A 536,322-nucleotide genomic window follows, 5' to 3' on the forward strand; every position below is an offset into this window, starting at 1 on the left:
AAAGAGAGAGAAGGGGAAGGTGCTATCCACTTTCAAACAACCAGATCTCATGAGAACTCACTCACTATCATGAGAACAGCAAGGGGGAAAATCCATCCCAATGACCCAATCACCTCCCACCATACCCCTCCTCCAACATTGGGAATTACAATTTGTCATGAGATTTGGGTGGGAACACAAATCCAAACCATATCAGTCTGCCCTTAGCCCCTCCCAAATCTCATGTCCTTCTCACACTGCAAAATACAATCAACTCTTCTCAACAGTTCTCCAAAGTCTTAACTGATTTCAACATTAACTAAAAAGTCCAAAGTCTCATCTGAGACAAGTCTAGTGCCTTCTATGAGCCTGAAAAATCAAAAACAGTAAGTTAGTAACTTCCAAGTTAGAAAAACAGTAAGTTAGTAACTTCCAAGATACAATGATGGTACAGGCAATAGGGAAATATTCCCTTTCCAAAAGGGAGAGATCGGCCAACACGAAGGGGCTACAGGTGCCATGCAAGTCTGAAACCCAGCAGGGCAGTCTTTAAATATTAAAGCTCCAGAATAATCTCCTTTGACTCCATGTCTCAAATCCAGACAACAATGATGCAAGGGGTGGACTCCCAAGGCCTTGGGCAGCTTCGCCCCTGTGGTTCTGCAAGGTATTGCCCCCGTGGCTGCCTTCTCAAGTTTGTATTGAGTGCCTGCAGCTTTTCCAGGTGCACAGTACAAGCTGTTGGTGGATCTACCATTCTGAGGTCTGGAGGACAGTGGCCCTCTTCTCACAGCTCCACTAGGCAGTGCCCCAGTGAGGACTCTGTGTGAAGGCTCCAACCCCACATTTTCCCTCCACCCTGCTCTATAGAGGTTCTCCATGAGAGCTGTGCTGCCACAGCAGACTGCTGCCTGAACATCCAGGCATTTCCATATGTTATCTGAAATCTAGGCATTGGCTCCCAAGCCTTAACCCTTGTCCCCTGTGCACCTGCATGCTTAACACCATGTGGAAGCCAGCAAGGCTTATGGCTTGCATATTTTGAAACAGTGGCCTGAGATGTACCTGGGGCTGTTTTAGCCACAGTGGGAGCTGTAACAGCTGGGACACAAGAAGCAGTGTCCCAAGGGCAGTGGGGCCCCAAGCCTGGCCCTTAAGACCGTTCTTCTTTCCTAGGACTCCAGCCTGTAATGGGAGGGACTGCCCTGAAGTTCTCTCAAGTACCTTTATGGCATTTCCCTCATTGTCTTGGCTATTAACATTTGGTTTCTCTTTACTTATGCAAATTTCTGCAGCTGGCTTGAACTCCTCCCCAGAAAATTGGTTTTTCTTTTGCACCACATGGTCAGGCTGCAAATTTTTATGCTCCGCTTCCCTTTTTAAGTTCCAGTTTCGGACCATCTCTTTGCTTAGGCATGTGGGCATATATTGTTAGAAGCAGCCAGGTCACATCTTAAATGTTTTGCTGCTTAGAAATTTCTTGCACCAAATTCCCTAAATCATCACTCTCAAGTTCAAACTTCCCAATAAGTTCCTCATGTCCATCTGAGACCTCATCAGCCTGGCCATCTCTGCCCCACTGTCAGCAATTTGGTCAAAACCATTCAAGTCTCTAGGATGTTCCAAACTTTCTCTCATCTTTCTGTTTTCTTCTGAGCCAACCAAACTGTTCCAATCTCTGCCCATTACCCTGTTCCAAAGCTGCTTCCACATTTTCAGGTATCTTTATAGCAATGCACCACTCCTAGGTACTAATTTTCTGTAGTAGTCTGTTCTCACACTGCTTTAAATAAATATCTGAGACTGGGTAATTTATAAAGAAACAAGGTTTAACTGGCTCACTGTTCCACATGTTGTACAGAAAGCATGGCTGGGGAGGCCTCAGGAAACTTTCAATCATGGCTGAAGGGGAAGCAGGTTCATCTTACATGGCCAAAGCAGGAGGAAGACAGAGAAGAAGGGGGCTAGAAGGAAGTCAGATGACAACAAAGAACCATAAAAAAAATTACTGGGCCAGGTGCAGTGGCTCACACCTGTAATCCCAGCAATTTGGGAGGCCAAGGCGGGTGGATTACGAGGTCAGGAGATCGAGACCATCCTGGCTAACACGGTGAAACCCCGTCTCTACTGAAAATACAAAAAAATTAGCCACTGTGGTGGCACGCACCTGTAGTCCCAGCTACTCAGGAGGCTGAGGCAGGAGAATTGTGTGAACCTGGGAGGTGGAGCTTGCAATGAGCCGAGATTGCGCCACTGCACTCCAGCCTGGATGACAGAGCAAGACTCCGTCTCAAAAAAGAAAAAGAAAATTACCAACTGAGAATTCTATATTTGACCAAACTATCCTTCAAAAAAAAAGAAAGAAAGAAAGAAAGAAAGAAAGAAAGAAAGAAAAGAGAAAGAAAGGAAGGAAGGGAAAGAAAGAAAGGAAAAATTAAGTATTCACAAATAAAGTAAGATTGTTTTTCTAGCAGATCTGCCCTACCAGAAATACTGAAGATATTGTCTCACGCTGAAATAAAAGAATACTAGCTAGTCACTCAAGTCTACACAGAGAGCACACTCATAAACTACAGAGGTAGAATAAAATTATTTGGTTTTGTTCTCCTATTATGTTTAAAAGAAAACAGCTTAAAGCAATAATTATAAAACTGGGTTGGTGGGATTATAATGTTTAAATATATGTATGTATAACATGAATATATATAATGTGCATGGCAATAATAGCAGAAAAAATGAAGGAGGAAACCAGGTATACTGGAGCAAAACCTTTGTATGTTATTGAAACTAAATTGATATTAATTCAAACTACATTGTTTTAGGCTAATGTTATAATTGTGACCCTAGAACAAACAAAGTTTGAAAATTCACACTTCTTGATTTCAAAACTTACTACAAAGACACAGAAATCACCACAGTGTGCTACCAGTATAGGAAAAACATATAGATTAATGGGATAAAATTGAGTTCAGAAATAAACCATTTTAGTCAATTCATTTTTTACAAAGATGTGGAGACAATCAGGAAAAGAATCATCTTTTTAACAAATTGTACTGAGACAAGTGAATATCCAGATGCAAAAAATAAGATAAAATTAGACCTCTACCTCACACTATATACTAAAACTAATTCAGAATGAACCAAAGACCTAAATGTAAGGCAAAAACTACAAAACTCTTAGAAAAGTTCTAAATCTAATCTCTGTGAAGTTGGGCCAGGGAATGCAGGCAATGTCTTTTTCTTTTTTTTTAGTTATGATACCAAAAACACAAGCAATAAAAGAAAAAGAATGGCAAATTTAAATTTCACTTAAATTTAAAACTTTTGTGCTTCAAGAGACACTGTCAAGAAAATGTAAAGGCAGCCCATAGAAAAGGAGGAATATTTGCAAATTATGTATCTGATAAGAGACTAGCATCTAGAACATATTAAAAAATCACAACTCAGTAATAAAAATCCAAACAGTCTAATCATAAAAAGTCACATATTGTATAAATCTATTTACATAAAATGTCCAGAAGGCAGACAGAAGATTAGTGGTTGCCAGGTACTTGGGGGAGAGGGAGGGTGAATGTCTGCTAACAGGTACAGGGTTTCTTTGGAGCTTGTTCTAAATGAAAATGTTCTAAAATTAGATAGTAATGATGGTTGTATACCTCTGTAAATATATTTAAAATGATTGAATTATATACTTTAAGATAAATTTTATGGTATGTGAATTATATTTTAATAACTCTATTATAAAAAGTGCTACAATAAACATCCTTCATGTCTCTCAGTGCATCAGTTGTATACATGTTTATACACTCTATGGACCTAGAACTGGAAATTCTGGGTTGTAGATTTTCAGTTTTGCTAGAACTTGACAAGTTTCTCTACAAACTAGTTATATCCATTTATAATCCCACCAGTCGTGTGAGAAAGTTCAACTTTCTTTTATCTTTGCCAATATTTGAAATTATCTTTTTTTAATTTTTACTTGTATTTTAGTACTTTTTAACTTATTAGCTGGGAAATAATATTTTAATGGTTTGTATTTTCATAACTTCAAGTGAGATTAAAAATCTTTTAAAATATTTATTGGCCATTCAGTTTTCCTTTTCTGTGAATTTTCTATTCTTATCCTTTGCCCAGCTTCTACTGGACTGTTGGTCTGAAGAACTATCTTTCAGTGCTTGTAACATAGAAACCAGAAACTTACCCACCCCTCAATAATGACAGGTGAGCATTAGTAGCCACTTGGGCATGCCAGGACATTCTACCACATTCATTCCAGAATGGAATCTTTGAAACATATGGTTGCCATGACGAGTGTCAACATTTCAAAGAATTTGCTTGGTTGATAACTACCTAGAGTATTTTACCTTTGGCTAAGAGGTAATATACTAGAGTTTCTCTTCACTACTTTGTCTCACCGTGATTACAGAGAAGTTACAAATATGTAAGTGAATTCCTATTAATATTTCTGTCATTCAAAAGCTTGTCTTTTTTTCTAATCCTGACTACTTTTCTTAATTTTTGTTCTGTTAAGAAAAAGAACCATGAATACATTAGAAAATTACGTTATGGCCCAGGTATGGTGGCTCACACCTGTAATCCCAGCACTTTGGGAGGCTGTGGGCGGATCATGAGGTCAGGAGGTCGAGACCACCCTAGGCAACTTGGTGAAACCCCATCTCTACTAAAAATACAAAAATTAGCTGGGTGTGGTGGCGGGTGCCTGTAATCCCAGCTACTCAGGAGGCTGAGGCAGGAGAATCACTTGAACTCGGGAGGTGGAGGTTGCAGTGAGCCGAGATCATGCTACTGCACTCCAGCCTGGCAACAGAGTGAGACAAAAAAAAAAAAAAAAAAAAAAAAAAGAAAAGAAAAAGAAAATTACATTACTATGGGCCCTCATCCAGAAATCTTGCCAAAGTTGGCAATTGGAAGAATTTGTCTTTATTCATTAATCTCCTAACTTCATGCCTTACTAGTAAGGATTATCTTATTAGTAAGGATGAGAGAAACCACAACTATATAGATAAATATATTTATTATAAGGTATTGGTTTACACAATAATAGAAGCTAGGAAGTCCTGGATTCTGCTTTCTGCAAGACAGAGACCCAGGAGATCCAATGGTGCAGTTTGAAGGCCTGAGAGCAAGAGAGTTGATGATAAAAATTCCAGCCTGGTTCTGAGGATCTGAGAACCAGAGCACCGAGGGCAGCAGATTTGTGTCCCAAGTCAAGTAGTCAGGCAAAGAGAAAACTAAGCATTCTTCTGCCTTCTTGTTTTATTCAGGCCCTCAATGGATTGGAAGATGTTGACCCACATTAGGGAGTGTCATCTCCTATCATCAGAACACCAATTTAAATGCTAATCTCTTCTGGAAATACCCTCACAGACATACCCCAAAATAATGTTTACCAGATATCTGGGCATCCTATGGCTCACTCAGTTTGACACGTAATATTAACTAACCATAATGAGTTCCCACGTTGAAAATTTGGCACCCATATACATATCCTTAAGCCATAGTTAATCTCCAAATAAAGTCAATAAGAAGCTCATAATTCCATTTAACATGTTGAAATGTAGTGGGATTGATAAGGAATCAGAGAGACCGATGGGGTTGAGAAGGATATTTATTATTTAGGTGCACCGGCCCAGTTGGATTAACCTCCAAAGGACTGAGCCCTGAACAAAGAGTTATCTTTTAATCATTTCGTGGGGTGGGGGAGATCTGTGTAGGGGGAAGCATATTACAGAAGTGAGAAACAAAGACAGTTATTCAATTAATTGAAACATGCATTACATCATTTCTTACTTTTCAAGGAAAAACATGTTTTATGACTTGAGTTTATCTGTCTAGTGACCTTGCAGCTGCACAGCTAGAGAAACAGGGTCTTCACAATGCCTGGGAAAGGAGGAGAGATAAGGCTCACTAGCCACAGAAAAACAGGCAGTTAATTTTAAAGGACTCCAGCTCTTTCTCTTTCTCTGGGGAATTGGGTTTTCTTACATACAACTGAGTTTCTGCTTACACATTCTTTAATTTCTTTTAATTCCTGTTCCAACATATGTCCTGCATACAACTGAAAATGCACTAAACCCTTCTCAGAGGAGGAGATAAAGTCCTTCAGTGATGTTTACTCTCTTCCTTGATGTCCTGTAACTTAAACACTATGATGTAACATTAACAATACTTAAATACTAGAATATGAAGTCATTGCATTTTGTATTATGTGATAAGAGAATAAGAAAAGAAAAAATATTTGGTATCTAATATATACACAAAGAAATGTATTCAGAACAAAATTAAAAGGAAATACTCATAATTATTACAGTCTTCATTTCTGCACTGATCACAGCATCATAATCAGTATTTTTTTTTTTTTTTTTTTTTTTTGAGACGGAGTCTCGCTCTGTCGCCCAGGCTGGAGTGCAGTGGCGGGATCTCGGCTCACTGCAAGCTCCGCCTCCCGGGTTCACGCCATTCTCCTGCCTCAGCCTCCCAAGTAGCTGGGACTACAGGCGCCCGCCACTACGCCCGGCTAATTTTTTTTGTATTTTTAGTAGAGACGGGGTTTCACCGTTTTAGCCGGGATGGTCTCGATCTCCTGACCTCGTGATCCGCCCGCCTCGGCCTCCCAAAGTGCTGGGATTACAGGCGTGAGCCACCGCGCCCGGCCCATAATCAGTATTTTTAACTCCCTTTTTCTACTACACATTCTGTAGTTTCTTTGCCTTCAGTAAGCACCTCAGCTGCTTGTGGTTCTTTACCTGCTAAAGTGATCCATAAAGGTCTGGGTCACTAGTAGTCCTACCTGCACTGGGTGGTTGTAGTTTTCCATTGATCTTAATCACAGGACACAGTAATACTAAGAGACACACTAAGGGATCTTTTGTATTGCAGACATACTCTTCCTTGCCTCCATTATGGAATAGTAGCCCAAGTTCTCTTTGGTAGTGTGGATCAGTCAGTCCAACCAGCACCATAACTCCCTTCTTAGCCTGTTGACTCAGAAGCACAAGGAGACCAAGGTGGCCAGGTGGCAGTCTTAACTTCCAGTTCAGTGGAATTATTGTCGTGTCCCCTGATGGAAGAATTCTTCCCTCCAGAACTGAGATCTCTAAGCCAGCAGAGCATAATGCCACAAGAACAGGAAGCTAGTGGGACACTAAGGATAATAGTGAGTGGTGCAACTCTATTTTCACCCCTTGATCCCTAGACCCAGGAATCCTGGTTATAGGAGAAATAGCACTATAAATTGAACATATTCAGAGCATATTCAGTTTTCCGGAGAACCTTGCCCCAGCCCTTCCAGGTATTGACATCTAGCTGATGACGTAACTGAGTCTTCAAAAGGTCATTCCACCGTTCCATCAAACAAGTGGCTTTAGGATGGTGGGGAACATGGTAAGACTAGTGAATTCCATGAGCATAAGCCAATTGCCCCACTTCTTTGGCTGTGAAGTGAGTTCCTTGATCAGAAGCAATGCTGTGTGGAATAACATGATGGTGGATAAGGCATTCTATAAGTCCACAAATGGCAGTTTTGGCAGAAGCATTGCATACCTGGACGGCAAATCCATATCCAGGGTAAGTGTCTATTTCAGTAAGGACAAAATGCTTCCTCTTCTATGATGGACGCAGTCCAATGTAGTCAAGCTGCCACCAGGTAGCTGGCTGATCACTCTGGGCCACATCAAGGACTCAGTGTTTTTCTCTGCTACTGGCATATTGGCCACTCGGTAGTGGCCACAGCTAGGTTGTCCTTGACAAATAAAAGTCCATGTTGCTGGACCCATACATAATTTACATCCCTGACACTATGGCTACTTTGCTCATGAGCCTATTGGGTGATGACACTAGTGGCTGAAGAAATAGCCTAATTGGTACCTACAGAATGGGTCATCCTATCTGCTTGATTATTAAATAATCCTCAGCAGAGATTGCCCTTTGGTGAATATTTACAGGGAACACAAATATCTTCAAACTTTTTGCTAATTCTGAGATGTCTATCCACTTATCTCTTCCTCAAATTTCTTCATCAATTTTCCAATCATGTTCCTTCCAAGTTTCTGACCATCTAGAAAAATCACTGGGCACAGCCCATGAATCAGTATATAATCACACATCTGGCTATTTCTCCTTCCAATCAAAGTAAAAAATCAGATTCAGTGCTCGAAGTTCTGCCTACAGGGAGGATTGCACTGCTTGGGGTTTTGCCCACTGGGAGTATTTCTCTTGGCCATTGTCCTTCAGAGATGTCCCAAAAGGGGGCTATAGGGATACAGTCATCCACTTTCAAGTTGTGCCTGTATATCATGTAGAACCAACTGTAAACCAGGCTGTTTTCTTCCTCTGTCAATTGATCATAGGGAACTCCCCATGAAGCCATAGTTGCAGGCTAATAAAGAGAAGGCAGTGTAGTAGGAGGAAGGATCACTGGCTTTTGGCCATTTCTTTATGTAATTTACTTGTGCCTTCAAGACCTGCTCAGGCCTGATCACACATATATATCACTTCCATTTGATGATGGAGTACTGCCGTGCACACCCAACTTTATGGCTTGGTGGGTTGGATAACACCCAGTTCATGATAAGCAGCTCAGATCACATGGTAACTTGGTGCCACGTGGTCAAGCATTCAGTCTCTACTAAGGCCTAGTAGCATGTCAAGGGCTGTTTCTCAAAAGAAGACTAACTATCTGCAGAGGAGAGTAAGGCTTTGCTCCAAAATCCTGGGGGCTTGCACTTCAATTCACTGCCAAAGGCTGAAAAGAGCATCATTATCTGCCACTGATGCATCAAGCACCACTGGATCTGCTGCATCCTATTGTCCAAGTACCAGAGCAGACTGTACAACAGCCTGGACCTGTTTCAGTCTTCTTCTACTATGGGCTCCATTCAAATTAGCAGCTTTTTAGGTCACTTGGTGAATGTGCTGGAGTAACACACCCAAATGAGAAATATGTTGCCTAAAATCTGTAGGGGCCCATTGGGCATTCTGCTTCTTTTTTGGCTTTAGGAGGTACCAGATGCAACAAGTTACCTTTAACCTTAGAAGGGATATCTCAACATGCTCCACACTACTGGACCCCTAGAAATTTCACTGAGATAGAAGGCCTCTGAATTTTTGTCAGATTTATTTCCCACCCTCTGGCACACAGGTGTCCTGCCAATAAGTTTAGATATTGCTACTTCTTGTTCAGAAGATCCAATAAGCATAATGTCGCCAATATAATGAACCAGTGTAATGTTTGTGGATGGGGAAGTGATTAAGACTCCTGAAAACTAAATTATGACATACAGCTGGAGAGTTGACATGCCCCTGTGGTAGAACAGTGAAGGTGTATTGCTGGCCTTTCCAGCTGAACACAAACTGCTTCATGTACACCTTACGGAAAGGGATAGAGAAAAAAAGTATTTGCCAGAATAATAGCTGCATACCAGGTACCAGAGAATATGTCAATTTGCTCAAGCAATGAAATCACACCTGGAACAGCAACTGCATTTAGAGTTACCACCTGGTTAAGCTTATGGTAATCCACTGTCATTCTCCAAGATCTATCTTCTTCACAGTCCAAATAGATAATTTAAATGGGGATGTGGTACAAATGACAACCCCTGATTCATTTAAGTCCTTGATGATGGCACTAACCTCTGCAATCCCTCCAGGAATGCAGTATTGCTTCCAGCTTACTATGTTCCTAGGTAGAGGCAGTTCTTGTGGCTTCCACTTGGCTTTTCTCGCCATAATATCCCCCATTCCACAGTTCCGGCAACCAGTATGCGGATTCCACTAGCTACTCAGCTTGTCTATTCCAATTACGCATTCCAGAACTGAGGAAATAACATCAGTTATAACAAATAACTCTGTAATAACCCAGGATGGATTGGGGACACACCGGACCCACTGTTAGAAGGACCTGAGCTACACTCCATTGATCTCCTGACCTCCCTAGTTCCCTATTCTGACTGGATGGCCAGAATGACATTTTGGGTCTCCTGGAATTATTGTCAGTTCAGAACCATTTTCTAGTACTCCCCAGAAGGTCTGATTATTTCCTTTCCCCAAGGCACACTTACCCTGGAAAAGGCCATAGGTCCCTTTGTGGCAGACTGGAAGAAAGATTCACAGTATAAATTTTGGTAGTATACTAAGGTCCTTCTTCAAAAGGGCCCAGCCTCCCTTTCACTCAAGGAATTCTGGGTTTATAAGCCAGCTTAAGCCTGGGAAATGACTGAGGGATCATGACTCAATTTTTTATTTAGGTTATATTTTTGTTCACTTGACCTAGAACTTTTATGCTTATACAAATCAAATAAGAATTTAATAGGCCTCCTATCTGTTTAACTTCTAGGAACACCATGATCAACTAGCCAATACCATAGGTTCAAAAGAGTCAGACTATTTTGACTGCTGCTTTGACTTTTTGTTGCTCATTAAGGCAACTGCACTCATCTTTCCATTGGCTGTTGAGCTTGCCCCTTTGCCCCTGCCACCCTGAAATCCAATTATCCTCATCACATTTACATTTCCCTATTCAGTGGCTGCAGTTTCCACCATAGTAGGGTCTGATTTACAGAAAAGAGCAAGCACAGAGCTCCTCAAGGATGGTGGGACTTCCCTCACAAATTGCTTGCTGTAGTGGCAAAAGGTGTGTCTTCTGGACACTCCCGGCGTGAGGGACTAGGTCTTAAATGACAAATTCACTCTAACATTCCAATCTCCCTAAGCTTTTGAATCCCTTTTCTACATTAAGCTATACAGGTCTGGCATTCCTAACTTTCTCCTCATTGGCCACTTTTTGGTCCATGTTTTAGCCAATCAACCAAACAAGTAGTTAGAGCCATTTCCAACTCCCTGAGCTGCACCATTAAATGCAGAATCTCTGCTTAGTGAGCCCATATCAATAAATTTGGCCTAATTCAACTTTTTGTTTCTTCCACTGTTATCCTACAGCTTTAATATCCATTTCTACACAGGTTCCCTGGATTTCTGCTTGTAGAAATAAGAAAACTCAAGTCATTCTTTTGGAGTGTAGCACATTTCCTCATGGGTCACACTTTCTACCTTGACTTTAGGGGCCTTCTGCAATTTGAGTCTAGTTACGGGTCTAGAAGCAAAGAAGAGTGGTGGGGTTGAGTCCCTAAGAAGACTCAGCATTATCTTGCTTGGCAACTGCCTCAGGGGAGGCAATTACAGTTTCCTCCGGCAATGTAGAGTAGACACACACACACACACACACACACACACACACACACACACACCCTCAGAGAATACCGATAATTTTATCAAGAGTAAAATTTTAGATTTGTCCTAAAATTTCTTTATGTATGTCTTCAATCCTGTGAAAATTTTTAAGAAACTTTTGCTAAAGCAAAGTCTTTGATAGGGTAGGCCAGTAACATACATTTACTAAAATATGGGATATTCAAAAACAGCAAGGAAAGCACTCCAGTTATGGAGTAACAGCTGAATTGTATGGAAATATGACATGCCTGGAATAGGACTTTTGTTCACATGTTTGGACCCAGAGATACCTCCCTGGATAGATGACTGATACTTTTCCTGGGTGATAAGGATGTGAGGAAAGCAAGGTGAGTAGCTTAGACAGAAAAAGGGGAATGGAATGCATGCACTAAGGAAACTTTCTTTGGTTCTGGTTTTGAACCAAACATAAGCTGGTGAAGCTGAACTAAACAAGAAATCACACAAACAAGCTGCTATTGCTTGCAGGTGGGCCAGGGTAAAGGAGGCCAATTCTGCAGTAGCTCTAATGCTGCCAGGAGGGTAAAATAGTTGGGGAAAAGTAAAGCCAAAAGAGCAAATTTACATATACTATGCTGGATCAAGAGGAAAATTCCTCCAGGTGAAAGTCCTGAAAATATTTGATTCGGAAGTAGCCCATCTTATTCTAATAAGCAATAATTTTAAAAGAATCAATACAGGATCTAAACAAATTTTTTACAAGAAAAAAGTAGAAAATTAAAAAAATCAATGACAAAAACTGGAAAAATATCAAACGGCAGATGAAAAACTTTTTTAATTTAATGGAGTGATTTTATCTATAAAATGTGATTTCAAAGTAGATATATAAGAATTTAGGAAAGAAATAGTGCAGCTCAGGAAAAAAATGGAGTGTTAAAAATACTCCAAAAGCAATGTTGGAAACAGTGCAAAGAAAATGAATATTGCTAAAAATGTGCTAAAGAGAATAAAGGACCAAACTGAGGTAAGCTAGAAAGACTTTAGAAATGAGATAAAATATAAGCATAACTGATATCACTAAAGAAGAGAACCAAAATAACAGAAAAGAAGAAAATATATAAATAAATTTTAACAAAATGTGCCATGAACATATAGATTCAAAAGCAGACTATGTCCCTAGAAAAATTAAGTCAATCAATGATGAGCTCTTTACTTGTAAAGTTACTTAATTTCAAAAATAAACAAGGAATCCTTTGGAAATCCAGAGAGGGAGAAAAAGGTTCATTTGATCTATATAGGAGAAAAAAAAAAGGAGCTAACCTTAGCCTTTTCCACAACAATGCTAGATGACAATGGAACAATGTCTGTAAAATCCTTATGAAAACATTATAGCTCAGGAGTATTATATGCAGTCAAACTTTAACTCAGTGTAACAGTTTTAATGTGAAAAAAAATCAAGGAATGTGATTCTCATGAGATTCTCTTAAATAAAGTCAAAGAAAATGAACTTTAGCTCAACAAGAAATGAATGGGGAAAGTCTGGCAGTATGCATAGAATCTGTTTACATGAAGGGCTAAGACATAAAGGAAGTAGGATTATTGTTACAGAACTGAATGTAAATATTATACATCTTGAAAGTATAAAAATAATATCGCTAATAACAATTATAATAAAAATAAAAGATAAGGGGAAAGTTAATAAATACATTGATTTCATTTTTAAAGCCTAGGGGTTATTAAACAAGCAATATAAACACAAATGCATAAAGGTTTCACTAATAAATCAACTAAAATTGTATGAGGAGTGACAGAGAAGAGAAAATAGAAATGAACTAATTTCATCTTTGCTCATAGTTGGGAATCAACAGGTTCTGTCTAAAGTTTTGAGGAATAAATATAAGAAGTTATTGTAATCCTAAACATCATCACAACAGGAATATAAACCTTTCGTATTAAAGAAACACACAAAACACCACATCACACACATACAAAGTAAGGAGAAAAACATCAAATAATAAAATATTTAAAGGTAACAACAACAACAACAACAAAAGCACATACAAAATATAGTGATAAAATCTGTTATGTAATAAACAACAATGGATTGAACTTATGTACAAAGAGAAAGAAATATGGTTAAATCACTAGTAAAGTCCAGCAATATGTTACATACTCGAGGTACTTATAAAACAAAGTATCTCAAAAAGGTTGCAAATAAAAAGACGGAAAAAAGGAATACCAAAAAAGTGTAAACAACCACTAAGTAGTGTTGGGATCATAATTCAGACAAACTTGAATTTCAGGCTTTAAAATAAGCTTTGAGGCAGTAAAGGTGATTTTTTAAATGCATCACATTATGAAAAAGTTCATAATCCACTATGATGATACAATAATTATGAAAATCTATGTGGTAAGTAGAATTTTAAGACGGCCCCCAATATTCCTGTCCCCTAGTATCCACGTCTTATATCAATCCCTCCACTTGAAGCTGAAATATTTAGGAAGGAAGGGTACGGGATGAAGATCTGAATATGATGTATGATGGGAAATCATTCTCATGATTATGTTATATAACGTGAAAGAAGGAACTGTACAGCTATAATTAAGGTTACTAATCAGTTATCTTTGAGTTAAAAGGAAGAGTATTTGAGTGGCCTGCCCTAATCACATGAGTCTTTTAAGTCTGGGTCTGGAGGTTGGAGACAGAAGTCAGAGATTGGTAGTGTGAGATGGCCTCTGGAACAGGTCATATGGCAAGAAACCGCAGACGGCTTCTAGATGCTGAGTATTGTCCTCAGCCGCAGCCAGCAAAGTAATAGGTTCTTCAATCTGACAGCCTCAAACAATTGAATTTTGCCAACAATCTAATTGACCTGGAAAGAGAACTCTGAGCCTCAAATGAGATAGCACTCCAAGTTGACATCTTGAGTCCAGCTGTGTGAGACCCTGAGCAGACTACAGCTAAACTGAGACTGAACCTTCTGACCTACAGACACTGAAATAACAACATATTTTTAAGCCTTTAAATTTGTGATAAATTGATGCACAGCTATAGAAAATTAACACAATCCACATACTGTATATCATAGTACCATCCATATTGATAGAGCAAAACAAAACTGTAGGAAAGTTTCTGGTTTATGTACTAATACGTGATATTTTTTGCAGCATTACTAGTAGAAGACTTTAATACACCTCTGTCAGCATGTTGACAAGGAATCCAAAAACAAGTAAGGCTTTAGGACACAATAGAGATGGGAGAAGGTATTTTTGTGTATATGTGTGTGTATGAGTGACAGATGACAGAGAGAAACCTATACATCATTCTGTAACCATGATAACAAAGAATGTACCTTTTTTCCCTAATGCCCGTAGAACGTTCACAAAAGTAACCATATATTAGGCTAGAAATTTCTGTATAAATTCCAGAAAGTAGAAATAGAAGACATATTCTCTGATTACAATGCAAAAAATTAGAAACTAGTGATGAATTCATGAAACAAGTGAAAAACAACCTACCACTTGTCCAGTAAACTTTCTATTTTAAACAATTCTTGAGTCAAAGAGGAAATTAATAGGAAATTACAAAGTATTGATAATACTACATATCAAACCCTATAGTATACAGCCAAAGGGATCACAGAGAAAAATTTATAGCCTTTAGTACTTAGAAAACTAAACCAGAACAAAATAAGAATAATGAAATCAAGTATTGAAAGCAAGAAGTTATCAAAATAAAACAAAACAAATCTAAGGAATGCAGAAATAAAATGACCCACATAAAGATGAAGTTGAATATTTGAATTCAGGAAAAGAAAAATAGTAGGACTAATAAATAAATTCAAAATCTTGTATTTTTTTCATGATGAGACAGGCAGGCATTCACTCTGTAATATTTTTTCCTCAAACCTATATTCCCAGTCTAATTATATGAAAAAAAATCAGATAAATCCAAATAGAGGTACATTTTACAAAATACCTAACCAGTGCTCTTCAAAACTGTCAAGGTCATAAACAAGGAAAGACTGCTAAACTGTTAGAGATCAGAGCAAACTGAGGAGACACGCTGACTAAATGCAACGTGGAATCCTGGACTGGATCCCAGAACCAGAAAAGGATATTAGTGGAAAAATAGGTGAAATCCAAATAAAGTCTGAATTTTAGTTAATGTAATTGTAATAATGTTAATTTCTTAGTTTTGAAAAATGTGCCATGGTTATGTAAGATGTTAGTTAACATTGGAGGGAACTGGTTGAAGGATACATGATAATTTACTGTCTTTGCAACTTTCCTATAGGTCTGAAATAAAAAGTTATTTTTTTAAAAAAAGAATCAAAGAAGATCTAGAAAATCTAAATATACCGATTAAAATAGAAGACATAAAATAATTATCAAAGGGCTACCTCCTCCAAGCAAGCAAAGGAAAACATAACAGTTTCTAAAAATTTCATAAGGCAATTTTATCAATCATTTCAGTAACTGATAACTCCATTTCTAATTAAATTATTTTGATAACATTAAAAAATTTAAAAGCCCCTTATACTGTTTCCTATGAAGTTATAATTCAAACAAAATTATATTTTCCTTTCCAGTTTTAATATATGCATTTATTTCTATTTTTAAATAATATTTGATGGTCCTTCCAGAAATGGTAAATGATGGTGGTAGTAATGATAATCTTTGTTTTATTCTTTACCTTAATAAGAACACTTCTATTTATTTTCTAATCACACTTGGTACTGACTTTTTTATCTATCACATTAAGACATGAACTACATAGCCATTTTATTTAAAAATGTTATCAAGTTCATATTTAAAATCTTATAAATTTGGAACTCAAAAATTATTGTGTAGAATTTCTTCTTTAGCAATTAATGTTGAGAATTGTATTATAGATTCTCTTTTATTGAACCATCCTCTATGTAATAAATACTACTTGGGTATAGGCTTTTATTCTTTTAATGTGCTGCCATAGCCTGCCTACTAATCTTTTTGTTAAGTGTTGTCCAGTAATACTCACAGTAAATTTGTCTATAGTTTTAGTGTGTGTGTGCATGTCCTTGTTGGGCTTTGACATCAAGGTCATAGTAGCTTCAGGTTTGGAAATAAGGCCCCACTAAGATGATAGGAGTCTATGTTCATTCCTTTTTAACGAATCTCCTTCTTTCTGGCTAGAGAGTAGTCTCCAGATTCTGCAAGACAGTGTGAAATGGCACCACATGGTAAGTGATATTCTATAAGGATATCAACGTAACTGAATTCTCTTGGAAAAAATAACTTTTTACTGTTTCCATTACAAGGATGTTACAAGTAATGTTTAAAATACATGTGTTGGGGGAGAAAGGGGAAAAAAAGGCAATTTGGTTAAAAATTGTTTTTACCTGTATGTCCCTGCAGCGTCATTTCTTCTTCATTCTCTCATGCTCCTGAAAATGACCTTCAGCACTAATTTAAAAGGATGAAACTTTTTACCCATCCTACTATTTATCCCACCCATCCTCCATCAACTGACTGGTCTCTAGGATAGTCTCCTCACTCATATTTTCCCTTCCATCATCACTGTGGAAACCCTTCCCATCAAAGTGAAGCCCTTCTACCTAGTCTCTGATTGAATGATATTATTTCCTTATTTGAGAGCCATTCTAGTTTGTGTCTTTCCTTTTCCATTTATCTTATTTTCTAGGCCTTTTGCAGATTTCTTGTCTTTGATCTCTTGAGAGCAGAGATTGTGATTATTCATCTTTGTGTTCTCTGCAGTGTGTAGCACAGTATTGTCTTAGTGGATATTCATCCAGTCATTTTTCAAAATTGTTTTAAAATTCTGAACCTCTAATAGACCCTACCATCATTTTAATCCACATCCAAATTAACACAGAAGAAACAGGGGAGGGCTACCATAAGAAAATATGTAATCTTCTACCTTTACAAAAGAAATGCTTCAGCGTGGATATTAAAACTTTTATAGATTTTGTTCATAATCCATAGGTCGAAGTCGCTGATAATTAAAGCAAAACATTGATATCATTTGGTGGACAAATTGATTTTTCCAGCCAGGACATGAGGAGAGTTGTTAATAAAACCATATTCTATTAAACAGGGTCATTTAATCCTTTCCCATTTGTATAGTCCATAGAGTCAGAAAGATGCAGTTTAGAATTACACTCACTCAATCACTCATTCATTTATTCAACAAATATTTATTGAGAATCTACTATGCATTAAATATTATGCTATCTTTTTGAGAAACAAAGTAGAATAAAACTCAAATACTAGCCCCAAATTGCTTATAGTCCAATGGGAGAGATTTTAAAAAATTCAGTAGTTAGAAACTGTTATAAGCTATGAAGAAGTTACAATATTCAGGAAATGATAGAAGTATATTTGGAGGGACATTCAAATATGACTTTGGGCCAGAGAAGATTTGAGCTGGACTTTGAAAGATGAGTAGAATGCCTAGATGAAAGTGAAGTACATTCCAAGAAGAGGAAACAGCACCTGTAAAGGCGTGGAGAAAGAAAAAGCAACATACGTTTGTAGAATTATAGATTTTAGCTATGGTTCCCCAGGAAGCAGATTCTAAAATAACACTGGATGTGCTCTTTGGATCAATACTTGGGGATTAGTAGTAGAGGCAAAGTGAAGGAAGCAGGATTAGGTACAAGGAGGTGTTGAACTGCAATGCACTTGCAAGATAGGTCTCAGCTACTTCTGCAGGGCACTCTGGAACTGGAATGACCTTTCAAAGTTGACCCTCTTTGAGGCAAGGAGGTTTGGCCTTTATTTCCCCATGTCAACTAGTCATTAGATGTAGGTTGCTCCCAGAGAGGGGATGTGATCTTAGGTAGGAAGGCTCTTTGGCTAAGGGAAGTCTCAAGAATACTTATCTAAAAGCTCTCAGCTGCCAACACTTCCACAAGTTGTGGAAAGAGTATTTCAGTACTGAAATGGAGAGGGGTGGTCTAAACAACACCCTGCAGCATCCATCTAAGACAAAAGGTGTATCTAGAATGAAGACTAGTCAAGAGGAAATAACAGGAGTTGTGGATGGAGAGGTAAGCACAGACTTAGTCATAAAAGTTCCTTTACGCTTTGCTAAAAAGTTCAAAACCTTGGTGACTTACTTAATCAGGAGAGTGGTGTTGCTCCAACAAAATTATAGATGATGAAATACAAAGATACTCCTTATAAGTAATAACAGACATCTGAGTTGAAGTGTACAATTGAGGGCGGATGGCTGTTGGGAACTCCTGCACCTGGGTCAAGTGGGCTGGTGTTTCAAAATTTAAAAACCAAAAACCAAAACACAGCACAGTGGGGATCTTCCAGAACATGTAGCTGGACCTTGAAAGTGACACTCTCCTAGTAAATTGAGTTCTTCATCAGCAGGGCTGTTGGGGGCACCACCTGCTTGCCAGAACAAATCACCAACAGGAAGGGGACAATAAATTATTTCATGGATGGACCAAAAAGGAAACATATTTCCCCCAATTCCTCAGCCACCTACAACCCCAGAGATACAAAGACAAGGAAGATGAGAAAGGGAACAGAGTACAGAGACATGTGAGAGAGGGAAATCCCTTCCCTATTCCAATGATAGTAAAAATAGCTAAAACTTATATAGTACCCATAACATGTTAGGCATGCTGTAAGTGCTTTAAATGAATAACTCATTTAATTCTCACAACAGCCCTGTGGGGTAAGTACTACCTTGAAAATGGGGAAACAGAGGCAGAAAGTGACCTGCTTATAGTCACATAGCTAGCAAGTGGCAGAACGAGGTTATAAATTCATAGATCCTGGCTGCACAGTTGCTGGTCTAAGCACCAAGCTATACTGTGTTTACCCTAAAACCAAAATCCTTGCCTGCTCTGGGTATCAAGGAAGACTTTTGAACAAACAATGAAGTTGAAGATTTTAAATAAACAGGATTTAGTACTAACAATAATTATGAGACTGTATTAATAACCAAAAAAAGATGGAGAATTCATGAAATCAGACTTAGAATAGTCCATAAAGGAGACAGCCATCTATCAGGGAAAGACAGGGCAAGGGAGTTGGCAGAGAAGAGGGACAGAGCACAGTGGCAGCAGTTACAGGAAAACATAGAACCAATTCCTGTATATATACCTTAGAGGCTAAAACTGCTCACAAAAGAGTATCATTAACATTCTTATATCTGCATATTCTATTGCTAGGAGAATGCACAGGAAAGCAGTAACAACTGTAGATTCTGGGGATGGAAATTAGGGGATGGGAGCTAGAGAAGGGGAAGACTTGGAAACGTTCACTGTTTACGCTTTTGTACTGTACTGCACATGCATGTGTATTACCTTTTTATATGTTCAAACAAATAAATAAGGTATACTACTTTAAAAGTCCATTCAAAAACATGCTTCTATGAATAATCTAAGTTTTATTGCTGGATCAAACTATATCTATATTTTGATATAGTCTATAATTATATTTACAATCCATCTTTTGCTCTTGTAAAGGGGCTGTTTACTATGCATGTTTGTAAATGTCCCTCACCCTTAAATCCTCCATTTTGTCTTAATTTTTATTCTTTATTTTCTTTTAGCCTTTATTTTTATATCATCGAATTGGTTTTCTTTGTCTCTAAGCCACTGAAAATCCCTCTTTTTTTCCCTAGTGTGGGAGAGGGGTCCTAATGAATAAATTGAAAGATGTCTTCCTATGTGGATTTGAAGGAATTTTAAAATAGAGATTTGCCATCAGTTAGAGATGACCACACTAAATTTTGATCTAGTTAGATGTATACACTGTTAGAGAAGTAGAGTAGTCCAAACACAATTATTGCCAATAGTGTGATAAGGAGTTTTGTCAAAAATATAAAGTGCACAGAAAATTTAGAAAGTGCAAAGAGTTATGGCATTCCAATTACAGAAACAAATTAATTAACTCCATCAATTTGTCTCTACAGGAATAATAGGAGTTAGTGAACCAGCTCCTAAGCATGCATAGTAAAACTGTGGTTCTAAGAAAGCAAAAACTGGACTACCATTCCAGGCCTTAATTTGTTTTTCAGCAACAGAATCTACATTTCTCTTAGCTGTGGAAAAGGTCAACTTCAGAAACCCAATTATATTCAAAAGAATGACACAGACTTAGATTGGAAATAGGAGTTGCAAGAAGAGAGAAGGAGATAATCAAATGGCTCATTGGAAACAAAACATAAACTTGCTTGATGTAGAAACAGTTATTGCTAGCATTGAGACATGTCTGGGCCACTCAAGATAAGGCAGGACTAGCAGGATGGAAGAGCCTGCAGGGAAAGACACCTCCTAGCTGAAGATTATCAAGGTGCGTGAATGTGATTCAAAGACAGTGGGCTAGTATGAGAGGTTGATCAGTGCTTCTCACTATATTAATAGCACAGTCCCAGCTGCTAAGTCCTATAAAGACAGGGCTGTTGTAAAAGAGCAAAACAATGACCATCTGAAAATGATGAGAGTGAATTCAGTCACCTGTGGCTTTAGCTATAAAGTGAGAGCACCTTTTGTGCAGAAGCTGGCTCTTTTGCTAATGGGTTACAGCAGCCATGGGACGGTAATCAACAAGTGGGTGAAGGATATGAACAGACACTTCTCAAAAGAAGACATTTATGCAGCCAAAAGACACATGAAAAAATGCTCATCATCACTGGCCATCAGAGAAATGCAAATCAAAACCATAATGAGATACCATCTCACACCAGTTAGAATGGCACTCATTAAAAAGTCAGGAAACAACAGGTGCTGGAGAGGATGTGGAGAAATAGGAACACTTTTACACTGTTGGTGGGACTGTAAACTAGTTCAACCATTGTGGAAGTCAGTGTGGCGATTCCTCAGGGATCTAGAACTAGAAATACCATTTGACCCAGCCATCCCATTACTGGATGTATACCCAAAGGATTATAAGTCATGCTGCTATAAAGACACATGCACACATATGTTTATTGTGGCACTATTCACAATAGCAAAGACTTGGAACCAAACCAAATGTCCATCAATGATAGACTGGATTAAGAAAATGTGGCACATACACACCATGGAATACTATGCAGCCATAAAAAATGATGAGTTCATGTCCTTTGTGGGGACATGGATGAAGCTGGAAACCATCATTCTCAGCAAACTATCGCAAGGACAAAAAACCAAACACTGCATGTTCTCACTCATAGGTGGGAATTGAACAATGAGAACACTTGGACACAGGAAGCGGAACATCACACACTGGGGCCTGTTGTGGAGTTGGGGGAGGGGGGAGGGATAGTATTAGGAGATATACCTAATGTAAATGACAAGTTAATGGGTGCAGCACACCAACATGGCACATGTATACATATGTAACAAACCTGCACGTTGTGCACATGTACCCCAGAACTTAAAGTATAATAAAAAATATATATATATATATTAAAAAAAGAAGCATTAGCAACAGTATCAATGCCTTTGACAGATGGCAGAGGCAGCAGCAGCAGCAAGCAGCAGCTTTTGACTTCAACAGAGGTAGGCAATGCCAACACATCAAATTATAGCAGTGAAGGAGGTATCAGACAAATCTTTACTACAGATAGCTCAGATGTATAACACAAAATCTTTTGTAATCTATCCAATTATTTTTGGTTTTCAAAAATGTATTAGCTACTTTTAATTATTCACACTATCAGAGGAACTTTGAAATATACTTGTCAAATTCCTTCCAGAATTTCTCTTGGCATTTTGATTTGAAACACTGAATTTATAGATTAAGTTATGAATACTTCCTTAAACTATTGTCTTATCATTAGAAACATGTTTTCTTTCTACTTATTTGAATATTTAGTAAAGTTTTTTCTTCATGCAGACTTCATACAGTATCTTTAGAAGTATTTTATAAATAGTATTGTTATTGAGTGTAAAATGTATGATTTGCAAATATATTCTCTCAGTATATGGTTTGTCTTATTTTTCTTAACGGTATCTTTTGAAGAGCAAGAGGTTTTAGTTTTGATCAAGTCCAATTTACCATTTTTTTCTCTTTTGTGGGCCATGGTTTCCGTGTTGCATCTAAAAACAAAAAAAAACTTTTCCTAACCAAAAATGGCTGTTTTCTTCTAAAGGTTTTATAATTTTAGCCTTACATTTATATTTATGATCCATTTTGTGTAGGTGCAAGGTAAAGTATAAATTCATCTAGTTGTATTAAACATCTTTTGTCCCATTCTTATGTTTGTAACATAAAGTCTTGTAGCATTGGCCCACACAGTTTCTAACTTTCAGAGCTTAAGGAGATGTTCTTCATGAAGTGAATATATGATCAATTTCAAATGCTTTTATAGTTTTACAAAAATGGTATGCTCTTATTTTTAAAAGCCATGCAATGTAGATTAGGGAAAGAAAAGAAAAGAAAAGAAAAGAAAAGAAAGAGAAAGAAAGGATGGAGAGAGGGAGGGGAGGGAGGAGAGGGAGAGAGAGAGAGAGATGAAAGAAAGAAAAAGAAAGGAAGGAAGGAAGAAAGAGAAAGAAAGAGAGAGAGAGAGAGAGAAAGAAAGAAAGAAAAAAAGAGAGAGAAAGAAAGAAACACCGTGAAAAGAGTCATCACCAATTATTATTTCAGCCATTTCTCTAGGTCACAAGTCATTTTCTCTTAAAAAAAAATTGAATGCATAACTTACATTGTTTTGTGATATCCGTTATGACTGATGAAAACATGATGGTGGTCTGATTCTCTAGTCTTTGTCACCTGGATTCTTTCTGTAGAAGTCTTTATCTTTATTTTTGGTAAACTGGAATTTTATAAAAATGTCTCTAGGTATTTTTTAATTCAAATATACTGGGCACTCACACATTTCCAATCCAACTGCTCCAGCCATTTATCTCTGAGAAATTATACTACACTATTGATTGGATAATTTTTCTCTTCATGTTTTCTCCATTATTTCTTTATGAGACTCCTATTAGCTACATATTGAATTGTAAATTCTTAAGAAATTTTACTATTTGACAGCTTTGAATTTTGGCACTCTTCAATATCTGATTTTATATTTTCTGTATCAATTCATCTATCAGAGGACACTTAGGTTGATTCCATATCTTGACTATTGTGAATATGCTGCAATGAACATGGGAGTAAAGATGTCTCTTTGATATCCTGCTTTTATTTTCTTTGGATAAATACCCATAAATAGGATTGCTGAATCATATGTAGTTCCATTTTTAATTTTTTAGAAATCTCCATACTGTTTTCCCATGTGGTTGTTTTCATGCCAATTTACGTTCATGCCAAGGGTTTACATGCATCCAAGGGTTTCCTTTTTTCCATACTCTCACCAACTCTTATTATCTTTCATCTTTTTGATAATACTTATCCTAACAGGTGTGAGGTAATGTCTCACTGTGATTTTAATTTGCATTTCCTTGACAATTAATATTATTATATTAATAATATTGAGCATTTTTCACGTTCCTATTCACCGTTTATATGCCTTTTTTCCCATAAGTTATTGGGGTACAGGTGGTATTTGGTTACATGAGTAAATTCTTTAGTGGTAATTTGTGAGACTTTGGTGCACCCATCATCTGAGCAGTATACACTGCAACATATTTATAGCCTTTATCCCTATCCCCCTCCCACTCTTTCCTCCAAGTCCCCGAAGTCCATTGTATCATTCTTATGCCTTTGCATCCTCATAGCTTAGCTCCCACATATCACAGAGAACATACGGTGTTTGGTTTTCCATTCCTGACTTACTTTACTTAGAATAGTAGTCTCCAGTCTCAACCAGGTCACTGCAAATGCTGTTAATTCATTTCTTTTTATGGCTGAGTAGTATTCCATTTTATGTATATATATATACATACCACAGTTTCTTTATCCACTTGTTGATGGGCATTTGGGTTGGTTCCACGATTTTGCAATTGTGAATCATGCTGCTATAAACGTGCTTGTGCCAGTTTCTTTTTCAAATAATGACTTCTTTTCATGTGGGTAGATACCCAGTAGTGTGGATTGCTGGATCAAATGGTAGTTCTACTTTTAGTTCTTTAAGGAATCTCCACACTGTTTTCCATAGCAGCTGTACTACTTTACATTTCCACCAGCAGTGTAGAAATGTTCCCTGATCACCACATCCATGCCAACATCTAATGTTTTTTGATTTTTTGATTACCGTCATTCTTGCAGGAGTAAGGTGGTATTGCATTATAGTTTTGATTTGCATTTCCCTAATCATTAGTGATGTTAAACATTTTTTCATATGTTTGTTGGCCATTTGTATATCTTCTTTTGAGAATTGTCTACTCATGTCTTGGCCCACTTTTTGATAAGATTGTTTTTTTCTTACTGATTTGTTTGAATTTGTTGTAGATTCTGCATATTAGTTCTTTGTCAGATGTATAGATTGTGAAGATTTTCTCCCACTCTGTGGGTTGTCTGTTTACTCTGCTGACTGTTCCTTTTGCCGTACAAAAGCTCTTTAGTTTAATTAAGTCCCAGCTATTTATCTTTGTTTTTATTGCATTTGCTTTTGGGTTCTTGGTCATGAAATTTTTGCCTAAGCCAACGTCTAGAAGGGTTTTTCCAATGTTATCTTCTAGAATTTTTATAGTTTCAGGTCTTAGATTTAAGTCCTTAATCCATCTTGTGTTGATTTTTGTATAAGGTAAGAGATGAGGATCCAGTTTCATTCTCCTGCATGTGGCTAGCCAATTATCCCAGCACCATTTGTTGAAAAGGGTGTCCTTTCCCCACTTTATGTTTTTGTTTGCTTTGTCAAAGATCAGTTGGCTGTAAGCATTTGGGTTTATTTCTGGATTCTCTATTCTGTTCCATTGGTCTATGTGCCTATTTTTATACCAGTACCATGCTGTTTTGGTGACTATGGCCTTATAGTACAGCTTGAAATCAGATAATGTGATGCCTCCAGATTTGTTCTTTTTGCTTAGCCTTGCTTTGGCTATGTGGGCTCTTTTTTGGTTCCATATGAATTTTAGAATTTTTTTTTCTAATTCTATGAAGAATGTTGGTGGTATTTTTATGGGGATTGCGTTGAATTTGTAGATTGCTTTTGGCAGTATGGTCATTTCACAATGTTGATTCTACCCATCCATGAGCATGGGATATGTTTCCTTTTGTTTGTGTCATCTATGATTTATTTCAGCAGTGTTTTGCAGTTTTTCTTGCAGAGGTCTTTTGACTACTTGGTTAGGTATATTCCTAAGTTGTTGTTGGTTTGTTTTTCTCTTTCCTTTTTTTTTTTTGTTTTTTTTTTTTTTTGCAGCCATTGTAAAAGGGGTTGAGTTCTCGATTTGATTCTCCCCTTGGTCGCTGTTGGTATATAGAAGAGCTACTGATTTGTGTACATTAATCTTGTATCTGGAAACTTTGCTGAATTCTTTTATCAGCTCTAGGAGCTTTCTGGAGGAGTCTTTAGGGTCTTCAAGGTAAACGATCACATCGTCAGCAAACAGTGACCGTTTGACTTCTTTACAGATTTGGATGCCCTTTATTTCTTTCTCCTGCCTGATTTCTCTGGCTAGGACTTCCAGTACTATGTTGAAGAGGAGTGGTGAGAGTGGGCATCCTTGTCTTGTTCCAGTTCTCAGAGGGACTGCTTTTTGTATGTATTTTTTGGAAAAAGTTTTATTCAGGTCTTTTGCCCATTTGTAATTGGATTATCTGCTTTTTTTTTTTTTTGCCATTGAATCATGAGTTTCTTATACATTTTGGATATTAACCCCTTATCTGATTTATGTTTTACAAATATTTTATCCCATTCCATAGGTTGTCTTTCTAATTTTATTAATTGTTCTCTTTGCTGTGCAGAAGCTTGTTAGTTTGATGTAGTCCCACTTGTTTAATTTTGCTTTTGTTGCCTGTGCTTTTTACGTCATATCCAAAAAATCTTCACCGAAACTAATGTAAATAAGCTCTTTCCCTATGTTTTCTTCTAGGTGTTTTACAGTTTCACTTCTTTACATTTGTCTTTAACCCATTTCAAATCAACTTTTGTATATGGTAAAAGATAAGGGTCCCATTTCATTTATTTGCTTATGGACATTCAGTTTTCCCAACATCATTTATTGAAGAGACTGTCCTTTGCCCATTGTGAATTCTTGTCTCCCTTATCAAAGATTACTTGACCATATATTAATAGATTTATTTCTGGGCTTTTTATTTCATTCAATTTGTCTATGAGTCTGTTTTTATAGCAGTCCCTACAATTTTAATTACTTTTGTATTATAGCTTGAAATCATAACTGTAAGACCTCCATGTTCTTTCTTAAGATTGTTTTGGCTATTGGAGGTCTAGTTCTCCAGTTTCTTGGAAAAAAAGAATGATACATTCTTAGTGGAATCCCTTTAATTACCACTTTTAAAGGCTAAATTCTCATTCCATAGTGTAAGTTTAGTCATTCTTTAATAAGGCCTGACTTAAGTTGCCCTGCTGGCATTTTTTTGTTTTTTTTTTTTTTGTTTGTTTGTTTTTTTTGAGACAGAGTCTCTCTCTGTCACCCAGGCTGGAGTGCAGTGGGGCCATCTCGGCTCACTGCAAGCTCTGCCTCCCGGGTTCACGCCATTCTCCTGCCTCGGTCTCCCGAGTAGCTGGGACTACAGGCGCCCGCTACCACGCCCGGCTAATTTTTTTCTATTTTTAGTAGAGACGGGGTTTCACCGTATTAGCCAGGATGGTCTCGATCTCCTGACCTCGTGGTCCCCCCGCCTCGGCCTCCCAAAGTGCTGGGATTACAGGCGTGAGCCACCACGCCCGGCGCTGCTGGCATTTTTATAGGTAGACTCCACACTGTGTAGATGGGACTTAATAGTTATAGTGGTGTACAGAAGTGCATCTGGTAAAGAGCACACCTTACAAAGTGCTGTCTGGAAATGCAAATTGTATAAGCATAGTGGTTGACTGTAAAAGACCTCCACTTAGGCAAACATACTATTGTAGATTTAAATTACAGTTTGGTCTCAACACTTCTATGAACTCTTGAGCATGTTTTCCAGTCTGATTTGGTTCCTTTAGTCTCTGTAAAAGGAAGAAGTGCACATGCTATTATGAGTCTCACTGCTCTGTAATCATTAATTCTTCTTTTTTTTTTTTTTTTTAACATGGTACTTAGGCACATAAAGTTAACAGCCTATTGGATGCATACTCAGGCCTGTTAAGTAATGAATCCATGATCCTGGCTGTGAACTCCAGGTATGATAAGCTATCATGCTCTTTTATTTCACTAATTGGATGCATTTAAAATGTTATATCTTTAAAAACATGCAATTGTGAAAGATAAGAAATTACTCCAAACTTCACCATCATAATTTGGTGACTACTATTTCTTTCTTATACTCTTTCCCAGTCTTTTTGTATTGCGTAGACAAGCAGATAATCTTTCTAGCTGCTGAGGCAAGCTTCATTTGCCATCAGTTTGAAGATGCATCTCAATGTAAGAAATACTAAGATGTGAAAAACATATTATCATTGATTACAGAAAATGGGTCAGTAATATATCTCAACTGTTTAAAGCTTAGCATGGCTTTGTGGACTTGGCTGGGAATGTAACCACTCTTTGCATTATTATGTTTATGGAGAAATATATTCTGATTTCTACATAACTGTTTATAGATAATATTTGCAAAGAAATTAATTCCTTTATTTTTACAACATTATTATCATTTTTAAGAGAATATTTAAGACTCATCTGTCATACAAAGCCAAAAGCTGAACCTCATTTTTGCTTATCACTAAGAAATGGCTGGGCCAGGCACGGTGGCTCACACCTCTAATCCCAGCACTTTGGGAGGCTGAGGCGGGCGGATCATGAGGTCAGGAGATCGAGACCATCCTAGCTAACATGGTGAAACCCCGTCTCTACTGAAAATACAAAAAATTAGCCAGGCGTGGTGGCGGGCGCCTGTAGTCCCAGCTACTCAGGAGGCTGAGGCAGGAGAATGGTGTGAACCCGGGAGGTGGAGCTTGCAGTGAGCCGAGATGGCACCACTGCACTCCAGCCTGGGTGACAGAGCGAGACTCTGTCTCAAAATAAATAAATAAATAAATAAAGCCCACTAAATTTCTATTATATTTGTTTTCTCATCATTAATAATTGCTCCTTTTTCTTGTCAGCTTTGTGGATCCCTTACTGCAGTTTGAATCTCAGTTGAAGATAATAGAGTCATCCTTTGGAATGCTAGTTGTCATGCCAAGTCTTGACAAAGTAAAAGAAATGGGGAGCAGTTATGAGTACATTGAGGACATGGAGGTAAAATTTTTCTTCCTTTAATCATTATAGGATGTTATTACACATCACAGCAATCCTGCAGAATGTGACTCAGCAGGTGATAATCTTTAGGGTCCTCCTCTTCACTCTTTTTAGTTATAACAGTCAGGGCACTAATCTATACCACTGGACTCCTTGTGAGTTCTACAACCCATGGGATTTTAATGGATTCTATAGGATTTGTAGGAGCAAATAGGCGAAGATATTTTTGGTTAATTGGTTTAGCAAGAATAGGGAGTTTGCTGGCAAGTGCTTCAAAGAATGGAATAGGAACATGGAAAGATGGAAGTAGAAAGAATCCTATAGTAAAATTAGCAAACATCTGCGGTCTCCATTTCTTCAGCATTGCTATACAGTGAACTTGCTCTATAAGCTAGAGAAGAAATTCATGGCATATGATATAAAGTGAGGTCTCAGCATAGCCACCTCTCTCCTTTCTTCAGTTTGTGGAGAGAATGTACAACACTCAGATGCAAAACTATCAGGCTAATTGTTTCTTTTTATAAGAGCTTCTATACACATCTCAGAGAATTTCAGCCTCGTCTGCAATTGATGCAAGGTGACTTTAATGTAGAAACTTTCTCAGCTATGTTCCTGTATCCCTAACACAGATTTGTAGGCTGCTATTTTTTTACAAATGTGCCATTATTTTCCAACTGGACTTCTTCCAAATATTCCTGAGTGGCTACCTGAGGATACCCAGAGATACTTTTACTTTTTACTGGTGAAGACCACTCTGGTAGTTGGGAGAAGAAAAATAACTTCTGAGTTAAATAAAAGTCTTCTTCCAATACTAGAAAGAAAGAAAAAAATGTGTTGTTATATAGCATTTCATCATCCAAATGCCCCATGTTTATTAATGTTACATATATTTTATATATCAGCTACTCACACATGGAAATTTCCAATACCCACATAGCATACAATTTCTAGTACCTACATAGTGTGTGGAACAATAAATCTTACTGTTTCCATCTATTTACATATAAAATGTATTCAATATTTGGTTTCGTTTTGTTTTGTTTGAGACAGGGTCTTGCTCCTTCACCCAAACTAGAGTTCAGTGGCACTATCTTGGCTCACTGCAGTCTCCACCTTCTGGACTCAAGCAATCCTTCCATCTCAGCCTCTCAAGTAGCTAGGACTACAGACATGCACCACCATACCTGGCTAATTTTTGTTTTGTTTTGTTTTATAGAGATGAGTTCTCACTATGTTGTCCAAGCTGGTCTCAAACTCCTGAACTCTAGCAATCCTCCCACCTTGGCCTCCCAAATTGCTGGGATTATAGGTGTGTGGCACTGTGCCTGGCCTGAATTATATTTAAATATGATGTTTGGATAACTTGTAGGTGTCAGCTAAAATAAGAACCAAGTCACGTCATGCTTGAGTCTTCTCCAACCTATTTCAAATCACAAAGGCATAAAAGTCTATTTTTTTTACATAGATAGTAGTAAGTAGCAGCACTTAAAATAGCAATTACTGTCTACTTCCATCACAACTATTCAGGTGGATATTCACAAATTATTCCTTTCAATGAACTTAAAGCAACAGTTAGAATAAAATATATTCATGTTATTACATTCTAAAAGACAGTGGAAAATTGAAAAGTATACGTACAAGAGTATCCCAAAACAAACACTAAAAAGATAATCTATAAACAGCTAAGGCAAGAGAAAATTTAAAATTTTAGAGGTGAGAATTTTTCTAAATGTTCACCATTAGAATAGGAAATAAAACTTTTTATAAATACAGGGACAAAACTATTAGCCAGGGCTATGTTCTTTTTGAAAATGAACTCAAAATCACACATCCAGTGAAAATAAATCCAACATATTGAATTCTCAAGCAAAATCACATTTAAGCACAAAGAATATTGAGGAAATGCAGCATTCATAAACATGGAAAATCAAGTTTTTATAAAATTAAATTTATAGCTTTTCCTCCTATAAACATGGTAGATGCTTATTACAGAAAATTTAAATATTATAGAAAGTCACTAAAAATATTCATTCTACTTCTCAAAGAGAATTACATTTTTATGTTTTCATTTGTCTTTTTCTTTGTATATTTTTTAATATCTGAGATAATGCTAAAATTCTTTAAATATGTGTGGCATTTTACAATTTGATGTTAAGTATTTTCTGTGTCACTGATTTATGTTCAAGGAATTGAAACCCAGTTAAAAGTAACTTTTAAGCAAGAAAAAAACTGTAGACATTAGGTAAAATTTTATCTAAGTCTGGCTGACTGTGCAATGTTTTTGTGTTTCAGAATTTATACCACAATATTTTAAATATATATGAGAACATTCTTACGAGCTTGGTGTCTAAAGACCTCTACAAACTACAGATCTTAAAGGTAAAGAGGAAATAAGTAGTTTAATTTTCTTGTCATAAGTCTAGTATGCTCACTATGCTTCACTTTCTTCTCATTTGCTATATTTGCATCTCCTTCAAGTATTTGATGACTGAAAGTTTTTCTTTACCACAGAAGAGTGAAATGTAGTCACTTCCCTTTATTTGAATTACAGGGGCACACTTTTAGGAATTTAATTTGGGAAGGACAGCATCAACAGGTACTTGAGAAACCAGGTCTCATGTGGTGATATATGGGTGAACACAGTTTGAAGTAGCAGAGAATAGTATTAGAGAGCAGTGTTAGCCTAAACTACCCTCAAGTTCACATAGCAATGAAACCATGCTGTGTATGTCTGTGTTCATGCTTCTTCCTCATCAACTCAGGTGCTAAAGAAAATGCTGAGCATTCTATCTTCATGGGTACTACTGTACCTAAAGAAGGCCTAACAACAATTCAAAACCCTATTTTTCACAACTGAGACCTCACTTCATTTTTTAATGTCCCAACCAGAGACAGAAGACTGCACTGCATGTCTTGTGGTCTTCAACTTTGCATTCCTAACATGTTGGCATCAGAGGCCAACTGTCCAGAAGTACTGGAAAAATAGATGGATTTATCCTACCAGGAGCATCTATGAGCTGTATAAATCATAAATACATACAAGTAAAGAAGCAGTATTGGTATTTATGAATACAAAAAGGAATTTGAATGAAAATAAAAATGTATTAAGCTAATTTGTGCCTAATTTGAGCTGTTTTTTTTAATTCATTTAAAAAATGTTATCCACTAGCTAGCCATATGCAGAAGATTGATATTGGACCCCTTCCTTACACCATATACAAAAATTAACTGAAGATGGATTAAAGACTTAAATGTAAACCCCAAAACTATAAAAATCCTAGAAGACAACTTATGCAATACCATTCTGGACATAGGAACAGGCAAAAATTTCGTGAAAAAGACACCAAAAGCAGTTGCAAATGGGACCAAAAGCAAAAATTGACAAATGGGATCTAATTAAACTGAAGAGCTTCTGCCCAGCGAAAGAAACTATCAACAGAGTAAACAGACAACCTACAGATTGGGAGAAAATTTTTGCAAACTATCCATCTGACAAAGGTCTAATATCCAGCATCTATAAGGAACTTAAGTTTACAAGAAAAAAAAAAACTCCATTACAAAGTGGGCAAAGGACATGAACAGACACTTTTCAAAAGAAGACATACATGTGGCCAACAAGAATATGAAAAAAAGCTCAACCTCATTGATGATTAAAGAAATGCAAATCAAAACCACAATGAGATACCAACTACCACCAGTCAGAATGACTATTCTTAAAAAGTCAAAAAACAACAGATGCTGGCAGGGTTGTGGAGAAAAATAAATGTTTATACACTGTTGGTGGGAGTGTAAATTAGTACAACCATTGTACAAAACAGCATGGTGATTCCTCGAAGACCTAAAAACAGAAATACCATTTGACCCAGCAATTCGATTACTGGATATAATATATCCAGAGGAATATAAATTGTTCTGTCATAAAGACAAATGCACACATATACTTGTTGCAGCACTATTCATAATAGCAAAGACATGGAATCAACCTAAATAACCACCTGTGGTAGACTGGATAAAGAAACTGTAGTACACATACACCATGGGATACTATGCAGCCATACAAAAGAATAAGATTATGTACTTTGCAGGAATTTGGATGGAGCTGGAAGCCATTAGCCTTAACAAACTAACACAGAAACAGAAAACCAAATACTGCATGTTCTCACTTATTAGTGAGAGCTAAGTGATGAGAAAACATGAACACATATTGGGGAACAAGAGATACTGGGGCCTGACAAAGGGTGGAGGTTGGGAAGAGAGAGAGAATAAGGAAAAATAATTAATGGGTACTAGGCTTAATATCACAAGTTTATCTATATAAAAACCTGCACATGTACCTCTGAACTTAAAATAAAAGTTAAAAAAAGTTGTTATCCTCACAACCCTTCACCGTGATTATGAATCCTCCCCTTCCCTGCCCATGCATGCTCTTTTATTCACTCCATGACACTATCAATAGCTTCCATTTATTGAGTTAAGCATTGACTCCATGTCAGGCACTAAATTGAATATGTGGGTTATCTCATACAATCCTTAACATAATTCCATGAGGAGGTTACTATTAATTCTTCCATTTCACAGATTTAAAAAAAATGAAAACGGAGAAAGGAGCAATAATATATATAATGCTAATGTGTGGAGGAGCCCCTCTAGCTTGGAAGCCTGTTACTTAACCACTTTGTTCTTATACCTACCATGCCTAAAAGCTTCCCTGCTTCTCAAAAAGGGCTGAAACCTCACTCCTGAAAAGGACAAGGCAGAGAGGCTGACCCCTCTGAGATTTAGAAACTCTTTCACCTTAGGAAATAGACTTCAAACATTTTTCACAATGGGAGCAAGAAAAGGTGAAGAGGTTTGGCCAACCATTGACATAAATATAGTAGACCCTGACAGATTGCCTTAAAGAAGGCTATTAATGGCGATTGGCATATGAGGCATATGCAGTATTCTTCCCTTTTCAAGGTTGTAAATGTGTCCTTGCCTCTGAGGATTAAGAACAGCTAGAAGGTGCAGCTAAGACAGATTTGAAAAAAAATTTGCAAGAACTTTCTAACCAACCTGCCTCCGGTAATGTACTCTCTAACCATAAGCCAGAATATTTGAGTGGTGAATTGGCAGAGGAATTCTGGAATAAGATGATATTGCAGGATCAGACAAGATTTTAAATCTCTTTAAAGCTGAAAGGCAGATTGTCATTTAAAAATAAAAGGGAGAATACATACTTTGAAAGAAAAAGAGGAGGCAAAGCAGCTGGTAATCATGTCATAGCTTCGTACTGAACTATTCATGGTGCCTAACAAAGTGACTATTATAGTGGATATTAGTAAATACTTTTTGAATATAATAAAATAAAATAAAACCCAGATACAGTTTCCATAGTAGATGAAGTAGTATACTAGATGCTTATTGTCTGTGTTTTTGAGATAAATGTAGGTTAAGTGTGAAATAACCAGGAGAATGTAGGAAGGCCTGATTTGGTGAAGTTGAAGAATAGAGGAAAGGTTCTTGGAAAATGGAAATTTCATGGTTCTAGGATGACTTTTATGTTTCCAACAGGAAATGCTCGTGTGGATGAGTAAAGATAGCTCATATCTGCAAGAGAGAATAATGGTGATCATCAACAAGGTGTTAAGATTTACAGTCACAAAAGTCAGAAAATACGTAAGTCACAGAATATAACAATGCCACCTGATTCTGAAGACTGCATTTCCATAGTGCTGCTTTCCATGTCTTGGGTCCTAACAGTACTTGACAGGTCCTTGGTATTATTGTACTGGTAGGTTGGTTGGGATATCAGAAAAGGAGTCAATATCCCACATGACTTTTTGTCAATCAGAACAGAGTTTCTCAAACAATTGGTTAAGACGCATCATGCTTTATGCAAAGAGCATGAGGGTGTTAAAACCAGATTCTTGCTGACTCTGAAATTTCCTCTGTAGACCACAATTTGTAATCTTTAAAATCCTTCCAACCTTACCTTTCTTCTTATGTATTACTTCCTAAAATAATTTGAAAGCTGTTATTTATTTTAAATTTATACAAGTAATCCTCAAGTTCTTTCATTGTGAAACATGCTAGAGGTAGAGCATAAATCTCCCTTTACTATCCTCTCCACACCAACCCTGTCCTTAGCCATGTCAGCATGATGTGTGTCCTAACAAACCACTTTCAATGTGCACACCCACATATAAAACACACACTGAAATACATAGCTTTATTATTTATTGTTTCTTTACTAAAGTTATATTCACATATGGTTCTACAATTTGCTTTTTTTCACTGAAACAATACATCCTATAGACATTTTCATGTCAACATATGTAGATTCATTTTATTATTTTAAATACAGTATATAGCCCATAGTTTTGACATATTATGATCCATTTAGCTATTTTTCAGTTGATGGACATTAAAGTATCATTTAATTTTTTTCTGCTTCAAACAATACAAAACAGGCATCTTTGTGCAAGTACATGAGTGTGTACCTGGAAAGGCTTAGAAAGATAATGGTCAGATAAAGAAGTATGATAGGTTAAAGTTTAGTAACACAAAATTGTCCACCAATTTGCATTCATGTAAATATTAAGGTGCCCATTTCCCCACACCTTCACAAATACTGGGATACAATCAGACTTTTTAATTTTTGCATTTCGGATGGAGAACAAATAGGTATGTCATAATCACCAGTATTTACTGAGTTTGTCTATACTTTGAATGACATCATGGCCTGCCTTCTCAAAAACCTTATACTACCTATGAACATTTCCCTTTTGTGGATACTGTATATTCAGCCTCTGTTTCCCAACTCATCCTTCACAGCGATTTGTAAACATACTCTGCTAATTACTTATCTGATTGCTGGAGTCACTTCAGGAGGAGATAAAAGTAAAGAGGGTGAGAAACATGCATTCATGATGTTATCTTTATCCATTTTCTACTGCTTGTACAAGCAGTCCCCAGATTTATTGAGATGAAGAATCTAGATCAGCTTTGTAATACCTCTGAATTTTTACTATTTTGTTTAAACTCAGCTTTGGAACATAATACAATTTACTTAGATGGGGGACACAGTCCAGAGTGTTCTTTGTATCATGCTAATTCCCTATTTCAGTGTCCCAAAAAAGAGAGTGAGCGGCTTATTTCAATCTTCTGATTCTCTGACCTGGGAAGGCAGCCTTTCTCTAACTTCTAAAATAGCTCGAGTTATACATTTGGTGTCCAGAAGGTTCACCATTGAAAATTTTGCAAGTGAGGCTTGAAATTAAGTGTATCTCACCACTCAAAACTGTTTTCTGCACAGCTCCTAAAATGTGTTATATATTCAGCAAGTATTTGATGACAATTGTTTGACTAGAGCCTAGTCACATGTTTCTCTCTGCATTTGATATATTCTAGTGAGTTCCACTCAAGTAGCAGATAGGCATTTTGGAGTTTCATCTTCTATCACTTCTTTCCATTACTGTAGTAGAGTTCATTCTCCTTTGCATACATCCCATCCTTCAACTGCAAAGGAATAAATATGTAAATTCACATGTGTAGCAGAAGGTTCTCATAAATTGTTAGTTGAGAGTTCCTAGCTATAACTCAGATTTGTTCGAGAAACCCAACGGAATAACCTATTACTCGGTTCTGCAATGTTCACTAAGTGCCACCAGGTGGAAGTACTTCAGTATTTTCCAGAACATTGAAACTAGAGCTAGAATCAACCAGCTCATCACAATCAGGGAAGCATAAAACTTCAGTAAGTTCGCTTTCTCTTTAAAATATTGTCTTGTAAAGATGATTAAGCCTGTGAAATTAATTGGGGAGGCAAATATACAAAACAAAAAAATCAAAACACACTGTTGACAAATTAAAATCTGAGATTCCCACAGCCCTAGTCTGTGTATCTCTGTATCTGACACATTGTATATCATCAACGAATATTTGTTCTACCCTTCTCTAAGTGCATCCACCTCATTTGTTATCTGGTACTGTTCCTACACTGGATAGACTTTTTTCTCCATAATAACCCTAGCCTAGGTCCTCCAGAGTGTCAGAGATTCTTGTCCTATTGAACAATTCTATCATTTTTATCTTGTCATAAACATTTTTAAAGTGATGATTTGTCTCACATGACTCATGTGCCCATCAGGGTAGAGAAACTCCTGCACTCAAAGCACATGTTCCTTCAATTAAATGGTTCAACTTTCAACAGGCAAAGAAATGTAAGTTAAGCATGTCAACTTATAGCATTAAGATTTTTTTCCTAGCTTTGTTCCTTTGGCACATCAGCATTTAAAAATGGATGGTGGGTTTCCAGCTAAATCTAACAAATTGCCCATGTGTATATATCTCCTTCTCCTCCAGAGTCCCCACAAAATGATGGTAATAAAATATTTTAAAAGTATAAATACACAGCAACAAAAAGAATTAATGAAGTGTTTTCAATGGGCTAGTGATGCCAACAAATTTCTGGAAGACAGATTAGGTAGAAGATAAAACCTGGCAGGGGAATTGAATGGTGGGAACCCATGAGCATTAGGGTAGGAGTTAGCTGAAAGAAAAGTAGTGTGCCCTGTAGAACCCTAGAGAGTGAGTTATGAAAGGCCAAATAATGATAAGGGCTGGGAGTCAAAGGCAGGCTGGAAACACATGCATTAATTCAAAGGATTAATTGAAAACATGTACAGAAGAACCTACATTGTCCCGCATTCCTCTTGACACACATTGGCAGACAGAAGTTGAGAATTTTTCTTTTGCAAAAACCATTGTTAAGCTCCCTGAGAAAAGAGTCTTGCATTCTGTCTAGCTATACTACAGCATGACCCCAGCCTCCCTCCCAGTTGCTCTAAAACAAAGTACAACAGGTGGCAAGCCTTGCTCACACACAAAACCCCATCAAGAGGCATTACATCCTTAAATTTTAAGCAGCAACCACACTTTGTGAAATTTGGGGAAACTCTCCAAATAAAAGAGACCAACAAGGGTAAATAAAGAAAAAATTACTATTAAAGATAGAGAGACAGCTGGGCTTTGTGGCTCATGCCTATAATCCCAGTGCTTTGAGAGCCTGAGGTGGGAGGACCTCTTGAGCCCAGGAGTTCTAGGCTGCAGTGAGCTATGATCACACCACTGCAGTCCAGCCTGGGTGACAGAGTGAGACCCCATCTCCAAAAAAAGTAAAAATAAAAATAATTTTAAAAATAAAATAAAGAGATAATGCAGGGTACAGATGCGAAAGACATAGGTACATACTAAAAGGAAATATAACTAAAGTGAGCATGGCCTATACATTGAATAATTTTATCTAGTCATGGTGAGACCATATTATTGATTTTCAACTTTTAGAATTAATCTATAAACCCAGCACAGGAAAACTTAAATAAGTTACTGAATACAATGTAAATGCTATGAGCTCAAAAGTGCAAAAATTAAAGTGCAGAGAATAGTTTAGTGGTTCTCCAACAAGTTACACATAGAATTGCTATTTGACACAGAAATCTTAGGTATATACCTAAAAGAATTTAACAGTTTCTCAAACAAAAACTTGTACAAAGTGTTCATTGCAGCAAAATTCACAGTAGCTGAAAAGTGCAATCTAAATGTCCATCAACAGATAAATGAACAAATAAAATCTAACACACACATATGGCATATTATCCACTCAAAAAAAGGAATCAAGTTGTATACATGCTACAACATGCATAAACCTTGAAAACATTATACTAAGTGAAAGAAGCCAGGCACAAAAGGCTACATTTTGTATGATTCTACTTATGTTCCTATTCTGTTATGTTTTATCCTGTTACATTCCTATTCTGTTATTCTGTTCTATGAAACAAGAAATAAAAGTATTAATATATTAGTAAAACACAAAAGTAGAAGAATTAAAAATAATATACTATGATGAGTAATGTTCTCTATTGAGAGAATTGTGGCGAAGTGGAAGAATGGAATTGAGATAGACAATGTCTCAAACTGATGTTAGAAGCAAAGGTGCATTGTTTATAGAAACAGGGGAGACTTCCAGAAGAAGCAGCTGAAAACCATAGAAGTGGTTGCTTCTGGAACCTAGCACTTAACACTATCATTACTGTTAAGATAAGGGACTGGAGAGGCCAGATCTACAAAGAAAGGGCACAGTTAAAAGGGCCAGAAAACTAAGCAGGAATACTTAGGTTTAGGAGTGAATACCGAGAAGCTACTTTTCTCCAGTTTTTAAATATCTGCTTCTTTTTAGTACTTGGGTAGATTTTCTATAAAGGCAGGATATATCATACCGAAAGCTCTCAAAGTCTCATCTTAGAGGAGGGGTAACTGTGGTTGTCACGCTTCTGAAGGGGCTTGGCAGGATATACATCAGTGTGCTCCACGATCCACGCTGCCTTACTCCTCTCTCAGCCTACCTTGGGTCATGTCCCACTTCCTAAACATGCCTTTTTAGTTGGTGACAGTAAGTGGATATGCAGTCTAGGCACGACCACACATACTCTGCTAGAGACATACACCTAGATAGATCCTAACTGGCAAACAGAACAGAAGGAAACCACTAGGAGCTTCATTTACAAAAACATCTACTAAGAACTACACATCTAACAAGCTCCTGAGCAGGGATAATCAGAGAGGACATTTGAGGCAAAACCTGTAATATAAGATGACTGTAAGGCCAATCCCCTGTAAGTGGTGCTCAGCTTCAGTGAGGTAAGCTGTGAGAAGTACTACTCTTCTCTCATACCCAGTAGAGAGAGAAAACTTGATCCTTTTTCTCATGCCCATACACAATGATGGTTTTAAGATCTTGCCATCGAGTGGGAAAAAAAAAAAACTTGGAATGCAAACCCAAAGAAAAGGACATTCAGGCAAAGAGAGCATTTCCCCCTAGGGCCTAGAGCAGAGGCTGTCTGCTCCCAGATTCTCCAAAGCCACAGAGCTCCTATAAGGGGAAGGACCAGGCCACTCTTTGTACGGGTGGAAAAGAATGCAAGGAGAATATCCATGGAAAAAAAGAGATTTATAATCTCTCTTCTCCTACTGAGATCATCACTCCCCACATCACAATTCAATTATGGCCTTCGCCCATGACCTAGATGACCCAGGTCACTTCATATTTCTTCCTTAGGAATTTCTGTGTGTGTGTGTGTGTGTGTGTGTGTGTGAGAGAGAGAGAGAGAGAGAGAGAGAGAGAGAGAGAGACAGAGTGGGCAGGGAGTGGTGAGTTAAGCCACATAAAGGGCAGGGAAAATGGGGCATGAAAAAGGTCAACAGAAGCAGAAGCAGGCCTTGGGATCCCCCTAGAGTTTACCATCAACAATTGCTCCAATCATCAAAGCCTCTACCTAGGAAAAGTACTCACTTGTCTTGGAGGCAAGAACTATCTGCAAGTCATGCTGCTAGTTTGCCAAATCTACATTTAATCAGAGCCCTTCTTTGTCTAAAAAAAGACATGCAAAATTGGTAAAGGCCCTCATACTTTCATAAAAGCAAATGCCTTTTCTACCTTTCCTCTTTTCTCTCTCTACTCCCTTCTCTGTTTGGATATTATCTAGCCAGAGAGGTCCATTAAGGTGAAAATCTAAATATTTGATCAGTCTAAGGGTTGAAGAAGTTGTAGAAAGAAATACAGAAATATTTTGGTAGTAGCTTTGACATCAAAAGCAAATGATCTGCATTTTAAAAAAATGAATTCCCTTGAGAGGAGTCAGAATAACTTCCAGAGGAAAAGTGGCATGCCTCCTCAGTGACTTGTAGAAACATCTAGTGTTTCGTATGTGAAGAAGGAAGTACTAAAGGTTTTGGAAATACACAGCCCACCTTACTTTTCTATGTCCTGGGAATTTGCTACCTGCAAGTGACTACCCACTTCATGGCATAGAAACTAACATTAGTTGAGTCACCATTATGTCCAAGTACTTTCCTAGGAATTTTTCTTCTTGTCATCAGTGTTACCCCTTACTCTCCACAATAACTGTTACAAAGTGGAATTTATTGTCTTCATTTCACAGATGAGGAAATTGAGAGTCAGTAACGGGGCCAGGATTTGATTACAGATATTGTAAACTCTGAAGCTTATCTTAGAATCCTAGTCTGATTTATAACAGGATCAGATGCATGCAGACATTTTCATATTGGCTATGCATAGCAAATGCATGTTCTCCTTTGTTTCTCCATTAGATAAGTGTTGATGCTCCATGTTTGGGTCTCCTGGCAGCAGAGCTGTCTCTTTTGTGTTCCCATGAAGATCCCTCGATTGTAAAACAAGCATCATTGGGAATGTGTCACCTCCTCTACATTGCACGGTGTCAGAACGGTAAGAACAGTTCACCATCTTTTCTCAGGATTACTAAGAATATGTCCCTCGTTATTCAACTTATAGGTCCTGGGAAGGCTCTACGTCTGTTAATTTCTAAATCCTGCCCCAAGAGTCATGGCTATACTTTCTAAAATGTGTCTTTTAATCTTTTTAGCATTGTCAAGAAATTTTGGTAATAGTGTGGTTGGTTCTTCAAGATTTATAAAGTACTGTGCTTAGATTACTTGAGGGTTAATGGTAGGGAGAGGAATGCTGGGTGGATCCAGGGAGGACAGAGAAGGAGAGAGTTTACCAATGGGACTTTAAAAATGCGGTATTTTTTTCTGTCTAATTGAGTATCTGATAGACTACTCAGAAGATTCTTGCTTCAATGGTGGAGAAAAATAAGACTAGGATTAAAATAAATGTTGCTGTGGCTTGTCTAACAAAGCATAAAAGCAAGACCTGAAAGTATTAAGCTATTTCCAAGTAATTTAATTGCATTTTAGAACAAAGCTTAAGAATATTTGTATATTTGTAAGGGGTGGAGCCTCTGTCTATGGAGGCTATGCCTCTGTTTCTGTCCAGGATGTAATAACAGAGAACACATTTACTCTATTTACACTCCTATAGTAAGCAACCTTAAAAATATACATAGTTTTTGGCAAGGCACAGTGGCTCACGCCTATAATCCCAGCACTTTGGGAGGCTGAGGTGGGCGGATCACAAGGTCAGGAGATCGAGACCATCCTGGCTAACACAGTGAAACCCCCTCTCTACTAAAAAATACAAAAAAATAAGCCGGGTGTGGTGGCAGGCACCTGTAATCCCAGCTACTCAGGAGGCTGAGGTAGGAGAATGGCGTGAACCCAGGAGGCAGAGCTTACAGTGAGCCGAGATCATGCCACTGCACTCCAGCGTGGGTGACAGAGCAAGACTCCGCCTCAAAAAAAAAAAAAAAAATACACACACACACACACACACACACACACACAGAGTTTTCAATTCATTGCACATTAAATAATAAAGGACAATGACTCTTGAAAGATGAGGAGGTGAGAACGAATGAGGTGGGGTTTGTAATTGCCTGAGCTTACCACCTAGAGTACATTTCTAAGAGCCAACACAAAAAGAGATAAGCCAGTGGTCTCATCAAGTTAAAAAGACAGAAATGGGAGTCCAGAGAGGTCAATAGCTAGGGTTGAAAGGCCAGGGTACCAGAACGGAGTACATGAGTGCATGCACACGCATACACACACACACACACGCACGCACAAACCCACAAACTCGAGATCTGCAGAGATCTAAAGAGAGCCCCCTTTAAGTATTTAGCTGAGTACTAATGAGAACATGCATGCAAGTAAACTGCCTGAGTTTGAAGGGTAGGAAACAACAAAAATGATTAGAGAAAAAGATTCAGTGCTCAACAAAGGCTAGTGATAATGCCTGTGCCTGTAAGCCAGAATTTAAAACCTTATAATTCACAAGTACCGAGGTACAGTACTCAGACGGGTTTTGTCTCATTAGGAGAAAAAAAATCATCCTAAACTGTTTTAGTGCTACTTAAAAAGGCCTTAAAACAAGATCTAAAAGTATCACTATCTCCAAATATTTTAATTACCTACCAAAACAAAGCTGAAGAATACCCCTAGAAATAAAAAAAAAAGTTCCTGCACTCAACAAGTTAAAATTAACAATGTCTGAAATCCAATTTAAAAAAAATTATTAGGTTGGGCACGGTGGCTCATGCCTGTAATCCCAGCACTTTTGGAGGCCGAGGCGGGCAGATCACCTGAGGTCAAGAGTTCGTGATTAGCCTGGCTAAAATGGTGAATCCCCGTCTCTACTAAAAATACAAAATTAGCTGAGCATGGTGGTGCGTGCCTGTAATCGCAGCTACTCAGGAGGCTGAGACAGGAGAATTGCTTGAACCTGGGAGGCAGAGGTTGCAGTGAGCTGGTATCGTGCCACTGTACTCCAGCCTGGGCGATAGAGAAATGGCACAGATGATAGAATGAGTAGAGTGTGACATTAAAAGAATTATTATAACTACATTCCACTTATTAAAGGAATTAGAAGATAAAAACATCTTAAGTAGAGACAGAAAAACTCCTAAAAGACTTATATTGAACCTCTGGAGGTAAAAATTACAATATCTGAGAAGAAAAATTCTCTGGCATGGATTAACAAAAACTTTGCAGAAGAAAAGATTAATGAGCTTGCAGACATAGTAATAGTAATTATCAAAATTTAAACAGAGAAATAAATGACAGACAAATAGAGCATCAGTGAGCTATCAGGCATGTCTAATATGAGTCTCTGAAGAGCCTAATACATATTTTATTTGAGTCTCTGAAAGTGAGAAAGTGAGGACAGAAAAACAAATTAAAGAATAATGACTGAAAAATTTTCAAATGTAATAAAAGCTATAAACTCACACACTGAAAAGCTCAGCAGAGAACAAGAAATGTGAAGAAAAGAACATCAAGGCACATCATAATTAAATTGCTTACAACAAGTGATAAAGAAAAAAATCTTAAAAGGAGCCAAAGAGGAAAAAGGACATTACATATAGAGAAACAAAGATAAGGGTGACAGCAGATTTCTCACCAGAAATGACACAAGTTATAGGCAATGAAGGAACATCATAAAATACAGAAAAGAAAAAAAAAGTCAATCTAGAATCCTTAAACCAGTAGAAATATCTTTCAAAATAAAAAGTAAAATAAAGACATTTTAGATATACAAGAGTTGGTAGAATTAATTACCATAAGATCTTTAACTGCAAGAAATGTTAAAGAAAATTCTTTTAGAAAAGGAAATTATACCAGACGAAAATCTAGATCTACAAAAAGGAATGAAGAGCACTGGAAAACTTCAGCAATATAGATAAATATTCATTTATCTTTCTTATTTAAATCTCTTTAAATGATAATCAACTCTTTAAAGATAATAACAAAAGTAAAATATATAAAAACAACACAAAAACTTAAAGGGAAAAATGTATAAATGTGTTTTAAAATTCTTCTCCTATGCACAAAGTTATAAAATAACACTTGAAAGTAAACTAATAAGTTAAGGATGTATCATCTAAACCCTAAAGCCACCATTAAGATAATATAGCAAAAAGTTATATATATTAAGCCAAAATGGAGCTAAAATGGAATCATAGAAAATAATTTAAAATGAGGCAAAAAAGAATAGAAAAAAAGCAGATAACACAAAATAGGAAACAAATAATCAAGACAAATTTTTAACCCAATCATAATAAATGTAAATATTCTAAATACCCCAAGTAAAAAGGCAGATTGTCAGACTGAATAAAAAGCAAGCCTCAACTATATGCTGCCTACAAGAAACTCACTTTAAATATAAAACATACATGAATTAAATGTTAAAAGTTAGACAATGATATAACATGTTAACAATAATAAAAAGAAAATTGGAGTGGCTATATTCTATTATTATAAAAAGATATATTTTAGAGATAAGAATGCCTCCAGGGAAAAGAAAGTCATTTCATAATGATAAAGGGATCGATTAATTAAGGAGACATAACAATTCTTTTTTGAATAGATTTAGGGGGTACAAATGCTGATTTGTTGCATGGATATATTCAGTAGTAAGCATCACCTAAATAGTGTACATGTTACCCATTAGGTCCTTTCTCATCCCTCACTCCCCTTTCACCTTCCCACTTTTATGAGTCTCTAATGTCTATTAATCTGCTCTGTATGCCCATGTGTACACATTATGTAGTGAGAACCTGTGGTATTTGACTTTCTGTTTTGAGTTATTTCACTTAAGAAAATGACCTTTTTTGCCTCAATGATCTAATACTGCCAGTGGGATGTTGAAGACTCCCACTATTATTGTGTGGGATGCTGAAATCTCTCACTATTATTGTGTGGGAGTCTAAGTTTCTTTGAAGAACTCTAAGAACTTGCTGTATGAATCTGGGTGCTCCTGTGTTGGGTGCATATTTATTTAGGATGGTTAAGTCTTCCCATTGAATTGAATCCTTCATCATTTATGTAAATGCCCTTTTTTGTCTTTTTTGATCTTTGTCGGCTTAAAGTCTATTTTGCCTGAGATTAGGTTTGCAACCCCAGCCTTTTTCTGTTTTCCATTTGCTTGGTAGGTTTTTCTCCATTTCTTTATTTTGAGCCTGTAAGTGTCATTACATGTGAGATGGGTCTCTTGAAGACAGCATACCATTGGGTCTTTGTTTTTTATTAAGCTTGCCACTCTGTGCCTTTTAATTGGAGCATTTAGCCCATTTACCTTCAAGGTTTGTGTTATTTATGGATTTGATCCTGTCATGATGTTAGCTGATTAATTACGCAGACTTGTTCGTGTGATTGCTTTACAGTATTACTGGTCTGTGTACTTCAGTGTATTTTTGCTGTGACTGGTACTGGTCTTTCCTTTCCATATTTAGTGCCCTTTTCAGGAGCTCTTATCAGGCAGATCAGTGGTAATGAATTTCTTCAGCATTTGCTTGTCTAAAAAGGGTCTTATTTCTCCTTCACTTAGGAAGCTTAGTTGAGCCAGATATGAAATTCTTGGTTGGAATTTATTTTTTTTTAAGAATGTTGAAGCCAGGCATGGTGGCTCATACCTGTAATCCCAGGACTTTGGGAAGCTGAGGTGGGTAGATCAATTGAGGCCAGGAGTTTGAAACCAGCCTGGCCAACATGGTGAAACCTCGTCTCTAATAAAAATACAAAAATTAGCTGGGCATGGTGGTGTGTGCCTGTAATCCCAGCTACTCAGGAGGCTGAGGCATATAAAAAAATGATAACATATTTTCTTTTTTTATTTTGACCTTGGAGAATCTGATGATTATGTGTCTTGGGGATGTAGAATTGTGCAGAGGTTGTCTGTATTTCCTGAATTTGACTGTTGACCTGTCTAGCAAGGTTGGGGAAGTTTTCATGGATGATATCCTGAAATGTTTCCAAGTTGTTGGCTTTCTCTCCATCTATTGCAGGGATGCCAATAACACATAGAATTGGCCTCTTTATATAATCTTGTATTTCTTGGAGGTTTTGTTCTTTCCTTTACATTCTGGTTTCTTTTTTTTCTTTTTTTTCTGACTGCCTTAATTCAGAGAGCCAGTCTTCAAGTTTCAAGATTTTTTTCCTCAGCTTCATCTATTCTGCTGTTAATACTTGCATTTGCATTTTGAAATTCTTGTAGTGTGTTTTTCAGCTCTATCAGGCCAGTTAGGTTTTTTTATACTGGCTATTTCATCAGTCAGCTCCTGTATCATTTTATTGTGAGTCTTAGTTTCCTTGGACTGGGTTTTGCTATTCTCCTGAATCTCAATGATCTTCATTCCTAGCCATATTCTGAATTATATTTCTGTCATTTCAGTCAATCCAACCTGGTTAAGAACCCTTGTTGGAGAACTATTTCAGCCATCTGGAGGACACAAGACACTCTAGCTATTTGAGTTACTCATTCTTTCTCAGTTCGGCATGAGGGTATCCCTTTAACTGCAGTGGAGATTGAGTATAGTCAGTAGACTTCCTTTCTGGATGTCTTCACAGGACTGAGCCTTGTACAGGGTCTGTATTTGTATCTGACTTCTCATCTTTGGTTTCATGGTAGGGTATGTTAGTGAGATATTTTGTTGTTGAAGCTTTAGGGTGTGATCTGGTCTGGTCAATGGCACTTAGGCACAGTGATCAGTTGGTAGACTCTTGCTCAGTTGTGGCTCCCCTATATTTCCTTACAGTAGCAGCTGTGCTTCTTCTCAGTGCCCCGAAAGCATGGGCTCCTTTCCCACTTAAGTGTTGGCTATAGATCATGGCTTGGCACTTCCAGGATGCCTACCACAACTCTGGGTTGATTTCAAGGTTTATGTTTCCTCCCCAACTCGGAGGCAGCAGAGAAAGGGACCTCAGCAGTGAGTGTGGCCAAGGATCTTTTACTTGTCTTCTGGAGGCTCCACACCAGAGAGATGCAGGTCAGCAATTGCTCAGTGCAATCAACCCAGGATTGAAGGTCTGTGCTGTGGGCCCAAGCTAGGAGTTCCCTGCCTGGTGATGAGCAGGGAACATGAGTAGAACCCACAGGAGACAGACTGGCCCCCTTTCTCTGGGTTGACTGTAACTTGCTGGAGTTGCAGATTAGGTATTTACAGTCTTTGCTCCTTCTTTAGTCTGAGGGTAGCAGGGATAGTACCATTGCAGAGGCAGTGGCAGAGGAGTTTTCATTTGCCCCCTTGAGCTCTACTTCCAAGAAACATGGAGCTGCTGTTACTGAGATTGTTCAGCCAGTAGGGTGGGACAGCTAAATTGCTGGTATGAGCTTGGGGTTATGCTTGTTGGAGAGCAGGGGTTCAAAGGCTCTCCAGGTGGAAAGATTGGTCTCCTCTCCCTACAGTGACTGTGGTGTGCTATAAGCTCAGGTGTAGCCCTCAGGCTCATTTCTTCCCCAAATTGAGGGCAGCAGGGATAGAACTCTGCTGTGGCAGTAGCAGAGGGGCTGTCAAACACCTCTGGGAGCCTCTCCCCAGGGAGACTCCAGCCACTTACCAGTGGATATGCTCAGCCATGGTTGTGGGTGACCATTCTGCAGTTGTAAGCCAGGGGCCCTGGCTGGTGAGGAGTGGGGGTTGGGTATTTCCAGGGAATAAGGGCTAGACTCCTTTTCCTTTTGTGGCTGGAGTGTGTTGGAGGTGCCAGCATAGTGACTAGGCCCTTTGTTCCTTCCCCTAGCCCAAGGGCTGCTAAGGGAGTACTACTGCAATTGCAGTCGCGGAGGTATTGTGGGTTGACTCTGGGATTTTCTACTCAGAGAAATTCTGGGCTGCCTCTGATTGAAGGGGACAGGTGGGAGCAGGGTGGTTGTGCTGGAGTCCAAGGTCAAGAGGCCCTGTCTGGTGAGGAGAAGGACTGAGACCTGTGTGGAAAATAGCCCAGCCACTTTTTCATGTCAGGAATGCTCTGTGCTGGGAATCCAGACCAGCCTTTGGTCCCCACAGACTCTCAAGAACCTGGAGACAGTAAGGGTTATAAGACAGCAAAGAGGGCAACTCGCCCTCCCAGGGAGGTCTGTCCCAGGGAGTTGCAGAGATGCTACTGGCTCAATAGCCCTGGTGAGGGATTGCTGGAGATCCAAGCCAGGAGAACCTGTTCAGTGAAAGCTTAAATGATTGTTAGCATTTTGTAGCAATAAAATGTCTTTAATTAAGATATGTATATTTTTATACATAATGCTATTGCATACTTAATAGAATACAGCATAGTGTAAACATACATTTTATAGGTGCTGGGAAACCAACAAAATTAACGTGGGTTACTTTATTGTGATAATCACTTTATTGCAGTGATCTGAAACCAAACCTGTAGTATCTTTTGAGGTTATGTCTGCACTTAATGGTGAAATACTGAATGATTTCCCTGAAACATCAGAAACAAGGCAAGGATGTGCACTGTCATTAGTTCTATTCTATTCAACATTGTGCAGAATAGAACTGAGAGTCCAGAAATAAATCCATATATATAGTCAGTTGATTTTTTATGAAGTTTCAAAGGCAATTTAAAGGAGTGAGCAAAAACTTTTCAATAAATTGCGTTTGGAAAAAATGGATATTTATAGGCAGAAAAACAACTTTGATCTATACTTCATATATATTCAAATATTAATCCAAAGTGAGTAACAGAACTATATGTAAAATCTAAAACTATAGAACTCAAAGAAATTTTGGGGGCCTTGGATTAGGCAAAGATTTCTTAGATACAATAGTCAAAGTATAAATGAAAATAAATGATAAATTAGGTATTTCTGCTCTTTGAAAGATACTGTTAATAGTTAAGCCACAGACTGGGAGAAAATATTTGCAAACTACATATCTGATAAAAGACCCATATTCAAAGTTCATAAAGGACATCAAAACTCTGTAAGAGGAAGAGAGGAAGTCATCTCTGTTTGCAGATTACATCATTTTATATTTAGAAAACCCCATCATCTCAGTCCACAAACTTCTTGAACTGATAAGCAACTTTAGCAAAATCTCAATACAAAATCAATGTGCAGAAATCACAAGCATTCCTTTACACCAACAATAGGCAAGCAAAGAGCCAAATCATGAATGGACTCCCATTTACAATCGCTACAAAGAGAATAAAATACCTAGGAATACAGCTAACAAAGGATGTGAAGGACCTCTTCAAGGAGAACTGCAAACCACTGCTCAAGGAAATAAGAGAGGACACAAAAAAATAGAAAAACATTCTATCCTCATGGATAGAAAGAATCAATATTATGAAAATGGCCATACTGCCTAAAGTAATTTATAGATTCAATGCTATTCCTATCAAACTACCATTGACATTCTTCACACGATTAGAAAAAAACTATTTTAAATGTCATATGGAATCAAAAAAGACCCCGTAGAGCCAAGACAGTCCTAAGCAAAAAGAACAAAGTTGAAGGCATCATGCTACCTGACTTCAAACTATACTACAAGGCTACAGTAACCAAAACAATATGGTACTTGTACCAAACATATAGACCAATGGAACATTGGTGCTGGTACCAGACATATAGACCAATGCAACATAACAGAGACATCGGAAATAACACCACACATCTACAACTATCTGATCTTTGACAAACCTGACAAAAACAAACAATGGGGAAAGAATTCTCTGTTTAATAAATGGTGCTGGAAAAACTGTCTAGCCATATGCAGAAAACTGAAACTGGACCCCTTCCTTACATCTTACACAAAAATTATCTCAAAATGGATTAAGACTTAAATGTAAAACCTAAAACCATAAAAACCCTAGAAGAAAACCTAGGCAATACCATTCAGGACATAAGCATGGGCAAAGACTTCATGAATAAAACACCAAAAGGAATTGCAAGAAAAGCCCAAATTGACAAATGAGATCTAATTCAACTAAAGAGCTTCTGCACGGCAAAAGAAACTATTATCAGAGTGAATAAGCAACCTACAGAATGGGAGAAAATGTTTGCAATCTATCCATGTGACAAAGGTCTAATATGCAGAATTTACAGGGAACTTAAAAAAATTTACAAGAAAAAAACAAACAACCCCATCAAAAAGTGGGCAAAGGATACAAACAGACAGTTCTCAAAAGAAGACATTTACATGGCCAACAAACATGAAAAAACCTCAACATCACTGATCATCAGATAAATGCAGATTAAAACCACAATGAGATAACATCTCATGCCAGTCAGAATGGTGATTATTCAAAAATCAGGAAACAATAGATGGAGGATGTGGAGCAATAGGAATACTTTTACACTGTTGGTGGGAATGTAAGTTAATTCAACCATTGTAGAAAACAGTATGGTGATTCCTCAAGGTTCTAGAGCCAGAATACCATTTAACCAGCAATCCCATTGCTGGGTATATACCCAAAGGAATATAGATCATTCTACTATAAAGACATATGCATACATATGTTTATTGCAGCACTATTTACAATGACAAAGACATGGAACCAACCCAAATGCCTATCCATGATAGACTGGATAAAGAAAATGTGGTACATATATACACTGGAATACTATGCAGGCACAAAAAGGAATGAGATCATGGCCTTTGCAGGGACATGGATGAAGCTGGAAGCCATTATCCTCAGCAAACTAACACAGGAACAGAAAACCAAACCACGTGTTCTCACTCTTAAGTGGGAGTTGAGCATTGAGAACACATGGACACAGAGAGGGGAACAACACACACCAGGGCTTGTTGGAGGTGGGGGGTGCGGGGAGGGAACTTAAAGGACGGGTCAATAGGTGCAGCAAACCACCACAGCACATGTGTACCTATGGAACAAACCTGCACGTTCTGCACATGTATCCCCTTCCGCTTTTTTTTTAGAAGAAATAAAAAAAAAAAACTCTCTATGAAAAAAGACAACCAAATAAAAAATAAAAATGGATTTAAATAGCCAAAGAAGCACAGATAGCAAAGGAGCAAATCAAATAATGTTCTATATATACTTATTAAAGAAATGTAAATTAAACCTATAATGAGATACCACTACACACTCATTAGAATGTCTAAAATTAAAAAGACTGATTCTGCTATGTGTTGTTAAGGATGTCACTGGAGCTCACATACATTGCGGGTGAAACTGTAAAATGGTATAACAACTTTGGAAAGTAATTTGGCACTATCCTAAAAAGTTAAACATATAGCTATCATATGATTCAGTCATAACACAATTTTATATTTACCTGAGAGAAATGAAAGCAATTGTTCGTACAAACACTTACTGGTACATGAATGTTCATAACACCATTATTTGTAATAGCCTCAAACCGGAAACAACCTAAATGTCCATTAACAAGCAAATAGATAAAGAGATTTGGGTATGTACATATAATAGAATACTATTATTCCAGTAAAAAAGAACAAACTATTAATATGTACGAAAACATGGATGAATCTCAGTAGTTTTGCTGAGTGAAAGAAGCCAATCCCCCCAAAAAAGAGTATATATGGTATGATCCACTTATATAAAATTAGAAAGTACCAACTTGACAGAGAGCAGATGACAAGAAGTGGATAAGTGGTTGCCTTGGAGTCAGAGGATGGATACAGGGATTAGGTGTGAGGGGTTACAAAAGGGCATGAGGAAACTTTTGGAGACAATAGATATGTTCATTTTTTTTCCTGTGGTAATGTTTTACTGAGTGTATAGATACACAAAAACTTGCCAAGTTGTTCACCTTAGATATGTTATATGGGCTGGGCATGGTGGCTCACACCTGTAACCCCAGCAATTTGGGAGGCCTGGGCGGGCAGATTACTTGAGCCCAGGAGTTGGAGACCAGCCTGGGCAACATAGTGCGACCCTATCTCTACGAAATATGTATATTTTTAATTAGCTGGGCACTGTGGCATGTACCTGCAATCCCAGCTACTGGGGAGGCTGAGGTGAGAAGATCAGTTGAGCCCAGGAAGTCAAGGCTGCAGTGAACCCTGTTTGTACCACTGGACTTCAGTTTGGGTGTCAGAGCAAGATCCGGGCTCAAAAAAGACAAAAAACAAAAACAAAATCAGTAAATAAATGTCAATTATATCTCTATAGAGCTATTTAAAAACAAACAAAATCATTTAAAGCTCACCTTCTCCAGAACTGAAGTTATCTGCACCTGAAGCTTTTGCTGAGCACTTCTGGATTCCCTGGTCTACCACTCCTCAGCTCATTTCAGTTGCCTCCAAGTCTACTTTCCCTGCCAATAGACCCTCCAGCTTAGCATTAGCTTTTCCAGCACACTGAACCATGCATTTGATGGTCTATATATATTTGTTATCTTGTCAGGCTATTATTAAAAGTATTTGTCCATTCATATGTCACATGGACTCTCTTAAACACTTTATGAATTCTGTGTGAGTGCCATAAAATTTTATGAGACTAAACTATGAGCAGAGAGTTAAATATTCGGAAAACTTCAGATCTCCAGAACTGGGCAGGAAAAGAAAATTGGAAATAGTAATGTCATAGAACAAACAAGTGATCAAATAACAACCTGAAACTCTTTTTCTTAACAAAGCAGATATTGGAACAAATAAGCCTACAAACGGTAAAAGTCATAGCCTCCAGTTTCCTTCTTCTGATGTAGAATTTCTACCCAAGGAGTTTCAACAAGACGAAAGTAAAATAGCTCAGGTAACTTAGCCCCCACTTTTTCCGAGGGCTTTTGTTTATGTGTATGATTACTCTTAGTAACAATTTATTTCAACAAAGTTTATGTCGTTAGTATTTTTTCGTTTTTTTTTAAACTCAGTGTGATAAAATGTAAATGATTATAGACCATTTAGTTTTCTGATTTTCATCTCTATTAATAGTAGTTATGCCTATTATTCCCAAATATAGTAATTTGTATTACTTTACTTAATCCTTATAGAAAGCAAATGAGGTATTTCCTAGTTACACTTCTTTTTGTTTGGCCAACAAATAGTTCACTAAAAATGGAGAACTTCTGCTTATTTAGAAAAATTAACAGTCGTCAGTTAACAGACTTTCCAATACTATCATAATTTAATCTGCAAACATCATAATGACACTGTGATTTTGATTTTGTTTAAAAGCGCTATTAAATGAAAAATAAAAATTTAAAAAGCCTACATGATAAACCTCAGTACCAAGTAAGTAGTTTTTACACTGTCTCGACCCTTGGGAGAACTGTGAGGCTCTATAGCCATATATTCTCCCTCACCTTCTTCAGACTACATAGGTTTAGCCATAGGCTCCAGAAGTTGCACAGCATTGGGGCCCAGGTTGGGATTTCCAGCACCTTCCAGCCACACACGTTGAGCTAGTAGTTCAGCAAAACTTCTGAGGAAACCCGTTAGGCTAGCTCATCTCTTGGGGTGGGAGGATCTAGGGGTTCCTCTTAAAACTACATGTATAAAGCAGTGTCTTCTTCCATGGCTGAGATGGGTTGAATTGTGGGAGGCTGAGGATATGCAGAAGCAATACATCTAACATGGTATGGTCAAAAATACTGCATAGCTGTCTTAAATATGTAGAAGCCCAATGGTACATCTTTCCAAAATCAAAAGTTATTCTTTCCCACCTCCTCTCAAAAATTTCAAGCCTGGATGACTATGTTCATTTACATGAAGAAACCAGGCATCTGTTTAAGTTTACTAGCAAATCTTCCCTCATCCTTCCATCCTCCACTCCAGTATCCTGGAATTGAAATCCTGAGTACCATGACTGGGCTAGTGAACCTAGGACCAGCAGTCTGTTGGGGCCTCTCCTAAGCTGTTCATGAGACTTATCATCACAGCCTCTAGGTTGGTGTCCTTGCTTATCTGAGTTTAATGTCCATCAGGTGTAAAAATCCTTGGGCTTGCGGGAGGTACCCTGGGTCCTTGTGTTCATGACCTGTTATTCATTTCCCAATTGTGAGACCAAAGCAAGCCCAGCACTACATGCGGGAACAGTAGCTGGAAAACCTGGAGTTGGGACTTCCAGTAGTAGATGGAACAGGTAAATTGAGAGAATACAAGATTGTAGAAACAAGACCAAGAGGCCTATAGCCAAAGACAAAGTTCAAAGCATGCAAATAGGGGCAGAAGCAGCAAGGTTGCTAACCATGGAAGCTGGAAGCAAAGCACCATTAAATGGGAGGGCTGGATTGAAAAACAAAACCGAAAACAATTCCCAAACTATGGCACTCTCATTTTATATAGTGGTTGGTTGTAAGAGAGGACACTGTTTTGCAAAGGATCCACAGAGAGCCACAAAAGTGTCATTAACTAAAAATATATGTTTATATATGTTCATACCAAATAAACTAATAGTGTCACTCATGGGAATTTATAGAAAGAAATAACTCAAAATGGCACCATTATTTGTGAGAAGAGCTTCTTCACAGATTTTTTAAAGTATATGCCAAACATAGAGGAATAAATGAAAATCTGTGGACTATTAAGTTAATAGTATATTATGCAAACATTCAAGCAAGCGGCATCAAGAACATGTAACAACACGGCGTAGCAGTAAGAAGCAGGAGGAGATAAAAATGACCTCTGAAGAACCCAGCTGATCCTGTGTGATTGGTGTATTTCTGGAGAGTTACGTGTAGATAATATTTTACAAAGCAAACCTACCATTTTATATAATCTACTGTCACATCTTCACCTGTACATGACAGAAACTTCTAACACTGGCTCTAAGTTTCACTGGGAATTGCTTCTTCTACAACTTTTTAGATAGATACTAAATTTCTTGTTGAGTAAGCAAATATTCAAGAAGAGAATATTCTGCCCTCCAATATTTTTTAAAAATCCAGTGTCATATAATTAAATCTGGCTCTCTTAAAGTAGGGCAAACTATTTATGATATTCAGCCCCCCTCTCCAAGCCTTGGTTACCCCCCTCTAATTTTCTTCCATAGCTTTCCAAGATTCCCTTCCATCACCCCTCTGCCCAGTGGGAGAGGAGCTAGTGATCATCAATTCTCACTCAGACCTTAGTTCTGCCTTATGACCAAAAAGCAATACTCCATCCCTTTAAGGAGAGTGAAGAAAAACCTTTATTGGTGAGATTGGGTATCCTCTGTACTTGGGAGAATGACTTTTTTTTTTTCCATATAAAGGCAAAAGGAGAAAATTTGGCTCGTTTATCTTTCTTTGAGGAATCTATAATCAATGTGAGTTTGTTCAAATTTTACAATCCATGGATAGTCCTCTAACTTTAAAAAGGGATTATTTGAATTGTAGTTCTTGCACCTTGATCATGGACATAAAGGCCTTTTATTTCTTTCTGCTTCCTGATCCCTTTCTGTAAAAGAGGAAAGTCCATGCCTTTGATTCCCTTGACTTCCTCACTCTGTCCCCTCCTGCATCTTCTGCTTTCTTCATAGTTGTTTCTGATTGGAGCAAACTCATTTCCAAAACTGAATAAATTCATGATAATATTTGAACAGCTGAATTGCTTTAAAATCAGAAGAAAAAAATTAAACATAATTTCACTTGGATTATAGTCATTTTTGTACCAACATTGTTGTAAAGTATAATTTTTAATATTTTTCATGGAAGAGAGAGACTCCAACAAGATGTATATGGCCCACGGAAGACTTGTGGCCCTGCTTGGCTCTTGAGCATCCCCCACCATGTCTGAGTTTAGCTGTCTTATGTTGGTGTGAGTAAGGCCTGAGGTCATGATTATCCTTTGTGGTTGCAGAGAGTAGGGCAAACCTTACTGCCTCCCTTGCTGACTGACTTTGTGCAGAGTCTCCTGATGAAACTCTCTTCACCTGATGATAAAATCGCATCTGATGCAGCATCCATACTGATATTTACTCTGGAATTTCATGCCGAGAAGGTCACCATGGTAAGATACTTGACAATAAGCAGGAGAGCACAGGGTTTACTCTCTAATGTGCATTTTTGCCTGTGTTGTATGTCCACTTCTTTTTATATGTATTTCTTGTCATTGTTCATTATATGACTTCAATATAATGAGGCTTTTGGTTTTTTAAATTTTACTTAGAGACAGGGTCTTGCTCTGTGGCTCACGCTGGAGTGCAGTGGTGAAACCTTGGCTCACTGCAGCCTCAAACTCCTGGGCTTAAGCAATCCTCCCACCTCAGCCTCCTAAGCAGCTGGGACTACAGGCATGTACCACCACACCCGGCTAATTTTTTAAACGAATTTTTGTAGAGATGGAGGTCTTAACTATGTTGCCCAGGCTGGTCTCAAACTCCTGGGCTCAAGCAACCCTCCCACCTTGGCCTCCCAAAGCATGAGGGTTACAGGCATGAGCCACCATGCCTGGCCTGAGAATTTTTTGTGTGAAATATTTCAAGCATACGAACAATTTTAGAGAGTAAGTAATGAATGCTTATCCACCAATCATATTAAATCATAATATTTTGCCATATTTGCTTTAGAATTTTTAAAGAAATACATTAACAGCAATAAAATAGTATAGCTGTAATTGAAATCCCCTGTGTATCCCTTAAGGAATGATTTCAAAGACTCTCAGCTTGCGTAGAGCTGGCTACATAATTTGTGGGGCTCAGTGCACAACGAAATCTGGGACTGCTTCCTTACAACATAGGAAATAATGTCATTAAATGTGTAAGCACATGCAGTGTTCGCCTTTCCTCCACAGTCTCTCTCTCTCAATTCTTCATGCTGGTTTTATTTGCTATTTAACGTCTTTCTAAGCAAAAAGAACAATTAACATTTTTTAGTCGTGAGCACAAATTTTACTATCCATACATATATTGTGCAATGCCAGTTACAAACATAAGCATAGGTGCATTTAGCTCATGTGCAGAATCACCAAAATAATGCTATTTGTGTTTCACAGCTCACACATGCATACGTATTACATTCTTTCCAAAAGGGTGGAAACACTATGTAAAACTAGCTCGACTTTTAAAATTTCAATTTTTATCATTCATATATCCTACCAACATTCTCTACCTTCAGCTTATTGATGAGTAAGGAAAGCCTGAAAGGAAAATAATTTATGGCCTACCCTTTCTGTTTCCTTCTATGTCATTTTCAGACTAAGTGGGAATTTTTAAAGTAGGTTACAGTTTCAATAAGATGCTTATCTTGTTTTTCCACTGAGCTTCACATCATCGGTCCCCTGGCATTTTGTGAACACCACATGTGAATGGGACCACAGGAACAATGGCAGACTCACATACTGTATGTCCTCTGCTCCACTGTCCCATGGGACTTGATTTACAAAATACAAAGATGAAATTGTTTAAAAGTTCAAGGTGATAGTGGCAGAGCTTTAAACAAAGTAAGGGTACCTTCTCAGCATGGAGCCCTGTGCAAACACATAGGTCACAGGCCCATGAAACCAGTCCTGATGGTGACATGAGGAATGAACCTCCAGTTCCCTCTCCTGACACAGGAGTGCAAGGTGACTGAAAATAATCTGAGAAGTCTTACTCAAATTCATAGAGCAGGAAAGGGGAGGAGATGCTTTATATAGAACTCTCAATGCTGCTGCAGATGGGAGCATTCTGTAGGGCAAACACAACCACAGGGAAAGGTGAAGGGCAAGAGTCATCTTACAAAATAGAGTTCTCTTCTAGTGAAGTGGGAAAGAGCACTCAAAGGAAGGTGAGATGAAGGCTTACCAAGTCCCTGAGAGAAAGAGAGACCAAACAGAAAACTAGATTTGTAAAACTAGCTTCTGCTACAGTGAAATCTCTAACCACAGAAACAAAATGAACAAAATGGGCTCCTCAATTTATGACCCAACCCCAGCTCCCACAAGCAACTGGACTACTGAAAACAGTGGATTCTTGTCTTAGATGGGGTTAGGTTCTAAAATGAGTTATAAGGCTAAAAACATCCCTAAAAATCCCCCAAATTGCATATACAGTATATGGGCTTATAATCTCTAAATAATCCTAACACATCAAATATTTCATCAAAATTGAAACAGACCATCATTTTTATAACTGGACCTAAATTAGCATAAATTTCTATAATTAAGCACCCAGTGACATAGGTGGCTTGCTTTAGAGGTATTTGCATTTAAAATAGGAAGAGGACAACTAGAAGAAGCTCTAAATCCTATACTTAAAAGGTCTGTGGAAAAGAGTAGTTTGATATCTCTCATTTCTTGCTCACCTTGGAACCTACGTGGTTGGAAAAGTACCCTGCACTTTTTAACATTTATAATTTTTTCTTTTGTTTGCCATAGAAAGTTGTACAGATAAATGAACTGTATATGATGTAACTGCAGGGTAATGTAAATTTGCATCAACTAATTTTTCAGCTTATAATCTCTGTTAGTCTAAAATTTATGATCCAGGATCACAAGAAAAATTTAAGAAGAAAAAAATGCAATGGATTATTTTCAAAATAAGAAGTGAGATGATCTGAGTGGATTAAATTTGATATTGAATACACAGCCACTGATTTGAAACAAATTTCAGATCCAGTTAGAACTCTCCTTGTTCAAGAATGAGTAAAAAGGGGGAAAAATGACACTAACATGGGACCTACGAGTAGAGTTTGCAACATTGTGGGTTAGTGTTTACCATTCTGGGTCATTCCTCCAATACATGGTTCATCCCTTCAATATGTGGATTCAAATCGTCTTTAACTTGCAAAAGTTTTCTTTGAAGTATACACTGTAGCTCCATTGTTATTCTGTTCCATTATTTTGATTTTCTTTAAGTACTTGAATTATATGTATGTTTCCTATACCGAGCTTATATTTCTTATGTAATGAATTCAACCCTCCCAAAATAAACTTTTAAAGAAATGGGCATTTTCCCGCTATTCATAAATGCACAGATTTAGTCTTCATCCAGATGAATATTTTGCATTGTGTAGTCACACATGTAAATATGCTTTCTACTAGTGCTTATCTGTATGTTAGTTGCTGCTTTGGTAATTCTGAGAAAAAGTGAATTCTTATGTCCAAGAAATGCCTTGGTTTAGAGGTGACCATGGAACAGGAGATTCTTGTTTACCTGTGGAATTTCTCTTCCAGGTGTCTAAGATCGTGGATGCTATTTACAGGCAACTGTGTGATAACAATTGTATGAAGGATGTTATGTTGCAGGTTATCACTTTGTTGACATGCACTTCACCCAAGAAGGTCATCTTTCAACTTATGGACTACCCAGTTCCAGCAGACGAGTAAGGCCCCCCAACCCTCTGTCCCTTCCACAAGGGCTTGTTCACAGGCTGCACTGTCAGATGGACCTGGGTTCAACTCTCAATCTACCATAGTCAGGCCTGGTTTCTTTTTTCTGAAAGAGAAAATCTATTTTTGCACCATGTGGGATACTTGTAAGACTCAGATAAGATCATATGTGTTATGCATATCTTTGTATAATACCTAAAACACAATAGGCCCACAAGATATGACCAATGTCACTATTATTTATCTGAGGCTTTAAATTGTGTTCTGTTGCACATCCCAGAGGAACAAACCTCTCCTCAATGTGATAATGGATTTTTATTCCCGTTTGTGAATTTACTCATTTTTGTTGAGGAAATAAATTTGTACATGTAGTGTTTTTCTTGTTTATGAAGGACAGACATAAGATATTTCTACATACCAATAACAGCATTAAAATTGGGAGTCCTGTGTCCTTTAACTATTAGACTGAAATTTATGATCCAGGATCACAAGAAAAGTTTAAGAAGAAAAAAATACAAACGCGAGTCTATGGGACAATATGAACCTAACAGGCACATTAGAAGAGCTTAGAAAAATCACACCACTCCATTTCTACAATTGGCATAAACATTGGAAATCAAGGTACTACTTCTCTACTATGAACAGTGTAAAAGGCAGAGAGTTTTATTTTGAAGAGGACTTGGGCTTTGGAAACAAATGAATCTGTTTCCATCAACTTTGACCCTTACATTTTATGTGACATTATGCAAGTTTGATAAAACTCCCCGATGCTAAATTTCCTCATCTAGAAAATGAGGAAAGTTCTATCTATAGATATGTTATGTGGGTTGCTTAGTTAGTTAATGTCTGTGAAAGGGCATTGAAATAAACAAAACTCTAAACAAATCACATAACTTTATTTTTCAGACTGAAAGATGGTATTTATTTAGGAAGCTTTAACTCACAAAGTATTTTACTATTCATAAAATTCCTAGAAAGATCTTTGTAAGATGATTTACTCATCCAGGAACTAAGCACCCACTTTGTGTAAAGTATTACTGGCCCTCAAGCATTTTGCTGAGGAGAGGGAATATACCCACATGTATACAAGCTAAAAATTGCCAATAAATCTGGTACAAGCAATATGTGCTGAGGAAGTACAGAAAGCAGGCATAATTTGTTAGGTGAACTTAATCAAAGCTGCTACCAGCAGGTCTAATTCTATGTGAGGATTGAGGTAGAAAAGGCCAGGATTTGGAGTGAAACTAAACCAAAGAAACACATGGAACATTTGCTCAGCCAAGAGGTATGAACAAGTGGTAAGACAAGGAGACACGGCATATGAGAGTTGATGTCCATGTGATTCTAAGTGGGACCTGTAGGCAGGAGCAGGTGGGTAGTGGGTGCTACAGAGCTGGGTATTTCCATATTCCAAGGGATCAGGCACCTATATGATGAACCTAAACACAGAAGGCTGAGCAATAAGTGTCAGAACCCAGTATGAATTGGCAAGGTATCAGAAATACATCGGTGTAGAGATGTATAGCAGTTTCTAAGATAAGCAATAGTAAGACTAATCTTGAAGAGTGTCGAGTATATAGGAAAAGGAGCTAGGGGACTGGAGGTTGAGAGGCCAGGATTTTAATAGCATCTGTGTCACTCATTGTGTGACATTTGACAAAATGGCTCACTCTTCTGAGCTCAGTTTTGTTTTTATTTTTATTATTTAATTAGTTCATTTTTATTTAGGATTTTTTAATTTTTATATTAATCTACATATTAATTTATATTCCCATGCCAGTTTTTAAATATTCTATTATTCCTGAACAAACAAAGTCACAAGGCCAGAGGAACAGAGGAAGTATAGATTGCAGAAAGCTGATCAGTTCTTGACAGTGAGCTAGACAGACATTTAAATTGCAGTAGAAATGAACTTGCAGACCAGACTCTGGTATTTTCCATAAGGTTTTATTTAAATTCTTTCTCTGTTTTCTAGGATAAGAGGTTTGTGGGATCATTTGGAAATAGGAATCTCAGTTTGCTTTGGACATGTCTGCAGTGTCTTTGCTATATAAAAATGTAAAACCAAGACTATTTTCCTGATTCTTGTTATTCTATCAAGTAGGACATGACAAACATGATTCTCATTGTGTGGGGTGGGGCTGTGTTTGCAGCACTCTGATACAGATGTGGAAGGCGGCATGTTCTCAGGCGAGCGTGGCCCCTCACGTGCTGAAGACAATCTTATTGATACTGAAAGGAAAGCCTGGGGAAATGGAGGACACCGTAACGGAAGGGAAACGTTTCTCTCTTGATATTACCAACTTGATGCCTTTGGCGGTAAATAACACGATGAGTGTTTCTTCTTCTCAGTACTGTTTTCCTGATTGTGAAAATCCCTATCTGCCCACAGACTCAATCATACTTTCTTAACACAGTCCTCTTCTCATGCATCCATTCATGCAACACATATTTATTGAGTGTCTATTATTTGCTATGCCCTATTATGGAGCTTACATTTTGGTAAGAAACACAGACAATGAACAAATAAATGTGTTGTAAGTCAGATGGTATAAAGCTTAAAAGAGATATATAGTGGTGTGGAGGAAAGAAAGTGACTGGCAAGGTTTAGGTAAGTTGGTCAGGGCAGGCCTCTCTGCTGAGCTGGCATCTAATCAGAGACCTGAATCAGGTGAGGATTTGATCCTTACATATATCTGAGTTAGAGAGTTCTAGACTGAGAGAAGGGAAAAGTCTCGTATTGATGGACACTTACCTTGTATGTCAGCGAATACAAGGAAGCCAAAGAATCTGAGTGAATTGGGCAAGGGAGATGAAAGTATAGGAGATGATATGAGAGAAGTAACCACTGGCTAGATCATGTAGGCGTTTGTAGTCATGGAAAGACCTAATCTCATTTGTGTCCATCATTTTATTCTCCTGAAAACCAAAATCACCACTCCTGGGAGTAAATTAAGGTCTTGCAGAGACAGAGTAGTATAAAGTTGGCATTGCTTCACAAATGTGAAATGTTGGAATATGTATTTCTACGATGCCAATTACAATCCCTAAAGGCAAAATCCTGAACACCATAATCCTGAATATCGAAATTCCAAAATATCAAAATCCCAAAAGTCTAAAATTTCTATCATCTAATTGAATCCCCAAACTGTAATGACAGGTTTGGAATTAGGTGCAATCAAGGCTTCTAAAAGTGAATTTCAAGTTGTCACTAATAAAGTTTGTTTTTTCCATTCAGTCCAAAGCATTTCTAGGAAAATTCAGATGAGGGGATTAGCTAGGCAATATGGCAATGATGCAAACTTTAGTGGTAAAATATGTCATTTGTTTGCATTGACATTCCTTCCAGCTGATGAAATTCCAGGAGCTTTTGATAAATTAAAGCCACATATGCCTTGAATAAGCCAGAAAAGTTACTGACTGGTTTGAAATTAATTGTGTGTACAGTAGGAGAAGACACTTATGCAATGGTGTTGCTGTTCAACCATCAGTATTGTTTCCTCCAAATCTGTGGTCTTTCTATGAGTGCATGTGAAATAGATTTCTGCATGCCAAAACATCATAAAAGCATGGCACAGAAGACGGGAAAATTTAACAGGGAGTGCTCGAGTTAGTGTATGTCAAACCATAAAAGAATTTCAAAAAGAGTAGCATCACATATAAAATAAATGTGAACATATTCTCCAGGGAGAGCCATGCCGTAAAAGAGAAAAGAAAAAATAACAGCCATTCATCATAATAAAGGACTTCAAAATATAATCAATGATCATAAAAGTTGACCAGCTCTTATGAACCACCTCTATGCAATTGCCCATAATTTATTCCTATTGTTTTTATATGTTGAATTTTCTTTTTAGTGTGTTTATTTTCTTTTTAATGTATTTTTCTCTCTATTTTAAGTTGTCAGCATTATTTTCTCCAATTTGCTATATACTACATATTTCATTTCCTAGACTGCAGATAAAAATGTAAAGACTTTTAGAGGGTTCTAATTATTTTTATGCATTTTGCAAATTTGTCTCCATGAAGATGCATTGTCACTGTATTGACTTTGTGTGTAAGCATTGCGCTTATACATAAAAATGCTGAAACTTCCTCAATAAATGAAGTGATGCATTTTTGTATATTTGCCTTTTTCAAGAAAGATAAAATGTATTGAGATCTCGGCTCTTTGGGTGACTGCATATGTGGTGGTGATCCATTGGTCTGTCTTGTCAAAAGACTTAGGTTGTCCACCAAGGGATTTCAGATGACCACAATTATATAAGCTATTTCTTTGTGAATATGGTTTGTCTGCCCATAACTGTTACCCACGTGACTGCTGTTAGTATACCTAAGTGTTTTATGTTTGGAAAAGTACATATGTTATTATTGCCTAATTTATTGTATAAAAAGACCTATGAAGTTTTCTGTCATGTGTTCATGTTTCTCACATGTCATTTTAATTTTTTAAAAAATTTTCTATTTTTGTGGGTACAGAGTAGGTGTATATATTTATGGGGCACATGAGATGTTTCAATACCAGCATATAATATAAAATACGCACATCATAGAGAATGGGGTACCCATCCCGTCAAGCATTTATTCTTTGAATTATAAACAATCCAATTACACTCTTTATTTAAAAATATATTATTATTGACAGTAGTCACCCTGTTGTGCTATCAAATAATCTTATTTATTCTTTCTAACTATTGTTTTATGCCCATTAACCATCCCCACCTCCCCCATCCCACTACCCTTTCCCAGCCTCTGGTAACCAATAAATCTCATTTTTAAGAATGTAAACACGTCTTTAAAATTTTTAAATTATTTTTCCCGAGTTACATTTTTGGGAGTTTGATCTCCCAGGATTTCAATATTCAGGATTATGGCAGTTGGGAATGTGTCTTTTAAGATTATAGCCCAGACCCATATTTCTGATGTGGTGACCTCCCGCCCATATTGCAGTAGTCAATAGGCCAAATGATCTGTTGGTGACCTGACCTGCCTTCCCCTTAAATATCTCACTTCCTTGTATTGTTTGAGCACAGGTAGGACCTAGGTTATTAGTATGACTGCTCTTCATGGCCACATAGGAAGGGGACCTTGGAAGGGAAGCCTACCTTGGAAACCAACCTGCATCCCACTGGTTTGTCATCCAGGGTGTTTGTATAGTGCCTTAAGAGTTCCTTACCGTAGTAGGCTTGACACAGTTCCTAGCTCACAACTGATGTAACGGCTGTTATTAAATGAATGGATACCCATATGTGCTTTAGGTTTTCTTCAAGGAGGCTGAAGGAGGGGTTGCAGAGTCACTCTCTTGCTCCCCTCAGTAAGGTTGACCGGGTTTAGAGAAAAATGTTTACATTTCTACCTCCTATTTCCTTCCCTTATAGGCATGCCAGGCCCTGTGCACCTTTCTGCCTCTTGGTTCCTACAGGAAAGCGGTGGCCCAGTATTTCCCCCAGCTCTTGACGACTCTTATGTTCCAAGTCTTCTACAACAGTGAGCTGAAACCGATACTCAAGGACAGGGCTTTGTGAGTTAAAACTGGTTATTTCAGATTAAATAAGAGATAAGCGTCCAGCTGTCAATACTTCTACCCTCTTGGGTTCATATGGGATTCTTTACAGTCCCATGTGCGGTGTGTTCATTTATTACAGTTTTCTCTCCTCTGAATGGTAGAATGCCTTCAGAAAAGTAACCAGCCCAAGTACCTAAAAATTAGTTCACCTTCCCTGAGCATGTGTAGTATATAAAGAGCCGTGACCACAGAACTCTGTTGATTCCTACCACACTGCCTATCAGATCAGTAAGAGACTACCACAGAAAAGAGAGCAGAGCATTAAATCCAAAGTCAGATACATTTTTGCTCTGCCATTTACTTACTTTCTGCTAGTAACCTCTCAGGGTTATTATACATATAAGATTAAAAATGATGTGCTCAAGTGTACTTTGTGAACTGGAAAGTTAATTTGTGGTTGGAGATGTGATATATGGGTTTATGACTACGTGCAGTTGTCTGTCCACATAGAAGTTTGGCAATTCCATTTTGCCCAAGGGTGTACAGTTGATTTTGCTACCCTGCAGGGAAATCTCAACCCACCTGTCTACTATTTGCCCTATTCTCTAAGATGACATACATCAAAGCATCCCAACTAGATAAGAATATATCCTATTCATTTAATAGAAGAAAATGGACATCTTTAGCAAGTCATTGCGTCATTGAACATCTCTTTCAAATTATCTATTGCAAATAAGCTAGTAATAATAAACAAATAAGGTGTTCTGCGATTGATGCTAGATTTTGTGTGCCACAATTTTAATTTAACCCCTATCCCATGTACTGTTAATCAGGGAAGATGAAGGACATTTAGCAATCTTTTTCCATTGAGACATCCCCTTTCTCAAAACCTATATTCTGCCCAAGATGGGATTAAAAGGCAGGTAATGTGTATTTAGTTTTTTGAATATCACCGGCATGTGATGACTTTGCTCTCTTTTGGGGCTTTAGGTATGCCCAGGATGCCCTGAGAGTTCTGCTGAATTGTTCTGGACTGCAACAGGTGGATATTACTCTAATGAAGGAGAATTTCTGGGACCAGTTATCTGAAGATCTGTGTTACTATCATGGAGTCTGCTTTATTGCTAAGTAAGAACAGGGGTCTCTGTGTAGGATTCTTGGTCTCTATCCTACCTTCTCCAACTTCCTTCAATAAGCCATGCGGGAACAAGATAGGCATCTATTCCAATTTCCAAATCTCTCTTAATGATCTGAGTTGCTATTTGATTTCTACTTCTTCAATTATTTTGAAGCGTTTTTATTTGTGATTTTTTTTCCTTTTTCTTGCCCTCTTACCTGATAACATAGATGCCCAATTATCCTCCCTCCACAGAACAGGTTTCTTTTCTTACAGATACAGAAAACTAGAAGTGAGTTTGGTTTTTTCCCTCTGATTTTAGCTGATTCCTGCACAGCAGGCATCAGTTTTAGACATGTTTCCACTTGAAACAGGTCCAGTAAAAACCTATACTCAACAAGCCAAATAAATTTGGAAAAGAATAGAAGAGAACTTTTATTTTTCTTGTACTGGAAAGGGGGTTTTCTAGTTAACCCTTTAGTGAACAGCAAGTTTCTGATTGTAGGGATCAGATTTTCTGATCAAGAATCAAAATACGGGCTGTTGACAACATGACAGACTAAGACTACTTCAAGTTGTGACTGATCCAGAAACTACACTCTTTGTGGTCTATGGGGCCTTGATGCTTTTATAACAGCATCTCATTTGCAAATGGATTTCAGGAACACATGCTGTGTTAAAGTGTAGTACATCTGCACCCTGCAAGTTGTCACAAGTTGAATGTCACTCTAAGGGTATCTAAGAAGTAACTTTGGATATTCTTACTCAAAGTGGGGTCCACAGACAAGCAGCAACAGCATCACCTGAGAGTTAAAAATTCAGAATCTCATGGCCCACCTCAGACCTACTGAATCAGAATCTGCATTTTAGCAATATCCCAAGGGTGATCTGTTTGCACGTTGCAGTTTGAGAAGCACTGGTTTGGAAGACCAACTGGGAATCTTAAAATGGAAACTTCCTCATGTTATCCTTTGCAATTCTGCCCTTACTGATCTGATCCAGGCCACCATGTCAGTACAAGTGTGAGGCTGTCCACCACCCAAGTGTGTTCTGGAGAATGGCATAGTGAATCAGAGCTCATCACCTCCTTTCCTGGCTAATCCAGGGCGGTCCCAAACTCTCATCGGCGTTACATCATTCAAAGGAAGAGCTTGGTCCAAAACCACAAAGATGACCTGTATGCAGCCATCTTGGACTAAGCACTAGATTTTTATTTCCTCTCCCTTTAGTCAAGAATTGATGGGGAGCTTGCACTAAAATAGGACATTCTGTTCTGTGGCAAAGGATGGGAGAGACAGGAAAGAGAAGTGACATTAAGGAAAGAGATGTTGACAGGGATCCAGTTATATGTAATTCTCCAGAGTATGTGTAGAATTCATAGTGGGACAATTTATTTAGGGAATATTAAAGAATATCTTTCATCTGGGAGGTGCAAGATATTAGAATAATGATTCTCTCTTTGCCACTATTAGCATGGTGTTTTCTCCTTTGCTAATTCAGTGCCTTATTCTCTTTTACAGAACTCTCAGTGAATATAACTTTCCACAGTTTCCGGAGACCCTGAGTTATCTCTATAAGCTCTCAGTAGAAGGTCCTAGAAGGTCAGAAGACACTGTCATCGTATTAATATTCCTCACTGAAGTGAGTTTTGTAGACTGTGAACAGCTGTGTTCTCATTTCCTTTTCTTACCCAAATTTAAATCAAAATTCCAGTTTCTCGTATCTCTCCCTCTGAATGTTGGTTCTTACCAAGACTTAAGATCATGAAAGATATCTGAAGTCGGATGGGGAGAGGTGTGGAGTTAGATCTGGGTTATGGAAGAGTTGTCCCTTCAGCTTTCCCCAGCAGTTGGTTTTTCTCTGTTTCTAGGGGTGTGAATTTGTACAAAAACTAATTATTTTTTAGGACCAGTTTATATATTTCTGCATGATTGTTAAAGTATATTGAGGGATAATTGGGTTTAATAAAGATGGTAGTTAACATCTGGGATCTAGGCAGTACTTCTGACCATCTAGAGGGAGAAAGGAACTGGCTGAGTAACTGGGTAAAATGAAGATGTGGAACCATATTACTTTGTATATCAATATTGTGCCATGTATTGTAATACTATAATGGAATCAAGCAAATTGACAAACTTTTGTTTACAAAAAATAAAGGCTTTATAACCTGAAATTATCAAATCTAATTTTTTCATTAAAATAATAATATAATAGGCACATATTACCTAAGGTGAAGTGCCCAATACTTTCAAACTTTGAGGTGATTTCAAACACCATAGGAAAACGGTTAATAAATTATGAAAAGCATACTGTTATACTATACCATCTACTTCTAAAACTTTCAAAAGTATACATAAATTAATTTAACTGAACATTGTGGTAGTCATCAATGATTTCAAATATGCTCAGTCTATTTTGACCTCTCATTAATTTTACTGCGTGACTCATTATTTTTATTGAATTGACTATTCTTTGCCCGGTGTCTATTCTCGGCTTCTTTATCAATCTTTAGTTGACTATTTACAGGTGGGTTTCTTTTTTTTCCCCATAAGTTATTGGGGTACAGGTGGTATTTGGTTACATGAGTAAATTCTTTAGTGGTGATTTGTGAGATTTTGATGCACCCATCACCTGAGCAGCATACACTGCACAATATTTGTAGTCTGTTATCCCTCAGCTCTCTCCCACTCTTTCCCCCAAGTCCCCAAAGTCCATTGTATCATTCTTATGCCTTTGCATCCTCATAGCTTAGCTCTCACATATCACAGAGAACATACCATGTTTGGTTTTCCATTCCTGAGTTACTTCACTTAGAATAATAGTCTCCAATCTCATCCAGGTCACTGCAAATGCTGTTAATTCATTCCTTTTTCTAGCTGAGTAGTATTCCATCTATATATATATATATACACACACACCACCGTTTCTTTATCCACTCATTGATTGATGGGCATTTGGGTTGGTTCCATGATTTTCAAATTGGGAATTGTGCTGCTATAAATATGTGTGTGAAAGTTTCTTTTTCGAATAATGTCTTATTTTCCTCTGGGTAGATATCCAGTAGTGAGATTGCTGGATCAAATAAATGGTAGTTCTACTTTTAGTTCTTTAAGGGATCTCCACACAGTTTTCCATAGTGGCTGTACTACTTCACATTCCCACCAGCAGTGTAGAAATGTTCCCTGATCACTGCATTCACAACAACATCTACTGTTTTTTGATTTTCTTGATTACTGTCATTCTTGCAGGAGTAAGGTGGTATTGCATTGTGGTTTTGATTTGCATTTTCCTGATTATTAATGATGTTGAGCATTTTTTCATATGTTTGTTGGCCATCTGTATATCTTCTTTTGGGAATTGTCTATTCATGTCCTTAGCCCACTTTTTGATGGGATTACTTGTTTTTTTCTTACTGATTTGTTTGAGTTCATTGTAGACCCTGGATATTAGTCTTTTGTCAGATGTATAGGCTGTGAAGATTTTCTCCCACTCTGTGGGTTGTCTGTTTACTCTGCTGACTATTCCTTTTGTCATGCAAAAGATCTTTAGTTTAATTAGGTCTCAGCTATTTATTTTTGTTTTTGTTGCATTTGCTTTTGGGTTCTTGGTCATGAAATCCTTGTCTAAGCCAATGTCTAGAAGTTTTTTTTCCAATGTTATCTTTTAGAATTTTTATAGTTTCCAGTTCTCAGAGGGAATGCTTTCCACTTTTCCCTATTCAGTATTATGTTGGCTGTGGGTTTTTCATAGATGGCTTTTATTACATTAAGCTATGTCCCTTGTATGCCGATTTTGCTGAGGGTTTTAATCATAAAGGGATGCTGGACTTTGTCGAATGCTTTTTCTGCATCTATTGAGATGATCATGTGATTTTTGTTTTTAGCTATGTTTCTGTGGTTTATCACATTTATTGACTTGCATATATTGAACCATCCCTGCATACCTGGTATGAAACCCACTTGATCATGGTGGATTATCTTTCTGATTTGTTGTTGAATTCATTTAGCTAGTATTTTGTTAAGGATTTTAGCATCTATGCTCATCAAGGATATTGGTCTGTAGTTTTCTTTTTTGGTTGTATCTTTACCTGGTTTTGGTATTAGGGTGATGCTGACTTCATAGAATGAATTAGGGAGGGTTCCTTCTTTCTCAATCTTGTGGAATAGTGTCAAAAGGATTGGTACCAATTCTTTTTTGAATGTCTGGTAGAATTCTGCTGTGAATCCATCTGGTCCTGGACTTTTTTTTGTTGGTAATTTTTTAATTACCGTTTCAATCTCTCTGCTTGTTATTGGTCTGTTCAGGATATCTAATTCTTCCTGATTTAAGCTAGGGGAGTTGCATTTTTCCAGGAATTCATCCATCTTTTCTACATTTTCTAGTTTATGTGCATAAAGGTGTTCATAGTAGCCTTGAAGGATCTTTTGTATCTCAATGGTGTCAGTTGTAATATCTCCTGTTTCATTTCTTAGTGAGATTATTTGGATTTTCTGTCTTCTTTTCTTTGTTAATCTTTCTAATCGTCTATCAATTTTATTCATCTTTACAAAGAACCAGTTTTTTGTTTCATTTACCTTTTGTACTTTTTTCTTTGTTTGTTTCAATTACATTCAGTTCTGCTGTGATCTTGGTTATTTTCTTTCTTCGGCTTGGTTTGAGTTTAGCTTGTTCTTGTTTCTCTAGTTCCTTGAGGTGTGACCTTAGGTTGTCGATTTGTGCTCTTTCAGACTTTTTGACATAGGCATTTAGGGCTATGAACTTTTCTCTTAGCACCGTCTTAGCTGTATCCCAGAGGTTTTGATACATTGTGTCATTATTGTAATTCAGTGCAAAAACTTTTTTAAATTTCCATCTTGATTTCGTTTTTGACCCAATGCTCATTCAGGAGCAGGATTTAATTTCAATGTATTTGTGTGGTTTTGAAGGTTTCTTTTGGAGTTATTTCCAGTTTTATTTCACTGTGGTCTGAGAGAGTGCTTGATATAATTTCAGTTTTCTTAAATTTATTGAGGCTCATTTTTTGGCCTATCATATATTCTATCTTGGAAAAAGTTCCGCTGTTGAACAGAATGTGTATTCTGTGGTTGTTGGATGAAATACTCTGTATATATCAGTTAAGTCCATTTGTTCCAATGTATAGTTTAAATCCATTGTTTCTTTGTTGACTTTCTGTCTTGATGACTTGTTTAGTGCTGCCAGTGGAGTATGAAGTCCCCCACTATTATTGTGTTGCTGTCTATCTCATATTTTAGGTCTATTAGTAATTGTTTTATAAATTTGGGAGCTCTAGTATTAGGTGCAAATATGTTTAGGATTGTGATATTTTCCTGTTGGACAAGGCCTTTTACCATCATATAATGTCCATCTTTGTCTCTTTTAACCACTGTTGCTTTAAAGTTTATTTTGTCTGATATAAGAATAGCTACTCCTGCTCACTTGCAGTGTTCATTTGCATGAAATCCCTTTTTCCATGCCTTTACTTTAAGTTTATGTGAGTCCTTATGTGTTAGGTCAGTCTCTTGAAGGCAGCAGATAGTTGGTTGGTGAGTTCTTATCCATTCTGCAGTTCTGTGTCTTTTAAGTGGAGTGTTTAGACCATTTACATTCAATGTTAGTATTGAAATGTGAGGTACTGTTGCATTCATCATGCTCTTTTTTGCCTGTGTATTTTGTTTTTTGTTTTTGCTTTTTAACTTGTATTTTTGTTTTATAGGTCCTGTGTGATTTATGCTTTAAAGAGGTTCTGTTTTCATGTGTTTCCAGGATTTGTTTCAAGGTTTAGAGCTCCTTTTAGCAGTTCTTGTAGTGGTAGCTTGGTAATGGCAAATTCTCTCAGCATTTGTTTGTCTGAAAACAACTGTATCTTTCCTTCATATATGATGCTTAGTTTCACTGATTACAAAATTCTTGGCAGATAATTTTATTTGAAGAGGCTGAAGATAGGGCTGCAATCCCTTCTAGATTGTAGGGTTTATGCCGAGAAGTCTTCTGTTAATCTGATATGTTTTTCTTGTTAGGATAACTGGTGCTTCTGTCTAACAGCTCTTAAGATTCTTTCCTTCATCTTAACTTTGGGTAACCCGATGACAATGTGCTTAGGTGAAGATCTTTTTGCAATGAATTTCCCAGCTCTTCTTTGAGCTTCTTCTATCTGCATGTCGAGATCTCTAGCAAGGCTGGGGAAGTTTTCCTCGATTATTCCCCTGAATGTATTTTCTGAGCTTTTAGAATTGTCTTCTTCCTCAGGAATACCAATTATTCTTAGGTTTAGTTGTTTAACATAATCCCAGACTTCTTGGTGGCTTTGTTCATATTTTCTTACTCTTTTTGTCTTTGTTGGATTGGGTTAATTTGAAGACCTTGTCTTTGAGCTCTGAATGTCTTTCTTCTACTTGTTCATTCTATTGCTGAGACTTTCCAGAGCATTTTGCATTTGTCTCCAAAATTTCCTGAACTTTTTATTGTTTTTTCTTTAAGCTATCTATTTCCTTGAATATTTTTCTCTTCACTTCTTGTATCATTTTTTGGATTTCCTTGCATTGGGCTTTGCCTTTCTCTTGTCCCTCCCTGATTAGCTTAATAACTAAACTCCTGAATTCTTTTTCAGGAAAATCAGGGATTTCTTCTTGGTTTGGAATCATTGCTGGTGAACTAGTACGATTTTTGAGGGATGTCAATGAACCTTGTTTTGTCATATTACCAGGTTTGGTTTTCTGGTTCCTTCTCATTTGGGTAGGCTCTGTCAGAGGGAAGGTCTAGGGATGAAGGCTGTTGTTCAAATTTTTTTGTCCCACAGGGTGTTCCCTTGATGTAGTACTCTTCCTCTTTTCCTGTGGATGTGGCTTCCTGTGATTCAAACTGCAGTGATTGTTGTCTCTTTTCTGGGTCTAGCCACCCTGTGAGTCTACCAGCCTCTGGGCTGGTACTGGGGGTTGTCTGCACAGAGTCCTGTGATGTGAACCATTTTTGGGTCTCTCAGAAGTGGATAACAGTGCCTATTCCAGTGGAGGTGGTGGAGGGTGCAATGGACTCTGTGAGGAGCCTTAGCTTTGGTGTTTTAATGCTCTATTTTTGTGCTGGTTGGCCTCCTGGCAGGAGATGGTGCTTTCCAGAAATCATCAGCTGTAGTAGTGTGGAGAGGGACTGGTGGTGGGTAGGACCCTAGAACTCCCAAGATTATATGCCATTTGTCTTCTGCTATCAGGGTGGGTAGGGAAGGATCATCAGGTGGGGATGGGGCTAGGTGTGACTGAGCTCAGACTCCCCTTGGGTGGGTCTTGCCATGGCTGCTGTAGGGGATGGGGGTGAGAGTCCCAAGTCACTGGAGTTGTGTACCTAGGAGGATTATGGCTGCCTCTGCTGAGTCATGCAGGTGGTCAGGGAAGTTGGGGAAAGTGGCAGTCACGAGCTTCACCCAGCTTCCACACAAACCAAAGGGGCAGTCTCACTCCCACCATGCCCCCTGCAACAGCCCTGAGTCTGTTTCCAAGCAGAGGGCAAGGCAGGCTTGAAAACTTGCCCAAGGCTTTTCTCCTCCCAGCTGCAAAAGAAAAAGGCTTTAGTTCTTCCCCTGCCTGTGAAGTCTAAGTCTGCAAGCCACATTCATGCCCTCCCCCGAGTTCTGGCCAGGAGGCTTCTTGCCCCATTCAAATTGTTATAAAGTTCAGCTCAAGAATTCCTTCTCCCTGCATAGTTTTACTCCCTGCCCCTCTGGCCACCCTCCTGATGGATCCCTGTGGTGCCAAGCAGGAATGGGCTGCTTGGGGACCCAGTGAACTCCCAGGGCCTTTCTGCTGCTTCCCCTACCCCTGTATTTCACTTGGCTCAGCTCTCTGATTTGACTGAGCTCCAGGTAAAGTCATAAACTTCTCTGGCAAACAGACCTTCAGCTTCTCCAGTCAGGTTGTGTGTTTAGGAAAGGAGGGTCTCCCTTTCTCACTTCCGCGGTTGGGGCACTCACAGTATTTGGGGGTATCTTCCGGGTCCTGCAGGAGCTTCCACTTCCTTCAGAGGGTCTGTGGGTCCTCTCAGGATTGCTGGTTTGTCCTTGCAATCAATCTGGAGCTAAAATTCACAATGCAGCCTCTGCATGCTGTTCTGTCTGGAGCTGCAATCTAGTCCTGCTTCCCATCTGCCATGATCCCTCCTTGTCACCAGGTGGGTTTATTTCTGAGCACTCTGTTCTGTTCCATGGGTCAATATGTCTGTTTTCAGGCCAGGACCATACTGTTTTGACTACTATAGCTTTGTAATATATTTTGAAATCAGGAAGTGTAATATCCCAACTTTATTGTTTTTCAAGATTATTTTGACTATTTGGGGTGTTTATTGGTCTCACACAAACCTTATTTTTTTTTTTCTATTTCTGTAAAACAAGCCATTGGAATTTTGATGAAGATTACATTGAATGTGTAAATCACTTCGGGTGGTATAGACATTTTTATTTTTTTGAGACAGGTCTTGCTGTGTTTCCCAGGCTGGAGTGCAGTCACATGATCTTGACTTACTGCAACCTGTGTCCTCCATGCTCAAGCAATTCTTCCACCTTAGCCTCCAGAGTAGCTGGGACTATAGGTGCATGCCACCATGCTTGGGTAATTTTTGTATTTTTAGTAGAGATGGGTTTTGGGTTTCACAATGTTACCCAGGTTGATCTCAAACTCCTGAGCTCAAGTGATCCACCCAACTTGGCTTCCTAAAGTGCTGGGATTACAGGCATGAGCCATCACGCCTGGCCAGTATAGATATTTTAACAATTTTAATTCTTTCAATATATGAACACTGGATATCTTTCCATGTATGTGTGTCTTCAATTTCCTTCATCAGCATTTTATAGTTTTCAGTGTACAGGTCTGTAACGTTGTTGGTTAAATATATTCCTAAATATTTTAATTTTTATAGCTATTGTAAATAGAATTGTTTTCTTAATCTTTTTCATATAGTTTATTGTTAGTGCATAGAAATGCAACTGACTTTTGTATGTTTATTTTGTATTCTGCAGCTTTACTGAATTTATTACGCCCAACAGGCATTTTATGGAGTCATTATGGTTTTTTTTACATACAAGATCATGGCATCTGCAAAGACAGAACATTTTACTTCTTCCTTTCTGATTTGAATGACTTGTGTTTCTTGTATGAATGTCTGTCCAGGACTTAAAGTACTAGGACTTGCAGCACTTTACACTTTTTCTCCTTACCTGCTCCCATTTTATTCTATTGATGTCACCCTTTACATATTTTTATATTGTGTGTTCATTAACAAATTATTGAAGCTATATTTTAATACATTTGTCTTTTAACTTTTATATGAGAGTTAAATGTGATTTACACACCATCCCATATTAAAATATTCTAATTTTGACTATAGATTTATCTTTCAAAGTGAGTTTTACACATTCACATATTTTAATGTTGTTACTCAGTGTCCTTTTATTTCAAGTTGAAGAACTCCCTTTAGCATTTCTTGTAAGTTAGGTCTCATGGTTGTAAACTCCCTCAGCTTTTGTTTGTTTGGGGATGTCTTTATCTCTACTTAATTCTCAAGGACAGCTTTGTCAGGTATAGTATTCTTGGTTGTCAGGTTTTTTTTCTTTCAGCACTTTGAATATATCCCACTCCTTCAGTTGTGAGGTTTCTGTTGAGATATCTGCTGATAGCCTTATGCTAGTTTCTTTGTATGTGAGAAGTCTCTTTGTCTTTTCTGCTTTCAAGCTTATCTCTTTTTTTTACTTTTAATAATTAGATTATAATGTGTCTCAGATAATTCTTCTTTGAGTTGATCTTAGAGTCTTGAGCTTTATGAATCTAGATGTTCTCTCTCTATCTTTCTCTCTGCTCCTTCCTCCCTCCCCCACACCTCTTTCTGCCCTCTCTCTCCTCCCCCAACTTCTGGAACTCCTATAGGAGAGAGAACATTTAAAGAAATTCTGGCTCAAAACTGTCTGAATCTTGTGAGGGTTATAGACATCTAGATTCATATATTTAATAGTGTCCCTTACATCCCTGTCTTTACTCTCTTTCATTCTTTTATATCTTTTTCTTTTTTTTTTTTTTGGCTAATTTCAAATGACTTGTCTTCAAGTTTGCTAATTCTTTCTTGTGTGTGATCAAGTCTGCTCTCAAAAGTCTCAATTGAATTATTCAGCCTGTTATTATAGTCTTCAGCTCCAGGGTTTCTGTTTTGTTATTTTTTTTTTAATTAAGTGTCTCTTTCTGGTTCATGCATTGCCTTTCTAATTTTATTTAGTTGTCCATCAGTGTTTTCTTGTATCTCATTGAGCTTCTTTAAGATGATTATTTTGACCTCTTTGTCAGGCAGTTTGTAGATCTCCATTTTTTGTGGTCAACTACTGGAGCTTTATAAGTCTTCTTTGGTAATGTCATATGTGCCTCATTCTTCATTATCTGTATAGTTTTGCATTGGTTTCTGTGTATTTGAAAATGCAAACACCTCTTCCCACTTTTACAGACTGGCTTTGGCAGGTAAACACCTTTTCCTTTTCACACCTGGGCTAATGCCTCCAGAATTGTAGGTTAGGTGGAGTTGGAGCTAGGGCACCTGGGTGCTTCTGGGACTTGTGGTTGGCTGGTCTGTTACCACAGACTCAAGAAGGTGTGTCTCTTCTCTGGTTCCTGGGTGAACTGGCCTAGCTCCAGGACCTTGGTCAGTAGTGTTGTCTCTGGAATGAGGGTCCACTACAGAATCCAGAAACAACAGACCTATTACCAAGTACACAGATGGGTGTAGCTCCTTTTGGGTCTGTGAGATGGCTCCTACTGTGTAAGTAGGTGGGTCCCAGGGCAGGACTGGCTCCAGACAATGACTAGCAAGGATAGAACCCAGTCACAAGGCTGCTTCAGTGTCTACAGCCAAGACCATGGTCTGCAGGATAGGCATGTTCCTAAGCTGGTCACTAGACAGGAAGAACTGCTCCCAAACTGAAGCTAAAAGGGGCTGGAGTCAAGGTACAGGACCTTTCCGGGATCTGCTGTGGGACCAAAGTTAGCAGTCCAGCCTGCAAAATCACATATAGGCTTCTTTTGGCAGCTTCCTTGGCAGGCAGGAAGGCTCTCAGGCCACTGCTGAGAAGAGATAGAGGTGAGTTACAGGGCTGTTTCAGGGCACAAAGACATAACCAAAGTCAGCAGGCCTGTTACCCTGGTTTCCTTGGTGGATGATTTTGGTGGCAGAACCAACACCAAATGTAGCTGTAGCCAAGTCTGCAGAGAGACCGGGTCATTTCTGGGTTTAGAACCAGGACCACAGTCAGCAAGCCTACCATCCAAGCATTGATCTGCACTCTCAAAATAGCTCTCCTTAATTTTAGAATCCACCATGTTTTTGCAACCTTCTACATAAATCCCAAAAAGTCCCCAGCAAGGTACTTTTGTTTGGGGATGACTGCAAAATTATTGCTTCTCTGGGGGATAATCATGGTGAATAGTATTCCATTCTTGTTTTATTATGGATTTTCATAGAAATGCTTCTATTTCACTATTAAGACAGTTAACTTTTATTGGAGATACACTGTTATTAGCCATTGTTCTATTCATAGTTGTATTTGAAATGTTGAATTTTATTGACTGTATTTTGACAGTGAACAACATAATTTTTTATGTAACTTATTAATAATATATAATGGTCACAGATAGCCTAACATTAAAACTATCATTGTAATATTCTACAAACTAGATATGATTGGAACTTGACTTATTAGAATTTTATTAAGAATTTTTATATCTTGTTCAGAGGTGATTTTGTTCTGCAGTTATTTATTATGTGTTGCCTCTCATATTTTTGTATGAGATTTACATTCAATTGTAACAATCAATTCAGTAATTTTAAATACTTTTCTGTACAATGGAATTACTTATGATTCTTGGAAATCATCTATTTCTTAAAATTTTGGAAGAAGGCTGTAGTTAAAATCATCTGCTGTGATCCACACAGATTTTAATACTATGTTGCCATAAAAATGAATGAGAAGCCACACACCTGTAGTCACAGCTACTCAGGATGCTGAGACAGAAGGATCACTTGAGGCCAGGAGTTTGAGGCTGTCGTGAGCTGTGATTGTGCTTGTGAATAATCAGTGCATTCCAGCTTGGGCAACATAGCAAGACCGTATCTCTTTTAAAAAAAGAATGAGAAAGATCTCTTTGTACTGATGCAGAGTAACTTCCAGGAGATGTTGTTAAGTGAAAATAAAACAAGCTGCAGAGCAGCACAGATGCTACCTTTTGCATAAGAGAGAAAAAGACATGTATTATGTACTATAGAAGTATATAAAATGTAGACTTATTCTTTGGGAAACATATACATATGCACACACTAAATACATGTTTTATGTATTATATATAATTCTATATAGTTTTATTATATATTATAAAATATAAGGATTTTAAAATATAAGGATTTTTAAATATATACTTATCTTTTGGAGAGAAAACAAAAAGATAAACTAGATATTAAAGAAACTGGTTACTTTAAAGGACATGGGAGTAATAGGGTAGAATGGATAGGGATGGAAATGAGACTCTCAAAGTACCCCTCTTGTGTAGTTTCGACGCATAAAGTTATTGTTGAAAGAATAAAATTAAATCAAGAAGAAGAAAAAAGCCAAATTTAAACTGATGCAAATGAATTTATTTGTATAGCAAATTAATAACCACACAGATAATATAATTACTCCATGCAGCTTATGAACATAGTGCTTTGACTTAGATATATTCTAAGAATGAAAATGTCTATAAAGAAATATTCACTTTTACTCAGAAGGTTTATTGGTATTGTATATTGATATTATCATTTTAAGACTAAGGTATGTATTATTTATCAGAAAGCAAATAAGTAAATATATTAATCCTATTAGATGCCAGGGTTTTCCAAGTAAAAGGAAGGCAATAAAAACATGAAGCTGCAAAAAGTTAATATAAACTCTTATGTTAGCTTTGAATTAAAAATATCAACATTGTAAGTATAAACTCACGATTTAAAGAATAACTATTTCCAAGTTCTGAGTAAAAGCCAAGAAGACATGATATTCTGACAGCTAGGAGTACTTTAGCATCCATTTCTAATGGTTTCTAAGTGCTATTACTTACCAAAAGGAACCATGTCTCCTTGATAAAATGGCTGGTTTCAGGGGCCAAGAAAAATAGATGAGTCAGGGACATCTAATTTTTCCACAACCCAAAGAAGGGCTAAAGGCCCATGGGGCCATGTCAAAAGGACACAAGAAGTAGTGGCTTCTACTAGCCAACTTTGAGTATCAAAATGAATAGTAACTAAATAATTGTAACATTATTTTTTTTCCTTTTTTAATTATTATACTTTAAGCTCTGGGGTACATGTGCAGAATGTGCAGTTTTGTTACATAGGTATACACATGACATGGTGGTTTGCTACACCCATCAACCCATCACCTACATTAGGTATTTCTCCTAATGTTATCCTTCCCCTAGCCCCCAACTCCCTGAAAGGCCCCAGTGTGTGATGTTCCCCTCCTTATGTCCATGTGTTCTCATTGTTCAACTCCCACTTATGAGAACATGTGGTGTTTGTTTTTCTGTTCTTGTGATAGTTTGCTGAAAATGATGGTTTCCAGCTTCATCCATGTCCCTGCAAAGGACATGAACTCATCCCTTTTTATGGTATTCCATGGTGTATATGTGCCACATTTTCTTTATCCAGTCTATTGTTGATGGACATTTGGGTTGGTTCCAAGCCTTTGCTATTGTGAATAGTGCTAGAATAAACATACATGTGCATGTGTCTTTAGAGTAGAATGACTTATAATCCTTTGGGTATATACCTAGTAATGGGATTGCTGGGTCAAATGGTAATTCTAGTTTCAGATCCTTGGGGAATCACCACAGTCTTCCACAATGGTTGAACTAATTTATACTCCCACCAACAGTGTAAAAGGGTTCCTATTTCTCTACATCCTCTCCAGAATCTGTTGTTTCCTGACTTTTTAATGATCGCCATTCTAACTGGTGTGAGATGTTATCTCACTGTGGTTTTGATTTGCATTTCTCTAATGACCAGTGATGATGAGCATTTTTTCATATGTCTGTTGGCTGCATAAATGTCTTCTTTTGAGAAGTTTCTGTTCATATTCTTTGCCCACTTTTTCATGGGGTTGTTTTTTTGTTTTGGTTTTTTTTGTAAATTTGTTCAAGTTCTTTGTAGATTCTGGATGTTAGCCCTTTGTCAGATGGGTAGATTGCAAAAAATTTCTCCCATTCTGTAGGTTGCCTGTTCACTCTGATGATAGTTTATTTTGCTGTGCAGAAGCTCTTTAGTTTAATTAGATCCCATTTGTCAATTGTGGCTTTTGTTACCATTGCTTTTGGTGTTTTAGACATGAAGTTTTGCCCATGCCTACATCCTGAATGGTGTTGCCTAGGTTCTCTTCTAGGACTTTTAGTAACATTGAATTTTTTTTACTTCATGAGTCCTTAGTGGTTCTCAAAATGAGAGAATGAGAAGAGAGACAGAGACAGGAATAGAGACAGACAGCGAGACAGATGCCATCCACTAAATGTAGAAAGAATGCTAGAAGTGGCAAATCACAATTTCTGCAAGCCCTAATGTGATAACTAAATCCAGAAAAATCATCAATAGATGTTAAAACAATTAAGTGAAAAGTTGTTAGAGAATGGAATATTCACATAGCACCAAATTACCACCCTACAGATTACTTACTGGAATCCCAAAGGGAAAATATGACTTTACATTTTTATGTGTGGTTATCACTCAAAAAGAATTACCTTTGATCCTGTTTGGAAATAATGCATTATTACCAGTCTCCCATTATTTTTCATCTATTTCAATGATCTAGTTTTCCTTGACTTACATTTGGAGATTTATATTTTTCCAGAAAATAATTTATTTCACTCAGAATTTCAAATGACTGCCATAATCACTGGGTCTCTACTAGATGGGCTATTAAAATCACCAAGAAATATTTTTTAAGTACATAAGCCAGGGTCTGCCATTGGAAAACCTACTAGGATGACGCCCAGACATGTGTAATGTATAAAAGCTGCCCGCAGAAGATCCTGCACTCATCCTTGCCTAAGAACTACTAACACAGATATTCTTTTTAAATTTTTGATCTAATCCACACTTTTTTTCTCACTGCTCATTTTACTTGTTCTTTTTTGTATTATATCAAAAATCTGTTTATCTTAATAGGATTTTTTTCCTGTGCAAAAGGCAATAGGCTTATTAATTCTATTGTTTTTTTTGTTTCCTAATACAATGATTTCTGCCTTTATTATTTTCTTACACCAACTTTCTTTAGCACTGTTTTATATTTTGTGATATTGTTTCTCTTAATTTCAGGATATAAATAATTTATGTTAACATTTCTTTTTAAGTAAAATATTTAAAGTCAAATTATGCATTTACTTCCAACTATAGTGTAAATATCTATGTTATATATAATTTTTATTGTTTTTTATTTTGTTGTCATCCTATTGAGTGTTTGAGTTCCTCTGTGGTTTAAGATTTTGATCCACAAATTAGGGGAAATTTCTCTTAAATTTGCAAGTACTTTACAGACTTTCTTGTTTTTTTATTTAAACTTTCTTTTTGGTTTCTTCTTTTATTATATCACAAATTTTTGAAGTGCTTTTTAATTGTTTTGCTTTAGAGAAGTTATTAATACCTTCTGACATGGTATCTAATTTTTGTGAAGCTTCTCTGAAAGCTTGAAAAGATGTGATCTGTCCTCCTCTCTCATTCAGTCTCTCTCACTCTCGCTCTCTTGCTCTGTCACTCCCTATCTTTCTGTGTACCTGATCTAAGGATATTTTAAATTCTTCCAAGGAAAACATGATTTTATAAAACTGTCATTTTTTTTTTTTTTTTTTTTTGAGATGGAGTCTTGCTCCGTCACCCAGGCTAGAGTGCAGTGGCTCGATCTCGGCTCACCGCAAGCTCCGCCTCCCGGGTTCACTCCATTCTCCTGCCTCAGCCTCCCAAGTAGCTGGGACTACAGGTGCCTGCCACCACGCCTGGCTAATTTTTTGTATTTTTTAGTAGAGACGGGGTTTCACCATGTTATCCAGGATGGTCTCGATCTTCTGACATCATGATCCGCCCGCCTTGGCCTCCCAAAGCGCTGGGATTACAGGCATGAGCCACCGCACCCGGCCAAAACTATCATTGTGTTTTTGAGAGATTTTAATCAGCATATTTGACTGTCAGTTATTAAATGTATGAAGGCTCATGATACTCATGTCTTCACTCTGGGTATTAGCTCTTAAAAACTAAACTTCCTCAAACTGGCCTGCAGGTTCTGTCCCACCTTCCATACTTGCCCTCAAGCCTCCCTGCTGTCCAGTCTTCTGTTCCCTCTCCCCTCCTCTCTCTCATCTTTCAGGTGCTCAAACACACCCTGCTTCATATTCCTCAGGGCCTTTGCACATGGTTCACCATCCTTGAAGGTCTCCTCTCTAAACACTTCTTCTAGCTAATGCCAACTCACAAACCTAAATCTAAATATCACTCTTCATTCTAAATTGAATCTACATTACACAATGTAAATTCAATAGTCCCATAGATCAGGGGTCCCCAGCTCCCTGGGCCACATACTGGTACCAGTCTATAGCCTGTTTGGAACAGGGCTGCACAGCGGGAAGTGAGCAGCATGCGAGCATTACCACCTGAGCTCTGCCTCCTGTCAGATCAGTGGCGGCATTAGATTTTCATAGTAGCACAAACCTTATTGTGAACTGTGCATGCAAGGGATCTAGGTTGTAGGCTCTTTATGAGAATCTAAACTAATGCCTGATGATCTGAGGTAGAAGAGTTTTACACCCTCCCTCCCCAGCCATTCTTGGAAAAAAAATGTCTTCCAAAAACTGGTCCCTGGTGCCAAAAAGTTTGGGGACTGCTGCTGTAGATGCAGATGTGTTGTGACATCTGGTAGCTTTCTTTCCTAGTACTGACTAAAATTAGAAACTCTGTCTCATTAGAATAGTACATAGTATAGTATCAGTCTCTCTAGCTTGCCTGGAAGCTCCACAGGGTTGTGGGTTGCTACCGTTTCGCTCACCATTGTATCTCTATTTACTAGTGCAGTGCCTGGCCTGTAGTGGGTATCACCTCTTAGCATATGTAGACATACACTGTGAAGAAACTCACAACCTGACTACAATCAGTATGATGGGGAAATTTAAATTGGGTCACTCAGTTTCCAACAATGGAGGAAAATGTAAAATACATACACACACACACACACACACACACACACACACACACACACAGACAGACAAAAACGAAACAAAGCATCTATTTTTCTATCCTGATTGTTGTCTCTCCCCACTGCTGTGAGCACTGAAATATATGTATTTGATGTTTTAGTGAGATTTGCATTCTAGTTTTACCTAGAATATCTTGATTTTTATGACAGAAATCGTGCAGTGGCCTCTACTTTGCTTATAAACTTATTAACTATTTTCTTTCAGCTTCTGAATAACTTCTTCAAGGACCCTTTACCAGAAGAATTTTTGGTCCTCTTCATAAACTGGATCAATGATTCCAATCCTGTAGTTAGCAGACTGATCCTTCATAGAATTGTCCACATGTCACCAATTATCAATAAGGTATGTGTATGTGATTTGTGTCTGCAAGCATCATCTAAATCATAATCTGAGATTTTGATGTCACTTAACATCTTCACTGACAAAGCGGTGATATTTTTCAGTCTCTATATAACTAAAACATATCAAAGCCTGCTGTTTTATTAACAAGGAAACTGAGTTGAATAGAAAGGATGTGTTAAGTCCACTTAGTGGCTTTATCGCCTTACTTTTTTTTTTTTTTTACAGAAAATCATTCATTGCACTCAGAATGTATTTATCCTCATTGCCCTAGACTTGTCTTACAGTCTAAACCATATATACATAATTTCCCCTCCAACATACACTCATGTGTACACACTAATTCCTATCTCAGAGCACTTGCTCAAGCTTTTTCTTCTACTCATAATGTTCCTACTTTACCTATACATATTTACATTTTTCTCCTTTTTCAATGATCAGCCCAAGTCAAACTGCACTGAAAATTCTTATCTCTCGCAGCCTCATCCCTCTCAGAGCCATATCAGTTATGAGCACTCATATTTTATACCAGTGTCAAAGCATAGTTCTTGAACCAGCAGTATCAGCATCACCTGGAGACTTGCTAGAAATGCAAATTGTGAGGCCCCACCCCCGTCCTATGGAATCAGAAATTCTGGGGTGGGCCCACCAATCTGTGTTTTAAAGGTCCTCCAGGTGACTGTTATTCAAGTTAAAGCTGAGAACAACAATCTTACACTGTTTCCCATTGACTCACATGAATACTTCTTACCTTCCAGGTCGACTGAATTTAAGCACGTTCCATTTTCTGTAATTCTACACTCCAAAGTATCTTGCAAAATGCTGACAGTGCAAATGTTCTATAAATCATTACTTTTATAATACATCCAATAATAAATCGTTGTTTATCTAATGAGCATAGTCTCTGAGAACTGAAGCCTATCAGTGGACACCCGTTGTGCATTTAGAATGACATAAGCCATGGTCTGTTTACTTTAAATAAATAATACAAGTTGATGGATTTACCAGTGGTGTACATTATCTTAGTAAGCAGCAAATTATTTATTGCTTTACCCAGAGCTCTTCCCAATGTTATCAAAAACTGAAAGGAAAATTCTGTCAAGACTTCCTAGGAGAGTGAAAGAAAAGTAGTGGAAAGTGATCTGGGTTGAGATTTCATATACTGTTGGTAAAGACACAAATGGCCTCTGGCATTGACATAGTCCTTAGCTCTATTTTTTTCTCCTTAAAGCTATTATTTTGGCAAAATAATATTCATTCATTTCCTTTAGTCTTTTTCTCCTTGCCTTTCTTTCTCTCTGGTGTCTCCTTTTCGTGTTTTTCCTTGCCTTCTATTCTGTTTGGTTCTGATCTGCATTGACTCCCATGACCTGCCTGAGTGTCTCAGTAGCTCTCATGTCCAAATGGGTCACTATCATCTAATTTAGAGGTCATTCTGCTAGTAGTGTGTTAGTAAATGTTTGACAGCCAGGTGTCTGAAAATAAGGCCAATTCCCTGGTGTAAAGATCCTTATGATGGCTAATTTCAAGCTTTCAAAGGGACATCACTAACCATGGAACTGGGAAAAGATGCACAATAGCCCATCATTATTTAATATTCCCGCCAATCAGACACAATGCCCATGAATAACCTCAAGAGCATAGATAATGGTAAAATGTAGCGAAAGAATTAGGGAGTGATAATTTTTTAGTATTATCAGTTTCTACTTAATGTTAAATTTATATAATTTAATTTTCAATAATTAATTTTCTTAGCAAAAAGTCAACATTTTTGAAAATTTGACAAGAGATTTTCGTGAGTCGGCTTCCGCACACCATGATGTGCCGCCCAGACTCAAGGTATCCATATAAATGTCAGCTCAAGTCTCCTGCTAGTTCCTAAATCCCACCATTTTTTCCTTTTATATGTAGACAGAAAATGTCAGCAGTATATTAATAGCCATCCTGGATGCCTTCCTTTCCAAAGACGATAATGTTGTACTTCAGGCCTTGCTCACCCTTAGAAGGCTTTTAAACGAACTGGACAAAGTGACCTACTCTTTGGGTACCAGAATTGGTTCCAGCTACTGTACTCTGATGGATCATGTGAGTTACACAGTTAGATATGTGAGATCATTAGGTTTTGTGGTTCACCTGAAACTCAAGTTGAGGCAGTGATGTTAGGTCACAGAATAAGCCAATAGGAGAAGAAGCCACCATTTCTTTTACAGAGATAAAAATATTAGGTAAGTACTGGTCTTTTTTTTTTTTAAGTACACTGTGAGAACCTGGGGAAGAAAAGAAGACTAATCAAGGAATAGCCTCTATCCTTGGATGAAACTGTAGCTTTGTGGCTATATACTGATTAACCCTATATCTGGACTGCCTGGGTTCAAATCCCTCTTCCACCTCTTATTGGCTATGAAACACTGAGTGAGTGATTTCTTCAGTCTTTTGGTGTATCACTTTTTCCCCATCTATAAAACAGCAATAGTGACATAAACAATATTAGGTTTATTATAAGAATTAGATTTGATATTTGCCATGCCCCAAATAAATGTTTGTTATTATCATATAAAACTTGAATTTAAAAGTATTTTATCAGAAAGTTGTTCTTTCTGAAAATTCTCATTTTACATGGTAAATATGTTTCAGAAAAGTTTAATGAAAACTTTGGTATGCCATGGGGAATCTATGTATTTTTAAAGAACTCCACAATAAATTGTTAGTAAACCAGAGAATTATTTCACAATAAATTATCTTGCCAAAACTTCTAAGTTTTTAATCACTTACAGTTCAATGAAGAAAAGCACAGTATTATTAAATTATGAAAAAAAGTAGTGGCAAAAATGAATTTTATAAACACATAAACACATTAGAATAGTAATAATAATAGTAGTGGCTTAAAGGGGCGGGGGCCAAGATGGTCAACTAGAAGCAGCAGCATCCGGAAGCTGCCATCACAAAGATGCAAATCCCAAACAGCATGCAAATCCTGCACTGGCAACTGAGGTATCCAGGTTCTGTCATCAGAACTGACTAGGCAGCGGGCATGACCCATGGAGAGGAAGGCAGAGCAGTGTGGTGTGGAGGCCTACCTGACAGCCACACGGGCCAGGGGAGCCCCCACCCCCAGCCAAGGGAGGCAGTGAGTGAGCATGCTACCCAGCCTGGGAAAACGTGTTTTTTCCACGAAAATCCCACTTGTGAGCCCATGCCATAAGGACCTAGGGTCCCAAACACGGAGCTGCACAGATTCTCAACAGCCACTAAGCTAGAATCTGTTTAAGACTGCTGAACTCCTGGGGGAGGGGTGACTGGCACAACAGCTGTGGCTGCCTGCTGTCTAAGCCCTTTAAACTCCTTGGGGGAGGGGTGGCAGCTGGCACTCAGACTGATAGCCACCTAACACACTAAGCCCCCATGGTGGGGGTAGGGCAGCAGCCATCTCTATAGCTCTAGGCTATGCTTTTTCCCTGCTGGAGCCAGTGAGACTGGATGGCTTGATCCCAAGAGGTATCCCCCATAGCCTAACACATCAGCTGTGGCAGACTGTTGACGAGTGCCTCTTCAGGCTTGACCTGGACCCATCCCTCCTCGCTGGGGTCTTCCTGCAGGAAGTCTGACTACTCCAGCCAGGGGCTCAGGGACAGAACTCTGATCTCCTTAGGCCTGAACCCCTCGTGGGAGGGGTGGCCACAGTCTCTGCACACCAGCAGACATAGTCTTTCCTCCTACTAGTTTGGAGGAAGCAAGGCAGACCAGACAAGTGGGCTTTCCCCCCAGCAAAGCACACCCCCTCCACCAAGGGACAGCCAAAGTGCTTTGTTAAGTGGGTCCTGCTCCCCATAAAACCCAGCCAATTGAGACCCTCCAAAAGGGGTCATCAGAAACCCTATACAGGAGTGAGCCCACAGGCATCAGGTTGGTGCCCCTCGAGATCCCAGAGGAAGGAGCAGGCACCCATCTTTGCTGTTCTCCAGATTCCTCGAGTGACATCTCCAGACATGGGAGCAAATCAGATGAATAGGGCCTAAAGTGAGCCCCCAGAAAACTGCAGCAACCCTACAGAAGAGGGACCTGACCATTGCAAGAGAAACAAAGAAACAGAAAGCAACAACAGCACCAACAAAAAAAAAAAAGTCCCCACAAAAACCCTATTCAAATGTCAGCAGCCTCAAAGATCAATACTAGACAAACTCATGAAGATGAGAAAAAAATTAACAAAACAACGCTGAAGGCCCAAAAGGCCAGAGTGCCTCTTCTCCTTCAAATGGTCACAGCACCTCCTCCAGCAAGGACATAGAACTGGACGGAGGATGAGATGGACGAATTGACAGAAGTAGGCTTCAGAAGGTGGGTAATAACAAACTCCTCTGAGCTAAAGGAGCACGTTCTAACCCAATGCAAAGAAGCTAAGAACCTAGATAAAAGGTTAGAGGAGCTGCTAACTAGAATAACCAGTTTACAGAGGAAAATAAATGACCTGATGGAGCTGAAAAACAGCACAAGAACTTTATGAAGCATACACAAGTATCAATAGCTGAATCGATGAAGCAGAAGAAACGATATCAGAGTTTGAAGACTATCTTGCTGAAATCAGGCATGCAGACAATATTAGAGAAAAAAAGAATAAAAAGGAATGAGCAAAACCTCTGAGAAATAGGGGACAGATCAACAAGACAGCAAATTAACAGGATATTGAGGACTTAAACTCAGCTATGGATCAAGTGGACCCAATAGACATATACAAAACTCTCCAACCCAAATCAACAGAATGTACATTCTTCTCAGTGCCACATGGCACTGATTCTAAAATAGACCACATAATTGGAGGTAAAACACTCATCAGCAAATTCAAAAGAACTGAAATCATAATACAGTCTCTAAAAACACAGTGCAATCACATTAGAGCTCAGGATTAAGAAACTCACTCAAAAGCACATAATTACATGGAAATTGAACAACCTGCTCCTGAATGACTCCTGGGTAAATAATGAAATTAAGGCAGAAATCAAGAAGTCTTTTGAAACCAGTAAGAACAAAGAGACTATGTACCAGAATCTGTGGGACACAGCTACAGCGGTGTTGAGAGGGAAATTTATGGCACTAAATGCCCATGTCATAAGGCTAGAAACATCGGCCAGGAGAAGTGGCTGATGCCTGTAATCCCAGCACTTTGGAAGGCTGAGGTGGGTGGATCACGAGATCAAGAGTTCAAGACCAGCATGGCCAAGATGGTGAAACCCCATCTCTACTAAAAATACAAAAATTAGCCTGCTGTGGTGGCACATGCCTGTAATCCCAGCTACTCGGAAGGCTGAGGCAGAGAATTGCTTAAACCCAGGAGGCGGAGGTTGCAGTCAGCCGAGATCACACCACTGCACTCCAGTCTGGGCGACAGAACGAGACTCCATCAAAAAAAAAAAAATGCTAGAAATATCTCAAATCAGCACCCTAACATCACAATTAAAAGAGCTAAAGAAGCAGGAGCAAACAAATTCAAAAGCTAGCAGAAAACAAGAAATAACCCAAATCAGAGCAGAACTGAAGGAAGTAAAGACACAAAAAACTCTTCAAAAAATCAACAAATCCAAGAGCTGGTTTGCTGAAAAAATTAACAAAATAGATAGACCACTAGCTAGACTAATATAGAAAAAAAGAATGAATTAAATAGACACAATAAAAAATGATAAGGGGGAAATCACCACTGACCCCCCAGCACTGCAAACTACCATCAGAGAACACTATTAACATCTATACACAAATAAACGGTAAAATCAAGAAGAAATGGGTAAATTCCTGGACGCATACACCCTCCCAAGACAAAGCCAGGAAGAAGTTGGATCCCTGAATAGACGAATAACAAGTTCTGAAATTGTGGCAGTAATTAATAGCCTACTGATAAAAAAAAGCTCAGGACCAGGATTTCACAGCCAAATTCTACTAGACATACAAAGAGGAGCTGGCATCATTCCTTCTGAAACTATTCCAAACAATTGAAAAGGAGGGACTTCTCCCTAATTCATTTTATGAGTCCAGCATCATTCTGATTCCAAAACCTGGCAGAGACACAACAGAAAAGAAAACTTCAGGGCAATATCCCTGATGAATATTGATGCGAAAATCCTCAACAAAATACTGGCAAAACAAATCCAGCAGCACATTCAAAAACTTATCCACCATGATCAGGTCAGCTTCATCCCCGGGACGCAAGCCTGGTTCAACATATACAAATCAACAAATGTAATCCATCACATAAACAGAACCAATGACAAAAACCACATGATTATCTCAATAGATGCCGAAAAGGCCTTCGATAAAATTCAACATTCCTTCATGTTAAAAACTCTCAATAAACCTGGTATTGTTGGAACATATTTCAAAATAATAAGAGCTATTTATGACAAACACACAGCCAATATCATATTGAATGAGCAAAAGCTGGAAGCATTCCCTTTGAAAACCAGCACAAGACAAGGATGCCCTCTCTCACCACTCCTATGCATCATAGTATTGGAAGTTCTGTTCAGGGCAATCAGGCAAGGGAAAAAAGTAAATGGTACTCACGTAGGAAGAGAGGAAGTCAAATTGTCTCTGTTTGTGGACATGATTCTATATTTAGAAAACCCCATCACCTCAGCCCCAAAACTCCTTAAGCTGATAAGCAACTTCACAAAGTCTCGGGATACAAAATCAATGTGCAAAAATCACAAACATTTCCATGCACCAACAATAGACAAGCAGAGAGCCAAATCATGAATGAACACTCATTCGCAATTGCTACAAAGAGAATAAAATACCTAGGAATACAGCTAACAAGGGATGTCAAGGACCTCTTTAAGGAGAACTACAAACCACTGCTCAAGGAAATCAGAGAGGACACAAACAAATGGAAAAACATTCAATCCTCATGGATAAAAAGAATCAATATCATTAAAATGGCCATACTGCCCAAGTAATTTATAGATTCAGTGCTATTCTCATCAAACTACCATTGACATTATTCACAGAATTAGAAAAAACTACTTTAAATTCCATATGGAAGCAAAAAAGAGCCCATATAGCCAAGACAATCCTAAGCACAAAGAACAAAGCTGAAGACATCATGGTACCTGACTTCAAACTATACTACAAGGCTACAGTATCCAAAACAACATGATACTGGCACCAAAACAGGTATATAGACCAACGAAACAGAACAGAGATCTCAGAAATAACACCACACTTCTACAATCATCTGATCTTCAACAATCCTGCCAAAAGCAAGCAATAGGGAAAAGATTCCCTATTTAATAAATGGTCTGGGAAAACTGGCTAGCCACATGCAGAAAACCGAAACTGGACCCCTCCTTACACATTAAACAAAACTTAACATGGCTTAAAGACTTAAATGTAAGACCCCAAACCATACAAACCCTCGAAGAAAACCTAGGCAATAGCGTTCAGGACATAGGCGTGGGCAAAGACTTCATTACAAAAACACCAAAAGCAATTGCAACAAAAGCAAAATTGACAAATAGGATCTAATCAAATTAAACAGCTTCTGCACAGCAAAAGAAACTATTATCAGGGTGAATAGGCAACCTACAGAATGGGAAAAAATTTTTGCAATCTACCCATCTGACAAAGATCTAATATCCAGAATCTACAAGAAACTTAAATTTACAAGAAAAAAAAAAAATGACCCCATCAAAAAGTGGGCAAAGCATATGAACAGACACTTCTCAAAAGAAAACATTTACATGGCCAACAAACATATGAAAAAAAGTTCAACATCACTGATTAGAGAAATGCAAATCAAAACCACAATGAGATACCATCTCACACCAGTCAGAATGGTGATTATTAAAAAGTCAAAAAATAATAGATGCTGGCAAGGCTGTGGAGAAATAGGAATGCTTTTACACTGTTGGTGGGAATGTAAATTAATTCAACTATTGTGGAATAAAGTATGGTGATTCGTCAAGGATCTAGAACCAGAAATACCATCTGACCCAGCAATCCCATTACTGAGTATATACCCGAAGGATTATAAATCATTCTGCTTTAAAGACACATGCACATGTATGTTTATTGCAGCACTACTTACAGTAGCAAAGTCATGGAACCAACCCAAATGCCCATCAATGTTAGACTGGATAAAGAAAATGTGGTATATATACACCGTGGACTACTATGCAGCCATAAAAAGGAATGAAGATTATGTGCTTTGCAGGGACATGGATGAAGCTGGAAGCCATCATTCTCAGCAAACTAACACAGGAACAGAAAATGAAATACCACATGTTCTCACTCATAAGTGGGAGTTGAACAATGAAAACACATGGACACAAGGAGGGGAACAACACACACCAGGGCCACTTGGGGGGTGGGTGGCAAGGGGAGGGAGAACATTAGGAGAAATAGCTAATGCATATGGGGCTTAAAACCTAGATGATGGGGTGATAGGTGCAGCAAACCAGCATGGCACACATAGACCTTTGTAACAAACCTAAACTTTCTGCACTTGTATCCCAGAACTTAAAGTTAAAAAAAAAGAAAAAAGTGGCTTAATTTATTGAACACTTAATATATACCAGGGGCTTTTCTAAAGGATTTACTTGAGCTATTTTACATAAATCTCTAAGCAACTGTATTACTATTATCCAATTTTCATGTAAAGAAACTAAGGCAAAGAGAAGGCAATGTTTGGCCAAGGTCATGTATGTGATAAAGTAGTCAGAGCGCTCATATAAAAAAAATCAATATGAGATTATAAACATTTCCTTAAAACCAGAAGGTGATATTATATTTTTAAAATTTGGGCCAAGTGCAGTGGCTCACGCCTGTAATCCCAACACTTTCCAAGACTGACATGGGAGGATTGCTTGAGCCCAAGAATTTCAGACCAGCAGGAGGGTTGTTGGAGCCCAAGAGTTAAAAGCTGCAGTGAGCTATGATCCTGCCCCTGCACTCTAGCCTGGGCAACAGAGTGAGACCCTGTCTCTAATAAAATATAAATAAATAAAAATTTAAAAATTAACCTCTTCTGACTTGCAATTTTTCCTTTATAGAATCATTTTTATCCAATTACCTTCCTATTTGGCATAAGTAGCCTTTGAAAACCTGGTTGTATGCCAGTATGCAGAGAGCTTGCATTGTTATTTAGTGGCAACTCAGCAAAGTCTTCCAGCCTTTGAACACAGCATGGTTACATTATTATAAGTATCCTTACAAAAATTATCTTCAAGTTATACATACTATTTCAGTTTATACTTTTAGGATGTTATTAAATACTAATCATCTTCCTAAATTTAAGAAACTCATTTTTCACAGTTTTTTTAATGCAATCTGAATTATGGTAAGTAAATTGTTTTACTAGTTTATATATTTTGTTCAGCTTTATTAAGGCATAATTAATCAATTAAAATTATATATATTTACAGAATACAATACGTTTTGATATAGGTATACATTGTCAAATGATTAAATCAAACAAAATTAACATAGCCATTACCTCACATATCTTTTTTGTGTGTGTGGTGAGAACGTTTGAGATCTAATCTCTGCAGTTTTTAAGTATACATTACATTAACTATACTCTAATGTAACTAGACTTACATTAGATCTCTAGAATTTATTCATCCAGTCTAAAAGAAACTTTGTATCCTTTAACCAACATCTCCCCCAGTGCCTCCCACCACCCTTCAGCTGCTGGCAACCTAGGCCCACTCTCCTCTTCTATGAGTTCAACCTTTTAATATTCCACATATAAGTGAGATCATGCAATATTTGTCTTTCTGTCCCTGACTGATTTCAAATAGCATGATGTCCTCCAAGTTCATCCATGTCATACATGACAGGATTTTATTCTTTTTTAAGGCTGAAAAGTATTTCAATTATTCCATTGATGGACACTTAGGTTAATTCCATATCTTGGCTATTGTGAATAATAGGTAGGCAAATATTATTTTAAAATTAAAAGATGCCCTAACTACTTGAACCCAAGGTGAATTTTTTCTAAAAATAAATAAAATTTCACATAGTGTATGTATATATACACATATACATATATAGTATATTTATATGGGGTGTGTGTGTGTGTGTGTGTGTGTGTGTAGATTACTGATTGAAGAAAAAAGCCCTAATATTATCCTCAAATAAGGCCTTTGTCTTTTACAGATTAATGGAGGCATTCGAAGTATGGCAATTCGACACTTTGGTCAATTAGTTAGGGATATGAGACAGTACACATGGATGGTGAATGATGTGGTTCTAGAAGGCTTGGTGCCCCTAATCCTATTTTTGGAGGATGATGATAAAAGAGTAGCTGAAGTAAGTCATTTGATCTTCTTTTTCATAAATTTACCAAGGATTGTAATGTTTTATCTAACAACAGATGAATAGATCTTCACCGGCCTTTTTCTGTCTCACAGGCATGTAAATATACATTAAAAATCTGTACCTCACAATTAAAGTGGTCAACATCACGTTTGCTCAAAGATGAAAATTACAGTTTTGAGATGGTGGTGCTCAATATCTGTAACAATCTTGTAAGTGGCCCTTCCATTTTTACTACTATAAGAGTTGTAGACAAAACTTACAGGATATCCAAAGTGATAAAAACTGTAATGGGGATAAGAGTGGATCTTGGAGGAAAAAAATGGAAGAAAATATTTTAAATAAGTGATTATAGCTGGAGCTTGAGCCGAGAGGAATTAGAATTTTCCACTTCCTATTTCTCAACACTGATCATCCATCTTATCTTCTTCCTCCAGCCCACCCATTTTGAGCTATGGGTGGGTATTAAGGTAGGAAGAACATCCCAGATCACAAAAAAGAAAACTAGAATTACTTTGCCACTGCCTCTTGAGCTAGTCCTCTGAAACCCAGCATGAACAGCAATGATAGCCAAGTGGGGATGGATGAATGCTAATCAAAGAATGGAAAAAGAGAGTTGAGTTTGGGAACAAGAGTATAGTTCACACAAAAGCATCCCCAATTTCTAATTTGGTCCTGATTTGGTATGTTGAAGCCTTTCTGGAGGGAGCAAATGTTCTATTTCAGCAATCGAGTGAGGTGCTTTTTTCCCTTTTTATTCTCAGATTATTTCTCATAGGAACTACATTACAGATTTGACATCTGATACCTTACGATTCCTGTGGAGCCCCAGAACATATCTTAAGAGGGCATCGGTTATTTTGATAGGTAAATATAATTCAGTTCTCAATTCCTAACTTGTCTTAAATGGTATAGAATGGAGAAGAAACTAAAAGTCTTTCTTACATTTTTTTTAATGTCTCTGTTTATGAGGGACAGCACCTGTGATGGTGATGAATACAGGTTGATACGTGTGATGAGAATAGAGTTCTATTTTATAATACACAGAGAATATAGCTGTATGGTTGATTATTATGCAAAATGTGTTCAGCAAAATGGATTTCAAAACTTAAGACAGTGACATACCATTGTTCATTTTTCCCCTTCACCACTTAAAAATTACTACCCAAAGAATAAGAATAATTTAAAAATATATAAAAACATCATCTTCGACCAAACTTGGACATCTGTAACCACAAACTACAATAGATGAGGAAGAACTACCAAACCCACTAAAGTTTTAAAAAAGTGGAAACAGGCAGGGGCAACCCAGGAAGACTCTAAGACTAGACAAGTTTTTTATATCAGACAAACCTGACCACACAGTTTTTCTGTACTAGCTCTCACTGTGAAAATAAAAATTAATTATTCTTTATTTTGGAATTCCCAGCTTAGTAGTGAGTCTCCAACTTGGCAGTCGGATCTTCCCTTGACCCCAGTTAGCATCATGGAGTAACAGGAACAGCAAAGAATGAGGAAATACATGGTCACATCATACATATAGAGAGGAGGCTCTCGGTCAGGGTAGATGACAAAATGAATTATGATCAGCACTAAAGCCCACGATCTGTGTTAATCAGAGAGGAGGGGCAGAACACACACAGACACAGGCACGTGCGCGCACACACACACACACCCTCACAAAGAAAAATCCTGTGTTATCATAACTTTCTGTCATTTTCTTTTCTTTTTTTTTTTTTAAGACAGAATCTTGCTCTGTCACCTAGGCTGGAGTGCAGTGGCACAATCTTGGCTCACTGCAACCTCCACCTCCCAGGTTCAAGCGACTCTCCTGCTTCAGCCTCTAGAGTAGCTGGGATTATAGGCATGAGCCACCACGCCTGGCTATTCTTGTATTTTTAGTAGAGATGGAGTTTCACTATGTTTGCCAGGCTGGTCTTGAACTCTGACCTAAAGTGATCTGCCTGCCTCAGCCTCCCAAAGTGCTAAAATTACAGGCATGAGCCACCATGCTCAGCCAATAGTAACTTTATTTCAGACCAGAAATAATCCCTGCTATCCTGAATTCTACCTTGGAAGTTCCCACAAATAAACCTCTGTATATAACTATTGCAAGATTGGTAAATAAGTAATTTTAAAAAAGAAACAGCATTATCTTTCTACAGAGGTACTTCAAGGGAAAAAAGAGACAAAAGAATGAAGAAAAACAAACCTTAGAAAATATGTCGATAGAGCAGATGAAAGTTATGATAAATATTTCCATGAATCCAAAACATTTTAAAATGAAGATCTAAAGTATAGACACAAGCATACAGGGAATCTGGGATGGGATAATGGGAGCATATGAAAAATAAGCTTTCGAAGTACAAGGGGGAAAAAGTAAGAAAAAACGTATATCACCAAAAATGAAAATTAAATTACAACCAGCAAAAGAGAAAATATTTGTTGAGAACTCAGTAAGGGACAAGGAGTACAGGGTTGAGAAATGTTAGCAAAATCAAACAAAAACCATCAATGAAAAATTCTTTTTATTCCTTCTTCCAAAAAAAAATGGAATACATGTGCAGAACATGCAGGTTTGTTACATAGCTATACATGTGCCATGGTGGTTCGCTGCCCCTATTGACTGGCCCTCTAAGTTCCCTCGCCTCAACCCCCACCTCCCAACAGGCTCTGGTGTATGTTGTTCCCCTCCCTTTGTCCATGTGTTCTTGTTGTTCAACTCCCACTTATGAGTGAGAACATGTGGTATTTCATTTTCTGTTCCTGTATTAGTTTGCTGAGAATGATGGCTTCCAGCTTCATCCATGTCCCTGCAAAGAACATGATCTCATTCTTCTTTATGGCTGCATAATATTCCATGGTGTATATATATCACATTTTCTTTATCCAGTCTATCATTGATGGGCATGTGGGTTGGTTCCATGTCTTTGCCATTTTAAATGGTGCTGCAATAAACATACATGTGCACTTGTCTTTATAGTAAAATGATTTGTATTCCTTTGGTTATATACATAGTAAAGGGATTGCTGGGTTAAATGGTATTTCTGGTCCTAGATCCTTGAGGAATTGTCATACTGTATTCCACAATGGTTGAAATAATTTACATTCCCACCAACAGTGTAAAAGTGTTCCTATTTCTCCACAGCCTTGCCACCATCTATTGTTTCTTGACTTTTTAATAATTGCCATTCTGACTGGTGTGAGATGGTATCTCATTATAGTTTGATTTGCATTTCTCTAATGATCAGTGATGTTGAGCTTTTTTTCATATGCTTGTTGGCATGTAAATGTCTTCTTTTCAGAAGTGTCTATTCATATCCTTTGCCCACTTTTTGAGGGGGTTGTTTTTTGTTGTTAAGTTACTTGTAGATTCTGGATATTAGACCTTTGTCAGATGGGTAGATTGCAAAATTTTTCTCCCATTCTGTAGGTTGCCTGTTCAGTCTTTGTCTTTTGCTGTGCAGAAGCTGTTTAATTTAATTAGACCCTATTTGTCAATTTTGGCTTTTGTTGCAATTGCTTTTGGTGTTTTTGTCATGAAATCTTTGCCCATGCCTATGTCCTGAATGGTATTGCCTAGGTTTTCTTCTAGGGTTTTGAGGGTTTGGGGTTTTACATTAAGTCTTTAAGCCTTGTTAATTTTTGTATAAGGTGTAAGGAAAGCGTCTAGTTTCAGTTTCCTGCATATGGCTAGCCAGTTTTCGCAGCACCATTTACTGAATAGGAGATCCTTTCCCCATTGCTTGTTTTTAGCAGGTTTGTCGAAAATCAGATGATTGTAGATGTGTGGTGTTATTTCTGAGGTCTCTGTTCTGTTCCATTTGTCTATGTATCTGCTTTGGTACCAGTACCATGTTGTTTTGATTACTGTAGCCTTGTGGTATAGTTTGAAGCCAGGCACCACAATGCCTCCAGCTTTGTTCTTTCTGCTTAGGATTCTCTTGGCTATATGGGGTCTTCTTTCATTACATGTGAAATCCAAAATAGTTTTTCCTAATTCTGTGAAGAATGTCAATGGTAGTTTGATGGGAATAGTACTGAATCTATAAATTAACTTGGGCAGTATGGCCATTTTCACAATATTGATTCTTCCTATCCATGAGGATGGAATGTCTTTCCATTTGTTTGTGTCCTCTCTGATTTCTTTGAGCAGTGGTTTGTAGTTCTCCTTAAAGAGGTCCTTCACATTTCTTGTTAGCTGTATTCCTAGATTTTATTTTCTTCGTAGCGATTATGAATGGGAGTTCACTCATGATTTGGCTCTCTGTGTGTCTATCATTGGTGTAAATGAATGCTCGTAATTTTTGCACATTGATTTTGTATCCTGAGACTTTGCTGAAATTTAAGGAGTTTTTGGGCTGAGGTGATGGAGTTTTCTAAATATAGAATCATGCAGTCTGCAGAGACAATTTGACTTCCTCCCTTCCTGTTTGAATACTCTTTATTTTTTTCTCTTGCCTGATTGCCCTGGCCAGAACTTTCAATACTATGTTGAATATGAGTAGTGTGAGAAGCCATTCTTGTTTTGTACCAGTTTTCAAAGGGAATGTTTCCAGCTTTTGCCCATTCAACATGACATTGATATGATATTGGCTGTGGGTTTGTCTTAAATAGCTTTATTATTGTGAGATATCTTCCTTCAATATCTAGTTTATTAAGAGGGTTTTGTTTTTTTTTTCGGAGTCTGCTCGTTGCCCAGGCTGGAGTGCAGTGGCACAATCTCGGCTCACTGCAACCTCCGCCTCCCAGGTTCCAGCGATTCTCCTGCCTCAGCCTCCTGAGTAGCTAGGGTTACAGCATGTGCCACCATGCCCAGCTAATTTTTGTATTTTTAGTAGAGACGAGGTTTCACCATGTTGTTCAGGCTGGTCTCAAACTCCTGACCTCATGATCCACCTGCCTCAGCCTCCTAAAGTGCTGGGATTGTTAAGAGTTTTTAACTTGAAGGGATGTTGAATTTTATCAAACGCCTTTTCTGCATCTATGGAGATAATCTTGTGGTTTTTGTCTTTGGTTCTGTTTAATGTGATGGATTATGTTTATTGATTTGCATATGTTGAATCAGCCTTGCATCGCAGGGATGACGCTGAACCGATCGTGGTGGGTAAGTTTTTTTGATTTGCTCCTAGATTCGATTTGTCAGTATTTTATTGAGGATTTTTGCATCGATGTTCATCAGAAATATTGGCTTGGAGTTTTCCTTTTTTATTGTGTCTCTTTCTGGTTTTGGTATCAGAATGATGCTGGCTTCATAAAATGAGTTAGGGAGGAGTCCCTCCTTTTCAATTGTTTGGAATACTTTCAGAAGGAATGGTACCAATTCCTCTTTGTGTTTCTGGTAGAATTCAACTGTGAGTCCATCTGTTCCTGGGCTTTTTTTGGTTGGTAGGCTATTAATTACTGCCTCAATTTCAGAACTTGTTATTGGTCTATTGAGGGATTCAACTTCTTTCTTGTTTAGACTTGGGAGTGTGTATGTGTCCAGGAATTTACCCATTTCTTCTAGATTTTCTAGTTTATTTGCATAGAGGTGTTTATAGTATTCTTTGATGGTAGTTTTTATTTCTGTGGGGTCAGCAGTGATATTTCCTTATCAGTTTTTATTGTATCTATTTAATTCTTCTTTTTTTTCTACATTAGTTTAGCTAGTAGTCTATTTTGTTAGTCTTTTTGAAAAACCAGCTCCTGGATTTATTGTTTTTTTGGAGGGCTTTTCGTGTCTCTATCTAGTTCAGTTCTTTTCTGGTCTTAGTTACTTATTGTCTTATGCTAGCTTTTGGATTAGTTTGTTCTTGATGCTCTAGCTCTTTTAACTGTGATACTAGAGCGTCAATTTGAGATCTTCCAAGCTTTCTGATGTGGGCATTTAGTGCTATAAATTTCCCTCTTAACACTGCTTAGGTGTGTCCCAGAGATTCCGGTACATTGTCCCATGTTCTCATTAGTTTCAAAGAACTTCTTGATTTCTGCCCTAATTTCATTGTTTACCCAGGAGTCATTCAGGAGGAGGTTGTTCAATTTCCATGAAATTGTGTGTTTTTGAGTGAGTTTCTTAATCCTGAGTTCTAATTTGATTGCACTGTGTTCTGAAAGACTGTTTGTTATGATTTCAGTTCTTTTGCATTTGCTGAGGAATGTTTTATTTCCAATTATGTGGTCTAGTTTAGAATCAGTGCCATGTGGCACTGAGAAGAATGTATATTCTGTTGATTTGGGTTGGAGAGTTCTGCATATGTCTATTGGGCCCATTTGATCCAGAGCCGAGTTCAAGTCCTGAATATCTTTATTAATTTTCTGTCTAGTTCTGTCTAATACTGACAGTGAGGTGTTAAAATATCCCACTATTATTGTGTGGAAGTCTAAGTCTCTTTGTATTTCTTACAAACTTGTTTTATGAATCTGGGTGTGCCTGTATTGAGTGCACGTATATTTAGAATAGTTAGCTCTTCTTGTTGAATTGTTCCCTTTTCCGTAATGTAATGTCCTTTTTCTTCTTTTTTGATCTTTCTTGGTTTTAAAGTCTGTTTTGTCAGAGACTAGCATTGCAACCCCTGCGGTTTTTTTGCTTTCTGTTTGCTTGGTAAATTTTCCTCCATCCCTTTATTTTGAGCCTATGTGTGTCTTTGCACATTAGATGGCTCTCCTGAATACAGCACACCAATGGATCTTGACTCTATCCAATTTGCCAGTCTGTGTCTTTTAACTGGGGCATTTAGACCATTTACATTTAAGGTTAATATTTTTATGTGTGAATTTGATCCTGTCATCATGAGCTAGCTGGTTATTTTGCACACTAGTTGATGCAGTTTCTTCATAGTGTCATTGGTCATTACATTTTGGTGTGTTTTCCAGTGGCTGGTACTGGGTGCTTTTTTTCCATGTTTAGCACTTCTCTCAGGAGCTCTTGCAATGCAGGCCTGGTAATAATGAAATCCCTCAACATTTGTCTTGAAATGATTTTATTTCTCCTTTGCTTATGAAGCTTAATTTGGCTGGATATGAAATTCTGGGTTGAAAATTCTTTTCTTTAACAATGTTGAATTTGTCCCCCAATCTCTTCTGGCTTGTAGGGTTTCTGTTGAGAGACGTACTTTTAGTCTTATGGGCTTCTCTTTGTAGGTGACCTGGCCATTCTCTCTGGCTGCCCTTAACAATTTTTCCTTCATTTCAAGCTTGGATAATTGGATGATTATGTGTCTCAGGGTTGATCTTCTCATGGAGTATCTTAGTGGTGTTCTCTGTATTTCCTGAATTTGCATGTTGGCCTGTCTTGCTAGGTTGGGAAAGTCCTCCCGGATAATATCCTGAAGTGTGTTTTCCAGCTTGTTTCCATTCTCCTCGTCTCCTTCTGGTACTCTAAGCAATCATAGATTTGATCTTTTTATGAAGCTCCATATTTTTTGGAGGCTTTCTTCATTCCTTTTCATTCTTTTATCTCTAGTCTTGTCTGCATGCCTTATTTCAGTAAGGTGGTCTTCAAACTCTGATATCCTTTCTTCTACTTGGTCAGTTCGGCTATTGATAGCTGTATATGTTTTACGAACTTCTCGTGCTGGGGTTTTCAGCTCCATCAGATCATTTATGTTTCTCTCTAAACTGGTTATTCAGTTAGCAGCTCCTATAACCTTTTATCAAAGTTCTTAGCTTCTTTGCATTGGGTTAGAACATGCTCCTTTAGTGCAGCATAGTTTTTTATTACCCATCTTCTGAAGGCTACTACTGTCGATTCATCCATCTGATCCTCTGTCCAGTTCTGTGTCCTTGATGGAAAGACATTGCAATTATTTGGAGAAGAGGCACTCTGGCCTTTTGGGTTTTCAGCATCTTTTCATTGATTCTTTCTCATCTTCGTGAGTTTGTCTAGAGTCGGTCTTTGAGGCTCTGACCCTTGGATGGGGTTTTTGTGGGGGCTTTTTTGTTGTTGTTTTTGTTGTTTCTTTCTGCTTGTTTTTCTTGCAATGGTAAAGTCCCTCTTTTGTAGGGCTGCTGCAGTTTGCTGGGGGTTCACTGCAGGCCCTACTCATCTGATTCACTCCCGTGCCTGGAGATGTCACTCAAGGAGGCTGGAGAACAGCAAAGATGGGTGCCTGCTCCTTCCTCTGGGATCTCTGAGCTCAAGGGGCACCAATCTGATGCTAGTAGGATCGCTCTTGTATAGGGTTTCTGACAAACCCTGTTGGAGGGTCTCACACAGTTGGGTACCACGGAGAACAATACCCATTTAACAAAGCACTTTGTCCCTTCGCAGAGGGGGTGTGCCACACCAGGCGGGAAACCCACTTGTCTGGGCTGCCTGGATTCCTCAGAACTACCAGGAAGAAAGGCTAAATCTGCTGGTCTGCAGAGACTGTGGCCTCCCTCTCCTTAGGGGCTCAGGTCCTGTGGGATCCAGGTTCTGTCCCTGAGCCCCTGGCTGGAGTTATTGGAGTTCCTGCAGGGAAGCCCCACCCAGTGAGGAAGGATGGGTAAGAGTCAGGCCTGTAGAGGCACTCTGCCACAGACTGCCACAGCCAGTGTGTTGGGCTGCGGAGGGACAAGTCTTGGGACCAAGCCATCCAGCCTCCCTGGCTCCAGCAGGGGAAAAGCACAGCCTGGGGCTTTAGAAATGGGTGCCACCCTTCCCCTGCCCAGGGAGCTTAGAGTGTTAGGCAGTTGTGAGTCCCAGTGCTGGCTGCTGCCCCTCCCCCAAGGAGCTCAAATGGCTTAGGGTGCAGGCAGCGGCAGCTGGCGCTGGTCGCCCTTCACCCCAGGAGTTCAGTAATCTTAAGCCGATTCCAGATGAGAGGCTGTTAAGAGTCTGCACATTCTGAGGTGGGACACTAGGCCCCAGTGGCGTGGGTTCGTGAATGGGATCTTCCAATCCGTGGGTTGCACAGTTTCATCAAAAAAGCACAGTTTCCTGGATGGGTAGCATGCTCACTCACTGCCTGCCTTGGCTTTGGGGGAGGGGCTTCCCTGCCCCGTGTGGCTCTCAGGCCGGTCGCCACGCCACACTGTTCTTCCTTCTCTCTGTGGGTCACGCCAGCCTCCTAGTCAGTTCTGATGAGAAAACCTGAGTACCTTGGCTGCCAGTGAAGGATTCACATGCTTATTATGTTTTTGTTTGTTTGTTTGTTTTGTTTTGTTTTTTTCCTGATGGGAGCCTCTGAACGCTGCTGTTTCTATTCGGCCATCTATTCGGCTCCCCCACAAAATTCTTAAAATTAGGGAACAATAGTAGATATAGATGATAGAAAAAAGAAATGCAAATATGAGCAAGTGATATCCCTGAAGAAGAGAAATGAAAAACTACAACAGAGCAAAAGTCTTCAAATATATAATTTAAGAAATAAAGATGACTTGATTAAATATACTGAGATAAGGAATCATTTTTTCAAGAAATATTTTATACAGAATGCAACATTAAGGCATTTTGTAATAAAGTTATGGAACTGCACGATTCCATAAGAATTCTTCAACAATTCTTTATGCATTCAGACAAAAAAAATTACCTACAAATTTTAAAAATAGAGAAACTGTCATTAAACTTCTTTACTTCAATATTCCATATTTTATAGTTGAATACTAAAAAAACTTTTATAGTATTCAACTATAAAATATAGAATATTGCTTACAAATTCCTAAGTGAAGAGAAAATTGTGACTGAAGAATTTTATATCCAGCACAATTTTATCCAGCTATACAGATAACAGAACATTATTTTCAAAAAGACAAGAACTCAGGATGAAATCATCATCATGAATTCTTCTTGAAGACATTATTAGAGGATGGAATTCATCTAACTAATGGATGAATGGATGAACTATTGCAAAAAGACATCCAGTATCTATTTAACTGTAGGACTCTCATCTGCCAATCAAGTCTCTACTACTTTTTATTTTTCTCTATGCCTTGGAAGGCTGACCTCTGCATTCTGTATCTCCCAAGCTCCCTTGCCAGCTTGCTTCCTGATGGGTACAACACTTAATGTCCATTAATGCATTTAATGAGCAGAGGTATGCTTAATATTCAGAAATAATTATGACAGTGCTATTCACAAATGCTTGTCCCATCTAGAATCCTTACTGAGCATCTGTTTAAAAATACTGATCAACAGGCTCAGTCCAAGTGTCATAAATATACTATCAGATAATTTCATAGATCTTGATAAGTTGATTCTAAATGTTTGTGGAATAGCAAAAGGCCAAGATACTCCTGAAGGAAAAAAAATTGGGGCTACTAGTTTCACCAGATACCAAGATTTATTATAAAGCTACAGAATTTTAGATAGTCTGTTACTCATTCAAGGAAAGACAAACAGACCTGTGGAACAGAATAGAAAGCCTATAAACAGATCCACACATATACCTAATATATATCAGAACTGGCAGTGTATATCAGACCGGCAAATGATGGGCTGCCTAACGAAAGGTGCAACGACAATTGGAAGTGCACAAACAAAAGGACTCCTGACACCCTACACAAAAATTAATTCTAGAAGAATCAAACAATGTAAACATAAAACACAAATATTTAAAAACTTTTAGAAGAAAATGTAAGATAATATCTTCATAACTGAAGATAAACAAAATATTTCTAAAGACAAAAAATTTAAAAATCAAGCAACAAGCTGAGAGAAATATTTGCACATGTGCAACTAAAATGTATTAATTTTGATATATTAATTATAATAACTTAGAAAAAGACAAAAAATCCAATAGATCAAAAAATAAAACGTACAAAAAATAATAATAAATATAAAGAGGAAGTTCAAAAAAGAGAAAACATAGAGACAAATAATCATGTAAAACATGTTCAACAATATTAATAATCAGAAACATGCAAATTAGAACAATAACAACCCATTTCACACCAATAAAGTAGCAACGTTTTTTAAAATATAAAAAAATAAAAACTGATGTTAAAATTGAAAGCTTCTCTTCACCAAATTATGTTAAAAGGCAACCACCAAATGGAAGAAGATATTTACAACACATATATCTGGCAAAGAATCACATTAGAATATATAAAGAATTCATGTAAATTTATAAGAAAAAAACCACCTAATAGAAAAATGAGTAATAAATGACACTTTTCAGAAAAGGACAGACAAATTACCAATAAACATATAAAAAGATATTTGACTCCATTGTTCATTTGGAAAATGCAAATTGAAACCATAAGATACCATTATACATCCAACATAAAGTGTAGAATAAAGACTAACAATCTCAACTGTTGTCAAGGATATGGAGCAAACAGAACTCTGTTATATGCTGTTGGCGGAGAAAATTCTTAAACCACTTTGGAAAGCTGTTTAGCTATATCTGATAAAGCCGAACACATAGATATCCTATGACTCAGGAATTCTATAAAATCTCACAGAAATACATACATGTGTTCACAAAAGATATGTACTAGAATATTCAAAGCAGCATTACTAGTTATAACCCAATCCTCCAAATCAACAGTTAGATGAATATATTGATGTAGATTCACACAATGAAATACTACATACCAATGGAAAAAAATCAACTTCATTCACAATGTAGAGGAAGCTTACAACGTTGAAATAAAAGCCAGTCACAAAAAGTACATATTGTACAATTCCATTGATATAAAACACAAAAACAGCTAGAACTAAAGAGTTATTAAACTCAGGGTAGCGTTTACACTTGGGGAGAAAATAAAAGGGAGCCTCGGAGAGAGTTTCTGGATTACTGGTAATGTCTTGTGTCTTGACCTTAGATGTGGTCACTGTGTGAACATTCCATGTGCTGTACTTTTATATGTGTACTTTTTCATACATGCGTTATACCTAGATGTTTAAAATTAAAGTTTTATGTATATATACATACCAAGAGTTGAAAAGTGTGTGAAATAATGGGAATTTTTGTTGCTTGTAGTGGGAACAGAAATTGATATAAACACTCAGAAAATAATTTGACATCATCTTATAAGCTAAAGTTGAGCATAATGTTCCTATAAATCTGTAATACCATTTTTAACTATGTACCTTAGACTCTCTCACACAGGTGCATCTGGAGACATGTAGAAGTTTATTGCCCTATTATTAGTAATATCAGATAAATTAGAAATAATCCAAATGTCTGTCACAAGTAGAATGGATAAATAATTTATGTATTGTCACAAATGCAACAGCAAATAGCAAGGAATTTTATTACAAAAAATAAAAATAAATAAATAAATAAACGCTATCTTTACACTCACCAGAATAGATGAATACAAAAATAAAAAAAAAAAACTTTGAGTAAAATGAATAAAAGCAAAAAACGAAACCCAAAGAATACATACTATTTATATATGGATGAAAGCAGACACTACTAAAACATTATTTGGGAATTCACATTAATTTTCTGGAAAACAGTAAGAAAAATCAAGGAAATGGTCAACATAAAATTCAACATACTAGTTTATCTAGAAGGAGGGGGAGGAAAAAATAGCGTTTATGAAAGGACACACAAGAGGCTTCAAGAGCACAAGTATTTTTTATTTTTTAAGTCCATAGGTAGGATATTATATCTATTCTTTTATATACTTTTAATTTAAAAATACATGTTTTAAATTATGCTAATCTCAAAGCAACTAACTCATTAAAAAATACAGTGAAAGAAAATATCCCATTTATAGTAGGTAAAAAATAAAGAAGGAAATAAAAAATGAGGAAGAAAAGGAGGAAGGGAGGAATGACGGAGGGAGAGAGGAAAAAGAGAGGGAGGGAGAAAAAGAAAGAAGGAAGGAAGGAAGACTTTTGGAAGAAAGTAAGAAGGGAGATGGGAGATAGGGAGAGGAAGAAAAGAAGGAAGGATAGACAGAAGAAAGGAAGGGAGGTCTAAAAATAAACTTTAAAATACATGCAATATTTCTATGAAGAAAATTGCAAACATTACTGAAGGACACAAAGACTGAAAATAGAAAGGTATAAACCCTATTTTAGGAAAAAAAAGAATAAAAATTTTAAAAGTGTCAATTTTTTTTTCTAAATGAATCTATGCATGGAATGAAATGCCAATTAAAATATCCTTAGGATTTTCTTCAACATTGCTTGCTGATTCTAAAATTAAAGTAGAAAAGTTAGCATGCAAGAATAATGGAAACTCTAACTGAAAAGAATAATGACAGAGGACTAGCCCTATCATACATCAATATAGCTTTAGTAATTAAAATCACATGGAATGAATAGACAGATAAATAGGACATAATACCATCCAGAAATAACCCCCTAAACATGCAATATTTTAGAAAGTGAATCATTGACCTTAACTAACAGTGATGAAAATATGGAATGTTTGTTAAATGACATTGGGACACCTGCTGAGCCATCTGGAATTTTTAGAATAATTTTACTCCCATTTCATTTCTTACACGAAACAAAATCCAGATGGTCACAAGTTCAAATGTTAAAAAAGGAAACTATAATAATAAATAAAATCAAATTAAATAATTTGGAAAAATTGGCTGAGTTGGGGAAGATCTTGCTAAGTAAGAGTCAAAAGAAGCCATAAAGAAAAGATTGATAACTATGTAAAAATGAAACGGTATTGCAAAGCAAAACTACTATAAACAAAGTAAAAAGCCAAATTTGGATGAAATATTTACATTTATCATGAATTCTCACTGTCTAAAGAATCTTTACTAACCCATGAGAAAAAGTAACAATAGAAAAATGGACGAAGTACACACCAAAAAAAAATCATTTGGCTCTTAAGCATTAAAATTTTCACAAATTTTTCCAAAAGTGATGCAAACAATGTTTCTATCCATTGAGTTGACAAAGATGCAAAGTTTTGTACTACCCAGTTTTGGCCAGGTTGCAGGAAGTGAGCAATCACTTACATTACTGGTGAGACCATAAATCATTACTTTCTCTAAGAAGAACAATTTGGCAAAATCTATCAAAATGTGAAATGCATATTCTTTTGACTCAGTAATCTCCTCTCAAGAGAATATATCCTCAGATACAGTCACACATGGGAGAAATGATGTGTGTACATAGATATTTATTGCATCATTGTACACTGCCATCTCACCTTAGCATGTGGCTTTTATCCTTGTGTTTTCTGATTACCTTCAGCATTTTAAAAGTGTTACAGCAAGAAACAAACAAAAAAAGTAAAAGACAAAAGATGTGCTTTCCAACTGGGTCAGCCCAATTTTACAAGGCTTTCAAAGTCCCCAACCTGTGACTTATCTTACAGTCATAATGACCAGAACTGTCATAGTGACACCATTAGTTCAAGAGATGCTTGGAAATATAGTTATTTAAATGGTCAAGAAGGGGATCATGGTGTTAACAGCTAGTAGTATGTCACAATTGTCAATATTTAAAAAGTGAGAGATCTCATAGAAGTTTCTGGGATTCCAGTTATTCATGAAGAAAAAAAAAAGGAAGATGAAGCTATACTGAACCTGCATTTCTGCATGGTAGCAACCCGGATGTAGCTGACCATCAGCTTCACTTGTGGATGAAGCCTGTACTTCCTGTTCACCACACTCCCCACCACCACCAAATGCATTCTTCCACACAGTTGAGATCACATGCTTACCTACCTAGGCCTTGGCATTTTGGTTAATTTGACATAATTTCCAAAGCATCAAATTCTGTTTGAAAGTTCATTTGTGACTTTCAAAAAAACAGTTTCCGTAGAGCCATTTAATTTGTAGGTCTTTTTGCATAATGTTTCCACCTATTTTGTTCATTTGGTGGTAACATTGTATTTATGAAATAAGTATCTGCAGTTGTAAGAACAATCCAAATATAACTGTGGTTTAAACAACATAATAATTTATTTCTCTCTCATGCAATAGTCCAAGCATACGTAAACTAGGGCCAGCTCTTTTGCTGCTCTAGCATTCTCATCACATAGTTTCCCATATCAGCTCCAAAATGTTTGCTCCAGCTCCTGCAACCACTTCTACATTCCAGTTGGTTGGAAAGAAACAAAAATATCAAGAGGTCACACACACTTCTTTGAAGAGCAAATATAACTTCTGCTAAATTATCATTAGCCCATATCATAGACATATCCTCCCGCTTAGCTGTGAAGAAGGCTTAAAAATCTAGTTGTTAGCTGGGTGGCCAGCTAACTCTCAGTAATTTAGTAAAACCACTAAAGAAAAAAAAGAAATTTGACATTAGGGGGAATTAATACTTGTTAGCATGAGAAATTTTCATTCATTTATCTACCTAATCTTAAAAGGAAATACATTGGAATACAAAATCAAACAGAAAGAAAAGCACACTAATAAAGGACGTCCCACAAAACAAGTTTTTTTAAAAGCATTATTCTTAAATTGCTAAGCCCATGCTCCACCTGCCAATAAGAGTATCTTGAGCTTTACTGCCAGTTGATTGTATTATGAAAATGATCATGTGATTTTTGTGGTCACTATTTTTACTAAAGCAAAGAAAAAATATAAAATATTGGTTTGATAAGCAAAGAAAATCCTCCTTTGAGACAACATAGATGGTCCCTCCTGAAAAAAGGGGAAAACAAGAGACAACATAGATGAACCTAGAGGACGTTAAAATAAGTGAAATAAACCAAAGACAGAAACATACTGCATAATCTCACTTATATGTGAAATCTTTTTTAAAAAGTCAAATAGATAGAAATGTAAAGTATAATGGTGGTTACCAGGAGCAAGGGCACAAGAAATGGGAAGATGTAAATCAAAGGGTATATACATCAAAGGGTGCAAAGTTGCAGTTATGTAAGATAAATCTAGAGAGCTAATGTATAGCATGAAAACTGTACTTAATAATATTGTATTACATACTTACATACCATACATTTGCTAAGAGAGTACATCTTAGGTGTTTTTAGCTAAAAGAACACTTAAAATACAACACATTTGTGTGTGTTACACACAAAAAGGGTAACTATGTGAGATGATAGATACGTTAACTTGCTTGAGTGTTGTATTCATTTCGCTAGGTATATGTATATCAAAATGTTATGTTATATACCTTAAATATACACAACAGAAAAACAAATTTTATTTTCTGATTACTCAAGTAAAAAATAGATAATCTTGCATTTAAACCTCAGAATGGACACCCTCTAGCCATGTGACCTTTACCAAGTTACTTAATCTCTATGAACTTTAGTGTTACTATCTGTAAAATGAGGATAATAAGAATAGCTTCACAAAATGGGTGTGAGTAGTAATTGAAACAAAGCACTCAGGAGAGTGTCTAGCATATGGCAGTTGTTCAATCCTTTGTAGCATTATTTTCCATCTGGTTGTTAAAATCATTTTATTGTTTAGCTTTTTTAATTATCACATAGAATGGCATGTATCAATTGAATATTTTGGCTGACTGAAGAATAACTATTTGAAGATTCTGAAAATTACATGTTTATCCACTGAAATGAAGGGCTCTGTTATAATATATATCTCTGTCAGTTATAAAGCTGATATAAATTTTTTATTTAATAGATTTAGGGATACAAGTACAGTTGTGTTACATGGATATATTGCATAATGGTGGAAGGCTGGGCATTCAGTGTACCTATTACCCAAACAATGTACATTGTACTCAATAGGTATTATTTTATCCCTCATTCTCTTTCCACCCTCCCACGTTTTGGAGTCACCAGCATCTATTATTCCACTCTGTATGTCCATGTGTACCCATTGTTTAGCTCCCATTTATAAGTGAGAAAATGTGGTTTTTGATTTTATATTTCTGAGTAATTTCACTGAGGCTAATGGCCTCCAGTTGCATCCATGTTGCTGCAATATACATTATTCAATTCTTTTTTATGGCTGAGTAGTATTCCATGATGTGTGTGTGTGTGTGTGTGTGTGTGTGTGTGTGTGTGTGTATGTATTGGTCAAGATACATACACACACACACACACACACACACACACATATATATGTCACATTTTCTTTATCCAGTCATCCCTGATGGTAACTTATGTTGATTGCATGACTTTGCTATTGTAAATAGTGCTGTGACAAACATAAGAATGCAAGTGTCTTTTTGATACAATTATTTGTTTTTCTTCGATTAGATACCTAGTAGTAAGATTGGTGGATTGAATGGTAGTTCTATTTTTAATTATTTGAGAAATCAACATAATGTTTTCCATAGAAGATGTACTAAATTACATTCCCACCAACAATGTATATGCATTCATTTTTCTCTGTAACTTCATCAACATTTGTTCTTTTGGACTTTTTAGTAATAGCCATTCTGACTAGTGCAAGATGGTATCTCATTGTAGTTTTAATTTGTATTTCACTGATGATTAGTGACATTCAACATTTTTTCATTTTTTAATATTTTTATTTTTGTGGGTACATAGTAGGTGTATATATTTATGGGTACATGGGATATTTTGATATAAGCATGCAATGTGAAATAAGCATGTCATGGAAAATGGGGTATTCATCCCATCAAACATTTATCCTTTGAATTACAAACAATCCAATCACACTATTTTAAAATGTGCAATTGTTATTATTGGCTACAGTCATTCTATTGTGCTATCAAATAGTAAGTCTTACTCATTCTTTGTAACTATTATTCTGTACACATTAACCATCCCCACAACCCCCTCAAATCCCCATTACCCTTTCTAGCTTCTGGTAACCATCCTTCTACTCTCTATGTCTGTGAGTTCCATTATTTTGATTTTTAGATTCCACAAATAAGTGAGAACATGCAAAGATTGTCTTTCTGTTCCTAGCTTATTTCACTTAAAATAATGATCCTCAGACTCACTCATGTTGTTGCAAATGACTGGATCTCACTCTATTTATGGCTGAATGGTATTCCATTGTGTATGTGTATGTACCACATTTTCTTTATGCATTAATCTGTTGATGAACATTTAGGTTGCTTCCAAGTTTTAGCTATTGTAAACAGTGCTGCAACAAAGAAATGCAGATATATCTTTGATAGACTGATTTCCTTTCTTTTGGGTATATACCCAGCAGTGGAATTGCTGGATTATATGGTAGTTCAATTTTTAGTTTTTTGAGGAACCTCCAAACTCTTCTCCATAGCAGCTGTACTAATTTATGTTCTCACCAACAGTGTAGAGGGTCCCCATTTAACCACATCCTCACCAGCATTTGTTATTGCCTGTCTTTTTGATATAAGCCATCTTATCCGGGGTGACAGGATGTCATTGTAGTTTTGATTTGCATTTCTCTGATGATCAGTGATGTTGAACATCTTTTCATATACCTGTTTGCCATTTGTATGTCTTCTTTTTAGAAATGTCTATTCAAATCTTTTGCTCATCTTTTGATCTGATTATTAGATGTTTTTCCTATAGAGTTGTTTGAACTCCTTATATATTCTGGTTATTAACCTCTTGTCAGATAAGTAGTTTGCAAACATTTTCTCCCATTGTGTGGGTTGTCTCTTCACTTTGTTGATTGCTTCCTTTGCTGTCCAGATCTTTTTAACTTGAGGTGATTTCATTTGTCCATTTTTGCTTTGGTTGTTTGTGCTTGTGAGGTATTGGTCAAGAAATCTTTGCCCAGACCAATGTCCTGGAGGTTTTCCCCAATGTTTTCTTGTAATAGGTGTATATTTTGAGGTCCTAGATTTAAGCCTTTAATCCATTTTGGCTTGATTCTTGTATATGACAAGAGATGGGGGTCTAGATTCATTCTCCTGCACATGGATATCCAGTTTTTCCAGCACCATTTATTGAAGAGACTGCTTTTATGTTCTTGTCATCTTTGTCAAAAATGAGTTTACTGTGGGTGTGTGGATTTCTTTCTGGGTTCTCTATTCTGTTCCATTGGTCTGTGTGTCTGTTTTTATGCCGGTACCATGTTGTTTTGGTTATTATAGCTCTGTAGTATAATTTGAAATCAGGTAATGTGATTCCTCCAGTTTTGTTTTTTTGGTTTAGGATAGCTTTGGCTATTCTGGGTCTTTTGTGGTTTCATATACATTTTAGAATAGTATTTTCTATTTATATAAAGAATGTCATTGGTATTTATTTTGATAGGGATTGTATTTAATCTGTAGATTGCTTTGTGTAGTATGGACATTTTAACAAAATTGATTCTTCCAATCCATGAACTTGGAATTTTTTTTCATTTCTTGGTGTCTTCTTCAATTTCTTTCATCAGTGTTTTATAATATTCATTATAAAAATCTTTCACTTATTTGGTTAAATTAATTACTAGGTCTTTAATTTTATGTGTGGCTATTAGAAATGGGATTCAAATTTTTTTCACATTGTTCACTTGGCATATAGAAATGCTACTGATTTTCGTATGTTGATTTTTGTATTTTACAACTTTACTGGATTATCAGTTCTAATAGTTTTCTTGTGAAGTCTTGAGGTTTTTCCAAATATAAGATCATATTATCTGCAAACAAGGATAATTTGACTTCTTCTGTTCCAATTTAGATATCCTTTATATCTTTCTCTTATCTGATTGCTCTAGCTAGGACTTCTAGTACTACATTGAATAACAGCGATGACAGTGGACATTCTTGTCATGTTCCAGATTTTAGAGAAAAGGCTTTCAGTTTTTCCCCATTCAGTATGATACGAACTGTGGGTCTGTCATATATGGTTTTTATTATGTTGATGTATATTCCATCTATGCAGTTTTTTAAGGGTTTTTATCATGAAGGGATATTAAATTATCAAATGCTTCTTCAGCATCAATTGAAATGATCATATGGTTTTATCTTTCATTCTGTTGATACAATGTATTACAGTGATTGATTTACCAATGTTGAGCCATCTTTGCATCCCAGGGATAAATCCTACTAAATCATGATGGATGATCTTTCTAATGCATTGTTGATTCCATTTGCTAGTATTTTGTTGAGGATTTTTGCATTAATATTCATCAGAGATACTGGCCCATAGTTTTCTTCTTCTGATGTGTATTTGTCTGGTTTTGATATCAGGGTAACACTAGCCTCACAGAATGATATTGGAAGTATACCCTCCTCCTCTAATTTTCAGAACATTTTGATTAAGATTTGTATTCATTCTTCTTTAAATGTTTGGTAGAATTCAACAGTAAAGCCATCAGGTTCTGGGCTTTTCTTCACTGGGAGACTTTGTATTATAGCTTTGATCTCATTACTTGTTATTGGTCTTTTCAGATTTTGTATTTCTTCCTGGTTCAATCTTGGTAGGTTGCATGTATCTAGGAATTTGTCCATTTCTTCTATATTTTCCAATTTATTGGCCTATAGTTGCTCATACTAGCCACTAATGATCCTTTGAAATTCTTCAGTAGCAGTTTTAATGTCTCCTTTTTCATTTTTTATTTTATTTGGATCCTCTCCCTTTTTTTCTTAGTCTGGCTAAAGGTATGTCACTTTTGTTTAACTTTTAAAAAAAGCCAACTTTTTGTTTCACTTATCATTTGTATTGTTGTTTTCAGTTCAATTCCATTTATTTCTGCTCTGATCTTTTTTTTTTTTTTTTTTTTTTTTTTTTTTTTTTTTTTTTTTTTTTTGAGATGGAGTCTCGCTCTTTCACACAGGCTGGACTGCAGTGGTGCTATCTGGGCTCACTGCAAGCTCCACCTCCTGGATTCACGCCATTCTCCCGCCTCAGCCTCCGAGTAGCTGGGACTACAGGCGCCCGCCACCACGCCCGGTTAATTTTTTCTATTTTTAGTAGAGACGGGGTTTCATTGTGTTAGCCAGGATGGTCTCGATCTCCTGACCTCGTGATCCGCCCGCCTCGGCCTCCCAAAGTGCTGGGATTACAGGCATGCGCCACCGTGCTCGGCCTGCCCTGATCTTTATTATTTCTTTTCTTTTACTAATTTTGGGTTTGGTTTGCTCTTGCTTCTCTAGTTCTTTAAGATACATCATTAGAATGCTCATTTGGTTTTTCCTCTTTTTTGATATAGGCACTTCACAGCTACAGACTTCTCTCTTAGTACCGCTTTTGCTGTATCCCATAGGTTTTGGTATGTTGTGTTTCCATTATTTTGTTTCAAGAAATTTTTTAATTTCTTCCTAATTTATTGATTGACCCACTGGTCATTTGGAAGTATATTGTTAAATTTCCACTTATTTGTATAGTTTCCAAAATTCCTCTTGTTATTAATTTTTAGTTTTATTCCATTGTGGTCAAAGAAGATACTTGATATTGTTTCCCTTTATTTTGAATGTTTTAAGACTGTTCAGTGACCTAACATACAGTCTATCTGTAAAAAATAATCCATGGGCTGAGGAAAAGAATGTGTATTCTGCAGCTCTTGAATGAAATGTTCCTTAAATATATATTAGATCCATTTCATGTATAGTGCAGATTAAGTCTGATGTTTCTTTGTTGATTTTCTGTCTAGAAGATCTTTGCAATGCTAAAAGTGGGGTGTTGAAGTCTCCAGTTATTATTATATTGAAGCCCATCTCTCTCTTTCACTCTAATAGTATTTCCTCTATATATCTGAGTGCTCCTATGTTGGGTGCATATATATTTTAAATTGTTATATCTTCTTGCTGAATTGACCCTTTTATCATTATATAGTGACCTTCTTTGTCCTTCCTTATAGTTTTTGTCTTGAAATCTATCTTTTCTGATATAAGTATAGTGACTCTTCTGATTTTTTCGTTTCCATGGGCATGAAATATCTTTTTCCACCAGTTTATTTTCACTCTATGTGTGTCTTTATAGGTGAAATGTGTTTTCTGTAGACTGAACAGATCAATTAACCTTACTTTTTCATCCATTCAGCAAGTCTATGTCTTTTGATTGGGGAATTTAATCCATTTACATTCAATGTTATTATTTATTAGAACTTACTCCTGTCATTTTATTATTTGTATTCTAGTTGTTTTATGGTTTCTTTCTTCTTTCTTTCCTTCCTGTCTTCCTCTAGTCAAGGTGATTTTCTCTGGCAGTATAATTTAGTTTGTTTTTATATTTTGTGTATCTATTGTACATTTTTTGGTTTGTGGCTACCACGGGACTTGCAAATACAGTCTTATAAACCATTATGTTAACCTGTTAACAACACTATTTGCATAAACAAACAAGATGCCTTAATTTCATCCCTCTGCTTTTTAACTTTTTGTTGCTTCTATTTATATCTTATTGTACTATGTCTTGAAAAGTTGTAGTTATTATTATTGATTGGTTCATCATTTAGTCTTTCTGCTTAGGATAAGAATAGTTTATATACCACAGTCACAGTGTTATAATATTCTGTGTTTTTTCTGTGTACTTACTATTACCAGTGAGTTTTGTGCCTTCAGGTGACTATTTTATTGCTCATTAATATCCTTTTCTTTCTGATTGAGTTACTCCCTTTAGCATTTCTTGTAAGACAGGTCTGGTATTGATGAAATCCCTCAGCTTTTGTTTATCTGGAAAAGCCTTTATTTCTCCTTCATGTTTGAAGGATATTTTCATCAGATATACTATTCTAGTGTAACATAGTTTTCCTTCAGCACTTTGAATATGTCATGTCACTCTCTCATGGCCTGTAAGGGTTCCACTAAAAGTCTGCTGCCAGATGTATTGGAGTTCCATTGTATATTATGTGTTTCTTTTCTCTAGCTGCTTTTAGGATCCTTTCTTTCTTTATCCTTGACCTTTGGGAGTTTGATTGTTAAATGCCTTAGGTAGTCTTCTTTGGGTTAAATCTACTTGGTATTCCACAACCTTTTTGTACTTGGATATAGATATCTTTCCGTAGATTTGGGAAGATTTCTGTTATTAGCCCTCTGAATAAACTTTCAACCCCTGTCTCTTTCTCTGCATCCTCTTTAAGGCCAGTGACTCTTAGATTTGCCCTCTTGAGGCTATTCTAGATCTTGTAGGCATGCTTCATTTTTTTTTATTCTTTTTGTCAGCTCTATTTTCAAATAGGCTGCCTTCAATCTCACTAATTCTTTTGCTTGATGAATTCTGCTATTAAAGTACTCTGATGCATTCTACAGTATGCTTATTGCATTTTTCAGCTCCAGAATTTCTGCTTGATTCTTTTTCATCATTTTAATCTCTTTGTTAAATTTATCTGACAGAATTCTGAATCCCTTCTTGGTGTTATATTGAATTTCTTTGAGTTTACTCAACACAGCTATTTCAAATTCTCTGTGTGAAAGGTCACATGTCTCTATTTCTCCATGATTGGTCCATGGTGCCTTATTTAGGTCATTCAGTGAGGTCATGTTTTCCTGAATGGTGTTGATGATAGCAGATGTTCTTCACTGTCTGGGCATTGAAGACTTAGGTATTTATTGTAGTCTTCACTGTCTGGGCTTATTTATAGCTGTCCTTCTTGGGAAGGCTTTGCAGAGATTTGAAAGGACTTAGGTGTTGTAACCTAAGTTGTATCTACTTTGTATCCCCAAGCCAAGTAACACTGTGGTTCTTGCAGACTCATAGAGATACTGCCTTGATCGTCTTGGACAAGATCTGTGAAAATTCTCTGGATTACCAAGAAGGGACTCTTGTTTCTTCCCTTACTTTTTGCCAAACAAACATATTCTCTCTGTCTCTCTGTTGTGAACCACCTAAAGCAGGGGATAGAGTTACATGAGCATCCCTGTGGCCACCACCACTCTGACTGCACTGGGTCGACCTGAAGCCAGTACAGCACTGAGTCTCACCCAAGGCCTACTGTGACCACTCTCTGGCCTATGTTCTCTCACGGCCTGTGGAGCTCTACAATTGGCATGTGGCAAAGCCAGCCAGGCCTGTGTTCCTCCCTTCAGAACAGTGAGGTCCCCCAGGACATGAGTGGAGGGGTTGTCCAGGAGCCAGGGACTAGGGTCAAAAACCTTGGAAGTCTACTTGGTGTTCCATTGTATTGCAGCTTAGCTGACCCTCAAACTGTGAGATGCAATCCTTCCCACTCTCCTCTCCCCTCTCCAAAGGCAGAGGAGCCTCACCTTGTAGCCACGACCATCCCACGTCATGAGGAGTACTGCCAGACTACCACTGATGTTCCCTTAAGGCCCAAGAACTCTGAAGTCATCTTGTGGTGAATGCTGCCTGGCCCACGATTCACCCTTCAGGACAGTGGCTTCCCCTTGGCCCAAGGCAGGTCTAAAAATATCCATCCAAAAGTCAAGTCCTGGAATCCAGGATCCCAAGAGCCCACTTGATGCTCTGCCCCCTGTAACTGTGCTGGGATCTAAGGTGCAAGAGAAAGTCCCCTTTACTTTTTCCTCTGCTTTCCTCAAGCAGAAGGAGTTTTGTCCCATAGCCACCACAGCTGGTAATGTACTGAGTCTCAACTGAAGCCAGCAAGTCTCAGAGGTTCACCCAAGGCCCACAATGTAGTACCTGGGTATTGCTGCTGGTTATTCAAGGACCAAGGGCTCTTCAGTTATCAGGTAATGAATGCTGCCAGGACAGACCTTTTCCTTCAAGGCAGTGGGTTCCCTTTTGGCCCAGGGTATGTTTAGAAATGTCGTCTGGGAACTAGGACCTGGAACAGGGCCTCATGATTCTGACTGGTGACCTATCCTACTGTGGCTGAGCTGGTATCCAACATGCAAGACAAAGCCCTCCCCACTTTTCCCTCTCCTCTCCTCAAGGGAAAGGAAAGTGTCTTTTTTGGAGCCATGAGCTGTGTAGTCTGGGGTTAGGGGAGGACTGATGCCAGCACTGCCTTGGATGATCATTACCCAACCTGCTGCCAAGTAAAAAACCACCTACACAGAAGAAACACCTTCATAAGAACCCAAAGTCAGGTGAGCATGCATAGTACCTGGTTTTAACTTCATATCTCTGAAAGAGGTACTGCAGACATAGAAAAAACAGTCCTGAATCACTGACTCCACTACCCCCACCCCCAGCCCCAGTGGCAGCAGTATGGTGCTAAGAGGGTCTCTGGGTGCCGAGTGAGGGAGAACACAGCAGTTGTGAGGGAGAACACAGCAGTTGTGAAGCACTAAACTCAGTGCTGTCCTGTTAGAGCGGGGAGTAAAACCAGATAAAACTCAGCCAATGCCAACCCACAGAGGGAACATTTAAACCAACCCTAGTCAGAGAGGAGTCATTGATCTGGGTAATGATCAGTGGAGCTTTCTATTCCATCACCTTGCTCCACCCCCCATTTCTTCATTTTCCTTGGCCGCTTACATGTCTTCTTTTGAAAAAATGTCTGTTCATCTGTTCATGTTCTTTACCCACTTTTTAATGAGTTTTTTCTTTTTTCTTTTTTTTTTTTATTTGAGACATGGTCTCCTCTGTAGCCCAGGCTGGAGGGCAGTGTGAACACAGCTCACACAGCCTCGACCTCCCAGGTTCAAGTGGTCTTCTCACCTCAGCCCCCTAAGTAGCTAGGACTATAGGCCTGTACCACCATGCTAGACTGATTTTTGTATTGTTTTGTAAAAATGTGGCTTTGCCATGTTGCCTAGGCTGGTCTCAAACTCTTGGGCTCAAGCAATCTGCCTGCCTTGGCCTCCCAATGTGCTAGGATTACAGGCATGAACCACCATGCCTGGACTATTTTCTTTCTTATTGAGTTGTTTGAATTTTTTTGTAGATTCTGAATATTAATTCTTTGTCAAATGCATACTATGCAAATACTTTCTCTCATCCTATGGATTGTCTGTTTACTCAGCTGATTATTTCTTTCACTGTGCAGAAACTTTAGTTTAATTAAGTTCCATTTGTCTGCTTTTGTTTTTGTTGTGTTTTCTTTTGAAGACTTACTAAATTTCTTTACCCAAGCCAATGTCCAGAAGAGTTTTCCCTAATTTTTCTTTTATAATTTTATGGTTTTGGGTCTTATTTAAATCTTTAACATCTCTTGAGTTAATTTTTGTATATGGTAAGAAACAGGGATTTTTAAAATTTGTGTCATCTAAAATTTCTTTCATCAGTGTTTTATAGTTCTTCTTATAGAGATCTTTCACCTCCTTGGTTAAATGTATTTCTAAGTATTTTATTTTTTTGTAGCTATTGTAGATGGGATTTAGTTCTTGATTTGGTTCTTGGCTTTATCCTTGTTGGTGTATGAAAATGCTACTGATTTCAGTATGTTGATTTGGTATCCTGAAACTTTACTGAAGTCATTAGGAGTCTTCTGGAGGAGTCTTTAGGGTTTTCTGCATGTAACATCATATCATCAGTGAAGAGGGATGATTTGACATAATCTTTTCCAGTTTGATGCCCTTTATTTATTTCTCTTGTCTGATTGCTCTAGTTAGGTCTTCCAGTACTGCATTGAATAGAAGTGGTGAGAGTGGACATCCTTGTCTTGTTCCAGTTCTTAGGTGGAGTGGTTTCATCTTTTCCCCATTCAGTAAAATATTGGTTGTGGGTTTGTCACATATGGCTTTTATTATTTTGAGGTATGTTCCTTATGTGCCTAGTTAAGGGTTTTTCTCATGAAGGGAAGCTGGATTTTATCAAATGCTTTTTCTACATTTATTGCGATGATTATTGTTTTTGGTTTTGTTTATGTGGTGAATCACATTTATTGATTTTTTTTATGTTGAATCATCCTACATCCTTGGAATGAAACCCACTTGATTGTGGTATATTATCTTTTTCATGTTCTGTTGGATTTGATTTGCTAGTATTTTGTTGAAAATGTTTTCTTCAACAAAAGATGCCAGTGAGGCTATGGAGAAATAGAAATGCTTTTACACTGTTGGTGGGAATGTGAATTAGTTCAAACATTGTGTAAGACATTGTGATATTTCCTCAAAGACCTAAAACCAGAAATACCGTTTGACCCAACAATCTCATTACTGGGTATATACCCAAACGAGCATAAATCATTCTATTACAAAGATACATGCACAGGTATGATCATTGCAGCACTATACACAATAGCAAAGACATAGAATAAGCCTAAACATCCATCAATACTAGATTAGATAAAGAAAATGTGGTACATATATGCCATGGAATACTATGCATCCATAAAAAGGAATGAGATCATGTCCTTTGCACAGACATGGATGAAGCTGGAAGCCATTATCCTCAGCAAACAAATGCAGAAACAGAAAACAAAACATCACATATTCTCACTTATAAGTGGGAGCTGAACAATGAGAACACATGGAAAAAGGGAAGGGAACAACACAAACTGGGGCCTGGCAGAGAGGCAGGGAGGAGGGAGAACAAGAGGATAAATAGCTAATGCATGTGAGGCTTAACACTTAGGTGATGGGTTGATAGGTGCAGCAAACCACCATAGCACACATTTACCTAATGTAACAAACCTGCACATCCTGCACATGTATCCCAGAACTTAAAATCAAATTAAATTTAAATTTAATTTTAAAAAAATTTCTATTTTCATCAGGGATAGTGGTCTGTCATTTTCTTTCTGTTTTGTACCCTTGCCATTCTTTGATATTGCAGTGATGGCTTCATAGAATGAGTTAGGGAGGGTTCCCTCCTCCATTTGTTTTGTGCCTTTGCCATGCTTTGATAGCAGGGTAATGATGGCTTCATAGGAATTGGAGCAATTTTAATAGAATTGGTATCAGTTATTGCTTGTATGTCTAGTAGAATTCAACTGTGGATCAGTCTGGTCTTGGACCTTTTTTTTTTTATTAATTACTGATTCAATTTTACTACTTATTGATCTGTTCAGGACTTCTATTTATTCTTGGTTCAGTCTTGGGAGATTGTATGTTTCCAATAATTTACACATTTCTTCTAGATTTCATAGTTTGTGTGCATAGAGATGCTTATAGTAGTCTCTGATGATCTTTTGTATTCCTGCGGAATCAGTTGTTTGTCATTGTTATCATTTCTGATTGTGCTTATTTGAATCTCTTATTTGAGTCTCAGAGTTGGGGACCAAGCTGGGTGAAGCCAGGCCAGGCAGGCCCATCCGTGGCCCCCCAGTGGTAGTCATAAGTACCAGCTTTTATGGGAATCCAGGGGGTAAAGCACCCAGTGATGTGCCTGTGTGTGGAGTAGAGAAACCTCCACTACCCTAAGTTCTCTCCATGGGAAGGGAGAGGCAGCCTAAGCTCCTAATCTAGAATAGTGGGTACTCCAAATGCCGGGAGATATGTCCAGGTATAGAGCGAAGAGACTATCAAGTTGGCTGCACCAAGTTCTCTACTCAGAAAGGGAAGGGTGGTTTAGGTTCCTAATCCAGGCAAGCGAGTGCATAAAAATGCCTAGAAATGTGCCCCAGAAAGGAGCAGAGAAATCACTACTGCCCACGGAATGGCAGGGGCAGCTCAGGCTCCTAATCCAGGGGAGTGGGTAAGCCAAATGCCTGGAAATGTGCCCTGGGCATGGAGCAAAGAAAGTGCCACAGCACCAAGATCTCTGCACAGAAAGCAAGGGGTGGTGCAGGCTCCTAATGCAGGTGAGTAGGTGCATCAAATGCCTGAAAATACGCCTTAGTAGGGAGTGGAGGGAGCACTGCCACACAAAATTCTTTGCATAGGAAGGGAAGGATGGCCCATGCTTCTAATTCAGGTGAGCAGGAATGGGATTCTCTCTCCCACTCCTTGGAACTAGTGGGGCTCATTCTCCTGACTGACCAAGGGAACAGGTTGAGGCACCTAGCAATGACCTATACAGAGCTGTCATCCCAGGTCTCAAAGGCATCCTTGGCTGTAAAACTCGCTGCGGCTTCAACAATTCTCCTTCTGCTCTAGTTCTGCAGCAAGAAAGATCCCAATTTCAGTGCCTATCTCTGGAATGCACTCCACATTCCCTGCTTGCTGTGGGAACCCTTCACCCACTTCAAAGCAAGTGCTCTGAGGCCCAAGACAAATGCTCATGGTAGCCATCACTGCCAGATCACCAAACAATGATTGACTTTGGGTGAGCCCAGTTTGAAAATGTTGTCCTCCTCTTGGTCCCAAATACTCCCAGGCTTTCAAAAGGGATCTGTGATGGATTCATCCTAGGAGAAAGAGTAAACAGGAAATAGACCAGCCCTCACAATGAACAAAGCCTTGAACATCTAAATCTCTGGTTGGATGAAGAAGATATACCTTTAGCTTAACTGCCTGGTGGAAGCAAAAATAAATCCCCTCTGAGAAAAGATAAATTACCCAGAGACTCAAATTTTCTACACACAATTTCATACACAGTAGCTGACAGTTAATCAAAAACAACCAGATGTATAGACTTTTTTAATTACAAGAGAAAACAAATAGTAGATATAGAATGAATAATATATCATTGTTGCAGTTATTAGATATACCTTTAAAATAAATATGATTAATGTATTCAAAAGATTAAATAATGAAATGGAATGCAGAACTCAATGGATGAAATCAGCAGCATATTAGAAAAAGCTTAAAAGAAAATTGGATATGTCAGAATAAAATATTCAACCTAAAGATTAAAGTTTGAAGAAATAAAAATGAAAAATACAAAAAGAGTGTAAGATAATATCAGACATGGCTAAATGGTCTAACATATAGATTTCAAAAAGAGAGAGGAGAAAGAATGAGGCAGAAGAACTCCTGTAAGAGATGATGGCCAAGAATTTTCCAAAACTAAAATAAGGCAAAACAAAAAATAAAATGGCTAAGTTTGGATAAAAGGAAATGAAACATTCAAAATTAGCAAATAAATAATTGCATATTTTAAACATTCCAAAAATTCAGAAAAAAGTTCTCAAATTAATCTGTTTAGCAAGTTTTCTAGATACAACATCAGTATACAAAGATCAATTGGATTTCTATACATAAACAATAAATAATTAGAAGCTTAATTTTTAGACCAATGAAGCAGAATAGAGAACCCAGAAATAAAGTAAAATACAGCCAACTGATGTTCGACAAAGCAAACAAAAATATAAAGTGGGGATATGACACCCTATTCAACAAATTGTGCTGGGATAATTGGCAAGCCACATGTAGAAGAATGAAAAGTGGATTCTCATCTCTCACCTTATACAAAAATTAACTCAAGATGGATCAGAGACTTAACTCTAAGACCTGAAACCATAAAAATTCCAGAAAAATAGCATCAGAAAAACCTTTCTAGGCATTGGCTTAGGCAAAGACTTCATGACCAAGAACCCAAAAGCAAATGCAACAAAATTAAGATAAACAGATGGGACTTAACTAAAAAGCTTCTGCACAGCAAAAGAAATAATCAGCAGAGTAAAGCAACAACCACAGAGTGGGAGAAAATCTTCACAAACTATGCATCCAACATAATCTACAAGGAACTCAAATCAGCAAGAAAGAAACAATCCTATCAAAAAGTGGGCTAAGGACATGAATAGATAATTCTCAAAAGAAAATATACAAATGGCCAACAAACCTATGAAAATATGCTCCACACCACTAATTATCAGGAAAATGCAAATCAGAACCACAATATGATACCACCTTACTCCTGCAAGAATGGCCATAATTTAAAAATCAAAAAATCATAGATGTTGGTGTGGATGTGGTGAAAAGGGAACACTTTTACACTGCTGGTGGGAATCTAAACTAGTACAGCCATTATGGAAAATGGTGTGGAGAGTCCTTAAACAACTAAAAGTAGATCTACCATTTGATCCAGCAATCCCACTATTGGGTAACTACCCAGAGGAAAAGAAGTCATTATAAAAAAAAAAAAAAAGACACTTGCACACGCATGTTTATGGCAGTACAATTTGCAATTGCAAAAATATAAAACTGGCCTAAATGTCCGTCAATCAACAAATGGATAAAGAAAATGGGGTGTATATATACTGTGAAATATTACTCAGCCATTAAAAAGGAATGAAATAATGGCATTTGCAGCAACCTGGATAACTGGAGATCCTTTTTCTAAGTGAAGTAACTCAAGAATGGAAAACCAAACTTCCTGTGTTCTCACTTATAAGTGGGAGCTAGGCTATGAGGATGCAAAGGCATAAGAATGATACAATGGGCCAGGTGCAGTGGCTCATGCCTTTAATCCCAGCACTTTGGGAGGCCGTGGTGGGCAGATCACAAGGTCAGGAGTTCAAGACCAGCCTGGCCAACATGGTGAAACCCCGTCTCTACTAAAAATACTAAAAAATTAGCCAGGCATGGTGGTGCATGCCTGTAATTCCAGCTACTTGGGAGGCTGAGGCAGTAGAATCGCTAGAATCTGGGAGGTGGAGGTTGCAGGAGCCAAGATCGCTCCACTGCACTCCAGTTTGGGCAACAGTGTGAGACTTCATAAAAAAAAAAAAAAAAAAAAAAAGATACAGTGGACTTTGGGGACTCAGGGGAAAAGGTGGGAAGGGATGAGGGATAAAAGACAACATATTGAGGGGCCAAGATGTCCAACTAGAAACGGTGGCAGTCGGAGGCTTCCATTGAAAAGAACCATAATAAGTGCATTAATCTTTCACTGGCAACCAAGGTAACCAGGTTCTCTCATCAGAACTGACCAGGCAGCTGGTGTGATCCATGGAGAGAAAGGAAGAGCAAGCAGTGTGGTGTGGTGGCCCATCTGGGAGCCAGACGAGCAGAGGAGCCCCTACCCCCAGGCCAAGGGAGGTGATGAGTGAGCATCCTACCCAGCAGGGGGAACGGTGATTTTTCCACAGAACTATGAAACCCACAGATTGAAAGATCCCACTCATGAACCCACACCACCGGGGCCTAGGGCCTTAACCCCAGAGCCATGCAGATTCTTAATAGCCTCTCAGCTGGACTCTGCTTAAGCCTGCCGAGCCCCTGGGGAGAAGGGGTGACCAGCACCACAGCTGCAGCTGCCTGATGTCTAAGCCATTTGAGCTTCTTGGGAAAGGGGCAGCAGCCAGCACTGGGACTCACAACTGCCTAACATGTTAAGCTCCTTGGGCAGGGGAAGTGTGGCATCCATCTCTATAGCTCCAGGCTGTGCTTTTCCCCTGCTGGAACCAGTAGGGCTGGACACCTTGGTCCCAAAAGGTGTCCCCAACAGCCCAACATACCAGCTGTGGAAGACTGCAGCCAGAGGACCTCTTCAGGACTGACCCTGACTCATCCTTCCTCACTGGGTGGGGCTTCCTGCAGGAAATCCAACAACTCTAACCAGAGGCTCAGGGACAGAACCCAGATCTCCCTGGGCCTGAGCCTCTAGTGGGAGGAATGGCTGCAGTCTCTGTGAATCAGCAGACATAGCCTTTCCTCCTGATAGTTCCAGGAGCCCAGATGAGTGGGTTTCCCCCTAGCAAAGCACACCCCTGCACCAAGGGTCAGTCAAAGTGCTTCATTAAATGGGTCCTGTTCCCCATGCCACCCAACTGGGTGACAACAGGGGTTGTCAGAAACCCTACACAGGAGCGATCCAACTGGCATCAGGTCAGTGCCCCTGCCAGAAGATGGAGCAGGCACCCATCTTTGCTGTTCTCCAGCCTCCTTGAGTGACATCTCCAGACGCAGGAGTAAACCAGATGAATAGGGCATGAAGTGGACCCCCAGCAAATGGCAGCAGCCCTACAGAAAAGGGACCTGACCATTGAAAGAAAAACAAACAAAAAGCAACAACAACAGCACCAACAACAAAAAAGTCCTCACAAAAACTTCATCCAAGAGTCAGCAGCCTCAAACTCACAAAACTAGGCAAACTCACAAAGATGAGAAAGAATCAATGACAAAATGCTGAAAACCCAAAAATCCAGAGTGCCTCTTCTCCAAATGTTTGCAATGTCTCTCCAGCAAGGGCACAGCACTGGACGGAGGATGAGATGGATGAATTGACAGAAGTAGGCTTCAGAAGACGGGTAATAAAAAACTACACTGATTAAAGGATTATGTTCTAACCCAATGCAAAGAAGCTAAAAACCTTGATAAAAGGTTAGAGGAGCTGCTAACTAGAATAACCAGTTTAGAGAGGAACAGAAATGACCTAATGGAGCTGAAAAACACAGCACAAGAACTTCATGAGGCATACACAAATATCAATAACTGAATCAACCAAGTGGAAGAAAGAATATCAGAGTTTGAAGACCACTTTATTGAAATAAGGCATCCAGGCAAGATTAGAGAAAAAAGAATGAAAAGGAACAAACAAAGCCTCCAGGAAACTGGGGACTTTGTGAAAAGATGGAACCAGTGATAGACTGGAATACCTGAAGGAGATGGGACGAAAGGAAACAAGCTGGAAAAAGCACTTCATGATATTATCCAGGGGAACTTCCCCAACCTAGCAATACAGGCCAACATGCAAATCCAGGAAAAGAGAGAGAACACCATTAAGATACTCCACAAGAAGACAAACCCCAAGATACATAATCATCAGATTCTCCAAGGTCAAAATAAGGGAAAAAATGTTAAGGGCAGCCAGAGAGAAAGGCCAGGTCACCTACAAAGGGAAGCCAATCAGACGAAGAGTGGACCACTCAGCAGAAACTCTGCAAACCAGAACAGATTGGGGGCCAAATTCAACATTCTTAAAGAAAAGAATTTCCAACCCAGAATTTCATATCCAGCCAAAATAAGCTTCATAAGTGAAGAAGAAATAAAATCATTTCCACACAAGCAAATGCTGAGGGATTTCATTACCACCAGGCCTGCCCGAAAGAAGCACTAAATATGGGGGGAAAAAAACACCAAAATATATTCTTTCAGGCAAGAGAAACAAATAAAGCATATTCAAATAGGAAGAGAGGAAGTCAAAGTGTCTCTGTTTGCAGATGACACGGTTTTATATTTAGAAAGCAACATCACCTCAGCCCAAAAACTCCTTAAGCTGATAAGCAACTTTAGCAAAGTGTCAGGATACAAAATCAATGTGCAAATATTACAAGCATTTCTTTACACCAACAATAGACAAGCAGAGAGCCAAATTATGAATAAATCCCCATTCACAATCACTACAAAGAGAATAAAATACCTTGGAATACAGCTAACAAGGGATGTAAAGGACCTCTTCAAGGAGAATTACAAACCACGGGTCAAGGAAATAAGAGAGGATGCAAAAAAAAAAAAAAAGGAAAAACATTCCATCCTCATGGATAAGAAGAATCAATATCGTGAAAATGGCCATACTGCCCAAAGTAATTTATAGATTCAATGTTATTCCCATCATACTACTATTGACATTCTTCATAAAATTAGAAAAAAAAACTAGTTTCATTTCATATATGATCAAAAAAGATCCCATATGGCCAAGACAATCCTAAGCAGGAAGAACAAAGCTGGAGGCATCATGTTACCTGACTTTATACTACAAGGCTACAGTAACCACAACAACATGGTACTGGTACAAAAACAGACATATAGACCAATGGAACAGAAAAGAGACCTCAGAAATAACACTACACATCTACAACCATCTGACCTTCGACAAACCTGACGAAAACAAGCAATGGGGAAAGGATTTCCTATTTAATAAATGGTGCTGGGAAAACTGGCTAGCCATATGCAGAAAACTGAAACTGGACCCTTTCCTTACACCTTATACAAAAATTAACTCAACATGGCTTAAAGACTTAAATGTAAACCCCAAACCACAAAAACCCTAGAAGAAAACCTAGGCAATACCATTCAGGGCATATGCATGGGCAAAGACTTCATGACAAAAATGCCAAAAGCAATCACAACAAAAGCCAAAATTGACAAATGGGATCTAATTAAAGAGCTTCTGCACAGCAAAAGAAACTATCATTAGGGTGAACAGGCAACCTACAGAATGGGAGAAAATTTTTGCAGTCTACCCATCTGAGAAAGGTCTAATATCCAGAATCGACAAGAAACTTAAATAAATTTACAAGAAAAAAACAAGTATCAATAGCTGAATCAACCAAGTGGAAGAAAGAATATCAGAGTCTGAAGTGGGCAAAGTAACAAAAGTGGGCAAAGGATATGAACAGACACTTCTCAAAAGAAGACTTTTACATGGCCAACAAACTTATGAAAAAAAGTGCAACATCACTGATTAGAGAAATGCAAATCAAAACCACAATGAGATACCATCTCACACCAGTAAGAATGGTGATTATTAAAAACTCAAGAAACAATAGATGCTGGCGAGGCTGTGGAGAAATAGGAATGCTTTTACACTGTTGGTGGGAATGTAGATTAGTTCAACCATTGTGGAAGACAGTATGGTGATTCCTCAAAGATCTAGAACCAGAAATACCACTTGACCCAGCAATCCCATTACTGGGTATATACCCAAAGGAATACAAATCATTCTCATATAAAGACACATGCACACCTATGTCTATTGCAGCATTGTAAAGTCATGGAACCAACAAAAATGCTCATCAATGATAGACTGGATAAAGAAAATGTGGCACATATATACCATGGAATACTATCCAGCCATAAAAAGAAATGAGATCATGTCCTTTGCAGGGACATGGACGAAGATGGAAGCCATCATCCTCAGCAAACTAACATGGGAACAGAAAACCAAACACCACATGTTCTCACTCATAAGTGGGAGTTGAACAATGAGAACACATGGACACAGGGAGGGGAACAACACACACCAGGGCCTGTCTGGGAGTGGGAGGTGAGGGGAAGAAACTTAGAGGATGGGTCAATAGGTGCAAAAATTTTACTTAAAATAAATGAAAGGTTATATATGCACTCACATATTTTAAAAAATGATGGAAAGAGAAAGAAAATAAATTTCTCTCTACGATTAAAAAAAAAAGACTACCTATTGGGTACAGTGTACACTGCTCAGGTGACAGGTGCGCCAAAATCTCAGAAATCACCACTAAAGGACTTAACCATGTAACCAAATACCACCTCTTCCCCCAAAGCCTATTGAAATAAAAAATAAAAGTTTAAAAAATACCAATACAATAGCACCAAAAATCATCAAATACCTTAAAATAAAACTAAGAAATGTTGCACAAAATGAATACACATAAAACAGGGAAACATACAGAAAATTTTAAAAGAGTTCCATACAGGGATATATTATGCTCATTGATTGAAAGATTAAATATTATGATGATGTCAGTTCTCCCCAAATTGATCTGTATAGATTCAATGTATTCCCAAACAATATCTCACTGGGTATTTTGGGTGTGTGTATGAAATGTGACAAGCTGATTATAAACTTTATATTAAAACTTAAGTGTTCAAGAATAGCCAAGATAATTTAAAGAGGAACTAGAGTTGAAGGACTTATACCATGGGATATCAAGATGCATTACACATTAAGGTCATGTCGTAGTGACACAATGATAGACAGAATAGAATCAAGACATTGACCACACACAATTTACGTCTAGGTGACACTGCCGAACAGTAAGGTAAGAACGATTTTTCTCTTAACGGTGCAGTATCAACTATACAGGTATATAAAAATATCTTGACCCCAACTTCATGCTGTATAACTCCAGATGGATGGTATATATAAGCATAAAAGGTAAAATAGTAAAGCTTCCAGAAGTAAATATAGGAGAATATCTTTATGGCTTAAGACAAGCAAACATTTCCTGAACAGGACCTCAAAATTAACTGACCATAAATGTAAAGATGATGAGTTCAACTACATTGAAATTAGGGGTTTGTGTTAATTAAAAAACAAATGCAAATGGAAAAATTTAGCCATGAGATAAGAGAAGATATTGTAAGATATGCACCATTTTAAACAGATTAGTACTTAGAACTTTAAAACGTCTACAAGTAACTAAGAAAAAGATAACTCAATATATACACCGGCAAGAGACTTATCTGAATAAGCATTTCACAAAAGAAGACATCCAAATGGCCAGTAAATACACACATGATCTTATTAATTAACAACAAAAAATGAAAATTAAAATTACAATGTGATATTATCACCAAACCCATGAGGATGACTGAAAGGAAACATTTTAACAGTATCAATTGTTCGGAGGACATAGAGCAATGAAAATGTTAGCGTACTGTTTGTGGGAGTGAAAATTGGTACAGCCACTTTGGATAACTGTTTAGCAGTAACCGCTGAAGTGGAACATAAGCATACCCGGTAAATCCACTAGTTATATACCAAACAGCAGTTATACAAATACCTGCCAAAATTCATGTACAAGAATTCCCATAACTTCATCATTCATAATAGCTCCAAACTGGAAACAACACAAACGCCCATCAACAGCAGAATGGATTTAAAAAATGATGCATTCGTAAGATGTACTTGTATATAGCAGGTTCAGCAAACTCTTTCTGTTAAAGGCCCAATAGTAAATATTTTAGACTTTGAGTACCATATAGTCTCTGTTGCAACTCTGCTGTGGTATGATGAAAACAACCATAGATATGTAAACAAATGAGCCAATGTGAATGGCTGTATCTCAAGAAAACTTTATTTGCTAGCCTCTGCCATGTAGCAATGGAAATGAACAAACTATTGCTACATGAAAGAACATGGTTGAATCTTAAAAGGTAATATGAAGCAAAGGAAAGCAGACACAAAAGAATATATTCTGAAAGGTGGAGGAGGAGACTGGGAGAGCCTTGAAGGAAGCTTCTAGGATGCTGCTAAAACTCTATTTAATAACCTAAATGGTAGCCCTGGTGTGTTCCTTTTGTGGTCATTCACTGAGCTGTCCAATATGATTCATGCACATTTATACTCTCATATATCTTTCAATAAACAATTTTATGAGACAATAATTAAAAGTACTAAAAGATGACTCAAGGATAATATAGAGATGCTTTGCTTTGAAAAAAGCAAAGAAGGTAGCCAGATAACATCAGAAAATGTATTTTCATAATGCATGTTGCAGTAACTTTAATTTTTATTATGTGCATAGGATATTTGGCAAAATCAGGTGGTCATTTACTGCTTAGAGATGAAATCGAAGTCATGCTTGATGGTGAGTATTGAGGTTATAACAAAATCTTTATGCATAAATCTAAATACATTTACTATTTTTAATTCTAGTCACATATGAGTTCTGTTAGAGTGCCAGGCCAGACAGGAAGAGGGTGGTGGTAGTAGTAGTTGGATAATTACGGAAGAATCAATGAAAGGACTGGGTTAAGAGGTTTGTTTTTTCTCTTTCTATTCTATTTCCCCTTACTCTCTTTCCCTGTTTCAGTCTCTCCATGTATTCCACTAATTGTCTGAGAACTATCATCCTAGAGCCCTTGGGAACTTCAGAAAGTTGAAAACTCATTTACTCATTCATCTAACAAATATTTTTTAGCATCTCTTATGTTTACGTGACAGCACTATTTACTGCTAGGGACAGAGTTGCAAATAAAGCAGTCTCTTCCCTCAGAGAATTCACATTTTAGTGGATAGCAATGTACAATACATTTGCAGAGGAGGGAATTAAAGAAGGGTAATATTAGTCTATCAAAATGTTTGGGTCTTAGGAATCTCCCTTAGCCTCTGTCTATCGTCCCATCAGGGTAAGAATTACAAATAGTGAGTTATAAAAACAAGTTGGCTGCCTTCCTTCCTTTTTCTTTCTTAATAGACTATTTTTTAGAGCAGTTTCAGGTTCACAGCAATATTGAGCTGCAGGTACAGGGACTTCCCAAGTACCTTCTCTCCTCACCTATGCATAGCCTCCCCCATTATCGACATCCCCCACCAGAGTAGTACATTTATTATAATTCATGGACCTACATTTATACATCATTACCTTCCTTCCTTATTCACTCATCCATTCATTCATTCACTCACTCATTCATTCATTCAACACATATTTGACTACCTGCTAAATGTCAAACACTAGAATTTTCCATCTTTCTTTCTTACAGTCATTTTCTTCTTTCATTCCCCCCATCCTGCTCTTCTCATCTCTGTTTTCTAAATCTCCCCCTTTGTTTCTATTTCTTTTATCGAGAAATAAAATAGTAATTTCTCACAGTCCACTATCTGGATATAATGATATTAACATTTTGGTATATGTATTATCCCGGATTTTTTTTTTTTTTTTTTTGAGACGGAGTCTCCCTCTGTCACCCAGCTGGAGTGCAGTGGTGTGATCTCAGCTCACTGCAACCTCTGCCTCCTGGGTTCCAGTGATTCTCCTGCCTCAGCCTTCTGAGTAAGTGGGACGACAGGCACATGCCACCATGCCCGGCTAATTTTTTGTATTTTTAGTAGAGATGAGGTTTCACCGTGTTAGCCAGGATGGTCTCGATCTCCTGACCCCGAGATCCACCTGCCTCGGTCTCCCGAAGTGCTGGGATTATAGGCATGAGCCACCGTGCCTGGCCTATCCAGGATATTTCTAAAGAATGAAAGCTATTATATATTTTTTTAAACTATCATAACTGCTTTTTAACTTTTTCACTTACCTTTATAATATAAACATCTTTCTAAGCCAAGAAATATGGGCCTACATTATGTTAATATGTATGTAGCATTTCATTTTATGTTCCTAATTTTTAAGCAGTTCCCTGTTAATGAACATTGAGACTGATTTTAACTTTTTCATTATTATGACCAATATGAACCTCTTCCTAAATATATGAATACATGTTTATGTTATCTAGCAGAATGCTCAGCACATAAAAGGTCCTTGGTAATTTTTAGTGAATATTCCCATTTTTCTTTTAATGGGGTCTATGTGGGGTTTTAGTAGGGATAGATGATAAAACTTCCTGAATGCTATCAGCCAAAGTTACAAAATGCAGAGGGAATGCAGAGGAGAGATGGAGAGAAGGGGGCACTCTGTGAAAGGTGGCAGGGCTGTTTAGTATTAAAGCTTCATGGCCTCTAAGAAAGAGATAACTTGAACTAAAGTCTCTTCTGATATTACAGTTATTGAACGACTGCTCCGAGATGAAGACCCTATGATCAAACAGTTGGCTGAAATAACCTATGATATTTTTAAGAAAAAAGCCCATAAACTGACCTCTGCACCTCTTAAACAAAACTTCCAAAAATTGCTTAAATTATTCTACATCAAAAAATTGAAGCCTCTTTACAATTATAACTCACCCAATGGCCAGATAGACAGTCCTACAGACAGTAAAGATGTCAAGAATGATAAGGCCTTATAGAAGAGAATGATGATGACATTCATCATTCATAAACAATGGGAAGTCCAACAATGTCTTGGAGCTGACCTTAGAAGAAGAATGATTTTTCTTTCCCTCCTGACAACTTGAGTCTGTTTGTAGATGCTTTTCTGAAAAATTCTGGAAGCTTTTACTGTTACTTCTTAATTCTCTATTCAAATATAGAAATCTGAGAGAACTAGTGCCTCTGTATGTCTGACAGTGATCAGAAGCCCTATTTCATCAAAACCACTAAGACAATTGAAAATAACATAAGCAAAGTGTTTGATGAGAAGCTCTGGGAACTTGATTCAGTCCGGAAGCTCTACTGAGCACCTTCTAAGTGCCAGATACTGTGTTAGGCAGTGGGGACATTTGGATGATATAGACAAGGTTCCTGATCTCAGGATGGGCACAGTCTAGTGACACATAGTGTGGTCATTTCTATCATGCTGGGAGAAAGACTGCCTAGGGCAGTGTTAACAAAAAAGATATGGAACTTGAAGAAGGGAAAGGGGAGAAGGAAATGTGTTCTGGGTACAGGTATTGAGCAATAAGAGTGTAGGGGAAAGTGGAGGAGTTTGTGGGTACAACTATGAGGAAGAAAGAAGAATGAAAAGAGCTGATACCCAAGGGAAGATTACTTTATGCTAATGGATTTGAGCTTTTTAAAAGAAAGATTGGATAGTCCATCACAGTCAGTACTCGCATTGCCATCAGAATTATAAAACCTCATCAATGATCTTTCTCGACTTAAGGCTCAGGCTTATCCTTCACTCCTCCCACCTTACCTTCTCTGGATCCCCATATCCCCACCTGAGCATAAGCCATTCTAGCCACAGTAAATTACTTGTAATTAGATGAAAGCACTTTTTCTCTGTTAATTCAGATGTAGTGGCATCTGAATTTGTAATGTGGCAACTTGCAGTTCAAGTATGTTTTCCTTTCTTTGCTGGGTCACTTCTCTAGTATTGTATGGCAGCCACTCCAGCTTCCCCTACATTCTCCTTCAGCTTCTCTGACTTCTGGGCCAGGTGAGTTTAGTTTTATTGACAAGGGATTCAGCTTCTCCTGCAAAATACCCACATCATCAACATCAATATTGGAAGCAGTAAGAGATGGACACAATTCTGAGCTTGTGGGTTCTACCTTGTCCTTGGCTCTTCCCATTTCACATACACCTTCCCTCCCAACAGCCTGCCCTGCATATTTCAAGTTCCAGGATCGGATGTGAAGATGACAGATTTCAGAGACTAGACTACTTATACTGCTCCCACAATTTCATATGGTCAAATCCCCAGTTCTGCTTGTGTAGTTGAGTCCTGATGGATATATCTGGGATCCATTTTCTTTCCCTCTTTGATCAAGTTGGGTGGGTGTTGCTCCTATATTTTGCCTTAACACCCTGTGATTATACCTTTCATCGCTTTTATCACACTGTAGTAAAATTATCTATTTCCTTCTCCTTCTGCCTCATAAAATGGAAGTTTCATGAAAGCAACTGTCATATCTTACACTTGGTTGTGTGCTCTTGGGCTCAATGCCTGGTACCTATATATGCTCAGTGAATACTTGCCAAATGAATGAAATGTTGACAAGACATATTACCTTCACACTTCAATAAAAGTTTTTACATATTTATGAAATGTGGAGTAATAAAAAAGACTAGAAATAAAGAATACATAATTTTAATTTATCCCTTAACCCATATTATTTTATATATCCAGGTGTCCCAGATCTCACCTTTCAAAATTAGGGCAAATTTTCATTCTCACCTAATGAACTAGCAGAATACCTAAAGAGGTAGGATGAATAATGACCTCCCCAAAAATATCCAATTCCTAATCCCTGGAATCTGCAGATATTTTGCTTTACGCAGCAAAAGGAACTTAACAGGTGTGATTAAAAATCTTGAGATGGGGAGATAACTTTGGATTATCTAGGTGGGCCCAATGTAATCATAGCGTCTTTATAAGAGGAATATGGGAGGTCAGTGAGAAAGGGGATTCTTGAAGATGCTACACTTCTTTTTGAAGATGGAGGTAGGGTCCATGAGCCAAAAAAATGCAAAGAATACAGGTCTAGGAGCTGAAAAAGGCAAGGAAATGGACTTCCATAGAATTTCCAGTGAGCAAGGGTCCTACAAACATCTTGACTTTGGCCCAGTGAAACCCACTTGGGACACCTGACATCCAGAATTGTATGATAATAAACTCATGTTGTTTTAAGGCCCTGTTTGTGGTAATTTGCTAGAGCAGCAAAAGGAAATTAATATACCTGTATTTCTGCAAAACAAAGAAAACCAAATCAGCCAATACCCATCAATCAACCAGACAGCAACTGGTATAATGGGCCTTATACAAATGTTGATATTTCTTTAAAAGGTCTGATAATCATATTAGACATGATCTTCATCATCTCCTGGTTCTCTCTCCTCTTTCTCCTTTCCATATTTTCTCTTCACCCCACATTTTCCTGATTTCTTCAGGATCTCTGAGTTGTTTTCACTTTACTTGGTAAAACACTCAACTCTCCAGAGGCTTCAACTCCTACTTAGATACCCAGGTCTTCCATATGCTCTGATGACATAAGAGTATCCCTTCAATAGATTTCATCTTCTTTAGGAAATAGTTGTGGTTATGAGCGCCTTTCTTCTTGGCACATCACTGTTATTCCCATTTTTGAAAAGTATAATAATCCTTGAAAGCTTCTCCATTGTTTGCTGGAGTAAGAGAGAAATAGTCAACATGGCCTTTGAGGCCATGCAGGATCTGGCCCTGCATCACTTGCCAGCCTCATGGAACACTCTCCTGCTCACTCTTTGTGCTCCAGAAACACTGGCTTCCTCAACTCCCCATTCTCCCCATGAATTAGGATCTTCACTCATGTTCTTCCTGTGCCAGAAGCACTCTTCCTTTCCCCTCACACAGTCAGTTCCTACCCATCCTTCAAAACCCAATTCAGAACTTATTTCCACAGGAAGCGTCTTTGACCCCATATACCTTTGGAGCACTTACCACAATAACTAGGATAATTAATGATAGAATAAATTAATGGAAAGGTAATTTATCTGCAGTTAGTTGCCTCTACTCTGGCCCTGTTGCTAAAATGCCAGCTCCACAAGATCATGAATTGTGTTTGCTTGATTCACCCCTGTATCCACACAGGCCATAGTAGTATTTAATACATATTCGTCACATGGATAAATGGATAAGTAAACAGACATAGGAGCAGACTTTCTGATACTAGGTGGCTAGATATGTGTAATGGAAGAGACAGCCTAAGCTTTATTGGGCATACTCTTGTGGCCCATGGTATAGGAAAGTGGGACACATTTGTTGCAGACTTACTATATGATAAGCACTCTTTGTGTGTCTATTTCATTTCATCCTCACAATAATCCTGAAAAAAAGGTATTTTTGTTCCTATTGCATAGTTGAAACAATTTCATACACTCTGTTGGCTTTGATATTCATGCAAGGGGAGAAGATTTGAGAGATCCCGGTGAGTTCACTATTCCAGGAGGATAACTGACCTCCATTTTATACCACAAAATTATGGTGGCACCCTGTCAGAGAAGGAGGTATCCTCCCTCTTAGAGGCCTTCTCTAACTCACATGTTTCCACAGCACACTCGGCCTAGTGGCTACTGTACCCCAGACACTACAAAGTGCTTTGCTTGTAATATCCGACCTATTCTTCCCAACAATCTTAGCAGCTGGGTATTATTACTGCTCCCATTTTACTGAAAAGCAATCTGAATATCAGAGAGATTGGGTAAATCATCACATAACTTAAGGAGAGGAGTGCAGAATATTTGAACTCAAGGACTCCAGAACAGGATATTTAATCACTATATCACTGAAATTGCCCTTCTATGGATTTGTTTTTCCCACTGGGTATAAACTCGGTTTGCACATTGGAATCATTTAGACCGATTTAAAAATACATATCAATAAACAGGCTTTAATCCAGACCATTTATATCAGAATATTTGGGCTTGATACCTGGCCATCAGTGTTTTTTAAGAGTCCTGGTAGATCTAGAGAGAAGTCAGTATTGTGTGTCAGTGTGTTAGTCAGTCCTTAAGATCGGGTTTAGACATTTCTATATCATCAGCATCTAGCACTGTGTTTGTCATGTGGGGAAAAACGTCATAAATTTATAATTCATTGGGTGTAGGAACCAATCATTTATTTGTTCACAAACAAACATTAGTTTAGTTAGGGTAAAGAGACATTGTACTAGGAAATAAGAATATAAAGCATTTCCAGATGCATGATTCTAATAAGATACTCTGTAATAGGTGAGGCAGAGGAGGGAGAGAGGCTGTTCCCCATTCAAAGAAGATATCTAAATTCTAAAGAGGATTGCTGTTTAGACTGACACATTCGAAATTCCAAGCATCGAACAAAGTAAAAACTAAAAGTTTAATAGACTTGCATCAATTTGTTTAGTTTCCAGTTTATTTTGTTTTTTTTTTGCAACATCAAAATAACCACTGATGCCAAGTTGATAAATACTGAAGCATGTCCATGGTCCTGAGGTGGCACCTTGCAATAATGACTTGAGTAGAATAGGAAGGCACATGGATAGAGAATGGATATTCTGGCAGGGCAGTGTCCTGATAGCCCAATACAACATTTTCATAATACATGAGAAACATTGGCTTGATGCAGAGGCCAGTACTATGACGGTTCCCTCTTGAGAAAATATTTAAAAAACCTAGACTTGAATTGTGGAGACATGGGTTTGAGTTCTAGCTTCTCTGCTTACTAGCTGGAAGCCTTAGGTAATTAATTTTGTTTATTTTTCTATGATATGGAGTTAATATTCCCCCAGAGCATGCACAGGATTATTGTGAAGTTTTAATGGGATAATTATATAGAATTATATAGTTTTAAGTAATCCTTTTTGTAAGAGAATGAAGAACATAGCTCTTCCACACCACCATAATGTTTGAGGAAGATAACAGTCTCATCCAATTACTGCTCTCAGCTTCAATTCTGTGACCTCTGGGTAGCATGCTATTCCTTAGTCAGATGTGTCTTGTCATGATCTAGCGCACTATACAATGGCAAAACTCTTCCATTGGACTGACAAGCTGGTATTCTGATCCATTTTTTTTATGGTGCTGAAAATGATGATTCTATAGTAGGTTGAATTACTGTAATAATTTTAACAATAAAATTTGTGATAGATATTGGCTAAGTCCTTAGCAATTCTTTATTCTTTACTGATACATTAGAAGAGGAGATTTACCAGACTGCCTTGCAGTTAGGTTGGCCAACTGACTCATTCTGGGCAGTCAAATGTGAGTGAGAGTGATAAGTGTCACTTCTATGTCTAGGTGGATAAGTACTAGATGCTCTCACTCCTCCCCTTCTGTATCAGAGGCCATTTGTTAAAGATGATGGCATCACACAATGAAAGGATTTGGTATCCTTGAGAACAGCTTCTCAGGCAAAATGTCCAATCCACATCAGACTATTGTATAAGGACTGGAGGTAATGTTGCACCCATTTTGAGAGAATACTATGTGCCACAGTACATAGCTCATAGCTTTATAGAGTTAAGAAAACCAACCGCTTCTATACATCAAGCAGAAGGCATTCCAAGTAGAAGATTAGGACATAAAACCAGTGCTACTGTAATACAAAAACATAAATTACCGGCCGGGCGCAGTGGCTCACACCTGTAATCCCAGCACTTTGGGAGGCTGAGGCGGGCAGATCACAAGGTCAGGAGATCAAGACCAACCTAGCTAACACAGTGAAACCACGTCTCTACTAAAAATACAAAAAATTAGCCAGGCGTGGTGGCAGGCGCCTGTAGTCCCAGCTACTCGGGAGGCTGAGGCAGGAGAATGGCGTGAACCCAGGAGGCAGAGCTTGCAGTGAGCCGAGATCACGCCACTGCACTCCAGACTGGGCGACAGAGCAAGACTCCATCTCAAAAAAAAAAAAAATACATTACTTTGATTCTGATCATTATTATACAACATATCTATATATCAAATCATAATGATATACATCTTGAATATATGCAGTCTTTATCAATTAAATATTTTAAAGTTAAAAATGCTTTCAAATGCTCTTCCATGTATACCTTTATCATCATATCTTATGGTAAAGGGATGGATTATTTAGCATCCAATATTTAATATAAACACATTAGAATAAAGTTCAGTCTTTTAAGGAGAAAAAGCAGGAAGCTGCTATGACAGATGGGATTAAGAGTACTGTCATTTTTTCAAATTTCTTTACAACATGAGCCTTCTAAAAAGCTAGCGCAAAAACTAGTATGTCGGTAAATAGGGATTTTCAGGTATGGAATGTGTCTTTACAAGATCCCTGGCTGTTGTTTCTTATGTGTAGATATGACTGGAAGCAAACAGATAGCAAGCATTCTAAATTTTGATTCCATACATTGGTCAAAGAAACGCCATACCTGACCTACAACAGTTGGCAATTGCTAAAATAATCTCAGAGAACCCAAATTCACACCAAAAGAAGTAAAATTTAACAGCTGAACAAACTCCTAGAAGTACCTCCTTCATACTCCCCAACTTGAAAAGGAAAGATTCAGGTCCACAGAGGACAATGGACAAGGGTGGTTCTTCCAGAAAACAGAACCAGGGGTTGCCAGGTTGCCCAACTAAATATTCACTCTGCTGCTGGGGCCCAGAGTTACCATCCCTGCCTGGCAGGATTTGACGATATCTATGAACCGGTGATCACCGTCTTCCCGTCTTCCTCTTTTCTGAATGGTAGTTTTTCCTGCATTTATCCTGTTTCTTCTCCGCCATTATATATAGAATGCGTTAAAGGTAGATAGCATTTTTTCTTCCTGCCTAGATGTAGTAGCACCATCAGAAAGAGAAGGAACCATCTTCTGACTACCCTGAGGAGGATAAAGACAAAGGAGCTTGAGCCCCATTGGCACATTAAAGCCATGCATTAGCCCTGCATTCCTAACACCAGAATTTCTTGTTATGTGAGAAAAATTACACTCCTTTTTTAAGCTGTTGGTTTTCATTTCTGTTACTTTCAGCCTAACGTAATTAGGCTGAAAACACCATACCATCTCTAACTGGTATGCTGTTGGTTTTCTGTACTCATAGCCAAATCCTTTACTATTAAAATACTATATTTCATCGGCTCAACATTAAGACGCACCCTCATTTTATGTAACAAAAAGAGAAGAAAACATTCTGCCAATTAAAACTATAATATAGCATTGATTATAAGATGTCGCTATTTCAGAGATGTTAAGATATGATTTGATTAAATAAATTAAGTAGAGTTACAATTTGAGCCCTTTGCTCAAAAATAAAATAAACATATATATTGGCATAGACAGAAAACTTTGGAAATATACACAAAAGCCATTAATAGTGATTGCCTTTGGGGAGTAAAAATGAAGGATATAGGATATAATACTTATTTTGACTTTTTGCTTTTTATTACATTATAAGCAACTTTTATGAGTAATCCAAGCCAGAAGTAAGCACTATGAAACGGGCATTCAATTTTGTCCACCACTGTAATCCTAAATTCAAGAACGATGCCTGTCATCTGGCACTCAAATATATGCTGATTCAATGAATGCTTTTAAACAAGTCACTGTCATTGAAAAGGAAATAAGAAGTCATCTGATTTCTCATCACTAATCGACGAGCTCTGTTGTAATAAGAGCTATGTCATATTTGTCACTGAATCTTCAGCACTTTGCACAAAACCCTGGAACTATATAAACATTTTCAAAATTTAAAAAGCATGTTATGACCGGGTGCTGTGTCTCACGCCTGTAATCCCAGCACTTTGGGAGGCCGAGACAGGTGGATCACAAGGTCAGGAGATCGAGACCATCCTGGCTAACATGGTGAAACCCCATCTCTACTAAAAATACAAAAAATTAGCCGGGTGTAGTGGCAGGCGCCTGTAGTCCCAGCTACTTGGGAGGCTGAGGCAGGAGAATGGCGTCAACCCGGGAGGCGGAGCTTGCAGTGAGCCCAGATCAGGCCACTGCACTCCAGCCTGGGAGACTGAGCGAGATTCCGTCTCAAAAAATAAATAAATAAATAAAAATAATAAAAGCATGTTATGCACAGGAATTTATATTACATATGTTGAGTGTGAAGTAGTGATTTGGAGTAGTCTCTTGACTTAATAAAAGTAGGCTATCAGGAAAAATTGGTTTGATGGCTATCTGCTGGAGGTTGCCAGCAGAAGAAAGGAGAGTGTAGTCAGGAAAGCCAGCTACACTGCCACTATGATATTGAAAGCAAGGTTGCATGAGGGCTTCTATCAAGACTGTGACAACAGGAATGACAGGTGGGACTTTGCATTTCCTTGGCATGTTGAACATTTCAAAATACAATATTATATCTATTACAAAAATCAACATCCCACTCTGTCCTCCAACACCCATAAGGACAGAGTAAGTTGCAAAAATTGAATCCTCAAATAATTAAATTACCGATATTCTCATTGGAGAGTTGTGATAAAATTAGCAATTTTGTCGTATGCTCTGTTTTCAGTAGACTCTTCTGATTCCTCCTCAATGTGTAAACAAAAAATAGAATTCCAAGTCCCCCAGTTGTCTTAATGGACCCCCTCTTGGCCAAGGGAACCCCGAAGAAACCTTAAAGACTTGTTCAAGCCATGATGGAAAGTGGAAGGTCAGACATGCCTCATTGTTCACTCCTCTCTTTGGAGTTTAGATGCAACTAACTAGCAAACTCAAGACTGACAAAACAGACTCCATAGCAATAAAACAATTCCAACCTGACTCTGATATACATGACAGATAACAGGCTCTGAAGGAAAATAAGTATTCTACTCCAAAATATATTTATTTGACAAATTCTGAAATGGCCCTGAAAATCTGTCTCTTGTGGGGAAGATTTGCATTCTGTAGAGAGTCTCTTTCCCTTACTGTTTTTTTTTTTTTTTTTTTTGAGAGTCTGACACCTTTTACGTTCTGATAAGAGACATTCGCCATCTATTCCCTCTGAAGCTTGCTACTTGGAGGCTTCATCTCTATGACAAGAACCTTGGTTACCACAAACCCTTTATCTAAACTCAAGCATTTCTTTATGCTGAGTTCAAGTCTTCATGTGGAGCTTAACTCTTCCACCCAATTGCCAATCAGAACAGCTCTGAATCCACCTATGACCTGGAAGCCCACCTCTCCCACCCATTCAAGATGTCCCACCTTTCCAGGCCAAACCAGTGTATACCTTACATGTATTGATTTATGTCTTTGCCTTTAATTCCTGTCTCCCTAAAATGTATACACCATGTTCTCAGGACCTCCTGAGGCTGTATCATTGGCCATGGTCCTTAACCTTGGCAAAATAAAATTCTAAATTGATTGAGTCCTGTCTCAGATACTTTTTGGTTTACAAATGGGACCTTCTCTGTACCTCTTCCTCTACCACCTTACAGTGACATCGAAATCAATCTAGTCAAACTGTGAATCTACACTTTGGAAAAAGAATGGTAAGAAATATTCCTTTTAGGCCAGGCACTGTGGCTCACACCTGTAATCCCAGCCCTCTGGGAGGCTGAGGCAGGTGGATCGCTTGAGCCCAGTTCAAGACCAACCTGGGAAACATGGTGAAACTCCTTCTCTACAAAAAATACAAAAATTAGCCAAGCATGGTGGCATGTGCCTGTGGTCCCATCTACTCAGGAAGCTGAGGTGGGAGGATCACCTAAGCCCGTGGTGGTTGAGACTGCAGTGAGCCATGATTTCACCACTGCACTCCAGCCTGGGCAACAGAGTAAAACGTTGTGGGAAAGAAAGAAAGAAAAAGAAAAGAAAAGAAAAAGAAAAAAGAAAGGGAGGAAAGGAAAGAAAAAAAAGGAAGGAAGGAAGGTGAGAAGGGAGGGAGGGAGGGAGGGACTCTTTTAGGAAGTTCTTAGTCAAAGAATGTAGAAACCACAGTTCTATAATATTAATATATTGGTTTGAATTGAATTGCTACTTAGAAATATATTTATGAGGCCAAGAGTTACTAAGTTATTCCACAATGTCAGATAATTTAGTTCCTGGTATTTTGGGGTCCCATTTACAGCTTGATTTCTGTTACTGTCTTTTTTCCCTTCCTTTTATTCTCTTCTTTTACCACTTATGTATATGAAAAATGTCTCAAGGTAAAATTTTCCTTCAGGACGTCAGTTATAGAGGAAGGCCTCCCATCAGGGAGTTATAATTGTAGTCAAGAGTAGTTTTCTAAAAAGAGAGGAAAAAAGCCTTTTTAATAGAGGGTAATGGGTGACTGGAAGAATAATTCTAAGCAATAGAAGTTGTCTGGGCTGGCAGTGGCTTTAAATAAGCAAGACGTTCATTGCTGTAAACAAGCTAGGGAAGGGGTTTCACAGTGTGCTTCAACAAGATACAGAGGATATAAATCAATAGGGCCTGACAGCCACACAAATTAATGACATAAATCATGAGTATTTTAGTTCATTTCTTGATAATAAAATGTCCATCACTTTACAGATATATTTACTAAAACAATTCATAGAGTAACCTTGACCATGAAATATTCTCTAATTACTCCAGAAAAGTTTCCAGTAAACGGAACCCATGCATTCAGAGGAACTTACAGGTATTTCAAACATGGATTAACTCTTTACCAAATGAAGAAATATTTTTAAAATATTTTTCTGTCAAAGCATTAACGTTGACTTCTAAAAATTCTTTGCAATGTTTTAATTTGTTTAGCCACAATTAGAAAGTACCAGACACCTGCCCAGCTCTGCAGTTCCCAAGTTTCCCTACTCCCTTCCCCAGATATGGTAGGTTTCTATGTCTAATTTGTACATAGTAGTTAACTTTTATTGAGCTCTTCCAAAGAGCTAAGCATTCTATCTGTATCCTATAATTTAACTGCCCACAGCATTTAATTGCCACATCAAAATATAGGGAAGGAAAAGTCACAGGAAGATAATGTTTTGTAGGGCAAATAAATCAGATGTTTCAGAGAACGTTTTTTCTCTTAATAGGCTTATACGGGCCTATATTTATGCACCTCAGGCTTCAGAGATTTTATTTTACGGCTTGAAATTAAAAGACACTTTCACATTTATTATTTCACATGATAGTTTTTGTTCTAAAAGATATGTACAGAGTACCTTGTAAACTGACCTCGCAATTGCCACCAAAACTGTTAAATTTGTTTTTTATAACACTATAAAATTGGTTTTAAATTATTTGTCTTTATATTGCATGCTTTACTGTCTTTGCATCTAGTGACTTTCCCATCCTTACCATTTCAGCCTCCACTCCCGTAGCCACACCCTGGACCATGTAGAATTACTCCACTACTGATAGCTTAAATTCAAGCAATCCTACTTAAATGACAGAAATTTATTTTCTCATAATTCTGAAGGTTAAACATCTAAGATCAATTTGCTGGCAGATCTGGTTTCTTTTTTTTTTTTTTTCTTTTGAGACAGAGTTGCTCACTCTGTCACCCAGGCTGGAGTGCATTGGCACCGTATCAGCTCACTGCAACCTCTGTCTCCTGGGTTCAAGCAATTCTCCTGCCTCAGCCTCCCAAGTAGCTGGGACTACAGGTGCCCTCCACCGTGCCCGGGGTTTCACCATGTTGGCCAGACTGGTCTCAAACTCCTGACCTCAGGTTATCCGCCCGCCTCAGCCTCCCAAAGTGCTGGGATTTCAGGTGTGAGCCACCGCGCCTGGCCCCAGATCTGGTTTCTTCTGAGGCCTCTCTCCTTAGCTTATAGATAGCCAACTTCTCTGTGTCCTCTCACGATCTTTCCTCTGTGTCTGTGTGTTAATCTCTTCTTATTAGGACACTGTAAGACCAAATTAGAACCCACCCTAATGAACTCATTTAATCTTAGTTCCCCCTTTAAAGACCCTATCTCCAAATACAGTCATCTTTTGCAGTACTACGGGTTAAGACTTCAACGTAGGAGTTTGGTGGGGAGCACAGTTCAGCTCATGACACCTTCATTCCTACCACATCTCATCTTTCACTTTACTGCGAAGATTCAGACCTTTAAACCCTGTTGTCAAATCTTCATTGCCTTCTTGCATGGCTTAGGACTCTTGTCTTTCACTTCAGCTGCCACCCTCAGAAAAAAAGCTGCTACCCCACCATCCCCCTTCCTTTGAACCTATCTAGGAAAACTCTAACCTTAGATGAATTCACCTACTTTACTTCCTTCTCTGCTCCTAGATTACACTGCTCCCTGAGAAACATTACACATGCATGCAGAATGCTGCTATTGCCCATGAAGAAGTCCTGGTCTATTAGAAATCTGTGTTCCTCAACCCCAATCAGACCTTGATACCCCAGGCAAGCCTTATAGGTAGTTCCTGCCTTTATTTAACACTCCTGAAATCTACTACTTGACGACTTGCCCACTCATTCTCAGCAGATGACTTTGCTCCCTACATTATAGACAAAAATAGAAGCCATCATCTAGGAAATTCCTCAACTCCACCATGCCTCTTTCTTTGAACCCAGCCCACCCATATTTGCCTCTACTCCCTTTCTTACTACCTATTCTATCAGACTGCAGATCTATTTGATTCCAAAATTCATGTGTTCTATTTATATTGGGGATGGGTACTGCAGAGGCAGCAGGAAATGAGGAGAAAGAAGAAGCTAGCAAAGTAATTCTTTCTGGTACATAGTCAAGCATAAAAATTACATAAAATATTGTGTTATTTTAACTCAAAGTCTGATTGATATGGTTTTGCTGTGTCCCCACCCAAATCTCATCTTGAATTCCCACATGTTGTGGGAGGGACCCAGTGGGAGGTAATTGAATCATGAGGGCAGGACTTTCCCATGCTGTCCTCATTATAGTGAATAAATCTCATGAGATCTGATGGTTCTATAAGGGGGAGTTTCCCTGCACAAGCTCTCTTTTTGCCTAGTGTCATGATTAGGCTTCCTCAGCCACGTATAAGTCCATTAAATGTCTTTCTTTTGTAAATTGCCCAGTTTCAGGTATGTCTTTATCAGCAACATGAAAACAGACTAATACACTTGTATTTATTAATTTTGCTTTATAAAATTTTAGTATAAAATTATATGCCATCAAGCTTTATTAAAATATGTAGGTTTCTTCTTTCCTAAGAGGCTATCGGAAGTTCTTATAAAAGTTACAAGTGAAATTAAAAAACTAAAGCTTATCTTAAGGAGTTGAGCAATGTGGGATGGCAGGGGGTCGGGGGAGGGGCATGAGTTATGCATCATATGCACTTGAAACAGATGTCTACTGGGTGGCTGCCCCAGAAGAATCATTTTTAGTTCCAAGGTCCAAGCCTGTTAGACTACGTATCAATTGTGCAAAGCTTGGATGAAGATTCAAGGCCTTCCTGGCACATTCTTCAAGGCCCTTTCTTTTTCACCTCTTTATCTAGTTCCTAACTTTTCTTAAACATATAAAAATATTTCAATATATTCAATAGTTCCTTGTACTCAATTTTTCTCAGTAGTGATCACATGTGAATCACATTTTATCTGCAGTATAGACAGCAGCTTAAGGATGTAGACATGAAATAATTTAACTGAACCATTTCATTAGAAATTTTTTTAACTCAGAAGTTCAGCTGCAAACGTGGAGGAGTTTTTAGATTACATATGTGGGGTTTTATCAATATCTTATATGTATTTTTAATGCAAAAATCTTCACAACCAAAAAGAGACATTGGTTTTTAAACAGTAATCATACGTTACTGCAGATCTATGTATCACTAACCTATGAAAAATCTGGCACGCTTTCTGAGGTCAATGTCAATACCAAAAAAGAGCCCGCATCGCCAAGTCAATCCTAAGCCAAAAGAACAAAGCTGGAGGCATCATGCTACCTGACTTCAAACTATACTACAAGGCTACAGTAACCAAAACAGCATGGTACTGGTACCAAAACAGACATATAGATCAATGGAACAGAACAGAGCCCCCAGAAATAACGCCACATATCTACAACTATCTGATCTTTGACAAACCTGAGAAAAACAAGCAATGGGGAAAGGATTCCCTATTTAATAAATGGTGCTGGGAAAACTGGCTAGCCATATGTAGAAAGCTGAAACTGGATCCCTTCCTTACACCTTTTACAAAAATTAATTCAAGATGGATTAAAGACTTAAACATTAGACCTAAAACCATACAAACCCTAGAAGAAAACCTAGGCATTACCATTCAGGACATAGGCACAGGCAAGGATTTCATGTCCAAAACACCAAAAGCAATGGCAACCAAAGCCAAAATTGACAAATGGGATCTAATTAAACTAAAGAGCTTCTGCACAGCAAAAGAAACTACCATCAGAGTGAACAGGCAACCCATAAAATGGGAGAAAATTTTCGCAACCTACTCATCTGACAAAGGGCTAATATCTAGAATCTACAATGAACTCAAACAAATTTACAAGAAAAAAACAAACAACCCCATCAAAAAGTGGGTGAAGGACATGAGCAGACAGTTCTCAAAAGAAGACATTTATGCAGCCAAAAAACACATGAAAAAATGCTCACCATCACTGGCCATCAGAGAAATGCAAATCAAAACCACAATGAGATATCATCTCATACCAGTTAGAATGGCAGTCATTAAAAAGTCAGGAAACAACAGGTGCTGGAGAGGATGTGGAGAAATAGGAACACTTTTACACTGTTGGTGGGACTGTAAACTAGTTCAACCATTGTGGAAGTCAGTGTGGCGATTCCTCAGGGATCTAGAACTAGAAATACCATTTGACCCAGCCATCCCATTACTGGGTATATACCCAAAGGACTATAAATCATGCTGCTATAAAGACACATGCACACGTATGTTTATTGCAGCACTATTCGCAATAGCAAAGACTTGGAACCAACCCAAATGTCCAACAATGATAGACTGGATTAAGAAAATGTGGCACATATACACCATGGAATACTATGCAGCCATAAAAAATGATGAGTTCATGTCCTTTGTAGGGACATGGATGAAATTGAAAATCATCATTCTCAGTAAACTATCGCAAGAACAAAAAACCAAACACCGCATATTCTCACTCATAGGTGGGAATTGAACAATGAGAACACATGGACACAGGAAGGGGAACATCACACTCTGGGGACTGTTGTGGGGTGGGGGGAGGGGGGAGGGATAGCATTGGGAGATATACCTAATGCTAGATGACGAGTTAGTGGGTGCAGCGCACCAGCATGGCATATGTATACATATGTAACTAACCTGCACATTGTGCACATGTACCCTAAAACTTAAAGTATAATAATAAAAAAAAATCCCTTAGATGTTCACATTTTTTATTGATTCTTTTTCATCCTGAAAGTTCTTTCTATTCATTTCTCTTCAACTTGTACATATTCAGTGTTTATTTTCAAGGCTACAGCCCTGTCAAAGAGTATTAAAAACCCAGAAAAAATATCTCAAATGGCTCTTCCACACCTGTCACAGAGCAATCCCAGGACCCCACATGCAGATTCCTCAGGCTAATACCACCACACTGTCCCTAGTGCCTTTCCATTTTAAATACCTTACGTGTGATATCTTATTTTATTCTTACAACAATAGCCTGAGGCACATTGAAATTGATGAGGAACCTGAAGTCTAGGGATTCCAAGTGACTTGTTCATGATTAGCAAAATAGTTAGTGGGGAGAGTTAAGTCTTTCAACTCTAACTTCTAGTATTCAGTCAACTATATTAATATGTCTCTAATTTGAAATTTATTATAACTATTCTTTTTCATTGGGGTGATATCTTTAACTGGCACATTGTTAAATAATAAAGAGTAGCACAGTTCTAGACTCTAAACTCCCAATGGAATATCTGGATCAGGTCTACCATTTATTCTTATAAGTTAGAAAGTCAACAATTATGGTTGGAGAGAAGTTTTATTTCGATATCCCAGAAATGAGTTAGGACCAGAGATGTGAGAACCAGAGAAGGCCAGAAAATGGAAATACTAACCAAGCATTATGTATACTTATCTGATTTTTTTTTTTAACTTTTCAGCTATCTGTAGTGGTAGTCTGACTAAAACAAAAAGACATTTCAAAAATTAAAATTCTTAGACATAAGTCTACTTATTCTTTACAATCCAGTTTCATAAACGAATTCTTATCAGAGTCATGGTCTCCCTCTATTTCTGAAATAAGGTATTTGATTCAGCTCCCTTATATACTTTTATGGCACTCAATTGCTGGGGGATATTGAGAGGTATCTGCCAGTCTACACACCCTAGGTCTAATCTCTGTAGCTCACTTATAGCTTCAAATATGTATCACTTAAAAATATTTTCATTATATAAATTCTTTTCAAATACACATTCAAAATATATATATATATATTCAAAGCATTATATAAACAAAGTTTGAGTAATGAAGATGGGATGTCACAGAAGCCAAAACCCAACTGTGGGGAGAGACTAAACATCCCTGGCATTAGTGCTACTCTGTATCTCATATATTAACTCTGCTCACCACAAACTCCCATCTCTTCTCTTCATCAATCTTTTAGTATTTCTACCCTAAATCAATTGAAATTTTTATTGAGCACTTTTTTTGTGATTGGCACTAGGAATGCTCCATGCTTGGCATTAGGAATAGTACCATGAATGTAAGATGTATTCGCTTTCTTCAAAGAGTTTAAAAGGCAATTGAAAAAACAAGACATGCATAGAAAATTAAGTAATAACACAAGAGATCATAATAATGCAATGCAAAACAACAAGCAAGGTAGTATATAAAAAGTGGCCATAAGTTAGGGAGAGAGAGAAAAAAAACTGGCATTTCTGAGAACCTATTTTATGACAAGTTCTGTACAAAGTGGCTTTATAGATTATTGCATTTCTAGATGGAAACAAGCTTCGTTAATCAGCATTATATAAATGATGTTGTTTCCCTGAGTTTTATCTATTTGAGATTTCTGGATCCTGAGTGTAATAGAAAGGATTCATTTAATGTAGGAATTTACTACTATAACACAATCCTATTAATATCTTCATTTTATGAAACAGAAAATTGAAGCTCAGAAAGATTAAATAATTTACCTAAGGTCAAACATCCAGTAGGTGGCAGAAGCAACTTTTAAATTCTAAACTCCATGCAAGTCACACAGGTTTTTAAGAGTATCTCAAACACACACTCTGGAATAAAAACCAGATGGCCTTCACTATAGCTAAGTTAATCATAAATATAAGTAGCATTGCTGTAAAAAACATGAAGCAGGATGCTGATATAAATGTCCAGTTACTCCTTGTTGAGGAATTGACCAGTGTAGTCTGAACTCCTAGCCCATGTGATCAAGGGTACCAAATCTAGTATAATTTGGTCTAGTTTGCACACTGGGCTCTCTTCATTTGTAAACTCAGCAATTCTCATGGTGAGGGAAGTTGTTTGCTTTCTTTGAGTGGTGGTAGATGGGGAGAGTGTTTCAGGGGAAGTGACTCCTTTCTAGGCTTCACCCTTCATTTTTGACCCAGTAGGCTCAGGATGAGGCCTGGTAATCTGTTTCATTTTGATTTGTAATCCATTCACGTCAGCTTGCCGTTCGCTATTTAAGAACCATTGCTCTCAAGCATGTTTCAGGGCAATACAGATTTGGTTTAGCTTCAGTTTAAGTGACGAACAAAGTCCACTTTAAGTAATTCATCTTTTATTTTCTAGAGCTGCTGTGCTTACCTCTGCTAAAAGCTGCGAGACATACTGCTTTAACCTACAAAAGCTTCTCCGAAACAGAAGTGTATATTTTTGTGCCAATATTTTTCTTACCAGCTGTGCTTTCTTCCAGGGAGATCGTGCTTTGCCACTAAATGAGCCTGTGTGCAAAAATACTCTCTGCCAAGTAGAACCTTGCTGTTTCATATTCATCAGCTAATTTATTCCTGTGACCACCTTTTGCAGTATGCCTATTTTACAGATTTTTTTAAAAAGCAAATTTAAGAAAGGAAATAACTTTCTCAAGTTTATGCAGCTGATACACACTGGAGGTTGAGTTTCAAATTAGGTCTGCCTGATGCTAAATTATTTTCCTTTGACTTTTCTCTGTCTTCATTTTCTCTCCTGCCTTATCCGTTGCCCACGTGTTAAGTCCCATCGTGTTACCCACAAGCATACCTTAGTCTTATTCCTGGCTCTTAGTATTGAGGAAGTTGTCAACTTTGGCATTAGGTAGGTTTTAAACTGGATGTTCTGTTCATGTATGAATTTTATGAATAATTCATTGGTTTGGTGCCCACTAAAAGGACCAACAAGATTATTTTCTGGTAATTGCAAGTTTCATTGTGAAGGTTACACATAAATTTTTTCTACTCCTTATTCATTCATCCAATAGTTTAATGCCTGTGTTTTATTGTCAAGGTCGATTTATTTGCCAGGAATATGAGGTCTCTGCTTGAAAAGAAAATAGTTTTGTTATCTTTTTTTTTCCAGATCTGGTCATAATCCCTAGCAAAGATATACTGGTTAATGTTACCAATAGGGTAAAGGTCAATGAAAAGCAGTAAAACAGTATTTGTCAATGTTTTATGAATTTAAGTGGACTTAACTGTAGAGAAACTATTAAAAATCATAGTCTTCTCCTCTGTACTAGGCTTCCTATTCTAAAATAGGGCTCATTTTTAAAACTTCTGACCATTCAGTAAATAATTTTGTGATCAACTATGTATGCATAGGGCATCGTGCTGAGGAAAATCCAAGTTAGACTACAAGACATGACTCCTACACTCTGTAAGAACTATCATCCATTTTCAGAAAGAAAAATTTATGTAATGATAATGATAACCAAGGAATTATAACTAGCGGATAAAGTGAAAGTTCAGATGTCAAAGTAAACAGAGACTTCTTTGAGTTGATGTAATTCCTGAGAAAAAAATCATTTTACTATATAATAGAGATTATATAACAACTTTAATTTTCATCACAAGAGAAAATACTAAGTTATGTGCTTGAACAAGTTTTTTGCTGCTGTTCTCTGGCGAAAAGATCAAAGAACATTTGAATCTCTTCCAGCACCTCAGAGGTCAAGCCAACAAAACTAGCTTACAAATATACTAGGTCTCCTATAAACAAATATATGCTGCTTTTCTCCAACATGGCCGAGCCCAGGAGAGGTGGTGTGCAAGTATCCATGACGGCTGTCTGGCACTAGAGTGGAGAGGGTAGCGAAGAACAAAGCACTTGCAGGGTGAGAATCTGAATCCGGCCTGAGCTGAAGAGGAGAGGCTTGTTGTTGCCAGTGTTGGTTTAGGTAATGGTGTGAGTAGAAACCAACTGCTACTGGTTTTAGAGAAATGTGGACTGGTGGATGCTCTCTTAATGCCACCTTACAAGCCCTACTCATTTGAAAGATACAAAACTACAGAAGAATCTAAGAGAGCCTATGTTACTCTCAATGGGAAAGAAATAGTGGATGATTTAGGACAAAAGATGATTCTGTATTTGAATTTTGTGGAAAAAGCACAATGGAAGGAGTTGGGGCCTCAAGCCTTACCACTAGTCCTCATAGTAGTAGAAGAAATAATTTCTACTGAGGATGAGAAAATTCTTTTGGAAAGTGTTGATCAAACAAAAGATACAGACCATCAAAATTTTCAAAAATGCTTAAAACACAGAAGAGTAAAGCATTTTGGTTATGAGTTCCACTGTGAGAAAAACAATGTAGATAAAGATAAGCATTTGCCTAGGGGTCTTCTTGATGTTTGTGATAGCTTTTTGGAGAAATGGTTGAGGGAGGGTTACATTAAACATAAACCTGAACAATTGACCATAAATCAATATGAACCTGGGCATGACTGTCATGGATTTTAAGTACCCAGATGGTATCACAGTGCCAGTTATTTTGCCTTGTTTGAGTTGGCTGGTGATGACAGGAGAATCTAGATACCTTTGGGCCCATGGGTTACCCTTTGGCTTGTGATAGCCAGAGGAAAGAGACTCCTCCCTCCTTTCCAGAGAGTGATAAAGAAGCCTGACAACTAGAGCAAGAGTACATCCATCAAGTTTATTAATAGATTGCTGGGCACTTCAGCAGCATGAGATATACAGCTTGGCCACACATCATTGAGTTTTTGAAGGCTTTGCCAAGTGGCTTAATAGTGGCTGATACTGGATGTGGTAATGGAAAGCACCTTGGCATCAATAAGGAGTTAGATGTGATTGGTTGTGATCAGAGTCAAAACCTTGTGGACATTTGTAGAGTGAGACAATTCCAGGCTTTTGTTTGTGATGCATTGGCAGTACCAGTCCACAGTGGGTTTGGTATGCCTGACTCTCCATTGCTGTTATTCCCCATTTTGCAACAGCAGAACATAGAATGACAGCTCTTCAAGAACATGTTGGACTCCTGAAACCTGGTGGGAAGGCACTCATTTATGTCTGGGCAATGCAACAAGAATATATTATAATAAACAGAAGTCCAAGTAGCTTACAGGAAACAGAACTAGCCAAGGAAAGAGAGAGGAGATAAGCAGTGACACCTCAGTGCAGGGGATGGTTGTGAAGCAAATGCCTGATGTGGGCAGTCAAGACTCAGCATCTTCTGTCTCCTCCATTAATGACTCTTAGGAGGGAGGATATAATTCAAGGCAAGTTACTAATTCCAAGCTTCCTATTCATATTAACAGGACTTCTTTTTGTTCTCGGGATGTACTGGTCCCCTGGTACCTTAGGGGAAACCCTGATAAAGACAAACCTGTTGAGCAATTTGGTCCCATATGATCCTATGACCCAAGTTCCATGTTTCATCATTACTTATGTGTTCTTTGAGGGAGAATAGGAAGTTGCCTGCAGGACTGTGAGTGATTTCAGCATTCTGCAAAGCTACTACGATCAAGGAAATGTGTGTGTGATTCTTCAAAAGGTCTGATTATTTACCTGAACATATCATGTATAAAAAAGAAATGCTCATTTTGTTTCAAAAAAAGGAGAATAATTATCATTTTAATTAAAGAGAAAACTAAGAAACTACCAAAAGAGGGCTCTTGAGAAAAATTTGGAAGTAGAGATTCATTAGGAGACATTCAGTCAGCTACTGTTGGCTGACCTCATAGATGTAGTCTCCTACAACTTCCCTACAAGAGATGGCTTCTAAAAGCAATTAAAGTAATTTGTGCAGTGCTTGTAATTCTTGGGTAAGAGCCCACCATTTTGAAGATAACCTTTTGTTATAAAGTGTTACTGAATGTACTAAATCATGTAGGATCTTAGTGAAGTAATTCTACCACATTTTAATAAAGGAAATATTTCTGGTTAATAAAAAAACAAATATATGCTAATCTTCAAATTAACTTGACTAATCTATTTATAAAAGCTATACTATTCATCACTATAACATTTTTTATTGTAATATGTAACATTTTCATAAACTTTAATGCAGACATGAATATCATGCTAACATCAGTCAATAGGGTGCCTGTTTTGCAGCTTCTCTTGCCTTCCTGTGTGTTCCTCGGTGGCCTATCAGTCTCAGGTGCAGTATGTGGACTCTAAGAATGAAATGATCAGATTCTCTGGCATGAAACTCAAACTACTGTCCTTATTTCTCATTTTTTAATTGTAGTGTCTAAGTGGCTTCTGTGTTACTTATGGTCCAATAAATGATGTGTAACCTCCTCTTGATGGTATTCTGGAGTCGGGAGAGGTAGTGAAATGGAAGAATAACTCAGGTGTATCACCTGTTAAACCCAGGAGGTGGAGGTTGCAGTGAGCAGAGATAGTACCACTGCATTCCAGCCTGGGCAACAAGAGCGAAACTCCATCTCATAAATAAATAAATAAATAACTTGCTGAGGGGGTCCTAAATTTTAAATATATACCACTGTTGTCAGACACTTAGGAGTGGAACTGGAAAACTGGCAACGAAGGAGATCACTGGAATAAGTTACAGAGAACATCTGTCACTAATACTTAGAACATTATCTGGAATATAATAGACACTCATTTACTAGATTAAAAAATGAAAAGTGTATATGAATGCAGCTTAATGTGCCAATGAAAGGCATCATGTGCATTCTCCTTAGTTATAAGTTCCAACCAGCTGCCCTTCATTTTACATATTTTCTATTTTGGCTATTTAATATGCCACGCAACTCAGCATGCTGGACAGTGCACGTGTGTCTGACTTGTAACTAGTCAGCTACAACTACAAGTTGAATTAGTTAATTAACCTCTTTCACATTTTTAGGTCTAAAAACAAAATAGGTGTGTTGATCTATAAGTGGGTCTTGATGGCAGAAATACTTCCCCATAGTGGCATCTGGAAATATATAGGGGTAGTCTTTTCTTTTTCTATGCCTAGTAGTTTTCACTGGCATTTATTGACTTAGATACTAGGTAAGCTAAATACCCTGCAATCTTAAGGATGATCTCACACAATGAAAAATTGCCCTGCCCAGGCTGACTTGCCATAGTGCTCAAGCCTGTAATATTAGCACTTTGGGAGGCTACAGCTGGAGGATCACTGAGCCCAGGAGTTTGAGACCACCCTGGGCAACATAGCAAGGCCCCCATCTCTACTCTACAAAAAAAGAAAAGAAAATTTGCCAGGCATGGTGGCACTCACCTGCAGTGCCAGCTACTTGGGAGGCAGAAGCAGGAGGATCTCTTGAGCCCAGGAGTTCAAGGGTGCAGTCAGCCATGATCGCACCACGGCACTCCAGCCTGGGTGACAGAACAAGACTCCAACTCAAAAAATAAAGAAAGAAAAGAGGCCGGGCGCGGTGGCTCACGCCTGTAATCCCAGCACTTTGGGAGGCCGAGGCGGGCGGATCAAGAGGTCAGGAGATCGAGACCATCCCGGCTAAAACGGTGAAACCCCGTCTCTACTAAAAATACAAAAAAATTAGCCGGGCGTAGTGGCGGGCGCCTGTAGTCCCAGCTACTTGGGAGGCTGAGGCAGGAGAATGGCGTGAACCCGGGAGGCGGAGCTTGCAGTGAGCCAAGATCCCGCCACTGCACTCCAGCCTGGGCGACAGAGTGAGACTCCGTCTCAAAAAAAAAAAAAAAAAAAGAAAGAAAAGAAAAATTGCCTAGCCCAAAATGTTATAGTGAGATCGTTCATAAATTTAATCCTTAAAGTTCTTTCAAGTTCTAAAATTACATGATTCTAAGTGGAAAGTACATTTTGAAAATTATTGTTTTACAATGCAGACATGAGTATCAGGCTAACATCAGCCAATAGGGTTTCTGTTTTCTTCCTCTTTTGCGTTCTTGCGTGTTCCTGGCTGGCCCATTACTTTCAGGTGCAATATGTGGGCTCTATGAATGAAATGGTCAGATTCTCTGGTGTGAAACTCAAACTACTGTCCCCATTCCTCATGCATCCAAAACTAGCCTGGAAAGTCTTTTTGGCCATTATACACCAACCCAGTTCCAGGTGATAGAATATGAGAAATGGAATGGAGCCTAAAAGGCTATCTTGTCCCCTCACCTCTACTGCCCCAAAATTACCAAAGCAACCAACACAAGGGTTCTTTCTCTAATGAGCGATGAAAGTGATCTTTCTTATTCCATAAGGCTCCTGCTCTGGAAGGCTCTGGTAATGGCGACCATTTTCCTGGTAACTTAGGGTTATTTGTAACTCCAGCAGCTGCCACAGAAGGCTCAGATGGGAACTCAAAGTTGTAAGATAAGCTCTTCATTTATTTTCCTTAATCAGGGCTGTCTTGGTTTTCCTGCCCCTGGGGCAATAGTGGCAATGTGAGGAACAGAGACCTTGCCCCTTTGTAAAGGAACAAGTGGAGTAACCACTCTGGACCTATCATTGGACCTGACTTTAACTCAGTGTTTCTCAACAGTGCAACCAAATGTCAAAAATCACAGACAAACATTGTTTGCACTTGCTTGTTAGTTCCAGGATTAAATAGACAGTCTTTTATTACCTAAGTTCTAAAATGTTTTGGTTTTATTTTTTCCCTATCATAATTTTTTAAATTTAGTTTTCCTATTTTATTTATTCTAAGCTCTTTCATCTACTCACATATGATGACCCCCAAAGGTAAAGCATACTAACCGCTTCTTATATATACATTCATATTTTTCTCCCTGATCAAAATCCATTACAGATCATATGAGTATGTCTATGTGTGTCTGTGTTCACATTTATACAGATTTTTAAAAATCAGCATTCATTTTTGAAATAAGGATCATATTATAAGCACTTTTTTGCATGTTGCTTTTTTCCTTTCTAGTACTTTAATGGGGTATTTCTCCAAGCTATCTGTTAGCTCTAATTTACAGAATAATTTATTCACTTCTCTAACAAAAAGCATTCATTCTATCTCATTTTTGATACTTTGAACAACACTGAAATAAACTTTTTTATACAATTTGTTAAAGCATGCTTATATTTGTATTTTTATAAGATATATTCCCAAAAGTAAAATCACCTGATCAAACAGCATATATCTTTTTTCTAAAGAAAAACTGAAGACACTTTATTTTTATCATTATTGAAGTTAACAATTGACAAGCCCATTAGAGAAAACATTTTACATAATTTTACATCACTGACTTAGAGCCCACACATACATGACAAAGATAGCTAAAAACATATGAAAAAATATATCTTTGGAAATAAACACAGCATTCCTCTGGCTATGAAACTAAAAAAGTTTGAGACACTTTTTAAACTTGTAGCAGAAGATGCAACAGACTGTCAGCTTCATTTAGCACTGCCTGCACTAATTGTTGTTCACTCGATTCTTTACGAGATATTAGCTTCAGAATATGGACCCTAAAGAATCCACATCTTTGGAATGTTCCATCATAGCTTTGATGATCAAGTCTGAGTCTCCAAAAGCCACTCTCATTTTATAGAAATCTTTCAACTGTTATGCATCATCAGACATGACAACAGGTGTCACAAGAGATATATGCCTTGCCTCCAGCAAATCAATTAGAAGAAAACAAAAATTTCTTTAAAATACAAAGAAAATATAGAGCAAGAGAACAGAATATAAGTCTTCCACTCATATCCTCCAACAGCAACAATAATCTAGCAACCATCCAGGGATGAAAGTTTCTTCTTAGCAGTTTTGTGATTTGGAGGGGACAACAGAGTAGAGAATGCCCACTGCCCCAACCAGAGCCTGGGCATTTGAGATTCTGAAGATTTAAAAAGGGGCTCTGCAGAAAGCTGTGGCAAGCAAAGGATAGGCTAGAGAGAGACAGGACTAATAAATGTGTCGACTTCAGATACATTCTTGTGAAGGACAGCAAAGAATAGGTGGCCTTTTCACCTCCTAGAGAGATAAAACATCGGAGGCCAAGGTAGAATTGGGTGTGTCCTGCCAATCTTTAAATGAATAAGGCTATAGGAGTAGTATTGCTTCCTGAAGTAGTCACAATCTTTTCTTTGCATTATTTTAATTCTATTTATGTAGCATTAAAAACTGAAAAGAAGTTCTATGTAAAATGAGAGCAGAGAAAATCATGTTGTCTGAATTGCAGCCCTAGAAAATTTCATGAACCTATGACTTGTTTTTAATTTTTATCTACAAGTCACATTTGCTCATTTTTAACTACATGCCACATTTTATATGTACCTATGTATACATGTATTTATGTGTACATACCCTTTAATCCTCTAATCCTTGTTAAAAAAAAAATAGCCAGACAGGAATTAATAGTGTAGTTATCCCTATTTTATTAATGAGTAAATCAACGATTGGAAAGGTTAAGTGATTTGCCCAAGGCCACAGAGCTATAGAAGTGATTTGGAATCTCTCATACTCACACTTCAGAGATGAAGATTACTGTCTTCAAAAGGCATGAAGGGTAATTCCTCAAAATTAGACATATACCAGTTTACACTAAGTATCACTTGCTTAATGAAGGAGTTAACTAGACAAAATGAGTGAGATGTTATAATTCTAAGTGACATCAAAATATAGTTGATAGGAAAACTTTTTTTGAAATTCTACTATATTTCATGACTGGGAGTTAGGTGCAGTTTATTTTGTCTAACTGCCAACATAATTTTACCTGGTACTAATTTTACCTGGTTCCTGGTACTAATAGATCAATTTGTGGAATTTTGATCTTTTCTGTGACCACACACTGTACTCAGAAACAAGTAAATATAAGCTTGAGAAATACAGGCCTTTGACCCCAAAATTCCAAGACAGGACATGAAAAGAGAGAGCAGAGAAAAGTCATCCTCCTTATTGGGCTATCTCAATTAAGTAGCTAAGTTTCTACAGTATTTGGAGGACTACTATGAGCTACCCACAAAAGAACTAGGAATAAGGAAAACAAGGTAAACTTTCAAATAACACATAATAAAATGGAGTACAGAACTGCAAAGTCACCTGGGAGAAACTACTTGACTCCCAGGCCAAGGGTCCAAGAGTATAACCAGCAGCTTGTGTTTACCATAATCAAAGGAAAAGTAGAAACTGGGTGGCCATGGGAGACTGGCCTACAGTCCCATCCATCACAGAGGGTTGGCGTGTGCTCACCCATTCAAGGACCAATAAATGAGTATCTCTTTAAGAGCAGCTCCTCCCATTTTTCAACAATCTTCCTAATATGTAGGCTCACTAGAACATTTTCTCTTTCAAACTGCCCAGACGGTTGGACAGGACGTAGACACACAGAAGAAAAGAAGACAAAGAACGGGTAGGAAAATTAAAAAGGTAGGAGGCTGAGGCGGGTGGATCACCTGAGGTCAGGAGCTTGAGACCAGCCTGACCAACATGGTGAAACCAAATCTCTACCAAAGATACAAAAATTAGCCAGGCGTAGTGGTGCATGCCTGTAATCCCAGCTACTTGGGAGGCTGAGGCAGGAGAATCACTTGAATCTGGGAGGCAGAGGTTGCAGTGAGCCGAGATCACACCATTGTACTCCAACCTGGATAAAAGCGAAACTCCGTCTCAAAAAAAAAAAGAAAAGAAAAAGAATAAAAGGTGATATAGTAAAGGGTTGAGGGTGGGATGGGTAAATGAAGAAGGAGCATGCTGTAGTTTTATACCAAATATGGCTAGAATGAGAATGATATAATTCAGGCAGTTTGTTTGTTTCTGGGAATCACGGATCATGATGTTTAATCATCCAAGTCTATTTCCCTGCATAGCTATGTGATTTTGTCTAAAAAGAAAAAAAAAAGTAGTGAAAGAAGTAGTGGTAGAGCCTAAAGACAGTGTCAGGAACAGAAAAAAGTTAGGAAACGTAATTTTCTTAGAGGGGAATGGACGCTGAAGGTAGTGGGAAAAAATTGTTTTTAGGTAAGAACATGACTTCTTTCCCCAACACCCCCCGGAGAGAAGGTCTCACTCTGTCACCTAGGCTACAGTGCAGTGCTGTAACCATAGCTCACTGCAGCCTCAAACTCCTGGGCTCAAGCGATACCCCAGCTCAACAGGACTATATAATCCCAGAGTAGCTGGGACTATAGGTATGCACCATTTACTTGTCTTTTTAATTGAGAAGGTGAAGTACATTATTGATGGGGAGAAGGGGTGACTACCTGGCACACTGAAATACAGACATCTTCAGACCTTGTTCCTCATTATCCGTATCTAAGTAAAAAGAAGATACAGATTGCGTGTGTGTGTGTGTGTGTGTATGACTGTGTGTGTGTATACATATACATATGTGTTTCTTCATTCCCATATACAGGCATATGTATGTGGGTGGGTGGGTGGATGTGTCTACAGGTGTTTTAGTTGCGAATCTTTATTTCTTCTGCTTACTCTTTTTGGTAGACAGTAAATGACAAAGTCCAAAAGCAAAAAAGATAAATATGTATGCTGGGTCATCAGTCTCTTAATTTTGGAGAGCTGATGACTAAAAACAAAGTGCTTATTTTTTTTTCAGAAGAAAACTTTCTCTTTAGAAATTAGAGAGAAATGAAAATGTAGTTAGATCACTAAAAGGAATTTGTTTTCTAGAGACAAGGTCTTACTCTGTCACCCAGGCTGGAGTGCAGTGGTACAATCACGGCTCACTGCAGCCTGGAACTCCTGAACTCAAGTGATCCTACCGCCTCAGCCTCCTGAGTAGCTGGGAGTACAGGCATGTGCCACCACACCCAGCTGATTTTGTTTGTTTTTTGTTTTGTTTTGTGGAGACAGGGTCTCACTCTGTTGTCCAGGCTGCTTTCAAACTCCTGGGCTCAAGTGATCCTCCCACCTCAGCCTCCCAAAGTGCTGGGATTACAGGCGTGAGCTACCATACTCAGCCAGTGTTTATTAAAAAGTAAAGTTTTTATTAAGCCAAAGAGCGAAATCAAAATAAATAGATAAATAAGTAAATACATTTTCAGCAATGTTGTTACTGGAAATGTTCTCTGGGCCTTTGCACAGGTTACCATGGGGAAGAAAGTGGCCATCATTGGAGCTGGTGTGAGTGGCTTGGCCTCCATCAGGAGCTGTCTGGAAGAGGGGCTGGAGCCCACCTGCTTTGAGAAGAGCAATGACATTGGGGGCCTGTGGAAATTTTCAGTGAGTAGCATGTTGTTGTAATAGACAGGAAAATAGGTTGGGAAGTGTATAAGAGCACACTGTGTGCACACAGGTTTCCAAACCTGCTACCATGGCAGTTATCATATCTGTTAGAATTGGAATCCACTAAGTACAGTGTCAAGAGCAGGTTGGAAAGTAACCTCCTTGCAAGTCAGAAGTAAATTAGACAATGGGCTTTGAAATTCTCCATTACAGTTCTCCCTTGATAGATCATTAATAAGAGCCACTTGGACATAAAATTAGTGGTAAATATTAGTTAGGTTTATGTAGTTATAATTATTTACTCATTTAAAACACAATAACTTTTCACATCTTTTTTTTTTTTTACAGATTTAGGGGGTACAAGTGCAGTTTTATTACATGGATATAATGTATAGCAGTTAAGTCTGGGCTTTTGTGTAGCCATGACCCAAATAATGTACATTGCACCCATTAAGTAATTTCTCATACCTCAACCGCCTCCCACTCTCCTACCCTTCCAAGTCTCCAATGTCTATTATTCCCACATTCTATGTCAATGTGTATACATTATGTAGCTCCCAATCGTAAGTGAGAGAATATGTGGTATTTCACTTTCTGTTTCTGAGTTATTTCACTTAAGATAATGGCCTCCAGTCCCATCCATGTTGCTGCAGAAGACATAATTTCATTCTGTATTCTCGCTGGGTAGTATTCCATGGTGTGTGCATATATACATACATATATATGTATATGCGTCTGTGTGTATATATACATATATGTATGTATATACCACATTTTCTTTATCCAATCATCCTTATTGGACAACAAGGTTGATTCCATTTCTTTGCTATTGTGAATGGTGCTGCGATAAACATATGGGTGCAGGAATTTTTTTTATATAATGACTTCTTTTCCTTTGGATAGATATCTACTAGGGGCATTGTTGGGTCAAATGGTAGTTCTATTTTTAATTCTTTGTGAAATCTCCATACTGTTTTCTATAGTTTATATTCCAACCAACAGTGTTTCCTTTTCTCCACATACTCACTAATATCTTTTTTTTTTTTTTTTTTTTTTTTTGAGTGGGAGTCTCACTCTGTCTCCCAGGCTGGAGGGCAGTGGCGCCATCTCAGTTCACTGCAGCCTCCACCTCCTGGGTTCAAACGATTCTCCTACCTCAGCCTCCCGAGTAGCTGGGGTTACAGGTGCCCACACCCAGCTAATTTTTGTATTTTTAGTAGAGACAGAGTTTCGCCATGTTGACAAAGCTGGTCTCAAACTCCTCAGCTCAGGTGATCTGCCGGCCTCGGACTCCCAAAGTGCTGGGATTACCAGCATGAGCCACTGCGCCTGGCCTTTTTGACTTTTTAATAATAGCCATTCTGACTGGTGTAAGATAGTATTTTATTGCGGTTTTAATTTGCATTTTCTCTGGTAATTCGTGATGTTAAGCATTTTCCCATATGTTTATTGGCCATTGGTATGTCTTTTTTTGAAAAATGCTTATTTATCTCCTTTTTCCCCTTTGTAATGGTGTTATCTGTGCTTCTTTAAAATTGAGTTGCTTGAGTTCCTTATAAATTCTGATATTTGTCTTTTGTTGAATGCATAGCTTGCAAATATTGTCTCCCATTCTGAAGGTAGTCTGTTCACTCTGTTAATTATTTCTCTTTATGCGAAAAAGATTTTTAGATTGTCTATTTTTATTACATTTGCTTTTGAGGCCTTAGTCATAAATTCTTAGTCATAGCCTAGGTAAAAGAGTTTTACCTATTTTTTTCTAGAATTTTTATAGTTTCAGATCTTACATTTAAGTCTTTAATCTCTCTTGAGTTCATTTTTGTATATGGTGAGAGATAGGGGTCCACTTTCATTCTGCGTATGGCTATCTAATTTTCCAAGCACAATGTACTGAATAGGGTGTCCTTTCCCCAGCATATGCTATTGTCAACTTTGCTGAAGATCAGTTGGCTATAGGGATGAGGCTTTATTTCTGACTTCTCTATTCTGTTCCACTGATCTATGTGTCTATGTTTATACCAGTACCATGCTATTTTAATTACTATAGCCTTGTAGTATAATTTGAAGTCAGGTAATATGATGCCTCCAGTTTTGTTCTTTTTGCTTAGAATTGCTGAGGTTATTTGGGCTTTTTTGGTTCCATATGAATTTTTAGAATTGTTCTAATTCTGTAAAAAATGGCATTGATATTTTGTTAGAAATTGCATTAAGTCTTTTGGGCATATGGTTATTTTAATGATATTGGCCCTTCCAATCCATGAGCATGAGATGTTTTACCATTTGTGTCAGCTACAATTTCTTTTATTCATGTTTTGTGGTTTTCCCCAAAGAGATCTTGCACCTCTGGTTAAATGGGTTCCTAGATAATTTTTCCATTGTTGTTGGCTTTTCCCATTCATTTGGTGAGGCTACCAAAGTGATTGGGACCATGGATTTTAAAGTTTCAGGTGCTGACTTTGGTCTTGTGAAACTACAAAACTGAGAATTGCTTTGAAGTTCTTCAATGCCCCTTTGTCCCGTGCATATGTAATAAGGGTTCTATTAGCAGACATGCATGTATGCACTCATTAAATCACTTCATGTGTTGCCAAACAGCAGCAGGAATGGGGCTTCCCTATGTTCTCCACTCAATCAGTACAGTCTTCCAGCCTTATTGCCTGAGTCTTATTTTTCTTCTTCTGATAAACCCATTAATATATATGCAAATTTAGGAAGATTAATGACCCTTTTAAGCCACTATTTCCTCCTCAAATGCAAAATCAGTATTATATTATTTACCTCAATGAAAAGGTTGTATTTAATGAAACAGTGTCTGTAACAGCTGTTTAAATATTATAAAGACATGAGATATCATTCTTATTAATATAGATATTTTGCAGACTGCAAAAAACTCTTGAAACCACCCAGCATCTTTTCTTAAAAATATGGTATGTTTCTTTTATATATATCTATAATAATATAAATATATATTTAATATATATTTATATATTAAATATATAAAAAATATAAATATATATTTATATAACTATATAGATTAAATATATAAACATATAATTATATATATAATATAAATATATATAAAATATAATTATATTATATATAATTATAATATGTATAAATATATATTTATATAATTATATATAATATATATTTATGTATTATAATTATATATTTATAATTATATAGATATATTTTATATATTTTTATATATTAATATACATATTATATATTAATATATAATATATATTATATATAAATATATAATATATATTATATATTAATATATAATATATATTAATATTTTTATATAATTAATTATTATATATTAATAATATAGTAATTATTATATATTGATATGAATATATAATATATATAATTATATATAATATATTAATATATATTTATATCAATATAATATTTATATATAAATACATAAAATATATTATTTCATACATATTATATAATTTTATATATATAAATATTATATATATTATATATCTATTATATATCATATATAATATTTATATATAATATATAAAATATATAAATATATATAAATATATAAAAATATATATATTATAATTATATATATGTTATATATAATTACATATATATTATATATGTTATATATAATATATATTACATATTTTATATATTAAATATATATTAAATACATAATATATTTTATATATTAAATACATAATATACTTTATATATTAAATACATAATATACTTTATATATTAAATACATACTATACTTTATATATTAAATACATACTATACTTTATATATTAAATACATAATATACTTTATATATTAAATACATAATATACTTTATATATTAAATACATAATATATTTTATATTTAAAATATATATTTTATATTTAAAATATAATTAATATAATTATATAAAAATTAATATAATTATATTAAAAATATATATAATTAATATAATTATATTAAAAATATATAATTAATATAATTATATTAAAAATATATATATTTGTAATTATACTTTAAGTTCTAGGGTACATGTGCACAATGTGCAGGTTTGTTACATATGTATACATGTGCCATGTTGGTGTGCGGCACCCATTAACTTGTCATTTAGCATTAGGTATATCTCCTAATGCTATCCCTCCCCACTCCCCCCGCCCCACAACAGGCCCCAGTGTGTGATATTCCCCTTCCTGTGTCCAAGTGTTCTCATTGTTCAATTCCCATCTATGAGTGAGAACATGTGGTGTTTGGTTTTTTGTCCTTGTGATAGTTTGCTGAGAATGATGGTTTCCAGCTTCATCCATGTCCCTACAAAGGACATGAACTCATCATTTTTTATGGCTGCATAGTATTCCATGGTGTATATGTGCCACATTTTCTTAATCCAGTCTATCATTGTTGGACATTTGGGTTGGTTCCAAGTCTTTGCTATTGAGAATAGTGCTGCAATAAACATACGTGTGCATGTGTCTTTATAGCAGCATGATTTATAGTCCTTTGGGTATATACCCAGTAATGGGATGGCTGGGTCAAATGGTATTTCTAGTTCTAGATCCCTGAGGAATCGCCACACTGACTTCCACAATGGTTGAACTAGTTTACAGTCCCACCAACAGTGTAAAAGTGTTCCTATTTCTCCACATCCTCTCCAGCACCTGTTGTTTCCTGACTTTTTAATGACTGCCATTCTAACTGGTGTGAGATGATATCTCATTTTGGTTTTGATTTGCATTTCTCTGATGGTCAGTGATGGTGAGCATTTTTTCATGTGTTTTTTGGCTGCATAAATGTCTTCTTTTGAGAACTGTCTGCTCATGTCCTTCACCCACTTTTTGATGGGGTTGTTTGTTTTTTTCTTGTAAATTTGTTTGAGTTCATTGTAGATTCTAGATATTAGCCCTTTGTCAGATGAGTAGGTTGCGAAAATTTTCTCCCATTTTATGGGTTGCCTGTTCACTCTGATGGTAGTTTCTTTTGCTGTGCAGAAGCTCTTTAGTTTAATTAGATCCCATTTGTCAATTTTGGCTTTTGTTGCCATTGCTTTTGGTATTTTAGACATGAAGTCCTTGCCCGTGCCTATGTCCTGAATGGTAATGCCTAGGTTTTCTTCTAGGTTTTTTATGGTTTTAGGTCTAACATTTAAGTCTTTAATCCATTTGAATTAATTTTTGTATAAGGTGTAAGTAAGGGATCCAGTTTCAGCTTTCTACATATGGCTAGCCAGTTTTCCCAGCACCATTTGTTAAATAGGGCATCCTTTCCCCATTTCTTGTTTTTGTCAGGTTTGTCAAAGATCAGATAGTTGTAGATGTGTGGTATTATTTCTGAGGGCTCTGTTCTGTTCCACTGGTTTATATCTCTGTTTTGGTACCAGTACCATGCTGTTTTGGTTACTGTAGCCTTGTAGTATAGTTTGAAGTCAGGTAGTGTGATGCCTCCAGCTTTATTCTTTTGGCTTAGGATTGACTTGGCAATGCGGGCTCTTTTTTGGTTCCATATGAACTTTAAAGTAGTTTTTTCAATTATGTGAAGAAAGTCATTGGTAGCTTGATGGGGATGGCATTGAATCTATAAATTACCTTGGGCAGTATGGCCATTTTCACAATATTGATTCTTCCTATCCATGAGCATGGAATGTTCTTCCATTTGTTTGTGTCCTCTTTCATTTTGTTGAGCAGTGGTTTGTAGTTCTCCTTGAAGAGGTCTTTCACATCCCTTGTAAGTTGGATTCCTAGGTATTTTATTCTCTTTGAAGCAATTGTGAATGGGAGTTCACTCATGATTTGGCTCTTTGTTTGTCTGTTATTGGGGTATAAGAATGCTTGTGATTTTTGCACACTGATTTTCTATCCTGAGATTTTGCTGAAGTAGCTTATCAGCTTAAGGAGATTTTGGGCTGAGACGATGGGGTTTTCTAGATATACAATCATGTCATCTGCAAACAAGGACAATTTGACTTCCTCTTTTCCTAATTGAACATGCTTTATTTCTTTCTCCTGCCTGATTTCCCTGGCCAGAACTTCCAACACTATGTTGAATAGGAGTGGTGTGAGAGGGCATCCCTGTCTTGTGCCAGTTTTCAGAGGGAATGCCTCCAGTTTTTGCCCATTCAGTATGATATTGGCTGTGGGTTTGTCATAAACAGCTCTTATTATTTTGAGATATATCTTCTCTAGTTCTTTTAATTGTGATGTTAGGGTGTCAATTTTAGATCTTTCCTGCTTTCTCTTGTGGGCATTTAGTGCTATCAATTTCCCTCTACACACTGCTTTAAATGTGTCCCAGAGATTCTGGTATGCTGTGTCTTTGTTCTCGTTGGTTTCAAAGAACATCTTTATTTCCGCCTTCATTTCATTATGTACCCAGTAGTCATTCAGGAGAAGGTTGTTCAGTTTCCACGTAGTTGAGCGGTTTTGAATGAGTTTCTTAATCCTGAGTTCTAGTTTGATTGCACTGTGGTCTGAGAGACAGTTTGTTATAATTTCTGTTCTTTTACATTTGCTGAGGAGTGCTTTACTTCCAACTATGTGGTCAATTTTGGATTAGGTGTGGTGTGAAACCCCCCAACATCTTATACAATGTTGTGGAGCCTACTGTATGTTATTAAAATGTGTTGACAGGGCTTCAGATTAACACACTGGTGATTCTTAGGGCTTTTTGGTTGTTGTTATTTTTGTTTCTTTGTGGCCAAACTTAGGGCTATTTTATCAAGCACTTTCTATATGACACATGACTTTTTCTATTTAATTAAATATTTATAGTAATCCTATAAGCTAGGTATATTTTTTTTCCTTTTACAAATGAATTTGAAGCTTTAAAAGAAAAGAAAAAAAATCATACAGCTGATAATGGTGGAGAAAAGATCCCAATTCAAGCTTGCCTTTCTCTCTAGTCTATTCTTAACTCCTTTGTAAATTGCTGGTTGCCATTTCACCAAGTGGCCTATCGAGCTGACCATGTCTTTCTTTTTTTTTTTTTTTTTTTTCTTTTTTCTTCTTCTTTTTTTTTAGACAGAGTTTCTCTCTTGTTGCCCAGGCTGGAGTGCAATGGCACAATCTGAGCTCACTACAACCTCCACCTCCTGGGATCAAGGGATTCTCCTGCCTCAGCCTCCCGAATAGTTGGGATTACAGGTGTGTGCCATCACGCCCCGCTAATTTTTGTATTTTTAGTAGAGATGGGGTTTCGCCATGTTGGCCAGGCTGGTCTCGAACTCCTGACATCAGGTGATACACCCGCCTCGGCCTCCCAAAGTGCTGGAATTATAGGCATGAGCCACCACTCCTGGCCAGCCATATCTTATACACAGTGATCTTAACCAAAGCCTCATACTCAAATTTAGTTTGCAAGACGTTGCTGAAGATAGAACGCACTGCTGATATGGCTATTGAGAGGAACACAGCCAAAGACAGCTAATTTGTCTTTTCTTGCTGCTCGAGGAAGACTTTAAAATTTGAACCTGGCAGCATAGGTTGATAAAACTGAACTGCAACATGTGCTACCCTTCAAGAAAAAGAAAGGATAGCCCAGAGGGTAGAGCCTCAGGCCCTGAGGGCAGAGGCCTGAGCCAAAGCCTTCAAGCCTGAAGGAATTTGTCCTACTGGATTTCAAAATTGCTTGGGATTAGTGATTCTTTTCTTTCCTCCTTTTTCCTCCCCGGTTAAATGGGAATGTCGATAACGGTTACCCATGCTTGTCCCACCATTGTATTTTGGAAGAAGATAACTTGTTTTCTAGTTTCACAGGTTCACAGATAGAAATTTTGCCTCATCCTGGTCCATATCCAGAGTCTCATTTATACCTGATTTAGATAATTTATATGATGATGAGATTTTGGACTTTTGAATTGAAAATATATAAATGAGAGTTGAGACTTGATTTCATGCTGCTATGGGTTGAGACTTTGAGGATGTTGGGATTGGGTTAATGTATTTTGCAGATGGGATGGATGTGAATCCTTGGGAACCAGAGGATGGCCTGTAATAGGCTGAACAATTTAACAATGCCCCTCCTCAAAGATATCACATCCAAATTCCTGGAACCTGTAAATGTTATCTTACTTACAAGAGAAAAGGGTATTTGCAAATATAATTAAGTTAAAAATCTTAAGATGGAGAGATTTTTCTGCATTATGTGGGTGAGCCCCAAACGCTATAATGAATGCATCGTTAAAAGAGAGAGGCAGAGGGAGATTTAACACAAAGAGAAGAGAGAAGGTGATGTGATGACCTCAACAGAAAGAGAGAAATTTGAAGATGCTATGCTCTATCTTTGATGATGGCCAGAGGAGCCATGAGTGAAGGCGTACAAGAGGGGTCTTGCCACTGAAAAAAATAAGAAATGCCAGCATCCACCAGAAGCCAGAAGCGGCAAGGAATGGATTCTCTCCTGGAGCCTCTGAAAATGAACATGGTACTGTCACACTTCGTTTTCAGCCTACTGATAGTGATTCCCGACTGCTGACTTCTAGAACTGTGAATCAATTGCTATTATTTTAAGCCATTAACTTTGTGGTAATTTATTACAGCAGCCACAAGAAACTAATACCTTTGGTTTTTCAGCGTTTCCTATTTTACTACTGTGAGGGGGCTTATAGATTGCAAATGATGGAGCAAACAGCAGTGTTTCTCAGATCACTAGAAGTCTGCAGCAATAGGCTTAGTATTCACATTATAAGATTGTTATAAAATTGTTCTAATTTTGTATTTGCCTTCCCTTTGGTTTCTAACATCATCATTTTACATTATCTTAACTTTTTTTAAATTTCAGAGAGATCCAAACATTGGTTAAAACTTAGCTAACACTAAGGGTGCATATAGTTGAAACTGTTGGAGCTGTTTACTACAGCACTTTCTATGCCCTTCTAGTTCTGACTTCTAACCCTGATCTAGAGCCACGATGATGTATTTCCCTCACCTTCTTTGGTCACAGAAGGAGGACATTTCACCCAGATCTGCGGCCTAATCACAGGCCACATTTCTGAATAGGCCACGGATCTGGGCAAAATGTCCTCTTTTCTCAGGAGCTCCCCAAACAATAAATCAGTAAATCATATGAATTTTTGCATGAAGTTTTATGAATAGTGGCTTTCTTCTGGGAATACCTCCCTTTTTTAACTTCCTCTGATTTTTTTCTGGACTATGTATCAATTTTTTTCTTTAATGTTTCTTCTCTCTTTATGCTGATTATCATCTCTTTAAACTTACCCAACTCACAGAAAGCTACAAATTTTTGCACTTCCCCATCCCACATGCCTATAGCAGAGTCAACAAACCATGTGAGCAGCAGAAAACTCATGTCCTATTTAAAGAACACGCTGCTTTCTGAAATGAACATGGCAACTAATCTGCCAATTAATTATTTGTCAATAATGAAACTGCAGCCACATTGGCTTTTGACGTGATTGTAATATTCCAATATTATACTAAAATTTCATGTTCTGGGAGCCCTGACAACTTTCAGTTAGATGAGCTCTAATTAGAAGTTTCTAGTGCTCAGTACTTTCCACTATGAACTAGCAACTACACATAGAGATCTACAATCTGATCTTTCATCATGAAACTTGAGATATAAGTACCTTGATGCTTCAACAGAGCTAAACCAAGGCTCCACCTCTTCCTAATCATGCTCCAACCAGTATTTTTTTTTAACTTAATGCCTTTTATTCATTCAACAGCTTGCTTTGCAGAGCTCACAGCTGTAACAGATGTGTCCTATGGTAAGCTCTTCCACAGTAACTGTAGCCTGTTGGTCATGAGCTTCCATTTGTTGAACTCTACATTGTGACTGACAAACTTGGCTGCACCTTAAAATTACCTGAAGAGCTTTTAAAACTTGCTGTCAATTAAATCAAATTCTCTGAGAGTGGGACCTAATGCTCAGTGTGTTTTTTAAAGCTCCCAGTTTATTTCAGTGTGTGGCTAAAGAACCACAACACAATATCCTAAACTTCTCATTACTGATCATTCTTTCTTCAATGTTCTTTTTCTTTATTCATCATCACTTAACATTTCCTCTAAGGCTTTATTAGCATAGTTCTATAATTCCTTAGAGTTAAAGAAAATTCAGATATTTTTACATCATTGAAAGCTAAAACTTTGTTACTTACATAAGTGCTTAAAAGGCATGCAATGCCCATAAATTCTGTGTTAGATTCAAAATAGTTAACCTTATTTTATACATTATAGAAATTCTAAGGTTAATTTTTTAAAAATTAGGTCTTAAAATGCTTACATTTACAAATCTGATCAATAGTTGCAACCTCTTGTTACTGTTTGCTTTTATAAATTGACCATTAGATGCTTGTGCTCATGAGTTGACACATTGAAATTATGCAAGGTTGAATTTTGAAAAATCTCTGTCACCATATTTAATGGTTCAAGGGAATGAAAGGATTCTAGTTACATAGGCCTAAAGGACATAATGAAATTTAAAATTTGTTTCCCTTAGAAAAGATTAAGATATATTTTCTTAAAAGATATTAAGAAAGGTATTCTTCCATATCCTAAGTTCCCTTAGTAAGTTTCCATGATTAGCATCAATTGTTGAAGTGAAGTTAATTTATGTGTGTCTTACCGAATTTACTGTGGATAAAGGATGACTCAAATAAGTATACACTTGGCCATCTGTTTTTGCAAGTTCTGCATCCACAGATTCAACCCACCATTGATTTAAAAAATCCAAAAATAAAAATAAAAAATCAAAATCAAAATCAAAAAACAATACACTACAACTATTCATTAAGCATTTACATTGCATTAGGTATTATAAGTAACCTAGAGATGATTTAAAGTATCTGTATATAGGTTATACGAAAATACTATATCATTTTATGTAAGAGACTTGAGCATTCGTAGATTTTGGTAACCACGGAGGTCCTGGAACCTTCCATAGATACCAAGGGATGACTGTAATTACTTGGAACCAGCCCTGACCATGATCAGTATACTCATTTACCAATTCGCTTCCATTTGATACTATACATTCACAGGACCATGCAGAGGAGGGCAGGGCTAGCATTTACAAATCAGTCTTTTCCAACTCTTCCAAAGAGATGATGTGTTTCCCAGACTTCCCATTTCCCGATGACTTCCCCAACTTTATGCACAACAGCAAGATCCAGGAATATATCATTGCATTTGCCAAAGAAAAGAACCTCCTGAAGTACATACAATTTAAGGTAAGATGTTATCAACAATTTAGCTCTTGTCATAATGCTGAAGAAGTCTATGTCTACTACTGGATTCTCATTTGTTCCTTTCAGTTTCCCTTTCTAATTTGTCAACATTTTTAACAGTGTGGCCTCTCTAACTCTAGGTTTAGAGAATTACCTTCTTCTCAAGGATACATAGAAAATTCACAAAATTTGACCACCTACAGTTCTTAGACTAAATCACTACTAATTTAGAAATCAATACCAAAGAAATAAATATAAAATACCTGTGAATTTGGAAATTAAAAACTCTTTTTATCTAAATAACATATAGGTCAAAGAAGAAATTTCAATGGGAATTTAAAAATATCTATAACTGAATGTTAATTTAGTCTATGTATCAATACTTGTGGGAAACATAGGAAGCTATATTTTCATGAAAATTATAAATGTAAATGTTTATATTAGAAAATGAAAAAGTTTAAAAATAAGGTAAGAAAGTTTAAAAAAATTAGTAAAAGAAAGACAGAATAAACTCAAAGAACATAGAATGAAGGGGATATAAAATAAATTTATAAAATGTAAAAAAGCATATGTACAAATTGAAAGTTAATTATTTGAAAGGACTAATAAAATAAACAACAGGAGCCAAGTGCAATGGCCCATCTTATAGTCCCAACACTTTGGGAGGACAAGGCAGGCAGATTGCTTGAGTCCAGGAGTTGGAAACTAGCCTGGGTGACATGGAGAAACCATGTCTCTACAAAAAATACAAAAATTAGCTGGATGTGGTGGCACATGCCTGTGGTCCCAGCTACTAGGGAGGTTGAGGTGGGAGGATTGCTTGAGCTCGGGAGGTAGAGGTTGCAGTGAGCTGAGATCACGCCACTGCACTCCAGCCTGGGCGACAGAGTGAGACCCTATCTCAAAAAATAAATAAATAAACAATAGATAAAAAGCTGGCAGTGTAAGGAAAAAATAATCAAAGGCACAAATAAATAATATTGCGAAGGAAAGGATAGACAAAATGGATACAGATGAATTAAAAAATATAACAAGAATACTATAAAAGTGTTTGCCAAGTAATATTTTAAGTTGGTTAAATTTTCTCAATTTTTTAAAAAAATCTTATCAAAACTCACTCAATAATAAGTAGAAAGCCTGAATTGTCATTTGATGATTTATAGTTCTTTTGACCTAGAAATTAAAAATCTTCCCATAAAGAAAATAAACAGTTCCATGGGTGAGTACTTCCAAACTTGCAGTGAACAAGTTATTTCAATATTTTAGAAACTTTCAGAGACTTGAAAATGAGATATGATTTCCAAAGTTATTTTATGACATTATTACCTTTACATCAAAAGCAGACAAGATAATATGAAATAGGAAAATTACAGGCCAATCTCCTTCATGAAAATCAATGTAAAAATCCTTCAAAAATGAATCCAACAGAGTATTAAAAGAGATTAACTGGGTCAAATGGTATTTCTAGTCCTAGATCCCTGAGGAATCGCCACACTGACTTCCACAATGGTTGAACTAGTTTACGGTCCCACCAACAGTGTAAAAGTGTTCCTATTTCTCCACATCCTCTCCAGCACCTGTTGTTTCCTGACTTTTTAATGATCGCCATTCTAACTGGTGTGAGATGGTATCTCATGTGCCCTAAAACTTAAAGTATAATAAAAAAAAAAGAGATTAACTGTCTTGATTGAGTTTGGCCTAAGTATGCAAGAGTATTTTAATACTAAGAAATATAAATATATATTTTACTACAAAAACCTGTTATAGGCAGAAAACCACGTTTATTTAACAAATTCAGAATTTAAAATTCAGTTACATTAACTGAAGTTTAACACCTATTTATGCATGAAAGATAAAAAAAGAAAATCAAAAGAAAACTCTCGCCAAACTTAGAGCAGAATTGTCTTGAACCAGCAAAACATACGCAAACATTATCTTAATCTTTATCTTAATTTATCTTAAATCTGCACTGTTCAATATAGTAGCCACTAGTCACAAAACTGAGATGTGCTATAAGTATAAAATATACAAAAACTTTCCAACTCTTATTATAAAAAAGGAAAGTAAAATACCTTATTAATAAATTTTAATTACATTTTGAAATGTTAACATATCAGACAGATTGAGTTAAATTATACATTTTTTTCAGTTTTTAATGTGACTATTAGAATTTTTTTTTTTTGTTTTGACACGGAGTTTCCCTCTTGCTGCCCAGGCTGGAGTGCAATGGTGTGATCTCGGCTCACCATAACCTCCACCTCCTAGGTTCAAGTGATTCTCCTGCCTCAGCCTCCCAAGTAGCTAGGATTACAGGCATGCACCACCATGCCCAACTAATTTTGTATTTTTAGTAGAGATGGGGTTTCTCCATGTTGGTCAGGCTGGTCTCAAACTCCCAACGTCAGGTGATCTACCTGCCTCACCCTCCCAAAGCACTGGGATTACAGGCGTAAGCCACCATGCCTGGTCTTAGAAATTTTGTAATTGCATATGTTGCTCATACTATATTGGTACTGGTCAGTGCTGTGCTAAATGATGAAAAGTTAGAAGCATTCACTTTAAAGTTTCAGAACAAGATAAGAATTCCTAATTACTATTATCAATAGCACTTACTTCTTTTCAATAGTCTTAAGAAATTTAAGAAACAGTGCAGTAAGTAAAGAAAAATAAAGAGAATGACAACTCAAAAGAAAGTAAAACACAGTTATTGAAGATAATGTGATTCTCTATGTAGTAAATCCAAAAGAATATATAAATTACTAGAATTCATAGCAATATAAAAAGAGTTAGGCAAGGTGGTGGTATATAAGATCAATATATAAAAATGAATTGCATTTCTGTAAACCAGCAGCAAACAGAAACCTATCCAAAAAAAAGTTGCCATATATAATAGCATAACTAATTAACTAAATTATCCCACAGTTATTCTAAACAAATTATGTATTAGGTCTTATGAGTCCATAAGTGCTCATTTTATTATATTTCATAACTAACAAAAATGTAACATATATGTGTTTGTGTATTTTCTTATATGTATGAAATAGTACATAATAAAGTTCTTAAGAACAATTAATACCAAATAGAGATTCTTTTTCCAATATAATCAGAAGAATTGAAAGATTTTTTTAAAACAGGGAGCACACCAACAGGCAGCCATTTAGCTGTGAACAAATATTTATCGATAATCTAGTCAAAGCTACTCAGTGTATAGTCCAAGTGACATCAGCGTCACCTAGGAGTGTGTTAGAAATTTGAATTTAATAGTTTTAACTTTAATTTAACAAATCTAATAATTTTCTGGATCACGTTTTCATATATTCTGGTTCAGTACATCTATCTTTGAGTTATCTTTAATATACTGAACCAGAACATACAGGAATGTGATCCAGAACATCATTGGCCATCAGATTTTCTAGTATATGTGATGTGCACCTCTTATAAATTATAATTGAATTCACTGCCATATCTCCAAGGGGTGTCACTCTTGTACTCCAGAAGATACTGGTTATGCACAAGAAATCATGCAGGGACAAATAGACAGATACCATTTAGTGTTTTGATTTATTCTGAGGGAATTTTAAATTTGTAATATGTATCTTAATCATTAAATATTTTTCTTAACCCACTTTTCTTTTTTCATACTGTATCTGCCAAAACCATTTGCTAGCATAGAAAAGAGGGATTTCTTTCTGTATTTCTCTTAGACATTTGTATCCAGTGTAAATAAACATCCTGATTTTGCAACTACTGGCCAGTGGGATGTTACCACTGAAAGGGATGGTAAAAAAGAATCGGCTGTCTTTGATGCTGTAATGGTTTGTTCCGGACATCATGTGTATCCCAACCTACCAAAAGAGTCCTTTCCAGGTAAGGCCAAAATTTAAGCTGCTAGCCACATAACTGACAAAAATGAATATCTTGATAATGTCTTCTTTTTTCTAAAAGTATAAGCAGGTTAAATTAAAATATACTTCTGTTATATCTAATATGCTTGGTGTGTTAAAATAGCACATTATTGTGACTGCATCTATTCACAAGGTCGCTTCTGTTAAAGTCTTTGTTTAAATATATGACTCAAACTGCCATGTATTTCTCACTTTTCACTCAGGACTAAACCACTTTAAAGGCAAATGCTTCCACAGCAGGGACTATAAAGAACCAGGTGTATTCAATGGAAAGCGTGTCCTGGTGGTTGGCCTGGGGAATTCGGGCTGTGATATTGCCACAGAACTCAGCCGCACAGCAGAACAGGTACTACTCCCCGGGTACTCGGGTGACTCTCGTTACTGACAGAAGAGTTATTATCGTTTGAAAGGTGTGATATGAAATGTGGGGGAGGAGGGAAGGGTATCTGATGTAAAGACTAAGTGGTATTTCACATAGCTGAGCTTCCCCAAGTAACAGGTGAGGTTTTAAATCACTTCATAGACAAAGGCAGAACATCAGCAAGGAGTAACTGTCATTCAACAATCTCCTTCTTCAAGACATTTGATGCCTAATATCTCGGATCAATTTCTCTAAAACTAGCACAGATTTAGGGTGAAGGTTATGACTCTTAGACTCGGGCAAGTCCTTCAATCTCTCTGAGGCAGGTTTCTCAATGGTAAAACAGATAAAAATAGAACCTACTTCTGGGCTTGTTATAAAGTTAAAGCTTTTGAACAAGACTTAAGCAATACAGAGTGGCTCATTTATTCATTCATTTATGATGCAGGCACACATTTATTCAATGACTACTTATTGAGGGCCTACTATGTGCCAGGCACTGGGTTGGGTGCTGAAGACAGTGGTGAACATAACAGGCATGATCCCTGCTCTGGAACAAGAGCTGCCACTGGAAAAAAAGGATAAACAAGTGATTCAGGCACTAAATGCTATGATTCCAAAACTGGATGCTTCACAAAGGAGGTAGAATAGAACCAGTCCTTGAACAATAAATATAAATCATGAGACTGAAGAGGCGACAGAAGCTGTTCTTAGAATTGGAAATGCCACAAGCAGAGGCAAGAAGACAAGAAAATGAGCATTGTATATTTTACTATTGTAGGTTATAGTTTCATCTTGCTGGAATGGAGGTTCTTAATGCTAACAATTTGTATGATGCATTATGGTACTCAAATACCTTCCTGTAAATGGGCTCCTTTGCTTGTGGGAAGAAAGTAGTTTTATAACAGAAAGGATAAATGAGGACCAGAAATGTCAATTGTCTTCTTGAAAGTCATTGAGAAAATTAATGTTTGAGCCACTGAAGGGTTACAGAACTGAAAGCCAAAGCTTCCGAATCCAAGGAACAGTAGTCATAGGATTGCGTTACAGGAAAGAAAGATTGGGATCAGATTATATCACATATTTTAAGGACTTGAATGACAGGATAAAATAGATTTCTGTGTAAATAAAGGTAAATCATTATTTCAGCTTCTTGGGTTTAGGAAATTTATGATGAACTCATAGTTTTCACAGATTTCTATTTGTATATGTGATTATTTGCATATGTGATAAATTAAAGGGAAGATCAATTTCAGAGGCTATTTAATTAATTGATCCTTTAGTCTCTTCTTTTTTTTTTTTTTTTTTTTTTTTTGGAGACAGAGTCTCACTCTGTTGCCCAGGCTGGAGTGCAGTGGCACAATCTCGGCTCACTGCAACCTCCGTCTCCCAGGTTCAAGCAATTCTCCCATCTCAGCCTCCTGAGTAGCTGGGATTACAGGCACCCACCACCACACCCCATACCCAGCTACTTTTTGTATTTTTAGTAGAGACAGGGTTTCACCATATTGGCCAGGCTGGTCTTGAACTCCTGACCTCAGATGATCTGCCCACCTAGGCCTCCCAAAATTCTGGGATTATAGGCGTGAGCCACCATGCCCGGACTCCTTTAGTCTCTTCTTGTCTAGTTCCTCTTATAACAAATGCCTTGAAGTGATATGGCATATAAAAATTGGTTTTAAAAAAGACAAAGAAAGCCTGAAAACTACACTATTATGGATTAGCATAACAGAAGGGGAAGGAAAGGAAACTGACATTTACTGAGCACATACTATCTGCCAGGTAACGTTAGCCATGTGACATAGTTTATCACATCGAATTAACGCTTACACAAATTTGATGAGGCAAATTCGATTCTCTCCATTTTAGGAATGAGGGAACAAGATTAGAGAAGTTAAAGGAATTTTTTCAAATCACATCATTAATAAGTAGGAGAGCCAGCGTTTGAGCGTATGGTTTTCTGATTCCAAATTTCTCACCTTCTTTCCAGATAGTAGCAGGCATTTTGCTTTAAAATGCCTATTTTGAGATCATAATTGCTTATTTGTAGACAGCAATAGTTAGATAAGTGCTAGGGAAAACGTGACTAGAATTCAGTTATTAGTCACCTGTAGCAGAGATTGATTAAAATATGAAAATTTGCCTGCAGCACTGTGACAGGGTGGCTGACCCTAAGATGTAGATGTAAAGTTCAGACGTTTATTTGGGAACACTCTCAGGATCAATACTTCCACAGGAAGGGAAGGAAGCTTCCATTTACTTTGAAGCTGGGATGGTCCTTTGGCATTGCCCCAATTTGAGGTGAGGGACTGGGCCTTTATACGCCCGCATTGACCAGTCACTAGATGGAGGAAACTCAGAAAGAGTAGAAGATGTTGGGTGAGGCCCCTCTCTTCAGCCAAAGCAATGGTCAAAAAGGACTGACAGCTGAGAGATGTCTTCTGACACCACTTTCTGCAGCTGGGGTAATAGATCCATTCCTCAAGAGGGATCTGGGGTGCTCACCAGAATATCCACTACAAATGGTCACTAATTTCATGGTTGAATTGGTGTTTTTTAAGGTCATGATCAGTTCCAGAAGTGGCTCCTGGGTGATGAGCCGGGTCTGGGACAATGGTTATCCTTGGGACATGCTGCTCGTCACTCGATTTGGAACCTTCCTCAAGAACAATTTACCGACAGCCATCTCTGACTGGTTGTACGTGAAGCAGATGAATGCAAGATTCAAGCATGAAAACTATGGCTTGATGCCTTTAAATGGGTAATGCAGAGCTAAACGTGATATGCCTGCTGGCTTTTAGTTCAGTGTCAACAACCCTTAATGTCCTGTAAGCCCAAAACAAATCAAAGTATTAGCAATCACAACTCATATATCAGAAGATAAAGAACTGCACAAATTAAGAGTGATTTCCTATTTTGCAATCCTCCTTACTATATTTACACAGCTGGAAAATTATATAATGCCTCAGGAATTAGTCCCGGGAGTAATGATAATCAAAGTTAACCTCTTTTAAGCATTTTATACATGTCAGAGATTTAGCAAGACTCTGCTAAGGCTCTGGCATATATTATTTCATTTTATCCTTACAATTATGAAGAGAGCTCTACTAGTATCTCCATTTTAGAGATGAGATAACTGCGTTTCAGTGTAGTTAATAACTTTACTAAGGTCCCACAGCCAGGAAGTAGAAGCAGCGTTCAAAACAAACCCAGATCTGCTGATTCTAGAGCCTCTCAGTCTTGGCCACTTGCTCTACTACCTGTCACTTAATGGCAAAGTTAAGCACATCAGGAGAACGTTTCATGTCCTACCTTTCCCTCTTCGTTTCATCACCCACCCCTTAATGGACCCCCTCTCACTAAACACATACTTACCAATGCTTGCATCTTCAGTCTCCTTCCCATCTTCTCCTATAACGTCCTCCAAGCCAGTAACATAACAAGAAATGACTTTGACAAGAGGTGAAAAACCCAAGTTACGAGCTGTTTTCATCAAAGTGAATTCATTAATTTGACAAACATTTATTACACGTTTATTATATGCCACATCCTGTGTTTAGCCCTGTGGATATAGTAGTGGACAAAACATGCAAAAATCCCTGTCCTCATGGAACCTACATTCTAAGTGGTGGGAAACAGACAAACAATAGCATAAGATCATATGGCGATGTGTGCTTTGGGGAAGAAAACAAAGCAGATAAAGGTAATGGCAAGTGCTGTCAGGACAATTTCCAATAGAGTCCTCAGAGTATGTCTCAGGGAGGAGACTTTTAAGAAAACCTCTGAAGGAGTTGAGGGAATGAGCCATGAGGGTCTCAGGGGAAGGGTATTCCAGACTGAGGACACAGCCAGGGCATTTACGGGCAGGGCTGGCATGATCAACAAACAACAATGGGGCTTCTCTTCCTTGAGAAAAGAGAATGAGGGGAGAATGCCAGGAGATAAAACCAGAGACATAAAAATTGTTGGATGGCGTGGGCCTTGTAGATCATTGTAAGGACTCTGGCTTTTACTCTGAAAGCAATGGGAAACTACAGCAGGCATCTGAGCAAATGAATTACAAGACCTAAATTAGCATTGCAGAGATTGATCGGCTGCTGTGGTCATCATTCAATGTAAGGGTAGGGCAAGGAAGGAAGTGAAAGGACCAGTTAAAAAGCTACTCTCAAAAACCTGAATCAGAGGGGATGTTGGTCTGGACCAAAATTGTTAGCAGTGAGTGGTCAGAATTGGGCAGATTTCTGGATAGCTTGAAGGTCGACCCAAATAGGATTTTCTGTGGACTGGATAGAGGATGAGAGAGCAAGGAGGGAGTAAGAATGTCTTCAAGATATTTGAAAAAGGATGACATTGACGTTTACTAAAATGTGAAAAACTGCAGGAGGAACAGAAGTTCAGTTTTAGACATATTAAAGTTGGAATGCCTATTAGACATTCTGGTAGAAGAATGTTGAGCCAGCAGTGGGAAACACAAGACAGGAGGGAGGCTCAAACCAGAAGTTAAAACTCTGGAGTCATGAGAAAATTTTTCCTGAAGAAATGGAACTAGATGACATCTCTTGAAGAATGCATGTAAATGGAGGAGACTAAAGGTCTGGGGACTGAGTCCTGAGGTATGCCATTGTCAGAAGTCAGGAAGAGGAGAAGACATCTGTGGGAGACAGAAAAAGAATAGCCAGCAAAGTAGGAAAGGAACTGAGAGAGAGTGATGACCTGGAAACAAAATGAATACAGTGTTTCAAGAAAGAGGAAACCATCAATTATGTTAAATGCTAAGTTGAGTAAAAGGGAAAGTGAGGGTGGACCACTGGATCTGGGAGCCTGATTCTGATGGCCTTGACAAGAGCAGTTTCAGCGTGGTGATGGAGTTTGTTCTCCAGTGGAATCTGCCTGTAGCACTCTCTCACAGCTCCCACAGCCATACAAGAACAACACTCTTTCCTTCAACTGTATTCACATTCATCCCTGGGTTCAGATTTCTCTGCTCCCACTACAGATATTATTGAATAAAAAGTAGTCCAAAGCTCTCTCTTTCCAGACTTGCAGTTGCCAAAGCCTCAAACTGGCACCCTCCCTCTGGCCTTATTTAAATTCCTGGGTGCTCCCTCCTTCACCTGATTGGTGCCTCTGTCTGCATGGGGCTCATACTTCATCCCTCAAGAGCCCAGCTGCAGCTCTCACACCTTTGACTTTCCTCCTCCTATTTGGTCTTCTCCACAGTATGATGACCATCTTGGAGTATACTGAATTAAGAATAACAGTTAACATTTTCGAGCTCCATGCATATGCTAGAGACTGTGCAAAACTCTTTATATCATTTAGGGAACTTCTGAGGTAGTACAAACATTACTGACATTCCAGATGAGAAATATGAGACACCAAGAATTTAAAAAACATAATCTCATCAAGGTTCCCACTGAATAAGTAGCAACTTTAAAAATGTAAACACCGAGGTACCCTCACTTCAGAGTTTTTCCTGAAACAGGCTTTAACAGGGAACTGGGCATAAGCCTTTATTCCGGGATTTGGAAAGAGCTCCATGGAAGAGAAGGATCACAGAAAATAGAGATGGGGCCAGCAAATAACAACTTCTCTTACTTCCCAATGTTGCCTCCCATCAATTTTGTTCTTCAGCCATATTGGAGATACTCTATGCCTCAGAAAAAAAAAATCTTGGGTCATTTTTTCCTTCCTTATCAATTTATATATGGACCAATAAAACAAGAGGGAAATATTACACTTCCAATAATTGTCTCTGTTTTCCATACAGAGTCCTGAGGAAAGAGCCTGTATTTAACGATGAGCTCCCAGCAAGCATTCTGTGTGGCATTGTGTCCGTAAAGCCTAACGTGAAGGAATTCACAGAGACCTCGGCCATTTTTGAGGATGGGACCATATTTGAGGGCATTGACTGTGTAATCTTTGCAACAGGGTATAGTTTTGCCTACCCCTTCCTTGATGAGTCTATCATCAAAAGCAGAAACAATGAGATCATTTTATTTAAAGGAGTATTTCCTCCTCTACTTGAGAAGTCAACCATAGCAGTGATTGGCTTTGTCCAGTCCCTTGGGGCTGCCATTCCCACAGTTGACCTCCAGTCCCGCTGGGCAGCACAAGTAATAAAGGGTAAGTCAATAAAGAGGCTCATGGATTGCGAAGATGAATGCCAGTGACAATAACTTTGGATCTTTGTGAAAACAATAATCCTAGTTACAAGGTCCCCTTCAGTTTTGAAAATTTATAATTCTATATTCTTTAGTGCTATATTTTGTTAGCAATTTAAAGTATACCAGTTTGGATTATTGTATGAAATACTACAAGATATTATTAGAGGAGGCATTTTGTGACTACAACTTCTTACAGCTGATAATTACCCAAGATCATTTATTAGACTTGAGACCACCAAAGCTCACATCCACTTAAGACTAAGTGAATGACAACTTTATAAAATTATGATTGCAAAACTCAGTAGAATTACATTGCTTGAAAAGTTCATAAGAAAATATGTTTACGAGCCAACATCCAGCCAACTTCAAATATCCACAGTCATGGAAAATATGATTGCTGGAAGGCAATGGCTTTTCTACTATTATTTTCTTCCCTGACAAAAAAAGGACAAACAGTGGATCAACAGAGGCAGAAAGTGCTAAGAACAAACAGTGGATCAATAGAGGCAGAAAGTGCTCAGTGTAGTAGATGATCAGTCTGTAATACATAAGAATACTGAGTTCTTATATTTTACAAAGGAAACAACAAACTTGATTGGGGTCAGGCAAGAAAGGCAGGCAGCATCCCCCAGCAGCAGGCTGGAATACAGTTGTGGGGAGATGCAGATCACACGACCAGGTAGCCAGGAAGGTAATGGCATGAAATTTCACTCAGGATTCCACTTAGGGTTCAGACCCAGAGAGGCTGGCATTAAAGGAAGGGTGCTACCCTTACTCTCTATGAGGACAAGAGTTGTAACTTGGGCTCTGAAGAAAGGAAACAAGGCAATTTATGGGGAAAATTGATGTACACGGCACAGGCTCTCTTAAGGGAAATGAGACACAAGGCAAACAACCTAGATTTGGAAAACCAGAGTACCAAGACAAGAGGGGCTAGTTACAAGCAACCCAATGGCAGTAGTCGGCAGGCTAAAAAACAGTCTCTTTCTTTTCAATCTCTTCCTCTGAAAAGCATGACAAGTTCCAAGGCCTGGAACCATACCATATCTACAAAAGCTGTTCAAGTGACCCTCCCTATAAGAAGTGTAGAAATGGGAAATTAAGCAAGCCATTGTAGGTCTTGAGTAATCATATCTGGGCTAAGAGTTTTATTCTCTTTCAAGTTGATACCAAGATTACCAAAGAAATCATCCTAAATTTGAAGTATTTCTGGACACAAAAGGCTGTTTTGGTCTGGGTTTTAGAGAACTCTGCAAACTTATGTAAACCTGGATCCTGGGGCAGCCCCAAGTCAGATCTAGTCTCCTGGGTCTCCCTTATGTCCTTGGTGACTTGTGGACAGTCCATATCCTCAGTCATATTCAAGAACTACTGGCTTCCCATAGAAAAACTTAGCCCTTCACCAAATTCGATATCTTATCTTCTGGAAATTCCATTTTCTGGCAAAGCAGGATTAATTTCTATGAAGATTTTTCTTCATAAATCTTGGAAAAGTGATGCCAATTCACCTCTGTTTGGCTATAATTTAAAAGACAACATTCTTAAAATATGACTGAGATTAAAATATATCTATGAAACTGTTTTGAAACATCTTGTAACCAGTTTAAGAGCAAAGCTATTTAGGTAATGTTTTTTAATTATTATGACAAATATGAGTTCTGAGAAGACTAGAACTGAATTTGGTGTCTGTCTGAAAATGAACACCAATTAATGTAATTCATAACTCATTATTAAAAAGGGAAAATTACAGGCTGGTCCTATGCCAGACTCATTAATTACCATCGTGTCTTTCCTTCTTTATCAGGAACTTGTACTTTGCCTTCTATGGAAGACATGATGAATGATATTAATGAGAAAATGGAGAAAAAGCGCAAATGGTAAGAGTACCTATTGTAATAGGAGTGTAGGATTTCCATAGAAAAGTGAGAATTTATGAATGCTTGGAACTGTTTTAATCTTAAATTATCCTGAATGACATCATTGGAATGACAACTACAAGCTATATTCATCCATTCAACAAATATTAATTGAAGACCTACGTTGCTTCTGACATTGTATTAAGTTCTTTTTAGTACAAGGCACAGAGTAAATAATAGGATTGAGAATCTACATTACATAGACAGTTTTAGCCCTCCATGCCTCCTGTAATATATATCATAGAAAGGAGACCCAGAAAGGATTTGAAATCAGAGGAGTTTGGGAACACATGGATGTGGACTTCCATTCTCTAGCCCATAAATTCTCTAAGATGTAGAGGATATTTCAAAGGTATACCTCTAATGAAAATGACTCAGAAAAGTGAGAATGAATCTGGAGAACTGGGCTCCATTTCTAGTTGTCACTAATTAGCTCAGTGGCCATGAACTATTATAGAAGGGTCATTTGAGCAAGAGGCAATCTATCCATTTGTAAATAAGGATAAAAAATGTCTTTCTCAGCTGCATTGCAGTGTTGGGGTATTTCCAAATGAAACCATATGAAAGTTCTTTAAAAAAACCACAAAGTAGGATAAACAAATGACATTCTCCTTATACAAGAAATTGATGTTGTATGTCAGGGTAGTGTGGGAAATTTTTTTAGAAAGAGAGAGAGATTGATGTTAATTCTCACTGATATAAAGTTGCGAGCCATTTTCTCTGTTCTGTTTCTACACAGAGTTTGGGTATCCACAGTGGTGTTTTCTCTCCCATCTCCAGGTTTGGCAAAAGCGAGACCATACAGACAGATTACATTGTTTATATGGATGAACTCTCCTCCTTCATTGGGGCAAAGCCCAACATCCCATGGCTGTTTCTCACAGATCCCAAATTGGCCATGGAAGTTTATTTTGGCCCTTGTAGTCCCTACCAGTTTAGGCTGGTGGGCCCAGGGCAGTGGCCAGGAGCCAGAAATGCCATACTGACCCAGTGGGACCGGTCGTTGAAACCCATGCAGACACGAGTGGTCGGGAGACTTCAGAAGCCTTGCTTCTTTTTCCATTGGCTGAAGCTCTTTGCAATTCCTATTCTGTTAATCGCTGTTTTCCTTGTGTTGACCTAATCATCATTTTCTCTAGGATTTCTGAAAGTTACTGACAATACCCAGACAGGGGCTTTGCTATTTAAAAATTAAAATTTTCACACCACCTGCTTTTCTATTCAGCATCTTTTGCAGTACTCTGTAGACATTAGTCAGTAATACAGTGTTATTTCTAGGCTCTGAAATAGCCACTTTAAGAATCATGTCATGATCTTAAGAGAGCACTAATCATTTCTGTTTGAGTTCCACTAACACTTCAAAATCAGAACTATGTTCTTTATATCTAACTTAAATCATTTCCTGAAACATTTTGACATGATTCCTTTTTCCTTTTAAACAATGTATGAAAGATGTATTTTAAATCTAAATAAAGAGCAAATTAAGCAGAATAATTATAATATGATACTCTCAGGCTACTTCTATAAGCTATTTGCAGGGTCAAGGGGGGAGCTTGGCTATTACATTATTTTTCATTTGTTTGTTTTGTGCAACATAATCCAGGTAAGACCTCCTCTTCTCTGCCCAAGAAACATAGCATAAAGACCTGGTCTATATTGAAAGTTAACACAAAGTAATTTGTTTTATTTATATTCTCAATAAGGAAACAAACTTTTCAACTTCTAGCAGCAAAAGAATAATAGCAATAGCAATGAGTGTAGTACCAAATAATACACCTTTTAGCTTAATCTTTTAAAAATTAAATATTTAGCCAAAACTGTGACCAAAATCTAATGCTTATAGATTAAAGATTTATAGTCTTATATAGTCTACCCCAATAAACTTACGAGGTACCAGAATAAATCTAAAACTGTATTTTATAGTGTATTACATTTTATAGTTAAAATTTTCATAATTATGATTTTTAAATTTTGACATTATAGAGCAGATAAAATCACCTGCCAGAATCATCAGTCATCAGAGGGCTCCACCAGTTAGTTATTATACTACGTATTTCTTACTAAACCTTCCCTTCCAACTTAGATCAATGGAACAAATATATATGTGTGTGTATATATATTCCTCTTAAAGGTCCACCAGTCCCATTCCTGTGATAATCCACTAATTCATTAATCCATAAATGATGCTTCAATTTATTTAAGCAGAGTCCTCATAACCCAATCACCTCTTAAAGGCCTCACCTTTCAATACTGCTGCATTGAGGATTAGTTTTCAACATGAGATCTGGAGAGAAAAACATTCAAACCATTGCATCATACAAAAAAAAGGCTATTAAAAATTGGATTATAGCAACTTAATCTTCTATTTATTTTTTGTACTGGCATTTATAACATGAAGCAAAAAATTTTTATGGGCTGTGTTTAATTTTTAGTTACTTGATTCTATTTAGGGCACAGGTTTTCAAGAAAAGTTTTGCTTCATTTGGGAATACTTGGGAATATTTCACATCTGGTAAGAAGACCTTAAAAGCAGAATGTTACTTTGCTACCACAAACAATTAGGAAAAGGAAAATATTTAAAATTGTATACAACATTTATGATAAATCTGAGCTTCAAAGATAAAAATATAAAGAAAGTAACAATAGAAAAGAAGAAAGCGTTAGGTAAAAATGTGATCTTCTTTCTTTCTTCCATTTCTATATCCCCCATATGTGTGTATGTGAGTGTATATATATATAGATATAGATATATAGATATATAGATATATATCATATTGAAAGGAAAGCAATATGAAAGCACTCCCATGGTTATTGCAGTACTATTCACAATGGCCAAACCTAAGTGTTTGTCAACAGACAAATGGATACACCACATTTTCTTTATCCATGTACAAAGAAATGATAAATGGTTGAGGTGATGGATATGCTAGTTACCCTGATTTGATCACTATTCATGATATACATGCATCAAAATATCACACTGTGCCCCATAAATTGTATAATTATGTGTCCATTCAAAATAATAAAGGCAATAAAAAGATATTATAGGTCAGTGGTTCTCAACACAACATAACTTGGTGCAATGCCCTCTTTTAATAGCTAGAATTTTGTAACACTTTACAGTCCTGAAGTAAAATTAATACACAAATGTGTTAAATGTGTGCGTGTGTGTGTGACTATAACCCCACTTGTAATGTACAGAATATTTTCAAGTTGTGCAACTGTAAGTACACATCCAAGAAGGCTTTGTGTCAAATCATTTTGCAGGACTTCACAGAGCTTCTAATAACTAGAACTCCTCAATCATGCAACAAAAAAACTCACCCTGAAAATTCCAAAAATACCCTAAGTCAAGTGAAGTAGCCCTAATGAGATTCACTATAAAATGAACGAAAAATCTAAGTCTCAGAGATTATGATCCAAGAACACTAATCTAAAAAGGGTAGAGTTTGAACCCAAAGCCATATCTCATGATATGTAATCTACTAAATTTGTTTAGAATGTCGCAACTGCCTCCTAATTTAGAGTGGTTTTTCAGGGTGACATTTAAACTTCTGTGTCTGCCCAAGGTCTGTTGACTTTTAGAGACACAGAAATCATGCAGCACATAGTTCCATTCAATACAAAGTAATGGACAATCTAACTTACTGACATTGATATATGATGCTAGCCCCATATAACAGCCCTTTTGGTTGAAATCCAGAAGGGATTGAGAATAGATGACAGGGTTCAAATTTATTTATTTAAGTCATCTGCATAAGAATTTATAAAATTTCCAGATTTGCACATACCATTGCCTCCTTGATATCTTTTCTTGCATGTGCATAGGCATCCCACACATAAACTACTACATTTACCTCTCAGTTTTTCCCACCACCAACATTCCCATATAGATTCCAAACATGTTCTTTCCTCAATCTTACTCGTCCTGGTAATGAGACCTCTAAATACCCCATTTCTCAAGCCACAAAACTAGGCATAATCCTCAATTCCTTTAGCTGCCTCCTGTATTCATTAGCCAGGGATGCCATAAGAAAGTACCACAGACTGGGTGGCTTAAACAATAAAAATTTATTTTCTCATAATTCCTGAGTCTAGAAATCCAAGATCAGGGTGTCAACAATGTTGGTTTCTTCTGAAGCCTCTCTCGTTGGTTTGTAGATAACTTCTTCTGTGTCTTCACACAGTCTTCTTCTGTACATGCCTGTGACCGAATCTCCTCTTCTCATGAAGAAACCTATTATATTGGATTAGGGACAACCCTATGACCTCATTTTAACTTAATAGCCTTTTTAAGAATGCTGTCTTCAAATATAGTAACATTCTGAAGTACTAGGGGTTAGAACTTCAATATATAAATTTGAGAGTGACACAAGTCCATCCATAACACCTCACCATTCCCCTACCTACAGCATCAGCAAATGTTCTCACTTCTGTCTACCTCCACAGCCTCCACTCAGGTCAAAGCCACCATTAACTCTTACCCATTATTCTAAGAGCCTCCTTCTTGATTCCATTCTTGCATCTTAACATTCCATTTTGTATGCAGCAGCAAGAGTAAACTTTTTCAAACGCAAATAGGATCTTGTCACCCTTCTTGCTGTGTCATGTGAGGACATGCTTCCAATTCCTTGCATGCTGCTGGCTAATCTTAAGACATAGGAGGGAAGCACCCATAATCCAGAAACTCAGCTCTCTATTGACAGTTCTCTTGGGTTAAGATAATAGTATTTAACAAAAGAAGTTCTGTCCACCCTCTTATAATTCTGAGATGGTACCTACACTGCTCAAGCCTTTTCCTACAGACATTTATACCTGCTGTATTTAAAACTTCTTTTCATAGGCTTGGTTACCAGATTTAAGTATGAAGAAAGCCCTGAAAATAGAAAGCTTTCTAAGTTGGAAACATAATTGCCCATCTCTGATTGCCAAAAGGATTAAGTTGTAATATTAGTCTCCACATGGAAATGTATAGCCTCTTGTTTGTTGTGTAACTGTGTAGTTATCCAACAAGTAGAAATTTCAATTCTTTCTGTTAAGTTCATGCCACAGGTTTGTAGAAAGGCACTTCCTGATGTTGGGAAAAACTATGGAGGCAATGAGATTTCTGTGAAGTTACCGGCTTTCCCTTTCTGCTTTTGTGCCCCTTAGAATATTTTCATGTCACTCAAATAGCCACTGCCTTCACATTTCTTCTGCTTTCACACTAATCTCATTGAAGGATCTGTAGTTTGCTCCCACTAATAATGTTTTCCCATTAAGAAAACAGCTGAAAATGTCACCTTTCTTGAAGGGAGTACATTTCAACATCTCATATAAGTGATTACTACTTTAATTATTGATGTATGAGAATCTGGTACCTCAACTGTAGGCCAGTGTGAAAAGGAACAAAGTCCAAAATCATGCATATCACAGGCTTATGCAACTTACCTGACCACGATAGAAAGGTGGAAAGTGGTCAAAATTCCGGTGTCCAACTTGATTCAATTTATAGCTGGCATCCAAGAGGACAAGATAGTGAGTTCCTTGGTTTCTCGGTCATAGCTACAATGAGGACAAGATGAGTTCCTCAATTGTAACAAGAGTCAAAATCTTACAAATGGTTCCAGAAGACCAATGTCATTCTAGATAGCCCATACATTGGTGGAATAAGACTCCAGCCAGAAGTAAATGACATGAAGAAAAGATTTAGCTCCTAGTTACAGGTAAGGGATACTCCTAAGAACCAGACAGACTACCAGAGTCCCAATCAAGTGGCCTGGAGATCAGAATAAGGCTCCAATAAGTCAAGTCATAGAGCATGGGTATATTCTCTAAGAAAGGTCCTCCAAGGAGCATATGACAACATACGACTAAACATGCAAGGAATTGATCAGGAGAATACCTGTGAAAGATAATAGGAAAGGAGCTGGAAAAGACAGGGAGAGCTGTCAGACAGGGATGCAAGTATGACCCCAAGCGAAGAAGTGAGGGGAGGAGAGTTGGGTGAAAACATTCCAGACTGCCAAGCAGTCTAGGAATGGTTTGGCAAAGCTGCAGGGGAATGCCTGAACAAAGTTGGGCATCAGAAGAGCCCTGTGTCTATAAGGCAGAGGCCTGCCTAGGTATCTCTGCCATACTCAGTCATTGGCTGGGAATAGCCTGAACAAGTACAGCCTCAGTTCAAAGACAGCATTCAATGAGCAGCTTGGGTCCATTGGTCAATTATGCTCCCTGTAGTTTGGGTCCATTGGTCAATTATGCTCCCTGTAGTTGGAGATCTGCAACTTCTCATGACCACCAGAAGGAGCCAGCCCAGTAGGATTTACCAAAGGATTGGTGAGGGAACAGGTGCAGAGTTTATACCAGATACCAATATTACCAAAGGAAAACTAATTCCAGGCCCTGCAGCTGACAATTGTTCACCTTTCGCCTTAGTTTGGATTGGCTTAGTGATCAGGAACAGCAAACTCAGCAGACTGAAATTTCTCTGTGTTTAGGTGAAAATGTGCTTCTGTGTGAAGGCACAACTGGCAATTATTAAATCTCCTCTCCCAAGCTTGAGTAAATTAAAGAGGGGCTCTGAGCTATGAATTTCAGCTCAGAGCCTTCAAAGATAAATGTTAAACTTTTGAAAATTTTCCAGCAAGATAATGGCAAATGGTTATCTAAATTTCACTGTGTAATTTGCATCCTGTCAGATAACACAACTCCTGTCAGTGTTTTATGTTGTTCCCCCAGCCTGTTTTCAAGCAGTTTTCTTCCTGTGGAACATAAAACAGACAAATAATAGTGGGGGTCACATGATCTGCTTATTTTTAGACTGCTGCTCTACTGCAAATAGCTTTCCAGTGCCACTGTGTCTCAGCCCATATGTCCTGCTATAAAGGAATATCTGAGGCTGGATAATTTATAAAGAAAAAAGGTTTCTTTGGCTCATGGTTCTGCAGGCTGTACAAAAGCATTGCACTAGTATCTGCTTCTGATGAGGGCCTCAGGCTGCTTCCACTCATGATGGAAGGGAAAGGGGAACTGATGTGTGCAGAAATTACATGGTAAGGCAGGAAGCAGTAGAGAGAGGAGGAGGCATCAGACTCTTTTTAACAACCAATTCTCACAGAACTAAGAGTGAGAACTCACTCCTGTGAGGATGACACCAAGCAGTTCATGAGAGGTCCACCCTCAAGATCCAAATACCTCCCACCAGGACCCACCTCCAACATTGGGATCAAATGTCAACCTGAGACTTGATAGGGCCAAGCAAAGTATATCCAAATCACAGCACAGTTTTTCAGCTCCAGAATAATTATCATGTTTTCCAGGGCAAAAGTTTCCATAAAAATGATAATAGTAAAGGGCAAACAGAATTCATGCTTTCTACCAACAGTTTTTGTACTAGTTATGTACTAGGGTATATTCTAGGACCTGGAGATTTAACAGGAAATTATATTAAAATAATCCCACTTTTAAGAAAGTCACATTCTATCAGGGGAAAACAGTCTATTTAAAAATACACGGGCCAAACACAGTGGCTCACGCCTATAATCCCAGCACTTTGGGAGGCCGAGGCAGGTGGATGACGAGGTCAAGAGATCAAGACCATCCTGGCCAACATGGTGAAACCTTGCCTCTACTAAAAATACAAAAAATAGCCAGATGTGGTGGCGGGCACCTGTAGTCCCAGCTATTCAGTTGGCTGAGGCAGGAGAATTGCTTGAACACGGGAGGCAGAGGTTGCAGTGAGCTGAGATCGTGCCACTGCACTCCAGCCTGGTGACAGAGCAAGACTCCGTCTCAAAAAAAAATTAAAATTAAAATTAATAGAGAACATATCATGACATAGAATAATAGAAAACAAATGGCCTTAAAAGTTGTCTAGTCCAGTCCTCTAGTTGCAAACCAAAGCAACCCAGGAAACATGTGAGGCCAGTGGTTACCAACTCCCTTTGAGTCCCAGGTGTACTTTTTCTTAAGCTACTGAAACTATATTGCTTACAGTGTATCAGCCCCAAACCTGATGGATTTCTAGTCAATTTATCAATATTCTGAAGTTCTATATTTCCCTAATCTCTAGTGCAGAAATCCAGCTGCAATTCCTTCTATTTTATCCCAGTAAGATCTCATTCTAAATCAGCAGAATGCTCCTTTTTGGCATCTTCAATGCTTGTTCCCACCCCACTGTGCCTTCGACCAATTCATTTCATCATTTCTTCTCTCTCTCTCTCATTTTTATGCTACCCATACCCAGACTCAATATTTCAGCCTCATTCTCTCTTCCCCTGGCTTGAATCCCCACTTGCAATCTAAGGATAGGTTCTATAAAGTCTACTTTCTCTATCTCTTTTGCCTCTTTCCATCTTATAATTCCCACTCTGGCAAATTAGATCTGGCTATCATTATTTTTTTTAATTTTGATATAGTATTATTTGTCTATTTTGCTTTTGCTGCCTGGTTTGTTTTTTAATTTTTTGTTCATGTTTTGTTTCGGTTTTTTTAGAGGCAGGTTTTTGTTATGTTGTCCAGGCTGGCCTGGAACTCCTGGGCTCAAGCAGTCCTCCCATCTGAGCCTCCCGAGTACATGGAACATACCACCCCACTCCCAGCTATCATAATTTCTTAGTCTGTTGGAATAGGCCTCTAACTGGCCAGCTAGACTTTAGTTTCCCTGTCATAGTTTATCCTGTATACTACTGCCAGAATCATCTTCCTGAAGTGAGCCTCTAAAACACATTACACGTGCATACAATTCTTTACTGGTTCTTCTTTCTCCCCATTTAAATCTCATACAAGGGGCCTCCCAATATGACTAAAGCTACTTTTCCAGTCTTATTTGTAACTATGTTCCAGACAAACTATACTATTTAGAGTTTTCTCCCTGAATAAACCCACCTTCATGTATATATTTATGGTTATACATGAAATATATATATAACCATAGAAAAATGCCTGAAATCCAGGCGTTTTTTAAACCCGTCTTAAATCTAAATTCTTTCCTTTGGGGTCAGACTTTGTACCTGTTCCCAGAAGCATGCTGAGATCTAACTCTAGTCATGAATCTAATGGCAGCAAAGGCTGGATTGGGGTACTTCTTGAGAATAGCCATCCTTTTGCAAAGCAATTGCCACCAGTGAGGTTATTACAGGATTTTTAAACATCCTCAGACTTGGGATGGTGGGCTGCTTCCACTAGAAAGAGAAGCTCAAAGTGATTCGAAGGTTTGAGATTCTCAGCTTCATTAAAAGACTTGCTGAGGCTGGGTATTCAGCATAAGTTGTCATTCTGAAACCTGCAAAATTAAAATTTGTTCTGATTTTCAGACAAGTTGAACCTTTGTTGCAAGAAATAATATTATTTTAAATCCACCACAGGAGCACTCTGGCTGTCTGGCATGACTTGAGCCGAGAGTTGAAAAACCTGTGCCTGTCATCTTCTTTCTTAAGTGCTTCAGTGCACTCAGAAGTTACCATCCCTACCCTTGATCTTGTGGTCATTATTGCCATCATGCAGGTAAATGTAGCAGCCACTTGTCGTCTGCCCCACCCCCACCCTGCCCCACCAAGGGACTTGCTTCAGTAGGTACTTCCTCACAATCAAATAGAGGTGATAATGTGGTTAATTGTGATGCCATTGCTTGCATGGATTACTGTATCACGATTCTCAATTTTTAAGGAGGTCAGCACTGCATTCAAGTCCAAGGACATGACCAAACCAATCCCAATATCTTATTTTTAAGTGTCCATTTTCTTGGACCATTCCTGGCACCAACTTCTGTATCAGTTAGGGTGCTTTCAGGAAAGAGAAACCTTAACAATAGTTTCAACATAGAGAATATTGATATAGTTTTGCTGTGTCCCCACCCAAATCTCATCTTGAATTCCCACGTGTTGTGGGCAGGACCCAGCGGGAGGTAATTGAATCATGGAAGCAGGTCTTTCCTGTGCTGTTCTCGTGATAGTGAATAAGTCTCATGAGATCTGATGGTTTTAAAGAGGGGAGCTTCCCTGCACAAGCTCTCTTCTCTTGTCTGCTGCCATGAGAGATGTGCCTTTCACCTTCTGCCATGATTTTGAGGCCTTCCCAGACACGTGGAACTATAAGTCCAATAAATTTCTTTCTTTTGTAAATTGCCCAGTCTCTGGTATGTCTTTATCAGCAGTGTGAAAATGGACTAATACAAATATAATATTTAAAAGCATTAGCAAGGTATCAGAGAGTCTTAAAGGCGAAAAGAGAACTCAGAGTATCACACAGATAGTTTCTATAGAAGGAGTTGCCTCTCCTATGCCTGAAGAGAAAACAGAAACAGGTTGGAATTATTAAAACTTAGAGGCTTAGGAGGAACTTGCAGAGCTGGAATCTCATCTCTGAAGAGGGTGCCAGCTGGCTGGTGTTGCTCTCCCTGAAGTCACATGAAGAAACTTGTTCTAGGAGTTTGGGAACAACTATAAATCGGAAGTAGCTACAGCACCAGCATGGCTGCAGAGGTGAAGACCTTTTTCTGCAACAATACTAACAGGAACAGGAAGCAACCAGGAAGGAACGAAGGGGAATGAAGTTTGCAAAGTCCCAGCCCCAGCAACATAAAGCACAGCGTAAAAGAACATGTCTGAAGTTGAGAGAAAGTAACTTAATCAGGAAGCCTTCTTTAAACCCATCTCAAATGGGTTTAAATCCTCCTCGTTTGAGGCTTTCTTAATTTACTCTCTATATATGTGTTTTTCTCTCTCCTTAGAATCTCTACAGCAACTTAGATGCTTTTTGGTGTCACTTGTATTTTGCCCTGTACTACAGGTATCCCTATAGCTGTCTTAATCTCTCCCCTCTTCATTGTCATTCTTCTCCAGACACAAAAACATACATATTAGAAAAAAATCAATGAATGCTGGAACAGTGTTTCATTTATTTCCATATTGCCTCTGACTTCTCTATAGCTAGTTGTTGAACTTGTTCACTGCTGAATCCCCAGTGCTTAGAACTGGACCTAGAGTATAATACATCATGTATGTATGTGTGTGTGTATGTGTGTGTGAAAATAAATGATTAGTTAGTGAATAAATTTAACTGAATTGAATGTCAGTCCAGGAAGTCAGACTTGAATGACAATAGGGGATTCTGCATATGGGAATGCTTTGATTAAACAGTAATGCCATTTGAGGAAACAAAATAAAATATCTTCTTTTTACGGTGATTAACCTAATCTCAAACTTGGAAAACTTCTCAGCATCTAATTCATTGTCTTCCTTCACTCCTCCCCTTGACCATGTCAAAAGAAAGATTTAAGTGGATCCAAACCTGAAGCTGTTCCCATAACACAACAAATGTAGAGAATGTGTTTTGCAACCAGTAGTAATGACCAAAAAATGTATTTACATAGACTTGCTTGAAAAGATAAACATAGCATATTATATTCAGAACAAAGGAAGAATGGCTCTTAGCATGCCTGTGGTAAGAAATAAAGTCTGTTCCAAATCCCAAGGTACCAGAGAGCCTAAAATTCCCTGGCAGATGAATTTAATCACTTTTCCGTGTTGTTAATAAGAAAACACTACAGAATGTCAGCTGGTGGAATCGGAATTTTCAGTGCTCATTCTCTCACAGTAATATCAATTTTAATAACCATCCACAACAAAAATACCTGCACAAGACCTAAGGAATCCAGGTGAGAGATTACAGCACCTGAATGGGGCACAGAAATAAGAAAAAACACATAGAAGAGGATAGGAGGGACAGTTTCACACTACCTGTATCACCTCTCCCCCAAGCCTAGGCAACACAGTATGGAGACAGATGCCCTCCATTTAAGTAAGGAGAAGAAAATGAGTAGGCAACTTTGCTCTGGACCCTATTACCAGGCCTGCACTACTAAACCCCAGTGCCAGGTGAGTCCTCACAGTCCCAGGCTCCAGGCTTAACCAGGTGTCAGGCCATATCTAATGGTCCCAGGCTGCAGGATAACTCCTGCGAACCCAGTTTTCCAGGCCTGCCTGAGATTTAAGGGCAGCAGCCCTCATGGCCCCAGACACCAGACTGACCACTGAGAACCCAGGTTTTAGGCCCACCCCGGTACCAGGCCAGCCCCTGTGGACTTGGGCCTAAGAACTGCCCCAATGCCAGGATAGCTCCCGTAGACATAAGCTTCAAGCGCACCCCCATGGACAGTCACTAAGCCCACCCCAGTGGACCACAAACCCTGCTGGCCCCTGTGGATGCAAGCACCAGGACTGTCCACATGGCTGCAGCTTCAGGCCAAGCCCAATGGACCCAGGCTCCAAGTCTTTCCCATGGACCTATGCATCAAGTTGACCTTTGTGAACCTAGGCATCAGACCTGTTCATCTGCTAACTTAGGCACCAAGCCAGCTCACCTGAGGACTTCAGTAGCAAACCTGTCATGGACCTTGCATGTCAGACTGCCAAGAATCTCTGCCCAGTCTGACTGTAAAGGGATCTCCCTGCCAAAACCTGTCTCTAACAACTAGAAGAGGTCCTTACTTTTTAAAATCTGCAGACAGCAGTTCAAGACCACAAGATTACAAATAATCTGGGAAATGTGACACCACCAAAGGAACAGAATAAAGCACCAGTAAACCAACACTAAAGAAATGAAGATCTACAAACTTCCTGAAAAAGAATTTAAAATAATTGTCTTCAAGAAGTCCAGTGAGCTAAAATAGAACACAGATAGGCAATTAAATGAAATCAGGGGAAAAATAAACAAAATGATAAGTTTAACAAAGAGATAGAAACCATTCAAAAAACACACAAAAAAATTCTGGAGCTGCAAAACACAATTACAGAACTGAAAGATTCAACAGAGAACTTCAACAGCAGACTTGATCAAGCAGAAAAAAAAAAATCAGCAAACTTTAAGACAGATCAGTTGAAATTACCCAGTGAGAGAAACAGAAAAAAGAATGACAGATAGTAAAGAAAGTCTACAAGACAAATGGGAAACCATCAAGTCAACCAATATACGCATTATGGGAGCCCCACAAAGAACCAAGAAATAGAGGTAGAAAGCTTATATAAAGAAATAATGATAGCAGACTTTCCAAATCTAGAAAGGGAGCTAAACATCCAAATCCATAAATCCCAAAGAATTCAGTTAGATTAAACATAAAGAGATCTTCACTGTGACACATAATCAAATTCATAAAAGTCAAAAGACAGAATTTTAAAGGCACCAAGAAAAAAGTGATTCATCACATACAAGAGAACACTCATAAAACAATCAGTAGATTTCTCAGTAGAAACTTTGTAGGCAAAAATGGAATGATATACTCAACATGCTGAAAGAAAAATAAAATGCCAATCAAGAATACTATATGTGATGTGTTAGTCTGTTCTTGCATTCCTATAAAGGAATACCTGATGCTGGGTGATTTATAAAGAAAAGAGGTTTTATTTTTCACTCACAGTTCTTCAGGTTGTATAGGAAGCATAGTGCCAGCATCTGTCTTTGGTAAGGACCTTGGGAAACTTGCAATTACGGCAGAAACTGAAGGAAAGCAAGCATGTTACACGGCCAGAGGGCGAGCAAGAGAGAAAGAGAGGAGGTGCCACTCAGATCTTGAGTGAACTATCAGAGCAAGAACTTACTCATCACCAAGGGAATGGCAATAAGCCATTCATGAGCAATATGGCCCCATGATCCAAACATCTCCCACCAGGCCCCACTTCCAATATTGGGGATTACATTTCAACATAAGATTTGGAGGGCACAAACACCCAAACTACATCATTCCACCCCTAGCCCCCAAATCTCATGTCCTTCTCACATTGCAAAATATAATTATCCCTTCCAATAGTCCCCAAAGTCTTAACTCATTCTAGTATTAACTTAAAAGTCCCAAGTTCCGAGTCTCAAGTCCAATGTCTTATCTGGAAATGAATCCCTTTCACCTATGAGCCCACATTTGTCTCAAGTGCACATAAACTATTCTCCAGGATAGATAATATGTTAGGCCACAAAACAAGTCTTCACAAATTTAAGAATACTGAAATCATATCAAGTATCTTTACTGACCACATGGTATTAAATCAGAAATCGATGACAGAAAGAACTTTGGAAAATTTACAAATACATGTAAATTAAATAATATTCTCCTGAACAATGACTAGGACAAAGAAGAAATCAAAAAGAACATTTTAAAATATCTTGAGAGAAAAAAAAATACCAAAACTGAGGGACGCAGCAAAATCAGTTCTAAGAGCAAAGCTTACAGAGATAAATGCCTACATTTTAAAATAAATGAAAGAAGAGACATTATACAGATGCCTCAGAAACAAAAAAGATCATAGGGGACTATTATGAACAATTATATACCAACAAATTGAATAACCTAGAGGAAATATATGAATTCCTAGAAACAGAAAACAAACCAAAACTGAGTCAAGAAGAAATAAAAAGCCTGAACATATAAACAAAAAAATTTAAGTAGTAATTTAAAATCTTCCAATAAAGAAAAGCCCAGGACCAGGCTGGACATGGTGGCTCATGCCTGTAATCCCAGCACTTTGGGAGTCTGAGGTAGGTGGATTGCTTGAGCCCAGGAGTTTGAGACCAGCCGGAAACATGGTAAAACCCCGTCTCTACAAAAAATACAAAATTAGCCAGGTGAGGTGCTGTGCACTGGTAGTCCCAGCTACTCAGGAGGCTGAGGTGGGAGGAATAGCTTGAGCCAGGGATATGGAGGTTGTGGTGAGCAGAGATAGCCTCATTGCACTGCAGCCTAGGAAACAGAGATAGACCCAGTCTCAAAAATAAAAAATAAATAAACAAAATAAAGAAAAAAAGCCCAGGAAAAGATGACTTCATAGCTAAATTCTAGAAAACATTCAAATAAATAATATCAATCCCTCTTAAACTCTTCCAAAAAATTGAACCAGAGGAAATCAAACTCATTTTATGAGGCCAGTGTTATCTTCAAAACAAAACCAGACAAGGATACTGTAAGAAAAGAAAATTCTAGGCCAATATCCCTAATGAACATAGATGCAAAAATCCTCAACAAAATGCTAGCAAACTGAGTTTACAACACATTAAAATGATTATACATTATGACCAAGTGGGATTTATCCTTGGGATAGAAGGAAGGTTTAACATATGCAAATCAGTAAATGTAATACATCAAATTAACAAAAAGAAAGACAAAAAAGAAGATAATCTCAATTGATGCAGAGAAAGTGTTTGACAATTCAGCATCCTTTCAAGATGAAAATTCTCAACATTTACATATACAACAAATGTACCTCAATATAATAAGACCATATATGATAAGCTTACAGCTAACTTCATGCAAAATAGTAAAAAGCTGAAAGCTTTTCTTTTAAGATCAGAAAAAAAACAAGAAAGCTAACTCTCACCCCTTCTATTCAATGTAGAACTGAAAGTCCTAGCCAGACAATCAAGCAAGAGAAAAAAAAATCAAATCAGAAATGAAAATGGTAAATTGCCTTTATTTACAGTTGACATCATATTTTATATAGAAAGCCCTAAAGACTTCACCAAAAACTTTTATAACTAATAAACACATTCAGTAAAGTTGCAGGATACAAAATCAACACTAAAAAATGGATTGCATTTCCATACACCAACAACAAACTATCCAAAAAAGAAATTAAGAAAGAAATTCCATTTACAATAGCATCAAAAAGAAAAAATACTTAGGAATACAATTAGCCAATAAGGTGAAACATCTGGACATTTAAAACTATAGTCTTTAAGGCAATTGAGGAAGACACAAAAGAATGCAAAGATATTTTGTGTTCATTAATTAATATTGTTAAAATGTCCATATAATCCAAAGCAATTTACATATTTAATGCAATCCCTTTCAAAATATAAATAGCATTTTTCACACAAATATGAAAAAACATTCCTAAAATTTATATGGAACCAAAAATATCCCAGATAGCCAAAGCAATCTTGAGCAAAAAGAACAAAGCTGGAATCATCAGACTACCTGATTTCAAAATATATTACAAAGCTATAGTATTCAAAACAGTAATGTACTGGCACCAAAACAGACACAGACCAATGAAACAGTATAGAGAGCCACGTAATTACCCACACATATACAACCAACTAATCTTTGACAAAAGTGCCAAGGACACACAATGAGAAAAGGATAGTTTCTTCAATAAATGGTGTTGGAAAAAATTGGATATCCACATGCAAAAGAATGAAATTGGACCCTTAGCTCACACAATATGCAAAAATTAACTCAAAATATATTAAAGACTTAAACTGTAAGTATAACATGTATATAAATCATGAAACTGTAAAACTACTGAAAATAAAAACATAGAGACAAAGCTTTTTGAGATTTGTCTGGGCAATGATTTTTTCAGATATAACCCCAAAACCATAGGCAACAAAAGCAAAAAGAGACAAATGTGACTGCTTCAAAATAAAAGGCTTCTATACAGGAAAGGAAACAACATAGTGAAGAGACAACCTATAGAATGACAGAAAAGATTTGCAAACCATGCATGTGATACGGGGTTAATATCAAAATATATAAGAAACGTAAACATGTCAACAGCAAGAAAACAAATAACCGGATTTTAAAATGGGTAAAGGACCTGAATAAACATCTAAAAAAGAAATGGCCATATGAAAAAATGCCCAACATCACTAATCATCAGGAAAATGCTAATCAAAACAACAAGATATCACCTCACACCTATTAGGATGGCTATTATCAAAAAGATGAAAGATAACAAGTGTTGGTGAGGATGTGGAGTAAAGGGAATCCTTGAATGCTGTTGATGGGAATGTAAATTAGAATAGCCATTATGGGAAACAGTATGAAGGTTCCTCAAAAAAGTAGAATAGAACTACCATATGATTCTGCAATCCTACCTCTGGGTATATATCCACAGGACATGAAATCAGTAAGTCAAAGACATGTCTGCACTCCCATGTTCACTGCAAAATTATTCACAATGACCAAAATATAGAATCAACCTAAGCATTTATCAACAAATGGATAAAGAAAATGTGGCACTTAACTACAGTGGAATATTATTCAGGCTTAAAAATGGAAAACATCTTGTTGCAACAATATGGATGAACCTGACAGACATTTTGCTATGTGAAATTAACCTAGGCCCAGAAAGACAAATACTGATCATTCTCACTTACGTGCAGAATCTACAAAAGATAAACTCACAGAAGCAAAGAGTAGTAGGGTGATTTCCAGGGGCTTGAGGGTGGGGGAAATTGAGTAATCTTGGTCAAATGGTACAAAGTTTCAGTCATGCAGGATGAATATGTTCTGGAGATGTAATGTACAATATGGTGACTATGGTTAAAATACTGTATTGTATGCTTCAAATTTGCTAAAAGAGTAGATCTTAAATGTTCTCACTCAAAAATAATGGTAACTATGTGAGGTGATAAGTATGTTAAATAGCTTATCATTTCACAATGGGGAGATATATATATATACCATGTTTTGTGCCTTAAATATACGCAGTTTTTATTTGTCATACACCTTACCTCATGGTTTGCATTCTGCACTCTGCCCAACTTTCCGTGTGCACTCTCTTGGGTATGTGCTCTTGCTCCCATGGTCCCTGTAGCTGACAACACTTTCCACCCATTTCAAACCACACATTTTTCTTCATTCTTCAAAGTCCTTTCTCAAACACTGATGAAAATGCAAATCTTCCTCCAGTCCCCTCCCACAGAGTAAATTTCTCACCCTTCTAGGTTTAAATAGCCCCTTTTAAGACTCTGTTACTATGTGAATCATGGTCAAAACTGTAGCATAGTTAACAATGTATGTGTCTTCCTCTCATCTATCTGGCCTAATGCTGTGACTGATACCTATTAAATATTTGGTACATAATAATTCCTTTTCTTTTCCTTTTCTTTTCTTTCTCTTAAGGGGAGGCAGCACATCTTCACAGTCCTGCCACATCTTAGTTGTATAATTGTGCCAGGTTAACCTGCTAAGCCCCAGTCTTTCTTCAGAAAAATGGCCACAGTAATACTTGCCTTATAAGGTACTTTTGAAAACAAATAACATAATGTGTCTAAAGTGCTTAGTTTAGTGCCTGGCACCCAGTGAATGCACATTCTAAAGTGATTATTTTTAGTGGTATTTTCCCCCATCATTTCCTGACTGTGAGGCAGTCTGAAGCATTTTACATACCATGTCCCAGAGTCTGCACTAGAACTTAGCTTCCTAGGAGACGGTACTCTGTCCTTTTTTGTTGCCACTGTATCTGTAACATTGCAAACAATGCCTGGCATGCAGTAAATGCTCGATTAATACTTGTTGAATAACCCTCTGAAGGTTCCATACTCTCTAAAGTAAGAGTATCTTCTTCATACTCTCTAAAGTATGTCTTCTCACTATTCCCATTTATAGGGTATTGGAAAAAACATAGCATCAAGTCATCAATTTTTGCTGGCTTAGCAAATTTGAACAGTTCAGTTTTTCATTAGTATATTGAGAATAATAATACCTGCCTCACAAGGTTAATGGAAGAAAATAAATGAAAAGCACTTTGAAATACGTGTCAGCATTCTGAAGATGTTCATTAATCTCAGTCTATTCTTAATCCTGTTCTTGGAGTGGCTAGTGTGAACCATTAGGGGCTGCAAGCCTCAGTGGTATGACCTATAGAGCCCTGAGCTTTAAGAGAAAAGCATGGAACTTTAAGTACAAGGAGACATGGAAAGGCCACAGAGAGGTAGATTCCCAGCTGAGGGGGAGGTAGAGAAGCTCTGGAAATGATCACCTTTATCCCTGGCCTTAACATATCTCTTCCTCCTGGGTCCTCCATAGTACTCAGGGTCAGCCTGAAGATGGTTCACCAGTAGAGAACTGCTGGCGCTGAAGAAGAAGAAGACACTGTGGACAATGTTCTCCCCTTGTTTCATGATCTTGCTCACTTTGGCCTATCAAATAACTCCAGGGACTTCATCTTTTAGTTGATTAAGTACCTGGGATACCACCTTCTTATAGCTCTAAAGACACTGCCAAGCTATGAGAATGCAGGGGGAGGCAGGAGATCCACAAGGTCTGATTTTCCTGATCATTTTTGAGTAACAGGACTTTCTGTGATCTCATTAAATCACAAATGCAGTCTCAATCCGGAAAATAGATCCCATCATATGTGATAATCAAAACCTTGGACTTTACTTTCAGCTGTAATCTTTTCAGTATTACCTTCAGCTGAACCTGCAGCTAGGAGAAGCCTGAGGTCCTGGAAGGCAAGCATGAGGCTTTTCTCCTATATCGCCTTATGCTTCCACTCCTCCTCCCCATGATGCTGATGGAAAAGTTTCCAACCCTTTCAGAAAATTATATTTTCTGTCTTTGAAAAGCTGACATTTTACAAATCTCTTAATTTCTTAATACACTGAGGTGTATGCAGGAAATTAAGAGATTTGTAAAATGTTGAAGGGATATTAGTAATTACTTAATCCAATTTGCTTATCTTACAGGGGAAGGATCTAAATTCCTGCAAGAATTATCCCAAAATATACAGCCAAAGAGATGAATCACTGAGTTTTTAACTATAATATTAGATAACAGTATGAATATTTTTAAAATTTATAAGAAGACAGAACTGGCTTTCATTTAATATCATACGTATTACAAGAATTGGAAAGCTAAAAAACCACATTTCTAAGACTCTCTTGCAGTTAGGGATTGGATGCAATTAGTTTTGCCAGTGAGACAGACATCTAGGCTCAGAAGGCAAAGGGAAGCAAAAGCTAAATTTTCGTGACAATGCTGATGGGCAAATGTATTCCAACAGGTGTGCTTATATCAGCTGAACTCCATGTTCCACCTTTTAGCCCCCCAATTTGTATGTTGCAGGCATCTGTGGTGATTGAAGCAGTTTCCTGCCCTCTGGATAGTAGCTCTAGTGGTGTGACCTCTCCAGTCCTGCAGCAACCTCCTAGTTCCTGCTCTTTCAGCTCTTTGACCTTTTGCAAGCACCTAATTCCCTGTAGTATATACCTTTCTTCATGATATATAGTGTTTTTTATCTCCTGCACTAAATCATGAGCATATGCATATAAATCATAATATGAAATCTTAAAAACAGAAGTACTTTTGCTGAGGCATTAAGCATATAATCAGTCAGCAGGTCCCCAAACATCTAATTCCTGAATATCTCATATATCCTGTCTCCATTATCCATTCCTCTAATGCTACTCTAATTTAAGTCCTCAGTCTCTCTGGCCTAGATTGTTGAAATAACATCCTGGGTTTTTGGTCTCCTTGATTCTAGTCACCATCCTCTCTAGCCTCCAGGTGAATCTGATCTTGTCTGATGTTGTCACTTCCTTGTTCAAAATTCTCGAATGGACAACCGTAATCCAGAAGGTAGTATCCAAACCTGTGATTGTGGCACTTCAGTATCCTTCATAACCTATGTCCTGCATGTTTAACCCATATTTTGCTATTCCCATCACTTATGGTCCAGCAAAACTGAACTAATTGTAGTTCCCCCATCACGTGTTCTTACTTTTCTATGCATTTTCACATATTTTTCTCTCTGCCTTTTTTCTATTTCTTGTCCCTTATCTGTCTGGAAAACATCTATTCTTCCTTCAAGACTCAGCTGTCTTCTCACACTCCTTGAAGCCTCTCTTTCCTCCTCCAAGTGGACCTAGATTTTTCTTCCTACATGCTAGCACTACACTGAACCATACTTCCACTGTGACATTTATCATCTCCCTCAACACTAGACTTCATGGTTCCAGATGGAAAGCACTGTGTCTTCTCACCTTTGAATCCCCCAAAAGACTATTATAATGCATGACATATAGTAGGCTGTCAGTACAGTGAAAGGAATGGCCAGAGGAAGGAAAGGAGGGAAACAGAAGCAGAAAGGACAGGTATAGAAGCCGGAGGGAGCCAGAGACAAGGTTCAGAGACCACAATTCTGTCTTTTGAGTTCACTAGTTTTACAAGCTCATCTATAAGCGTTAGTTCAGCAACTCAGATCAGGCCCTAAGTTTCCAGAAATTTGAGCTACTTTTCACTGTTGGCACAACAAAACGTTTCATTATAGTCCAGGTGCATAGCCTTTGTTTATATATTCTATATTTCCAAAGCAAACATAAATGAAAGAATCATTGTTCCCCTAATCTCCCAGGAGTTTCACCTTACAGCTCCAGTGGCCATGGCAGTCACTGTTTTATATTTTTTGTAACAAGAACCAAAGACTTCATTCTTGCCTTTTTCCTACCCCTTTCTTTTTACTTCACCCATGCCTCCCCTGTTCTTCTCTTATCCTTACCACACTCAGTCCTTCTCTTTCAGATTTTACTATGGCTCTATACCATTAAAAATACAAGAAAAAAAAGGAATTTTACTTTAAGAATAACTCCTCCCCCTTCCCCAGTTTTCACATCAAAAGACATTGTTAAATGCCATTCTCTTCCACATTTCGAGAACTGCTGATTCTCTGGGGAGAGAAAGGTGATTGCTTAAGAGGTGAAGTCCCTTAGAGCATTCAAAATGAGGAGTGATTCTGTACAGAGGATATCATGCAGCAGGCTGGATGTCTAGTTCCAATTCCTTTATTTGTTACCTCTGAGACCTTGAAGAAGTAGTTTCTAGTCTCAGCATACCAAAGCGTCATCTGCAATTGAGAGCATTGGATTGATGATCTTCAAGGTCCTTCCTGCTCTAGCATTCACTGAATCTGCTATTTTTGACATATTGAATAATCAGAAGCAGCCAGTTTTAGAATCTTATTATAGCAAAAGTGGTAAAAATAATGAGCATATACTATCAATGTGCATCTATGTCTTCTTATGTTTGAGTGAGGATCCTGATACATAAACCTTGGCTGATAATTTCTACTGAAAAAAATCGTAAGTATTAAAGACACTCTTCTGAAGATGTTCTCTCCAGACTCTGCTACAGGCAATCATGAGCAAGAGGGTTGGCATCATCGGAGCTGGAGTCAGTGGCTTGGCTGCCATATGGTGCTGTCTGGAGGAGGGGCTGGAGCCCACTTGCTTTGAAAGGAGCGATGATGTTGGAGGCCTGTGGAAATTCTCAGTGAGTGGCACATCATTAGAACACCAGTGGAAGGAGATGGATTCCAATGCAAATCAAATCTGATCAGTTCTAATTCAGATTTAGAAGGCAGATCACAAAAGCTCCAAATCTGGAAAGTAAAATCTTACCTCTCCAATCATACTAATGCCCAAAAAAACTATTTCATACCAGCAAAATTTGTCCTGAAAAGGACATTTTCAGCTCATTAAACATCATCACCTGCATGGTGAAATCCAGATCTCCAAGCTGTAAAGGGCACTAATGTTGGTAATTAGTCAAAAATATACCATGGGCTTCCCAGGTAAGTGAAACAATTCTATTCTTTATTGCTCTTAAATGCCAGGAACACGACTAGAAAAGAGACAAACAAACCTGGACTGAGATCCTGAGGTCAGAAGTCCTGAGTTCTAATTTCAACTTGTAGGTTTTCTAGGCAGATAAGATTTCAGTCCAGTTGCTTTTGTTTCCCTGGACCTCAAATGCTCATTTGTCAAATGCAGAGGATATGATTCTATAATTAACTTATGTCTATTGGGCAGATAGAAATTATTATAGATGATGATTGTGTGTGCGGCTGTTGAATAGCCTATCAGCTCCAAATCCAGAGGGAAAAATTATGGTCTTTGCCATTTGGGCTCATTGTAGAAATAATATAATTAGGAAATAGTCCTTGTAAACACATTTTTTTTTTTAATTTCAAAGCCAAGTTTGGAGAAACTTCTAGTTCTTCTGTCCTGGATTTCCCAGCCATTGTAATCAGTTGTCGATGATACATATTTGGCTTGAAAACATATTCACATCATTCATATTGTAACTACTTCCTGTCCTGGTCTCAGTTACTGCTCTGCCTGCGCCAATAGCCTCCTCCAATAGAGTATATCAGTGCTAACTTAGAACACATTTTTATTCTTCTCCAAGCTTTTTTTAAAAAAATTTGTGGTTTTGTAACCCTGAAAGCACTCCATGAGATATAAGGTCATTAATTTTTATTTCCCAGTAGGGGGTAATCAAGAGTTAATATTTTTCAAGAATTTAATTTTCCCTATTTACATTTGCTCAGGGAAATGTGGACAGCTTAGAGTAAATCATAAAATGGCTTTCTACCATCTCCCTAGTAACAATTAAATGATGCTTGAGCATCTATTCTGGTAGTTTGTGCTAAGTACTGGGATGACAAATATGGAATATAATCACTCCTTGTAAATGGTTCCATTTCATTTGATTAAGCAAGCCATAATATAATTCCGTAATCCTTTGATAGCAAATGGGCAAAAACTCATTTGATAGCCGAACCTCTTCTGAAATCGTAAGGTTAAATACCGTGAATTGGATCAACATGAAGCTAAGTCTCACCTTCTGTTGCACGGCAGAAATTTTATTGCATTTGACAGATTGCTGCCCCAGATCTCACTAGGAGTATTATGGAGCAAAATCCAAAAATGTACACATTCCAAAATATATCTGGCCCTAAGACTTTTAAAATAAGAGATTATATAACTACAACAACAAGATAGACCTTGTCACCATCAATTCAATGGACGAGTGCCTCGAGCGTTTAGAAGAGGGTGGACTACGGAAATCTTAGTAGGTCAAAGAAAACCTCCCACAGGGATGACACTTAGCCTTGAAGGATAACCCCAGACAAGCAAAATAGAGGACCACCTGTGACACAACTCCTAGAGAGTGCATTTCCCAATAAAGTCTGCGAATGGCACTCCATAGGCCTATGCAGTCATTGGCAGTGTGCCAGCACCAGGTTAAGAGAGACCAACAATCCATGAAAGGCACAGAAAAGGCAATGAACATGGTGTGTGCAGAGAGGGATCCATGAGTTATCCAATATAGCCAGATCAGAAAGTTTACTTAAGGAAGCAATAATATGATACAAAGATCAGTAAGATTCAAAGTTGGATTCTGAGTTATCCACAAGAGGAAATTCTTCTTTTCCATAAGGTCATGTCTATAAGCAAAATTCTACTCAAAGTCCTGGTGAGGATATGGACCCATACAAATACTCAAAACTTTAGCCTCCTCCACATACCCCAGCCCTTCCTTCTTTTCTTAGAAAAGTTGCTTGGCACAATATATAATCAGAGAGGGATTTTTTTTATGTGTTACATAAGACTTTATCTTGTAAGCCTTTTTTAGAAGGTGTTCTAGCAGACAGAAACGTGGTAATTCTGAACTTTTCACTATTTGCTTTTTCTGAGAAATGAAAACCAAATGGGATTTAAATACTAGCAGGCTGAATGTGTGTTTTAAGTTTCATCCACTCCTAAATAGGGCCTCGTGTCCTCAAAAGATTTCATTACTGCTGTAATAAGAAGTTGCTCAACAGCCAGGTGCGGTGGCTCATGCCTATAATCCCAGCACTTTGGGAGGCCAAAGCGGGTGGATCACGAGAGGTCAGGAGTTCAAGATCAGCCTGGCCAACACAGAAAAACCCCATCTCTACTAAAAACACAAAAATTAGCCAGGTGTGGTGGTGGGTGCCTGTAATCCCAGCTACTCAGGAGGCTGAGGCAGGAGAATCTCTTGAACCCAGGAGGCAGAGGTTGCAGTGACCTCAGATTATGCCACTGCACTCCAGCCTGGGCAATAGAGAAAGACTCCATTAAAAAAAAAAAAAATGCTTACCAATAGGTTAGTAGCATTTTGATTGCAAAAGCTGAAGCCAGGACTATTTGAACTTTTTCCCACTCATTTATTCCTTTGTTCATTCAATGAATACATACTGTGTACTTTATGTGTAGGGTACTATATTAAGCATAAGCTGCAGATAAGAGGCCAGCCAGCACTTTAAAAGCCGTGAGAAAACAAGTATCAGAATAACTATAAGTGACTATATAATTAGGGCAATAAGGATAATGGGACCTTAGTAAAACTAAAGATGATTTGGCAGTAGCTGAGAGGGAAGGTAAAGAAAGCCATGACAAAGTTGAAGGCAACTTTTGAGCATATTTCAAGGGCATATTTAGACAAGGAGATATGGGACTCATAAGCAGAGCTGGAATAGGAAAGAAGATCAAGGTAAACTGCTTAGATGCATGTACAACATTCTGAAATTAACCTCTGACTTTGCCCTCAAGTTACTTATGTTCTCGTGGGAAAGATGAGAGATGAACACGGTTATCATCCAAGACAGATGGTGCCCACAGCTGCTTAGATCTCTGGTTCCAGGGTAAAGCTCCCTCAGCTAGAGGCAGAGTCAAAGTTGAATTTCCTCCTTACTGGCTCAAACCACACCTCATATTGAAATAATAAAAATGCATGCTCCCTGGAGCAACTGACTTGTTATCTAATACATTTGCTTTTTTGTGTTTGTTTGGAGAACAGTCTTTTCGGAAAAATTCCAAGGAGCTGTAGTGTACATACTCTTCTCTCCTGGTGTTATAATTGGCTGAGGTCAAGGGGCAAAAAAGCAGAGATTCATTCAAGATGGAAATATTCCAAGGCCTTAGCATCTGTTTCCCAGAACAGAGTCTTACATTCTTTAACCAGGCTCCATCCCACAGTTCAGCCCTGCCTCCTTTCAACAGGCAGCTGAAAAAACCTCCTTCCCACCTCTCCTTCTTCTCACAACCATCAGTAGAAGGCGCTAGCTGTGGGTGAAAGGGAAGCACTCAGCCTGCCAAACTGCTGGACATGAGCCTTCACCCTTTTTCTGACCTCCACAAAAATTTTAAAAAGTTTAAATTCCTGTGCTTCCACGCTTATGAGAAATACAGCAACCATGAATAGAGGAAGATTATGTTTTCAACTTGAGAAAAAATACTGAGGCTTTGGGCAGCCCCCCACTTCCCCACGGGGACACAATCCTCTCAACCCTTTCCAGCACTTTTTGTTTCCCTCTTCCAGAGGTCATCTGGTGTGAGAGGGAGAGACACATCTTGAATCCAGCAGCAACGTGACATTCCATCTCTTTCCCCCCATTGCACAAGAGTCCTTCCGGACCTCGGGAAGCAGAAGCTGCCAGCTCTGAAATGTATTTTCAAGGCAGCACATTGTGTGCACTTTTACCCTACCCTCACAACTGAGAGGAAATGTTTATTTTCAATTTAGCTTTTGACTGCTTCTAAAAAATAAGCCACTTTTCAATTACACAGAGGCTTTAAAATGAAGTGCCAAGATTTAACACATGTTCTAAGGGCTCTGGTTTCCTGTGTTTCTTTGGTGAGGAGTGAAGTCCAGCAACTGGTGAGCCAAAGAATAGGATTCATTTACAACAGAGCAGTGGTTCTCAAAGTGTGGTTCCTAAACCAGCCACATCAGCATCACCAGGAACTTGATAGAAATGCAAACCACCCCAGACTCCACCCCAGACAGATTGAATCCGAAATTCTAAGAATAGGGCCCAAGAATCTACGGTCTAGGGAGCTTCCAGGCGATTCTCATTACGCCAAAGCTGGGAAACCACTGCAATATTGGGTTGTTGCCAGTGAAGAGTTTGCTAAACTCCAAAAGCAAATAAATAGGCTAGAAGTCAGAGCCTCTTCTAGACAGTTTTGTTTTTTGTTTTTTTTTTAACCTGAGTATAAGATCAGAACCAGTGGTGGCACAGGAGAAAGCAAAAACCACTAAGTGGCTATAAAGACAGAGCTAACACTGAGGGTAATTACAGTAAGAGGATTCACATGGAAAGAGCTCCAGTTCTGTGCCAGGTGCTACGCGAAGGGCTTTCCATTCCTTATCTTACTGAGAGCTTTTAATTTTTGTTTACGCTTTTAAACATGAAAAGGGTTTTAGTCAACCAAGAATTGAACCACTGTGTTCACTGAAGGGAACACAATTCTTGGCTTTCTCTTTAAGCTTTCTTATTCTCCCTAGGACCACACAGAAGAAGGCAGAGCCAGCATTTACCAGTCTGTATTCACAAACTCTTCCAAAGAAATGATGTGCTTTCCAGACTTCCCTTATCCGGATGATTACCCAAACTATATACACCACAGCAAGCTCCAGGAATATATAAAGACATATGCTCAAAAGAAGGATCTTTTAAGATACATACAGTTTGAGGTAGGGGTCTCATAACTTGTACTGTTGAAATTAAGATATGTGTGGGTTAGAGAAAAAGGAGGCAGCAAACTATTATAAAAATTAGAGCCAAATGTTTGGGCACCTCAGTAATCAAATGTTGGCTCTGATTATAAAGCATTCATGCATTGATTTTTTCTCTCCTAGACTTACTAGTTCACTAGTCTCTGAGAGCTTTCAGACTACCTTAGAAAATGGAGGCAGCTAGCCCATCATTGTCCACTTTCCACCCTCATGCTCTGATGTTTTGGAAATAATCCAAAATGCTTTAGTATATATTAGGAATTTTGTCAGTTCAATGCCAATGAGTTGTGGTTCAAAAAACCAGAGCATTTGGTAGGGTTTCTCCCATTACATTATGAAAAGGTTAACAACTTAAATGGGAAATATAGTCATTGCCCCCATCTTTACCCACTCAGTTCATTAGTTTTTTTATTAAAAAGGTGAGATTTCAGCATTGTTTCTGCGAGAATAATGTTTTACATTTATTTGGGACTCTTTATTGAGCATTTCTGTCTGTATGTTTGGAACTCTTAACCTCAATTAACTGCTGCTAAATGCAGAACACTTGCATATAGTGGGAAAAACAATCAGCAAAATTATGAACCATGGTGATATTTACATCATTATTTTACCTGGAGTAGCCCCAAATGTATAGTTAAAATAAAATTTTCCAATAGTCATTTTATTCCATTCATTCATTACATTCATTTGCTTCCATTATGGTGTTAATATCAACAAACATTAATGAAGTTCCTATTGTGTGCTTGCATTGTGCTATGTGTTATATGTAAAAGAAAAAGAGGTCTAAGACTTAGCTCTCAAGAAGTTATTTCAAAATAAATATGTAAAGAGTAAGTAAAAAGATTCCAGTAACAATTTCAATCAAAGAGAAAATTTTTTAAAGCTCTTTATGATTTGTTTATAAATAAAACAATGCTATGGAGATCATGAAGCAAGAGGCAACACTTTGGGGGAAGGTATTTTCTAGAGGAGGTAAAATTTAGTTGTATTTAGTAGGTGTTTTAGATAAATGAGTGGCATGAGTAAAATTAGAGAGGTGGGAAAATGCCCTGCTCATTTGGAGAACAGTGGGCAAACCAAGTTGGTTAGGAGGGAGATATATATGCTAGGATGAGATATGGCCACATATATCAGTAAACTAGTGTGTACTGTGACTTTGAAAAATAGAGGATTATTTTGCAACCATGTAAAAGAAGTCCAAAGAAGGGACATCCAGAGCTTATGTGATGGCACCAAAGTTATCAAAGATTCAGCTTCACCCATCTTAGCACGTGGCCTACATCATGACGTTTGCCTTGTGGTGCAAAACAGTTGCTGAAGCTTGAGCCGTCACATCTGCCTTCTAGGCAAAAAAAAAAAAAAAAGTAAAGAATGAAGGGCAAAGGGATGTTCTCTCAGCTGAATCAGCTCCCCTTTTACAAATTCTCCTGAAAAAACTGTCCAACATTGCTTATATCTCACAGGCCACCCTAGTTGCACAGGAACCTGGAAAATGCATCCCTTTTCTGTGTATGTTGTCGCTCCAAACAAAATCAGGGTTCTGTTAGTAAGAATGAAGGGAGAATGGACATTAGGGAAGCAATTTGCAGAATATGTTCCAGAAAAGTCTGTGGGAATAACAGAAAATAAAACTAAAAGAGTAAATTGGAACAAAATTGTATGGACTTAATAGTAATCGCATTCAAAATGTAGAATAAGTTTTAGAGGCTGTGAAGTAACAGAAATTGAGCAGTGAATTGAGCAGAGAAATTGAGAAATGAATATAGTCCTTCAGGAAGATTAATCTGACAAGCAGGACAAAGGATGGCTTGTAGGAAATGGGAGGCTGAAGACAGGCTAGGTATAGGTTCTTGCCGTAGTCCATGCAAGGGAGTGATAAGGACTTGAATGAAGGCAGTGTTAGCAATCATGGAAAGAAAGCGTGAGATTGGGAGATAAATACTGTTTAAACATGAGGCAAGGATGGAGAAATAACAAGGAAAACAAGTCATGGATTTGAAGCATAAGTGGCTGGGAGTTTCATGTCATCATTCAAAGAAATAAGAAAGTCAGAAGCCAGTTTCAAAGGAAATTTAAGTAGGTCAATCAAAACCTGCTACATATGAGGAAGTATTAGGTGGCCCTCCAGATGGAAAGGTCAAGCTAAACTGGATAGAAGAGAGACCAAGGATAGATGTATTTGTATATTCATACCACAAAACTTGCTAATTTTTTTTTTTTTTTTTTGAGACGGAGTCTCGCTCTGTCGCCCAGGCTGGAGTGCAGTGGCGCAATCTCGGCTCACTGCAACCTCCGCCTCCCGGGTTCACACCATTCTCCTGCCTCAGCCTCCTGAGTAGCTGGGACTACAGGCGCCCGCCACCACGCCCGGCTAATTTTTTGTATTTTTAGTAGAGACGGGGTTTCACCATGCTAGCCAGGATGGTCTTGATCTCCTGACCTCGTCATCCACCCGCCTCGGCCTCCCAAAGTGCTGGGATTACAGGCATAAGCCACCGCGCCTGGCCGTAAAGTTGCTATATTTCTAAGATAAGAGTATTTATGCAGAGCAAAAGAGATGCCAACGATCAAACCTTGAGATATTCCCATACTTATTGAGTAGATGGAAGATGAGGTCAGAAAAGGAGGAAGCCATGTCAGTAGAGGGTAGCCATAAGAAAATAACACAGATTTGTTATATGACATCATTCACAAAAATATTCAGTGTGATTTACCCCTAAATCAACTAACTTGATGTCAAAAAGTAAATGTACTCCAGTGAGTAATTTTTCTTGTGAGATTCAAAGACTCACTGAAGATTCACTGTGACTCCAATTTTACTATCTTTCTATACATTTCTGAATGACCAAGAGAGCTCGTAACAATTATTTCCTCCACAGAAACAAGGCAAGAAGGAAAAAAACTTTCACATGTAGAATTATAAATGGAAAAATAAATTTTCTAGTTTTCTTAAAGACCCTGGTTTCCGGTATAAAGAAATGTCCCAGCTTCTTAGTCACGGGCCAATGGGTTGTTGTTACTGAAAAGGATGGGAAACAGGAATCTACTATTTTTGATGCTGTAATGATTTGTTCAGGACATCACGTATACCCCAATCTGCCAACGGATTCCTTTCCTGGTAAGTTTGGAAAATATATAATAATCTAGGGACTTATATGCAAACATCAAGAGTTAGAAACATATCTTTCTATAGGTATTACATAATGATTATTCTTAGATTTCAAAAGAAAAAAATTAAGTTTAATGATAGGATATAGTAATAAATAGCCTCATAAGTCCTTATGTTAAAATAATCAAGGACTGCAAGCCAGAGATCAGACAAACACAAGTTCCTGTTTTACAGACAGTAACTCAAATATAAGTTCTAACAGCACACGGGGTCTCCGAGCACAGTTACATTAAAAAAAAGTAGAGTCCAACTGCCAAATGGTTTAAAGAAAGACACGTTTACTTATGTTATTTATAGGAGACTCCTAGGTTTCTAATTTCATCTTCATCCACAATTTGCAAATAAACTTTAGAAATCTCAGTGATTTGTGTGTGGGTACACACATGGGTGTGTGTATAGCAGCATACTTCATTACCATCCGAAAGTGGCAAACCTCAAATAAATACAATATACATGGAGGCTTCCTTCCATTTTTCCTTCCTTCCTTGCCACAGGAACACAATCTACTCAAAGATATTAGAGTTTCCATGTCTAGGTATGATGTCCATAGGCCGAGGAAAATTAAAGAGTGAAGGTTCAGGAGGAATATAAGATTAAAACTCTTAATGTTAACGGGCAGCATATTTAATGTTTATGAGCATGGGATCAGAACACCTGGCCTCAACTTACTATTCCACTAGTTCCTTACCACTTACCTTCTTTGTCTCAATTTCCTCTTCTTTTAAAATAGGGACAATAGCCCACCATGCAGGGATGTTATCAAGATTAAATAGTTAAAACGTGTAAAGCATTTATCAGAGGATCTAGCCCACAGAGTTAACTTAATAAATATTAACCATTATTATTATCGAAACATACATTCTCATGCCTTAAGATTTTTTAAGGAACTAAAAGTAAGTTTTAGGGGGCTTAATGTCAAAAAATGCTAAATGGATAAATGCACTTCAACTAGGGAATTTTTTAATTACAACTGATAATAGGTTTAAAAAGACACAAAGAAAACATCTTCATAATTTCTGAAAATCAGTTCAAACAACTTGCCATGTTCCACTTAGGCCTGGACCAGTTTCGAGGCAACTACCTCCATAGCCGGGATTATAAGAATCCAGAAGCCTTCAAGGGGAAGAGGGTCCTCGTGATTGGTCTGGGGAATTCGGGATCTGACATTGCTGTTGAGCTCAGCCGTCTGGCTACACAGGTACATGACGTAAAGGTTTTGGGAAATAAACCTAAGGTAGGGCTGTGCTACTAAATCAGTAGCCAAGGCACAGAGGATGGTACTTCTATGTCACACCACAAGAGATCCACCTCTTCTATGTGGCCCTTCAAATCAAGGAGGACTTGAGACATCCTCCATGTGAAGCCAGGTAATGTGGCCCGTGCTAGTAAGGAAGTACATTCCACTGAATCCAGAAGTAAGTGCATGAGTGCGTGTATGTACAGATGAGTGTGTATGTGTGTATTTCTTGTTTTCATTTTATATTCTGATCACCTCCAAATAGACTAGTTCCTGGTCAGGCTTAATCTTTATTTATTTAACAGTATTTATTATAACGTATCATGCAAAAAGCACTGTGTTTACCACTCTGAAGTTCTGAAAGATATGCATGACTTGGTATTTACTAACATTAATTCAATCAACAGCAGATGCTCAACAAATATTGGGCACTTACTATGCTTACTATGTGTCAGAACTATGATAAACTAAAAATAAATGCATAAATAAGTTAGACTAGTTCCTGACTTCAAGAAAGAGTCAATGGATGGAGATGGAGTTGACAGGTACACACAGACTATCACCAGAGGAGATGGTGAGTCTTCCAGTAGAATTAGGTGTGGCAATAGCAACACAGGGAAAAGAGAATCTAACTTAGCCTGGATGAGGTCAAGGAAGACTTCCCAGAGGACTCCAAGCTAAATCATGTATCATCGATAGACCCTAAAGAAACAACATATTTTTAAGAAAACAGGTTCTCAATAAATAAATTCTTAAATGGATGTAAATAAAACCTAAATTTTTTAAACTAAAAATTCCCTTCAGTTATCACAAAGTTAAAGTCTATTTTGCAAAGACGGTAAAATAGATAAGCAGCCAGACTCATCTCAGGGCTGAGGCGGTTGCCATGGTTTGGGTTGCTCAGGAGAAGTCCTTGGGGTATGTGTATAGGGAGAACTGGAAAAGGCAACCAGAGACAGAGAACAGAATTAAATCCTTGACATCTCGTCAGCCTAATTTCAGCTAGAGATTTAGCTACACTTTTCCCACACCTAGTCCACTATCACCAGCCACAACCACTGGGGCTCACTGGATCATCTGGTCCCTACCAGACTTGCCATCTTAGTCTATGAGTATGTGAAGATTAAACCATCACAGTTGAACACAGAGCCCTGTTGTTCCTAGAGGTATGATTCTAATCCTTTCAACAACTACACACCAGCCCTCAGGGGCAGTGAAAGAATCCTGTCTCTACTAGTTTAAATTTTAGACTTTAAAAAAATTTTTTTTTATTTTAAGTTCTGGGATACATGTACAGAACATGCATAGGTCTGCACATGCCATGGTGGTTTGCTGCACCTATCAACCCTTCATCTAGATTTTAAGCCCCACATGCATTAGGTATTTGTCTTAATGCTCTCCCTCCCCTAGCCCTCCATCCCCCCGACAGGCCTTGGTGTGTGTTGTTCCCCTTCCTGTGTCCATGTGTTCTCATGATTCAACTCCTGCTTATGAGTGAGAACATGCAGTGTTCGGTTTTCTGTTCCTGTGTTAGTTTGCTGAGGATGATGGTTTCCAGCTTCATCCATGTCCCTGCAAAGGACATGAACTCATTCTTTTTTATGGCTGCTAGACAACTTATTTAGACTCGCCTTTTAAAAGTGTTCCTACTTGGATATTGAGGAAAATGCACGGAAGTGCCCAAAGAAGTGTGTTGTGTTTGCTTATTTCTTACAGAGTAATGCTGAAATCTGTGTTGCTTTTCCCCACCAGGTCATTATCAGTACCAGAAGTGCTTCCTGGGTCATGAGTCGGGTCTGGGATGATGGCTATCCTTGGGATATGATGTATGTTACCCGCTTTGCATCCTTTCTCCGGAATGTCCTTCCTTCATTCATCTCTGACTGGTTATATGTCCAGAAGATGAACACGTGGTTTAAGCATGAGAACTATGGCCTGATGCCTTTAAATGGGTACTTAAAAATGGAAATTTTTTTTATTCAAAAAAGGGGGGCACTCATTTAATGAATTTATTCTCTCTAGAACTTACTTTTGTTGTCTCATTGAGCCTAGAAACATTAAACTCAAGGTTTCATAGGTGACGGAATATGCCCAGAGACCACGTATGGCTTGGAAAACTTATTGAAATTAGTCCAGTACAGAAAGGGTATGGAAAAATCTGAAATGGAGATGACGCAGGCAGATAAATCACCCTGACATGCATGATGCATTTGTGGTGGCTACAAGCTATAGCATAGAACTTTGAGGACTGAAGAAACTCAAATTGGTTTTTGGAAGAATATCTTGTCCGTGCTTATGGGTGTATGAAGACATCAATAATAATACTTGCTTCTCAAGATGGTTGTGGTATTCAATAATATAAAAATATAAAAATTGCTTTCTAAATGATAAAGCTTTAAAAAAATTGGTTCTTCTTAGTCTCAATTTTTCTAATGTGCTTCAAAGGAGCAAATAACAAAATAGTGTTAATCAACATGTCTCAGCAAGTAGGAAGTCTCAAAACAAAAGTGCACACTTCCTCCACCCCTGAAATGTTGACATTTTTGCAGAACCATCAGGAGGCATGGAACACATAAAGTAATGGAGAGTCACAACTAACGTGGCCTGTAAGATTAGTCAGATTCATTTATTTACTTCTTTATAGAGACAGGGCCCAACATTTACTAATTAGGAAGTCATTCCAGGTAGAAGAATCAGCATATCAATAGAAAAAAAGAATATTTAAGTTGGTAAGAAAAGAAAGAATTGAGAAATTTTATCTCCTGGCCCATGCTAGCCAAAAAGTTTCATTGTGTTTAGAGAAAGATGGTAAGAAAAAGGAGGAACTGTAAATCAAAAGAGCAAATGCCAGATTTAGGAGCTAAACTGTCAGTCCAAAGCACTTATACTACCAAGTCTTGCAGGCTGCTATAACCCTTTAAAATATGTTGATTTTATGCATTTAAAATTATGTTTAACACTGGGGCTTGCTTGACAGTAGAGGGTGGGAGGAGGAAGAGAATCAGAAAAAAATACTTATCAGGTACTATGCTTATTACCCAGGCGACAAAATTATCTATACACCAAACCCCTGTGACACACAATTTACTTATATAACAAACCATGGACCCCCAAACCTAAAATAAAAGTTTTTAAAAATTATGTTTAATATAGTAAGTCCCATAGCTTGAGCTGGTTAAGATTTTTTATCTTGTAAGAGTAACTATAAATTATATTTTGGCCTTGCCATTTAGACAATTAAAACATAGTTTTAGAAATTCATTCATTCTGAAAACTAAGCTTCCTTTTGGAAAGGGTTCCAATTACCCTAAGTTTCTGGAGGGAGAAAGGGGGAGGAAAAACAGGTTTCATTGTGGTCTATGTTTTGCTACCTTGTAAGGTAAAAGAAGAGGTTGCAGGATTAGATAAACAGAAAATGATGTGGAAGTATAGAGACAAATTTCAGGATTTACAAGGTTTCTTTGTGTCTGAGATACTTGCAGGAAATTCCGGAATCTCAAAGGAAACTTAAATCAAAATGAAATATATTGTCCTGAAAAATATTATTCCTAGAATTTTGGCAACTAAAATGCAATATCAAAGTTGTTACACTTTTTTGTGGACACAGCTGATGAAAGAAAACCAAACATGGCAATAAAACTTCCCACCACTGCAAGTCTGATTTCTCCATGTAAGACAAGACGTTAAAGTTATGATAATAGTGCACTTATAACAACAGTGCTTGCATGTGCCAGGAACTGTTTTAAGTGCTTTAAGGATAATTGATCATTTAATTTTCACAACAACCTATGAGGAAGATTCCATCATCATCCCCATTTTACACATAAAGAAACAAATACAGAAAAGTAACAACTAGTAAGAGATGGAGCTAGGTTATGAACCTGGGCCATCTGCTTCCAGAGTTGGCGTTCTTAACCACTTTAGTATGTCTATAAATTAGTTTTAGTCTCATTTAGGAAAGGAATTGCCATGAGAGAAGAGAGTCAGTGGCACTCATGCTGATGTTTAACTGCTTGATGTTATTTCAATGTTATGGGCTGTTGCAGGTATTTCTTGGAAATGAGCTATTTACAGCAAGGGTGTTTGCCTCTCATTGCTGTAGTTCCCTGAGAAAAGAGCCTGTGTTCAATGATGAGCTCCCATCCCGCATCCTGTGTGGCACTCTGTCCATCAAGCCCAGTGTGAAGGAGTTCACGGAAACCTCAGCTGTGTTTGAGGATGGGACCATGTTTGAGGCTATCGACTCTGTCATCTTTGCAACAGGCTATGATTATTCCTACCCCTTCCTTGATGAGACCATCATGAAAAGCAGAAACAATGAGGTTACCTTGTTTAAAGGCATCTTCCCCCCACTAATGGAGAAGCCAACCTTGGCTGTGATTGGCTTGGTTCAGTCCCTTGGAGCTGCCATCCCCACAGCAGACCTGCAAGCCTGGTGGGCTGCTAAAGTATTTGCAAGTAGGTGGGCCATTCTGTCTTTCATTCATTTTATCAATGAACATTTACTGAACACCTGCTATATGCAAAGCACTGTGCTAGGGATACAATGAGAACAAGACAAACATGTTCCTTGACCTCTCAAGGCTTAAAATGGGGTGTGGGGGATGCCATAATAGGGGAAATTTGGGGGGGTTCTAGTGAGGGGAGTTGGACTGTTGCACAGAGCAAACAGTATACAGGAAGTCATAAAGGTGAGGGAAAGCATGAAATGTGTAAGGACCCAGAAACATTTTGGTGGAAGGGAATATAAAGCAGAGGCAGGGAGTGGCAAGAAATATAGGTTTATAAGCCACGTTAAAGAGCTTAAACTTCTCATAGGGATTAAGGACTTCGCAAGATTTTAAGCAAGAAAAAAATAGCAGAGGATAACTGCAATGTCAGGCTACATTATAAAGATTGGAAGGGCCCTGGTGAGGGTTGGAGGTGTGCCAGAAACCTCACTGGTGTCAACTTCTGTCAGAATAACAAAGTCAGGCCACTCTGATTCTCATGACAATCTTCTTCTTCTCTCCCTCTACTCTAGACCTCATGGTCTCCAGGGGCTACAAGTATGCTTATGTGAGGAAATCAAGAATATGAGGATTACATGGAGAAAGGCAATGTCTCAAATATATTAATTTACTCCAGTCATACTGAATATTATCATTATTATTGAAAAGTGTTCTTTTATTCAGGTATTCTCCAAAATATTGACCAATATAGGTATAACTTACCTAACATAACTAATCCATAAAAACTTACACTATTGGTAATTAACAAACCATTACAATCATGGAATATATGTATATATATTGTCTAAAACTTTGTAGATAAATAAATTTCTATTTCAAATACACCATGAAAGATCATTATTTAAATAAACCCCATCATGAAATCTTTTGTAAAGGTGCTCCCTGCAAAATACTTCTATTGCCTTTTTCCTTCGAAAGGCACAACAATGCCAAGAGCCTGGGGTATTATGAGAAGACTGGATATAGTTCATAAACCTAAGAAATTTACATGAAGCAAATGGTATCATTTATTTATTCAGCAAATACTTACTGAACACCTACTATGTGTCAGGCTCTAACCTGGCACTTAGGACACAACAACAAACGAAGCAGAACAAAATTCTGGCCTCTTACTTTCTAGCAGGGTGTCCAGCCAATATCAATCATAGGGTACTACCAGGTTGACATAAGACACTAACGATGACTGGGAAATATTCATGCACTGCAAATTTTAGAGTAACTTTCTTCCACTGTTACAAAGGCAAATAAGCTACCATCACCAGTTAAAAGAAGTTGCATTGATGTAGTGAAATTCACAAAAAGCTAAAACTTGTCTGCTGCCCCTTAAAACACCTTGCATAGTTGCAGAAGATGTTTAAAATCCTATGCTTCCTTCCATTACCTCATTTAAAATGGCAGAAACCTTAAAGGGAACTGTTTTACCAGATTCTTTCTTCAGAGAAGTTTTAGGAAAAGGATACAGAAAAAAAAGGAAGAAATTATTAAGCTATTATATGCATGAAGTGTACTGAGCACATATGTTGAGGATTAGGTCCTCTATAATGTTACCGAAATAAGAGACTGAGTGATTTGAAGCTACAAATGTCTCTGCTGTCACTATCTCACTACAGGCCAGCTTTGCCATTCCCAAAGGTTCATTAACTTTTCAGATCTTTGTTTCTATGAACTGGTATTTTGCTAAAGATATCAAAGACATCTCCAGCTCCTCTTAATACAAAAGTTTTCAGGAATACAGTTTATAAAAACCAAATGATTTCCATCATATGTCATTATATATTTCTGATTTGTGTTTTTCAATATTTTTCTCTTCATTTCTTTTCTAGACTCATGTACCCTGCCAACCACGAATGAAATGATGGATGACACTGATGAGAAAATGGGGAAAAAACTCAAGTGGTAAGCAGCTAACTGTACTTGCTAATAGAGCAAGTCCTAAAATGTGCCTTTATGTGTAGAAAAACATTAATATGCTTTAATATTGTCATTAGTCAGAGTTTACATTTTCTGAACACTTGCAATAATCAAAAAATGTTTAGATAGTAAACAGTCATCACACTTCTCTTGTGTAACTCAAGAATAGAGGTTTTCTATCAGGGATAATTTTGCCCTCCAGGTGACATATGGCAAAATCTGGAGACACTTTTGGTCATTGTGAGTGGAGAGGGCATGCTATCAGCATCTTATGAGTAGAGAACAGGGATTCTGCTAACCATCCAACAATGCAGAGCACAGTTCACCAAAACAATTATCTGGCTCAAAATGTCAATAGTGCTGAGGTTAAGAAACAACTCTATAAATGACTACAGTTGACCTTTGAACAACACAGGTTTGAATTATATGGGTCCACTTATACATGGATTTTTTCAATTAACATAATGCAGATTGGGCATGGTGGCTCACGCCTGTAATCCCAGCACTTTGTGAGGCTGAGGCGGGCGGATTACCTGAGGTCAGGAGTTCGAGACCAGTCTGGCCAACATGGTAAAACCCTGTCTCTACTAAAAATACAAAAAAAATTAGTCGAGTGTGGTGGTGTGCACCTGTAATCCCAGCTACTCGGGAGGCTGAGGCAGGGGAATTGCTTGAATCAGGGAGGTGGAGGTTGCAGTGAGCCAAGATCGCGCCACTGCACTCTAGCCTAGGTGACAGAGTGAGACTCCATCTCACAAAAAAAAAAAAAAAAAAATGCAATTTTTTGGAGATTTGCAGCAATTTAAAAACTCAAGGCCAGGCGCGGTGGCTCACGCCTGTAATCCCAGCACTTCGAGAGGCCGAGGCGGGTGGATCATGAGTTCAGGAGATCAAGACCATCCTGGCTAACATGGTGAAACCCCGTCTCTACTAAAAATACACCAAAATTAGCCGGGCGTGGTGGCGGGTGCCTGTAGTCCCAGCTACTCGGGACGCTGAGGCAGGAGAATGGCGTGAACCCAGGAGGCGGAGCTTGCAGTGAGCCCAGATTGTGCCACTGCACTCCAGTCTGGGCAACAGAGTGAGACTCCGTCTCAAAAAAAAAAAACCTCAAAGATGAATTGTGTAGCCTAGAAATATTTTAAAAAATTAAGAAAAAGATGCCATGTATAAAATATTTGTAGATACTAGTCTATTTTATCATTTACTACCATAAAATATACACAAATCTATTATTAAAAATTAAAATTTATCAAAACTAAATGCATACAAACTCTTAGACTATACATGGCACCATTCATAGTCAACAGAAATGTAAACAAACATAAAGATGCAATATTGTCATAACTGCATAAAATATAGCACATAATGTGCTAGTATAATAATTTTGCAGTCACCTCTTGTTGGTATTGCAGTGAGCTCAAGTGTTTTGAGTATCTACTTAAAATGCTGTGTGACATTAGTCATTTTCACCTGAGCAGTTCATATCTCCAGTAAATTCTGCCTCACAGTAAAAAGTGATCTCTCAAGGTTCTCACATATTTTTATCATGTTTAGTGCAATACCTTAAGCCTTTAATAACACCATGGGCTCCATATGAAGTGTCATTAATGATGTTGGAAGTGCTCCCAAGAAGCAGAGAAAAGTTATGACATTATAATAAAAAAATTGAGTTGCTTAATGTATACTATACATTGAGGTCTGCAGCTATAGTTGCCCACCATTTCAAGATAAATGAATCCAGTGCAACTATGCCAGCAGGCATGAAATCTTGCACTTTTTGTAAAATATCTTTTTATTTTGGATTGAAAATGCAGCTTTTTATGTGGGTGCAGGATTGCTATAAGAAAGTATACATATAGACTCTAATATAATTTGAGAAAAAGTGAAGTTATTATATGACAAAGCAAAAGGAAGGTGAAGGATCTAGAGCTGGAAAAGTTAATGCCAGCAAAGGATGATTTGATTACATCAGAAAGAGTTTGGCTTCAAAAATGTCAAGATAACAGGAGACACGCATGCTGCCAACCAAGAAGAAGGAGATGAATTCCCAGATGTCATTATGAAAATCATTGAGGAGAAAGGATTTCTGCCTGAACAGATTTTTAACACAGACAAAAGTGCCCTATTCTGGAAAAAAAAAAAAAAAAAAAAGCCACAAAGGCCATTTATTAATAAGGAGCAGAAGTGAGCACCAAGATTAGGCAGGAAAGAATAAGCTAACTACTGTTTTGTGCAAATGCAGTCAGATTTATGATCAGGATGGCCCCTACCTATGAAGCTACCCCCTCAAACCTTGAAGGGAAAAGATGAATATCAGCTTCCTATCTTTTGGTTATACAAGACCCTTTTTCTGGATTAGCTCTGTCAATGCTTTGTCCCTGAAGTCAGAAAGTCCTTGCCAATAAGAGACTGCCTTTTAAAGTTTTTTTGATATAGACAATGCCCCTGACCACCCAGAACCCCATGAGTTCAACATGGAAGGCATCGAAGTAGTCTAATTTCCCCCAAACACAACATTCTAATTCAGCCTTTATATCAGGGAGTCATAAGGACCTTTAAGGCTCATCACATACCATACTCTATGGAAAAGATAGTCAATGCTGTGGAAGATAACCCAATAGAGAGAACATCATGAAAGTCTGGAAGGATTATACCATTGAAGATGCCCTAATTGTTATAGAAAAAGCCATGAAAGCCATCAATCCTAAAACAACATATTTCTCCTGGAGAAAACTATGTCCAGATGTTATATATGACTTCAGAGGATTTACAACAGACCAGTCACAGAAATCATGAAAAAGATTATGGATATGGCAAAATAAAAAGGTGAGGGTGAAGGGTTTCAAGATATGGATCATGGAGAAATTCAACAGCTAATAGACACCACTAATAGACACTTTTAATTCCACACTAGAGGAACTAAAAGATGATTTGATGGAGATGAGTCCTTCCAAAGCAGTGCCAGATGAGAACGAAGACATAGAAAAAGCCATGCCAGAAATAAATTGACATTAGATCATCTGGCAGACAGTTTCCAGTTATTTAAGACTTCTTTTGACTTCTTTTATATAACATGGACCCTTCTATGATACAGGCACTGAAACTAAAGCAAATGATAGAGGAAGGATTACTACTATATAGAAAATTTTTAGAGAAATAAAAAAGCAAAGTCAGACAGAAATTATAATATATTTCCATAATTACACCAATGGGCCTGCCTCTCCTGCCCCCAATTCTACCTCCTCCATCTCTTCCGCTTCTGCCACCCCTGAAACAGCAAGACCAACCCCTTCTGTTTCTCCTCCTCCTCCTCAGCCTACTCAACATAAAGATGATAAGGATGAAGACATTTATGATAAACCACTTCCACTTAATGAATAGTAAACATATTTTTTCTTCCTCATAATTTTCTTAATAACATTTTCTTTTCTCCATATTACTTTATTGTAAGAATAGTATTTAATACGTATGACATATAAAATATGTGTTAATCAACTGTTTGCATTATTGGTAAGGCTTCCAGTCAACAGGTTATTAAGAGTTAAGTATTTGGGGAGTCAAAAGTTATACATGGATTTTTGACTGCAAGAGGGCTCAATGCCCCTAACCCCTCAGTTCTTCCAAAGTCAACTGATATAGGAAGTTTCTTTACTTTTTCAAGCATTTAACATTGCATTGATATGTCAACCTAAAGGAAAACACTGAGGCAAATTTAATATAAAAAGAGAATTGATTTGGGCCAAGTTTGAGGACTGCAACCCAGGAGCACAGAGTCAAATTGCCCTGAATATGCACTCCGTTGGCAGCAGTTACAAGTAGGTTTTTTAAAGGAAATACAAAAGAGTCAACTTCTAAGTTGTTTACCAAGAACTTACATTAAAATTATATAAGCTATTGATTGGCTATATACTGTTCTTCGTATCACAAATTCTACGAACATGAAGATGATGAGTGAGACAGCTAGTCAGGAATAAAAATGCCTTTTAACAATTGCCGCCAGGCATTGGTAGAGGGCAGCATGACAAGTCCCATACACGTGGCTCTCTCAGCTTGATAAATTTTGCATACCTCACATAGTGCAAACTACTCTGAGCTATTTTTCTTCTCTCACATTGAATGCCACAATGTAGTCACCCATTCAGGGCCTAGAGAAGAAAAGAAATGGAACCCTCAGATTCAACAAAACCTCTCCTGCACAACTTCAGCCAGTTGACGAACAACTTGCAGAGTTGGGCACTTTTATGTGCTAACAATTCATGCAGCTTGATACCCTTTCCTTTAGAGCCCAGTAGAAATAAAAATGAGGAAATAGAGAGGTTAAAATGTTCATCTTATTGCTTAAATGATAAGCTGCTCTTCAGAGTTTCAAAAAGCAAATTACACCATATTCCAACTAAAAGAACTATAGAGGCGGAAAGGAGGTGATCTCTTTTCTCTCTGTCATAAAAGGTAATGGCCAACACCCCTATAACAAAAGACAGGTTAACAAGAGAAAACGTGACAGATTTATTACGTGCACATGTGTGCATGAGAGCCTTACAAAACATGAACTCAAAGGAGGGCCAGATCATTCATGTTTAAATATTCTCTTCACTGGGGTTAGGGGAGATGGAAGTGTAAAAGTAAATGATTTTTCAGAGGAAATTAATAAGTCCAAAGAACACAGATTAGACCAAGTTTCTCTGGGCTTTGGGGGAGGTGTAATCACCCAACAGATTCATCTTGCTCACTGCCCAGAAAAGCTGATGCCCTGAGAACAGCAGGTTTTTCCAATAGAGAGAGTTTAATAAACACACAGCTGTCAGAGGCATTTGAACCAGAGTGACTCCATCTTGAATAGGGGCTGGGTAAAATGAGGCTGAGACCCACTAGGCTGCATTCCCAGGAGGTTAGGCATTCTTAGTCACAGGATGAGAAAAGAGGCCAGCACAAGATTCAGGTCACAAAGACCTGGCTGATAAAACAGGATTCAGTAACGAAGCTGGCCAAAACCCACCAAAACCAAGATGATGAAAAAAGTGACCTCTGGTCGTCCTCACTACTCATTATATGCTGATTATAATGAATTAGCATGCTAGAAGACACTCCCACCAGCACTGTGATAGTTTACAAATGCCATGGCAATATCAGGAAGTTACCCTATATAGTCTAAAAAGGGGAGGAACCCTCAGTTCTGGGAACTGCCCATTTCTTTCCTGTAAAACTTATGAATAATCCACCCCTTGTTTAACATGTAATCAAGAAGTAACTATAAGTATACTCAGTTGAGCAGCCCATGCCACTGCTCTGCCTATGAAGTAGCCATTCTTTTATTCCTTTACTTTCTTAATAAACTCGCTTTCACTTTATGGACTGGCCCTGAATTCTTTCTTGTGAGAGGTCCAAGAACCCTCTTTTGGGGTCTGGCCAGCTAAACGGAAGGACAGGAGTTTATTACTACTCAAATCAGCCTCCATGAAAATTCAGAGGCTAGATTTTTTTAAGGATAGTTTGGTAGTCAGGGGCTAGGGAATGGGGAATGCTGATTGGTTGGGTCAGGGATGAAACCATAGGGAGTCAAAGCTTGTCTTCTGGTCTTCCTGGGAGGAGACCACATGACAAGATGAACCAGTTTACCAGTCTGGGTAGTGCCAGCCGGCCCATCAGAATGCAGGGTCTGAAAAATATCTTGAGCACCAATGGTAGGTTTTATAATGGTGATGTTATCCATAGGAGCAATTGGGGACTTCTGACTGCATGACTCCTGAGCCCTAATTTCTTATCTTGTGGCTAATTTGTTAGTTCTACAAAAGCAGTCTGATCTCCAAGCAAGGAGGGGGTTTGTTTTGGGAAAGGGCTGTTACCATCTTTGTTTCAAAGTTAAACTGTAAACTAAATGTCTCCCATAGTTAGCTTGGCCTATGCTCAGGAATGAATAATGGCAGCTTGGAGATTAGAAGAAAGATGGAGTAATTACATTTTTTTTTTCACATTTTTTTCACTGTCACAATTTTTTTAAAGGTGATTTCAGAGGTAACATCACAGGACATGGGAGACTAAAGGGAGGAAAGTATGTCAAACAAAGGCTGTCCTGTTCTGCAGACGAAACCTCACAGAAAGCAACTCTCAGAGTCAGTAGCCTATGATGAAAGTTTCTCTGTCAGACATTCAGCAGTGCCTGACTCTCAGTCTCTCTCTCCTGCAAGTTAATCTTTCCTAGAGTGGGCAAGGGAGGCCTCCGAGAAAGCCTAGTTTCCATCTTCTGTTTACTTCCTTTTATTTTCTCCACAGATAAAAATCTCCTTCACAAAAGGCAGCTTTTCAGGGCTGTTTCTGTCTGCAGGCCCTCTGAATAGCCATCTCAAAATCTGTCAACGAAGTGTATATTTTGCAGTAAAATATTTTTTGTTTTCTTTAGTATGAAACAATTTATATTATTAGATTACAGGAGTATTAAAACCATCCATGATCTCACTTTTAAACAAACCAATCTGAAAGTCTAACATTGGGGCAGATTCTAAGCAATGTCTTATAAAGAATAATTATGTGTTAATGAGTAAACTAAGTTAATTAGTCTCCTTAAACCAGAGGGTCAGTTTACTCCAGGCCACATGGTCAAAGGCAAAAGTCCAACATTACATCAAACTCAAATAGAGATTAGGAAGGAGGAGAAAAGCAGCTCACTTAGCTAAAGAAAAAACAATAAATTCAATTTTGTGGAAAAGGAGGGCATAAATGGAGGTGCTATCTAAAATGTTATTTTTCTGAAAGAAAAAATAAGAAATTAATGCTCCTATTTGCAACTGTAACACTTATTCCAGTATGTTCTCTTCTTTCTTCATGTTTGGCCAGAGCCAGACTTTGCAGACAGATTACATCACATATGTGGATGAGCTGGGCTCTTTCATAGGGGCCAAGCCTAACATACCATGGCTCTTCCTGACAGATCCCCGCCTGGCCCTGGAGGTGTACTTTGGCCCTTGCAGCCCATACCAGTTTCGACTGATGGGACCAGGGAAGTGGGATGGGGCCAGAAATGCCATCCTGACCCAGTGGAACCGGACAGTGAAGCCAACCAGGACAAGAGTTGTCAGTGAAGTTCAGCGACCCCATCCCTTTTACAATTTGCTTAAAATGCTTTCATTCCCATTACTCCTTCTGGCTGTTACACTTACATTTTATTAATGAGAAAGTCTTTGAGGTCTCAAAATTCAGCATAGAAGTGTAATCACACAATACAACACACACACACACACACATACACACACACAATCACAACATAGTTCCTCTCTCCTTTCCTGAAGATATGAAAATCAGTCTTGGCCCATTTGAATTAAAGTATAAGTAAAATGGAAAATACTCAGCCTCTCTCTCTCTGTTGGGAATCTGTTCTCTAAAAGGCTTTTCACATGCTGAATTGGCAAATTTGGGGATGCTTAAGATAAGACAGGAAGTTGAATAAGCATGAGCACAGATTTTCAGGCTGAACAAAGTTTAACAAAATGTAAAGGCATTTTATTTTGTCCATTATAGTATATTAACCAATGTATTTTTCATATTAACTGAAGTTATTGACATTAAATCAACATAGAGAGATAAGTTTATACCAATACAACAACGAAGATAAAATGAACACATTGCTTGAAAGATACATACTGCCAAAGCTCTCCCAAGAAGAAGCATATAACCTGAATAGACCTAAATCTATTAAAGTACTTGAATTTGTAGTTTAAAAACTCTTCCACAAAGAACAGGCCAAGAACCAGGTCTTCACTGGTTAATTCTGTCAAACATTTGAGAAAGCAATATACCAACTATATGCAAAATTTTCCAGAAGATTAAAGAGGACAGAATAATCCTCAGCTCATCATAGCCCTGACACCTAAACAAGACAAACACATTCTAAAAAAATAAAATATAGATCAATATCCTTCATGAAGATATATGCAAAAATTCTTAACAAATGTTAATATAATCAAACAGTTTATAAAATGAATAGCATAACCAAGTAAGAATTATTCTGGAAAAGCAATGTTGGTTTAATAGTCAATGTAATTCACCACATTTGTAAACTAAAAATGAAAAACCATAGGATCATCTCAATAGATGCATAAAAAGCATCTGACAAAAGCCAACATCCATTCCTGAAGAAAACTCTCAACAAAGTGATAGAAGGAAACTTCCTCAACATGAAAAAGGGCATCTATGAAAAACCTACAGCTAATATCATACTGAATGGTGGAAAACTAAACGCTGTATTTCTAAGAGCAGGAACAATATAAAGGCCTTGGTTCTCACCACTTCTAGTCAACATCCTACTGGGGTTTCTAGCCAGTGCAATAAGGAAAAAAAAAGAGGAATAAAAGATATCAAAAGTGGAATGGGAGAAGTAGAACTTTCTTTATTCTTAGACAACATAATTGTCTATACAGAAATTATTTTGAAATCTACATAAAAATTACAGAACAAATAATTATATTTCTATATACTAACAGTAAACAGTAGAAAATTAGAAAATTGTAAACTATTATTTATAACATCCAAAAATATGAAATATTTAGGATAAGCCAGCATAAGAAAGGTAAAAACCATACACTGAAAGCTAAAAAACATAGCTGAGAGTAATTAAAGGTCTAAATAAATGGAGAGATACACTATATCCTGGGTTGAACCACCGATATTGTGGTGATGTCAATTATCCTCAAGTTGATCCATAATTTCAATGCAATACTAATCAACCCCCTAACATGCTTTTTTATAGAAATTGAAAACTGATTCTAAAATGTATAAGGTATTTAAAGGACCTAGAATTGTTAAAAAATAACTTTGAAAAGGCCGGGCACAAAGGCTCACGCCAGTAATCCCAGTATTTCGGGAAGCTGAGGCAGGCGGATCACCTGAGGTCAGGAGTTCGAGACCAGCCTGGCCAACATGGAGAAACCCCATCTCTACTAAAAATACAAAATTAGCCAGACGTGGTGGTGCATGCCTGTAATCCCAGCTACTCGGGAGGCTGAGACAGGAGAATCGCTTGAGGCGGAGGTTGCAGTGAGCCGAGATTGTGCCATTGCACTCCAGTCTGGGCAACAAGAGCCAAACTCCATTTCAAAAGAAAAAACAAATGTGGAGCATTAACACTACCTGACTTCTGATTTCAGAATTTCTTATTTTATGAAGCTACAGTAATCAAGTCAGTATGTTATGGTGTGAAGATAAACAATAGGTCAATAAAAAAGAATGGAATGTCTGGAAATAGAACCACACAATATGGACAAAGGTGAAAATTCAGTAAAGACAGGAGAGTCTTTTCAACAAATGATGTTGGAACCATTGGATATCATGCAATATGGAAAAAAAAAAACTTCAGTCAATACTTTGTACTATATACAAAAAGTAACTGAAAGAGGATTATAGAACTAAAACCCTAAAACTTCTAGCAGAAAATGAAAAAGAAAATCTTTGGGTTAGGCAAAAATGTCTTAGATACAATACTAAATGCACAATATTCATTTTTAAAATTGTGTAAATTGAACTTCATCAAAATTAAGAACAGTTCTAGCATATTCTCACTCACAGGTGGGAATTGAACAATGAGATCACATGGACACAGGAAGGGGAATATCACACTCTGGGGACTGTTGTGGGGTAGGGGGAGGGGGGAGGGATAGCATTGGGAGATATACCTAATGCTAAATGACGAGTTAGTGGGTGCAGCGCACCAGCATGACACATGTATACATATGTAACTAACCTGCACAATGTGCACATGTACCCTAAAACTTAAAGTATAATAAAAAAAAAGAACAGTTCTAATATTCCTTTAGGAAAGAATACAGTAAGTACATTGATACTTATGACATCCACATTATTTGTATCTAATAAAAGCAGGATGAATATTCTAACTCAATTTGTCTAATTGGAGAGATGGATAAGTCATAGTAGAAAAAGTTCAGACTTGAAAAGAAAAATGTATACCAAACTATCTCAATTTGTTTTTAGAATATGTATAATTTATCCTAGTAATCAAAATTGGTTCAAACCAGATGTGTCTCCAAAGTATTCTTGTGTACATGTGTATGTGTACACACATGCTAGTGTTGTGTTGTGTTTAGTATGATGCTAGATTGTGTAACAGAAAGAGTCTGTAAGAATTATAAGCTGATTTTCCAAATATCCTATGCACATATTTCTGAGTCCTCTGTTCAATCTGGGGACTACCAATGAAGACTAATCTGGAATCTTGGAGAGAGACACTTGGGAAGAACAAGAAAAATAATATTTTGAGTGGGGGTCTCTTTTCTGGAACATGTTTCAGGGTGTGAGAATCTCATTCCCTCCTCAGACCTAGTACTAGAGGGATGTTCTCCTCAACAAAGACTGTAGTGAAAGTTGGCTAAATGGACTGCTGAGCCCTTCAGACTTAGTTTATTTGAGCCAACTAGAAACTTTTTTGTAATTCAGACTTCTTGATATTTTATTCAATCATATGGATAATATTAATTTGCACTAAATTAAACTTGATGGAATGTTGCTTATAACCTCTGTGTATTTGGTCCTGTGTAGTAAGTAGACATAAGTGTGGTCCTTCCCATCATCTTTACCAACCATGCAAAATAAAGTGAGAACAAAGAGCCGTTAAGGAGTGACAAAAGGCGAGGGAGCATGCTAACTCAAAGCTAACTCATGCACCTCATTCTACTGATTGGGTAGCCTGCTCATCTGTGAAATCTATGTTTGTGTGTATATACAATCTGTAATTGAATCTAGTGTAAGGACTATACCAGACAAATTCATTAATAAACTAACTAAATAAAACCCTTTTACCAGTTGATTCCCAAAGACAATCAGCTTTTCAGTCAGATTAATAGCAAATCTCACAGTTAAGAAACTACTATGTTTTGCATCATCAGACACAGAAGAAACCATATTTTTAATGTTTTACTTTGCCTCTAAAATCCTAGCATAAATTAGCATATTTTTAAAAAAGGGTTAAGAGTAGTAGTTTATGCCTGGAATCCCAGCATTTTAGGAGGCCCAGGCACAAAGATTGCTTAAGCACAGGAGTTTGAGACCAGCCTAAGCAACATAGCAAAACCTTGTCCTACAAAAAAATTAAAATTAAAAAATTAGCCAGGTGCTATGACTCAGATGTGTGTCCCCTCCAAATCTCATGTTGAAATGTGATCCCCAGTGTTGGAAGTGGGGCCTTGTGGGAAGTGATTCTCTCATAAATGGCTTGGTGCCCTCCCCAGGGTAATGAGTGAGTTCTCACTCTATTAGTTCACGAGAGCTATTATAGTTGTTTAAAAGAGACTGGCACCTCCTCTCCTCTCTCTTGCTTCAATTCTCGTGCTCCCTTTCACACCATGTGACATGCCTGCTCCCCCTTCACCTTCTGCCATGATTGCAAGCATCTTGAGGCCTCACCAGAAGCAGATGTCGGCACCATGCTTCTTGTACTGTCTGCAGAATGATGAACCAAAATAAACCTCTTTTCTTTATAAATTACCCAGTCTCAGGTATTTCTTTATAGCAACACAAAATGTGTAACTGGCAAAAGGGTCCTGCTGCTTGCCACTTTTAGAAAGATGCCAACATAACAAGAGCGAGATGTGACAGAGAAAGAGTGAGTTTTATCATCTGTGTTAGCAAGGAAAAGAGTGGGCAGAATTCTTTCCCAAAATTTCCACTCTTCAATTTGTGGGAGGAACACAGGGTTTTTTTTTTAAGAGACAGGGGTTTGGAATGCAGGAGAGGAAAAGGGCAGCTACACAGATCAAAAGGCAGGCCCTTAGACATGGCACCTTGCTCTGTATATACCAGTCTCTTTAAGGATATAAACCACAATCTGGTTTATACATTATGTTGATGATTATAATACATTGATAATTAACAACTGTATATCTGGATGCAGTGTCATAATATGGCTTTTTAGTAAAAAGTACTTGAAGGTAAAATGAATAATTAGATTAAAAAATGAAGCCACAAGGAAATGATAGCTGAAATTTAAGCCACAAGGAAATGATAGCTGAAATTTCTATGCATATCTTTAAAATTTACATCTTACATTGAACTGCAGTGATCTAGGTGCCTTCAACTGCCCTGTCCTTAGATTTAATAAGGTGTAGATAGCTTCACAGATTACCTTTTCTTATAATAAAAGAAGTATAACCAGAGCCTTTATGACTACATTTGTTAATTTCTCCTCTCTGAAATAAGACAATGTAATCTTCAGGTATTTGGTTTACTAATATATCACAGATTCATCACCACCCCACCCAACTAATCATCAAATGAGTTTCGCAGCTAAGAACTGACTCATATTCTATACCTGCCTTCTTAATGTATTAAGAAAATCCTTAAGCTCCATTAGGCTTTGGCCAATATGAGACATCCAAATCCAGATACTTTTGAGACTAGACTGAAAAAATAAGTGAGTAAAGCAGATAGATTGCATATTAATCATTCTGTTGGCACATTAAACAAAGAGAAATCATCCTTTACTTCCGCAAAAATATTTGCAGGCCCAGGACAACCAGATTTTCTAAACTTTTTAGAGAAGCCTTGTATTGATATTTCCATCTGTTATTTTCTGGATTTTTAATGTTTAGCAACAACTTTTAAAAAAAGATTTGTAGGTCTTAGATGGGCTGGAGAAAACTCAGTAAGGGCAGATTTCAGCCGAAGAACCTCCACTTCTCCTTACCTTCTCTGGAAACAATATGTATTGCCATCTTCCAGCCACCATTCTCAGGGTTCAGAGGGAGTTTAAAGATCTCCTAATTTAACCCTTGGTTGATACTTGTGTTCTTTCTACAATATCCAGCCTCCTCTTTAACACCTCTTTGGACACAAAATTCATTCATTACCCTCTGGAGCAGCCTTCAGATAACTGACTGCCTCTGGCATTTACCCAGTACAGCCACCATTCATTCACAGTGGCGAACACCAGCCCTGTGAGATAGAAAGAGGTTCAAATGGGGGAGTCACAGCTACCTGCTCAAAAACTCAAAGCAAAACACTGAACTGATTCCAAACAGGAGTCTTCATAACTTATTAGAATATTTAAAAAGGAATAATTATTTGTAGGAATCTGTTATATGGATATTTTTGCATTAAAGCACAAAGATGGATGAACAAGGAAAATCATTGCAGTCTCGTTTATAATCATGAAAACCTGGAAACAATTCAAATATCTATAATAGTATAAAATAACATACAGTAAAATATAGGAGATCAACGTATATATACTGACATGGAACTCTTTTCAAAATATATTGTTTAATGAAAAAAGCAAGTAACAAAGTAAACAATATTTCTTCATTTATGTAAAGTCTAGTATCTGTGTATATAAATGTTATTTTTACACAGAAGGAAATGTCTGAAAGCCAATTGTCATCAGTAGTTTTCTCTGAAGATTAGACTGGGGCTGGAAATGGGAGGAAGGAGTAGGAACCGCACTTTTGTTTCTACATACTTTCGCATTGTTTGAGTTTTTTCATTGAAGACATTTTCATACATGACTAGTTTTATATGTAAGAAAATAATTTTTTAAATAGGTACCATTTAGTCTAGAAAGCACCTACAAGATGCCTGATTGGTGAACCTTGTGAAGACAAGAGAAAAATGAAAGATTTTGTGTATGAATTTTAGTCTCAACTGCAAAATATTTTTCTGCTTTCTCAATGACACTACTTGGTCCTGTGTGTCATGTTACCACTCCCTGTGTTCAGATGACTGTGTTTGTGCATTATATAACAATATTAATTGTGCTATTGCCAGAGAGGGCTGTGACTAATGAGGTATATACTAATTAGAATGCACTTTACCAGAATACACAGTTGTGGATAAGCCAACAAAAGGTTGAGCGCAGGTTGTGAACTTCTCCTTACCTTTCCTGAAAACAACATGAATTGTCATCTTCCAGTCACCATTCTCAAAGTTCAAAGGGAGTTCAAAGATCTCAGCCGCTTTGCCCTGTACATGAGAAAGGGAAGAATAATGGAATCGCAAAAGTCCCCAGGTAATGCATGTAATTTTTTCATAATGCATCACCCAGATCAATGCTGAGATCTGGAAAGAGAGGACCATAGGTTGTGATAATGTCCTGCCACTTCCCCATCTATCCTCAACTCTGCTGCAAGTCTGGCCATAGCACGCCCTGCTCAAAATCCTTCAAAGGCTTCTCATCACCTTTTGGATAATGCCCAAGCTCAAGAGCAAATGAGGCCCTCTACCATCTGGCTCTACTCTTTCTCATTTTTACCTCTTCCTTGCTCCCTCTTAATACTCTGGTAGTATTGGACTGGTGATATTTCCTAAACTCATACCATAATGATCCTCACCTCTTTGCTCCAATTCCTGCTGTTCCCCTGGTCACAGATACCTTCCATCACCCCACACACATCTCTACCACCATAGCCTTGGGCAACTCCTGCTCTTTGTTATTTATCTTTATTCTTTCTGCACAGTGGCTTTTCCTGGGGACCATTGTCTTCATTCCTCTTTGCCCATACCTATCCTTACATATACATGTTGAAATGATTACTACAGTCAAGGCAATTAATATATCCATCATCTCACCCTTCCCTAATTGGTGTGTGTGTGTATGGTAAGAGCACCAAAAATCTACTCTCTTAGCAAATTTCTAGTATACAATACAATGATATCCGCAAGAGGCAGGCAAATGCCTAGGCAGACAGGGGCAGGTCCCTGGTGAAACCCCACCTTCAAGCCAAAGACAGTTTAAAGCCTGAAAGCCAAGCTACAAGTCAAATCCACAGACTGGATTGAGAACCTCTCTTCCCATTTGGTGCACTTTCCTCTGAATGATCCCTACCCTTCACCTATTTTATATATACCTACCCTTCCCTAATTGGTTTTTTACACTGCCATGCCCACTGAGTTGTGCCTTTGTTTTAACCTTTTCTGCGTACTCACAAACCAATCACCACTCCCCCATTCTGAGCCCATAAAAGCCCCGGACCCAGCCACACTGAAGGGGAGACCACCCAACTTCATGTGGTGGATCACCCTCATGGCCCCTCTTTGCTGAGAGCTGTTCTGTCACTTAATAAAGCTCTTCTCTGCCCTTCTCACCCTTCAATTGTCAGTGTAACCTCACTTCTCTTGGATTCAGGACAAGAACACAAGAATTGCTGAACATAGGTATGAGCTGTAACACAGGTGGGCTGGGGCACTCCTGGGCCAGTCATGGGGTGAGCTAGTGTGCAAATGGGCAGAGTACCTCCTGCAGCAGGCCTGGGGCTGAGCAAGGCCCAGTTTGGGGCATCGCCAGCCAGACACTTCCAGCTGGCAAAAGTGACAGAATAATCCTGTATCAGCAACACTATTAACTATAGTCCACATGCTGCATATCAGACCTCTAGATTTATTCATCTGACAAAACTGCAACTTTGTTTCTTTTTATCTACATCTCCTGATCTCCCCCTACCTCTGGTAACCACCTTTCTACTCTGTTTATGTGTATTCAGCATTTTTAAGATGCTGCATATAAGAAAGATGTGGAATACTTTTTTTTTCCTGTGGCTTATTTCACTTAGCGTAATGTCCTCTAGGATCATCATGTTGCAAATGGCAGGATCTCCTTCCTTTCTAAGGCTGAATAATATTCGTGTGTGTGTGTGTGTGTGTGTGTGTGTGTGTGTGTGTGTGTGTGTGTGTAGAAACCAGCCCTTTCAAAAGATTCCATGCCTGATTTCAACCAACTGCCTGACTGATAAGAGATCACTGATGACCACGGAGTGGTTCTGGCCAGTCTGCAGAGAATGCACAGTGAGGATTTTGTGTCCTCTGCTTCACCTTTTGACATCAGAGGGCCAAAAACACCACCCTTGGGTCATGCTAATCCTGCCATTTTTTGAACATGGGTCCCGTGAAGGAAGATGAAGCTCAGATGTGCACATAAATGTTTCTCATTTCATAAATACTCATGATTCCTCCTATAGCATATTGAATTTGCATATTTAGCCACCCTGCTCAACATAAATTCATGTTCCCTTTGCCCCACCTCCACACCCCTCCCCCCCAAAAGTGCCTGCTTCCAGCTTCTGGCCAGAGGCCATGCTTCCCAGCTCATCAGAAGGGCCACCCTTCAGGCTATAATCATTTATGAGAAATAAAGCTCTCCTTCACAAATTTATGAACCTTGTCATTCTTCAACTGACACTAGTATATCATGATCCACCAAGCTTAAAATCTTACAAATAACCTTTATTGTCTCTGTCTCCTTAGCTATTTGTAGTTATTAGGTCACCAAGATCTGAAAATAGACACATCTATGGGAATAGAAGAGGCAAGGTCAAACCACAAGATATCTATAGTCTTCCTGAATTCATCCCTATGTGAGCATGTACGCACACGCACTCGTGGACATGCACATGAACGTACACACACACTCAGATTTGAACATGAAATACATTGGGCTTAAAGTAAATAAGTTACTCCTGTTGACAACCTGTTCTTGTTCCCACTTTAAAGTAAGACTCGGCTATTCCCTAAAAGTACATCCAATTCTATGAAATTTTAGCAAATCATTCCAATTTTTCTATAGGAAGACAAAAGAATACACCTGACAACAAAAACATTAATAAAAAATCCTCATTAGATCTCTGTTTCCTCTCAAGGTTCTTCTCAGATGACTTGTCACCCCCACCCTTTTATCAACCCTTCCTCCCCAGAGCTTCTCCATCCTTGATTCCAAACTAACTGCCTATTCAGAGCAAAGTCAAAGAATTATTTTATGGCCTATTTCAGGGAAGAAAGACAGCAAGAAAGTCAAGGAGTACTTTCTGCTTGTGCTGTTTTCTCAAATGCCAAGCTGTCATATTTTGAAACAATGTATCCTCAATCCCATCACCACCAAGCTTCCACTGTTTTCTCATTAGAACAATTCAGTTATCTCTGGCTTTTCCAACTCAGTACCCTAACATCTGTTATCTCAGTTAACAAAGGATTATCCTTTGAAAATATCTGGGAATAGTCCACACAACTACTTTTCCTCATGTGTCATAATTGTTTGTCCTGTGACAGGTACATCCAGTACAGGCTTGAAAGGTAAAAGAAGCCATAAAGAAGCATCTGCAATCAGAAAGAGGTTGTAGAAAAGAAGAAAAAGTCAGTTATTTTGCTTTCTCTACAGTTAGAGCCAAGAAAACTATATTTAGAAAACTGGATTTTATTCTAAAATTTGGAGATTTTTCCCACATCTCTTCTCTGGATAGATTATAATTCTATACCCCTATCTCAAAACTTTTAACATATGCAGAATAACAGGTATTTGCATTCCTCTTAAATATCTGGTTGTGACAAAGCTTGTTGTTGATCAGACTCCGTTTCGCTCATACATATTATAATGGTTTTGTTTTATAAATGTGTTACACACAACAAAAATGTGATTGCTTCAAAATATTTATAAAATATTGAGGAAATTCAGGATGTACCACCCCAGTATAACTGTAGGAGACCAGACTATGCCACCTTAAGAATGCCTCTTTGGCACAAAAATTATTTAAAGTTGATTATTTTGAGAAACAGCAGACACAAGAGAAGCTTTGAAAACAGAAGTTATTCTTTTGTAAGGAAAATTTATATCTATAAAGGAAATCTTCATTTGTAAGGGTATCTCCCTCTCTGTACCAGGAAGAGAAGGATTACTTAATCATTAGAAATTCTTATCAGTGGAAAAGTCATCAGCAAAAATCTGCATAATAAACCTTGTTCTTGTTTAACAGGCCTTTCTTGGCATAATTTTTTTCTTGTCATAACTGAGTCTCTCTCACATACTTCTTTGTATCAGGGAACCATGGTATTTAAGCTCGAAGTCAAAGCCACCTGTTTCAGATCTACTCCAGAGAACTCATTTTTCCCTGAAAATGTATAGATAAGATATACATGTAATTAAACTTCTGTTTTTCTCTTATTAATCTTTTATTACAAAGGTCTGTCCCAACTAAGAACTCATGCAGGGTAGAGAGAAAATCGTGTTTCTTCACCTACAGCTCATTAAATGACTCAAAACAATGTTTAAATAGGAAACCAATGGGGTGTTTAAGCAGGGAAGTAGCAAAAATTGATTTAACAGTATAGGAAAATACTTTTACCTTCAAGGCAGAGAATTTATTATAAATGGGAAAGACTACAAACAAGAACACCAGTTGAAAAGCCACTGCAACAATCTAGGCCTGATTTCAATAATTCAGAACTTATGACAATTTTGACAAGAACATGGCTGAAGTGTCCCTTTATTTTATCTATAAAAGGGATATTTCATGAACACTTAGCACTATAAACAAAATTGTAAGAGAAAGCTTAAACTATTATACAACACAAAATATTTTAAATACCGTGGAAGCAATCACATTCCCACAATTAATGTACTAGTTATAAACTATTACGTACTTTTGAAAGTATGTTCTTGAAAGACTTTCACTGGGCAAGAACTTGTTCAGTAGTTCAAGTATGTGCAATACCTGGCACACAATATGTACTCAATAAATATTTACTAAATAAATCCATACACTCATCATTTCTTTAAAAATAGCACCCCATTCAGATATCACACCAATTTACTGGCTTTACCACCTCCACCTACCACCCTGCCTCCAGTTACTATGGAAAAAAAGTCTTCTATCCATAACATATTCTCATAGAATATGAGCTACAATCCTAGTATATAAATATTTTAAAATAGACCGGAAATTATCTTTGACTTATAAAATTAAACAACATAATTTTAAATCACACAAAATATAGTAGGATTAAAGTTATGAATGTATCTGCAGAGAAGCCAGCAAAAATTCAAGTTGTTTGTTTTCCTAAACATTAGTCATATTGGAAATGTGTTGTGTTAAAAGACAAAATTACAACAAATCTAGTTTTGCAGGCGTTAATTGGCCTTTATTTGTGACTTTAGAATTGAGCAGCAGTTCAGTCCAAAAATGGCTCAGAATGTTCCACCCCACCAAATGTGTAGGTTATATTTGTAACTAGAGAAAAGGAAGTGACATACAGAAAACTGCACTGAGGTACAGAGATAGCCCAATTGGTTATAGTTCACATCTGTCTTATTTGAACATGGTTTGAAGAATTGGCCATCTGTGATTGGCTGAGATTCTGTTCCTAAGTTAGGTTTTCAGTTTGTTTAAGTGCTGAGTTGGGCTGCATTTAGGAACTCACACATAGGCCTCCTTGGGCCCACTTTTAATTTGTTTTAATAGTTGTTCATGTGATTTAAAGGATTTGATTAAACACAGTAAAGAACTTCCTGGTAGTGAGGACAGCTAAAAGAATGAGTGATAAAGAGAAATTTAGCATCTCCCTCTCTAGGAAGCTGTATAAACACACTAACTCCTTATAAGTCTCAGTAAATTTCTATGTAAAATTCATAATGTCATGGGTATAGTTTGAGCTAAAATTTACTTCTGCTAACTATAACTTCTGTTTTTAAGTTTGCAGAGTAAATAAATTAAGTGAACAATATTTTGATGGGGGAACTTAGACTACTGAAGAAAACAAAATGCAATCTGGTACTATTTTAACATAAAATCCGTACAATTAAGAAATATAACAATTATAAATAATTACTTCTTTGCAAAGAAAGTGCTCCCGAAGGTCCTCACCACACCTGAAAGTAATCATACTGCATTTATTTTTAAATAAATCATTATTCAAAGCTTTCACTAATTTTCACTGACATCCTAAAAGGTAAATACTAGTCAGTCTCTTTACATTTTGTTTGTTTGTTTGAGATAGACTCTTGCTCGGTTGCCCAGGCTGGAGTGTAGTGGTGCAATCTCAGCTCACTGCAACCTCCACCTCCCAGGTTCAAGCGATTCTCCTGCCTCAGCCTCCCAAGTAGCTAGGACTACAGGCGCACATCACCACACCGGGCAAAATTTTATATTTTTAGTAGAGACAGTGTTTCACCATGTGGGCCAGGCTGGTCTTGAACTCCTGGCCTCAAGTGATCCTCCTGCCTCAGCCTCCCAAAATGCTGGGATTATAGGCATGAGCCACCACACCTGAATAATTCTTGTATTTTTAGTAGAAACGGGGTTTCGCCATGTTGGCCATACTGGAGTCTCTTTACAGTAAATTCAAAAAGTATCATAAAATAAAACTAGTTTACATTAGAAACAGTAAAAAAGCATGTAAGCAAGTCAGAGTACTGGCTACTAGAAAGTAATTTCAAATACTAGCTATTTAAAGGACCAGGCACCATTGAAAAGGATTGATGCAATATAAAGAGACAGGTGAGATTTAAAAGGAGAGACTACATTTTAAAAGTTGGTCTTTGAAATGCATAGCTCTGAGTGAGAAAAGAAAAGGCAAAAAGAAGGAAGACAAGCCCTGTGGCAATTTGGCAGTGAAGGGAGAAAGAAGAAAAAAAGGAAGAAAAAAATTAGGGTCCTATAAGACAAAAAAAGAACCATAAAATTGGAGGATTCAAAACCCTTCCCCAATCATCATCATTAAAACAAACAAACAAAAGGAAAACTGTTAAATATCTGAACTTTTCTACTTTTTCAGAAGAGGGCACCACTAAATAAGGAATCTGGTAAAATATCCTAATTTCATAAAAACAAATAAGATAAAGATAAGCTATGTCCAGAGAGATAGGAGAGAGAGATGAAAACAAGAAAAGAAGGAAGGAAGGAAGGAAGGAAGGAAGGAAGGAAGGAAGGAAGGAAGGAAGGAAGGAAGGAAGGAGGGAAGGAGGGAGGGAGGGAGGGAGGGAGGGAGGGAAGGATGGAGGGAGGGAGGGAGGGGGAGGAGAGGGGAGGGGAGATGGGGAGGAGAGGGGAGGGGAGATAGGGAGGAAGGAATCAAAAGGTTTTCTAGAGATCCACTGGGAGAATTCTGTTTATACCTCACTGGTCAGAGTGGAGATTGCATGGTGACTTCTAAGTACAAGGGCATCTGAAATAACGATAAATAATTTTTCCCAGCCTATAGTGGAAGGTAAAAAGAGAAAAATGAACTTGGAAACTTTTGGGTAACCAATAAACAGTATGTGTCATACCTCTTCTGTAACTGAAATATATTACTTCCATGCTCACACTTTATTAGTAATTCAGCTAAATGTAAAAGTATAAGCTGAAAATGATACTACCTTAGACTTTTAAAGTCATTGCCCCATTGCCTTCGAGCTTCAATATTGTTAAAAGCCCATTGTTCATTCTACTTCCTGTCCTTTATATGCGACTTGTATTTCCTTTTCTGAAAGGTTGTGGAATCTCTATCTCTGGGGTTCTGAAATTTCTTGGTGAATTGCCCTGGTTTTGAGTCCTTTTTATATTATCAGGTCTGGAACTTTACCAGTTCAATTTCCACAAAGATCAAACCTCCAGTCTCCATCCAGGATGAAGGAAGGTCAGTCTCATAGTTGTTTGCAGAATGAGGATGAGAAATATCCATTTCATAAAAAGACTTTCAACGAATTCCTCTGTCATGTCCCATTACCAACATCTTTGCAGTTCCTGATGCCTCCAATCACTCACTAAGCTATCTTAAAATCATCTGGCATGCATTCACTTTTTTCATGTTAGCATCCCATTCGCAAGCCCTTGGTGTTAGCATTCTCTTTTCTGATAATTCATCAACTCACTTCTCATCTTCAAATAGTGTGTTGACATTTCTTCTCACTGTAATCTCAATCTCTTACTTCATTTATCCTCTAAGTTTATGCCTTTTAAAATACTCTTTCGTGGGATTTCAAGTGGAAGCAGAGGAAAATGTGTCTTCAGTCCACCATATTTAATCTGAAGTTCTCTCAATTTCAGCTGTAGTGTAAAGAATGAATTGGTAGGGGGAGAGCTAGAAGTGGTTGGAGTGGGAAGGTGGTGGTGGGTCAAGACTGAGAGGGAGGAGACAATCAAGACTTCTAGTAAGAAGTGGTGAGTATCTGAACCATGATAGTAGCAGGAAAAATAGAGATAAGAGGACAAATTTGAGACAAACTAAATTGATAGAAGAAACTGGAGTTGATAAGTGTCGTAAAGAAGTCCAAGAGGTACAGCACATAAGAGGAATTTCTGTAGGTTACATTTCAATAGTAGCAACAGTGAGCTTTAACTCCTGGCTGGGGTAATCAGAAAAAATGGGTGAAATTTGATAGATGGAGATGGAGGCAGGGCATTCTAAGTTAGATGATTAATCATGAGCATTTATTTGTAACAAGTGTTTTGTGAAGACTAGAACTTAGAATGTTCTGAAATTGAAAAACTTTTATTTTGACAAGCACAATTAGTGTGTGTCTTCCTGAGTGGGGAACTGTGATTTGCCTTTTGGGCATATCTTCCCTTTGTTCCTTCCTCTATCATTTCATTAATGACCATGTAAGACAAGTGCTCAGACATTTTACTTAGGCAAGCCTGAAATCAGAGAATCAACCCAAATGTCGATGCTTTATTGATCATGGGCTAACAATAAGTGTTGTGTTTGTGCTATTGTTTTAAGTTATATGTTCTCATGATTCAAAAAAAAATTTAAGTGAAAAAAATCTTACGTTCACTCCCAGCCTCTATCTGCCTAAACACTGCCTTCTTCTTTTCAGTTCCCACCCCCTGATCCTCTCAAGTGTCCACTCTTACTAATTTCTTGAATATTTTTCAGATTTATGCAGATATGAGAAAAATAAATTGTATTTTCCTTTTTACACAAAGCATAGCATTGTGTATATGCTGTTCTGTATCTTACTTATTTAATAATATACCTTGACAACTAATATATAGAGAGCTGTGTCATTCTTTTCAAAGCTACATGTTATTCAATCATAGAGATGTACCATAAGATATGGAACCAATATTCTATTGATGGACATTTTGTTAGTTTTTGGAGCGTTGATGGAAAATTCCCCTCTGCTCTCTGAAGATTTGCTAAAAATCTACTGACAAAAGGCATATTGATAGAAGAAAATGTACACAAATTTATTAACTTCCACAGGAGTTGGGGTAAAAATCACATGATTATCCCAGCATGCAATGGGGTACGGATGCTTATATATCCCTTCCTTAGGTGACAGGGAGATGAGAAAGTGTGGATTGATTTTAGGGTGACTATGAAATGATCTCTAGGGGACCCAACGGGCTTGAAGAACATACAATGGCCTGGAATAAAGTATGTTGGGCCCGCAGCGCAAACAATGGCTTATGACAAGTCTGTCTAGGTGTGTTGACAGAATTCTTTCTTCCTGCAGTATGAGTTCAGTTAATGAAAACTCAGGGAAGGTACCAAAGGTAATTGATTTCTTCTTTGGCAAGTCTAGACTTTAGGCAAATAAGGGAACTGCAGAGAACAACTTCACCCTGTTTTTTGGGAGAGCTTTGGGGGATACAGAGGATTGAGATACAGGAAGAAAGGGAAGGTCAGAGAGATCCTGAGTCGTCTTCTTCAGTTCAGCATGTTAAAGTGCCATATTTTGGGGTATTGGTTTCTAAGTCCCAAAATTTTCAATCTTATTTGGCTTCAGTGAATAACCTTACACATGAACCAGTTCACACACATTCAACTGTATTTGTAAAAAGCAAATATTTTAAGGAATAAAAATTGAGTGTTTTAGCAAAACTATAATCATGAAGACCCAGTAAAATGTTTAGCCTTGTTTTTCTATTTTCTCATAAATCTGGAGCTAGACCAATGTATGCTTAACACCAGTTTTTGAGTAACTTCTGTGAGTTTGTGTTTACTTATAATTTAACTTCCAGGATACTAAAGTAGAATTGAGAGCACAGCTAAAGAAATATGCAGGAAGTCCTCTGAGAGAAGAATGGGGTAGAATGATATTGGCCTTGGCAGCACAATATGCCCCAACTGTTGGAGTCACCCACATGGTGTTGAGGCTTTCTAACTCCAACTTTGGGATATCTCTACTGTCATTCTAACAGTCTACCAGTTTTTTGTTTTGCTTCACTTTGTTTTGTAGAGATGGGGTCTCACTATGTTGCCCAGGGTGGTCTCAAACTCCTGAACTCAAGCAATTCTCCTGCCTAAGCCTCCCAAACTGCTGGAATTACAGGCATGAGCCACTGTGCCTGGTGTACTGTTATTCTATTATATTCTCATCCTATTAACCTATTATTATGTTCTGCCCTGACCATACAGACCAAAGATATTCTTTATGAGAATGGATTTTCCCTGAAGAATATTAAATTCTCATTATCAGCTGAATGGAGAATGGGATAATCCTCAGGCAGTACATGAGGTGGACATTGGTGAACTTGGTCTCTGCGTTTTGCAGGCAATTTGGCCTTCGCTTCAAGGTTAGTGCCTCCTAGAAGCTAAGCAAAAAGTTGGTGAGAGACTCTAAGGTCTAATTTAAGTATATGGGCTATAAGAGAAGCCAATTCTAGGCTGGGCACCATGGCTCATGCCTGTAATCCCAGCACTTTGGAAGACCGAGGCAGGTGGATCACCTGAGGTCAGGAGTTTGAGACCAGCCTGGCCTACATGGTGAAACCCGCCTCTACTAAAAATACAAAAATTAGCTGGGAGTGGTGGCATGTGCCTGTAATTCCAGCTACTCAGGAGGCTGAGGCAGGAGAATTATTTGAACCTGGGAGGCCAAGGTTGCAGTAAGCTGAGTTCATGCCTTTGCACTCCAGCCTGGGCAACAGAGCAAGACTCCGACTCAAAAAAAAAAAAAAAAAAAAAAAAGAAGCAACTCTGCCCAGGCACAGTGACTCACGCCTGTAATCCCAACACTGACGCAGAGGGTTGCTTGAGACCAGGAGTTCAAGACCAGCCTGGGCAACATGGGGAGACCTTGTATCTACAAATAATTTTTTTTTAATTAGCCAGGCAGGGTGGCATGTGCCTGTGGTCCTAGCTACTGAGGAAGCTGAGGTTGGAGGATCACTTGAGCCTAGGAAGTCAAGGCTGCAATAAGTTGTGATGGCTCCACTGCACTCCAGCCTAGGTGACAGAGTGAGTCTTGTCTCCAAAAAAAAAAAAAAAAAAAAAAAGAGAGAGAGACAGAAGCCATTCTACCAATTATTGTATCAACTGTTAAGTTACTCTCTGATTGTACTGCTATCTCCAAGTTTTTCTTAATTCATAGCATTTACTAGTAATCAAGGAAATGCAACTTAAAACCACAATAAAATATATTTTCACATCTTAAAATCAGCAAATAAATTATAAAAGTCTGACGATATCATGTATCAGATAGAATGAGGAACAAAAAGAATCCTTCACTGTTGCAGGGAGCATAAATTGGTACTAACATTTTAAAGAACAATTTATCACCATCTAGTAATGTTGAAAATATGCATATTCAACAACCTAGCCATTCCACAGCTGGGCATGTACTCTGGAGAAACTCTTGAATGGGTGTACAAGTAAACAAGCACGAGAATGTTTTTGTATTGTTTGTATTAGAAAAAATGGAGAGAATATAAATATCAATGGGAAAGAGCTAAATGAATTCTAATATATCTATATGAGTTTTTCACATAATAAGAATAAAATAAAGTTGCTTAAATTAGAAAATAGATCTCACAAAAACAATGAGCAAAAAAGCAAGCTGAACAATGCATATGCCTCAATAAATTGTTGTAATAATATAATGTCTTGATTCATACATAGGACTTTGAATTTTCCTCTGTTAATTAGAACTAATTCTGGAGGCAAATACTCCTGCTCCCAATCCCCATGCTGGGAGGTGATGGGTGGAAGCATGAAGGAAGAAAAATAATCCCGGCTGTTACATAAGCTCTCATTTATTTAATTACTTGGATTAACATCCCACAACCTACTCCTCTTCCAACGGTGATTAAGAGCATGTAGTGCATAGATGGCCTAGATTTAAAACCCTCCTTCTTGTGTTTTCAGCATTTTACTTAATTATTCTGGGTATCAACTTTCTCACTCAAAAAATGCAGCTAACAAGATTTACTTTTCACAAGATTGTGATAACAAGCAACTTAATCTACGTAAAACTTAGTGCCTGGTAAATAATAAGTACTACATAAATGGTAGGGGTTATGGAGCCTCTCACAGTTTCTACTGATAAGAAAACCTCCCATCTCTGCTCCAGGCTTCTCTCATCCATTCTGGGGCACGGTTTCTCCTCTGGTTTGTCAAGATGCTCCCATGCAAATTCCATGTTTCAGAAACATCGTTGATATCTAGTCCACGGGTTGGTAAAGACTTCTTAGATATGATACCAAAAGCACAAACAAAATAAAAACAATAAAATGTACTTTATCAAAATTAAAACTTTTGTACTTCAGAGGAAACCATCAAGAAAGTTAAAAGACAATGCCTCGAAAAACAGAAAATATTTGCAAATCATTTATCTGATAAGAGAATTGTATCTAGAATATATAAAGAATTCTCACAGCTCAATAGGAAGACGAAATGGGCAAAGGATCTAAATACACATTTCTCCAAAGAAGATATACAAATGGCCAACAGGTATATTAAAAGATGGTCAGTATCATTAGCCAGATGGTAAATAATAGGAAAATGTAAACAAAACCACAATGAGATACCACCTCACATCCACTAGAAGGGGTATAACCGAAAAGAAGAGTTGGAGAGGATATGAAGAAATTGGATCCCTCCTACATTGCTGGTGAGAATAAAAAATGTTAAATGTGCTTTATAAACAGTTTGGCAGTTACTCAAAATGCCAAAGATAGAATTACCATATGACCCAGCAATCCCGCTAAACATATACCCAAGATAAATGAAAACATATGTCCATACAAAAACTTGCATATGAATTTAGATAGAATTTAGATAGAAGCATTATTCATGACAGCCAGAAAGTAGAAACAACCCAAATGTCTATCAACTGATGACTAGATGAATAAAATATGATATTCATACAATAAAATACTATTGAACAATAAAAACAGAAGGAACCACTGATACATACTGTACTATGTGTGAACCTTGGAAATGTTACACTAAGTGAGATAATCCAGTCTTTAAAAAATTGTATGATTTCATTTATATACAATTTCAGAATAGGCAAATCTATAGAAATGGAAAATAAATTGGTAGTTGCCAAGGGCTGGGAGTGAGGGGAGCTTGAAGCAAAATAGAAAGAGACTGCTGACAGATACAGGAGATTTTTCGGGGGAGGGGGTCGTGATGAAAATGTTCTAATGTTGATTGTGGTGATAATTGTACAACCTGTGAATATACTCCAAACCATTGAATTTTACATTTCAAATTGATGTAGTTTATAGTATATGAATTACATTACAAAACTGCTTTTTAAAAATCTGATGCACAGAACACTTCCCTTTCTCAGGGCTGTCATGGATTTAGTTCTTTTGTATAACTTTCTTACCACTTTAATGAGATTTTTGAAAGGGTTAGCAAATGTGCTTGCTCAGTCCACTCTTGATTCAGAAGCTTTGGAGGGATTATTTTTAAAAAGAACTGCCCCCAAAAATATAGAGGACACACAGAAGTTATGGAACTATATATGTCACACAGGAAATGCAGATGGGTTCATACAAAAAAAAAATTGAGTCATAGGCGAGGGAAGAGAAAACCAGTTTGGTTGTTATTTCTCTAAGGTATAAGGCAACTTAATGAGAGAACTTGTTGGTTTGTTATTTCTCTAAGGTGTAAGGCAACTTAATGAGAGAACTTGTTGGTTTGTTATTTCTCTAAGGTGTAAGGCAACTTAATGAGAGAACTTGTCCTCACAACTCTGTGCTTCTCAAAAAGTACCATGTGGTTTTAAGGAGTTTTCTGTTGAAATATGTAACAGAAAGTTAAAAATGAAGGAGGAGATACCAGGGCTGATATGTATATTGTTCTTATGATAATATACACAATTAAGGGAGCTTGGACTCATCCAAGAATGGTTCAGAGGGGGTGACTATGGGGCCCCTAACCATGTAGAGGGGTGAAGGGGGCCAACACCCTCTTATTCTCCTATAGTAACCGGAGTATTTTCAAATCCAAATACTTCTCAGCATTTTTATGCCTATCTTAAAACTTTAATTGATGATAAGATTTCACATCTCAGACCCTAGACTCTTGCAGTTAGTGACATTACTCCTCTTTCACATGCTGCCTGAATTCCTCTCTTATCCACTAACAAGTGGTCATCTAACCTTTGTTTGATATTTACAGTGATAGGGAGTTCACTACTATACAAAACAACTCACTCTATATTTGTACAGCACGGTTGGCTAGAAAGTTCTTTCTCACATTGAGACAAACTCAGTTTTTTTGTATCATTAACATATGTAATCCTAGAGAGACTTGTTTCTACCCAAAATAGGCTTGTATGACCTTTTCCGTATAGGAACCTTCTTGAAGGCAATTGTCATGGATTTTTCAATATCTCCTCTAGGCTAAGCATCAGAAGTTTCTTCAGTGGCCCCTTATGTGACATGGCTTTAAGAAGTTCATTGCCATCTTGGTTATTCTTAAATTCTCTGGTAGCTAAGGCAAGCTTATTTCCACATGCGTGAAAGATGGATGGGTGGTAAGGCCTATGGTCCTGAACTAGTAAATGAATTAACATATGTGATAGTATTTTTACAACTTAAAACACTTTGTAAACACAAGATACTATTAAAACATATCTCCTTCATAGAAGGCAACTTGGCAAAGCATATTAGAAACTTGCAACTCAAAATATGGTCTAATGGTACACCTGGCATCACCTGGAAGCTTGCAAGAAACAATTTCAGGCCCACCTCATATCCATTAAATCCCACCTGCATTTTGACAAGATCTCCAAGTGTTTCATTTGCACATTAAAGTCTGAGGAGCTCTGTAAACTTAAAAATATGCAAACACTTTCACTAAGCAATCCTTGTTTTTAGGTATTTATCCTGAGAAAATGATTAGGTTAAGTACACAGCATTTTTATAACAGCAAAATCTTACAAAGAAAGTTCCACTAATAGAAAATTGGCCAAGGTGCTTTACGGTTCTTCTATGGATACACCATTTGCCAGCCAAGGCTAACTCTATAAAGCAAGCTGGTTCTTCTCAGCTGGTGCTGGTACCTAGAAGATGCCTGCTCCTCAGCTGATGCATGCCACCATGAACACAGATGTATGTTTAGTTGACACAAAAGGCCATTAATATCCCCACATCAGTTATCCCTGGAGGATAACTAAGCCATCTGCCTCCATCATCTTTTAAGGGTTCAGTCAGTTTAAAACTTTGCTTCTATACCTAGGTATTTTCTTTTCTCTGTATGTTGGTCAGGTACAATTATTTTTAACAGGGCTTCCATCAATATCATAACTACCTAGAGAAGACATTGCAAAGATAAAATTGGAGAATTGTTAACAGGCTGTTAACAAAATGTGTACCCAACTGCCAATGAAGTGGCTTGATTTTTTTCTTTTTTTAAAATTTTTCTTTTGTATCCTTTTATTTTATTTACTTATTTTTTAGAGACACGGTCTCGCTCTGTTACCCAGGCTGGCGTACAATGGCACAATCATAGCCCACTGCAGTCTCGACCTCCAGGGCCTCAAGCAATCCTCCCACCTCAGCCTTCCAAGTAGCTGAGACTACAAGTGCATGCTGCCATGCCTGACTGATTTTTTGTTTTTTGCAGAGATGAAGTCTCACTATGTTGCCCAGTCTGACCTTGAACTCCTAGCAATACCCTACCCTGGCCTCCCAAACTGCTGGGATTACAGGCATGAGCCACTGTGCCTGGCCTTTTTTCATTTTAACTGAGAAATGTGTTCAGCTCTTTTGTTCCTTAGTCATTGATCATCACTTTTGTTATATCTGTTAGTCTTGTCATAGAGTTGCTGCACTTATTACACAGAGAAGGCCTTTTATCACGACCAATTTATTTTAGGAAATTTCAGGGAAAACGTTTTTCTAGAACACCTTATTTGACATTATAAAACAACTCTTCACTCTTGCACTCCAGACCTCCCTTTCCAGTTTTCTTTTTCTCCATAGTGGTCATCACCACTTGTTTTATTTTATTGATGGGCTGTCTGGCTCCCTCAACTACAAAGTAAACTCCACAAAGGCAGAGAGTTTTGCCTCTTTTATTCATTGCTGTACCTGCATCACTTAGAAAGTTTCTGGCACCTAGGAAGTGTTCAGTAAATATTTATTGAATAAGTTTATGTAAAACGTCTCAGACTCCTTAGAGAAACTGGTCTTTTGGGGTTGGAGAATAAAGTTCTTTACCTCATCAGTTAGACTCTATCTAAGGTACACGAGGGCTTGCTAGTCTCCTAAGTTAGTCTGCTAATAAATGTTAACCCTAATAACTGAAATTATTAGCAGAGGTAATTATCCAGTTCTATATCAAGGCAAAAAGACAGCAGTGGATAGAAAGATCTTAGAAGTCCCACTAGGTTCATCCAAGCCACCATACACATAGGCAGAAAAATCAAAATAAGATATGAGCCTGGACAGGGTGAGCAATCTGGGAAAAGATGAACACAGTATGCTAGGACCCAGAAATCATCAAGTCTATGAAAACTAAGCCAGAACACAAATGTGAATTCCATAAGATCAGGAACATAATCTGTCTTGTTCATCCAGGCATGGTAATCTGCCAGAAATAGTGCTTAACTGCAAGAACTGAATATTTGTTAGATAATTAAACCATCAACTAAATGAGATTCATGCAACCATGAAAAATGCTGCTATAGGTACACAATATTGATATACTAGAAAGTTAAAAAATCAAGTTGGAAATTAGACTATTCCATTTCTGTTTGTGTGTATGTATCTACAAATAGGTGGAAGGATATACCAAAATGTCAACAGCAGTTACCTCTGGGTGGTGAGGAGTAATCTTAACCTTGTTATTTATCCCTATATGTTCATTTGTGAATGAATATTTATTACATCATTATAAAAAGGATTTTTAAACTATCTGTATGTTTAAGAGTATATGTTGCTACTATGTAAGAGTATATGCTGTTACTGTAAAGACATTGCATTACTACTGTTGACCTCAGAGCACGAGCCTCTTGCCTAATTCTAGGACTCCTAACTAAGTCTTTGGAGTTTCAGCTGGAAGAATGCTGGAGGAATACGGAACTCCTCCCATTTCTCACAGCCACCTCCAACTCTTAAAAACGCTTCCAACTGCCTCCCAGCACACAACCAAGGGAGAAAACTATTCTGTCAAAGAGACGGTGCCAAAAGGCAAAAACAAAGGTAAGGATGATCGCTGGGGAAAGAAGCTGAAAAGGAAAAGCTCAGAACTCTAGCTGGAAATTTGGCTCACATCCCTAGTATGTTACTGCATAGTCTGGCTTTGTTCAATGGGTCGCTTTTAAATATTAAAGCTAGATGTAAGCAAGGTTTGCAACAAAGTCCATAAGAAACTCAGCTTTTCTCAAAGGCAAGAAGAGAGCAGGATTTTTGACTGGCTCTTTATTCAATAGTGCTGCTTATTAAATTACCACTGCTACAATGTTTAAAGCCAATTACCTGAGCACATCATAAGGATTCTCTTACCGGTTGTCCCAGTTAAGTAATGTTGATTGATCAACTCCTTGACAGGAGCTGATGGCAAAGAAGGTAGCTGTGATTGGAGCTGGGGTCAGTGGCCTAATTTCTCTGAAGTGCTGTGTGGATGAGGGACTTGAGCCCACTTGCTTTGAGAGAACTGAAGATATTGGAGGAGTGTGGAGGTTCAAAGTAAGTGAGATTTTCTTGGGTCTTGAACAGGTTGTGTTGTTATTTCAGGGTGAATCACAGTTACTGATGGGTCATATTGAGAAATTTATTAAACAACTCTGATCAGATTTTATTTCTACTTATTGATGTGGCCATAATGGAACTGAAGTCATAGGCTGGCATCTCTCCCCCAGTCAATACTAACCCAACCCAGGTAGCTGACCCAGGCATGTAAAAGATCTCTTCTTTTGGATTCAGCAATTGTCTTACAGCCCATACTTCTGTCATTCTTTAATACGCTAATATTAGAGAACATTTTACAAAAATAGAAGTAACAGGGATTCTTCTCAAGATATCACTTCTGTTTCAATTATTAAACCAAATGCTTCTTTAGAGACCATGCTCTTATCATTACTATTTTTCTCTGACAAATGAAGCATGTTTGTTTACTGAGCTTTATCAATGACATTCTAGTATAACTGCTGTGAAACTCTTTGTTAAATATGTTTTATTAAATTTATTCTATTAATCAAACCAAAATATTGATAATGCTATTTGTCTGTATTAGTCCATTCTCATGCTGCTATGAAGAAATACTGAGACTGGGTGATTTATAAAGGAAAGAGGTTTAATTGACTCCCAGTTCCACAATGCTGGGGAGGACTCAGAAAATTTACAATCATGGCAGTGGGAAAGAGAGGTGCTGAGCAAAGGGGGAAAAGCCCCTTATAAAACCATCAGATCTCATTAGAACGCACTCACTATCATGAGAACAGCATGAGGGTAGCTGCCCCCTTGATTCAATTACCTACCCCCACCAGGTCCTTCCCAAGACATGTGGGGATTGTGGGAACTACAATTCAATATGAGATTTGGATGGGGACACAAAGCCAAACCATGTCACTGTCCTTAAAAATTTGTATAAAACTTAGAAAGTTGCATAGATAGCTATAAGGAGTTACAATTATTCCTTCCCACAACCTCTCAATAGGTAGTAGCTTACCACCTTCTAGCTGTGAGATCTTGAGCAAGTTATTTACATCCTGTGTTTCAATTTACTCAGTTATAAATGGATATAATAACAGGAAAGTGTGATTATCTCATAGTGCTATTTTGAAGATTAAGGGAGATAATTCATATAAAGAACTTAGATAAGTTCCGGACTCATAGAGTTCAATAAATGTTAGCTACTAATAATAACTATATATTTTATAGATGAGCAAACTGAAAGTGAGGGAGGTTAAGTGAGATGGCCAGGGCCACACAACTGGAGGAACTGGCCTTCAAACCACGGCCTACGTGACTTCTAAACAGATAAGCCCTGACTTACAACCATGCCCTAACTTGCATTCTTGCTCAAAAAGATTAAACAAAAGTTTAAGTTCAGAACCCAAAAGCAATGACTTTAGAATTATGTAATCAGGTATCCCTGAGATATTAAAACACATAAGAATATTCCAAATGGGAACAAAAGGTTTGAATACATGAAAATCAAACTCATATCAGCAGAGACCATATAAAGGGCTCTCACTGCAGGCTGACTAGTTAGGAGGATGGCAAGGTGATCCAGGACCTGCGCATGCTTTGTCAGTTCAAATTGAATCTCATGCCAACAGCGATCTTTTTTAACATGTAACATTAGGTGTCTCAGGTACACATGACCATAAACCACACCTGGAGGGTTTCTTTTATTTTCTTTTTAATATTTTTCTGAGACAGGGTCCTACTCTGTCACCCAGGCTACCATGCCCAGCCATGGAGAGTTTCTTAAAGATACTGATTCCTTTGGTTAAACCTGCCACCAAAAAAAAAAAAAAAAAAAAAAAAAAATACTGATTTGTGGGCACTCCATCCCAAATCTATGGAATCAAAATCTTCTGGGGGTTTTTAATAAACATCTCAAATGAATCCTATGATAAGACAAATTTGGTAATTGTTACACAAACACCTAATTTAAAAATCTGATCATTCTACTATCTAAACACACTCAGAGTTAATGAGGGAGAAGGGAGAAATTGATTCTTCTGTAAGACGGGTAGCTTTGCAAAAAGGAAAACAGCTTAAATCACATTCATTTCTTATTAAAAGCTGATGATTAATATCATTTTAGTTTTTCCTGGGATGGTGATATAATATGGTGGTCATTCCTGTCTTAACCAAAGATATTTTTGTCCACTCTAGGTTCACATGTAGATTTCAGCTGGAATTTTTTTTTTTTTTTTTTTTTTTTGCTCCCAGGTAGATTCTTAACCTAAACAAGAAATGTAGAAATTACAGTTGGTCCTTGGTATATGCAGGAGATTGGCTCCACAACCTCCCTCCCCCAGTATACCAAAATCCTTGCATACTCACATCCCACAGATTTATTGTCAGCAAAAGAGATGAGAGTTAGTTTGAACAGTCTGCCAACAATATGATTTGATGAATTCTAGGAAGGTATTTTCTGCAGTAAAATATTTCTCCAACTATCCTTTTGCCAGTATCTAAAATTTCAGATTAGAGATAACTTCCTATTCACTAGAAAAACTGGATTAAAACCTGATTAATTAGGCTTTATTGAATATTAAGGGTTAAGTATATAACTGTGGAACTTGTAACAGTATCACATTTCAAATTTCTCTTAAAACTATATCCAATAGAGGAATGTAAACTATTGTCTCCACTCAACGAAGTCAAAGAGTCCAAAGAGTCTCCCTGCAGAGTGAAACATAAAATAAGCAAAATTTCATAGGCTGCCTGCACTACGGCTATGTGAGGGTTTTGGTTACCAGGTGACTGGGAGTTTCCAAGAAGGATGCTGGGAGCCCCATGCTCTTCCCTGGGAAACTTTGCCTTTTCACTACTCTACCATCCAGAAGCAATTTTTTAAATGGGTTATTTATTAATTTTTGTATTTACACAACTCCTACTGGGATTACTTAACATATTTGGTGGTGACAAGTTAACAATAAATAAGTAAATTTAAGAATCCTTGTCCTATACCCAACCCAGACAATAGAGTTCTTCCAGACTCTCCAGCACCCCCTAGTGGCACATATGGACCATGGGACGGGTAGGTAATTAGCATATATTTTTCGTTCTGTTTCCAGCAACGGGAAGCACTTGGCAAGCATCACCTTCTTTTCTTCGCAATACTGCTAGGAAGTATGTATTATGATTATCTTTATTTACATATTAAGAAGAAACAGTTTTCAGATAAAGAATTTGCTCAGGGGAACATAGGTGGCGGGAGAAAAAAAACGAGGGTTTACAATTTCGGAGCTGTCACACTTAATAACCTTGCTGAAGTATTGATAGAGGAAAACATGATCTTCTTTCAGCCGCTAACCTTCTCTGTTTCCTTTATTGTTCCTAATACCTTGTATTCACGTGGGAGTTACCATGTACATTTTTTTTCCTGTGGGTTTTCTTTTAATATTTGGATTTGGATCTCCTCCTTTTCCAGATGTATATGTTTAGTTATTTTAATTTTCATGTAATACTCTCTAGACATATCTCAATCTTGGTTTTCTTCCTCTAAGTTCAATCTGAAATATCACTTTCTCTCTTAAATTTGGCTCCCCCAAGATCCAACATTCCAAACATATTGCCAATGAGTGTATACCTTTTAGCTTGAAAGCAGCAGAAAAAAAGTGGTAAATACCTGAGCCAGGGAACTTAATTAGGGGGTTCTATCAGTGATCAAGGCCAGTGATCAAGGGAGACACCAGCCTAATGAAAGATGACAGAAGATAGCAATACTCTAATAGAGATGTGGTTCACAAAGTTCATTGTGCAGAAGCAGCTAGGGAGAGCTTCTAAAATACAGAAATCTGAGCCCGTCTTTTTTCTTTTCTTTTTTTTTTTTTTTTTGAGATGGAGTCTCGCTCTGTTGCCCAGGCTGGAGGGCAGTAGCGCAATCTCAGCTCACTGCAACCTCCATCCCCCGGGTTCAAGCGATTTAGCTGGGATTACAGCCTTGTGCCACCACACATCTGGACCCATCTTCTAATGCAACTGGTCCACTGACTGGCATTTGGGAATTGCAATTTTGCCTCTAATTGTAGGACAAGGAAGTAAGAAGAGTTTTAATCATATTCAATTCAAGTAATGGAGCAGATAGATGTAAGGTCCATCCGAAAGAGTGAAATGATAGAATCACAGAATATTCTTAAAGAAAGGCAATTTTATTCTTTCTAACTGCTTATGGTAACTACCCATGAAAGCAAAAATATTGATTGGTAAGGGTCAATATAATGATGTTTCACGAAGAAAAAGTTTAATTTGTAAGTTTTTGTAATTCACATTTATAATAAATAAATCTGTTTCTGCTTTATAAATTTCCTCACTTGAGTAGATTAAATATTACCCTTATAATCTTCTTTAAACTTACTGTTTACAACCTTTTTATTGTCATGAAGTCAAACATAAACTTCAATTCAGCTCGTGATCAAAAGATCATAAATTCTAAATAAGTGCTATCTGAATTAACTTGGTTTGCTAGAGTTTTCTGACATTCTGAAAATTCTATATTAGAAGAATTCTTTATTATATGATAATTTATGTTAAACAAATTATAGCAAATTCTACACATAAGGAAATTCAGACTATATTTATGCTTAATTATCCAGGCAGTAGTAGTACTTAAGTAAATATGTGAGTTAAATTTATCTGTTTTGAAAACTGTGCCTCTGTCCTCCTCTTGATTGACAATAAACCCTCTGTCTCCACTTTCACATCTCCAAAGTTCAAGTGCATTTTAATACAATATAACAATAAGCACCATAAAGATATAAACTATGTTTGTACTGTTAGCATCTTATCCCTAAATCCAAGCTCAGGCCCTGGTCAGTTCAAGCATTTGATACATACTTGTCTATTAAATCAACATTAATCATCTCTTCATAACTAGGAAAACTAGGCCAATTTTACCCAGATTTGTCTAAATACACAGATGCCTACTTCAGCAAACTAAATGTAGAAGGAAGCACATATGAAGACAAGGGGGTCTTTTTTAGCTGCTATTTACCAATTAACCCAACAATAAAAGTTTATCACTTGGCTGGGCGCGGTGGCTCACGCCTGTAATCCCAGCACTTTGGGAGGCTGAGGCAGGTGGATCACCTGAGGTCGGGAGTTCGAGACCAGCCTGACCAAAATGGAGAAACCCCACCTCTACTAAAAATACAAAATTAGCTGGGCATGGTGGCGCATACCTGTAATCCCAGCTACTCAGGAGGCTGAGGCAGGAGAATCACTTGAACCCAAGACGGGGAGGTTGCAGTGAGCCGAGATCATGACATTGCACTCCAGCCTGGGCAACAAGAGCAAAATTCTGTCTCAAAAAAAAAAAAGGGATTATCACTTGATCTTCAGAAAAATAGTGAGGTCATTATTGTTTGCTGACAGACTACACAAGTAAAATCTCCCAAAGGCCAGTTTTGCCCTGGCCCTAAGATTACTGTAGGGCCTCAGACATCAAATCAGTTCTTCTCATCACTCAAAATTCCCTTAAAATTGACCTGATAGAGAAGCCAACCACATTTTTAAGCCAAATTGTTGGGTCTTTTAAAAACTAGCATTTTGGCTGTAGTATAACAGTCTTAGTTTAACTGATTCAAAACTATGGCTGGCTTAGTAAATTTAACGCTAGTGGCCAATAATAACAGAAAAGAGATAAATATTCTTAAGTATGTATTTTGAGCCAGGGATTCTGCTAAGTACTTTATTCACTCTCATTAAAGCCTTGAAACAATTGTTGCATGTTTAAGTTATTAATGAGCCCCATTTTACAGAGGAAAATGAGGAAACTGACCTATGTAACTTGCTCATGGTCACAAGCCATTAAAGGTGGCAGAATTAGGATATCAATCCAGTCGGTGTGACTCCAGAACCCTCCTATTTACTCTATACTACTCATAAAATTATTTGGTCTTGGGGCTGGGCGCAGTGGCTCATACCTGTAATCCCAGCACTTTAGGGTGTTGAGGTGGGTGGATTGCTTGAGCTCAGGAGTTTTAGACCTGCCTGGGCAACATGGTAAGACCTCATCTCTACAAAAAAAAAAAAAAAAAAAATACAAAAAATTAGCCGGTGTAGTGGCACGCGCCTGTAGTCCCAGCTACTTGGAAGGTTGAGGTGGGATCACCTGAGCCCAGGAGGTTGATGCTGCCGTGAGCCATAATCATGTCACTGCATTCCAGCTTGGGCCACAGAGTGAGACCCTGTCTCAAAAATAATAATAATAATCTGGTCTTGAGAAAAAATAGTATTTTTTTCTTCATAAAATATTTTCCATTTTGAGAACTTGATTAAGAAACTCATTGTCTTGCCAATGACATTACATTCAATCATGCTGAAACATCCAGAAATAGTTTACACATCAGTTTGACATCAGTATTATGCAATTTGAAGCCACTGTTTGAAAATAAAAACACTGTACCGTGATTTGTTTATCCAGAGTTCAGATTATTATATCCTTGTATATGAGACAGAAACCCCCTTGTATTCTAGTGCAAACTCTCTTTGGATCTTAATATGTATAGTTAACAATAATACCATACTACATTCTAACTACCTAGAAAGCTAGCATACCTTAACCTGATTAACTTTTACCAAGTTACTTGAAATTATAGCAAAGTTACCATTTAAATCTTGATTCTGGCCAGGTGCAGTGGATGAACCAAGCATGGTGGTGCCTGTAATCCCAGCACTTTGGGAGGCTGAGGCGGGTGGATCACGAGGTCAGGAGATTGAGACCATTCTGGTTAACACAGTGAAACCATCTCTACTAAAAAATACACACAAAAAAAATTAGCCGGGCGTGGTGGCAGGCACCTGTAGTCCCAGCTACTCAGGAGGCTGAGGCAGGAGAATGCCGTGGACCTGGGAGGCGGAGCTTGCAGTGAGCCAAGATCACGCCACTGCACTTCAGCCTGGGTGACAGAGCGAGACTCTGTCTCAAAAAAAAAAAAAAAAAAAAAAGATTTGATTCTATCAGTCTACTCACCTTTATAGCTTGACAATGATTGATTTGTGTAAAAGGATTCAAATCAAAATTTGCAAACTCCCTTCCTCCAAAGGTACTCATTTTATAATACTGAAATTCTCTATTATGTTCTCTGCCCAGTGTCCCAGGGTTTATTGGTTTCTAAAGAGGTAGTGGGTATATACAGCCTCCCCAAGGGGAATTTAGGAAGTAAGCTGGTTGTCACAAAGACTGGCATTAAATAGGTAGAGACCTAGGATGCTAATATCTTGCAATGTGCCAAAATAATTGTCCCTGTCCCCAACCTCACCATTGCCAATATTACCCCTACCCCTCACAGTGAGCGTCACAGGCAGGCAACAAACTGGTGTCGTCACAGAATGATTGATGGAACACATAGACTGCATTCATTACCTAAACATTGTCGTCACACTGCAGCAACCAAAGACAATCGCATTACCCAGGGGTTAGATGTAGGAAGAGTAAAAAACAAAAAATTTTTGAATGCGTAATTATCACTAATTATTTTATTTGATCCTTCAGGAGAATGTGGAAGATGGCCGAGCAAGTATCTATCAATCTGTCGTTACCAACACCAGCAAAGAAATGTCCTGTTTCAGTGACTTTCCAATGCCTGAAGATTTTCCAAACTTCCTGCATAATTCTAAACTTCTGGAATATTTCAGGATTTTTGCTAAAAAATTTGATCTGCTAAAATATATTCAGTTCCAGGTATTGTATTTTTGGGGAAATGGGTTTCTCTGCATTAGTTCAGCTCATATTTAGATAGAAAAGTTACTCTGATAATGAAAGCAATTATGAATGAAGTATCCCATTCTAAGTATTTGTTGAAATATAACAGCCTCATATAAAACCCAAAAAGTAGTGTCATTACCCTTGGTATTATAGATTATATACATTAATTGAAGAGGAAAATCATCTGTTAAAGTTAAAGGTTTGAATAATAATATATTGATGTCAAAACTTTTTTTTTTTTTTTCTCCCTGAGACAGAGTCTCACTCTGTTGCTCAGGCTGGAGTGCAGTGGCATGATCTCAGCTCACTGCAACCTCTGCCTTCCAGGCTCAAGTGATTCTCCTGCCTCGGCCTCCAGAGTAGCTGGGATTACAGGCACACATCACCATGCCTGGTTCATTTTTGTATTTTTGGTAGGGACGAGGTTTCACCATTTGGGCCAGGCTGGTCTCGAACTCCTGACCTCAAGTGATCCACCCGCCTCGGCCCCCCAAAGTGCTGGGATTACAGGTGTGAACCACCACACCCAGCCTCAAAAATTCATTTAAACTAATATCTGTTATCATTGAATACACCTAGCTTCATTTGCCTTGAAAGGGCGTATACCAAAATTAAATTGCTGTTTTGTTTTCTTAGCTTCTTCATAGAAATGGGATTTCTTAGATGTGTATTAAATAAATTCATTGGTCTCTGTTCATACTAGAAGGCTGTGGGAAGTATTTGCTTATCATTTTTTTCTGAATGCAATCTCTTACAACCTAAAGATGGCCAGATCATTTTGAAAAACACTTGGAATTACCTTTTCCTGTGCTTCCTCAAAATCAACAAAAAGCAATATTTTAATTAAGCATGCTGAATTTTTATCAATGGTCTATACTTTGAGAAATAGCTACTATGCTTAGAAAATAAAATATAAATCACATTTCTTGGCCAGGTATGGTGATTCATGTTTGTAATCCCAGCACTTTGGGAGGCTGAGGCAGGAAGATCACTTGAACCCAAGAGTCTGAGACCAACCTGGGCAATACAGTGAAAATCTGTCTCTACAAAAAATTTTTAAAAGATTATCCAGGCATGTTGATACCCACCTGTGGTCCCAGCTATTCTAGACTGAGAAGGGAGGATTGCTTGAGCCTGGGAGGTCAAAGCTGCAATAAGTGGTGATTGTGCCACTGCACTCCAGCCTGGGCAACAGTGTGAGACCCTGTCTCAAAGTAAATAACTAACATTTCTGGATAAATAACTGTTAGTGAGGCTTATTTTTAATACATGTCATTTTCTTAGTAATTCTAATACTAGGCTTATATAATATCAACTTACAATAGTAAATTTTGGTGAAAATTTGTATTTATAAATTCCATTAAAATGTCCAGTTCTACCTAATGTAGTTTTTCACCAATTCCTGGTAGATCTAACTTGTGAATAACAGATTATGTATACCAGAAGGTTTTGTAACTTTGTGCACTTAACTATCAATCTACTTAACAAATATCTCGCCTTTTTATGATAAATAACTTCTATTCCATTCTTTTAAAGATCATGTTAGAGTCGCAAGGAAGTCATTTCTCTTGGTTATTGTGTTACTGCTACTTTTGTTTCTTGGAGAGTGAAGAGGGGTTGGGAAGAAAGGTTTCTGTTTATTGGTCTCTGAGTTGGTGTAAGTCATAGGTGTTAGAGCTCAACTCGAGAAGCAGGCAAACTGTAACAAGCCCTGTTGCTTATGATTGTCAATGTAATCTACATCAGTGCTTCTCAAACTTTAATGTGGACATGAATCACCTGGATATCTTGTTAAAAATGTAGGTTCTAATTTAATAGGTATGGGGTAAGTTCTGAAATTCTGCATTTCTGACAAGCCTCCAAGTGATACTGAAGATCCTGATCCTCAAATCACATTTTGAATAGCAAGGATCTACAGCACTTAGTTAATATACTACTTTGAACTACCATCTGAAATCTTTTCTTTCATCTGAAAACTGCCCAGATATTTAAAGCCCTTTTACAAGATTTCTACTAATATTCCATATACATTTTTAAATTGAGACAGCTTAAAAATTACCAACCCAGCAGTTGGAAAAATATCTGAAAATTTGAGATATATAAAAGACTAAAATACTTGCAAATGAGAAGCATGCCATTCCTCTAGCATTATAAACTTTGCTTCCACTTGACATCGTTTCTTAATCCAGCAGATATGAAACATTTATGTACAATTTTAAAAATTAACAGACCTCCAGTGAGCTACATTTAAAAAAATCAATGAACCAATAAATCATTTTATTCAAATAAGATCATGAACTGTCTTGCTCACATGATGTACTCTGTTTTAAAAATAGCAAATGTTAAAAACTATCATTCAGTGGAATGCTGACCATGTGTCAGGCACTCTGCAAAGTGTTTTGCGTGAAATATCTTCTCTAATACAAAGTCCACAAAGAGGCGGCTACATAAAACGTTCCTGACATATGCCAATTGCATGATCACTTGAATTATTGGTTTGTTTCCTTGTTCAGATTATCAAATAACAAACAGAGAGAAGTTCTTTAAAAGAAAAGATATATATTTGGTGATAGAGCATTGTAATGAGAATGTACATGCCATGGTAAACTATTTGTGTATTCAGGGAGTTAAAGGAAGACAAAGGTTTTTAAATGGGGAAAAAATACAATTACATAATTGTTTTGAAATAATTATATAAAGAGCAATAACAAGGGTGATGCCAGTCTGAGATTGGACAGTTACTGAGCAGATGTTCTTGTAGAAGTCATTTTTGTGTAAGATTATGATGGTCTTTGTGTAAGGTGGTGGTTTTTGTAGTTTTTGTTATCAGGCACACATCATGAGAACCCGCTCTTTCTGGCCTTTCCCAATTCTATTTGTCGGGTTTCTTAACATTAGTGACTCCATCTAGATTCTGACAGTTTTCATGAGAACTTGCTTTTCTTTTCTCTCTCAAGTCCTTATTCAGTATTCAACACCCTTAACAGATTAGTCCCACTGCTGAGTCAGGCCTCTTGCATGAAGCAGCAATGAGAAAGACACACTTGGCCAATGTTATCCTGGAGTAATTCTCAATGATGCCTTCTCTGTGTTTCTTCAAGACAACTGTCCTTAGTGTGAGAAAATGTCCAGATTTCTCATCCTCTGGCCAATGGAAGGTTGTCACTCAGAGCAACGGCAAGGAGCAGAGTGCTGTCTTTGACGCAGTTATGGTTTGCAGTGGCCACCACATTCTACCTCATATCCCACTGAAGTCATTTCCAGGTGAGACCCGCTGGGATTCCCAGCTTTTTGGAGTAGGTTTCCAGGTACTTTATATGTAGTTTGGATTGACAAGCAGGATTCATTGCTGCAACTGGGCAGAACTTGGCTCAATAAGATTGAGACAGAGCTAGAAAGATGAAAGACACCAAACATCATCTTTGTTTCTATTGGCCTCTGAGTCTTCATCACACATAGATCTCAGAGCCAACTTCCTTGGAAGTCACTAAGTCCTTGGCATAATTTTAGAGAATTCACATCAAACTGGTTCTCTGTTGGAGAGGCCCTTTTAGCCATGTGCCTGCGTTGGCCTTTTTCTACCCTGCCAAACACCGAGCCTTTTTCACAGGGCCATACTCACACACAAGGGGAGAGCTCCTAGAAAGAAATGCTTTGCAAGTTAGTGATGGGGAGAGAAGTGCAGGAATAGAACCCTGCATCCAGCTGTTCTGGTCCACCCAAGTCTTTCCTCAGAGAACACACTTCTTTCCCAAGGCCCTTAGGAAAATATGTAATATAGTGGTTCATAGTCCAGGCCTCATATTAGAATCACCTGGGGAGCTTCTAAAGCCCTGATGGCCTGGAGACCTACCCCCAAAGATTCAAACACTATGGAGTAGGGTTAGAGCAATGAAAGTTTGCTCAGGTGATTTTAATATACAGTCAGGATTAAGGCCTGCTCATCTAAAGCAATTGTTCTCAAATAGAGTCACCTGGAGGGCTTTTGAAAGCACAAATTGCTAGGCCCCACCCTCCATATTTCTGATTCAATAGGTGCTATGGCTTGAATGTCCTGTCCAAAACTCATATTGAGATTAATCCCCAATGGGGCAGTATGAAGAGGTGGGGCCTTTAAGAGGTGATTGAGTAGTAAGAGCTCTGCCCTCAAGAATGGATTAAGCCATTTGTGGATAAATAGGTTAATGGATTATTGGGTTACACAGGAGTGGAACTGGTGGCTTTATAAGAAGAGGAAGAGAGACCTGAGCTAGCATGTTAGCATGCTTGGCTCCCTCACCATACAATGCCCTATGCTGCCTTGGGACTCTTCAGAGTCCAAACCAGCAAGAAGGCTTTCAGCAGACGCAGCCCTTCAACCTTGACTTCTCAGCCTCCACAATTGTGTGCCAGAAGAAATAACTTCCTTCCCCTATAAAATATTCGGTTTCAGATATTTTGTTAAAAACAATAGAAGACAAATTAAGACAGCAGCTCTGGCATGAGGCTGAGAATTTGCATTTCTAACACCAGGCAATGCTGATATTGCTGGCCATGTGACCACACTTTGAGAACCAATAATCTAAAGATTCTTTCAAGCAACCCCACCGTCAATGGCAAATACTTTATAAAGTCATGTGTTTCCGTGAAGTGTAAAAGTAGTAACTAGGAAAGGACACAGAAGAAGCTTGTCTGTGATTAACCACCAGCAAGTCACTGATTTACACAATATGGAAACCAACTCCTATGTGCCTGGTTTTTAGTTTTAGTTTTTGTTTACTTTTTGAAAATAAGATTGCTAAATTGTATTCTAACTATTACACAATTATAATAATAGCACTTCATAATGTGCTTAAGAAATATTTAAGAGTATCTGATAAGTGATTTTTTTTTTTTTTTGAGATGGAGTCTCACTGTCACCCAGACTGGAGTGCAGTGGCACGATCTCAGCTCACTGCAACCTCCACAACCTCCATCTTCCAGGTTCAAGCAATTCTCCTGCCTCAGCCTCCCAAGTAGCTGGGATTACAAGTGCACGACCACCCCTGGCTAATTTTTGTATTTTTAGTAGAGAGAGCTTCATCATGTTGGCCAGGCTGGTTTCAAATTCCTGACCTCAGTTGATCCGCCCGCCTTGGCCTCCCAAAGTGCTGGGATTACAGGTGTGAGCCACCACACCTTGCCTAATATGTGATATTAAAGGGTCAAATGTCATTATATAGTCCAAAATAGTATATAATAGGCAGGCAGAAGACAGTATCTGGTCCTGCTGTGTTCATCACCATTTATTTGTCTCTGATAGAGACAAACTGCAGCCGTAAGCTGCAGCCTCTGAAATAAAAAATCAACCCCTTTGGTCCTGTTTTTTTGTTTGTTTTTTGTTTTGTTTTGGTGTTGTGACAGTCTCACTCTGTCACCCAGACTGGAGTGCAGTGACTCAATCAGGGGTCACTGCATTCTTTACTTCCCAAGCTCAAGCAATCTTCCCACCTCAGTCACCCGAGTAGCTGGGACCACAGGCATGCACAACCATGCCCAGCTAATTTTTGTATTTTTTGTAGATACAGGGTTTCACTATGCTGCTCAGGCTGGTCTCAAACTCCTGGGCTCAATCAACCTGCCTAGGCCTCCCAAAGGGCTGGGATTACAGGCCCCACCTGGTCTGGTACCTAAACTTTCTTATGTGCTTTACTCCTATAGAGAAGAGGCAAAACAAATTATTAACTCCAGAAAGGAAAAGCTGGCAATGCAGTTTTATTGAAATTAGCTTGACATAGTTGCTCTGGAGCTCACAGACTTCTCTCTTCTTCCCCCTGAAGGTATGGAGAGGTTCAAAGGCCAATATTTCCATAGCCGCCAATACAAGCATCCAGATGGATTTGAGGGAAAACGCATCCTGGTGATTGGAATGGGAAACTCAGGCTCAGATATTGCTGTTGAGCTGAGTAAGAATGCTGCTCAGGTGTGATGCTCTCTGCTTACCATGTACCTGGAGGGGAGGAAGTGGGGATGCCATACTGGAGAACCCCAGCCATATAATCGCGGCTCCAATCCTCATTAACTAGTTGGTTGGTAGCGCATTGTGGCATCATAGAAAATCTGGAAGTCAAGAAACCACTTTACCTCCTAGCTCTGTCAATAACCAGCCATGAATCCTAGAGTGATTCATTTCACTTCTCTGGGAGATGGCTCCCTCATTTTTAAAATGGGAACTTTTGACCAGATGATTTTCCATATAAGAGGCCTTTCATCAACATGGCTCACTGCAGCCTTGACCTCCTGGGCTCCAATCTTCCTGTCATCTCAGCCTCCTGAGTAGCTGGGACTACAGGCACATGCCACACCACACTCAGCTAATTTTCATATATTTGTAGAGATGAGGGTCTTGCCATGTTGCCCAGGGTAGTCTCAAACTCCTGAACTCAAGCAATCTGCCCGCCTCAGCCTCCCAAAGTGCTGGGATTACAGGCATGCACAACCACACCCAGCCAAGAGGCCTTGTTTCTACCTGGATGTTTAATGAGAGGTTAATCTGTTCATATTCTGGAGGGTGGCTTTTAGAAATTTAGTGTGTATTTGAATTATATTTGAAATATAGATAACCTTCAGTTACCCAAATATTATGAAAAGAAAGATTAAATAGATAGTAGGTCTCTCAACTAAAATCATAGATATTTAGGTGCTTCCTGAGGCCTTCTAACCACTGTCTTCTTTGCACCTGCTCAGGAATGACACCAGCTGAGCTGCCAAAGAGTCAAACATTCATTACACGATGATGCTGCTGATAGTGGTGGTCAGGAATAGCAAAAACTAAACTCCTTCTGCAAGGACAGACCCAGGCAAAGAAGGGAAAATCACTAAACATCCTTTCCCAAAGTATTCCCTCTCAAGAAGGCCTGAACCAGATGCCCAATCACTCTTACCCTAGCTCTTTCAGCCTGATGTCTCTGGCCACCCAGGGCTTACCATGGCCCTGTGCACAACCAACAAATCATTTCCATCCTAAGTCTTACACTTTCAGGACTCTAGATACCCAGTGGCAAAAGTTACAAGCAAACATGACACCCGCCCAGCAGGTTAATGAAGGGGTTATACTGGGACCTGTCAGAGTCATCTATCAGTCAGTTAGTTAGTGCCAGCCCGGGAACAGAGCAGGTCACTAACACCGGAAAGAGACTTACTAGACCCAATAAGTCTTCACTTTGTGAAAATAAACCTCTTGTCACTTATCACCTCAGTGTGAAGAACAAGTGAGGAGGCAGGAACTGTGACAGCCTGGAGAAGAGCAGAGCTGGAAAATGAGAGTACCAGCTCTAGGCTCTTTCATGCTAGGAATACCCGCAAAGCCTTAGGAACAGTGTGTAATGGGGCAGTATGTGAGGAGCTAATATAGCAGTCAGCCAAGTGAAGATCCATCCTAGACTACTTCACGTTGTCAGACCAGTGATTTGGATTTAGATCTCTTCATTCCAAAGATATCAAATCTTAGATGGCAAGAACCAGTTCCTTGTATGGGTCTTGCCCTACAGGAAGACTTATGGTGTGAGATTCAATATTAAGAAACTACCTTGGCTCTATATGCATGCCTTACAGCTTCTTAAACAATCTTTTGCACAGAGTGCAAAAGACTTTGTTTCCATCTCCCTCTATCAGTGTAAATGCCACTAGATGCCCCCTTTTTAGGAGGTACTTCACTTTGAGGTCAATCATCTTTAAAACAGAGCCTCAGTAAATTCTGGGGCTATGCATGTGATACATCACCTACATAATAGATTCCTCCTAAATATAATGTTATAATCATACATTTCCAGGATTATACTCATTCATCTGCACTAATCTCTTCAATATTTATTAGAGTAACAACATAAATCTATAACTATGATAAAACCTCTTACACAGAGTAATATACTCTCAAGCCTTCTGTGAAAAGACTAACCAGAGACTTTACAGGAGCTATACATGCTAGGAACGGAACTAGGCGCATCTGCAAAACTTGAAATTACAACCTGAACTCACCAAAATTCTGAGTGTGCACTGCTCTGTTAAAAGAAATTCACCTTCATAAGGATACAGCACCCTCTACCACAATCCAAAAGCACCACTCAAGATCATATGGGATGGTGCTGCATCATTGTATTAGTCCATTCTCAACGCTGCTATGTAGACATACCCGAGACTGGGTAATTTATAAAGAAAAGAGGTTTAATTGACTTACAGTTTGGCATGGCTGGGGAAGCCTCAGGAAACTAACAATCATGACGGAATGCACCTCTTTACGAGGCTGCAGGAGAAAGAATGAGAGCGAAGGGGGAACCCTTATAAAACCATCAGATCTCGTGAGAACTTACTCCCTATTAGGAGAACAGCATGGCAGAAACCTCCCCCATGACTGAATTATCTCCACCTGGTCCTGCCCTTGACACGTGGGGATTATTATAATTTAAGGTGAGATGTGGGTAGGGACACACAGCCAAACCATATTAGTCATTTACATACTTCTGACCAAAAACCAAATCTCTGGCCTTTGACCTAAAACATGCGTCTCAGAGAAAGCAGCCTGAGCCTAAATCCTCATGTTTCTCTCACTGTTGCAGCTAGTGTCATTAAGGCAGGTTAGACCACCCTGCTGTAGGGAGGGTCACAACAGAAAAAGAGTGAATCAAACGGGCAGAGCATACCATTTGAAACATGGTTTGCTCCTGAGAAAGAAGAGGGGACAGTAAGTAATGGAAAGAGACACTAATGAAAATATTTTTGTATCTAATATCTAATCAAAGTATTGCCAAGTCAGCCTATAAGGGCAACGGCAGGAGAAATTCAGAACATAGGTATATACCACACACAGACCAGCAATATAGGAATGCTTGGTATAGGTGCTACTTCACAAGCTAGGAATGTAAGGCCCATCCCCACAAAATTTGTCTCCAAATTCTGGTTTACTCCAGACATAAGGCACTGTATGAAACTCCTCTCTTCCAGCCTAACTTTATAACTTAACAGCTAGCAGTACTTATCACTTGCCAGGCAATATTTCAAGTACTTTATATATACCACCTCATTTAATCTACACAAGAATGCCATGAGGTAGGTACTGTTAATACCCCCATTTTACAGAGAGAGAAACTGAGGCACAGAGAGATTGAAATAATTCAACCATGGCAACACAGATTGAAATAGTTCACCCACAGTAGTGTGATTGGGATTCAAACCCAAGCAGTCTGTATCCAAACCTCTCAAGTAAATTGGTTACCTTGCAAGTGAATCTTATGTGTTTATCAAGTATAGCCTTAAACAAAAACTTATTGCATGGTATGTAAAAATTTAAGAAGCAGTTCAAGTATGCATTTGGCCAATGGGGGAGTAACAGCAAACACAGCAAAATATACATTTGAAAAGAGATTAAATGTACATTTTGGAAACAAGGGAAATCTTAATAAACAAGGTAAAGAATACACCTGAAAGAGGATTCAGATGTGCACTTGAAGAGAAAGAGAATCACAGTATAAGTTCAGAGTTTTTAACTTTTAAAATACATTACAAGCACTGTGTCTCATGCCTGTAATCCCAGCACTTTGGGAGGCTGCGGCAGGAGGATTGCTTAAGCCCAGAAATTTGAGACCGACCTGGGCAACATAATGAGACCGTCTCTACAAAAAAATTGTTTGAATTAGCTGGATGTGGTGGTACATGTCTGATACTGAGGTGGGAGGATCACTTGAGCCTGGGAGGTCGAGACTGCAATGAGCTATGACTGCACAACTGCAGTCCAGCCTGAGTGACAGAGCAAGACCCTGTCTCACACACACACACACACACACACACACACACACACAAAATAAAGTCTTTTAAGTATGGAAGGAAGATTATTTCCCCTGTTATTCTCCATCCAGGGATATTCAGATGCATATACACTTATACTTGTGTAGTCACTAGGCTATAATCGCACATTTCCAAGGATTATAATCATTCTACCTGCACTATAGAAGAAACTTAGGTGAGTGGAAAACATGAGAGGAGGGAGGGAGGAACTTTCTCTTAAGGAGCAGCAAACCACAACTGTAAACATGGGAAAGACTTGTGGATTTTATCATCAGAGTTAGCCCAAAGACTTTCTCGTGTCTCCATGAAGTTCTCAAGATTTTGTTGCAGTCTTCCTGCATCAGTGTAAATGCCACTGGGTACCCCTATTTAGGAGGTACTTTACATTGAGGTCAATCATCTTTAAAACAGAACCTCTGTAAATTCTGGGGCTACACATGTGATACATGACCTTCATAGTAGATTCCTCCTAAACGGGACAATGCCCTAATTTAAACTGCATTTCTTTTTGCTTGCCAGGTTTTTATCAGCACCAGGCATGGCACCTGGGTCATGAGCCGTATCTCTGAAGATGGCTATCCTTGGGACTCAGTGTTCCACACCCGGTTTCGTTCTATGCTCCGCAATGTACTGCCACGAACAGCTGTAAAATGGATGATAGAACAACAGATGAATCGGTGGTTCAACCATGAAAATTATGGCCTTGAGCCTCAAAACAAGTAGAGTTATTTTGCTTTTTTAATGGTATACTCGTTGGTGAGCAAAGTTGTCTGAAGGTGTCTCCCTTAACAAAGATTCAAATTGCTAACACGGTAGTTAAAACTACAATCTAACAATATGAGTATCTTATAGGTCCTGGAGTTTAGCTTCTAAATTTGTTCTGTATGCCTTTAAAAAATACTTAAGAAGATGAAGCAGAAGTGTTATAAGCTGCTCCAGAAAGCAAAACTAGGGGAGAACTTTCTAATACCCAGAGTTATCTAACATTGGAGAAAACTGTTTCAAGAGATTACGACCTGCCTTTCAGAGGGGTGTGGTGGGAAACATGTAATTCTCCATCTAATAATTTATGCTTTGCTAACCCTATAGCATGAAGGTTCTTCCCATGGGAAACCTTTGAAAACACATTCCTTTTTCTTTGCTAAAAGACAAATCTCTGTTGACGTCAAAGTTATATGTCAGTGATTTAAGCACAAGCAAATGTTATGAATGGTTCTTTTGCTTTAGTTGTTACAGGCTTCTTCCCTTAAAAAAACAGAAGAGCTTTAGAATCTTTTAACAAATGCCTGCCGTGCAACTACCATATTCTAAGATCTGACATAAGTGCCACGTATCGTCTATTAAAAAAAGAAAAAGAAAATGTTCTCAAATCTACAAAAAAAATAAGCGGACTTTGCATCAACATCCATGCTATTACTAACAGAGACTCCATGGATATTTGGGATTAACAAATATCACCAAACCTAATTTTATACATTAATTTTCACATTGATCCCTTCATAGATTTCAAAACTAGTGGAAATTTAGCAAATTTTTTCTTATGATCAAATAGGGGTTAAATAAAACAGCAAAATAATAAAAGCTAGATAGCATGAAAAAGGTTAAAAACAGAAATGGTATAATAACCACCATAATACTTGGGGATTGACCATAGGCACAGGCATTTTGTCTAAGCCCTTGGGGATGCTTCCTTCCTTAAAATCTCTTTCACTCACGTTGCCTACATGTTTTCCCTTATTTATTGACAAGAGATATTTGTGACATGAGAATTAAGTCAGAAAATAAGGATTTGCACAGACAACCAGTTAAGTTAGAGTTTTACAGATATTTGAAAAGCCCTTTTATTTTCAGAGCCGTACCCCAAAAATATCAAGAGGGTTCAAGATTCCTCAGCAAATGATCCTTCAGAATGTTTTTCTTCTGTATGTCTCAGATACATTATGAAGGAACCTGTACTAAATGATGATGTCCCAAGTCGTCTACTCTGTGGAGCCATCAAGGTGAAATCTACAGTGAAAGAGCTCACAGAAACTTCTGCCATCTTTGAGGATGGAACAGTGGAGGAGAACATTGATGTCATCATTTTTGCAACAGGATATAGTTTCTCTTTTCCCTTCCTTGAAGATTCACTCGTTAAAGTAGAGAATAATATGGTCTCACTGTATAAATACATATTCCCCGCTCACCTGGACAAGTCAACCCTCGCGTGCATTGGTCTCATCCAGCCCCTAGGTTCCATTTTCCCAACTGCTGAACTTCAAGCTCGTTGGGTGACAAGAGTTTTCAAAGGTAAGTGTGTAGGCAGGTGAGTGGCTAAGCGTTTCAGATCTGGTGAAGTTTATCAATAATGATAAGAAGGTTGCCTGAGATAAAAAGGTTGCCAAGAAAAAGTTTGACAACCTTGGCTGCTCTCACAAGACTAACATTCTAAAAAGTTACTGGAGAATTCAAAGAATAACAAATACAGGAATTTAGTAATAATAAATACCTGCAATCATCCTTTTAAAATATTAGACAGTCAAGAGAATTTCAACTGGCATAAAGCTAAGTGCATGTTAACTTTTCTTTGAATCGTGAGAGATAAGTTTAAGAAAAAGATCTGTCTCCTGGTTTTACCTCTGTGTTGTTTAAAAATTCCTCAGCATATCTGCAAATCAATTTAACTCTTAATACTTGAGCAGCTCAACCTCACAAATCCCTACAAGTTATAAAATTATTAAAAGGTTTCTTTCTGGGTGTCTGTGTAGCACTTCATACTCCTCAGAACGGTGTTACCTCCCTGCCTCCAGGGTTCAATTCTGTTCAGCAAAAGCTTACTGAATACCTTGCCCTGTGCTGGGAACTGGTGGGACAGAGAGAAATTTAAACAGATCATTTCAACATAACATGACAAATGCTTTGATTGAATAATATATGGAGTGTTCAGGGAAGGAGAGAAAGGGCACTTATCATGGTAGAATAAGGGAAGGGCACATGATAAAGGAAAACGTCCTGGATAACTGCATTTCTCAGGGGCAGAAAAGGGGATTGCCTGAACAAAAGCATAGAGTCAATGATGCATATGGAAGGGCACATGCTATTTGACATTGCTAGAGCATGACGTATGAGGCAGAGAGAGATGAGCCATTACTCTTGGAGAAGAAGGAGACAGGACACAGGAATTTTGTAAGACATGCTATGGAGCTTAGATTATAAATTATAGATCAGTTCTTCCCAAATATGGCTACATATGAAAATCATCTGATGGATCCTTAGGGACCCTGATTAAGTAAGACTGGCCAAGGGACCTGGAATCTGCATTTTAGAAAGCTCTTCAGCCCGGGGCACCAATGAAGGGTTATAAGCAAGGAACAGGCATTAGCAGATTTACACTTCAGATAGATTGTTTCAGCAGTAGTGTGGAATATAGATTTGAAAGTGGGGAAAGACTACAGCCTCAGGGATGAAAGAGAAAGCTACTGAAATAGCCTATGCTAAAATATGATGCATCCTGGGCCAGGGCAGAGATACAAAGTGGAAAGGAAGCCATAAATGTGAGAAATCATTAAGGGAAAAATCAGCATGACATTATAATTGGTTCAATGTGGGAAAGTCAGAGAAATAGAGAGGAATCTAGGAGGACTTACAGATCTCTGGCATTGGAAACCAGGTGGACAGTAGTGCTGTGAATACAGAGGGGGTGTGCAGAAAATGATGCAAGTCTGGACAGGAGGGCTTCAGTGAGGAGCTCAGGTCTGGACTACTTGAACATGAGATGTCTGATGACTCTAGGCAAGGGGACTTGACCATATTTCAACACATCCAAAGCTCAGGGGACACTTGTGGGCAGGCGATGGAGTCATGAGCACACAGTAATAACTTCTGCATCAATCTTTCCCTATCTCTACTGCCCTACTCTCATCTCTCACCAGGTTTATTTCAACAGCCTCTTTACTGGTCTCCCCAGCTTTGGGCTTGCCTCCCTGGAGTCCATTTTCCTAAATTCAGCAGCCAGACAGATCTTTCCAAAAAATAAATCTGATCTTCTCACTTCATTCAGAATACTCTTCCACTGATTTGATTTGGGGCCTCCTGTCACCTTCAGGATAGAGCCCAAACCACTAGTCATGGCTGCCAGGCTCCCAGACACACTTCCCTTTTCCAGCCTCTTCTCTTGGCCCTCTCCACTTGTAGTCCATGCCGTAGACTGTGCACCCTGGACAGTGTCACATAGAGTGCTATGGGGGTGGCACCCCCTGAAGTTCAACAGCACGGAAGCCCTGACTGGTATGACATGGTTCAATGTCCAGAGTTTAATTTTAAGAATCAACAACTAGACAAAGTAATGATATTGACTCAAACTTACTATTCAAACCAACCTTTTATTCCTTAGGCTTGTGTAGCCTGCCCTCAGAGAGAACTATGATGATGGACATTATCAAAAGGAATGAAAAAAGAATTGACCTGTAAGAATTTTTTTTAATTCTTTACATGAAGCAGTGTTTCTCAAAGTACAGTGATCTAACTACTTACAAGAACCACCTAGCTGCCTGATAAAATGCAAATTTCTGGGCTATAGCCCAGATGATTGAATCAGAAACTCCGTGTGTGAGGCTAAAAAGTTGCATTTTTATCTTCTTCCTAAGCGATTCTTATACATACTAGGTTAAGAACCAAATACTTAAAGATAAGAATTGTACCAAATCAGAGCACTTCTCCTTGGCTTAATTTCATTTCAGTTGTATATGATGCCTATGTCAGATTCCATAACTTCTCAAGCCACCTACACTCTGTGGTTAGAGAGGGAATAGGATGAGACAGTGGTGGTGATAGTAGCTTGAATAGCTGTGAAAAGTTAGAGAATCCCCATCAGAATAAATTAGGAAGGGGTTGGTGTGAAGGTTCAAGGATTTGTACTTTGTGATGAGGTAAAATGAGGTTCAACAGTGATCGAGTACCCTTGGAAAGTTGATTTGGGGCTTACATCAGGTGTAAAGAGTTTTCTCATGTTCAAATTCAAATTTACCTAAGATTGATTGAGTATCTACTATACGCCATCCAGACTGCCAGGTACTTTAGTAATTTAACAAGCAAATATTAAGCATCTCCTTTGAGCAAGACACCAAGCTATGCTTTCATATGCATTATCTCATGAATTCCTGCAGCCGCCCTGGCTAGCATGTACTTGCCTGGAGATTTGCCACCGCTTAAAAAATGCCAAACAATGGTTACCAATCTTGTCACATTTCTAGAGCATCCATGAATTCATGGCTCTTTATTTGAGGGCGTATTCTCAATCTGAGATATGAGCCTCCTGGTATGATAAACTCAAACTTTCCACCAGAGATTCATTGAAAACTCATTCACATATTCACTCATTCCTTCATTCCTTTAGCAGTTTTGAATGCCTAATATTCTAGAAAACTTAGAACATTCTGTGAACATTCCCTTTTTACTTTCTTCACTAAGGTTTGGAGAAAGCCAGAGCCAGACGTTGCAGACCAATTATGTTGACTACTTGGACGAGCTCGCCTTAGAGATAGGTGCGAAGCCAGATTTCTGCTCTCTCTTGTTCAAAGATCCTAAACTGGCTGTGAGACTCTATTTCGGACCCTGCAACTCCTATCAGTATCGCCTGGTTGGGCCTGGGCAATGGGAAGGAGCCAGAAATGCCATCTTCACCCAGAAACAAAGAATACTGAAGCCACTCAAGACTCGGGCCCTGAAGGATTCATCTAATTTCTCAGTTTCTTTTCTGTTGAAAATCCTGGGCCTTCTTGCTGTTGTTGTGGCCTTTTTTTGCCAACTTCAATGGTCCTAGTCAGCATAATGCTTTGGGCTTTATTATCTTGTCAGTCACTACCTCCTAAAGAAAAAAAAAAAGGCTAGAAGAAAAAACATTACATTCATGTTCTAATTATAGATTTTAGAGTTAGGTAGTACAGGTAAGGGGGAAATTGTAAAGAATTAGCAGAATTAGGCATATGTACAAAACCAAAATTTTGTCATGAAATTTTGCCTTTCCACGCTTCCCTCAGTTCACCAAAGTTACCAAAATGTAAAATAAAATAAGACTGGCTCAGGTAAGTAGTGCTGCCAACCCTGATATAGGGGAGTTGTATGGAAAAATAGTAGAATTACACAGCATGAAAAGCAGCCCATGGTTTAAATTATTGGACAATTTAAATTGTGGGTAAATATTTAAAACTCCTGAACAATGTTTCTGATGGTCTTCTATCCACCCTACTTGGTAACAAAGTTCTCAGATGTTAGGTCATGTTTCATTTGCTCAGTCGGGGATCACTCAAAACTACTAGACAAAAAAGTGAGAGGATAGATTTAGAAAACATCAGTGATGCTCAGATAAACTTTTAGGACCTCATATTAAGAGCTAAGCAAATGGCCACATTTCCTATATTTTGACAGAGATACTGCTGGAAAAATTAAAATTAAAATGCCATAATAGCTACCTAACAAATATATATGTTTAATGTTTATCATAGGCCAGACATTGTGCTATGTGCATATCATATGTATTATTTCATTTAATTCTCACAACAATTCTGTGAAATGGTTACAGCTATTATAGTCATTTCACAGATGATGAAACTAAGATTCAGAGCAGCTGATCTTGTGAGGCAGCTGGAATTGGAACTCAGATTTGTTGAACTCTAGAACTAAAGATCATAATGTTGTCTTGTAATATATTTATTTACAAAACACTTCATTATTTATAAAGAATTTACTAACAGTTTATCTTATTTATACCCATACATCTGCTACTTTGGGAGGCCCTTTACATAGAAAACAGCATTCTTTTTGCCAAATATGACCAAATTACTTTTATTTATAATTTTTGATTTATATTTCAGCTAGATCTAAAAAGCATCTGAAGGAATTTACAATGAAAGATACCTATGCAATAACATTTAGGATAATCTTTGACATTTTGGAAAAATAAGAATTGAGGAAAAAAAGTGTATCTTTCAAGTAGATGCAAAGCATTATAATGACTGACACTTGTATCTAACTCCAGTCTTACAGATAACTAAGGCAAAAAGCTAAATAAACAATATGTAACCTCTAACATTTGGTAAAAGGAAGTATACTGGTCTGTTAGCAGAGACAAACTTTTTTTAGAATTGAAGTCTGAAACAAACAAAAGCAATTCAATGTCAATAGACATTAAGCAACATAATAGACAAACATCTCCTAAGGGAACATTTGTTACAGCTGCTCCTTCCCTGAACTGTGCTTTGGAAGATAAGCTCTGTCCTGAGTCCAAACCAAGCCCTTCCAAGAGAGAACAAAGGTCAGAGATGTTGAAGATTCCAGCAAATTTCTCCTCTTATTTCTACCAAGCCTTTGTGAACATTGCTCTTCATTTTGGCCTGTACTTCTCCCTCAGGGACGTAGAACAATGGAATGTCAGTCAGTCTCTGTAGTTAAAACTTTTTCTTTAAAATTCAATTAAGGTACTTCTCCCTCAGGGACGTAGAACAATGGAATGTCAGTCAGTCTCTGTAGTTAAAACTTTTTCTTTAAAATTCAATTAAGGTACTTCTCCCTCAGGGACGTAGAACAATGGAATGTCAGTCAGTCTCTGTAGTTAAAACTTTTTCTTTAAAATTCAATTAAGTTACACCAGAATTTACAGGCAAGATTTTTTTTTTCATTGCTCCCATAAGCAAATTTGTTTTAAAATAATTGTAAATGAGGTATATACTTAGTTCTTGGTTAAAAAATATATTGCTTTGTTAAGTATTAAAGATTATTTGTAAGTCATTGTATTAATAATACTAATAAAATTTATCAAGCCTTTATAGCAAGGGTCAGTGAATTACCACTGCCTGTGGGCCAAATCTAGCTCACTATCTGTTTTTGTAAATAAAATTTTATAATAGTACACAGCCACACTCATTCATTTATTTTCTGTGGTTGCTTTCAAGCTACAATTGTAGAGTTGGGTAGTCGCAACAGAATCTCTGTGGCCCACAAGGCTAAAATATTTACATTCTCACCCATTACAGAAAAAGTTTGATAATTCCTGCTTTATAATATGTAAGGCATTGTCCCATTTTGCATAACTTGCCTTATTTCATCATTATCACTACCCATTTAGTAGCTATGGTTGTTATCTTACTTCTACAGTGGAAGAGATTGAAAAGCATTTGTCAGGTTAATGCTAAATCAGTGCGGAAATATAGCTCCACTAGGAAAATATTATTAAATTTATATCCCTAAAATTTTTAGAAATCTCTCAAAATCTTTCCAAATGTTCTGGTATCTTTGAAAAATGTAAATAGTTTATTTATAGAGAACCCTACCTCTGAGGTTGACTCAAAGGTTAAAGAAGGCTCATCAGTCTATCCTTCTGCCTCCATATATCCTGAACATCAAACTATCCCAGGAAAACCATCTAGAGTAGTTTGTTTCAAAATATTAGCCACAGACCACCTACATCACAATAACTCAGGGAGCTTATAGAAGTGAAGATTCCTGAATATAAACATAGTAATAATTCAACCTACTGAATGGAAATCTCTGCTGAAATCCACAGTTTTCATAAGCTCCCCAGATGATTCCTGTGTACATTAAATCTAGAAACCATTAGTTTGAGATCTCTCAAAAATAAAAATAAAAATTGCTTTCAGAGAGTAGCCCATGAAATTTCCCATTCTTCAAGGACAAATTCCTTCTGTTCAGCCTTGGTCCTCCAACTGCAGTTTACAATTTTTGTTCTTCTCCTGTAAAGAATGTCAATGGTTATCACCTTCAATAGTTTCAATATGTCCCCCAAAGTTATGTGTTTGAAACTTGCAATAGTATTGGGAGATGGGGCCTAATGAGGTGATTAGGTGAAGTCTCTGCCCTCATGAAAAGATTAATCCCATTATCTCAGGAGTGTGTTGGTTATAAAAGCAAGTTTGGCTCCCTCTTTTCCTCACACACTCTTTTTCCCTTCTGCCTTCACCTTTGCCGTGGGTGGACACAGCAAGAAGGCCCTCATCAGATGCTGGCCCCTTGGTCTTGAATTTCCTAGCCTCTACAACTAAGCCAAATAAATTTCTGTTTATTATAAATAACCCAGTCTCAGATATTCTGTTACAGAAACACAAAATGGACTAAGACACCACCCTTTTCCAAAATCTCTCCTTGTGATGGCTCCCTTTACTAACCTTTCTTTTAGCTATTCCCTTTATGATAGTTTCTTAATTTTTTCTATCAAAAGCTAAATATGGCACACTTGTTCTTTACAGAAAAATAAAGATATTTTAAACAAAATACTAGGGCCATGGTATGTAATAAAATTTGAAACAATAATTTCAAATAATAAAGATTGAAAATGCTTAACCCAGAAAGAATCCAGCATCCACATTATAATGAGGATTAAAAGGGAAGCCTCTTTTGTACCATCAGTCTTTCATCCGGGAAGCTGCTGCTCCTGACCTGCAACTTTGGCTGTTTCCAAGGAGGCAGAATGTGTTAACAGGACTCACTTTCTTGCCCATTATGCCCTGTGACTAAATGGATTAATGAAGCTAAGTACAAGGCTTCTAAGACTAGATTCTACTTAATCCAGGTCACATGTCAAAATGAGACTAAATATGCAAGGATTTTATTAAGGAAAATACCCGTATAAAGGAAAATAAGGAGAGAGTATGCTAAGGTTTGAGTGTGTCCCCCAAAAGTCCATGAGTTGGAAACTTAATTCCTCCATGCAGCAGTGTTGGGAGGTAGAACCTAGTGAGAGGTGTTTGGGTCAGGGAGGTTCCAGCATCACGAAGGAATTCAGACAGCCATCTCTTTCCTCTTCCACATGCCCACTTCCTCTTTCACTTCTCTGCCATGTCATAGTGCAGATCAAGACATTCACCAGAGGCCAATTAAATGACAGTTCCTTAATCTTAAACTTCCCAGCCTTCAGAACTATAAGAAATACATTTCTTTTCTTTGTAAAAGAAAATAAATTTATTTTGCTTTATATATTCTGCTATAGTAACTGAAAGAAGACTAAAATAAAGGAGTGAAAAGCTGGAAGAGTCATCAGATTGCAACACAAGTCTGACACTGAGTGAAAAAGAGAGGGGAGAAAGGTTGGGTAGAAACATCTTAGACTGCTGTGCAGTCTAAGGAAGATTCATCAGGACCATTGAGAAGTCTTCAAGCCACCAAAGGTGTCCCAAGTCTCTCTAACATACTTACCCACTGGCTGAAAACAGCTCATAGGAAAGCGAGACTTAGCACAAGCACCGAAATGTATCTCAAGTACAGCAGCTGAAGAGCTTGGTCAATTATACTGCCTGTACTAACTATATTAGAGATCCATGAGGCACATTCTCATGGCTGCCACAGGTTTATCACCTCCTTTGTCATTCAAAACTCTCTAATTGATTGTAACCTATCTTCCCAGCCTTACCTCCCACTGCTATGCCCACCATGCTTGCTTTCCGGCCAAACCATGTGACTTACTATTCTACAGAGATGGCGGCACTTGGTCTTGCTTTGTGCTGTTGCAGGATTTTTCCATAGTTCAACTAAAGTCGGGGTTCTTTGTCCCACAGCCATGAAAGTTCAGGCTCACAGACAATTTGAATGGTGAGTAAGACAGGGCTTTATTGAGTAAAAAGGAAGAATTAAAAGGAAACAGGGATTCTCCGCAAGGCCGGAGTCCCTTGCTAGAGTGCTTCCTGCCCTGGAGTTCAAACTCCAGTTTCCACACGGGAAGAGGAGGGGCCAGGCTCCTCCCCACTACAAATGGTGCAAATTTTTGAGGCTCCACCCCAGTGCGCAGGTGGGTTGGAGTTTTTCCAGGGACCTTCTCCCACTTGGCTGTCTCATTCCCCCCTCTAAAGAAGTACATCTAACTGCCCTTAAAATAAGGATAAGGACAAAGACAAATCTTAACAGCTTCCTGCTGACAGGTGGCACTGTTTTGGGGAAACGGCAGTCAGAGCTTCCTCAGAGGCCTATTTAAGGGTTCCTGGCAAAAGGGGCCATTGTCAGAGGCTCTGGTTGCATGACCATTTGGAGTTCGATGGCCTGAAGGCAAGGACAAACAAACCGGGTTATTAGAAAACATATATCAAAGCAAAACAAAGGGAGGGACAAAGACAGCTCAAAAATTCTAAGGTCTTTTTCCAGTTTGCACAGGGAGAGGGAGGCCAAAAGCCTGACTGGTTAAAAAAAAATTGTTTAAAGTAAAAAACTTCACCTTTTTGCCGGAATGTTGGGCTTCTGGGTTTCCTTCCCCTGAGCCCAATCCTAAGCCAACCAGTTTAAGGTTTGGGAAATTAACTCTTTCCAGTTTGGAGGATGCATCTGATGTGAGTGTCTCATAGTATGAAGATGCAACTACCTATTTGTGAAGAGAGAACTGAGGGGGAAAAAGGAAAAAAGAAGGCATTTTTTAAAGGAGTCCCAGGGGTTCAGGATGCATTCGAAAGAGGTACAGACTGAAGATGAATCGCTACCCATCTAGAAAGAGGAGAGCAGACATCTCTGGTTCCCTTCTTTTCCTAGCAGATACATGGGATACATGAGGGAAAGAGGGAAGAGTGTCCTCTTTTCATCTTCCATCCTTGCATCCCCAAGTTCCAGTGACCTTGGCAGGTGCTGCCATGGGTTTTAAAGTGGCTTGCACCCATGAAGCAGGGGGGGTCGGCAGGGGAGTCATCCACTTTTACCCACGTATGCCGTTTCCCCTGCTGTCAGTAGTCTTGGAGTTCCCTAGATCGCATTTATGCTATGGATATTAATATAGCCTTTATCCATGAAACAGGAAGCTTGGGCTTGGCTTAATCAGCAGGAATGAGCCACACTCACCTGTGCTGTGCCTTTTAACCTCTGTTGCTATCTGCCTCTGGATTCCTCAGATCCAGTTTTCTTCCTAGGGCTTTGACCCAACACTTGGAACTGAGTCTGGGACAAGAATGTATCTTGGGGGGTTGCATGGACTCCTTATCATAAGCCAAATGCTAAAGTGAGGCTGTGGAATTAAGTCCTCCAACAAGGGAGAGGAAAGGATGTCTTGTGACACACCCAGATAACTGGTAGCTGTAGTTACGCTTGCCGGGATTTCGGTGCATGATGCTCAGCTTTGGTTAGCTCCCTTGGTCTCACTGTCCCCAAAAGAAAACCTCCAAGTCTGGGGCATCCTATTTATTCCCATCACCTGGCAGGATTTGCAGGATAATTGCTCGGAACTAGACTATTGATCCAGATTTCTATGTTACCCATCCCTTTTGTTCTTTCTGAGCTGCAGCCAGGGATTGCTGGTTGGTTCACAGGAGCAAGCAGGGTTAGTCTAAAATATAGGCAAAAACTCAAAAACAACTATTGAGTTTAGAATTTAGTGACAAATATATGATAAGTTTTGGAACGTAATTTCTGTCTCTCCAGTCCTCATTTTTGTTAAGAAACAAATAATCATAGGAATTAGTTGTTTAAATAGACTTTAGTCTTATACTTGGCCTGATTATTTGCATAAAGTCCAGCAAGAATAATTATTTTTACATAGGCCTTTTAGATTGGCTTTGATGGAAGTCTGTTCCACAAGGAGTCTCAGATAAGACCTTTTAAAACTGAGCCCATCCATGGGTTTGTATCCTTAAACACCTGTGAGTTGGGTGATCCTCTCCTCTTAAGTTCCCAAGATAAACTTGGAGCTCCTAGACCTGTTAGAAAGTGATATTCTTTACTGACCACAGGTCAGGAACCCTGTACAGGGACTATGTAGACAAGGGTATGAGGCCAGTTTCCTCACTGGGCTTTTATTGGCTCTGTCAGTTGAGATTAACTCCTTAAGAGGAAGCATACCCTTCCAGTCAAAGCCTTGGTAAAATAACCACTTTCTCCAATTGTGTTCTGTTGCAAAAGAAAAATGGATTCTTATTGCATGGATGCAAACAACTATATTGCCATAAGTTAAGAATACTCACAGATAGGTTCTAAATTCTGGAGGAACTGGGCAGAGAGAGAGAAACAAACATGCTCCAAATTTTGATAATAGGAGTACACCTTGCTTAATTATTAAAGGCCATAAATAGCTCAAAATGAGTTTCCTTGACTGAAAAACAAAACAAGGGTCATCAATATTCCAAGCAAAAGTCAAAAAGGTTGCTTCAGCTTTTTCAGTTCAGTCCATTTAGTTAACTCTTGTTTTGCTTGATATTTGTGAATATTTCAGCTCTTTATGAGTCCTGTACATTTTCTTTTATTCCAATGTTACAATCTCTAAAGTTATCAGAAATCTGTTTTTGAGAGCACCTGTTAAAGTTCTATAGCTTGTTATAAACAATCTTTTGAAAAGGATTAAAACAAGACAACAATTGTCTGTGAATTACAAAATGTCCAGGGTAGTTACAGTTAGAAACAAAATCGACAAAGAAGTTTGGTTATCTCCATGGTTTACAATAACATCACAACCTTATTATGATTGATAGCATACACTTAGACATTAGAATTTTAGAAATCCCATACAATATTGGAACATATATTAGCATTATTTACCAAGATATAACCTAAAGAAGACTGAACATCATTTTGGCAATACCATGTACCTAAACATGTCAAATAATCCTGTTTACTTCTCTTTTCTGGACATTCTAGGGGCCCTCTGGACTATCCAAAGAGTTAGGTGTCAGGAAAGACCATTTGGAAACTGAAGTTTGATTTTGGGAAGCCTATTAAATAAGTTTAAAGCACTTGATATTATGAAATAGAATTCCAGGTTACCATAAATTATTTATTTTGCCAAAATGGTACTGAGAAATTTTAAAGAAGCAAAAACTTTTATAACCCTTTGAATTTAGTCAATATGTTCACATAGACAACCTCTTCTGCAAGATTAACTTCCACAATGCTTCTATCACTTGTTTGAACGTTCAACTTTTCCTACCTAACTCAAAACAATCCTTTAATCCAAGGCAAAAGTTTACATTTCCATGCCTTCTTATAACCTTTTACTAAAAAACACATTTTACCGTTCTTAGGCATCTTGCGTGTAAATCTATTTTTAGATTACGTGATATAATGGTAACTCCTGGCAATTTTTAACTTTAATGTAAAACCTGCTAAATTGCTTTAATTGTGTGGTAAGTGCTGCAAAGGTTTGCCTTCTTAATCTAGGGTGTGTTTAGTTCCATATATTCCCAGGCCCTACCAATTGTGAAGCAGGCAAGACAGACAGGTCTCAAAACCCAAAAAACAGTTTGTAACCTCAAAAAACTTAGCAAACCTTGCATCTGACCTGCATTTTACCGTAGTCTTTACGGCTGTTTTTATTTCTTAAAGATTAAAGTCAAATGAACTGAAAGGTACCAGAAATTTTATCTTTCCTTTAAAAAATATTAGATTCAAGTGTTTGTCCTTCTTTGGACCAGATTCATTAGAGCCGTTTTTACAGACATCACACACAGTACACAAGCAGACAAGCACAAGAAAACCCAGTCACTGGGTGGGTACCTTTAAGAGACAAGGCTAGGAAAACATGCAGACATCAAACCAGAGAGGGCTCATCCCCTAAGGCAGGATTGCTAAGCAAAGCCTTGCCAAGCGGTGGTTACCAGCCATGCCCTCAGGATGTAAAACAAAATGGAGGCTTGATTTCACAATAAAAGCTTTGCAGAAAACATAAACGGTGATAGGTGTGGGGCCTGACCTAGTAAAAAACGTCTTCTAAAAGAAAAAAAAAATTAAAGGTTAACTGCTGATGGAGTGGGGCAGAGAAAGAAAAAAAGTTTTAAAATGCCTGGGAAAGACCCTCTTATTCTTATACAACTGGTTCCTCCACCAGGAGAAAAGCTTAATTACTGTCCAATGGAGTAAAGCCCCTTAGCAGGGGAAGGTGAAGGCTTTGGTGGTGCATGGTGGAAAACAACAGCCAGCTGGCTGTACAGGACACTTGGACCGTGCGTTCCAGCCCCAGAAGGGAGGGGAGAGCAGCGGGGAGGTGCTGCTTGCTGGTCAGTCCCAAAAAAGGAAGGAAAAGGCCTGGGAGCAATAGATGATTGGGGAATGGTTTCCCCTACCCTCAGAAATTTGAGGATGAAAAGGCTTAGAATGAACGTTGAGAGGTTTTGAGTCCCCAGTTCACTTGCCACTTCTCAAGCCCCACGTTGGGTGCCAAAAATGTTGTAGGACTCTTCCTTAGTTCAGCTAAAGATGGGGTTCTTTGTCCCACAGCCACAAAAGTTCAGGCTCTCAAACAATTTGAATGGTGAGTAAGACAGGGTTTTATTGGGTGAAAAGAAAGAAAAAAAGGAAACAGGGACTCTCTACAAGGCCAGAGTCCCCTGCTAGAGTGCTTCCCACCTGGTCATTCGAATTCCAGGTTCCACACAGGAAGAGGAGGGGCCAGGCTCCTCCCCACTGCAAATGGTGCAAATATTTGAGGCTCCATCCCTGTGTGCATGCTGGTTGGAGTTTTTTCTGGGGACCTCCTCCCAGCTGGCTGTCTCAATGCTACTCCACTATTGCCTCCCCAGCCTCTAATAGTTAAAATTCCATCCTTCCTACAATGTCTAGGTCAAATGTTGTTCTCCCTCAGGCTTTCCTGAGTCCCTCCAGCCAAAAATAGTCTCCTCTGCTTCCGCATTACCAAACCATTTTGTTTTAACTCTGCAATAATGTTTACCCTCTTGCCTTCTACTATTAGGTTACTTTTGTAGTCTCTAGAAAAGTTACCTCACCTTTCTGGGACTGAGTTTTCTCATCTCAGCATATAATAGAGGGCAGATAATGACTAAAGTCTATCAAATCCAATATTCTATAATCCTAATTCATCCACTGTCAATGCTTTTATGATGGTTAAATTGAATGTCATTTTATCATGGTAACTGACACTAATGGCAAGATGACAATTTTGTACCTAATAGTCACATTGCCACTCTTCAGCATTGTAAAAAGTAAAGTAGAGGTTCCTCTTCAAAGACTTTCCTCCTTATCTAATTAGGAATAAATAGTAACTTCCCTTAAAAGCAAAATTTATTCAAAGACCTATACTAACATTCTTAAATATCTGCTAGCCATAATAAAGAAATCAATGTACTCTATGTTCTTAGCTCTTACAATTTAGCCTAAATATTTGCCTTGGCATGCTTACACTATTCCAAGCAAGCATTAGGTCATAGCCTGTTTCTCTTCCTTATTTGAAGGTGTTTTTACTTTTCTCAACATTCCACAAGTTATTTCCCCCTTCCTTTGTTCTCCTCTGCCTTTGCCTCTTTTAAAAAGTTGTAAGTTGCTAGCCAATTGGGACAAATACAGAATGTGAGGTCCCATTCCAGCCAATGGAAACTGAACACAGCAGTAAGGTGGACACATCAAGTTATAAATGACCCTGCCTCCTTTGTTTGGTGTACTGTCATGGCAAAACTGCTGGCAAGTGTACCCTTTCTGCAGAAGGCATAAAAATGGCCTTGCTGAGGAAATTAAATTTATGTTCAAGTGCTATTTCTTTACAGCACCAAGGAACAAACATTTCAAATAATTTGGTGGCCTGTACGGGGATACATTCTCATATGGAGGCAGTCTCCAGTCCTGTCTCATGAAGAAGCATGGTCCTCTGCCTCTCTGCAGTAGCCTCAAGGATAAGGACTCGAGACCCACCCAGTGTGATGAATAAACCCAGACTCTCAGTAACACACACACACACACACACACACAAAGAAAAGAAAAAAAGAAAGACAACAACAACAATAAAAACTGGCTGGCAACCTGGAGTAAAGCATCCTCACATATCACATGAACCAAGAAACTCTGTACACAGACAAGAAAAAAAAAAAAAAAAACAGAAAAACCAGTAAAGTATTTCCTTAGTAGTCAAAACCAAAGAAAAAGCCACAAGGCAGTAAAGCATTCCTTAATTAAGACATTCCGAAAAAAGAGAAACCACAATGGGGGGTAAAGCATTCCTTAGTCAGGACTAAGGAAAGAAAGCCTCGGGGGTGGGGAGGGGGTGGTGGTGAAGTATTCCTTAGTCAAGATGTCTTAGAAGTTAAAAAGAAGTAAGAAATCTCCATTAAGAAAGAAGTTGAACCTCAGAAAGAAGTGAAAAATCCCCATGGGGGGTTGAACCTCAAAAAGAAGTAAGAAATTCCCACTGAGAGGAGGTTGAACCTCAAAAAAAAGTAAGAAATCCCCATAGATAAGAAGTTGAATCTCAAAAAGAAGTGAGAAATCGCCATTGGTGAGGGGATTGAACTTCACAAAAACCTCTGGTAGTAAAAAAAATTATATATACGTATATATTCAAAATTCTCCTTTTCCCTCTTCTCCGGGAAAGAAAAGGCTAAGCTCCACTCCCGCCGGTTGCTCCCCTAGGGGAAGGGAAAGGAGAAAGACAGCAAAAACAGCAAGTGCGACACCAGACAGCCAGGCACACCAAGAGTTAAGCCCCTCTCCCCAGCCAGGCTCTATGTGAAAAAGAGGGCAGGGACTGATGCCAGAAGGAGAGTGTGGGGGACTGCCTGGGGCCAGGACTGCAGCTGTGCAAATCCCACCCAGCCCAAGAAACTAAGTGTAGGAAGAAAGGGGAAAAAAAAGTAAAAAGGGAAATCGGAAAACAAACAAACAAACAAAAACAGGAGAAACAGATGGCAATGTATGCGCAGGGGTGGGGCCCGTGCCGTGGCCTGACCCTGCCGTTGGTGGGAGCGAGAGAACTCAGGAGGGGAAAAGGAAACGGGATGACAGAGAGAGAGAGAGAAACAGAGTGCAAATGAGAGAGAGATAAATAGATGGAAAGAGTAAGTAAGAGAGAAACTGGAAGAGACAGAAATCAAAGAAAGACACAGAAGGTGAAACTACGAAAACAAAGAGTGTAAAAGGAAGGCAGAAAGTTAAGGCATGTTGAAGATTGTGAAAGTTGTAAGAAAAGTTATGAAAAGGAATTTATGCCAGAAATATTGTATAATTTAAAAAGTAAGTAGGCCTCCTGAATGTAAAATTATTTGAAAAACAGTTTATTTACAAGGTATGTAAGAAAAATAAAATATATTTTTAATAACAGGATTATAAGGAGGCATAAAAATATAGGTTTTTACATACATTAAAAAGTTAAAAATATATATTTTGTTTTAAAAGTTTAAGCAAGTTTTAAAATGTTAATTGTAAAGGAAATTCTGTGTGTAAACATAATGGCTAAAGTTAAAGAGGTATCATCCAGTTTTTCTGTGAACTGGACATTAAAATAAAAGCACAATAGATTTTTCTTAAAGCACTAACCTGCTCTTTAGCAAAAATTATAAACAGTTAAAAAGAGTCTATAAAAGTCTTACCTTATAGTCAGACATCAAAAATAGATTAAATATCTACAAGATTTTATTAAAATTAAGCTTAACATTAATAGCACATTAATATAAAAAATTTAACTTATCTGGTATAAAATCATACAAAAACACTGTCAAATATAAAACGGTGTTTAGCTTTCTTAAGGCCCAAAAGTGGCTGGGTAAGTCACAAGGCTCCTCATCCCCAAGGCCACAGTGCACAGGGGCGGTGAAGGCCACAAGAAGGCCAAGACCTTAAGAGAGGGCAAGGCCACAGCATCCCCTGGGCAGTGCTGAGCAGAGATGGAGCAGGAGGTGTCACCATGAGGCCTCAAGCCCCAGGATATGCAGCAGAAATTACACACTTAATTTATCTTCCACTTTCCCTTCCCTCAGAACTGAAAGTATTTTAGCACAAGTACCATTCCTAGAATTTCCAGTACACCAGCACCAGCCTGAAAACCACATTCTCATCAAAAGATAGAAAAAAACTCAAGCCAGCCTGGGAAGGATCCTATTTTATGCTGTTAACCACTGAGACTGCCGTCCACACAGCTGAGAAAGAATGGACCCACCATACTCGAGTCAAGAAAACATCTTCCTCTTCAGAATCATGTTACTGTACTAAGATCAAGCCCTACTAAGTTAAAGTTAAAGAAAGCTTAATTTTCATATACCTTCTATATTGCTTCCTTTCCTTTCCTTATTCTGTTACTAGCTTCTTTGTTATTAATGTAACTAAGTCTGACTCACCTCAGACCATTACCTTTAATGCTTGCTCTGTCATACCTTGTGGAGATGTAAAAGATCAATGACAGCTAGCCTTTTCACACAAATATTTATGACCCGGCTCTCTACTGGACACAGTTACCCCTAGCACTCATCATTGTGATCAGCTGCAGCCAAGACACTGATTTTCTGCTCCTGCAGCCTGGCAACCTTGTAGAAAATAGGACTATGTCCTTTAAACTACTTAGAAGCAAAGTTGGACTTCCACAAAAAAGGTTTGTGCAGATCTAAAACCCCTCATCTATTTCACTAAAAGGACTACCCCTTCTAACTGGCAGCCTTATCTATGTAACCCTGTCCTTCTCTTTATCACCACCTCCACCTTGACTAACTCTAGGCCAGCCCTTAGTTGCTTCTATGGTATGAAGATTGACATAAATGGAAAAGACCCCTAAGTATTTTTAAAGTATGCATGATTCTCCCATCTTCCCCTTCTTCAGTAGCCTCAGTTCTAGATCCCACACCAGTTGCTCCTACATCTAATAATAAAACTAAGCTGTCTGTTGTAAAAATAAGAGATCTAAGACAGACCTTAGCCATCAAGACAAAAATATCAAGATGCAAATGCCTGGCTGGAATGAATTAAATATTCCGTTCGCACTTTAAATAAAAGCGATTATTATGCTTGTACACATGGTAGGCCAGAGGCCCAGATTGTCCCCTTTCCACTTGGATGGTCTCCTTGTCAACCAGATATGGAGTGTATGGTGGCTCTCTTTCAGAATCCCATGGCTTAGGATAATACATCATGCCGAGCTCTCTATCTGCTATTTCCTGAAATTCAACACCCTACGGGTCAGCCCCCAAGGGCAATCCAGCTTCCATCTCAGATGGCCAAGTTTACTTCATGCCTCTCATAGCAAGAGGAAAATTTGGTGTTCCTTGGAAGCATAAAAAAAATGCAAGGAGCTCAAGTCTTTCCAAGAGCTTGATTATCAGTCTATGCTTAGCCATCCCCAAGCAAATGTATAGTAGTACTGTAGAAGACCTTTATTAGACACTCTGCCAAATAATTAGAACAGTACTTGTGCTCTAATCCAATTCGCTATCCCTTTCACCGTAGCAATTCATCAATCTAAAAAGGTAAAAACAAAACACCTCAGGCCAAAGGAAACTCCTTATGAGTCCTTTAATCCTCAGGTTTACATAAATGCCATTAAAGTCCTGTGAGAAGTGCCAAATAAGTTTAAAGCACAAAATCAATTAGCTGCAGAATTTAAATCCACATTGTTCTAGTAAGTAACTATAAAAAAAAGTAGGCTAAATAAACTATATCTATTACAATCAGCAACGATTCATAAATTACACTGAGGACACCATCAAAGAGATACCTAAGCAATTAGGACCTATCAGCCAGATGGCCTAGAAAAATAAAATAACTTTAAATATAATATTAGCAGAAAAAGAAGATGTTTGTGTCATACTTAAAATTTAATGTTATACCTTTGTTCCTAAAAATACTGCCCCTGACAGAATTATAACAAAAGTGCTACAAGAATTAAAAACCCTATCCAATAAACTTGCCAAAAATAATAAAATAAATAACCCTTTTTCTAAAGTAATAAAACATTTGTTCAGTAGATAAAAAGAAATTTTAACTTCAATTCTCACCTCATTTGCTGTTGTTATTGGTGTACTTATTCTTGTAGGCTGTTATATTATTCCCTACCGTCGAAGTTTTACACAAAAACCTGTCTCTGCCATGCTTACAGAGTTAACTCCTAACTCTCCTCCACCTTATTCAGAAAAATTACTTCTCTTAAAAGGACAAACAAAGCAATTAAGTCAAAACATATTAAACAAGTTTGAAGAAGAATTATGAAATAAGAGGAGGAATTGTAAAAAGTAAAGTAGAAGTTCCTCTGGAAAGACTTGTCTCCCCATTTAATTAGGAATAAATAGTAACTTCCCTTAAAAGCAAAATTTATTGAAAGACCTATAGTAACATTCTTAACTATCTGCTAGCCATAATAAAGAAATCAATGTACTTTATGTTCTTAGCTCTTACAATTTAGCCTAAATATTTGCCTTGGCGTGCTCATACTAGTCCAAGCAAGCATTAGGTCATAGCCTGTTTCTCTTCCTTATTTGAAGGTGTTTTTACTTTTCTCAGCATTCTACAAGTTACTTCCTCCTTCCTTTGTTCTCCTCTGCTTTTGCCTCTTTTAAAGTGTTCTAAGTTGCTAGCCAATCGGGACAAATACAGAATGTGAGGTCCTGTTCTAGCCAATGGAAACCGGACACAGCAGTAAGGTGGTAAGGTGGACGCATCAAGTTATAAATGACCCTGTCTCCTTTGTTCTGTGTACTCTCATGGCAAAACTGCTGGTGAGTGTACCCTTTCTGCAGAAAGTATAGAAATGGCCTTGCTGAGGAAATTGAATTTATGTTCAAGTGCTATTTCTTTACAGCACCAAGGAACAGGCATTTCAAAGAGCATGGTGCTATTAAAATAAAAACTTTAGACAAGTTAAGTTTAACATAATTTATTTGAGCAAACAAATGATTCATGAATTGGGCATTACCCTGAACCAGTAAAGGTTCAGAAGACTCTACCTGGCAATGTGGGCAGTCCATATTTATAGATAGAAAAAGGAAGTGACATAACAAAATAGCCTGATTTGTTACAGTTTAGCACTTGCTTTATTTGGACATGTCTGAGCAGTTTGCAGCCTGTGATTGGCCAAAAGCTCAGCTGCTACAGTTAACTGAGACTCAGTTGCTTGTTACAAGAATGTAGTCTCAAGGTAGGTTTATATATATATATATATATATATATATATATATATATATATATATAGGTTTATATACATATATAATGTATATATATAAAACATACATATAACATATATTATGCTTTATTTATATATATTAGGTTATAGTTTGCTTCATTTAGAGACAGCATTAGGCCAAAGTTTAATTTAACAATTCCCCTCTTTTATCAGCCTTTGAATTTTGAGAAATTGACCATAACCTAGGTCCAATTTTTTTCACCATCATAATGGACTTGTTTGGTCTCAGTATAAAATTCACAATTCACAATGTCGAATTTGTTGGATTATTCTTTATGTTTTCCTGATATTTTTGTTTTTCTAACTATAATGAGATTAGTTGATGTACAACGGATGGCTCCATATGAGCATTTGAGACTCTTAAGGGACCAGGCATGGAGGCTTATGCCTGTAATTCCAACACTTTGGAAGGCCAAGGTAGGTGGATTGCTTGAGCCCAGGAGTTCAAGACCATCCTGGGTAACATGGCAAAACCCCTTCTCTACAAAAATATACAAAAATTAGCTGGGCATGGTGGTGCACACCTATAGTCCCAGCTACTCTGGAGGCTGAGGTGAAAGGATAGCTTGGGTCCAGGAGGTGGAGGTTGCAGTGAATGGAGATCATACCACTCATACCACTGCACTCCAGCTTAGGTGATAGAGCCAGACCCTGTCAAAAGAAAAGAAAAGAAAAGAAAAGAGAGAGAAAGACTCTTAAGGGATACAATACATTAGGAAGAATATTATAATGGTTATCAGGAGGAAAAATACAAAAAATTAAAAAATTAAAGTACACTACTTAACAGGAGTCTCTACAAACCAAAATAATCTAAATTAAGCAATTTAAAGTTCAAGCAATAATAAAGACAATTCAACAGTATTCAAGTCCTATTGGTTATAGTCTTTGTTCAGGGCATGACGGTGATTAAGGGCCATAGTTAGTAGTAAAATGCCCTCCTTTAAAGAGGTGCCTGATTCTGTAGTTAGCCTGGTAACACAAGTCATACTAGTCTGAAGACCTACTAAAAGACACATAAAGATTTTAAAACCTTGGAATATTAGCCCCAAATGATTAGGCTAAAAATAAACAATAAAAAACCTTCCAATAGCCAAGTCTGCCATCCACCATTCCACCATTCTGGATACCTGCAAATCAACCATTAGCTGCTCCTGTAAACACATCATGTGTTCCTTTCCCGTGAGAAATTTCCTTGATGTATTTGGTGGCAGTGTCTAGAGAAACATCAGTATCAGCCACATTTTAAATTAAGCTTTTTGTAGTAGTAAAATCAGGAGAAAGGTAAGTACAATATTCAGTTTCGTTTAGCACTATACACAAGTCCTCAATGTAGGCAAAGAGAAGATCTGCGTGATGCTCCATTAAGTATTTTTGTTGAACATGAATGTTTTCATACACCTTTCAAAGAGCAGCTTCTATGCATCTGAACTTTTGGGCGGTCACATTGGCTACAAAATCTAAGATTTTTCCTAATTTACAGACTATCTTCAAATTCTATACAACCAGCACCCCAATACTGCCAAGAGTGTGCCCCCAATAACCCCACAGGAACATTTCCTCCAAGGAAACTAACTTATCTCCATCTATTTCAAGGTTTGTGCTAATTTTGGTTATTGATTGCTTTGGCCTCTGGTTATGAAAGATACAATGGGAACTTTCAGGAAAAGCTATTCAGAAGGTAGGAGGGAGACAGGCCATATAGCAAAATCTGAACCAGTGAGGAAGAGGTAAGTAAATTCTCTTCAGTCCCAATGTAGGCCCTCAGGGGCTAGGAAAGATGGCCACCTAGTGGTGTTTGAGCAGAAGTCAATTAAATTTGTCCACAAGTTCACATAGCTCCTGAGTAAGGTACAGTGAGAAACTTACTCAAAGGGTATGCTGTAAGGGTGCATAACCACATTTAGTGGAAAAGGAGCTTCCAGATTTAATTCAGTGACATCATACAAGCAATTACTCATACCTGCATTGGTAGTCCCCAGGTCTTGAATATGTGATATACCTTTTACAGACATCACTCAGATATGTTTTCTATATTTGGTAACAATTAGGTTATTAATTGGAAAGTTCGTGGTACTATTTCTAGTGAGTGTAGAAAAGTAAGTAGCAGTAATGTCTAGAATTTTAAGGAAAGCTTTCCACTCTTCCTCTAGGGCTTCATGATGACTCTCAATGGGAACACAGACATTGGCATGAGAGAAATTGTTTTCTGATATGGTGGCATTAGCCTACAAACCCAACAATTGCTCTCATTTCTTTTTAGGGCATAAGCTTTTGATAAAGCCACACACAGATTATGCTCCCGTGGATTTTCCTTTAAGGAAAAGGAAGTGATTCAGACAGCAGAAAACTAGGGGGAAAGGGGAGAAATAAGGCTTTCGTGATGACAGAGAAATCTTATTCTATGGTCTTAGGAAAGTGTCTATGTCTAGGATACCATCTGCCTCTGGGGAAAAACTTCCCTGGTCATCTTTACCTTAAGGCCTCCAACAAATATACACCAGGAGTCTGGAGGAGCCCTTCTTAGTAAAAAGATGTGAATACGAGACTCAAAACCCTGAGGTTTTGCTGCAAAGAAGAACTTGGTATAGTCCCTATCAAGGGCAGTCTTCCTCTGGTGTCATTTCCAAAAGACCCAACCTCATTGCTCTAAATCATGAAAGGTCTGCTTGTCATCAATTTGTGAGTCACAAAGGGCTTTTCTTACCTAGTGAAAATGTGCTTTGGCATAATGCGTCAAAGCATGGCACTATTGAGTCATGTCAGAGTTTACAAAAGCAAAAGATCCATAGGTTTTATTATTAACGGAATAAGCCTTGAAGTAACTATTTCATAATTTCAAATATTTAATTTCATAAGCAGTCAACCTAGATTTCTAGTGAGGATGAGTGTGATTGCCATCAGTTGATAATTGCCTTTGACTAAGGCAATCCAATCAATGTAGTTAGCTTCGCCTAATGCCATTGTATTTATAATATCTTATTTAACTGTTTTACAACTTGTCCAGTGAAATTCAAAGGTGAAGCAGGCTAGGCTTCTGGGTTGGGTGGGGACTTGGAGAACTTTTCTGTCTAGCTAAAGGATTGTAAACACACCAATCAGTGCTCTGTGTCTAGCTAATGGTTTGTAAACGCACCAATCAGCACTCTGTAAAAAAGGACTAATCAGCACTCTGTAAAATGGACCAATCAGCAGGATGTGAGTGGAGCCAAACAAGGGAATAAAAGCTTGCCACCCAAACCAGCAGTGGCAACCCGCTTGGGTCCCCTTCCACGCTGTGGAAGCTTTCTTCTTTCACTCTTCACAATAAATCTTACTGCTGCTCACTCTTTGGATCCGCACTACCTTTATGAGCTGTAACACTCACCGGGAGGGTCTGCAGCTTCATTCCTGAAGTCAGCGAGACTACAAACCCACTGGGAGGGACAAATAACTCCGGACACACCATCTTTAAGAGCTGTAACACTCACCGCGAGTGTCCATGGCTTCATTCTTGAAGCCAGTGAGACCAAGAACCCACCGGAAGGAACCAATTCCAGACACAAAATGAGTACTTCTATCACTGAAGATTTCTCCAGGAATGAATGATAAGGGAAACACATTTTCTTTTTTCCTTTTTATTTTTTTCTTTTGAGACGGAGTCTCACTCTGTCACCAGGCTGGAGTGCAATGGCGCAATCTCGGTTCACTGCAACCTCTGTCTCCCTGGTTCAAGCAATTCTCCTGCCTCAGCCCACCCAGTAGCTGGGATTACAGGCACGCACCACCACGCCCAGCTAATTTTTGTATTTTTAGGAGAGACGGGGTTTCACCATGTTGGCCAGGATGATCTCGATCTCCTGACATGATCCACCCGCCTCGGCCTCCCAAAGTGCTGGGATTACAGGTGTGAGCCACTGTGCCCAGCCAAGGGAAACACATTTTCTAATAAACTTTAGCTATTATTATGGCATCAGCCTTCCTGCATGGGAAAGCTTCTATACAACCAGAAAACATACATTTAATGTGTCACTTGAAGGAACTCCATTTTTAAGTGTTCAAATGATCCAGCAGGTGTGTATCACCTGAAGTTTTTATTTTCTTATCAGAACTATGAGTTTGACAATTTATAACCAAAATTGGTTATAAATTTTAGCAATTTTAAAAGTCATGCCATCAATATTTTTTCATAATTTGAATCATTTTATCTCTGTCATGATGAATATGGAATTCAGAGCTCTTAATAATGGAAGCTTTAAGGACTCAGGAAGGACCAAGCAGCTGTCCAGACTCTTCATGAGTTAATGCTTAATATTGCATTTACGTCTTTTTAAATACCAATTTTGTTTCTCCAATTCAGGTGAATAGTACTGCTCATTAAATAGGTTATCATAGGTAATTTGACAGTGATCAAACTTTTAAAGTTTATTCAAATTGCATATCTTAACAATTTCAGTACTGGCTGACTTAGCATAAAAGTCTGCCAAATCATTTCACTGATATCTAATTAATTCTTGTCCTGACATATATTGGGTTCACAGTTTTATGAACCAGTCAATTTTTTCATTGTAGAATTCTTAGCCAGTCCAATGGTATGATCTTAAAGTTATCAGAAAACTATATTTGTCAGTGTCCTTTTCATGAGTCTTCTTGAAGATGAAACACTTTAGGCTTATAGTTGCCCAGGAAAGTACCATAGTAAACAATTAACCATCTGTGAATGACAAGACTTAAAATTGCCATGGTTAAAAACCTGATGAGACCAGGCATGGTGGTACATGACTCTAATCCCAGCACCTTGGAAGGCTGAGGCAGGATGATTGCTTGAGCCTAGGAGTTCAAGACCAGCCTGAGCAACATAGTGAAACCCTGTCTCTACGAAGAATAAAATAATTAGCCAGGTGTTGTTGTGCATAGTAGTCCAGCTACTTGGGAGACTGAGGTGGGAGGATTGCTTGAGCCCAAGAGCCCAAGGCTTCAGTGAGACGTGACCATACTACTGCACTCCAGTCTGTGTGACAGAGTGAGACTCTGCCTCTGAAAAAAGAAAAGAACAGAAAAGAAAAGAAGATAAGAAAAAGCAAGAAAAGACAGACAAGAAAAGAAAAATAAAAAGACCTAATGAAAATTCACTACAATAATGATGGAATTGATAAGGAAATGAAGTTACTTCTGTTTCATACAACATTTTAAGATAATAACTAGAATTATGAATACCAGCATTATATGAGGACAACTTGATGTCTATGAATTTCATACAATTTCCAAACCATATAGTAATAACACATACACACAAAAATAACCCAAAGAAAGTTAAGCATTACTTATTTTTGACAGTACTATTCATATAATTTAATGTATCAAATAAGCCCAAATACTTATTATCTATCTTTTGTAAGGATGGATATCCTTTTGATGTGTTCCAAGGGCCCATGTGGAAAATCTCAAAGTTAATTCAAGGTCAAGAAAAAGGTTTAATTTTACATTTTATATTTGGGAAGTCTGTCCAAAATATCAAAGGTTTGAAACACTTGAGCAAAATATTTAATAGGATCACAGGTCACTGTGAATAGTAGTAATTTATTTAACCAAAGTGATAATTAAAACACTTCAAAGGCAAATATAGAAAGCTACATAGTTGTAGAAAAACTTTAGCTCTCTTAATAGAGAAGACTCAGTTCTCTTATGAAATAAAAAACCTAATAAAGACAGCATGAAGCACTGGACATTATCTTAGTAAAATACAGAATATTTATCTCCTACACCAATTATCTAAAATGGAAAGAAAAACCTTTCACAATTTCCTGTTAGAAGTAGACCAAGAAAATGTTGTTTTAACAGAAACACCAAATTCTAGTTTTGTATCAGTGTAGTTCTCATACTAATACTGAATTTTTAGAAAAACTTGTAAATAGTTCTTTCTAATCCTAGCTAGCCTGGTCACACATGAAATTTATTCCACGATTCATCTTCTACATTGAAAGAACATACAAGAAAAAAAAAGATTTATCTTTCACAAACTCTCTACAACTTTTTCATCATTCAGTTTTTGTCCTGTACTTTACCTCTTTTCATTTTGGAAAAACCAGTCATTCTACTTTAGTCCAAAAATTATTCTTTTTTCCTTAACAAAACATAACATTCTCATATCTTATAGCTTTTCCTTATCAAAAGTAAATCTTACTTTCCTTGTATTCTTGCATACAGAGTTGTTTCCATTATTAGTTCTAGTGATTTTACTTACATGTATTAATTAGAATTCTTAATCTCTAGTGACTTTAATTTCCAGGGAACATTAGGAAGCAAGCAGCTGTGAACTGTCTGTCACACCAGCAATCTGTAAATTGGCAAATGTATGATCATAGTTTCTAGAAGCACATCCTTTCTCATAGTACAATTTGTCAGTGTGGCATAGAAGATATTTACTAACATTCCCAAATATCCTTAGTCCCTCTGCAATAAGAAACTGTAGAGGAGGCAAAATTGCATGTCTGTCCTCCTAAGGGTTTGTTTTTGTTTGTTTGTGTGTTTGTTTGTTTGCTAGGCCTGAGAATTAAATTGTTGTTATTACAGATTACCCTCAGCCTCAACTTTTCTTTCTTGATAAGAATGTCAAAACTTTCTGGTACAGAAAGAATTTTTTTACATGAGAACTTTATCTTACATCCATTTAACTCACTTTTTTAACAATTTCACTTGGATTGCTTGTAAAGGTTAAATATTAAGCAGCTAGTCATCATCTTATTTTTCTTGCTGACAAGTTTTGTAATATAGACATAAAATAAATTTATTTTATTGGTAACCCTAGGTAGGAAAAGTCATGCATCTGTATTATATTTAGTACTGAAAAATCTGAAGACATGCCTGTTTTAATTAAACCAACAGTATCCTAATTTATCAAAGATTACCCAAATCATGTGAACTTGAAAACTACTTGGGTTAGTTCTTATTTTTCTAAACAAATACTTCATTTATGTAAACACTTATTTTTCTTAAAGCCAATTAGAGTTCTTTTAGCACTTAATTTAGCAATATCATAAGTAGATAGAAAAATATCACACATAGATATCATATATAGAGACATATATAAACATACAGACAGAAACAGATCTTACAGCTTTCATTCTAATATTTTAGCCGTGTGCCAGTGCAATAATACAAGCTCACTAATTTATTAAAGAATATCTGGATCTAGGCTTGGAACAGCGGCTCATGCACATAATCCCAGCACTTTAGGAGGTTGAGGTGGGAGGATCACTTGAGACCAGGCATTCAAAACCAGCCTGGGTAACATGGCAAGACCCTATCTCTACAAATGAATTTTTTAAATTACACAATTTTTTTTAAAGAACATCTGAATCCAAATATTTTCTGTTCATTAGAACTAGGATTTTTTGCCCAATGGCTAAAGATTTTGACTGGCATTTTTGAAAAATACTTTTAAGATGCTTTTCATTTGCCTTCTGTAAAGAACCTTTTAAAGAGAGAATCTTTGATTCATTTAATCCTTTAGATGCCTCTTTGTACCACTTACAGAATGCATTCCATTTTTTTTTTTGGCTTTTTGCATTTGTTTTCTAATGCACTTTGCAAGTGAACAATTTTATCTAGGTTAACACATCCCCACTGTAGTCACTAGTAAAGTTAACCCATTTTCCCCAGAACATACAGGTTCTGGGCCCAGAATTTGTGCACATAAAGGTAGCCAGTGTGGCAGAAAGTGGAGTCTCAGACTCCTAGAGTCCCAGACTCCTTTTTGATTTGAAAGGTACCTACATGAGGCCTCTAACTAGATCCAATCTAGTTAATTATTAAGTCCAATTTGATCCTAGACCCAGTCAACTAAAAAGTGCTCAAGTAAAGTTAGAGAGTTTATCACACAAATCCATGGAGCTCAAATTCAGGACAGAATTCACCCATGACTCCAGTTGTTACAAGAGATCAATGGGCACGATGAGCCCTGGTGAGTACTTTTACTTTGTCACTCAGTGCTCCTGGGGGTCCCTGAAGGTCTACTCCAAATCCAACTTCTGACACCAATTGCTCAAAGAAAAGCTGTAGACAAATTAAATTTAGCAGAGTTTATTTTAACAAAGAAAAAAATGTATTAATCAGGCAGCTGCCTGAACCACTAAAGGTCCAGAATGCTTCACCCAACAAGATGGGCAGGCAGTATTTACAGATGGAAAAAGGAAGTTATATACAGAAAGAGCCTGATTGGTCACAGCACAGCATTTGCCTTATATGGACATGTCTGAGAAGTTTTCACCTGTGATTGGCTGAAAGTTCAGCTACTATAATTGGCCAAAACTCAATTACAAAAATGCACTCTCGAGTTAGGTCATAGTTTGTTTACATTTTAAGTTAGAATATAGTTTCCTACAGAGGCATCTTTAGGCCAATTTAATTAACTAAATTTATTGATTAAATTAATTTATTAGATAAATAATTTATTAATTTCAACAATACAGTAATAGCAATTATACTTTGCAATCAAAGCATTACCACAAGTCATTGGATCATTTTAGGTGTGGAAGGGACTGAACAGAATGCTCTTAGATAAGAAAACAGGCTGAGAGAAATCAAGGCACTGCCCAGGGTCACATGACTGGTCAAGTCTTCTGAATATCGTGTGTTGCTTCTTCTACTACCAGTCCAAACAAACCATTGTAATAACTGGCTACTCAAATCATGTAGATGACAGTTGTATATCTAAAACTTGTGCTTTAATACTTAGGTTTCCATCTATATGCTCTCATATTCTGGGAGAAGGATTTTAATTATAACTAATAAAAAGAGTTTTATTGTTAGACATCCCTGCACTTTGAGCTGCTGGCTAATAGAGTAATTGATTATTAAAGAGCATCAGTTTCTCTAGATGTTGAGCTATTTCAAGTTTTAGCAACTTAAGTAACCTGGATAAAATACTAAAAGCCACTACACATTATAAACAATTCAATTTTATTTAATTATATTTAATTCTGACAACCTCTTTTGTGCATCAGGAAACTCAGAGAGTCAGAGTGATATGGTTTGGCTGTGTCCCCACCCAAATCTCATCTCAGATTGTAATCCAAATTGTAATCTCCACATGTTGAGGGAGCCACCTGATGGGAGGTGATTGGATCATGGGGATGGTTCCCCCATGCTGTTTTTGTGAGAGTGAATGAGTTCTCACAAGATCTGGTTGTTTGATAGGTGCCTGGTGCTTCCCCCTTCTCTCTCTTTCCTGCCACCATGTATCCTGCCACCATGTAAGATGTGCCTTGCTTCCCCTTCACCCTCTGCATGGATTATAGGTTTCCTGAGGCTTCCCCAGCCACATGGAACTGTGAGTTAATTAAACTCCCTGTCTTTATAAATTACCCAGTCTCAGGTAGTATCTTTATAGCAGTGTGAAAATGGACTAATACACAGAGTAAACAACTTTCCCAAGTTATATGGCCTACAAGTGGGCCCAGATGGGGTTTACTGCCAGGACTGTCTGACTCTCGGCCCTGTGCTAAATGCTGGCATATAGGATGATTAAACTATTTTTTTAAATCATGTTTTATCTCTGAATTCTTCAGTGTGCATCTTATATCCCAGATGGAATATTATGTTAATGTTTTGTTCCCTCTTTATATACAAAAATTACAAGTGATCCTCAACAGTATTGAAAAGTTGACAAACTACAGGTTGTCAAAGAAATTTCAGAAATGATTTTAAAATAGGTTTGGTAGTGCACGCCTGTAATCACAGTTAGTTGTGAGGCTGAGATAAGAGGATCACCTGAGCCCAGGGAGGCTGAGGCTGCAGTAAGCCATGGTTGTGCCACTGCACTCCAGCCTGGGCAAGAGAGTGAGACCCTGTTTCCCCCTCAAAGAATGGTTTTAATTTGTTTGTGTCCACATTCATAAATATTGTAATGATTTAGGTATTAAGGTATCTGTATAAAAAAGGGAACTGCATTTGTTCACTAAAAATATCCTCATAAGTGCCTGAAGAAAAAAGTAGACACTTTGAAGGACCTTGTTTTGGGCAGAATTGCATTCTCAGGATAACAGAAAGAACTTTCAAACAATTTAGAAGAGGAATGAAGGAAAAAATTAAGAACGAAAAGAAAGAATAGAGACAGTGGGATAACAGAATGCTGTGTAGGTTCAAAGTGATGTCTCCCTGTGGCCCTTTGTATATTCAGTAAAGTTATTAAACACAAAAAATATGTAGTGGAGGTGGATTTTTTGTGGAATTGAAAAGGAGCTAAGCTTTATACATAGATTGATAGGAGGCAAAACAATAACAGCACGATCTGAGGCCAATGCAGACATGGACAAAGCCATGAAGTAGTAAGCAGAAGTCATGGACAGAGCTGTGAAATTGATGGTATGTGCCTGGGTACAGGGAGACCCCAGCTGCTATCCAAGTTACATAAATCTTAAAAAAGTCCTCAGGTTGCCTGAGCCTTAGAAAAGTTGCTAAAAACTCTGTGTATCACATAAGAGACCAGCTTGGAGTTGTTACTTTTACAAGACTCATAGTATCATAGAAAGACCTAAATATCCTCTTCAAGCAAGGACATATGGCTTACAGTTTATTCATTTATTAAACATTTATAAAGCACCTACTACATGCCAGGCACTGTGCTATGTCTGGGAATACCAAGAGGCACAAGAAAAAAACAAATGCAAGCTTTTGAGCTTTAGTTAATAGAGTTCTGCAACTATTTACAAAGAACTTCTATAAATATTATCCTACCTGATCCCCACCACAACATTGTGGGTTAGGCAAAGCAAAAATGATTAAACCCCTCTACAGATAAGGATGTTAAGGAACTTTGATTCCTCACTAGTATCCTTTCTGCTTCACTCCACTATACTATACTACTCTAAATATAACAAGGCTGTGGGACCAAGATGGACAACAAGAAACAGTGGCATTTGAAGGCTCCCATTGAAAAAACCATAATATGTATTGGGGGAATCTGCCCCCAATATTTCAACGTAGGTTCTTTCTATTTTCCGTAAGTGTCAGTCAGCTGAGAAATAAAGAGAGACAGTACAAAGAGAGGAATTTTACAGCTGCGCCATCGGGGGTGACATCACATATCGGTAGGACCATGATGCCCGCCTGAGTCTCAGACCAGCAAGTTTTGATTAAGGGTTTCAAAAGGGGAGGGGGTATAAGAACAGAGAGTAGGTACAAAGATCACATGATTCAAAGGGCAAAAAGCAGAACTACTAATAAGGGTCTAACAAAGATCACATGCTTCTGAGGGAACAGGACACTTTCCGGAAAAAGCAGAACCACTGATAAGGGTCTATGTTCAGCGGTGGATGTATTGTCTTGATAAACATCTTAAACAACAGAAAACAGGATTCAAGAGCAGAGAACCAGTCTGATCACAGATTTACCAGGGGGGAGTTTTTCCCCACCCTAGTAAGCCTGAGGGTACTGCAGGAGACCAGGGTGTATCTCAGTCCTTATCTCAACTGCATAAGACAGACATTCTCCAGGTGGCCATTTATAGACCTTCCCCCAGGAATGCATTCCTCTCCCAGGGTATTAATATTAATATTCCTTGCTAGGAAAAGAATTTAGTGATGTCTCTCCTACTTGCAGGTCCATTTATAGCCTCTCTGCAAGAAGAAAAATATGGCTGTTTTTGCCAGATCCCACAGGCGGTCAGACCTTATGTATGTCTTCCCTTGTTCCATAAAAATCGCTGTTATACTGTTCTTTTTCAAGGTGCACTGATTTCATATTGTTCAAACACACATGTTTTACTATCAATTTGTAGAGTTAACACAATTATCACAGTGGTCCTGAGGTAATGTACATCCTCAGCTTATGAAGATATAAGTGATTAAAGTAAACACAGGCATAAGAAATTATAAAACTATGATTTGGGAACTGATAAATGTCCATGAAATCTTCACAATTTATGTCCCTCTGCTGCTGATCCAGCTGGTCCCTCTGTTCAGGGTCCCTGACTTCACACAACAAATATGCATGTGAATCCTTCACTGGCAACCAAGGTATCCAGGTTCTCTCACCAGAACTGATTAGGACGCTGGTTTGACCCACTGAGAGAAGGAAGAACAGTGTAGTATGGTGGCCCACCTGAGAGCCACATGGGGCTGGGGAGCCCCCTCTGCCTAGCCAAGGGGGGCGGTGAGCGTATTACCCAGCTGGGAAAACTGTGCTTTTCCCATGGAACTGTGCAACCCATGGATCAAAGAATTTCACTCATGAACACACATCACCTGGGCCTAGCATCCCAACCCCAGGACATGCAGACTCTTAACAGCCTTGCCGCTGGAATCTGCTTAAGCCTATGGAGCTCCCAGGGGGAGGGCCGATCAGCATCATGGCTGCATCTGCCTGCTGTCTAAGCCATTTGAGCTCCTTGCGGGAGGGGCAGCAGCCAGCACTGGGACTCACAACTGCCTAACACACTGAGCTCCCTGGCAGAGGGAAGGGCAGCACCCATCTCTATAGCCCCAGGCTGTGCTTGTCCCCTGCTGGAGCCAGGGAGGCTGGACAGCTTGCTCCCAAGACTTGTCCCCCACAGCCCAACACACCAGCTGTGGCAGTCTGCAGGCAGAGTGCCTCTTCAGGCCTGACCCTGACCCATCCTTCTTCAATGGGTGGGGCTTCCTTGCAGGAACTCCAATAACTCCAGCCAGAGGCTCAGAGACAGAATGCAGATTCCCTGGGGCCTTAGCCACTAGCAGGAGATGTGGCTACAGTCTCCGCAAACCAGAAGACAGCCTTTCTTCCTGGTAGTTCTGAGGAATCCATACAGTCCAGATGACTGGGTTTCCCCCAGTGAGGCACACCCCCTCCACCAAGGGACAAAGTGCTCCATTAAAGGGGTCCTGTTCCCCATGCCACCCACGTGAGTGAGACTCTCCAACAGCAGTTGTCAGACACCCCATACAGGAGCAATCCTACTGGCATCAGGTTGGTGCCCCTAGAGGTCAGAGGTCCCAGATGAAGGAGCAGGCACCCATCTTTGCTATTTTCCAGCCTCCTTGAGTGATATCTCCAGGCACAGGAGCGAATCAGATGAATAAGACCTGAAGTGAACCCCCAGCAAACTGCAGCAACCCTACAGAAGAGGAACCTGACCATTGAAAGAAAAACAAACAAGCAGAAAGCAACAACAACCGAATCACAACAACAACAAAAAGCCCCCACAAAAACCCCATTCAAGGGTCAGCGGCCTCAAAGACCAAAACTAGACAAACTCACAAAGATGAGAAATAATCAACAAAAAAATGCTGAAAACCCAAAAGGCCAGAGTGCCTCTTCTCCTCCAAATAATCACAACATCTCTCCATCAAGGGCACAGAACTGGACAGAAGATAAGCTGAATGAATTGACAGAATTAGGCTTCAGAAGATGGGTAATAAAAAACTACACTGAGCTAAAGGAGTATGTTCTAACCCAATGCAAAGAAGCTAAGAACCTCGATAAAAGGTTAGAGGAATTGCTAACTAGAATAATCAGTTTAGAGAGGAACATGAACAATCTGATGGAGCTGAAAAACATACGATGAGAACTTCATGAAGCATACACAAGTATCAATAGCCAAATAGATGAAGCAGAAGAAAGGATATCAGAGTTTGAAGACCACCTTGCTGAAATAAGGCATGCAGACAAGACTAGAGGAAGAGAATGAAAATGAATAAACGAACCCTCAAAAAAAATGGGACTTTATAAAAAGAGCAAAGCTACAATTGATTGGAGTACCAGAGGGAGATGAGGAGAATGGAAACAAGCTGGAAAACACACTTCAAGATATTATCCAGGAAAACTTACCAAATCTAGCAAGACAGGACAACATGCGAATTCAGGAAATACAGAGAACACCACAAAGATACTCCATGAGAAGACCAACTCCAAGACACATAATCATCAGATTCTCCAAGGTCGAAATGAAGGAAAAACTGTTAAGGGCAGCCAGAGAGAAAGGCCAGGTCACCTACAAAGAGAAGCCCATCAGACTAACAGTGGACCTCTCAGCAGAAACTCTGCAAGCCAGAAGAGATTGGGGGCCAATATTTAACATTCTTAAATAAAATAATTTTCAACTGAGAATTTCATATCCAGCCAAACTAAGCTTCACAAGCAAAGGAGAAATAAAATCCTTTCCAGACAAACAAATGCTGAGGGATTTTGTTACCACCAGGCCTGCCCTGCAAGAGTTCCTGAAAGAAGCACTAAATATGGAAAGGAAAAACCAGTACCAGCCAATGCAAAAACAAACCAAAATATAAAAACCAATGACACTATGAAGAAACTACATCAATTAGTGTGCAAAATAACCAAATAGCAGCATAATGACAGGATCAAATTCACACATGTAATTGGCCTTAATGTAAATGGACTAATGCCCCATTGAAAGACACAGACTGGCAAATTGGATAAAGAGTCAAGACCCATTTGTGTACTATATTCAGGAGACCCATCTCACACGTAAAGACACACACAGGCTCAAAATAAAGGGATGGAGGAAAATTTACCAAGCAAATGAAAAGTGAAAAAAAGCAAGGATTGCAATCCTAGTCTCTAACAAAACAGACTTTAAACCAATAAAGATAAAAAAAGATAAAGAAGGGCATTACATAATGGTAAAGGGAATAATTCAACACGAAGAGCTAACTATTCTAAATATATATGCACCCAATACAGGAGCACCCAGATTCATAAAACAAGTTCTCAAAGACCTACAAAGAGACTTAGACTCCCATACCATAATAGTGGGAGATTTTAACATCCCACTGTCAGTATTAGACATATCAACAAGACAGAAAATTAACAAGGATATCCAGGACTTGAACTCAGCTCTGGATCAAGTGGACCTAGTAGATGTCTAAAGAATTCTCTACCCCAAATCAATGGAATATACATTCTTCTCAGTGCCACATAGCACTTATTCTAAAATCAACCACATAATTGGAAGTAAAACACTCCTCAGCAAATGCAAAAGAACTGAAATCATAACAGTCTCTCAAACCAAAGTGCAATCAAATTAGATCTCAGAATTAAGAAACTCACTCAACTACACAGTTACATGGAAATTCAACAACGTGCTCCTGAATGACTCCTGGGTAAATAATGAAATTAAGGCAGAATCAAGAAGCTCTTTGAAACCAATGAGCACAAAGAGAAAATGTACCAGAATCTCTGGGACACAGCTAAAGCAGTGTTAAGAGGAAAATTTATAGCACTAAATGCCCACATCAGAAAGTTGAAAGATCTCAAAAAAACACCCTAACACCACACTTACAAGAGCTAGAAAGGCAAGAACAAACTAATCCAAAAGCTAGCAGATGACAAGAAATAACTAAGATCAGAGAAGAACTGAATGAGATACAGACACAAAGAAAACCTTCAAAAAAAAAAATCAATGAATCCAGGAGCTGGTTTTTTGAAAAGATTAACAAAGTAAATAGACTGCTAGCTAGACCAATAAAGAAGAAAAGAGAGAAAAATCAAATAGACACAATAAAAAATGATAAAGGGGATATCACCACTGACCCCACAGAAATACAAACTACCATCAGAGAATAATATAAACACCTCTATGCAAATAAACTGGAAAATCTAGAAGAAATGGATAAATTCCTGGACACATACACCCTCCTAACCAGGAAGAAGTTGAATCCTTGAATAGTCTAATAACAAGTTCTGAAATTGAGGCAGTAATTAATAGCCTGCTAACCAAAAAAAGCCCAGGACCAGATAGATTCACAGCTGAGTTCTACCAGAAACACAAAGTGGAGCTGGTACCATTCCTTCTGAAACTATTCTGAACAATTGAAAAGGAAGGACTCCTCCCTAACCCATATTTTGAGGCCAGCATCATCCTGATACCAAGCCTGGCAGAGACACAACAAAAAGAGAAAACTTCAGGCCAATATCCCTGATGAACATCAATGCAAAAATCCTCAATAAAATACTGGCAAGCTGAATCCAGCAATACATCAAAAAACTTATCCACCACGATCAAGCCAGCTTCATTCCTGGGAGGTAGTGCTGGTTCAACATGTGCAAATCAATAAAGGTACCATCACATAAACAGAACCAAAGACAAAACCGCATGATTGTCTCAAGAGATGTAGAAAAAGCCTTTGATGAAATTCAACATCCTTTCATGTTAAAACTCTCAATAAACTAGGTATTGATGGAACATATTTCAAAATAAGAGCTATTTATGACAAACCCACAGTCAATATCATATTGAATGGGTAAAAGATGGAACCATTCCCTTTGAAAACTGGTACAAGACAAGAGTGCCCTCTCTCACCACTTCTATTCAACAGAGTATTGGAAGTTCTGGCCAGGGCAATCAGGAAAGAAAAAGAAATAGAGTGTATTCAGATAGGAAGAGAGGAAGTCAAATTGTCTCTGTTTGCAGATGACATAATTGTACATTTAGAAAACTCATGATCTCAACTCCAAAACTCTAAACTGATAAGCAACTTCAGCAATCTCAGGATACAAAATCAATGTGCAAAAATCACAAGCATGCCTTTACACCAACAATAGACAAGCAGGGAGCCAAATCATGAACAAACTCCCATTCACAATTGCTACAAAGAGAATAAAATACCTAGGAATACAGCTAACAAGGGATGTAAAGGACCTCTTCAAGGAGAAATACAAACTACTGCTCAAGGAAATAAGAGAGGACACAAACAAATGGAAAAACATTCCATCCTCATGGATAGGAGGAATCACTATCATGAAAATGGCCATACCGCCCAAAATAACTTACAGATTCAATGCTATTCCCATTGATATTCTTCACAGAATTTAAAAAATTATTTTAAACTTTATAAGAAATCAAAGAAGACCCGGTATAGCCAAGACAATTGTAAGCAAAAACAACAAAGCTAGAAGAAACACACTACCTGACTTCAAACTATACTACAAGGCTACAGTAACCAAAATAGCATGGTATTGGTACCAAAACAGGCATATAGGCCAATGGAGTAGAACAGAGACCTCAGAAATAACACCACACATCTACAACCATCTGATCTTTGACAAACCTGCCAACAACAAGCAATGGGGAAAGGATCTCCTATTCAGTAAACGGTGCTGGGAAAACTGGCTAGCCATAGGCAGAAAACAGAAAGTGGACACTTCTTAAGCCTTATACAAAAATTAACTCAAGTTGGATTAAATACTTAAATGTAAAACCACAAACCTTAAAAACCCTAGAAGAAAACCTAGGCAATACCATACAGGACATAGGCATGGGCAAAGACCTCATGACTAAGACGCCAAAAGCAATTGCAACAAAAGCCAAAATTGATAAATGGGATCTAATTAAACTAAAGAGCTTCTGCACAACAAAAGAAACTATTATCAGAGTGAACAGGTAACCTAGAGAATGGGAGAAAATTTCTGCAATCTATCCATCTGACAAAGCTCTAACATCCAGAATCTACGAGAAACTTAAACAAATTTACAAGAAAAAAAACAACCCCATCAAAAAGTGGGCAAAGGATATGAACAGACACTTCTCAAAAGAAGACATTTATGCAGCTAACAAACATGAAAACAATCTCCACATCACTGATCATTAGAGAAATACAAATCAAAACCACAAAGAGATACCATCTCACACTAGTCAGAATGGTAATTATTAAAAAGTCAAGAAACAATAGATACTGGTGAGTCTGTGGAGAAATAGGAATGCTTTTACATTGTTGGTGGGAATGTAAGTTAGTTCAACCATTGTGGAAGACAGTATGGTGATTCCTCAAGGATCTAGGACCAGAAATAACATTTGACCTAGAATTCCAATACTGGATATATACCCAAAGGAATATAAATTATTCTACTGTAAAGACACATGCACACATTTATTGCAGCACCATTTACAATAGCAAAGACATGGAACCAAACCAAATGCCCATCAATGATAGACTGGATAATGAAAGTGTGGCATATATACAGCATGGGATACTATAAAAGGAATGAGATCATATCCTTTGCAGGGACATGGATGATGCTGAAAGCTATCATCCTCAGCAAGCTAACACAGGAAAAGAAAACCAAATACCATTTGTTCTCTCTCATAAGTGGGAGTTGAACAATAAGAACATACGGACACAGAGAGGGCAACAACAGACACCAGGGCCTGTTGGGGGTGAGGAGTGAGGGAAGGGAACTTAGACGATGCAGCAAACCACCATGGCGCATGTATACCTATGTAACAAACCCACGCATTCTGCACATGTACCCATTTTTTTAGAAAAAATTTTAAAAAATGATACCATGTAATACCTTTTGTATTAATTACAAACCCCTTAGGCAGACTCAAGATAGAATTCTAAGTGATATGATAGATAAGATAGTTTCTAACGTACAGTTGCAGGCTTTGTCACAAATGTTTATCAAGCTATAAAGATGTTTAAAGAAATTCTTAAAAAGAAAAACATAAAAGTGGCTGTTTCCTCCAATCTTCAGATAGTGGATATGTGAGTCACTGAATCACCACTACTGACACTAGTAAACTCATTTCAAGCATAATAATTGGCCTTAAGTAGTCTTGGTTCTCCCTCCAACTCCACTTTCAGTGCTTTCATTCTAAAGGTGGGTTCTCAGGAAAAGAAAAATAATAACCTCGAGGTGTAAGGAACAGAGGGAATTACTTCCTTTAATGTGTGGCATTAAAAAACAAACACTCACATTTTAGAATGACAGGTATCTGTGGGGAAGATCTGTGTAGGTAGGGGACCTTTGATGCTTCGAGTGTAGCGGGAAGTTGTGAGTTAGGGAATTGTGTTTGTCTTAACTTTGTTTTTTGTAGAGAGAAAAACAATTTCACGGGGTGGGTCCAATTTTCAGACTAAGTAAATTCTGTGCTCTCTTTCAGCTCTAAAATTCTGTGGCTCTAACTGTGAATCAGAGAAGTGAAATAGAGTAATGGAAGTGAGACTGAAGAAGATGGTTGACAACTCAAGATGAATGAAAGACAAATCTAACACCTGAAACCATAAAAATACTAGACGATAACATCAGAAAAACTCTTCTAGACATTGACTTAAGCAAAGACTTCATGACCAAGAAGCCAAAAGCAAATGCAACAAAAACAAAGATAAATAGATTGGACTTAATTAAATTAAAAAGCTTCTGCACAACAAATGAAATAATTAGCAGAGTTAACGGACAACCCACAGAGTGGGAGAAAATCTTTGCAATCTATACATAAAACAAAAGACTAATATCCAGAATCTACAAGGAACTCAAACAAATCAGCAGGAAAAAACGAACAATCTCATCAAAAAGTGGGCTAAAGACATGAATAGACAATTCTCAAAAGAAGATATACAAATGGCCAACAAGCATATGGAAAAATGTTCAACATCACTAATGATCAGGGAAATGCAAATCAAAACCACAATGCAATACCACCTTACTCCTGCAAGAATGTCCATAATTTTAAAAATATAAAATTATAGATGTTGGCATGAATGTGGTGAAAAGGGAAAACTTTTACACTGCTGGTGTGAATTTAAAGTAGTACAACCACTATGGAAAACAGTGTGGAGATTCCTTAAAGAATTGAAAGTAGTTCTACCATTTGATTCAGCAATCCCACTACTGGGTATCTAACCAGAGGAAAAGAAGTCATTACACAAGAAAGATACTTGCACAAGCATGTTTACGTCACCACAATTTGCAATTGCCAAAATATAGAACCAGCTCAAATGCCCATCAATCAATGAGTGGATAATAATTTATGATACATATATATATATACACACACACACACACCATGGAACACTACTCAACCATAAAAAAAGGAACAAAATAATGGCATTTGCAGCAACCTGGATGGAGTTAGAGACCATTATTCTAAGTAAAGTAACCCAGGAATGGAAAACCAAACATTGTATGTTCTCACTCATAAGTGGGAGCTAAGCTATGAGAATGCAAAGGCATAAGAATGATACGATGGACTTTGGGGACTTAGGGGAAAGGGCAGGAGGGAGGTGAGGCATAAAAGACTACACATTGCGTACAGTGTACACTGCTTGGGTGATGAGTGCACCAAAATCTCGCAAATCACCACTAAAGAACTTTTTCATGTAACCAAACACCACCTGCTCCCTAAAAACCTATCGAAATAAAAAATATACTTTTTAAAAAAGAAGATGATTGAGAAATACAATGAAGGAGCTAAGAAACATCCCTCTAGTGCATTGATCAATAAAGACTTGGTATGATGCATTAACAACCAATCCCCAAACCTCGATACCTTGAAATAAAACAAAGATTATTTCATGTATGTGTCCATTAGTGTAGGCCCTGCTCATCACATTCACCAGGTATTCGGACTAATAGAAGAGCCATCTTGAAAGTTGCTGATTACCACACTGAAGGAAAAGAAAGTTCTATGGAATCTTACTGGCAATTAAGTGCTCTAGCCCAGAAAGGACACCTTACTCTAGCTCACAGTTCTTTGACCAGAACGAGTCACATTCCTCCCAACCAACCGCTAGAGGGCCAAGAAGAACAATCCTACCATTCATCTTCCCTGAAGGTAGGAGGTCCAGAATATTTCCTAAAGAGCATTATTGTCTACCAATTCAGCTTCTTAGGGTCTAGGTCCACTCGAATAAGGGGACTACATATCCTTCCTTATCCCATGGCCTAGAGTATAACTGACTAACAAAAATCCCTAAAAATAGCAGAAACTGAAGTTGCCACCGAAGGCCGGTCTTCTCATTTTTAATTACTACAAGTCTCTTGCTGATTATGGAAAATGAGATGATATAATAAAATCATCATCTTATTCTCAACCAACAGTTTAAAGTCCTGTGATTCTCCTTATGTTAGCAGCATGCCTGGTAAGGCCCAGGGACAAGTTAAGTCCCACCATTAGTGTACCAAATCCCAGTACTTACATACTTACCTTGATGTGTATATGCTGCACACCAAGGTAAATTACAAATCAAACATATTCTGATTTTTGAAAACATACTTGAACTAATAGTCATTTTAAAGGCTTACTCTCTGGGTATAATTAAGCTTGAAATCATCCAAATATTATTATTTTCATAGCTGCAGCAAAGCAGCTGAATTTCACAGAGCTAACAATGCTGTCTCTGTGCTGAATACTTAATAAGCCAGAAATGAGGCAAAAGGTGAGCCCAATGAGCAAGCAGTATACTCAGTGATACACAGGACCTCCAGGTCAAAGGGTTATACCATGTTGAAAATCAAGGAAAAAGACATATTCTTTCAGAAATTTCTCTCTGCTTCAGTCCACCAACCTCTCATGGAATTTATTCTCTGTACCTGTGGGAGTCATTTCAGTGTTATGAACCAGCAATCAAGACACCTTATCTGGTCCAACAATGACAGCATCATCATCATCATCATTATCATCATTACAATCATACACAGTATTTACTATATATACACAAATCTCTTGACATAGATTATCTCATCTAATCCCCACCACAACTATCTGATGCAGATGTTATTATGCCTGTTTTATTTATTTTTTAGAATTTTTTATTTTATTTATTTCAATAGCTTTTGGGGGAGCAGGTGGTGTTTTGTTACCTGGATAAGTTCTTTAATGGTGATTTGTGGGTTTTGGTGCACCCATCATCTGAGCAGTGTACACTATACCCAATGTGTAGTCTTTTATGCATCACCCCCCACTCCAACACTTACCCCCAAGTCCCCAAAGTCCATTGTATCATTTTTATGCCTTTGTATTCTCATAGCCTAGCTCCAACTTATGAGTGAGAACATAGAATGTTCAGTTTTCCACTCCCAAGTTACTTCACTTAGGATAATGGTCTGCAACTCCATCCAGGTTGCTGTGAATGCCATTATTTCATCCCTTTTTATGGCTGAGTAGTATTCCATGGTATGTATATACCACGAATTATTTATCCACTCATTGATTGATGGGCATTTTGGCTGGTTTCATTTTTTGCAATTGCAAATTGTGCTGCTATAAACAAGTGTGTTCAAGTATCTTTTTTGTATAATGACTCCTTTTCCTCATTTTCAAGACAGCATCAGCTGCGGTAGTATAGGGAGAATGCAAGATTGCCCTAAGGTCTCCTGGATAAGTATTCGTGTTTCTCAGGCTAATAGTCAAAACTATTACAAAGTTCAGCTGGAAGTTTCCTTCTCCCTGTGGTCCTTCCTCAATTTCACTGGCAGCCCTCCTCAAGGACCCCTGTGAGATAAAGTCAGAAATGACTTCCCTGGGCACCAAGAGTACCTACAGGGCTCTTCCCACTGCTTCTACTTTTATATTTCGTTTTGCTCTCTAAATTCATCCCAGCTCTAGGTAAGGTTAAATCCTTCTCCTGTGATCTGGATTTTTAGGTTCCCTAGTGGGTTTGCGTGTTTGGAGGCAGATTTTTTCCCCCACTCACACTTTGGGCACTCACAGTTTTTCAGCTGTCTCATGGAGTTTGCAGCGGCAAGCCACTTCTTTCAAAGGTCCTGTGAATTCTTTTGGTTTTCCTGGTATGTTCATGCAGTACTTCTTGGAGGAAAATTTCACTGTGTGAGTCTCCACATGCTGTTCTGTCTGTCTGCGTGGAAACTGCAAGTTAGTCCTGCCTCCTATCCACCATTTTCCAACAATCTGTCGTTAACCATTTCAAAGTATAGAATTCAGTGGCATTTAGTACATTCATAATGCTGTGTAACCACAACCTCTATCCAGTTTCAAAACACTTTCATCACACCCAAAAGAAAACTCCATACTCATTAGCAATCCTTCCCCATTCCCTTCTTTCCCCAGCCCCTGGCAGCCACTCGATCATGCCTATTTTAAATTGAGGAAACTAAAGCTGAGAAAAGTTATACAATTTTTCCAACATGACTCTGATAATAGCTGGTGAACGCAATACTCGAACCCAGGACTTGTGATTCCCAAGATCAGACTCCTCCCATATACCTGTCTTTTATTTCCCAAGTGCTTGGGCAATCAGCTGCACTTAAAAAGCCTTTACAAATTGAGTTTACTAATGTGAGTAATATATGATTTTTTAAAAATAATAATTGTCCCTAAAGGTGAAATGGATCAAAGCCCTTAAAAGTGAATCTGTGGTGTAGTAACTGTTAACATAATTGTCTTATTTTATTCTCATCCCCTTAAAGAATAAAACTGATGAACAAGTGAGGATGCTGGTGTAACTCCCTAACTTAGTTTATAGTCTGTAAGCAGAAGAGTGAGTCTAAAGTACATATCACCAGACAGTGTTTCTCCTAGCATTTCGCTGTTGCATTAATCAACAAGTTAAAATATAAACAACGGCTAACCTTGGGTTTCAAATTTAACATTCCTTATCTCTTAGACCAGGTTTATCCACTGTGCTGGGGACTCCCAAGCCAGCACTGGCTCATACTGATTCATTTTGATCTCTGCTAATACCAGAGTCCTGCGTGGCAGAGCCATTGGCACCAGAAATTACAAGTACGTAAAGTAAGTAACCAGATATAATCTCTGATTTCTTTGGATGAGGAAAGTGGGGTCTGGAGTTTTCCTGTTTTGTTATTGTGCTCCAGGGAAGAACCACCTTATCAGAAAGCAGCTTTCTCTGTCCAACCCTGGAGGAGCTATAAAGCTACTCCTTGGCCCAAAGTATAGGAGTAGTAAATGTTTGGATACTTATAATGGGACAATATCATTGATTCAACCACTTAATAATCTACCCAGCAGTATACTTACCTGTCTTCCATGTACACAGGTAAGTATACTGTTGGGTAGATTATTAAGTGGTTGAATCAAATGGGAAAAACTTGGATTTCTAATGCAAGAGGAAAAGTCTCTTTTTTTTTTTAGTGCTTCCATCAGCAGCTTCTAACATTGTCTGAGATCATAGTTTTTGAAGGGTGACTACCAAATGTTGGCATTTGGCACAAGTGGGAAGCAAAAGGCAAGCCCCTTTAGAATTTGACTAATCTGTTCTGTCATGTCATCTTTTTTTCTGTTGTTAAAAGTGTTTCGTGCTTCATTCTATGTATTATGTCAAAATTTATTGATTTCCATGTGATTGGCACATCTTTTTTACTAATCCTGCTCCAGTTAAATTCACAAGATCATAAACATCAAGGGTTTGAAAATCATTTTTAGATATTCAGGTCTATGCCATCTGTTCTGCAGATGGAGAAACTGAGTCCTTGGTTATTAGAGTTTCCCCTGCATCCTAGGGAATCTGCTATGGCCTTGTAACTGGCACAGAGGACCTAAAGCCTGGGAGAATTTTTATTTGCTTGTTGTGGTTAGGAACATTTGAGTAAATGAGGAGCTGCTGCTAGAGGACAGAAATCCCAGAGTATGGCCCTCCTTGGACCCAAGTTTCTTACCAGCTGTGCTCCTTTGTTCCCAGGGGCTAAGTAGGCACCTTCACCCACCCCAACTGCCATCCAGCTGAATCTCTCTCTGATTACTCCTGAAATGTCACAACCCACTTGAGGATAGGGTATCATTGTGCAGTCTGTGCCAACCAGTATTCTGAAGTATTTTCATGCACTAAGGTGTAGGAGTGTGTGTGTGTGTGTATGTGTGTGTGTGAGAGAGAGAGACAGAGGGAGTAGGGAAGGAGGAGAAGATGGGGAATGCATAAATAGAGGGCTGGATACAAATCTGACAGTGCCAATGGCTTCCTAGTAAATGCATAGGTGAGTCACACTGGAAACAGTTAAACATTGGCTAATTGATACAATGCTAGCCTCAAATATAGTATAATATGCATTTTCTTGACATCAACAAATAAAATCTCCGGGTCAATAAAATAAACTCGGAAAATAAAACTCTTGCCCAGAAGTTTTCAACTTTCTAGGTTCAAGGAGCCCTTGGTGTGCAATTTCTTCAAGGTGCCCCCAGACCATAGTTTCTCCTATTAAGTAGACAAAAACTTAATAACTATTTATGTTCTAACAACTTTGTAGTTTTTTGAACAAGTAATATACAAACTAAAAGAAAAATAATATTTTTATTTCATTCTTAATCCCAATTACTTAATAATAAGGTTTATGTGCCTGCTGAGCACTGCACAACTTCTCAAACCTTGGAATCAGATCAGACATGAACCCTTCATTTCTATTCTACCTCAGTTTTCATGCAATACTTGCTTTTTGTCATAGCAATTGTCAAACACCCAGCTTTGCAAAGATATGATGTCAGCAAATGGAACACAGTCTTTTACAATATTAAAACTGTTAACTACTTTCAGCTAATACTTAGCATAGTGTTCAACTGACATCAAGAATCACTGTGCTTCTTCAAAATTTTAAAATAGCTCAGAGTGCCGCTGCAGTTTGGTAATGACAGGCGTCACCTCATGTTTTGACCTCTCATGATCTACTGTCCTACTAAACCAAAGCGGACACTCAATCTGACTTCAGTAAATTATATATTTGCATTTTACAACTTTCAAGAAGAGGAAGCAGTATAAAATTCACAAAAAAGCATAGTAGTTTCTAACCCTGTAGTTAAAAATCAGTCACTTTTATACAACCAATAGCGATTTCCCAACTCATTTAGTAATTTTATGTTGCTTAAGTTATTTTACTTGTTTTTTTCACTCAATTTTCACCCATTGGCATCTACCTTCCTAATTTAGTCCTATTTTCTTATTTTTATCTCTTATTTATTTTATATTTAGTCAGCTTTACTGAGGCTTTTCTCATTAAAATAATAATAATAAATTTATCTTAAAACTTCCAACAACGGAATGGCCAAATTTTTATTAAATATCTATGCTGGGGTTCAATCAGGCTGGTGGGAAAAATATTAAAGATAGTTATGGAGATAGACACAAATCTTCTTGGAAGGCCGAGAAGTTTGCATAACTTCAGTAATAGATATGGTTGAAGGCAACCTGATCTTTACCTTTAGTTAAACAAATTAAAGTAGTAACAAAGGAAGGCAGAGTAGTTTACCTACCTAGTTTGTTTACTCATGTGATCTTAAAACTAACCTTTGATGTACGGCAGGTGCTTAAGTGCTTTTTACTTGGGAAGTCCATAATATCAATTACCCTCTAACGGTGTTGACTCAAGCTTCTGTTAATTAATCTTACCGAATAAATGTGAGTCTGACTAGCTGATCAGGGCCAAGTCGCAACTGTTTACAGGACTCAGCAGGGAGCCTGTAAGTGGCTCGGACCCTCAGCTGGACTGGCAGGGCAGAATATCTGTGTGTCAATGTACGTTTATTCATCCATTGCTGGGTCAGGGGTCTGCAAGGGACAGGCTCCCCGCAGCTGGTGCCCCCTCGAGAGGGGCGCTGCCGCAGTTGGTACCCCGTGTGAGAGGCGCTGCCGCAGTAATGACTTACTGATAACTCACTGACTTGACCGCGCGGGTTCTTTTCTTACCTTCGTTTTCGGGCGGTTCGTCGCGTTTCCTTCACAGCATTCCTCACACAGTTCCTCACACAGCGCCTCACATGGGGCACCAGCTGGGGGCAGGGCTCCTCTCGAGGGGTCACCAGCTGTGGGGAGTCTGTCCCTTGCAGACCCCTGACCCAATGACCGGTGAATAAAGTACGCTGACACACAGATATTCTGAGGGTCCCAGGTGCTTACAGGCTCCCTGCCGAGTCGCAACTGTTTACAGGGCTCAGCAGGGAGCCTGTAAGGGGCTTGGACCCTCAGCTGGACTGGCAGAGCAGAATATCTGTGTGTCAGTGTACTTTATTCATTCATCGCGTGGTCAGGGGTCTGCAAGGAACAGACTTCCCGCAGCTGGTGCCCCCTCGAGGAGCGCTGCCGCATATGCACATAAGGAGCAATAACATTTTTAATGTTTTTGCATTTGCACGTGAAATCGCACTCCAATAAACAGCGGTGGCATGTCAGTGTGCTTTTCACCCCAACAAAATCCCCTATAAATTGTTATCAATCACTCTGTCTAAATGCAAAGCAGTCACTAACAAGAAATTATTTTTAGTTTAAATAAAAAGTGGCGTGGGGAGACAAAACTTTTTCTGAAGAAGCACACTTAAATGTTTTAAACCACTTTGGTTTCCTCCAGGCCTCTCAGGTAGGCATGACCAGCTACAGGATGCGATGCCAGATCCTCCGATCCCACCCCAGGCCCTGCCCCTGCCCTCCCATGAATGGTTAATATATATATAAATATCCATTTTAGCAGTGACATTCCCAGAGAGCCCCAGAGCTGTCAAGCTCCCTTCTGCCAGGGTGGGGGTTCAGACTGTCCTGTCACCTCTGGGGTGCCTATTGGCATCCTCTCCCCCTGTGCTTACTAATACAGTCCCTTCCCCATACCCATCAAAACTGGACCAACTGCCCTCGTCTCTTTCCCTAGGGCCAAAATTTAGGGGCCTCAGCCCCCCGCCATGCCTCTCCTCTTTCCACCTGGCCTGTTCTGTCCCTGAGCCCTGTGCTCTCCATCCATTCCATGGCTGAGAGTCGGTGATGCTGCCTCTGCCTTCTGATGCTGAACTGGCCTTGTTTCTACAAGTACGCTTCTCCCACAGCTGTGGCTGCAGGGACTTAACTTACAGGGAGGGGCCTGTGGCAGCTGCCACCACAGCCACAGGTGCACTGTGCTCACCACACATCTGGTGCAGCCTTTTCTGGCAGAGGCTCTTGTGTTTTCTCATTTTCCGTTCCTCTCACTGTGGCTAACAGGTGGGGGTGAGGGGACAGAAGAGGGAGGGCTGCCTACCACGGTCTGGGGCTTCAGGAATATGAGTTTGTTTATTTAAATGAATCTCAGTCTTTCAAATAAAAAATAAAAAATCAGTTTGATTTCATATAATTGTCAATACTTGAAGGAGTGGTTGGAAGCATGAATTTTGATCTGAGAGTGAAGCTGATATTGATATTGTGCGCCTCCACATTCATGTGCTCTCATGTTGGCTTTTCTCACGTTTGACAACAACTCATATGGGAACATGGTGATACACCAAGCAGATCTGAACTGAAAACTTAAAAGAAAAAAACAAAAAACCTTTCAGGGTGACTTTGAAACCGACTTTGTGTCCTTTTTTCTTTCCCTCTCTTTCTTCTATCATCATTCTTATATTTCCCTACTCATTTCCTTCACTTTCTAAAACACAATCATTAAACACACATTTCTAGTTTACCCCATGGCTCTGATTCCAGATATACTGTGACTTTGTCTTCATAAATAAACCTGAAATTTTCAAGTCAGACATCCACAAAAATATCAAATTAAACCCTCTACCTGCACCACGAAAAGCTCAAAAGACTGCCAGGCATGGTGGCTCATGGCTATGGTCCCAGCTACTTTGGGATGCAGAGGCAGGAGGATCACTTGAGCCCAGACATTCAAAACTAACCTGGGCAACATAGTGAGACCTCATCTCCTTAAAAAATAATAATAAGGGAGGCCGAGGCGGGTGGATCACCTGAGGTCGGGAGTTCGAGACCAGCCTAACCGACATGGAGAAACCCCATCTCTACTAAAAATACAAAAGTAGCCAGACGTGGTGGTGTGCACTTGTAATCCCAGCTACTCGGGAGGCTGAGGCAGGAGAATCGCTCGAACCCAGGAGGCGGAGGTTGCAGTGAGCCGAGATCATGCAATTACACTCCAGCCTGGGCAACAACAGTGAAACTCCATCTCAAAAATAATAATAATAATAAGGAAAAGCCCCAGGGAGATTTACTGCTCAGAGAAGTCTGACTACATTGGTCCAGCTGAGGTATGGTGGTGGCCCAGGTAGAAGGCTTCTGTATACTGGATGTTTAACAAAAAGTTGTGTATTTTTTAAGACTAGTCAAGTACAGTAGTGAGAAAGGGGGAAAAAGTAGAACAAGGAGTTCAATCTGTAACTCTGTAACTGTAAACAATCAATCGAGTTAGCGTACTACCTTTGGACTAGCCAATAAAAGGTAATTTTGAGGAAGGAATCTTTGACCTAGGATATTAGCTTACAGCAAATTTTTACTGAGTTAACTTTTTTTTTTTAAAATGGAGTCTTGCTCTGTCACCCAGGCTGGAGTGCAGTGGCACGATCTTGGCTCACTGCAACCTCCACTTCCCAGGTTCAAGCAATTCCCCTGCCTCAGCCTCCCAAGTAGCTGGGATTACAGGTGCACACCACCATGCCCAGCTAACTTTTTTGTATTTTTGGTAGAGACAGGGTTTCACCATGTTGGCCAGCTGGTTTCGAACTTCTGACCTTAAGTGATCTGCCCATCTCGTCCTCCCAAAGTGCTAGGATTATAGGCATGAACCACCACCCCGGCCCGAGTTAATTTTTAAATTGAAATGGATATAGATGATAAATGAATTCATTTTACCCATCACAAAATCAACCCATTGCCAAATAGTTACACAACAGCTATTATAGACCAAGTGTGTTGTTAGGAGCTACAAGAAAATAAGAGATGAGCCAAAGAAAATGCCTACTTTGGGGAAACATATACCTTATATATACAGAAGACTAATAGACATGATCAGTTCATCAACAATGTCTTATGGATGATACACTGTCGTTGGTCTAGCACTCAAGAGTAAGGCAAGCTTACTGTGGGGTCAGGCAGCTTCTCACACCTCTGTGACCACCTCCAGCCCCTACTCTCAGTGCTCCCTAACTCTAGAGCCCACTTTCTTCCCTTCTCTGCCCACTGAAGTCTATTCATCCTTCAAAATCTGGAGCAAATAGTAATCGTCTGTGTTGTTTTCCTACCAACCCATTGTCAGAATTGGCACCTCTTTCTTTGTGCTCTTATTGCAATTTGTACATAAGACATACTTCTGTCTTAGCATCTTACACAGAATCTTGTAATTATAGATTTTCACGTCTCACTTCCCTACCAGACTGATTGCTGCTCTAGAGAAAGCGTCATGCCTTATTCTTCCTTTGCAATCCCAATACACAAACTTGGGCTTAGCAATATAGAAACCACGGAGTGTTTGATGCCTGAGCTCATCAGAGAATGAATCACAGATCTGAGTTGATAGAATGTTATAGGGCATTTCGTTTCACCCTCTATATAATGTGTTAATCTGCTTATAATACCTCCAAATATTTGTCATCTAGATGCTGCTTGAATAAAGCCAATTTTAGAGCTTGAAATGCTGGAAGGTGCTATAAGCAAAAATGTGCCTTTTCAGTTCCACCGCTGGCCATAATTCTAATCTTTCTCTCCATGTTGATCCTTCAAATGTTTAAAGGCAAATGTTTACATTACTGAGTCAGGTGCTTAGATTAAGAGACAACTTAGATCCTCTTTTGCAAAGTGAGCCCAGGGCAGTTCAGTCCCCTGCTCAAGGTCTCCACAGCTAGCTCACAGCAGATCCAGGTCTCCAGCTGTACTTCCCTCTGCTCCAGGCACTTGGAGTAGGTAGTTCCTTCTTACTAAACCAGCCAGGTGCTTTCAGTCAGCAGTGGGTACCTGAAACTACATTCTAGTCAAGGAAATATATAACACTGGTCCTTTCTACACTAGGAGCCCATTCCTTCTGTCTGGGACACCCTTCTGGACACCCTGGCAGGATAAACACTACTAGCCTTTCTCCAGGCCCCCCTCTACTGGCCTCCTCTCTAGTTTCAGGGGAGATAGGAAAATTGCCTCACCCTCTTTCTCATCCCAGCTCATGGAAATGGCTCCTCACCCTCCCCTAACACAAAGAACCTGCTTTCTTTCCTGCTGTCCTGCTGTGGGCACTAATGTCATGCTATGGTCAGACCTGCTGTCTTTATAGAGCCAGCATGCTTCTGTGCACAACTGCCAATATCATATGTATATATGCAATACTCTTTCCTTTTTCCTGGAATTGTTTTTCTCATAAAAGTGGATATTCTTTATCAAATGGCTACTATGTCATACAAAAATGAGTAGCATTTGGCCGGGCACAGTGGCTCACGCCTGTAATCCCAGCACTTTGGGAGGCTGAGGCAGGCTGATCACGAGGTTAGGAGATCAAGACCATCCTGGCTAACATGGTGAAACCCCGTCTCTACTAAAAATACAAAAAATTAGCCAGGCATGGTGGCGGGCGCCTGTAGTCCCAGCTATTCAGGAGGCTGAGGCAGGAGAATGGTGTGAACCTAGGAGGCAGAGCTTGCAGTGAGCCGAGATCTCACCACTGCACTCCAGCCTGGGCAACAGTGCAAGACTCCATCTCAAAAAAAAAAAAAAAAAAAAAAGAGTAGCATTCTATCCCATCTTGCGAGTGAGTAAACTGAGGCTCAAAAGGGGTAAGTCATTTTCCTATATCACCAAGTTGACTCATGATAGAATAGGATTCTGAAACACATGTGTCTACCCCCAATACCCATACTTCACAACTGCCTCTCTAAATGTGGGGTCACCTTACTCCTGTTGGGCCCAGAGAGGGGAAAATTATACAAGGTTTTTGATTTTATAGTGTCCTTCAGGGCCTAAAACATGAATTCCCCTAGAAGGAATCTACTGGTTCTTCCCCAGTAAATTATATCCAGTTGCTATGGGAAGCAACCAGCCCTGCAACACTTTTACATGTTGCTTGAAAAAAGAGGACCTTTTTATTTCATTAAAAAAAATTGAGCATTTTAGTCTCTACAGTTAAGACTAAAATATTGAATATTTTAGTCTCTACAGTTGAGCTGCTTCTCTCAGGTTCCTAATCCAAAACAAAAAAAGATGCATATCCAGCTTTGAGAAGAGAATTCACCTGTGAAATAAAAAATAGCAAATTTTTAGAAAAATTATGTCTTTGGGGGCACTGCACTTAACAAACTTAGGGAGATAAAACTGTCACAAAAATATATTGGGGGAAAAGCTAACATCACATAATTTAGTGACAAATGTGTGTGCTACTGACCAGAAATGCTATAGGAATTAAAAGAACAGAGGCTCATTGATGTGAAAGGCAGATACCAATTCTTGGAAATGCTTTTAAAGTTTCAATAACTTACAGCTACTGAGCACTTACTATGTGCCAGGAGCTATTCTGAGACGCCTTACATTATTAACTCACTTGATTCTCACAGAACACTTCAAGGAAGCTACTATTGTTTTCTTTATATTTGTGATGCACAGAAGGGTTAATCTGTCCAAGATTACACTGTCGTAACTGATAGAGCCGCGCTTTATCTCAGGCAGCCTGGATCCAGAGCCTGGTTGCTTAATCAATGCACTCTGTTGCCTCTCGGTGTTCTTACACATGTGTGTTATTAACACATGGCCTGGTGCCAGAAGATTCTCTGGCCCATCCCAGTGGTGACTGTGCCATGTGCCCTGGAGGTGAATCAGTATCCAATTGAGAAGGGAGGGATGGCTTTGCATGCCTACCTTTCTACCACAAACCCTCCCTGGCAGCCACCCTCTCTCTCTCCCACTGGTGACCATCACTGGTGACCTGTGAAAGGGACACACCAACAGCACAGCTGGGGCCCTGGCATTGTGCCAGGGGCAGGATCACACAGGGCAGTGCCGCGGTAGCACCCGTGGTGCCACAGGTGTGGTGGCTCCTGGTCCCAACTCCACCCCACCAGCTGCTGTGTGGTGTTGTGTCAGGTCACCACACCAATCGGAGCTTCAGTTTTGTATGTGATAAAGAGATTGTGTCTGACAAGGTGACCTTTTCCTAGTCTGCTGATCTATGCAGTTCTAGGGCCACAGAATGGAGACTAGAGGCAGCAGCTCAGTCTGAAGTGCAAGACTTTATCCAGTAAAAGGTCCAATTCCAGCAGCTCTGCCAGAAGCTACAGCCTTGACAACTGTACGAACATTTGGCACTGGTGCTGCATGAGGGGCGGGAACATACCAAGCACAGGGTTAACCAGTGACCTGAACATTTTCCTTCTCACATTCACACACCAGAGACCCGCTACAGAAGATTCAAACTGAGCAAATCGCCTAATCTTCCAAATTCTTTTTCCTGGCTTGTTAGAGCAGCCAAGGGTGGGGTGGAGCTTGTGAATAAAAAGCCTGCTTCATCTTCCTCATGCAGGAGAACATGGCCAAGCGAGTTGCCATTGTGGGAGCTGGGGTCAGCGGCCTGGCCTCCATCAAGTGCTGTCTGGAAGAAGGACTGGAGCCCACCTGCTTTGAGAGGAGCGATGACCTTGGGGGGCTGTGGAGATTCACCGTAAGTGGGGTTTCAACAACTTTATCTGTCTATTGGAGAATGGCTTGGCAGCTGGGAAATTATATCTGTGCTTCTTTCACAAGGGTTGGTGGCCTTGAGGAAGGTTAGAAATGTCTGCTGAACAGGGGACCATGAGGAGCCACTGAAATTGTAAAAGAAACAGGACATGGGTGAGCTAGGGTGGAAGTCAGAACAGACTTGTACACTTTATCTAGAGCCAAGGGGAAGAAGTGTTTCCAAAGATGCCCAAGAAGTATGGAAGAGAATGGAGTAACTGGGCCAGGCCAGGAAAGCCTAGGAGCAAAGGAGCAGGACCAGGGCGTCTGAAGCAGGGCCAGAGACGGCAGTGTTAGGAGCAAGAGCAAGAATTTCAGCCTCTGCCTGCAAGACTGAGCTGCTTTTACCTGCTTCTTTTCCCAGCCTGGCTCCGTCTGCATTACAGACTCAGGGCTCTGTGTAGGATGAGCTCCATAATCAAGGTCCTGCTGACCTGGCAATCCCAGTGCAGGCCAAGAACAAACAGAAGTAAAGAATGTGAGTTTTGAGTCTTTTTTTTATTCCCTGAGCAGAAGAAAAGTAATATACTCAAGTCTCAGCAGGGTTACTGCCTGGATCGGAGAAAGGAATGAAGGGGTGAGGACCGAGGAAAGGGGACTATAAAGCCCACCCTTGCCTGGCCTGGGGCCCCACGAGATCACAAGGGCCCTTCTTAAAGCCATTGAAACCCTGAAGCCAGGCAGGGAAAATGTTCCCTGAACTCCATGGCTTAGTCAGGGAAACATTTGCATCAAATCTTTCCAGAGTTTCTATTTTCCCTCCTTTTGAGCAAAAACATTTCCCATGAGCTTTAAATTTGCTGAGGAGAAAGCTGTCAGAAAGAGTGAAAAGAAGCAAGGTATCAGATAGCCCCGCCTCAGATCCCCTGAGGGGCTGAGAGAAAGACACAGCATTTCTCTGTTACAGAAGGGTAGAATTTGGAACTGAAGTAAAGTAATTATTTTCTAGCTCAGTGAGTAAAACTCCAGAGAGGCCAAGGTTACTAGTTTAGTCACAGTCCTCCAGCATAGGCGGCTTGGCTCACATAAAGAACTGCATATCTTAAAGTGTACCCACCAAATGTGATCATCAATGCATGGAGACTGCCAAAGAGGACAAGGTAAAAGAGCATGCCTCTTCTCAGGAATCAAACCACATATGTTCCAACAGGATGGCAGAAACCTGACACCTAGGCCAAAAATCTCCCCACTCCCATGTCCATCGAAGACATTATTATCAAACATGATGCCTTTCCCCTAGGGAGCCTCAGAATCCTTCTTAACATTATTCCAAACAAGCATACCTAATCAGTCAGGGTCAGGAGTTGGCTTGAAAGATGAAACTGCCTAACTAAATTAGCCGAGTTATTTGACTAAAGTAATCTCAGTCAAAACAAAAACTAAACCTAAAGATCAAAAGCAGTACTTAGCCTCTTGCAGCACCAGACATAAATGCTCCTTGTATAGGTCACAGGCACCTAATCATCAACACTAAAAATCACTGATCTAAGAATCAAGAGAAATGAGTCTGGATCCAGCTGGGCCCATTTCCAGCTGTGTGATGCAGGTAGGTCAAACACCAGTGCACAAAGCACAAAACCCTGTGGGGGACACAAAAATGAGGATTCACCCTGCCCTCAGGAGCTGTCAGGTAGATGGAAGAAGGCTAGGATTCTGCAAGTCAGAAACAGTGCTGTGAGCATTTCATTGAGAGCAGGATGACAGCCACATTTAGGAAGCCAGAAAAGGCTTCACTGAAGAGGTAGTGTGTGATGGACTTTGAAAAATTTCAACAGGTAGACAAGATTGAGCAGAAGACACCAGGGAGGGTAGGGACAGTAAAGAAAAAGTACTGGGCATATTCAGAAAGTAAAAATAGCTTTTTGGTGCATAAGGTACACGTAAGAGGAAGAATGGGAGGGAAAAGGGTGGCTGCATGTTTGGGCAAGGGGTTTATACTCAGTTTTAAAAGCAATAGGTAATGAGGAACAAAATTAAGGAGATTTCCTGGTTGTCGCGTTTGTTTTGTTTGCATGATAGGAAGACCCAAAGATTTTTGTAGGCAAATAGAAACTATCTGGATGACCAGAAATAACTGAGCACATAAATCCAAATTGAGACACAATCCTGGCAGGAAAAGGGAGGAGTGGAATTGTAGGTACCAGTGGAAGGGTTAGCCCTGGCAAGGTGGGGAGACAAGAGATACACCCTCCCCAGAGATTGGAGGGGAAGGGAAGGTGAACATGGAAGAGAAATTTTGAGGTAGAGGAAGAAGATATAAGAGCACTCACACCAGAGGCCCTCAATTCTATCGAGAAAATATGGCACCTGCAAGGGTAAAGAGGGTGTGGGGGTGGCAAATGGGGTTGGAGAATTAGAAAAATAGAGAAGGTCAGCCAGGCACGGTGGCTCACGCCTGTAATCCCAGCACTTTGGAAGGCCGAGGTGGACAGATCACCTGAGGTCAGGAGTTCGAGACCAGCCTGGTCAACATGGCGAAATCCCATCTCTACTAAAATACAAAAATTAGCCAGGCATGGTGGCATGCACCTGTAATCCCAGCTACTCAGGAGGCTGAGGCAGGAGAATCGCTGGAACCTGGGGGACAAGATTGTACCACTGCACTCCAGCCTGGGTGACACAGAAAGGCTCCATCTCAAAAAAAAAAAAAAAAAAAAAAAGAATATTGTGGAGAATGCAATAGGACATCAAAAAGATTAGTAAGAGGAATATCAAGCAGTAGCCAAGGTAAAATGGCACCCAATTTACAAGTCATTCCAGCTCTATTACCTCATTTATAAAATGAAAACATGGGACCAGTATGAAACACATACAAAAGCTGAATTAGTAACGGGCTTAGGAAAATCCACCCTCACCTTCATGCAGCAGCCTTCTCTTGACACTGCAGCCTTTTTAGGCACCTCTGTAATACCTTGAGATTTCTCTAAAGCTTGACTGGACATTCCTAAACTAGGCAATCTTGAAGGTGCCTTCAGCTCTAATATGCGATGAGTCTCCTGAGTCTTTCTAGAGACATTCCTTTCCCTCCTTCCCCAACACACACAGGCACACACACACACACACACACAAAAGGTTAGAGATGTCTTTGCACTCAAGGTAGGTGGCCCATTTAAAACCTGTAAAATCAAAAACCCTGCCCTGGCAATGGCTGTGCTTGCTAGAAAGTGTTCAGAAGGGAATTCTTACTGCCTTAGGGTGGAAGGGACCATAATGCAAAAGTAGAAAGGCAAATTGCAGAGATCCAATAAAACACATGTGGTGACAGTTTCCATTTCCAGATGGGGAGAGGCCCCAGAGAATATAGACATCATAAATTACTGCATTTTGGCCAGGCGCGGTGGCTCATGCCTGTAATCCCAGCTCTTAGGGTGGCAGAGGCAGGAGGATAGCTTGAGCCCAGGAGTTCAAGACCTGCCTGGGCAATATAACAAGACCCCGTTCCGTTCTCCATAAAAAGGAAAAAAAAGACAAAAATAAATAAATAAATTACCGCATTTCATTGGATACTCACAATGTCATGACTCTGGCCTCTCCCAGCTACCACAGTTTTAAGGAAAAGAGAGATAAGGCAGGAGTTACAATGAAAAAGAAAGAACATCATACACTGGGGAAGGAGAGAGGGTGGAAACCATTAAAAAGAAAAATGCTACAGGGATAAAGAACCACTTCTGACCCAAGTAGAGGCTGGACATGTGTGTGAAACACTTCTCAGACTCTTGAGAGGGAGGGGAGGCTTAGGAAAGTAAAACTGTAGGTTGACTATCGCCATTAAAAAGTGATACTTGAAACAAAATTTGAGGAATTATCATCAAATATTACTTTCAGAGAATTTTAGTATAGGAAGAGACCTTGGAGAATTAGAAAAATAGAGAAGGTCAGCCAGGCACAGTGGCTCACGCCTGTAATCCCAGCACTTTGGAAGGCCGAGGTGGACAGATCACCTGAGGTCAGGAGTTCGAGACCAGCCTGGTCAACATGACGAAACCCCATCTCTACTAAAAATATGAAAATTAGCCAGGCATGGTGGCGTGCGCCTGTAATCCCAGCTACCCAGTCTTCAGGTAAAAGCACACAGACATCATCTAGAGGTGACTAACAGTACTGTGGGGTAAAAATACACTGTGCTTCATCCTTCACCTCCCTGTAACATTTGCTGGGGCCCAGTAACCCTCCCTAGAATGATATTTTCCTCATGTGCATCCAGTTCTTTTCCTCCGCACATGCACGCTTTCATTTATTCAACAAACATTGATTGAAACCCTACTATGTGCCTTACATACCACATTTTTTACATTCAGTGAGGGCAATGATGAAGTGTAAAAATACTTCACACTTTTAAATCACAAGAATAGTTCCTCAACTATTTCTTCTTTAGGTTTGGTAAATCTGATTCCTGTAACCTTTCATTAAAAGCCTTATTTCTAAAACGTCTATTCGTATATTCAATAAACATTTTTAATTACTATCATCCTAGTGGGGTACCCCTGACAGGCCCCTATCCTCATGGAGCTTGCATTCTTGGAGGTTCCCCAAATTTCCTCTGAGGTTTCCACAGCTCTCCTGCGATATAGACCCAGAAACTGGACCCTGTCCTCCAGTGAGAGTCTGACTCTCACACTAGGCAGAAGGGGCAACAAAGTAAAATGGGTGCCAGCTGTTTTAAGGAAATTAAAAGAAGGAAGAAATTAACATTCTTGGAGAACAGGAGACGTGAATGTTGTGCATATAGAGAGAAGGTCTCTATTTAGGGGTGAATTTTATTATCACTTTATATCCGTTTTTAAAATGAGAAAGAAAAGAACTGACCTGACAAAATTTTCTTCCCATTGCCTACACTCCTGCCTGAAGGATACAAGCTTAAGAAAGTAAATTTCCATGGTAGCTGTGAAAGAATAATACAAATAATGATTAATATTATTGACAGCCTAGAGGCATTGTTCCATTAGTACCATTAGCATGATACGATTGCTTCATTGTTCCATTAGCATGATAGCTATCACTCCAATTTCTCCTAGGGGCTATGTAATATTGCGGTTCCAGCATATAGATATGGAAACTGAGAGAAGTTAAGAAAATTCCCAGATCAGCCAGCTAAAAATGTAGAGCTTGAGTATGAACCTAGGCAGTCTGACATTGAGGCCTATTCTGTTAAGAACTACATTGCATGCATTTCTGGAGTCTGTTTCACAGCTCAAGAATCAGGCAAATCCTGGGCTGCGTCTCAAAGAGTCCCAGCAAGTGTCCCAGTGGTGATGGTGACCTCCCAACTGTGCTGCAGGACCAAAGTGGACCAGAAGGACAGAAACACCTCTGCTCATGCTCTTAGTCTCTTCCCTCTTTCCATGGTTCAACCCTCCTCTCCTTTTTTCTCTACTCACTCATTTTTCTCTTCATGAAAACAAAAATCTTCTCCTAAGTCGCCCCATCCATTTTTAGAGGGCACGTGCTTCCACACTCGGAGTTCAAGGCAACTGGTGGACCCCCCACCAGGTACAATTCCCAGAGTGTCTGCAGCACGGGTGGGAGGGTGCAGTGTGGGTATTGAAGGCTGGCAGGGCCTGGGAATCACTGGGGCAGATTGCACAGTGAGGCGAACACTGGAGGTGAGGGGCCAGGTCCCACCAATACCATTCAGAAGGGGCAGGGACTCATACTCCCTGTATATATGCTAAATACTCCAGACCTTTTCTATTTCCAGGAGAAACAATCAATAGAAGGAAAGAGAGACAAGAGTAAGTATTGGTCTTAGATTTTATCCTAAGGGCTAAGTTTCCTCTGTAAGCTACAGTTTCTCATATGTTAACATCTGTGATACATTATTTCACAACAGGCTTCAGTGTTTCCTGGAAGCGCTTCATCTTTCTGCCTTGAAAATTATCTTCCTACGTTTTGAGAAACAGAAGGGTTATTTTTCCCTCTATTTTTGTTAGTTCATTGGCCTTAAGTTCTCATAAAATAAATGGTTCCCTGGCTTATCCAGTTCCAATGAATTGCTGATATTTAAATATGCCATTACAAAATGCTTTAAAATTTTTAATTTGTGTGTGTGTATATATATATACACACACACACACACATTTATATATATATTAAATTTATATTTATATATAGAGAGAAAAATTATATTTTGGGTATATTGAGTTAAATAAAATATACTCTTAAAATTAATTTCACTTGTTTCTTTTTACTTTTTTAATGGGGCCACTGGTAAATTCAAAAGTGTTTATGTGGCATCTATACATCCTATTGGGCATCCTAAAGCACTCTCACTCAAAATATGGTCCATGGGCCAGCAGCGTCTGCATAGGAGCTTCTTATAAATGCACAATCTCGGACAGGGGCAGTGGCTCACGCCTGTAATCTCAGCAATTTGGGAGGCCGAGAAGGGCGGATCACGAGGTCAGGAGATGGAGACCATCCTGGCTAACATGGTGAAACCCCGTCTCTACTAAAAATACAAAAAATAAAATAAAATTAGCAGGGCGTGGTGGCCGGCGCCTGTAGTCCCAACTACTCGGGAGGCCGAGGCAGGAGAAAGTCGTGAACCCAGGAGGCGGAGCTTGCAGTGAGCCAAGATCGGGTGACTTCACTCCTTCCTGGGCGACAGAGCGAGACTCCATCTCAAAAAAAAACAAAAACAAAAGAAATGCACAATCTCAGGCTCACCCTGACTTACAGAGTCAGCATCCACATGTTTGTTAGACTACCCAGGCAATTCCTAACAAAATTAAAAGGCGCTGAGCTACAGAGCTGTGCTTCTCAAACAGTGAAGAACAATCAAGTTTTTTTCCAATTAATTGTAGACTGTTGTCAAATATAATAAAAAAGAATCCGGCCGGGCGAGGTGGCTCATGCTTGTAATCCCAGCACTTTGGGAGGCCAAGGCAGGCGGATCATGAGGTCAGGAGATTGAGACCATCCTGGCTAACACGGTGAAACCCCGTCTCTACTAAAAATACAAAAAAATTAGCCAAGCGTGGTGGCGGGTGCCTGTAGTCCCAGCTACTCGGGAGGCTGAGGCAGGAGAATGGCATGAACCCGGGAGGCAGAGCTTGCAGTGAGCAGAGATTAAGCCACTGCACGCTAGCCTGGGCGACAGAGCGAGGCTCCGTCTCAAAAAAAGAAAAATAAAAAAGAAAAAGAAAAAAAAAAAGAATGCTTAGAAAAATGAAAATGACACAAACAAAAAATACAAAATGTAAATTTGAAATTTATAGAGTCAGAAATTATAAAATTAATTTCAGTAAGTGTCATTAAACAACATAGATATAAAGGAAAACAATTACAAAAAATGAACACATTGTTCTTTGAAAGTGGGTACATAGGCAATTGACACAGAGAGTCATCATTACCTTTGTAACTTTTTGCCACACAAATATTTTGTATGAAATTGCAGTTCTCCATGTTAAACACTCGTAGACACATTTTAAATACACATTTTTTTATATTACTATTTAAGGTTTTTAATATGACAATTAATCTTGCTTCCTGGTTGTCAATTTACCTAATCTGGTTTGAATGGATGGCAATGCTCTTTGCAGGGGATAATGTGTATCTAAACTATTTCTAAACATTGCTTAACAGCAGTCAAAGTAGAGAAAGGAGGCTCACAGAGGTATGTTGATTGAAATGAGGAAGAGATTTTTAAACCAGTCTCAGCAAGTTCAGTGTATATTTTTTAACTGCTATCCAAAATGAAGCTGATAGTGCTACATTTTTTTAATGTATCTTCAGTCTTTTATCCGTAGCCAGTTCAAATAACTTATACTGTAAGATTAAATATAAATAATCTTTCAATGAAAGAAAATGATTCCAGATTTTATGCACTTTTGGATAACAGTTTTCAAAATAACCTTAAAACATCGCACATGATAATACAGTCCTATGGCATATGACTAGTACACAACTCAAACTCATCACACAAGTTAGACAAAAACAAGACTGATTTATATCCTGTTCAACAAAATGGTGTCCACATGCTTACATATTGAGCAATGTCAAATTATTGCTATAAAAGTTTCTAAATGCTTACTCTTGATTTCTGTATTTATCCTGTAACAGACTAGTAACAAACCATTCATATCAGTATTGCTCTGCAGACTATGTTTGAATAACACTGCATTAGATATTCCAGCTGAATAAAATATCAAGATTTAAATAGTCATCTTTCGCAAGCATTTTAGCTGAGTCTGTGTGACAGGTGGGCCACAGACAAGCAGGTTGTAATCAACTCTTATCAGTCAATGAGATAAATAACATTAATTTAAACCACAGAGATATGTTTATAATTTTGTTATCTGTGATTGCTGTGTATTTCAGACAGATACAGGAATCTATATATGATATCAATTCACATCCTTTGCAGAAACAGAGAAAGCCCTCTCCATATGTGAGATTTATGTTCATGTTTCTACTTGTTCACATAAATTAAATAATTTTTATTTCACAGGAAAAATGAACTATACATATGCAAGATGGTAAATAATGTTAAAATACAAGAACCTTGCCACTGAAATTAGAATAATCCTCCATACTACTCCCCAAAAGACAGAGGCAATGTATATTAAAGACATTACTAAAACTGTTTATCATTCAACTTTGCAGTAGTCTTATGAGATATTGGTATTTGCTAGTTATTTGAGTAAAAACTGAGGGTGGGAAATTTGTTAGTGCTTTGCCACACACAGTTGTCCAATCTGGAAACCTTTGACTGCTTCCTCTCTCAACCCCTAAATCTAATTGGTTTTGCAATCCTATGTGTTCTACCTTACCGCCATCTCACAAATCTCACCCTTCTGGGTTCCAGCTATCATTGCCTCTGCTCATGCCCTCATTAGCAATCAAGTGGATTTGTGTATTAGGCTCCTGGCTAGCGCCCCCTTCCTTCCTTCCCAGCTCCCTCTAATTCACCTTTTGTAGAACGAGAGTTATCTTTCCAAAATTTAGAAGTGATATGAATCACTTCTATATTTAGAACGTTCAGTAGATTGGCATAACCTTCCTGTAAAATCCAAATTCCTTAACTTTGGATACAAGATCCTTCATACTCTGAACCATCTTCTCCATAATCATTTCCAGAATACCCCATAAAACCAAATTACCTAGCAATTGTCCATCATTCAAATAAATACTACTTCCTGATTCTCATGTATTTCTATATTCTCCTGTGCTTGGCAATGATACTGTGTGCATCTGGACCGGTGAGTTCTTCCCAGGCTTATTTATGAGCATGCAATGAATGTTCATGTGTGTGCACTGTTTGTACAGGAACATGTTGAAGAAGGCAGAGCCAGTCTCTACAAGTCTGTGGTTTCCAACAGCTGCAAGGAGATGTCTTGTTACTCAGACTTTCCATTCCCAGAAGATTATCCAAACTATGTGCCAAATTCTCAATTCCTGGAATATCTCAAAATGTATGCAAACCACTTTGACCTTCTGAAACACATTCAATTCAAGGTAAGACACAAAACATCAGTTAGTAGTCAGAAAGTATTTCCTACCTATTTTCTCTTATCTCTCCAGCCTAGCCCTGGGCTCTGTAGATGAGATACTAAACTGGCAATATTAATGACACCTGGCTGTATTTATTTTCTCCCTATACTCACTCCCCACTTCAAGTAAATCTGGAGGTGGGGGAGGATACTTTGTGTAAAGATTCACAAGTATAAAATTTTAGTTTGCAATACTTATATCCAAGTATCTTAGGGAACCTAAAAAATATCAAGCCACATTTTCAGCTTGGGCCAAATGCCTGCCCACATGGACACTGAGAACCACCAACCCCCTTCCCCAGTCTCCTGTTTGGTTTTTTGTCTGTTTGTTTGTTTTTGAGACAGGGTCTCACTTTGTTGCCCAGGCTGGAGTGCAGTGGCATGATCATGGCTCACTGCAGCCTGGACTTCCTAAGCTCAGGTGATTCTCCCACCTCAGCCTCCCAAGTAGCTGGGAACACAGGTGCACACCACCACACCCAGCTAGCTTTTTATATTTTTTAGCGATGGGGTCTCACCATGTTGGCCATGCAGTCTCAAACACCTGGGCTCAAGCAATCCTCCTGCCTTGGCCTCCCAAAGTGCTGGGATTACAGGCATGAGCCACTGCTCCCAGCTCCCACTCTCTTCTTGACTATTCTTTTATAGGAATGGACACGTGCAGTGGCCCATACACAAGAGAACCTTGCTATGTGAAAGAAATCTTTTCTAGATATTCTTGAGAATAGAAAAATCTTTGAATATTGTTATTCTACAATGCCCCCTTCCTCTCCCATTTCAGAGGCTGGAGACAGGAGGAAGGTAGTAGGACAGGGACAAATGAATAATATATCCTTTTTGTCCTTTTTTTTTCCTTTTTTTCTCTGTTTCCTCTCCAAGAAACATATGAAAATCTATGTTTCCCTTCTCCTTTCTCCCTCCCCTGTCAGAGGTAAGGATGATGAGGAATTCACAGAGAATTATACACAGAAAACAACACAAATGGAGACATTGACCAAAACAAGTGGAAAATAAAATTTGCATTCACATTCACGACCTTAAAAGTCCTCTGATATGGTTTGGCTGTGTCGCCATCCAAATCTCATCTTGAATTTCCACATGTTGTGGGAGGGACTCAGTGGGAGGTAATTGAACCATGGGGGCAGGTCTTTCCCATGCTGTTCTCCTGATAGTGAATAAGTCTCATGAGATCTGATGGTTTTATAAGGCGGAGCTTCCCTGCACAAGCTCTCTCTCTGCTTGCTGCCATGCACGTAAGATGTGATTTGCTCTTCTTTATCTTCCACCATGATTGTGAGGCTTCCCCAGCCACAAGGAACTGTGAGTTCTCCATTAAACCTCTTTCCTTTGTAAATTGCCAGGTCTCTGGTATGTCTTTATCAGCAGCATGAAAATCAATACAGTAAATTGGTACCAGTAGAGTGGGGAGCTGGTGAAAAGATATCAAAAAATGTAGAAGTGACTTTGGAACTGTGGAAACGTCAGAGGTTAGAACAGTTTGGAGGGCTCAGAAGAAGAAAGGAAAATGTAGGAAACTTTGGAACTTCCTAGAGACTTGTTGAATGGCTTTGACAAAAATGCTGATAGTGATATGAACAATAAAGTCCAGGCTGAGATGGTCTCAGATGGAGAGGAGGAACTTGCTGGGAACTGGAGCAAAGGTGACTCTTGTTTGGTTTTTTGTTTTAAAAAAAACCTCTGCAATTATTAGTTTATTAGTATCATCCGGGACTTAGATGTTCAGTATTCCTCCTGAAATTACATAAACAAATGCAAATGGAAAGAATCCAAGTCAAAATTATATAACAAAACAGCACTCCATCACAAAAGCGTGTAAAATTACAATAACACTATTTTAAAATACTGGCATCTTAAGAAAACGATAATCTTGAAAATCACAAAATTGCCAAATTGTTCCCTAAACTGCTAAGCAGATAATCATGACTAATGAGTGAGTTTGTTTTGTAAAGAAAAATCATTCAAATAAATTGAATAATTCATACTGAGATGCAAAATTTAAGTGTCTTCTTTCCTCCTATTTGGATTTATGAGGGGGCAAACCATAATATAGGAAAATATACGCTATTTTGAATGTGGCATCTTTGTTTTAAAAGCTGGCCCAATTAATTAAAAATACTTTTAATGGAAAGTCTCATTTCCTGAGCAGTCCATATTTAGATAAATGGGAAAAGACATCTATAGCCAGCATTTTCATAGTCTTCACTGAGACTAATGTCAACAAAAAATTTAATATGGCAGTCCTGCATTTTAAGCTCACGCTTTTGGGGATACATTCTCAGGTCTTCTTTAATGTGGGAACTGCAAAATATAACTGCCATTACATGGTAATGGGAGTTAAAGAATAGAGTCCTCATGTAAAAATTACAACATACTTTTCTATTAGTCCTTCAAGGACTAATTTCAAAATGTTGGATTCTAGTAATCCCATGCTTTGAGTAGATTGATTACTCTTCAGTTTGTAAATGTAAGTGGGCTATGTGAAATTTCTTAACTGATCAAGATTTTGGATGTTCAGTTATGGATGAAAACTATCTCAACTTAACTTTACCCCCATATGATATGCAGGGTGTGTAGACAAAAGCTTTTTATTAGCTAACTATATGAAAGGATAAACACTGTAATAATTCATGTGATTCAAAATGGGCAAAAGCAAAGACTAGCTTCCCCTCCAAAAGAAAAATTTCAGACCTATGAAAAGGACAACAATACTAATAAAAAATTTGTATTTACTTAGAAGCATTCAGAATGTAAACAAAACAGCTGCAACTTTTTTTTTTTTGCAATTACAGAGTGGTATTCAGTTAACAGAACAACAATTATTTCCTATAAGCTGCATCAGAGACAGCTGAAGATGAAAAAACTACCATCCCCATATATAACTAATTTGTGCTGTGCACCAACAAGAACATGCTTTAAATTTCCATGCCAATTTACAACCCGCATACTGCACCAGGCAAGGTTAGTGGCTATTGAAAACACCACCAGGAGAGGGCTATCTAAAGACACATTCGGTAGTGTGTTAACTTTATAAAAAAAGACACTGTACAGTTTAAAAACAAATCCTACACAGACTTACATTTCCATTTTTTTCTTTAAAAGGAGTGACTTGTGAACAGTAGGGTTAAATGCTTTATAGACGAGAAAAAAAACCGCTAGAACCAACTTATTCATCATCTTCTTCATCTTCATCTTCTTCATCTACCTCCTCATCATAATCTTCTTCATCTTCCTCATCTTCCTCCTCTTCCTTCTTTTTCTTGCTTTTTTCAGCCTTGATAAATCCCTTTTTTGCTGCATCAGGCTTCCCTTTAGCTCAATATGCAGCAATATCCTTTTTGTATTTTTCCTTTAGCTTTGCAGCCTTCTTTTCACAAGGCTGCTTGTCTTCTGCAGCAGTGTTATTCCACATCTCTCCCAGTTTCTTCACGACATCACTAATGGGCAGGCCAAGTTGTTCTCCTTTAATTTTTGGGTGATACTCAGAGCAGAACAGGAAAAAGGCTGAAGGAGGCCTCTTGGGTGCATTGGGATCCTTGAACTTCTTTTTTGTCTCCCCTTTGGGAGGGATTTAGGTTTTCACTTCTCTTTCATAATGGGCCTTGTCACCTTTGCCATATCTTCAAATTGTCCTTTCTCTTTAGCAGACATGGTCTTCCACCTCTCTGAGCCTTTCTTAGAAAACTCTGAGAAGTTGACTGAAGCATCTGGGTGCTGCTTCTTATGCTCTTCCCGACAAGTTTGCACAAAAAATGCATATGATGACATTTTGCCTCTTGGCTTCTTAGAATCTCCTTTGCCAATGTTTAGTTATTTTTCCCCAGTGAGGCACAGAGTTGCCCAGTGCCCATCTGGCTCTCACTTGCCCCAGTGCTGTCTCTATGGAGCTCAATGTACTGCCTCTTCTTATGTTCTAGCAATGAGACTGGAGATTTATGGAACTTTGAACTTGAGAGATGATTTAGGGTATCTGGCAGAAGAAATTTCTAAGCAGCAAAGCAATAAAGAGGTGACTTGGGTGCTGTTAAAGGCATTCAGTTTTAAAAGGGAATCAGCATAAAAGTTCAGAAAATCTGCAGCCTGACAATGCAATAGAAAAGAAAATCTTATTTTCTGGAGAAGAAATCCAAGCCAACTGCAGAAATTTGCATAAATAACAAGGAGCCAAATGTTAATTCCCAAAACAATGGGGAAAATGTCTCCAGGGCATGTCAGAGGTGTTCACCACAGCCCTTCCCATCACAGGCCTGGAGGCCTAGGAAGAAAAAGTGGTTTCATGGGCCAGGCCCAGAGCCCCCATGCTGTGTGCAGCCAAGGGACTTGGTGCCCTGCATCCCAGCTGCTCCAGCTGTGGCTAAAAGGGGCCAACATAGAGCTCAGGCAGTGGCTTTAGAGGGTGCAAACCCCAAGACCTGGCAGCCTCCACATTGTATTGAGCCTGCAATACACAGAAGTCAAGAATTGAGGTTTGGGAACCTTCACCTAGATTTCACAGGATGTATGGAAATGCCTGGATGTGCAGGCAGAAGTTTGCTGCAGGGGCAGGGATCTCATGGAAAACCTCTGCTAGGGCAGTGCAGAAGGGAAATGTGGGGTCAGAGTCCCCACACAGAGTCTCTACTGGGGCTCTGCCTAGTGGAGCTGTGAGAAGAGGGCCACCATCCTTCAGACCCCAGAATGTTAGATCCACTGTCAGCTTGCATGTGCCTGGAAAAGCTGCAGACACTCAATGCCAGCCTGTGAAAGCAGCCAGGAGGGAAGCTGTACCCTGCAAAGCCACAGGAGCAGAGCTGCCCAAGACCATGGGAACCCACCTCTTGCAACAGTGTGACCTGGATGTGAGACATGGAGTCAAAGGAGTTCATTTTGGAGCTTTAAGATTTGACTGCCCTGCTGGATTTCGGACTTGCATGGGGCCTGTAGCCCCTTTGTTTTGACCAATTTCTCCCATTTGGAATGGCTGTATTTACCCAATGCCTGTACCCCCACTGTTTCTAGGAAGTAACTAACCAACTTTTGATTTTACAGGCTCATAGGTGGAAGGGACTTGCCATGTCTCAGTTGAGACTTTGGACTGTGGACTTTTGAGTTAATGCTGAAATGAGTTAAGACCTTGGGGGGGAACTGTTGGGAAGGCATAATTGCTTTTGAAATGTGAGGACATGAGATTTGGGATGGGCCAGGGGTAGAGTAATATGGTTTGTCTGTGTCCCCACTCAAATGTCATCTTGAATTCTCACATGTTGTGAGAGGGGTCCAGTGGGAGGTAACCGAATCATGAGGGTAGGTCTTTCCCATGCTGTTCTAGTGATAGTGAATAAGTCTCACAAGATCTGATGGTTTTATAAGGCAGAATTTCCCTGCACAAGCTCTCTTTTTGCCTGACATCATCCATGTAAGATATGACTTGCTCCTCTTTGCTCCTGCCATGATTGTGATGCTTCCCCAGCCACATGGAACTGTGAGTTCTCCATTAGACCTTTTTCCTTTGTAAATTGCCCAGTCTCTAGTCTGTCTTTATCAGCAGTGTGAAAATGGACTAATACATCCTCCTAAACAGATTTCCAAAGAGTATTTTATTCCACTTCCTTATTTTGCAATGGACACAGTAAAAATAAAGCATTATCATAATGAATATATACAACATATAAAAATCTTCTTTTTAATGCATCAAAATTTCTGAATTTGAAGCATTTCCTTTACCACATGCTGCCCAAGACCTTTTTTATTTTGTTGTTGTTGTTTGAAACAAAGTTTCTGTCACCCAGGCTGGAGTACAGTGGCAGGATCTTATCTCACTGCAGCCTCCACCTCCTAGGCTCAAGAAATCCTCCCACTTCAGCCTCCCCACTATTAATAGCTGGGACTATAGGCACATACTACCATGCCTGGCTATATTTTTTTTAATTTTTAGTAGAGATAAGGTCTCACTATGCCGCCCAGGGTGGTCTTGAACTCCTGAGCTCAAGCTATCCTCCTGCCTTGGCCTCCCAAAGGGTGGGGATTATAGGCATGAGCCACTGTTGCCAGGCACAAGGCCATTTTAGAACAATTTTTAAAAAGCTAGATGTTCACCAAAGTTTTAAAAAGTAAACACAAGGCCAGGTGCAGTGGCCCACACCTGTAATCCCAGCACTTTGGGGGGCCAAGGTGGGTGGATCAAGACCATCCTGGCTAACACGGCGAAACCCCATCTCTACTAAAAATACAAAAAATTAGCCAGCCATGGTGGCATGGGCCTGTAGTCTCAGCTACTCAGAAGGCTGAGGCAGGAGAATCTCTTGAACCAGGGAAGCGGAGATTGCGGTGAGCCGAGATTGCACCACTGCACTCCAGCCTGGGCAACAGAGCGAGACTCCATCTCAAAAAAAAAAAAAAAAAAGTAAACACAAATAGCTATTACTCAGCTGTGATCTGTAGTTGATTTTGTTTGGTTTTGCTTCTCATTCCTCTGTATATATTCCAAATTTTTAATGACAAGCTTTTTTTTTTTTGAGACAAGGTCTCACTCTGTTGCCCAGGCTGGAGTGCAATGACACTATCATGGCTCACTGAAGCCTTGACTTCCCAAGCACAGGTGATTCTCCCAAATCAGCCTCCTGAGTAGCTGGGACTACAGGCATGGGCCACCACACCTGGGTAATTTTTTGTATTTTTTTTGTAAAGATGGGATTTTGCCATGTTGCCCAGGCTACATATTTATTATTTTTATGATTAAAAATAAATCTATTTTGAAAGATTTTAAACTAACTGAAAATTTACTTTTAGAAAAGACAGTTGCACTACAAATGTAGAAACACAATAAGCACTTCAAATAGTATAAATCAAATAGCGAACCCATTAAGAGGGACTTAAGAAGCCTATATTCTTTAAAAACTTTAAAAAAGAAAGAAAGATAGCAAGCCACTTGGTGAGTGAATAATTTATCCTTTTAAATTTGACTTGTCTGAGATTTATTGTACATATATTTCCTGAACCAAAGCCTGGTAATCATGGACATGTATGTACTCACTAAGAGCAAAAAATAGATTCTTTGAAATGTGGACTACTCTCAAAAAAATTCAGGCCATAATGTTAGCACTTTTCAATTGCTTTCTAGTTCTGGAAAAACTTCAGCAACATATTCTATAAAACCTCATAAGCTAATATACACAGGACCAAATTCAGGTTTTCAATTATATCTTACCCATGTATCTGTCAAAGAAATTTTTGTTAAAGAGACAGCCCTGTGAGAAATGAGGTTGCATAACAGAAAGGATAATGAAAAAGGCATCAGAAACTTAGGTTCTAATTCTGATTCTGTCACTTTCTGTGAGAATTTGAGCAAATCACTTAAAATTTTTGGATGCCACCACTTGTCTTAGATATCTCTCCAAGCTTAGACTACCTCCATCTAGGGAATCATGATTAGTCCGGTAACCTGATTAGGTTTCTAGGGTTATACTTATTAATTATGTTTATTCTGTGTTCTAGAACTTTTAAAATATCAATGGTACATCAACTGGCAAGTGCTTAATGGAACATTGACAACTGCTAATCATATCTGTGATTCTTTTTTCAGACCAAAGTCTGCAGTGTAACAAAATGCTCAGATTCTGCTGTCTCTGGCCAATGGGAGGTGGTCACTATGCATGAAGAGAAGCAAGAGTCAGCCATCTTTGATGCTGTCATGGTCTGCACTGGCTTTCTTACTAATCCTTATTTGCCACTGGATTCCTTTCCAGGTACAGCATTTTCTGTAACTAACTTTAAGTTTTCTCGTGGGAGCCATTCTGATGCTTGATTGGTCTGGGAATGAATTCCTATGGCTGTTCCATTAAATAGTTAAAGTTGGGAGGTAGGAGGAGGCTTTTTTTGTTTTGTTTTGTTTTTTTCTAGCCAGCATTTTCTGGCCAGTTTTTGGCTTTCATTTGTTCCAAACAATCTGTGAATACATAAGAGCAAAATGGATAACTTTATAAGTATTTTTATGCTTTACCAAGATTCAATGTCCCTCAAGTGACTGGTAGCACTCAGAAAGTCTTCTGAGACATGGGATGCTTACACAAGTCATTAACTTCAGCAGCAGGTACACATTGCCAAAGTTGAGTTTAGAGGCCACAAAAGTCAATCTGTGAAAAAAGAAAAAAGTAATTTTTTCTATTTGTTCCTCTTATGTGAGTGATAGCAATTAGATTAGAGGTTTACGGCACTGGTCAATAGTCAAGAGGGAGATTAGTCTTGGGAGACAACTTAAGACATCTTTGGGTCTCAGTTTTCTTATCGGCCTTTTGCAACCATAGTCATGTTAATCTATGCCAAATTTTAACTGGATTTTAACTCAATGGAACAGAAAATGAAATGGTTTGGTTTATTTCATCTGTAACAAGCATTCAAAAAGTTAAAACTTTCAGAAACTTTTCTCCAAATCATCTAATGATTGCCTAGAATGATCCCAAGACTCATCTTACCACAATAAATTTAGGAGCATGCTATGGTTCTGGATCTGCCCCCAGAGGTCACTCAGATCAGGTTAGATTAGGATAAAGCATATCCTGAAAATTGCCAGAGAATAGAATCATTGAATTGGAAAGAACCAAGTTCAGTCTTCTTCCCAATGCAGGAAATTATTTTTCAGCAATTCTGAGAGAGGCTCCATAGCCTCTTCTTGAACCCATTCAACAATGGAATCTCATCATCACAGAAGACAACCCAATTTTTTGTCATTCTTGCCTGCAGAGCAAGGCTCTGAGCAGCCATCCACTCCAAAATTCCAGAAAGGAGTACCTAGTCACTGCAAGAATCCAGAAAGTTCCATGGCATAGGGAGTAAACTACATTCATTCAGCACTTACAGTATATTGCACTAGGTGCTAAGAATATAGAGGTGAATAAGGCAACATGTAACCTGTATTGGAGGAATGAATAGAGTTTTATGGAGTCCAGTGGAGAAATCACAGTCTGCATATGACCTGTAGTGATTCCAATACCCTAAACATACACCTCTCATGGTCCTGGATTTGCCCCCCAAAGTCACACAAGTTTACATCAGATTAAAATAATAAAGCATACCTGAAAGCAATTGAGCCAATATGCTCAGTTTGAGTAGAAGAGGTAGGGACCCAGCAGCTATGAATTCTAGCATATACAACCACCTAGCTGATAGTCTTGAGTCGCCCACTTAACTTTTCTAAGCCTCAAATTTACCCACAAATTGAAGAGCTTGGATTACTTTAACCAACAGTACACATCACAAATCAAGCAAGAAGAGCTCTACAAGGCTTGCAGTCTTTCTTAAAACCCATCTTATCTACCACTGTCAATTTAAAATCCCTGGCTAAATGATTAAGGAGTCTTTGAGCTCTAAAATTCTGTGATTTTAGAGTTGAAGAGCAGTTCTCCCAACCTCTCTATCTCCTGACTTACAGCAGACTTGCTTAGATGGCACACACTCCTTGCGATGGTTGTTAACTGTCAAATAAAATTCAAATTCACTGAAGGTATTTAAAAATATGTATCACAAGCTCTAGAAGCAATTCCAGAGAAGGTGCACTAAAAAGTCGTAGTAAAAATAATAGGTATCACAGTTAGAATAAACGTATGATTTCCCAAGATGACTACTTTTATCATTCACATATATACATTCTGCTATTTACCTTTTTTCTTTTTTATATTATAAATTTTTTTCTTAGATAGGACATTCTGCTACTTACTAACACAGCCACATTTACCTAATATAAGTTCTTACTCTGTCTTTCTGTGAGATAAGAGAAAGTATTAGTCTGTTAAGAGACAGCCACAGAGTCTCATTTTTGTCCATTTGTGACCCCCCAAAACAAAGCCTATCCAAAGAGAATCTAAAACAACATGAGATCCAGAGATAACTGTATTTTCTGCTTAGGCTTTCCACCTCTTTCTTCGCAACAGTTCTCTGATCCATATTGGGTTCCTGTGCTGAGTAAATATTGGAACTTGGTTGCATCCTTGCTAAATTCCAAATGCTCTGTGTTGTGGTTAGGTTTTAACTTGGATTCGTGTTAGATTTCTACTAATTCAAGGTGAGCTAAAGAGCCAGCAGGCCTTGTAATGCCACTCCCCACAAGTATATACATTTTTCCCCTGAGAATGTAGAGGTCTTATTACTTTTTTTAGGAAAAAAGAAGTTCTTTGTTTAGCACATATTACTTCTGATTATGTAATGTTGTCTTAAGAGTATTTTCTGCTTAAGTTATTGCTGTTAAAAAAGAAAAAGAGTATTTTCAAACCTTCTCCATTCATGTGATGTTTCAATAAGATTCAGCATCACTGCCTAAGGTATCCTATCAAGTTAGCCCAGTTGATTGAATCCTGGTGTAACTGACATCACTCCTTTTTCTCTGAGCCAACTCTGGCCAACCCAGCAAACTCAGCCTGAGTTACAGTCAGTCACCAAGTGAACTTCTCCAACTAACATGAAACTTTGTGAATAGGGACAACATTTTATTTATCTTATTCCCCCCATACCATCTAGCACAGTACCAGGCACAAAGCAGAGATCAAAAAGTTTTCTGAAAAGAGATACTGACTCACAGTTCCCTTAAGCTTCTTGCTTATGAAAAGCTTATATAAATCAAGTATTAATCAATAGAACATTATTGTCCTGTTGACTTTTATCAACCTTTAAAATGATAATGACTCCTTATACTTTTGCTTAATATATCTTTATGCCATAATATTTCAGCTCAGTAGTTAACTATCTAGTAAGTAAAACTGGAGGCCTATCTAGTGAGATGGAGTAATAACCCCCCTTAAATAATTACCTGCCAATGTCTTGTAAAGTCATGTATTCATATTTTCTCAAACTTGAGAATACTAGTAAAAATGACCAAAATCATCTGTCAAAAGAATGTTATCAACTGAAGAATATTTATGTTTCATTCACTGATCCTGTTAATTCTCTGTGTGACTTCTCTTTTATTTTCTATAGGTATTAATGCCTTTAAAGGCCAGTACTTTCATAGCCGGCAATATAAGCATCCAGATATATTTAAGGACAAGAGAGTCCTTGTGATTGGAATGGGAAATTCTGGCACAGACATTGCTGTGGAGGCCAGCCACCTGGCGGAAAAGGTACATTCCTGATGTTACTGGGTGAAGAGCTTTATCTTAAGATGCATGCCTCAAGCAAATGGTGTTTGACACCATGATAAATGTTAAAGGAATAAAATGTCTCACATGCAAACAACAGATTACTAAGGAATTTAATTTTTACTGAATGTTCACAAATTTTTCTATGAATTGCAGTTGTCATCTTCCCTCCAAAACCAACTTCTCTGACTTCTTTTTACTTTTTTTTTTTTTTTTGTCATTTTCCCAGCCATCCAACAAGAGCTACAGGACATGTTTCTTCCCTACTCAGTCCCATAGGTCAGAAAATTCTACCAACTTTTTCCTGCTACTATCTCCCATTTGCCCATTCCTCTCCTTATTAATTACCAACACCCTCATCAGGTCCATGCTACCTCACACTGAGGATATTGCATTGTCCTCCTAATAATAGTTGTAGAAATAGTTAATATTTATTAGGATTATTCTGTGGCCGGCACTGCACTAAATGTGTTTTTACTGCACTACTTTATCCAGTCATCAAAACAAGCCACTGAAGTAGGTACTGTTAGTATCCTTGACTGCACATGAGGAAACCAAGGCTTAGAGAAGTTAAAGAACCTGCCTGAAATCTTACCACTAGCATGTGGCAGAGCCAGTTCTCAAACCCAAGTCTCTTTGACTCAAAGCCTACGTTCCTAACTATCCTCTTCTACCTCCTACCTTCAGGCTTCTCAAGGGTTTTGCCCTGCATTTTATTTTTGCCTTGTACCACTACCCAAGGTCACTGCCACCCACAACAAGCCATCTAGACCCCAACTACCAACAAACAAATCCTCAGAAGAGCCTGCTCTCATTATAGCACTCTCATGCTGAAAAACCTCTAATTATTCTCTTTACCTGAAAAAAATAAATTGCAGACGTAGTAGCTCTGCATCAGAGAGTTTTCTATAATCTGAACCAAATCTGCCATTTTAATTTTAACTTCTGTTTCTTGCATGATAATCAACTGTAGCATTTTCCAGTTCCTGTCTTTAGTTCCCCTTTGCTCACGCTACCCCTCTCTCTTCTTCAGAGCCCCTTTCTCTTCTATTACAATCTACCTTTACCTTCCCAGATATCTCACTCCAACACGAAGTGATCTCTCCCTATTCAGAATGTAAGTAATATTGTAATTTGCACCCCTCAGTTTTCACTTTTAAATTCTTAATATTGCAAATTACCTTTCATCATATATAGTTTCTTTTCAACTATGCTGTAAACTCATTGAGGGCCATTCAGCTAACTAATATATACTAGTTGCTGGCTCCCCAGTTTGGTGGGGGAAGAAACAATCTGTTAAATCAGCTGTTTTGTATCAGCAAAGCAACAGATTGCTTAACTAATTATTTTCTTTGTAAACAATTGTACAGGAAACTCCTTATTAAGTACTAAAACTATTAGCTTTGTGAATTCGGTCAACTGGTAAATTCAAACAGCCAATGTTAAAAAGAACAAATACCAAAAGTAATTGTAGTACTGAATTTTGCTGTCATTTAAGCCAATGGTTTGCACTGAAACTCTGTAGACAACTCTGATACTGCCATTCCCTGTTCTTACTGCCTACAATGATAGTGAGCACACCAAGTAGCAATCACCTGTTCATTGTTTTCTTACATAGACTTTAGGTCCCTATGGTTTACTAAAGGCTGGCAGATAATAAGTATTCAATAATATGTCTTAAGGCATTTTAATACTCTAGATGCTCTGAATCCTAATCTCAAAAGGATTAACTTTAAAATAGAAGTTAGAAGAACCAAGACTATCTTGTCAGGGGTGTATTTTGAGAGTGGCAGACTTTTCAGTGCCTTTCCATTCATGACACTTCTTGAATCTCTGGCAGAACCAGCCAGCCGTGTTCACAGTGTCAAATGAAGGGATGTCTTTGATTGCTTCCAGGTGTTCCTCAGCACCACCGGAGGGGGATGGGTGATCAGCCGAATCTTTGACTCGGGCTACCCATGGGACATGGTGTTCATGACACGCTTTCAGAACATGTTGAGAAATTCCCTCCCAACCCCAATTGTGACTTGGTTGATGGAGCGAAAGATAAACAACTGGCTCAATCATGCAAATTACGGCTTAATACCAGAAGACAGGTAAATATAATGTGACTGCCAAGGGCTTTTAGGAAGAAGGAGCCTCTGCCTGTCCAGCAGCCTATACAAGCCAGGCAGTACCACAGCAACATGGCTGAATGTGTGGGAACACTTGATACAAATTTGCTTGATAATAACAGCTAACTGTTCTTAAGTACTCAGAAAGTGAAATTATGTATTTCACCTTGTCAGCAACACTTTACGTATTATTATAATAATCCTTTTATTATGGAGAAACTGAAACAGCAAAATTCAGCCATTTACCCAAGCTCACTGAGTAGTAAGTGAACTCTGTGACCTTGGCAAGTTACTTGATCCTCAGCTGTAGCAACCAAAAGAGAATGATTTGTCTATGACTTTGTTGATAAAAGAAACACACTTGCCCAGTTTCACTGTGTGGGAAAAACTGAATCCCATAGTTGCCCCTCACCATCTCTCTAATGGTAGAGCCTTCTTCCCGTTGTCAAGATTGACCTTGGCCCAAAAAATGGCTCAGCTTATACAAGATCAGCTCACAAAGTGTTTGTCTTGTGATTCCAAAGGTATAGCCAGAAAAAGACAATTCTGCCCTTGTTCCTTTAAATACATGCATGTTTCCCTTATAAAACTTTTTCCTAGGAAGAGACTAGAGCTTTCAGAAGTTCTCAGCCACTCTAGAAGTCCCTGGTTTCCCTTGTAGCCCTTCAGCTCTCAGCCCCACTCTAGAATGACAGTGACAGATGAATGCTAAAAATCAGCAAGAGAAACAGAAGCTAGAGAAGGTGCTGGCTTCCTCTTCAGGCTTCCAAACTCTAGTAAATGGCAAGCATATTTTATAATCCTTCCTGAACATTCATGAATCCCCTTCCACTGAAGTAACATCTCCCAAGACTTGCAGCAATTCTTGTCCAACCAAGGAGAGAGCCCCAGAATGAGAGAGGGAGGTAAAGAGAAGGGAGAGCTGGCTGAATTGTTCACTGACAAGTCTCCTCCCTGTTCATGTTTTTGTTTAGGACTCAGCTGAAAGAGTTTGTGCTAAATGATGAGCTCCCAGGACGCATCATCACTGGGAAAGTGTTCATCAGGCCAAGCATAAAAGAGGTAAAGGAAAACTCTGTCATATTTAACAATACTTCAAAGGAAGAGCCTATTGACATCATTGTCTTTGCCACTGGATACACATTTGCTTTCCCCTTCCTTGATGAGTCTGTAGTGAAAGTTGAAGATGGCCAGGCCTCACTGTACAAGTATATCTTCCCTGCACATCTGCAAAAGCCAACCCTGGCCATTATTGGCCTCATCAAACCCTTGGGCTCCATGATACCTACAGGAGAAACACAAGCTCGGTGGGCTGTTCGAGTCCTGAAAGGTAAGTATAAGAAATAGCAGGGCATGTGTTTTTGGTGTGCCATGTGATTCTGGATACTGGAAATGTTGAGACTATTATTCCTCCTGCTTCTATTTAAAATAACAGAATCTTTAAAAGCAGGATGCATTCTATTGTTTGCTGAATTATACTGTCATAATGATTTGTTCCATTACTGCATAAATGGTATATCAGGGTCAAAAATATATATATTTTTTTGATATACCAAAAATATAACAGTTGACATAGGCTGTATCTATGTCAACTGTGATATTTTTTCTTTTTTATTTTTAAGACACAGGGTCTCACTATCTCGTCCAGACTAGTGTGCAGTGGCTATTTATAGGCATGATCATAGATTACTGCAGCCTCAAACTCCTGGTCTCAAGCAATCCTCCTACCTCAGTCTCCTGAGTAGTGGAGACTACAGACATGCACACTGCACACAGCTACCTGTTATTTTGACTAAAACAAAATGACAGTTAACATTTCTGTCAGTTGACTGAATCAACTGGCTCAATTAAAATTTTTAAACTCAAGCAAATGAGTGACAACATTCAGCCAAACTAGTTGTGAGATTCTGCTATATCAAATAATTAGTGAGATGACCAGATGCTTATCTTTTCAGCTGACGGCATTATTACCAGGAGCATACAACCAGTCAGCTCAGGCTGCTAACATTTTTGCCAGAAGGATCAATGAGTAGCTGGTACTAGACGTGAAAGGAGAGCCATAGTAAAGCATCTTTATCCATAAGTCAACAGCTAGACCTAAACTTAAGTTGCATTTGAGGTTTTTATTTTAATCCTACAGGTGTAAATAAGTTACCACCACCAAGTGTCATGATAGAGGAAATTAATGCAAGGAAAGAAAACAAGCCCAGTTGGTAAGTTAACTACTTAATGCACCCTTTTTAAATTATAACTGAAATTGGTAAAAAAAAAAAAAAAAAAAAAAAAAAAAAAAAGGAAATGAAAAAGAAAAAAAAACAATAGCAGAGAGATGAAAGTTACATTGGAGAAAAAAAGAAGCATCTGAGACTTACAAGAAAAATACTAGGAGAGCCTGTTTAAGAAGAGAGAAGGGAAAGGGGAATTTAGAATTTTTAATGTCCCCAAAGTCATCACTTCAGCCCATGGTTTTCTAGTATCACATAGAGTTTGGATTCCAAATCAAGTACTACATAATTAACCCTAATCTACCAGGTACATTATTCCATATCTTATCCATAATCAACAGGCAAGCAGTTGTACCTATTTACTCTGACACTAGAAGTGTCTGCTCATTCATTCACTGAACAAGTCTCTATCAGCTCTATTGTTTTTATTCGGAGTGTGGCTTTTGCTCTTCATTTATAATTGGCTGGAAAAAAGGAAGAAGAAAAACAAAATTTTGTAGCATGTGAAAAAATCATATGAAATGGAAACCATACTGGCCATAAATAAAATTTTATTAGAACACAGCCATGGTTATTCATTTACATATTGTCAATGGCTGTTTTTGTGTTACAGTACCAAAGTTGTTTAGCAGTTGAGATAGAAACTGTAATGTGGCTCTCAAAGCCTGAACATTTACTGTCTGGCCTTTTTCAGAATAAAGTTTATTGAGCACTTCTCTATGGGAAAGGTTTTCACTTATGCTGTGCTCTGTGGCTACCACTCAAGGCTAGAGACAATGGAAGACTGATGGCCAGCAAAGTAAAGAGTCTTGGCCCTCCCCTCTCACTCTCAATCCAACCAAAACATTTCTGATTGTTTTGTGGTTTGATAAAACCACTTTGTTTTATCTGTTCATCTGTTTCTGCGTTTGATATACATTTTCACTTGAAATAAAGGTTCTGTGGCAAAAAAAAAAAAACAAAAAACAGCAAGTTTTAAAATCATTGCATCTAAGGAACTTATTATCACTCTCTTGTTCATATATATTCCCAAACTTCAAGGGTTGATCTATCCTTGTCAAGGTACCAAATTCCAAAACAATAATAGCATTTTAGATGTCTCTTCTTTATCCTCAACCTGGGATATGATTTGATCTTCATTATGGAACTCCAGTGTAATAGATAACTAATTAGAACTGCTATAAAATGAAAATCTTCTTGTCACGCATGTCAGCAAACAATTTTAGGGGCCAGGTGCAGTGGATCATGCCTGTAATCCCAGCACTTTGGGAGGCTAAGGCAAGAGGATCATTTGAGCTCAGGACTTTGAGACCAGCCTGGATGACATAGCAAGCCCCCATCCCTACAAAAAAAATAAAAGTTATTTAGGCATGGTGGCTCATGCTTGTAGTCCCACCTATTCCTAAGCCAGGAGGATCGCTTGAGCCAAGGAGTTCAAGGTTGCAGTGAGCTATGATCATGCCACTGCACTCCAGCCTAGGTGACAGAGCAAGACCTTGTAAAAAAAAAAAAAAAGAAAAAAGAAAAAAAGAAAAGGAAAAGAAAAATTAATTAATTAATTAAAGCCTAATACCAGCATTTCAGGGAATTTTACCCTATAGATTTTTGTGGCTTTTCACATTATATAAATCATTGGATTTGTTATTACTGAATAATGGAATTTTATAAAGATTTAGAAATTTTAAAATATATTTTCCTCTAGAAATTGCTAATTATTTCACAAAAGAACTAAGATGCATTATGAGCACTCAGAGCACCCATTAAAAGCCATATGTATAAAGTATCTTTTGAAGGGACTCATCTTGATTTAAGAAACAGAAGGAGACCGTTAGATAGGTAGGGAAATAAAGGGGAAAATGCAGAAACCATCCCAAATTCTGCAGCAGTATTTGTTTGCTTTGGGCACTTGTACTTGTTCTAAGATTATCAGTTTTTTTGTCTTCACCTTTTCCCCCAATCTTCCTTTTATAAAGGTTTGGCTTGTGCTACTGCAAGGCTTTACAATCAGATTATATCACATACATAGATGAACTCCTGACCTATATCAATGCAAAACCCAACCTGTTCTCTATGCTCCTAACGGATCCACATCTGGCTCTGACCGTCTTCTTTGGCCCATGCTCACCATACCAGTTCCGCTTGACTGGCCCAGGAAAATGGGAAGGAGCCAGAAATGCCATCATGACCCAGTGGGACCGAACATTCAAGGTCATCAAAGCTCGAGTTGTACAAGAGTCTCCATCTCCCTTTGAAAGTTTTCTTAAAGTCTTTAGCTTTCTGGCTTTGCTTGTGGCTATTTTTCTGATTTTCCTATAAGTAAAAGATCTCCTAAATGGAAGATGCACAGAGTAGATTTACAATGCTCCAATTCCTCTCTTACAGCAATATTGCCTTCACAGTTATAAACTGTATTCAAATAGTAAAGGCCACCCTCTCGCTTCCCTGGCTGGCCCCAGGGCTACCACTGGTATTCCTGAGCCTCTCCCAGCTCCACTTCTAATGCTAGAGAATGATAACTAAGACTTCTGTGCATTTGAAGGTTGTTGGAAAGTTACAGGTTCATTTTAGAAAGAAAGCTGTTCTTGACAGCACTCTGAGCCATCATACCTCTTTCCCATATAAACTATTTTCACAGATCTCAACTAAAACCCCTTACTTCACAAATGATTGTGTTGTGCTGAAATGGTGCTCTTATAGTACTGGCTTATTAAAAGTAAAAAATAAACCTAAAAATTGATTGTTTTAAGTGATCTTTTGTTCTCTTATTAAAGATTGGGAAAAGGGAGAAAAAGATGAGGATTCTATGAATAAAGCTCATAAAAGGATAGGGGGTTCAATGAGTTACTTTGAGAGTTTCCCAAAGGACTGTACCTGCCTGGGACTGTTCATTCCTCCAGAACACTCTTTATAACAAAGCTGTTACTCCAGCTGGCCTCCCAAAGACCCAAATCAGATTCCACAGAAAACCACCACCTCCACGGGCTCTTAGAACCAGCCTCCAGCAGCCAAAGGAAAAAGCCTACCTGCTTAGATCCTCCTTCACAACCCTGCTGTAAGAGGCAAATGGAGCTGCCTCCTTTTAAAGAGTCAATGAGAACCAACCAAATTCAATTGGAATTCATTAGATAAAGAGCACAGCCAAGAAGCTTTTAATGGAGAGAAAGCAGGGAGAGGAAAAAAGGGAAAGAAAAAGAGGAACAAAAGCAAACATCGTGTCAAAAGCAGCAGTTTCAATGAAACTAGACCCAGCCTATCTCACAGTTACAGCTGATGAAGATATGACTCATAATCAGGAAAGGCTTTGCTTCACTTCATCTCGTGGCTTATATGGAAAACCCTGTGGGTAAACCTCACCTCACAGAGAGGTCCACAGTTTGGATGCAGGGACAAGATTCAAAAACTGTGGCGTCAGGAAAAGAGTGATCTCTGTAGGGCCAGTACAGATACAGATCATTTCTCCCCAACTTTGTTTGGCTCTGCCAACTCTTCAGTATTGTTCCATTTCTTACTTTTCCTTGTGACCTGTTTCACTCTTACCATAGAAACACATGATGAAGAATTGCCCCCACTGCATACAATCTAGATTACTCCTAGAAATGCTTTTCTTTCCATTGAAACAAAGCTGATATTTTAACTTTCCTCATGAAGCTGGCTGGGGAGAAGTTTAGTGCCCAAGGTGAAACAAGGAAGGATAAACTCCTCAGGCCACAGTGGCAAATCATGACACAAGCGGCCACCTGAACCTGATCATATCTACTGCACTGGGAGACTGAATATACATATGGTCAATGACCAGACCATTTACAGCAATAGATTTATAACCTACAACCCCTGCAGCAATCAGCTCAGAACAGTCAGGACTTGTTTAATGAGTGCCAGCTTCTCTACTTGTTGCCCCTGCTTCTAACTCAGGAGTGACGAAAGAAAGCCAAATAAGCTTCTCAAACCAGTCCCATCTGATGTCTTGCTTCTAGTTAACCTACCTCCACCTTCCCTATGCCAACAACCATCAGTGAGAGTACCTGAAGCCTTCCCTTTCTTTCACTATAAACACACACAAACACACACACACACACACAAAACCTCCCCTGCTGCCTTTGAATCTGTGCCAAACATTAGTGGTGGTGCCAGCAAAAAAAAACATATATTATGTAAAGACTACAGCAGTAATTATAATGCTGCACATTTTATACTATTTTAAAATTAATAAAATGCCAACTGTTATCTCACTTAATCCACACAATAATGATGTGATTGGGAAGACGACTGTACTACATACACAATTTGACAAGTAAGAAAACTCAGATAAGGAGATGTCAATTGATTTGTCCCAGGTAACAGGTAAAATGTGGCTGAGTCAGAACATGAGAATCCAGAACATACATCACAGGCTTTTTACCATTTAAGCCCACTGTCTCCAATGTTCAAATGACTCCAGAAGCCTTAATAGTGATATTGCAAAAGCCATATTACAAGAATGTTACTCCATGAAAGTATCTGTAGGTCTCTCTCCCTTTCCCACTCTCCCTATGAGTGTGTGTGGACCTGTCTGCCTGTCAATTGTCAATCGTTCATGCTGTGCCTAGAATTTCATATCTTTCCCTTTATATATATCTTTAATTTCTGAATCCATGGGTTTGAATCTCCACATGCATCTTTTTCCCTGTGCATTCCTTTTTTTTCCTGACTATGGCTGTGCTAGGCCTCCTCTATGACTATATTATAGAACAGACTCAAAAGTCTACAAGTCTCTAAGACTGTGTTATAGAACAGACTCATTTCTAGTCTAGAAATTATTCCATGCACACTCCTGAAAAAAGTATCATTTTTTTCTGTTCAGAAAAAAAAATTGAGTGAATTCTCATAAATCTAGCAAAATAGGAAATACGTAAAACATTTTGACATTACATTACTTACTCTGTTTCTTGCACACTATTTAAACCAGAAGAGCTTCTGAGGCATTTCCTGTTTCTTGCACACTATTTAAATCAGAAGAGCTTCTGAGGCATTTCATCACCAAGAGTAATTTTATGTTTTCTGAAAATATTTTTAATGTCTATTAATAGTACCCCCTGCTAGACCAGTCTTAAGTAAAGTTACCTATCTTCTCATGTACCAATGCTCTGGGTCTTTCAACATGTCCCATCGTGTGGAGATGCTTGGAGAACCAGCAAGGGCCCTGCCACTTACTAGCTGTGTGACCTTGAGCAAGTCACTTACTTTTCCTAAGCTACAGTTTTCCCTTCTATAACATAGAAGTTATCTTCTGAGAATTTATTTTGCCTCATAAGGATGTTATGAGGATTAAATGGCATGATCCACATAAAGTACTTCGCATAAATACTGTACAAGGTATGTGTTCAATAAATGATAGCTATTATTACTATGTTACCCAAGCAAGATGTATGTTTTATCGCCTGATTTATTTTTTCTAGGCCATAGACCTAGCTCCTCATAGGGCATTGACACCACAGTATGTCACAGGCCTCTCAAATGCAGTATGCTCAAAATTAAACTCATTTCCCAACAGTCCTTATTTTCCCCAACAGTCCTTACTTAACTGCTAATGTCATCATCCTTATCCTCTGTAGGGAAATGAACAATTTCCGTGAATAATTACACATCGACTAAGGACATTAATGAGGTTATTTGATTTTTATTCTATGGTAACTATTTTATAACTCAGTAAATTATAGATAACTAATAGCAGTGCAAAATAATTCTTGTCTATAGACACGTAGATAATGTCCAGCAGAAGTCTAATTGGCGTCCCTTCCCCACTGTGCGAAAAACTAGTTTTGCCTCCATTTGCACATTCATTTCAACATTCCTGATTTATACATGCGTATTTTATCTTTAAATTTTCTTTTGAACTGATTGTAACATCTTACCAATTTCCTTTTTAATAACAAGTGAAATAAAATCTCTAATACGTGTCTATCTTACATTTGTATGAATCACAATTCTACCTTCTTTGAAAATTATCTTTTAACTCTTCCAAGGAATAGCAACACCATTTACCAATAGTTATGTTTCCACTGAAACACATCACCTTTGACACTCTAACCCTCATACCTCATATCCAACAGCCTATGAGCCTTATCAAGTGTGTCTCTAACACAGAGCAAAGACCACTGTGGTACTGAGTGCAAACACATGGGCTGTAGAGTCAGATGGCCCGGGTTGAATCCTACTTTGCTGCACAACCTTGGGCTAGTTATTTAATGTCTTCTAACTTCAGTTCCTTTATCTATAAAATATGGAAGTAACACTTCAGCATTGCTGTAACGGAGAATTAATGAAGATAATCCATGTAAAGCATTAGGCCAGTGCCTGGCATGTGGTCAGTGCTTACCTAAAGGTAACTATTAATATCTCACAGACTCATCTGTCTCTTACCCTCCCTTCTTCCTCACTGGCTAGTTTAGACTCATTTAATTTCTTCCCTAGGTTAGTGCTACCTGGCTTCCCTGGTCCCCTTACCACCATTTAGTCCCTCTACCCCTGTCTCCCTGCTTCCCCAAGAATAATTTGTGGGTGATGCCATTCTCAGAAGCAGTCATAGTAAGAGGAGATAAAAATGAAGAGCTTCTTATGTTCTCCTACCCTCAGTGTCGCTGTCTCAATCACTGCTTCCCAATTTAGGAAGTTTCACATGGGGGCTGTAAACAACTGAGAAAAACAACATCTTTTAGAGTTGTCCTGTCCCTCATGAGATAGAATACATTATTATTTTAAAATATTCTAACTTGAGAGCACTTTGATTAAAAATGAAAGAAGACTGCATTTAATTCTTTCTCTGAAAGACAAAAACTTTGTTAGACATTTTAAAGTGGACCTAAATATTTTAAGCCAAAAGGAAAAATATGAGATCAGCCTCTATTATTGAGCAAATTTTCCTACAGAGTAAAACTTATACTACTTAACTATGCATTTTTTTTAATTTCAGACATTCATTTTTGTGGACGTATAAGCAGCCTTTATAAAGAGTATGCTTCTTATTAGAGTTATAGCCAGATTAGTAAACAGAGAAGGAGCGAGTGCAATATGAGGTTAGAAATAGGAGCTAATCTTAAATGCCGGCAGCAAAGGAGAATCCATGTTAGCAAAATGCTCCTCTGCAAAAGCCATACTATAATATCAAGACATAAAAGGACTCAAAGGGACATATTCCAGGCCATTAGGGGAGGAAAGTGGTCATTGTGGAATCAAAATGATATTAAATGCATTTGGGGGCAATTTGGCAATATCGTGCATAATTTTAAATGCATGTATCCTTTGACACAATTACGTATCTCAGAGTCTATTCCATAGAAATTGTCATGTGTACAAAGATATTTATACAAAGATGTTCATTGTCATATTGTTTGTAAAAACAAAGAAGTGTTGTCAGTGGAGGAAAATGATGAAACAAGTCTCATTTCAAGGTTGTGAAATTTATTTAGTTACTAAAGGGTGTTAAATCAGACAAGGTAAGTGCTCTGTTCTTTATAAGACTGCTGTTGCCAGCATATCTAGGACAATAATTATAATGGTTATTGTACAATAAACATAGGCATTCCTTGGTATACAGGCCTGGTTCTGTGTCTTGGGTTTAAGCCGTCCACAACAGCTGTCGTCTGCTTCTAATCCTGCATTAAAGGTTGATGTTTAATGAACTGGAGGCAAAGGTCTTTGGTGGGAGTTACAGTCTACTCAGGACATTGTGCCTTTTTAAGATGAGAGATGTGAATCCATGAGTCTATACCCTCTAATTTTGTGGCACATGGATTAGTCAATAATACCTGGTATAGTACCCCTTCCACTGGGGTTGAAGGAAGTCCTTTATTAGATGTCCTTCCCAGTAGACAAAATCTCTTAGTTGCAGATCATGGCCAGGCACCTTATCTTCAGGGTGCATACTGTGAAAGGAATTATTTACCAAATCTTAATTTTTTTTTTTTTTTGAGACAGAGTCTCACTCTGTCACCCAGGCTGGAGTGCAGTGGCGTGATCTCAGCTCACTGCAACCTCCACCTCCCAGGTTCAAGGGATTCTTCTGCCTCACCCTCCCAAGTAGCTGGAACTAGAGGTGCATGCCACTACACCCAGCTAATTTTTGTATTTTTAGTAGGGACAGTTTTCAGCATATTGGCCAGGCTGGTCTCGAACTCCTGACCTCATGATCCACCTGCCTCGGCCTCCCAAAGTGCTGGGATTACAGGCATGAGCCACTGTGCCTGGCCCAAATCTTGATTTTTTTTACGGTAATAAATGAGTCCCTCACAATATTGCAATATATCTCCCTTAAGAAGAGTTGGATTGGTTATGTTCATTCCCATACACATGGGCCTTCCTGTTATAATTTCATAAGGGGAAAGTTGATGTTTTCCAAAAGGGGTGGATCAGACCGTAAGCAGCTTTGGACCAGGGGAGGTGAAATGCCTCTGTGAACTTAGCCAATTGTGTTTTAATTATTCCATTGGTCCTTTCCACCAGGCCTGAGGACTGGGGGTGGTAGGCACAATGGAAATGTTGAAATATGGGCCAAATTTCACAAACATCTTGAATAACCTGGCCGGTAAAGTGAGCTCCCCTGTCACTGTGAAGTTCACAGGGGACTCCCCACAGTGGGATAATTTTTTGTAGAAGAATTTTCCAACTGCCATGGCTGTTGCTTGCCTGCAGGGAAAAGCTTCAACCCAACGGGAAAACATGCAGACCATTACAAAAACATACTTAACAACCTTGAGATGATGGCAGCCAGATAAAATCAAGCTGCCATACCTCAAAGGGTCCAGCCGGAAGGAAAAAATGACCGTGGGCCCCATGGAGGGTCTTTCCTAGGTTTTGTTTGGGACAAATAGCACATTAAGAGTAACCTTTTTGGGCCGGGCGCGGTGGCTCACGCCTGTAATCCCAGCACTTTGGGAGGCCGAGGCGGGCGGATCACGAGGTCAGGAGATCGAGACCATCCCGGCTAAAACGGTGAAACCCCGTCTCTACTAAAAATACAAAAAAACTAGCCGGGCGTAGTGGCGGGCGCCTGTAGTCCCAGCTACTTGGGAGGCTGAGGCAGGAGAATGGCGTGAACCCGGGAGGCGGAGCCTCCAGTGAGCCGAGATCCCGCCACTGCACTCCAGCCTGGGCGACAGAGCGAGACTCCGTCTCAAAAAAAAAAAAAAAAAAAAAAAAAAGAGTAACCTTTTTGTGCCACTGTGAAGGATGGTTTCCAGTAATATTGTTTACACCAGGGTATTATTTTATCTAGATTCCAATGGGTTAGATTATGAACATACTCCATAAGGGACACCTGACATCCCATTGGAATAATGGGTTTATTATTAGGTCCACATCATATTTCACTTTCAAGAGACAAGTACCTCCCTGCCTGTTTCCAAGTAGATTTCTCTTCTGTAGGAGCTATGCTCTGGGTTTCTTTCAACATGTTTTTAAGTATTTGGGGTTTTATGGCCATTTCCCAGATTGGGACTGGTGGCTCGGATGCTGCTCTTTTAGCTGTAGCTTCAGCCAGTTGGTTACCCTAACTTTCTATGGTGTCTAATTTTGAATGACCTGGGATTTTCATAGTTGCCAAACATTTTGGTTTTAGAATAGCTTCTAATAGCTCTGATACTTGTTGTCCATTTTTTATGGGTTGCCCCAAGGAGGTTAAATATCCTCTCTCTTTCCATAACATAACAAAGTCATGAGCAACCTCAAAAGCAGCAGTCAGTGTAAATGGTTGCAGCCTTGTCTTTTTGCCAGTTGGCAAGCTCGGGTCAGGGCAATCAATTTGGCTACTTGAGCTGATCTGGCCTGGGGAAGAGGACTGGCTTTAATTACCTCTAGTAAGGAAACCACAGCATATCCTGCTCTAAAATTTTCATCCTCTCCTCTTAAATAAGACCCATCTGTATACCATTCTGTCTCAGCATTATCCAGTGGCATCTCCTGTAGGTCTGTCCTGGGAGAGAGAAGTCAGTCAGTCATCAGAGCACAGTCATGGGGGGTTTTGTTGGAAGGTCCTGGCAAGAGAGTGGCTGGATTAAGATTATTACAGCAGGAAATGGTAATATTGGGAGATGATCAAAGCAAAATTTCATAAGAGGCTAACCAGTTGACAGATGTTGAGTATGATGAGAGTTTAGAAGGGCTTCAAGAGAATGTGGCACAAAAATGGTAAGAGGGGAACCTATAATTGTATCTTCAACAGATTTGTACAGAAGGGTCATGGCCGCTATTGCTGTCACACAAGGAAGCAGCCCTTGAGCCACAGGGTACAGGTGTTGACTATAATAGCTTATAGGTCTCTGATGATCACCATGTCTCTAGGTCAGTACCCTGGATGCAGTACCTCCAGTTTCATGTACGAAAAGGGAGAAAGGCAATTTGTAGTTTGGGTACGTTAAGGCTGGGGCATTAGTTAGAATTTCCTTTATTTGTTGTACAGCTGATTGTGCCTCTGGAGTCCACCTGATGGGATCAGGTTGTTTATTTTTTAGGTATGCATACAGAGGTTGAGACATAAGGGAGAAATATGGTATCCAGTTTCTACAATAGCCATCCAGGCTTAAAAATCCTCTAAGTTTTTTCTTAGCAATGGGCATTGGGAAAGCTAAAATTCCTCTCACTCTGTCGGGGTTAATACTCAGTCTTTTGACTAAGATAATATGCCCCAAATACTTAACTTGCAGTAAGCATAGCAGAAGTTTGTCTTTGGACACTTTATGTCCCTTGGTGGCTGTTTGAGTAAATATAGACTATCTTCCTGAAAGGATAGATAGTGTGTCTGGACAAAGGAGAAAGTCATCCACATTCTGAATGAGTGTTGAGTCCTGGGGAAAAATTAAATACTCTAAATCAGCTTTTAATATTTGGGAAAAGTAAGTGGGACTTTCTGTATACCCTTTGGGACATTACAGTCCACATATATTGCTGTTCTTTCCAAGCAAAAGCAAACAAATACTGACTGGATCTACAGGAATACTAAAGAAGGCATTACAGAGATTCACAACTGAGAAATACTGGCTGGTAGTGGGTATAGCTGATAGAAGGGTATGTGGGTTGGGACTACTGGGTGCCTGGGTATTACAATATTGCTTATTGCCCTCAAGTCCTGCACAACTCTCCGTCCTCTCTTGCTTAGTTTCTTTACAGGGAATACAGGGCTGTTGCAGGGGCTTGTGCAGGGAATAATAAGCCCCTTTTTCAGATAATCGTGTATGATAGGGGCAATTCCATCTATGGCTTCCTGTCGTAGAGAATATTGTTTAAGGTTGGGTAGGGGTTTCTTTGGGTTCATCTCCACCTTTATTGGAGTGGCTGAGAATATTTTTCCTATATCTGCATTTGACTGAGACCATAAATGGGAGGGGATATCCTTGAGTAAGTGCTCTGCTTCTGGCATTAACAGGAAGACTGGGGAAGCTAGAAAGAGTTGTAATGTTTCCTGTTTTTTATTCCAGTGTTTTCTCTTCCCCCCAATATTTCCTTCTCTGTCTCCATTTTATTTTCCCAGTCACAAGCTTATGTTTTAACATTACTAGTAGTAAATTGTGGTACATTGTCAGGACATTTTTTAATTTGGTATTTTTGGTACCCTGGCTCCAATTCTAAAAAAGGTTCACTTTTTTATGAAAAAGAGATATAGACATTATGGATGTGGAGGAGGTCACAGCCCAAAAGATTGACAGGGGACCCAGGGCATGTAAGAAACATATGGGACCTACTGAGCATGTCACACTTAGAGCCTTCAGCGGGGGAGCTGAACCTGATGAACCAGTAAGGTACAGATTTGGACTTAAAACATAAGATTGTTTTATTAGACACTCCCGCCATGTAAATTCTTTCATTACTCCAGAGAATGGGGTTTCTAATTAAGACAGGAGTTATCAGCAATATGGTCACACCTGCATCAAATAAGGCAGTTGTAAGCTTACGGTTTATTATATTAGTCTCTCCCAATTTGTTTGTCAGGGTAGAATATTTGGAGAGGTGAAACCCCTGCATTTCCTTGGAGCATCCCTCGTCTTCCAGAGTTGCATTTTCCTGCCTTTTCTTTCAGCCTAAGGTAATCCCTCTTAAGGTGTCCCGGTCTTTTATAGTAGTAACAGACTAGAAGTGAAGAGTTCTCAGACTGAGGAAGCTTAGATTCTTCCTGGGGCCAAGAGAAGTTAATTGCTTTAGCTGTAAATGCATAACTCAGGCAATCTTCTGTTTTTCCTTTTTTATCATAGTGTGGGCTAATTTGTCAGCTAGGTTAACTCGTTCATTAGTTCTGGCTATGGCCCAATTTGTCATGTGGTGTTTTACAAGGGTGGCTAAATCACGATCTAGTCCATTTAATTGAAAAATTTTTTGTCTGGGCGCAGTGGCTCATGCCTGTAATTCCAGCACTTTGGGAGGCCAAGGCAGGCGGATCACAAGGTCAGGAAATTGAGACCATCTGGCCAACATGGTGAAATCCCATCTCTACTAAAAGTACAAAAATGAGCTAGGCATGGTGGCGCGTGACTGTCTTCCCAGCTACTCAGGAGGCTGAGGCAGAAGAATCGCTTGAACCAGGGAGTCAGAGGTTACAGTGAGCCGAGACGGCACCACTGCACTCTAGCCTGGGTGACACAGCGAGACTCCATCTCAAAAAAAAAAAAAAATTAATAAAGAAATTTGCATCTAATAATGTATCATTTTTATTGTTTTTAAAGCAATCAGCTGACATACTGCAACACTGTCTTAAAGTTTTATTAGAATGTGTGAAATAGTCTAAAACTGATTCATTTGGGTTCTAGCAGCATTGTTGGATTTTATTCCAATCCATAACCCTTTGGAACACTGAAGGAATGCTATTTAACAGAGCAGTGACTCTTTCCAGCACGTTTTTATGCCTGTCTTCTGAATTCGGTGGGGCTGGTTCTTGTGACTCTATTGGGCCTTCAGGGGTCAAATCTGCTATAGGATCTGACCATTATGCTTTTTCCAGCCATTCCTTAGCTTTAGCTTCTGAGATCAAGATGTAGACTAGCTGATGAAGGTCTGAATAACCTAGCTCATATAATGAGCTCAAATTCTCAGGCAAACCCAATTGGATATTTATGAGGGTCAGGAAATTCTTTATGCCTTGTAATTCAGCCTTTGAATAGGGTTCATAGACAATCACTGGGGTTCCCCTACCTGTTATTGGCTGTTCCCAAAATGGGGTTATCATGAGAGAAGTCCCTGCGGAGTTCCCCTTTTCCACATCTTCCAGATGAGATGCTGCATTGGGGCTGTCGGGTAATCTTCCGTGGGTGGGGTCTTTGAAGTCAGATTCCCAACTGCCTTCTGTTAAGTGAGTGTTAAACATGCAGGAGAAGGTGGGGACAGATCTGGTCCCGGAATTTCAGAGAGGTCAGGGTAGAGTGGGGTTGGAGGTGGAGGTGGGGGAGGTGCCTAGGGGGAAGCAAGAGATCCCAAGGATTTATTTAAGGGAGATAAAAGATGAGAGAGTTCTTGACTAGCATTTCTAACTTGTTTGTTCACCTCCTGTAGGGAGATGAGGTGGCCTTCCCCAGTTTTGCTACTTTCCAGATACCACTAAAAATGGCTCTCCCATTCTGGTTGTTTAGTTTTTGTCTCTGCGTTTTCCATCTTGGTTTGCAAGTACACTAATTTGGGCATCTCAAAAGATTCCCATTTAAGCCACTGTAATTTAGAATCTGCTTTAGTTATAGTGGTCCACTTGGTTAAATATTTGCATGATGATTCACCATAAGTATTTTGCATATACCCAGCCAGAGTTTCTAATGGGGGAAGTTTATCTTCCACAGCTGCTGGGGTCTTAGAGGCCTCGTTCTCCATAATTTAGAGTTCCTCTTTGGATTTGACCAAGTCAGGACATGTGTCACACCCAAAATATGCTGCTTGCAAACCTAGCTTTTCAGGGCCATTACACCCTGAACTGGTTTGGTCCACACATATTGCAGCTACCAGGCACAATGTGTCAGGGGCTCAAGGTGCAGGAGGCGTTAGTTCCTTGCATGCACCTGCCAGCTGAGATTAGACCCTAAGTATGTTCTTCTGAGGGGGAAACTTATTTAGAGCCACTGCACATCTTAGGGAGCATTTCTCCCAGACACCCTCATGTGATTCTCAGTCACCTGAGAATGCCTAGAAAGGCTAAGGGGAGCAAGGTGTTCTATTTCTTCAGAGTGGAAGATTCCACACTAATGAGCTAGAGGGTTTGGTGTTGGTCAAATGCAATAGGGGAAAGGATAAAAACATACACATATAGGCATACACAAAAACATAAACAAACAAAACAGTTAAGCAAAACTCACAATGATCACACAAGTTATACGATTTCTGAGTGTTCTAAGTGTAAGCAAGAAATTAACACCAGCTTGTTCTTAATGCTAATGTTAGTCATTTAAAAGAATTTGCAAGACAGAATCCCAAACCAGTTTCTTACCTAGCGATGGGGGCCCAAGCTGAAGACAACTCTCCAGTGATGCAGAAGCAGATGAGCTTGCCTTCCTTGATGGAAGCAAGTGGAAAAACTCCCACAAAATAAAGACTTTTTTTTTTTAACAGCATTCAAACCTCAGATCCCCAACTGAAAAACGCTGGAAGATTCCCAGACTTCGGCAAATCATCCTATCGGTTTGGGCTGTAAGGTGCCCAAGCTAGTACCAATCACCAAGAGGCAAACTGCAGCAGGCCAGGTATCTTTCACTCAGGATCCCTTTGTGGTTACCAGATGTCAATCAAGAAAAATGATGAGACAAGTCTCAATCATTTCATGAGATTTATTTGCCAAAGTTAAGGACTTGCCCAGGAGACAGATCTATGCCTTTCTCCAAAGGCAAAAGGCTCCAAATTTAAAGTGGAAAGGGCGGGATATTGAGAAGGACACAGTTTTCATGTAAGTGCATTTTTACATAAGATGACATAAAAGGAGCAGAGGAAAAATACAGGAATCTGCATTTTACATAAGATAACACAGACAACATGGAGTAGGGGAACAATCAGATATGCATTTGTGTCTGGTGAGCTGAGGTAACTGCACATTATAAAGATAAGCTATCAATTTGCACTGCCATGGTGAAGTTTTAACAATTCACTAGGAATTTCCTTGTGGGCAAAATATGGGGGAAGTGTGTAGCTCTTCATCTTGTAGCCATCTTATTTAGGAACTAAAAGGGGAAGGCAGATTTGCATGACCCAGTTCCCAACTTGACTTTTCCCATTGGTTAAATGTGTTTGGGGTCCCAAAATTAATTTCCTTTCACAGTGTAAATAACCGTGTCTGTCAGTAGTGGTATTGAAATGGCTCCGTTGTCTGGGGATATACCCATGGTTCTTTGTCTTGCTCCAAGAAAGAATTCAGGACATGGACACACACAAGGAGTGGGTTTAGGAGAGGAAAGTTTAATAGACAAAGAAGAGAAAGAAAGCTTTCTCATGCTGAGAAAGCAGGTCGCCCAAGAGAGGGTCTCCAGGTTTGGGGTGGAACACGATCAATTTTGCACAGAGGCTTGAGGACGCAGTGATTGATTTACCTGGTCAGTTGGTTTGACCAGGTGTGCTATTTAAATAGCCTATGAAAAGACTGGCCCTTCCACCCTAATTTTTTGTTATGCAAATGCGGCTTCTACCTGGTGGTCACTATGACACCTGCACAGGTGGTGACAAGGAAAAGAGAGCACAAAATGGCATATTGAACATACCTTGCTTCCAGGTACAGCTGCTGGCATTTACATATAAAAGCTTCTAGCTTGCATATTTATGCTTGCAGCTCGACTTTTCAGGCTGCTTTCTGTGAGGGAAGAAATGGTTTGGGGGCTGCTTTTTACTGAAGGAAAATTTCACTGAGAACTCTTTTACCCTTTCTAGCTGCCTAAAATTAATTTATTAATAACTCCTATGTTAGTATGGTTAATTTATGACACAACCTGTCACAACCAACACTAACACTAGCACAGACTGCTTGGGTTCCAGGGGGTTGCTCCACCATTGCTACTATTTCAAGAAACAGAAAATTCAAAGTTAACTGGCATGACAAGAAACAACTGGTGGCTCACATAATTGGGAGTCCAGCAATAGGGAGGGCTTCTGGGTGGACTTAATCCAGTAGCTTCGGTGACATTCCCTGAGAATGGGAATTCTCCACATTTCCCTTGGATCTGCCCTTCTCCCTAGGCCAGCTTCATTCTCAGTGTAGTAAGTGGATAGTACCAAAATTTCAGGCTACAGTCTGCAGAAAAAGAGGGGAAAGTAATTCCAGGAGTCTTCCAGAAGGACAATCTGACAGGTAGCTGCTTGCACCCAAAAAGTCTGTTTCCCCCTTCATCCTGGTCACATGGCCACCTCTCTGGCACGTACATTTCCCAGTCTTCCTTGCAGTTTGTGTGGCCATGTGACCAAGTTCTTGAAAACAGTATGTGAATAGAGATAATGTGTGCAATTTCTCCCTCACTTACTTAAAAAAGGAAATTGTTTACTCTAAACTTCTCACTTTCTTTTTTCTGCAAGCCGTCATAGTCATGGCAAGGTCAATCCAGCCAGTCCAGTCCCATCCCTCCAGAACTCAAGCACACTATCCAGAGGCCTGGAGATTGCCTAACCTAGTCTACCTTCCCTGGCACCTAAACAGGCTGACCCAACCTGCTGATACCACCACAGCTAGCACCCATTCACATACACTACCAGTAGGCCAGGAGACTGGCTTACACAACCTGTCACAACCAACACTAACACTAGCACAGACTGCTTAGGTTCCAGGGGGTTGCTCCACCATTGCTACTGCCATTGCTCACATCACACCTGCTGCCCAAGGAAGAGGGGAGTTAGACTCTACTAACAACCACTCACTAAGCCACTGAGGAAATCATAGATACTACTGATACTGTTTACAGCTGAAGAAATTATACAGTGTCTACACTCCCGCATGCACCCAAAATCAAAGTAAAAGCACCCCATGGAACCAAAAATGTAAATAAATCTTCAGGAAAAATCCTCCCCAGCAAAAGCAACTTCAAGAAATTGGAAGAAGTTATTGTTACACCAGATGCAGAGATATCAATATAAGGGAACAGAAAATGTGAAAAAACAAGAAACTATGACACCCCCAAAGGAACACAATAATTTTCCAGCAACAGATCCCAAGCAAAAAGAAATTCATGAAATCCCAGATAAAGAATTCAAAATACTGAATTTAAAGCAGCTCAGTGTGATACAAGAGAACACTGCAAATACAGGTTTCTCTGTACTGAAAACAATACAGAGAAATCGGGAAAACAATTCAAGATATGAATAAGAAATTTACCAAGAGATAGATTTTTTTTAAAGAACAAAGAGAAATTTTAGAAGTAAAAAATTTATTGAATGAATACCAAATACATTTGAAAGCTTCAATAATAGACTAGATTATAGAGAAGAAATAATCACAAAACTTGAAGACAGGTCTTTTGAAATAATTTAGTTAGACAAAAATAAAGAAAAATGAATAAAAATAATAAGCAAAGAATTCATGACATTTGGGACAACATAAAGCCACCAAATATTCAAATGATCAGTGTCTTTAAGGGCAAAAAGAGAACAAAAGGATTGGAAAACCTATTTATTAAAATGTTAAAGGAAAACTTCCTAAGTCTAGCAAGAGACTTAGCCATCCAGATACAAGAGGTTAAGGGTCCCCAAGCAGATACAATGCAATAAAGGAACAAAAAGTATGCAAAACAACCAGAAAACAATTAGCAATATGATAGGAACAAAAAAAAACTCACATATCAATGATAACTTTGAATGTAAATGGATTAAATTATCCATTTAAAAAATAGAGACTGGCTGAATAAAGAAATATTATCTAACTATAAGCTGCCTACAAGAAACACACTTTACCTGTAAAAACACATATAGGAGAGATGAAATATTCCATGAAAATGGAAACCAAAAGTGAGCAGGAGTAGCTACACTTAGATAAAACAGACTTTAAGTCAAAAGCAGAAAAAAGACAAGGAAGGTCACTATGTAATGATAAAGGGATATATTCAGCAAGAAGCTATAACAATTATAAATATTTATGCACCCAACACTGGAGCATCCTGATATATAATGGATCTAAAGGGAGAGATAGATCCCAATACAATAATATTTATGGACTTCAACACACCACTCTTAGCACTGAACAGATCATCTAGACAAAAATCTACAAGGAAATGTTGAATTTAAACTGACTGTAAACCAAATAGGACTAACAGACATTTACAGAACATTTTATCCAACAACTGCAAAATACACATTTTTCTCATCAACACATGGAATATTCTCCAGGATATATTCCATGTTAGGCCACAAAGCAAGTCTCAATATATTTTTCAAAAATCAAAATCATACCATTATCTTCTCAGACAATAATGTAATAAAACTAGCAATCAACACCAATAGGAACTTTGGAGTCTATAGAAATACATGGAAATTAAACAATGTAATTCTTAATTACCAGGGGGTCAATGAATAAATTAAGATGGAAATCAAATAATTTCTTTAAACAAATGAAAATGGAAACACAACACATCAAAACTTATGGGATGCAGAAAAGTGCTAAGAAGGAAGTTTATAGCAATGTAAGCCTACATCAAAAAGTAGAAAGATTTCAAATTCACAACCTAATGTTGTATCTCAAGGAACTAGAAAAGCAAGAACCAACCAAAACCAAAATTAGCAAAAGAAAAGAAATTATAAAAATCAAAGCAAAACTAAATAAAATAAAGACTATATAAAAAATATATGAAGCATCAATGAAACAAAGAAAGTTGGTTCTTAGAAAAGATAAACAAAATTGATAAACCTCTAACTGTACTAATCAAGAAAAGCAGAGAGAAGGCCCCAATAAACAAAATCAGAAATGAAAAAGGAGACATTGCAACTGGTACCAAAGAAATACAAAAGATTAGCAGAGATTATTATGAACCACTATACACTAATGAACTGGACAACCTGAGGGAAATAAATAAATTCCTGGAAACATACAATCTACTGAGATTGAACAAGAAAGAAATAGAAAACCTGAACAGACTAGTAACGAGTAGTGAGACTGAATCAGTAATAAAAAGTCTCCCAACAAAGAAAAGCCCAGGGCTGGATAAATTCACAGCTGAATTATACCAAATACATAAAGAAGGACTAATATCAATCCTCCTGAAACTACTGAAAAAATTGAAGAGGAGAGAACTCTCTGTAACTCATTCTATGAGTCTAGCATTCTCCTGATGCCAAAATCAGAGAAGGATGAAACACAAAAAGAAAACTACTACTAACAGCCCTGGTGAAGACAGATATAAAAAACCTCAGCAAAATACTAGCAAATTGAATCCAAAAGTGCATCAAAAAGACAGCACACCATGACCAAGGGAGATTTATACCAGGGATACAAGAATGGTTCAACATACACAAATCAATAAACATGATACATCACATCAACAAAATGAAACTGTCTCTGTAAGAACCACTTGGTAAAAAATTAAATATAATAAAAATTCTAAAAAGCAGAATGAAGGACAAAACCACATGATCATCTCAATAGACAGAGAAAAAGCTTTTGATAAAAGTCGACATCCTTTCATGATAAAAACTAGCAACAAACTCGGAATAGAAGGAGCATACCTCAATATAATAAAGGCCATGTATGAAAAGCCATGGCTAACATCATACTGAATGGAGACAAGCTGAAAGCCTTTCCCATAAGATCTGGAACAAGACAAGGATGCCCATTTTCACCACTCCTATTCAACATAGTACTGGAAGTCCTAGCCAGAGCAATTAGACAAGAGAAAGAAAAAGAAGACATCCAAACTGTAAAAGAGAATGTCAAATTGTCCCTCCTTACTGATGACATGATCTTACATCTAGAAAACCCTAAATATTCCATCAGAAAACTCTTACAAATGGTAAACAAATTAAGTTAAATTGCAAGATAGAAAATCAACATACAAAAATCAATAACATTTCCATTCACCAACAATGAACCGGCTGAGAAAGAAATCAGGAAAGCAATCCCATTTACAATAGCCAAAAATAAAAATAAAAATAAAACACTTAGGAGTAAATTTAACCAAGAAAGTAAAAGATATCCTCAAGAAAAACTACAAAACTCTAATGAACGAAATTGAAGAAGACACAAATAAATTGAAAGACATCTCATGCTCATGGGTCAGAAGAATTAATATCATTAAAATGATCATACTGCCCTAAGCAATCTACAGATTCAATGCAAACACTATCAAAAGGACAATGTCATTTTTCACAGATTTCAAAAAGCAATCCTAAAATGTATATGGAAACAAAAAGGAGCCCAAACAGCCAACACAGTCCCATGCAAAAAGAACAAAACTGGAGGCATCATACTACCTGACTTTAAAATATATCACAAGACTACATTAACCAAAACAGCATAATATTGATATAAAAACAGACATGATCAACAGACTAGAATGGTAAGTCCAGAAATAAATCCGTGTGCTTACAGCCAAATGATTTTCAATAAAGGCACCAAGAACATGCACTGGAGAAAGGACACCCTCTTTAATAAACGCTGCTGGGAAAATTGGATATCCATATGTAGAAGAATGAAACTGGATCACTATCTCTTCACATATACAAAAATCAACACAAAGTGAATTAAAGACTTAATCATAAGGCTGGGTGCAGTGGCTCATGCCTGTAATCCTAGCACTTTGGGAGGCTGAGGCAGGTGGATCATGAGGTCAAGAGATCGAGACCATCCTGGCCAACATGATGAAACCCTGTCTCTACTAAAAATACAAAAAATTAGCTGGGCATGGTGGCACATGCCTGTAATCCAAGCTATTCGGGAGGCTGAGGCAGGAGAATAACTTGAACCTGGGAGGCAGAGGTTGCAGTGAGCCGAGATCATGCCACTGCACTCCAGCCTGGTGACAGAGTGAGACTTCATCTCAAAAAAAAAAAAAAAAAAAAGAAAGACTTAAACATAAAACCCAAAACTACAGAACTACTAGAAAAAAAAAATAGGTAAAACACTTCAAGACATCGGTCTAGGAAAAGATTTCATAGCTAAAACCTCAAAAGCACAGACAACTGTAATAAAAATAGACAAATTGGACTATATTAAACTAAAAAGCTGCACGCCAAAGGAAACAATCAACAGAGTGAAGAGACAACCTATTGAATGGGACAAAAGATTTGCAAAATATAGGTCTGATAAGATGTTAATATCCAAAAAACAAAAATAATAACAACAAAAATAACAACAAAAACCACAGGCTAAACACAGTGGCTCATGCCTGTAATGTCAGCACTTTGGGAAGCCAAGCAGGAGGATTACTTGAGCTCAGATGCTCAAGACTAGTCTGGGTAACATAGTGAGACCTCATCTCTACAAAAAATTTAAAAATTAGCTATGCATGGTGATTTGTGCCTGTGGTTCCAGCCACTTAGGAGGTTGAGGTGGGAGGATCACTTCAGCCCAGGTGGTCAAAGTTGCAGTGAAGCCATGATCTAGCCACTGCACTCCAGCCTGGGCAGCAGAGTAAGACACTGTCTCAAAAAAAAGAAGAAGAAGAAGGAGGAGGAGGAGGAGGAGGAGGAGGAGGAGGAGTGACATATTGGTGTTTATTAATGAAAACTGTTCTTTTGACCTTTCTGTGGGCTTGATATTGAGAGGTGAAGCCAGCTGGACTTCCTGGGCCAAATGGGGACTTGGAGAAATTTTCTGTCTTACAAGAGGATTGTAAAACGCACCAGTCAGCACTCTAGCTAGCAAGAGGTTTGTAAAATACACCAATCAGTGCTCTGTAAAAATGCACCAATCAGTACTCTGTAGCTAGCAAGAGGTTTGTAAAATGCACCAATTTGGCACTCTGTAAAATGGACCAATCAGCAGGATTCTAAAAGTAACCAATCACGTTGAGGATTGAGAAAAGGGCATTCTGATATGACAGAAACAGGACATGGAAGGGGACAAATAAGGGAATAAAAGCTGACCACCCCAGTCAGCAGTGGCAACCGACTCAGGTCCCCTTCCATGCTGTGGAAGCTTTGTTCTTTCACTTTTCACAATAAATCTTTCTGCTGCTCACTCTTTGCGTCTCTGCCATCTTTAAGAGCTGTAACACTCACTGCGAAGGTCCGCGGCTCCATTCTTGAAGTCAGCAAGACCATGAACCCACTGGAAGGAACTAACTCTGGACACATCCTGGGGGCTTGTCTGGGATTTTGCCACATGGTGAGTACCATCGGACCACTTTCACTGCTATTCTGTCCTATTTTTCCTTAGAATTCAGGGGCTAAACACTGGGCACCTGTCGGCCAGTTAAAAGCTACTAGTGCAGCTGCCAGACTAAAGACATGGGTGTCAGGCTTTCTAGGAAAGGGCTCTCTAACCACCCCCAACTCTTTGGAGTTGGGAGTGTTGGTTTGCCTGGAACCAGCTTCTGCTTTTTCAGTACTTCCGGGCTGAGCCGAGGGTCGACAGAGAGGAAAGCCATTCAGCACCTGGTTACCGACAAAAAGTTGGTTGACCCTGCAGCCATGAGCAGAACTCTCAAAGTCACATTGCCCAAGCGAGACTCACCCATCTATCCTATCTATCCTGAGCCTTGCCTCCTGGGTCCTAACACCTGTCAGACAAACTTCCTCCTGCCTCTCTTCTCCAAGGCCACTCCTGCTTCTAAAAACCACTCTCTGTCTCTGGTGCTTTTCTAGGTTCTCCTATAAGAATGATTTCTAGTGTAAATTTCAGGACTCTGTTCCCTTCTGTAGGCACCCAGCCTCACCAATCAGAAGGACATAATTTTTGCCCAAAGCCCCATCAGGGTGGGGGGACTATCTGGAATTTTAAGATCCCTCCTCAGACTAGCAGGCCTAACAAAGGCTATTCCCGAAGCTAGGATATGGGGAGCCTCGGAAATTATATCCTTCCTATGTCCTCAGAAGTGAGGACAAAAGGCATCACCCTTCAAACCCTAGAGATCCTTTCCCTCCCTCAAGGTATGGCCCTCCACTCCATTTTGAGGCATATTATCTTTATAGGACAAGGGTAAGGTCCCAATACTAACAGGAAAAAATGCTTAGGACTCTAACAGGTTTTTGAGAATGCATCAGTAAGGGCCACTAAATCCAATTTTTCTCAGTCCTCTGTAGTCTAAGAGGAAAGGCAAGGGTGCAGGTTTTCAAGAGTGCATCAGTAAGGGCCACTAAATCCAACCTTCCTTGGTCCTTTTTTCGGTCTAGGAGGAAAACTAGTGTTTCCACTGCTGCTTCAGTGAGCACAACTATTCCGATCAGCAGCATCCAGGGACCGTTGTGCGTTCTTACGGGGGAGGGAAAAAACAAACCAAAACTGTGGGTGGTTTTTTCTTTCAGATGAGAAACACTCGGGCCTCAAGAGGCTCACCCTTGAAATGCATCCTAAGCCATTGAGACCAATTTGATCCACAACCCCTGAAAAATAAACAGCTTATCTTTTTTCCTGCACTATGGCCTGGCCCCAATATTCTCTCCCTGATGGGGAAAAATGGCCACCTGAGGGAAGTATAAATTACAATACTATCCTGCAGCTTGACCTTTTCTGTAAGGGGGAAGGCAAATGGAATGAAATACCTTATGTCAAAGCTTTCTTTTCATTGAAGGATAATCTACAACTATGCAAAGCTTGCAATTTACATTCCACAAGAGGACCTCTCAGCTTACCTCCATATCCTAGCCTTCCTATAGCTCCCCTTTCTATTAATGATAAGTCTCCTCTAATCTCCCCTACCCAGAAGGAAACAAGCAAAGAAATCTCCAAGGGACCACAAAAACCCCTGGGCTATCGGTTATGTTCCCTTCAAGCTGTAGGGGGAGGAGAATTTGGCCCAACTCGGGTACATGTCCCCTTCTCCCTCTCTGATTTAAAGCAGATCAAGGTAGACATGGGGAAGTTTTCAGATGATCCTGATAGGTATTTAGATGTCCTACAGGGTCTAGGGCAAACCTTTGACCTCACTTGGAGAGATGTCATGCTATTGTTAGATCAAACCCTGGCCTTTAATGAAAAGAATGTGGCTTTAGCTGCAGCCTGAGAGTTTGGAGATACCTGGTACCTTAGTCAAGTAAATGATAGAATGACAGCCGAAGAAAGGGACAAATTCCCTACCAGTCAGCAAGCCATCCCCAGTATGGATCCCCACTGGGACCTCGACTCAGATCATGGGGACTGGAGTCACAAACAACTATTGACCTGTGTTCTAGAAGGACTAAGGAGAATAGAAAAAAACCCATAAATTATTCAGTGATGTCCACCATAACTCAGGGAAAGGAAGAATATCCTTCTGTCTTCCTTGAGCGGCTACAGGAGGCCTTAAGAAAATATACTCCCCTGTCACCTGACTCCCTTGAGGGTCAATTGATGCTAAAAGATAAGTTTATTACCCAATCAGCCACAGATATCAGGAGAAAGCTCCAAAAGCAAGCCCTGGGCCCTGAACAAAATCTGGAGGCATTATTAAACCTGGCAACCTTGGTGTTCTATAATAGGGACCAAGAGGAACAGGCCAAAAAGGAAAAGTGAGATCAGAGAAAGGCTGCAGCCTTAGTCATGGCCCTCAGACAAACCAACCTTGGTGGTTCAGAGAGGGCAGAAAATGGAGCAGGCCAATCACCTGGTACAGTTTGTTATCAGTGTGGTTTGCAAGGACACCTTAAAAAAGACTGTCCAACAAGAAACAAGCCACATCCTCGTCCATGTCCGCTATGACAAGGCAATCACTGGAAGGTGCACTGCCCCAGAGAACAAAGGTTCTCTGAGCCAGAAGCCCCCAACCAGATGATCCAACAACAGGACTGAGGGTGACCAGGGCAAGTGCCAGCTCATGTCATCACCCTTACTGAGCCCTGGGTAAGATTAACCGTTAAGGTCCAGGAAATTGACTTCCTCCTGGACACTGGTGTGGCCTTCTTGGTGTTAATCTCCTGCCCCAGACAGCTGTCCTCAAGGTCTGTTACCATCCGAGGAATCCTGAGACAGCCTGTAATCAGGTATTTGTCCCTCCTCCTCAGCTGTAATTGGGAGACTTTGCTCTTTTTATATGCCTTTATTGTTATGCCTGAAAGTCCCACACCTTATTAATGAGGGACATATTGGCCAAAGCTGGAGCTATTACCTATATGAATATGGGAACAAGTTACCCATTTGTTGTCCCCTTCTGGAGGAGGAAATCAACTCTGAAGTCTGGGCATTGGAAGGACAATTCAGAAGGGCAAAAAAATGCCCACCCAGTCCAAATCAGGCTAAAGGACCCCACTACTTTTCCTTATGAAACGCAATATCCCATAAGGCCTGAAGCTCATAAAGGATTACAGGATATTGTTAGACATTTAAAAGCTCAAGTCTTAGTAAGAAAATGCAACAGTCCCCACAACATCCCAATTCTAGGAGTACAAAAACCGAATAGTCAGTGGAGACTAGTGCAAGATCTTAGACTTATCAATGAGGCAGTAATTTCTCTATATCCAACCCCTATACCCTCCTCTCTCAAATACCAGAGGAAGCAGAATGGTTCACAGTTCTGGACCTTAAGGATACCTTCTTCTACATACCCCTGCACTCTGACTCCCAGTTTCTCTTTCCCTTTGAGGATCCCACACACCACACATCCCAACTTACATGGATGGTCTTGCCCCAAGGGTTTAGAGATAGCCCTCATCTGTTTGGTCAGGCACGGGCCCAAGATCTAGGCCACTTCTCAAGTCCAGGCACTCTGGTCCTTCAATATGTGGATGATTTACTTTTGGCTACCAGTTCAGAAGCCTCATGCCAGCAGGCTACTCTGGATCTCTTGAATTTTCTAGCTAATCCAAGGTACAAGGCCCAGCTCTGCCTACAACAACTCAGATATCTAGGCCTAATCTTAGCCAGAAGAACCAGGGCCCTCAGCAAGGAATGAATACAGCCTATACTGGCTTATCCTTGCCCTAAGACATGAAAATCATTGTGGGAGTTCCTTGGAATCACCGGCTTTTGCTGACTATGGATCCTCAGATACAGCGAGAAGGCCAGACCACTCTATACTCTAATCAAGGAAACCCAGAGGGCAAATACTCATCTAGTAGAATGGGAACCAGAGGCAGAAACAGCCTTCAAAACCTTAAAGCAGGCCCTAGCACAAGCTCCAGCCTTAAGCCTTCCACAGGACAAAACTTCTCTTTATGCGTCAGAGAAAGAGCTGGAATAGCTCTTGGAGTCCTTACTCAGACTCATGGGACAACCCCACATCAGTGGCATATCTAAGTAAGGAAACTGATGTAGTAGCAAAAGGCTGGCCTCACTGTTTATGGGTAGTTGTGGCAGTGGCCATCTTAGTATTAGAGGCTATCAAAATAATACAAGGAAAGGATTTCACTGTCTGGACTTCTCATGATGTAAATGGCATACTAGGTGCCAAAGGAAATTCATGGCTATCAGACAAACGCCTGCTTAGATACCAGGCACTACTCCTTGAGGGACCAGTGCTTCAAATACACACGTGTGTGGCCCTCAACCCTGCTATTTTTCTCCCAGAGGATGGAGAGCCAATCAAGCATGACTACCAACAAATTGTAGCCCAGACTTATGTCACCTGAGAGGATCTCTTAGAAGTCCCCTTAGCTAATCCTGACCTTAACCTATATACCAATGGAAGTTCATTTGTGGAGAATGGGATACGAAGGGCAGGTTATGCCATAGTTAATGATGTAACAGTACTTGAAAGTAAGCATCTTCCTCCAGGGACCAGCACTGTTAGCAGAACTAGTGGCACTTACCCAAGCCTTAGAACTGGGAAAGGGAAAAAGAATAAATGTGTATACAAATAGCAAATATGCTTATCTAATCCTACATGCCCATGCTGCAATGTGGGAAGAAAGGGAGTTCATAACCTCTGGGTGAACCCCCATTAAATACCACAAGGAAATCATTAAGTTATTGCATGTGGTGCAAAAACCTAAGGAGATGGCAGTCTTACACTGCCAAAGCCATCAAAAAGGTGAAGGAGAAAAGGCAGAAGGAAACTGTCGGGCAGATGCTGAGGCCAAAATTGCTGCCAGGTGGAACCTACCATTAGAAATACCTGTAGAAGGGCCACTGGTATGGAACAACCCTCTCCAAGAGATTAAGCCCCAGTATTTCCCAACTTAAACAGAATGGGGACTTTCACGGGGGCATAGTTTTCTCCCCTCAGGGTGGTTCACTACGGAAGAGGGAAAGGTACTCATACCTGAAGCCAGACAGTGGAAAATACTTAAGACCCTCCACCAAACTTTTCATATGGGTATTGAGAACACTCATCAAATGGCTAAATCTCTATTTACGGGTCCAAATCTCCTCTGGACCATCCAACAAGTAGTCAAAGCCTGTGAGGTGTGCCAAAGGAATAATCCCTTGGTCCATCATAAGGCCCCTCTGGGGGAACAAAGAATAGGGCACAATCCCAGAGAGGACTGGCAGTTAGACTTCACCCATATGCCTAAGTCTAAGGGATTTCAACACTTGTTGGTCTGTGTTGAAACCTTTACAAATTGGATAGAAGCCTTCCCCTGCAAGACAGAGAAGGCTCAGGAAGTGGTTAAAGTCCTAATGCATGAAATAATTCCTAGATTTGGGCTTCCCCAAAGCTTACAAAGTGACAATGGTCTGGCTTTTAAAGCCACGGTAACAGGGAATTTCCAGGGTGCTAGGGATATCATATTACCTCCACTGCGCCTGGAGGCCACAATCCTTAGGGAAGGTTGAGAAGGCAAATCCCTATAACCATGAATACCATCTTAACTTTCCAAGCCCCTCTATGCATCCAACACAACCCGTTATCAGGCCTGCCCCTGGGGGACCTATTATCCCATCAGTGTAATTACATCCTACAACTTCAAGCCCGAACTGATTATAGTAACTTCCGAGTCACCCAAACAGCTCCACTCAGATGGCTTGTCCACTTCTCAGAGCCTCCAAAAATCATCACCTCCTCCCTGCTTAACAAACAGTCTGGGTTTTTTAATAGCAAACATACTCCCTGCATGACCATTCACCCCTGGACCCCCTGCAGCAGTGCCCCCACCACTAGTGAATGCCTCCTCATCCCCTCTTTCAATTAATCTATTGAATGGTTCCTAGTAGATACAAAACGGCTTTTTCCCCCAATGGGAAGATAGAGCACAGGGAGCCACTCAGTTTGCTCCCAACACCCCTTTCCAGCCACTCACCGGAGCCACCTTGGCACGTACTCTAGGAGTATGGGAAAATGAAAACAACAAACTCACACACCTTTTTAACGTACACAACCAGTTCTGTCTACCCAGCCAAGACGTATTCTTCTTACATGGAATGTCAACCTATATCTGCCTCCCCACCAACTGGACAGGCACCTGCACCTTAGTCTTCCTAAGTCCCAATATAAACATTGCCCAGACCCTATCAGTGCTCCTCAAAGCACAAGTCCATCAGCACAGGGCCATACAACTAATACCCCTACTTATAGGGTTAGGAATGGCCACTGCTACAGGAACCGGAATAGCAGATTTATCCACTTCATTATCCTACTACCACACACTCTCAAAGCATTTCTCAGGCAGTTTGCAAGAAAGAACAAAATCTATCCTTACTCTACAATCCCAAATAGACTCTTTGGCAGCAGTGACTCTCTAAAACCACTGAGGCCTAACCTCCTCACTGCTGAGAAAGGAGGACTTTGCACCTTCTTAGGGGACGAGTGTTGCTTTTACACTAACCAGTCAGGGTTAATATGAGACGCCACCCGGCATTTACAGGAAAAGTCTTCTGAAATCAGACAATGCCTTTCAAATTCTTATACCATTCTCTGGAGTTGGGCAACATGGCTTCTCCCCTTTCTAGGTCTCATGACAACCATCTTGCTATTACTTGCCTTCGGGCCCTGTATTTTTAAGCTCTTTGTCAATTTGTTTCCTCCAGGATCGAGGCCATCAAGCTACAGATGGTTTTGCAAATTAAACCCCAAATGAGCTCAACTAACAACTTCTACCAAGGACCCCCTGGATCGACCCACTGGCCCTTTGATACCTAGAGAGTTTCCCTCTGGAGGATACTACAATTCAGGGTCTCTTCTTCACCCCTATCCAGCAGGAAGTAGCTAGAGCAGTCATTGCGCAATTCTCAAAAGCAGTTGGGGTGTCCTGTTTAAAGGGGGTATTGAGAGGTGAAGCCAGCTGGACTTCCTGGGTCGAGTAGAGACTTGGAGAACTTTTCTGTCTTACAAGAGGATTGTAAAATGCACCAATCAGTGCTCTGTAGCTAGCAAGAAGTTTGTAAAATGCACCAATCAGTTCTCTGTAAAATGGACCAATCAGTGCTCTGTAAAATGGACCAATCAGCGCTCTGTAAAATGGATCAATCAGCAGGATTCTAAAAGTAACCAATCGTGGGGAGAATTGAGAAAAGGGCATTCTGATAAGACAGAAACAGGACATGGGAGGGGACAAATAAGAGAAAGCTGGCCACCCCAGCCAGCGGCAGCAACTGGCTCGGGTCCCCTTCCACTCTGTGGAAGCTTTGTTCTTTCGCTCTTCACAATAAATCTTGCTGCTGCTCACTCTTTGGGTCTGTGCCATCTTTTAAGAACTGTAACACTCACCACAAAGGTCCGCAGCTCCATTCTTGAAGTCAGGGAGACCAGGAACCCACCGGAAGGAACTAACTCTGGACACAATATTTTTTTTTCTTTTTTTAAATTTTTTTCTTTATTTCTTCTAAAAAAAAGTGGGATGCATGTGCAGAACGTGCAGGTTTGTTGCATAGGTACACGTGTGCCATGGTGATTTGCTGCACCTATTGACCTGTTCTCCTCTAAGTTCCCTCTCCTCACCCCCTACCCTACAACAGGCCCTACAACATTCCCCTCTCTGTGTCCATGTGTTCTCATTGTTCAACTCCCACTTATGAGTGAGAACATGCAGTGTTTGGTTTTCTGTTCCTGTGTTAGTTTGCTGAGGATGATGGCTTCCAGCTTCATCCATGTCCCTGCAAAGGACATGATCTTATTTCTTTTTATGGCTGCATAATATTCCATGATATTTTTCAAAAGAAAATATTTGCTGCCAACAGAAGATTTTATATTAAAATCTGTATTTGCAGCTTTTACTGAAAAGAACCTAAGGCCTTGCCATATTGGGCTCATTTTCTCAAATAGCAACATTTAGCTGAACTGAATAGACAGAGAAAGTACTTTCCAGTCAGATCATATCTGGCCCACTTTCCTCGTGTATGTTACCCTCCTCACTCCTGTAGGCATTTGCATGTGTAGTCACAAGCAAATGTGGTTTAGAAATTGTTCAGTGAACCATGTTGGAAAATGTCCCTAAACACAAGTCCTAAAGATGGTCTGTTATATTATCTTACAAGCACACAGTGGAAGGAAAAACAGTTAAGTTTTCTATTTCTGCCACAGCTTCTATAATTATTACCTTTCTTGTGCCCTAGGTTAATATCTAAAAATAGCTTTATGCTTTCTCAAACACATTTCACCAGCTCCCTCTGCTGATCCAATCTGAAGGACAAAACAGCTTAAATTCCTTGTAAGTCCTGAACTTTAAAATCACATTTCTGGGGTTGGAGAACTCCAAGCATGAAAGAACTTGATGAGGTAATGGTCATCTAAATAACTTTCTCCTTTGGACAGCTCCTATGGTAATCCAAGCAAGAGTCAGGGTGTAGAAGTTTGTTTCCAAAAGTAGAACTCCTGTTTCGCTGAGAAAGCTGTAATTTGGGGTGATTTGGCGCCCTCTACAGACTATAATGGCAAAAGCGACGCTATCATGTGCTTCCCATAGCTTTAGGGCTTTGCCAGAACTATGACGTTGAGGAGGGTGGGGTAAAGGGGCAGGAAGCGTTTATGTTCTGCCAATCCAACAGCTGTATTCTAACTCACCATTCCGCCCTCCCTTAAGATCACGGAAGTATCACGCTTGCCTCTTACACAACTTTTTTTCCTTAGTCTGTATACTTTCTGCTGTCACTAGCATAACAGAAAAGACGAATGGCTTTTGTTTTAAACTGAGGGCACTTTTACAAAAGTCATCTTTCCATTTATTTTTCTTTCAGAAAAAAGAATTTGGGTTTTGAGCTTTTTTAAAAAAAAAAGACAAACACTTTCCTTGACTTTGAGAAATAATTTAAGTCAAAGAATCTGCTCTATGCTAACCAAGGTAAGTGTCCTGGATTTTTTTTTTAATGGGGAAATGATCCAGAAACTGCTTTCACAAAAGATGAATGTTTTTCTTGGAGTGTGTTCCTTAAGAATGAATGTGATTATCTTCTTTTGGGGTCTCTTGACTAGGGCTAAAGCAAGAGAATTAAGGAGAGAGTCAGGAAGCAAAGGGAAGTTGTAAGGAAACAAAGTTATGTTGTGGACAGAACCATCCAAAAGGAAAGTGTCAGTGAGATAAACAGAATCATGAGACTTTCAGTGACTCCAGTGACCTCTGATTTCATCTTATGAATGAGATGGAAATGCCAGCCATTGGGAAACAAATACCCCATAGATGGCGTGGGAAAAAAATACTGTAACAAAGCAAGAGCATGGTAGGATGATGATAAGAAACATAAAATGATCAAATTTCAAATTCAAAGAAATCATAATTGATTACATGATTTGCAAATCACCCAAGTCTCTCCATGTCTCATAAAGGATTCCTACATTTGCTGGTCAGTCAGGTATAGGGTGGGGTTTTCCCGTTGTACAAAGGTCTAGTTCAATAGGTCAGGTCTCCTTTCTGCCAAGGGACTAAATATAAGCAACCTATGGCTGGCACGGTGGCTCACGCCTGTAATCCCAGCACTTTGGAAAGCCGAGGAGGGCAGACCACTTGAGATCAGGAGTTTGAGACCAGCCTGACCAACATGGTGAAACCCCGTCTCTACTAAAAATACAAAAATTATCCAGGCGTGGTGCCGCCTGCCTGTAGTCTCAGCTACTCAGGAGGCTGAGGCAGGAGAATCACTTGAACCCAGGAGGTGGAGGTTGCAGTGAGCCGAAATTGTGCCACTGCATTCCAGCCTGGAAGACAGAGTGAGACTCCAACTCAAATAAATAAATAAATAAATATAAGCACCTTTGAGCAACCAAGTACCTTATGAAGTCCACTTTATAGTTTGCAGAGTTTGCACACACGTTCTCCCAATCCTTCAAGCCTGCAGTATTCTCGCCTACCTTTGAATTCATATCTTTTTTTTTTTGTGCACCAATTACTTGGTTTTCAGACATAAGAACAGTCCTTTCAAGCTTGAAGGAAACAAAGAGAAAGCCACTTGAACCCTCTGTTTTACAAATGTGGAAGCACTGGCTCAGAGAAATTGAGAATTGTGTCCAGGGTTACAAGCTGCTTAGAGGCAGAAGCAGAACTAGAACTCAGATCTCTCAATTTCCAGTTCACTCACTACCTTCCTCTACTGACTCAAGGCAAAATTTAAAAAGGTTGCTCCCATTCAGAAATTTATAGTCTGTAAATACGGATTAATTTTAAAAGGTGCTAATTCCCAATTTGTTTCTACTGCCTGTAGAGTCTCTAAGTCAGTCCTTAAAGTGCTTTTGCCCAGCACGTTTTTAACCCCACAGGCCACTCTGTGTCACTAACTAGGTCTCTAGACAGGGATAATAAACAGGCCAGGAGAGTGCAAGCATTCATGCCTAGAGCATGCTGCTACCATAGGACTTAGCACAAGGTAGTATCAGCCTCTCCATATACAACATCTTAAGAGCAGTCACGGTCTTTTTTAAATTCTAAGACTTTACTACTATTTCTTAGTTGCAGGGTCTTCATTATCTTCAGGGCCCCATACTTAGCTTAGGACCTGCACTTAGAGGTACCCAGGGCATATTTGTTGAATGAATTAATTTGCTTCCAGTCTATTCACGTCAGTATATTTTTCACTTTGGCAATTCAGTTAGCAGTCATTTCTTTTTACCTTATGATTGCAGAGATAGAGCACAGCAAAGATCTGCCAGCCCCAGGCCTCTACCTAGTGGCCTGGAAATTCAAGTATTCTTATTGGTGGAGGCCATTTGTTTCTGATTAGAAGCTGTCTAAACCTCCTACTCCTCAACTCAAAGGAAAACACAGGTATGTCTGCCTACTCCTTTCCAAACTTGTTGATACATTTTATCTGTATGAACTGTCTTTTCCAAGGAGAAGAGAAGGAAGACAGGAGACAAGTAGGGAGGTAGAGAATGAACACTGAGTAAATATTTTGTGCAAGGCACTTTTTTGTGTAAGTAATATCAAGTTTTTTAAAATGCAAACAATCCTTCAACATAGATATTTTTATTATTTTACAAATAATATATCTAAGGTTGCTTCAGTCGGTTGCTCAGGGTCATATGGCTAGTTGGTAGCAGAGAAAGTTCAAACCCAACTCTGCTGCCTCCAAAATCCATTTTCATTGCATTCCATATAGCTCTCTCAACTAAATAGGGACTCCCAAATAAAAAGTCTAAGAGGAAAAATGATGCATTTTTTAATACATAATGAAGCCAGGTATGGCAATCTCAGCCTTACAAAGGCAAGGCAGCAAATACATTCAGAAATTGGCAGCCCTAGGAAATCCTTCTGATCCTCATTGCAAGTTCATGAATCTGCCTTAGGGTCAGGTAAGTCTAAGGGTTCCTGGAGGACTCAGGAGTCTTTCTTTACTCCCTCCAGTCAGTAAATTCTCTTAGATTTTGTGCCTGGGGCTTCTGATCTGATTAAGAGACAAGCTACAGAGCCATAGAGAAAAACTCCAAGCCCATCCCAAAGGTGCAGCAGCAAACCTGAGCAAAGATGAAGGAAGAGGCTTAGTGACGGGAACCACAGGATACCTCAGGCTCTCAGACCAACAGCATGTTCACATCTTGGTTTCAGATCCTGAAATCCATACTCAGTGCAAACTCTGCCTCTTAATAGCAGTGTAGTCTTAAGTTGTTTCAAATGATTATGCTGATTTCCCATTTACTGGTCCTAATAGCTCAAAAAATATATGCTCTCTTGTTTCCCCAAGGCAAATACCACTGTGATAAGTGACATGAGACTACAAAAATCACACAGGGGTTATACAGCTTGATCTTTCCTCAAAAAATGCTGTATCTTCAAAGGCAAAGTGAAATGAGTTATATATATTTCATAAAACAATGGAATACTTTGAGGTCTCAACTATCATTTGTGTGTCTTCTGAATTGGCCAAGTGGGTTGCAGGGAAATGCAGGGAAAAGCAGCACTTGCAACTAAGTCTACATGACATATTAAGGGCCTCAGTGTGACATAAACTTGATTTACTAGAATTAACTCAGCCCATTTGATTGAGGCAAAAGCAATGTGATATGTGCAGAAATGATAAAATCCAGAAAAACTGGTAAAAACTGGTCCTATATCTCCATGTGTGTGTATGTGTATACTTCCTCCAGTTCCCGCTGACAAGCATGAGCATCCCCATTTCTAGCTGACATCATCGTGGGCTCTAGAATATCCCTTATGACGTTCCTTGGGGACTTTATTTTCTATTATGGTCAGTCTTGCCTCTGCAAGCTAAGAACCTCCCCTCAACCCATGTAATATCCTTGTTTTATGGCAAGGCATGACCGTGACCAGCTATTCTTTAGGACTCTAAATGCTTTGAATCAAAACCAACATTTCTACTGACTGAAATTCCTAGGATTCAGAGGCAAAGTGATAGCAAAGAGCCCCTTTAATACTGACAAATTCTAGCATCCCAACGGGGTCAAGGTACTGTCTACACTCTCTAATAGTAATACCACAGATTGAGTACTCCTTATCCAAAATACTTGGGACCAGGCCGGGCACGGTGGCTTACGTCTGTAATCCCAGCACTTTGGGAGGCTGAGGCCAGCAGATCACTTGAGGTCAGGAGTTTGAGACCAGCCTGGCCAACATGGTGAAACCCCATGTCTACTAAAAAATACAAAAATTAGCTGGGCGTGGTGACAGGCACCTGTAATCCCAGCTACTTGGGAGGCTGAGGCATAAGAATCACTTGAACCTAGGAAGTGGAGGTTGCAGTGAGCTGAGATTGTGCCACTGCACTCCAGCCTGGGTGACAGAGCAAGACTGTCTCAAAATAATAATAATAATAATAATAATAATAGTTGGGATGAGAAATGTTTCACTAGGATGAACATGGTGGCTCACTCCTGTAATACTAGCACTTTGGGAGGCCAAGGCAGGAGGATCACCTGAGCCCAGGAGTTCAAGAACAGCCTGGGCAATATGGTGAGACCCCATTTCTATTTAAAAAAATTAAAATAAATAAAAAATAAATGTTTCACATTTCAAGTCTTTTCAGATTTTGGAATATTTTCATTTTACTTCCTGGTTGAACATCCCAAATCTAAAATCTGAAATACTCTAGTGAGCATTTCTTTTGAATTTCATGTCAGTATTCAAAAAGTTTTGGATTTTGGAGTATTTCAAATTTTGGATTTGGGGGTTTGGGCTGCTCAACCGGTAATAGCTAAATTTAGTTGAGCACTTACTATGTAGCAGGCACACTTCTAAAACCATTCCAACATTTATCAGTCATTTAATCTTCATAACAACCCTTTAAAGTCATTATTATTATTACTATTAAAACGGAAGAGTTCCCTGAGCCCCCGCAGAACTTGCTACAGGGGTGTGGCTTGTTTGCATGTTCAAACCCCTTATGGGAAGGGGAGCATGCAGACAGGCAGGTGCAGGAGCCAGGGCTAGTGCTTTTGGGCTCTGGCCCCACAGTAGGATCTAGAGGTGTCATAAAATTAATGCTCTTTTAGCAGTTGCTATTTACAGACAGCTAAGTATTACTAGTTCAGTGGAGATTCAGGTGACAGTCTTTTACACCCTGCCCTTTTGGTACCCAGGTCCTTGTCCAAAGTCCAGGAAGAATCAGGTCACATGGACTTGAAGGATGGTGAATGCGGGTATTTTATTGAGTGGTGGAGGTGGATCTCAGTGGGCTTGCTGGGGAGCTGGAAAGGGGATGGAGTGGGAAGATGATCTTCCCCTGGAGTTTGGCCATCCTGGGCCGATCTTTCCAACCATCCCCAGCTGAACTCCTCTTGATATTCAAACACTCCTTCTCTTCTCTCCTTCTCTGCCACACTGCTCTGCTCTGCCACTGGAGCTTGGGGTTTATATGGGCATGGGATAGGGCATGGTGGGCCAGAGTGGTCTTGGAAAAGGCAACATTGGGGTGCAAAAACAGGAATGCCTGTTCTCATTTAGGGCTGTAGGTTTCCAGGCTTGAGGGTGGGGCGTTTGCCAGGGAACTGCTCTCTCCTACTCAGTATTTCCTTGCCTCCTGTTAGTATCACTATTATTACCATTCACATTTTACAGGTGAGAAAACTGAGTCCTAGACAGGATAGTTAGCCCAAGATCACACAGTTAATAAGTAGTGAAGCCAAGACTTAAACCAAAACAATCTGATTTCAGAGCCTGGATTTTTAAGCAGCATGTGATTCTGCCCCCACTCAAAGATGAAAAAAAGGCATATATAGCACTACAAAAATTGAGTCTTTTGACAAGGGCTCCCTTCCAAACTTATTAAATAAAGAAGTTCTGCTTGACTTTCCTCTAACAGAGCATACCATGGCCAAGAAAGTTGCAGTGATTGGAGCTGGTGTGAGTGGCCTCTCCTCCATCAAATGCTGTGTGGATGAGGACCTGGAGCCCACCTGCTTTGAGAGAAGTGATGACATTGGGGGATTATGGAAGTTTACTGTACGTGGTTCATCTCTATCAGTCATGATCTGGCCATTTGCTTTGTCTCTGCTCAGACATGGTGGCTTTAGCCTGCCTTGGTGATCAAGTAAGGGAGTGGCTTACTGCAACGGCACAAACAAGTGCATAATGCAGTGTTAAACATTAGGCAGGATGCAGTCTGATTGGTGAGGAATCTTGAGAATGCGCAGACTCGGGTCAGGGACAGTTGGAAGAGAGAGGAAAAAAGAGTTAACTCTGATAAATAAGCATAGTATTGGACATTTATGATGATTTCTGGACCATGGACATTCTAAGACAAAGCAGCAGAGTGTAACATCAGGCAAACTGAATAGCATTGGTGAACATAAAACAGATTACACTCTAGGGAGAATGGAAGTTGGCAACAGGGAGTGGAACCACAACCCCCAGACATTGTTCAGGTCTTTAGGAACAGAACTGGCAAGAGTGAGGCATGGCCCCAGATCTTGGAAGGCCTTGTGGGAGGGGGAGGGTTCCCTGTCACATTTTCAGAATACAAAGAACTCAGGCACTAACCAATCATTCTTTGAAGTGGAATATTTAGCCTCGGAGGCTACACTCAGGTCCAGGCCACCTGTTAGGTGACTTGAGCATCAGACAGTGGGGATGGAAGTGGTTAAATACCACCTGCCTCTGGTCAGGATTGGTGCTGGTTACTGGAAGTAGCAGGGTATCCAGTAGGGACTGAGGGATCTGCCCCAGTAGTGAAGTATAAGGAGGTATCAGAAGGTTTATGCCTGTAATCCCAGCACTTTGGGAGGCTGAGGTGGGAGGATCACTTGAGGCCAGGAGCTCAAGACCAGCATGGGCGGCATAGTGAGACCCTATCTCTACAAAAAATAAAATGAAAAACAAACAAAAAAAATAAGATGGAAGCTAGGCAGGCCCAAGTACTAAATGCTATAGGGGAAAAGAAGAGTGGCATTCGTTCAACAGGCGTGAGAGAGAAGCCTTCATAGAAGACATGTTGTTTGCTATTAATAGATCTCTGATGGATGATGAATAAAACAGAATAAGCAACTACATATAAGCAGGAGTAACCATAACCCTAGGATTATAGTATACTAGGAGAAAAAAAAAATGGTATATTGTTAACCTCATCAAGCCACCAAATGTTAATGTGGAAGGAAAATATTGGGTCTGGTTTATGTAGCTTCTGCTATTTGACCCCACAGTTGGTTTGGTTTACTTCTTCTATTCTAAAGTAATACAGATTAAGTTTAGAAAACAATCTTGAGGTAAACAAATAGGGAAAAAAAAGAAAAATATAAATTAAGTAAGTAACAATACTCACAAATTAGTACTATTAACATTTCAATGTAATTTCTCTCAGTCATATATATACAGTTGTCTCTTGGTGTCCGTGGGGGTTTAGGTATCCCTTTGGTTTTGCTGTGGATACCAAAATTCACAAATGCTCAAGTTCCTAATAGAAAATGGCATAATATTTGCATGTAGCCTACACACATCCTCCTGAATATTTTAAATGTTCTCTAGATTACTTATAATGCCTAATACAATATAAATGCTATATAAATAGCTGTTACACTGTAATGTTTAGGGAATAATCACGAGGAAAGAAATATGTACACGTTCAATACATATGGAAGCATCCTTTATTTTTCCCAAATATTTTCCATCCTTGGTTGATTGAATCCATGGATCTAGAACCTACAGATACAGAGGGCCAGCTGTACTATTTTTTTTTTCAAAAATGTTATCATAATATTAATTTTCACTCATTCAACAAGTACTTATCATGTCCTTCTGCCAGGACACAATGATAAACAAGGTAGACAGGGGCTCTGCCCTCCTTGTAGTCCGGTGGGAAACAGAAACAGTAAATAGGGAATTATAACACAGTGTCATCAAGTTCGTGGTAGAAGTACAGGATGCAGCAGGGCCGCATCAGCTACCTTATGCAGCGCTGTTGGGTCATGGATGACTTCTTAGAGAAAGTGACAGCTAAGAAAGAGGCTTAAGGGAGAAACAGAGATTAGCTTCAGCCACAAGAAGTTCATTGGTGTCTTTAATATAGACCTATTTGTTTTGTTGTTTTGTTTTTGAGTGATGGAGATTGAATCAAGATAAGTTGAGGACTTCATGAAAAAACAGAGGCTGCAGTAAATGATTCTTCTATGAAGATTGAGATAGGATGGAGAGAGACAGGGCTGAAGGGGACATAGGTTGAGAGGATGTTTTGTTTTGTTTTTAAAATTAGAGTATTTTGTGCTGATGAGAAGGAGCCAATAAAGGAAGGTAGATTGGGAATATACGGAGACAATAATGAGAAAAATTAGTAAGGTATTCCCTGAGGAAAGGCAAAAAGGAACATGTCCAGGGCATGAGTGGAGGGAGTAGCCATGCCAATGAAAGAAGGAAAAGATAAACAAGACAGATAATAAGCCCTGCATTCATGGAATTGTTTAAGGACAATGTTAGTCTTGGAGAGCCCTATTTAATTTGGTTAGCTTCTTTGTGGTTTGAAAAATATATTGATTTTAATTATACAATCCCACCAATGATTTCTGATAATTATAGCTTAGAGACCTAATGCTGGGTTTCCTGGAACTCTTTAAAATTACAAATAGTGGCTGGGTGCAGTGGCTCATGCCTGTAATCCAGGCACTTTAAGAGGCCAAGGCGGGTGGATCACTTGACGCCAGGAGTTAGACACCAGCCTGGCCAACATGGTGAAATCCCATCTCTACTAAAAATAAAAAAATTAGCCAGGCATGGTGGCACACACATGTAATCCAAACTATTTGGGAGGCTGAGGCATGAGAATCGCTTGAACCCGGGAGGCAGAGTTTGCAGTGAGTCAAAATCGCACCACTGCACTCTAGCCTGGGTGATAGAGTGAGACTCCATCTAAATCAATCAATCAATAAAAGTAAATAAAATTACAAATGGAACATTAATTGCTATAACCCGCCCTCAGTGAGGCTAGCATGAGCCACCATGATCTCTGTTCTCTTCCTCCTATCTCCATTATCCCAACAAGCTAACTATGCCTTCACCACAGGAATCTTCCAAAGATGGGATGACCAGGGTCTATAAGTCATTAGTGACAAATGTCTGTAAGGAAATGTCATGTTACAGTGACTTCCCTTTCCACGAAGATTATCCTAATTTCATGAACCATGAAAAATTTTGGGACTATCTCCAAGAATTTGCTGAGCACTTTGACCTCCTGAAATACATTCAGTTTAAGGTAAGATACTTTGGGTTATGGAAGATGAATAGATGGGGGCTGGCCTATTCAGCAATCTAATGAAAATTGGATGTTTAAAGTAAACTTTTTATTGATTTTATCTCCAAATAAATAGGAAGATAATAAGGACTCCTCACTTCCGCTGCTGCTCAAGTTTTACTCGAATAAATCGTTAAAATACTGAATTGGGGACGGGTGCAGTGGCTCACACCTGTAATCGCAATACTTTGGAAGGCCGAGGCAGGCAGATCACTTGAGGTCAGGAGTTTGAGACCAGTATGGCCAACATGGTGAAATTCCACCTTTACTAAAAATACAAAAATTAGCTGGGTGTGGTGGTGCACACCTGTGATTCCAGCTTCTCAGGAGGCTGAAGCATGAGAATTGCTTGAACCTGGGAGGCAGAGGTTGCAGTGAGCCAAGATCATGCCACTGCACTCTAGCCTGGGCCACAGAGTGAGACTCCATCTCAAAAATAAAATAAAATGCTGAATTTGCTGATTCCTCCTCTAAATGCCAAACTCTCATTCAGGATGAAATTTTGACTTTTTTTAAGAGAGAAAAAAAGAATTTTGTCCATGAAGCCCATTGGGGAAAAAAAATCTAGATGTCTGAACCACAGAAATTACAATAAGGCAAAACTAATTTTCCTAAATTTCCCAAAACATTGGGCATTGTAACTCATCTCTTTCTCACCAGGAATAAAACGTGATTGTTTCTTCCTTCCACTGAAAGATTCAAATGTCTTGAGTTAAAGTCTATATTGCCACCTTTGTGAGTTTGCATAAGTTACTTAACTTCTCTAGGAAGATGATAAATCAATATTAATAGACCTCCTGTCATGGGACTTGGCCTACTAAAAGTAACAGACATGGTTACCACACCAGTCATTGCATGAGGTCCAAGGGTGTTAGTGAGAAGTGAGTGTTTGTCTTTCACTTTTAGACCACTGTGTGCAGCATAACGAAGCGTCCAGACTTCTCCGAAACTGGTCAGTGGGATGTTGTCACAGAGACAGAGGGCAAGCAAAATAGAGCTGTCTTTGATGCTGTTATGGTTTGCACTGGACATTTCCTGAATCCCCATTTACCTTTGGAAGCCTTTCCTGGTGAGTCATTTCTACCTGAGACCATGCCTATGCTTCTGGGTTCTTCTAGAAGTAAACTTATTGATTTGCAGTTGGAAATACCGCCCCATGATTATAGATGGCTTTATATTCATTCTCAAAAATAATATGTGCAAAATTACTTTAAAAGTTGTATAACGCACTATGTAGGTGTCAGGTCTTATTTATTTATTAATATAAATATTATTGTTATTGCTTAAGCTTTCTAATGTGTGTCTAATTCAAATTCAGTGATCACATAAGGTTCAAAACAATCAGATCTGTCATGAAAAAGAACAGGCTTTGATTTTAGGGATTAAATTACAGGTAATTTGAATCAGGACTGGCCTGTAATAGAACTTACAGGAAGTGAGAGTATATGATTTTTTTTTAAAGAAACAAACCAGAAATTAAACATGTAAAGCAATATATTCAACCTTCTCTAGAGTTGGAGGTTCTTGGACAAATAAAACTTTAAAAGGGAAAAAAAAGCAATATAGTCACCCTTCAAAACAGTCAACATAATAATCATACAATTCTTTGGCTGGGCATAGCGGTTCATACCTGTAATCCCAGTACTTTGGGAGGCCGAGGGAGGCCAGAAGTAGGAGACCAGCCTGGGCATCATGCTGAAACCCTGTCTTTACTAAAAATACAAAAATTATCTGGGCATGATGGCTCATGCCTGTAATCCCAGCTACTCAGCAGGCTGAGGCACAAGAATTGCTTGAACCTGGGGGAGTGGCGGTTGCAGTGAGCAAAGATCACGTCACTGAACTTCAGCCGGGGCCACAGAGTGAGACTCTGTCTCAAAAATAAATGAACAAATAAATAAATAATCATACAACTCTTAAACCAGGGCTATCCATAGAAAGGAGTTTTAGAAACTTCCATTTGGAAATGCTTTTCACTGTGACAACATATTCTTTTTAATATACTCATGACTGACAAATTGCCATCATTTTGAGGTCAAAACTGATTATTTGAGAAGCCAAAAGCTATTCAAATTCAGTTGAGGGAAATAAAATTAATCAATTGAGGATTACTAAAATGTAATAAAGCTACTCTTTTGTTACATATTAGTGGCCCTAAAGGCAATTGAATAGGTGAGTTTTTGAAGTATCTTCAAGGAATTAAAAGAACTTTTAAGGAAGGAAAACCTTGAAGAATAAAACATGCAAACGTTGGCAAAATGAAGGAAAATACTTCTTATAAATGTAATCACAAATTGACAAAATATCCTACTCAAAAAGGAATGAAGTGAAAATTCAATACATAATTTTGCAAGGAAACAATATTATAAATGGTGGTTGGCTTCAGGCTTGCTGTTGATCTGGGGGCTAAACACACAACTGTACAGTACTAAAGGAATATAAAAACACCTCTTATGACATTTTCTATAGGAAAATGTGCTGTAAGTGCCAAACTATTGACATGGATGCTTTCGGAATTTATTCTCTTCAAGTTTGGGATTGTTTACCCTTTATTCCACACTAAATTCAGTTCCACATAGACTATCCTTTTTTTTTTTTTTTTTTTTTTTTTTTTTTTTTTTTTTTTTTTTTTTTGAGACAGGGTCTCACTCTGTTGCCTGAGCTGGAGTGCAGTGGTGCCATCTAGGCTCACTGCAGCCTCAACCTCCTGGGCTGAAGCAATCTTCCTGCCTCAGCCTCCAGAATAGTTGGGACTACAGGTGTGTGTCACCACACCTGGCTCATTTTTGTATTTTTTGCAGAGACGGTGACTTGCCATGTTGCCCAGTCTGGTTTCAAACTCCTGGGCTCAAGGGATCCACCTGCTTTGGCCTTCCAAATACTGAGATTACAGAACTATGACTTTTTAAGATTCTGTTTCTGCTTTTAACTAACCACCACAATATCTTTCACGAATAGCTGTAGGACCCCTGTTGAAATGAATGTTTTACTTGGGAACATGAACTCTTCTCTGCATAGAAAGTACCAGGATTATTTCTACACTATTGAAAAAAATCCATAGAAATCACAAGCTTTGTCTATAACATGTCGCCACAACTGTTTGAAAGTTGACATTGCAACACATGCATACCCTTTTTAAAAATCTATATTGTCAACCTAATGGAAGAAGCTGAGGCATAAAATGTGATTTCAAAGAATTTACTTGAGTCAAAATACAATTTTAAAGAGTTACCTTGAGGATAGCTGCTTGGGAAACATTTCCAAGTTGCTTTGGGAAGTGCTCTGTTCAGCCTTTGTTACAAGCAGGTTTCTGAAGGGAACAGGGAACAAGGAGTGCACAGATACAAAGTTGTTTGACAGGAACTCTCATTAATTTATAGAAATAGCATTGATTAGTCATTGGCTGTACATTGTTTAACTATAGGCTATGAGTTATGACATCCAGCATATAGCATTGTCAGGGTAATTTATGGCTACTTAATGTCAGTAAGTCTAGAGCCCAAATAGCAAGTGTCTTCAAGAGGCAATTATTTAACTTATCATGGAGAGTGACATGTGACTGCTGTTAGATTTCAATGCCTCTCTGGGCGTGATAACTTAAAGGGGACTTGCATTCCTCAGATAAAGTTTCTTTTCTTTCCAATATAAATTGACTTCTGCTGTTTTCCTGAATTAGTAGTTTTAATTTATCAAATATATTTCTTTTTTACTTTTTGGCACTGCATTGACATAATCATTGACTCAGAACTATCTACACATTCTCTATTTTTTCTTCTTCAATATGTAATTACGGAGAATCTGTCATTTGCAAGTCATTGTGTGAGGCAATATGAAAGATATAAAATCCATGAGCAAAGTTGAGCCCTCCAGTAAATTCCCTCCAGGAAAACCTCATAAGTGGCTGAAAGTCCCACTCTCTAATGCGTTTGATGCATATTCTGTTCCCACTTCTTGGAAACTTCTTCGTGCTCCCCTTTTCCAATTTCTAATCATCCTTTAACAAATTCTTAATTTAAGAAAATCCCCTTCAAATGCCTTCACTGGCTCAGTCCAGGCTGGACGTCCCATTGGACCCATCTTAATGCCTTCTCTTCTGGGAGGGAGTATAGTATCATGCCTGACAGCTGAGCTCCAGAGTCAGACATCTTGAGTTCCCATACAGGCTCTGCTACTTACTGTATGGTTCTGGGCAAGTTGCTTAACCTCCCTGTTTTGTTTGTTTGGTTGGTTGGTTTTTGTTTTTTTGCACTGCAATCTCAGCAGTGCAAAACAAAAACAAACAGGGAGGTTAAGCCATTTGCCCAGGGATTTTTTTTTTGTCTCAATCTCAGCTTTGACAAAATTGAATAATACTATGGTCCACTCTATGGGGGTGCTGTGAGGTTTAAATTCGTTAATACAGACAAGGTGTGGTGGCTCATGCCTATAATCCCAGCACTTTGGGAGGCCGAGGCAGGCAGATCTTTTAAACTCAAGAGTTCGAGAACAGCCTGGGCAATATGGTGAAACCCTGTCTCTACTAAAAATACAAAAAATTAGCCAGGCATGGTGGCATGTACATGTAGTCCCAGCTACTCGGGCGGCTGAGGCGGGAGGATCACTTGAGCCTGGGAGGCAGTTACAGTGAGCTCTGATGGTGCCACTGCACTCCAGCCTGGGTAACAGAGCTAAATTCTTTCTCAGTAAATAAGTAAATTTGTTAATATGTATAAAGTTCTTAGAAGCCTGGGACTAGCATAGCAAGGGCTAAATAATTGTTAGCTATTTTCTGTTTACTTACTTACATCCCCATTAGAGGACAAAGTCTTTATTTATTTATTTATTTTGAGACAGAGTTTTGCTCTTGTTCCCCAGGCTGGAGTTCGATGGCATGATCTCAGCTTGCTGCGACCTCCACCTCCCAGGTTCAAGCAATTCTCCTGTCTCAGCCTCCTGAGTAGCTGGGATTACAGGTGCCCACCACCACACCCAGATAATTTTTTTGTATTTTTAATAGAGATGAGGTTTCGCCATGTTGGCCAGGCTGGTCTCGAACTCCTGACCTCAGGCAATCCACCCACCTTGGCCTCCTAAAGTGCTGGAATTACAGGTGTGAGCCACCGCACCCAGCCAAGAGGACAAATTCTTTGAGGATATGGGTCGGGCGCGGTGGCTCACACCTATAATCCCAGCACTTTGGGAGGCTGACGCGGGCAGATCACTTGAGGCCAGGAGTTTGAGACCAGCCTGGACAACATGCGAAACACTGTCTCTGCTAAAAATACAAAAATTATCCGGGCATGGTGGCACGCACCTGTAATCCCAGCTACTCAGGAGGCTGAGGCAGGAGAATTACTTGAACCTGGGAGGCGGAGGTTGCAGTGAGCCAAGATCACGCCATTGCACTCCAGCCTGGGTGACAGAGCAAGACCCTGTCTCAAAAAAAAAAAAAAAGTTCTTTGAGGGTGGGAACTGCCTTTTGTCCTCACATTCCTTAGACCTTAGACCTAGCATAGTACCTTGGGTGGTGTTGAAAGTGTTGAAAGAACAGGCTATATAAGATACGACTATTAGCCAACTTTTTCCTTTAGTATCCCTGCAGACTTGATCTGTGGGGCTTGTCCTTCCGTTGCCCCTGGATGAAATCTCAGGCAGTTTTCTGCTTATTCTCAGATAATGAAATGTCCTCTGATCATTATAAGTCACCCAAAAACAAAAAAAAATCTCATTTTCATAACTAAAATGTCCTGTTCAGGCAATAGTCAAAATGTGCAACTGTATGTAATGTAAAAGCTTCTCCCTCCACCGTCTGGCACCTGCTATGAGCTGACAGCAGTGTCAAGAAGAGACAGTGTGCTTGACTTCCTTCTTCCTCTGCCATCCTCTCCCTCCGAACCCTAAACCTACCAGCTGCAGTTTCTGACCTTTGCAGAATTGGAGTTGGGGAAAGGTCAAGAGGGAAGAGAGAAGAAAAGTTCTTTCTGAACTGGCCCCAATCCTGGGCTAGTTTTCTCTGATCTCGGGGGTGTTTAAAATTGGCTTTGTCAGGTGGTGTCCCAGGTTCTGATTCAGAGAGACGCTTTGTTACTGGGGATGTCTCAACTGTAGCTTCTGTTACAGATTATATGCTCTCAGGCTGGCTACCTACAACTCTCTAACCCCCAGTTCTCCCCAGGTCATCGCCACACAGACTATCTGTTAGGGCCTCATCGTGTGTTCAAATTGCCACCTTGGGCAAAGTTCCCTTACGCTGGTGTCAGACTGGCTCTCTTCCACAGGGCCTTCTGGTCCACATGAAATATAGATCTTGTATTGTCAACAGTGGGAGAAATGCTGCCAGTGCAGCCACCATCCCTCGAAGGCAGTCCCAGTCACGGCCTTACAAGCACCAGTTGCTGTGCTCTGTAGACCCCAAACATGAAGGTCTCGCTCAGAGTGGTCTCCTTGAAGCCCCTCACACCTGGCTCCATGTCAACATGACAGAAAAAAATGCCACAATTCCTGTCAATTTCCAACTCCTAGCCACTTCAACCTCAACCATTTTAGACTGTCAAAGTGAGTGTGAGGCTAAGTCAGAATCACAAAACTGGCCTCACACACACAGTTTCTGCAAATTCAGCATAGTTGGTTTAGCACCTCACTTGGACTGCGGGAACTATTGTTTACTGTCCAGCTTTGGGGGCCTCAGTAGGCAAAGAATCCTGTTAAAACATTTTGTTATACAATCTACTTCTTGCCCAGGATGTTCAGCGTAGTGTATAAGATGTTTCTTATTATTTGTGAGTTTGATTTCCTGAAGCAACTGCTTTAAAAAAGAACACTGATATGCACTATAAGATCTCTTATGTTTTTAACAAGGCAGGTTGTAGCTATTCAATAAATGTTACCAAGTGAATGAATGAATCAATGACTGAATAGGAGGAAAATAATATATTCTAGAAGAGAATTTAATCTTTGTATATTGACACTTCAAAGGAACTTGAAGCCTTGGAGTGAGAGGCAGTCTAGTCCTCAAAACTGCTGGGCTTCTCTTTCAGATTCTTTGTCAATGCTTCATCTCATCTGTGATTCTGGCCATCACTGGCCTCATCACAATTGTTTCCTCTGTCACCTCCCACAATTTCCATTGTTGCTGCTGCTGCTGTAAACACCCTGTTTCCACTATTCTTACCATTCTTAGTTTATGTGAATCCATGGTTCATGTCTATTCTCATGCTGCTAATAAAGACACACCCAAGACTGGGTAATTCATAAAGGAAAGAAGTTTAATTGACTCCCAGTTCCACATGGCTCAGGAGGCCTCACAATCTTGGCAGAAGCGAAGGAAGAGCAAAGTCACGTCTTACAGGGTGGCAGGCAAGAGAGAGAGCATGCCCAGGGGAACTCCCATTCCTAAAACCATCATATCTCGTGAGACTTATTCACTATCAGGAGAACAGCATGGGAAAGACCTGCCCCCATGATTCAGTTACCTCCCACTGGGTCCCTCCCATGACACGTGAGAATTAGAGGAGCTACAATTCAAGATTTGGGTGGGGACACAGCCAAACCACATCAGTCTTTTATGTCTGCCAAGGAGATAATCACCAAAAATGAATCAAAAGAAGAAATATTTGTAGTCTTCCTTACATATGTAAATATCATTATAGCTGTGCTTCTATGGACAGAGTATTAGGAGCTTCATGAAAGATCAATCAGAAACAAGAGTAAATAACATAAGAATAAAACACAAATAAGCATACTGCATAATAACACATCAATAATAAAGCATAAAGTACAAGTAACATGAACTTAAATCACTAGAATAATTACTTCATTTACGAAAGAACTTACCACAGAATCTCCCCTGTGGAGAATTTTAATTGAATCAAAATTTAATATGTAAACATATTATATATACAAATCACATTCTGATAGAATATATCTATTGGGCAAAGTAACATGCATCAACAACCTACTGTTTTTATTTGTTTGTTCAAGATCTTTATTCAGTATCCAAAAGAAGATGTCAAGTAGGTATTTAGATACAAGTGTAATGGTCCTGGGAGAAGCCACAGTTGGATATAATACTTAATGTAGATGAACTAGAAACAATCTACTTTTTGCCCAGGATATTCAGCATAGTATATAAGATGTCTCATTATTTGTGAGTTTGATTTCCTGAAGCAACTGCTTTAAAAGGGCACATTCATATGGAATTCAAGATTTCCTATGTTTTTAACAAGGCAGTTTGTACTAAATCCACATCTGGGCTCACAGCATCCCAGGGAGAGGGAGGTTATATGCTTTTTCTACTTCCTGCCACAAGCAGCATAAGCAAAGGACTGCCATAGTTGTGGGACTTCCCTTTTTCCACAGACCCTATCCCTGCGTAGTGAGAAATTATAACTTTAGACATTTCAGACTTTCTGATCCTTCACTCCTCTCAGGAATTCATAAGTTTAAAGGTCAGATCCTGCATAGTCAAGAGTACAAGATCCCAGAAGGCTTTCAGGGCAAACGCGTCTTGGTGATTGGTCTTGGGAACACTGGAGGAGACATTGCTGTGGAACTCAGTCGAACGGCAGCTCAGGTACATCATCTCTGAATTAATGCCCCTAATCCCATCATCAGTTATGATGGCTGGAAAGAGATATTCAAAACTATGAAGTACATTGGCCAATTGCTAAATTATGCAGACACACAGTAAGTGGGAAAAAAAAAAAACATTGAAAATCTTTAAAGCCACTCACGGTTCTTTCTGAACTATTTAAAAAGCCATGCTTTACAGAACTGAACTATCTCCAAGAAGGGTCTAGGAAAATTGTGTGGATGCCAGACCTCTAAGCATTTTTCAGGAGTGCTTCCTTCAGAAACAAGACCATATAGGCAAATTGCTTCACCCAGTTCAATTATCTTTTTTTTACACCCTCCCTTTGTCATTCTGGTAAAATCCCTATGTAAGAATAGAAAGGTCATTTTCTTGAATGTTTCTAAGTTCTCTACTAAAGGTGATATCTGTACCTTGTTTTGAGATGAAAGCAACTCTTGCACAACAAGTATACATAATGGTTTTAGAAAGTCTAAGCCCAGATTCACAAATTAGAAATCTATTGCACTTTAGCATAAATTAAAGGAAAATGATTAGATCTGGAAAGAATATATTTTTATTTAAAAATAAGGTAAAATTGCTTTTCCATACCTTCACTTTAAGTTCTATTTTGCTTACATGTAAAAAATTGCCAGATCAATTCCATGTATCTACAAATATTATACTTCTATATTTATAATTCTATAAACATAGTAAAATATTTAAGAGACATACAGATCTAGTAAAGTGATTTTGAGAACAATGACAGCAATAGGAACAGATAATCGTATGTAGACCTATGTACAAATTCACCAATCCTCTGTTGTTAAAAGACCAGACTGGAATAAGATCATTTGAAACACACTGATGAAAAATACTACAAAATGATGAACATTTATTTATCCTTCTTGCCTTACTTTACTTTTTAGGTACTTCTCAGTACTAGAACTGGTACCTGGGTTCTTGGGCGCTCTTCAGATTGGGGCTATCCTTATAATATGATGGTTACAAGAAGATGCTGTAGTTTTATTGCACAAGTTCTGCCTTCACGTTTTCTAAACTGGATTCAAGAAAGGAAGTTGAATAAGAGATTTAATCATGAGGATTATGGATTAAGTATTACCAAAGGGTACTTACATTTTTTATTTAGTAGAAAAAATATTAAATCAATATTTATCATTACATTTTATTCAGAATTCAAAATGTTCAATAATTGTAATATTGCCTTTGTTTATTCTACTCTAAATCCATTTCCCTAAAACACTGTTCATCAGGTACCACAGCAGTTTTTAAAATATATGTATTCTCTTTCTGGTGGCAAAAGTAGTGATTCATGAGGCTGGAAGAAAATAAAAGATGAAAACTTCCATTTCCTGCTGTTACAAATATCACATATTTTTGTTGTTGTTGTTGTTGTTGTTGGGGTTTTTTTGTGTTGTTGATGTTGTTTTTGTTCTTGTTGAGACAGGGTTTTACTCCTGTCACCCAGGCTGGAGTTCAATGGTCCGATTTCTATTCACTGCAATCTCTGCCTCCTGGGCTCAAGCTATTCTTCTGCCTTACCCTCCCAAGTAGCTAGGACTACAGGCACAGGCCACCTCGCCCAGCTAATTTTTGTATTTTTAGTAGAGACAGTGTTTCACCATGTTGGCCAGGCTGGTTTTGAACTCCTGGTCTCAAGTGATCTACCTGCCTCGGCCTCCCAAAGTGCTGGGATTATAGGAATGAGCCACTCCACTCAGCCAAAATGATATATTTTAATATACATCTGTATAGAGTTGCACATTGGCAAGTAAAAGAAAGCCTTTGAAAAGCACGTAAGGTCATTAAATATGATTTTTATTATACACTTGACCCAAATATTTTTCTTTGGTAAGATATCTTTTTTTGTTTTGTTTCTTTTTTTGTCTGTGTTTTTATCCTTGAGATGTCCTTCAACTTATGAGGAAAACTACTGGCAAAGGATGATTTGATATGTAAATTTTACAAAGAAAATATGTTTGATGTGATTAGGTAGAATGATGGTCACACTGAAAATATGTATCAGTATAAATTTTTTTTAATGGAGTCTCACTCTGTTGCCCAAGCTGGAGTGCAGTGGGTGTGATCTTGGCTCACTGCCACCTCTGCCCTCCCCGGGCTCAAGTGATTCTCCTGCCTCAGCCTCCCAGATAGGTGGGACTACAGGTGCAGGCCACCATGCCCAGCTAATTTTTTGTATTAAATTTTTATTTAAAGAGTTCCTTGCTAATTTCCTGTCTGCCTGATGTCATTCCCTAGAGGCCTAAGTAATTTGAGACCCAAAATTGATCATCAAATGGATTGTTGTACCCTCTATGCTGACACTCTGAGAAAAGCATTGCTCCAGAAATTAGTTCTAAGAGATAGAGAGTTTTAAACCCCAAGCAAGAAAGAGTAGGTTTAGTCATTTTCCATATACCTTCTACTGAGAACAGAAACACAAAACCATGTTATAAACATACTAAGTCAAGTAGATGACTTTGAATTAGACATTGGTTAATTCTCTTCCTTAGCTTGGCAGGTAATTTCCCTGAATTGGCTAAGTAAATCATTTGCTGAAGTTTCTCATAAAAATAACTACAGTGAATAATTTTCTCCTGTGTGTCAAAGGAAAAAAGCAAAATTCATTGTGAATGATGAGCTGCCAAACTGTATCCTCTGTGGGGCAATCACTATGAAAACCAGCGTGATTGAATTTACAGAAACCTCTGCTGTCTTTGAAGATGGGACAGTGGAAGAAAACATTGATGTTGTGATCTTCACTACAGGATATACATTTTCTTTTCCATTTTTTGAAGAACCTCTTAAAAGCCTCTGTACAAAGAAGATATTTCTATACAAGCAAGTCTTTCCCTTAAACCTAGAGAGAGCGACATTAGCCATCATCGGCCTTATCGGCCTTAAAGGATCCATCTTATCAGGCACAGAGCTCCAAGCACGATGGGTCACAAGAGTATTCAAAGGTACCATGACTCTACTGAAAGTCCTCTCTTTGGATCGTAAAATTGGTGCCCTGCCATTTAGCTAAAATCAAACAGATGTGAACTAAAGTAACAAAATATTTTTAACATTAGTGTACAATTAATTGTATATGTTTGTAATATGAGGGTGTGCTGTGTCACTTAATGTGACTGAATAGGAAAAGAGATTTTGGCTCTGTGGATGAGATAAATTTGGACAACAGAATATAATCAAATTTGTCAGGTTAGCTGAAATTATTGAAGGCTTCATGATCCTGTTCTAGCCTAGTCTAATCTATCTACTCCTAAATCTTTTCATTTAGTACTAGAAGTATAATTTTATATTGCTTCCAAAGAAAGATATTGGAATAATATACACTATGAATGAAGTTGAGATTAGAGACCCATAAAAAATATTTTAGACACTGGAAACTACTTTCTGTCAATTATGCAATAAGAGCATAGATACTGGAGTCAGAGCTACGGAGGTCCAATCCCAACTTCAAAATTCTTTAGCTTTGCAAGAACCCCTCTAAATCTCAGCCCCTTCATCTGTAAAATGGGGATAATAAATCCCGTATGACAAGAATTTTGTAAAAAGGATAATGTCTGCAAAGCAATTAGCACAGTACTTGACATATAACTAACGCGTATTAAGTGACAGGGTTTCTCTGACCATTGCTATTGCTATCATACCTCTCTAAAGCAGGGCAAATTTTAGATTAGCAAGCATTTTAGTTTTAAAGAACTGCAGTTTTCTGTTTTTAAATATAAACAGCCATAGCAATTGGGCCCATCAGCTATGCTGTAGAAAAATTCTGTTCTTAATGAATAAAAACAATTACCAATAACTTATAAATAGCATACAACATGGTATTAAATAGTGTTGACTTCTATCAAACTGTAGAAATATAATAGGCATCAATCACACTTAAAACCGTACGTTCTCCTAAGTTGGCACAAAAAAAAATGTTATTTGAATGGGGGGAGGGGAAAGAAGGCAGTTAGAAAATCTCATTTTATTTACATTACAGAAAAAAATCCTACAACCCTGCAGTAAATTACCACAAATTTCTGTTTTTTAAGGTCAGTTAAAGAGCTTTCACAGCATTATCCAATTACATTAAAACCACAGAAGACTTAATTAACTACTGGTTTTAAAAAGTATTTTATGGTGAGCTCCAAAATGGTTATTAGAATGATAAAGCTGACAAAACAAAACTCTTTTAGCTCACACCATAGGAGTAATGGCATGCTTCTCCTGAGAACTTCCAAAAAGCAATCTAGGAACAACCAATTAAATCTTGCTAGTTTTTTAGAGGATAAGGTGACCCTAGTGGAAAGCAGTCCACAGAGCTTAGTTGGACCTATCTCGTGTGGAAAGTAAACACACACCCTGGGCCAGCACTTGGTACCTGACAAAGGCAGGACTGGCCAGAATGGGATGGCAAACAGGGCAGACTAACAAGGGTCACAAGTGGCCTGAGGTGGATAGGGACAGTGAAGGGGCAGGGGGTGGGGACAGAGTTTACATTATAAGAGGGAGTATGGGTGTTCTAGGAACCCAGAAGACAAACTTGGATTTTAGTCTCTGGGGAAGCTGGACAACTGCAGAGAATTATCAGGGTGCAAGCTGTTAAGGGAGAATAAGGTTTAGAATTCAGAAAAACAAGAAGAGCAGAGTCCAAGTGCTAAGACTGTCTAGATGGGAGATTGGGAATGAGCAGGTCCTCACAACAAAAGCAGACAGAGCCTGGGTGAGACTGACTGCGAAACTGCCAGGCCCCTTCCACACATGAGGCTCCTTGTGTAACAAAAATGAAAATGTTCTAAGACAGGGTTATAAAGTGGGTTTTTTTTAGAGACCAGTCCTCACTCCATTGCCCAGGCTGGAGTGCAGTGGCGTGATCATGGCTCACTGCAGCCTCCATCTCCTGGGCTCAAGGGATTCTCCCACCTCAGCCTCCTGAGTAGCTGGAACTATAAGCCCATGCCACCACACCTGGCTAAATTTTTATTTTTTGTAGAAAGAATATCTTGCTATGTTGCCAGGCTGGTCTTGAACTCTTGGACTTAAGCTGTCCTCCTACCTTGCCCTCCCAACGTGCTGGGGTTATAGGCATGAGCCACTATGACCAGCCTAAAATGGGGTCATTTTAAGTGTTTACATCTAACCAACTAATAGCTTTAACACAAACATGCACACACACACACACACACACACACGTACAATGTGGAGGGTATACATACAATATAATATAAATTATATTATTTATACAGCAAAAGCAGATGAAGAGAGACAGGGCAGGCCAACTGGCACAGGTGCAGGTGTCTGGTGAGTGTGGCGCAGGCTGACAGCTGGGCCATAGAGGCATCTCTCCTCACAATTCTGGCAGTAGAGTACCCTGGTTAAGTGAACTGGGCGGGGAATTTTACCTCCAGAAAATTATTTTCTGTGCTGCATTTCCATTCTGAGCTTTGACTATCATGTGCTCTGAAGTTAGAGCAGTGGGAGGCTAGAAATGAGTGGGTGGAGAATTTAAATAAAGGAAAAGCCACATGTGACTTTAGTGTTGTTTGTGATTTTTCCCACAGGACTCTGTAAGATACCTCCATCCCAAAAATTGATGATGGAGGCTACTGAAAAGGAACAGCTCATTAAAAGGTATGAAATGTAGCTTGCTCTAGGGCAAACTTACAGTATATTCTGTTACAAAAAAAGGATTCAGAGTATAAAAGCCATTCCTAGAGAAGCAGTATGGCAGGTTGGAAATAACTCTGCATTAGGAATCAGAAGGATACATTTTTAGTCCTAACTCTGCCACCAATCAGACGTGGCCTTAGACAAGTCATCTGGGGACACCAGGTCTTTTCAGTGGAACACACAGCCTGGCCCCCTACCAGTGGCAATCCTGTCTTCACTTAGTCCAGGAAATCTATTCTGACTTCACTCTCTTCCTACCTCTCAGGCTGCTCTTTCTCTGTATTTGCTGGTATCGCCTCTTCCTCACTCCCAAAATTTAGTGAGCTCCAAACTTAGTCCTCAGGCCTCTTCTCATTCCTATTTACACCCACTCCCAGGTGGCCTCATCCAGGCCTGTGGCTTTAAATATCATCATATACTCAGGGCTCCCAAACTGTGTCTCTGACTCAAATCTTTCTCCAGAACTTCAGACTCCTAATTCCCCTCCCTCTAGATAGCTCCACTTAGATATTTAATAGGCGTCTCAAATTTAATATGTCTAAAAATGAACTCTTGACCCCCTCCGCCCCCCATCTGCCCTGTAAATGGGCTGATCTGAAACTTTTCCCCATCTCAGTTCATAGCTACTCATTCCAGTTGGTCAAAACCAAGTTCAGTCAAAAACCTTGGATTAATCCTTTTCTCTTCTTTTTTTCTCACATCCCATATCGGCAAATATTGTCAGCTCCTACCTACCAAATAAATCCAGAATTCAGACACTTCTCACTGCCCCTACTGCTACCATCCCAGACCAGACCACCAACATCTCTCATCAGGACACTTGCTGCCACCTCTTACCTGGTCTCCCTCCTTCCACTCTGTTCTACAATCTAGGCTTGTCACAGCATCAAGAGTGAGCCACATCACATTGCCCTTCTACTCAAAAACCTCCAGTTGCTTCCTTTTCACTCCCAGGAGGCTCCCTACAGCCTCTGTGGCCCACAGCACACCCAAATATTGATATGCCCTCACTGCCTACTGCTCTCCATCTCATCCATGCTGCTTTAGGCATTCCAGCCTCCTACCTGTTCCTCAAACATACCAAACATAACCCCCTCAGAACCTTTACGCTCTACTCTTCTGTCAGCCTGGAATGTTCCATCAGACACCTAAAAGACTCACTCTGTTCAAATGTCACTTAATAAGAGAGAAGCCTTCTCTGACAACACTATATGTGACAGCAACCCACCCTGACTCACCATTGCCTCTCCCCTTACCCTCCTTTCTATTTCTCAGAGTGCCCATTATTACCACCTGATATATTACATATCTACTTAGTTGAGGTTTTTTAATAATGTATTCATTTCCCCCATTAAAATACAGGCTTTTTGACAGCAAGGACTTTGTTTTGTTCACTATTGGATCTCCAGCACCTACAATGGTGCCTGGAATGTGATAGACACTTAATGTTCATTTATTTATTTACTCACTGAATGAATGAATGATTGACATTGGGACATCATGAAAGTTTACTGACAGAAATAAGTAAACTTCATGAAAAGTAGAACATCGTGGAAGTTTACTGACAGGAATAAGTAAATAAGTAAGTTTACTGACAGAAATAGGTATGAATAATGCCTTCATATTAATATATAATATGCTCATATCTGTGGAAAGTTCAGTCCACGTACACCAAGTATGGCCTTCTCAACTCACAATTCACACCAATAAAAAAATTTAGGTACATATGATGCTTTCTGGTCATGTTCATTCATTCAACAGCTGTTCTATTTGGACTGATCAGACGTTGTTCTCACATCAAATCCAAGAACTGAAAACATTATTTAAAGTTTCTCTCGAGTTTTTAAGAACCTACAACTATTTATGGAGAAAAAGCAGCCCAAGGATGATCTTTTTGATAGACTCAATACTGGTATTCTGAATAAGCATCTCCAGGATCTCATGGAGAGCTTGACAGCCAAGGTATTCCATACATACAATGCCTCCATCACGCTACAGCAGCAGCTAGAAGAACTCACAGCCCCGGATGAGAACATCCCAGCGAAGATCCTTTCTTATAACCGTGCCAATCGAGCTGTTGCAATTCTTTGTAACCATCAGAGGGCACCACCAAAAACTTTTGAGAAGTCTATGATGAACTTGCAAACTAAGATTGATGCCAAGAAGGAACAGCTAGCAGATGCCCGGAGAAACCTGAAAAGTGCTAAGGCTGATGCCAAGGTCATGAAAGATGCAAAGATGAAGAAGGTAGTAGAGTCAAAGAAGAAGGCTGTTCAGAGACTGGAGGAACAGTTGATGAAGCTGGAAGTTCAAGCCACAGACCGAGAGGAAAATAAACAGATGGCCTTGGGAACCTCCAAACTCAATTATCTGGATGCTAGGATCACTGTGCCTTGGTGCAAGAAGTGGGGTGTCCCAATTGAGAAGATTTACAACAAAACCCAGCGAGAAAAGTTTGCCTGGGCCATTGAAATCGCTGATGAAGACTACGAGTTTTAGCCAGTCTCAAGAGGCAGGGTTCTGTGAAAAGGAACAGTGTGGTTTGGGAAAGATGGATAAACTGAGCCTCGCTTGCCCTCGTGCCTGGGTGAGAGAGGCAGCAAGTCTTAACAAACCAACATCTTTGCAAAAAGCTAAACCTGGAGATATTATAAGGGACAGCTGAGCCAGTTGTCCTACGGACAACTTATTTAAAAATATTTCAGCTATCAAAATTCTAGCTGTATGATTTGTTTTGAATTTTGTTTTTATTTTCCAGAGGGCAAGTGGATGGGAATTTGTCAGCGTTCTACCAGGCAAATTCACTGTTTCACTGAAATGTTTGGATTCTCTTAGCTACTGTATGCAAAGTCCGATTATGTTGGTGTGTTTTTACAGTTAGGGTTTTGCAATAACTTCTATATTTTAATAGAAATAAATTCCTAAACTCCCTCCCCTCTCCCCCATTTCAGGAATTTAAAATTAAGTAGAACAAAAAACCCAGTGCGCCTGTTAGAGTCGTCACTGTCTATTGTCATAGGGATCAATTTTCATTAAACTTGAAGCAGTCGTCGCTTTGGCAGTGTTTTGGTTCAGACACCTGTTCACAGAAAAGCATGATGGGAAAATATTTCCTGACTTGAGTGTTCCTTTTTAGATGTGAATTTTTATTTCTTTTTAATTATTTTAAAATATTTAAACCTTTTTCTTGATCTTAAAGATCATGTAGATTGGGGTTGGGGAGGGATGAAGGGCGAGTGAGTCTAAGGATAATGAAATAATCAGTGACTGAAACCATTTTCCCATCATCCTTTGTTCTGAGCATTCGCTGTACACTTTAAGATATCCATCTTTTTCTTTTTAGCCCTGATCTTTCACTTGAAAGATTTTATTGTATAAAAAGTTCCACAGGTCAATAAATTTAGAGGAAAATGAGTATTTGGTCCAAAAAAATTAAAAATAATTAAGATTTTAGGGCTTTTATTTTTTCTTTTGTAATTGTGTAAAAAATGGAAAAAAACATAAAAAGCAGAACTTTAATGTGAAGACTTTTTTGCTATAATCATTAGTTTTAGAGGCATTGTTAGTTTAGTGTGTGTGCAGAGTCCATTTCCCACATCTTTCCTCAAGTATCTTCTATTTTTATCATGAATTCCCTTTTAATCAACTGTAGGTTATTTAAAATAAATTCCTACAACTTAACGGAAAAAAAAAAGTTTCTCTTCCATCTCTAGTAAAATTAATTGCCTCCTTTTACCATCTCTAGTAAAATTAATTAGCTTCACAGATACCCTCTGTAGATAAACTCCTTTAATTTCTTTCTTCCTAACATACAAAAACATTCCCAAATATGGTTTGATTTCCCCCAAAAAATGTAACAAAATGGTGGGAGGATGGGTGGGTCTGATAACTTGAGAAATGCAGGGCAGGTGTGATTAATGAAAGGTCCTCCCTCTTTTTTCCTCTCAGGGGAGTGTTTAAAGACACCAGCAAAGACAAATTTGACTACATTGCCTACATGGATGATATCGCTGCCTGCATAGGCACAAAGCCCAGCATCCCACTTCTGTTCCTCAAGGATCCCAGACTAGCTTGGGAAGTTTTCTTTGGACCATGTACTCCTTATCAGTACCGCCTCATGGGCCCTGGAAAATGGGATGGAGCCAGAAATGCCATCCTGACCCAGTGGGACAGAACATTGAAACCTTTAAAAACTCGAATTGTCCCTGATTCCTCCAAGCCTGCCTCCATGTCACATTATTTAAAAGCCTGGGGGGCACCTGTCCTACTTGCCTCTCTTCTACTTATCTGTAAATCTTCACTTTTCTTGAAATTGGTGAGAGATAAACTACAGGACAGAATGTCCCCTTACCTAGTAAGTCTTTGGCGAGGATGAACCTGATTGTTACAAGGGTTACACAAAGTCATGCTAATTCTATCTCCAAGTATCTTGTGCATCCCTCCTCTGCTCTCCATCATAACTGCTATTAGCCAAATTCAGGCCCAGTCATCTCCTATCTGAATTATTGTATTATCTTCTTCTTTGTTTTCAGTACCCTCTTTCTTGCCACCCTTTCCAATGCATCTTCTACCCTGCTACCTCAGTGATTATTCTAAAATAAATATATATGATATGGTTTAGCTGTGTCCCCACCCAAATCTCATCTTGAATTGTAGCTCCCATAATTCCCACATGCCGTGGGAGGTAGGTAATTGAATCATGGGGGCAGGTCTTCTCCCATACTGTTCTCATGGTAGTGAATAAGTCTCACTATATCTGATGGTTTTATAAATGACAGTTCCCCTGCACAAGCTCTCTCGTGTCTACCACCATGTAAGACGTGTCTTTGCTCCTTCTTCACCTTCCACCATGATTGTGAGGCCTCCCCAGCCATGTGGAACTGTGAGTCTGTTAAACCTCCCTTCCTTTATAAATTACCCAGTCTTGGGTATGTCTTTATTAGCAGCAATAGAACAGACTAATACAATATGGTTTATTACTCTAAAGTAAATATATGGTTTATAAATATATAGGAACCTCTGATTCCCAGGAAGGTCTCAGTAGGAACAAAATGGCATTCAAATTAAGTTGAGAAAATTTTTTCCATCACCCAAACTGGAACACAGTGATGCAAACATAGATCACTGCAGCCTCGAACTCCTGGGCTCAAGCTATCCTCCCACCTCAGCCTTCTGAGTAGCTGGGACCATGACTGGCTAATGTTTTTAAAGGTTTTCATAGGGACAGTGTGTTACTTTTTCTTTCTTTTTTTTTCTTTCTTTTAAAAAAAATACGGCCAGGGTCTCGCTATGTTGCCCAGGCTGGTTTCAAGCTCCTGAGCTCAAACAATCATTCTGCCTCAGCCTTCCAAAGTGCTGGGATTACAGGCATGAGTTATCATGTCCAGCCTCACTATTTTTTTTAGATCTCAGATCTTGAACTCTTGGGTTCAAACAAACCTCCCTCCTCCACCTCCCAAGTTGCTGGGATTACAGACATGTGCCACCATGCCTGCCTGGAAATTTTAATATAGAGATTATTTTAAAAGATATGGGCAGAGTGTAGGAAGATCATAGAGATAATGAAACACTCCCAGACTTGTAACCTTTACTATCCATAGACCTAATGAGGCAAGAGAATAAAGCAATTACTAAAGAGAAAAAGCAAGCACTGCGTAGAGGGCCACCTAACAAGAGCAATGACCTTCAGCTGAGTGACAAAGGCAGGTGCACGATGACTACAAAAGTAGAGATCTGGGGGAATAAATTATCTAATCTTACTCTCTTCCCACTCTCTGATCCCTTGCTAGTGCTCCCCAAGGGCCAAACCAAATGAAAGTCAGAAGGCAAGGTTGCCAACAGATTTTATCCACAGAGGTCAGGCTCCTAGGGCACAGAGCAGAGCAAAGATGATGGAGAGGATATATGGTGAGGCACACAAAAGGGATCCAGTTTGATCATGTCACCCTCCCATATAAAATCCTTCATTCTCTATCTTGATTAGAGATAATAGTCCTTGGCTGGGCACAGTGGCTTATGCCTGTAATCCCAACACTTTGGGAAGTTGAGGCGGGCAGATCACTTGAAGTCAGGAGTTCAAGACCAGCCTGGCCAACATGGTGAAACCTCATCTCTACTAAAAATACAAAAATCAGCTGGGCGTGGTGGTGCGTGACTGTAATCTCAGCTATTTAGGAGGCTGAGGCAGGAGAATCACTTGAACCCAGGAGACAGAGGTTGCAGTGAGGCAAGATCACACCACTGCACTCCAGCCTGGGTGACAGAAAGAGACTCTCTCAAAAAAAAAAAAAAAAGAAGACATAATAGTCCCATATTCCTTAGCATAACATAGAAGGCCCTTCATGGTCTGAGTCCCTTTGCCTGGGTCAGCAGGATGCCTGTTATTTCAAACCCTCCCATCCAGCACTACCAAACTATGAACTTTCATAACTCCTCCCTTTGGCATCAGCTCTTGCCTCTGCCAGGCACACAAATCTATACCGTGCCTGACTGATGAGATCCTATTTATCTTTCAAGAGAGCTCAGTGCTCTCATTCTGTGCAGCCTTCCCTAAATCCCCAAAGCAGAAATGGTCACCCCTGTGTAGCAGCTGCACCTTGTGTATGCTCTGGTGCTGCTCTTTTCTTACTATAGTATCATTTTCTTTTTGTCTGTCACCTAACAAATGGTGAGTTCCTAAAAGGAATCATATCATGTTCATCGGACACACTGCCTGATATGAAGCATTGCTAAAGAAGTATTTGATGAATCGACAGTGGCCTTGCCAGCTGGCACTCTTTGTTTTCTCTCTTCTACCTACATTCTTGTCTTCTGCCAACATGATAAATTACCTCAGCCTTGCAAACAAACAAGAACAGTCCGCCAACAGCTAATGTTATAAGTAAAGGACAATCCAAGTGGCAATTAGAAGAAATAGAACTATACAGTCCAGTACTTGCACAGGAGCGAAGTACACTGGTTAAGAGCACTAACTTGAGAATGAGAACTCAACTTGTTAGCTATGAAGTCTTGGCCATGTGACTTAGCCTCTCTAAGCCTTAGTGTCCTCATCCGGAAAACAGTGGTCATAATAGGGCCTACCTTACTGTGAACATTAATGAGAAAATGCACGGTGTTTGGTCCAAAGTAAGTTAACTACTAATAGCTGCAGAATCGGGGACATTTTCTATTCTCTGAATTAAAGAAAGGACTTGAAACTATTGCCAAATCCCATTCCCTGTTGTGTAATCTGGAGGCATGGCCTTTGCTCTCCCTGGATTCTCTGGCAGCACTTTCCAGTTAACGATCGTTTTTGTTGTTGCTGCTGCTACTGATAAACGGACATGTTTAATGACACATTGGTCTTCACAGAGATGACTACAGAGACTTTTAATCTATAATCCAGTAGTATACAACCATGCATCACAGACTAATTAGCCAGATGTAAAATAAACTAGCTTCTTACCACAACTACCCTATAAACATTGCAACTATTCTTTCCAAAATGACCCTAGTCTTACATGAAAACACCTATTGTGGGGAAACCGGAAACCTAGTTATGTGACCAAAACTAAAAATTAAAGGAAAAATTGCAATTCACTGGTGAAAGTTGGTGAAAGCAGAGGAAATTCAGTGCCCTTCACTATGCTACTTTGATGTTACTTGTGTTCTTTTTGTCCCTCTTCTTCAGCCCATCCATGTTAGTTCTCAGTAGGTTTGAATAAGCCATCCGGAACTTATTCACTTCTTTGGAGCTCACCACAATGCTAACCTTCTTTTTCCCATCAGTAGTTCTTAACAGACACCTGTCTGAAGACTCAAAGCCCGCAACAGAACCTTTCACTAGAATGGGTTTGGTTCAACCTCAGTTCTCAAGGAACAAATGGTACCAGGAAAAGTCCGCTGTAAGTGAACCCATTTTAACTGAGAATCAAAACATCATAGTAAATAGTATGGAAAAAAATTAGGTTTGGTCAAAACTTCAACTTGAGAAATAAAACCAGAAATTATAAAAATAAGTTTGCTTTACTGTTCATTTAACTGAGTTAGATTATAATTGGAACTATGTACAAATGGGAACTGCCTAATTGTCTGACAACTTATATTACAGCAAGATAAAACATTCCCCACTTTATACAACATTCTTTACTTCCCATATGACTTTCAAAGCAAGATTACAAGATTGCCCTTTTTAAAAAAATTCACAGTTTTCATTGATTTTGCCAAGTATTTACATCATTCTATTTGAATTTCCTGTCTTGTCATTATGTTTGCCAATTCTCTCTATGTTATTCTTGTATTTCTTACATGATTTAACTCTGCAAGATCTAGACTTGCCAATGGCTTAACAGTTCTCCAGTATTACTTCATCAACTTCAACATTCTTCTTAGTTGCAGGTGATATGGTTTGGCTGTGTCCCCACCCAAATCTCATCTTGAATTGTAACTCCTGCAATTCCCACATGTTGTGGGAGGAACCTGGTGGGAGGTGATTGAATTATGGGGGTGGAGCTTTCCCATGCTGTTCTCATGATGGTGAATGAGTCTCATGAGATCTGATGGTTTTAAAAACAAAGGTTTCCCAGCACAAGCTCTCTCTTTGCCCCCTGCCATCCATGTAAGATGTGACTTGCTTCTCCTTGCCTTTGGCCATGATTCTGAGGCCTCCCCAGCCATGTGAGACTGTAAGCCCATTAAACCTCTTTCTTTTATAAATTGCACAGTTTCAGGTATGTCTTTACCAGCAGTGTGAAAATGGACTAATACAGCAGGATATGTAACTTCTCTTTGCCATTGATTTGCATCGTATGGTCTGCATTATCAGACAATTATCAGAGACTGACCACAAACACATTTGTGAAATACATTTATGGGAATGATATCCAGAGTAGACTGTACTGTCAAACAGTCCTGTTGGATATGTGTTTGAGGAAAAGTAAACTTTTTTTTTTGAAGACAGAGTCTTACTGTGTCACCCAGGCTAGAGTGCAGTGGTGCACTGACTGCTCACTGCAGCCTTGACCTCTCGGGCTCAAGCTGGGACTATAGGCATGCACCACCATGTCCAGCTAATTTTTTCATTTTTTGTAGAAACAAAGTTTTACCATATTTCCCAGGCTGGTCTCAAACTCCTGACGTCAAGTCATCTACCCATTTCGGCCTCCCAAAGTGCTAGGATTACAGGCATGAGCAACTGTACCTGGCCGAAAATAAACTTTTAAGTGGTCAGTTAATTTGTTCACTCAATAAAACTTATTGAGCACCTAATATGTTCCAAGCACTATTCTAGACCATGAGGAAATAGAAGCAAATACAAAGAGATAAAATTCTTGACTCCATGAAATTTATAATCCAGTGTGAGAGGCAGAAAATGAACAATAAAATGTTTTATAGTGATCAGTCTTAAGAAGAACAAGTAAGTTTAAGAGACAAAGGGTGATGGGGGTTAGATAGGATGCTCAGATAAGACTTCTCCTAAGAAATGACTCTTGAAATGTTTTTATTGGAACTTGCATAAAGTGAGGATGTGACCCACATGAATATGTCATAGAACGGTATTGTTTCTGAAAGACAGATCAGTAAGTAGGCCTGAGTCAGGGATGTTAGAACAGTGCTTTCCAATCTTGTTCACACTGTGACACATAGAAGATTATGGTAATGGGCCAGGCACAGTGACTCATGTCTGTAATCCCAACACTTTGGGAGGCCAAGGTGGGGGGATCACTTGAGCTCAGGCATTCAAGACCAATAGGCAACATTGCAAAATCCCATCTCAAAAAAAAAAAAAGAAGATTATGATAATGAAAGAAGACATATGAATAGCAAATGAGCATATGAAAAAATGCTCAACATCACTGATCATTTCAGAAATGCAAATTAAAACTACAGTGAGATATCATCTTATACCAGCCAGAATAGGTATTATTAAAAAGTCAAAAAATAACAGATGGTCAGAACATGGAGAAAAGGGACCACTTATAGACTGTTGGTGAGAATGTAAATTAGTAGTACAACCTCTATGTAAAACAGTATGGGCCGGACGTGGTGGCTCACGCCTGTAATCCCAGCACTTTGGGAGGCTGAGGCAGGCGGATCACCTCAGGTCGAGAGTTCAAGACCAACTTGACCAACATGGAGAAACCCCATCTCTACAAAAAGTACAAAATTAGCCAGGTGTGGTGGCGCATGCTTGTAATCCCAGCTACTTTGGAGGCTGAGGCAGGAGAATCACTTGAACCTGGGAGGCGGAGGTTGCAATGAGCCGAGATTGTGCCATTGCACTCTAGCCTGGGCAACAAGAGCAAAACCCCATCTCAGAAAAAAAAAAAAAATGGAGATTTCATAAAGAACTAAAAATAGAACTACCATTTGATTTTGATCCAGCAATCCCACTACTGGGTATATACCTATAGGAAAATAAATTATTATATCAATGATTTCTGCACTTGTATGTTTATTGCAGCACTATTCACCAACCTAAGTGTCCATAAATAGATAACTGGATAAAGAAAATGTGGTACCTATATATGTGGGTGTGTATGTATGTGTGTGTGTGTGTCTACATGTGTATGTCTATATGTGTGTGTGTATAGATACACAGTTCATGGAATACTACTCAGCCATAAAAAAATAAAATCATGTCTTTTGAAGCAACATGGATGGAACTGGAGGCCATTATCTTTTTTTTCCCCCACATGTTCTAATGGCGGCCATTGTCTTAAGTGAAACAACTCAGAAACAGAAAGTCAAATACTGCATGTCCTCGCTTATAAGTGGGAACTAAATAATGTGTACATATGCGTATTTTTCCATTCTCACACTGCAATAAAGAACTGCCTGAGACTGGGTAATTTATAAAGGAAAGAGGTTTAATTGACTCACAGTTCCACATGGCTCCAGCCAGGGAGGCCTCAGAAAACTTAAAATCATTGCAACAAACACATCCTTCTTCACATGGTGGCAGGAGAGAGAAGAATGAGAGCTGAGCGAAGGGGGAAGCCCCTTATAAAACCATCAGATCTTGTCAGAACTTACTCACTACTACAAGAATAGCATGGGGGCAACCGTTCCCATGATTCAATTACCTCCCATTGAGTCCCTCCCACTACATGTGGGTATTTGGAGAACTACAATTCAGGATGAGATTTGGGCGGAGACACAGCCAAACCATATCAACATGGATATAAAATGTGGAATGATAGACACTGGAGACTTAGAAGGGTGAGGAGTGTCAAAGGGAGGGAGGGTGATGAGAAATTACTTAATAGGTACAATGTACCTCATTTGAGTGATGTTTACACTAAAAGCCCAAGACTTCACCACTAACAATATATGCATGCAACAAAATTACACTTGTATGCCTTAAATTTATACAAATAAAAAAAGAAAAATGATGATAATGTTTGTATTTCACACTAGGATAAGTTAGAAGGAATGTGGTTATCTATGTGAGCACAGGAAAAAATGATCTTTTTATATATTAAAATAAAATTAAGCAAAATATCCATATAAAATTTTAGGAAGAATATTAAATACAGAATGTATAACATACTTCCAAATAAATATTCACAGTTTTTAATTAAAACTTGAGCTTATTTCTGGAAACATAAGTTTTTCTATCATATTTTACACTTGAAATTATATACTTAATTCTTAAGATTTTTTTAACGATGAGCACTTCACATTCGGCAAGTTGGCATGAAAATAATGTAAAACCATTTCATAGTCATTCAAAAATAATCAGAGCACTTGAAATATTTAAATCCAAGTGTGTTTTTTTCCTTTTTTCTCATTGACAAATGTAACATTTAAAGTTTTTTGTGTTATAAGAATTGATTCAAATCCAGTCAAACTTTTTTAAAACAAGTAATTTAGAATAAGACAAAGTTTAGCCATGAACATTGGCTCGCACCTGTAATCCCAATGCCTTGGGAGGTTAAAGTGGGAGGATTGCTTGAGGCCAGGAGTTCAAGACCAGTTTGGTCAACATAGCAAGACTCTAACTCTACAAAAAAATTTAAAAATTAGCCAGGTGTGGTGACATCTGCCTGTGGTCCCAGGTACTCAGGAGGCTGAGGCAGGAGGATCCCTTGAGCTCAGGAGTTCAAGGTCACAGTGAGCTATGATTGCATGACTTCACTCCAGCTTGGGAAATCAGAGTGAGATTGTGTATCAAAAACTAAAAATGAAAATAAATAAGACAACGTTCTAATTAGTAGAAGGGGCTAACTTAGAGCATTCACCCTGCAGGTAGCTTGAATACATTAAAAGTGCATCTTGGCCACAATTAACTACTATATGTGAAGATAGAAATTCCAAGCCACTGTTTTTACAGGACCAACAGGTTCATATATCTGCTGTGCAGTAACAGACTAGTATACCAAGACAGCAAGGTTTGCAATGGAGAAAGAGTTTAACGATCACAGGTGGCTGAGTGAGGAGACAGGAGGGAGCCTCGAATCCAACTCTCCAAGGAGTTCTGGGATGGGGATTTTAAGGGGATTGTGGAGGGCAAATGGCTAGAAAATTAGGGTCATTGACTGGTTAGGAAAAGGGGGTTGAAATCATCAGGATGTAGAAACTGCATTCTTTGGTGAGTCACCTCTTCTTGGAGTCCTTCAGACAAGCTAACATCAATAGTTTTATTTTTGTTTGTCTTGTTTTGTTTATTTTTTATTAAGTTTATTGTAGAAACAGAGTCTCACTATGTTGCTCAGGCTGGCCTCGAACTCCTGGGCTCAAGTGATCCTCCCACTTCTGCCTCCCAAAGTGCTGGATAAAAAAAATGTGGAGGCCAGGCAATGTGGCTTAGGCCAGTCATCCCAGCACTTTGGGAGGCTGATGCAGGAGGATTGCTTGAACTCAGGAGTTCGAGACCAGCCTGGTCAACATGGCAAGACCCTGTCTCTACAAAAAAATACAAAAATTGATCGGGCATGTTGGTGGACGCCTGTGGTACCAGCTACTTGGGGGGCTGAGGTTGGAGGATTGTTTGAGACCAGGGGGTTGAGGCTGCAGTGAGTCATGGTTGCACCACTGCACTCCAGCCTGGGTGACAGAGCGAGACCCTGTCCCTCACCCCCCAAAAAAGAAAATGTTATATATATACATAATACACACACACGCTCACACACCATGGACTACTACTCACAACTGCCAACATTAGGCTGGCCATGGTGGGATTACAGGTATGAGCCAGCATGCCCAGCCTAATGTCAGTAGTTTTATCAGCATGCAGGACACAAAAGAACATCTCAAATGGAAAATTTAACATTTCAGAGTGCTCAAGTTGTTGTCTATGGAGAGGTTAAGGGGAACTATCATCTTGTGACAGGTCTACATGATTCTGGGGCAACAGACAATCATGAGGAAGTAGGTAAGAGATCAAGCTGACCTAATGATTAATGCTAAATGTGCTGCAAGCTTGGTTTGTTTTTGCTTCTTCCCTGATTAATTTTACAAAATTTATAGGGACAATTTTACAGACTGAAGTTGCACCTACCAGGAAGCCCTACCTACTCCCTGCCACCTCCAACACCCTACCCACCATCACCACCTTAGGCACCTATCATAGCAACTTCACCAACAAGTCCACAACCCCTGTCCACAGTGGGGAATGACATGCTCTGTAAATCCTCCTAAAGTAGATGCCTAGGTGGTTCAGCATCTTTTTGACAAAGCTCAAAGCAACCCAGGGAAGTATCAAATGCAGGACTCACACATCACGCTGCCGCCAAAAGGGGATGATATAGAGCATCCTGTCCGAAATGCTGCTCTAGGTCCCAGATTGCTGCCCAGGCACTCAGCCCATGGACACACCTTGCCAATCTGAGGGCTGAGGGGATCAATTTCTCCAGCACAGTGGGTAGGAAGCTCTGTGTTAGAAGACCTATAAGAAGAAAATGTGACAGAGGAGAAGGAGGAGGGCTGTATTAGTCTATGTTCACGCTGGTAATAAAGACATATCAGATACTGGGTAATTTAGAAAAAAAAAGAAGTTTAATGGACTCACAGTTCTACCTGGCTGGGGAGGCTTCACAATCATGGCAGAAGGCGAAAGAGGAGCAAAGTCACATCTTACATTTTGGTAGACAAAGAGGGCATGTACAGGGGAACTCCCCTTTATAAAACCATCAGATCTCGTGAGACTTATTCACTATCACAAGGACAGCATGAGAAAGACCCACCCCCATGATTCAATTACCTCCCACCGGTCCCACCCACAACACATGAGAATTATGGGAGCTATAATTTAAGATGAGATTTGAGTGGGGACACAGCCAAACCATATCAAGGGCAAAAGAGTAAAAGGAAATAAATAAAAATAGAAAAGCACTGAATATTTTTGTATTATGATGAGTTCCTTTTCCTACAGTATTATAACTTTAGAGATTCAGATAATAAATCCCCAGATAAAGAAGTCTCTTTGTGATTATTTTCTACATTTCTTTTAGGTTATGCACTCTTCAAAGGCCCGAGTAGAAAGCAGCCTGAGTAAAGCCAGCTCAATAAAGCAGTTCATTGAATTAAGCTTCTCCCAAGTCAACAAGGCTTCTAAAACTTTTCCAGCTGGGCCCAGTGGCTCATGCCTGTAATCCTAGCTACTGCGGAGACTGAGGTGGGAGGGTCACTTGAGTCCAGGAGTTCCTTGGCTGCAATGTGCAATGATGGCATCACCACACCCCAACCTGGCAGAGATGGGGCAAGCCTAGTTTCAAAAAAAAAAAAAGTCTTCCAGATCAATTTTCAGTGGATTTTGGGAACAGTCTAATGCCTCCTGCTATGGAACGGGTCTTTCGGGCCTTCAGCAGTTCCAATGCCTGTACCTCTGGAAACAAATAATGAGTCATCAATTCTCCTAAATCAGTAGGAAAGAAGAGAGGTCAACAGTCAATGTTTATTGAAAGTAATATCCTTACATTCCAAAACTTCTAACCTACTGGGTAGAGAATAAGATGAAGCTATTATTTTTCCAAACAGGGTCCAACGTAGTTGATCCTCCCACTTCCTACCCCCCTACACACTCAATATTGTCTGTAGTTCAAGAGTTGGAGTGGTCCACACGGTCTCTGCAACTCTCTGTGAAATGTACCTTTCTCTCTCTGCATCTTGTATGTTCCCAGATACACTTCTTCCCCACTTCTCATGCATCCTTCCCAAGAAAGGAACCCAATTAATGTAGTCCTGAGCCTCTCCCCATCCCTTTACTTACACTGCTTCTGTGTCTGGGCTTGTGCAGTGATTTTTCTGACTGGTAAATTTGCGGAGAATAACACTCCCCACCAACTCTACACTCTTTCTGGTGGAGTGAGCCCGCCCACACAGAGCACACTCTCAGCTCTGCTCCAGGCACAGGATGAGGAATTTCCTAATTCTGGGGCTTAGTTAGTAAGCCATACATTCCAGCTTCATTTTTATCAGTCATGAAATGAATATTTTTGACTCAATCTTTACTGTTTGTTTTATCTTACAAATTATCTAGAATCCATGCAAGGAAGATAGGTGTTATTCAGGGAGCAAGTACTCTCAGAGACTCCATTATATACTAATAATATGTCACTTAATTGTACCTCTAATTCCTATTTCCTAGCTTTTCCACTGAAATCATAATTCTTTACAACTACATCATCAACATGCCCAATAAAAACTCCCTTACTATTGCATTCCCTCCCTTTTATTTGTTGGCTTGCTACTTTGTCAGCTTCCTACCTCAAAGTGCTATCAACATCCATTAGCAAACAACTTCACTCATTCTTCCTATACTGTGTCTATGTTGGAAGCAGAGATCACTTGGCAGTAAAGATTGACAGAAGACTATATGGTTCTACCCTAATCCAAGCTCCTCTCATGCAGATGACTGTAAACAGGTCTTCCCACTTCTAATCTTGCCATCATATCAAATTACACCCATACTTAAAACCTTCCCATTGCACTTCCAACAAAACCCAAGTTCGTTATCATGTCCTACAAAGTTCTGCTTCATTTGGCCCTGTCTCATGCCAGTTTCCCCTTCATTTTCTACTCTTCTTCACCTATATTAGCTATCCTTTAATTCATTTTACATGTCATAGGTTCCTTTTCATCCTTCAGGGCTCACTTTAAAAGTCTCCTCCTTAGAGGGGTCTTCTTTGATGACCTATTTTAAACAGGAACTTTCCCCATCCCTTTACCCTGCCTTTGTTTGTGAACAATCATTTCATGTATTGGTTTCCTTCACAGTACTTGGCATTATTTGAAATCATCTGTGTGTTCCTTTATTATTTACTCTATCCCCCAACTTAACAGTCAGCACTATAAGAACTTGTCTTATTTGTTTACTAAAGGAAGAAGCAGATAAACAAATGAATGAATAATGCATACTTTTTTTTTTTTTTTTGACACAGTTTCACTCTGTCATCCAGGCTGGAGTGCAGTGGTGCGATCTCGGCTCACTGCAACCTTCACTTACCGGGTTCAAGTGATTCTCGTGCTTCAGCCTCCTGAGTAGCTGAGATCATAGGCACGCACCTCCAGGCCTGGCTAATTTTTTGGATTTTTAGTAGAGGTGCAGCTTCGCTATGTTGGCCAGGCTGGTCTTGAACTCCTGACCTCTGGTGATCCTCCTGCCTCAGCCTCCCGAAGTGCTGGGATTACAAGCGTGAGGTCACCACTCCTGGCCTAAATAATATATACTTTTTAAAGCAAAGACATGACTTAGAGTTTCTACATAACTCCTGCAATTAAGATTTTTACTGTGATTCAGAATTCTTAAAATATGTATGTGTTCTAAAGAAGCACTCTAAAAGGTTTTTCCTGGAGTAGCATGGTGTCATTATACATTTTCCTCTTTATTTGGCCTCCTGGTGCTCTGACAAATTGCTAGTATATAACTGACTCTTTAATGAGTATAGATCCTTTTGTAGACTCCATAATGGTTATAAAATGGTCCCAATGTGTGCTGGTCACTGCCTTAGCTTAGTGGAATCGTTTGTGGAACACTGCTCTGCATAGATAACAGAGATATCAGTAACCAATTGGCCAAAGGCATGAATTCCACCAAAATATGTTTAATGTGTAAGGCTGGGGTAGAGAATTGAGACATGGTCTCACTCTGTCACCCAGGCTGGAGTGTAGTGGTGTGATCTTGTCTCACCACAACCTCCACCTCCCCGGATCAAGCAATCCACCCACCTAAGCCTCCCAAAGTGCTGGGATTACAGGCAGGAGCCACCACGCCCGGCCCATAAAGTGTTTTGCAACTGTACATTATTACATTCAAATAATTATATATTGAAATTATTTGAATTATTATATTCAAATAATTTATACTTATAAACATATCTTGTTTGGCTGATCTTAGGAGTCTATAACTGTCATTTTCACTCCTTTATTCCATCCTGGCCCATCCAGGTTTTCTGATCTATTTATTTCCAGCTGCAACTGGGTAGTCTTCCTCGGGATTAGAATATCTTTCCCCTTTGATTGAGTCCAGTTGATCAAAACAATGAAGTTAGTGGAGAAAACTTCTCAAACTCTTCTTATGTTCAAACTGTCGACAGAAATATGTCACACTTTACTATTAGCACTTATGCTGTTACTGTCTGTCACTGCATAACCAGGGATGACACAGGCTTCCTTGCTTTGTTCTCTTAACTGAGCTAGTTTTCTCTCCAATTGCTCTTCGTGTGTGTGTGTGTGTGTGTGTGTGTGTGTGTGTGTGAGAGAGAGACAGAGAGAGAGAGAGAGACATCCTTCCACATTTTCTGTCTTAACTAAATCAGTAATGGTTGATACTAAATTGTTGCAATTTTCTCTCTCTTCCAGTTTTAGGGCCTCATTTTCTATGCATACAACCCTCGCTTACCTATAGCAAGTTCTGTAACCATCTGATAAATGTGCTTCATGAATTTCCATATTCTTATCAAGTGCTTTAGAAAGTGTGGTCCCAAGTTATTTGTTCTAAGGAAATTCCTATAACTGGCTGGGCATGGTGGCTCATGGCTGTAATTCCATCACTTTGGGAGGCCAAGGTGGGCAGATCACTCGAGATCAGGAGTTCGAGACCAGCCTGGCCAACATGGCAAAACCCTGTCTCTACTAAAAATAAAAAAAATTTGCCAGGCATGGTGGCATGCACCTGGAGTCCCAGCTACCGAGGAGGCTGAGGCAGGAGAATCACTTGAACCTGAAAGGCAGAGGTTGCAGTGAGCCCAGATCGTGCCACTGCACCCCAGCCTAGGCAAAACTCCCCAACTCAAAAAAAAAAAAAAAAAAAAGACAATTCCTGTGCTTGCTTTAGCACCCTATGCTGCCTCTCGCCACTTACTGGGGATCACCGAGAAGAAAGAAAAACATGAGTTCATGCTCACTGATATGCTCACTGAGCATTTTGAATCCCTGGTTCCCTCTAAAATCCTTTCTTGATGAATCATGTATGCCTGGGTCAGACAGGCTTCTCCCTATCTCCCCAGCCTTGCTTTTCCCGCTTATAAGTAGGTTCACTACTCTATCATTCCCCCTCCTGCAGGCTTCCTCTCCCCCTCAACTTTCTGAGTCAATGCTGACTGAGGTGGAAAGCACACAGCAGTGTAGCTTTAAATATGGCCCATGAACTACTTTCATTAAAACCACCTGGGTGGGTAGTTTCAAATGCAGAGTGCTGAACTTCTGGCCTGTCTATCCTAAAAACTGTATATTTTAACAAATTTTCCAAATGATACATATAGTTCTTATCATGTACCAGACATTGTTCTAAGCACTTTATATATAACTAATTTAATACAACAACCTACGAGGTAAGGATGATTATTATCCTCATTTTACAGATGAGGAAATTGAGGAAAATAAGTTATATAATTTGTCTAAGCTCATAGCTACGATAGGATGGAACCAGGATTAAAACTGGGGCAGGTCTTCCTTCTGGAGTCCCCACACTTAACCACATATTACACTGCTGCACCCACCTAAAGTTAGAGCATCACAAACATTACAGATTTCGAGTGCAGGTTACCTGCACACGCTTCTCAAGAAAAACAACAAAGAACATGAAAATAAGGTCATGAATGTAATTCTGAAGAATTTTTTTTTTAAAGAAAAGGTCACACAGTCCTTCCAAGGATTGTTTTATTTTTTTAGGAGAAGTTACCATTTTCTAACTTCTCTATTTAATATTAACTAGGGGCTTTAACTTTGTGAAGTTATATCGACTTGTAGATTTATGTCTGATAAAGATGCAAATAGGAGAGGTACTGTGGCTCATGTCTGTAATCCTAACACTTTAGGAGGCCAAGGCAGGAGGATTGCTTGAGCCCAGGAGTTTGAGACCATCCTGGGCAATACAGTGAGACCCCATCTCTACAGAAAATTTAAAAATTGGTAGAGTGAGGTGGTGCATGTCTGTGGTCCCAGCTACCGGGGGACTAAAATGGGAGGATCACTTGAGCCTGCGAAATTGAGGCTGCAGTGAGCTGTAATCATGTTACTGCATTCTGGTCTAGGCAACAGAGCTATACCCTGTCCCAACAACAACAACAAAAAAGATGCAAATGAATTCTCTCCAGTAAAAGACATTATTCCAAAGGTTACAGTTTACTGCCGGGTAAGGCATTAGTCAGCTTTGTTTCTAATTTAGAAAATTTATTCTAACATTTGTTTATTTAATTATCTATAAATACCCTTAAAACCAGCTTTATTGTAGTTTTCCCCTGACTAATAAAATTATTAAATCTTTGACATGTGCTCGTTCTACGTTTGCAAAAAAAGTTATGATTTTAGTTTGCAAAAAAAGTTATGAAAATTACACTTTTACACTCCAGACATGGGTAAACCATTTACAAGAATTCTTCTGACATAGTATTTTTCACAGTCAATTAAGTCTGGGGAGAAGTGCTTACTTGGTGCCAACTACTGCTCCAAAATAACTAGCAGCATGATGCCAACGAAAGGGCGTGGACTGAAGCTAAATGGGTCTATTTCCTTTTTTTTTTTTTTTTTTTAGACAAGGTCATGCTCTGTCTCCCAGGCTGGAGTGCAGTGGTGTGATCATAGCACACTGCGCACACTGCAGCCTCTGACTCCTGGGCTCAAGGGATCCTCCCGCCTCAGCCTCTGAGTAGCTGGGATAATAGGTGCAAGCCACCATGCCCAGCTGTCCTCCAAAGTCTATGTGGTACTTCCTTAAATTTTTAGCTGGTACTCACCCCTCCCCTGAACACTGATGCAGAAAGTTGCTCAAATCAGTCTCACGTGAAAGTAAAACATTTTCTGATGGCTGGAGGACCACAGCACAGGGGCAAATTTCCTGATAGAAGTCACCTGCCTACTTGAGTCCCAAGGACTAAAATGTCACTCAACTTCTTCAAGGCTGATTTCCATCAGTGAATTGAATGTTCCAGTGCCAGCCACTGCCTCAGTTGAAGGTAAGCTTGCCACCCATGTACTGTGACTCAAATATCAGCCTCTGTAATTAAGAGTTCTCCAGGGTCTCCTTTGTTTTTTGCTTTTTGATCTTTTTTCTTCTTGTGGAGACAGCATCTCCATATGTTGCCCAAGCTGGTCTCAGACTCCTGGGCCCAAGCCATCCTCCCTCCTCTGCCTTTCTGAGTGCTGGGATTACAGGCATGAGCCACCATACCTGGCAGAGTCTGCTTTGAACTTGAGTCCACATACCAATTTTGTTCTCTCTGCATATGTTTCCTACCACTACGGATACTTAATGCCTTCTCCTTAAGTTACAGGTTAAGATCAACATTTACTCAGTTTGACTCTTCCAGAGAAATAATTTGCATTTGTAACTACAAATATTTATCCATGGTCACAATTAGAATCTCCCCTATCTAAAGGTATATTTTTTTTCTGAGAGAAGATTTTAAAATATGAAATTGATTTAAATGTAAGAAGGTATTATTACTATTAATTAAGAACCTGGGCCAGGTGTGGTGACTCACACCTGTAATCCCAGCACTTTGGGAGGCTGAGGCAGGAGGATCACGAGGTCAGGAGTTCAAGACAAGCCTGGTCAAGATGGTGAAACCCTCTCTCTACTAAAAATACAAAAATTAGCTGGGCTTGGTGGCAGCCACCTATAGTTCCAGCTACTCAGGAGGCTGAGGCAGAGAATTGCTTGAAGCCGGGGGGTGGAGGTTGCAATGAGCTGAGATCAAGCCACTGCACTCCAGCCTGGGTGACAGAGTGAGACTCCATCTCAAAAAACTAATTTGTATGAGAGGTCAGTTAGGTATGCATGCAAGTCACCTAAGAAAGCAGGCAAAGATAAGCCTTCATATTCTTGAGACTTTTCAAATGTCTCATCTGACACTGCAGAATTCTTTCTGGCATTTTTGCAATTTCAACCATTTAGCATTAGTATGAGCGAAGTTTGACCAGCAGGCCATATGCTACCAACCAAAGCTTGCAATGCAGCTTAGAATTTAATTTCAGGAATCCTTTAATCCTAATAATGGAGAAATTGAGATTCACTTAGGTAAACTCAGCCTAGACCTAATTTGACCCTTGACAGTCAATGATTTCTAATTAGGTCTTGCAGACAGGGAAGGACCAATCAAGTGCAGCAGGCTGAACTGCTGTGTGTACAGTTTATGGCAAGGAGTAATTGGAAAATCCAGTCTGAGCCTGTACTTGGGCCTTTATAAGGGGTCATGGTTCAAGCTGAAGCCGACAGTTTCTCTCAGAGCAGCAGCTATGAGTCTTGCACCTCCCTGGTTGAGAATGAAACACAGTTCCCAAGAACAATTCGTAATCCCATTACATTTTAAAAATATAATTAAAGGGAATCTTGGTGGGTGGGTGGCAAGATGACAGAGTAGGAACAGCTCCGGTCTGCAGTTCCCAGTGAGATCAACGAATAAGGTGGGTGATTTCTGCATTTCCAACTGAGGTACCCGGCTCATCTCATTGGGAGTGGTTATACAGTGGGTGCAGCCCACGGAGGGTGAGCCAAAGCATGGTGGGGCATCACCTCACCCGGGAAGCACAAGGGGTCAGGGAACTCCCTCCCTTAGCCAAGGGAAGCCATGAGGGACTGTGCCGTGAGGAATGGTGCACTTTGGCCGAGACACTACACTTTTCCCACAGTGTTCACAATCCGCAGACCAGGAGATTCCCTCAGGTGCCTACGCCACCAGGGCCCTGGGTTTCAAGCACAAAACTGGGCGGCCATTTGGGCAGACACCAAGCTAGCTGCAGGAGGTTTTTTTTTTTTTTTTTTTCATACCCCAGTGGAGCCTGGAATGCCGGCAAGACAGAGCCATTCACTCCCCTGGAAAGGAGGCTGAAGCCAGGGAGCCCAGTGGTCTAGCTCAGCGGATCCCACCCCCATGGAGCCCAGCAAGCTAAGATCCACTGGCTTGAAATTCTCGCTGCCAGCACAGCAGTCTGAAGTAGACCTGGGACTCTTGAGCTTGGTGAGGGGAGGGGTGTCTGCCATTACTGAGGCTTGAGTAGGCAGTTCTTCCCTCAGAGTGTAAATAAAGCCACCAGGAAGTTTGAACTTGCAGGAGCCCACCGCAGCTTGGAAAGCCGCTGTAGCCACCCTGCCTCTTGAGATTCCTCCTCTCTGGGCAGGGCCTCTCTGAAAGAAAAGCAGCAGCCCCAGTCAGGGGCTTGTAGATAAAACTCCCATCTCCCTGGGACAGAGTGCATGGGGGAAGGGGCAGCTGTGGGCACAGCTTCAGCAGACTTAAACATTCTTGCCCGCCAGCTCTGAAGAGGGCAGTGGATCTCCCAGAACAGTGCTCAAGCTCTGCTAAGGGACAGACAAAGTCCTCAAGTGGGTCCCTGACCCCCATGCCTCCTGACTGGGAGACACCTCCCAGCAGTGGTCAACGGACACCTCATACATGAGAGCTCCAGCTGGCATCTGGCGGGTGCCCTCTGGGACGAAGCTTCCAGAGGAAAGAACAGGCAGCAATCTTTACTGTTCTGCACCCTCTGCTGGTGATATCCAGGCAAACAGCGTCTTCAGTGGACCTCCAGCAAATTCCAACAGACCTGCAGCAGAGGGGCCTGACTGTTAGAAGGAAAACTAACAAACAGAAAGGAATAGCATCAACATCAACAAAAAGGATGTCCACACAGAAACCCCATCTGAAGGTCACCAACATCAAAGACCAAGGGTAGATAAATCCACAAAGTGAGGAAAAACCAGCACAAAAAGGCTGAAAATTCCAAAAAACCAGAATGCCTCTTCTCCTCCAAAGGATTAAAACTCCTCACCAGCAAGGAAACAAAACTGTACAGAGAAAGAGTTTGACGAATTGACAGAAGTAGGCTTCAGAAGGTGGATCACAACAAACTCCTCCAAGCTAAAGGAGCATGTTCTAACCCAATGCAAGGAAGCTAAGAACCTCGAAAAAAATGTTAGAGGTATTGCTAACTAGAATAACCAGTTGAGAGAAGAACATAGATGATCTGAAGGAGCTGAAAAAAACAGCACGAGAACTTCGTGAAGCATACACAAGTATCAATAGCTAAATCAATCAAGTGGAAGAAAGAATATCAGAGACTGAAGACCAACTTAATGAAATAAAGCATGAAGACAAGATTAGAGAAAAGAGAATGAAAAGGAAGGAACAAAGCCTCCAAGAAACATGGGACTATGTGAAAAGAACAAATCTACATTTGATTGGTATACCTGAAAGTAACAGGGAGAATGGAATCAAGTTAGAAAACATTCTTCAGGATATTATCCAGGAGAAATTCCCCAACCTAGCAAGACAGGTCAACATTCAAATTCAGAAAATACAGAGAACGCCACAAAGATACTCTTCAAGAAGAGCAACCCCAAAACACACAATCATCGGATTCACCAAGGTTGAAATGAAGGAAAAAATATCAAGGGCAGCCAGAGAAAAAGGTTGGGTTACCCACAAAGGGAAGCCCATCAGACTAAGAGCGGATCTATCTGCAGAAACCCCACAAGCCAGAGAGAGTGGGGGCCAATATTCAACATTCTTAAAGAAAAAGAATTTTCAACCTAGAATTTCATATCCAGCCCAACTAAACTTCATAAGTGAAGGAGAAATAAAATCCTTTACAGACAAGCAAATGCTGAGAGATTTTGTCACTACCAGGTCTGCTTACAAGAGCTGCTGAAGGAAGCACTAAACATGGAAAGGAACAACCAGTACCAGCCACTTCAAAAACATACCAAATTGTAAAGACCATTGACACTATGAAGAAACCGCATCAACTAAAAGGCAAAATAACCAGCTAGCATCATAATGACAGGATCAAATTCACACATAACAACATTAACCTTAAATGTAAATGGGTTAAATGCCCCAATTAAAAGAAACAGACTGGCAAATTGGATAAAGAGTCAAGACCCATCAATGTGCTGTATTCAGGAGACCCACCTCACATTCAAAGACCCACATAGGCTCAAAATAAAGGGATGGAGGAATATTTACCAAGCAAATGGAAAGCAAATAAGTAGGAGTTGCAATCCTAGTCTCTGATAAAACACACTTTAAGTCAACAAAGATCAAAAAAGACAAAGAAGGGAATTACATAATGGTAAAGAGATCAATGCAACAGGAAGAGCTAACTATCCTAAATATGTATTCATCCAATACTGGAGCACCTAGATGCATAAAGCAAGTTCTTAGAGACCTACAAAAACACTTAGACTTTCAAACAATAGTAGTAAGAGACTTTAACACCCCACTGTCAATATTAGACAAATCAACAAGACAGAAAATTAACAAGGATATTCAGGACTTGAACTCAGCTCTGGACCAAGCAGAACTAATAGACATCTACAGAACTCTCCACCCCAAATCAACAGGATATACATTCTTCTCAGCACCACATTGCACTTATTCCAAAATTGACCACATAATTGAAGTAAAACACTCCACAGCAAATGCAAAAGAATGGAAATAATAACAGTCTCTCAGAACACAGTGCAATCAAATTAGAACTCAGGATTAAGAAACTCACTCAAAACCACACAACTACATGAAAACTGAAAAACCTGCTCCTGAATGACTACTGGGTAAATAACAAAATTAAGGCAGAAATAAATAAGTTCTTTGAAACCAATGAGAACAAAGACGCAACATACCAGAATCTCTGGGACACAGCTAAAGCAATGTTTAGAGGAAAATGTATAGCACTAAATGCCCACAGAAGAAAGCAGGAAAGCTGTAAACTCAACACCCTAACATCACACTTAGAAGAACTAGAGAAGCAAGAGCAAACAAATTCAAAAGCTAGCAAAAGATAAGAAATAACTAAGATCAGAGCAGAACTGAAAGAGATAAAGACACAAAAAAACTCTTCAAAGAAATCAATGAATTCAGCAGCTGGTTTTTTGAAAAGATTAACAAAATAGATAGACTGCTAGCCAGACTAATAAAAAACAAAAGAGAGAAGATTCAAATAGACACAATAAAAAATTATAAAGGGGATATCACCACTGATCCCACAGAAATGCAAACTACCATCAGAGAGTACTATAAACACCTCTACGCAAATAAACTCGAAAATCTGGAAGAAATGGATAAATTCCTGGACATATACCCCTCCCAAGACTAAACCAGGAAGAAGAGGAATCCCTGAAAAAATCAGTAACAAGTTCTGAAATTGAGGCAGTAATTAATAGCCTACCAACTAAAAAAAGCCCAGGACTAGATGAATTCACAGCTGAATTCCACCAGAAGTACAAAGAGGAGCTGGCACCAGGCCTTCTGAAACTATTCCAAATAATAGAAAAAGAGGGACTCCTCCCTAAACTCATTTTATGGGGCCACCATCATCCTGATACCAAAACCTGGCAGAGACACAACAAAAAAAGAAAATTTCAGGCCAACATCCCTGATGAACATCTATGTGAAAATCCTCAATAAAATACTGCCAAAACAAATCCAGCAGCACATCAAAAAGTTTATTCACCACAATCAAGTCGGCTTCATCCCTGGGATGCAAGGCTGGTTCAACATATGCAAATCAATAAATGTAATCCATCACATAAACAGAACCAATGACAAAAACCACATGATCATCTCAATAGATGCAGAAAATGCCTTTGATAAAATTCAACACCGCTTCATGCTAAAAACTCTCAACAAACTAGATATTGATGGAACATATCTTATAAGAGTAACAGCTATTTATGACAAACCCACAGCCAGTATCATCCTGAATGAGCAAAAGCTGGAAGCCTTCCCTATGAAAACCAGCAGAAGACAAGGATGCCCTCTCTCACCACTCTTATTCAACATAGTATTGGAAGTTCTGGCCAGGGCAATCAGGAAAGAGAAAGAAATAAAGGGTATTCAAATAGGAAGAGAAGAAGTCTAATTGTCTCTGTTTGCAGATGACATGGTTATATATTTAGAAAGCCCCATCGTCTCAGCCTGAAATCTCCTTAAGCTGATAAGCACCTTCAGCAAAGTCTCAGGATACAAAATCAATGTGCAAAAATCACAGGCATTCCTATACACCGATAATAGACAAACAGAAAGCCAAATCATGAGTGAACTCCCATTCACAAGTGCTACAAAGAGAATAAAATACCTAGGAATATAACTTACAAGGGATGTGAAGGACCGCTTCAAGGAGAACTACAAACTACTGCTCAAGGAAATAAGAGAGGACACAAACAAATGGAAAAACATTCCATGCTCATGGATAGAAAGAATCAATATTTTGAAAATGGCCATACTGCCCAAAGGAATTTATAGATTCAATTCTATCCTCATCAAGCTACCATTGACTTTCTTCACAGAATTAGAAAAAAACACTTTAAATTTCAAAGGGAACCAAAAAAGAGCCCATATAGTCAAGACAATCCTAAGCAAAAAAGAACAAAGCTGAAGGCATCTTGCTACCTGACTTCAAACTATATTGCAAGGCTACAGTAACCAAAACAGCATGGTACTGGTACCAAAACAGACATATAGACCAATGGAACAGAACAGAGGCCTCAGAAATAATGCCACACATCTACAACCACCTGATCTTTGACAAACCTGACAAAACCAAGCAATGGGGAAAGGATTCCTTATTTAACAAATGGTGTTGGGAAAACTGGCTAGCCATCTGCAGAAAACTGAAACAGGACCCCTTCCTTACACCTTATACAAAAATTAACTCAAGATGGATTAAAGACTTAAATGTAAGACCTAAAACCATTAAAACCCTTGAAGAAGCTGAGTACGTGGCTCACACCTGTAATCCCAGCACTTCGGGAGGCTGAGGCAGGCAGATCACGAGGTCAGGAGATCAAGACCTTCCTGGCTAACAAGGCAAAACCCTGTCTCTACCAAAAATACAAAAAATTAGCTGGGTGTGGTGGCAGGTGCCTATAGTCCCAGCTTCTCGGGAGGCTGAGGTAGGAGAATGGCGTGAACCAGGGAGGCAGAGCTTGCAGTGAACTGAGATCATGCCACTGCACTCCAGCCTGGGCGACTGAGCGAGACTCCATCTCAAAAAAAAAAAAAAAAAAAAAAAACTCTAGAAGAAAACCCAGGCAATACCATTCAGGACATAGGCATGGGCAGACTTCATGACTAAAACACCAAAAGCAATGGCAACAGAAGCCAAAATTGACAAATGGGACCTAATTAAACTAAAGAGCTTCTGATCAGCAAAAGAAATATCATGAGAATGAACAGGCAACCTACAGAATGGGAAAAAATTTTCCCAATCTATTCATCTGACAAAGGGCTAATATCCAGACTCTACAAAGAACTTAAATTTACAAGAAAAAAACAACCCCATCGAAAAGTGGGCAAAGGATATGAACAGATACTTCTCAAAAGAAGGCATTTATGTGGCCAACAAACATATTTTAAAAAAGCTCATCATCACTGGTCATTAGAGAAACGCAAATCAAAACCACAATGAGCTAACATCTCACCCCAGTTAGAATGGTGCTCATTAAAAAGTCAGGAAAAAACAGGTGCTGGAGAGGATGTGGAGAAATAGAAACACTTTTACACTGTTGGTGGGACTGTAAACTACTTCAACCCTTGTGGAAGACAGTGTGGCAATTCCTCAAGGATCTAGAACTAGAAATACCATTTGACCCAGCCATCCCATTACTGGGTATATACCCAAAGGATTATAAATCATTCTACTATAAAGATACATGCACGTGTATGTTTATTGCCACACTGTTCACAATAACAAAGACTTGGAACCAACCCAAATGTCCATCAATGATAGACTGGATAAAGAAAATGTGGCACATATACAGCATGGAATACTGTATATGCGGCCATATAAAAGGAGGAGTTCCTCTCCTTTGCAGGGACATGGATGAAGCTGGAAACCATCATTCTCAGGAAGCTAACACAGGAACAGAAAACCAAACACCACATATTCTCATTCATAAGTAGGAGTTGAACAATGAGAACACATGGACACAAGAAGGAGAACATCACACACTGGGGCCTGTCAGGGGGTGGGGGGTTAGGGAGAGATTGCATTAGGAGAAATACCTAATGTAGATGATGGGTTGATGGGTGCAGCAAACCACCATAGCACGTGTATACCTATGTAACAAACCTACATGTTCTGCACATGTATCCCAGAACTTAAAGTATAATAAATAAAAAATACATACATGTAGATACATGTATATATACATACATAAAAATAATATATATGTTAAAGGCATTTTATCTTCTGTAAATTATCATAGAATTCATATATTTAAACATAAAATTATAACTCAAATGAAACAATGCAATATTAAGAAGCATTTTGAGGCAAACCTTGTTTCACAAGATTGTTCGAGGAAATTTAAAATAAACTAGTTGTAATAGTCTCTTGCGCAATGTTAAAATGTGTTCAAAGGTCAGCATTATAGTTAGATACTTCTGTTACGCAATTTCTGGAAATTTATCTCCTCAAAAGGAAGTCCTTCAAGTGAAGGGGGAAATCTCTTTTTTTTTTTTTTTTCTTTTTGAGACAGTCTTTCTCTACCACCCAGGCTGAAGTGCAGTGGTGCGATCCCAGCTCACTGCAACCACCACCTCCCAAGCCGATTCTCATGCCTCAGCCTCCCGAGTAGCTGGGATTGCAGGTGTGTGCCACCACACCTTGCTAATTTTTGTATTTTTTAGTAGGGATGGGGTTTTGCCATGATGGCCAGGCTGGGGTTGAACTCCTGGCCTCAAGTGATCTGCCTGACTCGGCCTCCCAAAGTTCTGAGATTACAGGCATGTGCCACAGCACCCAGCCTGGGAAATCATTTTATTTAAAAAAGACTGAGCTTCATATATTGTACTTTCTACTTTAATAATAATACATATGATAACTTAAGAGGGAATAAATGAAGCTCAAAAGCATTTCTTTTCCTTTTCTTGGCCCAACCATATGCATACATGTTCTAACACATTCACCTCTATGAATTGGGCTTACTCTAAGTGTTCAAGCCAACTTGTGAATCTCTATGGGAATAGTAATCACAGTGCTTACCATTTACCCTGCAGGAGAGAACCAGAACTATACCCCCTCTATACATGCATACAGTTCATTTGAACTCATTCTACTTGTACCAAGCAATCTAGCCTCCCTTGACCACTCTCAATTAATTTTCAGCTACCTGTGAGCAACAGTTCAAAAGGTCAGATGTAATGATCCCTGACTGTGGCAAATGCAGTAATAGACAAAAGCAGAGAAGAGGAACACACAAAAGAGAAGAGAGAGAGAGGCAGACACTACGAGCAGAACGGTAGAGGCCCCTAGGTCATGTGGAAGAATTAAAACAGTTTCAATAATCCTTGAAAACACCATCAACTTGAAAGACACAAAACCAAACAACCACAATAGCATAGCATTCTGGGGCATCTAACACAGGACATCTGAGCCTCTCAAGCAGTGGTCTGGGAGTGAAACAATGCATTATAGCATAGATCTGTCATCAAGGAATTTTAGCTGAACTAAATAATCATCTTTTGGGAATAAATTTGATTTCTGAAAGCAGTTAAAAATCACTTACTCTGGCCAGGCATGGTGGCTCACACCTGTGATCCCAACACTTTGAGATGCCAACATGGGAGGATCACTTGAGGCCAGGAGTTTGAGACCAGCCTAAGCAACATAGCAAGACCCCGTCCCTACAAAAAAAAAAAAATTGTTTTTAATTAGCCAGGCACAGTGGTGTGTACCTGTAGTTCTAGCTACTGGGGAGGCTGAGACAGAGAATAACTTGAATTCAGGAGTTGGAAACTACAGTGAGTCAAGATCACACCCCTGCACTGCAGCTTAGGAAACAGAGTGAGACACAATCACAAAAAAAAAAAAAAAAAAAAAAAATCACTTAGCTTCAGTAAGCAACTAGAAAAAAATAAAAATTAAAAAAATTTGAAATCACTTAGACCCCAATTTGCATGAGTAAGATATGAAGACAAACTGAGAAATGTTATTTCAATTAATAATAAAAGCTTTTGTGGTAATGTTTTATGGGACATAAAACAAACAAAACACAAATAAATAAATGCAAGCTTTGCTTGATCTCAGGAGTTTAAGACCAGCTTGGGCAATATGGCAAAACCCTGTCTCTATAAAAAACACAAAACTTAGATGGGTGTAGTGGCTTGTGCCTGTAGTTCCAGCTACTCAAGAAGCTGAGGTAGGAGGATGGCTTGGGCCCAGGAGGCAGAGGTTGCAGTGGGCTAAGATCAAGCCACTGCACTTCAGCCTGGACAATAGAGCCAGATTCTGTCTCAAAAAACAAATTAAAAAACTAAAAATAAAAGCTGACATAATGAAACTGGTTTACTTTCGTGATTCCAAACAAGGAATTCTAAAAATGACTGGAGAAAGGACACTTGGTTAAATTAAATAGACTGTCCACCTATTCATTTTAAATTATTTTCTAGGGTGTTCAATAAAAAGCAATCTTATTAAAACTTCTGGTTGAACATGGCAGGTGGAACACAGGTAATTATTTTTATTTCATCTCTTTGGAACCCCATCAAAACAAAAAAATGAGAGACAACAGCAGATGAGCAATGTCATCAAATTTTCAGTAGATAGAAAGCAGATGGAAGAGTACTAACTAACAAAGTGGAGAAAGTTTACAACCTGAATTATAATAGAGATAAATACCATAAGAAAGAATCCACAGAACCTTGGAAAAGCTCAGGATTTTAATAGCATCCAGCACAGCAAAGGGAAAGGATGAAACAAGTGGACAAAGCCAGATGGGCTCTAAATTTAGAGTATTTTTTCTGGTTTTATTTTTGTTTTGTTTTGAGATATGATCTTGCTCTTTTGCAGTGGCTGGTCTTGAAATCCTGGCCTCATGGAATCCTCCTGCCTCAGCCTCCCAAGTAGCTGGTATTACAGGTGTGCACCACCACATCCAGCTTAAAGTCTCTACTCTGGATGAGCTCCAGATTGCTTTCCCCTGCCTGCACCCACCAACAGCTGGGCAGAAGAGTGGTCTTTTTTCCCTGGAAAATCTGAATGGCTCCAGAGAAAAATTCCTGGTACTAACTCCCAGCAAAAAAGTTAGGCTCTCAGCCTGATTACCTCACGATAAATCCCACTACTTAAAAAGTCCTCCACAAATATATAAAGCTGCAAATCAATAGTTTGGAGCTGTGCTCTAAAACATGAACAGAAGGTAAAGAGTCAACAGACATTTAAGGAAATCATCTAATACAGAAGGCAGAGATGAAAACAAACACACAAAAAAGAACTTGGAGAAAATAAAAATAATGCACAAGCTGCCAGGCACAGTGGCTCATGCCTGTAATCCCAACACTTTGGGAGGCCGAGGCAGGCGGATCACAAGGTCAGGAGTTCAAGATCAGCTTGGCCAACATGGTGAAACCCTGTCTCTACTAAAAATACAAAAAAAAAAAAAAAAAATGAGCCAGGTGTGGTGGTGCATGCCTGTAATCCTAGCTACTAGGGAGGCTGAGGCAGGAGAATTGCTTGAACCTGAGAGGTGGAGGTTGCAGTGAGCCAAGACTGTGCCACTGCCCTCCAGCCTGGGTGACAGAGCATGACTCCATCTCAAAAATAAATACATAAAATAAAATAAAAATAACAATAATGCACAAGTTAACATCAAAAGAACTGTAATCCATGTCCTCTGAGAGACAAAAGGTAGTATTGCATCCAAAAAACAAGAACAGAATACTATTGTAAAAAGAAAAATAGAACAAGAAAGAGCTTGCAGAAATTAAAAATAGGAATGAAAATTCACATAAAGATGAGGTGGAACAAAAGGTAAAATGGTGAGCAATTAAAAAAAACTAAGGAAATTATAATATCTGTCTAGAAGTTTGAACATTTGAATAACAGGACTTTCAGAAGAAGTCAGAAAGCAAGATAAAATTATCAAAGGAATAGTGGGCAAAGGATATGAACAGACACTTCTCAAAAGAGGACATTTATGCACCCAATAGACACATGAAAAAAATGATCATCATCACTGGCCATCAGAGAAATGCAAATCAAAACCACAATGAGATACCATCTCACACCAGTTAGAATGGCAATCATTAAAAAGTCAGGAAACAATAGGTGCTGGAGAGGATGTGGAGAAATAGGAACACTTTTATACTGTTGGTCGGACTGTAAACTAGTTCAACCCTTGTGCAAGACAGTGTGGTGATTCCTCAAGGATCTAGAACTAGAAATACCATTTGACCCAGCCATCCCGTTACTGGGTATATACCCAAAGGATTATAAATCATGCTGCTATAAAGACACATGCATATGTATGTTTATTGCGGCACTATTCACAATAACAAAGACTTGGAACCAACCCAAATGTCCAACAATGATAGACTGGATTAAGAAAATGTGGCACATATACACCATGGAATATTATGCAGCCAGAAAAAATGAGGAGTTCATGTCCTTTGTAGGGACATGGATGAAGCTGGAAACCATCATTCTGAGCAAATTATCACAAGGACAGAAAACCAAACACCACATGTTCTCACTCATAGGTGGGAATTGGACAATGAGAACACTTGCACACAGGGTGGGGAATATCACACACTGACTTTTAAAAGTCAGCGTTGGAGACAAATTATGAGCTCATGCCTGTAATCCCAGCACTTTGGCAGGCCAGGCAGGTGGATTACCTGAGGTCAGGAGTTGGAGACCAGCCTGGCCAACATGGTGAAACCCTGTCTCTACTAAAAATACAATTAGCCGGGTGTGTTGGCAGGCACCTGTAATCCCAGCTACTCAGGAGGCCAAGGCAGGAGAATCACTTGAACCCGGAAGGTGGTGGTTGCAGTGAGCCAAGATCTGGCCACCGCCCTCCAGACTGAGCCTGGAGTCTCAGAGTGAGACTCTATCTTGAAAAATATATATAAAAATTGTAAGCCACACATTCCTACCAACTCTAATAGAAAAGGATATTATGTATAAATCTGAAACTCAGTCATCTTGCTTACTCTCCTCCCTGGAACTGCATCCAAGTGGAGATGCCTAGCAGGTAGCTGGATATGCCTGGAGCTCTTGAGAGATGGTGAGTTTTCATAAGGAGAACACTGGGTGATATAGAACATGGCAGTCTGTAAATGTTACACCAACAGTATGTCTTAAAATATTGTTCTATGTATTAACAGATTAACTCAAATCACTAAAAGCAATTCTAGGAGGGACCAAAATAATCCAGTAAAAATAAGCAGGTCCTTGATGTTCTAGAAGGACTGCATATCACTTAGAAATCTTCTCTTAATATTATCCCTCTCAAATGAGGTTTTAGCAAGAGTTTGACTCCCTACAGATATGTAGTCACTTGAGGAAGTCTCTCTCCACACATTGATGATCAATTCTGCCAATGTATACAGAAACCTTTGGACAACAACGAGAGCCCAAACTTCTATACCATAGAGCTTGTCTGTAATACCTTTGGCCTAGATGATTCTCTAAGCTCATGTTACCAATTATACAACTGGTAAAAGGAAAAAAGAAAAACATCAATGAAGTGTTTTTATTTTCATCTTAGCAGTGTACTTTGTGGTGGACACTTCCAGATATTCTAATTGCAGCATGTAATCCTGGGTAATTAAATGAATTTGCCTGCTTATTTATTTCGTATAGACCAACTAACTGTTGGAAATATCTACTGAAAATGAATATATAAAATAGGTATATTTCCTGCTCTCATGGATGGAAACTAAATAAGCCATCACAAAATATATAATTACAGATTGTATGGCCGGATGCAGTGACTCACACCTAATCCCAGCACTTTGGGAGGCCAAAGCAGGTGAATTGCTTGAGCTCAGGAGTTGGAGACCAGCCTGGGCAACATGGCAGAACCCCATCTCTACAACAACAACAACAAAAATTAGCTGGGCATGGTGGCACACACACCTGTGGTGCCATCTACTCCAGGAGGCTGAAACAGGTGGATTGCTTGAGCCCAGGAGGCAGAGGTTTCAGTGAGCTAAGATTGTGCCACTGCACTCCAGCCTGGGTAATAGAGTGACAGACACTCTGTCTCAAAAAATAATAATAATAATTACAGATTGTGAAAAATGCTTTGAAGGAACAGTCCAGTAGAGAGAATGACAGAGCAACTGTCAGGCCTCTGAGCCCAAGCTAAGCCATCATATCCCCTGTGACCTGCACATATACATCCAGATGGCCTGAAGCAACTGAAGAACCACAAAAGAAGTGAAAATAGTCACTTCCTGCCTTAACTGATGACATTCCACCATTGTGATTTGCTCCTGCCCCATCCTAACTGATCAATTGAACTTGTGACATTCCTTCTCCTGTACAATGAGTCTCATAATCTGCACCTCGTGACCCCCGCCCCTGCCCACAAGAGATAATCACCTTTAACTGTAATTTTCCACTACCTACCCAAATCCTGTAAAACCGCCCCACCCCATCTCCCTTTGCTGACTCTCTTTTCAGACTCAGCTCACTTGCACCCAAGTGAAATAAACAGCCTTGTTGCTCACACAAAGCCTGTTGGTGGACTCTCTTCACATGGAGTCGTGTGACAGTAACCTAATTTAAACTGTGAATGGGGTATATCAAGGAAGAGCTCTTTGAGAAAGTGAGGTTTAAATTGAAACATAAAGAATGAGTAATACCTCTTCCAATAAAGAATGTAGGATTAGGCCTATTCCAGGCAGAAGTACAGCACGTAAGCATTCCCTGAGACAAAAAAAAAGAGTACTTCACATTGCTGAAAATAGGCCTTTCGGGCTGGAAATCAGTTGGCAAGAAGATGGTCAGGGAAGGATTCTGAAGTCAAAGCCAAATAAAGCAAATAAATGAAGACCTTATTAGGTCACTGTACAGAGTTCTAATTGTACCTAAGATAAGTATTATAAACAAAAAGATGACATAATTTGATTTATGTTTCTAAAATTAAAAAAGTGCTACAGAGGGATTTTATAACAATCACCCACTTTAAGCCAGTTTGAGGAATTTTAGAAAATTTACACAATTGTGCAACCATCGCTGCAGTCACCCAAAGTTCATTTGTGCCCATTTGTGCCTGTTCGTATCCACCCACTGCCCAAGGAAACCACTAATTTGATTTCAGTCTCAGTAAGTGTGCCTTTTCTAGAAATTTCTTTTTCTTCTTTCTTTTTTCTTCGAGACAGAGTCTAAACTCTGTCACTCAGCCTGGAGTGCAATGGCACAATCTCGGCTCACTGCAACCTCTGCCTCCTGGGTTCAAGCAATTCTCGTGCCTCAGTCTCCCGAGTAGCTGGGACTACAGGCATGTGCCACTATGCCTGGCTAATTTTTGTATTTTCAGTAGACATGGGGTTTCACCATGTTAGCCAGCCTGGTCTTGAACTCCTGGCCTCAAGTCATCCATCCGCCTTGGCCTTCCAAAGTGCTGGGATTACAGGCATGAGCCACTGCACCCAGCCAGAATTTTCATCTGAATTAAATACACTATGTGGAGTTTTGCGTCTGACTTGTTCTATTTAGCACAATGTTTTTGAGGATCATCAGTATTGCTGAAGCTGTCCTCAAAAGGTTAACAAGAATTCTGGAGAAAAATATAGTTATAATTAAGCATTAATCAGGTTGCACTTTGACCCACTTTCTTGTAACCAAAAGTCACATAACACTAGAAACTGACCATTTGCATCCCAGTTGTTCCTATAGATAGGATTTCTGATATTAGGATCATTAGGCTTTCAAGAAATGTTTAGCAAGATGGCCGAATAGGAACAGCTCTGGTCTACAGCTCCCAGCGTGAGCGACACAGAAGACGGGTGATTTCTGCATTTCCATCTGAGGTACCGGGTTCATCTCACTAGGGAGTGCCAGACAGTGGGCGCAGGTCAGTGGGTGCGCGCACCGTGCGCGAGCCGAAGCAGGGCGAGGCATTGCCTCACTTCGGAAGCGCAAGGGGTCAGGGAGTTCCCTTTCCGAGTCAAAGAAAGGGGTGACGGACGCACCTGGAAAATCGGGTCACTCCCACCCGAATATTGTGCTTTTCAGACCAGCTTAAAAAACGGCGCACCACGAGATTATATCCCTCACCTGGCTCGGAGGGTCCTACGCCCACGGAATCTCGCTGATTGCTAGCACAGCAGTCTGAGATCAAACTGCAAGGCGGCAGCGAGGCTGGGGGAGGGGCGCCCGCCATTGCCCAGGCTTGCTTAGGTAAACAAAGCAGCCTGGAAGCTCGAACTGGGTGGAGCCCACCACAGCTCAAGGAAGCCTGCCTGCCTCTGTAGGCTCCACCTCTGGGGGCAGGGCACAGACAAACAAAAAGACAGCAGTAACCTCTGCAGACTTAAATGTCCCTGTCTGACAGCTTTGAAGAGAGCAGTGGTTCTCCCAGCACGCAGCTGGAGATCTGAGAACGGGCAGACTGCCTCCTCAAGTGGGTCCCTGACCCCTGACCCCTGAGCAGCCTAACTGGGAGGCACCCCCCAGCAGGGGCACACTGACACCTCACATGGCAGGGTATTCCAACAGACCTGCAGCTGAGGGTCCTGTCTGTTAGAAGGAAAACTAACAAACAGAAAGGACATCCACACCAAAAACCCATCTGTACATCACCATCATCAAAGACCAAAAGTAGATAAAACCACAAAGATGGGGAAAAAACAGAACAGAAAAACTGGAAACTCTAAAACGCAGAGCACCTCTCCTCCTCCAAAGGAACGCAGTTCCTCACCAGCAATGGAATAAAGCTGGGTGGAGAATGACTTTGACGAGCTGAGAGAAGAAGGCTTCAGACGATCAAATTACTCTGAGCTACGGGAGGACATTCAAACCAAAGGCAAAGAAGTTGAAAACTTTGAAAAAAATTTAGAAGAATGTATAACTAGAATAACCAATACAGAGAAGTGCTTAAAGGAGCTGATGGAGCTGAAAACCAAGGCTCGAGAACTACGTGAAGAATGCAGAAGCCTCAGGAGCTGATGCGATCAACTGGAAGAAAGGGTATCAGCAATGGAAGATGAAATGAATGAAATGAAGCAAGAAGAGAAGTTTAGAGAAAAAAGAATAAAAAGAAATGAGCAAACCCTCCAAGAAATATGGGACTATGTGAAAAGACCAAATCTACATCTGATTGGTGTACCTGAAAGTGATGGGGAGAATGGAACCAAGTTGGAAAACACTCTGCAGGATATTATCCAGGAGAACTTCCCCAATCTAGCAAGGCAGGCCAACGTTCAGATTCAGGAAATACAGAGAATGCCACAAAGATACTCCTCGAGAAGAGCAACTCCAAGACACATAATTGTCAGATTCACCAAAGTTGAAATGAAGGAAAAAATGTTAAGGGCAGCCAGAGAGAAAGGTCAGGTTACCCTCAAAGGGAAGCCCATCAGACTAACAGCGGATCTCTAGGCAGAAACCCTACAAGCCAGAAGAGAGTGGGGGCCAATATTCAACATTCTTAAAGAAAAGAATTTTCAACCCAGAATTTCATATCCAGCCAAACTAAGCTTCATAAGTGAAGGAGAAATAAAATACTTTACAGACAAGCAAATGCTGAGAGATTTTGTCACCACCAGGCCTGCCCTAAAAGAGCTCCTGAAGGAAGCGCTAAACATGGAAAGGAACAACCAGTACCAGCCGCTGCAAAATCATGCCAAAATGTAAAGACCATCGAGACTAGGAAGAAACTGCATCAACTAACGAGCAAAATAACCAGCTAACATCATAATGACAGGATCAAATTCACACATAACCATATTAACTTTAAATGTAAATGGACTAAATGCTCCAATTAAAAGACACAGACTGGCAAATTGGATAAAGAGTCAAGACCCATCAGTGTGCTGTATTCAGGAAACCCATCTTGCATGCAGAGACACACATAGGCTCAAAATAAAAGGATGGAGGAAGATCTACTGAGCAAATGGAAAACAAAAAAAGGCAGGGGTTGCAATCCTAGTCTCTGATAAAACAGACTTTAAACCAACAAAGATCAAAAGAGACAAAGAAGGCCACTACATAATGGTAAAGGGATCAATTCAACAAGAAGAGCTAACTATCCTAAATATATATGCACCCAATACAGGAGCACCCAGATTCATAAAGCAAGTCCTGAGTGACCTACAAAGAGACTTAGACTCCCACACATTAATAATGGGAGACTTTAACACCCCACTGTCAACATTAGACAGATCAATGAGACAAAAAGTCAACAAGGATACCCAGGAATTGAACTCAGCTCTGCACCAAGCGGACCTAATAGACATCTACAGAACTCTCCACCCCAAATCAACAGAATATACATTTTTTTCAGCACCACACCACACCTATACCAAAATTGACCACATACTTGGAAGTAAAGCTCTCCTCCGCAAATGTAAAAGAACAGAGATTATAACAAACTATCTCTCAGACCACAGTGCAATCAAACTAGAACTCAGGATTAAGAATCTCACTCAAAACCGCTCAACTACATGGAAACTGAACAACCTGCTTCTGAATGACTACTGGGTACATAACAAAATGAAGGCAGAAATAAAGATGTTCTTTGAAACCAACGAGAACAAAGACACAACATACCAGAATCTCTGGGACGCATTCAAAGCAGTGTGTAGAGGGAAATTTATAGCACTAAATGCCCACAAGAGAAAGCAGGAAAGATCCAAAATTGACACCCTAACATCACAATTTAAAGAACTAGAAAAGCAAGAGAAAACACATTCAAAAGCTAGTAGAAGGCAACAAATAACTAAAATCAGAGCAGAACTGAAGGAAATAGAGACACGAAAAACCCTTCAAAAAATTAATGAATCCAGGAGCTGGTTTTTTGAAAGGATCAACAAAATTGATAGACTGCTAGCAAGACTAATAAAGAAAAAAAGAGAGAAGAATCAAATAGACACAATAAAAAATGATAAAGGGGATATCACCACCGATCCCACAGAAATACAAACTACCATCAAGGAATACTACAAACACCTCTATGCAAATAAACTCGAAAATCTGGAAGAAATGGATAAATTCCTGGACACATAACACTCTCCCAAGACTAAACCAGGAAGAAGTTGAATCTCTGAATAGACCAATAACAGGAGCTGAAATTGTGGCAATAATCAATAGTTTACCAACCAAAAAGAGTCCAGGACCAGATGGATTCACAGCCGAATTCTACCAGAGGTACAAGGAGGAACTGGTACCATTCCTTCTGAAACTATTCCAATCAATAGAAAAACAGGGAATCCTCCCTAACTCATTTTATGAGGCCAGCACCATTCTGATACCAAAGCCGGGCAGAGACACAACCGAAAAAGAGAATTTTAGACCAATATCCTTGATGAACATTGATGCAAAAATCCTCAATAAAATACTGGCAAAACGAATCCAGCAGCACATCAAAAAGCTTATCCACCATGATCAAGTGGGCTTCATCCCTGGGATGCAAGGCTGGTTCAATATACACAAATCAATAAATGTAATCCAGCATATAAACAGAGCCAAAGACAAAAACCACATGATTATCTCAATAGATGCAGAAAAAGCCTTTGACAAAATTCAACAACGCTTCATGCTAAAAACTCTCAATAAATTAGGTATTGATGGGACGTATTTCAAAATAATAAGAGCTATCTATGACAAACCCACAGCCAATATCATACTGAATGGGCAAAAACTGGAAGCAATCCCTTTGAAAGCTGGCACAAGACAGGGATGTCCTCTCTCACCACTCCTATTCAACATAGTGTTGGAAGTTCTGGCCAGGGTAATTAGGCAGGAGAAGGAAATAAAGGGTATTCAATTAGGAAAAGAGGAAGTCAAATTGTCCCTGTTTGCAGATGACATGATTGTATATCTAGAAAACCCCATTGTCACAGCCCAAAATCTCCTTAAGCTGATAAGCAACTTCAGCAAAGTCTCAGGATACAAAATCAATGTACAAAAATCACAAGCATTCTTATACACCAACAACAGACAAACAGAGAGCCAAATCATGAGTGAACTCCCATTCACAATTGCTTCAAAGAGAATAAAATACCTAGGAATCCAACTTACAAGGGATGTGAAGGACCTCTTCAAGGAGAACTACAAACCACTGCTCAAGGAAATAAAAGAGGATACAAACAAATGGAAGAACATTCCATGCTCATGGGTAGGAAGAATCAATATCATGAAAATGGCCATACTGCCCAAGGTAATTTACAGATTCAATGCCATCCCCATCAAGCTACCAATGACTTTCTTCACAGAATTGGAAAAAACTAAAGTTCATATGGAACCAAAAAAGTGCCCACATCACCAAGGGAATCCTAAGCCAAAAGAACAAAGCTGGAGGCATCACACTACCTGACTTCAAACTATACTACAAGGCTACAGTAACCAAAACAGCATGGTACTGGTACCAAAACAGAGATATAGATCAATGGAACAGAACAGAGCCCTCAGAAATAACGCCACATATCTACAACTATCTGATCTTTGACAAACTTGAGAAAAACAAGCAATGGGGAAAGGATTCCCTATTTAATAAATGGTGCTGGGAAAACTGGCTAGCCATATGTAGAAAGCTGAAACTGGATCCCTTCCTTACACCTTATACAAAAATCAATTCAAGATGGATTAAAGACTTAAACGTTAGACCTAAAACCATAAAAAACCTAGAAGAAAACCTAGGCATTACCATTCAGGACATAGGCATGGGCAAGGACTTCATGTCCAAAACATCAAAAGCAATGGCAACAAAAGCCAAAATTGACAAATGGGATCTCATTAAACTAAAGAGCTTCTGCACAGCAAAAGAAACTACCATCAGAGTGAACAGGCAACCTACAAAATGGGAGAAAATTTTTGCAACCTACTCATCTGACAAAGGGCTAATATCCAGAATCTACAATGAACTCAAACAAATTTACAAGAAAAAAACAAACAACCCCATCAAAAAGGGGCGAAGGACATGAACAGATACTTCTCAAAAGAAGACATTTATGCAGCCAAAAAACACATGAAAAAATGCTCATCATCACTGGCCATCAGAGAAATGCAAATCAAAACCACAATGAGATACCACCTCACACCAGTTAGAATGGCAATCATTAAAAAGTCAGGAAACAACAGGTGCTGGAGAGGATGTGGAGAAATAGGAACACTTTGACACTGTTGGTGGGACTGTAAACTAGTTCAACCATTGTGGAAGTCAGTGTGGCGATTCCTCAGGGATCTAGAACTAGAAATACCATTTGACCCAGCCATCCCATTACTGGGTATATACCCAAAGGACTATAAATCATGCTGCTATAAAGACACATGCACACATATGTTTATTGCGGCAGTATTCACAATAGCAAAGACTTGGAACCAACCCAAATGTCCAACAATGATAGACTGGATTAAGAAAATGTGGCACATATACACCATGGAATACTATGCAGCCATAAAAAATGATGAGTTCATATCCTTTGTAGGGACATGGATGAAATTGGAAATCATCATTCTCAGTAAACTATCGCAAGAACAAAAAACCAAACACTGCATATTCTCACTCATAGGTGGGAGTTGAACAATGAGATCACATGGACACAGGAAGGGGAATATCACACTCTGGGGACTGTGGTGGGGTGGGGGGAGGGGGGAGGGATAGCATTGGGAGATATACCTAATGCTAGATGACGAGTTAGTGGGTGCAGCACACCAGCATGGCACATGTATACATATGTAACTAACCTGCACAATGTGCACATGTACCCTAAAACTTAAAGTATAATAAAAAATAAAATAAAATAAAATAAAAATAAAAATAAATGAAGATATACTCCTCAAAAAAAAAAAAAAAGAAAGAAAGAAAGAATGTTTAAGCAGATCCTGAATTCCAGCAGAACAGCTGACAGCAACCAGATTAAAGACCCCAAGGAGGAACCAAGTCAGCCTGAGAATAGTTTCTTCATCTCCCTGCCCCATGACTTCACCCTGCACTCCGACCAATCAACAATCTCCACACTTCAGCCCACTCTGAAACCCTTAAAAACCCTACCTCCAAGCTCCTCAAAAAGATGGATTTGAGGTTTCCTCCTGTCTCCTTGTTCAGCAGCCTTATGATTACAACTCTTTCTCTGCTGCAACCTGGTGTCTCAGTGCATTGACTTGTTATGTGCATGGGGCAGTGAACCTATTACAATTACACTGTGTGTATCAACAGTTTGTTTCTTTTTATTGCTGAGTAGCATCCGGTGGTATGCATATAACACATGTTGTTTATCCATTCACCAGTTGATGGACATTTGGATTGCTGGCTATTACAAAAGGCCACTGTGAACATTCATCTACAAGTATTTGTGTGGACATATGCTTTCTTTCTCTTGGGTAGAATCCTAACAGTGGAATTGCTAGGTCCTATGATAAGTTCCTGTTTAACTTTTTAAGAACTTGAACTGTTCTCCCAAGAGGTTGCACCATTTTGCATTTCCATTAGAAATGTTATGGGGCTTCCCATTTCCCTACATCTTTACCAGCACTTTTTATTGTCTGTCTTTTTTGCTTTAGTGATTCTAGTGGGTGCGTAGTGGTATCTCTCTGTGGTTTCAGTTTACATTTCCCTAAGCAACAAAAACATTGAACATCTTTTCTTTTCATGTGCCCATTTGCCAGATGTATATATTCTTTGGTGAAGTGTCTATTCAAATATTTTGGCCATTTTTTAGATTGGGGTTTTAGTCTTACTTTGAGTTATTTTCAGTTATAAGACTTCTTTATTCTGGATATTACACCTGATTAGAAATACACTCTCCTCGTTATGGCTCACCTATTTTCTTGCTGTTTAGGAATTTGAATAGATGGGGATACGAGTTTGCACGTTATGCAAGTTATAAAGCCTCTGCCTTAGTACAGGCAAAAGATGGTGGTTTAAAAATGGGGGAAGTAGAGGCCAGGGACAGTGGCTCACGCCTATAATCCCAACACTTTGGGAGGTCAAGGCGGGTGGATCTCTTGAGTCTGGGAGTTCGAGACCAGCATGGGCAACAAGGCAAAACCCTATCTCTACAAATAATATAAAAATTAGCCAAGCATGGTGGCACGTGCCTATGTGTCCAGAATTGGTGAGTTCTTGTTCTCGCTGACTTCAAGAATGAAGCCACAGACACTTACCGTGAGTGTCACAGTTCTTAAAGATGGTTTTTCTACTGGGTTCATTCATGGTCTTGCTGACTTCAGGAGTGAAGCTGCAGACCTTTGCTGTGAGTGTTACAGCTCACAAAGGCAGCGCGTCTGAAGTTGCTTGTTTCTCCCGGCGGGTTTGTGTTCTCGCTGGCTTCAGGAGTCAAGCTGCAGACCTTTGTGGTGTTACAGCTCATAAAAGCAGTGCAGACCCAAACAATCAGCAGCAGCAACATTTATTGCAAAAAGCAAAAGAACAAAGCCTCCACAATGTGAAAGGACACCTAGCAGATTGCCTCTGCTGGCTCAGGCAGCCTGCTTTTATTCCCTTATCTGGCCCCACCCACATCCTGCTGATTGGTCCATTTTACAGAGAGCTGATTGGTCCGTTTTACAGAGAGCTGATTGGTCGGTTTTACAGAGAGCTGATTGGTCCGTTTTTACAGAGTGCTGACTGGTGCATTCACAATCCCTGAGCTAGACACAGAGTGCTGATTAGTGCATTTACAATCCTCTAGCTAGACATAAAAGTTCTCCAAGTCCCCAACAGATTAGCTATACACAGAGTGCTGATGAGTTCACATACAATCCTCCAGCTAAACATAAAAGTTCTCCAAGTCCCCACTGGACTCAGGAGCCCAGCTGGCTTTACCTAGTGGATCCCATGCTGGGGCCACAAGTGGAGCTGCCCCCACAAGTGGAGCTGCCCCCCAGTCCTGCACAGCATGCCCACACTCCTCAGCCCTTGGGCAGTCTATGGGACCAGGCACCACGGAGCAGGGGGCGGCGCCTCTCCGGGAGGCTCTGGCGGCACGGGAGCCCACAGGCAGGGGTGGGGGCTAGGGCATGGCAGGCTGCAGGTCTTGAGCCCGGCCCTGCAAGGAGACGGTTGAAGCCTGGTGAGAATTCAAGCATGGCTTGGGACGGCTGGCAGTGTTGGGGGACCTGGCACACCCTCAACAGCTGCTGGCCCAGGTGCTAAACCCCTCACTGCCCGGGGCCAGCGGTGCCAGCCGGCTGCTCCAAGTGCAGGGCCTGCTGAACACACACCCACCCAGAACTTACCCTGGCCTGCGAGCGCTGCGCACAGCGGTGGTTCCCGCCTGCGCCTTTCCCTCCACACCTCCACACAAGCAGAGGGAGCTGGCTCTGGCCTCAGCCACCCCAGAGAGGGGCTCCCACACAGTGCAGTGATGGGCTGAAGGGCTCCTCAAGTATGGCCAGAGCAGACACCAAGGCCGAGGAGGTGCCAAGAGTGAGGGAGGGCTGCTAGCACATTGTCACCTCTCACCTGTAGTCCCAGTTACTGGGGAGGCTGAGGTGGGAGGATTGCTTGAGCCCAGGAGGTGGAGATTAGAGTGAGCTGTGATTGCACCACTGCATTCCAGCCTGGGTGAGAGTGAGACCCCATCTCAAAAGAAAATTAAAATAAAAAAGGGGGGCAAGTGAAGGTGGAAAACAACTGACAGATTACAGACATATTTTGAAGGTAGAATCCACAGGACTTAATGATGAATTGGGCATGTGATGCAAAGGAGGTCTCAAAGATACTCCTGGTTTACTGGCATGAAAATAGATTGAAGAGACATCATTTTCTGATATAAGGGAGATGGCATGAAAATCAGATTTGAGACTCAGAAGGTTCAGAGTTCAGTTTAAAAAAAAGAAAGATGAGGGCATGGAGTTTTGAGATCTTTGCGCAACATCCAAATGGAGCTATCCAGTAACTAGCTGGAAATGGAAATAAGGATCTAACACTCAGAGACAAACAAAAAAAATGTTCATACGTAATTTTCTTTTTTTTTTGAGACACAGTCTCACTATGTCGCCCAGGCTGGAGTGCAATGGCGCAATCTCAGCTCACTGCAGCCTCCACCTCCCAGGTTCAAGCAATTCTCATGCCTCAGCCTCCTGAGGAGCTGGGAGTACAGGCGACTGCCACCACGTCTGGCTAATTTTTGTATTTTTAGTAGAGACGGGGTTTTGTCATGTTGGCCAGGCTGATCTCGAACTCATGACCTCAGGTAATCCACCCACCTTGGCCTCCCAAAGTGCTGGGATTACAGACATGAGCCACTGTGCCCAGCCTGCAAATAATTCTATAGGCTAGATTCCTAGAACGGGATTGCTGAGGCAATAGATAAAATTCTGATAGATACCACCAAATTATACTCCAAAATGGCTACAACAATTTATACTCCTTCTCAGGCCGGGCGTGGTGGCTCACGCCTGTAATCCCAGCACTTTGGGAGACCGAGATGGGCGGATCACAAGGTCAGGAGTTTGAGACCAGCCTGGCCAACATGGTGAAACCCCGTCTGTACTAAAAATAGAAAAACAATTTTTACTCCTTCTCTTTTCAGTGCCCCCTCTTTCACATCCCCTCCAAATCCAGGTCTTTTTTATTAGCTCTTTTATATAATTTTTATCTCATAACTTATAAATAAATGTGAAAAACAGAATCTATTTTGATTCACATTTCCCTGATTTGGTGGTTGAGCAACTTTTTAAGTAAATGAACCATTTTTATGTCATCCTTTGTAGTTCCATTCTTATTTTTTGGCTTTTTTATTGTTATTATTAATGATTATAGGAGCTCTTTATGCTTTGTAAATATTAATTTCTGTCGGTTATCTATGTTGCATGAATTTTCTCCCAGACTGTCTCTTATTTTGTGTATGGTAACTTTCATCATGAAAACACTTTGAGTTTTATTACAGCACATCTGTTCATCTATTTCTTTGCAGCTTCTGGATTTGGTGTCTTGCAGGTGCCCTTGCCTTTTGAAAATTACTAAGATACGCTTTGTTTTGTTTCATCTAGTATGGTTTCTTATGCATTAGCCTCTAAGTAATTTGGACTTTATATTATGCATGCTGTAAGATAGGAATGAAATTTTTTTTCTTTAAAGAGTAATTTATTTTCTCAATAGCATTTGTTGAACAATTCATTATTCCCTCATTGATTGGAAATGCCAACTTTAATATATTAACTTTCCATAAATACACACACGTTACACAATTCTTTCATTTTTAAATTTTTTGTTCTGACAGGGTCTTGCTATCTTGCCCAGGCTGGTCTCAAACTCCTGGCCTCAAGCAATGCTCCCACCTCAGCCTCCTGAGTAGCTGGAACTACAGGTGCAAGCCAACATGTCCAAGCTAATTTTTAAATTTGATTTTGTAGAGACAAGGTGTCACTATATTGCCCAAGCTGATCTTGAACTCCTGGGCTCAGGCAATCCTCCTGTGCTTCCAAGGTGCCAGGGTTACAGGCCTGAGCCACCACTCTTAATTCTTCAAAACTCATCTAAGACATTGTTTTGTTGTTGTTGTTGTTGAGACAGGGTCTCACTATGTTGCCCAGACTGGAATGCAATGTAACAATCATGGCTCACTGCAGCCTCAACCTAGGCTCAAGCAATCCTTTCACCTCAGCCTTCTCAGTAGCTGGGACTATGGGTGTGCACCAGCTCACTTGGCTAATTTTTGTATTTTTTATAGAGACAAGGGTCTTGCCATGTTGCCTAGGCTGGCCTCGAACTCCTGGGCTCAAGCAGTCCTCCCACCTCAGCTTCCCAAAGTGTTGGGATCACAGGTGTGAGCTGCTGCACCTGACCTCAACATTCTTTTTTTTTTTACAATAAGAGAGTACAGTAATTACACAATAGTTCCTGATAATAAAACATAGTATCAGCATATGTGTGCTTGTCTTTTTTAGCAGGGGGTCATGCACTTTGTTCAGAGAGATATGATGTCAAGCTATTATGGAACGTCTGCTTTAATAGGAGAGTGTAGACGACATCACATAACATTTTACTTTCAGCTAAGTTAAATATCTACTGACCTAGATTTTCATGATGCTATTAAGATACAGGCTCTACATTAGCTTCAGTAGCTCTGATGGCTATATGTAGCAAAACAGCTACATTCAGAATAGATTCCTGACCACAAAAATAAACGTCAAGGAAAGATCGATAAAAGCTGCAAAGAATTTTATGTTGCTTCTAAGAGATGTTGCCACAAGGTGATAAATGAGTAAGACCATGGTCAATAAATGGGAGAGCAGTGCCTGAATCTCTCCTGCTTGTCCTGTAAACTATTTACCTGAGATACCCCAAGTGGAATTTGCCCAGGAGGAAACATACTGGCTAGCACTTTAGATTTAAGAACTAGTGAATTAAAGGTTTATAATCTGTAGGGAATGGAGAATTGACCTTTAAAAAATAAAGTAGACCATACTTTAAGTCCCACCAGATGGGACCATCCTAATGGAGTTAAAATACAAGCAAGTGCTGCAAATTAGAAACCATTATTCCACATGCCTTGAATATCCTAGAAACAAGAAATTTCCATCAGACACTTTTTGTTTATTGGGACCATGCTATGTGAGAGTGTGTTCTCAAACTCAGCCAGAAAAATGCTTAGGGTAGATATCCTTATTTGTTTCCTCCTATTGTTACATTCCTAAGAAAATAAAAGCTAGGATTTTGAGTCCATCTTCTAGTGTTCTAATTCAAAACAGAGGAATTCGTCATTTTAAATCTATAAAATAAAAATAGTTACCATTTCTTGAGCAATTACTTTGTGTCTACCAGTCAGCATCCTAAATGTTATACATTCATTCACTAATATTTACAGTAGCCCTATTAAACAAGCATCATTGTACCCCCCCATGCCCCCTTCTTTTTTTTTTGAGACAGAGTGTCGCTGTTGTCACCCTGGCTGGGGTGCAATGGTGCGATCTCAGCTTACTGCAACCTCCGTGTCCCAGGTTGCAGCAATTCTCCTGCCTCAGCCTCCTAAGTAACTGAGATTACAGGTGCCCACCACTACGCCTAGCTAATTTTTTAAATATTTTTAGTAGAGATGGGGTTTCACCATGTTGGCCAGGCTGGTCTTGAACTCCTGACCTCAGGTGATCCACCCACCTCAGCCTCCCAAAGTGCTGAGATTACAGGCATAAGCCACCCCGCCCGGCCCACTGTTCCCCTTTTATAGGTGAGAAAACTGAGGTTCAAAGAAGTTAAATGACTCCAGCTGGGCACAGTTGCCCACACCTGTAATCCCAGCACTTTGGGAGGCCAAGGCAGGTGGATCATTTGAGGTCAGGAGTTCGAGACCAGCCTGGCCAACATGGTGAAACTCCATCTTTACTAAAAATACAAAAAAAATTAGCCAGGCATGGTGGTGTGCACCTGTAGTCCCAGTTACTTGGGAGGCTGAGGCAGGAGAATCTCTTGAACCTGAAAAGTGGAGGTTGCAGTAAGCCAAGATTGTGCCACTGCACTCCATCCTGGTCAACAGAAGGAGACTCTGTCTCAAAAAACAAAACAAAACAAAACAAAAAAACAGAAAAAGAAAAAGGAAATTAAATAACTGAAAACTAGTGCATGGCATGGCCATGATTCAAATCTAGATGCAGCCGATTCCAGAGCTCATGCTCTTAACCACTATAGTATATCAGCTCTAAGTAGGAAAAGAATGAAAGGACTAGGGTAATGGATGTTAGATAAGTAGGTTGTCATCCTTGTATAACAAACAATGAGAAAACTGATTTGATCTAAATTTCCCTAGAGAGAAATGCAAAGAATTGATACTTATTTTCTATAAACCCAGGTACACGACTCAGCCTACAGCTGTGATGCTTACTTTAAGAAGTTGATGCTGGCTAGGTGCAGTGGCTCACACCTGTAATCCCAACACTTTGGGAGGCCAAGGCAGGTGAATTGATTGAGCTCAGGAGTTCAAGGCCAGTCTGGACAACATGACAAGACTCCATCTCTACAAAAACCTCAAAAATTAGCCAGGCGTGGTGGCATGCTCCTATAATTCCAGCTACTTGAGAGATTTAGGTGGGAGGATGGCTTGAGCCCAGAAGGTCAAGGTTGCAGTGAGCTGAGATCGTGCCACCGCACTCCAGCCTGGGTGAAAGAGCAAGACCATGTCTCAAAGAGAGAGAGAGAAAAAAAAAAGATGTTTAGGCTATGCGTGGTGGCTCACGCTTGTAATCCCAACACTTTGGGAGACCAAGGCAGGAAGATCACTTGAATGCAAGAGTTTGAGGCCACAGTAAGTTATAATTGTGCCATTGCACTCCAACCTGAGCAACGCAGCAAGACCTTGTCTCCAAAAAGGAAAAAAATAATAATTCAGCAGGTTATCCAGGTCTTAAAAAAAATGATGCTTGGTTATTTAGATTTGTTTAGGTTTTTTTTCTTCCTCTTGTATGTAAAAGGCAGGCTCACTTAACTAGTCTGTCAACAATGGTTTCGTCAAAATTTTCATCCCCCTACCATGTCTCAACATAGTTTCACATTATAATTAAAAAATAAATTTTGTCTTCCCATATTACAGTGAAAAGGGAATAAACATTTAATGTTGACACAGACTACATTAGGTTCATTTTAAACATGTTTTTTCTTTAATGTTATTACAGTTAAGTGACATCTATAGTACAATGCATGATTTGATTTTGTGATAATGCAAGTGGCAATTATGAGCTATAGGCTCTGTTGATGAGACCACATCAAGTTACACGGTATGAGTAGGGGATGGAGTAAATACTCAGAGTGTACCTGATAAAAACATAAACTAAAAGTCATATTACATGGAGAAAACATTTTGTTTAGTGGGACAATTTGTAAAAGACAGGATGAAATCCATGACTGGCCTGTTACTTTCAGATAAAAATTCAAAGAGGGTAAAGAAAGCCAAATCCTGCCAGATGCAGTGACTCACACCTGTAATCCCAGCACTTTGGGAGGCCAAAGTGGGTGGATCACATGAGGTAAGGAGTTGGAGACCAGCCTGACTAATATGGTGACACCTCGTCTCTACTAAAAATTCAAAAATTAGCCGGACATGGTGGCGTGCACCTGTAGTCCCAGCTACTCGGGAGGCTGAGGCAGGAGAATTGCTTGAACGGGGGAGGCGGAGGTTGCAGTGAGCCGAGATCACACCATTGCACTCCAGCCTGGGAGACAGAGTGAGACTCCGTCTCAAAAAAAAACAAAAAAAGCACAAATCCAAAGGTAAATCAGCTCCTATAAAGTGAGTAGACAAGTTGCCCCAATTCCAGGTCAGGTATCTGGGCTATCAAGGCTGTAGGCAAATCCCACTATGCAAGGGTAAATCCAACCACCACCAGGAGAATGTCCCTTTGTTCTTTAGATTAGCCCACACTTACCAAAGAGAAAGAAGTTTGGATTCACATCCCTAAACTGAAACTAGTTGCAAGTGATTTCATTAACCTTGTGTTTTTCTAAACCAGCCAAGTATTTGATTCAAAATATCAAATCAGACTCATCACTTATTCTAACTGGAGCTCTGTTTCCCATCTATAAAATATGCTAGATTGAATATGTCTGACTGATTGTGTTCAAGAACTGTATAATTCTACAACTACAGGATAATAGGAAGAATTAGCACAATGGCAGTTCCTGAGGGGGACAAAAAGTCCCAGAATAATTATCTCACCATGAACTGAGAAGCACAAACAGGTGGATGAATGTAAGAATAGTATCTAAGTCAAAAGAGGTACCAAGTTCAAGGAACTCTGTACTTTCTAGCCCACATTCAGAATATCATAATCTGTTCTAAAAGACACATTCTAACAATGACGTTGATTGACTGGATGCAATCAGTAGAGGGTGACCAGGATGGTAAGGCATCAAGATATCATGTGCTATAAAGAACATCAGGAGGAGTCTGAAGAGCAGGAATTGTTTGCTTGGAGCCCCTGGTGAGACTGTTCCTCCCACAGCCTTACCACTAGAAACCACCCAAGAGTCCACACCAGAGAAAGAGGCTATAAATGAACTGACCTCCCACCTTCTAAGGAGCTAATGCCATCATGCCTTGCTTTCCTATTTACCTTAGTCATCCACAAAAGTCCAAGTTCCAAAATTTAGGGTCATCACTAGATTTTCTCCCCACAGGACACTGTACATGTCTGACAGGTCCAATCTTTGTCCTTCCTGAGCCACACAAATATCTCTACTATGTCCTATGGAATTCACAAGTGTCAGCAAAACCCCCTCTATCCTCACACACCTGAGTGTTTCCTACTCTATGTGCTCCTCAATAACCCCTTTGAGTGCACTGCTACACCTGGGTCCTCCTCATGTGTAATTTTTTCTTTCCACATTCAACCTCTCACAATGCCTGGAGATGGTATAAATATCCTTGCCCCTCATTCTCATATACAAAAGTTTTACTCTTTAAAGAACATTCCATTAGATGTTCTCATATCCCCTGCCCTTTTTATAACTATCTATCAACCTCCCTCGTTCCTTAAAGATGTGAAGCTCTTGAGCTTCTGTGTCTTTCTACCACAACTGCTATCATGCATCTTACTGATTCTACAATCCAAATACATGAGTCAACCAACACTTGGGCTTCTCAAGTCCTTGACCACTGAGGATCATTTCCTGTCTCTGAAATCTTTGCTTCAGCTATCTCCTCAGACCATCACAGTTTACTGCAGCCTTGACCTCCTAAGCTCAAATGATCCTCTCACTTTAGCCTCCCGAGTATCTGGAACCACAGGCACGCCTCACCATGCCTGGCTAATTTTTTAAATTGTTTGTAGAGATGGGATTCTCCTATGTTGCTCAGGCTGGTCTTGAACTCCTGAGCTCAATAGATCCTCCCACTTCAGCCTCCCAAAGTTCTGGGATTACAGAAATGAGTCACCGTGACCGGCCTTCCCCAAAATTCTAAAGCCCATTTTCCTACTCCTCCTTTGCGATCGCTTTCTTCCTTTACTCAGTTTTTTGTGTTTTGTTTTTCTTAACTCTCTTTTCTCTGTACTCACACTCTCCTTCTAACCACAGGTCCATGGTTTTAATGACCAGCTCTACAGTGACCTCTCAAAGATTTATTTCTCCTCAGAGTCCCGGATTTGTCTATACAAAGTTCAGCAGCTTCCTTTGGTTGTCCAATACGTATCTCAAATTTAACATAGCCAAAACAGATCTATTTTCTTTTTTTTTTTCGAGGTGGAATTTTGCTCTTGTCACCAAGGCTGGAGTGCAATGGCACAATATTGGCTCACTGCAACCTCCGCCTCCCAGGTTCAAGTAATTCTTCTACCTCAGCCTACCGAGTAGCTGTGATTACAGGTGCCTGCCACCATGCCCAGCTAATTTTTTGTATTTTCAGTAGAGACAGGGTATCACCATGTTGGTCAGGCTGGTCTTGAACTCCTAACCTCAGGTGACCCACCCACCTTGGCCTCCTAAAGTGCTGGGATTATAGGCGTGAGCCACCAAACCCGACCAACAGATCTATTTTCTACACCAAAAACCTGCTTTTTATCCCAATCATTCCCATCTCACTTGCCGAGTTGCTCAAACCAAGCGCTTATGAGCTAGCCTTGGTTACTCTCTTTCATTCACCCTCCTACACTCAATCTACCAACAAGATCTGCATACTTCTTAATGTCTAAATGGAAACTGACTTCTTAATGCCTTCACAGCTACCACCTCAGCCCAAGCCCCGTCCATCTCTGACCTGGACTAGAGCTGTGTCTGGAATGCGTTTCCTTCTGGTGGGTTCTTGGTCTTGCTGACTTCAAGAATGAAGCCACGGACCCTCTTGGTGAGTGGAGTTTGTTCCTTCAGATGTTCAGATGTGTACGGAGTTTCTTCCTTCTGGTGGGTTCATTGTCTTGCTGACTTCAAGAGTGAAGCCGCAGACCTTCGCAACAAGTGTTACAGCTCTTAAAGGTGGCATGTCCAGAGTTGTTTGTTCCTCCTGGCGGGTTCATGGTCTTACTGGCTTCAAAAGTGAAGTTGCAGACCTTCCCAGTGAGTGTTACAGCTCATAAAAGTAGTGTGGACCCAGAGTGAGCAGCAGCAACATTTATTGTGAAGAGCGAAAGAACAAAGCTACCACAGCATGGAAGGTGACCCCAGTGGGTTGCTGGGGCTGGCTCTGGTGGCCAGCTTTTATTCCCTTATTTGGCCCAGCCCACATCCTGCTGATTGGTCCATTTTACAGAGTGCTGATTGGTCCATTTTTACAGAGTGCTGATTGATGCATTCACAAACCTTTAGCTAGACACAGAGTGCTGATTGGTGTGTTTACAATCCTTTAGCTAGACAGAAAAGTTCTCTAAGTCCCCACCTGACCCAGAACCCAGCTGGCTTCACCTCTCAGTGCAGTAGTCTTCCTTCTTCCACTCTTGCTCCTTCAAATCCATTCTCCCTTCAGCTGCCATAAAGCATATACTTCCCTACTCAAAACTCTTCAAGAGTTTCCCAACCCACTTATAATAGATTTCAGACTCCATATGAGGCCCTTCATACCCTGGTGACCAACTTAATGCTCTGAAAACCAACTTAATGCTCTTATCTCATCTCCTGCCCCTCTCCAACTCTCTCACGCAGCTGCAGCTTCACTGCCCTTCTTGCAGTGACTGAAACATGGCAAGCTTTTTTCCGCCCTCCATCTTTATCCTTATTTCCCTCTCCACTTAGAACGTTCCTCAAATTTTGCTTGCCATGACCCTTTATGTCATTTAATTCTCCACTGATATGTCACCTCCACAAAGAAGTCATTTCTGATCACCATAAGCAAAATACCCCCATTCCTTTTACCTTGATTTATTACCTGAAATCATCATGTGAGTCTATCTACTTTTTTAAAAAATCACCTATTTGACCCGCTAGAATGTGATCTCTATGATGGCAGTGTTTATATCCTGTTCACCACTATCACCCACACCTAAAACAGTGACTGAAACATGATCAATATTCAACAAATATACGTTGAATAGATAAATGGCCCATTTGGGGCAATGAATATATAAGCATCTTTCTACTAAGAAAAATGACTTACCCCTTTTAGGAAAACAATCATAATTACATGAATTACGCATATGCTGACTATTTTGACATCTGAAAAAGTTTTGCTTAAAAGCATAGAATATCTGCTGTGACAGTTGTTGGAAATTTTGACTGCCTAGCATATTTCCCCTCTTTGTGACAACACCCCTAATTTCTTTTACAGAAAAGACCTTCTCCATTGTGTGCAGTCTTGATGAAACCATAAATCAAGGTTCTCTTGTCATCCCACCCCATCACACTATTCCCTTTCTCTGTTTCCCCTCTCCTTTCTTCTCGCTCTCTGTGTCTCTCTTTCACCAGGCTAAGAGGTAGAATCACAACACAAGCCAGAATAATTTTTTTTCCAGAACTTTGTTTATTGAGATTTGTAACTTAAAGGATTGAAAATGTGGGTGGTTAACTCCACACAGACTCACCCTTCGCAGTGCAATCCCTGATGGACGCCACTCCTGATTGTCCTGGGCTTGCTTCTTGCAGGCCTAGCAGCCCCTGCCCACGTCCACCTGAACCAGATTAGTAGCTTTCCCTGGGATAACTGGGACAAAGGGAAGGACCCTGTGGTGATCAAAAGCCTGTCTCTGGAAGCTGACCCCAACGTCGTTCCTGGGAACGTGATCGTCAGTGCTGAGGACAAGAACCAGTGTCCCCCTCAAATCTCCTCTGAAGGGAGGAATTAACTGTAGAGAAGGAAGTGTCTGGCTTCTGGGTCAAGATCTCATGCATGGAACAGATTGGCAGCTGTGCCTATGAAAACTTCTGTGATGTGCTTGATATTTTCATTCCCCCTGGGGAGCCCTGCCCAGAGCCCCTGCATACCTATGGGCTTCTTTGCCACTGTCCCTTCAAAGTAGGCACCTACTCACCATGAGTGAGTTCACTGTGCCTGACCTGGAGCTGCCCAGCTGGCTCAGCACCAGAAACTACCGCATTGAGAGCATCCTGAGCAGCGGAGGAAAGCGTCTGAGCTGCCTCAAGATTGCTGTCTCTCCCATCCTGGCTAACAAGGTGAAACCGGTGGCGGGCGCCTGTAGTCCCACCTACTTGGGAGGCTGAGGCGGGAGAATGGCGTGAACCCAGGAGGCGGAGCTTGCAGTGAGCCCAGACTGTGCCACTGCACTCCAGCCTGAGCAACAGAGCGAGACTCAGTCTCAAAAAAAAAAAAAAAAAAAAAAAAAAAAAAAAAAAGATTGCTGTCTCTCTAGAGGGAATATAACATGGCATCAGCCACAGCAGAATTAAGGGATATGAGGAAGGTTCCTTTTCCTCTGTCATGTGCTTGTCAACGTCAAATTTTGACTCTCTGCCCCCCTTCAAGCCCCTTTCTGCAATGAGTCAGCTATCCTCACTGAAAATCATTGTGTGCCACTTACATTTTAGGCTGGGACAAGCAGCCCTGAACTAAGGCAGGATGATTTCGACAGTTTTTTTGTTTTGTTTTCTTTGTTTGTTTTTTGAGACAGAGTCTCACTCTGTCACCCAGGCTGGAGTGCAGTGGCACGATCCCAGCTCAGGGCAACCTCCACCTCCCAGATTTAAGCGCTTCTCCTGCCTCAGCCTTCTGAGTAGCTGGGATTACAGACAGGCGCCATGGCGCCCAGCTAATTTTTGTATTTTTAGTAGAGACAGGGTTTTTCCATGTTAGCCAGGCTGGTCTCGAACTCCTGACCTCAAGTGATCTGCCCGCCTTAGCCTCCCAAAGTGCTGGAATTACAGGGTGAGCCACCATGCCTGGCCAGAGTTGAACAGTTCTTGATAGCCCAGGACATCTGCTGGGCTGGCCACATTACCCATCCTCCTTTAGACATTCTCTCTAAAGAGCTTCATTCATTTCCAAAACAGTTGAGGAATGGGAACCAATGTGTTTTGGGGCCTCATGTTTACACTGATCTAATCTTGATCTCCTGAAAAATCTTTGTGACTTTTTTTTTGTCACTGAGTTAAAAGCAGAGTGAGAGTATTAACATTTTTGTTCTACTCCAGCTCCCTCTTACAATTAAGGGGAAAAGTAGTTGGTCTTAGTCTATTTATCCCTTAACTTCTATGATTAATTTTGATTTCTTTTCTAGATTTGCCCAATTAATACTGGGGTACAGTGTATCCTGGAGAGCAGGGTGTGTGGGAGGAGTCTCTTGGGGGAGATAGGAGATAGGAGTGCTCTATTGTTTACAAACACAGGTGCCCACAGGGCCAAGCAAGAGATGAGTGACAAGGACCATGAGAAACAGGTTGCTTCCAAGGGAGATGTTTGTTTTTCCTTTTTAGATAAAGATAATACTACAGTGTAACTCTTTCTTATTCTATACAGAAAGTCACAGCACATGTGCATTGATACAAGGCTGCTGAGGCCTGGTCTCCAGTTGGAAATATAATTAAGGGTGACAAGGACTGGAGTAAGTTGGAGAGTACACAGCCAGCCAGTCTGTGACGACAACTGCTACCTTGCTATAACAAGTTAGTGCCACATAAGAATGTCATAGGCCCAGTATTTGACAGATAGTTTCAATTTTTACTCCTAGAGAAGCCAAAAATCCAGAATTTTATATGAAATCTTACCATTTTAAAAGATTGGCAACTAATTATTTTTCTTTTTCTTTCTTTTTTTTTTTTTTTTTTTTTTTTGAGACAGAGTCTCCTTCTGTCACCAGGCTGGAGTGCAGTCACACGATATCAGTTCACTGCAACCTCCACCTCCCGGGTTCAAACGATTCTCCCACCTCAGCCTCCTGAGTAGCTGGGATTATAGGCACGCACCACCACACCCAGCTAATTTTTGCATTTTTAGTAGAGACAGGGTTTCACCATGTTGGCCAGGATGGTCTTGATCTCTTGACCTCGTGATCTGCCCGCCTCAGCCTCCCAAAGTGCTGGGATTACAGGTGTGAGCCATAGTGCCCGGCAATTATTTTCCTTAAACACTGTGCAGCCCAAAGGGGCTGAGCGGACATGTGAGTGGGGAAAGCCAGCTTGTGGGTGGCCATTTTGCAGCCTCTGATCTAAGACGGTGCATGCCTTGTCCTCTTAAAACAACTCCTGTGGCACCACTTCTCCCTCCACAAGGCCAAATCCATCGTGTCTGATCTTAAGGAGAAGGCCCTTCCAGTGCTAGGAGAGGTATGGGCAGCCTCTCATCTGTGAGCTATGGGGATCAGCAGGCCACCTGCCCCAGTCTTGGAGCTCTGTAGGGTGAATGAGGCAGACGTGGAAGAGTTGGCCCCACCAACAGCTGCTTTGTGGAGCAGGGGTCCAAGGAAGATAAGGTGGACTCAAGGTCAGGCTGCCTGGATTTGTCCGCCACCCTGTTATGCCATGACAACTTCTGAACCACACACCAGACCTGAGTTCTGGGCTCATTTGAAGCCTGGAATAGCAATAAATATTTTTAACTTGCAAAAAGAAAAGAAAAAGGCAGGTGTGGTGGCTCACACCTGTAATCCCAGCACTTTCAGAGGCTGAGATGAGCAGATCACTTGAGGCCAGGAGTTCGAGACCAGCCTGGCCAACATGGGGAAACCCCCTCTCTACTAAAAATACAAAAATTAGCCAGGCATGGTGGTGTGTGCCTGAAGTCCCAGCTACTCGAGGAGGCACCAGAATCACTTGAACCCCAGAGGAGGAGGTTGCAGTGAGCTGAGATCGCACTACTATACTCCACCCTGGACAACAGACTGGGACTCTGTCTCAGAGAGAAAAAAGAGAGAGAGAGTTATTATTAATTCTTTAGGAATAACTAGATTGATACAAAAATTACTGTTCATTCTTTTTTTGTGTGTTTTTTTTCAGACAGGGTCTCACTCTGTCACCCAGGCTGGAGTGCAGTGGTGTGATTACAGCTCACTGCAGCTTCAGCCTTCCAGCCTCAAGCTATCCTCCCACCTCAGCCTCCTGTGTAGCTGGCAAATAGACACACACCACCAAGTCCAGCTAACTTTTGTATTTTTTGTAGAGACAGAGTTTTGCCATGTTGCCCAGGCTGGATTGTCTTTTATATTTAGTAATGTTTAATTATACGTGATAAATGCTATAGAGTTCTCATTAAAATGAACTATAGCGAATTTTTAAGTAAAAAAACAATTTGCATAATATATTTTTAAAATAAGCACTCCTAAAATAATACTGTGTATTTTCATCAGTTTATTTGTATAAATATGCATATAAATGGATAAATAAAGACCCCAAGGATACATGCAAACTAAAAATAGTAATTAATTATGTAGAAGAAAAAATTGGGGGAGTCAAGGATGACTGTAGCTTAATCTGTCATAAATATATGAACTTAAAAACATAATTTTAAGGAGAAAACAATTTTAAGTACATTCAGAGGCACAAAGTCTGCTTTTGAACTCCTTTAAAAATATACAAGTGCAGACATAAAAGCTCCATGGGGTCACAATAAAATTGTAAAGGCTTGTGTACTATTATCATAATCGTAGGATGACCAATCATAGTGATTTTCCCAGGATGACTGGTCATCTTACATAATGGTATCCCTTAGAGTAAAAAACAGTGTTTTTTTCTTAAGTTTGGCCGGATAATTGCTGGTATATGTAATAAATAAAGTTTGGGGGGACTCAGGCTTTTTTCTAATGCCTGGGCATTGATAATACAATCAGTCTATATAAGATTTATTAATTTAGCAAACAGTAATTGATCGTTTATTGTGTGTCATCACTATAATAGTGATATAGGAAATAGAAAGAAATCATTTAGGTAGATTGTTAGGATGAAGAGGCTCCCCAGCAGAAAACTTTCCTTCTAACAAAAAGCAGCTCGGAAATTGCTCCCTTTCTAACCTCATGCAGTTCAAAGAAATCACTTCTCTTCTAACAAAGAGCAGCCTGGAAGATCAGGCTGTAAAACACAGATAAGCAACTTGGGCACAGAGTGGGGAGCTTCCTGGTTATCACCAAACTTCACATACCTACAATGGGCCCAAGTAAAAACAGTGCACTTTTTTTTTTTTTTGAGTCGGAGTGTCGCTCTGTCGCCGAGGCTGGAGTGCAGTGGCATCACCTCGGCTCACTGCAAGCTCCGCCTCCCGGGTTCACGCCATTCTCCTGCCTCAGCCTCCCAAGTAGCTGGGACTACAGGCGCCCGCCACCACGCCCGGCTAATTTTTTGTATTTTTAGTAGAGACGGGGTTTCACTGTGTTAGCCAGGATGGTCTCCATCTCCTGACCTCGTGATCTGCCTGCCTCAGCCTCCCAAAGTGCTGGGATTACAGGCGTGAGCCACCGCGCCCCGCCCCCAGTGCACCTTAATAAGCACATTCCTTTCCCTTTATTTAGCCTCACTAAGATAGGGAAGCTGGAAGCATGCACTGGGCGGGGGAGGCCTGCAGCTGCAAGAAGGTGCCTGGGAACCCGGCACAGAAACTCTCCCTCCCCTTTTAGCACACGCAGATAAGCAGCAGCACAGCCGCACAATCTAAGAGCCTGCCTGCATAATCAAAGAATGGGGTGGGGCTATTAGAAACTCTGCTCTAAGCAGACGGCACACCTGGTCCTAGCCAGTTCTTCAGGCCCTATGGAGCTAAGACACCCCCTTCTCACTAGCTCATTTTTTAAAAACCCTGACATTTTTACTACAACTTGGCAATCAGTTTGGACCCCTCTCTGTGACAGACAGCTGTTCTTTCTTCTCACCTTTTAAACTCCTGCTCCAATCTCAGTCTGTATGCATCTGCATCCTTGATTTCCTTGGCCATGAGATCAAGAACCTTGGTATTTACCCCAGACAATGAGCCTGTTTTAGTAGTTCCTATAGATCCTATAATAAGTGAGGCACAATCCCTTTATTTACTTATTTATTTTTGAAACAGAGTCTCATTCTGTCGCCCAGGCTGAGGTGCAGTGGTGTTCCCGGGCCAAACCAAGGGTCAGGTTCCTTATTCTCGTGGCCCAATAACGAGATAAAGATGAACTGGGAGAAAAGGGAGTTTTTATTTCTATAGCTGGTTACAGGGAGAAGGGCTGGAAATTATCGCTGGACCAACTCAAAATTACAAAGTTTTCCAAAGCTTATATACCTTCTAAGCGATATGTGTACATGTAAGTGTGCATTTACCTAAAGACACAAGCGATTAACTTCTTTTAATCTGTAACTAAGATCTGAGTCCTGAAGACCTTCCTCTGGAGCCTCAGTAAATTTACTTAAGCTAAATGGGTCCAGGTGCTGGGGTGATTACCGACCATTATCTTGTCTCCTGCTAAGTCATGGAGGTTTGGGGACTTACTTTAGTCCCCAATAAAGCTTGTTTGTGGAGGCCTGGAGAGTTTCTTCAGGCCCACAATAAAACTTGTTTAATCCTCAACAGGTCCTGTTAAGAATTCCTTCATTATCTTGTCATGCTTTAAGGCTGAGGAAAAGCCTAAGCAAAACTCTTGGTGGGCTTTTGTCACATTCCAGACTTTGTACAAGGGCACTAGCTCTTTCAACTTTCAACATTTAACTTAACCACTCAATCAGTACTGAAACAGTTGTTATGGAGGCCTGCATCAGTGGGACCTGGCCTGCCACAGTGTGATTACAGCTCACCGCAGCCTCGATCTCCTGGGCTTAAGCAATCCTCATGCTCAGCTGAGACTACAGGTACACAGTCATGCGCATCTGTGTGAAGAGACCACCAAACAGGCTTTGTGTGAGCAACAAGGCTGTGTTTATTTCACCTGGGTGCAGGCGGGCTGAGTCCAAAAAGAGAGTCAGCAAAGGGTGGTGGGATTATCATTAGTTCTTATAGGTTTGGGGATAGGCGGTGGAGTTAGGAGCAATGTTTTGCAGGCAGTGGGTGGATCTCACAAAGCACATTCTCAAGGGTGGGAAGAACTACAAAGAACCTTCTTAAGGGTGGGGGAGAAACAAATCACAATGGTGGAATGTCATCAGTTAAGGCTATTTTCAGTTCTTTTGTGGATCTTCAGTTGCTTCAGGCCATCTGGATGTATACGTGCAGGTCACAGGGGATATGATGGCTTAGCTTGGGCTCAGAGGCCTGACACACACCACTACTTTTTTTTTTTTTTTTTTTGGAGAGATGGGGTCTCACTGTGTTGCCCAGGCTGGTCTCAAACTCCCAAGCTCAAGTGATCTTCCTGCTTCAGCCTCCCAAAGCACTGGGCTTACAGTTGTGAGCAGCTTCACCAAGCCATGGCACAATCTTTATCCTCAAATACTTTAGCATCCCAAGAAGAAAATACACAAGTAAGCAGGTAACCCAAAGACAGTATTAAGTGACAAGTAAGTAGAAGGAGCTGAGGGAGCACTTGGGTGGAACATCTAACAGCCTTAGGAGAGCAGAGAAGCTTTTCTGGAGGAAAGCACAAAGGCAAAAACAAGAATTGTGTGAAGGCCAACCCTACAGACTGCCAGATGTTCCTGCAACATCTCTGTGACACCTATATTAGTCCGTTTTCACACTGCTGTAAAGAAATAGCAAGAGTGGGTAATTTATAAAGGAAAGAGGCTTAATTAACTCACAGTTCCACATGGCTGAGGCAGCCTCAGGAAATTTACAAAAAATGGTGGAAGGCAAAGGGTAAGCAAGACAACAGGAGAGAGAATGAGACTGAGCACAGGAAATACTGCCACTTTTAAAGCCATCAAGATCTCGTGAGACTCACTCATTATCATGAGAATGGCATTGGGGACACCGCCCCCATAATCCAATCACTTCCCACCCTCGACATGTGGGGATTACAGGTCCCTCCCTTGACATGTGGGATTACAATTGAAGATGAGATTTGGGTAGGGACACAAAGCCAAACCATATCAACACCTCTCCCCTCCTGGAGCTTCCACAGTAGCAATTGGTGTTACACTGATCTGTGAGCTCCCTGAATGTCTGCTTAGAGTTCTTAGAGGCAGGACCTGCTCCATCTTACTTTGTAACTACAGCAAGGCTGTCATGTGTGAATGAATAAAGAGCTTTTATTGACCAAAAAAAAAAAAAATGTAAGTGATGGAAAGTATTAAATCATCATATGGGCCAGGCACAGTGGCTCATGCCTGTAATCCCAAAATTTTGGGAGGCTGAGGCAGGAGGATTGCTTGAGCCCAGGAGTTCAAGACCAGCATGGGCAACATAGTGAGACCCCCATCTCTATAAAAAAAAATTAAATTGGAAAAATTTAAAAAGATAATAGTGCATCTTAAATTGATGGCATCTTAGATTCAATTAAATGTGGTATTTTTAAAAGGATCACTCCGGTTGCAGTGTTGAATAAAGCCAGTACAGGAGGTAAGGAGGAAGGGAGAAAATGAGAAAAGCAGAGGATGATTCAGGATGCTATTGCAGTAGAGAAATGATGGTAACTGGGATCAAAGTTGTAGCATAGTAGAAAGGAGAGATTGTCTGATTCTAAATGTATTTTTAAAGGGCAGTTGATAATGGACAGCAAGAAATGAGGAGTGAAGGAAAGAGAAGACTCCAGGATTAGTTCAAGATTTATGACCAGGACAACTAGAAGAAGGGAATTGCCATTTTCTAAACTTTCAAGTTCTTAGCCACAACTTGGCCACTAAAAATCTGAGTAACTTTAGAAAAGTCATTACCCTTCTCTGAACCTCAACTTTCACATTTGTACATGACAGATTTAAACCAGATCAGAAGTTCTCAAACTGTGTTAGGTACAGGTGCCTTACGATGCTTCTCAGGAGATGGGAGAAAATTCAGGCAAACTGGATTACAGGCTGTGTATAGTAGCAGTCCATGTAAAGTTGCATTTAAAAGCAGGAATTAAAAGTATTTAAAATAACTATATGCCAGGTGCAGTGTCATGCACCTGTCCCAGCTACTTGGGAGGCTGAGGTAGGAGGATCACTTGAGTTCAGAAATTTGAAACCAGTGTAGACAACATAACAAGACTCTATCGCTATAAAAAATAAAATAATTAATTAAAAACATATAGCTACCACAGTTTGTTAATGAAAATATACTATAAAAGATGTAAAGTGTAACTTCAATAGCATAAAATGGGATAAGGGAGAAGTAAAAGTATACAGTTTTTGTATGTGCTTGAAGTTAAGCTGTTATTAACTTAAATTAGAATGTTATAACTATAAGATACTTTATGTAAGCCCCATAGTAACCACAAAGAAAAAATCTCTAGTAGATACACAAAAGATAAAGAAAAAGAAATCAAAGCGTACCACTACAAAAATTCAACGAATCACAAAGGAAGACAGCAAGATTGGAAGAAAGGAACTACAAAACAGTCAGTAAACAATTAACAAAATGGCAATCATAATTTCTTACCTGTCAAAAATTACTTTAAATGTAAATGGATTGCTCGGTGCGATGGCTCATGCCTGTGATCCCAGCACTTTGGGAGGCCAAGTCAGGCGGATCACTTGAGGTCGGGAGTTCGAGACCAGCCTGACCAACATGGAGAAACCCCATCTCTACAAAAAATACAAAATTAGCCATGCATGGAGGCACATGCCTGTAATCCCAGCTACTTGGGAGGCTGAGGCAGGAGAATTGCTTGAACCAGGGAGGCGGAGGTTGTGGTGAGCCGAGATGGTGCCATTGCACTCCAGCCCGGGCAACAAGAGTGAAACTCTGTCTCAAAAAAAAAAAAAAAAAAAATGTAAATGGATTAAATTCTCCAGTCAAAAGAGAATGCCTTAAAAAAAAAGTTCTGGCCGGGCACGGTGGCTCACGCCTGTAATCCCAGCACTTTGGGAGGCCGAGGCGGGCGGATCACGAGGTCAGGAGATCGAGACCACGGTGAAACCCCGTCTCTACTAAAAATACAAAAAATTAGCCGGGCGCAGTGGCGGGCGCCTGTAGTCCCAGCTACTCGGGAGGCTGAGGCAGGAGAATGGCGTGAACCCGGAAGGCGGAGCTTGCAGTGAGCGGAGATCGCGCCACAGCACTCCCGCCTGGGCGACAGAACGAGACTCTGTCTCAAAAAAAAAAAAAAAAAAAAAAGTTCAACCATATGCTGCCTATATAATTCAATCATAAAGACACATTTAGACTAAAAGCAAAGACATAGAAACAGATATTTAATGTAAATGGAAAACAAAAGAGAGCAGGAGTGGCAATATTTATAACAGACAAAATAGATCTTAAGTAAAAAAACTGTAAAAATGGATAAAAATTGTCATTATATAGTGATAAAGGGGTCAAGTAATCAAAAGGATATGACAACTTTATTTCAGACATTTAGAGAGAAGGATATAACAACTGTAAATATATACACCCCCAACACTGGAGCTCCTAAATATATGAAGCAAATATTAACAGATCTGAAGAGAAAGACAGATTGCAATATGATAATAGCAGGAGAATTTCAAACCCTATTTTCAATAATGAACAGATCATCCAGACAAAAAATCAATAAGGAAACATTGGACTTGAACTACACATTAGACCATGGGTGTCCAATCTTTTGGCTTCCTTGGGCAACATTGGAAGAAGAAGAATTGTCTTGAGCCACATATAAAATACACTAACAATAGCTGATAAGCTAAAAGAAAAAAAAATCTCATAATGTTTTGAGAAAGTTTACGAATTTGTGTTGGGTCACATTCAAAGCCATCCTGGGCCGCATGTAGCCCATGGGCCATGGGTTGGACAAGCTTGTTTTAGACCAAATGGACCTGAATGACATATATAGGACAATATATCCAACCCCACTAAAATACACATTCCTCTCAAGTATACACACAGAACATATTCCAGAATAGATATGTTAGGCCACAAAACAAGTCTTTAAAAATGTAGTCCAGGGGCAGTGGCTCATGCCTATAATTCCAGCACTCTAGGAAACTTGAGGTTAGGAGTTTGAGACTAGCCTGGCCAACATGGTGAAACCTGTCTCTACTAAAAATACAAAAAAAAAAATAGCTGGGCGTGGTGACGGGTGCCTGTAATCCCAGCTACTCAGGAGGCTGAGGCATGAGAATCACTTGAACCTGGGAGGTGAAGGTTGCAGTGAGCCAAGATCATGCCACTGCATTCCAGCCTGGATGACAGAGGGAGACTCTGTCTCAAAAAAAAAAAAAAAAAAAGGAAAAAACTCTAAGAGGGTGCAGTGAGAAAGAAAATGGCAAATAGGAGACAGGTCTAATGTGTAGCTCCCACTTGGATGAACAGAACAGCTTGTAGAGACTCATATCGTGAAATTTTGCTCAAGTACCACTGCAGGAACATATCAGGAAAACTGAAAGAATTCACAGACCCTCTGAAAGAAGCAGTTTGCTGTTGCAAACTCTATGAGATAGTAGAAAAACTGTGAGTTCCCAACGTGTGAGGTCGGGGAAAGCCTGCCTCCAAACACACATCCCCAAACACTGGGGAACCTGAAAATCCAGATCACAGGAGAAGAATTTAACCTTACCTAGAGCTAAAACAGATTTAGGGAGCTGAGCAAAATATGAAAAGTAGAAAAAGCAGTGGGAAGAGCCTTGTAGGCACTCCCAGTCCCCAACTTGAGCCCAAGGAAACCGTCCCTGACTTAATCTCACAGGGGTCCTTGGGGAAGGCAGCCAGAGGAATTAGGGAAGGGTCAAAGGGTGAAAGAAGCTTCTAGCTGAACTTTGTAATAATTTTGACCCAGCACGAATTTTTGTGAGCAGAACTCAGGGGGTGAACAGGAAGTGCAGATAGCAGCTCAGAAGCTACAGCCAAAGGTGTAGGCAGACAGGGAGGGGCAAGGCCTGAAAGTTCTGCTACCCTTCTCAGCAGGGAAGCTTACGGCCTGGGGCAAGAGCTCAGCCCCGCATGCCAGCTGCCTGAATATAAACTCGGTGGTGTTGGCAGGGCACAGCAGGAATGAGACGGCCTTGCTGGCTGCGTGGAAGCTGGAGGAGGCTAACCACCGCTGGCTTTCTCCACTTCCCTGGCAACCTGGATGACACAGCAGAGGCAGCCATAATCCCCCTGGGAACATAATTCCATTGGCCTGAGAACCACACTCCCCATACCGGACAGTGGCCTCAGCAAGCCCCAGAGAAGAGTCTGAGCTCAGATCCATCTAACCCTGCCCCCATCTGATAGTTTTTCTCTACCTGCCCTGATAGCTGAAGACAAAAGACATAAATTCGTGGGAGCTCTGTGGCCTTGCCCATCACCTGAGAAGCCTGAATACTTATCCTGACCAACATAGGGCAAGCTTATATCCCCCTTCTACCACAGCTGGTGCTCTCTTGAAAGCACCACTTCCTAGCTGGAGGTCACCCAACTTAAGCCATTATAGCAACTCATAAGAAAACAACTCTGCTCCAAAGAAGGAGAAAACAACAGCTAATTCCACTCCCTACAACATGGCTAACCAGAGGTTCCTGAATCCTTCCACATGACAACTTCACTGCTAGGATTACCAGCATTCTAGAAAAACAGTGCACTAAACAAAAGTACAACCAACAATTCCCACAGAGTCCACTTCACTCCCCTGCCACCTTCACTGGGTATCCACAGCTGGGAGACCAAAGGACAGATCACATCACAGGACTCTTTGCAGACAATCCCCAGTACTAGCCCAGAGCCCAGTAGCTCTGCTGGGTGGCAGTAACAATCATTGCAGCCCAACTCTCAGGAAGCCCCCATCCCAGGAGAAGGGAGAGAACACCACAGCAAGGGATCACCTGGTGGAACAAAAGAACCTGAACAGCAGCCCTTGAGTTCCAGATTTTTCACCTGAAATAATCCTCCCAAATGAGAAGGAACAAGAAAAGTGATTCTGGTAATATGAAAAAACAAGGTTCTTTGACACCCCTAAAAGATCACACTAGCTCTCTAGCAATGGAACCAAACCAAGAGGAAACCTCTGAATTGCCAGATAAAGAATTCAGAAGGTTGATTATTAAGCTACTCAAGGAGTTACCAGAGAAAGTGTAGGGTCCAGTCCTACTGGGCCTGTGGGTTTTTCTCCTCATGTGAGGAGACAAGGGATCGTAGAAATAAAGACACAAGACAAAGAGATAGAAGAAAAGACAGCTGGGCCCGGGGGACCACTACCACCTAGACGCGGAGACCAGTAGTGCCCGCGAATGCCTGGCTGTGCTGTTATTTACTGGATACAAAGCAAGAGGGCAGGGTAAGGAGTGTGAGCCATCTCCAATGATAAGTAAGATCACACGAGTCACGTGTCCACCGGACCCGGGGGTGGGGGGGTGTCCCTTCCCTGTTTAGTAGCCAAGGCGGAGAAAGAGAGGGGACGGCTTATGTCATTATTTCTTCCACGCATTTCAAAGACTTTAGTACTTTCACTAATTCTGCTACTGCTATCTAGAAGGCAGAGCCAGGTGTACAAGGCGGAACATGAAAGTGGACCAGGAGCGTGACCGCTGAACCACAGCATCACAGGGAAACGGTTAGGACTCCGGATGGCTGAGGGTGAGACTGACTGTTGTCAGGCCTTCCACAAGAGGTGGTGCAGCAGAGTCTTCTCTAACTCCCCTGGGGGAAAGAAAGACTCCCTTTCCCGGTCGGCTAAGTAACGGGTGCCTTCCAAGGCACTGGCATTACCACTAGAACAAGGAGCCCTCTAGTGACCCTGTCTGGGCATGACAGATGGCTCATACTCTTGTCTTCCGGTCACTTCTGTGTCCCTTCAGTTCCTATCTCTGTATGGCCTGGTTTTTCCTAGGTTATAATTGTAGAACAAAGATTATTATAATATTGGAATAAAGAATAAAGCTACTAATGATTAATAACATTCATATGTAATCATATCCATAATCTATTTCTAGTATAACTATTCTTATTCTATATATTTTCTTTATTATACTGGAACAGCTTGTACCCTCGGTCTCTTGCTTTGGCTGGCACCTGGGTGGCTTGCCACCCACAGAAAGGTGAAAACCAACTTAAAGACATTTTAAAAACAATACAGGATATGGATTAAAAATTCTCCAGAAAAATAGATATCATAAAGAAAAAACACTCACAACTTCTGGAAATGAAAGACACACTTAGAGAAATACCAAATACACTGGAAAGTTTCAACAATAGACTAGAACAAGTAGAAAAAAGAACTTCAGAGCTTAAAGACAAGGCTTTCAAATTAACCCAATGAGACAAAGACAAAGACAAAATGAATTTTAAAAAAATGAACAAAGTTTCCAAGAAATTTGAGATTCTATTAAATGAGCAAACATAAGAATAATTTGTGTTCCTGAGGAAGAAGAGAAATCTAAAAGTTTGGAAGACATATTTGAGGGAATAATAATGAAAAAAAAGCTTCCTTGGCCCTGCTAGAGATCTAGACATTCAAATACAAGAAACTCAAGGAACACCTGGGAAAGTTATCATAAAAAGATCATCACCTAGGCACTTAATCATCAAGTCAAGACAAAGGAAATAATCTTAAGAGCTGTGAGACAAAAACATCAGGTAAAACATAAAGGAGAACCTATTGAATTAACAGCAGATTTCTCAGTAGAAACCCTATAAGCCAGAGGGATTGGGGTCCTATCTTTTTTTTCTTTCTTTCTTTTTAAGACGGAGTCTCACACTGAGGCCCAGGCTGGAGTGCAGTGGCATGATCTTGGCTCACTGTAACCTCTGCCTTCTGGGTTCAAGCGATTCTCCTGCCTCAGCCTCCCAAGTAGCTGGAACTACAGGCACGCACCACCATGCCCAGCTAATTTTTGTATTTTTGGTAGAGATGGGATTTCACCATGTTGGCCAGGATGGTCTCAAACTCTTGACCTCGTGTTCTGCCCCTCCTTGGCCTCCCAAAGTGCTAGGATTACAGGCGTGAGCCACTGTGCCCTGCCTGGGGTCCTATCTTTAGCCTCCTTAAACAAAATAATTATCAGGCAAGAACTTTGTATCCAGCAAAACTAAGCTTGATAAATGAAAGAGAGATAAACTCTTTTTCAGACAAATGCTGAGAGAATTCACCACTACCAAGCCAGCACTACAAGAAATGCCAAAAGGAGTTCTAAATCTTGAAACAAAACCTCAAAATATACCAAAATAGATCTTCCTCAAAGCATAAATCTCATAAGGCCTATAAAACACAGTGAAAACAAAACAAGGTATTCAGGTAACAACTAGCATGATGAATAGGATAGTACCTCACATCTCAGTAGAAATTTTGAATGTAAATGGCCTAAATGTTTCACTTAAAAGATAAAGAATGGCAGAATGGTTAAAAATCCACCAACCAAGAATCAGCTGCCTTCAACTGACTCACCTAACACACAAGGGCCCGCACTGAGTTAAGGTAAAGGGGTGGAAAAATATATTCCATGCTAATGGAAACCAAAATCAAGCCAGAGTAGCTATACTTATATCAGACAAAACAGACTTTAAAGTAATGACAATTTAAAAAAGACAAAGAGAACATTATATAATAATAATAGGATTAGTCCAATAGGAAAATATGACAATCCTAAATATATATGCATCTAACACTGGAGCTCCCAAATTTATGAAACAATTACTACTGGCTAGGCGTGGTGGCTCACACCTGTAATCCCAGTGCTTTGGTAGGCCGAGGCAGGCAGATCACTTGAGGCCAGGAGTTGAAGATCAGCCTGGCCATCATAGTGAAACCCTATCTCTACTAAAAATAGAAAAATTAGCTGGGTGTGGTGGTGCATGCCTATAATCCCAGCTACATGAGAGGTGAAGGTTGCATTGAGGCAAGATGGCACCACTGCACTTCAGCCTGGGTGACAGAGTAAGATTCTGTCTCAAAAAAAAAAAATAATAATAATAATAATAATAATTACTACTAGGTGAAAGAAATGATATAGATGGCAACACAATAATAGTGGGGGATTTCGATACTCTACTGACAGCACTAGACAGGTCATCAAGACAGAGAGTCAACAAAGAAATAATGAACTTAAACTATGCCCTAGAACGAATGCACTTAACAGATATTTACAGAGCATTCTACCCAACAACTACAGAATATACATTCTATTCTTCAGCACATGGAACATTCTCCAAGATAGACAATATGATAGACCACAAAACAAGTCTCAATAAATTTGAGAAAATTGAAATTATATCAAGTACTCTCCCAGGGCAATGTGAAATAAAATTGGAAATTAACTCCAAAAGGAACATTCAAAACTATACGAATACATGTAAATTAAATAATCTGCTCCTGAATGATCCCTGGGTCAACAATGAAATCAAAATGGAAATTAAAAAATTATTTGAACTGGGCCGGGCATGGTGGCTCACATCTGTAATCCCAGCACTTCGGGAGGCCGAAGTGGGTGGATCACCTGTGGTCGGGAACTTGAGACCAGCCTGACCAACACGGAGAAACCCTGTCTCTACTAAAAATACAAAATTTGCCAGGCATGGTGGTACATACCTGTAATCTCAGCTACTTGGGAAGCTGAGGCAGGAGAATCGCTTGAACCTGGGAGATGGAGGTTGCAGTGAGCCGAGATTGCACCATTGTACTCCAGCATGGATGACAGAGTGAAACTCTGTCGCCAAAAAAAAAATTTTTTTTGAACTGAATGATACTAGTGACAAAACCTATCATAACCTCAGGAATACAGCAAAAGCAATGCTACAAGGAAAGTTTATAGCATTAAATGCCTACCTCAAAATGTCTGAAAGAGCACAAAGAGACAATTAAAGGCCACACCTCAAGGAAATAGAGCAACAAGAATAAACCAAACCCAAACCCAGCAGAAGAAAAGAAATTACAAAGATCAGAGCAGAGCTAAATACAATTGAAACAAACAAACAAAAAAAGAAAACAAGAGATAAATGAAGCAAAAAGCAGGTTCTTTGAAAAGATAAACAAAATTCATAGACCATTAGAAAGATTACTCAAGAAAAGAAGAGAGAAGATTCGAATAAGCTCAATTAGAAACAAAATGGGATGTATTACAAACAATATGGCAGAAATACAAAAGATCATTCAAGGCTGCTGTGAACACCTTTACCCTCACAAACTAGAAAACCTAGAGGAGATGTATAAATTCCTGGAAATATACAACCCTCCTAGATTAAACTAGTAAGAAATAGAAACTCTGACCAGACCAATAACAAGCAGCAAGACTGAAATGGTAACTTAAAAATTACCAAAAAAAAAAGTGTCCAGGACCAGATGGATTCACAGCTGAATTCTATCAGACGTTCAAAAATAATTGGTACCAATCCTACTGAAACTACTCTAAGAGATAGAGCAAGAGGGAATCCTCCCTAAATCATTCTATAAAGTCAGTATAACCAGCCGGGCTTGGTGGCTCATGCCTGTAATCTCAGCACTTTGGGAGGCTGAGGCGGGTGGATCACGAGGTCAGGAGATCAAGACCATTCTAGCCAACATGGAGAAACCCCGTCTCTACTAAAAAATACAAAAATTATCCAGGTGTGATGGCGCATGCCTGTAATCCCAGCTACTCGGGAGGCTAAGGCAGGAGAATCACTTGAACCAGGGAGTCGGAGGTTGCAGTGAGCTGAGATCACGCCACTGCACTCCAGCCTGGTGACAGAGCAAGACTCCATCCAAAAAAAAAAGTCAGTATAACCATAATACCAAAATTAGGAAAGGACAAAAGAAAACTACAGACCAATATCCCTGATGAACATAGATGCAAAAATCCTCAACAAAATACTAGCTAACTGAATCCAACAGTATATCAAAAAGATAATACACCATGATTAAGTGAGTTTCATGCCAGGGATTCAGGGATGATTGAAATACAGAAGTGAATGTAATACACCACATAAACAGAATTAAAAACAAAAACCATATAATCATTTCAATAGACACAAAAAAAGCATTTTATAAAACCCAGCATTCCTTTATGATTAAAACCCTCAGCAAAACTGACACAGAAGGGATACCTTAAGGTAATAAAAGCCATCTATGACAAACCCGTAGCTAACACTATACTGAATGGGAAAAAGTTGAAAGCATTTTCAGTGATAACTGTAACAAGATAAGGATGCTCATTTTCACCACTTCTATTCAACATAGTACTAGAAGTCCTATCCAGAGGAATCAGACAAGAGAAAGAAATGAAGGGCATCCAAATCAGTAAAGAGGAAGTCAAACTGTCACTGTCTGACAAATAATCATATGTCAAATATGATCATACTCCTAAAAACCCTAAAGACTCATCCAAAAGTCACCTAGATCAGATAAATGAATTCAGTAAAGTTTTAAGATACAAAATCAATGTACACAAATCAGCAGCACTGCTATACACCAATAGCAACCAAGCTGAGAATCAAATCAAGGACTCAAGCCCTTTTACAATAGCTGCAAAAAATAATAATAATAAAATGCTTAGTAATATACCTAACCAAGGAGGTGAAAGACCTTTACAAGAAAAACTGCAAAACACGGCTGAAAGAAATCATAGATGACACAAACAAATGGAAACACATCCCATGCTCATGGATGGGTAGAGTCAATATTGTGAAAACGATCATATTGCTAAAAGCAATCTACAAATTCAATGCAATTTCCATCAAAATACCATCATTATTCTTCACAGAACTAGAAAAAAAATCCTAAAATTCATACATAACCAAAAAAGAGCCAGCCAGCATAGCCAAAGCAAGACTAAGCAAAAAGAATAAATCTGGAGACATTATATTACCCAATTTCAAACTGTACTACAAAGCATAGTTACCAAAACAGCATGGTACTGGTATAAAAACAAGCAAATAGACAAATGGAACATAATAGAGAAACCAGAAATAAAGCTAAATACTTACAGCCAACTGATCTTCAACAAAGCAAACAAAAACATAAAGTGGGGAAAGGAAACCCTATTCAACAAACAGTGCCGAGATCATTGGCAAGCCACATATAGAAGAATGAAACTGGATCCTCGTCTCTCACTTTATACAAAAATCAACTCAAGATGGATCAAAGACCTAAATCTAAGACCTGAAACCATAAAAATTCTAGAAGATAATATTGGAAAAACCCTTCTAGACATTGGCCTAGGCAAAGAGTTCATGACCAAGAACCCAAAAGCAAGTGCAACAAAAACAAAGATAAATAGCTGGGACTTAATTAAACTAAAATGCTTCTGCACAGCAAAAGAAATAATCAGCAAAGTAAACAGAAAACCCATAGAGTGGAAGAAAATATTTACAAACTATGCATCCAACAAAGGACTAACATTCAGAATTTACAAGGAACTCAAGCAAATCAGCAAGAAAAAAACAAATAATCCCATCAAAAATTAGGCTAACGTTTGGGCTTGGTGGCCCATGTCTGTAATCCCAGCACTTTGGGAGGCCAAGGTGGGTGGATCACTTATGCCCAGGAGTTTGAGACAAGCCTAGGCGACATAGAGAAACCCTGTCCCTATAAAAAATACAAAAATGAGCAGGGTCCAGTGGCGTCTGTGTAGTCCCAGCTACTTGGGAGTCTGAGATAGGAGGATCCCTTGAACCCAGGAGGTGGAAGCTGCAGTAAGCTGAGATTACACCACTGCACTCCAGCCTGGGCAAGAGAGACAGACCCTGTCTCAAAAATAAAATAAAATAAAATAAATTTTAAAATTTTTTTTAAAAAAGTGAGCTAAGGACATGAATAGACATTTATTTTTATTTATTTATTTATTTTTGAGATGGAGTCTCACTCTGTCACCGAGGCTGGAGTGCAGTGGTGCAATCTCGTCTCACTGCAACCTCCATCTCCTGGGTTCAAGCTATTCTCCTGCCTCAGCCTCCCAAGTAGCTGGGATTACAGGTGCGTGCCACCACGCCCACCTAATTTTTTTGTATTTTTAGTAGAGACAAGGTTTCACCATTTTAGCCAGGAGGGTCTCGAACTCCTGACATCGTGATCCACCTGGCTCAGCCTCCCAAAGTGCTGGGATTACAGGTGTGAGCCACTGCACCCGGCCATAGACAATTCTTAAAAGAAGATATACATATGACCAACAAACATATTTTAAAAAATGCTCACATCACTAATTATCAAAGAAATGTGAATCTAAAACCATAATGTGGTACCACTTTACTCCTGCAAGAATAGCCATAATTTAAAAATTAAAAAAAATTGATATTGGTGTGGATGTGGTGGAAAGGGAACACTTTCACCCAGCTGGTAGGAATATAAACTAGTACAACCATTATGGAAAACAGTATAGAGCCTCCTTAAAGAACTAAAATTAGAACTACCATTTGATCCAGCAATCCTACTGCTGGGTATCTACTCAGAGGAAAAGAAGTCATTATATGAAAAAGACACTTGCACATGCACGTTTATAGCAGTGCAATTCAAAATTGCAAAAGTATGGAACCAGCCTAAATGCCCAATCAACCAACAAGTGGATAAAGAAAATATGGTATATATACACCATGGAATACTACTCAGCTATAAAAAGCAGTAAAATAATGGCATTCGCAGCAACCTGGATGAAGTTGGAGACCATTAATATAAATGAAGTAATTCAGGAATGGGAAACCTAACATCATATATTCTCACTTACGAGTGGGAGCTAAGCTATGAGGACACAAAGGCAGAAGAATGACATAATGGACTCTGGAGACTTGGGGAGAAGGGTGGGAGGAGGGTAAGGAATAAAAGAATACACATTGGGTACAGTCTACACTGCTCAGGTGATGGGTGTACCAAAATCTCAGAAATCACCAATAAAGAACTTATCCATGTAATTAAAAAAAAAAAAAGAAAACATTGAACTTGGAGTACACTGTAGACCAAATGGACCTAAAAGACATATACAAATATTCCATCCAACAGTAACAGGATATACATTCTTCTCAAGTGCACACAAAACATTCTTCAGAATAATTCACATATTAGAAGGAGATTGGCATTAATAACCCAGAGAGCAAATGGAAAATACCTGCAGGTGGGGGCAGGGGAAGTGGTAGCAGGGATGATAGATGAGATGTTGGACTATAGAAGGGAAAGGAACAGAAAAAAATTGATAATTTTGGATAAATTGCATGAATACCCTGCTTTTAGTGATTAAAAGAACACTTATTTTTGGCGGGGTGAGACGGTTCACACGTAGCACTTTGGGAAGACAAGGCAGGTGCATGGCTTGAGCTTAGGAGTTCAAGACCAGCCTGAGCAACATGGTGAAACCCATCTCTACCAAAAATACAAAAATTAGCTGGGCATGGTGGCATGAGTCTGTGATCCCAGCTACTTGGGAGGCTGAGGCAGGAGGATTGCTTGAGCTCAGGAGCAGAGGTTGCAGTGAGCCGAAATTAAACCACTGCACTCCAGCCTGGGTAACAGAGTGAAACTCCATCTCAAAAAAAAAAAAAAAAGAGGAACACGTGTTTTTGTAAAAAAAAAGAAAAGAAATAAACCAGAGAGAGGGATACAATGCTGGGAGAACCAGCTGCAATTTAAAATCTTGTACATATCTCCCTAAAGTTATTATATGCAAATATAATAATATACAATATAACATATTGGACATTATATTCACTCTAATATTACCGACAATACATCAGCTGTTATATTTATTATATTAACACTGCGCAATATAGTGTGATAAATTTAATGTGTTGTATGATAACACGTAGGTAATTATAATATATAATTATATAATAATGTATATATGATAATTATTTTAAAATTAAGAGACTAAAACTATATCAAGTATCTTTTCCAACCACAATGGTATAAAATTAGAAATCAACAAATGGAGGAATTTTGGAAAATTCAAAAATATGTGGAAATTAAACAACAGGCTCCTGGACAAACAATGGGTCAAAAAAGAAATCAAAAGGGAAATTTTAAAATAATTTAAGACACACAAAAATGGAAAAACGATATACCAAAATGTATGGGATAACAGCAAAAGCAACTGTAAGAAGGAAATTTATAGCAATAAATGCCTACATTGAAAAAGAAGGATCTAAAAAAAAAAGAAAACAACCTAACATTACACCCCAAGGAACTAGAAAAAGAAGAACAAACTAAGACCAAAGTTAGTAGAAGGAAGTGTTACCGGCGGGTCTTTGTTCTTAGAGCTCCCAAGATGGTGGCGGGCTGCTCCCAAGATGGTGGCGGGCTGCTCCCAAGATGGTGGCAAGCCTTTTGTTCTCTGACCTGGGGTTCTTGGCCTCACGGATTCCAAGGAATGGAACCTTGGGCCATGTGGTGAGTGTTATAGCTCTATTAGAAGCCATGGGTCATGGAAGAGAACCATGGAACCCAGTGACTAGTGTTCAGCTCCATTAGGACTAACCTCGGCACTTAGCCATGCAGGAATAATGGCAAGCCTCTAGCCTGATCAGGAGTGGCAATGGGCACCTCACTGGATCAGAAGAACAGCGGACACCCTGCCAGATCCCAAGGGGTGGAAGTCAACGGGGGGTCTGTGATGGCGGCATTCAGCAGTGGTGGACGGCAAGTGAAAGCTCTGCTCAAGCCAGAACAAACATGGACCAGAAGAGTGTGCAGTTGCAAGATTTAATAGAGTGAAAACAGAGCTCCCATACAACGGGAGGGGACCCAAAGGGGGTTGCCCAGTCCAGCACCAATGCCTGGGTTTATATCCCAATCATTGTCCCTCCTGCTGTGCTCTCAGGTGATAGATGATTGACTATTTCTTTACCTCCTGCTTTTAGCCTAATTGGTATTTTAGTGAGCTGAGTTGCAAGCCCAGTGTTTAAAGGTTTAAACACTGTTTAAAGGTGCGGTCACCTGCCCCAGCTAGGCTTAGGAATTCTTAGTCAGCCTAGGAAATCCAACTAATCCTGTCTCTCAGAAGGGAATAAGATCAGGGCAAAAATAAATGAAATATAGACTAGAAAAATAATAGAATCAAGAAAACTGAGTTGATTTTCTTAAAAGACAAACAAAATCAACAAACCTTTAGCAAGACTAAGAAAAAAAGATTCAAATCAAATCAGAAAGGAAAGATGAGACATTAGAACTGATACTGTCGAGACACAAAGGATTGAAAGAGACTAATATGAACAATTATACTCCAACAAATTGGATAACCTAAAGGAAATGGATAAAGTCCTAGAAACATACAACTTCCCCAGACTGAATTATGAAGAAATAGAAAATCTGAATAGATTAATAATGAGTAAGGAGATTGAATCAGCAATAAAGTCTCCCACCAAAGAAAAGCCTAGGATCTGTTAGCTTCACTGCTGAATTCTACCAGGCATTTAAATAACTAATGCCAATCCTTCTCAATCTCTTCCAAAAACCTGAGGAGAAAGGAATACTTCCAAACACATTTTACAAGGCCAGCATTACCCCGATACCAAAGCCAAACTAAGAAACTACATAAAAAAAATTACAGGCCAACAATCCTGATGAATATTGCTATATTTCTTTTTTTTATTTTATTTCTTTTTCATGCTCTGTCACTCAGGCTGGAGTGCAGTGGTGCGATCTTGGCTCACTGCAAACTTCACCTCCAGGCTCAAGTGATTCTCATGCTTCAGACTCCCAAGTAGCTGAGACTACAGGCGCATACCACCACACCCAGCTAATTTTTGCATTTTTACTACACACAGGGTTTTACCATGCTGTCCAGGCTGGTCTCAAACTCCTGACCTCAAGTGATCTGCCCACGTCGGCCTCCCAAAGTGCTGGGATTACAGGCGTGAGCCACTGCACCCAGTCAAATATTGCTATATTTCTAGCAAACAGAATTTAGAAGCATACCAAAGGATCATTCACCATTATCTAAGTGGGATTTATCTCTGGGATGCAAAAATGGTTCAATATATGCAAATCAATAACTGTTATACATCACATTAACAGAATGAAAGACAATAATTATATGATCATCTCAATAGATGAAGAAAAAACATAACAAAATTCAATACCTTTTCATGATAAAAACGTTTAACAAATTAAGTATAAAAGGAATGTACCTCACTACAATAAAAGCCATCATACTCAATGATGAAAAGTTGAAAGCTTTTCCTCTATGAAAAGAAACAAGACAAGGATATCCACACTTTCCACCTCTATTCAAAACAGTATTAGAAGTTCTAGCCAGAGTAATTAGCCAAGAAAAAGAAATAAAAGGCACGCAAAACAGAAAGAAAGGAGCCAGCCACAGTGGCTCCTACTGGTAATCCCAGCACTTTGGAGGCTGAGGCAGACAGATCACTTGAGTCCAGGAGCTTGTGACCAGCCAGGAAATAAGATGAAATCCTCTCTCTACAAAAAATACAAAAATTAGCCAGGCGACCGGGCACAGTGGCTCACGCCTGTAATCTCAGCACTTTGGGAGGCTGAGGTGGGCAGATCACGAGGTCAGGAGATCAAGACCATCCTGGCTAACATGGTGAAACCCCATCTCTACTAAAAATACAAAAAATCAGCTGGGCGTGGTGGTGCTCGCCTGTAGTCTCAGCTACTTGGGAGGCTGAGGCAGGAGAATTGCTTGAACCTGGGAGGTGGAGGTTGTGGTGAGCCAAGATGGCACCACTGCACTCCAGCCTGGGTGACAGAGTGAGACTCCATCTCAAAAAAAAAAAAAAAACTTAGCCAGGTGTGATGGCATGCATCTGTACTCGCAGCTACTAGGCAGGCTGAGGTGTGAGGATCGCTTGAGCCTGGGAAGTTGAGGCTGCAGTGAGCCAAGATTGTGCCACTGCACTTCAGCCTGGGCAACAGACCCCTGTCTCAAAAAAAAAAAAATGAAAATTGTCTATGTTTGCAGATGACATGATTTTATATGTAAAAAACTTTAGACTCAACCAAAAAAACTATTAGAACTAATAAACAAGGTTTATAAAGCTATAAGATACAAAATTAACATGCAAAAATTAGTAGCATTTCTATACAATAACAAAGATCTAAAAAATAGAGTGGAGGGAAATGGAAATAAAAAATAAAATTTAAAAATGAAAATATAACATTTGGGGCTAGATTATGATAGAAAAAAATGAAGAATACAATGCCATTTACAATAGCATAAAAAATAAAATACTTAGTCCAGATGGACATGGTGACTCATGCCTATAATCCCAGCACTTTGGGAGGCTGAGGCAAGAAGACCATTTGAAGCCAGAAGTTCAAGACCAGCCTGGGTAACATAGCAAGAACTTTATCTCTAAAAAAAATTTAAAAATAAAAATAAATACTTAGGAATACAATTAACCAAAGAAGTGAAAGACCTGTATACTGAAAAAAACAAAACACTGATGAAATAACTGAAGACACAAATAAATGAAAAGCTACCTGTGTTCATGAATTTAAAGAGTAAATATTGTAAAAACGTCCAAACTAGTCAAAACAATCTAAAAATTCAATGCACCCCTATCAAAATTCCAATGACAAATTTCCACAGAAATAGAAAAACAATTCTAAAATGAACCACAAAAGACCCCAAGTAGCCAAAGCAATCTGGAGAAAGAAAAACAAAGCTGGAGGCATCACCCTACCTGATCTTAAAATCTACTTACAAAGCTAGAATAATCAAAACAGTATGGCACAAAAACAGACATACAAGTCAATGAAACAAAACAAAAAGCCCAAAATCCCAAAATTAAATCCACATGTTTATGGTCAACTGATCTTCAACAAAGTTGCTGAAATCATACAATGAAGACAGGATAGTATCTGGTGTTGCGGAAAGTGGATATTCACATGCAGAAGAATGAAATTGGGCCCTTATTTCACACCATATTTAAAAATCAACTAAAAATGGATTGAAGACTCAAAAGTAAGAGCTGGAACTATAAAACTGCTAAGAAGAAAATGAAGGCCAAAATCTTGTGGGTTTTTTTGTGTTTGTTTATTTGCTTGTTTGAGACAGAATCTCACTCCACCCACCAGGCTGGAGTGCAGTGGCATGATCTCAACTCACTCTGCCTCCCAAGTTCAAGCGATTCTTGTGCCTCAGCCTCCCAAGTAGCTGGGAGTACACACCCAGCTAAATTTTGTATATTTAGTAGAGACATGGTTTTGCCATGTTGGCCAGGCTGGTCTCGAACTCCTGGCCTCAAATGATCCACCTGCCTCAGCCTCCCAAAGTGCTGGGATTACGGGTGTGAACCACCATGCCCAGTCTATTTGTTTTAGAGACGAGGTCTCACTGCCCAGTCTGGTCTCAAACTCCCCCCAAGCGATCCTTTCACCTTGTCCTCCCACAGAGCTGGGATTACAGGTGCGAGCCACTGCACTCAGCCCAAAATCTTGTTGTTTTGTTTTGTTTTTTAAAGACAGGGTCTCACTCTGTCACCCAGGCTGTAGTGCAGTGGCATGACTGTGGCTTATGGCACCCTTGAACTCCTGGGCTCAAGCAATCCTCCCACCTCAGCCTCCTGAGTAGCTGGAACTACAGGCAGGCACCACCACACCAGGCTAGTTTTTTCAAAATTTTTTGTAGAGACAGGGTCTCACTATGTTGCCCAGGTTGGTCTCAAATGTGTGGACTAAAGCGATCCTCCTGCTTTGGCCTCCAAATGTGCTGGGATTAAAAAATCAAACTCATGGAAGCAGGGAGTAGAGTGGTAGTGTCAACAAAAAGAGTCGAGCTCTGAAAAATATTTGAAGAGATTTATTCTAAGACAAATTTGAGTGACCAATGGTCTCTGACAGTCCCAGGAGATCCTGAGAACATATGCCCAAGGTGGTAGGGCTACAGCTTAGTTTTATACATTTTAGGGAGACCTGGAACATCAATCAATGCATGTAAGACATACATTGCTTTAGTCTGGAAAGGCAGGACAACTAGAAGGAGGTGGGGGGCTTCCAGATCACAGGCAGATTCAAAGACTTTCTTTTTGGCAGTTGGTTGAAAGAGTTATTATCTAAAGACCTGGAATCAATAGAAAGAAATGTCTGGGTTATGGTAAGTGGTTGTGGAGACCAAGATTTTAATCAAGCAGATGAAGCCTCCAGGTAGCAGGCTTCAGAGAGAATAGATTGTAAATGTTTCTTATCAGACTTAAAAACTCTGTTCTATCAGTCTTTTTTTTTTTATGGAATGCTTCATGAATTTGCATGTCATCTTTGCATAGGGGCGATGCTAATCTTCTCCGTATCATTCCAAGTTTACTATATGTGCTGCCAAAGCAAGCACTATTCTATCAGTCTTAAGGACTCTGTGTTGATGTTAATGCTGGACAGCTGTACCTGAACTCCAAAAGGGAGGAGGGCATAATGAGGCATGTCTGACCCCCACTCCCCGTTATGGCCTGAACTAGTTTTTCAGGATAACTTTGGAATGCCCTGGGCAAAGGGGAGGACCCATCAGTCAGCTAGAGGGCTTAGAATTTTATTTTTGGTATGTAGTGTTTACCAGGGCTGGGAATGGAGGTGACTGGGGAGGAGGAGGAAATGGGTAGATGTTGGTCAAAAGATACAAAGTTGAAGTTAGGAGTAATAAGTTGTGGAGATCTATTTTGCAACATGATAACTATAATTAATAATAAGGTAGAGTATATTTGAAAATTGTTAGAGGATAGATTTTAAATGTTATCTTCACACATTTAAGTATGTGGGGTGATGAATATGTCAATTAGCTTGATTTAATCATTCCACAATGTATTCATATCTCAAAACATCACATTGTACACCATAAACATATACAATTTGTCATTTGTCAATTAAAAAATGAATTACTAGCCTGGGCAATTAAGCAAGACCCTGTCTGTACAAAAAAAATAAAATAAAATAATTAGCCAGGCATGGTGGCATGTGCCTATAGTTCCAGCTACTCAGGAGGCTGATGCAGGAGGATCCCTTGATCTCAGGAGTTCAAGGCTGCAGTGAATTATGATCATGCCACTGCACAACAGCCTGGACAACAGACCAAGACATTGCTTCTAAAAATAATAATAATTAAGCAATTTTAGAAAGGAAACAAATAAAAACAAGAATCTACTGGTAAAATGGAAAAAAATTTACCATCCTCTTACCTAGATGATCTATGAAAGCCTTTTCATTACAGCTCTAGAGTTATATAATCAAGTTAAAAGTTGATGATTTGTGTGAGTGGCATTAGTCTGGCTCTATCACATCACTGCAACAGTGTGGCAGGCCTCCATAACAACTTTTTTAGTACTGACTGACTGGTTAAGCTAAATATTAAAAGCTAGTGCCCTTATACAAATGCTGCAATATAACAAAAGTCCACCATGAGTTTTGCTTAGGCCTTTCCTGAGCCTTAAAGCATGACAAAATAATGAAAGAATTCTTAACAGGGCCCATTTAGGATTGCACAAGTTTTATTGAGGGTCTGAAGAAACTCTCCAGGCCTCCACAAACAAGTTTATTGGAAATCTGAAGGAACTCCCCAAAACTCTGTGATTTAGCAGGAGACAAGATAAGTGCAATCAACCCAGCACTTGGCACTTGGACCCATTTAGATTGAGTAAACTTACTGAGGCTCCAGAAGAAGGTCTCCAGGACCCAGACCTTAGTTATAGATTAAAAGAAGTTAATCACTTATGTCTTTAGATGAATGCACACTTACACGAAAACATATAGCTTAGAAGGTATATAAGCTCTGAAAAACTTCGTAATTTTGAGTTGGTCTGGTGATAATTTCCAGGCCTTCTCCCTGTAATCAGTTACAGAAATAAAAACTCTCTTCCTCCCCAGTTCATCTGCATCTCATTATTGGGCCACGAGAAATAGAAATAGCAGCCTGGCCCTCAGTTTGACCCAGGAACAACAGGAAGCAGAAAGATTGAGTGGTTTTGTTGTGACCTATCACAAAATCAGTATCAGTACTGTGGTGGGGTTTTTTTAATTTTTTTTTTATTTTTTCCAAGACAGGATCTCACTCTGTCACCCAGGCTGGAGTGCAGTGGTGCAATCTTGGCTCACTGCTACAACCTCTGCCTCCTGTGTTCAGGTGATTCTTATGCCTCAGCCTCCTGAGTAGCTGGCACTACCGGCACATGCCACCACACCTGGCTAATTTTTGTATTTTTAGTAGCAACACAGTTTCATCATGTTGGCCAGGCTGGTCTTGAACTCCTGGCCTCAAGTGATCCACTCTCCTCAGCCTCAGCTGGGATTACAGAAGTGAGCCACCACTCCGGTCCTGTGGTGGTTATTCTAACAAACCTGTGTGTGTGCTTGGTGGGAGAGAATCCAGTGTAGGATTGCTCTGACAATGTAGCAATGGATTATTTTAACACTATTTCATTATTTATCTCTCCTTGGAACTAAATTTGAAGTTTCAGCAGTGGGTCTCCTTTCAATAGTTTGTTCAGATTTCAGTTCCTTTCATTCCTACTTAGAGCTTTCTGGCTATAAAGGCAAATTTCTGAGTTATCTGAGTGACTCATTTCAGGTGAGTGGGAACAAAAGCAAAACAGGAAATAATTACCATAACAAGGGCCAGAGATACACCTATAGGTGATAAGGCTGGTAACAAGCCAGTGTCTTTGTAGAACACTTAATTTCTGAAAATCTTGCATAATGTTCACACTCATCTGGTATTTTAACAGTGTTTCACTTTGGCATGGTCTGTTCTTATGTGACTAAAGAACTCCTGAGTCCTCTATTTGTTTGTGCTGTTTTCCATAAAAGGAAATGGGGGTGAGAAATAGTGAAATAGCTCCATCCAGATAGTTGAAGCAATATAGAGTTGCACAAAATTAAACTCACCTTAAGATAAATGGACATTGATGTTTTGGTGCTCTAAAATTGCTCCAAAACATTCTTTGTAAGTTATGCATACTGTTAAGGGTATTTATTAGCTGTGGACCTTGAACAAGTGATTTAACCATCCTGTGCTTCTGGTTTTTTTGTTCGTTTGTTTTCCCTCTTTCAGCAGAATCATGTTTCTTTATCTGTAAATTGGAGTAATGATAGTACCTTCTTCAGAAGGATGTAATAAGGACTAAATGACTAAAGTGCTTGGAACAGTGCAGAGCAGTACATGAAGTAAGGACGTGTGTACTAGCTATTGTTGTTACTGATGTAGAAAAAAAAACAGGTTCTTGTCACATGACCAGGATAATTTAGGCACAGGGACACACTGTAAGGTTAGTAGGGCAGGGTTTATCGGGTGAAAAGGAAAAAAAAAAGGGAAACAGGAACTCCAGCAAACCGAAAGAGAGGCCGGCTAGCAGGTTTTCCTCCTCAAAGATTGAATCCCAGGTCACCACACAGGAACAGGAGATGCCAGGATCCTCGCCACTGCAAATAGCGTGAACTTCCCAAGGCTCCACCCAGTCCTCCCAGTGCGCAGGTGGCCATTATTCAGAAAGAATCGGTTGGGAAAGGGCAGACTTCATCCAGACTAGCACTCTGGTTTTTCAGCCTTCAGACTGTTTTAGGCTTGAAGGAGGGGTTTCACTGGGAGACTGTTGGCTGCCTCCTGTCTCTGTCGTTACTGTGTCCATCCTGAAGAGTCATCAATAAGACAAATGGGGAAGAGATTGTGACTTTATTTTAAAAAACAAGAGAGAGAGAGAAACATCTCCACTGCCGCCCCTCCCCTCCCCCCCCAGAAAAAACTACCAAGAGCTATGGGTAAAACAGACAGAACAGAGACCCCTCTTTGAGGCCTGTGGGTCCCCTCCCCTCTCCCCTAGCATGGAAATAAAGGAAAATCTTGAGTTCCTTCAAGGGAAATTCCAGGCACCTAGCTAGCCTTGAGAAGTAAATGAACAGCTTGTTACTCGGGAGGCTGAGGCAGGAGAATCGCTTGAAACTGGAAGGCAGAGGTTGCAGTGAGCCAAGATCACACCACTGCACTCCAGACTGAGCAACAAGAGTGAAACTCCATCTCAAAAAATAAAAAAAAAATAAAATAAAACAATAGCCAAGGAAGTTAGAGTCAGATGTTTTGTTCTCTATAGAAACTAAAGATAACATCTTAACATATGTCCCTGAATTGTCGGAGACCCAGATCCCCACCAAATGGATCTGCTGGCACATAGAGCTCAGCTAAGGGGGAACCAAGGACTGAATTCTGATGGCTGTTCTGAATCTCTTCCTGAGGGGCCTGAAGGAGATCACACCCACGAGTCAGAGGTAACATTCTTTTCTGCTGATCTCAAATTTTTGTACAAAGCTTAACCTCTTTAACCAATCGCAAATCAGAAAGTCTTTGAATCCAGTCTGGGTGTGGTGTGTCATGCCTGTAATCCCAGTGCTTTGGGAAGCCAAAGCCAGAGATCGATTGGAGCCAGGAGATCAAGACCAGCCTGATAAACATAGCAAGACTCCGTCTCTACAGAAAATTTAAAAATTAGCCAGGCATGGTGGTGCATGCTTGTAGTCTCAGCTACTTGGGAATCTAAAGGAGGAAGGATCAGGCCTGGCACAGTGGCTCAAGCCTGTAATCCCAGCAGTTTGGAGGGCCAAGGCAGGCCGATCACCAAAGGTCAGAGTTTGAGACCACCCTGGCCAACATGGTGAAACCCCATATCTACTAAAAATACAAAAATTCCGGGCATAGTGGCAGGCATCTGTAATCCCAGCTACTAGGGAGGCTGAGGCAGGAGAATTGCTTGAACCCAGGAGGCAGAGGTTGCAGTGAGCTGAGATTGCACCATTGCACTCCAGCCTGGGCGACAAGAGTGAAACTCCATCTCAAAAAATAAATAAAAATAAAAAATAAGGCAGGAGGATCACTTGAGCCCAGGAGTTCTAGATTACAGTGAGGTATGATCACACCACTGCACTCCAGCCTGAGCAACAAAGCAAGACCCTGTCTCAAAAACAAAACAAAACCAAAAAATCTGCCCTTACAGGATGTTAGTGACACATTGTTAGGGACCAAAAGTTTTTAGGCTCCCATGCAATAGAAATTGACAGAAGGCCAAGCGAGTTTCCCAGACACAGCTTTGTTAGGGGCTTATGCTCAAACACAACGGAAACAGCACTAGAGTGAGGAGTTCTCCAGCTGGTTCCCCAAGGACAGGTCATGTTGGTGTTTTAAGAAGGGTGACGTGAATAAGCACGAGGTACGCAAACGTCATTACATGCGTGGGGTAGAGCACAGGGTGCGCAGGCACAGTGCGAAATCATTTTAGTACGTATATCACATGATCAAAAAATGGCAAATAAGCCCTTCCCTGGGTGGAGATTTTAGTGTTATAATGAGGCAACTCTATAGGGTAAAGATCATCATTCTTCTGGTCATGTGTGTGGATGATAGAGTTGACTTCCTTGAGTAAGACTTAGGGTGGGATGCTACTTGTCTTAGTTTCTTCAAAGTCCTGAGATCAGTGGGTGTGCTGCCTTGACTAAGATGGTGGGATGCTGCTTATCTTAGCTTCTTCAAGGTCCCCGGGTCAGCAGGTAGGACAGAAAAAGAGGAAAATTATGTATTAACGGGGGTGGAGGGACCAAGTCCTGTCCCTACTCTGTCTCAATATTAGTACAAGTGCAAGGCCCTCTTTGCATTAAGCCTTCTGTTAAGATCCTAAGGAGCCCTAATGGGGCAGAGAGAAGATAAATTTGGCTGGGATTCCAGAATGGGTCAAGTAAATTGCTGAAGTGAGCAGGGAGAGACATATTTTGGGAAATCTTAGAACTTTAGGGGATAGTGAAAGAGGGGAGGTATTGAACTTTCTTCTTTCCTCTCTCCCCTTACCGCTGAATTACAGAGGATGGGAAAAAAGTTGGTTATAAAAAATCTTGAGCTGCTTTACAACCAGCCTGCCAGAGTAATCATTTTAAAATGTAAAGTCTTAAACTCCCCTTTTTAAAACCCTTTAATGCATTTCCATTTCACCCAAACATTGATCATTATTTTGGATTGAATTAATGGGAGAGGGAATCCCACATGATGAATAAATGGAGTCCTTAGAGAGAGATGTATGAGAATGCTGCTGGCAGGAAGGACAAACCCTTGCTCACAAGTTACAGTCTGGGATTTTCTTATTCTTTCCTCTCAAAGCCCTCACATTTTCTCCTCCTTGCCTATTCCCCATTCCCAAAGGAACTTGATCCCCTCAGGACAAAGCTGGATAGGGCCTCTGTTGAGTCAGTTCCAGCCTCTCCTCTTTATGACCTCAAGAAGCGAGTGAAAACCTGTCTCCCAAGTCAGAGTGCCTTACACACCTGAAGGCTCGCCTAGGGCAGGATATGCACAGATAGGATCTCTTATTGTTCAAGCACAGACTAAGCAACATAGCCCAGCAGTCAGGAGCACAGTCTTCACAGATGGATAGAGCAGAGTTGGAATCTTAATCTGGCCACTTCCGAGCTGTTAATAAACCTTTCAAAATATCAGTTTCTCGTCTGTAAAATGATGACAGGAGAACCTACTTGAGGGTTGTCAGGATACTTAAATGTGATGCCTGGCACATAGTAAGTACTCAATAAATACTGACTATTGTTAGTACTAAAATCATAATTCTAGAAGCTAGATAACATAACTTTCTCTCTCCCCTCTCACATGCAAGAGAGTGGAGCACAAATGTTCTATTGTTTTACTAGCCATGATAAAATTCAAGCTAGTTACAATATTTTAACAATAACCATAGTTCCCTTCCTTTCTTCTAACTTCTGACAGTGTAACACAGCAGTCCCCAACCTTTTTGGCACCAGGGACCAGTTTCATGGAAGACAATATTTCCTCGGCTGGTGCTGGGGCTGGGGGTGTAGTTATATAGGCATGAGCAGGGCAGGAGAGGGCTCTCCCGACCCACTAGGAATGTCAGGTGATGGTTCAGCAATTATCACATTGCTTCGCTAAAAATGATAATTAGGCAGCCAGGAGAGACAGTCCCCTGATGGTCCACACCTGTTAACATTAAAAGTGTTAATTGAATGCAGACCCCATGGAGAAGCAGCTTCTCGGGCATGCGTGTTAAGAGACAAAATTGCAGGCTAGATGCGGTGGCTCGTGCCTGTAATCCCAGCACTTGGGAGGCCGAGGCAGGCGGATCAAAAGGTCAGGAGTTAGAGATCAGCCTGGCCAATATGGTGAAACCCCGTCTCTACTAAAAAATACAAAAATTAGCCGGTCGTTGGCCGGGCGCGGTGGCTCACGCCTGTAATCCCAGCACTTTGGGAGGCCGAGGCGGGCGGATCACGAGGTCAGGAGATCGAGACCATCCCGGCTAAAACGGTGAAACCCCGTCTCTACTAAAAATACAAAAAATTAGCCGGGCGTAGTGGCGGGCGCCTGTAGTCCCAGCTACTTGGGAGGCTGAGGCAGGAGAATGGCGTGAACCCGGGAGGCGGAGCTTGCAGTGAGCCGAGATCCCGCCACTGCACTCCAGCCTGGGTGCCAGAGCGAGACTCTGTCTCAAAAAAAAAAAAAAAAAAAAAAAATTAGCCGGTCGTGGTGGCACTGCGCCTGTAGTCCCAGCTACTCAGGAGGCTGAGGCAGGAGAATCGCTTGAACCCAGGAGGCAGAGGTTGCAGTGAGCTGAGATCCCGCCACTGCATTCCAGCCTGGGCGACAGAGAGAGACCCTGTCTCAAAAAAAAAAAAAAAAAACAGAGAGACAAAATGGCAAAGTATGATGTTCCAGGGACAAAGGCCACCGAAAAAAAGGAAAAAAAACCTCAGATGCGCATGTGTATAGCTCCCTAAACACCCTGTGTGTGCTCAGTCCCAAAGAGTAAGGAAAGCACTGCACATGCGGAAAGCCCACCCTAAGGGAAGAATCTTGGGAAAGAGGCAAGCCTATAAAAATCCTAGGATCATGGTTAAATGGGGACTTGATATTCTTTTTCTCTCTTCGACCTTCAGGCACCCACTTGGATCTCTTCCAAGGGTTATTTTCTTTATTTCCTGCCTTAAAGCCTTTTTAAATAAACTTCCATTCCTGCTCTGGAACTTGCTTCGGTCTCTTTTTCTGCTTTATGCCCCTTCATTGAGTTCTTCCTTCTGAGGAGGCAAGGACTAAAGTTGCTGCAGACCTGTATGGATAGCTGCTGGTAACTCAGGGTAACTCCAATCTCTTCCACTGCTAACAGGGTGGGCAGAAATGATTTCGGGATGAAACTGTTCCACCTCCGATCATCAGGCATTAGATTCTCATAAGGAGTGCACAACCTAGATCCCCTGCATGTGCAGCTCACAATAGGGTTTGTGCTCCTATGAGAATCTAAGGCTGCCACTGATCTGAGAGGAGGCAGAGCTCAGGCAGTAATGCTCACTTGCCAGCTGTTCACCTCTTGCGGTGTAGCCCGGTTCCTAACAGGCCACAGACTGGTACTGGTCTGCAGCTCGGGGGTTGGGAACGCCTAGTGTCACAGTTTATTTCCCCTGGGCCAGGACAGCCTATGGATGCAGCTAGGAGGACAAGGTTTCTATTGTTTCTACCAACTCCAGCCCCTGCCCCACACCCACTATATCCACATTCTGGGTACTTCTAACTTAGATCTTGTTTTCTCCTCAAAGAAAGGAGAATCTTTAAGGGGTGGGGTAGCTCACAAATACTTGGGTATCCTCCCAACCTTGTCTTTCAACTTCCCAGTCACTACAAATTGCTGCAACCTCCTGACCCATCTGCACAATCCCGTCATCACTCACCCCAGCCTCACCATACTGCTTCACAACAGCCTGGCTCCTTGCGAGCAGCCCTACCCACGTAGATCTGCTTCTTTCTTTTATTATTATTATTTTTTTAATTTCATTTTTTCTTTCTAATAAACCTTTTGTGATCCTAAGATCTGCTTCCTTACAATCTGTCTCTGTCATTGCTGCTGGTACCCAGCAGCCGGCTTGCCTTGCCCCCATTTTTTAGGCAAAGCCTGAGCTGTTTCTCAGAGTTCTCAGAAGTCCCAGCCTGTTAACCAGCCCCAGTGTGCAATAAGAAATACTGTTGTTGAGCCAGGCATGATGGCTCGTGCCCATATTTCCAACAACTGAGGAGGCTGAGGCAGGATGATTACTTGAGCCCAGGAGTTCAAGACTAGTCTGGGCAACATAGCGAGACCCAACCTCTAAAAAAAAGAAAAAAGAAATACAGTTATGATGTTAGTTGTGGGCTTGTAATAAATTTTTTTCTTATTTTTATTTTTTTAAAAAAGAAAAGCAATACAGTTGTCTCTGGTTATCCATGGGTAATTGGTTCCAGGACCCAATAGTGGATACTAAAGCCAGCAGATGCTCAAGACTCTTACACAAAATGGCATAGTATTTGGATATAACCTACACACATCCTCCCCAGAGGATGTGTATACTGTATATTCTTTTTCCCCAGAAACAGCCAGGAAGAACTTCTGTACACTTTAAATCATACCTAGATTACTTAATAACACCCAATACAAGTAAATGCTATGTAAATAGTTGTTATACTGCATTGTTTAGGGAATAATAACAAGAAAAAAAAGGTCTGTACATGTTCGGTACAGACACAAATTTTGGAGTATTTTTGATCAGTGGTTGGTTGAATCTGTGGATGCGGAACTCATGAATACAAAAGGCCAACTGTCTATTGTTTTTGGCTTTCATTCCAGCTTCCTGACACAGAGCTCCTAAATTATTCTAGTTTCCTTAGCGTTAAGGGTGACAAAAGCATCTTTCATTATAATATTTGTCTTTTGTACAGAGCTCCTAAAACTCTTGGAATTTTCTAAGTGATAAAAGTTTATTTTGTTACTCTTAATAAGCCCTTTGGCTCACAGCTGAGTTTGTGCTAATGAGGTAACCTTAGGGTGGAGACCCTAGATAGCCTCAGGATGGGGTCAGTCACTGGAAAGACCAAGTGAGATGCGATAAGCTTCCAAGTTGCTGGACACTTGGAAGTACTGGGAAGGAGGGTGTTGTGCCAGAGAAGGGATGGAAGATCCACAACCTCATACCTTATCCTATCTGTCTCTTCATCTGGCTATTCATCTGTATGCTTTATATTATCCCTTATAATTGGCAAATGTAAGTAAAGTATTTCCCTGAGTTCTGTGAGCCACCCTGCCAAATTAATGGAATCCAAGGAAAGGAGATATGGGAACCCCGATTAATTGATTGAGATAGGGTCTGGCTCTGTTGCCCAGGCAGGAGGGCATTGGTGCTATCTCAGCTCACTGCAGCCTCAACCTCCTGGGCTCAAGCAGTTCTCCCACCTCAGCCTCTGGAGTACCTAGGCATACAGGTATGGGCCACCACACCCAGAAATTTTATTTTATTTTATTTTTGTTGTTGTTGTTGTTGTAGAGATGTGGTCTCACAAAAGACCTGTTGCCCTATTGCCCTGGCTGGTCTTGAACTGCTGGGTTCAAGTAATCCTCCCACTTAGGCCTCCAAAAGTGCTGGGATTACAGGCATGAGCCACCATGCCCAGCTGGAACCTTGAACCATAGCCAGTCAGTCAGAAGCACAGGTAACAATCTGGGACTTGCAATTGACATCTGAAGTGGGGACAGTCTTGTGGCACTGACCCCTTAACCTGTGGGATCTGACACTAATTCCAGGCAAATAACATCAGGATTGAATTGAATTAGAGGACACATAGTTGGTGTCTTCTGGAGAATTGTTTGGTGTATGCAGAATGTTGGGACAACTAAGTTCCTCTTCAAAGCCTCAACTTCCTGGTCATAAGCTGTAAAAGTTTTAAATCAACTCTACCCCCTTCTTCCCCCCTTTTTCTTTTCGCAAATCGTGCATTTACCTTATTTGAGAAGGTTTAAGTCCCAGCCAGTCAGGATCAGCTTAGATTGTGCATCCAACCCCAGCCAACAGGGGAAGGACACAGAAACAGGAACTGCGTTAGAGTTAAAAGCTCCTTCCCTCCTTTGTTCAGTGTGCTTTTGTGAATGCATCAGGCGCAAGCAGCACCCTTCTGCAGAAGTGAAGCTGCCTTGCTGAGAAATTTTCTGTCTAAGTGCCGGTTTCTTTTGGCTACGCCAAGCACTTGTTTCTAACACAGAAAATCTGCACATAGCTGGTCACAGAACTGTTTTGTGATATGTGAGAGTAAAGAGGTAAAACAGTTTGTTTTTGACTTTATACCCAGAGAATCCATTTCCTTCCCTCTTCCTGGGATCCCAAGAAACCCACACTAAATCTTCTTGGCCCCTCCTCATGCAACCTTGGGGTAAACAACATTTCTCCCTCCTTCAGTTGATCTTCCAGCCTCCAGGGACAGATGCATTCTCAAGCAGCATCAGCAACTCTCCTCTAGGGATCTTGCTAAAACTGTAATAATCACAACCCTTTATTAGTCTATTTCCTTAACCCATACATAACATCCTACATTTAGCCCCTTTTCTCCAGAAACGTAGTCACCCTTGTGATTTTGTAAATTTAGTAAGTTTACTGAAAAACTGGAGAGGGATTATAGCACACACAGTAGTTTTCCTACGTTTGGTACCTCTGCCCTCTCTCACCTCTGGCTCCACACTGCTCTCACTGAGAAACCTCTCCAAGTAATGGGTCTTTTAGGAGGCACACACTGAGGTGGAAGAGAACTGCCCCTAGGTCGACTTGCCTTTGTAAAAGGAAAATAAATCTTGGGGCCCCAAAATCACTAAGCCAAAGGGAAAAGTCAAGCTGGGAAGTGCTTAGGGCAAACCTGTCTCACATTCTATTCAAAGTCACCCCTCTGCTCACTGAGATAAATGCACATCTAATTGCCTCCTTTGGAGAGGCTAATAAGAAACTCAAAAGAATGTAACCATTTGTCTCTTATCTACCTATGACCTGGAAGCCCCCTCCCCACTTCAAGTTGTCCCGCCTTTGCTTCGAGTTGTCCCGCCTCTCTGGACCAAACCATTGTTCATCTTATATATGTTGATTGATGTCTCATGTCTTCCTAAAATGTATAAAATCAAGCTGTGCTCTGACCACCTTGGGCACATGTAGTCAGGACATCCTGAGGCTGTATCACGGGTGCGGGTCCTCAACCATGGCAAAATAAACTTTCTAAATTAACTGAGTCCTGTCTCAGGTATTTGGGGTTCACACCTTCTCCAGTGCCACTGAAATTATGATGATTAAAACATCCACAGAACTGTGCAGATATATGTTCTGTATTCCCCTCTCTTAACCACTTGAGCACTGCCTTGAGATCCAGTGTGAATTCTGTTTACCTCCTTTTCTTGCTCTAGAAAGAGCTTTCTGGGTCTTCTGGATCTATTTCTATTTCTTTATTACCTCTTACCACTAGCAACTTTTACTTTCCAATTTCAATTTTTTTCTTTTTCTTTGGCCAAGGCCAGTCTTGTAGCATAGCTAACTGAGGGGGCGGGGGGCAGGGTTGTCATCCTAACATAAGGATAAAATGGAGCTAAAGTTTTTCACAAACTTTATATTAGTTTATAATTTATCTTATTTGCCTAACCATATAAAGGTAAATTCAGTTAAATTTATGTTTAGCAAATACTTAACACACAGACACATACACAGCACTATACCAAGCACATTGAGGGATATGTTGGGGGGCAGAAAACGATTCCCCAAGATATGGACTTCGGCTTGCTGAGTGCTTTTGAAAATTGAAAGGCCTCAGTGAAACAGGATAGTTTCCTTGACCCCTTTGCAGGACTTGTGAAGGGGGTGGCTCATTTACTCAGCCCACAGCTCTCAACCCCTCGTGGGAGGGGGAGCATGTGAGTGGGCAGGTGCAGGGGCCAAGGTAAGTGCTTCTGGGAGCCGACAGGAGCAGAACTCCATGTGGCCCCTGGCAGCATCTTGGGGGTACCTGCAACCCCTAGAGCCCCAGAGGGTACGTGTGACAGTGTGCTCTTTTAACTTTGCTGTCTACAAATGGCTTAAGTGCTTAACAGCTCAGTGTGACAGCTGTCTGTATACCAAGCTCTTGTTCGGCATGCAGAAGAATCAAGTCACATGAACGAATTGAAGATGGTAAATGTGGGGGATTTTATTGCCTATGAAAGTGACTCTCAGCAGGATGGGCAGCTAGAAAGGGGATGGAGTGAGAAGGATGGAGTGGGAAGGTAGTCTTCCCTTGGAGTTCGGCCAGCTTAGTTCCATCCCTGGCCAAACTCTTCTCCAAAGTCCTGCTGTCAAGTTGTCCCTCTGAAGTCAAGCTGCTTCTCTCCAATGTTCAGCTGCTTCTTCTCTTCCCTCCTTCTCTGCTGTTCCGCTCTGCTGCTCTGCCAGTGGAGCCTGGGGTTTTTATGGGTACAAGATCAGGGGCGGGGCAGGCCAAAAAGCAACATTCAAGTAGGAAAACAAGAATGCATGTTCTCATTTTGGGCCGAAGTTCCAGGCTTGAGGGTGGAGCCCTCCCTGGGGCTGCCATCTTCTATCCAGTATTTCCCTGCCTCCTATCCATTTCATCAGAATAGGTCTCAGAACCAAAATCTCTCTCTCACTTTTCCCCGACGCCTGGTCTCTCTAGTCCTCTTTTCCAAGCCACCAGAAGGGACTCTCTCGGGAATTTCCTTATCTGATTAAGAAAGCATCTTTCCAAAAGAAATGCAATTGTTTTAAGACTCCCTCCCTAGAAAATCTCATCAAATGACCAGGAAAGATCAACCACCAGAGAATAGAAGAGACCAGGAGTCTTCATCATGTCCAGACAGAATTTTCATTTGTTTTTCTGAGGGCAGCTTCAAGAGATTACCTGAGGGGCTTCATCTACATAATAATAAAAAACCTTTGTTATGCCTCTCAACTTTGGAGTTACTCCCAATCAGCTCCCACAGAGAACCATAGTCTGAGCATTGGGCCTATTCATTCCTCCATCCCTCCCCCAACCCCATGAAACAGGGTACAGAAGCTTCTGTACCACTGAGTTGTTGGGTGATCACCCTGTGATTCTCCCCCGGTGCCCAGCACATTAATAGATTTTGCGTGCCTTTTCTCCTGTTAATCTACATTTTGTCAGTTGCTTTTCAGAAAACTTCATGGTATTTTTTTCTTTTTCTGTTTTTCTGTCTCTCTCTTTCCTTCTTTCTTTCTTTTCTTTCCTTTTTTGACAGGGTCTCACTCTGCTTCCCAGGCTGGATAGCAGTGGCTTGAATTCAGCTCACTGCAACCTCCATCAGTTCCCCCACCTCAGCCTCCCTAGTAGCTGGGACTATAGGCATTGTGCCTCTATACTTGGCTAATTTTTTTAAATTTTTGTAGAGATGATGTCTCACTACATTGCCCAGGCTGGCCTCAAACTCCTGGCCTTAAGCGATCCTCCTGCCTTGGCCTCCCAAAGTGCCCAGCTTCAGAGAAACTTCAAAGGGCTAAGGGCAAGTTTTCCCTTGGTCCCTACAGATACAAATGCAAATGTGACTGAGCCTGTGGCCTCATAGAGCTGATGGTCTGATAGAAAAAAATAAGACACAGAAAACTAGAAAACTCAGAAATCCATGGCAAGTAATCTTAGAGAGGGACTAGGGGCAGAGGGGATAAGGCTGTCTGGAATGTCCCACAGGAGAAACAGAGGAGGTCTTTGAGGTCAAAGTATCATTTTATCTGGGCTCCTAGGGTAAAATTTCAACCACAAAAACTCTGAGCATTTTGCAGGTGCAAGGCTTAACATCAGCAATATCGTTCAGGCCTAATATTGCTTTTGATAATAGGTGATTAATTCAGTCTAGGAAATCCCTAGTGATAACACCTCAGAAGTCTGAGAACAGGTTTTATGAATTGAGAAGGCACATAGGCCTCAAATCCATGCAGAGGCTGGGTGCCGTGGCTCACACCTGTGATCCCAGCACTTTGGGAGGCTGAGGTGGGTGGATCACTTGAGGTCAGGAATTCGAGTCCAGCCTGACCAACATGGTGAAACCCCATCTCTACTAAAAATACAAATTAGCCAGGCGTGGTGGCACATGCCTGTAATCCCAGCTACTTGGGAGGCTGAGACATGAGAATCGCTTGAACCCAGGAGGCAGAGGTTGCAGTGAGCCGATGTGCCACTGCACTCCAGCCAGGGCGACAGAGCGAGACTCCGTCAAAAAAAAAAACAACAACAACAACAAAACAAACAAACAAACAAAAAACACCCATGCAGAGCAATATATATTTCTATTCTCTCCTATTTGACTATTCAGATGAGTCAGGAAAAGAAGTGTTAAGACTGCTGACCACTCTGTACTCCAAATTTGCTCTCTAAGGATTATAGTCTGGAAAGTTAATGATCAGTTTATTCAACATGATTCAGACTTGGGGAACGCAGATCACACCGCCTCAACTCACAAAACAGGTGACCTCATCATGTTCTCTCCAAGTCCCTGATGTACAAAAGCATAGAAACCATGCATCTTAGGCTTCCCAAAGCAGTCCCAGTTTTATATAATCTTCCTCTTTTGGATGAAAACAAAAATATATAACCAAATGTAACTTAATTCTTGCAGACTTGATATATACATAAATTCAAAATTAAAGAAAAATATATTTTGTCAGATTGTCAATCCTGATTTTGGGTACCATATCTACAAGAAATGATGTTGATTTCTCACTCTAGGGAAGAGTGAATCAGGGCCTGAGGAACAGGGAAACAATTAAATGTGAAAGATTGCTGTCTATAAAAGAGTATATTGATATTCATACAAGCACTTACTGATGATCTAGTAGATTGAAGAAAATCCTAAGTAATGAGAGGAGATATTATGCCTTTGAATAAAACAGGCTTTCTGGCACCTGAGAGCTCATAAAGTAGTAGGGAAGACAGTTTACACAAACATCTTTAATATAAAAGAGCGCTTGAGAAATGCTACAATTAAAGTGCCAAGTATTGTATTGTGAGTAATTAGGGAGGGGAGTGTTTGTTTCAGTTCATTCTCCATACTGCCACCAAAATGAACTTTCTTTCTTTCTTTTCTTTATTGAGACAGAGTCTTGCTCTGTCACCCAGACTGTAGTGCGGTAGCAAGATGTCGGCTCACTGCAGCCTAGACCTCCCAGGCTCAAGCGATTCTTATGCCTCAGCCTTCTGAGTAGCTGGGATTACAGGCATGTGGCACCATGCCTGGCTGATTTTTGTATTTTTAGTAGAGACAACGTTTCATCATGTTGCCCAGGCTGGTCTCGAACTCCTGGCCTCAAGTGATCTGCCTGCCTCAGCCTCCAAAAGCACTGGGATTATAGGCATGGGCCACCATGCCCGGCCAAAATAAACTTTCTTAAATGGTAACTTTGGGCTGGGCACAGTGGTTCAGACTTGTAATCCCAGAACTTTAGAAGGCTGAGGCGGGTGGATCACTTGAGGCAGGGAGTTCAAGACGAACCTGGTCAACAGATGAAACTCCATCTCTACTAAAAATACAAAAATTGGCCGGGCATGGTGGCGTGTGCCTGTATTCCCAGTTACTCCAGAGGCTGAGGAACGAGAATTGCTTGAACCGAGGAGGTGGAGGTTACAGTTAGCCAAGATTACGCCACTGCACTCCAGTCTGGGTGATACAGAAAGACTCTGTCTCAAAAAAAAAAAAAGTAATTTCATCATGTCATTTCCTGGCTTAAAAATTCTCAGTGACTCACCAAAACCCTCATGAAAAAAGACCAAACTTCGCTTTTAGAGCGCCTGTCTCATTTCTGAACTCTTCCAGCCATAAGACATTCCACCCCAACATTCTAAACAAATTTGTAAATATGCCCATTCCCTGAAAACTCTAGACATTTACACTTTCATTTTGCTTACAATCTCCCATTTCCTCTTCCTGAACTCTCAGCACCTCCATTCTACCCAGCTTGGCCTAAATCCAAATCATCTCTTAAGTTTCAATGAAGACCTCAAACAGGAAGCTTTCCTTTATTTCAAATGGGGTGTGTACTCCTCCCATTAACTCACACGTGTCCCTCCACTACACTTTTAATTCTACATTGTTCTGTCTGCTGTTTTTCACAGTGCAGGCAAATAATATAAAATGATATTAAAAAGTAAATTTTGCCAGGAACAGTGACTCACACCTGTAATCTCAACACTCTTGGAGACCGAGGCAGGCAGATTGCACGGCCCAACCCCGTCCTGTCTCTACAAAAAATACAAAAATTAGCCAGGTGTGGTGGCACACACCTGTTGTCTCAGCTATTCCAGAAGCTGAGGCAAAAGGATGGTTTGAGCCTGGGAGGTCAAGGCTGCAGTGAGCCGAGATCATGCCACTGCACTCCAGCCTGGGTGACAAAGTGAGACCCTGTCTCAAAAATTAATAAATAAATGAACAAATAAGTAAATTTTAACAGAAAAAAAGTTAATATTACATTGTGTTCATTTATCATACTCTTACACTAAACTTTTTACATACACAAAGACAGCAATCCTGTATTAATTCATTTCTGTGTTCATTAAGTATCTTACATTGCCTGAAACATAACTAGTTATTTAATAATCATTTGTCAATTGAGTAATTAAGGAAATTCTTCACTATGAAATCCTCACTTACCAGGCTTCAGCCTGCATCAGCCTAAAACTCCTACGAGATAAGGTCCACAACTCTCAATCTAAGTCCTTTAACTGCACTAGCCTCAGCATCCAGACCTCACCATCTGACTCCATCTTGAGACTTAGGGCCATCCCACATGGGGCCATTATAATTGTTCAACCACACCAGATATTACAGAGTTGGCATAAATGACCAGGAACAAAAACGGATTTTTCCCAATACCCTCGTTCCCATATTGCCTTATTATTCCTTCCCTCCTATACCTGTACCCTCTTTGCATCCCAAACTCATAGAATACTACCTGAATTCCTAGTCATGATTAAGACTCAGCTTCGACTCAAGAACATTTCCCCTATAGTCTCGTTAATGTTTTTTTCCCCATCCTATATACCTAAAGCTGGGTAAGTGAGGTTAAGATTTTCCTCACTCCTAATAGCACTTCCAGGCCTTCACTCTCCTTGAAGTGTCACTGTCCTTTTGAGAGTTATTCTTTCTCTGACATCTGTATATTTTACATGCTTGCATTCTTGGAATACTTGGTAGTTTTCAATGTTCAGTGGATAACGCTTCTAACACTTTAGCTTCCTAGTTTCTTGATGCCTGCAACTTCACTAATTACCATTTCTCCTTCATTCAGCTACTCATTCTTGTGATCATTTCTGAACCATGTCATCATCTGGAATTACTTTATTAATCCATTAATTATATTCCAAACTATAATAACTCATCCTCTGACAAGGACTCTCATCTTTCAAGCACCCACTAGACAGTCCTTTTGACTCTCACAAGACTGTTCTTCTACTTCTTATTCTTTCATTTCTCCCAATCTTCTCCCAACCTCTTTTCCTTCTGAACACAGGATACTCTTATATAGTGGATCATATGCACAATTTTTTCATGAACAGCCTTGATTCCAAGGCATACCTATCTTTAAGTTCTGGGTCAATTCTACAATTGCCTTCTCTACTCTTACATTGGGACAATAAGCACAATTGAATAAAATGATAATCATTATGCAAATGTACCGCTAAAAATTAACAACCCTCAACCTCAATGAGGTCTTTTAGCAATTTCTCCTATTCCGCTTTAAAGATTAATCTAAACCTTAGCCAATTTTATCAACTCCCCTCTCTTTTCACTTCTATCAAGTGACCTTCATCAAATTTCAACCAAGTCACATACCTATAATTTTACCTAGATTCTCCCTAATTCTCACCAACTTATCTCCAATTTTAGAGAAGAAGATATTCCTCTTTCTTAACTGCATTCCTTGGGGGATGTCAAACTTTTTCTGTGAAGTATCACATAGTTAATATTTTAGGCTTTGTAGGTGTGTCAGGTTGTTTTTACTATAAAGAAATTTTTGCCACTATAAAGAAATTGGGCACTATAAAGAAATTTTGGAGGCTGGGTAACTTAAATAAAAGAGCTTTAATTGGCTCACTGTTCTGCAGGCTGTACAACAAGCATCGTGCTTCTGGTAAAGCCTCAAGGAGCTCTTACTTATGGTGGGAGGCAAAGCTGGAGCAGGCATGTCACATGGTGAGAGTGGCAGCAAGAGAGTGAATGAGGAGGCATCATACTTTTTTATTTTATTTATTTATTTACTTGGAGACAGGGTCTCCATCTGTCACCGAGGCTGGAATACAGTGGTGCCATCAAGGGCTCACTGCAGCCTCAACTTCCTGTGCTCAAGCAATCCTTCTACCTCTCTGAGTAGCTGGAACTACAGGCTTGAGCCACCACATCTAGCAAATGTTTTTGATTTTTTTGTAGAGATGGGGTCTCACCATATTGCCCCAGGTTAGTCTCAAACTTTTAGGCTCAAACAATTCTTCCACCTCAGCCTCCCAAAATGCTAGGATTATAGGCATGAGCCATTGTGCCCAGCCTGTCACACTCTTTTAAACAACCACACTTTTTTTTTTCTTTTTTGAGACGAGATGGAGTCCTGCTCTGTCACCCAGGCTGGAGTGATCCCAGGCACTATCACCAGGCACAATCTCGATCTCAGTTGACTGCAACCTCCATCTCCCAGGTTTAAGCAATTCTCCTACCTCATCCTCCTGAGTAGCTGGGATTACAGGCACATGCCACCATGCCCAGCTAATTTTTGTATTTTTAGTAGAGACAGGGTTTCACCATGTGGCCAGGCTGGTCTTGAACTCCTGACCTCAGGTGATCCGCCCGCCTCAGCCTCCCAAAATGCTGGGATTACAGGCGTGAGCTACCGTGCCCAGCCTAAACAATCACATTTCAAGTGAACTGAGTAAGAGCTAACGTATCACCAAAAGGATGGTGCTAAACCATTCATGAAAGATCCTCCATTTCCCAGTCACCTCCCACCAGGCCCCACCTCCAACATGGGGATTATATTTCAACATGAGATTTGGAGGGGACAAATATCTAAACTGTATTAGTAGGCCTTACTATCTCTGTCACAACTATTCAACTCTGCTGTTACAACATGAAAACAATCGACAATATATAATAAATGTGTGGCTGTGTTCCAATAAAACTTTATGGACAATGAAATTTTAATTTCATATTTCACATGAACAAAATATTGTTTTCAAAGATGTAAAATGTAAAATCCATTCTTAGTTCAGGAGTGATACAAAAACAGGCAGTCAGCCATATTTTGCCTTCCTTGACTTAGCCTATAACAGATTCTCAGAGTGAGGTCTCAACAGCATCAGCATCATGTGGGAATGTGTTAGAAAGGCAAATTTTCCTGCCCCACCCCGGATCTAGTGAATCAGAAACTCCGGGCATGCAGCCCAGCTGACTAAGGCCTAATAAGCTCTCTAGGTGATTCTGATACATACTCAAGTTTGAGAACTACTGTCCTCTAAACAAGTTCAAGTCTCTCCTTCAAAAAAAAGGCCTCTGACTTTGCACCTCAAACTTTTTCTCATTTCATCCAAAATTCCAGAATGATTAGTCAATTCTTGCTGGCTCCATTTTCTCAGCATAACTTACCATGAGTTTATAAAATGAGAGTAAGAATACCACCAAGTGGTTGTCAGAACTACATAAGATGATTATAGGTGGGAATTCCACATAGGAAATTCTTCATGTAGTCAAGAAAGGTGGAAAGGATTTTAACTGCATATCCCAGGGAGGAGAAATATAGAAGGAACAGTGCCTGCCTCCCCATAATCCCCTCACCCACTCCTCATCATAGAAGAAGAGTGAGCTGATGGGGGAGCCTGGGAAAAGGAATGAAACCTGTTCTGCTTACAGGGGCAGCTGGAACTTACTCAGCCTCTCTGTGCAAAGTAGAAAGAGGCACCTCCTCAGGAGAACACAGTCCTATAGAGCAAAGCTTGGTGATTGGAAGGTAACCCGTGGAAATAAGAATAAGATATAATTTACTCAAGTGGACAGAGCCCTCAGGGACACTATCGGGTCCTGTTTGCTCGTCTCCTGCTAGGTTGCCTCTTTTGGTTTCTGAATTTTTGTGGTCCATTAATTTCCTAAAGTCTCTGTAAATCACCCCTTAGCCTCAATGAAACCAGCAAGTCTCTTTGATAGGAACTTTTAAACAGGTACAGTGGTCTATAGCCAGCAGGGTCCTGTACTTGCCCAAGATTGCCAGGACAATTTTCCCCAATATTCAGTTTTTCCATCTACTAACCAATATAGCAATGGTAAAAGTATTGTGTGGAGTGTGTTGTTCAAAAATATAGGTGCTTGAATTTCTATTTTTCCTGTTCACTAAGATCATAATTGCAGTATTTAATGCAGACAGCAATCATGCCATCATCTTTGCTTTTGGAAAAAAACGACAAACAAAAACAAAGCAGCAGGAAGAATGTGCCAAGTTAGAGCTACATTTGAAGTGCTCATGGAATGTTAGAGGAAATAGGAGAATCAGAGAAGTTCTCACAAAACTGTATGAAATATAAGCTTTTTTTTTTTTTTTCCAGAGCTGGGTTCTCACTATATTGCCCAGGCTGGCCTTGAATTGCTGAGCTCAAGAGATTTTTCTGCCTTAGCCTACTGGGTATCTGATCTGGGACGACAGGTGTGCACCACCATACTCAGCTAATAAGTAGCATTTTTATGGGTGGATAAGAAGAGAAAGGAATTCCAAGTGAGGAAACAGCATGAGAAAAGTAGGGGGGGAATAATCTGGGGTAGCTGGAGCACAGAAATGTTGAGAGTTGGCATGGTTGAACTTGACAGCCAAATCCTGAATCTTTATATGTCACAGAGTTATCCCTTGGTATCCATGGGGGATTGGTTTCTGGACCTCATTTTATATGAGGGACTTGAACATCCATACCAAAATCCATGGATGTTGGTATTAGTCAGTTTTCATGCTACTGATAAAGACAAACCCAAGACTGGGTAGAAAAAGAGGTTTAATTGAACTTACAGTTCAACATGGCTAGGGAGGCCTCAGAATCATGGTGGGAGGCGAAAGGCACTTCTTACATGGTGGCAGCAAGAGAAAAATGAGGAAGATGCAAAACCATGATAAAATCACCAGCTCTCGTGAGACTTATTCACTACCATGAGAACAGTATGGAATGAGGAAGATGCAAAAACCATGATAAAACCATTAGATTTCATAAGACTTATTCACTACCATGAGAACAGTATGGGGGAAACCGTCCCCATGATTCAAATTATCTCCCACCAGGTCCCTCCCACAACACATGGGAATTATGGGAATACAATTCAAGATGAGATTTTGGTGGGGATGCAGAGCCAAACCGTATCAGTGTTCAAGTCCTTCCTATAAAATGGTATAGTAGGCCAGGCACGGTGGCTCACGCCCGTAATCCTAGCACTTTGAGAGGATGAGGCAGGTGGATCACCTGAGGTCAGGAGTTCCAGACCAGCCTGACCAATACAATGAAACCACCGTCTCTACTAAAAATACAAAATTTAGCCGGGCGTGATGTCATTCACCTGTAATCTCAGCTACTCAGGAGGCTGAGACAGGAGAATTGCTTGAACGCAGGAGGTGGAGGCTGCAGTGAGCTGAGATCGCACCATTGCACTCCAGCCTGGGCAACAAGAGCAAAACTCTGTCTCAAAATAAAATAAAATAAAATAAAATGGTATAGTATTTGCATATCCTCCTATATACTTTAAATCATCTCGTGGTTACTTATAGTACCCAGTGCAATGTAAATAGTATGTAAATAGTTGTTACACTACATTGTCTGGGAAATAGCAGCAAGAAAAAAGTCTATACATGCTCAGTACAGACACAACCATTTTTTTCCTCTTTTTTCTTTTTTAAAAAAATATTTTTGTCTCATGGTTGGTTGAATCCACAGATCTGGAATCCATAGAAACAGAGGACCAACTGTACTAAGCCCCGTTAGGACAGAGAAAATTTAAGTGATTCCTTTATCTTTAATGGATTTAGTAGAGTACTTGGAACATAGCAGCAGATTATTAAATATTTGTAACAAGAAAAAAATGAATGTGTGAAATTTCATTTACTTATACTTAGTTGAGTCAGGTGGCCTAACAAACTGTAAGGAGTCCTAGCAGATGGAGGAGGCAGGAAGTCAAGCTAGAAAATTTACATGTGAGTTATTATTTATTGCTTGATGAGCTCATCAGATGAGTCAGAAATCGTTTTCCCAATATTCCTGTAATAGACTCAGATGACAAATACAAAACTTAATTTGCTTCCAACAACTTCTTTAAAGGAAAAAAATTATGGCCAGTCACCGTAGTTCACGCCTGTAGTTCCAGCACTTTGGGAGGCCAAGGCAGTCAGATCATGAGGTCAGGAGTTTGAGACCAGCCTGGCCAACATGGTGAAACCCCATCTTTACTAAAAATACAAAAATTAGCCAGACATGGTGGCGCTTGCCTGTAATCCCAGCTACTCAAGAGGCTTAGGCAGGAGAATCGCCTGAACCCAGTAGGCAGAGGTTGCAGTGGGAGCCAAGATTGCACCACTGCTCTCCAGCCTGGGCAACAGAGTGAGATTCTGTCTCCAAAAAAAAAAAAAAAATTGTAAAAATAAATCATGTTTATTTCAGAAAACTTGGGACATATCCTACAAATTATAATAAAGTAATAAAGACTGTTTAAATCCCTGTAATCTCATCAAGTAATGTAACAGTATAACAATATTTTCTCATGTCATTAAACATTCTTTGAAAGTGTGATTTAAATGTGATTTTCCGCAAATGCATGCATCAATCTGTTTTCTATTTATTTAACCATTCCTCTATTAGTAGACATGTAGACAATTTCCAAATATTCATTACACCTTTGTAAATGTATCTTTATTATTATTATTACTATTTTTTTTCTGAGACAGAGTCTTGCTCTGTCACCCAGCCTGGAATGCTGCAACCTCTGCCTCCCAGGTTCAAGTGATTCTCCTGCCTCAGCCTCCTGAGTAGCTGGACTATAGGCATCTGCCACCACACCTGGCTAATTTTTTGTGTTTTTACTAGAGACGGGGTTTCACCGTGTTAGGCAGGATGGTCTTGATCTCCTGACCTCGCAATCCACCCGCCTCGCCCTCTCAAAGTGCTGGGATTACAGGCGTGAGCCACTGCGCTCCGTCATAAATGTGTCTTTAAATATAACTCTAATAATTTTCACAGTGAAGAGCCTTAAAAATACCCTTAAAACCCTATTAAAGACAAAAGGCTGCGCACGGTGGCTCATGCCTGTAATCCCAGCACTTTGGAAGGCCGAGGCAGGCGAATCACTTGAGGCCAGGAGTTTGAGACCAGCCTGTCCAACATGAAACCCCGTCTCTACTAAAAATACAAAAAGTAGCTGGGTGTGGTGGCACGTGACTGTAATCCCAGTTACATGGGAGAGGCAGGAGAATCACTTGAACCCGGGAGGTAGAGGTTGAGTGAGCCAAGATGGCGCCACTGCACTCCAGCCTGGATGGCAGAGTGAGACCCTGTCTCAAAAATAAAAATTAAAATTAAAAAAAAAATCTCTTAAAGACAAAAGAAGTTGAAAAAGATGGCTATACTATATGTATAAAATAGTTTAACAGGCTGGGCACAGTGGCTCACACCTGTAATTCCAGCACTTTGGGAGGCTGAGATGGGAGGATTGCTTGAGGCCGGGAGTTCGAGAGCAGCCTGGTCAACATAGCAAGACCCCCCCATTTCTGTTTTAACATAATAATTTAAAAAGAAAAGAAAGGAGAAATAAAATAGCTCAACAGTAGAAATCTGTAGGCTCTTCTAAAAATAACAATGTATAACACATTTTCAATCAAAATTCCACCTGAACTTCTTTTTTTTTTTTGAGACAGTGTCTTGCTCTGTTGCCAGGCTGGAGTGCAGTGGCATGATCTCGGCTCACTATAACCTCTGCCTCCTTGGTTCAAGCAATTCCCCTGCCTCAGCCTCCTGAGTAGCTGGGATCAGAGGTGTGCACCACCACACTCGGCTAATTTTTTTTTTTTGTATTTTAGTAAAGATGGTGTTTCACCATGTTGGCCAGGGTGGTCTCGATCTCCTGACCTTGTGATTGGCCTCCCAAAGGCCTGGGATTACAGGTGCGAGCCACCATGCCCGGCCTGAATTTCTTATAAGTGATAAATATTCTTTATTTGGTGTTACACATAAATTACACTAAAATGCCTTTCAGCAATTGAAAAGTAGAATTTTAGGTAGGGCACAGTGGCTCACTCCTGTAATTTCAGCCCTTTGGGAGGCCAAGGTAATAGGATTGCTTGAGCCTAGGAGTTTCATACCAGCCTGGGCAACAAAGTGAGGCCCAGTCTCTACATAAAATTTTTTAAAAACCAACCTGGCATGATGGTGCCTGCCTCTAGTCTCAGCAACTCGGGGGCTGAGGTGGGAGGATGGCTTGAGCCTGGGAGGTTGAGCCTGCAGTGAGCTGTTTATCATACCACTGCACTCCAGTCTGGGCGACAAAGCGAGACCCTGTCTCAAAAAAATAAAAAAGAAGAACAAAGAAAGAAAATAAAAATAGCATTTTGGATACCAGGAATTCTAATTAGATTGACATAATTAAGACCAAAAATATAAAGCAGACATTGCTACCTTATCTTCAGCCCTTGCCCTTAACAGGCTAATGATCACAAGTTAAAACACAGGTAATTCTTGCTTGGTTCTGAGATAGTGAAGGGATTTCCCCAGTATTTAAATATATTCATATATTCATTTATATAACTATATAAATCAAAACATAAAATCAATTTCCAATAGGCTTTGTGATGGCATTCTCCATCTTTGTGAAAAGTTGAACATTACTAATCAAGTCCAAACTTATCTTTAGAAGAGGAAACAGTGAGAACATTTACTGAATTGGAATTACTATCAAAATTCAAGAAACTAATTGTATTCATTTAACCATAAGCCAGACTTAGTTAAATCAGGACTGTCTAACAAAAATATTCTGTCAGTCATTAATGATCTGAATTCTGGTGTATGAGATCAATTAAATTATGACACACATTTAAAAAGTCATGAGGCTGGTCACAGTGGCTCATACCTATAATCTCAGCACTTTGGGAGGCCAAAGTGAGAGGACTGCTTGAGGCCTGGAGTTCGAGACCAGCCTGCACAACACTGCAAACTCTCGTCTCTACAAAAAATTAAAAATTAAAGATCAGCCAAGTGTGTTGGCATACGCCTGTAGTCCCAGCTACTCAGGAGGCTTGAGGTGTGAAGATTGCTTGAGCCCAGGAATTTGAGGCTGCAGTGAGCCATGGTTGTGCCACTGCACTCCAGCCTAGACAACAGAACAAGACCCTATCTCTTAAAAGAAAGAAAAAAGTTATGAGACATTTCTGCTTTGTAATAAGGCAGTAGCCAATTATTACTTATTAGGGCTTTTTGAGATAAGCTATCAGGTCTGTCCTTTCTGTCTCCTTCTTAATGCCTGTGAAGATCATTTTTGTTTAAGGTATATTTCTTGAGAATCTCCGAATAGTTCATCAGTGTCTCCTCCCCCCAGATGATGCCTTTGTTCTTACTAATGTCTGTGAGAGAGAATCCAGTGAACTCATCTGTTTTCCAAAGAGGCCATGAAGATTGGGTCCATGTGGCACTGAGCACACTCTGAACAAAAGTCTTCTGCCTTTCTCAACATCACCCATATTTAATCTCTCATCAACGACACTATGAACGTTCCCACTCGGAAGCGGGACAGCCCACTCTCCAGGACTCCAGCTGGATTTTGAGGGGAATGTGACAAATTGATTCTGAAATGAACAAAGAATAGCTAAGACGCAAATAACTAAACTAATTTTGAGAAAGAAGAGCAAAGATAGAGGACTTTTTCTACCAAATATTAAGATAAATCAATCACATTCACAGAAATAAAAACAATTTAATACTGCCACAAGAACAGATAGGCCAGGGGCCGTGGTTCATGCCTGTAATCCCAGCACTATCAGACGGAGGCCGAGGCAGGTGGATCACCTGAGGTCAGGAGTTCGACACCAGCCTGGCCAACATGGTGAAACCCCATCTCTACTAAAAATACAAAAATTAGCCACGTGTGGTGACTCCAGCCTGGGCAACTCCAGCCTGCACTCCAGCCTGGATGACAAGAGCAAAACTCCATCTGAAGAAAAAAAAAAAAAGAACAAATAGATCAATAGATCAGTAGAACAAAATAAGGAGCCCCGAAACAAACCCATGTGCATATTGAAACTTCATATATCATAGAAATGGCATCTTTAATCAATGAAGAAAGAAGGATAGATTTTTTTTTTTTTTTTAGTGAATGACGTTGGGGGAGCTAGTACATGGAGAAAAACCCAGTTGTATTCCTGCCTCATACCATATACAAATGTTAACTGTAATGGATTACTTCCATCTGAAATGGAAATCAGTGAAGATAAGGAAAGTAGAGAAGAATATCTTTGTGACTTTGAAATGGAGGTGTTAGTAAGAAAGGCCTGAAAATCTTACCATAAAGGGGGAAATTTGTGGATTTAAATACAAAAACAAAAACACGCACAAAAAAACACCAGGGTTTCTTTTCAAAGAAGACTATCATAAATAAAGTTAGGGGGCAAGTGATAGCCTAGAAGAGTATATTTGCCACCTATGCAACTCAGGAATTGTTATGTAGAATATACAGAGAAATTCTGTAGATCAAGAAGCAAAAGACGTGAAGTCCAATAGAAAACTACATGATATAGTTTGGATGTGCATCCATGCCCATGAAATGTAATCCCCAGTGTTGGATGTGGGGCCTGGCAGGAAGTGCCCCTGGATCATGGGGGCAGATTTCTCACCAATGGTTTAGCACCATCCTCTTGGTGCCGTCCTCATGATAGCGACTGAGTTCTCACAAGACCTACTCATTTAAAAGTGTGTGGCACCTCCCTCTCTCTCTTGCCCCTGATCCCACCATGTGAGATGCCTGCTCCCTTTTCACCTTCCACCATGACCAAAAGCTTCCTGAGGCCTCCCCAGAAACAGATGCCTTTGTTATGCTTCCTGTAGAGCCTGCAGAACCATTAGCCAGTTAAACTTCTTTTCTTTATAAATTACCCAGTCTCAGGTATTTCTTTATAGCAATGCAAGAACAGCTAATACACTAGATGAAGGATAAAATAGGCAAATCACAGAAGAAGGAATCTGAATGCCTAGTGAATCTATAAAAAGATTCTCAAACTCTCTAGTGAGAAAAAAATTCAAGTTAAAATAACAATAAGATACCACTTCACAGAAATTTAAAGGCTTAGTAATGTCAAGAATTCATAAGAATTGGGAGGATGGGGTAATCTTGGACTGCAAACTAAGGAAGCCACACTGGAAAGTGACTTGCCAGTATTTATGCAACTTAATATGTTCCAGAAATCTCACTCCAAGGAAACTTGCACACAGGTATTCATGAGAACAGATATGAGAATGTGCATCTCAGCATTGTTTGTAGTGGCAGAAGCCTGGAAAAACATGGGACATGATAGGCAGGGACAGAACTCCATCATATGTGATATATGTATTCAATTGAAAACTGGGCAGTGGTCAGAATTAATGGACCAGACATACATTCAGCTATCTAGCTACCTCTTGAAGACATAGTGTCAAGTGGGAAAATATAGAAAACAAAACAAAATCTGTATCAAAGTACCAGTGTAAATTTAAAACACTCTAAGCAATACATAATTTCCAAGCATACTGGTGATGCCTGTGAGAGAGACAGAAAAAATCAGAATGGGCATTAGGAATAAAGAGAAAAAAGAAGGCCTTATATAGACCTGTGATACCAGAGCATAATCAATGCTATTCTTTCAGTTGCTTATGGGAACTAAAATTAAACAGAACAAATTTGAAACAATCCTTGATTTCTTTGTTTCTCTCCCACCCATCATCCAATCCCTCATCTTCCAAATATATATCAAATTAAATCATTTCTCATCTTTTCCATCAATACCCCTCTGGGCATAGTCACCATCACCTATAGCCTAATTACTGCAATAGCCTCCTAACCAGTCTCTTTGCTTTTGCATCCACCTGCCTTTGGTCTATTTTCTTTTCTTTTCTTTCTTTCTGTTTTGTTGTTGTTGTTGTTGTTTGTTTTTTGTTTTTTGTTTTTTTAGACAGAGTTTTGCTCTTGTCACCCAGGCTGGAGTACAATGGCGTGATCTCGGCTTACTGCAACCTCTGCCTCCTTGATTCAAGACATTCTCCTGCCTCAGCCTCCAGAGTAGCTGGAGTTATAGGCTCATGCCACCACACCTGCCTAATTTTTGTATTTTAGTAGAGACGGAGTTTCACCATGTTGGCCAGGCTGGTCTCGAACTCCTAACCTCAAGTGATCCACTCGCCTCGGCATCCCAAAGTGCAGGGATTACAGGTGTGAGCCACCATGCCCGGCCTGGCCCATTTTTAATGAAGCAACAGGAATATACTATTAAACACAAGTCTGATCACCTCAATTTCTGCTTAAGATCCTCTGGTCTCCTACTTCACTCAAGATAAAAGCAAAGGCCTAATGATCCACAAGGCCACATAAGCTTGAGCCCACTGTCTCTGGCCTTATCTCCTCATACTTTCCTTCTGGCCAATCCCTCATGCTACACTGGCCACCTGTTACCCTAGAATATACCAAGCACACTCCGGACTCAGGTCCTTTGCAGGTGTTTTCCCTCTGCCTGGAATGTTTTTTCCCTAGAGTTCTAAACAACTTGTTCCCTCACTTCTTTCAGATCTTTATTCAAAAGTCTCTATGAGACCTTTCCTGGCCACACTATTTAAAATTGCAACCTTCTAGCAGATAAAAGATCTGAACAATGTGAACAAAGCATGTGAACAGATATCTCACCAAAGAAGAAATACAGATGGTAAATCAGCACATGAAAAGACGCTCCACATCATATGTTATGAAGGAATTGCAAAGTAAAACAATAATGAAATGCAGTGTCACACCTATTGGAATAGCTAAAATCCAAAAACCTGACAATCCCAAATGCTAGTAAGAATGTGGAACAACAAGAATTTTCAACCATTGACAGTAGGAATGCAAAATGGCACAGCTACTTCAGTAGGAAGTTTGGCAATTTCTCACAAAGTTAAACACAAACTTACCATATGATCAGTAATTGCACTCCGAGGTATTTACCCAAATGAATTGAAAACTTACATTCACACTTAAACCTGTACATAAATGTATATAGTAGCTTTATTCATAATTGCCCTCCCCCAAAAAATGGAAGCAACCAAGATATCCTTCAACATGTGTATGGATAAAGAAACTAAGGTACATCCATACAATGGAATAGTATTCAGTGATAAAAAGAAAGCAGCTATCATGCCACAAAAAGAGGAAAATGCATATTTCTAAATGAAAGAAATCAGTCTGAAAGGCCACAGATGTGTGATCCCAAATAGATGACATTCTGGAAAAGGCGAAACTGTAGAAGTAGTAAAAAGATTAGTGGCTGCCAGGGGTTAAAGTATAAGAAGAGATTTATAGGTGACAAACAAGGGATTTTGAAAGCAGTGAAATTATTCTGTACAATACTGTAACGGTGGTAAATAATAATATGCATTTGACAAAACCCATAAAACTATACAACACAAGAATGAAATATAATGCAAACCATGGAGTTTAAAACATTATTATTATTAATAATAATGTGTCAATATTGGTTCATCAATGCAGCTAATGTATTATACTAATACAAGATGTTTAATAATATAGGAAACTGTGTTAAGGAGAGGTGTATGTGGAGACTGTACTTTCTGCTCCGTGGGTTTTTTCTGTAAACATAAAACTTTTCTAAAAAATAAAGTTTTTAAATTAAACAAAAAAAAAACATTGCAACTCTCCCCACATCCCACCCCACCCACCCACATAAACACAAAGGTAAGTTCCACCAAGACAGGAAATTGTTTAACATTTTATTTTAATATAATTCAAACTTAACAGAAAATTTGCAAGACTAGGTCAAGAAATTCTAATATACTTGTTTTTTTCTTTTTCTTTTCTTTTTTTTTCTTTTTTGAGACAAGGTCTGGCTCTGTTGCCCAGGCTGGTGTGCAGTGGCATGGTCTCGACTCACTGCAACCTCCACCTCCTGAGCTCAAGCCATCCTCCCACCTCAGCCTCCTAAGTAGCTGAGACTACAGGCACGTGCCACCACACCAAGCTAATTTTTGTATTTTTGGTAGAGACGGAGTTTCACCATGTTGCCCAGGCTGGTCTAAAACTCCTGAGCTCAAGCTATCCACCCGCCTCAGCCTCTCAAAGTACTCGTATTACAGGTATGAGCCACCGCACCGGTCCAAGAAATTCTAATATACTTTTTATCTAAATTCATCAGTTGTTTATTTTCTATCCCTTTGGCCCACTTGCTTTAACATTTCCCTCCTGTCTCGTATATATATACTTTATACTTTATGTATTCTTTGTATATATTACATATGATATGTGTAATTGCAATATATAATAATTATCCAAATCTGAAGATGAAACATCTAAACAATGCTGTTATCTAATTCACAGTCCATATTCAGATATCATCAATTGTCCTAGTGCTTATTTTATAGCTATTTTTCCTAATCCAGGACCCAATCCAGCATTATGCATTGCATGAAGTAGTCTTTGGTCTCCTTTAATCTGGTACATGTCCTCAACTTTATTTTTGTTTTTCTTCACGTTGACATTTTTTTAAGAGCTCGGACCAACTGGGTGCAGTGGCTCATGCCTGTAATCCCAGCACTTTGGGAGGCTGAGATTGGCGGATCACTTGAGTCCAGGAGTTTGAGACCAGCCTGGGTAACATGGCAAAACGCTGTCTCTACAAAAAATATGGGCATCATGTTTGTGTGTGTCTGCAGTCCCAGCTGCTCAGGAGGCTCAAGTGGAAGGATCGCCTGAGCCCTGGAAGTCAAGGCTACAGTGAGCCATGGTCGTGCCACTGAGACCTTGTCTCAACAAAAAAAAAAAAAAAAAAAAAAAGAAAAGTTCAAGCCAGTTGCTCTGTAGATGTCCATCAATTTGAATTTGAGTTTGTCTGATATTTCCTTGTGATCAGATTCAGGTTATGCATTCTGGGCAGGAATACTGCAGACAGTGCATCATATCAAGAGGCACATGATCTGGATTTGTCCCATTGTTTGTGAAGTTATCTTGGTGCTCGCTCTCTCTCCCTCCCTCTCTCTCTTTTAATTTTATTTCCCAGGAATCATACTTCTAAACTAAGTTTGGGAGGTGCCCTCAGATATCTTTATTAAGGTGGCAGCCCTCAGATTTCTTAAAAAAGGAAATCTTGTATGTTTTGTTCACTGCTATATTTCCAAAGCTTAAGAGAGTTCCTGGCACTCAAAAAGAATTTGTTGAGTGAGTGACTAAATGACTTCAACTCTGTGGAGTTGGGAAGACACAGGAGAGGAAGAGAAAGAAGAAATAAGAGGATGAAAAGGTGGAGCAAGGGAACAGTAGTTAAGGTTATAAAGTAAGTCATCAGTCAGTCTGCACACTTTAGCCTCATAAATATTATCCAAAACATTTGTATTAATTGATATAATCAACACTGTGAAACTTTCAGGATCATGATACTCTTGCTTATCCAAAACATTTGTATTAATTGATATAATCAACACTGTGAAACTTTCAGGATCATGATACTCTTGCTAGTATATTAAACATATCTTCCTTTTTTTTTCTTTTCAAGGTTTATTTTAAGTTCAGGGGTACATGTGCCAGATGTGCGGGTTTGTTACATAAGTAAACGTGTGTCATGGTGGTTTGCTTCACAGATCATCCCATCACCTAGGTATTAAGCCCAGTGTCCATTAGCTATTCTTCCTGATGCTTTCTCTCCCCACCTTCCCCACCTCTGACAGGACCCAGTGTGTGTTGTTCCCCACAGTGTGATGCGTCCATGTGTTCTCATTGTTCAGATCCCACTTATAAGTGAGAATACGTGGTGTTTGGTTTTCTGTTACTGCATTAGTTTTTATTTATTTTATTTATTTATTTAAATATATATATTTGTTGTTATATATGTGTGTGTGAGATATATATATATATATATATATATATATATATATATATATATTTGTTTGTTGTTGTTGTTCCTGCATTAGTTTGCTGAGGATAATGGCTTCTAGCTCCATCCATGTCCCTGCAAAGGACATGATCTCATTCCTTTTTATGGATGCGTAGTATTCCAGGGTGTATATGTACCACATTTTCTTTATCCAGTATATCATTGATGGGCATTTAGGTTGAGTCCATGCCTTGTGACCAGTGCTGCAATGAACATATGCATGCATGTATCCTTATAATATAACAATTTATATTCCTACAGGTATATAGCCAGTAATGGGATTCCTGGGTCAAATAGTATTTCTGCCTCTAGGTCTTTGAGGAATCACCACACTGTCTTCCACAATGGTTGAACTAATTTACACTCCCACCAACAGTGTAAAAGCATTCCTTTTTCTCTGCAACCTTGCCAGCATCTGTTTTTTGACTTTTTAATAATAGCCATTCTGACTGGCATGAAATGGTGTCTCATCGTGGTTTTGATTTGCATTGCATTTGCATTTCTCTAATGATTAGTGATGTTGAACATTTTTTCATATGTTTGTTGGTCACATGTATGTCTTATTTTGAGAAGTGTTTGTTCATGTCCTTTGACCACTTTTTAATGGGTTGTTTCTTTTTTTCTTGTAAATTTCTTAAGTTCTTTGTAGACTCTGGATATTAGACCTTTGTCAGATGGATAGATTGCAAAAATTTTCTCACATTCTGTAGGTTGTCTGTTTACTCTGATGATAGTTTATTTTGCTGTGCTGAAGCTCTTTAATTAGATTCCATTTGTCAATTTTTGCTGTTGTTGCAATTGCTTTTAGCATTTTTATCATGAAATCTTTGCCGACACCTATGTCCTGAGTGGTATTGCCTAGATTTTCTTCTAGGGTTTTTGTAGTTTTAGATTTTCCATTTAAGTCTTTAGTCCATCTTGAGTTAATTTTTGTATATAGTGTAAGGAAGGGGTCCAGTTTCAATTTTCTGCATATGGCTAGCTAGTTATCCCAGCACCATTTATTAAACAGGAAATCTCTTCCCTATTGCTTGTTTTTGTCAGGTTTGCCAAAGATCAGATGGTTGTAGGTGTCCAGTCTTATTTATGAGTTCACTATTCTGTCCCATTGGTCTATGTGTCTGTTCTTGTACCAGTATCATGCTGTTTTGGTTACTGTAGCCTTGTAGCAGAGTTTGAAGTTGTGTAGCATAATACCTCCAGCTTTGTTCTTTTAAAGCTAATGAGAACAAAGAGACAACGTACCAGAATCTCTGATATGCAGCTAAAGCCATGTTAAGAGGGAAATTTATAGCACTAAATGACCACATCGAAAAGCTAGAAAGTTCTCAAGTTAACAACCTAATATCTCAACTCCAAGAACTAGAGAACCAAGAGCAAACAAACCCCAAAGCTAGCAGAAGACAAGAAATAACCAAGATCAGACCTGAACTGAAGGAAATAGAGACACAGACAAAAAAAAAAACCCTTCAAAAAAATCAACAAATCCAGGAGCTATTTTTTGAAAAAAATTAATAAAGTAGATAGATGGTTAGCTAGACTAATAAAGAAGAAAAGAGAGAAGAATCAAATAGACACAATCAGAAATGATAATGGGGGCCTGGGCATGGTGGCTCATGCCTGTAATCCCAGCCAGCACTTTGGAAGACTGAGGCAGGTGGATCATTTAAGGTCAGGAGTTCGAGACTGGCCTGGCCAACATGGTGAAACCCTGTCTCTACTAAAAATACAAAAATTAGCCAGGTGTGGTGGCAGGTGCCTGCAATCTCAGCTACTCGGGAGACTGAGGCAGGAGAATCACTTGAATCCAGGAGGCAGAGGTTGCAGTGAGCCGAGATCCCGCCACTGCACTCCAGCCTGGGCGCAGAGAAAGACTCCATCTCACCAAAAAGAAAAGAAATGATAACGGTGATATCACCACTGACTCCACAGAAATACAAAAAAAATTAGAGAATACTATAAACACCTATATGCACATAAACTAGAAAATCTAGAAAAAATAGATAAATAGATAAATTCCTGGACACATACACCCTCCCAAGACTGAACCCGGAAGAAATTGAATCCCTGAATAGACCAATAACGAGTTCTGGAATTGAGGCAGTAATAAATAGCCTAACAACCAAAAAAAGCCCAAGACCAGACGGATTCACAGCTAAATTCCACCAGAGGTACAAAGAAGAACTGATACCATTTCTACTGAAACTATTCCCAAAAATGTAAAAGAAGGGACTCCCTCCTAATTCATTCTATAAGGCCAGCATCATCCTGATACCAAAATCTGGCAGAATTGAGAACGGAGAATTTTTGTACAGTATTTCCCATATTCCTTTGGGATTTTTGTTTTGTTTTGTTTTGTTTTTTTCAAACAGGGTCTTGCTTTGACCCCAGGCTAAAGTGCAGTGACGTACGTGATCACGATTTGCTGTAACCTCAAACTCCTGGGCTCAAGTGATCTTCCTGCCTTAGCCTCCTGAAGTAACTAGGACTACAGGCAGGCACCACCACGCACAGCTGCTTTTTTATTTTTTGTAGAGACGAGGTATCACTATGTTGCCCAGGCTGGTCTCGAGCTCCTTGGTTCAAACGATCCTCCCACCATAGCCTCCCAAAGTGCTGGGATTACAGGCATGAGCCACAGTGCCTGGTCCCTTTGGGATTTTTATTATATAAACAGATAGCAACACACTCACTAGACAACAGTTAACCAAATGGTGGGTATATTTTTCTTATTTATAAGTTTTTATCGAAGAGAATATGCAATTCTTTTTGTCTGACATAATTTCAAGTCTTCAAGATAACAATGAAGTCTACTTGGTAATTGTTCTAAATGTGAATCTAGGTTCCTATTTTCTTTTTTTTTTCTTTTTTTTTTTCTTTCTGGAGACATAGTCTCATGCTGTTGCCCAGGCTGGAGTGCAGTGGCGAGATCTCGGCTCACTGCAACCTCCACCTCCCAGGTTGAAGCAATTCTCCTGCCTCAGCCTCCCCAGTAGCTGGGATTACAGGCATATGCCACCACGCCCACCTAATTTTTTATATTTTTAGTAGACACAGGGTTTCGGCATGTTGCCTAGGCTGGTCTCAAACTCCTGACCTCAAGTGATCTACCCACCTCGGCCTCCCAAAGTGCTGGAATTACAGACGTGAGCCACTGTGCCCAGCCCAGGTTCCTGTTTTCCAAATATTTCTTTCCTTATGTCTTCCACCTCAGCTTCCTGAGTAGCTGGGACTGTAGGCACGGGCCACCACACCCAGGTGTCCTGCCTGTTCAAATAAATTAATTATTATTATTTTGAAACAAGGTTTCACTCTGTTACCCAGGCTGGAGTGCAGTGGCATGATCACGCTCACTGCAGCCTTGACCTCCTGGGCTCGAGTGATCCTCCTGCCTAAGCTTCCTGAGTAACTGGTACTATAGACCAGCACCACCATGTTCAACTAATTTTTTTTTAGAGATGGGGTTTCACTATGTTGCTCAGGCTAGTCTAGAACTCCTGGCCTCATGCAATCCTCCCACCTCAGCCTCCCAAAGCACTGTGATTACAGGCGTAAACCACCATGCCTAGCCTAAATTAATCTTTTTTGAGACAGTCTCACTTTATTACCCAGGCTGGAGTGCAATGGCACAACTTCAACCTACTGCAACCTCCACCTCTCAGGCTTGAGTGATCCTCCCACCTCAGCCTCCCAAGTAGCTGGGATTGTGGGTGTGCACCACCATGCCCAGTTAATTTTTGTAATTTTTTTTTTTTTTTTGAAGAGACAGGGTTTTGCCATGTTGCTCAGGCTGATCTAGAACTTCTGAGCTCAAATGATCTGCCCACCTTGGCCTCCCAAAGTGCTGGGATTATAGGTGCCCGCCACTGCACCTGGTCCTAAATTAATATTTGATAGACAAAATTATTTGCCCCCAGTATGATTAGAAAAAGAAGTGACCTTGTAAGATACACACACACACACAGCCAAAAATGCACCATTTTGACATGGACAAAAGAGGAATTCCATTTTATTGTACTCCACCAAATACTCTTTTATTGACACCAGTTTAATTTCCTATGTTTCTCTTCTGTCGGGTTGAGTCCCTTTCTAACATTTTAGGCAGCATTCTCATTTGGTGATCAATTCTCTTAATTGGTCACTTTTTCTTTTTTTTTTTCTTTTTTTCTGAGACAGAGTCTCGCTCTGTCGCCCAGGCTGGAGTGCAGTGGCATGATCTTGGCTCACTGCAAGCTCCACCTCCTGGGTTCATGCCATTCCCCTGCCTCAGCCTTCTGAGTAGTTGGGACTAAAGGCGCCCACCACCAGGCCGGCTAATTTTTTCTATTTTTAGTAGAGGCGGAGTTTCACCATGTTAGCCAGGATGGTCTTGATCTCCTGACCTTGTGATTTGCCTGTCTCGGCCTCCCAAAGTGCTGGGATTACAGGCATGAGCCACCGCGCCTGGCCAGTCACTTTTTCAATGTAAATATTTTGGGAAAGTTGTACCTTATTTTTGCAGAACTGTCCAGCGAAAGTGAAACACATTCAAATCCTTAGCCTGCTCAAATAGAGCCAGGGTGATCAATGTTTCATTCCTCAAAGGGTATGTCAGATCCAAGAACAGCATCATGGTTTTCCACTCAACAGTATACATAATGAAGGACCTCTAACATCTGGGAATCTTTCTTTCTACACTTTCCTGAACAAAAAAGTCAACCACTGCTTTCCCCAGTTAGATACAAGCACCATTATAACAATTCCACCATGCCATTTTTATATACAAACAGCCCACAGGGAGCAGCACATAATAACATTATCCTCCTCTCACCTCCCACTCTCTTCTAACAGATGAAACACTAAAGCAAGTGAACAAGTGGATAAGCCAATTTAAGAAATTGTGGGAGATGTTTAAAACCTGTTTGGGCATACAAAAGTTTCCAAACTGTCAGGCCCTAAAACCATGAAAAATCTTGGTTCTTATCTGGAAAGTCATGGTACTTAGAATCCATACTAGCCAGTTTGCATTTAGCCATATCATTAAGTCACATTGTTAACTCTCTTTCCATGTAAGCATTCACGGTTTCTCAGTGTTTTTTGTTTTTTTTTTTTTTCCTCAGTCTTTTTTTTGAGAGGAGTTTCACTCTTGTTGCCCAGGCTGGAGTGCAATGGCTGTGATCTCGGCTCACTGCAACCTCTGCCTCCTGGGTTCAAGTGATTCTCCCTCCTCAGCCTCCCGAGTAGCTGGGATTACAGGCACCCTCCACTATGCTCAGCTAATTTTTTGTGTTTTTAGTAGAGACGGGTTTTACTATGTTGGCTAGGCTGGTCTCGAACTCCTGACCTCAGGTGATCCACCTGCCTCAGCCTCCCAAAGTGCTGGGATTACAGGCATGAGCCACTGCGCCCGGCTTTTTTCTCAGTCTTTAAAAAAAGATGTATACCTTTCTTTGCAAAGTAATTGAGTGTCAGGAAGATTTGTTTTTAAATTATGTATTTTTAGATAAAATTGTAATTGAAATAAAATATTGGCCTTAGCAATCTGAAGGAATCTTGCAATAAATTTAATTAGTTACTAATAAGTATTTAGTTAGGTCTACTTGATGCTTTGTACTCTGCTGTTTGAAAATATATTTATATTTGTTCACTTTTTTATTATCTGCTTCCCCCACAGAATGAAAGCGCAATAATCTCAGGGACTTTTTTTGCAAAATCTTTTTCTCTGATTTATCCATTGTATCTATTATATGACAGGAGTTAAATAAATATTTGCTTAATGAATAAAAATATTCCAGCAACTAGCTGAATGTTTCCTTTTTCTCCCTCTAGAAAGCCACCTGAGTGTATCTTTGTCTGCCACAAAATCCCAAACTGCTTTTCTCTAACTCACTGTAGCATTGCTTTATGGAGATTAAACAGAAGTTCACTAACAAATTGCCTCAAAATATTCCCATGGCTACAGTTGGCTTGTGTCATGAAAGTTATTCCTTGGGTATCTTACATTATTCCTTTGATAAAAATCTAAGACATGCACAAGAGGTGAGTTTAGACTAGCTGACTACTCTTGGACAACTTTACAGATTGTTAAATTGTTATGTTAAAACCAAGAATCAATAGTTACTTTGACATAGATTGGGTTATCCCCTAGTTCAAAATATGAGCATCAGCAGATGCACAGAAGTGCTGAGCTAAGCTTGTCATTCTTGAAAGCAGAGCCAAATGGGGATTTTCCTAAGATACAGTCAACCCAGACAGGGAATTAGGCAATTTTAGCCCATCTATTTCATCCTCTCTCTCTGCTCGCATAGTGATTCACAGAAGCAGGAGCAGCTCTGACAGATGGTGCTTAGTAGAACAATTGGTTTGTATGTATTTAACCTGCTCAAAGCGCCAAACCTCCCTCTTGCTATCATCAGTGCCTCTCCTGCCCAAAATCTTACCCAGATTTCTTGGTGCTTCTTTTCTTGCCAGAGACTCTCTCTGATGTTATTTTACCTGATTTCATTCAGGTAGAAATGGTAGGAAGTGCTTTCCAAACTTACCTAATCTTGAGAATCATCTAAAATATTTATTTTGAAATGCAGCTTCCAAAAGAACTACCAAAATAATTATAGCTGAATCGCATCCTGAAAAGCATTCAAAGCAACATGAAAAACAACAATAAAACACAAAAACAGATATACAATTTCTACACCAATGTTTATAGCAGTATTATCCACAATAGCCACAAGATGAAAGCAACCCACAAGATGAATGCTTACATGGAAAGAAAGCTAACAATATGACTTCAGATATTCAGCAACAGATGAATAAAACAAAATGTAGTATATGCATACAATGGAATATTATTCAACCTTAAAGAGGAATGAAATTCTGATACATTTTACAGGATGGATAAACTAGAAAGACATTGTGCTAAGTAAAATAAAAATAGGCCAGACACAAAAGGAAAAATATTGTATGATTCTACTTATATGAGGTACCTAGGGTAGTCAAATTCATAGAGACAGAAGGTGGAATGGTGGTTACCATGGACTGGAGGAGGAGGGAACAGGAATTGGTGTTTAATGGGTAGAGTTTCAGTATGGGATGATGAAAAAGTTCTGGAGTTAGATGGTGGTAGTGGCTGTACAACGATATGAATATATTGCCAGCACAATAGCTCATGCTTGTATTCCCAGCACTGTGAAAGTCCAAGGTGGGAGGATCGATTGAGCCCAGGCGTTCAAGACCAGCCAGGGCAACATAGCGAGAACTTGTCTCTACAAAAAATAAAGTTCCAGCTCCTCAGGAGGCTGAAGTAGCAGGATTACTAGAGCCTGGGAGGTTGAGGCTGCAGTGAGCTGTGATTGTGCCATTGTACTCCAGCCTGGGTGACAAAGCAAGATCCTAGATCAAAAAAACCCAAACTATGTAAATATACTTAATGCCATTGAACTGCACACTTTAAAATGGTTAAGGCCAGACACAGTGGTTCACATCTGTAACCCCAGCACTTTTGGCTGGCTGAGGTGAGAGAATCACTTGGGGCTAGGATTTTGACACCAGCCTGGGCAACATAGCAAGACCCATGTTTATTTACTTATTTAGAGACAAGGTCTGACTCTATCACCGAGGCTGGATTGCAATGGCCTGATCTAAGCACACTGCAACCTCTGCCTCCCAGGTTTAAGCCATCCTCCCACCTCAGCCTCCTGAGTAGCTGGGACTATAGGTGCACACCACCATGCCCAGCTAATTTTTGTATTTTTTGTGGAGACCAGGTTTCGCCATGTTGCCCAAGCGGTTCTCAAACTCATGAGCTCAAACAATCCACCTGTCTTGGCCTCCCAAAGTGCTGGGATTACAGATATGAGCCACCACCCCCGGCCTAAGACCCATCTTAAAAAAAATGGTTAAAATAGTAGATTTTGGCTGGGCATGGTGGCTAACACCTGTAATCCCAGCTCTTTTTGAGAGGCTGAGGCAGGTGGATCGCTTGAGTCCAGAAGTTCGAAACCAGCCTTGGCAACATAGTGAAATCCCTTCTCTACAAAAAAAAAAAAAAAAAAAAAAATTAGCTGGGCACAGTGGTGCACACCTGTAATCCCAGCTCCCAGCTTCTGGGGAGGTTAAGGTGGGAGGATGGCTTGAGCCCAGGAAGAGGGGGGTTGCATTGAGTGAGACTGTCTTCACTGTCTCCCAGAAAAAAAAAAAGGTAGATTTTATGTTATATATATTTTATCACAATTACAAAAACAAATACATAAGACACTCTATTTTCTTTTTTTTTTTTTTTTTCTTTTTTTTGAGACAGAGTCTCACTCTGGCGCCCAGGCTGGAGTAAAGTGGTGTAATCTTGGCTCACTACAAACTCCGCCCCACCAGGTTGAAGCAATTCTCCCACCTCAGCCTCCCCAGTAGCTGGGATTACAGGCATGCACCACCATGGCCAGTTTATTTTTGTATTTTTAGTAGAGACGGGGTTTCACCATGTTGGCCAGGCTGGTCTCGAACTGCTGACGTCAGGTGATCTGCCCGCCTCGGCCTCCCAAAGTGCTGGGATTACAGGTGTGAGCCACTGCACCTGGCCAAAACACTCCATAGTTCAGTGAGACTAGGATAAAATAGATAAAATCTGCAGACTCCAAAACACCTATTAGGGCAGCTAAAAACAGTGGAGGATAGGCAAAAGTCATATGATAGAAAGTGGAGAGAAGAAATTTGAAGGATGATGAGAGGTTATTTTTATTAGAGCTCAGGAAATACCAGGGTGGGGGTCACTTTCTGAAAGCGAGGGGCCCAGTCTGCAGTTCAAAGGCAATATCACTTGTTTGCACAAAGGGTTATGGGAAGTGGGGTAAGCAAGGCTCTTAGCAGAAGCCCTCCTGGACATTGTGTGATCCAGAGAAGTAGGCATGTAAGGACTACCTAAAGAATTACACAGATAATTCAAACAGATAGGACTGGTATATTTCTGCTGCAAAGGAGAGAGCCTTTGGGTTGTAAAATCTCAAAGGTTACCCTGACTCACCTCTTTTGCTATGCAATAATCTCCTACAAATAGTTAAGTTAATAGGAATCTAACTCGGGCAGGCATGGTGGCTCATGCCTATAATCCTAGCACTTTGGGAGTCTGAGGTGGGAGAACTGCATGAGCTCAGGAGTTTGAGACCTGCCTGGGCAACAAGGTGTGACCGTGTCTCTACAACAAAATTTAAAAATTAGCCGGGCATGGTGGCATGCACCTGTGGTCCCAGCTATACCAGAGACACTGAGGCAAGAGGATTACTCAGGCCCAGGAGGTTGAAGCTGTAATGAACTGTGTTCGTGCCACTGCCCTCCAGCCTGGGTAACTGAGTGAGACTCTGTCTAAAAAAAAGAAAAAAGTAAAAAGACAATCTAACTCATTTATTGTTAGGCAATAAAAAACAAAAAATTGGCTGGGCGCGGTGGCTTATGCCTATAACCTCAGCACTTTGGAAGGCGGAGACAGGCGGATCATGAGGTCAGGAGATCGAGACCATCCTGGCTAACACAGTGAAATGCCGTCTCTACTAAAAATACAAAAAATTAGCCTGGCGTGGTGGCCGGCGCCTGTAGTCCCAGCTACTTGGGAGGCTGAGGCAGGAGAGTGGCGTGAACCTGGGAGGCGGAGCTTGTAGTGAGCCGAGATCGTGCCACTGCACTACAGCCTGGGCGACAGAGCGAGACTCCGTCTCAAAAAAAAAAAAAAAAAAAAAATCTGGCACTGGCAGCATTGATACAAACATACCAAAAGAAAAATTGTGGGCCAGGCATTGTGGCTTACTCCTGTAATCCTAGCACTTTGGGAGGCTGAGGTGAGCAGATCACCTGAGGTCAGGAGTTTGAGACCAGCCTGGCCAACATGGTGAAGCCCCATCTCTACTAAAAATACAAAAACTTAGCCGGGTGTGGTGGTGGGCACCTTTAGTCCCAGCTACTCAAGAGGTTGAGGCATGAGAATTGCTTGAAACTGGGAGGTGGAGGTTGCAGTGAGCCGAGATGGGGCCACTGTGCTCCAGCCTGGGTGACAGAGTGAAGACCGTGTCTCAAAAAAAGAAAGAAAAACTGAAAACAATTACAAAGTTACCAATGAACAAATCATACTAACCAAGAGAATAATAGCCATCAAAAAACAGATGAGCCTGGCCACAGTGGCTCACACCTGTAATCCCAGGGCTTTGGGAGGCCGAGGTGGGTAAGTTGCTTGAGCCCAGGAGTTTGAGACCAGCCTGGGCAACATGGTGAAACCCTATTGTCTCTACAAAAAAAATACAAAAATTAGCCAGGTGTGATGTCACGTGCCTATAGTCCAGCTACTCGAGAGGCTGAAGTGGGAGGATCACTTGAGTCCAGGGAGTTCAAGGCTGCAGTGAACCATGATCCCACCACTGCCCTCCAGCCTGGACTATAGAGAAGAAAGAAAAAGGAAAGGAAAGGAGGGGAGGGGAGGAGAGGGGAAGGGAGGGGAGGAAATAGGGAGGGAAGAAAGAAAAGAAAGGAAGGAAGGAAGGGACGAAGGAAGGAAGGAAGTGAAGAATCAGGCCGGGAAGGAAGAAAATAAAGGGAAGGAAGAAAATAAAGGAAAGGAAGGAAAGAACGAGGGAAGGAAGGAAGGAAGGAAGGAAGGAAGGAAGGAAGGAAGGAAGGAAGGAAAAAGAAAGACAAGACAAGAGAGAAAAGAACTAGGCTGGGCGCAGTGGCTCACACCTGTAATCCCAGCACTTTGGGAGGCCAAGGCGGGCAGACCACCTGAGGTCAGGAGTTCGAGACCAGCCTGGCCAACATGGTGAAACCCTGTCTCTACTAAAAATACAAAAATTAACTGGGCACAATGGTGGGTGCCTGTAGTCCCAGCTACTTGGCAGGCTGAGGCAGGAGAATGGCTTAAACCCAGAATGCAGAGGTTGCAGTGAGCCGAGATCCCACCACTGCACTCCAGCCTGGGGGACAGAGTAAGACCCTGTCTCAAAAAAAAGAAAAAAGAAAAGAAAAAGAAAAAGAACAGAACTCTGGGAAGAAATGATGAGAAATAGTAGGAGGTAACATGTGAACTGAACATACAGGAAAAAATAAATAAATCCAATAAGAATAAGGATGAAATTAGAAGGAGCACAAGAAAAGTGAAATACAGAGTTTAAAAGAATTGGAGAAAGATTATAGAGAAAACAAATTAAGGAGTGCCAACATTTGCATAATTGAAGCCCTTGCAGTTGTAGAAGTGTTGAGATTGAGGTGTCGGCAGACATGTTCTGTTTGGATCTCACGTTATTTATAACTATGTGTGTAATTAAATGCCATCACTTAACGATTGGAAGATTTCACCCCCAAAAAATTCTATTTGGCTTCTTTCAAAAAGATCAGAACCACTATAACACCAAAACTGCATTTCTGCCTAGCCTCAGTTGCATAGAGCCAATCAATAGCTCCTGCCACTTTAGTGTAGCACAAATTCACCCAGATATCCACAGTCTGCACTGGACTCTCACCTCCTGCAGACATTTGGGTTTGGGATCCTGGTATACGCAATGTGATAAGGTAGTTTTTAAAAAGCACCTCTTATGAGAGCTGGTCATTTAAAAAAAAAAAAAGCATAGATGGGCCAGCCACGGTGGCACACGCCTCTAATCCCAGTGTTTTGGGAGGCCTAGTTGGGCAGATCACTTGAGCTCAAGAATTTGAGACCAGACTGGGCAACATGTTGAAACCCCATCTCCACAAAAAATACAAAAATTAGCCAGGCGTGATGGCACATGCCTGTAGTCCCAGCTACTTGGGAGGCTGAAGTGGGAGGATCACTTGAGCCCTGGAGGTTGAGGCTGCAGTGAGCTGTGATCATGCCACTGCACTCTAGCCTGGGCAACAGAGCAAGACCCTGTCTTAAAAAAATAAAAGTAATAAAAGAAAAATAATAAACCTCCATCTCCTCACCTGCAAAATGGCCAGACTACCTGTCTTATAAGGGTTTCCTAGGAGAGTTTAATGAAAAAATGCACATAAAGCTCAATAGTAATTGTTAACAAATGATAGAAAAAAATGACCAATTAAAAATTAGAGGCTGGGCATGGTGGCTTATGGCTGTAATCCCAGCAATTTGGGAGGCCAAGGCAGGTAGATCACCTGAGTTCAGGAGTTCGAGACCAGCCTGGCCAACATGGTGAAATCCTGTCTCTACTAAAAATACAAAAATTAGCTGGGCATGGTAGCACACATCTGTAATCCCAGCTACCCAGGAGGCTGAGGCAGAAGAATCGCTTGAACTGGGGAGGCAGCAGTTGCAGTGAGCCAAGATCGTGCCACTGCACTCCAGCCTGGGTGACAGAGCAAGACTCCATCTCAAACAAACAAACAAACAAACAAACAAAGAATTGAAAACACAATTCTAGAACTGCAGATAGAATCAGAGCTATGGTTCATGGATTGGAAAGTGCTGTATAGGTCTGTCCTAGATTTAGGACTTTATGACTGATGTGTCAGAACTTCTCCTCTAGCTCCCCATCTCCATGTCTCAATCCCTAAGAGTTAACAGATAGAAAGAGCCCAATAAATGTGGAAGGAAGGAAGAAAAGGAGAAGGGAAGAATGAGTGAAGGAGCTGAAAAAAAGAATAAACCCAAGATGTTTTCTTTTATTTATAAAGTAGAAGAAAAAGGAAGTTTCCAATTTATCTCAGTTTGTTTCGGCCCACCCATCACCATCCCTCTGCCAATAAAAAATGTTAACTGAGGCATACAGTTACATTCTATACCCCCAGTTCCAAAGAAAAGATTTTGAAAAGACACACACTTAGGTTGACTGCAAAATAAATCTCTAAGCCTCCCTGAGTAAGATACTATTTGGATAGTATTTAATAGAGGTATTTGTTATACCTAAATCATAATACTAACAAAAACCAACAACAACAAAAAAGTGATTACAACTACGATTTAGTGTAAAAAGCTTCAAATAAAAGATGGTTTTGTGTAAGGGAGGGCCAATTTACCCTTTTCTGTTGTAAAAAACATATATAATTTTAACTTTTGAATTCTCCACACAAGCAGTATTCAACCCTGTAAACACCTTTTGTTCATGCTTCTGCCAAACACATTTTCTAGTAGCCACATTTATTTTAATTTAATTTCTTCCAAACACACTATTTTGTTTTTTTGTTTGTTTGTTTTTTGTGACGAGGTCTTGTTCTATCGACTAGGCTGGAGTGCAGTGGTAAGATCTCAGCTCACTGCAGCCTTCACCTCCTGAGCTCGAGCAATCCTCCCTCCTCAGCCTCCTGAGTAGCTGGGACTACAGGTTCACATCACCATGCCCAGATAATTTTTTCTATTTTTTTGTAGAAACAGGGTCTCACTATGTTGCCCAGGCTGGTCTTGAACTTCTGGCCTCAATTGATCCTCCTGCCTCTGCCTCTCAAAGTGCTGAAATTACAGGCATGAGACACTATGCCCAGCCATATTTTCCTTTTTTAAAACAGCATGTCAAAATTGAAGTTTTAAGTCTTCCCAATGTTCTAATACCTGAATACCAAACTATGTTTGGCTTATTCTGTTAGCATGTTCCTGATTTCACTTCTTTGTAGCTGAGGAAAATAGTCATATTAAGTCTGAAACTGAATTAACTCTCATTTTTTAAAAAAGCTGGGTGAGTTAAATTACCAACAGTTTTGATTGATAAGATATTTTATAATGTCATAAATACTGGAAGCAAGAGCATAAATTGTCTGGAAACAACTAGGTCATCTTTTACTACAAATAAATATTATTGCCAGCGGATTTCAAAGATTCACTTAAGTACTGCAAAAACCGTAAGGTAGGTTCTTGAATGCGACTATTTGGCTGAAAACTCTAGATTATTCTTGGAAAGAAACTAGCACCAGGAGAGACAATGTTAGCACTAAGGAACACATCCAAGTCATGCAGCACCAAAGTATGTGAGCAGTGGCGAATCTATATGAGTCTGAAGCAACCTCAATTCTTGCCTTGTCGGAGGAAAGAATTCATCCAAGTGCCATAAGGTAGAGGGAGAGACCAAGGCAAGTTTTAGAGCAGGAGTGAAAGTTTGTTAAAAAGCTTTAAAGTGGAACCAAAGGAAGTAAAGTACCCTTGGAAGAGGGCCAAGCAGACAACTTGTGAGATTCACGTGCATGGTGTGACCTTTGATTTGGGGTCTTATATGTTGGCATGCTTTTGGGGTCTTCTGTTACTTCTCCCTGATCCCTTGAGGTGAGCTGTCTGCATGCACAGTGGCCTGCTAGCCCATAGGAGGGGCCACATGCACAGTATGTTTACTGAAATTGTACACATGTTCACCTGAGGCATTCTTCCCTTACCAGCTAAGTGTTCCTAGAAGGAGGTCATATACCAGTTAAACTCTGCCATTTTGCCTCTTAGTGAACATGCTTGAGCCCACTTGCCTAACTCCTGAAATCTTACAGGGAAGTTGCCGATCACCAGCTTCAGGTGTTTATTTATTGGGAGACTGCCTGTCCCTGGCATCAGCTGAGACCAATTATTATTTTACAGAGACAGTTTAACAACTACCTGACCATCACCTGATGGTCACTTGACATTACTGGTAGGGACAGCCCTCTCCTGCCCTAGCCATGTCTGACTATCTACTGTAACAAAAATAACAGGCTCTTGGCAGGAGAAGGAGTGCTATGAAGAGTATTCTATTATCATATGAAGGAATGGGTATGGGGTTCAAAGTCAGTTGCCATTAAGTGCATACGTTTTTAAAGTCTAATTGTTCTAAACTATCTCAACCAAAGGATAATTGTGGTCTTTATTTCCATGAAGCTATGCTCAAGGATACATAGAACTGGAAGATTATTGAGCTCATCCAGTCTAGTTTGCTCATTTTACCATAGGAAACTGAAGATCAGAAATGTGGCCTGCTCATGGTGACCAGATCACAAGGTCCTTTTGAATCCCCTTGCCTCAGCAGCAATTGCACCAAGCACACATTATTTGATAAAAAGGTGATGAATTTATATTCATGAACAAAGAATGAATAGTGTCATCATCATTTACATTCTAGACGTGCTTCGGGGAAAAGGTGTTATGCACTGAATGTTTATGTCTTCCCAAAATTCGTATGTTGAAGAGTTAACTCCTGATGTGATGGTGTTAGGAGGTGAGGCCTTTGGGAAGTAATTAGGTTTAGATGATGCCATGAGAGTAGAGTCCCCATGATACAATTAGTGCTCTTATAAAAAGAGATACCAAATCAAGCTCTCTCTCTCTCTCTCTTTCTGTCCCGCATGTGAGGATACAGCAAGAAGACGGCCACTTGCAAGCCAGGAAGAGAGCCCTCACCAGAAACCAAACTGGCCAGCACCTTGATCTTGGACTTCCCAGCCTCCAAAACTGTGAGAAATAAATGTCTGTTTAACCACACAGTCTATGGTATTTTGTTATAGCAACCCAAGCTGACTAAGACAGAAGGTTTCCCAAAAGAAAGATTTCTAAAAGAGGGTGAAGTAAAAATATGATGTAGAATATATCACGGAGAAAATCCTTTTAAAGAATATTTTATTGTGGAAATTTTTTTAATTCATAAAATGAGAGAATATAATGAATCCCTATCACCACTTTAAACAGTTATCAATATTCTGCCATTCTTATTACAAATGTATTCCCCTACATTCTTTTTCATTTCGCTTTGTTTTGTTTAGTGGAACATTTTGCTTTTTTCATATTAATTTTTTTATTTTTATTAACTTACCACCATACTAATCGAGATGGTATATTTTTTTAATTTTTAATTTTTTTTTTTGTAAATTCAGATTTAGGCCTACAGAGAAGATGGTGGAATACATATATTGTTTGTTTGTTTGTTTGTTTGAGACAGAGTCTCACTCTGTCACCCAGGCTGGAGAGCAGTTGTGTGATCTTGGCTCACTGCAGCCTCTGCCTCCCAGGTTCAAACAATTCTCATGCCTCAGCCTCCCGAGTAACTGGAATTACAGGTGTGTACCACCACCCCCAGCTAGTGGTGGAATATTTTTAAAGCAAAACCAAGATTTTGCATGCTTTTTTTTGTTTAAGACACAGTCTCGCTCTGTCACCCAGGTTGGAGTGCAGGTACGTGATCTCAGCTCACTGCAAACTCCACCTCCCAGGTTCTAGTGAT

The 536,322-nt window shown here is 39.4% G+C and overlaps 5 protein-coding genes, 2 long non-coding RNA genes, 2 other non-coding genes and 8 pseudogenes across 38 annotated transcripts, besides 10 other annotated features; 10 read left to right on the forward strand and 7 right to left on the reverse strand.

Annotated features, from left to right (window-relative positions):
- Positions 1,115 to 1,304: an enhancer, noted in NCBI's record as "active region_2084". NCBI's record gives its function as "activates an Ori minimal core promoter by ATAC-STARR-seq in GM12878 lymphoblastoid cells {active_cell/tissue: GM12878}" and the evidence as "EXISTENCE:reporter gene assay evidence [ECO:0000049][PMID:35858748]".
- Positions 4,367 to 133,598, forward strand: MROH9 (maestro heat like repeat family member 9). 5 transcript variants are annotated; one of them, NM_001163629.2, is made up of 22 exons: positions 4,367 to 4,420; positions 14,353 to 14,414; positions 16,360 to 16,406; positions 27,294 to 27,373; positions 28,295 to 28,430; positions 30,723 to 30,809; positions 33,984 to 34,088; positions 40,581 to 40,716; positions 52,255 to 52,367; positions 55,394 to 55,543; positions 58,688 to 58,836; positions 60,997 to 61,162; positions 64,222 to 64,364; positions 65,340 to 65,477; positions 66,987 to 67,107; positions 82,950 to 83,087; positions 84,996 to 85,169; positions 93,228 to 93,380; positions 93,482 to 93,598; positions 94,151 to 94,253; positions 130,965 to 131,027; positions 132,932 to 133,598. In NM_001163629.2, the coding sequence occupies exons 2-22, from the start codon at positions 14,390 to 14,392 to the stop codon at positions 133,171 to 133,173; spliced, it is 2,586 nt and encodes an 861-aa protein (NP_001157101.1). In that variant the 5' UTR covers positions 4,367 to 4,420; positions 14,353 to 14,389; the 3' UTR covers positions 133,174 to 133,598. The 5 variants fall into 5 exon arrangements, with proteins under 5 accessions (NP_001157101.1, XP_011508308.1, XP_011508307.1 ...); XM_011510006.3 differs by lacking the exon at positions 84,996 to 85,169; XM_011510005.3 differs by lacking the exon at positions 55,394 to 55,543.
- Positions 101,577 to 102,112: an enhancer, noted in NCBI's record as "H3K27ac-H3K4me1 hESC enhancer chr1:171001885-171002420 (GRCh37/hg19 assembly coordinates)". NCBI's record gives its function as "activates a minimal SCP1, AML or CMV promoter by ChIP-STARR-seq in naive H9 embryonic stem cells {active_cell/tissue: H9 hESC(naive)}" and the evidence as "EXISTENCE:reporter gene assay evidence [ECO:0000049][PMID:30033119]".
- LOC646804 (alkylated DNA repair protein alkB homolog 8-like) lies at positions 152,398 to 154,235 on the forward strand (annotated as a pseudogene).
- FMO3 (flavin containing dimethylaniline monoxygenase 3) lies at positions 159,738 to 186,652 on the forward strand. Of its 5 annotated transcripts, NM_001319173.2 has the most exons (10): positions 159,738 to 159,797; positions 161,486 to 161,623; positions 169,913 to 170,039; positions 172,618 to 172,806; positions 176,508 to 176,670; positions 176,912 to 177,054; positions 179,631 to 179,830; positions 182,840 to 183,195; positions 185,041 to 185,113; positions 185,933 to 186,652. In NM_001319173.2, the coding sequence occupies exons 3-10, from the start codon at positions 169,968 to 169,970 to the stop codon at positions 186,273 to 186,275; spliced, it is 1,539 nt and encodes a 512-aa protein (NP_001306102.1). In that variant the 5' UTR covers positions 159,738 to 159,797; positions 161,486 to 161,623; positions 169,913 to 169,967; the 3' UTR covers positions 186,276 to 186,652. The 5 variants fall into 5 exon arrangements, with proteins under 5 accessions (NP_001306102.1, NP_001002294.1, NP_008825.4 ...); NM_001002294.3 differs by lacking the exon at positions 169,913 to 170,039 and having other exon boundaries at positions 159,738 to 159,814; NM_006894.6 differs by lacking the exon at positions 169,913 to 170,039.
- Positions 170,561 to 170,639, reverse strand: MIR1295A (microRNA 1295a). The gene has a single exon (NR_031627.1). It is a non-coding gene; the product is annotated as a microRNA 1295a (primary transcript).
- Positions 170,572 to 170,631, forward strand: MIR1295B (microRNA 1295b). The gene has a single exon (NR_049854.1). It is a non-coding gene; the product is annotated as a microRNA 1295b (primary transcript).
- Positions 176,536 to 177,735: an enhancer, noted in NCBI's record as "BRD4-independent group 4 enhancer chr1:171076844-171078043 (GRCh37/hg19 assembly coordinates)". NCBI's record gives its function as "activates an origin of replication core promoter dependent on BRD2, P300/CBP, MED14 and CDK7 cofactors, and independent of BRD4, by STARR-seq in HCT116 cells {active_cell/tissue: HCT116}" and the evidence as "EXISTENCE:reporter gene assay evidence [ECO:0000049][PMID:35650434]".
- Positions 189,205 to 320,722, reverse strand: FMO1-AS1 (FMO1 antisense RNA 1). 2 transcript variants are annotated; one of them, XR_922278.4, is made up of 5 exons: positions 320,356 to 320,722; positions 316,414 to 316,560; positions 236,937 to 237,021; positions 190,583 to 190,696; positions 189,205 to 189,389 (listed from the first exon to the last, which is right to left on the reverse strand). It is a non-coding gene; the product is annotated as an FMO1 antisense RNA 1 (long non-coding RNA). The 2 variants fall into 2 exon arrangements; XR_001738291.3 differs by having other exon boundaries at positions 189,205 to 190,696.
- Positions 206,573 to 230,396, forward strand: FMO6P (flavin containing dimethylaniline monoxygenase 6, pseudogene; annotated as a pseudogene). Its single transcript, NR_002601.1, has 7 exons — positions 206,573 to 207,477; positions 215,311 to 215,352; positions 216,459 to 216,601; positions 218,393 to 218,592; positions 220,743 to 221,098; positions 222,975 to 223,047; positions 229,991 to 230,396. The product of NR_002601.1 is annotated as a flavin containing dimethylaniline monoxygenase 6, pseudogene (transcript).
- Positions 254,133 to 281,519, forward strand: FMO2 (flavin containing dimethylaniline monoxygenase 2). Of its 3 annotated transcripts, NM_001460.5 has the most exons (9): positions 254,133 to 254,192; positions 254,541 to 254,678; positions 262,168 to 262,356; positions 265,482 to 265,644; positions 268,179 to 268,321; positions 272,698 to 272,897; positions 274,112 to 274,467; positions 276,551 to 276,623; positions 277,627 to 281,519. In NM_001460.5, exons 2-9 carry the CDS (start codon positions 254,547 to 254,549, stop codon positions 277,976 to 277,978), a joined length of 1,608 nt encoding a protein of 535 aa, NP_001451.2. In that variant the 5' UTR covers positions 254,133 to 254,192; positions 254,541 to 254,546; the 3' UTR covers positions 277,979 to 281,519. The 3 variants fall into 3 exon arrangements, with proteins under 3 accessions (NP_001451.2, NP_001352829.1, NP_001288276.1); NM_001365900.2 differs by lacking the exon at positions 254,541 to 254,678; NM_001301347.2 differs by lacking the exons at positions 254,541 to 254,678; positions 268,179 to 268,321.
- LOC124900413 (uncharacterized) lies at positions 264,923 to 293,194 on the reverse strand. The gene is made up of 2 exons (XR_007066731.1): positions 292,830 to 293,194; positions 264,923 to 265,771 (listed from the first exon to the last, which is right to left on the reverse strand). It is a non-coding gene; the product is annotated as an uncharacterized LOC124900413 (long non-coding RNA).
- Positions 288,466 to 289,027: an enhancer, noted in NCBI's record as "NANOG-H3K27ac hESC enhancer chr1:171188772-171189333 (GRCh37/hg19 assembly coordinates)". NCBI's record gives its function as "activates a minimal SCP1, AML or CMV promoter by ChIP-STARR-seq in naive H9 embryonic stem cells {active_cell/tissue: H9 hESC(naive)}" and the evidence as "EXISTENCE:reporter gene assay evidence [ECO:0000049][PMID:30033119]".
- Positions 317,327 to 354,811, forward strand: FMO1 (flavin containing dimethylaniline monoxygenase 1). 8 transcript variants are annotated; one of them, XM_006711241.5, is made up of 10 exons: positions 317,327 to 317,456; positions 326,915 to 327,052; positions 336,376 to 336,564; positions 344,179 to 344,341; positions 347,562 to 347,704; positions 349,619 to 349,818; positions 350,811 to 350,898; positions 351,004 to 351,166; positions 351,977 to 352,049; positions 354,035 to 354,811. In XM_006711241.5, the coding sequence occupies exons 2-10, from the start codon at positions 326,921 to 326,923 to the stop codon at positions 354,375 to 354,377; spliced, it is 1,494 nt and encodes a 497-aa protein (XP_006711304.1). In that variant the 5' UTR covers positions 317,327 to 317,456; positions 326,915 to 326,920; the 3' UTR covers positions 354,378 to 354,811. The 8 variants fall into 8 exon arrangements, with proteins under 8 accessions (XP_006711304.1, NP_001269622.1, NP_002012.1 ...); NM_001282693.2 differs by having other exon boundaries at positions 350,811 to 351,166; positions 354,035 to 354,794; NM_002021.3 differs by having other exon boundaries at positions 317,327 to 317,447; positions 350,811 to 351,166; positions 354,035 to 354,794.
- HMGB1P11 (high mobility group box 1 pseudogene 11) lies at positions 339,796 to 340,421 on the reverse strand (annotated as a pseudogene).
- Positions 367,396 to 368,188: an enhancer, noted in NCBI's record as "OCT4-NANOG-H3K27ac hESC enhancer chr1:171267702-171268494 (GRCh37/hg19 assembly coordinates)". NCBI's record gives its function as "activates a minimal SCP1, AML or CMV promoter by ChIP-STARR-seq in primed H9 embryonic stem cells {active_cell/tissue: H9 hESC(primed)}" and the evidence as "EXISTENCE:reporter gene assay evidence [ECO:0000049][PMID:30033119]".
- Positions 368,189 to 368,979: an enhancer, noted in NCBI's record as "OCT4-NANOG-H3K27ac hESC enhancer chr1:171268495-171269285 (GRCh37/hg19 assembly coordinates)". NCBI's record gives its function as "activates a minimal SCP1, AML or CMV promoter by ChIP-STARR-seq in primed H9 embryonic stem cells {active_cell/tissue: H9 hESC(primed)}" and the evidence as "EXISTENCE:reporter gene assay evidence [ECO:0000049][PMID:30033119]".
- Positions 373,754 to 374,254: an enhancer, noted in NCBI's record as "H3K27ac hESC enhancer chr1:171274060-171274560 (GRCh37/hg19 assembly coordinates)". NCBI's record gives its function as "activates a minimal SCP1, AML or CMV promoter by ChIP-STARR-seq in primed H9 embryonic stem cells {active_cell/tissue: H9 hESC(primed)}" and the evidence as "EXISTENCE:reporter gene assay evidence [ECO:0000049][PMID:30033119]".
- On the forward strand, positions 383,016 to 410,917 carry FMO4 (flavin containing dimethylaniline monoxygenase 4). 10 transcript variants are annotated; one of them, NM_002022.3, is made up of 10 exons: positions 383,016 to 383,246; positions 385,019 to 385,160; positions 388,651 to 388,790; positions 391,837 to 392,025; positions 392,971 to 393,133; positions 400,473 to 400,615; positions 401,542 to 401,741; positions 403,244 to 403,596; positions 406,189 to 406,258; positions 410,246 to 410,917. In NM_002022.3, exons 3-10 carry the CDS (start codon positions 388,659 to 388,661, stop codon positions 410,670 to 410,672), a joined length of 1,677 nt encoding a protein of 558 aa, NP_002013.1. In that variant the 5' UTR covers positions 383,016 to 383,246; positions 385,019 to 385,160; positions 388,651 to 388,658; the 3' UTR covers positions 410,673 to 410,917. The 10 variants fall into 10 exon arrangements, with proteins under 10 accessions (NP_002013.1, XP_011507649.1, XP_005245103.1 ...); XM_011509347.3 differs by lacking the exon at positions 410,246 to 410,917 and adding an exon at positions 408,059 to 409,346; XM_005245046.4 differs by lacking the exon at positions 391,837 to 392,025.
- TOP1P1 (DNA topoisomerase I pseudogene 1) lies at positions 407,729 to 410,159 on the forward strand (annotated as a pseudogene). The gene has a single exon (NR_002719.2). The product of NR_002719.2 is annotated as a DNA topoisomerase I pseudogene 1 (transcript).
- On the reverse strand, positions 413,938 to 414,140 carry SRP14P4 (SRP14 pseudogene 4; annotated as a pseudogene).
- On the forward strand, positions 461,081 to 461,624 carry GM2AP2 (GM2A pseudogene 2; annotated as a pseudogene).
- Positions 473,943 to 474,237: a silencer, noted in NCBI's record as "tiled region #1485; HepG2 Repressive non-DNase unmatched - State 12:CtcfO". NCBI's record gives its function as "represses a minimal TATA promoter and a strong SV40 promoter by Sharpr-MPRA in HepG2 cells {active_cell/tissue: HepG2}" and the evidence as "EXISTENCE:reporter gene assay evidence [ECO:0000049][PMID:27701403]".
- Positions 474,058 to 474,197: a silencer, noted in NCBI's record as "silent region_1550". NCBI's record gives its function as "represses an Ori minimal core promoter by ATAC-STARR-seq in GM12878 lymphoblastoid cells {active_cell/tissue: GM12878}" and the evidence as "EXISTENCE:reporter gene assay evidence [ECO:0000049][PMID:35858748]".
- RNU6-290P (RNA, U6 small nuclear 290, pseudogene) lies at positions 487,477 to 487,583 on the reverse strand (annotated as a pseudogene).
- Positions 500,677 to 501,330: an enhancer, noted in NCBI's record as "OCT4-NANOG-H3K27ac hESC enhancer chr1:171400983-171401636 (GRCh37/hg19 assembly coordinates)". NCBI's record gives its function as "activates a minimal SCP1, AML or CMV promoter by ChIP-STARR-seq in naive and primed H9 embryonic stem cells {active_cell/tissue: H9 hESC(naive and primed)}" and the evidence as "EXISTENCE:reporter gene assay evidence [ECO:0000049][PMID:30033119]".
- CYCSP53 (CYCS pseudogene 53) lies at positions 513,517 to 513,796 on the reverse strand (annotated as a pseudogene).

Source organism: Homo sapiens, chromosome 1 (genome assembly GCF_000001405.40).
Source record: "Homo sapiens chromosome 1, GRCh38.p14 Primary Assembly".
NCBI lineage: Eukaryota > Metazoa > Chordata > Mammalia > Primates > Hominidae > Homo > Homo sapiens.

What these genes read in the sequence shown, in the direction of transcription:
- MROH9 (NM_001163629.2), top strand. Translation starts at nt 14,390, where the DNA reads ATGTTGACAAGGAATCCAAAAACAA. An exon ending in TCACAAAAGTCAGAAAATAC is followed by an intron (nt 34,089 to 40,580) that starts GTAAGTCACAGA and finishes TTTCTCCATTAG; the next exon opens with ATAAGTGTTGATGCTCCATG. An exon ending in GGAGTCTGCTTTATTGCTAA is followed by an intron (nt 65,478 to 66,986) that starts GTAAGAACAGGG and finishes TCTCTTTTACAG; the next exon opens with AACTCTCAGTGAATATAACT.
- FMO3 (NM_001002294.3), top strand. Translation starts at nt 161,492, where the DNA reads ATGGGGAAGAAAGTGGCCATCATTGGAGCTGGTGTGAGTGGCTTGGCC. An exon ending in GGCTTGATGCCTTTAAATGG is followed by an intron (nt 179,831 to 182,839) that starts GTAATGCAGAGC and finishes TTTTCCATACAG; the next exon opens with AGTCCTGAGGAAAGAGCCTG. An exon ending in ATGGAGAAAAAGCGCAAATG is followed by an intron (nt 185,114 to 185,932) that starts GTAAGAGTACCT and finishes TCCCATCTCCAG; the next exon opens with GTTTGGCAAAAGCGAGACCA.
- FMO2 (NM_001460.5), top strand. Translation starts at nt 254,547, where the DNA reads ATGGCAAAGAAGGTAGCTGTGATTGGAGCTGGGGTCAGTGGCCTAATT. An exon ending in GAGGAGTGTGGAGGTTCAAA is followed by an intron (nt 254,679 to 262,167) that starts GTAAGTGAGATT and finishes TTGATCCTTCAG; the next exon opens with GAGAATGTGGAAGATGGCCG. An exon ending in AATGAAAAAAGAATTGACCT is followed by an intron (nt 276,624 to 277,626) that starts GTAAGAATTTTT and finishes TTCTTCACTAAG; the next exon opens with GTTTGGAGAAAGCCAGAGCC.
- FMO1 (NM_001282692.1), top strand. Translation starts at nt 326,909, where the DNA reads ATGCAGGAGAACATGGCCAAGCGAGTTGCCATTGTGGGAGCTGGGGTC. An exon ending in CCAGCCACCTGGCGGAAAAG is followed by an intron (nt 347,705 to 349,618) that starts GTACATTCCTGA and finishes GATTGCTTCCAG; the next exon opens with GTGTTCCTCAGCACCACCGG. An exon ending in GGCTTAATACCAGAAGACAG is followed by an intron (nt 349,819 to 350,810) that starts GTAAATATAATG and finishes GTTTTTGTTTAG; the next exon opens with GACTCAGCTGAAAGAGTTTG.
- FMO4 (NM_002022.3), top strand. Translation starts at nt 388,659, where the DNA reads ATGGCCAAGAAAGTTGCAGTGATTGGAGCTGGTGTGAGTGGCCTCTCC. An exon ending in TGAAATACATTCAGTTTAAG is followed by an intron (nt 392,026 to 392,970) that starts GTAAGATACTTT and finishes TTTCACTTTTAG; the next exon opens with ACCACTGTGTGCAGCATAAC. An exon ending in GGATTAAGTATTACCAAAGG is followed by an intron (nt 401,742 to 403,243) that starts GTACTTACATTT and finishes TGTGTGTCAAAG; the next exon opens with GAAAAAAGCAAAATTCATTG.